Raw genomic sequence first — 576,716 nt, forward strand, 5'->3', positions numbered from 1 at the left:
AGGAAACCGCATTGGGAGCAACGAATGCAGTAGACTAAGTTGAGGGAAGTGCAAGTGAAATGCTGCTTCACTTGAAATGAGTGTTTGGGCCCTTGGACGGTGAGGAGAGGGGAAGTGGAGGGGCAGGTATTGCATCTTCTGCGGTTGCATGGGAAGGTGCCGTGGGAGGGGGTTGAGGTGTAGGGGGTGATGGAGGAGCGGACCAGGGTGTCACGGAGGGAACAATCCCTATGGAATGCCGCCGGGGGGGGTGAAGGGAAGATGTGTTTGGTGGTGGCATCATGCTGGAGTTGGCGGAAATGGCGGAGGATGATCCTTTGAATGCAGAGGCTGGTGGGGTGATAAGTGAGGACAAGGGGGACCCTATCATGTTTCTGGGAGGAAGAATAAGGTGTGAGGGCGGATGCACGGGAGATGGGCCGGACACGGTTGTGTACCCTGTCAACCACCGTGGGTGGAAAACCTCGGTTAAGGAAGAAGGAGGACATGTCAGAGGAACTGTTTTTGAAAGTGGCATCATCAGAACAGATGCGACGGAGGTGAAGGAACTGAAAGAATGGGATGGATTCCTTACAGGAAGCGGGGTGTCAGGAGCTGTAGTCGAGGTAGCTGTGGGAGTCGGTAGGCTTGTAATGAATATTGGTGGACAGTCTATCACCAGAAATTGAGACAGAGAGGTCAAGGAAGGGAAGGGAAGTGCCAGAGATGGACCATGTGAAAATGATGGAGGGGTGGAGATTGGAAGCAAAATTAATAAATTTTTTCCAGGTCCCGACGAGAGCATGAAGCAGCACCGAAGTAATCATTGATGTACCGGAGAAAGAGTTGTGGGAGGGGGTCAGAGTAGGACTGGAACAAGGAATGTTCCACATACCCCATAAAGAGACAGGCATAGCTGGGGCCCATGCAGGTACCCATAGCCACACCTTTTATTTGGAGGAAGTGAGAGGAGTTTAAGGAGAAATTGTTCAGTGTGAGAACAAGTTCAGCCAACTTATCCCACGTGGATTTCAACTGAAATTCCATCCCTCATGTTTCAAACCCACCCAGGATTAAAGGTACTTCTGGGGCATACAACGCTCCTCGGACTGCTGTTCTCGTCGCATTCTGAGATCCACACTCAGTGCCATGCGCCGCCTTATGAACACACTCGACCTCTCCCTCCAGCAGCACCACTGCACCCTTTCTCAAAGCTGCACGTGCCCCCAGTTTCATCTTATTCTTCGTCTCATCCGACGCCTTAACAAGAAACATTGTCTCTTTCTTTCAGGTGCAAAGGAACGCAAGCTCCAACAACTCATCGACAGCAACACCCATCCAGGACCCTCCACCCCTGCCTGTCCCTCTGTCCCCATCCTGTCTTCCAATCCCAGCCCCGGCCGTGTATTCACCATACCCCCTGACCTTCCCCTCTCCGACACTGAACGTTCAGTGCTCAGCAAAGGATTTAGTTTCATACCCTTACGCCCTCATCTCAATGAATTTAGGGCTTGGCACGATGCTGAACTCTTCTTCTGCCGCCTTCGTCTCCGTGCTCACTTCTTTGGGCAGGAGTTCTCTCCCTGCTCAACGGATCCTTTTACCCACCTCCAATATTCTCCCTCCACCTGGACCCCTCCCTCTGGATTCTTACCTTATCTTGATCTTTTCATTGAGAACTGTCGGCGTGACATTAGTCGTCTTAATTTCTCTGTCCCTCTCACCCATTCTAACCTGTCTCTCTCTGAACTTGCTGCATTCCGTTCTCTCAGGTCCAACCCTGACGTTGTCATCAAACCCGCTGACAAGGATGGTGCTGTTGTTGTCTGTCGCACTGACCTCTACCTCGCAGAGGCTGAGCGTCAACTCGCAAACACTTCCTCCTACCTCTCCCTGGACGATGACCCCACCACTGAACATCAAGCCATTGTTTCCAGGACAGTTACTGACCTCATCTCCTCTGGAGATCTTCCTTCCACAGCTTCCAACCTGATAGTCTCCCAACCTCGGACGGCCCGCTTCTACCTCCTACCCAAAATCCACAAACAAGACTGACCCAGCAGACCGATCGTGTCAGCCTGTTCCTGCCCCACGGAACTCATTTCGTGCTATCTTGACTCCATCCTATCTCCCCTTGTCCAGTCCCTTCCCACCTACATCCGTGATTCCTCTGACACCCTACATCATATCAACAATTTCCAGTTCTCTGGCCCTAACCGCCTCCTCTACACCATGGACGTCCAAACCCTCTACACCTCCATCCCCCACCGGGATGGTCTGAGGGCTCTCGGCTTCTTCCTCGAACAGAGGCCCGAATGATCCCCGTCCACCACTACTCTCCTCCGTCTGGCTGAACTTGTTCTCACACTGAACAATTTCTCCTTTAACTCCTCTCACTTCCTCCAAGTAAAAGGTGTGGCTATGGGTACCAGCTATGCCTGTCTCTTTATGGGGTATGTGGAACATTCCTTGTTCCAGTCCTACTCCGGCCCCCTCCCACAACTCTTTCTCCGGTACATCGATGATTACTTCAGTGCTGCTTCATGCTCTCACCTGGACCTGGAAAAAATTATTAATTTTGCTTCCAATTTCCACCCCTCCATCATTTTCACATGGTCCATCTCTGACACTTCCCTTCCTTTCCGTGACCTCTCTGTCTCAATTTCTGGTGATAGACTGTCCACCAATATTCATTACAAGCCTACCGACTCCCACAGCTACCTCGACTACAGCTCCTGACACCCCGCTTCCTGTAAGGACTCCATCCCATTCTCTCAATTCCTTCACCTCCGTCGCACCTGTTCTGATGATGCCACTTTCAAAAACAGTCCCTCTGACATGTCCTCCTTCTGCCTTAACCAAGGTTTTCCACCCATGGTGGTTGACAGGGCCCTCAACCGTGACCAGCCCATCTCCCGCGCATCCGCCCTCACACTTTATTCTCCCTCCCAGAAACATGATAGGGTCCCACTTGTCCTCACTTATCACCCCACCAGCCTCCGCATTCAAAGGGACATCCTCCGCCATTTCCGCCAACTCCATCATGATGCCACCACCAAACACATCTTCCCTTCACACCCCTGGTGGCATTCCATAGGGATTGTTCCCTCCGTACACCCTGGTCCGCTCCTCCATCATCCCCTACACCTCAACCCCCTCCCATGGCACCTTCCCATGCAGCCGCAGAAGATGCAACACCTGCCCCTTCACTTCCCCTCTCCTCACCGTCCAAGGGCCCAAACACTCATTTCAAGTGAAGCAGCATTTCACTTTCATTCCCCTCAACTTAGTCTATTGCATTCGTTGCTCCCAATGCGGTTTCCTCTACATTGGAGAGACCAAACGCAGACTGGGTGACCGCTTTGCAGAACACCTTCGGTCTGTCCGCAAGCATTACCCAGACCTCCCTGTTGCTTGCCATTTCAACACTCCACCCTGGTCTCTTGCCCACATGTCCGTCCTTGGCTTGCTGCATTGTTTCAGTGAAGCTCAACGCAAACTGGAGGAACAGCACCTCATCTTCCGACTAGGCACTTTACAGCCTTCTGGACTCAATATTGAGTTCAACAATTTTAGATCATGAACTCTCTCCTCCATCCCCACCCCCTTTCCAATTTTCCCCCTCCTTTTTGTTTTTTCCAATAATTTATATAGATTTTTCTTTTCCCACCTATTTCTATTATTTTTAAATATATTTTCATCTATTGTTTTATCTCCACCTTTTAGCCTTTTTCGATTCCTTCACCCCACCCCACCCCCACTAGTGCTATCTGTACCTTGCTCGTCCTGCTTTCTACCCTTAATTAGCACATTCCTTTAGATAATATCACCACCTTCAACACCTCTTTGTCCTTTTGTCTGTGACATCTTTTGGTTATCTCCACCTATCACTGGCCCTCTATCCAGCTCTTCTTGTCCCAACCCCCCCTTAAACCAGCTTATATTTCACCCCTTTCCTATTTTTCCTTAGTTCTGTTGAAGAGTCATATGGACTCGAAACGTTAACTGTGTTCCTCTCCGCAGATGCTGCCAGACCTGCTGAGTTTTTCCAGGTATTTTTGTTTTTGTTTTGGATTTCCAGCATCCGCAGTTTTTTGCTTTTACCATTCCCTCTAAAGACCATTTATAATTTGCTCAGTTGTAGCCTTGAACCACATCTTCAAACTGATGAAGAACGCAACAAAGCACAGGTTAAACTGAAGGAAGATAAGACCTCACTTGTAAAAAAAGTCAAGAATATCCCTTACAACCTGCCACATTTCAATCTGCTCAGCTAGTTTCCATTGGGTAAGCATTAACATTCTGATTAGGCTACAAAAATAAGAAGATGCAAGTGAGGTTGTTGTTTAAATACAACACTGCTGCTTCTATCAAATAAACCCGAAGATAAACAATATAGCAGTGCAGAGACTGAAACCTGATCAGCGTAGATGCGGGACATTGACACTGTACTTGTTGCAATCTCTGAAGAGGATTTTTGTATATTGAGTTTTAAAGGGACCATCGGATGCCACACAAAAGAAAGACCCAAAACTTCCCACATTTTGCTTTTGAGCATTCGGAGGGATTTGGAGCAATCCTTTTAGCTCCTCAAAATAACTGCAGTGCCATTGCTGGCCCACCGTCACACTCCCTTGCTGATCGTCTCCCCCTCTGTGTGGCCTTGCCTCTGGGCCTCGGCACTGGAATAGCTTGGTTACACACAGGCACCTGATTGGCTCCAGCAGCTTAACTGAAATATAACGATGAAGCCTGAGAACAAATTTAATCTGTTCAGGACTTTCTGCACTGGTGCACCATCACTGCCAGAATTAAGCCCAGTTTGTGTCACTAGTGAATTACAGGTGCAAATTCAACTTGAAGGGCATGACATTGTCGTCATTATTGAGACATGGCTACAAGATGGTCAGGACTAGGGGCTAAATATACCAGATTGTAGGAGTGTAGGAAAGAAATGAAATATGATAGAGAGGGGGAGGAGTAACCTTTATGATTAGGGATGAGATCACTTCAATGATAAAAGAGAATATAAGAGAAGTAAGCACACAATGGATACTTTGTGTATAAAATGAAGAAATAGAGGTTTTAAGGCTGTAGCAGGGGCTGTTTATAGGCCCCCTGCTAACAGCTGTGAAATGGTAGATTGTGTAAATGTTGAGGGTGGGCTGGTATGTAGCAAGGGCAGAGTGGTTTTAATGGGGGATTTTAACTTTCACGTAGATTGGGATAAACAGACTAGCAGCTGTCAGAACATAATGAATTTCTTGAGTGTGTTTGAAATAGTTTTCTGTAACAATGGGCTGAATTTTCCCCCCTGTCGGGGGCGAAGTTGAATAGTGGGCGCGCACAGGTGCGCTTCTGCTCGGCGCCCCCAGTTGGGGGCGCAGTGCCATTTTACGTGGGCGGTAGGGGAATCCCAAAATAGAGAGTGCGCTCTTTCATGCATGCACACGAAAGAGCGCATTCATCTCCCCAAGGCTAAGTGCAGCCTCAGAGAGATCGGCAGTAAATGTAAAATACTTTAAAATACAAAAATAAAATTTCCCTAACATGTCCCCTCATGTGACAATGTCACATGAGTTGGGACATGTCCATAATTTTTACAAAAGCTTTATTAAAATTTTTAAAAACCTACATGAAACCTCATATTGCCTGTGGATGAGGTTTCATGCTTTTTCTAATTCGTGCCGGGGCTCCAACCTTAAGGTTGGACGGGCAGGTCCTTGAATTACTTAATTGACTCTGTCAATGGCCTCAATTGGCCATTGACAGGTCGGCGGACGCGCAGCTGATTTCGCTTTACCCCAGCCTACCTGAAAATTTAAATGGGGCGCGGTGACGTCGGGAGTTCCCCCCGACAACATCATGCGTCATTTTACATGTCGGCGAGCAGGCCCCGCCCCCGCTCGCTCGCTGACGCATAAAATCCTGCCCAATATGTTCTGGAACCAAAAGGAAACAGGAATATAGATTTAGTAATGAGTAATCAGCAAGAGTTAGTTATAAGCTTAACGGTGTGTGAGCATTGATCTAATAATGCTTAGAATGCGGCTGAGGTCAATGTGATGTTTGAAAGTGAGAAATGTGCAACAGCTACTAAGATTCACGATTTTGATAAAGCGGACTTCAATGGAATGAGACAGATCTGGCCAGGATTTCCTGGCTCTGTCGTGGGTGGGACCTGCCGCGGGTGAGGCGGTGTCCCAGTCAGAAGCCCATTGACTTGCAGTGGGACTGGAAGATCCCGGCAGCGGGTGGGTGCGGAAACCCCACCCGCCCCCCCCTCAGAGACAGCACAAGTCTGTTAATGGATAAAATGGGAGGTGTTCACAAAGGAAATTAGCATGACAGAATCAGTTATACAGTTAAAAGGTAAGAGTGCTACTTGCCAAAAAAGAGACAGATATGGACAACTAAAGAAGTAAGAAACAACTGAAAACAAAAAGGAAAATATAGAAAAATGCAAAAAAATCGCACAATCCTGGTGAAAGTGAAAGCTAAAAAAATCAGGAAAGTTTGACAAGGCAAATAGTAAGGGTTACAGGAGCAGAGTAAGAAACTTGCAAGGGTTGTCAAAATAACAACAAAGACTTTTATAATTGTATAAACCAGGGTAGTCAGAAACAATGTTGGCCCCTTGAAAACGGATAATGGTGTTGTTGTTAATGAAAATAAAGAAAGTATTGAAAATAAGAAAAAGTGTTGCAGGCAATGTCAAGGTATATTCCCTTGAAGGGGAAAGGTAGGAGAAATAAATCCAGTGCACCCTGGTTGACGAGAAAGTTAGAGGTGAAGATAAAAAGGAAGGAGTGCACGTTCGACAGATAACAGTTAGAAAATACAATGGAGAATCAGGCTGAATATAGAAGGGCCAGAGGGGAAATGAAAAAACTAATAAGAAAAGTAAGGAAAGAACATGAAAAGAGACCGGAGGTGAACATAAAAGGGAATCCCAAGGTCTTCTATAAACATATAAATAATAAAAGGGTGGTAAAAGAAAGAGTAGGGCCAATTAGGGATATAAAAGGGAATTTGCATGTGGACGCAGGAGAAATAGCAGAGGTATTAAATGAGTACTTTGCATCTGTCTTTACAAAGGAAGAACTTGTTACCCAGGCCGAGGTGGATTGGATTGCAACCTAAAAAAAGAGAGTATGTGCAAGGCTACAGGGATAAGGCAGGGGAGTGGGACCAGGTAGAATGCTTTTTCAGAGAGCCAGTGCAAACTCAATGGGCCAAATGGCCTCCTTCTGCACTGTAAAGGTACTGCGATACTATGTTTATTACTTTACTTTGGTATCAACAGGGGAAGAAGAGGTCACCAAGCCAGACATCCCAGAGAAACTATCATTGAACCAAGGACAGGGGCGCAACAAAATGAATGTAAGAAGGCTAACATAATGGAGAATTGAATGGTATTAAAGAGATGCAATTGTCCAGGGCCAAATGGTTTCCATCCCATGGTTTAAACAAACAATTAAATATTGTAAATGTCCTAACTATAATCTTCTGAAGTTCTCATGACTCTTACTGAAGAAAGGTGACCGAGGGAAACCAGGGAATTATAGACCAGTGAACCAAACAACTGTCACCAAGAAATTACTAGAGTCCATAGTTAAGTATAGGGTGACTAAACACCTTGAAAATATCCAGCTGGTTCAATGCAACCACCATGGAAAAAGGGTGGATCATGACAGACAAACCTCATTGAATTCCTTGAAGTAGTGGCTGAAGTAGTGGACAGGACAATGTCAATGGGCGTTATTTAGATGGACATACGAATATACGAAATCAGAACAGGAGTTGACCATTCGGCCCATTGAACCTGCTCCACCATTCGATAAGATCATGACTGATTTGTTTGTGTTTCGAATTCCACATTCCCATCTATCCCCGATAACCTTTGATTCTCTTGCCTAACAAGAATCCATCTACCTCAGCCTTAAAAATATTCAGTGACCCCACCTCCAAGAGGGATACGGACCCCGGAAGTGCAAAATGTTTTAGTTGATGGGCAATATGATCGGCACAGGCTTGAAGGGCCGAAGGGCCTGTTCCTGTGCTGTACTTTTCTTTCTTTGTTCTGAGGCAGAGAGTTCCAAAGTTGCACAGCTCTCAGAAAAAAAATTCTCCTAATCTCTGTCCTAAGAGGGTAATCCCTAATTTAAAAACAGTGCCCATTAGTTTGGGACTCACCCACAGGAGGAAAGATCATTTCCACACCCACCTTGTCAATACCATTCAGGATCTTATATACTTCAATCAAGTCACCCCTCACCCTTCTAACCTCCAGTGGAAATAAGCGCAGTCTGTCCAACCTTTCCTCATAAGACAACCTGCTCATTCCAAGTATAAATCTAGTACACATCCTCTGAACAGCCTCCAAGGCATTCCTTAAATAAGGAAACCAAAACTGCACACAATATTCGAGACGTGGTCTCACTAATGCCCTGTAAAACTGATGCATAACATCCTTACTTTTATGCTCAGTTCCTCTCGTAATAAAGGACAGCATTCCATTAACCTTCTTAATTATTTGCTGTACCTGCATACTAACTTTTTGTGTCTCATGCACTAGAACACCTAGATCCCTCTGCACCTTGGAATTCTACAGTCGTTCTCCATTTAAGTAATACTCTGCTTTTTTATTGTTCTGCCAAAGTGAACAAACTTCATATTTTCCCACATTATACTCCATCTACCAGATTTCTTCCCACTCACTAAACCTATCTATATCTGTTTGCAACCTCCTTATGTCCTCTTCACAAAATACTTTCTTACCTATCTTTGTATCATCTGCAAATTTAGCTACCATGCCTTCACTGCCCTCATGTAAGTCATTTATATAAACTGTAAAAAGCTGAGGCCCCAGCATAGACCCCTGTGGGACTTCACTCATCATATTCTGCCAATCAGGAAAAGACCCATTTATGCATACTCTCTGTTTTCTGCCAGCCAACCAATCTTCTACCCATGCTATATTACCCCCTACACCATGTGCTTTTATTTTCCACAATAACCTTTGATATGGCACCTTATCAAATGCCTCCAGGGAATCCATGTACAGCACGTCTACAGGCTCCCCTTTATCCACATATGTTACTCCTTCAAAAAATTCCAATAAATTGGTTAAACATGATTTCCCTTTCACAAAACCCCATGCTGACTCTTTCTGATTATGATGCGTTTTTCTAACTTCCCAGCTATAACCTCCTTAATAATCAATTCTAACAACTTCCCCATGACAGACGTCAAGCTAGCTGGCCTGTGTTCTGCCTTCATCATTTCTTGAATAGAGGGGTTATATTTGTTACTTTCTAGACTGATGGAACCTTTCCAGAATCTAAGGAATTTTGGAAAATTACCACCAACACACCTACTACCTCAGTAGCCACCTCTTCTGGACTTCCATGGACATTTAATAAAGTTCCTTGAAAAAGACCATCAGCTAAACTTGAAACACATGGAATGTAATAGCTTTGAGGGACTTTAATCTTCACATAGGCTGGACCAATCAGATTGGAAAAGGTAGCCTGGAAGATGAGTTTGCAGAATGTTTTGTGACAGTTTCTGTAGCAATACATTGTAGAACTATTTTAGATCTAGTGTTGTGTAATGAGGCAGGGTTAATTAGTAATTTCATAGCAAATGATTGACTAGGAAATAGTGATCATTATACAATTAAATTCCATGTTAAGTTTGAAAGCAAAACACTCCAGCCACAAACAAGAATTTTAAATTTAAACCAAGTAATTACATAGGTATGAGGGGTGAGCTGGCTAGGGTTGATTGGGGCAAATAGACTAAAAGGGGGAGATGGTGGTGTAGTGGTAATGTTACTGGGCTAGTAATTCAGAGGCCCAGACTAATTCTTTAGGAAGGTGGGTTTAAATCCAACCATTGTAGCTGGTGAAATCTAACTTCATTTAACACAAAATCTGGAATTGGAAGCTAGTCTCAATAATAATGCTCATGAAACCATTGTTGTAAAAACCCATCTGGTTCACTAATGTCCTTTAGGGAAGGAAATCTGATGTCCTTACCTGGTCTGGCCTACATATGACTCCAGACCCACAGCAATGTGGTTGACCCAAAAATGGCCTAGTGAGCCACTCAAATCAAGGGCAATTAGGGATGGGAAACAAATGCTGGCCTTATCAGTGACACCCAAATACCATGGAAGAATTAACTTTCAAAATGATATGGTGGTGAATGAACAGTGGGAAACATGTAAAAAATCTATAATGTTCTACAAAAATACATTCAATTGAAAAACAAAAACTAAGCAAGAGAGTTCCATCTATGGTTTACTCAGGAAGTTAAAGATAGTATTAGATTAAAAGAAAACGCTATAATGTTGCAAAGATTAGTGGCAAGATTGCGAGTGTTTTAAAACCAGCAAATGAAGGGCCACCAAAAAGTTGATAGAAAGTGAAAAAAGTGAACTAGCCAGGAAAATGAAAACACATCATAAGAGCTTTGACAAGTACATTAAAATGGAAGGGAGTAGTTAAAGTAAGTGTTAGTCCCTTAAAAACAGATAGGAGAAATGATTATGGGGAATGAGGAAATGGCAGAGACATTGAACAAATCCTTTGTGTCGGTCTTCACAGTAGAAGACACAAGGTGCATACCAGAAATAAAGGGTAACCTAGGGGCCAATAAGAGTGAGGTAATTAATCTCAGCACTGGAGAATGTTAACGAACTAAATTCTGACAAATCCCCAGGGCCTGATAGCTTACATCCTAGGGTTCTAAAAGAGATAGCTGCAGAGATACTGGATGCACTAGCTATGATTTTCCAAAATTCCCTAGATTCTAGATCAGTTCCAACAGATTGGAAGTTAGCAAATGGGTGGTAACTAGTGAGGAGGATTGCAGTAAACTGCAGGAGGATATCAATGGACTGGTCAGGTGGGCAAAGCAGTGGCAAGTGGAATTCAACCTGGGTGTGAGGTAATGCCCTTGGGGAGGGCTAACAAGGCAAAGGTGTTACACTATAAATGGTAGGACCCTGGAAAGTACTGAAGATCAGAGGGACTTTGCTGTGCATATCCACAGATCTCTGAAGGTAGCAGGGAAGGTAGATAAGGTGGTTAAGAAAACATATGGGAAACTTGCTTCTATTAGCTGAGGCATAGAATACAAGAACAGGGAGGTTATGTTGGAAATGTATAAAATGCTGGTTAGGCCACAACTGGAGTACTGCGTGCAGTTCTGGTCACCACATTGTAGGAAGGATGTGATTGCATTGGAGGGGATGCAGAGGAGATTTACCAGGATGCTGCCTGGGCTGGAGGGTCTGAGCTATGAGGAAAGGTTGGATAGGCTGGGGTTGTTTTCCTTGGAGCAGCAAAGGTTGAGAGGGGACCTGATAGAGGTGTATAAGATTATGAGGGGCATAGATAGGGTGGATAGGAAGGCACTTTTTTCCATTAGTAGAGGGGTCAATAACCAGGGGGCATAGATTTAAGGTAAGAGGTAGAAGGCTAAGAGAGGAGTTGAGGAGAATTTTTTTCACCCAGAGGGTGGTGGGAGTCTGGAACTCACTGACTTAAAGGGTGGTTGAGTTAGAAACCCTCGTAACATTTAAGAAGTATTTAGATATTCACTTGCGTTGCCATAGTCTCCAGGGCTATGGGCCAAGCGCTGGAAAATGGGATTAGTGTGGTCAGACCTTTGCTGACCGCCAATAAGCCTATGAGCAGAATTTTCTGGCTGGCGGGCAGGCAGAGCGGGAGCATGTGTGGGCGTGGACCCAATCACCGCCTGCGATCGGGTCTGTGCCGCCATTTTACATGCGCGGGCCAATCAAGGCCCACCCAGCGTGAATCGTGGCTCCTGAGGACAGCAGGAGTGAGCGGGCGGCAGCGGGACTGCTATAACCACCGGGTCCAGTGGCGACCCGGCGGCCTGTTTTAAAAAGCTGCTGCAGCCTTTCAAAGGCTGCAAATCACAGCCAGTGGAAGGGCTTCCCAGAGCGCTGCTGCTGAGCAGGCCAGGCAGGAGGGTAGGGGGGGCACTGTGCCCCTCGATTTTCCAATGTTTGCCTTGCTGCCCTCCTCGAGGAGGTGGCAGCATGGCGGGAGGTCCTGGTACCCCAGGACTGGAGGAGGAGGCCCCCCACATGACCAAACATGCCTGGGAGGTGGTGGTGGAGATGGTGAGTTCCCACGACGTAGTGCGGCGCACGTGGATCCAGTGCCGCAAGCGCTTTAACAACTTGTCGCGCTCAGGAAGGGTGAGGACAATGTTGGTATTGGTCACTTAATCCAGCAGGTAGGCTTTGCCCCCTGCTGCCCCCCTCCATCTCCTCCCAAGTCTGAGTGTAGTGACTGCATTGAATCATTGACGACATGTGTCCTTTGCTGGGTGGGCCAGCAGATATTGCCCATGCTGAGGTCACCCTGAGAGGGTGGTGAAGAGATGGGTTCTGCCCCTGCAGCATGTGGCACACTGAGACCCACATTACTGTTTTGGGGGAACCTGGAGGTGCTGCACCTAGGTGTAGTGCTGGATCTCCAGGACATGTCAAAGTCAGGGTGATGAGATGCTGGGAGGGGAACTTCAAGGTGGTGTGGCACCGATTGATCTGCTGCCCTCTGTGCTCCACGTGCTTGCGCCTCCTTGCTTTGGAATGTTAGACCGTGTGGTGCCTAATGTGATGAAGGCAGCATTTGGCCAAATGGGGGGGGCGGACAAGCCTGGCATCTTTGTGTGAGCATTCGGCAACAGTGGAGTGAGGAGGCACTGGAGCCCTGATCAGTCCCACTCTGGTTGGGGTGGGCCATCCGTGAAGAGACTCCATGTGCAATTTGCACTAATCAATGCTCTTCTCTCCTTTTCAGGAGACGAATGCACATAATGCCACCGAGCAGGTGAGGACTGGCAGCGGCCAGGTGCAGATCGCCATTCTTAGCCGCTTCAAGCAGGAGGCCCTGGATTTGGAGAGGCGCCATGTGCCCAGGTCCACTGGTGTCGGTGAGGCTGGGGTGCCACGGGCAGGTATGTTTGCCCAGCAGTGAGGTCACCATTAATGTCCCAGCAGCAATGGCAGTGCTGAATGTTCAGTGATTGAAGTTTGCAACATGGCTTGACCATTGCTTATGGAAGGATGAGTGCATAATGATCGGGGGGACAGGGATGCACTTTGACATTGTCTCCACGCTAAGTGATTCATTGTCCTTGTTCTTCCTTTCAGCATCAGCGGAGCAGGGCCGGGAGGTGGAGCAGCAGAGGCCCCCTCTCACACCTGAGGGCCCTGAAGTCTCACCAGCGTCACACCATCTCTGTCAGGCAGGCACCAGCGCAGATGCTAGCACCTCGGTGGGAATTTGAACATCGGCTAGTGCCCCAAGGGACAGCGGTGAGGGCACTTCACAGTTGCTGGAGGAGCTGGCAGAGACAGAGAGTGCCCATCGTGCCAGCAGTCGGAGGACTGCAGGGAAACAGGCACATGCTCAGTCGATTCCTGATGATGTGTCTCTGGAGTCGTCCGCAACGCAGCAGGTGCAGGAAATGCGGCCGGGTGTGCGGGAGCATCTGGGGGAGATACATGAAGCTATGCTTGGCTTGGTATCCGTGGTGGCGGAGTCTATACGGACGATCGCCGAAGCAATGAGCCCCATGTCTGAGCGCTGTGCATCCTCCATGGAGAGAGTGGCGACTCTCGTGGAGAGGCTGCTCCAGGAGACCCGTCAGGGCTTCCTGGGGATGCGCTCTGACCATCAAGCCCTCACATCGGCATTGAACTGGCAGTGCCAGTGTGGGAGATGGCCTGGGCACCAAGTTTCCCAGCTCGGTGCCCATCCATCCACGGTGAGCAGGGAGGTCTGAAGCAACCTCACATCGGCGGAGCAGCTGCCTGTCATCTCTGCCGGCTCCTCTCAGGGTGCTCCAGATAAGGGCAGCAGCTCCTCCGCCCCTCTGTCAGTGACCGTTGCATCCGGTGAGGCTGCGACAACTGGGGAGATGCCAGTTCCACAACTGGCATCTCCCCCCCAGGCGGGGCCAGCACTGGCTCCATGGGCCAGAGGACGACCGCCAAGGTCATCAAGGCCAACAGGACAGCAGAGTCAGCAGGCTGTCTCAGATGCCACTCTGAGCAATGGGGCAGCACCAAGACGTAGCACCCGTAAACGTAAGCATAAGGCACCTTAGGCACACCACGGGTTTATCACTGGTGCTTTTGTGTTGGCCCGCAATGAGGGCCTTGTGTTTTGTTTTGATTTTGAACACCATTGTCATTTTGTTTCCTATAGTTTCTTTGCTTGTGATATTAAATTCAACACGTCACCATGGCTGAGGGTGCCCCTTTTCTTCTGCAGGTGGATGGTTTCCAATAATGTAATGAGTGCTTTGTTGGACATTCAGCTTTATTAACAAGACCCTTAGTTACTCTACCTAACCTGGCAGATTTTTCACTTAGGTATCAAGTATGGAGCCTACAGCCCGGGCTTGCCCTGGAGGTCCATATGTGGTGTGCTAGCTGAAGGCTTGTTGGGGTATCCCTGCCCTCCCTGGAGTATGCCCGGGTCAGTGTCTACCCCCTCAGCATTTCCCTGTGCATGCTCATCCTCGGACTCACTGCTGGACTTATCGTGTGCAACCGGAGCAACTGCAACGACATCTTCCTTGTCCACTGCGTCCCCCCTTTCCAGCGCAAGATTGTGGAGAGTGCAGCATACAATCACTATCACCGAGACACAATCTGGGGGGTACTGGAGTGCGCCCCCTGAGCGGTCCAGGCATCGGAAGCGCATCTTGAGAAGACCGATGGTTCTCTCCACCACAGCCATTGTGGAGCAGTGGCTCCTATAATACCGCTGCTCAGCTTCTGTTCTTGGATGGCAGAGAGGCGTCATGAGCCACCTTCTGAGGGGATAGCCCTTGTCACCCAGCAGCCACTCATCCAGCCGGGCTGGAGCATTGAAGATCCCCGGCACCTGGGAGTGTCTGAGGATGTAGGCATCGTGGGAGCTGCTTGGGTACCTTGCACAGACTTGTAGAATCAGCATCCTGTGATCACACACTATCTGCACGTTCATGGAGTGGAAGCCCTTCCTGTTGAAGAAGGCATCGGGCTCACCTGCTGGTGCCTTGATGGCCACATGTGTACAGTCTATAGCACCCTGGACACGAGGGAAGCCAGCAATGGCTGCGAAGCCTCTGGCTCACTGTGTCTGACTTGCCTGGTCACAGCGGAAGTGGATGAAGGTGGATACCCATCTGAACAGAGTCTGTAACCTGCTTGACACAAGTGTGAACAGCTGATTGGGAGACATCGCAAAGATCACCAACCGAGCCCTGGAAGGAGCCAGAGGCATAGAAGTTGAGGGCAGCTGCGACCTTTAGAGCCACTGGCATGGGGTGTCCACCCACACAGTTCGCAGAGATCTCAGGGCCAATCATCTGACAGATATAATTGACTGCCTCACTTGAGAGACAAAGCCTCCTTCGGCACTGCACCTCAGTCATATTGAGGTAGCTGCTTCACCGTCTGTATACCCTGGCAGCAGGATAGTGGTGGCTTCTGCGGCCCCTTCGGCCTTGGACTACCTCTTGGCCCTGCGCCCCTTGTGCCTGCGCTTGTCCTCCCAAAGGTGGCTCCGCTGGAGGTTGAATGTGCACTCCTGGCCTCCTCCCCCTTCTAGCCCTCCCTTCCTCCTCAGAGGAGCTGCCTCCAGTGGACAGTTCAGCTCCCATTCCCAGGCTAAGGGAAGGCTTCCTGAAACCTGCAGGCCCAGAAAAGATTCCTCATTGCAGAGTGCTGACCTGAAGGTTGTGAGTCCAGACCAAGCAGCTGGTATGTGTTTTGAAGTATTGCAGATCACACAGGCAAGTATAAGTAACTTTGAAAAAACATTATTTGACAGAGCACACACACTGAGCCCTCTTATCCCGTGGATGAGGTTTATACAACTGTGTCCTACCCACCTGCCCGTTGCACCCATGCGTCGACCCGAAGATCGCACAGGCGCCAAAAAATTGCAGTCAATTGGCGCCTCAAGGGCCTTAATTGGCCCATTAATTAATGGCGCGCTCGCCCAATGAAATATCGCGATGGGAACGCGGTGACATCGGGACACACACCCAACGTCACCATGCGTTATTTTACACGTGGACGTGCAGGGCCCGCCCCTGCATGCCAACGGGAAAATTCTGGCCTATGAGTCTATAATGTAATAGTGGTATTCAAGAAAGGAGGGAGAGAATAAAGAGGAAACGACAGGCCGGTTAATCTGACATCAGTCATTGGGAAAATATTGTAATCTATTATTAAGGAAGTCTTAACAATGTAGTTAGAAAATCATAGTATCATCAGACAAAATCACATGGCCCTACGAAAGGCAAATCCTATTTGACAAATTTATTCGAGTTTTTGAGGATGTGTGTAACTTGTTGGGTCAATAAAGAGGAGGGCCAGTTGATTCTGGATTTCCAAAATAAATTTGATATGGTTCCACATAAAATTAACAGGCAAGATAAGGCCTCATGGAGTTGTGGGTAATATATTATGGATAAAGGATTGGTTGACAGACAGGAAGCAGAGAGTAGACATAAATAGAGCTTTTTCAGGTTGGCAGGCAGTGGAGTACTGCAAGGGTCAGTGCTGGGGCTTCAGCTATTTACAATCTACAATAATGACTTAGACAAAAAAACCAAAACTAATGTCTCTAAGTTTTCTGATGATATAAAGTTAGGTGGAAATGCAAGCTGTGTGTGGAGGACACAGGGAGATTGCAAAGAGATGCAGGCAGGTTAAGTGAGTGGCCAACAAGATGGCAGGTTAAGCATATTGTGGTATAGTGTGAGGTTATTCACTTCATGTAAGAATAGAAAAGCAGAATGCTTTTTAAAAGCTGTGAAACTTGTAAATGTTGATGTTCAGAGAGACTCGGGTGTACTTGTGCTCGAACACAGAAAGTTAGCATACAGCATGGAGTTAGGAAGGCAAATGGCGTGTCGGTTTTTATTGTAAGGGGATTGGAGTACAGGCTAAAGAAGCCTTGCTACAATTGCACTGGGCTTTGGTGAGACCACACCTGGAATACTGTGTAATTTTGGTCTCCATATTTGTTTTAAATGGCATTGTGATAGAAGATCAGCCATGATCTAGCTGAATGGTGCAGCAGGCTTGAGGGGCTGAATGGCCTACTCCTAGTACTCTTTCCCCTATTCCTATGTTCCACTGGAGGAGGTACAGCAAAGGTTCACTAGATTGGTCTCTGGGATGAGGGGGTTGGCCTGTGATGAGAGGCTGAGTAAATTGAGTTAATATTCTCTGGAGTTTAGAAGAATGAGAAGCGATCTCACTGAAACTCACAAAATCCTGAAAGCTTGATAGGGTGGACGCTGAGAGATTGTTTCCCCTGGTCGGGGAATCTAAAACACGGGGGCCACAGTCTCAGGATAAGGGGCCAATCATTTAGAACTGAAATGAGGATAAATTATTTCACTCAAAGGGTTGTGAATCTTTTGAATCTCAACCCCAGAGGGTTTTGGATGCTCCATCATTGAATATTTTTAAGGCTGAGATAGACAGGTTTTTGTCTCTTGGGGAATTAAGGGTTATGGGGAGCGAGAAATGGGAAAATGGAGTTGAAGCCCAAGATCAGCCATGATGGTATTGAGTGGCGGAGCAGACTCGACGCGCCGAGTGGTCTGTTCATGTTCCTATTTGCCACGTTCTTGTGTTCTTGTAGAATGGGCGTGTAATTTTGTTGGCAGGATGTGACGAGTGATGTTCCTCAAGGACCTGTGTTGAGGCCTCAACTACTTAGTAATGACTTAATTTTATTAATGGCTTAAATGATGTAAAAGAAAGCCACATATCCAAATTTGCTGTGACACAAAGATAGGTGACATTGTAAGCGGAAGTGGAAGTGTAAAATAACAAGGAGATATTGATAGATTAAGTGAATGGGCCAAATGGTGGCAGTTGAATTTTAATATTGTTAAATGCCAGTTCATCCACATTGTCCTAAAAAACAGAACAGGCTTCTTTCTATATGGTAAAAAAGTAGGAACAGTAGAGGTGCAGAGAGACTTAGGGATCCAGGTAAACAGATCATTAAAATACATGAATGGAAATGTTAAATAATCAAAAAAGCAAGTGGAATTCTGGCCTTTGTACTGAGAGGACGAGAATACAAGGGGGTAGAAGTCATGCTTCAGCTATACAAGGCCCTGGTTAAACCAACCAAGAGACCGCACCTTAGGAAGGGTATGTTGTCATTGGAGGCAGGTTTAGCAGAATTATACCTGGCCTCGAAGGTTAAATTATGAGGAAAGATTACACATCTTAATGCTGCATGTTAAGTTGGAAAACAGCGCAAGTGGAGAGGCAATCGGAGATTAAAAGCAGGGAGTGGGGAGGCAGTCGGGAGATTGAAAACAGGGAGTGGAGAAGCAATCGGGAGATTGAAAACAGGGATATGGCAGGGGAGTGGAACTAGGCTGAAAGAGCATTCAGAGACCCAGAGCCAGTGCAGACTCAGTGGGTCGAATGGCCTCCTTCTACAGTGTAATGATTCTGTGATACTGGGATCCCCCCTGGAATTTAGAAGGTTAAGGGGCCATTTGACTGAATCTTTCAGGATATTAAGGGGAACAGGCAGGGTAGATAGAGAGAAACTATTGCTGCAAGTTGGGGGCTCTAGAACTAGACAGCAGAGTCAATAAATTAAAGCAGACATTTCATAAGTGAAACACTTTCAGTAGAAGTTTGGAAATCTCTTCCACAAATGCCAATTGTTAGTTGAAAATTTTAAAATTGAGATTGATAAATATTTGTTGTCCAGAGGTATTAAGGGACATGGGAAAAAGATGGGATTAGGTCACAGATCAGCCATGACTTCATTGACTGATGGAATGAGCTCGAGGATCTAAATGGCCTGCTCCAGTTCTTATGTCCCTATGTTCCTAGGCCTCAATATTTCTTAACTCCAGATGTCTCAAGATGTGTGTCTTTTAATTTTAAGTCAAAGGAAAACTGAAACTTATTTTCTCACTGAGAATACAAGCATAGGTTATTAGGAAGACATGTACAAATGCAAAAGAGAATTCCATCTTCCTATCAATGGTGCTCTAGCGTGGCCTTGTTGTAGTGAGAATAATCACCTGACCTTGTTGTGGAAATGAAATGCAGCAGTTCAAGAATGATTTATGTGTGAAATAAGAGAGAAAGACAGCTCCAGGTCAGTGCTAATACATGGCCATATATGTACAGGACCCAGCAAAAGCCACATTGAATACTTTAGCCTGGCAAAGCACATTTTGTATTACAGCTAAATATAATGGCTCGGAGTTTGCTGCCAAATAAAAATCTTAATTAATAAGTAAACCATCTACCAACTTTTGATGAGGATGAGATACCCTGTGAATCACTACAAATTGCTAGCTTGTTGTTCTACTGCAAACAGCAAACCGTGAAGAATACTCTTTTTATTTGTAAAAACAGTGTAGCTACAAAATAAGCAATACTACTACACTCACAGTTTCACGCATCTTCACAATAATATTTTACATCTTTAAGTTAGCTATTCTGACTCGCTAAAACTCAGTAGAATAGAGACAACACACTCACAACTGCTCACTTCATATTTTCTTCAAATCATTGAATGATACAACATAAATAACACCTCATATCTGTGCTGCCTCTTTGAGAGAGCTTTCCAATTAACCCCACACCCTAGGCCTGTCACCTTTTCCCCTTCAAATATATATTCAATTCCCTTTTGAAAGTTACTTTTGAATCTGCTTCCACTACCCTTTCAGGCACTGCATGCCGCATCTCAACAACTTGTGTATATTTTTTCTTCATGTTGTCTCTGGTTCTTTTGTCAATTCAATCTGTGTCATCTGGTTAACAACCTTCCTGCCACCAGAAAGAGTTGGCTGAATTTTATATTGCCAAAGTGGGACTGCCGTAGTCCCACAGAAGTGTAATACCTGGAGTGATGACTTCAGATCGTGACCTCAATGTTTGTGGGCGGGCTCCGAAATCGGCAGCTCATCACCATTTTGAAATGATTAACTAAGGGCCATTTAAACTAGTTAACAGTCCAATTGACTGCAATAAAATGTCCCTGATTCAATCGTAATGTGGTGAGAAGCTCGATTTTTTTGAGGGTGTCATCAAAAAGGGTGAATATAAAAGCTGGAGCTGGGTCTATGCCTGACTTTAGCAGGAGAGGCTGCTGGCAGCTATTTCTTTCAGAGATTATTGCTGCTCATAAACCTCTGATCATAGTCAGGGCTATTCCTCAGGGGAGGGTCGGAAAAAGTGGACACCTTTCATCACTGCACCATTTGTGGTGAGAAACGGTGTCCCCTATGGGTATGGTATACCCTGTAGGAGGTACCTCCTCCAGTGATGAGATGGAGAAGGAGGGGGAGAGCTATCCAGGGGCAGGAGCCACATAAGTTACAGGAAGGTGGGTAAACTGTGGAGGATGGAGGGGCTGTGGAGGGGAGGTAGCAGGCAGTCAGACGTTGGCGAATGTCATACCCTGCCAATCACATTAACAGGGTGCAAATGTCATATCTTCAGACTACAGAGTGACAGTGTCTCCACAGACTTCACCTCTTGCGAGCCACTGTCACATCCCTATGTAACATACTTGCACCTGACATCACTTCCAATTGTGTGGGCGGCCACTCGGTGCCTGTGACAGTCGCACTGAACCTCTTTCCCTCCGAGTCATTTCAGGCTGTCTGTGGAGACCTCAGTGGGGTCGCCCAGCCTGCCGCACATCACTGCATAAAGGTCTTCACTGATGCCATTTTTAGGCATGCCTAACAATATATTTCCTTTACTACAGTCAACTCTAAAGAACCAGAGACATTGCAGCCATGGCTGGTTCCCATGGGTGCAGGGGGTCATTGATTGTATTCATGTAGCCAGCGAGGCACCAGCAGGGCAGTCAGGGGTTTTTAGCACAAGGCATAGCACTCCACAAACATGCAGATTGTGTGTGAGCACAATCAGCGAATCACGCAGGTGTGTGCGAGGTACCCGGGGAGCAGTCATGACTCACCTTTCCTCAGGCACTGTCAGGTGCCAGGGTGTTTCTGGGCCTTGGGGCTTTAGATGGGTGGCTGATCAGAGACAAAGGTCACCTTCTGAAGAAGTGGCTGATGATTCCAGTTCAAAGTACAAGGACAAAACGCTGTTACAATGAAAGCCACACCACAACCAGGTCCAGTATTGACCTGCTTAGCACCACACAACCTGGCCCTCTGGAGAGGGAAACCCTAAGGAGAAGTCAAGGGAGACAGCCCAGTCCTTTGAGGGGGAGTCAGAGAAAGGGGAGGCTGAGCCACAGCAGCCAGATGTGCAAGCTGGTCCCAGGGAGCTGGTCTTGATGGTTGTGACACCCAGAAAGTTCTGACCATAGAAGATTCCAGTGGCTCTCCAACCCAGTCAACTTCATGACCCACGGTGCTGCACATGGACAATGTTACTCAGCCAAATGACGTCAGTCATTAGGACGCACATAGTCACAGAATCAGATAACAGCATTGATTGAATCTTTATTCTCACACAGTTAATAAAAGCATGCAGCCAGAAAATATGGAAAACTGCATTCATTTATGTACACAGAAAGCCATTAACATGTGCAAACCTTAAAAATAGATAAGAAGTCCATGTGCACCTAAGTGTGACTAATGGGGGTTTTTCTTGATTGTGTTTCTAGTGCTGCAGCATGGTGTTCCCCCCTCACTGCCAGCTGCGATGGAGACAGGCTGCAGAGCCCAATGCCCCCTTGTCTGGGATGAGTTTGGTGGCCGTCCTCTGATCGCTAGAAGCCATGGGGGCCCTGGCGGTAGGAATCTCCTGCACAGCAGGATGCCCACATGCTGCTGTGGCACTCGAGGCACTGTGCCAATGGCAGGAGGGTGAAGGAGGAGCTGTATCCATCAGATGTGCCATGAGAGGTGCCCATCTGATGATGCCAGCTGCTGCTCAGCCTCCACCATGGGATCCATTTGGCCGTCCCTGCTTTCCTGACAGGGACCAGGAGCTCGGTGTGAATCCAGCTTCCTCATCCCCCTCTCGTCCTGGTCCTGGGCCCCAGAGCTCAGAGACAAGGCGATGGAGTGCAGGTCAGACGCATACCCAATATCGCATCAGTGATCTGTTGGGTTTGGCCCTCCAAGACAGTTGCCAGTCTGTCAATGGAGGAAGCCATGCATTCTGTAGGGTGGACCTCGATGGACTCCTCCAAAGTCTGTGTTAGAACATGCAAACCCTCTGGTATCTCTGCCACATCTCCATGCACCCCGCGCTGAGTGTCCAGCACCTGCTGGCTAATGGATGACCCAAGACGATCGGCATCAGTCTGGAGCTCAGCACGAAGGTTGCCTCCAGCACTCCTCTGAGTGCCAGAGACCTGCTTCATCTTAGTGTCTGGCAGCTGTATGTGTGACTATGATGCACCTTCACCAATGTCTGTACCGTTTAATGCCAAGGTGCGCATATCCACTGAGGTGCATGTATCTGCGCTGGTGCTGGGTGGGGAGCAAGGATGTGACACTGCAGCCTCTGTGGCTTCCTCTTCCTCCTCAGAGGTTAATATCGCACCCTCAGGGCTAGCGGCAGCAGCTGCCAGTCTTGCATCTGTGTATGAAACAAAAAGATGGAGAGTTAGGGGCACCTTCAACTTTGGAAGTAAGTGTATTGAGACAGGCTTCCTCATTGTAAACACTGGAACCGCTGGGAGATGTGACTCAGCGCTTGGACCTTATACCATTCAATATAGATTCAAACCTTCCTCCCCAATGCAGGAAAACCTTCACAAATGAGCAATGCTTCATTTCTGAGAGCTAGCCCATCTCATGCACCCTTCCCTCCCCAGCCTTCTTAACACATGTTTGTTGGAATTATTAAAATACTCCCTTACAATCCCACCCCCCCGTGCCTCCCTCCTATCTCTCCTCGACTCCAATCATTAGCCGCCATCTGCAGCACCTCCTCCTTACTAGGAACAAGTATGGCCTGTTTGGCACAGCACCTCAGGCCCTGTTTCTCTCCCTGGCATTGGTGCATCCTCTTCTCCTCCAATTAAAGAGGGACATTGTAAAGATGATGCTGTGCTACAATCATGCTGCTCAATGTATCGCCATTATGTAATCTGTTGAAAGCACACTTTTTTCAATGTTCTCTACCAACTAACACATGTGGCATTCCACCACCCACACCCTCATAACCCCCATTGCCATGCAGAGTGGCATGACTGCATCATACCACCTCACGTTCTTGGACAACATAGAAGACAATCCCAAACTGAGCCCACAACATAACCTTCCATATAGGCCCATCTTCAGAATGGTGACAGACTCATCCTTGGAGATCTCAGAAGGTCATTGAGTCCTCTGAGACACTGAAGCCAGGTTCGCTGGATGACCTCAGATGTTCTCATCTTCTCTGTGGCCTTCATCACGACTGTTTTGTCAGGCTGGGGGGGTCTCCTTGTCACATCAGCAGGGGTCAGGACCTCCCACCTATCACATGCAGCCTGGAGGAGGGCTCACAGGCAGTCACTGTCAAACCTTGGGGCGGTTCATGACCTTTAACCCTTCCCCTCTCCTGGCTCCATTCTCTCTGTCATCTGCAGAGACACTTAGAAACGTGAAAGCCTGATGTTCACTATCTCCGTAATCTCCCTAGCCAGCGACGCCCACATCCCATAAATGAATTTTAAAAACTTGATATTCATCGGAGTGATGGGTCAGCTGCATTCCAATACTCTTTCTTCCTTGGCAAAGGTCCTGAATACTTCTCAGCTATTAGAAAAGTCATACACATTTAAAAGTAATCACTCACCTACTGCAATGGTTAAAATAATTCAAAATCCACACCACAAAGTTCCGATGTGCCCATACAATGTTTCTGGGTGTAGCTGCCACAGTCCTGTGCCAGGGGTCCCTTTAAATGAGCGGCCATGATCTCCTTGCAGGTCACGGCTTGCTCCCCTCTGCCCCTGGACGTCCCACCTTCAGTAGCCAATTGGCTGTGCTGCCCGCCATTGCCTGATGCTGTTGGTCAGCTCCCTGTTGGAAGGCCACTAATTTTGCTGCTATATGTGTAGTCCGTTGTCTTTCAAAGGCAGGGTGCGAGTCGGCAATTCACTGACCTCTGGAACGGACTCCCGCCCATCACCGTTGTCCCCTTATCCACCCTATTAAAACTGCTCATGACTTTAGACATGTCTATCAAATCTCTTAAACTTCTCTAAAGAGAACAGCTTCAACTTCTCCAGACTATTCACAAAAGTGAACTTCCTCACCCCTGCACCATTCTAGCAAATCTCAGCTGTAGCGTTTTTAACAACTTGAGATCCTTGCTGCCCAGAGTTAACCATAAACTCCTGCTGAGGTCTAAACAATGGTTTAAATGGTTTAGCATACTTTCCTTTGCATAGCTTACTGAAGCCAAGAGGCTTTTTGGAAAAATGTGAGGACTGCTGGTTTCTTGTGTCAGCTTTGGTTCAACAACTTTCATTTATATAGCACAGAAAACAAATTTTGACACCAAGCCACATACGTCAATTTAGGTCAGGTGACCTAAAAGGCTTGGCAACAGAAGGAGGTCATAAGGAACATGAAGTCTCATGGCACCAGGTCAAACATGGGCAAGGAAACCTCCTGCTGATTACTACGTACCAACCTCCCTCAGCTGATGAATCAGTGCTCCTCCATGTTGAACATCACTTAGAGGATGTTCAACATGGAGGGTGACAAGGGTGCAGAATGTACTCTGGGTGGAGGACTTCAATATCCATCAGCAAGAGGGCTCAGTAGCACCACTACTGACCGAGCTGGCCGAGTTCTAAATGATATAGCTGCTAGGCTAGGCCTGCAGCAGGTGGTGAGGGAACCAACAAGAGGGAAAAACATACTTGACCACATGCACACCAACCTGCCTGCCGCAGATGCATCTGTCCATGACAGTATCGGTAGGAGTGACCACCGCACAGGTCCTTGTGGAGAGGAAGTCCTGCCTTCACATTGAGGATACTCTCCATCGTGTTGTGTGGCACTATAACTGAGCTAAACAGGATAGATTCCAAACAGATCTATCAATTCAAGACTGGGCATCCATGAGAAGCTGTGGGCCATCAGCAGCAGTAGAATTGTACTCAACCCCAATCTGTAACCTCATGGCCCGGCATATTCCCCACTCTATCATTACCATCAATACAGAAACATAGAAACTAAGAGCAGGAGTAGGCCATTCAGCCCTTCGAGCCTGCTCCGCCATTCATTATGATCATGGCTGATCCTCTAACTCAATAGCCTGCTCCCACTTTCTCCCCATACCCTTTGATCCGTTTCGCCCCAAGAGCTATATCTAACTCCTTCTTGAAAACATTCCATTTTTTGGTCTCAACTACTTTTGTGGTAATGAATTCCACAGGCTCACCACTCTCTGGGTGAAGAGATTTCTCCTCATCTCAGTCCTAAATGGTCTACCCCATATACTCAGACTGTGACCCCTGGTTCTGGACTCCCCCACCATCGGGAACATCCTTCCTGCATCTACACTGTCTAGTCCTGTTAGAATTTAATAGATTTCTATGAGATCCCCCCTCATTCTTCTGAACTCCAGCGAATATAATCCTGATCGACTCAATCTCTCCTCATATGTCAGTCCCACCATCCCAGGAATCAGTCGGGTAAACCTTTGCTGCACTCCCTCTATAGCAAGAACATCCTTCCGCAGATAAGGAGACCAAAACTGCACACGATATTCCAGGTGTGGTCTCACCAAGGCCCTGTACAATTGCAGCAAGACATCCCTGTTCCTGTACTCAAATCCTCTGGCTATGAAGGCCAACGTACCATTTGCCTTCTTTACCGCCTGCTGCACCTGCATGCTTACCTTTAGCGACTGGTGTACAAGGACACCCAGGTCTCGTTGCGTATTCCCCTCTCTCAATTTATGGCCATTCAGATAATAACCTGCCTTCCTGTTTTTGCCACCAAAATGGATAACCTCACATTTATCCACATTATACTGTATCTGCCAAGCATTTGCCCACTCACTCAGCTTGTCCAAATCACACTGAAGCTTCTCTGCATCCTCCTCACAGCTCATCTTCCCACCCAGATTTGTGTCATCTGCAAATTTGGAGATATTACATTTAATTCCCTCATCTAATTCATTAATATATATATTGTGAATAACTGGGGTCCCAGCACCGATCCCTGCGGTACCCCATTAGTCACTGCCTGCCATTCAGAAAAAGACTCGTTTATTCCTACTCTTTGTTTCCTGTCTGCCAACCAGTTTTCTATCCATCTCAATACACTACCCCCCAATCCCATGCGCTTTAATTTTACACGCTACTGTCTTATGTGGGACTTTTCGAAAGCCTTCTGAAAGTCCAAATAAACCACATCCACTGGCTCCCCCTCATCAACTCTACTAGTTACATTCTCGAAAAATTCCAGTAGATTTGTCAAGCATGATTTCCCTTTCATAAATCCATGCTGACTCTGTCCTGTTGTGCCACTGTTTTCCACGTGCTCAGCTATTAAATCTTTTATAATGGACTCTAGAATTTTCCCCACTACCGACGTCAGGCCAACTGGTCTATAATTCCCTGTTTTCTCTCTACCTCCCTTTTTAAATAGTGGGGCTACATTAGCTACCTTCCAATCTGTAGGAACTGTTCCAGAGTCTATAGGATCTCGGAAGATGACCACCAATACATCCACTATTTTTAGGGCCACTTCCTTAAGTACTCTGGCATGCAGATTTTCAGGCCCAAGGGATTTATTGGCCTTCAATCCCATCAATTTCCCCCAACACCATTTCCCTACTAATACTGATTTCTTTCAGTTCCTCCCTCTCACTAAACCCTGTGTTCCCCAACATTTCTGGTATGTTATTAGTGTCCTCCTTTGTGAAGACAGAACCAAAGTATGTATTCAGTTGGTCAGCCATTTGTTTGTTCCCCATTATAAATTCCCCTGTTTCTGACTGTAAGGGACCTACATTTGTCTTCACCAATCTTTTTCTCTTCACATACCTATAGAAACTTTTACAGTCAGTTTTTATGTTCCCTGCAAGCTTACTCTCGTACTCTATTCTCCCCTTCTTAATCAATCCCTTGGTCCTCCTTTGCTGAGTCCTAAACTGCTCCTAATCCTCAGGTCTGTTGTTTTTTCTGGCCAATTTGTATGCCTCTTCCTTGCATCATAGAACCATAGAACCATAGAACACTGCAGCACAGAAAACATGCCATTCGGCCCTTCTAGTCTGTGCCGAAATATTATTCCGCTAATCCCATTGACCTGCACCCAGTCCATAACCCTCCAGACCTCTCCCATCCAATACTATCTCTAATTTCCCTTGTAAGCCATGGTTTGGCCACCTTTCCTGTGTTACTTTTGCGCCAGACAGGAATAAACAATTGTTGCAGTTCACCCATGCGCTCTTTGAATGTTTGCCATTGCTTATCCACCATCATCCCTTTAAGTAACGTTTCCCAATCCATCATAGCTAACTCGCGCCTCATACCATCGTAGTTTCCTTTATTAAGATTCAGGACCCAAGTCTCAGAATCAACTACGACCCTCTCCACCTTGATGAAGAATTCTATCATATTACGGTCGCTCATCCCCAAGGGGCCTCGCACAACTAGATTGCCAATTATTCCTTTCTCATTACACAATACCCAGTTGAGGATGGCCTGTTCTCTCGTTGGTTCCTCAATGTATTGGTCCAGAAAAACATCCCGTATGCACTCCAGGAATTCCTCCTCTACAGTATTGTTACTAATTTGATTTGCCCAATCTATATGCATATTAAAGTCATCCATAATTACAGATGTTCCTTTATTGCATGTGTCTCTAATTTCCTGTTTAATGCCATTCCCGACATCACCACTACAGTTTGGGGGCCTATATACAACCTCCACTAACATTTTTTGCCCCTTAGTGTTTCTCAGCCCTACCCATACAGATTCCACATTGTCAGTGCTAATATCTTTCCTCACCATTGCATTAATTTCCTCTTTAACCAGCAATGCAACTCCACCGCCTTTTCCTTTTTGTCTGTCCTTCCTAAATACTGAATACCCCTGGATGTTCAGTTCCCATCCCTGGTCACCATGCAGCCATGTCTCCGTAATCCCAACTATATCATACCTGTTTACATCTATTTGCATGGTTAATTCATCCACTTTATTGCGAATGCTACTCACATTAAGGCACAAAGCCTTAAGGCTTGTCTTTTTAACATTACTTGTCCCGTTCCCACTATTTTTCACTGAGGCCCTGTTTGACTCTTGCCCTTGATTTCTCTGACTATTACTTTTCTTATTCTGCTTTCTGTCTTTTGTTTTTGACTTTGATTCCCCCTCCTCTGACTCCTTGCATAGGTTCCCAACCCCTGCCATTTTAGTTTAAACTCTCCCCAACCACTCTAGCAAATGCTCCCCCTAGGACATCCACAGGATCAACTCTGGTTCAATGAAGAGTGCAGGAGCGCATGCCAGGAGCAGCACCAGGCATACCAAAAAATGAGGTGTCAACCTGGTGAAGCTACGACACAAGACTACTTGTGTGCCAAACAGCATAAGCAGCAAGTGATAGACAGGGCTAAGTGATCCCACAACCAACGGATCAGATCTAAGCTCTGCAGTCCTGCCACATCCAGCCACGAATGGTCGTGGACAATTAAACAACTCACTGGAGGAGGAGGCTCCACAAATATCCCCATCCTCAATGTTGGGGGAGCCCAGCACATCAGTGCAAAAGATAGGGCTGAAGGATTCTCAACAATCTTCAGTCAGAAATTCCGAGTGGATGATGAGTGAAAAAGCAAGGAAAAGCAAGGAAGGAGATCAAGTGAACCAAATTCGGGCCGTATCTTGCACGGTAATTGTGAGTAAAATTTCTGTCCTAATTGTCGAATCAGTCCCCTCGAAACATGCTGCAGTTTGGAAGAGTTGATTCTTTTAACCCAACGATGGCAATTGGTCTCATTATGTTGAACGCCTTGTGTCCTTTTACCAAGCTAACAACAGTGTAGGGGAGGAGAAGAGTTGAACAATCCTCTTATCAATGTGTGCGAGTAAGACCTATGGATTGATTCGAAGTTTAATGGCACCCAGTGCCCCTGGTTCAAAGTGAACTTGTGAAGAGTCATTATCAGATAACAATGCAACAGTTCAAATTTAATTCAAGAAATAGAGACCCGGAGAGACAGTTGCTTGTTACGTGGCAAGTCTAAAACAGTTATCAGAATATTGTGAGCTTGGTACATCTATAAATGAAATGCTTAGAGATCGTTTGGTGTGTGGTATAAATGAATATTTGATTCAGAAGAGGTTACTGCCTGAAATCTGGATCTTCAGAAGGCGCAGGAAATAGCACTGGCTATGGGAGGCACAGTGAGGGAATCGAAAGCCATTCAGGGAGCGCAAAATGGCGCCGTCCTCCACTTTGGGCAGGGAGCCCCAGCCAAACAGGGCACGAAAATGTAAAGCCCTGATGAGAAGCGGGAAGCAGCAACAGCTTACAGACAGATAAAAAGAAATGACTGTGCAGCAAAAATATGGAATAATGGTAACAGAGGTGGAAGCAGACAACCTTGTAATGAATCGAAGTTTAAAAAACTCGAATGTTTTTACTGTCATTGAAATGGACACCTCATGAGATATTGCAAGGGTAGAATCAGGTAGACTTTCAATCAAAAGAAAAAAACCTCGTGAGATTCAGAACATAGAATAGCCTGAAGTAACAGTCAGTTATTTATTCATTGTATAATTTAAATGTAGGAAGAATAGAATCAATCTATGCAACAGTTAAGGTGAATAATGGACTTATCAGAATGGAGGTGGATGCAGGAGCATCCACTATGGTGATGGGGAACATATTTTTAAATACATGAATTATGAAGAATATAAATTAAATTTGGAAGAAGCAGAAGACAAACTGAAGACTTACATGGGAGAAGACATCAAAATCAAAGACATAAGCAGGGTTACTGTACAGTATGGAAGTCAATAAGTGAAATTACCCTTGATGGTGGTAGCAGGTGAGGGGCCAGGTCTCCTTGGATGAAACTGGTTGAAAGAAATTAAATTGGACTGGACTGAGATCTTACAGCTGAGAGGCACTGGGTTACCTGAGCTACTACGAAAATAAGTCTCCGTTTTCCAAGATGAACTCGGGAAGATCCAAGGGCTGCAAGCAAAAATTCTAGTGGATCCAGACTATTGCTTGATTTATGAAGGCAAGACCAGTACCTTATGCAATGCAGGAAAAGATAGACGCCGAATTGGATATATTAGAGAAACTGGGAGTGATACACCCTGTGCAGTTCTCAGAATGGGTAGCACTAATAATCACGGTGCTTATCCCTGACTGGCTGAATTTGTGGAGACGACAAATTGACTGTTAATAAAGTGGCCAATTTGGACAGACACCCTATACCAAAAATCGAAGACCTGTATGCTAAGCTGGCAGGTGGAACCACCTACACGAAGCTTGAAATCAGCCATGCTTATCAACAGTTGGAGTTAGAGAAGGCCTCCTAGAAGTTTGTCACAATTAATACATACAAAGGGTTATGCCAATATACCTATTTGCCTTTTGGTGTATCCTCTGCATGCGCCATGTTCCAGAGGACAATGGAAAGTTTACTGCAGGGATTGCCTCACGCTGTAGTTTATTTAGATGGTGTTCTGGTGACAGGACTCGCTGAAAAGGAGCATTTGGCAAACTTGGAAGAAGTTTTGAAGTGATTTTCACAGGGGGGAGTGTGTTTAAACGAAGAAAAGTGCACATTCTAAGCAGAAGAGGTAGTCTAATCAGGTCACAAGGTAGATGCACAGGGCCTCCACCTGATTGAAGAAAAAGTGAGAACCGTTAGAGCGGCACCAGCACCAAGGAACACCTCCGAGCTCAAATCATTCTTGGTGATGATCAATTACTATGGACACTTTTTGCCTAATTTGTCGACAGAACTGGCACCCTGTATTACCTACTCAAGAAAAACCAACGTTGGTCTTGGCAAACACCTCAGAAAGAATCTTTCACAAAGGTCAAACCAGCTGTTGCTCTCATCCACCCTGTTAGCACATTTTGATCAAAGAAAAGAGTTAGTTCTGACATGTGACGCATCTCCTTATGGAGTGGGAGCAGTGCTCTCCCATCGAATGGACGATGGCTCAGAACGACCTATTGGAAATGTATCAAGAATGCTCAACACAGCGGAAAAGGGATACTCACAGGTAGAAAAAGAAGGCTTGTCAATTATCTTTGGTGTCAAGAAATTTCACCAGTATGTACACAGTCGTCATTTTACTATCGTTTTGAACCACAAGCCTTTGCTAGGATTGTTCAGCGAGAACAAGGCTATACCATCCATAGCCTCAGCAAGAATACAGAACTGGGCAGCGTATGAGTATACTTTCATCCACAGGCCTGGAAATCAGATTGCAAATACTGATGCACTTCATCGTTTGCCTTTGAAAGAAAACAATGAGAATGTTCCAGTTCCTCAAGAACTCGTTTTATTGTTGAACTTCTTAGATTCATCACCGGTATGTGCGAGACAGATCAGAGATTGGACAAGTCGAGACTCAGTCTTATCCAAAGTACAAGCACAAGTTCTTCACGGTTGGTCACAAGAACAGGAATCTGACAAAATGTAACCGTAATTTCACAGAAGATATGAGATAACCAGACAGGATGGTATCTTAGTGTGGGGAGTTAGAGTGATTGTTCCTCCAAAAGGCCGAAAGCCTTTGTTAACTGAATTACATAGCGCACATCCAGGTATTTCCCGAATGAAGGCCATAGAACGCAGCTATCTATGGTGGCCGGAATTGATGGAGAAATAGAGAGCTTAGTGAAAAGTTATATGCAGTGTCAGCAAGTGCAAAAGTTTCCTCCAATAGCTCCGTTACACCCATGGGAGTGACCAGGAAGGCCATGGGTGTGATTACATATTGACAATGTGGGAACAATGTTTCTCCTTATTGTTGGTGCTCACTCAAAATGGATGGACATATATGAAGTAAAGTCACCAACATCTGCTACAATTGACAAGCTACGACAAAGTTTTGCTATCAACGGCTACTAGAAGTGGTCGTATCAGATAACGGCACAGCATTTACAAGTGCTGATTTTCAACGGTTTATCAGCCTCAACAGTATTGCTCATGTAAAATCTTCACCATATCACTCTTCTTCGAATGGACTGGCCAAGCGAGCAGTTTAAACATTCAAAAATGTTATGAAGAAATTAGCTGGAGACTCCATAGCGACCGAGTTAGCACATTTTCTTTTCCATCACACGATGACAGGTGTCACACCTGCAGAATTGTTGATGAAATGCCAACTCAGAATGAGATTGAGCTTAATAACGGAAAATTTAGGGGCAAGGATGGAAAGGAGTCAGGGAAGCCAGAAAATTGTACATGACTGGCATAGTCATGACAGAAAGTTTACCATGGGAGAGACAGTAAATGTGAAAAATTTTGGTGAAGGACCTAAGCGGTTATCAGGTGAAATAAGTGCAGTCACTGGGCCTCTTACCACGTGAAAGTGGGAGAACGAATCATACGGAGACATACAGATCATATAAGGAGGAGAGAAACAAAGTACCAGGAAATGATTCCTCCAGTGTTCATGACTATGTCAACATCTCCCGTTGAAAGAATTCAACTGCGTACAGATGTATCTGAAGGGCCGGCTGTACCTGCAAGAGTTGAGGAAACAGATCTGCAGGTGCCCACCGAAGAACCTGATGTTCAGACAACATCAGAAAAGGAGGTTCCTGACAAGGCATCTGAACCTGTCGAGCTGAGACATTCTACACGCATAAGGAAACCCCCAGGAAGACTGAATTTGTAAATTACTTATCCGTGTAAATAATTTAATATTTTGAGAAAACTGCAATTGTAACTGTAAAATATATTTCCGAGTAAAGGGGGAGGAATGTGGTAATCTGATATATAATATACCTTTAAGAAGAATGTAATAATGATCTCATTATTCAATAGCAGAGTAGTGTGGGCTACCTTAGTAGTCAGTAGTCAGTAGGAATTGTCTAAAGTAAGAGTCTGTAACGTAGAGACAGAGTTTGAGATGTAAGCGCACAAGTGTAGCTGCTGAGTTCTTTTGTAAATAAATAGAATGTGTTCTACATAAGAACTGTCTACTAATCTGCTCCGTCTATGGTACCAACTCAGTCATCCCAAAACAACGTACGACCCGGATCCATTAGTCCAATTAAACTAAGGACCAGGATCCAACACTCGCCATGAAAAGTGCTGCGAGAGACTCACAGGCTTTGCAACATGTGGATGACAGCACCGAACTTCATTTTGGGCAGGAGCCTACTGCTGAGTGTGGCGTGAAAGCCAGACCTGCAGAATTAAAATGAATTCAATGGCCACTGTGAGAAACATTAAGAAGCCTAACAGAAACGCTTCATCATCGGTTTCAAGAGAAAATTGCTATAGATGTGGAGGTGACCACGGAGCATATACCTGTAAATTTAAAAGAGGCAGAATGCCATTACTGTCATAAGAAGGGTCACCTGTTTAGGCAATGCTGGAAAAAGGTGAAGCAGTCTCCAAAACAACAAACAAACATGATAGAAGTAACGGGTACGGCAAAGGCTGAAGCTGCTGCTCTTGATGTTTACTCCTTATACAATGTGATTGCTGTGAAGACTGAGCCTATTACGGTGACATTACAAGTGAATGAGAAGCCGCTGACAATGGAAGTGGATACTGGTGCCTCAGCTACAGTGGAAGGAGAGCACACTTTCAGGTACCTTAAAGAAGGAGGGTAGCCAACAAACTTGGAGTGGACAATCACGAAGTTAAGATCTTACACGGGAGAATTGGAGAATTATTCAAGTAAAGGGTATCGCCACTGTCCCAGTCTCTTACAAGAAACAAACTGCACAACTGCCTGTAATAATGGTGAAAGGAGAGGGACCCAGTCCTTTAGGTCGGGATTGGCGACAGAAGATGAAACTCGACTGGTCTGAAATATTTCACCTCAGGTCAGATGGGATCCCAGAACGTCTAAGGGAATAAAACATGGTTTTTTGGAACGAATTAGGGAAGTTAAATGGCATGCACTCCAAGATACATGTTGACCCTCAGACAACACCACATTTCTTTAAGGTCAGACCTGTGCCTTATACATTCAAAGGAATTGTGGATGCGGAGCTGTGCAGGTTAGAAAAGCTGGGCATCCAACCTATCCAATTTTTGGAGCGGGCCGCACCCATAGTTCCACTGGTTAAGCTTGACCACACCATACACATCTGTGGAGACTCTCAATTGATTGTAAATAAGGCAGAAAAACTGGATAAGCACTCCATTCCAAGGATAAACGACTTATATGCTAAGCTGGCTGAAGGCAAATCCTATAGAAAATGGATATGAGCCAACAATTAGAACTGGATAGCACATCGAGAGAATATGTGACTATTAACACACACAATGATCTGTATCAGTACATTGGTCTACCCTTTGGAGCATGTGCTATCTTCCAGAGAGAGTCTTTTGCAAGGACTTCCCTGAGTGGCAGTGTACCTAGATGATGTTCTGATCACATGGTCAACCGAACACTTGGCCAACCTGGAGGATGTGCTAAGAAGGTTCATGGCGTACAGTTAATGAAGGAAAAATGCACATTTCAAGCACCTGAAGCTATTTACCTGGGTCACAGTGTGGATGCTATGGGTTTACATCTGGTAGAAGAGAAAGCTCGGGTAATAAAGGATGCATCCACACTATCCAATGTAACCAAACTCAAGTTCATTCTGGGGATGATCAACTACTATAGCCACTTTTTGCCTAACTTATCAACTGTTTTAGCACCATCACACTCTCTGCTAAAAAAACCCACCGTTGGTCATGGGGTTCACAACAGGAAGAAGCCTTTGTGAAAGCAAGAAATCACTGCATTCGTTGTGTTTATTGGTACACTACAACCCATCAAAAGATTATTAACATGTGATGCATCTCCTTAAGGTGTAGGAGCCATGTTATCACATAGAATGGAAAATGGGTCAGAAAGGCCAATTTGCTATGTCTCGAGAAACCTTTCCCAAACAAAGAAGGACTATTCTCAGTTAGAAAAAGAAGGGTTCTCAGTGATATTCAGTGTAAATAAATTCCACCAGTATCTGCATGGACAACATTTCACCATTGTGTCAGACCATGAACCAATACTGGGTTTATTCAGTGAGGACAAGGCCTTTTCTCCAATAGCATCAGCAAGAATTCAACGCTGGGCTCTGATATTATCTGCATATGAGTATACTTTTATATACCACCCTGACTTACACATTACAAATGTAGATGTACTCAGTCATCTCCTGTTACCAGATAGCATTGTAAATACTCCTGTTCCACAAGAATAATTGCAATTACTGAATTTCCTGGATTCTTCACCTCTGTAGAAATTCGATGTACAGAGATCCAATGTTGTCGAAACAGAGACTTTGTTTTGCATGGATGGCCAAACTCGCCTGAATCTGAAGAATTGACGCCATTCCGTGTGAGAAACATGGAGCTAAGCTGTCAAGACGGAATTGTATTGTGGGGATCAAGAGTTGTCATTCTGTCACAAGGAAGAGAACCACTCTTGACAGAGCTTCACAGTGCGAATCCAGGCATATCGAAGATGGAAATGCTTGCACGAAGCTATGTCTGGTGGCCAGGCATTGATAGTGACATTGAAAACATGGTCAAGCACTGTCTCCATTGCCAGCAACAACAGAAGTTGCCTGCTCCAGCTCCACTGCATCCGTGGGAGTGGCCTGGTCAGCAGTGGGTTGGACTACATATTGATTATGTCGGACCATTCTTAGGTACCATGTTTTTGTTAATTGTAGATGCACATTCTAAATGTGATGTATACGAAGTCAAATTGTCAACGTTGAATGTCACAGTTTCAGCATTCATGGCCTACCTGAAATTGTCATTTCTGATAATGGTACAGCCTTTCAGCACCGGGTTTCAGGAATTTATGAATCTGAATGGAATCCAGTATTTAAAACAGCCCCTTGGCATCACTAATTGAATGGCGTAGCCGACAGGGCAGTGCAAACCTTTAAGCTTGATATGAAAAGTTATCGGAAGGCACTCTGGAATCTTGGTCTTCCCGGTTTCTCTTCAGTTATCGTACAACAGTCAACCACAGGTTCAACACTGTCGGAGTTATTAATGAAATGCCATCTGCGTATACGTTTACGCTTGATATTTCTGAATTTAGAGAGGAAAATAGCACAGAACCAGAGTAATCAAAAATCTAACCATAACATACACAGCAAGGCTCGCACATTCAGTGTAGATGACACGACATACATGTACAATTTCAGCAGTGGACCCTGTTGGGCTCCTGTAACCATTGTTTTAGAGACTGGTCTCTCTTTCCAAGTACATATGGGAGGTACAATCATCTGTAAGCATGTGGATCACATCCGTGCCAGAGAGGCATTCCAACAATTAACTGATCAACCTGTGATTAATGTTGAACCATCAACTTCAGAGGTGTGTGACTGACCTAGAACAGACTTTCCAGATGTTTCAGAAGAGTTTCCAAATCCTGAACTGCCCAGTTCTGATGATGTGTCTCATACTGCAGCTCCAGATCCTGTCGATCCCGTTCAGGAACCTCCAGTGGTAGAGCTACGCCACTCTCACCGTATGAGAGGAGCGCCTCAGAGACTTGATTTATAATCACCTGAAATTATATTTCTGTTTGTTAGATTGTTTAAATCTTTTTCTGTAAAGAGTAATTTAAAAAAAAACTGAAGGGGGAGGAAATGTGGTAACTGGATATGTAGTCACTTCCTCCTGTCATCCTGGGTCATGTGATGTACTGTGGGGGCTCTGACCAGTGAGCTCTTAGCGCAGGCAATCCGGCAGGGGCGGGGAGGGGGGAGTGTGCTGGTGTGGGACTTTTCCAATGAGAGATCTCATGTGGTAAGGCGCACATGGGTGCAGTGCCGGAAGCGCTTCAATGATCTGCTGTGATCGGGATGGGTGAGTACTGCATTGGCATGGGTCACTTTGCAGAACAGGTAAGAGCTGTTCATCCGCCAGTGGGCCTCGGAGGTGTTAGAATGTGAGTGGCAAATGTCACTGAGGCAGGAGCTGGCCAAGGTGGTGAGCCCTGGCTGCTTGGACTGAGTGCCTTGCAGCTCCAAGGTCACAAATCGGCTGAGCCCTGCGAGGTGTTCCTCAGGTGGGGTTGGCCAGGCTGCAATGGTGCTGCAGGTAGAGAGTGGACTAATCAATGCTCCTCTGTCCTTCCAGGAGCAAACATTCCATAACAAAATGGAGGTTGCGGACTGGCGGGGGACCCCCATACCTCCTAATCCTCTATAGGTATGAGCAAGCAGCCCTGGAGTTGGAGAGGCGTCGTGCACCTCGGTCCAGCGGCTGTGGTGAGGCTGGGGTGCCAGGGGGAGTTAAGGGTGCAGTGCACTGAGGTGAGAATGTCGGTTATGCAACCATTCCAGTGCAGATTGTATATTGATATGAGCCTCGAACCTGGAATCCCCATTGATAATGGAAAGACGAGGGCACCATGAGGCAGATCTCTATCTCATCAGGATGCCAGGCATGCACTCTGACAGTGTAATGACTTAAACTAATGACATGTCCTCTTTCTCCCTTTTAGGCTCACCAGCAGCCCCTTGTGGTGAGGAGCCTGAAGGCCCACCCCTGAACTCTGAGGACCACCATGCTCACCACGCATCGTGTCACACCCTCTCTGTCTAGCAGGCACCAGTGCAGGTACCAGCTCCTTGGTGGGCATAACATCACAGTCTAGTATCTTGGTGCACATTGTACCGCTGCTCGGCCTCTGTTCTTGGATGGCAGAGAGGCGTCATGAGCCACTTTTGAGGGTATAGCCCTTGTCACCCAGCAGCTATCCATCCACCCAGGCTGGAGCACTGAAGACCCCCAGCACCTGGGAGTATCTGAAGATGTAGGTGTCATGGGAGCTGCTTGGGTACCTTGCACAGACTTGCAGAATCTGCATCCTGTGATCACACACTATCTGCACGTTCATGGAGTGGAATCCCTTCCTCTTGACGAAGGCTCCCGGCTGACCCGCTGGCGCCTTGATGGCCACATGTGTGTGGTCGATGGCACCCTGGACACGGGGGAACCCATCAATCACTGCAAAGCCTCTGGCTCGCTCAGCCTGGCTGGCCTTGTGCGTACAGTAATGAACAAAAGTCAATACCTGCCTGAACAAAGTGTCTGTCACCAGCTTGACGCAACTGTGGACAGCTGATTGGGAGACTCCACACAGATCCTCCACTGCGCCCTGGAAAGAGCCGGAGGCATAGGAGTTGAGGGCCACTGTGACCTTCAGAGCCACTGGCCTGGGGTGTCCACCCACACAGTGGGAGCTGATCTCAGGGCCAGTCATCTGACAAATGGAGGCCACGGACTCCACGGAGCCTCCTTCAGCATTGTACCTCAGACATATTGAGGTAGCTGCATCACCACCTGGCAGCAGGATAGTGGCGTTTTCTGCAGCTTGGACTTCCTGCTGGCCCTGAGCCCCTTGTGCCTGCGTCTCTCGTCCCACAGGTCCCTCCCCTGGAAGCTGCATTGAGACACCGGGCCTCCTCTCCCCTCTGCCCCTCTCTCCTCAGAGAAGGTGCCTCCAGTGGAGACCACAATCCCCATTACCAGGGTAAGGGAAGGCTGTCTGATACCTGGAAGGGTCCACACAGCCTGAATTCTCCGAGGGCCTGGAAGACAAAACTGAGTCCTGAACTGAAGCCTCTAAATGCAGCTCTGAAGCGAGATGAAGCTGTTCTGTTCACAGAAGCAAGCAGCAGCAAGTGATATCCTGCACTCCTCACCACCCGCATTGACAAGGCCACTGACCCCACTTATCCCGCCCGTGGATGAGGTTTTGCAAATTGTGACCTGCCCTGCCTGCCTGTTTTGCCTGTGCGACGGCCTGAAAATCGCACAGACTATGCAAAACTGGGAGCCAATTGGTCTCTCAAGGGTCTTAAATGGCCACTTAATTAATTTCGGGTGTGCCTCCATATTCATCGTGCACCCCCCTAGTGAAATATCACGAGAGTGCGCGTTGACGTTGACATGCTCGGTCAACATCAACGCGCTTTATTTCACGCACGGGCGTGTCGGGTGCTGCCTGCACACCAAGGGTAAAATCCTGCCCCTAGGTTGTATGCTTAATCCACTTATATATAGAAAGCTGTTTTCATTTTTCATTTAAAAGGGAGAATCAGAGGCAAGCAATATATCAGCAGTGATGGTAAACACTTTAAATAAAAACATTTGTTTTAACATTGTAATTCCCTATGTATTGGAGCAAATAGCTAAAGTTAGAAAACCCGCCAACACCAATCTTTAATGATCAAAGTAGTATTCCTTCAGTAAATTTGTGAATGCTATTGGTGAGAAGAATGTAAGGGTGTAGAATGGTTTAGAGTTGTATTTGTTTGTCAGGGTGTAAGTAACAGAGCAGTGTGATTTCTTTAAACTGGCCTCCCATTATCAGGATTTTGTTCCCAGAGTGTGACTTGAATTTCAGACTGGGGGTTCCCCACTTTTAGTGGGCTAGGTTTATATTTCTGAAAAAATACAACAAGGATTCCACGATCTTATAATGTTTAGACAATAAATTAGCCCAAGCACAAATGATGCAGCTCAGAATATACTATGTTTAGGCTGATCCATCAGTTGAGTTTGTCCTTTGCACTTCCTCAACCCAATACAATCACCAAAACTCACCATCTTGCTACCTTTCTCCACCCCTACACTTCAAAAACCTCCTCCAAGATAATCTCTGACCAAAGCTTTGGTTGACTCCCCTACTCTTGTTTCTTAGCATTCTTTTCTCACTTGTGAACCACTTTGGGATAATTTGCCATGTCAAAGTGTTGTTGTTGGAACATATCCAGCTGAAGGTGGTGGAGAATTTCCCAATTCACTAAATACACTATCTTGTAAGGCTAACCGTACATGGGGGTATATTTATCAGCTGCATTTTTTGGTGGACATACAGAAGAGGAACAGAAGCAGAGCAGACAAAATCCCCCACCGATTTTATGTTGAATCAAGCACTGAAATTATTTCCCAGTTTCTTTTTGAATACATGTATAAATTAAATACCAATATCCTTGGAGAACATTGTTACATAATTAAATATCAAATGCTAGCACAATACCAGCTTGGTGTAAAATCTAAAAATAATTATAATGCAGGTACACTTTCCCTGAATTCAACTTCCAATTAAATCTTTTAGATTTAAGGCATAAAAATTGTTGCTAATCTGGAGATTGAAATTTTCTATTGACAATTATCTTCAGAAATATAGACTATTAATAGAAAGTACTGAATATAATAGCATGAGTGGAAAACTAGAGACTTCGGTTGGTGCTTATAGCTCAGATTTTCGCCATGACAGAGAGACTCTCCATTGCAGTGAAAGTAGCGGAAATCAGAAGTCCTGACACCTAATGTGGCACTTCCCCTTTTTGCGAGGGCAGGGTGCCTTTCAAGCACATGCGATTTATGGAGGCACCTGGCCATTTAACTCATCAGCTGCCTCCACTCAAGTGGGATTTTGGTAGGCCAGGACTATGAAGCATGACATGTACAGATTAGACTAGGTTAAGAGGAGGTCTGAACTTTGTGAATTCATTTGGATAACCTTTGGAGAGGTAAGGTACCCCTTTGGATATGGTCCTGGGACACATTTGGGGCAGATAAGATGTCCTTTGGTAGAGATCAAGTGCCATTTGAGGTAGGTCAGATGCCCTTTGGAAGTGTTAAGGTAGGCATAAATGTGCGTAAAAAGCACATAAACTCATTTCTGTCAAGCTAATTGGAACTGTCAACAGACCTGTCAAAATCAACTGTCAAAACTATCAGAATCAAATGCCAAATGGAATTGTTAAGCTGCCAAGGCATTTAAAAGTCCAGCCCTTTAAATCTTTGAAAATAGTGCTAACAAAGTGTTAAAAAAATTGCTTGCTATTTCACTCTGTCTGTTGACATAAGCCTGAGGGCTCCCATTACTGGATTAGCACTGCATGACTGATTTCACAGCCACCCATTATCACAGCCTGTTATTTCACAGTTTGATTGACAGCTACAAGTGGTTACAAGTCTTTGAAGTGGGACTCTGGATTCCAGTGCTTGTTATAAGGGGTTGTGCACTTGAATGAAATGTTTGTTACTCTAAAGCTTTATTCAGTTGAAGGAATCTAAATGTAGTAAATGAGTTTTTATAAATGAAATGTATAGTGAAGCCTGCAATAGACACTTGGACCTTTATTTCATAGAACTTTGTTTTACCTGATCTCAGTATGGGTCCTGAGGTCTGCCCATGATGGATATTAGATGAGTTGGCATAGTAGGTGTAAAGGCAAAAGCAAAGTGACACCTTGGTCCACTCCTCTATCACCCCCAACTCCTCATTTCCTTCCCACAGCACCTTCCCATGCAATCACAGAACGTGCAACATCTCCCCCTTTATTCCTCTCTCCTCACCGTTCACGGCACCAAACACTCCTTTCAGGTGAAGCAGCGTTTCACTTGCACCTCCTTCAATTTGGTCTACTGTATTCACTGCTCCCATTGAAGTCTCCTCTACATTGAGGAGAGCAAAGGCAATGTAGGTGAACGCTTTGAGGAATATCTTCGCTCAGTCTGAGAGCATGACCCAGACCTTCCTGTCGCTTGCCATTTGAATGCACCATCTTACTGTCATGCCCACATGTCCGTCCTTGACCTCCTTCAATGTTTCAGTAAAGCCCAATGCAAACTGGAGGAACAGCACTTCATCTTCCGATTAAGCACTTTACAGCCTTCTGGACTTAACATTGAGTTCAACAACTTCAGACCATGAACACTTCCCTCCATTTTTACCCCTTTTTTAATCCAATTTTTATTTATTCATTAATTTAAAAAATTATTTTTATCCTTTTTCCCCAACCCCGCCACTACCGTGCACCCCCCCTCCACTCCACAAAGGGTCATCTGTCAGTTGTATCTATGTTGTTCTTTCACAGAATGCTGACCCTTGTTCTGCTATTAACATATTCTGCTCTTGCCTTTATGCTACTATCAGCACCTCCTTTAGTCTTTAACACAAGCATTAACACTCCCTTTGTCATGTGTCCATGGCATCTTTGTCAAATTTCTCCTGAGCTCCCATTTATCCCAGACCTTCTCTCTTGCTCCACCTTCTCCAACCACTCTTAAACAGAATAAAATCCACCACATTTCTACCTCTCTTTAGCTCTGAAGAAAAACCATATGGACTCAAAATGTTAACTCTGTTTCTCTCTCCACAGCTGCTTCCAGGTCTGCTGAGTTTTTCCTGCATTTTCTGTTTTTATTTCAGATTTCCAGCATCCGTGGTATCTTACTTTTATATTAAAGGCACAGGGTTGTAGGTGGGGTACCATGGGTTGGAATGAGTTGGTGCTAAGTTGGCATGGGGCTACAAGGACCAAAGAGGTGGGTACAGGGGGATAGGTTGGCATAGGGGATATAAAGGGCCATTGGGGTTGATATAGAGCATAAAGTGGCGTGGGTTGGCATGGGTGGAGCGTGTGGGGGTGAGAGGGTGCAAGGGTTGTGGGCTGGAGAGATGCTACATGTTGTAATCTTTATTTTTTTAATTTTTGGACACAGTGCTGGAGCTCTGAGACAGGCTTTCCACCTGCCTCCACACGGAGCAGCCTCCTCATTTCTTCTCGGGTCTCCCAACCCAATACCTTTTCTGGCCCCACAACAGGGAGAGAAAATTTGACATCTGGGCAGCCATTTTTAAAGGTTGGGTTTGTGGAGCTGGGAATTCCTCCGATTCTGTGCACCTGACCCGGAAGTGAAAATCTGGGTCTATATAATAGTTCCAGGCTGCTGTTGCTGCAAAATTCTGATGACCACTGGGAGCTTTTCTGGCAATGGTGGGGGTGAGAAAGTAAAATGAGCAAGTTTACTTCTCCAGTTAACAGCTGCTACATTTTGCAGAACATTTTAGCAGAAAAGATTGGGGCTACATGGCTGGAATGGAATTTGCTGTAGGTGAAAGCTACAACAGTAAGAAGCTGAATCCTTTCATCCAGCAGCTGCGATATTTGCATCTTTAGAAGAAGGAAGAGCTTTAGGAGACCAGGAGCAGCTTCTGTCACTGAACATGCTGCAAACATTTCAGCAGCAGAGATAGCCTCGGCCTAGAAAGCTGGCGGCTCATGGAGTTGGGATACAGGATTTGTTAACAGGTAGGAAGCAAAGAGTAGGAATAAATAAGGAATTTTTTGGTTGGCTGTGACTAGTGGAGTGCTGCAAGGACCAGTGCTGGGGGCTCAGCCATTTACAATCTACATTAATAACTTAGACAGAGAGACCATGAGTAGTATATCTAAATTTGCTGACGATATAAAGCTAGGTGGGTGTGGAAGCTGTGAGGAGGACACAAAGCGGCTGCAATGAGATCCAGACAATGGGCAGCAAGGTGAGCAGGTGGAACATAATGTGGTAACAAAGGCAAAATACTGTGGATGCTGGAAATCTGAAACGAAAACAAAAATTGCTGGAAAAACTCAGCAGGTCTGACAGCATCTGTGGAGAGACAGACAGAGATAACATTTTGAGTCCAAATGACTCTTCTTCAGATCACAAGATCTGTGCATAATGTAGTGTTATGGTGCCCATGGAGAACGTTAAAGGTCAAAGAATCGAACATCCGAAACAATCCCTTCAGAAAATAACCCTGTGGACAAGATTTCGCTTTTTAAAACTTTTACTGCAACAATCAAACATAAATCAACAAAGGTTAAACATAAATTAACAGGCAAATGGAATTCCCTCAAAACTATAAGGTTACACTTTAAATAAGCAATACAACAAAAAAAGTTTTCCCACAAATTTCTTCAACAGATACGGCACTAATCGGAGTTGCAAAATTCCACAAAACATTGTTCTTCACAGGCTGAGTTTTAGTTTCTTTATTCATGCGGGGTAAGACCTGGAGTTTTTTTAAAATTCTTTGCAGGATGTGGGTATCACTGGTGAGCCAAGCATTTTTATTGACCATCCTCAATTGCCCTTGAGAAGGTGATGGTGAGCTGCCTTCTTGAACTGCTGTAGTCCATGTGGTGAAGGTACACCCACAGTGCTATTAGGAAAGGAGTTTCAGGATTTAGATCCAGTGACATTGTAGGAACGGCGATATATTTCCAAGTCAGGATAGTGAGTGACTTGGAAGGGGAGTTGCTGGTGGTGGTGCTCCCATCTATCTGCTGCCCTTGTCCTTCTAGATGGTAGAAGTCGCGGGTTTGGAAGGTGCTGTCGAAGGAGCCTTGGTGAGTTGCCACAGTGCATCTTGTAGATGGTACACACTGCTGCCTGTATGTGTCAGTGTTTGAGGGGGTGAATGTTTATTGTCGTGGATGGGGTGCCAATCAAGTGGGCTGCTTTGTCCTGGATGGTGTCAAGTTTCTTGGGTGTTGTTGGAGCTGCACTCATCCAGGCAAGTGGGGAGTATTCCATCACACTCCTGACTTGTGTCTTCTAGATGGTGTACAGGCTTTGGGGAGTCAAGAGCTGAGTTGCTCTCCACAGAATTCTCAGTCTCTGACTTGCTCTTGTAGCCACAGTATTTATGTGGCTAGTTCAGTTCAGTTTCTGGTCAATGGTAACCCCCAGGATATTGATAGTGGGAGATTCAGCGATGGAAATGCCATTGAATGCCATGGGGTGATGGTTGGATTCTCCCTTGCTGGAGATGGTCATTGCCTGGCACTTGTGTGGCACAAATGTTAATTGCCATTCGTCAGCCCAAGTCTGAATATTGTCCAGGTCTTGCTGCACTTGAACACAGACTGTGTCAGTATCTGAGGAGTCGCTAATGGTGCTGAGCATTGTGCAATCATCAGCAAACATCCCCACTTCTGACCTTATGTTGGAAGGAAGGTCATTGGTGAAGCAGCTAAAGATGTTTGGGCCGAGGACACTACCCTATGGAACTCCTGCAGTGATGTCCTGGAGCTGAGATGACTGGCCTCCAACCACCACAACCATCTTCCTTTGTGCTAGGTATGACTCCAAACAGTGGAGAGCTTTCCCCCTGATTCCCAATGACTCCAGTTTTGCTAGGGCTCCTTGATAGTACACTCAATCAAATGCTGCCTTGATGTCAAGGGCAGTCACTCTCACCTCACCTTGGGAGTTCAGCTCTTTTGTCCGTGTTTGAACCAAGGCTGTAATGAGGTTCAGGAGCTGAGTGGCCCTGGCAGAACCAAATTGAAAGTCAGTGAGCAGGTTATTGCTGAGTAATTGCTGCTTGATAGCATTGTTGATTACCCCTTCCATCACTTTGCTGATGATCTAGCGTAGGCTGATGGGATGGTAATTGGCTGGGTGGGATTTGTCCTGCTTTTCATGGGCACTACATACCTGGGCAATTTTCCACATTGCTGGGCATACACCAGTGTTGTAGCTGTACTGGAACAGCTTGACTAGGGGTGCAGCTAGTTCTAGAACACAAGACTTCAGTACTATTACTGGAATATTGTCAGGGCCCATAGCATTTTCAGTATCCAGTTCCTTCAGCCGTTTCTTGATATCACATGGAGTGAATCAAATTAGCTGAAGACTGGCATCTATCATGCTCAGGACCTCCAGAGGAGGCTGAGATGAATCATCCACTCGGCACTTCTAGCTGAAGATTGTTGCAAATGCTTCAACCTTAACTTTTGCACTGATGCACTGGGCTCCCCCATCATTGAGTATGGGGATATTTGTGGATCCTTCTCCTCCAGTGAGTTGCTTAATTGCCAACCACCATTCACATTGGTATGGCAGGACTGCTGAGCTTAGACCTGATCCGTTGGTTGTGGGGTCGTTTAGCCCTGTCTATCACTTGCTACTTATGCTGTTTGGCATGCAAGTAGTCCTGTATTATAGCTTCATCAGGTTGACACCTCATTTGTAGGTATACCTGGTGCTGCTCCTGGCATGCCTTCCTGCACTCTTCATTGAACCAGGGTTAGTCCACCAGTTTGATGATAATGATAGAGTGGGGAATATGCCGGGCCATGAGGTTACAGATTGTGGTTGTTTTTAATTCTGATGCTGCCGATGGCCCACAGCGCCATATAGATGCCCAGTTTTGTGTTGGTAGATCTGTTCAAAATCTATCCCATTTAGCATGGTGGTAGTGTCACACAACATGATGGAGAGTATCCTCAATGGGAAGACGGAACTTTGTCTCCACAAGGGCTGCATGGTGGTCACTCCTATCAATACCGTCATGGGCTTATGCATCTGTGCCAGGCAGGTTGGTGAGGATGAGATCAATATGTTTTTCCCTCTTGTTCGTTCCCTCACCACCTGCCGCAGACCCAGTCTGGCAGCTATGTCATTTAGGGCTCGGCCAGCTCAGAGTGTAGTGCCACTGTGCTGCCACTTCTGCTGGGCCCGTCATGCCAGTGGGAGAGGATAGACCCAGGGATGGTGATGGTGGAGTCTGGGCCATTATCTGTAAGGTATGATTCCGTGAGGATGACTATGTTGCTTGACTAGTCTGTGGGACAGCTCTCCTAATTTTGGCACAAGCCCCCAGATATTAGTAAGGAGGGCTTTGCAGGGTCGACAGGGCTGAGTATATCATTGTCATTTCTGGTGCCTAGGTCGATGGATTAGGATTCATGATGAGTGCCTTGAAAACGTGGAACACTTCCAGTATTGTGGAAGTTACCATTGACAGGAGGCTGACATTGACGAAGAAATCCAGCTTCACCTGAAATCTGCTGGTGCAGCCTTTGGCCACCTGAGGAAGCGAGTGTTTGAAGATCACAACATGAAAACTGAAACCAAGCTCATTGTTTACCTTGTAGCTGTGATCCCTTCTACACTGTATGGGGCTGAAACTTGCACAACGTACAAGAGGCACCTCAAAGCACTGGAGCCATATCATCAATGCTGCCTCCAGAAGATCATCAGTGTCCTCTCACATGCAGGCACCACAAGCACTGAGGTTACAATCATCCACCACCAGCTTCAGTAGATTGGTCACGTAGTTCGGGTGTCAGATACCAGGCTCCTAAAGCAGGTCATCTTCTCCCAGCTCAGTGAGTGCAGACACACCAAAGGAGGATGGAAGAAGTGTTTCAAGGATGTGCTGAAAGCCAATGTGAAGAAATGCAACATTGACACCAACTCCTGGGACACCATCACCTTGGACCAAACCAGATGGTGGTAGAGTCTATGGGAGGAACCCAATATTTAGAGACCCAATGATGATAAAATAAAGAGGAAAAGCAAGAGCAGTGAAAAAAACATGCCATAACTTGAATTGACAGTACACGAGCAGACATCCCACATGACAACAAATGCCCTACGAGCCATAAAGTCTGCAGACCCCTGATCAGATGGCCTCATCAGTCACCTTCAGACTCATGGAAGACAATCATCCTCACGAGCAAGGGATAGCCAATTGTCAAAATAATAATCATAATAATAATAGTAACAGCACAGAAGGTGGCCATTCAGCCCATCGTGTCTGTGCCGGCTCTCTGAAAGAGAAATTCATCTAGTGCTCTTCCCCCTCCTTCTCCGTGTAACCCTGCACATTCTTCCCTGTCAGATCATAAACCAATTCCCTCGTGGGCGCCTCAATTGAACCTGCCTCCTCCACACTCTCAGGCAGTGTATTCCCAACCCTAACCACTTGCTGTGTGGAAAAGTTTTTCCTCATGTCGCCATTTCTTCTTTTGCCAATTGCCTTAAATCTGGACCCTCCGGTTCTCGGTACTTCCACCAATGAGAACAGTTCCTCCGTATCTACTCTGTCCAGACCCCTCATGATTTTGATGGTAAGGTTGTAGTGAAGGGGAAAGCAAGACGCAAGGGGTTACCACATCTTCAGCTGTAAGTAAGAAGAGATTTCAGGATGAAGAGGTGAGGTAGAAGGTAAGAAGGAGAATGAAATATCACAATGCTGTAACCTTGAATGGATCAGCCTCAGTGGCCATGGACTCAGCATGACCATTTCAACAATGGTCAATACGTCTCCTCTATGGGGGTTCAAACTTGCAGGCGTGCTTACCACCCTCACCCCTCACCACACCCCTCCCCCTCCACCTACCTTACCCCAGTTACATACTGCTACCTCCAGTTGTGCACCATCTTGTCCTACAAGAGAAAGGGAAGCGTGTGAGTGAGTGCCATAGATTCTGTTTCGGTGAAGTGATTGCCATGTTTGAATAGCTGACATTAATGCAAGGTGTGGGATGTGCATGTGAGACTTGCAGCAATGCTAAGTCCGTGAGGATGCAGTGCAGTATATGAATGTTAGGTATGAGATATGATAGAACTTGCTGTAGATAATGCTATTTTAATTCATCCATGGAATGAGAAGTCACTGGCTAGGCCAGCATTTATTGTCCATCCCTAATTGCCCTTGAGAAGGTGGTGGTGTGCTGCCTTCTTGAACCGCTGCAGTCCATGTGGTGTAGGTACACCCACAGTGCTGTTAGGGAGGGAGGCTGTGCAGCTTTGAGCTGTGGCTGAGGCTAGTAGTGTAGATGGTAGGATAAAAACATAAGAAATAGGAGCAGGAGTCGACCACACAGTCTGTCAAGCCTGTTCCACCATTCAGTACGGTTATGGCTGATCTTGGGCTTCAACTCCATTTTCACACCCTTTCCCCACATCCCTTGATTCCTTGTGAGATCAAAAATCTGTCTATCGCAGCCTTAAACATATTCAACAATGGAGTATCCACAACCCTCTGAGGTAGAGAATTCCAAAGGTTCACAACCCTCTGAGTGAAGAAATTTCTCCACGCCTCAGTCCTAAAAGATCAGCCCCTTAACTTGAGACTGTGCCTCTGTGTTCTAGATTCTCCAACTGGTGGAAAAAATCTCTCATTGTTTACCTTATCTAGCTCCTTCAGAACCTTGTATGCTTCAATGTGATCACCTCTCATTTTCGTAAACTCCGGAGAGAGTTTGGTACATCTGAATGGCTTGCTAGGCCACTTCAGAGGGTAGTGAAGAATCAACCACATTACTGTGGGTCTGCAGTCACATGTGGACCAGACCAGGTAAGGACAGAAGATTTCCTTCCCTAAAGGACATTGGCAAGCTAGATGGGTTTTACGCGAATCAGTAATAGTTTTATGGCACCATCACTGAGACTAACTTTCACTTCCAGATTTTTTTTAACCATATGAATTAATTGCATTCAAACTCCACCAGCTGCCTCGGGCATTAACCTGGGCCTCTGGATTACGAGTCCAGTGACATAGTCACCATGCCACCATCTCCCCATCTCACCATCACCTTCTCAAGGGAAATTAGGGATGGGCAACAAATGCTGGCCTAGCCAACAAAGCCCACATGCCATGAAAGAATAAACAAAAGGAAGTAGCCAAGAATATAAAAAGAGATTTTATATACTTGTAAAAACTTTTACAAAGGAAGAGAGAAGCTAAAGTAAATGTTAGTTCCTTAGAGGCAGAGACAGGAGAAATTATCATTGGAAATAAAGGAATGGCAGAGATATTCAGCAAATATTTCGAATTAGTTTTTACAATAGAAGACACAAGTTGCGTTTCAGAAATAAGGGTAACCAGGGAGCTAATAAGAGAGAGGAAATTAAGTAAATTAATGTCAGCAGGGAAAAAGTATTGAAGAAATTTAAGGGATTAAAAGCTGACAAATACCCACGACCTGATGGCCTAATTCCTCAAGTACTAAAAACGGTTGCTGGAGAGAGAGTGGATGCACTGGTTATGATTTTCCAAAATTTCCTAAGTTCTAGAGTGGTCCCAGTGTATTAGAAAATCATAATATAATCAGGCAAAATCAACATGGTTTTATGAAAGGGAAACTGTGTTTGATAAATGTATTAGTTTTTTGAGGATGTAACTGGTAGGGTGTGGGGCCAGTTGGCTTTCCGGCTCAGCCATGTTGGGACCAGCCGCGGGTGATGTGGCAGTCCAGCAAAAAGTCCATTGTCTTTCAGCGGGACCAGACAATCCCATTTGTGGGTGGGGCAGGAAAATCCCACACAAAAACAGAAATACCTGGAAAAACTCAGTAGGTCTGGCAACATCGGCGGAGAAGAGCAATGGTGATGTTTCAAGTCCTCATGACCCTTCTACAGAACTAAGTAGAAATAGGAAAGGGGTGAAATATAAGCTGGTTTAAGGGGGGTGGGGGGTGGAGAAGCGGTGCGGGGGTTGTTGGGACAAGCAAGCAGTGATAGGAGGAGATAACCAAAAGATGTCACAGCCAAAAGAACAAAGAGGTGTTGAAGGTGGTGATGTTATCTAAAAGAATGTGCTAATTAAGAGTGGAGAGCAGGACAAGCAAGGTAGCTCTAGTGGGGGGTGGGGTGAAATAAACGATGGATGGAATACATTTAAAAATAATGGAAATAGGCGGGAAAAGAAAAATCTATATAAATTATTGGAAAAAACAAAAGGAAGGGGGAAGAAACGGGAAGGGGATGGGGATGGAGGAGGGAGTTCAAGACCTAAAGTTGTTGAACTCAATATTCAGTCCGGAAGGCTGTAAAGTGCCTAGTCAGAAGATGAGGTGCTGTTCCTCCAGGTTGCGTTGAGCTTCACTGGAACAATGCAGCAAGCCAAGGACAGACATGGGGGCAAGAGAGCAGGGTGGAGTGTTAAAATGGCAAGCGACAGGGAGTTCTGGGTAATGCTTGCGGACAGACCGAAGGTGTTCTGCAAAGCGATCACCCAGTCTGCGTTTGGTCTCTCCAATGTAGAGGAAACCGCATTGGCAGCAACGAATGCGGTAGACTAAGTTGATGGAAATGCAAGTGAAATGCTGCTTCACTTGAAAGGAATGTTTGGGCCCTTGGACGGTGAGGAGAGAGGAAGTGACCGGACAGGTGTTGCATATTTTGCGTTTGCATGGGGAGGTGCTGTAGGTGGGGGTTGAGGAGTAGGGGGTGATGGAGGAGTGGACTAGGGTGTCATGGAGGGAACAATCCCTACGGAATGCTGCTGGGGGGGTGAGGAGAAGATGTGTTTGGTGGTGGCATCATGCTGGAGTTGGCGGAAATGGCGGAGGATGATCCTTTCAATGCGGAGGCTGGTGGGGTGATAAGTGAGTACAAGGGGGACCCTATCATGTTTCTGGGAGAGAGGAGAAGGCGTGAGGGCGGATGCGCGGGAGATGGTCCGGACCCGGTTGAGGGCCCTGTCAACCACCGTGGGTGGAAAACCGCGGTTAAGGAAGAAGGAAGACATGTCAGAGGAACTGTTTTTGAAAGTGGCATCATCAGAACAGATGCGACGGAGGCGAAGGAATTGAGAGAATAGGATGGAATCCTTACAGGAAGTGAGGTGTGAGGAGCTGTAGTCGAGGTAGCTGTGGGAGTCGGTAGGCTTGTAATGGATATTGGTGGACAGTCTATCACCAGAAATTGAGACAGAGAGGTCAAGGAAGGGAAGGGAAGTGTCAGAGCTGGACCATGTGAAAATGATGGAGGGGTGGAGATTGGAAGCAAAATTAATAATTTTTTCCAGGTCCCGACGAGAGCATGAAGCAGCACCGAAGTAATCATCGATGTACCGGAGAAAGAGTTGTGGGAGGGGGCCGGAGTAGGACTGGAACAAGGAATGTTACACATACTCCATAAAGAGACAGACATAGCTAGAGCCTATGCGGGTACCCATAGTCACACCTTTTACTTGGAGGAAGTGAGAGGAGTTTAAGGAGAAATTGTTCAGTGAGAGAACAAGTTCAGCCAGACGGAGGAGAGTAGTGGTGGACGGGGATTGTTCGGGCCTCTGTTCAAGGAAGAAGCTGAGAGCCCTCAGACCATCCCGGTGGGGGATGGAGGTGTAGAGGGATTGGACGTCCATGGTGAAGAGGATGCGGTTGGGGACAGGGAACTGGAAATTGTTGATGTGACTTAAGGTGTCAGAGGAATCACGGATGTAGGTGGGAAGAGACTGGACAAGGGGAGAGAGAAGGGAGTCAAGATAGCAAGAAATGAGTTCCGTGGGGCAGGAACAGGCTGACACGATCGGTCTGCCGGGACAGTCCTGTTTGTGGATTTTGGGTAGGAAGTAGAAGCGGGCCGTCCGAGGTTGGGCGACTGTCAGGTTGGAAGCTGTGGAAGGAAGATCTCCAGAGGAGATGAGGTCAGTGACAGTCCTGGAAACAATGGCTTGATGTTCACTGGTGGGGTCATGGTCCAGGGAGAGGTAGGAGGAAGTGTCTGTGAGTTGACGCTCAGCCTCCGCGAGGTAGAGGTCAGTGCGCCAGACACAACAGCACCACCCTTGTCAGCGGGTTTGATGACAATGTTAGGGTTGAACCTGAGAGAACGGAGTGCAGTAAGTTCACAGAGAGACAGGTTAGAATGGGTGAGAGGAGCAGAGAAATTGAGACGGCTAATGTCACGCCGACAGTTCTCAATGAAAAGATCAAGAGAAGGTAAGAATCCAGAGGGAGGGGTCCAGGTGGAGGGAGAATATTGGATGTGGGTAAAAGGATCCGTTGAACGGGGACAGGACTCCTGCCCAAAAAAGTGAGCACAGAGACAAAGGCGGCGGAAGAAGAGTTCAGCTTTGTGCCGAGCCCGAAATTCATTGAGATGAGTGCGTAAGGGTAAGAAACTAAGTCCTTTGCTGAGCACTGAACATTCAGCGTTGGAGAGGGGAAGGTCAGGGGGTATAGTGAATACATGGCCGGGGCTGGGATTGGAAGATGGGGTTGGGACGGAGGGACTGGCAGGGGTAGAGGGTCCTGGATGGGTGTTGGTGTTGATGAGCTCTTCTCTGCCGATGCTGCCAGACCTGCTGAGTTTTTTCAGGTATTTCTGTTTTTGTTTTGGATTTCCAGCATCCCCAGTTTTTTGTTTTTATCTCAGGAAAATCCCACCCCTTAACTCTGTCTCTCTCTCCATAGATGCTGCCAGACCTGCTGAGTGTTTCCAGTGCTTTCTGTTTTCGTTTCAGTTTTCCAGTATCCAGTGTTTTGCTTTCATTTTAGCTAGATGGCCAGTGTGTTGTTCAGAATCACACTAACAGCCATGGTTCAATTCCATTCCAGCTGTAGGAGACTTGGGACCTGTCTCCTCTCCCTGCCCCTAGCAGTGGAAGGCAATGGCAAACCCCCACCACTCACAAAGAACTGCCAAGAAGATGGCTCAGGATGAAACATCAGACAATGAGCCAAGGACCAACCTTCAGGCAGATCGCAAATAAAATGAATGAATTAACTACTAGGGTAGATAAAGGGGAACCAATCAATGTAGTATACCTGAATTTCCAAAAGGCATTTGGTAAAATGCCAAACAAAGGCTAAAATTCAAGATAAAGGCTCATGGATTTGGGAGCAATATGTTAGCATGGATAGAGGACTGGTTAATGGACAGGAAGCATAAAAGGGTTTTTTTCAAGTTGACAGGCTGTGACTAATGGAGTGCCACAAGGATCCTCAGCTATTTCCAATCTATGTTAGTGAGGTAGGTGAGGAGGTAGAGAGTAATGTATCTCAGTTTGCTGATGTTACAAAGCTAGGTGGAAATGCAAGCAGTGAGGAGGCCACAAAGAGACTGCAAAGAGTAGGCAGCGAGCAGCAGATGGGCTATAATGTGGGGAAGTGTGAGCTTATTCGCTTTGTTCTTAAGAATAGAAAGCAGAATATTTTTTAAAGATGTCAAACTTGTAACTGTTGATATTCAGAAGGACTTGGGTATACTCGTACAAAGAACTCAGAAAGTTAACATGCAATTGGAAAAACAAATGACGTGCTGGCCTTTATTGCAAGTGATTAGAGTATGGGAATAAAGAAATCTTGCTACAATTGTAAAGGGCTTTGGTGGGACCACATCTGGAAAACTGTGTGTAGTTTTAGTCCTGATATTTAAGGAAGGATATACTTGGATTAAACTCATTCAATGTGGGAATCAAATCCACAACCCTGAGATGAAGAGTCTCATCCTGTACCTTCTGAGCTAGCTGGGCATGCAACACAGGACTACAGAATCACAGTGCAGAAGAGGCCCTTCGGCCCATCGAGTCACGCATGCTAATTTGTACAAAAAGCATGTAATAGAGCAAAGCAATCAACAAATCACAGATCAGATCTAAGCTCTGCAGTCCTGCCACATCCAGTCACTCACTGGAGGAGGAGGCTCCACAAATATCCCCATCCTCAATGGTGGGGCAGCCCAGCACATCAGTGCAAAAGATAAGGCTGAAGCATTTGCTACAATCTTCAACCAGAAGTGCTGAGTGGGTGATCCATCTTGGCCTCCTCCAGAGATCCCCAGCATCATGGATGCCATCCTTCAGCCAATTCGATTCACACCACATGATATCAAGAAACGGCTGAAGGGACTGGATACTGCAAAGGCTATGGGCCCTGACAATATTATGGCAATAGTACTGAAGACTTGTGCTCTAGAACTTGCTGCGCCCCTAGACAAGCTGTTCCAGTACAGCTACAACACTGGCATCTACCCTGGCTATGTAGAAAATTGAAAATGTAACAAACTGCTACAAAAGAAAGTCCTGATTTCTGCACCAAGAGCACATCTCACTGCTGTCCTTATGTCATCCTTTATTATCATGGCGATTCCTGTTTTATTTCCATTCTGCCTCTCTTTTCAAAATTTCATGTACCTTGGAATATTTATTTTCCATCCTTGATCACATTGTAACCATGTCTCTGTTATGGCGAATAGCTTTAAACCAGTTATCTCTACTTGTGCTTCGATTTCATCTACATTGTTGTGAATGCTTTGCACATTCAGATAAAGAGCCCTTAATTTTATGTTTTTACTATTACGCTTTACATAGTCATTATTCTCTGATGCAATACTACCATTGAACTCTGTTCCTTCTTCTCATAATTGCTGCACTGTCTATTGCCTTGACATTCTCTTTAGATTTCTGAATCTCCCTTCACCTGACTCCGCCCCACCTTTTAATAAATCAGGCTGGATTTCTTGCACTGACCTCCATGGCTTTCTGCTTGTACTGCCTTTTAACTATTTGTCTGAAGGACTCCTGTCCTGCAGATTCAGAACATCTCTCCTCCTCTCCACCAACTCTAGCAGGACCTGCAGTGGAGCCAGAAAACCATGGAGCCTGCAGTCTCTCATATTGGACCATTCTTCACTTTTTCCCAGCTTTGATTTACTTTGTGCATGCCTCCCAGCACCTGCTACAGTCAAAAAGTTTCTCTTTCAGGGTTGTAGGCTACCTTTAAGGAGCATGAGGAAGTATGGGTTTTGGGCCCCCTGCTGATGCATAGTGTTCTGAGATTGGGCTCTTCTGTCTCATACTCTAGGTGTGGGACTTGATTCTTAGACAGACTGTAGACATACTCTGGTATCTGATTAAAACATGTTTATTAATACTACACCTAAACAGGATACAGAGCAGGCACATTGCTCCTAGGCATGATTCCAACCTCTCTCTTGAGAGAGTTTAACACATGACTGATTGATGTCAGAGATACATCATGTTTTTTTAAAGTTCATTCAAGGATGTGGGCTTTGCTGGCTAAGCCAGGATTTATTGACCATCCATAATTGTCCTTGAGAAGGTGGTGGTGAGCTGCGTTCTTGAAGCACTGCTGTTCATGTGGTGTAGGTAGATCTGCTGTTAGGAAGGGAGTTCCAGGATTTTGATACATCAACAGTGAAGGAACGGCAATATATTTCCAAGTTGGGATGATAAGTGGTTTGAAGGGGAACTTCCATGTGGTGGTGTTACCATGTATCTGCTGCCCTTGTCCTTCCAGATGGTGGTCATGGGTTTGGAAGGTGCTGTCTAAGGAGCCTTGGTGTGTTTCTTCAGTACATCTTGTAGATGGTACACACTGCTGCCACTGCATGTCGATGGTGGGGGGAGTGAATGTCTGTGGATGGGGTGCCAATCAAGTGGGCTGCTTTGTCCTGGATGTTGTCAAGCTCCTTGAGTGTTGTTGGAGCTGCATTCACCCAGGCAATAGGAGAGTATTCCATCACACTCCTAACTTGCGCCTTGTAGATGGTGGGTAGGTTCTGGGGAGTCAGGAAGTGAGTTACTCACCACAGGATTCCTAGCCTCTGACCTGCTCTTGCAGCCATCGTATTTATATGGCTAATCCAGTTCAGTTTCTGGTTATTGGTAACCCCCAGGATGTTGATAGTGGGGGATTCAGTGATGGTAATGCCATTGAACGTCAAGGGGTGATGGTTAGATTCTCTTGTTGGAGATGGTCATTGCCTGGCACCTGTGTGGCACAAATGTTACTTGCCACCTGTCAGCCCAAGCCTGGATATTGTCCAGGTCTTGTTACATTTGGACATGGACTGCTTCAGTATCTGAGGAGGTGTGAATGGTGCTGAACATGATGCAGTCATCAGTGAACATCCCCACTTCTGACCTTATGAAGGAAGGAAGATCATTGATGAAGCAGCTGAAGATGGTTGGGCCGGGGACACTACCCTATGGAACTCCTGCAGTGATGTCCTGGAACTGAGATGATTGACCTCCAATCACCACAACCATCTTCCTTTGTGCTAGGTATAATTCTAACCAGTGGAGAATTTTCACCATGATTCTCTTTGACTCCAGTTTCGCTAGGGCTCCTTGATGCCACACTCAGTCAAATGCTGCCTTGATGTCAAGGGTAGTCGATCTCACCTCACCTCGGGAGTTCAGCTCTTTTGTCCATGTTTGAACCAAGCCTGTCATGAGGTCAGGAGCTGAGTGGCCCTGGCGGAACCCAAACTGAGCATCAGTGAGAAGGTTATTGCTAAGCAAGTGCCACTTGATAGCACTGTTGATGACCCCTTCCACCACTTTACTGATTGAGAGTAGATTGATGGGGTGGTAATTGTCCGGGTTGGATTTATCCTGCTTTTCATGTACAGGACATATCTGGGCAATTTTCCACATAGCCAGGTAGGTGCCAGTGTTGTAGCTGCACTGGAACATCTTGGCTAGGGGCGTGGCAAGCTCTGGAGCACAAGTCTTCAGCACTATTGCCAGAATATTGTCAAGGCCTATAGCCTTTGCAGTATCCGTTTCCTTCAGCCATTTATTGACATCACATGGAGTGAATCAAATTGGCTGAAAACTGGCATCTGTGATGCTGGGGACCTCCAGAGGAGGCCGAGATGGATCATCCACTCGGAATTTCTGGCTGAAGATTGTTGCGAATACTTCTGCCTTGTCTTTTGCACTGATGTGCTGGGCTCCTCCATCATTGAGGATGGGGATTTGTGGAGCCTCCTCCTCCAGCGAGTTGTTTAATTGTCCATCACCATTCATGACTGGATGTGGCAGGACTGCAGAGCTTAGATCTGATCTGTTGGTTGTGGGTTCGCTTAGCTTTGTCTATCACTTGCTGCTTATGCTGTTTGGCACGCAAGTAGTCCTGTTTTATAGCTTCATCAGGTTGACACCTCATTTTTAAGTATGCCTGGTGCTGCTCCTGGCATGCCCTTCTGCACTCTTCATTGAACCAGGGTTGATTCCCTGGCTTGGTGGGAATGGTAGAGTGGGGGATATGCCGGGCCATGAGGTTACAGATTGTGGTTGAGTACAATTCTGCTGCTGCTGATGGCCCACAGCGCCTCATGGTTGCCCGGTCTTGAGTTGCTAGATCTGATTTAGCATGGTTGTAGTGCCACACAACACAATGTATGGCATCAACTTAGGCACCGGAAATGACAACTGGAACTCAGCCCTGTCGACCCTGCAAAGTCCCCCTGACTCACATCCGGGCACTAGTGCCAAAATTGGAGAGCATATCCCATCTGTTAATGCTTCATACAATAATTCCTCAAAGTATGCTATTCTTTAAACAACTCGATGAAACAATGGGCAGAATTGTCCCAGATTTGCAATGAGTGAGGTAGCGGGTGTGCGAACAACGTTTTACCCGCAGGCCGCAATAGCAGGTTTTCACACTGTATTATCCCCATTCCGCCTCAAATTATGCAGTCACAGGAAACACGCCGGATTGCTGGCAACAGGCCTCTGATTGGCCCATCATGCCATCTCCTCGTCGCTTCCTCATGCCAGGTGCCATATTTAAAATGCAGCTGCACGTACACTTCTCAATGCTTCCAGTCCAGGGCTGCTCCAGTGGAGATATGGCCCCAAAAACCAAGAAGAGTGCAGCCCCCGATTCAGTGATACATCCCTGGGACATCTTCTGGATGCCGTGGGGGCCCACCCGATGTCCGCTACCTGGCTCTGGCTGCAGGGGGTCCATCAGTCTCAGCACTCCAGCTTGGGACGAGTTGGCAGAGGTGGTCAGTGCCAACAATGCACACAAAGTGTCAGCCATCCAGTGCACAAAACAGATGAATGATCTCATCCCTGCTGCCAGGGTAAGTCTACCATCTCAATCACTCTAAACTCACACACTCACGAGCCCATCACACATTCACTGGCATCTCACTCACTGCCAGCTCAAGGGACATCACCACTCACTCTCTCACACACACACACACACCCCCTCACATCTCCATCTGGCCTCATCTCCTCTGGAGACTGCCTCCTCATCCCATCCATGGCTCCACTCAGCACACGTCTGCCATCTTTCTCATTTGGCCTGGTATGCACCTTGCGCACATCCTCTCCATCTGTCTTCATGCAGGACAAGATCGCACACAATCACTGGGAGAGGTCCCAGACCGGGGGGGGGGGGGGGGGGTGGAGTGCCGGACATCAAGGTCCTCACTCTGTTCAAGAGTCGCGTGTTGGAGCTGACCGGAGAGGACGTGGACCGTTCCTGCGGTGACGGTGAGGTCGGTAGTGAACACCCACGTGAGGATCCTGCACCACATCATCCCTCTCAATGTGACTCTGAGTCCACTGTTCAGTGTGTAACATGGCTGCCAAACACTAATAATCTCCACTTTCTCTCCTAGGCACATCTTCCATGTCGCCCTTAAGCAACCTTGACCCCGACCCCAGCGGCGAGATGAGGAAGCTGAGGGCAGCACCGGTGAAGACCCGTCATCGTGCTCACCCACACCCTCCACCAGCGCAGTGACACACACCTCGGTGGGACCCAGATGTAGAGCAGCCTCGGGATCACAGCCTGGTGAGCACAGGGCACAATCTGATCCACAGCAGGCGGAGGGTGTGACACCAGAGATCGTCGGCACTCAGAGGACTGCTGGAGGCAAAGAATCTGCTGATGAGCCTCTGGACTCGGTCCTCACTCAGTTGGTGGAGCTGCAAAGACAATCACGGGGACATCAGGAAGGGATGTCTGCTGCACTCCTCAGATTGCAAGAGGCGACGAAGTATTCCATCACATTCCTGACTTGTGCCTTGTAGATGGTGGATAGGCTTTGGGGAGTCAGATGAGTTACTCATTGCAGGATTCCCAGCCTCTGACCTGCTCTTGTAGCCACAATATTTATATGGCTAGTCCAGTTCAGTTTCTGGTCAATGGTATACCCCAGGATGTTGCCTGGCACTTGTGTGGCATGAATGTTACTTGCCATTTGTTGGTCCAGACCTGGATGTTATCCAGGTCTTGCTGCATTTGGACATGGACTGTGAAATCTCTGTTTAAGGAGGCCGATGGTTTCCTTCCTGGTTTGGTGGGACTCTTCCATGACTCACATTGAAGGTCGTCTAACTTCATGTGGTGGGATGGTGGAAGGAGGCCATCAGCCACATTTAGAAGGGGTAGCAATGGTTGCTGGGCAGCCATCCTCTGGTGCCTCTTGCAGGCCCAAGGACAGTGGGTGATGCAGGATTAATGCATCACTGGTGCTGCCAGGATAGCACTATTTAGTGAGGTGAATTTCCTGCTGCAGTGATACACTAGCTGCATATTCAGAGAGGGGTAGCCCTGATGGTTGTAGTGTCGCTCCCTGTTGGTATGTGGGTCCGCAGAGTCACTCAATGGCAGCCTGCATCCGGGTTTTTCCTCCCCAGATAGAAGAGGATGAAATCCTCGTGTACAGTCCCAATGCTTCTATGGGCAGACCTTACAGATATCAAATGTTCCCAAATGGGTGGATTCACTGTGTAAAATTATGGGGTAACAGTGAGCTTTATGGTCATTAAGAGGGGTGTCCTCATCCTGCTTTGAAGCGGTACTCAACAATCCTGAATGAGTAATCATTTTTTAAAATACAGCAGCACAGAAAACCATCTGAAATCAAAAGCAGGCCTCCATATCTAACTCAGTTTCATGCCTCTTCACTTGTATACTCCAATCCCTCAGCAATAAAGGCCTACATACCACAGTGATACAACACATTTAGTAAATGATCATAAAATATTTATGACATATTTATTATATAAGCGATCCTAAAAAATAGATATCCATCCAATATTATAATTATAAAATATAGCTCTTTATCTAATAAGCTATATCTGCAAGCTAAACAGATTGATAGTCCTGACCCGTGAAAGTCAAGTTGTTGATTCTCTAAAACTTCTAAATATATTCTCCAACATTGAACCCTTCACATTGGTTCATCAGGAAGCATTGTTCAGGTGTTCCATAAAAATTTATAATCAGGATCTTGATTTTGTCTTTCTATTTAGCAAGCTGTGAAATTGTAAGCTCAGAAATGTAATATTCATGCTTTGTTCCTGCAGCAGGTGGTGATATGATGGAATTGCCCTTGTTCAATTATCAGTTCTTTGATTTTTTTTCTACAAGTTTCAAACTAGTCTGTGCATAGTTTGCAAGACAGCAGCGAGGAAGGTAGAGAATGTACAAGACCAGGAAATATCAGGGGAGAATTGGGCTAATTCACGGAATTAACCAGTGCCCATTCATTGTGCTGTCTGCTGGTTATTATGATTGTTGTGTGCAGCCAGCATTGCCTGAATGGATCAGCAGGAGGGCTGAAATCAGTCACTAACTATACTTAAAGGCAGTCTGCGCCTCTTAATGGGGAGGTTCATTGTGGTTGCAAGAAATCGTGGGGGTCATTTGAAAACTGACTATGCTCTGATAATGGATGAATATAGGAGAATACATGCATCAATGTCTTCAGACAGTGCACTGGAGTTTATGGTAGTAGAGGAGGAAAGAAGGAGATCTGTATCTGTCCTCTAAACATGTGCTCAGGAGGCAGTGAGAATAGTAGTAGAGGAGTCATTGCCAGGAATGCTGCTCCAAGGACATGGATGGAGAAAGGTTAACAACCTGATATGAGTACAAAGAACAAGAACAAAGAACAAAGAAAAGTAGAGCACAGGAACAGGCCCTTCGGCCCTCCAAGCCTGCGCCGATCACATTGCCCGTTAGCTAAAACATTTTGCACTTCCGGGGTCCGTATCCCTCTATTCCCATCCTATTCATGTATTTGTCAAGCTGCCTCTTAAACACCACTATCGTACCTGCTTTCACCACCTCCTCTGGCAGCACATTCCAGACACTCACTACCCTCTGCGTAAAAAAACTTGCCCCGCACATCTCCTTTATAGTTTTCTCCTCTCACCTTAAATCTATGTCCCCTAGTAATTGACTCTTCCACCCTGGGAAAAAGCTTCTGACTATCTACTCTGTCCATGCCGCTCAATTTTGTAAACTTCTATCAAGTCGCACCTCAATCTCCGTCGCTCTAGTGAGAACAATCCAAGTTTCTCCAACCTCTCCTCATAGCTAATAACCTCCAGACCAGGCAGCATCCTGGTAAACCTCCTCTGCACCCTCTCCAACACCTCCATATCCTTCTGGTAATGTGGTGATCAGAATTGCATGCAATATTCCAAGTGTGGCCTAACCAAGATTCTATACAAGATTCTATTTATACTCAATACCCCTGCCAATGAAGGCAAGCATGCCATATGCCTTCCTGACTACCTTATCCACCTGCATTGCCACTTTCAGTGACCTGTGGACCTGTACACCCAGATCCCTCTGCCCGTCGATGCACTTAAGGGTTCTGCCATTTACTGTGTAATTCCTGCCTGTATTAGACCTTCCAAAATGCATTACTTCGCATTTGTCCGGATTAAACTCCATCTGCCATTTCTCCGCCCAAGTCTCCAACTGATCTATAACCCGTTGTATCCTTTGACAATCCTCTTCACTATCTGCAACTCCTCCAATCTTCGTGTCGTCTGCAAAACAGTAGTCAAGGTTGATGAGTTCAATCTTCAAAAGGCATATTCCACTAACTAGCCTCATCCACAGCTCTCATCACTCACCTATCAACAATCTCTAGCAATCAGAATTCAGCCTTAAAATTCATAAGATAGACCTCATCCTTACACCCACAATCAACAACCCGCAATGCACTGGCAGCTGACAGCCACATCACCCCAGCATATTGCAGCACACACACCGAGACACATAGTTCCTTCTTGCAGGAGAGAGTCATACACAGCAGCAGATAGAAGCAAAAAACTGGAGAAGGGCAAGCATGTTCAAACCTACCCATATGGAGGAGGCAGTGCTGGACGATAGGAGAAGAACCATCACTGAGGCGTTAGGCAGTGGCAGGATCGGAGGGATCGATGATGAGAGTATCTGTATGCTTAACCCTCCTTCTTTCATCCCACTCCTCCCTCTATCCTCAATCTCCCTGACCGAGAAGCTGCAGATGGTGTAAATATGCATTTCTTACTTTCCCCTCTCCCAGCGCCAAGACCTTTTTCATTTCTGTAATCAAAAACTGGGGGTATCCCATTCTGAGGAGGAAGAGGAAGAAGACAATGATGTTGAAGATGCACCATCACTCAATCTTACAATCATAGTCACAAACTCAAATACTGAAGTTTTGTTTATTTTAGAGGTTGGAGAGAGGGGGGTTTTGTACATAATGAATTACCAGGTACATGTGTGCAGGAGCCAGGGTGGGGAGGGAAAAGGTAGTACAGGTACCAGCTCATTGGATGGTGAGGTCACACACTAGTTCTGCTACAGAGGATGAAAGTGAGGATTTCAATGGGCCAGACTACAGATGAAACCTCATGGGTGTGTGTTAGCAAATGCTTGATGTACTGGGAAACCAGCAAGAAAGCTTGTGTTCATTGTCCAGGAGCATGGAGGAGTTCAGCACCAATTTGAGCCATGATTTTCGAACATGGAACAGGAGTCACCTCATCAGCTCACCTGTAGAACCACCAAGATGGTGTATGTCACAAATTCCATTGCAGCACAAGCAGCTTCCATCAAACTCTGTGTCTTACAGTCGAAGCTCACCCTGTTGCCACCTGGCTCTGGGTGCCACTGTTCAAAGAGGCTCCCAGAGCTTCACAACAATCCATCAATCTGTTCTTCAATAGATGACTAGGATTACTAATGAGCTGCCCAATGAGAGTGGCAGTGGCTTTATGGCACATGAACCTGCTATCCTCTCTCAAGATGGCAGCTGTGCTGCCACGCAGTGCCCTTTGCTGTTGTCTTTCAGTCGGCCCAGAGTGTTGCTGCCCAGGCCGGGATGGTGCAGCCTAAAACTGTGCTCTCTAGGCCCAGAGCTGTTCAAACTCACCCTCCAAGGTCACCTTCAGTCTCCTCCAATGAAAGTCAGCAGCCTTCCAGCAGCAATGTGAAGTGGATTATAATCCTAGCCCCTTTTTGGGACCATTCCAGATCAGGCACATAGCTCGAGTGATCGCTCTCACTTAAGGTTGAGAAAGACAGGCCTCACAGACACTTAAATGCATCTGAAAAACTGATCTGGCTCTCACCAAAGGAAAGAAACCACCAGAGTATATTACCGTCCTCCAGATAACCTTTTTAACAAGTTTTAGCCAGATTATAACAACTCGAATATGATAAGGGTCTCAGTAATGTATCTCTCCACTGAAGAGTGCATGGAGATAGGTTTTCAGGTTTGGATACAGAAGACTATATTACACCATATATTTTCTAAATTATATTAAAGTTTATTAAAGGACCAAACATGCAAGTCTTAATTCTAAATAATTTTACAGAGAGATCTTTAAAATATTCATCAACATTTAAAGTAGTATTTACCTTAAATCCCTGAGTAGAAAGCTACAGAGCCTCGTGAGATACCTCTATCCCAATTAAAGGGAAACTATTGTTCCTACACTACAATAGTTATACCTTTACTATGAGAGATACTGGAGTGAATCCAACAAATCTAAAAATCCTACTGCGTGCTTCCAATGTTTACACCATAAAAGAGCTAAATCAAAGGAAGTACGTGAGAACACTTTCTGGACAACATCCTCCAAACAAGCAGGATCCTGATAGGTGAAGATGATGGCCACTTCCTTGCTACACTCAAGTTTCCAGGGTTCAGTTGACAAGTGATTTAGGGGCATCCTTAAGGTTAGCCATTGTTAGATTCTGGCAGCTTAAAATTTATCTGTGCCTTGCTGAGGTAATGTAGAGGCCAGTTCCTGTTTGTTAGAAATTGCCTTGTGTTAGAGGATATACCATAACCTATGCCATGGGATGTTGTTGTCATTTAGCACAAAATTATGCCCAGGTATGTTTATAAACTTCTAAACCTTTGTACAGCAGATGAACTCTGCAGTGCAGACTCAATGGGCTGAATGGCCTCCTTCTGCACTATAAAGATACTGTGATGCTTCATAGCAGAACCACTCTTTTTAATCTTATCCCTCCATATTTATAGCTGCATTCCTTCACACATGCTCCAGCCATTGGGATAGCATTGTGTTGATAACTAGGACAGGCAAAGGCACATGGGAAACAGGTGCTAAGGAATGCACAAGGGTAATTGGTTTATTATAGTATGTATTTTGAGATGATTGATTGATAAATTTGACCTATATGTTTCAACAAGGTAATAGGTAAGGCAAATGGAATGTTGGGCTTTATTTCAAAGGAAATGGAGAACAAAAATAGGGAAGACTTGCTAAAACTATACAACTATCTAACTATAGTTAGACCACACCTGGAATACTGTGAACAGTTTTAGTCCCCTTATCTAAGGAAAGATATACTGGCTTTGAGGCAGTCCAGAGAATGTTCACTAGGTTGATCCTGGATATAGGGGGATTTTCTTATGAGGAGAGGTTGAGGTTGTACTAATTGGAGTTTAGAAGAATGAGAGGTGACCTTACTGAAACAAAAAGGATTCTTAGCATCTACCCTGTCAAGCCCCTGAGAGATTGTTGCCCCTTGTGGGAGAGCCTAGGACCAGACGGCATAATCTCAGAGTAAAGGGTCACCCATTTAAGACAGAGATGAGGAATTTCTTCTCTCAGAGGGTATTCAATCTATGGATTTATTTACTGCAGAGGGCTGTAGAAGTTGGGTTGTTAATTATATTCAAGGCTGAGGTAGACAAATTTTTAGTCAGTAAGGGAATCAAGGGTTATGGGGAAAAGGCAGGAAAGTGGAATTCAGGATTATCAGATCAGCCATGATCTCGCTGAATTGCAGAGCAGACTCGATGGGCTGAATGGCCTACTTCTGCTCCTACGTCTTATGGTCATATGGGCTTCAAATCTATTTTCTGGCATGTTTTATTTTTCTGTCAACACTCCTTTGACCTTTTGTTTATGACATCTTTGGCAATTTCTCCTTTGCTTCCACCTATCACTGGCCCTCTATCCAGCTCCACCTGAACCACCCCCCTTAAACAGCTTATATTTCACCTCATTTCTATTTCTCTTTAGTTCTGATGAAGAGTCATACAGACTCAAAATGTTAACTGTGTTCCTCTCCACAGATGCTGTCAGACCTGCTGAGTTTTTCCAGTTTTTCCAGCAGTATTTTGCTTTTATCTTTATTTCTGTGTTGTTGGAAAGAGGACAGTATGATGGTCAGTGGTAGAGGAAAGGTAAGGACTGTGGGACTGTGGGTGAATGGGGAGGTGTGGCTGAGGTTACTGTTATTGCTCAGGAATTATTTCTTCATAGAGAGCCTGGGCACAAAGGGGTTGTCTACATTGTATCCTCCGTTCCTCTTCCTGTTCACCCACTTCCTGATGCACTTCCTCCTCCTCCTCCTCCTCCTTCTCTTCCTTGTACTCCACCTGCTTCTCAGCTTCTCTGACAGGTGGTGGTTCCCTCATGATAGCCAGGTTGTGAGGCATTCAGCACATGGCCAACACCCCCACCCCCCCACCCATTCAGCTGAGAGTGGAGAGCTCCCCTAGAGCTATCTGATGGTGGGCTCTGTAATGTTCCTTGTGACAACATGGGTCTCATTTTGCACGTGTGTGTAGATTCTAGGCCTGGGTCATGAGCGGATAACCCCTGTCACCCAATAGCCAGCCTTTGATTGTGGGTCAAATACCGATGGTACTGAGGACTGCAGCAGAATGAAGGAATTGTGACTATTATGCTGGATAACGTATATTGACCTGCATGACGCGCTGCCGATGGTCACACACCAACTACACATTGATGGAGTGGAATACTTTTCAGTTCATCAAAATAACAGAGTTTGCAATAAGGCACACACAAGGCAATATGTATGCAGTCAATGACACCCTGTAATGGGGAAGTCTACAATCCATGCAAACCCTTGGGCCCACTCTGCCTTGCAAGAGGGGATAAGGTGAAATTGTTTCTTTGCATATCGAGAAACTCACTGACCTCCCTCACTCAGCAGTACACTGCAGGCTACAAGATATTGCTCATATCTCCAGCAGATGGCCAGAAGTAATCTAATGCATTAAAGTTAATAGCCATGGTGACCTTGACTGCCACTGACAATGTGATCCCTGACCTCCTTTGAGGTTGTTGTTAGGGCTGGAACAGTTGGCTAATTTCAAACACAATCTGTTCGGTGAAGTGAAGAATGTTTGCAGCATTAGTTCTTACTGAAGTTGAGGTGAAAGAATTGCTTCCTGAACACTCCCAGTGGATATGACTTCCTGTTAAGAGCCCTCCTCCTCCTCTTCCACACCTTCCAGCAGCTTGTCCTGCTCCGTGTGACCTTCCCTTTGTTCTCTCAATCATGTTCAATTTCAAAAGGCAGCCCTACCAGGACACCCATAAATGGAAGCAACTTGTTTCATCACAAACTTTCCAACCAACCAAAGTTACTTTAGCGCCAGTCAAACCATTTCACATAGACTAGAAACTTTGGAAAACTATAGGGAGCTCCAAAAATGTGCATGATAGCAGCAACAACTAGGAGCAACAAACCTATAATTGGATCATGATTCCTTTAAGTAGCTGGTGCAGGGTTCTTCATGCTGTTTAACATAATGCTATATAAGGTTAAAATAGGGTGTAGGATGGAGCGTGAGATTTGAAAATGGCAGTGCTAGTGTCAGCTCAGTGTTGCACAATAGTGAATGTCAGAAGGTGTTTGCTCTGCATGCTGCTGGTGGCGATGATGTGTATACCCACAAGCCACTTCACCAAGATGGCATCAGGCACATTTCTCATCAAAACAGTTTGGGTGCATCTCCTGCGCCATTTTCAAGCATTGGGAGGCTATCTAGTCCCTAAATAATGGGTGCTACGTAGTCCAATCTCCATCCCCAACCACCACAACCCCTTTTAATCCATTATGCCTCTCTTTTATCAGGTATTTATTCAACTGCTTAAATCTATTTTGAATTTAATGATTCAATCAATGCCCACTGACTTCCCTTCCATACGTTATGTGTAATCTTTAAACTTTAACCCCCTGTTGTTATAAATATCTAGTTCATGTGAATATTTTAGAGGTAAATTTTAGTTCTGTGAAGATTAAAGTTTAACTGTAGAAAATGGGATAAATACAACTAAAGCAGCTTGGAGTCCATTACACTTAAAAGGTTGGGGCCATGTTGACTGATGGGGTTAACAGATAGAAAGATGATAACAACAGCTGGGCTTACTGAGCAGGAGAGTTGGAGATGAGGTGTCTATACTGCTGGCAAAGAAATGCAGCCGAGTGAGATAGAGTCATAGAGGTCTACAGCACAGAAAAAGGCCCTTCAGCCCATCGAGTCTAAGCCGGTCAAACAAGTACCTAACTATTCTAATCCCATTTTCCAGCACTTGTCCCATAGCCTTGTATGCCATGGCATCACAAATGCACATCCAAATACTTCTTAAATGTTATGAGGGTTTCTGCCTCTACCACCCTTTCAGGCAGTGAGTTCCAGATTCCCACCACCCTCTGGGTGAAAAAATTCTTCCTCAAATCGCCTCTAAACCTCCTGCCCCTTACCTTAAATCTATGCCCCCTTGTTATTGATCCCTCCACCAAGGGGAAAAATTCTTTCCTGTCTACCTTATTTATGCTCCTCATAATTTTATACATCTCAATCATGTCCCCCCTCAATCTCCTCTGCTCCAGGGAAAATAACCCCAGACTATTCAATCTCTCCTCATAAACAAAACTCTCCAGCCCTGGCAACACCCTGGTAAATCTCCTCTGCATTCTCCCTAATGGAATCACATTCTCCCTATAATGCGGATTCCAGAACTGCACGCAATACTCTAGCTGTGGCCTAACCAGCATTTTATAAAGTTCCAGCATAACCTCCCTGCTCTTATTTTCTATGCCTCAGCTAATAAAGACGAGTATCCCATATGCCTTCTTAACAACCTTATCTCCCTGTCCCGCTACCTTAACGGACCGGTGGACATGCACACCAATGTCCCTCTGACTCTCGATACTTCCCAGGGTCCTACCATTCATCGTGTCTTCCCGTGCCTTGTTTGTCCTGCCCAAGTGCATCACCTCACACTTATCCGGATTAAATTCCATTTGCCACTGATCATCCCATCTGACCAGCCCGCCTATATCCTCCTGTAATCTAAGGCTACCCTCCTCACTATTTACCACCCCACCAATTTTTGTGTCATCCGCAAACTTACTGATCAACCCTCCTACATTCAAGTCTAAATTGTTTATATATACCACAAACAGCAAGAGACCCAACACCGATCCCTGTGGATCTCCACTGGACACAGACATCCAGTCACAAAAATACCCCTCGACCATTATCCTCTGCTTCCTGCCACTCAGCCAATTCTGGATCCAATTTGCCAAATTGCCTTGGATCCCATGGGCTCTTACCTTCATTATCAGTCTCATATGTGGGATCTTATCAAAAGCCTTGCTGAGGTCCAAGTAGACTACATCAAATGCTCATCTACACGCCTGGTCACCTCTTCGAAAAATTCAATCAAATTGGTCAGGCATGACGTCCCCTTAACAAAACCATGCTGACTGTCCTTGATTAATCCCTGCCTCTCCAAGTGTAAATTAATTCTGTCCCTCAGAATTGCTTCCAATAGTTTCCCCACCACTGAGGTTAGACTGACTGGCCTATAGTTCCTTGGTTTACCCCTTCCTCCCTTCTTGAATAACGGTACCACATTGGCTGTCCTCCAGTCCTCTGGCACCTCTCCTATGGCGAGAAGTGTTGAAAATTATTGCAAGCGCCCCTGCTACCTCCTCCCTTGCCTCCCTCAACAGCCTGGGATACATTTCATCCGGGCCTGGAGATTTATCCACTTTTAAGCCTGCCAAACCACTTAGAAACTCCTCCCTTTCTATCCTAATTTCTTAATTATATCACAGTCCTTCTGCCTGATTTCCATACCCACGTCATCCCTCTCATTTGTGAACACCGACACAAAATATTCATTTTGAACCAAACCTACATCTTCCGGCTCCACACACAAATTACCACTTTGGTCCTTAATGGGCCCTACTCTTTCCCTAGTTATCCTCTTACTCTTAATGTACTTGTAAAATAACTTTGGATTTTCCTTTATTTTACCTGCCAATGTTTTTCATGCCCTCTTTTTTGCTCTCCTAATTTCCTTTTTAAGTTCCCCCCTACACATTCTATACTCCTCTAGGGCTTCTGCTGTTTTGAGCCCTTGGTATCTGCCATAAGCCTCCCTTTTTCTCTTTATCCAACCCTGTATATCCCTCGACATCCAAGATTCCCTGGATTTGTTGGTCCCACCCTTTATCTTTACTGGAATATGTTGGCCCTGTACTCTCCCTGTTTCCCTCTTGATTGAGTCCCATTGCTCTGACATAGGTTTACCTAAAAGGAGCTGCTCCAAGCCCACTCTGGCCAAATCATATCTGATCTTATTAAAATTGGCCTTTCCCCAGTTTTGAACTCTGATTTCTGGCCCATTCTTGTCCTTTTCCGTAACAACCTTGAATCTAATGGAGCTACAATCACTATCTACAGAATGCTCCCCCACTGATACCTCTACCACTTGCCCGGCTTCATCCCCTAAAATTAAATCCAGGACTACCCCCTCTCTTGTAGGACATTCTATGTACTGGCTTAAAAAGCTCTCCTGGGTGCATTTTAAGAATTCTGCTCCCTCTAAACCTATCACACTATGACTAACTCAGTTAATGTTGGGGAAGTTGAAATCCCCCAGTATTGCTACCCTATTATTTTTACACTTCTCTGAGATTTGCCTACATGTCTGTTCTTCTATTTCTCTGACTGTTTGGGGGCCTATAGTACACTCCCAGCAATGTGATTGCTACTTTTTTGTTTTTAAGTTCTACCCATATGATTGCATTTGAGGAGCCTTCTAAGATGTCATCCCTCCTTACTGCTGTAATTGATTCCTTGATCAATACCCCCTCCTCTTTACCTCCTTCCCTGTCTCGCCTGAAGACCCTATATCCTGGATTACTGAGTTTCCAATCCTACCCCACTCTCATCCATGTCTCTGTGACAGCAATGACGTCATACTTCCATGTGTTAATTTGTGCCCTCAACTCATCTGCCTTATTCATCAGACTCCTTGCATTAAAATAAATACCATCCAACCTTGCCAAACTCCATTGTGCCTTAACTGGCCTATAATTTCTATGTCTTCCAGACTTGCTTGCTTTGTCTTCTAATTTTGGCCATGCATCTTCCCTTGCTGAACCTCCTCTCAGAATCCCATTCTCCTGCCAAGTTAGTTTAAATCCTCCCCAACAGCACTAGCAAACCTCCCCGCAAAGATGTTGGTCCAATTCCGGTTCAGGTGCAACCCGTCCGCCTTGTACAGATCCCACCGCCCCCAGAAATGGTCCCAATGTCCCAAAAATCAAAAGCCCTCCTGCCTGCACCATCTCTCCAGCCACGCATTAGAACCATAGAACCATAGAAAAGTTACAGCACAGAAGGAGGCCATTCGGCCCATCTTGTCCATGCCAGCCCGAGGACACCCAGGTGCCCTTTCTAATCCCACCTTCCTGCCCCCGGCCCATAGCCCTGCAGTTTACAGCACTTAAGGTGCAGATCCAGGTACTTTTTAAAAGTGTTTAGAGTTTCTGCCTCTACCACCAATTTGGGCAGCGAATTCCAGACACCCACTAACCCTCTGCATAAAAAAGTTCTTCCTCATGTCCCCCTACATCTTCTGCCACTTATCTTGAATCTATGCCCCCTGGGAAACAATTTTATCCTGTCCACTCTATCTATTCCTCTCATAATTTTGTACACCTGGGACTTCATCTTGACTAACCTCCTATTTCTATACTCACTAGCGCGTGGCACCGGAAGTAATCCAGAGATTACTACCTTTGAGGTCCTGTTTTTTAATCTGCTTCCTAGCTCCCTGAATTCTGCTTGCAGGATCTCATCCCCCTTTCTACCTATGTCGTTGGTACCAATATGTACCACAATCTCTGTCTGTTTGCCCTCCCACTTTAGAATGCCCTGCAGCCGTTCAGTGACATCCTTGACCCTGGCACCAGGGAGGCAACATACCATCCTGGAGTCACATCTATGGCCGCAGAAACACCTGCCTGTTCCCCTTACTATCAAGTCTCCTGTCACTATTGCTCTTTCCCTATTTTTCCTCCCCCCCTGTGCAGCTGAGCCACTCACAATGCTATGAGTGTGGCTGCACTCGCCAGAGGAACCAGCACTCTCACCATTTTCCAACACAGAAAAACGGTTCTCGTGCAAAATACACCCTGGGGATTTCCTGACTACCTGCCTGACACCTTTCTTCTGACTGATGGTCACCCATTCCCTCTCTGTCTGCACTTCCATAAGCTGTGGGGTAACCACGTTTAAAAACGTGCTATCCACGAAACTCTCAGCCTCACAGATGCACCTCAGTGCCTCCAACTGCTGCTCAAGCTCTGAAACTTGGAGCTCAAGTAGCTGCAGCTGGTGGCACTTCCTGCACATGTGATTGGTCAGAGCACAAGGAGCGTCTAGGACTTCCCACATCTTACAGGCGGTACATAACACGGGACTGAGCTGCCCTGCCATGCCTCTAGTTGAAAAAAAAACCTTTAAGTTAAATACAGTAAAAAATCATTAATTATATATGTACTTTAAAATAGATTAAGCTAAGGAAAAGTAAGAGTTCTAGTTTTTATTTAAACTGGAGAAAAACACTTACCCATTACTCACCAATCAGCTCTCACTTTCATGCTGTCACCACTTTTTGAAGCTTCCCCGCACTCGCGCTGGTTCTGATCTCTCCACCGATCTCTCGCACTGTCTTGTGATGTCACTCTTGTTATTTTCAACAAGAACTGACTGCAGGACACTCTACCCAGACTGCTTCACCGCAATGCTGACTGCAGGACACTCTTCCCAGATGTTTTGTTTTGGGAATTAAAGCTACAATTAATGTAAAAGCATTCAGTGAGCCCTGGAAGGCTACGCCGTCATGGAGATGGGTGGGGTTTAAGATGATTCTAGGGTTTCACTGTATCTGTGTGTTTGCTGGGGGAGAGAGTGTCTTGCAGCAGGGGAAATGGCCGTAATGAAAAGGTGCTGCTGTTAGCAGACTCCAGGCAGCAAAGTGTTGCTGTTAGCTGGCTCTGTGAAGCTCAGGCTCCAGAGAAGTCCTGGAAGCTGAGAAGGTGGCAGAAGGTCAACTGATTCCATGTTGGAGGCAATGACCATCTCCAAAAAGAGGGAATCTAATGATCTCCCCATGACTTTCAATGGTATTACCATTGCTGACTCCCCCACTATCAACATCCTGGGGTTACCATTGACCAGAAACAGCACTGGACTAGCCAAATAAATACTGTGGCTACAGGGGTAGGTCAGAGACTTGGAATCCTGTGGTGAGTAACCCACTTCCTGACTGCCCAAAGCCTGTCCTTCATCTACAAGGCACAAGTCAGGAGTGTGATGGAATGCTCCCCACTTGCCTGGATGAGTGCAGCTCCCACAACACTCAAGCAACTTGACACCATCCAGGACAAAGCAGTCCACTTGATTGACACCACATCCACAAACATTCACTCCCTCCACCACTGACGCACAGTAGCAACAGTGTGTACAATCTACAAGGTGCACTACAGGAATTCACCAAGGACAGTACCTTCCAAACTCATGATTACTATCATCTAAAAGGACAAGGGCAACAGATAGTTGGAACACCACCACCAGGAATTACCCCTCCAAGTTACTCACCATTCTGACTTGGAAATATATCGCTGTTCCTTCACTGTCACTGGGTCAAGATCCTGGAACTCCCTTCCTAACAGCACTGTGGATGTACCAACACCACATGGACTGCAGTGGTTCAAGAAGGCAGCTCACCACCACCTTCTCAAGGACAATTAGGGATAGGCAATAAATGCTGGCCCAGCCAGCGATACCCACATCCCCTGAATGAATAAAAAAAAACACAGCCTGGCCATTACCCATTACAATGCCTGGTCATTACCCATTACACAGGCTGGCCATTACCTATTACACAGCCTGGTCATTATCCATTACACAGCCTGGCCATTATCCATTAAACATCTTGGTCATTAGCCATTACAATGCATGGCCATTAGCCATTACACAGCCTGGTCATCACCCATTACACAGCCTGGCCATTATCCATTATACAGTTTGGCTATTACGCATTACACAACCTGGTCATCATCTATTAGGCAGCCTAGTTATTACCCATTACACTCCCTGTCCATTACCAATTACATTGCCTGGACATTACCCATTACACATCCTGGTCATTACCCATTACACATCCTGGCCATTATCCATTACGCATCCTGGCCATTAGCAATTCCCCTGTCTGGTCATTACCCATTGCACAGCCTAGCCATTACCCTTTAGACAGCCTGGCCATTATCCATTAGACAGCCTGGCCATCATCCATTACACTGCCTGGCCATCATCCATTACACTGCCTGGCCATCATCCATTACACTGCCTGGCCATCATCCATTACACTGCCTGGCCATTACCCATTACACTGTCTGGTTATTACGCATTGCACAGCCTGGCCCATTACCCAATACACAGCCTGGCCAATATCCATTACAGTGCCTGGCTATTACCCATTGCACAGCCTGGGCATTACCCATTAAACATGCTGACCATTTCGAATTACATTGCCTAGACATTTACCCATTACACAGCCTGGCCATTGTTCATTGCTCTTACACATTATGCAGCCTGGCTACTATGCATTACGCATCCTGGCTAATACACATGGCCATAAACTATTGCACAATCTGGATATTACCCATTACAGAGCCTGGTCATTGTTCATTGCTCTTACACATTATGCAGCCTGGCTACTATGCATTACACATCCTGGCTAATACACATGGCCATTAACTATTACACAATCTGGATATTAACCATTACACAGCCTGGTCATTGTTCATTGCTCTTACACATTATGCAGCCTGGCTACTATGCATTATACAAACTGGCTAATACACATGGCCATTAACTATTACACAATCTGGATATTACTCATTACACAGCCTGGTCATTATCCATTACACAACCTGGCTATTACCAGGCAACTCCAACAATACTCAAGAAGTTTGACACCATCCAGGACAAAGCAGCCCGCTTCATTGGCACCCCATCCACTAACATTCAACCCCTCCAGCACTGACACACAGTAGCAGCAGTGTGTACCATCTACAAGATGCACTGCAGAAACTCACCAAGGCTCCTTAGACAGCACCTTCCAAACCCATGACCACTACCTTCTTGAAGGACAAGGGCATCAGGTAGATGAGTGAAAAAGGCGTATGGGACACTTGCCTTTATCAATCGAGGCATAGATTACAAAAGTAGGGAGGTCACGTTGGAGTTATATAGAACCTTAGTGAGGCCACAGCTGGAGTACTGTGTGCAGTTCTGGTCGCCACATTATAGGAAGGATGGGGGTGGAGTGGAGGTTCACCAGGACATTGCCTGGGATGAAACATTTAAGCTATGAAGAGAGGTTGGATAGACTTGGGTTGTTTTCGTTGGAGCAGAGAAGACTGAGGGGCGACCTGATTGAGGTGTACAAGATTATGAGGGGCATGGACAGGGTGGATAGGGAACAGCTGTTCCCCTTAGTTGAAGGGTCAGTCACAAGGGGGCATAAATTCAAGGTGAGGGGCAGGAGGTTTAGGGGGGATGTGAGGAAAAACTTTTTTACCCAGAGGGTGGTGATGGTATGGAACACACTGCCTGGGAGGGTGGTGGAGGCAGGTTGCCTCACATCCTTCAAAAAGTACCTGGATGAGCACTTGGCACGTCATAACATTCAAGGCTATGGGCCAAGTGCTGGTAAATGGGATTAGGCAGGTAGGTCAGGTGTTTCTTATGTGTCGGTGCAGACTCAATGGGCTGAAGGGCCTGTTCTGCACTGTGACTCTGTGATGGGAACACCACCACCTGTAATGCATAATTGCCACCACCTATAATGCATACCACCTCGCCATCCTGACTTGGAAATATATCACCGTTCCTTCATTGTTGCTGGGTCCAAACCCTGGAATTCCCTCCCTAGCAGCACTCTGGGTGTACCTACACCACATGGACTGCAGCGGTTCAAGAAGGCAGCTCACCACCACCTTCTCAAGGGCAATTAGGGATGGACGATAAATGCTGGCCCAGCCAGCGATGCCCACACCCAGTAAATGAATAATTAAAAAAATTACACAATCTGGTCATTATGCATTACGCATTCTGGCCCTCACCCATCACCCAGCCCAGCCCTCACCCATCACACAGCCCGGCCCTCACCCATCGCCCATCACCCAGCCTGGCCCTCACCCATCAGCCATCACCCAGCCCGGCCCTCACCCATCACCCAGCCCGGCCCTCACCCATCACCCAGCCCGGCCCTCACCCATCACTCAGCCCGGCCCTCAGCCATCACCCAGCCCGGCCCTCACCCATCACCCAGCCCGGCCCTCACCCATCACCCAGCCCGGCCCTCACCCATCACCCAGCCCGGCCCTCACCCATCACCCAGCCCGGCCCTCACCCATCACACAGCCCGGCCCTCACCCACCACACAGCCCGGCCCTCACCCACCACACAGCCCGGCCCTCACCCACCACACAGTCCGGCCCTCACCCACCACCCAGCCCGGCCCTCACCCATCACCCAGCCCGGCCCTCACCCATCACCCAGCCCGGCCCTCACCCATCACTCAGCCCGGCCCTCAGCCATCACCCAGCCCGGCCCTCACCCATCACCCAGCCCGGCCCTCAGCCATCACCCAGCCCGGCCCTCACCCATCACCCAGCCCGGCCCTCACCCATCACCCAGCCCGGCCCTCACCCATCACCCAGCCCGGCCCTCACCCATCACCCAGCCCGGCCCTCACCCATCACCCAGCCCGGCCCTCACCCATCACACAGCCCGGCCCTCACCCACCACACAGCCCGGCCCTCACCCACCACACAACCCGGCCCTCACCCACCACACAGTCCGGCCCTCACCCACCACCCAGCCCGGCCCTCACCCATCACCCAGCCCGGCCCTCACCCATCACCCAGCCCAGCTCTCACCCATTACACAGCCTGGCTATTAGACTTTATACAACCCGGTTATTAATCATTACACAACCTGGCTATTGACCATTGCTCAGTCTAGTTATTACTCATTAATAGCTAGGCTGTGTACCCAATGCACAGCCTGGTTATTACTCATTACACGGCATACCTATTACCCATTACACCGCCTGGTTTTTACTCATTACACAGCCTGTCTATTATGCATTACGCTTCCTGGCTATTGCCTGTTAAACAGCTGGCTATTACCCATTACACAGCCTGGGTATTATTGCCTATTACACAGTATGGCAATTACTTATTACTCAGTCTGGCTATTACATGTCTGACAGCTGGGTTTTTACTCCTTACACAGCCTGGCTATTACCCATTACACAGCCTGGCTATTACCCATTGTACAGTGTGGTTATTACTCATTACACAGCCTGGCTATTACCCATTACACAGCCTGGTTATTACTCATTACACAGCCTGGTTATTACTCATTACACAGCCTGGCCATTACCAGGCAGCTCCAACAACACTCAAGAAGCTTGACACCATCCATGACAAAGCAGATTGCTTCATTGGCACCACATCCACAAACATTCACTCCCTCCAGCACCACGTGCAGCAGCAGTGTGTAGCATCTATTTACAAGATGTACTGCAGGAATTCACCAAGGCTCCTTCAACAGCAACTTGCAAACCCACGACCACTACCATCTAGAAGGACAAGGGCATCAGATAGATGATGCCACCTGGAAGTTTCCCTCCAAGCCACTCACTATCCTGACTTGGAAATATATCACCGTTCCTTCACTGTCGCTGGGTCAAAATCCTGGAATTCCCTTCCTAACAGCACTGTGGGTGTACCTACAGCACAGGGACTGCAGTGGTTCAAGAAGGCAGCTCACCACCACCTTCTCAAGGGCAACTAGTGATGAGCAGCAAACGCTGGCCCAGCCAGTGATGCCCACAACCTGTAAACAAGTAATCAAAAAATTACACAACATGGTCATTATGCACTATGCATTCTGGCTATTACGCATTACACAGCCTGGCTATTATCAGTTACACATCCTAGCTATTATGCATTACTTATCCTGGTTATTACCCATTGCACAACCTGGCTATCATGCATTTCACAACCTGGTCATCATCCATTACACAGCCCGATTATATCGCATTACACAGCCTGGCTACTATGCATTACACATCCAGGCTAATACACATTACACATCCAGGCTATTGCCCATTAGACAGCCTGGCAATTATGCATTACACGGCCTGCCTATTATGCATTACACATCCTGATTATTAGCCTATATACAGCCTGACTATTAGCCATTGCACAGCTGAGCCATTACCTATTACACAGCCTGGATATTACCCATTGCACAGCCTGGTTATTACCCAAAAACAGCCGGGCCATTGCCCAGTCTGGTTATTATTTATTACACAGCCTGGTTATTACTCATTACACAGCCTGGCTATTACTCATTACACAGCCTGCCTATTACCCATTACACAGCCTGCCCATTTCCCTATGCGCAGCCTGGCTATTATGCCTTACACAGCCTGGCTATGACCTATTACACAGCTTGGCTATTATGCATTACACAGCCTAGTTATTACCCATTGCACAGCCTGGTTATTATTCATTAAGCAGCCTGGTTATAACCCATTGCAGAGCCTGGTTATTACTCATTACTTGGCCTGGTTATTACCCATTACACAGTGTGGCTATTACCTATTACACAGCCTGGCCATTACCCATTACACAGCCTAGTTATTACCCATTGCACAGCCTGGGTATTATTACCCATTACACAGTATGGCAGAGCCTAGTTATTGCTCATTAAACAGCCTGACTATTACCCATTATACAGCCTGGCCATTTCCCTATACACAGCCTGGCTATAACCCATTGCACAGCTGAGCCATTACCCATGACACAGCCTGGCTACTATGCATTACACAGCCTGGATATCACTTATTACACAGCCTGGCTATTACCCATTAAACAAACTGGATATTAATCATTACACAGCCTGGCTATTACACATTACATAGCCTAGGTATGACCCATTGCATAGCCTGGTTATTATTCATTACGCAGCCTAGTTATTACTCATTACACAGCCTGGTTATAACCCATTGCACAGCCTGGTTATTACTCATTACAAGGCCTGGTTATTACCCATTACACAGTGTGGTTATTACCCATTGCACAGCTGAGCCATTACCTATTACACAACCTGGCCATTACCCATTACACAGCCTAGTTATTACCCATTGCACAGCCTGGGTATTATTACCCATTACACGGCGTGGTTATTACTCATGATAGAGCCTGGTTATTGCTCATTACACAGCCTGACTATTACCCATAATATAGCCTGGTTATTACTCATTACGCACATTGGCTATTACTCCTTAGACAGCCTGGTTATTGCTCATTACGCACCTTGGCTATTACTCATTACGCACCTTGGCTATTACTCATTAGACAGCCTGGTTATTACCCATTACACAGCCTAGCTGTTACCCATTACACAGCCTGGCTATTCTGTGTTACACAGCCTGGCTGTTACCCATTACACAGCTTGGTTATAATTCATTACACAGCCTGGTTATAACCCATTGCACAGCCTATCTATTACCCATTACACAGCCTGGCTATTACACATTACACAACCTGGCCATTTTATATATGCAGCCTGACTGTTACCCATTGCACAGCTGAGCCATTACCAATTACACAGCCTGGCTACTATGCATTACACAGTCTGGCTATTACTTATGACACAGCCTAACTATTACACATTACACTGCCAAGTTATTACCCATTGCACAGCCTGGTTATTATTCATTATGCAGCCTGGTTATTACTCATTACACAGCCTGGTTATAACCCATTGCACAGCCTGACTATTACATATTACACAGCCTGGCTATTACCCATCACACAGTGTGGCTATTATCTATTACGCAGCCTGGTCATTTCCCGATATGCAGCCTGGCCATTAACCATTGCACAGCTGAGCCATTACCTATTACATAGCCTGGCCATTACCCATTACACAGCCTAGTTGTTACCCATTGCACAGCCTGGGTATTAACCATTACACAGCGTAGTTATTACTCATGATAGAGCCTGGTTGTTGCTCATTACACAGCTTGACTACTACCCATTACACAACCTGGCTATTACCCTATACACAGCCTGGCTATTACCCATTGCCCAGCCGAGCCATTGCCCATTACACAGCCTGGCTATTCTGTGTTGCACAGCCTGGCTATTACTCATTACACAGCCTGGCCATTACCCATCACACAACCTGGTTATTACTCATTACACAGCCTGGCTTTTGCCCATTACACAACCAGGCTATTAGCCATTACAGAGCCTGGCAATTATGCATTACACGGCCTGGTTATTACCCTTTACACAGCTGGGCTATTACCCATTACACAGCGTGGTTATTACTCATTACACTGCCAGGCTATTACTGATTGCACAGCCTGGTTTTTACTCATTAAATAGCCTCGCTATTAAGTATTACACAGCCTGGCTATTACTTATTACCCAGCCTGGCTATTACTCATTACCCATCCTGTTTATTAGTCATTGCACAGCCAGGTGATCATGCAATACACAACCTGGATATTTCCCGTTACACAGCCTGTCTATCATATGTTACACTGCCTGACTATTATGCATTATACAGCCTGGCTATTGCCCATTACACAGCTAGCCTATTATCCATTAGACAGCCTGGCCATTATCCATTACACAGTCTGGCTATTATGTATTATACAAACTGGCTATTACCCATTACACAGCCTGGCTATTACTCATTACACTGCTTAGCTATTGCCCATCGCACATCCTTGGTGTTATTACCCATTACATAGCCAGTTTATTATTCATGACATAACCTGGCTATTACCCATTATGCAGCCTGGTTATTATGCATTTCGCAGCCTGGCTCTTACCTGTTACACAGCCTGGTTATTACTCATTACACAGCCAAGTTATTACCCATTATGCATCCTGGCTATTACCTATTTCACAACAAGCCAATAGCCATTACACAACCTGGCAATTATGCAATATACAGCCTGGTTATCATGCATTACACAGCCTGGCTATTACCCTTTACACGGCCTGGTTGTTACTCTTATGCAGCCTGGCTATTACTCATTAGACAGCCTGGTTGTTACTCATTACACAGCCTGGCATTTATTCATTACACAGTCTGGTTATTACTCATTATTCTACCTGGTTATTACTCATTACCACAGTCTGGCATTTATGCATTACACAGCCTGGCTATTACCCATTACACAACCTGGCTATTACCCAGAAAACAGCCTGGATATTAATCATGGCACAGCCTGGTTATTGCTCATTACACAGCCTGGTTATAACCCATTGCACAGCCTGGCTATTAGACATTACACAACCTGACTATTACCCTTTACACGGTGTGGCAATTACACATTACACAGCCTAGCCATTTCTCTATATGCAGACTGGCTATTACCCATTGCACAGCCTGGCTATTACGCATTACACAGCCTAGTTATTGCCCATTGCACAGCCTGGGTATTATTACACATTACACAGCATGGTTACTACTCATGAGAAAGCCTGGTTATTACTCATTATACAGCCTGATTCTTACTCATTACGCACCTTGGCTATTACTCATTAGACAGCCTGGTTATTACTCATTACATAGCCTGGCTGTTACCCATTAGACAGCCTGGTTATTACCCATTCCACAGCCTGGCTATTTCCCACTACACAGCCTGGCCATTACGCATTGCGCAGCTGAGCAATTGCCCATTACACAACCTGGCTATTATGTGTTACACAGTCTGGCTATTACCAATTACACAGCATGGTTATTACTCATTGCACAGCCTGGTTATAACTCATTACACAGCCTGGCTTTTGCCCATTGCACAGTCTGGTTATTACTCATTACACAGCCAAGTTATTACTCATGACACAACCTGGCTATTACCCATTAGGCAGCCTGGTTCTTATGCATTACACAGCCTGGCTTTTACCTGGTACACAGCCTGGTTATCACTCATTACACAGCCAGGCTATTACCTATTACACAGCCTGGTTATTGCCCATTACACAGCCTGGTTATTAATCATTACACAACCTGGCTATTACGTGTTAGACATCCTGGCTATTACGTGTTAGACATCCTGGCTATTACCCATTGCACAGCCTGGTTTTTACTCATTACAGAGCCTAGTTATTACTCATTACACAGCCTGGCTATTACCAATTACACAGTCTGTATATTACTCATTAGGCAGCCTGGTTTTTACTCATTAAACAGCCCAGTTATTACTCATTACGCAGCCGGGTCATTACCCTATATACAGCCTGGCTATTGCCCATTGCACAGCTGATCCATTATCTATTACACAGACTGGTTATTACCCATTACACAGCGTGGTTATTACCCAAAAACAGCTGGGCCATTGCCCATTACACAGCCTGGCTATTATGTGGTACACTGTCTTGCACTTACCTGTTACACAGTCTGCTTATTATTCATTACATAGCCTGGCTATTACCCATTGTACAGTGTGGTTATTACTCATTATCACAGGATAAAAGAGCGCGAGGAGAGCGGTGGAGACACAGGATAAAAGAGCGTGAAGAGAGCGGCGGAGACAGGGAATAAAAGAGCGCGAGGAGAGCGGTGGAGACACAGGATAAAAGAGCGCGAGGAGAGCGGAGACACAGGATAATAGAGTGCGAGGAGAGCGGTGGAGATGCAGGATAAAAGAGCGCGAGGAGAGCAGCGAAGACACAGGATAAAACAGCGCGAGGAGAGCGGTGGAGATGCAGGATAAAAGAGCGTGAGGAGAGCGGAGACACAGGATAAAAGAGCGCGAGGTGAGCGACGGAGACACAGGATAAAAGAGCACGAGGAGAGTGGCGGAGACACAGGATAAAAGAGCGCGAGGAGAGCGGCGGAGACGCGGGATAAAAGAGCGCAAGGAGAGCGGCGGAGACACAGGATAAAAGAGCGCGAGGAGAGCGGCGGAGACACAGGATAAAAGAGCGCGAGGAGAGCGGCGGAGACACAGGATAAAAGAGCGCGAGGAGAGCGGCGGAGACACAGGATAAAAGAGCGCGAGGAGAGTTCCAGGGAGCAGAGGCGGAGGGCGGAGTTCCAGAGCGGTGAGTATAAAAACCTGACCTCGGGGATTCACGGACCTGGGTCTTAAAAAAAATTAAAAGTGGCGTCATGGTAAATCTGAGACCTGATTGGCTGGTAGAGAATCTACAGTGAATTTGAAACTAAAACATTGTTAAACTAATTAAACCAAATAAATTAATCACTTAATTAATAAGTAGAGGGTATCTAGACCAGAAGCAGGGGATTACTGGTCTTAGAATTTAGCATTTATAGTAGAAATCTAGCCCTAGGGAACGTATAGTTAATAAGGAGTCAATAAGCAGTTATTAGATTTAAATTAATTTATTAAATAGCTCTAGAAATGGCAATTGCTGGGGTGAAGTGCTTCACCTGTGGGATGTGGGAAATCTGTGACTCTTCAAGTGTCCCGGACAACTACATCTGCAGGACGTGTACCCAATTGCAGCTCCTCACAGAGCGCATGGATAGGCTGGAGCAGCAGTTGGATGCACTTAGGAGCATTCAGGTGGCGGAAAGCGTCATTGACAGGAGTTTTGGAGACGTGGTCACACCCAAGGTACAGACAGAAAGATGGGTGACCGCTAGAAGGGGCAGGCAGTCAGTGCAGAAATCCCCTATGGCTGTCCCCCTCTCTAACAGGTATACTGTTTTGGATACTGTTGGGGGGGATGGCCTATCAGGGGAAAACAACAGCAGTAGCCAGAGCGGTGGCATCACGGCTGTCTCTGTTGTTCAGCAGGCGGGGGGGCAAAGCACAGAAGAGCAATCGTCATAGGGGACTCTATAGTCAGGGGCTCAGATAGGTGCTTCTGTGGTCGTGAAAGAGACACCAGGATGGTATGTTGCCTCCCTGGTGTCAGGGTCCAGGATGTCTCTGATCGGGTACGGGACATTCTGAAGGGGGAGGGAGAACAGCCAGAGGTCGTGGTACACATTGGTACTAACGACATAGGCAGGAAAAGTGACGAGGTCCTGCAGCGGGAGTTCAGGGAGTTAGGCAGAAAGTTACAAAACAGGACCTCTAGGGTTGTAATCTCAGGATTACTCCCTTTGCCACGTGCCAGTGAGGCTAGAAATAGGAAGATAATGCAGCTAAACACATGGCTGAACAGATGGTGTAGGAGGGAGGGTTTCCGATATCTGGATCAGTGGGATCTCTTCCGGAGCAGGTGGGACCTGTACAAGAAGGACGGGTTGCATCTAAACTGGAGAGGCACCAATATCCTGGCTGCGAGGTTTGCTAGTGTCACTCGGGAGGGTTTAAACTAGTATGGCAGGGGGGTGGGAACCAGAGCAATAGGTCAAATAAATGAAAGGTGAAATAAATGACTGGGAACCAGTAAATATGGCCAGTAGGACTAAGAGGGAAAGTCAGGCAGGGAGAAATTACTGAACACAGTGGGACAGGGGATCTGAAATGCATTTGTTTCAATGCGAGAAGTATAACAGCAAGGCAGATGAGCTTAGAGCTTGGATTAGTACTTGGGACTATGATGTTATTGCTAATACAGAGACTTCATTGAAGGATGGACAGGATTGGCAGATAAATGGTCCAGGATTTAGATGTTTCAGGCAGAATAGAGAGGGATGTAGAAGAGGTGGGGGAGTTGCACTGCTGGTTAAGGGGAATATCACAGCTGTCCGACAGGTGGACACCTCGGTGGGCTCATGCAGCGAGGCAATATGGGTAGAGCTCTGGAATAGGAAGGGTGCAGTCACGATGTTGGGAGTGTACTATAGGCCTCCCAATTGCCGGTGGGAGATTGAGGAACAGTTATGTAGGCAGGTATTGGAAAGATGTAAAAGCAATAGAGTTGTTGTGGTGGGTGATTTTAACTTTCCCTATGCAGACTGGGAATCACTTAGTGCTAGGGGTTTGGATGGTGCAGAATTTGTAAGGTGCATCCAGGAGGGCTTCCTGAGACAATATGTAGATAGTCCAACTAGGGAAGGGGTAATACTGGACCTGGTATTAGGGAATGAACCCGGCCAGGTGGTCGAAGTTTCAGTAGGGGAGCATTTCGGGAAAAGTGACCATAATTCAGTAAGTTTCAAGGTACTGGTGGATAAGGATAACAGGAGTCCTCGGGTTAAGGTGCTTAATTGGGGGAAGGCTAATTATAACAATATTAGGCAGGAACTGAGCAATCTAGACTGGAGGCGGATGTTTGAGGGCAAATCAACAACTGACAAGTGGGCAGCTTTCAAACGTCAGTTGATAAGAATTCAGGACCGGCATGTTCCTGCTAGGATGAAGGATAAGCATGGCAAGTTTCAGGAACCTTGGATAATGAAGGATATTGTGAGATTAGTCAAAAAGAAAAGGGAAGCATTCATAAAGGCTAGAAGGCTGGGAACAGATGAAGCCTGTGGAGAATATAAAGAAAGTAGGAAGAAACTTAAGCAAGGAGTCAGGAGGGCTAAAAGTGGTTATGAAAAGTCACTGGCAACCAGGATTAAGGAAAATCCCAAGGCCTTTTATACATATGTAAAAAGCAAGAGGGTAGCCAGGGAAAGGGTAGGCCCACTCAGGGACAGAAGTGGGAATCTGTGTGTGGAGCCAGAAGAAATGGGAGAGATACTAAATGAATGCTTCTCATCAGTATTCACCAAAGAGAAGGACTTAGTGGTCGATTTGTCTAGGGAAGAGTATGTAGATAGCCTGGATCATGTTGAAATTAAAAAAGAGGAGATGTTAGGCGTCTTGAAGAATATTAAGGTGGATAAATCCCCAGGGCCAGATGGGATCTACCCCAGAGGACTGAGGGAGGCAAGGGAGGAGATTGCTGGGGCCATGACAGAAATCTTTGTATCCTCACTAGCTACGGGTGAGGTCCCAGAGGACTGGGGAATGGCCAATGTTGTTCCATTGTTTAAGAAGGGTAGCTGGGATAATCCAGGAAATGACAGGCCGGTGAGCCTTACGTCAGTGGTAGGGAAATTATTGGAGAAGATTCTTTGTGACAGGATTTACTACCATTTGGAAGCAAATGGGCATATTAGTGAGAGGCACCATGGTTTTGTGAAGGGGAGGTCGTGTCTCACTAACTTGATCGAGTTTTTCGAGGAAGTGACAAAGATGATCGACGATGGAAGGGCAGTGGATGTTATCTACATGGATTTCAGTAAGGCCTTTGACAAGGTCCCTCATGGCAGAGTGAAACAGAAGGTAAAGTCACACGGGATCAGAGGTGAGCTGGCAAGATGGATACAGAATTGGCTTGGTCATAGAAGACAGAGGGTAGCAGTGGAAGGGTGCTTTTCTGAATGGAGAGCTGTGACTAGTGGAGTTCCGCAGGGATCAGTGCTGGGACCTTTGCTGTTTGTAGTATACATAAATGATTTGGAGGAAATGTAACTGGGCTAATTAGTAAGTTTGCAGATGACACTAAGGTTGGAGGAGTTGCAGATAATGAAGAGGATTTTCAAAGGATACAACGGGATATAGATCGGTTGGAGACTTGGGCGGAGAAATGGCAGATGGAGTTTAATCCGGACAAATGCGAGGTAATGCATTTTGGAAGGTCTAATATAGGCAGGAATTATACAGTAAATGGTAGAACCCTTAAGTGCATTGACGGGCAGAGGGATCTGGGTGTACAGGTCCACAGGTCACTGAAAGTGGCAACGCAGGTGGATAAGGTAGTCAGGAAGGCATATGGCATGCTTGCCTTCATTGGCAGGGGTATTGAGTATAAAAGCTGGGAAGTCATGCCGCAGCTGTATAGAACCTTGGTTAGGCCACACTTGGAATATTGCGTGCAATTCTGGTCACCACATTACCAGAAGGATATGGAGGCATTGGAGAGGGTGCAGAGGAGGTTTACCAGGATGCTGCCTGGTCTGGAGGTTATTAGCTATGAGGAGAGGTTGGAGAAACTCGGATTGTTCTCACTAGAGCGATGGAGATTGAGGGGCGACTTGATAGAAGTTTACAAAATTATGAGTGGCATGGACAGAGTAGATAGTCAGAAGCTTTTTCGCAGGGTGGAAGAGTCAATTACTAGGGGACATAGATTTAAGGTGAGAGGAGAAAACTATAGACGAGATGTGCGGGGCAAATTTTTTACGCAGAGGGTAGTGATTGTGTGGAATTCACTGCCAGGGGAGGTGGTGGAAGCAGGTACGATAGTGGTGTTTAAGAGGCAGCTTAACAAATACATGAATAGGATGTGAATAGAGGGATACGGACCCCGGAAGTGCAAAATGTTTTAGTTGACGGGCAATATGATTGGCGCAGGCTTGGAGGTCCGAAGGACCTGTTCCTGTGCTGTACTTTTCTTTGTTCTTGCTCTTTGTTCATTACACAGCCTGGTTATTAACCTTTGCACAACCTTGTTATTACTCATTACACAGCTTGGCTATTACCCATTACACAGCCTGGTTTTTACTTATTACACAGCCTGATTATTACTCATTACACAGTCCGATTATAACGCATTACACAACCTGGCTATTAGCCATTACACAGCATGGCTTCTACCCATTACACAGTCTGGAAGTTATGCATTACTCAGCCTGGATATTACCCATTACACAGACTGGTTATTCCAAATTACAGAGCCTGGTTATTACTCATTACACAGCCTCGTTATTTCTCATTACACAGCCTGGCTATTACAAATTACACAACCTAGCTATTACCCATGACACAGCCTGGTATTACCCATGACACAGCCTGTTTATTACCCATTACGCGGCCTGGCTATTACCCATTACACATCTTGGGCATTACTATTTACACAGCCTAACTATTACCCATTACACGGCCTGGCCATCAACCATTGCACAGCCTGGCTATTACGCATTATACTGCCTGGATATAACTTGTTACACAGTCTGGTTATTACTCTACACAGCCAGGCTTTAGTCCATTACGCAGCCTAGTCATTAACTTTACACAACCTCGATATTACACAGCCTGGCTATTATATGTTACACGGCCTGACTATTATGCATTATACAGCCTGGCTATTGCCCATTACACAGCCAGCCTATTATCCATTAGACAGCCTGGCCATTATGTGTTAGACATTCTGGCTATTACCCATTACACAGCCTGGCTATTTCTCATTACACTGCTTAGCTATTGCCCATGGCACATCCTTGGTATTGTTACCCATTACACAGCATGGTTATTGCTTATTACACAGCCTGGCTATTACGTGTTAGACAGCCCAGCTATTATCCATTGCACACCCTGGTTTTTACTCATTACAGAGTCTGGTTTTTACTCATTACAGTGCCTGGCTATTACCCATTACACAGCCTGGCTATTATTCATTAGACAGCCTGGTTATTACCCATACACAGCCTGGTTATTACCCATTACACAGGATATCCTTGGCCACAATTCCATGACTACAATTCTAATGAGTGCAGCCTGGCAGCAAAGACTGAGAATGATGTGATCCTGGCTGCAGCTGCTTACTTATCCCAAGCCAGAATCAATCCAGCTTAAAGATCTGTCATTGCCACCAATTGCAGATCAGCAACTTGTAGGATTAGAGCTGCAGCATTGTTTGATCTGAAAGCAACCTGCTCAATTTACCTCATTAAAACAATTCTCTGCTGACGAGGTCAGGGTTTTATTATCTTCTTCCTTCTTCAATGAGGAACAGAATAGCAGTGTTTCTGTGTCCTGAAGTGAGGATCAGAGGGATAAGTGACCAATGACATTATTTGTGCATGTAAAACATTGCAAATTTCCTTGTCAAACTGCTATATTTGATTTTCATTCATATATCCTGAGTTGCTTCTCACTGCTGGCGGCTGGAGTTGTGCAGTGTATTAATTTCTGTGCTTTGATTAATTTGCATTCAATTTCATTCATTACCATATCATGGGAACGTGAAAACAGCCACAGGAATCTCAAATCACAAGTAACCCACATCCACTGATTAAAATGCAAGCAACATACTACATTCAATCTGCCTGCTCATTAGAATGTGGGCAGCCAATTCTAACCTTGCTGTTCGTAGGCTATAAGTGTAATATAAAGGTTAACACATGGGATACGCTAATGTATGACGTAGATGATGATGCATCACTGACGCTAGTCAGTCATGTGTTACACTCTCTCTCTCTCGAGAGTTTACTAATACCAGAGTTTGTCTATAGTCTGTCTAAGAACCACGTCCCACGCCTAGAGTCCAAGGTAGAAGAACCCAATCTCAGAATGTGGTGGCAGCAGTGGAGACATTGATGTAAAAGACATATTGGTGTCATCGAGGGAACAACAGAGTGAAGAACACCTTGATAGCAGTTTGTAAAAATTGACGGAAGGAGGAGGCACACTGGAGAGAGGTAATGATGACCATACCTGGTGAGCAGTCCCTGCCCTTTTCCCACTGATTTGACTGCCTTGAGGGCCGGCAGAGAGGCCAGCAGTGGGAGTTATGGAAACGCTATGTCTCCAGTATTGAGCAGCATCAGGCCTTCATGATAAAGAGCAAAAGCTTCAAGTTACTTCCTTTCTTTATGCAATGGGCCCAGTAGCAGATGACATTCTCTGAAGGCATGGTGTGTAGGAGTCCACCGCGGATTTTGGTTCCATTATTAAAGCCTTTGACACCTATTATAGCCTGAATCTAAATTTAATAATCGGTCGAGCATGTTTTTACCAGTGCTCGCAACAATCTGGAGAATGGTTGAATTATTCCCAGCTGACCTATATCACCCAGCTAGCTCCAGATATGGGACACTGAAGGATGATCTAATCCGTGATCGCATAGCCGTGGGTATTCAGGATGAAAAACTCTCCGACTTTCAGCAGACTAAAGTTGATCTTACTTTGGATCAGGTGGTCCAGTATGTGCAGTAGACTGAGCTTTGAGAATTTAATGGGGCTATAATTTGTCACGACTCCAAGGCTTCACATGATTCCGTCGATTGGGTAGGCCCATGGGCAGAGGGCCCACTCATAAGAAAACCCTCCAAACCAACTGAAACAGTGGGAAACTCCACTCTGGCAGTCATTTTGAGATCCTGGCATGAAAACCCAGCATAGACGCCAAGCCTGCCCAGCAGGAGGCGCAAAATGCTTCCATTGTGGCAAAACTGGACATTTCAAGCATTTCTGCAATTCCAGCAATTTTAATCAAAGTCACAGCCCAGCAAATATTTACAAAACTCATCCTTTCCAAGAAATGGAAAGTCCAGAAAACGACAAATCCTACAGAGTTCCTAGGGGAAGTAGTTAGCCTTGATGAAGACTATTGATCAGTACAGTGCAAGTTCAATGTTTCAATACTTCTTTTAAAACTGATACTGGAGCTGCAGTTTACATATTAATAGATGACCTCGACTGGCTTCAGCCAATGACCCTTAACCATCAGATATGAAATTCCAAGGTCCAGGCAGCGTAGACCTTCCAATTAAAGGCAGGATTATTCTTCTCTTCATTGCAAGGGGCGACAGATTGTTGATTCTCTCCATGTTCTTCACAATCAACACATATCCCTATTGAGTGGCGATCTTGACATATTTCTAGGAATCCTAGAAAAACCTGTTCATCATTTGAACAGCTCATTGTCTTTCATGCAACAATCTTCAACCTTTCAATTAGAAGCAGTGGAACTTCAGCCTTCAGAAGCTGAGGAAGTTTATACACTCAGCAGCACGTTCCTTTCTTTCAGAGACACCATCCACTAGACCCCGGGCAGAGATTGAAGTTATTAATCTCTGTTTTTCAGGCCAGAGGTGCTGGACACAGAAGGCACTGCAGCAGACGGTGATCATCCCCATGAAGACCTGCTGGACCTGAATTGGCTCTTCCTAGAGAGTGATGATGAAGAAACCCTTGCAGCACTGAGTGATCTGTTGGAGGTTGAGGTCCTAGAGGATGGTTCCTCTTTTCCGCTGATGGATGCACCTTATGAAGTCTCTGTTATCCTTTTAGAGGAGTCAGCTGTGTTTTTAGTGGCTGAGCAGCATTCAGATCTTAGTTCCACTGAATCTACCAATGTATTGCCGAGTCTATCTCCTGTTGTCCATGAAGAGTCTTCCACACAGAATGCCTTGCCTGAGACCAGGTCAGAGTCCATAGAGGATCACACTGCTGAAGAGCTGGTACCTTCCAGAGTGAAAGTCAATTGACACCCATACTTCAGTCCCAGCTGAAAGTCTTCTTCCCTCCAGAGCTGGAGGTCAGCACAGAAGCTGCAGCAGAATCTTTAGCACTTCTGAAGCTGCAGAATCCTGTACAGAGATCTTGTCCCCAAATTAATTGTCTACAAGAAACTTCTCTCATTACAGAGGATGAAGCTATCTTGTCTCCATATTCTCATCAATTCTTCCCATTGCCCAGAGTAGAGCAGCCTCACACACAGAGAAGTGTGTCTCTCTTACCACTGCCTACAGAATGTAGACAGTCCTCCTGAAATATCATGGGGAAATCACCTCTTTTTTTCCTGGCACTCTTACAGGAAGTTGGTCATTTTTGCCTTGATCGTGTAAGTTCATTGAAATCTCAGATCTTCAATGCCTTTTCAGCCTTCGAGATACAACAGTGGATGACACAGCTGTCACAGTCTTCCCTGGAGTTGAAGATCATTCCTCTTCTGAAGCTCTTTCCCTGTGTGCTTTGAGGGAGAAGGATGTTCCTCTGAGTGTCCTGAGTTCTTCTCTCCTAGTCCCAGAGGGTCCAAAGGTCAATTCACTTCAGTCTCCTCTCTTGGATCAGTCTTTCACTGAAAGGTCTTCATTGTCCTTGAAGTTCAGTCAGCCCGCAACCTACACTCAGCTTCCCAGAAATGCTGACAGCAATGCTGCTAAATTGTGGTCCTATTCTGCAGAGGATGATGTCCTACCACATGCAGAAGGAAGTCCTCATCTCTCCAGGACACTTTACCTAAGGGCTGAGAATACTGAGGGAGATTAAATCCCCTAGGGCTGTGCCTTGGGAAGGGGAAGATTAGGAATTGGAGTTGGATAAAAGCTGTAGTTATAAAAATGGAGTTACAGAAATGTAATGTGATAGTTAAAGACATAGGGCAGAATCACCCGTCTGGTTTGTGGCAGGCATCATGGTGAGCATGAGTGGACAGTATATAGAGAAGGCCAAAAATCAGTTTCATGCCACCATGAAACCAGTTTGTGATCATCCACTTACCCATCAATGACAGGCCCCGGTTCCTGGGAACCTAATTTCAATACTTTAGCAGCTCATTATAAGCCCTGTTTACCGGAATCATCCCCCCACGTCAAATTTACTGCCCACGTCGGCCTGACTTCAGAACCGCCTGATTTACGATCGCCTTTAAAAGGCATGCACCTGGCGAGCTGAACTTCAAGGGGAACTCAGAGGTGGGTGCACACAACGTTGTGCAGCGCTTCTGAGAATCACCCGTAGGACATCCGGGAGGAGGCGCCGCACATTCTTAGGTGGGAGAGTGGTGGGGGTGGTACACAGGCAGGTCACTTTTTCCTGGCTGGCTTTCAGTGCAGTGCCAGGGTACGGGCTCCAGTGTGGGTGAGGCCAGGGGGTGGGGGCACAAAGCAGCACAGACTGAAGGAAATACACAAGAACATATCAGGAGGGGTGGGGGAAGCGGCCACACGCTTGGAAAAGCTTCTCAAAAGTGAGCATTCTTCCACAGCTGAGTCCATTCAGCTGCAGTTCCACTGACACTCTTGGAATCAGGCCTCAAAAGCGTTTCCACCCACTCAAGCAACACAAAAGCATGAATGTGCCACCAAATGTTCCAGAACATTTCATTCCTCAGGTGTAGATGCAAATTAATGCATGTTTTAGGGGGCAGAAGAGCAATTGGCTGACTGGGCATGTTGAACAATCTCCTCAATCTCCTAAACCTGGCCATGGAGCAGTCACTGCTGGAGGTGCTCACAGCCCCTTACAATGTCATCATCCCGGTTTGGACCAGTCTCCCCCATGGTTCAAGCTAACTGTGCAGCCTTGCAGTGTGGGTTAGGAAAATGTCTGTGCCTGAGCTGAGAGTACAACATGCAGTCCAGTGGGCAAAGCTGCTGCCAATTGGTCAGGTGGAGTGGGGCAGAGGTGGGTGGGGTTTCGGACAGCCATGTAGTGCACTAAACTCTGGCCATCCAAGTGGTGGTCAGCACTCTCCGGAATGTGTGAAGGGGCCTTCAGACTTAACCAAGAGAGGTCCTTAGGATATATATGCTAACCCAGGAGGGTCTCTTTTTGATCCTGCAGGAGGAGAACATTAGGACCATGGAGCCTGGTGATTTAGCAGTATGCCTCGTGGCTTACAGGGAGCAGAGAATAAGAAGAGAGCAGCGGAGGCACCTGGCTCAGCAATGGGAGGAGCACCTCCCTCACGATGAAGGAGTGACTGGACCTGCTGTGAACGCAGCTGAAGATCCACAGCAAGTCATCGCTCATAGGCGCTTTGCTGGACCCAGGGTCTATGGATGGCACTTGTCATTCCTGCAGATGACCGAGAACCAGTGTTGCCCGGGAGAGGATTAGGGTTAGAGTAGAGAGGAGAAGGTGCATAAAGTGACAACTAACCTACATTCTCTGTGGCCTCAGCAGCATCAAATGCCACTAGCTTTGTGTCATCGATATTTGGCCTGGATGGTGCTGAAGGGATGCGGGTGTATTCATCCTCCACCCGTGCTCTGGCTCTCCCTCCTGTTGTTTGTCACCTTCACTAACAAGAGAATGAGCAAAGTATTAGTGACTGTATGTCAAAGTGGGTGGGTAAAATGCCTGTTATAATAGGCTTGTAGAGGTGTGTAGAGCAGTATGTACTGGGTGAATTGTGGGTGTGTGGGATATTGAGCAGTGTATGAGGTGGGAGGAGTGTTGGGTCTACAATGTGTTGTGCAGATGCATTCACTCACTTGGCCACCCAAGTGAGGTCATTAAACTTTTATCATCACTGCTGCCATGCCCTGGGTGCAATACTCTGGGCATTAACCACTCTTGTCACCTGCTCCCATTCCCTCTGAGGGTCTGCCTTAAAGGCTTCCTGCCACCTGGCAGAAATGTGACATCTACCTTGGCATCACTCATGTCGCCAGTGCCAGCAGGCATGTCACTGACTTGAGAAGCCCTCTCCTTTGTGCGCCGGGACATCTCCCTTCAGCTTGAATCTTACACAATGATTATATAGCAGCCTTTATTTCATTTGTGCACTTTCCTTTTTATAGGGACTGTGCCGTGTAAAAGGGAAGGTGAGATGCGATGGCTTTTTCATTAAGTTCTGTTACCCTATCTCGATCTTTTGATTGAGAACTGCAGTGTGCCATCACCCATCTCAATATCTCTGCTGCCCTCGCTCGCCCTAACCTGTCTCCTCCTGAATTTGCAGCATCTCCATTCTCTTAGATCGAGGCCCAACCTTAACATTGTAAGGGTTCTGATGAAAGGTCATTGATCTGAAATACTAACTCTGTTTCTCTTTCCACTGCTACTGCCAGACTGCTATTTCCAGCATTTTCTCTTTTTATTTCTAAGTTCTTAGAGGATTTGACAGGAAAGATTCAGAGAGGTTGTATCCCATGGCTGGAATATCCCTGAGCTGGGAACATAGTCTCAGGATAAAGGGCAGCCATCTAGGACTGAGATGAGGAGAACCTTTTTTCACTCAGATGATTATGAATCTTTGGAACTCTCCATCCCAAAGGGCTATGGGCCCTCTATCATTGTGTATATTCAAGATTGAGATTAACATGAGAACAACAACATCTAGCATCTTTAACATAATAAGATGTCACACAGATTGATAGGTTCTTGGAAATCAAGGGTTATGGGGATAGAGCAGGGAAGTGGAGTTGATGTAGAAGGTCAGCTATAATCTTATAGAATGGCTCAGAGGGATAGTTATTATGAGATGTTACTTATATCTCCACTAGCAACCTCAAAGAAATCAGATGCATAAAATTTAAATGCCACAGTCACCTTGACCGCTACAGGCCATGCAATCCCTACCTGCTTTGAGGTTGCAGTTGTGGCTGCAGCAGTTGACAGATTTCAGTCACAATCTCTTTTTTGAACTGAAGGTTCATGCATCGGCCCTCGTTAAAACTGCAATAAGAGAATTGCTCCTTAAAGACCCTGGGTAAATATGGTCTCCTGTTGAGAACTCTTCTGACCCTCCTCCTCCCTCTCCCAGAAGATTGTCCTGCTCTGCGTGGCCTCTCTGCCCCACAGGGAGTCTGTCCAGGCTAGCCATGTCTCGAAGCAACTTGTTCCAGCACAACAAAGAAGCCCTTCAGTAATATTCCTGCAGAATATTCAAACTTTAAACACGTTTAGTAAAGCTTCAAAATAATCCAGCAACTAACCTGTAAGTATTTGATGTCTCCTGTAAATAGCATGAGTGTGCAATCCTTCATTCCATTTAATACTGTGCTTATTGATTAAGACAGGAGAATGGCAGCCTGACATCAAATCAATGCTGCATATTGCTTTGTGCCATCATCTATCTGCTGTGCTTGTTACTGGTGTTCATCAGTCACGTGTGAACAAGCCTCTTTGCCAAAATAGCATCCCATGCCCTTTGCACCGGAAATGTGGGCATGCATCTCAAACCCGACTTTCAGTCCTTATGTGGCCAAAAGGCACCAGAAAGTGGGTGCGACATGCCCCTACTTAGTCCCTGGAAGCTTGTACTGAATTCAGAAATTTGTCCTGGGTATAGGCCAGGATTTGCCATGCCCACTGGTGTTGGATGTGTTCGGTGGTGTGAGTGGACAACATGGCACGGTCAGTTTCACAATAACGTGAAACCAGTTTGCAATCATCCTCTCAGCCCGCCAATGGCAGACCGCGTTTCCTGCCATCGGACGTCAGGAACCTCTTTGTAATACATCAGCATATCATTATTAGGCCAGCCCGCCGGAATTGCTACCCCCACCCTGCTGGATCGTCCGTCCATGTCGGCGGGAAAGCACACTGGTGTGTTTCACAACAGTATATAACCGATGTGCACTTGACAGGCTGCACTTTGAGGGGAACTCGGAGGTGAGTGCACAGCGACAATGTGCAGCACTCGCCAGGGTCGCCTGTTGGACTTCAAGGTTGAGGCGCATTTGGTGGTGTGGGGTGGTGTGCAAGGGCTGCCCTGCTGTTGAGGCAACATTTGAGGTGGGGTTGGTGGACAAAGGCAGCCCTGCTGTTGAATACAGCGCACAAGCAGTCAGGATGGGGGGGTAGGGTGGGTGAGGGAAGCAGACACGCATTAGAGAAACCTATATAAAGTGACTATTGCTCTGCAGCTGAGACAGTTCAGGCGCAGCCACATTGATATGAATGGAGTTGGGTTTCTAGCATCTCTGCCCACTCAAGCAACACAGAGGCATCAAAGTGCCACCAAGTGCTTCAGAGCTTTTCACCCCTTGGGCACAGACTGCAAGCCAATCAGCGTTTTAATGGACTGCAGAACAGTTGGACAACTGGGCAAGTTGTACAATCTCCTTGCTAAAGTTGGCTATGGAGCAGTCACTGGTAGAGGTGCTCACAGCCCCTTGCAATGTCATCATCCCAGTTTAGACCAGTCTCCCCCATGGTTCAAGCTAACAGTGCAGCCTTGCAGTGCAGGTTAGGAGAATGCCTGTGCCTGAGCTGAGAGCACAGCATGCAGTCCAATGGGCAAAGCTGTTGCCAGTCGGTCAGGTGGAGTGGGGTGGAGGTAGGTGGGGTTTCGGGCAGCCATGCAGTGCACTAATCCCTGGCCATTCAAGTGGTGGCCAGCACTCCCCAGGAGGCATTAAGGGGACTTCACACTTAACCAGGACAGGTTCTTAGTACACCCATGCAAACCACATGTCTCTCTCTTTCATCTTGCAGGAGGAGTACATCAGGAGAAAGGAGCCTGGTGAACTAGCTGTACCTGATGGCCTACAGAGAGTGGAGACGACGGAGGAGAGAGCGACTGAGGCTCCTGGCTGCGCAAAGGGAGGAGTAGCACTCTCAGGGAGAAGGGGCGGCTGGGGCTCCCGTACATGCCACTGAAGAGCCACAGCGAGCCATCGTTGGTCAGTGCCTACCTAGATCCAGGGTGTATAGGCGCCACCTTTCATTCCTGCAAATGACCAAGCACCTGTGTCGCTGAAGGCTGTGAGTGTCTAGGGAACTGGTCGGCCACATCTGCCACCTGCTGCAGGATTTCGTGCCATGGAAACATGGAGGGAATCCACTGCCAGTGGCTGTGAAAGTGACTGCAGCACTCAATTTCTATGCCAGTGGCTCCTTTCAGGGCTCCACAGGTGACCTTTATGGGATCTGAGAGAGATATTCCAGAACTCACTGGATTCCGGGAGGGTCCTAGCAGATTGGAAAACTGCTAATATGATGCCCCTATTCAAGAAGGGAGGGAGACAAAAAGCAGGAAACTCTAGGCCAGTTAGCCTAACATCTGTCATTGGGAAAATGCCATAGTCCATTATTAAGGAAGAAATAGCAGGGCATTTAGAAAAGCTTAACGTAATCAAACAGAGTCAACATCGTTTTGTGAAAGGGAAATCATGTTTGATAAATTTGCTAGAGTTCTTTGAGGATATAACAAGCACAGTTGGTAAAGGGGAACTGGTAGATGTAGTGTTTTTTGGATTTCCAGAAGGCATTCGATAAAGTGCCACATAAAAGGTTATTGCACAAGATAGGAGCTCACAGTATTGGGGGTAATTTATTAGCACGGATTAAGGATTGGTTAACACACAGGAGACAGAGAGTCAGGATTAATGGGTCTTTTTCAGGTTGGAAAGATGTAACTAGTGGAATGCCACAAGAATCAGGACTAGGGCCTCAATTAATTTTTATCTATGTTAATGACTTGGAGGAGGGGACAGAGTGTAATGTATCCAAATTTGCTAACAATACAAAAATAGGTGGGAGGGCATGTTGTGATGAGGGCATAAGGAATCTGCAAGGGGATATAGACAGGTTGAGTGAGTGGGCAAAAACTTGGCAGATGGAGTTTAATGTAGGAAAGTGTGAGGTCATGCACTTTGGCTGGGAGAATCAAAAAGTAGACTATTATTTAAATGGAGAGAGACTCCAAAGAAGTGCAGCACAGAGGGATCTGGGTGTCATTGTGCATGAAACACGAAAGGTTAGAACGCAGGTGCAGCAAGTAATTAAGAAGGCAAATGGAATTTTGGCCTGTATTGCTAGGGGGTTGGTTTTAAAAATAGGGAAGTCTTGTTACAACTGTACAGGGTGTTGGTGAGGCTGCTACTGGAGTACTGTGTACAGTTTTTGTCCCCGTATTTAAGAAAGGATGTACTGGCATTGGAGACAGTCCAAAAGAGATTCATGAGGCAGATTCTTGGGATGAAGAGGTTGACTTATCAAGAACGGCTAAACAGGTTAGGCCTTTATTCATAAGGGTTTAGAAGAATGAGGGGTGATCTTATTGAATGGTACAAGATTCTGAGGGGCTTGACAGGGTAGATGTGGAGAAGATGTTTCCACCAGTGGGGGGGAATTCTCGAACTAGGAGACATAGTTACAGAATAAGGGGGCAATCATTTAAAACTGAGATGCGAAGAAATTTCTTCTCTCAGAGGGTAGTGAATGTCTGGAATTCTCTGCCTCAGAGAGTTTTGAAGGCTAGATCACTGAAAGTATTTAAAGAGAAGGTAGATAGATTTTTGAAATATTGGGGAGTTGAGGGCTATGAGGAGCTGGCACGAAAGAGGAGTTGAGGCCTGGGGCAGATCAGCCATGATCTTATTGAATGGCGGGGCAGGTTTGATGGGCCGAATGGCCTACTCCTGCTCCTATTTCTTATGTTCTTATGTTCTCATGAACTCTCCATGAGGTCACGGATGCCATCTTTGCGAGGGCACACAACTTTGTGCATTTTGCTCGGGACCGGGACAGTCAGGATGCAAAGGCCATTGGATTTAACCAGATCTCGGGATTCCCACAGGTGTAGGGTGCGGTTGACTGCACTCACGCGGTGCTCAGGTCTCCGTCGCAACACTCGGTGAACTTAATCAACCACAAGGGCTTCCACTTACTGAATGTGCAACTGGTGTGCGACCACCAGAAACGCATCCTGCAGGTCTGCGCACGTTTTCCAGGGATTTTCCATGACTCCTACATTCTCAGTTGGTCTCAGATCCCTGACGTATTCCAGGGTCCACAGAGGCGGCAGGGTTGGTTCCTCGGGGACAAGGGCTACCCGCAGAGGCCGTGGCTGATGACACCCATGGTGGTGGTGTCTCCACCCCGTAAGTCCTTGCTCTGCCCTCTGGGGGGAGTCCAAACCTCCGACCCCTCGCTGCAGCCCCCTGAGCAGGGCCCCTCGGGGGTTGGTGAGGGTATCGCCCTTGCGGTGGTGCCCCACCCCGACCCACTTTGTACCCCCGAGATGCCATCTGGCCCGCCAGGGGACTGCAGCAGTCCCTTCATGTCCCCGACCGCTGGGTCATGACATAGACTATTTGGTCAAGGCATAGATTATTTTCTAAATGGGGAGAGAATTCAGAAATCTGGAGTGCACAGGGACTTGGGAGTCCTAGTCCAGGATTCTCTTAAGGTTAACTTGCAGGTTGGGTCGGTAGTTAGGGAGGCAAATGAAATGTTGGCATTTATTTCGCGAGGACTAGAATATAAAAGCAGGGATGTGCTGCTGAGGCTTTATAAGGCTCTAGTCAGACCACATTTAGAATATTGTGAGCAATTTTGGGCCCCGTACCTCAGGAAGGATCTGCTGGCCCTGGAGAGGGTCCAGAGGAGGTTCACAAGAATAATCCCAGGAATGAAAGGCTTAACATATGAGGAACTTTTGAGGACTCTGGGTCTATACTCGATGGAGTTTAGAAGGCTGAGGGGGGATCTGATTGAAACTTACAGATACAGAAAGGCCTGGATAGAGTGGAGGTGGGGAAGATGTTTCCATTAGTAGGACCTGAGGGCACAGCCTCAGAGTAAAGGGAAGACCTTTTAGAACAGAGATGAGGAGAAACTTCTTTAGCCAGAGAGTGGTGAATCTATGGAATTCATTGCCACAGAAGGCTGTGGAGGCCAGGTCATTGAGTGTATTTAAGACCGAGGTAGATAGGTTCTTGATTGGTAAGGGGATCAAAGGTTACGGGGAGAAGGCGGGAGAATGGGGTTGAGAAACTTATCAGCTATGTTTGAATGGCAGAGTAGACTCGATGGGCCAAATAGCCTAATTTCTGCTCCTATGTCATATCATCATCGGGCGGCGGTGATGAGGAGGGCCTCCCAGCTCCATCCCAACCTTCAGCACCGGGAACCTCCGTCCTGGGTTCAGAGCTTTTTCCGGACTCTCTGTGTGACCTGGTGACTGAGGGGGGAGCGGGGGTCTGAGCTGCTGCCGCCCTTTAGCCCATATCCCCAAGAGGAGACCAGAGATGGCCCCTGTGCGCTTGATCCTGGGGGTGGGATCGAGGTGGAGGTGGAGCTGACTGGCAGCTCCGAACCAGCCCCCGTACTCAATACGGGGGAGGGGCTGAAAGCTGGAGGCGACGAGCTGGAGGAGAGCGGGGTTTCGGTGGTGAGCACCGGGGACAACTTAGAGTCGTTGTCGGGTGAGGTGGTGGATCCCCTGGTGCCTCCCACCGATTCTCCCCTCATCCATTTACGGGGGCTCCAGGATTTTTTAGCGAGTAATCGCGGTCATCGAGACAGGTTCCAGTCGGCCCTGGACCGGTGACATTCTTTCCCCCTTGTGTTCTGGTCCGTCCACGAGGCCCCCAAGGCCCCTGGGCTAGACCGGACGCTAAGAGGAGGGTCTACACGTTTCTCACTGGGCTCCTGTAGGAGAGGAAGGATTAAAATAGTCCTCTCCTTCTTACACTTTGCATTAGGTGACGGTAGCACATTCTCCTGACAATGAAGACGACTGTAGCCAGCCTCAACACCCACAGCAGCAGGGACGCACAGCGCAGGTTCCAGAACTTCTCCGTCCTCCGGGACGGGAAGTATGCGGTGTGCTTCCTGCAGGAAACCCAGACCGTTCTGGGAGACAAATCTACGTGGCTCCTGGAGTGGTGAGGGGGGGTCTACATGAGTCTCTCAGCCTCCAATTCTGGCGGGGTGGCTATCTTGTTGGCTCCACATTTTCAGCCGGAGATCTTGGGGGTCAAGGAGCCGGTGCCAGGCCGGTTGCTGCACCTTACTGTGCGCCTGGGGAGTGCGGGGATCACTTTGTGAATGTGTACACTCCCCTGGGCGCGCAGCAGCAAGCGAGACTCTTTGAGGAAGTGTCCACTCATCTCGGCTCCATCGACGCGGGCGAGTGCATCGTCCTCGGGGGGGATTTAAACTGTACCATCGAGGCCCGGGACCGTCACGGTACCCAGCACCGCTCGCTCGGTGTGAGTAAGTTCCGGGACCTGGTCGGGTCCTTCAACTTGGTGGACGTCCGGCGACATCTCCATCCTGATTCCAGCATTTTCACTCTCGTGTCACCTGGAGTTGGAGCGTCCAGACTCAAACTCCTTTACGTTTAAAGGGCGTACGTGTCCTGCGTTCCGGCGGCTTCTGTGCAGCAGGTGCCGTGCACGGACCACCGTCTGGTATGGGCGGAGGTCGCTCCATTCTGTGCTTGGACGGGGTCCGCGTACTGGCCCTTTAACAAGCTGCTGCTGGAGGACGAGCGGTTCCTGGACTTGTTCCGTCATTTCTGGGCTGGCTGGAGAAGGAAGCGGGGAGGCTTCCCCTCCTTGAGGCTCTGGTGGGACGTGGGCAAGACTCACGTCCGCGTTTTCTGTCAGGAGTACGCGAAAGGGATCGACAAAGAGGCGGAAATCCAGGGTCGAGGAGTTGGAGAAGGAGGTGCTCGACCTGGAGGCAGGTCTCCGTCAGCCCAACGCGGACCCGGCCCTGCGGTCGGTGTACGATGAGAAGAAGGGCGCGCTGCGGGACCTGCAACTCGTCGGGTCCCGGGGCGCGTTTGTGAGGTCACGGATCCGGTTCCTCAAGGACCTGGACCATGGCTCCCTCTTCTTCTACTCGCTGGAAAAATGGCACGGGGTCCATCAGCAGCTCCTTATGCTGCTGGCCGACGATGGATCCCTTGTCTCGGATCCAGAGGGCATCAGGGCCATTACCCGAGACTATTACACTGCCCTGTTCTCTCCGGATCTGTCCAGCGAGGATGCTTGCAGAGTTTTGTGGGAGGACCTTCCGCAGGTCGGCCCGGAAGGCACCGGAAAGCTTGACTCCCCTATAAGCCTGGGGGAGCTGACCGGCGCCCTCGACAGCCTCTCCAGGGACAAATCCCCAGGACTAGACGGGCTGACCGTGGAGTTCTTCAGGGCGTTCTGGGACGTCCTGGGGAGCGACTTCGCGGGGGTCCTGGGGGAGAGTATTGCTACAGGGGAGATGCAGGGCCGTGAATGCCCTGCTGCCGAAGAAGGGGGATCTCCGCCACCTTAAAAACTGGCGCCCGGTCTCCCTCCTCAGCACGGATTACAAGATCTTTGCCAGGGCCATGTCTTCTCGCCTTGGCACCGCGCTGGACCACATGATCCACCCTGACCAGTCCTGCACCGTCCTGGGCCGCACCATTTACAATAACATCCATCTGGTCCGGGACATTATCCACTTTTCCCAGAGGACCAGTCTGTCAAGCGCCTCCCTATCTCTTGACCAGGAGAAGGCGTTCGACAGGGTGAATCACGAATATTTATTCGGGACTCTGCGAGCATTTGGGTTCGGGATGCATTTTGTCACCCGGATCCGATGTCTGTACACTGCTGCAGAGTGTCTAGTTAAGGTTAACGGGTCCCTGACAGTGCCCCTTCGCTTTGGGAGAGGGGTACGTCAGGGCTGCCCCCTGTCTGGCCAGTTGTATTCTATTTGCGTGGAGCCTTTCCTGCGCCTCTTGCGGAGGAGGTTGTCGGGATTGGTTCTGCGCGGGCCGGGCATCAGGTTGGTCCTCTCGGTTACGCCCATGACGTGCTCCTTGTGTTCACCGACCGGCTGACCTGCGGAGGATGCGCGAGTGCCAGGAGGTCTACTCTGCCACGCCCTCTGCCAGGATCAACTGGGAGAAATGTTCTGGACTCCTGGTCGGTCAGTGGCAGATGGATCCCCTACCTGAGGAGCTCAGGCCTTTCTCCAGGAGCAGGACCAGCCTCCTCTACCTGGGGGTCCACCTCTGTCCTGCTGAGGAATCCTGGCCGGCGAACTGGCAGGAGCTGGAGGCCAAAGTCACCGCTCGCCTGCGGCGCTGGACAGGACTGCTCCGAGTGCTGTCTTACCGGGGTCGAGTGCTGGTCATAAGCCAGCTGATCACCGCCATGTTGTGGTACCAGCTGGTCACTTTGACTCCTCCCCCGGACTTTGTCACAAAAATCCAGAGAATGTTCGTCGACTTCTTCTGGGACAAAAGGCTGCACTGGGTCACTACTGAGGTTCTGAGTCTCCTGCTTAGGGAGGGCAGTCAGGTGCTGCTGTGCCTCCTCACCCAGGTGGCAACTTTCTGCCTTCAGGCCCTGCAGTGATACCTTAACATCGAGCCCCCTCCGAGATGGTGTTACCTTTTTCCACCAGGTGCACGGCCTGAATTATGTCATGCAGACCCTGTTTGTAGACCTTAGGGGCCTTCGTGGCTCCTTGCAGGTGTTGCCCATCTTTCACCAGGACCTGATCAAAGTCTGGAACATGGTCGCCTCGCGACGCAGCTCTCCCTTGTCAGGAGTAGTGGCTATTGTCAGAGAGCCGCTGTTCAGGAATCCGCCCCTCCGTCCTTTTCAGTGGCTGGCGGAGAGGAGGGCTGTGGCTGCCGGGGTAACCAGGATCGGGGATGTGCTGGGTGGCGGAGGAGTGGGCTGGATGATTCCACAGGATTTGGTGCATCGCGCGTCTGTGGATGTCTGGCTTGCGGCCAATGCCATTCAAGACCTTAGGGCGGTCATGCTTGGCCCCGACATCATTCTGGGTCTTGAGGTGGTCCAGGTGCCTGGTGGTCTTCCATCTGAGCGTACACCTGTTCGGACGGAATTCCACATTGGCCACAAGCCCCAAACCCTCCCTCAGGAGCTGGTGCCCCACAACCTGAGTCACCTTGCGGAAATGCCCTCCACATCCTTTAGCACGGTGCTGGGGGGTTTCCTGTACGGGCTGCTGCTGCACACCCTTCACTTCCTTGCCCTCACCCGCTGCCCGGACACACCCTGGCTTGCCTTGTTGCCATCCGGCAGCGGAGGTCCCCAGTGGGGGGCTCTCTATGGGAGTGTCTCCCCCTTTTCCATCGGGGACCTGGGGTGGAGGGTGTTGCACGTAGCAGTCCCATACAACCGCAGGATGTGTCGGTTCATGGACTCCCAGGATACCTGCATCTTTTGCGGCCTTGTGGAGTCCGTGGACCACGTCTGTGTTAATTGTTGGAGGCTGCACCCCCTTTTCAGTTGTTTAAAAAATCTTTTACTGTTGTTTTGTTTGCACTTCAGCCCCACGCTCCTGATCTACGGACACCCGGTGCGGAGGGGGGGCCGGGAGGGAGGGGGACCTCCTCGTGAACCTGCTCCTGGGTCTGGCCAATTTGGCCATTAACAGGTCCAGGCAGCGGGCAATCGAGGGGGGAGTCCCGCCCGATTGTTTGTCCCTCTTCCGTGGCTATGTTCGCGGCCGGGTGTCCCTGGAGAGGGAGCACGCGGGGTCTGCTGGCACCGTCGAGGCCTCCCGTGCCCGGTGGGCACCGCGGGGACTGGGGTGTTTTATCGACCCCTTTAATCACATTTTGGTTTAATGTTTGTAAGTTTCCTTTATATTTTGTCTTTTATTTTCACAGCTTCCTTTTAAACCTTTTACCTTCATTTGTTAATTTAGATTATTTGTTTTGTAACAAAAGGATTACATCTTCTTAACTTTCATAACCCTACCGCTGTGTCTTGGCGCTCCCCAGACATCCACAGCGGAGATGGAGGCAGCCTGCTGACTGCTACACTCTGTCTGTGTGACCTTGACGGGCGTCCTCTGAGGGCCGAGGCCTGGAGGGTGCCGGCCTGCTTTCAGGGTCCTGCTGTGTGGCAGTGACACCTTCCTCGGCCTGTGGAGCTGGAGCTGCTGGGGTCACAGGAAGATGGGATTCGGATGGGCTGGAAACTCCCAGAGTCACCTGGGTGGATGGTCCCGGGGTGTGGACCTGCTGATCCTCCTCCCTATGGGCACCTGAGGGCCCCTGGCTGACTCATTGAGGAGAAGGGGAAGCTGGAGTGAGATAGAGGTGCCTGGCACCCCTCTCACATACAAATTATTGGAGGCCAACTATGGTATCAGCGATGGAGTTCAGCCCACGCAGCAGTGTAGGAGTGACATCCTGAACCAAGGTATCCCTGGCGGCCACCATCCTACCAGTGTTGACCTCGGTGCATTGCAATGCCAGCGCTATCACCTCAGCCTGAAGGTGGACAGACTCCTCCATCCTGCTTTGCAATCTTGAGGAGTGCAGCGGACATCCCTTCCTGATGTTCCCGAGTTTGCCTTTGCAGCTCCAGTAAATGTGACATGACCGAGTCCAGAAGCTCCTCATCTGACTCAGATTCAGCAACGTTCCGGCCTCCAGCCGTCCTCCGAGTGCCGGGGACCTGGAAAGTCCCTGCCTCCCCCTGCTGTGGATCAGACAGTGTGATGTGCTCACCAGATTGTGATCCTGAGGCTACTCTAAAGCTAGGTCCCACCGAGGTGTGTGTCTCTGCGCTGGTGGAGGGTGTGGGTGAGCGCTGTGATGGGACTTCAGGGAGGGTGCCTCCAGATTCATCTTCAGAGGTTTATTCGGAGCTTGATTGGAGGCCCTGGGTCATGGACTCTGTCAGCTGTTTCCCAGATGTGCCTGTGAAAACAAGGGGAGATAATTAGTGCATGGCAGTGGCCTGTGAAACAGGACACATCACTCACAGCATGGTTGCCTGATGGATGTTGCACTGCTGGATCCTCACTTGGTAGAGCAGCTCCGACCTCACCGTCAGTACAGGACCGGTCCAGATCCTCGCCGGCCAGCTGGATGGCTCTGTTTTCAAAGTCTGTGAGGACCTTGATTTCAGGCATTCCTCCACCGGTCTGCGACCTCTCCCTCTTGTTGTGTGTCAGTTTGTCCTGCATGGATAGAGATGTAGAGAGTGTAAGCAGGCTGCCTGCCAGGCCAGATGATAAGTTAACCTGGCCTGTGTGGATAGTGAGTGGTCCCATGGACAGGATGAGGACAATGACAGTGAGTGTGAGAGAGTGAATGGTGATGTCCCTTGAACTGGCAGTGAGTGAGATCCCTGTGGATGTGCGATGGGTTTGTGAGTGTATGAGTTGAGAGTGATGAGAAGAATGACTTACCCTGGTGGAACGGAGGAGATCATTCATCCTCTTGCGGCACCGGCTGCCCGTCCTCATTTGAAGGGTGTTGGCGCTGACCACCTCCCATGCCTGGTTGGCCACGCCATTGCCAATCCTACGGCAAGAGTGGGGGTAGAGGACATCGCAGCAGGCCTCCATGGCATCCAAAAGGTGTTCCAGTGATGTGTCGCTGAACCTGGGAGCTGCAGTGTTTTGCGTTTCATGGACATCTTCCCTGCAACAGTCGTGTGCTGGAAGCACTGAGATATGGTGCGCGTGGCTGGACATTAAACACGCTGCCCATTGTGATGAAGCAGCAGGGTGATGGCAGGTGGGTGAATGAGAGCTCGCCCACCATGGACACGCTGTGTTTCCCGGAAATACATAAATAATGTACTGTGTTTGGGACGATACGGCGTGAGAACCCGCCATCACAGCCAGCGGGTAAAATGTCATTTTACCCACCCGCTACTGCATGTCGTGTAAATCGGACAATTCTGCTCGTAGAATATGACCCATGGAGATATTTAAGTGGCTGCTTCCAAAACACAATAAATAACATGTTTATGTGGAACCTAACAAAGGCCTTTTTATATTTGTACTCACTCATTTCTAGTAAAGGTGGAAGAATAGCGATGTAGGTACAAGCATATGAACATGGGCAGGTCGGAACCCTCTGCTCCACCCAGGCTCTTCAAAACACAACCTTGTGTACCACAACCTGTACACTGTCCACCACACCCCAAGACATGGGAGGGGTGATAAACCTATTAAGAACTCACACCAATTTAGAGAAAGGAAAATTTGAAAAAGTTCTCCTCTGGCTTATCTTGGTGATTAAAGCTGGCCCCGGAGAACATCCTGGCCCTGAATCCCTGGAAGTACCCACATTTTGTTGGAAACAGTGTTTACCTCCTGCTCGGAGGATTTAAGTGTATCAGTGTCCACCATATGAGAAAGCATCTGGTTCACTATTCACTAAAGAGGTTTAAGAAACGTCTTAAAGGGGGGAAGTGAGGTAGAGAGGCCGAGATGTTTGGGGAGGGAATTCCAGAGTGTGAGGTCTATGAAACTGAAGACACGGACACCAATGATAGAGCAATTATAATTGGGAATGTACAAGAGGCCAGAGTTTGAGGAATACATATACCTCAGAGGGTTGTGGGGTTGAAAAAGATTAAAGAGATAGGGAGGGGGGAGGCCATGGAAGGATTTGAAAACAAGGATGAGGATATTAAAATCAAGATGTTGCTTGACCGGGAGCTAGTGTCAGCAAATCCCTAATGGGATTTCACAGAATCACAGAATTGTTACGCTATAGAAGGAGGCCATTCGGCCCATTGTGCCTGCACTGGCTCTCTGAGCATTTTGACTTGGTGTCAATCTCCTGTATTTTCCCCGTAACCCTGCACATTGTTTCTATTAGAGAATCATCTAATTCCCTCTTGAATGCCTCAGTCAAACCTGCCTCCACCACACTTCCAGGCAGTGTATTCCAAACCCCAACTACTCGCTGTATGAAAAAGTTTTTCCTCACCTCACATTTGCTTCTTTTGCAAAACACTTTAAAAATGTACCCTCTGGTTCTCGATCCATTTATGAGCAGGAACAGTTTCTCTCTATCTACTCTGTCTAGACCCCTCATGATTTTGAAAACTTCTATCAAGTCTCCTCTCAGCCTTCTCCTCTCCAAGGAAAACAGTCCCAACTTCTCCAATCTTTCCTTATAACTGAAGTGTCTCACCCCTGGAACCACTTTTTCCTAAGCCTCATCTGCACTCCCTCCAATGCGTTCACATCCTTCCTATAGTGTGGCGCCCAGAACTGTATCCAATACTCCATCTGAGGTCTAACCAGTGTCCTATATAAGTTCATCATAACCTCCCTGCTGTTGTGCTCTATAACCCTATTAATGAAGCCTAGAATACTGTATGCTTTAGCAGCAGCTCTCTCTTTAATGACTTATGTACATATACACCAAGGTCTCTCTGCTCCTGCATACCCGATAGAATAGTATCCTTTATTTTATACTGTCTCTCCATGTTCTTTGTACCAAAGTGTATCACCTCACACTTCTCCGCATTGAACTTCATCTGCCACCTATCTGCCCACTCCGCCAATGTGTCAATGTCCTTTTGAAGTTCTACACTGTCCTCCTCACAGTTTACAATTCTCCCAAGTTTTGTGTCATCCGCAAACTTTGAAATTGTCCCCTGCACACCAAGATCTAGATCATTTATACATATCAGGAAAAGCAAGAGTCCCAATACTGACCTCTGGGGATCTACACTACAACCCTTCTTCCAGCCCAAAAAATACCCATTAACCATTACTTTCTGTTTCCTATCTATAAGAAAATAAGATATAGGAGCAGAAGTAGTCCATTTGGCCCATCGAGTCAGCTCTGCCATTCAGTGAAATCATGGCTGATCTGATAATCCTCAACTCCACTTTCCTGCCTTTTCCCCATAACCCTTGATTCCCTTACTGATTAAAAATCTGTCTATCTCCGCCTTGAATATATTTAACAATCCAGCCTCTACAGCCCTCTGCAGTAAAGAATTCCACAGATTTCATCCCTCAGCTAATTTTGTATCCACATTGCTACTGTCCCTTTTATTCCATGACTTAAAACTTTCCTCACAAGTCTGTTGTGTGGAACTGTATCGAACACCTTTTGGAAGCCCATATACACCACATCAATGGCCTTGCCCTCATTAAACCATCTCTGTTACCTCCTCAAAAAACTCCAGTAAGTTAGTTAGGCATGACTTTCCTTTAACAAATCCATGTTGACTCTTCCGAATCAATCTATGTTTTTCCAGGTGACTATTAATTCTATCCCGAATAATTGTTTCTAGAAGTTTACCCACCACCGAAATTAATCTAACTGGTCCGTAATTTCAGGGCAGTTCTGTACAACCTTTTTTGAACAAGAGTGTAATATTTGCAATTCTCCTGTCCTTTAGTACCTCCCCTGAATCCAGGAAGCATTGAAAGATTATGGACAGTGCCTCTGCAATTTCCACTCTCACTTCCTTCAATATTCCTGGATGCATCTCATCTGGTCCCGGTGCTTTATCAACTTTAAGTAACGACAGCTTATCCAATATCTCCTCCTTATCAATTTTAAACCCTTCTAGTGACTGAGTTTCCTCCTCTGTCACCATGGCCTGAGCAGCATCTACCTCGTGGGTAAAGACAGATGCAAAGTATCCATTTAACACCTCAGCCATGCCTCTTGCCTCTGTATGTAAATCCCCTTTTTAGTCCCTAATGGCCCTACTCCTCCTTTTATCACCTTTAACTATTGATGTGCTTATAGAATACTTTGGGATTTCCTTTTATGTTAGCTGCCAGTCTTTTCTCATAATCCCTCTTTGCTTCTTGTATTTGCTTTTCCACATTGCAGGACCACATCCCCCTTCCTACCTATGTCTTTAGTACCAATATGGACCAGGACCTCTGGCTGTTTGCCCTCCCTGACAAGAATGTCCTGCAGCCATTCTATGACATCATTGACTCCGGCACCAGGGAGGCATCAAACCATCCTGGAGTCATTTTGACGGCCTCAGAAATGCATGTCTGCTCCCCTAACTAAAGAATCCCCTATCAGTACTGCCCTTGCACTCTTCTTCCTCCCCTCCTGTACAGCTGGGCCCCCTTGGTGCCACTGGCTTGGATCTTGCTGCACTCCTCCAAGGATCCATCGCCCTCACCGATATCCAGAATGGAAAAGTGATTAGTGAGTGTGACCTCCGGGGGCTCCTGCACTACCTGCCTGTTTCTCTTGGACTGCCTGGCGGTCAGCCATTCCCTATCTGCCCACTTGCCCCAAACTTGCGGAGTGACCACCTCTCTGAACGTGCTGTCCACATAGTTCTCTGCCTCACGGGTGCACCTCAGAGACTCCAGCTGCTGCTGAAGCTCTGAAACGCGGAGCTGAAGCTTGTGCAGCCGGTGACACTTGCTGCACATGGGCTCGACTGGGTCATGAGAAGTGTCCTCAACTCCTTACATGTCACAGAACGGGCATTCCGCTTGGCTGAGCTGTCCTGCCATGCCTTAACCTTAAACTTTTAAACCACTTTTTTGACTTAAATTTTAGTTACTTTCACTTACTTAAACCTTAGTCTTCTACTATTAACTATAAACTGGCGATTAGTAGAAAGTAAAAATTTTTCGCTCTTACTCACAAATCAGCTCCCTCTCCTGTGCTAATAAATTCTTTCTTTCCCGGTGCTTGTTTAGAAATTTATGTTCCTGCAAGCGCATTGTTTTCAATTCTCAACTGTCTCTCCACTCGGCTGTTTTATCTCCCAAACTTTCGCTGTTTTATCCCCCGAACGCTAGCTGTTTTATTCCCTGAACTCTCATTGATTTTTCTCCTGAACTCTCGCTGTTTTATCCCCCAAACTCTCGCTGATTTTTCTCCAGAATTCTCACTGAACTCTCTGAACACCTGAACTCTCGTTGATTTTTCTCCTGAACTCTCGCTGTTTTACCCCCCGAGCTCTAACTGTTTTATCCCCTGAACTCTCACTGTTTTATCCCCTGAACTCTCACTGTTTTATCCCCTGAACTCTCGCTGATTTTTCTCCAGAACCCTCGCTGTTTTATCTCCCAAACTCTCGCTGTTTTTTCTCCAGAATTCTTGCTGATTTATCTCCTGAACTCTCGCTGTTTTATTTACTGAACTCTCGCTGTTTTATCCCCTGAACTCTCACTGCTTTATCCCCTGAACTCTCGCTGTTTTATCCCCTGAACTCTTGCTGTTTTATCCTCTGAACTGTCACTGTTTTATCTCCTTAACTCTCGCTTTTTTATCCCTCGAATTCTCGCTGTTTCATCACATGAACACTTGCTGTTTTATCCCCCAAAATCTTGCTGTTTTATCCCCTGCACTCGCTGTTTTATCTCCTGAATTCTTGATGTTTTATCACCCGAACCCTCGCTTTTTCATCGAAGTAGAAAATTATTATATTTGGCCCTACTTAATAAACCTTACCAAAAAGTATATTTCCTACTTTATTTTAAACATTTATTTTAAACCTTAGACCTGCTTTTAGCAGGTACAAGGGAAGCAAATCAATGGAGGCATTAGTGGAATAAAGAAAGTGCAGGGTGGAGCTTAAGAAAGCAATTAGGAGAGCAAAGAGGGGATATGAGAAAGCCCTGGCTGGTAAAAGTAGGGGGAATCCCAAGATATTCTGTAAGTATATCAATGGGAAGAGGATAAACAGGGAAAGAGTAGGGCCCATTAGGGACCAAGGGGGCAATCTATGGGTGGAGCCAGAGGACATCGGTAGAGTGTTGAATGAATACTTCACATCCGTCTTCACCCAAGACAATGAGGATGAAGGTATGGAACTCGGGGAGAGAGACTGCGAGGTTCTTGAGCAAATTGATATAGGGAGTGACAAGGTATTAGAGGTGTTGGCAGGCTTAAAAGTGGACAAATATCCAGGTCTGGATGATTTGTGTATCAGACTGCTGAGGGAGGCAAGGGAGGAGATTGCAGGGGCTCTGACCCAAATTTTTAATTCCGCTCTGGCCATGGGGGAGGTGCGAGAGGACTGGAGAACAGCTAATGTGGTTCCACTATTTAAGAAGGGTTGTAGAGATAAGCCAGGGAACGACAGGCTAGTGAGTCTCATGTCAGTGGTAGGGAAACAAATTTGATTGAATTTTTTGAGGAGGAGACCAGGTGTGTAGATGAGGGTAGTGCAGTTAATGTAGTTTATATGGATTTCAGCAAAGCCTTTGACAAGGTCCCACATGGGAGACTTATAAAGAAGGCAAATGCACATGGGATACAGGGTAATTTGATAAGGTGGATTCAAAATTTGCTTAGTTGTAGGAGGCAGAGGGTGATGACAGAAGGATGCTTTAGTGACTGGAAGCCTGTGTCCAATGGCATACCACAGGGATCTGTGCTCGGTCCCCTATTATTTATCATTTATATAAACGACATAGATGACTATGTGGGGGGTAGAATTAGTAAGTTTGCGGATGACACAAAGATTGGCCGGGTGGTTAACAGTCAGGTTGAGTGTCTTGGGCTACAGGAAGATATAGACGGGATGGTCAAATGGGCAGATAAGTGGCACATGGAATTTAACCCTGAAAAGTGTGAGGTGATACACTTTGGTAGGAGTAAGTTGACAAGGAAGTATTCAATGAACTGCATGGCACTAGGAAGTTCCGAGGAACAAAGGGACCTTGGCTTGTGTGTCCATAGATCTCTGAAGGCGGAGGGGCATGTTGGTGGGGTGGTGAAAAAGGCGTATGGGATACTTGCCTTTATCAATTGAGGCATAGGTTACAAAAGTAGGGAGTTCATGTTGGAGTTGTATAGAAGCTTGGTGAGGCCACAGCTGAAGTACTGTGTGCAGTTCTGGTCGCCATATTATAGGAAGGATGTGATTGCACTGGAGGGGGTGCAGAGGAGATTCACCAGGATGTTGCCTGGGATGAAACATTTAAGTTGTGAAGAGAGGTTGGATAGACTTGGGTTGTTTTCATTGGAGCAGGGAAGACTGAGGGGCGACCTGGTCGAAGTGTACAAGATTATGAGGGGCATGGACAGGGTGGATAGGGAGCAGCTGTTCTCCTTAGTTGAAGGGTCAGTCACAAGGGGATATAAGTTAAAGGTGAGAGGCAGGAGGTTTAGGGGGAATGTGAGGAAAAACCTTTTTACCCAGAGGGTGGTGACGGTCTGGAATGCACTGCCTGGGAGGGTGGTGGAGGCGGGTTGCCTCATATACTTTAGAAGTACCTGAATGAGCACTTGGCACATCAAAACATTCAAGGCTTTGGGCCAAGTGCTGGCAAATGGGATTAGGTAGGTAGGTCAGGTGTTCCTCACGTGTCGGTGCAGACTCGATGGGCCGAAGGGCCTCTTCTGCTCTGTAATTCTGTGATTAGGAGTAGAATAAATCTGAAACACTTACTAGACACTCACCAGATACTCACCAAACAGCTAGCTTCTTCATCAACCAATCAAATTTGTTTCTTTCCTGTGATGTCACAATTTGTTTTCTATCACTCTCCTTTCGAACTCAGTGCCGGCCGGTTCCGAGCAGCTAACAGGGGACACGCCTCTCCGACTGCTCTTCCCGAAGTTCCGCCTCTCCGACTGCTCTACCCGAAGTCCCGCCTCCCAGACTGCTCTACCCGAAGTCCCGCCTCTCCGACTGCTCTACTGGAAGACCCGCCTCTCCGACTGCTCTACCCGAAGTTCCGCCTCTCCGACTGCTCTACCCGAAGTCCCGCCTCTCCGACTGCTCTTCCCGAAGTCCCGCCTCCCAGACTGCTCTACCCGAAGTCCCGCCTCTCCGACTGCTCTACTGGAAGACCCGCCTCTCCGACTGCTCTACCCGAAGTCCCGCCTCTCCGACTGCTCTACCCAAAGTCCCACCTCCCAGACGGCTCTTCCCGAAGTCCCGCCTCTCCGACTGCTCTTCCCGAAGTCCCGCCTCTCCGACTGCTCTTCCCGAAGTCCCGCCTCTCCGTCTGCTCTTCCTGAGGTCCCGCCTCTCCGACTGCTCTTCCCGAAGTCCCGCCTCTCCGACTGCTCTTCCCGAAGTCCCGCCTCTCCGACTGCTCTTCCCGAAGTCCCGCCTCTCTGACTGCTCTTCCCAAAGTTCCACCTTCCAGGCTGCTCTTCCCGAAGTTCAACCCCTCGGACTGCTCTTCCCGAAGTCCCGCCTCTCAGGCTGCTCTTCCCGAAGTTCCGCCTCTCCGACTGCTCTTCCCGAAGTCCCGCCTCCCAGACTGCTCTTCCCGAAGTCCCGCCTCTCCGACTGCTCTCCCCGAAGTTCCGCCTCTCCGATTGCTCTTCCCAAAGTTCCGCCTCTCCGACGGCTCTTCCCGAAGTTCCGCCTCCCAGGCTGCTCTTCCCGAAGTTCGGCCCCTCCGACTGCTCTTCCCGAAGTCCCGCCTCTCGGACTGCTCTTCCCAAAGTTCCGCCTCTCCGATTGCTCTTCCCGAAGTTCTGCCTCTCCGACTGCTCTTCCCGAAGTCTCGCCTCTCAGACTGTTCTTCCTGATGTCCCGCCTCTCCGACGGCTCTTCCCGAAGTCCCGCCTCTCCGGCTGCTCTTCCCAACGTCCCGCCTCTCAGGTTGCTCTTCCCGAAGTCCCGCCTCTCAGACTGCTCTTCCTGAAGTTCCACCTCTCCGACTGCGCTTCCCAAAATTCCGCCTCTCCGACTGTCCTTCCCGAAGTTCCACCTCTCCGATTGCTCTTCCGCAAGGTGAGGGATGTAGGTCGTGCTCCTGGGCTGTATTTATTCTCTCCAAGCTCCATGTATCTCCTGCAAGTCTGCCTCTCCAACTGCTCTTCCCGAAGGGAAGTTAAGACATGGGTAGTAGAGGTTTGGATGACCTCAAGTTTACGAAGGGTAGAACGTGAGAGACCAGCAAGGAGTGTGTTGGAATAGTCAAGTAGAATGGAAAGTATACTGCAAATTAATCTAACAGTCCTCCTCTGGACTTAGTTCAAAGCTTCAATATCACCTGCCATGTGAGACCAAAAGTGGACACTGTATTCTGGTGAAGCCTGATCAAAATCTTGTGCAGGGACCAAACAGTGTGTTTCATATTAGAATCAGTTGTCCTGTGGATGCACCACAACATGCTATTCCCTCTAGTAATAACTTCATGGCACTGCTTGTGTACCTTTAGAGATCTTTGTACCAGAATGCCCAGACCCCTTCCTTTCTCCACCTTTTTTAAAGCTTTTCCCTGAAGGATGTATGAATGTGGAGCACGCGCCTTGTTCACATGCATAACATTGTACTTATTCAAGTTAAACCATTTTCCACATAACCTCCTTACATGTTAACATCCAGGCAATATTGTTGAGTGCAGTTCAGAGCCCTGACACTCTCAGAGCTTTTAATATCAGTTGCAAATTTGCAGATTGTGCCCCCAACACACATAACATCATTAATAAAAATAGCAAAGAGCAACTTACAAGATATATAGTCTTGTCTGGGTTCCATCCAACCACCAAATTTCTCAAGTTCAAATTTTTAGAAGATCAGTATGCGATCTCATTAGAAAAATGGTAATGAGTATATGGTTGGAATTGTTTTGCAACCAAAATCTTTTAGGTGCTGAGGTGACATTTCTGCAGTGAAATTATTTTAATATGATTGGAATTATTCCAATTATTGCTGTGAATTCTGTATTATAATTTATCACTTTCAGCATTAACTATTCACAGGAACTGAATGATACAGATTTTAGATCAAATTAAGCTTTTTTCACTCATTCACAGGAGGTGGGCTTTGCTGGCTGGGCCAGCATTTATTGCCCATCCTTAGTTGCCCTTGAGAAGGTGGTAGTGAGCTGCCTTCTTGAACTGCTGCAGTCCATGTGGTATAGGTACACCCACAGTGCTGTTAGGAAGGGAGTTTCAGGATTTTGACCCAGCGACAATGAAGGAACGGCGATATATTTCCAAGTCTGGACGTCGACTAACTTGGAGGGGAACTTCTAGGTGGTGGTATTCCCATGTATTTGCTGCCCTTGCCCTTCTAAATGGTAGTGGTCTAGGATTTAGAAGGCACTATCGAAGGAGCCTTGGTGAGTTGCTGCAGTGCATCTCGTAGATTGTACACACCTCTTGCCATTATGTATAAATGGTGGAGGGAATGAATGTTGAAGGTGGTGAACGGGGTGCTTTGTTCTGGATGGTGTCAAGCTCCTTGAGTGTTGTGGGAGCTGCACTCATCCAGGCAAGTAGGGAGTATTCCATCACACTCCTGACTTGTGCCTTGTGGACAGGCTTTGGGGAGTCAGAAGATGAGTTAGACACCATAGAATTCCCAGCCTCTGACCTGCTCTTGTAACCACAGTATCGATATGGCTAGTCCAGTTCAGTTTCTGGTCAATGGTAACCCCCAGGATGTTGATAGTGGGGGATTCAGTGATGGTAATGCCATTGAACATCAAGGGTTGATGGTTAGACCCTCTCTTGTTGGAGATGCCATTGCCTGACACTTGTATGAATGTTACTTGCCACAGGTCTTGTCCAGGTCTTGCTGTCTATGGTCGTGAATTATTTCAGTGTTCACAAGTTGAAAGCTACACAAAGTTGTCAACAGTGACAGTGTTAACTACAAAGCTGTAAAGGTGAGAATCACATTTTGGATGAGAGCAATTGTTCAGCTTCTCCTGCTGTGTTTTTTTAAATTCCAGACTCCCGAGCTACAACATTTCTCAACTCCAAAAATATTGTAAAAGTCAATATTTTAAAAAATCTACACTGCAATCCAATGCTGCTTCCTGGATTGGGAAAAGAGGTGGGTGAGGGCAATTAATTGTCCGGGAGGCAAAATGCCAGCTGTCTGAAGGCAGGGTGAGAGTTGGGAATTAAATTGGTGGATTAAAGGCTTCCAAATGGCAGGTAGTGTGAACCTATTTTTAGCACATTAGCGTGTCATGTTTACGCATTCAAACACATGGGGCAGAATTTTGCCCTTGACGGGAGGGCGGGCCCGACCGACTCGGCGGCGGGCGGGCAGCCGATTGCTGTTGGTGAAACGGGCCCCGCTGCCATTTTCCATGGGCGAGCCAATTAAGGCCCATCCAGCAGGTTAGCGACTCCCGTGGAGAATGGGAAAATAGTCGCGGAGGTTCCAATGGGGAGCCGGCAGTCTGTATAAAGAGTGGCCAGGCAGCCTGCTTGAGGCAGTGCACCATGGCCACTCGGGTAGAGAGAGAGAGGCAGCTACAGGACAAGAGCAGCAGGAGGAGGGGGGCAGGCTGCAGGAGAGGCCAGCTGGGGGGGCCACTGTGCCCCTCACTTCTCCGATTCATGCCTTGCTGTCCTCCTCCAAGAGGTGTCCAGCCTTCGGGATATATTGTATCGGGAGGATGGGTGGAGGAGGGCCCCCCATGTCACCAGCCAGGCGTGGGAGGAGGTGGGTGACGCTGTAAGCGCCCATGATGATGTGCAGTGCACTGGCACCCAGTGCAGGAAACGATTCAATGATTTGCTGCGCTCTGGAAGAGTGAGTACCATGTCTGTCTTGTTCACTTGACCCAGAAGGTAGCCTTAGCCTTTTAGCCCCCCAACCATGCCTTGCCGTCATTACTACATTGGGCATTTGGCACACGCTGGGTGGGCAAACGGGTACTAACCATGCTTACATCACCCTTAGTGGTTGAGGAGAAGGGTTCTCCCCGCAGCATAAGTTGGTGTTTGTGGCACTTGAGTAGTCTGGGGGCAACCTGCAGGGGAGGCCGCTAGACACATACTCAGAACTCCAACACATGTCATATTGATGGTAATGAGATGGTGCAAGGGGAGCCTCAAGGTGTCGTGGCCAAGTGCCATCTGCTGGCCTCGGCGCCGCACCTAGTTGTGCCTCCTTGCCATGGGCGCTAAGAGCTATGTGCTATTCAAAGTGATGGACGCTGAATGTGTCCAAGGTGGCCGTTGGGGGAGGGGGTTTGGGAGCAGCCATAATATCTTCTGGTGACTGATCACCAGTAGTGTGGACAGGAGCCGCTGGAGGCCTCAGATGGGCCACTGTGGTTGGGGTGCAGCGTGCACGTGCAGAGTACATGAGCGATCAGCCCCAATAAATCCTCTTCTCTGTTCTGCAGGCAAAAACTGAACACAATCAGCGGGAGTGCCTGAGGACTGGAGGTGGGGAGGAGGCAGGAGGCCAGGGCAGCCGGGGGCGGCGAGGCTGGGGTCCAGCGGGCAGGTACTTGAGGTCCACAGTCCCATCCACTATGTCTGCCCACCATCCAAACCACTGCTGGCTGCTGCAATTGTTAATGCTGAAACACTGCTCATTCACTGATTGAGACACTCTGACGTGTAGGTCATATACAAAGGTTCCTCGTCTCCTTGAGGAATCGCCTCTCAACCACCTTCCAAAACCACCTTATCCCATTTGTGACCACTATCCCCTTGGCCTAACATGCCATTGGATCGCTGCTGCACAGCCAAAGACTTATTGCATCTTAGGGGGGTTGGAACCTCCACCACCCTATCAGCCAGTGCACCCCACATTACTTTGTCCAAAAGGTCCACAGCACCTCAGCTGTGAACATCATGGCACTCAACTTAAATAAATGTCACCACATTACTCATCCTTGCACCAAGGGGAAACGTTGCCTTCTGTCCACCCGGTCTATGCCCCTCCTTACGGAATGAAGGTCAATAATGTGATCTCTCAATCTCCTGCGATCCATGGCAAATGTCACAAGTGTTTGCGATGTTTCCTCAGCCCCGCAACTGTCCAGGCCAGCATGCATCCAGGTCAGGTACCTCTGCACTCTCACCACTCCTATGGTCCATAACATGCCATGTGGCATTCCTGAGGCCATCTGACCAGCCTGTCTGTACGTGCGTCTAATGTTTGGGCCTCCTCTTGACTCTTTTCAACTCCACCAATGTTCGTCTCCATAGGGTCTTGAAGGGTGGGCGACTTATGAGGCTGGTGGGGAAAGGGATGAAAGGTTTAACTGACTGTACGCTAACTGATGCACTGTCCTTGTTGTTAATTTCAGCATCACCACCACATGGCCGCGCCCAAAGACACTGCAGCTCCCCCCTCCACACCTGAGGCCCAAGACGTGCAACTTGTGGCACATCATTTCAGCCAGCCAGGCACCAGCGCAGACACAAACACCTTGGTGGGGAATTTACCATTGGCTAGTGTCCTGGGTCACAGTGGAGAGGACACTTCACAATCGCTGGAGGAGATGGTAGGGGCAGAGAGTGCCGATGGCGCCAGCAGCTGGAGGGCTGCAGGGGATGAGGCACATGCTGAGTCCGGCACTGATGATGTGCCTCTGAAGTTGTCCCGAATGCAGCAGCTGCAGGACAAGTGGCAGGAATCACATTTGCATCTGGCAGGGTTGCATGAGGGTATGCTTCAGTTGGTTTCTGCGATGGAGGAATCCAGGCAGAGTGCATGTGAAGGCATGAACCTCAGGACAGAGCTTCAGGCTTCCTCCACTGAGAGATTGCCGACTCTCATGGACAGGGGGTTCGATCGGATGGAGAATCTTCTGATTGGGTTACGCTCTGACCTGCAAGCTCTCACAGCGGTACTGGCCACGGGTAGTAATTCCCAATATGGGAGATGTTGTGGGCACCAAGCGTCGGCGCTCGGTGCCCATGCATCTGCGGTGAGCAGGGAGGTCCAATGGGACCTCACGTCGGTGCAGCAGCTGCCTGTCGTCACTGTGAGCTCCTCTCAGGGCTGCTCCGGATGAGGGCAGCAGCTCCTCCGCCCCTCTGCCAGTCAGTGTTGCTTCCATTGAGGCTGCGACAACTGGGGAGTTGCCAGTTCTGGAACTGGCCACTCCCTCCCAGGCAGGGCCATCACAGGCTCCACGAGCCAGAGGACGCCCGCCAAGGTCATCGAGGCCAACAGGACAGCAGAGTCAGCAGGCTGTCTCACAAACCACTCCGAGCGATGGGGCGGCACCTAGACGTAGCACCCGGAAACAAAAACATAAGGCACCTTAGGCACTCAACGGGTATGTCACTGGTGATTTTGTGTTGTCCTTAGAATAGGAAAAAATATACTTATATTTGCAATGGAGATGTTTCTGTTATATTTTGGACATAATAAAGTGTACTTTTCTGACCATGGCTGAGGGTGTTTCCTTTGTGCTGCATTTGTCTTTTTCACAGAAATATCATGAGTGTTTGAGTGGACATTGATGTTTCTGTACTAAGCCCTTAGTTGCGGCTGATAAGGTGGAAGATATGCCACGTGTGGAAGTTCCAGGCAATGCTGGTCCTGCTGATCCATGTGTGTGGAGCTAGCTGAAGTTTATTTGGATTAAATTGTCCCGGGTGTCCCTGCCTCCTTGGTGTAAACGCGGGTTGTCGTTGTGCCCCTCATCATCGCCCTGTGCTTCCTCATCCTCTGAGGCACTGCTGGATACATCATGTGCAGCCTCATCCACTGCGTCAAGATCTTCATCATCAACTGCGCAAGATTGTGCAGGGCGCAGCAGACTACCACTATCAAAAAGACGCAATCTCGGGGGCACTAGAGTGCGTCCCCTGAGCGGTCCAGGCAACGGGAGCGCATCTTGAGAAGACCGATGGCTCTCTCTACCACAGCCCTTGTGGTGCCGTGGCTCCTATTGTAGCGCTGCTCAGCTTCTGTTCTTGGACGGCAGAGAGGCGTCATGGGCCACCTTCGCAGGGGATAGGCCTTGTCACCCAGGAGCCAACCATCCAGCTGGGCTGGAGCACTGAAGAGCCCCGGCACCTGCGAGTGTTTGAGGATGTAGGCATCGTGGGAGCTGCCTGGGTACCTTGCACAGACTTGTAGAATCTGCATCCTGTGATCACACACTATCTGTACGTTCATGGAGTGGAATCCCTTCTTGTTGACGAAGGCACCGGGCTCACCTGCTGACGCCTTGATGGCCACATGTGGGCAGTCTATAGCACCCTGGACACGGGGGAAGCCAGCAATGGCCGCAAAGCCTCTGGTTCGCTGTGCCTGACTTGCCTGGTCACAGCGGAAGTGGATGAAGGTGGATACCCGTCTGAACAGAGCGTATGTAACCTGCTTGACACAAGTGTGAACAGCTGATTGGGAGACACCGCAAAAATCACCCGCCGAGCCCTGGAAGGAGCCAGAGGCATTGAAGTGGAGGGCAACTGTGAGCTTCAGAGCTGCTGGCATGGGGTCTCCACCCGCACAGTTAGGAGATATCTCAGGGCCAATCATCTGACAGATATAGTTGACTGTCTCCCTTGAGAGGTGGACTCTCCTTCGGCTCTGCACCTCAGTCATATTGAGCTAGCTGCTTCGCCGCCTGTGTACCCTGGCAGCAGGATAATGGCATCTTCTGCGGCCCCTTGCACCTTGGACAACCTCTTGGCCCTGTGCCCCTTGTGCCTGCACCTGGCCTCCAGCCTGGATGCTGATTGTCCTGTCCTGGCCTCCTCCTTATTCTATCTCTCCCTTCCTCCTCAGAGGAGCTGCCTCCAGTGGAGAGGTCAGAACCCATACCCCAGGCTAAATGGAGGGCTCCGGAAAGCTGCAGGCCCGGAAAAGATTACTGTCTGCAGACTGGTTTCAAAGTACACAAGAAGCTCTTGGAAATCAATGTGAACTGCTAACAATCACACAGGCAACTTCTAAACACTTTCAGCAATTAAAACTTTGTGTAAAACATGTGGGCTCCACCACCCGCACGCCAGCCAGAAAATTCTGCCCATGGTCACCAGATTAAATTGTAACTCTGTGATTAAATCGCGCAAATGAAAAGCCATGTCTTGAGATTCACAACAGGTCAAAGGTGGCATGCAGCAGGCGAGGTAGTCTTCCTGGTGGATTTGGAGTGAGCAGGAGCTGCTTTCCTTGTATAGGGAACTTTTTTGGACTAAGGGAGAGGAGGCTGAGCTGTAACATTGAGATCTGCTGCCCGGGAGGTGAGGGCATGGCTGCCCAACAGAGAAAGGGTGGGTGCTGCATCCGCTGTTGGGAATGAATTAAATTTCACATATTCAGACCACATGTTACATCCGGTGCTGAGGATTAGAACCCAAACTCCTGCCTGGCATACCTCTCCACCCACACATTTTCACTGTTTGATGCCACCATGAGTGCCACTTTGCAGTGAGTGCACCATGCCACTTGCCCTTGCAGAACAAAATATGTCATTGTCCCTTTTATGGCATTGGACCCAGTTTCGTTTGTGGATCTAATGGCTCCTAATCACCACTGTGATGTCTGTCCCGGCCATCTTGATCAGGTGGGAGGCCCCCCAGCTGCCATCACTTGGAAGCAAAGACCCCCCTGCCATTCCCAAACAGCCTGGAGGAGAACCTACAGAGAGGTGTCGCATAACTATGGAGCCACTCGTTCTCTGCATTGGCACATGTGTCCACTTTGGTATGGGATGACAGCAAAGTGATCTGGAGCCACGGGTGGGCAGAAGTGGCAACAGCTCAAGGTCAAAATCCATACCTGAGACAGGTAGAATGATGCTGCTGGGTTGGAGAGATTGGATGCCCGTCCAGCTGCCATTTAAATATGGTACCCAGACCTCTGATGGTCATTTCCTGGCCACCCCTGCCACACAACTGGTCAAGCCCCTGGACAATAAATAGCTAACTGGCTGGTCAGCATATGTTTGTGTGTGGCCAGCTGTCCCACCTCCCAGTCAATGTTCCGCACACCTTCAGTCATGCCCTCTGGACACTCAGCGCTTCAACAGAATTCGGCCCCTAATTTCACATTGGAAACAACCACTTTGAACATAAGCCTAGAAAGGACAAATTGGATGGAATGTTGTACCCTCCTCAGTGGAGGGTAATTAATCAGCTGGGGAATTGGTGGGTGCGGACCCCACCACATTTCCACCTCTCCCTGCCCCACCACCCCATTTCCACCCCCCCCACCCACCCCCCCCCCCCCCCCACCCCCCACCTCCCCACCACACCATTTCCACCTCCCCCCACCCCATTTAAGGCCGTGGCGGGAAAGCCTTCCCTTCCACAACTCAGGCCCAGAGTGGGCAATTAATGGCCACTTATGGGCCTCATCCCACCATCGCTGGTACGAACGCAGTGGCATGCGGGCGTTGGGGGGGTGGTGTTGGAGTGGTGGGAGGGCTCACCATGCTGGCAGCACAACAAACAAACAAGCAGAAATAAAAATACCTGGAAAAACTCAGCAGGTCTGACAGCATCTGCGGAGAGGAATACAGTTAACATTTCGAGTCTGTATGACCCTTCAACAGAACTAAGGAAAAATAGAAGAGAGGTGAAATATAAGCTGGTTCAAACAAACAAGCAGGACTGCCTGTGGCTCACAAGCACTCAGTGCCTGATCAGGGGACCCAGCATCAGGAAGTGGTGTGCCCACTGAGAGCCACTCTTGCCCTTGCTGCCGAACCCCCTCCCCCACAACCCCCAACTCCATGATCCCCTCCCATCATCACTCACCGGTGGCCTGGGATTCAGCAATGATCCAAGGCCTCGGGTGGATGTCATATTGGCAGCAGCCAGTACTGTGGCACTGCCGTCCAATAGAACTGTTAGTCTCTGATTGGGCAGCAACTCTCACTGGACGGAATTTCTGCCCCGGGGTCCTGGATCCCAGCGGAGGGCCTGCTTCTGGCCTGTCAGATGCCTGACTGGAACAAGGTGCAGTGAGCCTTCACGAAAAAAGGCAGTGTGAGGCTCTCACCGGCTCTCCAGCTGGTGATGAGACCCTTATCACCTCCACAAGATTCCACCCAACAGCTTGTTGAAGTTTTAATCTAAATACAGAATATTTGACAAAATACAACTTGAGCTTTAATTTCTCAGTATTTTTGGTCTCTGCATGGGCTGTATCACTATAAAAACTAACAAACCCAGTTGTCATATAATTCATGGAGGCAGAGCCGTGAATCATTGCCAATTTTTATTGTCCTGCCTTTTACACTTCTTCCCATGGTAGTCAAAGGGTCATCTATGGGTGAAATGATTTTACTGCATTCCTCAGGCTGAAAGCATTTTGTAGAATTGCTCCAATAAAACTGGGGACCAAGCCTTGGCTCAAACACTGATGAGTCTGTTTTTAAATGAACACAAATGTCAAAGATAGGAACCAAGCAATCAGTTAACAAATTAAAGACAATGTTTTATATTGAATACGGAATACTCTGTCCTCCAATATTTGAAGTAAAAAATAACAGACTAGATGCGATTGTTGTTTTTATCACACTAATGATATTATAAATATTCATTACGCTATTTAAAATATAATCTTTTATTGTCACGAACTCCATGGGTTTATAGAGTTCGAGAGTAGGCAAGCTTTTTCTAAATGATTAAATATGATTTGTAATGTACTTGAAAGCCCTAAGCTCACCAACAAATGGAAAGTCTTGATCCTTTTTGTTTATTAGTTCCTTAAAGCAATTCCAAGCTTCTGTTAAAAAATTATACATAATTACTAAAATGCTACTTGCTTAAACTGGGAGAATATAATTCAGTCGGAAAACCAAAAGAAATTAATTGGCATTTATAGCATTAAAAATGAATTATTAAGCAAATTAAAAATGTTAAAAATATATTGCCATAACTTAAATAAATTTACCCATCCTTTGTTAAGACCTCCAAAGACCAGCAACCTTTATCAAGAATCTAACATCCAACGAATAGCTGAAAGGATGGCATGACAAGATTTCATATTTAAAACCTTTACTGTAACAAACAAACTAAAGCAGCAAAAAATAAACACTTTTTTAGGCAATTTATACATTAAGCTACAGAACAGAATTTCCCCCTTTTACTACAATGGAAAATCCCAAACTATGGTTGTACTTCACTCTGTCCGGTATGTAAACCATTAATTCTCTTGGTTCTAAAGTGATTCTCAGCTCCCAAGTGTTTAATTATATTCTTTACCTTTCCTAATCTGGGAACGTTTAACCTCAGAACTATCTTCTATGGTGAGTTTTTCCTGGAGATCCTCCCTCAAGCCCAAACTAGGTAAATCTTCCAGCCTTGTTCTAAGTTCACAGGAATTTGTTTTTTTTTCAATCCTAGCAAAATCTCCCACCTGCATTCCTACATGGTAAATCATAAACACTGTCTGCATCTAGCTGCTCTCTTTCCCTCTCTCTCTTGCATTCTAACAGACTGATTTGCCTGAGTTTCAGGAATATCTTTTGGAAAGTATGTAATGCAATCCTGCAAATGGCTTCCTATGTACTCTTCCTCTCTCAAAGCCCACTTCCATGGCAATGTGAATCACATAGGTCTTGTATCCAGGTAGAAATGCTAATTAGCTATCCTTTAGACTTCCTAGTCTATTCTATTGTAAAACTAAATAGATAGTAAAAGTATAACCATTTATAAACCTTGACCTTCTTAACACCCATCTGGAACTTTGGATAATAGTAGTCTATCCACTGTCAGCACAGATGTGTCAGCCATTGTTTACATGTGTAAATACCTTGCAACTTCTTCCCAGTAAAACAACCTGCAACCTCTCCTCCACCCACACCCCCCACGCCCAACCCCCCAACCCCCTCCCCCGCCACGCCCCCTTCGATCTTTAATAATCAAACCACCCGAGTTTACTACCAACAGAATTCATAACAGGTCACATGACCCCCTTCACATTTTAGACTAAATTAAAGATACATTCCAAAAATATACCAACGGTATAACCTTTTGCAACAGCAGCCTTTAACATCTTTATTGAAGTTTTTATTTCAAGGCCTTTCTTAAAAGTCGAGAAATGAAATAGATATTATTACCTCACAACAACTGACCCAAGCTTTCAATATGGGCACATACAATTTGCAAAATCTCACTGCCTGCAATTTGTTGAGTTAAAAGGTCACAAAAAACCTTTGAAGGAAACTGGATATTGAATTGTCAAAGCTTCAAGCAAAGCTGACATCTGTTTAAACTCATTAACAATGGACAGGAGAGCAGCAGCATGTGGGAAATGAAACATTTGATTGTAGAATCATAATATCATGAAACCCTAGCAAATTTGGCTCAACAATTCCTTTCCAGTTCTCTGAAAATGATTTCCATGGGCCCCAGTCCACTACATGCCCCCAGAATCTTTTCTTTTTCAAAGATTTATCCACTTACCTATCAAAACCCTTCATATATTTTCTTCCAACAGCTTCTGGTCAGATATTTCAGGTCTAAACAGCCGGCTACAGAAAAACAAACAAATCTCACAGCATTTGCTTTAAATTTATTTCTTCTTGTTATCAACTCATTATCCAATAGAAATTATTTCTTCTGGTTTGTTTTATCAGTGAAGCAAGGCTGAAGGCCCAGATTCAAACAAGGATTATCTGGACGAGAGATGTTTTGACAGCTGGAGAGAATAGTTAGCTTTGCTTGATTGACATCTTTAAGCGGTTATAATTCATTATTTTTTTCTGTATTCACTTTGGGCAATGTCACAAGATCAAGAGATGTGAAGTTTTTGGATACTTTAATATTGATACTTTAATGGTTCATTGATTAACAAATTTAAAGGGCAGTAGGAGCCGGTCGACCCTGCAAAGTCCTCCTTACAAACGTTTGGGGGCTTATGCCAAAATTGGGAGAGCTGTCTCACAGACTAGTCAAGCAACAGCCTGCAGAGTCATACTCACAGAATTATACCTTATAGATCATGTCCCAGACATCACTATCAGGATCCCTGGGTATGTCCTGTCCCATTGACAGGACAGACCCAGCAGAGATGGCAGCACAGTGGTATACAGTCAGCAGGGCATTCCCTGAGAGCCCTCAACATTGACTCCAGGCCACATGAAGTCTTTTGGCATAAGGTCAAACATGGGTAAGGAAACCTTCTGCTGATTACTATGTACCATCACCCCCTCAGCTGATGAATCAGTGCTCGTCCATGTTGAACATCACTTGGAGGAAGCACTGAGGGTGACAAGGGCACATAAGGTACTTTGGGTGGGGGACTTCACCATTCATCACCAAGAGTGGCTCGGTAGCCCCACTACTGATCGAGCTGGCCAAGTCCTAAAGGACATAGGTGCTAGACTGGGTCTGTGGCAGTGGTGAGGGAATCAACAAGAGGGAAAAACATACTGGCCTTTATCCTCACCAACCTGCCTGCTGCAGATGCATCTGCCCATGACAGTATCGGTAGGAGTGACTACGGCACAGTTCAGACAAAATCCAGGCTTGGACTGACAAGTGGCAAGTAATATCCATGCCACACAAATGCTTAGCAATGACCTCCTCCAACAAGAGAGAATCCAACCATCACCACTTGACATTCAAAGGCATTGCCATCACTGAATCCCCTACTATCAGCATCCTGGGGGTTATCATTGCCCAGAAACTGAACTGGACTAGCCATATAATTACTGTGGCTATAACAGCAGGTCAGAGGCTAGGAATCCTGCAGCGAGTAACTCACCTTGTGACTCCCCAAAGCCTATTCATCATCTAAAAGCATAAGTCAAGAATGTGATGGAATACTCTCCACTTGCCTGGATGAGTGCAGCTCCCACAACACTCAAGAAGCTTGACACTATCCAGGACAAAGCAGCCCACTTCATTGGCACCCCATCTACAAAAATTCACTCCCTCCATCACCGATGCACAGTAGCAGCAGTGTGTACCATCTACAAGATGCCGTGCAGGAACTTACCAAGGCTCCTTCGACAGCAACTTCCAAATCCATGACCACTGCCATCTAGAAGGACAAGGGCAGCAGATAGATGGGAACACTACCGCCCGGAAGTTCGCGTGAAAGTCACTCATCATCCAGACTTGGAAATATATCGCCATTCCTGTACTGTCGCTGGGTCAAAATCCTGGAACTCCCTTCCTAACAGCGCTGTGGGTGTACCTACACCACATGGACTGCAGCAGTTCAAGAAGGCAGCTCACCACCACCTTCTCAAGGGCAATTAGTGATGGACAATAAATGCTGGCCTAGCCAGCGAAGCCCACATCCCATGAATGAATTTTTTTTAAAAATTCTCTTCAAAACAGGTTTGTGAATGGCTGTTTTCTTTTAACAATTCCTCACATGCCATTATTACAAAAGGGTTCATGGGTCCGGTACATAGTGAATATTTGGTACATGGGCAGTAGGAGCCTGTCGACCCTGCAAAGTCCTCCATGTGGTGTAGGTACACCTACAGTGCTGTTAGGAAGGGAGTTCCAAGATTATTTAATGTCATTGATAGTCCTGTGAATGCTGACAGAATGCGTACAGAATTTCCATGCCTGAACTGGAAGGAAACAGACCCCCTCACTGAGTTCAATTTGCTCAGGTAATGAATAGAACTTTATTTTCTGGACCTGGCTGTCTTTGTACCAGAACAAACAACACATCAAGATAAGAAACAAAGGTGCCCACAGACAGAACACATCAGGGCTGTCAGCATACAACCTCAAAGACCCATGCAAGTTATGGTTAACACGGGAAAACTAGTTAAGAGTTAAACCTAATTTTTGCATATTCACATATTAATTTTCTTGGATTTATGTATTTTAGACAATAACCCAAGGAGATGACAGATCAGATTGTGAACTGCTGCAGAGATAAGAGGAGTGATTGGGACTTTTCAGAGGCAGAACTGGCTGGTCAAATCATTGAGTTTGTGACAGCTTCGACCCCTATTGAAGCTTCCACCCCTATTGAAGCTTCCACCCCTATTGAAGCTTCCACCCCTTTTTAAGCATGTCTAAAGGATCTTTTGTAAAAAATCCCAAAGGTTATAGCTCAGAAACATTGCTAAAAAGTGAATGCAAGCATGAAGCAAACCTTCTGGGTAGACAGAAGCTCTGTGCACTACGTCCACCATCGGCACAGCAGCAAATTCAAATAAACCTGCTAAGCCATGCAGTCATACACTCACCGACAAATTGTCCAGCTTTCCACAGGATATGCAAGGCATATGGCACCAGAGGGCACTGGAAGTACCTACGCAGGAAGCCAAAGTCAAAACAGATGGCTCAACACCATGACAGGACGCAGACGGATACAAGACAGATACAGCATTCCAACAAACACAGGGAGCGCACAAATATCACAAAGAACAAATAAACAAAATAACCAGCCAAACTGCAAGGTTAGATGATGAGGATGAGCAGAGCATCAACACACACACACAGTGAGCAAGTATTCCATACAGTCAACAGCACAGAATGTATTGACACCATTGTACCATCCAAAGCCTTTTCCACTATTCACATTGTAGCCCACAGAAGCCTGGGCAAAATACACTGTTGGTAAAAATTGATATAGGGGGTGCAAGTGCTAAAGTTCTCCCACTTTGCATCCTGAAAAACATGTACGTAGAGAAGTGGAAAGTGATGGCTTATTGTAGGTTCACAGCCTAAAATGATTTGGAGATTCCATCCCTGAGATCCATCACATTTGAATGTTGCTACAACAACTCACCATGGTCATCTTAGGTATCCTATATAGTGGATCCCACAGGTCCAGCGATTGCAGGCCTACTGGTGTGCAGAAAGCTAACTTTGGTTACCATTCATTGTATTGACAATGGCGAAGCCAACAGAACGCAAGGACAACCCTATTATCTCCATAGCTGACCTAACATCATTGTACCCTGATAGGTTTGACAGGATTGGAAATTTCAAAGGTGATGCAGTATTACATAGATGTGCAGACACTATTCCTTCCATTGATCCTCCACATAAGTGTAGCATCCATATCCAGAAGCTGAAAGTAGACCTGGATAAGATGGAAAAAGATGACATTATCCATAAAGTCCAGCACCACACCAATTTTGTAGCTCCATTAAACATGTCATCAAAAATGATGGCTCTTGACCTTTGGGTCTTTGTTTTACCCAAGGCAGCTGAATGCAGCACGGAAATGATGCCCACATAAAATCATCACACTGGAGGAACTAAACCCCAAATTTGCAAATGCTAATTTTTTCTCCAAACTTGAAACGATGGGCCGAATGGCCTCCTTCTACACCATAACAATTCTGTGATTCTGTGACACTAAAAATGGACACTGGTTGATACATTTGGAAAAGATCTCTCAGGAATTAACAACATTCCATACTCTGTTTGGGAGATACTGTTTAGTACCATTCAGGCTTTCCGTAATCCAATTCTTTTCCAACAGTGTGTGTACCACATCATGTGTGAAATTCCAGGATGCATCTGATTAGCAGATGACATTGCTGTTGTTGGTAATAAATGCTGGCCTAGCCAGTGATGCCCACATCCCGTGAACAAATAAAAAGAACTCCTCATCCTGAACTTGTTCCTGGTGAATCTGTTGGAGCTTATTTGACATCACTGGCAGGAGTCTCCTTGTCAATTGGGAGTATGCTTCCAGCTCTTCAATGAGATTGACCCCTGTTTCGTTCAAGGCCCACTGTGGCCCTCGAAAATGCATCTGCCATTGGACGTATATTGTCTCATAGATGAGCCTTATGAGGCCTAGGTGGAGCCTCTGTATTTTGGGAGGCATCTTTGTCAGCTTCTTCTCATGAATAATGAGACTAGTGGCTTATGGTCTGTTTCGATTGTGACTTTGAAGCCCATGATATAGTTTGAAAACTTCTGGCATGCCCACGTGACTGTAAGGGCTTCCTTTTCTTTGACAGTGTATCTCGTCTTCATGTCCGACAGCCCTCTGGAAGCACAGTAAACATGTTGGTGACTTCCATCCAGTTGTTCCTGGAATAGGGCCGCTCCCACACTTGTGGACGAAGCTTCCGCTGCTGTGGTAGCGGGTCATAATTAGCCAGAATTTCAGTGGAGAGCAGCATCATTTTGATGCAGGTGAATGCTTGCTCTTGATGTGAGTCCCAGCACCAGGCCTGGCCTTTCTCAAGCCCATGCCTAAAAGTTTCTGTGACCTTTGCCAAATTTGGTAAATTTGCTGGTTCACCATCCCCAGGAATCACTGGTGTTCTGGGATTGAGGACGGGGTTGGGAACTTGATAATAGCTTTAGTTTTCTGTGGGCCTGCCATGAAGCCTTTATTGCTAACAACGTGCCCATGAACTGAATTGATGTTTTGGAGGGCTCACATTTCTCATTCAGCATCAGCCCTGCTTCCTGCAGGCACTCGAAGGCTGCTGTGAGTCTCTTGTCATCTTCCTCCACAATTCTAGCATGAACCAATACATCATCCATGTGGTAAATGACCCCTTGAAGGCCCTGGAAAATGGCCAATACCATATGTTGGAATATAAAGACGTCGTGATTCAAAGCGTGATACAGCTTGATGGACAAGTTCTCACCATTTTGAAGCATTGGTAACAAGCTCCCCCCAGTCATTAATGTAAGTGCTGCCACGCTTCAAGGAGATCTTCAGAGCATCTTTGAGGGGTTTTTTTTGTCCTCCACTGGAACGTTGGCCATTTGAGTTGAGAGAACAGGACCTAGTGAGAGAGACAAATTTTGGCCATCTGGAAACTGTGTCTGGTCCATTGAGGTTGATTTTGAGTTTTGCCTCAATGCTTGTGGAGTTGGCTTCAAAAGGACACTAGTATTTTTGGACGGTCCTCCCATTGAATCTGGAGGATGCAGCATTGCTGATGGAATTTCTCTAGCGCTCTTGTTTGTCACTGATACACAGTCCAGGTCTCACTGCAGTACAGGAGTGTGGTGACAACAACTGCTCTGTACACTAGGATTTTGTTTACTTGCGGAGGTTTTTGTTGTCAAACACTCGCTGCCGTAGTTTGTAGAAGGCTGAGCTGGCACAGCTGATCCGGTGTTGGATCTCCTCGTTAACGGTGGCCTTTTGAAAGAGGTGGATACCAAGGTATGGGAAATGTTCAACATATTCCAGAGTCTCTCCTTTAACATGTATGAGAGGTGGAATATTTGGCTGATCAGGTGTGGGTTAAAATATGAGATTTGTTTTGCTAACATTCAGGGACAGGCTGAGTTTCTTGAACAAAGAATTGAAGAGATCGGGAGTGACTTGCAAACCTGGTGCAGAGTGGGTGACGACACTGCAGTCATTCGCAAAATGTAGATCATGTATTTCCATATTAATCAATTTAGTTTTGGCATGGAGGTGACTGAAGTTAAAGAGTTTTCTATCTAGATGGTATTTAATACTCATACCAGAGGGCAGTTGATCTTGGATGAGGTGAATAGCCACTGTCGGGTAGATTGTAAATAGTATAGGTGCTAGCACACAGCCTTGGTTGACTGGATTGTGAAGGCATCATATTATCATGAAGCAGTTGCAGAATCATGATTAAGTTTCTTGGACATCCAAATCTCTGGAGCACAATCCATAGAGCCTCACGATTTACTGCGTCAAATGCTTTGGTCAGCCCGAGAAATGCATTGAAGAGTTCCTGGTGTTGTTCTTGACATTCTTCTTTCTCTGGAAGGTCTAAAGCCTCACTGTGTCTCTGGGAGAATTTCCTCAGCCACAGGAAGTAGGCCATTCTGGAGAATATGTGTCAGCATTTCCCCTGCTGTGGACAAGTGAGAAATACCTCGATCGTTTCCACAGCGTGAATTATCTCCCTTCCTGAAGAGAGTTACAACTGTCACGTTCCTGAAGTCAGAGGGAGCTCTTTTCCCCCTAAATCCATAGGATGAGTGAACGGAATCTTGATGTGAGCAAAAGCCCATCAGCTTTGAAGACCTCAGCTGGAATACCATCAGGGCCGCAGGCTTTGGTGTTTATCATCCGTTTGATTGCTTGTTGCAGCTCTCCCATCGATGGTGGTTCACCCATGGATTCTACCACAGGGGAGAGCCTGGGGAGCCATTGTGGATTCACGGGTGAGGAGTTGTTGGAAACCCCATCCTGTGAGTGAAGGGCATCATCGCTGGCTACTATGGCAGCCTGCTGCATCCATAAATGGCAATGGACATCTACATCATCACTCTGGTAACTGTTTTCATTCTACATTTGAAGGGTCGACTGCCATAGAGATTGGTGACCAGCCCCTATATGTTCCACCTGATGCCACCTCGGAGGGTGACAGTCCGGCTGTCTCCGAAGGTGCAGCATCACACCTATCCCCTGCATCCAGCAGCAGCACAGATACACTCACTTTGGTAGGGAGTCAATCGTGTGCTGACCTGGTGTCACACTCTGGTGAGCACCGTACAGTCACGCTGACGCAGATGGGAGAGGCAGTGACAGGCGAGGTCACTGGCAGTCGGAGGGCTGTTGGAGGGCAGCCCCCTGCTGCAGCCACACCTGATAAAGGGCCTCTGATGAAGGCACACTCAGCCTGTTGGAGTTGCAGAGGTGAATGGGGAGAATCTGGCGGAACTGCCTCGGGCTATGAGCAGACATGCGCAGGTAATGGAGGAATCCTTCCAGAGCATTATCCCTGCCATGTCTCAGGTAGGAGACAGCATCGCTTCTCCTGTGGAGACGGAGTGACAGCCTTGAAGATGCAAGCCCAGGAGACCACACAGTGGATGACTGGTGTCAGGGCAACCCTGAAGATCATCACTGGTGCCATAAGCTCACTGCAGCAGTGGGCCACCGAGAGGTTGCCGGTTCCCCTGGACACCCCTCCAGGTGCACATCAGTCACCGGGAAGCAGACGGTGCCATGTTGCACCAAGGGACTTGGGGAGATGCAGCCTGGCACACTTGAGGATTCTTCTCAAGGTGCTCTGAGCGTTGTCAGGAGCTTCCCAATCCTCTGCCAATGCCACAAACTCACCCAGCAGCAGTGGCAACACAGGAGGATCCTACGCTGATACAGGAGAGCCTGAATTCCCTGGCCCATCCTGGCTTGGGGCTGCCAGGGAACACCCACCACTGTCAATAACAGCCATGGAGCAGACAGAGCAGCATCCCTCTGCCACCATATCTACAGATACGAGAGATGTAGCAAGGAGTTCATTTTCACACAGTAAGGCTGCACAGGTGTTTAAATAATCTTGTTAGTGTAGAAGTGTTATTGTAATGTTAAGGAATTATTCTAAGGGTGAACCATCAAAGGACTCATGCAGACCGTGCACCAGTTAGGGTGATTGTTGCATTTTCACCTGGTGACTTGCACTTCAGGAGGAAGCAACAGCAGATGGTAGAGGCAGGGACAGCAGTAGAGAGTCCTTGTTGGAGCACACAACCTTGTCCGAGTTCCTCTGAACTGGACACGGATACCTTATCCTGGGGGCCATTGATGAAAAGGAGAATCACTGAGCAGCAGAGAATGGGAGACACACTGACAGAGCTTCCCATCTCATGGTGAGGTGATGTTACAGGCCACTGAGATAATGATGTCTTCCTCCCATGGACATAGTGACAAGCCCCAAAGATCGTCATACATTGCAATCAAATGAATCTGTGCAAACCTTCAACACCACCATTTAGACTCTGGATGCAAACATGTCTTCATCTTCAATATGACAACAGATATCTTAACTTTGGCCTTATAGAGCCAGCCACATTGATCTACAGCATTGTCTTCACCAGCACAATGATAGCAGTGAAGTGAGGCTGGGCCATGAGAGGAATGATGGTAAAATGGGAAATGGAAAAAGGAACTTCACTCAAAACACTTCCACTTCTCACCCCCGGCCGCCTCTCAGTCAGTGAGCCGCACACCGCCTCACCTCCTGATGACTGGATCTGTCCCAGTACAGGTACAGGTAAAGCAGTTTTTGCTGGGACCCTCAAAAGCTCCAAAACCCAGTGAACATTGGCCAGGAGGATCTGAGCAGTCAGAGCAGGGATCTGATCAGCCTGTCTCTACTTCTGCTGAAGCTACAGGGGTCACAGCATATAGGAGTGGTAGGAAAAGGAAGAGAAAAGATTTGTCGCTCTTTCAGATCACAACCAATTAAACTGAATTAACAAAATCAGGGACAAAGTGAAAAGCAGCCCCTTAAAAGGAAACTGCAAAAATAAAAGACAAAATTCAAAGGAAACTTACAAACATTAAACCAAAATGTGATCAAAGCCTTTACGTGATCGATGAAGCACGGAAGGTGCCGGCGGAGAAAAGGTTTGTAGTTACACAATAGTTTGCACATGTGGATCGAAGGAAATGTTCTCGTATGTTTTTGTCCTTTATTTAGTTCACATAAATATTATTCTATTTCACTAATTCCCTGTTCCCTTTCTTGGGTGCTGACAGTAAGTGACCTACTAATTAGTTTGATGATGAATGTAAGGACATGAATTGATGGAGGCAATGGGGAGGGGGTGCAGTTGAAGGGGTAGTTGGTTGGCTTCAGGTGTCAGTTATTTCAAAAGGAAATAGATAGGCTCTTGAGGGAAATAAACTTGCAGGTCTAAGGGGTTAGAGCAGCGGAATGGAGCTGACTGGATTGCTCTACAGAGAGCTGTGTAAGTGAAGCCTGGGTACTAGATTTTAGTGTAACTCAACCATTTTTAGATTAATTTTATGTTGTATTCATTGTCATAAGCTACAAAGGTCAAAACACCATTTTGTGCTAACACTGAGATAAGAAGCCATTTTGTGTTCTGTACTTTATAATCACTCACATGTGTTAATTAGGATTATTACATGATTAGAAACCAGCCAGAAACAGATGATTGACCAAACAGTATACCTCAATTAAGCTGTAATTGAAGAAATAGTAATCAATCAAGTAGTTATGCTAAAGCTGGATTTAAAACGTTAAAAGTTTAAGCACTATTATGATATGTCTGCTTTGGATGCGTATCAATCAGATATGCTGTGCTGAGCTCAGCAAAAACCATGACCAAATAGACAATTGTGCAAAGTTAGATAACAAAAGAAACATAGTACTTTCAAGGGATGATGTATGTAGGCAGTCCATTTCCAATTAAAACAAACCAACAATTAAATTAACCAATTATGAAATTACACAGGCATGGTCTGAGATGAGGAGTTGATAATTTAGGGGGTAACGGTAAAGGCTTTGAGCAACATCTTTGCTAGCTAGGCACATCCTGGGTGCCCCTTGAGACAGAATTTGAAAGAATTGCTGCCAATGAAGAAACAGGAGGACTTCTTCACTCGTCAGCGACCTGACCACTCGATTTGAAGCTGTAACACTATCTTGTGTTGTTAAGTATACTTTTTCCTTTTCAAAATAAATTTTCCCTTTTAATTTACTACTCGAGGTTCTGTCTTGCCTTATGGTTATGTCTTTTTTGAACCTAAACGTTTAATTGATTTTATTGGGTTAATCTGAAATTAATCTTAATTAAGGATTAAGATAAATTAAAATAGTCTATATATAAAAAAAACAATAGCTGGCACAGACTCAAAGGGTTGAATCATCTCCTTCTGTGCTGTACTAAGCTGACATCTCTATGACTCTAAGGCACTGGTTGTGAGGAGAGAAGGAAACCGGTGTTTGGATTTCCTTGTGACATGGTGCATCATATGGGGATGATTTGAGGTTTTTCTCTTTTTCCTCCTATAGATCCAATCCCCACTGCTGTGCAATGTTGTGCAGGCCACAGCAAACTATGATCATTCTGGAGATTCTGACTAGTGTGTACTGAAGAGAACCTTCAGATCTGGCCAAGGACCTGAAGGGTGTCTTCAGTATGTTGATAGCTGGTTCCAGCAAACTCCTAATGGTGATTTAGTATACATTGCAACACTATTGGACTTCTGATTGGTTTCTGATGGGTGTCAATGATCCATGCATGCAGTGGGCATCTCTTGTTGCCCAGCAAGCACCCCCTAACTCCACTTCTAGGTCTGAAGAGATCAGAGAGTGTGGACTGCCTCAGGATGAAAGCATTATGGCAGTTCCTTGGGAATCTCCCACACATTTACAGAAATATCTTGTTGTGGCTGTACACCAGCTGCACATTGATGGAGTGGAAGGATTGATGAATATTCCCTGGGTGATCTGAGGGGTGCCCAGATTGCCACATGTGGGCAGATGATGATGCCCTGTATCTGTGGGAAGCCAGTGGGAGTCACAAACCCGCTCATTCTGATTTGCATCATCACAGGTGAAGTTGACAAACAGCCCATCAGTTATGTATCTTATATGTTTATGGCCCACTGTCTGGGAGATCCTGCATATTTCTCCAACAGAACCCTGGAACGATTCAGAGGTAAAACGGTTGAGGGTAGTGGTGACTTTGACAGACACTGGTAACGCGTTACCACCTGGTCCAACAGGCAGCAGGTCTTCCTATAGGAGGCTGCAGATATTTGACATCACCTAACTGACACCCTTAGCCTCCTGGGACACTGGTGTTCAGACATGTTGAGGAAATTCAGTCTCTGCCTGTAGATCGAGTTCTGCCTTCTGTGAGCTGCATCTCTCTTGTTGGACCTATAGAACTGTAGAAAAGTTACAGTGCAGAAAGAGGCCATTCAGCCCATATCTGCGCTGGCCAAAAAGAGAAAAGAAAAACTAGCCACTGATTTTAATCCCACTTCCCAGCCCCTGGTCTGTAGCCTCGCAGGTTACAGCGTTTCAGATGCAGATCCAGGTACCATTTAAATGATTTGAGCATTTCAGCCTCAACCACCAGTTTAGGCAATAAATTCCAGACACCCACCACCCTCTGGGTGAAAAAGTTTTTCCTCATGTCCCCTCTAATCCTTCTACCAATCACCTTAAATCTATGCCCCCTGAAAATTGACCCCTCAACTAGGGGAAACAAATCTTTACTGTCCACCCTATCTAGGCTCCTCATGATTTTGTACACCTCAGTTATGTCACATCTCAGTCTCCTCTGTTCTAAGGAAAACAACCCCAGCCTGTCCAATCTTTCCTCATAGCTGCAATTTTCAAGCTCTGGCAACATTCGTGTAAATCTCCTCTGTACTCTCTCCAGGGCAACTTTATCTATGTCACTCCCCTCTTTCTGCAGGGTCCCTCTCTGTCGGTCCCCTCTCTCTGCTGGGTCCCTCTCTGTCGCTCCCCTCTCTCTGCTGGGTCCCTCTCTGTCGGTCCCCTCTCTCTGCAGGGTCCCTCTCTGTCGCTCCCCTCTCTCTGCTGGGTCCCTCTCTGTCGCTCCCCTCTCTCTGCTGGGTCCCTCTCTGTCGCTCCCCTCTCTCTGCAGGGTCCCTCTCTGTCGCTCCCCTCTCTCTGCTGGGTCCCTCTCTGTCGCTCCACTCTCTCTGCTGGGTCCCTCTCTGTCACTCCCCTCTCTCTGTCGCTCCCCTCTCTCTGTCGCTCCCCTCTCTCTGCTGGGTCCCTCTCTGTCGCTCCCCTCTCTGTCACTCCCCTCTCTGTCACTCCCCTCTCTCTGCTGGGTCCCTCTCTGTCGCTCCCCTCTCTGTCGCTCCCCTCTCTGTCACTCCCCTCTCTGTCACTCCCCTCTCTCTGCTGGGTCCCTCTCTGTCGCTCCACTCTCTCTGCTGGGTCCCTCTCTGTCACTCCCCTCTCTCTGTCACTCCCCTCTCTGTCACTCCCCTCTCTCTGCTGGGTCCCTCTCTGTCGCTCCCCTCTCTGTCGCTCCCCTCTCTGTCACTCCCCTCTCTGTCACTCCCCTCTCTCTGCTGGGTCCCTCTCTGTCGCTCCACTCTCTCTGCTGGGTCCCTCTCTGTCACTCCCCTCTCTCTGTCACTCCCCTCTCTGTCACTCCCCTCTCTCTGCTGGGTCCCTCTCTGTCGCTCCACTCTCTCTGCTGGGTCCCTCTCTGTCACTCCCCTCTCTCTGTCACTCCCCTCTCTGTCGCTCCCCTCTCTCTGCTGGGTCCCTCTCTGTCGCTCCCCTCTCTCTGCTGGGTCCCTCTCTGTCGCTCCCCTCTCTCTGTCACTCCCCTCTCTGTCGCTCCCCTCTCTCTGCTGGGTCCCTCTCTGTCGCTCCCCTCTCTGTCGCTCCCCTCTCTGTCGCTCCCCTCTCTGTCACTCCCCTCTCTGTCGCTCCCCTCTCTGTCACTCCCCTCTCTCTGTCACTCCCCTCTCTGTCGCTCCCCTCTCTCTGCTGGGTCCCTCTCTGTCACTCCCCTCTCTGTCACTCCCCTCTCTCTGCTGGGTCCCTCTCTGTCACTCCCCTCTCTCTGCTGGGTCCCTCTCTGTCACTCCCCTCTCTGTCGCTCCCCTCTCTCTGCTGGGTCCCTCTCTGTCACTCCCCTCTCTCTGCTGGGTCGTTCTCTCCAGTGCAACTATGGGTGTGTGAGCAGCAGGCTGCTGGTGCCACTGTTGGTTACCTTGGTCTTCACCTGATGTCCAGTCTAAATCAGGAAAAACATTGTTCATTCTCATAGCGCAAACACCTAAAGTGTAGGCAGAAAACTCTCAGGAAATGTACTGCGAACAAGTCCATTCCCACCAGCAGGTAAGAAAGCAGCTGCACACAGTAATGAGTATTTGTGACAGGATTTCAATGTGATTGATTCAGCCCCTCAGTTGCCCTTCTTGTATTCTCACTTTGCCTTCACTGTAACTTTCGGTAAGTCAAGGAAACGGGGCGAGCCGACATGTCAAGTTGAAGACTATTGCTTTAATTGGGTAATTAACCCGCCTCTCCCCAGAGGCCTCCGGCATATATACACACAGTCTCATCTGTTCAAGTGAAAAGTGGAAGTTTGTGAGGTGGAGCCGGCTCGCTGTTTGATGTGTTAACATTTCCCTGGGTTTAAGCCCAGACCCGGAGCCAAACCCACAGACCCTTCCATATGTAAATTCTCACCATCCAGACAAACGATATCACCCAACAAAGACACCCGATTGCGGAATGGTCCAAACCTCCCACAGAATGTCATCATCTCTGATCACTGAATAGTAAAAACTGCTAAATATTTAGATAGTAATTCTCGCTGGGATAATCAGCATTAACTAATGGTGCATTCCCTCATTTCCAAAGTCTTAATTGTAACATATTTAGTTAGAAAGGATGATTGAATGTTTGTGAGGTAAATATTCACCTAGGATTGATTTATTTCCCCTACAGCCTCAAAGTGACAGTGAGACAGGCCGGGGGAGAGGTGGTGTTCTATAAGACAAACTTACACATGGTTTAAATAATGGCCCATTTGTACTTCCAGCTGCTTTGAAAAACAGGCTCAGAGCCTAATTATTTTTCTACCAATATATTTACTCCGTTTCTGTTTCTCCCCCTACAATTCAAATGGTTTTATTGATTGAGAGGTAATTTGGCAAATCATTTCGTCCAAAAATCTCACTCTCATAAAATGCCCGATGCATCCAAAATGAGCTGTGAGTTAGATCCATCTCTCTCTATACATTTACAACAAAATGTCACATAGTTATATAGAATAAAAATGATTTATTTCGGGAAAGTGCGTGTTAGACGTGCTGCAGAGCACAGTGGGCACTTGGGCAGCAGGGTCTGGATGGAGTTAGTAAATGCTGCCGGTGAATCGTGCACACCACCAGGTGACTGTCACAGGGCGGCACTAATCCCACTGCACCGTGTGTGCTGCTGAAGATGATGCTGTCTCTCCAGCCGTGTGGACGCACAGCCTTTCCCCGTCTGCTACCTTCATTCCTCATTCAATCTGGGACAGATACCTGACTGCTCAGGAACACACCCAGTCCGGACACCTTGGAGAAGAGGATTCGGCCCAGAGTGAAGCGATGAACTGGTGGCATTGACTGGTTTTCCAGGTTCCTGTGCAGGACTGGGGAAAGTAGCTGTTTATTTTGTCAGAGGCTCTGGCCGTGAAGGCTCGCTCACAACACGGGAAAGTAGTCGCTAAACAGTCACTTGACGCTACAATGAAAACCACCAGAAAATGTAGAGCCATGCTGGCGGTGAGCTTAAACTTGTTGGCTCTCTTTTTCTCCACAACTGCTTTCATTACTACATACTGGTGTGAGGGAACCCAGAAAGTGCCCAAACCAAACTGTAACAAGGAGATTAAATTAAACTGCATCAACTTTAACGGCACCGGCGGCAACGTGAACAGCTCCAAATCCAACCAGGTCCATTACAGCTGGGATACTGGAGACGACAAATTCCTGTTCCGCTACTTCCACACGGGCATTTGGTATTCCTGTGAAGAAAATATAAATGGTATCGGTGAGTGTGCTAATAAGCGCTCAGCTCTCGACTTCTCCTCATTAGCCAGTGTAAAAGTCTGTTCCGCTTGTCGGGTTATATTTTGTCTCCGTGCCAACCCGGTTTACAGTTTTCAGTTAAAAGCAACAGAAATTGAGTTGTGGATAAATAGTCAAAATAGATCTTTCAACTGCAGGCACACTTCTTCTTACGCTCTGTCCGAAATGCTGGTTTGACATGGAATCCTAATGTGAACTAGAAAAGTAAGTGTGTTGAGTGTTGGCTGCATTAGTGTATGTTCCCATGAGGTTGCCACTGGTTTTCAGTATGGGAATGAGGACCAGAATACAGCAATATGAGTACACCGTGATTAAATCTCCAACTGTCTCAAACTGCGAAACATAATAATTAATTCTAATAACAATTTCGAGCTCTTGAGAAATGCAAACTTGGATTAAGCAACAGCACTTAACTTTTTACCTGACCTGCTGCTTTACTGAAGGAATGTCTGTGGTCTGGACAGTTACTGATTTAATTTATAAAAACAAAAAACTACTGCGGATGCTGGAAATCCAAAACAAAAATAGAATTACCTGGAAAAACTCAATTTGCTAGTAGATATTTAATTAATTGTGTTTTGTTGAACAGTTGATTGAATCACAGCTCTGGTGTTATAGAGATGAGATTTTCTGAACTGTAAAGGTGAATACACTGGGCTTTCCTGCACATTTTGTTCAATTAGCAGAAAGTTTATTTGACTGAATGGAGCAAAATGGATTGGTGATCATTCTGTTAATTTGATGTTTTAGTTAGATTTGGATCTTGGATTTACAAATTTAGTATTTTCTACCTCCCACATTCCTTAGAAAATAAATTCAGATAGAAATTCCTGTCTGGCACAAAATACTTGTATTTTTCATTTAACATAATCTCTGACACACCTGCATTCTCTCCTCCCTCATATAGGAGCTGAACTAGAGGAATGATTTTCCAGTTGTTAGGGCCATGTTGTTTGAAAAGCGAATGAGTGATTTCTTTCTGTTCTTGCCCAGGACAGAGGGAGGTTTTCTACTGGAGATTCCTCCTTCTTATGGTGGTGGGAAATGAAATAACTAAGGAAGCTCCACAAACATCCCCATCCTGAATGATGGCAAACCCAGACTGAGAGTGTAAAAATAAGGCTGAAGCATTTATGGATGATCCATCTCAAACTCCACCTGAGACCCCACCATCACTGGTTGGAGTCATGCCTAGCACAAAGGAAGATGGTTGTGGTTGTTGGAGGCCGATCACCTCAGCCCCACAACATCACTGCAGGAGTTCCTCAGGACAGTGTCCATCTTCAGTTGCTTCATCAATGACTTCCCCTCCAAAATAAGGTCAAAAACGGGGATGCTTACTGAAGATTGCACAATGTTCAGTGCCATTCATGGCTCTTCAAATACTGGAGCAGTCTGTGTCAACATGCAGCAAGACCTGAACAACTTTCAGGCTTGGTAAATAGCAAGTAACATGCAAACCACACAAGTGCTAGGCAGTGATCATTTCATGCAAGAAAGAATTGAACCTTCCATTGGCATTACCATTGCTGAATCCCCCTTTATCAATATCCTGGACATTTACTTTTGACCAGAAACTTAACTGGACCAACCACATAAATACTGTGACTACAAGAATAGGTCAGGAGTTGGGTATTCTGTATTGAGTAACTCACCATCTATCTCCCCAAAGCCTCTCTACCATCTCCAAGGCACAGTTCAGGAGTATGATGGAATATTCTTCACTTTCTTGGATGAGTACAGCAGCCCACTTGATTGGTTTTTCATCCACTACCTTCAACATTCACTCCTTCCACACTGACACACAGTGGCAGCAGAGTGCAGTTGATGCACTGCAGCAACTCACCAAAGCTCCTTTGATAGCATCCTCCAAACCCAAAACCTCAAAGGACAAGGGCAGCAGGCACATGGGAACGCCACCACCTGGAAGTTCCCCTCAAAACCGCTCACCATCCTGACTTGGAAATATATCGCCGTTCCTTCACTGTCACTGGGTCAAAATCCTGGAACTCCCCCCACCTAACAGCACTGTGGGTGTACCTACACCACATGGACTGCAGCGGTTCAAGAAGGCAGCTCACCACCGCCTTCTGAAGGACGACTAGGGATGGGCAATAAATGTTGGCTAAGCCAGTGATGCCCACATCCATGAATAAGTAAAAATAAATGTTAGCTGGACCTTTATTTCGTGGTAGTCTCACTAAGTGGTTGTCTTTCACCATCAGATACTTGGCTGACTTGTTCAGATAGCTGTGTGCATTTTTTAAAGAGCAGGAGTACAGAGATATGATTGCATTATAAAGAACTTGGCTTTGAGTATTGAAAACTGGAAAAATTGTCATCTTTGGAATTATTGGGATTAGAGCATAAAGATGTGCTCATATATCCATTGCACTCTGACTTCTTCTAAAGGCTGCTGAAACCTTAATGCAGTCTTTGTCTCTGGAACAATAAGAAGCAGCTTCTGTAGAAAATAACTCTGTTTAGGAGCTATTAAGAATCTTTGTAAACTTTAGTGAATCAGTTTGCACAAGATGTGATTATCTTTTCCTCAGAGATATTTGATGTATATAAAAGCCAAAGGAAAGGTTTGTCAAAATGATTTCACGGGTGGCAATTTCCCTCTTGTTTGCAGTGAGGAGTCATTATAGTGGGAGCTTCAAAGCTCCAGTTGGTGGGGCCACTATTTCACGATGCATTCTTGATGTCTGTAATGTAGACAGGGTTGAATGTGATGCTATGCTATATGAGAAGCTGTGCTGCCAGCCCATTTGACTGAAGGAGTTCCATGTATCTATCATAGGAGGGCTCAAATCCACATTTGTGTGTTTGTCTTACCTCTTCAGCATGGGGGTATTTATTGGAATATATTTGCGGTTGGCTTGGTATCAAGTTGACATGTCTTTTAAGTGCTGGGATATTTGAACTGAACCCTCAATGGCAGATATGGTAATTTAATACCTGAGGCAGGCAGGTGCTCAGTACTTTAGGGGATGATGTATAATTGAACAGATTCCCTGGGTTAATGATGCAGTGCAGTGATAGATCTGTCACCCAGAAATGGGATTTATCACACTGCATTATAGCTGGATAAATGGAGAAACTGGATCAGATGAGAGTTCTACAGGTCCCACATTCACAAAGGTGTATGGCAGAAGAAATAAAACAAGCAGGATAAAAATAAAGAGTATAATTCTGAAAATCAAGTCATGTGTTGTTTCCAGGGTTCTAAAAGAAGTAGGAAGTATAACCATGACAAGCTTTTTCATCTGGACCAGCAGAACACAGCCTGAGCTTGGAAAGAGGAAATTTCAAAACTAATCTGCAGAATTGGGCCTGATTTTAACTCGTGTATGAGTTAAAATAGAGCCCAATCTTAATAGAAAAGTCAAATACTGCAGGTGCTGGAAATGTGAAATAAAAATAGAAAATGCTGGGAAAAAAAACTCAGCAGATTAGGCAGCATCTGTATAGAGAGGGAAACAGTTAATGTTTCAGGTCAGTGACCTTTCATCAGAATTGGAACAAGTTCGAGATGTAATAGGATTTAAGCAGTGAGTGGGACAAAGATAAAGGAGGTCTGTGAGCGGGTAGAAGACAGGAGAGATTGAAAAACAGAGGAGTTAGTCTTCCAGGGCCAAAGGGAATGGTGAGGGGGCAAGAAAAGAAACATAAGATGAACCTGGAGTAGGTGTGTTACCATCTGAAAGCAACAAAAAAAAACAAAACAAGCAAAGAAAAGGAAAGAGATGGGGCAGAGTTTCTGGTCTGAAATTGTTGAACTCAAATGTTGAGTCCAGGAGGTTGTGAAGTGCCTAATCGAAAGATGAGATGCTGTTCCCCCAAACTTCCATTGAGCTTCACTGGAACATTGCAGTATACTGAAGGCAGAGATGTCAATGTGAAAGCAAGATCCAAAATTAAAATGGCAGACCACAGGAAGCTCTGAGTCATGTTTGCGGACTGAATGGAGATGTTCCCCCAAAGCAGTCATCCAATCTGTGTTTGGCCTCCCCATTGCAGAGGAGACCACACTGTGAGCAGTGAATGCAGTAGACTAAATTGAAAGATTTAAAAATCGTAAATCGCTGCTTCACCTGGAAGGAGTGTTTGGTACCTTGGACAGTAAGGAGGGATGAGGTTAAAGGACAGGTGTTACATCTCCTGCGCTTGCTTGGAAAGATCCTGTAGGAAAGGGATGGGTATTGGAGATGGCTAAGGAGTGGAGCAGGGTATCATGGAGGGAATGGTCTCGTCAGAATGCTGAAAGATGGGGGTATAGGGTGTGAGTAAGTGTAGTCAAGGTAGCTGTGGGAATCTGTGGGCTTATAATGAGTACTAATAGCCTATTGCCAGAAATGGAGACAGAGAAGTCAATGAAGGGAAGAGAAGAGTCAGAGATAGTTATACAGCGCAGAAACAGGCCCTTTGGCCCATCGTGTCCGCGCCAGCCATCAAGCACCTATTTATTCAAGTCCCATTTTCCAGCACTTGGTCCATAGCCCTGATGGACCATGTGAAACTGAGAGAAGGGTAGAATTTGGAAGCAAAGTTGAAGTTTTGCAGGACACTTCACCAATACAGTCATCAATGTACTGGAAAAAGAGTTGAGGGAGGGGGCCCCAAGTAGGAATGGAACAAAGATTGTTCGACATATCCTACAAAAAGGCAAGCTTAGCTAGAACCCATACGGGTACCCATAGTGACACCTTTTATTTGACGGAAGTGAGATGCATTAAAGGAGAAATTGTTCAGTGAGGGAACAAGTTCAGCCAGGCAGAGGAGAGTGTTGGTTGATGGAAACTGGTTGGGCCTCCATTCAAGGAAGAAGCAAAGAGCTCGAGACTGTTCTGGCAGGGGATGCAGTTGGGGAGAGATTGGATATCCATGGTAAAGAGCCAAGAAATTGGAAACTGTTGAAGTGACAGAGGGCATCGGAAGAGTCATGGATGTTGGCTGGGGGAGGCTGGACAAGGGAACAAAAAATAGAGTCAAGGCAGAAAGAAATCAGCTCAGTGGGCCGGGAACAGGCTGAAACGATGGCTTGACCAGGGTAGTGCTGCTTATGGATCTTGGGAAGGAGGTAGAAGTGAGCTGTGTGGGGTTGGAGGACTATGAGGTAGGAAGCCATGGAGGGAAAATCACCGGAGGAGATGAGGTCAGTGACTGTTCTGGAAACAAGATTCGGTGTTGGTTCATGGTCCAGGGGGAGGTAGGAGGAAGCATTGGAGAGTTGATATTCGACCTCTGCAAGGTCTGTTCATCAGACAACAACAGCACTGCCCTTGTCAGCAGGTTTGGTAACAATGTCAGGGTTAGACCTGAGAGAACGGAGTGCAGCAAGTTCAGAGGTAAACAGGTTAGAGAGGGTGAGGGGAGCAGAGAAATTGAGGTGGCTGATGTCATGCTAAGAGTTCACAACAAAAGATCAAAAGCAGGTGAGAGGTCAGAGGGAGGGGCCCAGCTGGAGGGGGAATATTGGAAATTGGTGATGGGGACCGTTGAACAGGGGTAGGGCTCCTCCCAAAGAAGCGGGCAATATTAATATTTCAGTGAGGGGTTGATAAATCTATGGAATAATCTCCATAAGGATAGGGTGAAAACAATTCATTCAATTGTAAAATTAGTCTGATTTCTTTTAGGGAGTAACATTTTGGGATCTAGTCTGAGTAATTTGAGATGTTACATGCTAAGTGTAGTATGCTTGAGAGGAAAAAGGTGATTTTGGACCTTTGCTTCCCAACCCTTTCCACCACGGGGGTTTTCCTCACCTCATGTCTGGGTGTGTTGTGGACTAACTGATAAAAATTGTTTGCTATGATAAGTCAAAAACTCACTTATCATTCTTTCATATAGTGGAAGGCAAATTAGATTTTTTTTATTATTCAATTTTAGGATTTGGGTATCACTGGCTAGACCAACATGTATTGCCCTTTTCTAATTGCCCTTGAGAAGGTGGTGATGAGTTGCCTTCTTGAACCACTGCAGTTCAAGATAGAAACCCACTGTTGTGACAATGAACATTCCTATTTTTGACCTTCTGACAAGAAGGAATGTCATTAATGAAACAGCTAAAGTTAGTTGGGCTGAGGGTACTGCCCTCTGGGTGGCTCACCTTGGTAGAACTCATGCCTTTGAGCTACAAGGCCCTGGGTTTAAACCTCCTTCCAGTACTTGTTGGCTGCAGTGGGAGCATTCATTTCACTCAAAGGAGGTTGTTAATAAGCTTGAAAAATCCTTCCTATACGCTGCAAGGGAGAAAAGAACGTAAAGTTAGGCTAATTAAACCACTTTTGCAACCTGCCCTACCACCTTCAATAATGTGTGCACATATACATCCATCTCTCTGTTTCTTTAGTAGGGAGATGGTAGTGTGGTGGTAATGTCACTGAACTAGTAATCCAGAGACCCAGGCTAATCCTCTGGGGACATGGGTTCAAATCTCAGTAATGGTGACCATGAAGCTATCATTGATTGTTGTTAAAAAAAGTCCTGACGAACTCCTGAAGCAACATGCTGGGACAGATATTTGACCTCCAACAACAATCTTCCTTTGTGCTAGATGGGACTCCAACCCGATTCCCGTTGACTTCAGTTTTGCTCGGACTCCTTGACACCACAGGCAGTAAAATGCTGCCTTAACATCAAGTTGCTCTCACCTCACTTCTGAAATTCAGCTTTTCCGTCCATGCTTGGGCCAAGGCATTATTAAGGTCTGGAGTGGACTGGTGCTGGCAGAACTCAAACTGGACATCAGTGCACAGGTTATTGATGAGTAAGTACCATTTGATAGCACTGCTGACAACATCTTCCATCACTTTGCTGATGATCAAGAGTAGACTGATGCGGTGGTAAATGGCCGGGTTGGATTTGTCCTGTTTTTTTGTGGACAGGACATATCTGGGCAATTTTCCACATAGCCGGGTAGATGCTAGAGTTGTAGCTGCACTGGAACAGCTTGGCTGGAGGCGCGGCAAGTTCTGGAGCACAAGTCTTCAGTACTATTGCCGGATTATTGTCAGGGCCCGTAGTCTTTGCAGTATCCAGTTGTTTCTTGATATCATGTGGAGTGAATCAAATTGGCTGAAGACTGGCATCCATGATGCTGGGGGCCTCTGGATGAAGCAGAGATGGATCATCCATTTGGCACTTTGAGCTGAAAATGGTTGTAAATTCTTCAGCCTTATCTTTTGCAATGATATGCTGGGCTCCCCCATCTTTTGTGGAAGTGAATGTTTTTCAAGCCTCCTCCTCCACCAGTTAATTGTTTGATAGTCTACCACAGTTCACGAATAGATGTTGCATGGCTGCAGAGCTTAGATCTCATCTATTTTTTAATGGTGTCACTTAGCTTTGTCTATGGCATGTTTCTTCTCCTGTTTGTCACACATGTAGCTCTATGTTGTAGCTTCACCGGATTGGAACCTCATTTTTGGCAATGCCTGGTGCGCTCCTGCACTTCTCATTGAGCCAGGGTTGATCCCCAGCTTGATAGTGATGGTAGAGTGAGGGATATGTTGGGCTATGAGGTTACAGATTGTAGTTGAATACAATTCTGCTGTTGATGGCTCACAGTGCCTGATAGACATTGTTGCGTATATCTAATTTCGTAATTAGTATTTTGTGGAAAATAACATTTGGTTTTAGGAATTAGTGTGTTAAATATAAGATAAATAGGAACATCTGATTGAGAAACTGATACACAACCCCGAAGTAAGTACAATTCAGACAGACCTGGGGTAATTACAGTTCAAAGCTTAACTGATGTTTATTTAATAGCAGAGTTAAACAATGGCTTACCCATTTGTGAGCTCTCGGTAGAGACAAGATGTCTACAGTTGTCTTCATAAGTGGTTTAAATTAGTCATGTAGTTTCAAGAAAAAGATGTTAGAAACACCATTGTAAGCAAAAGGGTTTCTTGGTTGAACCAGCAAGTCTGGAAAGATGACCATCAACTTCATTAGAGAGATAAATTTTTCATGTGGGTCACAGAATCAAGGGGCTGTTTTGAAGGTAAAAGGTTTACATTTCCATTAGGAGCATCCCAAATATGCCACTTTTCCATGGACATAGGCTGTGGGTGTTAGAGTGGTTCCTTTGTTTTAATTCATCTTTGTGTGTTTGTTCACAGAAACAAACAGTTCAGTTTCAGAACAGACAGACAGTTCAGCTTTGGTCTTGTGCAGTTTGAACCTTGCTGAGCATCAAGGGAGCAAAAGAGATAGATATTTGTCAGGCTGCACCTTAAGCAGAGAAAATGCTAACCTTATCATTCACTGCAAAGAATGCAGGTGGGAGCTCACACTTGGTGAGGCAAAGGAGGCTGGAAGATTTGCCTATCTTGGAGTTAGAGGGAGATATCTAAAGTAACCCTTATAGTGAAAACAAGCAGGTCATCTTGGAATCAGGCAGAGAGAGAAAGATTTGCCAGGAGCTGTAAAGCACCCATGAAGCCAGAGAATAGAGCTATTAGAAACCAGAGTGTTTCTAATTTTCTGTTTAAGTCTGTGCAAAAATTGTGAATGAAGATGAAGCTTGATATCAAACATCCCAAGCCTCACAAGACAACTACAGAAAAGTTTGAAGTTGGTCCCAAGAAAATGGGCAACCTGCAAGGAACTGATAAGTAACCAAAGATTCCCTGGTGGTGGAGGTGGTGGTAAGGGGAGAGTCATAGTAGAAAAGGGAGGGTTCAGTTCAAGGTTTCAGTTTACAATGTCTGTGCTTGTATTTTGTTGTGCTTTTTGATGTAAAGTATAAGTAATTACCTAAGTCAGGGTTCACTGAGTGGTGTTTGTTTTAGTTGATTCTTATATAGCAAAAATAATTTGTTTTAAACCATGGAATCATGTGGATTCATTCTTTCATTAATTAACTGGGTGTTTGAATTTCTCTTTAAATGTAACAGTCTCTGTGGAGATCGTAACAATACCCAGTCTTAAGCTGCCAGATCTGTTCAAAATCAATCCCATTTAGCATGGTGGCAGTGTCACACAACACAATGGAGGGTATCCTCAGTGTGAAGATGGGACTTCTGTGCAGAAGGACTGAAGGACTGTACAGTAGTCACTCCTACCAATACTGTCATGGACAGTTGCATCTGTGATAGATAGATCAGTGAGGACGAGGTCAAATAGGTTTTTTCCCTCTTGTTGGTGTTCTCACCAACTGCCACGCACACAATCTGACAGATGGAAGAAGCACTGAGCGCAGCAAAGGCACAGAATGTACTCTGGGTAGGAGACTTCCATAAGTGGCTTGCTCGGCCATTTCAGAGGATAGTTAAGAGTCAATCACATCGTGTGGGTCTGGAGTTACATTTTGGCCAGAACAGGTAAGGACGGCAGATTTCCTTCCCTAAAGGACATTAGGGAACCAGATTGTATTTTTTTACAATGATCCAGTAGTTTTATGATCATTATTTTAACACTGGCTTTTTAATTCTAGATGTATTAATTAATTGAATTTTAATTCCCTCAGCTGCCATGGTGGGATTTGAACTATGTCACTGGAGCATTAGTTTAGACCTCTGAATTACAAGGGGCTATTTTACTAGGGTTAGAGTTAAGCAACAGCATAGGAAGCAAGGCTGTGCTAGGAGTTACCAACCCATGTTCATATAGAAATGAAATAGCAATGGGATGGATACATTCAGAAATTGAGGAGAAACACACTAGTTATAATGGGAGATTTTAATTCTTACTACTTTGCTTCCCTGAGAGAAGCAGGATGGCTAAAGTCGCAGATGACACAAAGATTGGCCAGGTGGTTAACAGTGAGGTTGAGTGTCTTGGGCTACAGGAAGATATAGATGGGATGGTCAAATGGGCAGGTAAGTGGCAGATGGAACTTAACTCTGAAAAGTGTGAGGTGATACACTTTGAATACTTCCTTGTCAAATTACTCCTTCCAATGAACTGCATGGCACTAGGAAGTGCTGAGGAACAAAGGGGCCTTGGCGTGTGTGTCCATAGATCTCTGAAGGTGGAGGGGCTTGTTAGTGCGGTGGTGAAAAAGGCATATGGGATACTTGCCTTTATTCTTCAAGGTATAGATTACAAAAGTAGGGAGATCATGTTGGAGTTGTATAGAACCTTGGTGAGGCCACAGCTGGAGTACTGTGTGCAGTTCTGGTCACCACACTATAGGAAGGATGTGATTGCACTGGAGTGGGTGCAGAGGAGATTCACCAGGATGTTGCCTGGGATGAAACATTTAAGTTATGAAGAGAGGTTGGATAGGCTTGGGTTGTTTTCATTGGAGCAGAGAAGACTGAGGGGTGACCTGATTGAGATGTACAAGATTATGAGAGGCATGCACAGAGTGGATAGAGAGCAGCTGTTCCCCTTAGTTGAAGGGTCAGTCGCAAGGGGACATTAGTTCAAGGTGAGGGGCAGGAGGTTTAGGGGAGATGTGAGGAAAAACTTTTTTACCCAGAGGGTGGTGATGATCGGGTTGCCTCGCATCCTTTAAAAAGTACCTGGATGAGCACTTGGCACGTCATAACATTCAAGGCTATGGGCCGAGTGCTGGTAAATGGGACGAGGTAGGTAGGTCAGGTGTTTCTCACGTGTTGGTGCAGACTCGATGGGCCAAAGGGCCTCTTCTGCACTGAGATTCTGTGATTGTGATTCTGTAAAGTGATTAAAGCAATGAATTTAGTGAATATATTTGAGAGTTTTAGAATTGGCAAGGGAACAGACCATGCTAGATTTAATGTTAAGTATCAAACCAACCTGACAAGAAGGGAACATCTTGTAAATTTTAACACTAATATGATTGATTTGATACCAGATTTTGCATGAAGAAAGAAGTTTTTAAAAATTCATTCACGGGATGTGGGTGTCACTGGCTGGGCCAGCATTTATTGCCCATCCCTAATTGCCCCTGAGAAGGTGGTGGTGAGCTGCCGCCTTGAACCGCTGCAGTCCATCTGGTGTAGGTACACCCACAGTGCTGTTAGGGAGGGAGTTCCAGGATTTTGACCCAGCGACAGTGAAGGAACGGCGATATATTTCCAAGTCAGGATGGTTAATGGCTTTTTATTTAATTTGGGATTTGGGCATCACTGGTTAGGCCAGGTGTTCCCAAGCATGTGTTGCCTTTGTATTTTGAGGTGGCAGAGGTTGTGGGTTTGTTAGGAGCTGTTGAAGGAGCCTTGTTAAATTCCTGCGGTGCATCTTGTAGATGGTACACGCTGCTGCTACTGTGCATCAGTGGTGGAAGGAATGAATGTTTGTGGATGGGGTGCCAATCAAGTGGGCTGCTTTGTCCTGGATGGTGTCAAGCTTCTTGAGTGTTGTGGGAGCTGCATTCATCCAGGCAAGTGGGGAGTATTCCATCACACTCCTGACTTGTGCCTTGCAGATGATGAACAGGCTTTGGGGAATCTGGAGGAGAGTTACTTGCCGCAGTATTCCTAGCCTCTGACCTGCTCTTGCGGCTACAGTATTTATATGGCTCCTAAATGCTGCCTTGATGTCACTCTCATCTCTCTTCTTGAGTTCATTTGCCTTTTCTCCATGTTTGGACCAAGGCTGTAATGAAGCCAGGGGCTGAGTGAAATAAATTCAGAAAATGCTGGAAAAGCTGAAGCTCTGGCAGCATCTGTAGAGAGAAACAGAGTTAATGTTTCAAGTCCAATATGACTTTTCATCAGAACAGGGCCTGAGTGACCCCGTCAGAACCCAAACTGAGCACCAGTGAGCAAGTTATTGTTGAGTGAGTGCAGTTTGAAAGCACTGTCGATGACACATTCCATCGCTTTGCTGATAATCGAGGCTAGACTGATGGAGCAGCAATTGGCTGGATTGGATTTGTCCTTTTTTTTTATGGACAGGACATACCTGGGCAATTTTGTACATTGCTGGATAGATGCCAGTGTTGTAGCTGTACTGGAACAGCTTGGCTGGATGTGCAACTAGTTATGGAACTCAAGTCTTCAGCACCATTGCCAGAATGTTGTTGAGGCCCATAGCCCTCGCGATATCCAGTGCCATCAGCCATTTCTTGATATCATGTGGAGTGAATTGAACTGACTGAAGACTGGCATTTGTTGGGGACCTCAGGAGGAGGCTGAGGTGAATTATCTACTCCACGCTTCTGGCTGAAGATTGTAGCAAATTCTTCAGCCTTATCCTTTGCACTGCTGTGCTGGGCTCCTCCATCATTGAGGATGGGGATATTTGTGGAACTGCCTCCTCCAGTGAGTTGTTTAATTGTCCACCACCATTCATGGTTGGATGTGGTAGATCTGCAGGGCTTTGATATAATCCATTGGTTGTGGGATTGCTTAGCTCTGTCTATTGCATGCTTCTTCCTCTGTTTAGCACGCAAGCTGTCCTGTTGTGTAGCTTCACCAGGTTGACACCTCATTTTTAGGTATGCCTGGTGCTGCTCCTGCACTCTTATTGAACCAGGGTTGATCCCCTGGTTTGGTGGTAATGGTAGAGTGGGGGATATGTCAGGCCATGAGATTACAGATTGTGGTTGAATATAATTCTGCTGCGGCTGATGGCCCACAGCACCTTCTTTAATTCAACAATAGTTTTGAATTCGAGTAAGGCAAATGAGAAATAAACTGAACTGAACAGTTCATGGGTTGATGAACAGTAACAGTTTTTGCAAATTAAGAGATTATTAAGAGAAAGAGGTGTTGGTCCATTGAAGTTGGATGCAGGTGACACTATAATGAACAATATAAAAATAGTTGATTTGTTAAATGAATATTTTGTATTCGTATTCACAGTGGAGAGAGAGCAAAAAATACCAGTGGCACAAGGGAGTTTAAAAATAAGGATTAAAAGATTCAATAATGTTTTACTGAATGGAGAAAGGAGGGGGTCTTAAGGTAGACAGAGCTCCTGAACCTGACGGATTCAAGCACAAGGTTTTAAGAGGAACATGTAGATTCAAAATTTTACAACCCTCTCCAGAATTGAGAACCAGATTGCCTTTGGATTGGAAATTGCAAATATCACTCCCCTATTTCAGAAATGAAGGAGGGAGAACTTAGATACAAAGTGCCACAGAACTGGAGATGCATTCTGAAGATGGAAGCCATATGAACATAAGAACATAAGAACCAGGAGCAGGATGAGGCAATTCAGCCCCTCGAGCCTGCCCCGCCATTCAATACGATCATGGCTGATCTCATTTCGGCCTCAACTCCAATTTCCCGCCCTCTCCCCACAACCTTTCAACCCATTGCTAATTAAAAATCTGTCTATCTCCTCCTTAAATTTATTCAGCGTCCCGGCATCCACTGCACTCTGAGGTAGTGAATTCCACAGATTCATGACCCTTTGAGAAAAGTAATTCCTCCTCATCTCTGATTTAAATCTACCACCCCTTAGCCTAAAACTATGACCTCTTGTTCTAGAATGCCCCACAAGGGGAAACATCCGCTCCACGTCTACTTTGCCTATCCCCTTTAGCATCTTATGAACCCAATTAGATCTCTCATCCTTCTAAACTCCAGCGAGTATAGGCCTAAACTGCTCAATCTCTCCTCATAAGACAAGCCCTGCATCTCTGGAATCAATCTAATGAACCTCCTCTGAACTGCCTCCAATGCAACTACATCCTTCCTCAAGTAAAGGGACCAAAACTGTGCACAGTACTCCAGGTGCGGTCTCACCAATGCCTTGTACAGTTGCAACAACACTTCCCTATTTTTATACTCTATTCCTTTCGCAATAAATGCTAAAATTCCATTTGCCTTCCTTACTACCTGCTGTACCTGCATACTAGCTTTCAGCGATTCATGCATGAGGACACCCAGGCCCCTCTGCACTGAAGCATTCTGAAGTTTCTCTCCATTTAAATAATAAGTCCCCTTTTTATTCTTCCAACCAAAATGGATAACCTTACATTTATCGATGTTAAACTCCATCTGCCAAATTTTGGCCCATTCACCTAAGCTGTCCATATCCATTTGTAAATTTCTTATTTCATTGCAACTTACTTTCCCACCTATTTTGGTGTCATCTGCAAATTTAGCTACAGTACCTTCTATCCCTGAATCCAAGTCATTAATATAGATTGTAAATAGCTGGGGCCCAAGCACTGAACCCTGTGGCACCCCACTAGTTACAGCTTGCCATCCAAAAAAGACCCATTTATCCCGACTCTCTGCTTTCTGTTGGTTAGCCAATCCTCTATCCAAGCTAATATATTACCCCTAACTCTGTGTGATCTTATCTTGTGGATTAATCTTTTGTGCGGCACCTTATCAAAGGCCTTCTGGAAGTCCAGATATGCTACATTAACAGGATCCCCATTATCTACTTTGCTTGCCACATCTTCAAAGAACTCTAGCAAATTAGTCAAACACAATTTACTCTTCATCAAACCATGCTGACTCTGATGGATTGCATTTTGACTTTCCAAATACCCAATTACTACTTCCTTTAATAATGGATTCCAACAATTTCCCAATGACAGACATTAAACTAACTGGTCTATAGTTTCCTGCCTTCTGCCTTCCCCCATCCCCCTTTTTGAATAAGGGCATTATATTAGCATTTTGCCAATCCTCTGGAACCTTTCCAGAATCCAGGGAATTTTGGAATATTATAGCCAATGCATCCACTATCTCTGCTGCCACTTCCTTTAAGACCCTGGGATGTAGGCCATCAGGCCCTGGGGACTTGTCACTCTTTAATCCCAATAGTTAGCTCAGTACTTTTTCTCTATTGATGTTGATTGTTCTAAGTTCCTCCTTCTCTGTATCCTCTGCACTACCTGTTACTATTGGGGTGGTACTGGTGTCCTCCACCGTGAAAACTGAGGCAAAATATTGATCAAGCGTCTCTGCCATTTCTGCGTTCCCCACTATTAACTCCCCAATCTCATCCTCCAAGGGACCAACATTCACTTTAGCTACTCTCTTTCCTTTTATATACTTGTAGAAGCTTTTGCTATCAGTTTTTACATTTTGCACTGGTTTTCTTTCATAATTTACCTTTGCTCTTTTTATTATTTTTTTTTAGTAACCCTTTGCTGATCTTTAAATGTTTCCCAATCTTCCAGCCTGCCACTGACCTTAGCAATTTGGTATGCCTTAGTTTTTGCCTTTGTTATCTTTAATTTCCTTGCTTAGCCATGGATGCTTTTTCCCCCTCTTACCATCTTTCTTCCTCTTTGGAATATATTTTACTTGGGAGGAACTGAATATCACCTTAAATATTTGCCACTGTTCATCAACTGCCCTACTTTGTAGTCTTCCAGCCCAGTCCACTCGGGCCAAATCTGCCCTCTTGACTATGTAGGTACCTTTGTTTAACTCCAGAACACTAGTGTGGGACTCAAGTTTCTCGCTCTCAAACTGAACTTGAAATTCTAGCATGCTATGATCACTCTTCCCTAGAGGGTTGCGAAAGCTGGTTAATATTGTTAGTTTACAGATTCACCATGACCTAATTAAATGGTAGGACAGGCTTGAGGGGCTGAATGGATTACTATTGTTCTTGTACTCTTCCTCTAGTTAAGTCTAAGATATTAGCTGATTAAACTTCCACAATATGCATTCCTAAGGTTTGTGACACCCTGCACCTAGGTTCTCCTGGCTAATTGAATTGGGTGTGCCCCTGCAGAGAGATGGCACAACAACAGTAACAATGACTTACATCTATATAACATCATACTAAAACATTCCAAGGTACTTCACCTTGTCAAACATAAGGAAACATTAGGATGGATGACCCAAAACACTTCCAATAATATCTTAAAGGAATAAAGTGAGGTGGAGAGGTTTAGAGAGGGAATTCCAGAGCTTAGGGCCCAGGCTGCTGAAGGCACAGCCACCAATGGTGGATCTATTAAAATCGGGACTGCTCAAGCGACCAGAAAAGATGGAGCACAGGTTTCTAGGTGGGGGTAGGGAGTTGGAGGAGATTACAGAGACAGGGAGGGGTGAGGCCAAAGAGGGATTTCGCAACAAGGGTGAGAATTTTAAAATAAAGGCATTGCTTAACCGAGAGTCAGTGTAGGTTAGTGAGCACAGGAGTGATAGGGAAATAGGACATGGATTTTGGGATGACCTCAGGTTTATGAAGCATAGAATGTGGGAGACCAGCCAGGAGTGCATTGGAATAGTGAAGCCTAGAGATAACAGAAGCATGAAAGAGGGTTTTGTAATAGTTGGGTCTGGGACTGAGTACAGTACCACCCACATGGTGATGTAAGAAGGCACATGACCTAGGGTCAGCCCAGAGATGGGCAGAGATGTGTGAAGACCTAGGATGGAGTCAGCTCCATACCTGTACCCTCGACTGTATATATTTGTATACTTATGAGTTGTTGATAAAGACTTGCTGTTAATATACTCAAGATTGCAAAGCTTATTTCATGGTGTCTGAAGCAGGATTCTTCATGGTGGCAGCATCCAAATCAAAAACCCTTATCCTCACAAGAATGCAAAAAAAAACTAAGAAAGGACACCTTCAACAAATTCAGAATTAAAACAAACTCCCAACTAAAGCTACAGATGCAGAGAAAGTTCACCAGAAACAACAAAGCTCCAGAGATAGAGTCAGCCTGGAAGCAAAAAGATAGAAGTTTTACTCCAGCAAAAGACTCCACTGAATTTCCCTTGGAAGTCCCGCTCCAACGAGCAGAGCTCACAGCCTGTAAGGGTGAGATAAAATATTTTAAATTCCAGGCCAGCCAGTCCTGAGAAACCCCTTTTCATTCATTCATCCAGTCAGAAGCGTCATTTTAAAGAAACCTGTCGCTAATCCCGATTCCAGACTCCAAATCTCAACATGGCTCCCGTGTTCGGCAAAGAGAGAAAAACAAATTGTCTGCTTCAGGTACCTCGTGACCGTCTGATTTACTAAACAGCAAGCCTGCCGTTCTTTTCTACACGTCCCAACTCGCACCATGATACCGCTGATTAAATTAAGTTGGCAGCCAGCTGACCCTTGCAGCCATGGCGGACCCTTCTTCTTCAGGCAGAAGCGCGCTGCCACCATTTTGGAAAACCCACCAAAAACTGGCAAGCACAGGAAGATCCATTGTTTGGCAGTGATTGGCAATACCATCTTGGAAGCCAATAATCTCTTAAAGTGGTACTCACAATTTAAAAAATCTTCAAAAAGGATCATAATTCCACACTTCCAGCTCTGTTGGCACTCACCTATAGCCCAGACCAGTCACAGAATTGGAGTCCCTGGAGGAAAAGATGTTCAAGATACAGCATTGCTACAGGCCTAATTAAAAAATCAGAAGCAGGACAAGTCAATACACTTTTTAGTTGATTGGGCCAATTGCAGATGACATCACTGCATGACAAGCTAGCAACGAGTCATTTGACAAATTTGATGATGTTTCAAAATCCTTTGACGTTTATGTCACCTGAGATCCAATAAAATACTGGAGACAGCCAAATTTACTTAGAGAGTGTAACTGCTAAAGTGTATTCTGATTTCACCTGTGATCTCTCTTCTCTTTTTGTGGAGCAGCTTGTTCATCATTCCAGATCCTGGAAAGTTCCCAATGATCAGTCCAACCTCCCACCGATGAGATTACCCTAGTTCCTCCAATGGAAGTGGTATCAGAGAAGGATCAATAGACTGAGGAGTCTCTACCTCCAATTATGATGGTGGTACAGTCGGTAGACACACCAACCACTGGGCACACACAGCAACTTCCAGCCAGGGTGCCAGAACTTAAAGGGATGCTGGAACCTGGTAGCAATCTCGCACCATCAACAACAAAAAACAGAGGTGAGCATACTACTCAATCATCTTCTAGCCACAGGAACACACTTCCTCAGCCTCAGAGAGCTTCCCAACAGCCCAAATGGAAAAAGAAGAAAAGTCACCACCAAGCAGACAAATATCATTTTCATCCACCCGGCAAGAAACGATCAAGAGTAACAGCAGCCATGCACAACCAACCAGGTGTGATTTAACATCAAGCAATGGAAGAAATGGATGAAACCATACCCAAATGCCAGTTCAACCTCTGAGTCAACAACAAGAACAAGCAACAATCTCCTGAGAATGGCGAACGAGATGTGAAAGGGGTATAAGCCACCCAGACCGGCTGAACCTCTCACTTCAAAAACTTGAAGGGGGGAGATCGGGTAGTGAGAATGTTGTTAATGTTAATACTGTTATAGCAATAATGTTAGAATAGCATTAAGGTTGTAATAATAGGGTAAATGCATAAGACTCGTAACAATGTAAGACTTGAAGTAAATTAAGTAACTCTATCTCCATGGGAATAAAGACTTGTGGGGAGATGTATACTAGGGTCTAGATCTGGAGCCTACTTCATGGTATCCATAGCAGGGTTCTTCAGGTTTCAGTAGCAGAGCAGCTGAGACGGGCAAAGTCGAGCCGACGTTACTGAGGTGGAAATAGGAGGTCTTAAGTGTAAGAGCAGACATGAGGTTGAAAGCTCGTCTCAAAGATCAAATGAGACACCAAGGTTGTGACCAATCTGGTTTAGTCTCAGGCTGTTACTGGGGAGAGGGATGGAGACAGTAGCTATAGAACTGAGTTTGAAGCAGGGACTGAAAACGATGGCTTGAGTCTTCCCAATATTAATTAGATGAAATTTCTGCTCATCCGGTACTGGATGTTGGATAAGCAGCCTGATAATCTGGTGACGGTGGAGGGGTTGAGAGGGGTGGTTCTGGGTGTTGTCGCTGTACATGTGAAAACTAATGCTGTTACTTTTGAGAGGCAGCGAGGAGATAAGAAAAAGGAGTGGAAATGATGGATCCTTGAGGGATACCAGAGCATGGGAGCAGGAAGAGAAGCCATTATAGGTGATTCTCTGATTATGATTAGATAGATAAGAATGGAACCAGGTGAGAGCAGTCCCACCCAGCTGGACAACAGTAGAGGCAGGTTGGAGGAGGATGGTGTAGTCAACCATGTAAAAGGCTGCAGACAGGTCAAGAAGGACAAGGAGGGAAAGTTTATCTTTGTCACAGTTTCATAGAATGTCATTTGTGACTTTGTTAAAGCTGTTCTGGTACTGTGGCAGGAGCAGATTGGAAGGGTTCAAACATTGTTACAGTGCAGCAGGAGGCTATTCAGCCCATTGTGTCTGCACCAGCTCTCCAAATTAGCAATTCCCTTAGTGCCATTTTCCCACCTTCTCCCCATAGCCCTGTACATTCTTCCTTTTCAGATAACAGTCTAATTCCCTTTTGAACGCTTCAATTGAACCTGCCTCCACCGCCCTCCCATTGCAGTGCATTCCAGAGCCTAATCACTCTCTTTGTGAAAAAGATTCTTTTCTCATATCACTTCTTCTTTTGCCAATTACTTTAAACCTATGCCCCCTTGTTCTTGATCCTTTCACGATCCCTCATGATCCTGAATACTTCTATCAAATCTCCTCTCAGCGTTCTTTTCTCCAAGGAGAGCAGTTCCAGCTTCTCCAATCTATCATCATAACTGAAGTTCCTCATCCCTGGAACCATTCTCGTGAACCTTTTCTGCACTTTCTCCAATGTTTTCACATCCCTCCTAAAGTGTGGTGCCCAGAACTGGATGCAACACTCCAGCTGAGGCCGAACTAGGGACTTATACAAGTTCAACTTAACCTCTAAGATAAAAGCAAAATATTGTGGATGCTAGAAGTCTGAAATAAAAACAGAAAATGCTGGATAAACTCAGGTCTGACAGCATCTGTGGAGAGAGAAATGGAGTTAACGTTACAAGTCGGTATGACTCTTCAGCTCCTGCATCCCCTTTTAGAATTATACCCTCTATATTGTCTCTCTATGTTCTTCCTACCAAAATGATCACTTTCGTACTTCTCTGCATTAAATTTCATCTGCCATTTGTCTGCCCATTCCCCCAACTTGTCTACATCCTTTTGAAGTTCTACACTATCCTCCTCACAGTGCACAATGCTTCCAAGTTTTGTATCATCTGCAAGCTTTTAAATTATGCCCTGTTCCCAAGGTGTAAGTCATTTATAAATATCAGGAAGATCAGGGACCCTAACACCAATTTTCAGAAAGAATTAGTAAAATTTTTATTGGTTCCTATATTTAAGAAGCTTTACATACCCTGTCCTTGAAGTGGCAGGAATGTTTGTTAGAAAGGAATGCTGCCAAGTCTCAGTAGTGAAGAGGAACGCTAACACTTTTAACATGTAAGTGCCTCATTAAAAATCTATCAACCCAATAATTACAGTTGGTTCTATTTTTATGCAGTTTTTATCACTCAAAAATATGTTTCTAAATATTTCACTTGTAAAACTAAGCACCTTAATGAGGAAATGGATTTCCATTGTGAAAACACATTTATTTCTTTCCGAATTAAATGAATGAAAAGGAATTTATTGACTATAGCTGACAGCCTGATGAGCTCCATCAAAGATAAAAAATTCTGAATGTAGAAATTAACATCAGCTTGAGCAGTGAACCCTCAAAATACATTAAAAAGACAATCTCCAACTTTGAGTAGATTGCCAAATTTATTTTAACCTGTTCAGTACTGGAAGTTATGTATGCTGTTTCTGGGATATAGAAGCTTTTTTGTAACCTAGTGATCAGCAGAAATTGTTTTGTGTGTTAGTAAATGCAGGAAAGTAACACTTAAGATATAATCGCAGGAATATTTTCTGAGTAAACATGCAAAATGTTCTTAACTCTGAGTTTTAGGTTAGAGTCCGGCTTCCACTCTAAGGTTTAATATTTTGTACACATTTCAAATTCAAAGAAACCCATTTGAAGTCTCAGGTGCAAACACTTGGCAAGCTCAATGAATGCTTAAAAAGTAGCATTGTGAACTGCTGCTGTTTCTTTTCTCTTCTACAAATACACTTTGGTTGATTGTTGTTCCACCTGCTATGCCATGAGAAAGGCAGTCTTTGAGTTACATTGGAACTATCTGATGAACCTTGAGGAAAGTCTGTCATTCTCATTGGGCTGATTTTTCCTAGCTCCTTGAGAATGGGGTTGGGAGTGTGGGCATGGGAGGAAAGGGATAACAGTGTGGAGCTGGGTCAAGACATCTCACCAATACATTCCCGTTCCCAGGGAAGTTTCCCAGAGACGGTCCAGGATGCAGATCTCCTACCCTTTCTACAGAAGTGGGCACCAATTTACTTGCCAATGCCCAGTTAGGGGTGATTTTTCAGGTTTGCTGGCATTTTTCCAATCGCTGATCAACTCCCTGCCCCCCGCCTCCCACCATGTGGGGAGGCAACTAAGATGGCTGGAGGCTGTATGCTCCATGTATTGATGGAGCTGCAGGAAGGAAAGGCAGCCACAACAGTTACCCCCAAGGGCATCGCTTCCATTCTGCAGGCAGGCAACCTCCTTCCCTGTAAAATGTTAACTTATTTTTAGCCCTCTGATGGAGCCTCCATTTTGAGGTGCCCTCGTGTTCTCAGACCTGCCTCAGCAGTGGGGCTGCTGAGGCTCTACAGCTGCCTGACCACCATCCATAATAGGGCAATGTTCACAGAGGTGGAAAGTGGGAGGTTACCTCTGGAAAAATAGCTCACCTGGTCTGGCTTCCAGCATGGGCAGTCTTGGGACCCCCATTTGGTCTAACCTGGGCTCCTGAAATCCACAGGAAAATCCTGCCCAGTGACACCTAACCAAAATACTTACACTTGATAGACCCTTTGAAAGACAAATTACTCTGTTGTCTGCGATGCAGTCTAAGGTAAACAGGGGTCCATTTGAAATACAAACTATACCATGTTTCTTTGTTGAAATGCTTCTTTTAGCATTAACATTTTCATTGCTTATAGTTTTTGATATTGCTTTTACATTAATCAATCATTCTGGCCATTCGATTACCTCACTTTCCATCCACCAATCCGGAATCCTCAATATGTGTTTGGAGGACAATTGGCAAAAGGTAGGGTGTGAAAAGTGGAGTGTTGCTAATAAGTTAGCAAAGTACCAAAGAGGAGAGAATAAAAAATTGACTGCACAAAGATCTAGGACTTTTAACTTCAATGGACTCAATTAAATATGATTTTATATTTATTCCCAGTTTTGCCGATTGTCCTGGAAGTGCTTGCATGGGGTTCAGCAAAATTTCCCTATCTCGTCCCAGCCTTTGGTTTAGTGGTAGCATTTCCACCTTGAAGTCAGAAGATGCAGCATCCAAATCCCAGTCCATCCAGCAGGGATTGGAACTGTGGCCCTATATTCTGGCTTGACATTCAGCAGGATATTAGTGTTTGAAATTTGGGAAGAGCTATGGCTTAATTAGATATTGAACTCCTTACTTGACAGTGCTTATGACAGGTGTCAGGTAGAAAATACAATTGAGAACCAAGCAGCATATACATGGTTCAGGGGAGAGGTGAAGAAGCAAATAAGGGAAGCAAAAAGGGATTATGAGAAAAGACTGGCAGCCAACACAGAAGAATTTGGGATTCTCTTTTATCAGCACATAAATAGTAAGAGGGTGGTAAAAAAGAGGAGTAGGGCTGATTAGGGGCCAAAAAGGGGATTTACAGATGGAGGCAGGGGGCATGGCTGAGGTGTTAATGAATTCTTTGCATCTGCCTTTACCAAGGAAGAAGATTCTACCCAGGTCATAGTGACAGAGAAGGAAACTGTCACTAGAAAGATTTAAAATTGATAAGGAGGTATTGGATAAGCTGTCAGTACTTGAAGTTGACAAGGCACCAGGACCGGATGAGATGCATCAAAGGATATTGAAGGAAATGAGAATGGAAATTGCAGAGGCACTGGCAATAATCTTTTAGTCTTCCCTAAACTCGGGGGGAGGTGGCAGAGGATTGGAGAATTGCAAACATTCTGCTCTTGTTCAAAAAAGGTGGTAAGGATAAGCCCAGCAATTACAGACCAGTTAGTTTAATTTCAGTGGTGGGGAAGATTCTAGAGACAATTGTTTGGGATAGAATTAATAGTCACATGGAAAAATGTGGGTTGATTAGGAAGAGCCAGCATGGAATTCTTAAGGGAAAATCATGTTTAACTAACTTGCTGGATTTTTTTGAAGAGTTAACAGAGAAGGTTAATGAGGGTAATACTGCTGATGTGGTGTACATGGGTTTCCAAAAGGCATTTGATACAACAGACTTGTCAAAAAATTTATAGGTCATGGAATAAAAGGTATAGTAGCAACATGGATATAAAATTGGCTGAGTGATAGGAAACAGCGAGTAATGGTTAATGGATGTTTTTTGGACTGAAGGAAGGTTTGTAGTGGAGTTCCCCAGGGGTCAGTATTGGGACCAATGCTTTTCCTGATATATATAAAAGATCTAGACCTTGTTGTGCAGGGGACAATTTCAAAGTTTACATATGATACAAAATCTGGAAGTATTGTAAACTGAGAAGGACTGTGTCAAACTTCAGAAGGGCATAGACAAGTAGGTGGAGTGGGCAGATAGTTGGAGATGAAGTTCAATGCGGAGAAGTGTGAGGTGATTCATTCTGGTAGGAAGAACATGGACAGACAATATAAAATAAAGGGTACAACTCAAAGGGGTGTGGAGGAGCAGAGAGCCCTGGGTGTATATGTGCATAAGTTAATACAGGTGGCAGGACAGGTGGAAAGAGCAGTTAATAAAACATACCGTATCCTAGGCTTTATTAATAGGGGCATAGAGTACAAGAGCAAGGAGGTTATGCTGAACTTATATAGGACACTACTTGGACCTCAGCTGGAGTTTTGTATACTGTTCTGGGCACCACACTTTAGGAAGGATGTGAAAGTATTGGAGAGAGTGCAGAAGAGGTTTAGAAAAATGGTTCCAGGGATGAGAAACTTCAGTTATGAAGTTAGACTGGAGAAGTTGGGACTGTTCTCCTTGGAAAGAAGGCTAGCAGGAGATTTAATAGAGACGTTCAAAATCACGACTGGACTGGACAGAGTAGATAGGGAGCAACTGTTCCTGCTTGTAAAAGGGTCAAGAATGAAACGGCACAGTTTTAAAGTGTTTTGTAAAAGAGGCAAGTGTGAGGTGAGAAAATATTTTTTCACACAGTGAGTAGTTGCGGTTTGGAATGCACTGCCTGGAAGTGTGGTGGAGACAGGTTCAATTGTGGTATTCAAGAGGGCATTAGATGATTATTTAAATAGAAACAACGTGCAGGGTTACGGGGAAAAGGCAGGAGAATAGCATTGAGTCATAATGCTCATTCGGAGAGCCGACGAAGGCACAATGGGCTGAATGGCCTCCTTCTGCTCCGTAACAACTGTGATTCTGTGACAGTTGCAGACTTGAACTTTGCAGTAGGGACCTCTGTTTTGCAATTAAGAGAGAGAATCGTGGTCCCTTTTTACTCTCCCCAGTGTGGGGCCCTGAAAACAATTGTATCTTCAGTATCACCAGGATCAGCAACCTTTGGATGTAGACCAGAAATCCAACAAAGGGCGCTGGTGACAAGTGACTGAAGCATTCTGGGAGAAGTCAGCGCAGTCACCACGACTCAGGAGGGAATCGAGGAGAAGGACTCTTGCACTCAACATTTGAAAAAGAGCGCGGATCTTGAAGGCCGGTCAGTTGAAAAAGAGCGTGGAGATTGAAAATAAAAGGAGGGGAAGTTGAAGAGGAACAGCCAGCCTGTGAGCGGCCAGTGGGCGAGTGGCCCAGTGAAGGAGTGGAGCTTTGAGGCTTTGCCTCGAGAAGCTTAGGCGAGCAGAGGCTGAGAACGAGCTTGCTCCCAGTGGGGTAGGGCCAGGTAAAATCCTTTTAAGTAAATTAGGAGTAGGTAATGGAGGCAGCAATTGGGGCAGTCGAGTGCTCCGAATGCAGCATGTGGGAAGTCACGGACAGCACAATTGTCCCTGATGACTACACCTGCAAAAGGTGCATCCAGCTGCAGCTCCTGAGAAGCTGAGTTAGGGAACTGGAGCTGGAGCTGGATGAACTTCGGATCATATGGGAGGCAGAGGCAGTAATAGACAGGAGTTTCAGGGAGACAATCACCCCTAAAAGTCAGGAGGCAGGCAGCTGGGTGAATGTCAGGAGAGGGAAGGGGAATAGACAGAAAGAGCAGAGCACCCCTGTGGCCGTTTCCATCAACAATAGGTATACCGTTTTGGATACTGTTGGTGGGGACGACCTACCAGGGACAAGTTGTAGTGGTTGTGTCTCTGGCACCGAGGCTGGACCCTCAGCTCAGAAAGGAGGGAAGGAAAAGAGGAGAGCAGTAGTGATAGGAGATTCGATAGTTAGGGGGACAGATAGGAGGTTCTGTGGGAGAGTTCGAGAATCCCGGATGGTCTGTTGCCTCCCTGGTGCCAGGGTCTGCGATATCTCGGATCGAGTTCTCAGTATTCTCAGGAAGGAGGGTGAGCAGCCAGATGTCGTGGTCCATGTAGGGGCCAATGACGTGGATAGGAAGGAGGAGAAGGTCCTGCAAAGAGAGTTTAGGGAGTTAGGTGCAAAGTTGAAGGACAGGACCTCCAGGGTTACGATCTCAGGAGTGCTACCCGTGCCACGTGCTAGTGAGGCTGGAAATAGGAGGATAATGCAGCTAAATACATGGCTAAGGAGATGGTGCAGGAGGGAGGGCTTCATGTTTCTTGACAATTGGGCTCTGTTCCAGGGAAGGTGGGACCTGTTCCGATGGGATGGTTTGCACCTGAACTGGAGGGGGACTAACATCCTTGCGGGTAGGTTTGCTAGTGCTGCTCCGAGGCATTTAAACTAGATTTGCAGGGGGAGGGGAACCAGAGTGTTAGAGCAGATAGTGAGGTGGAGGAGGATAAAGGTCAAGCTAGGAATGCATGTATAGACAGAAATCAAGGGTCCGTACGTGAAAGAAATGTTCTCAGGTGCATCTATTTCAATGCAAGGAGTATTGTCGGAAAGGCAGATGAGCTTAGGGCATGGATTGGCACGTGGGATTACGACATTATTGCTATTAGTGAGACTTGGTTGCAGGTGGGGCAGGACTGGCAGCTCAATGTTCCGGGGTTCCCTTGTTTCAGACATGATAGAGGGGGAGGGATGAAAGGGGGAGGAGTGGCATTACTAGTCAGGGAAAATATCACAGCTGTGCATAAGCAGGACAGCCCGGAGGGCTCGTCTACAGAGGCCATATGGGTGGAGCAGAGGAATGGGAAAGGTGTGACCACACTAATAGCGTTGTATTATAGACCGCCCAATAGTCAGAGAGAATTGGAGGAGCAAATCTGTAGAGAGATTGCAGACCGATGTAAGAAACAGAAAGTTGTGATAGTAGGAGATTTTAACTTTCCACATATTGACTGGGACTCCCATACTGTAAAAGGGCTGGATGGCTTGGAGTTTGTCAAATGTGTTCAGGAAAGTTTTCTAAATCAATATATAGAGGTACCAATGAGAGAGGATGCAATACTTGATCTCCTATTAGGGATCCAGACAGGTCAGGTGACAGAAGTATGTGTAACTCTTTCGAGTACATTCACAGTTCTTGGCTTTTTTTTTTGTTCAAAGTCCTGGAGTGGTACATGAACCCACAACCTTCTGACTCAAAGGTGAGGGTGCAGAAGTATGTGTAGGCGAACGTTTTGGGTCCAGTGATCACAATGTCATTAGTTTTAAGCTAATTATGGATAAGGATAGGTCTGGTCCTCGAGTTGAGATTCTAAATTGGAGAAAGGCCAATTTTGTGGAAATGAGAAAGGATCTAGGAAGAGTGGATTGGGATAAGTTGTTTTCTGGCAAGGATGTGTTCAGTAAGTGGAAGGCATTCAAAGGTGAAATTTTGAGAGTGCAGAGTTTGCATGTTTCTGTCAGGATTAAAGGCAAAGTTAACAGGCATAGGGAACCTTGTTTTTCAAGGGATATTGGCGATCTGGTTAAGAAGAAGAGAGAGGTGCATAGCAGGTATAGGCAACAAGAAGCAAATGAGGTACTTGTAGAGTATAGAAAATGTAAGAAAATACTAAAAAAGGAAATCAGGAAGGCAAAAAGAAGACATGAGGTTGCTTTGGCAGATAATGTGAAGGTAAACCCGAAGGGTTTCTACAAGTATATTAAGAGGAAAAGGATAATAAGGAACACAATTGGTCCCTTTGAAGATCAGAGTGGTCGTCTATGTGTGGAGCCTCACGAGATAGGGGAGATCTTAAACAGTTTTTTTGCATCAAAATTTACTCAGGGAACTGGCATAGTGTATAAGGAAGGAAGGGAAACAAGCAGTAGTTTCATGGAACATATGGAGATTAAAGAGGAGGAGGTGCTTGCTGCCTTACAGCGAATAAAGGTAGATAAATCCCCCGAGCCTGACATGATATTCCCTCGGACCTTGAGGGAGACTAGTGTAGAAATTGCATGGGACCTGGTAGAAATATTTAAAATGTCCTTAGCCACGGGTGAGGTGCCGGAGGATTGGAGGGTAGCTCATGTTGTTCCGTTGTTTAAAAAAGGCTCCAAAAGTAAACCAGGTAATTACAGGCCAGTGAGCCTGACGTCAGTAGTAGGTAAATTATTGGAAGGTGTTCTGAGAGATAGGATATATAATTATTTGGACAGCCAAGGGCTGATTAAGGATAGTCAGCATGGCTTTGTGCGTGGTAGGTCGTGTTTAACGAACCTTGTAGAGTTTTTCGAGGAGGTTACCAAGAAAGTAGATGAAGGAAAGGCTGTGTATGTTGTCTACATTGACTTTAGTAAGGCCTTTGACAAGGTCCCACATGGGAGGTTAGCTCAGAAGGTTCAGACACTTGGTATCCATGGAGAGGTTGTAAACTGGATTCGAAATTGGCTGTGTGGGAGAAGACAGAGTGGTAGTGGATGATTGCTTCTCAGATTGGAGGTCTGTGACTAGTGGTGTCCCTCAGGGATCTGTACTGGGACCATTGTTGTTTGTTGTCTATATCAATGATTTGGATGATAATGTGATGAATTGGATCAGCACGTTTGCTGATGACACTAAGATTGGAGGCGTTGTGGACAACGAGGAGGGCTTTCAAAGCTTGCAGAGAGATCTGGACCAACTGGAAAAATGGGCAGAAAATGGCAGATGGAATTTAATGCGGAAAAGTGTGAGGTGTTTCATTTTGGAAGGTCAAACCAATTGGACATACACAGTAAATGGTAGGGCACTGAGGAGTGCGGAGGAACAAAGGGATCTGGAGTTCAGATACATAATTCCCTGAAAGTGGCGTCACAGGTAGACAAGGTTGTAAAGAAAGCTTTTGGCATTCTGGCCTTCATAAATCAAAGTATTGAGTATAGGAGTTGGGATGTGGTATAGGAGTGAGGTTGTATAAGACATTGGTGAGGCCAACTTTGGAGTATTGTGCGCAGTTCTGGTCGCCTAACTACAGGAAGGATATCAGTAAGATTGAGAGAGTGCAGAGAAGATTTACTAGGATGTTGCCGGGTCTTAAGGAGTTGAGTTACAGGGAATGATTAAACAGGTTAGGACTTTATTCCTTGGAGCGTAGAAGAATGAGGGGAGATTTGATAGAAGTTTACAAAATTGTGAGGGGTATAGACAGAGTAAATGCGAGTAGGCTCTTTCCACTTAGATTAGGAGAAATAAACACGAGAGGACATGGCTTTAGGGTGAAAGGGGAAAGGTTTAGGGGGAACATTAGGGGGAACTTCTTCACTCAGAGAGTGGTGAGAGTGTGGAACGAGCTACCATCTGACATGGTAAACGTGGGCTCACTCTTCAGTTTTAAGAATAAATTTGATGGATACATGGATGGGAGAGGTCTGGAGGGTTATGGACTAGGTGCAGGTCAATGGGACTAGCGGAATAATATTTCGGCATAGACTAGAATGGCCGAATGGCCTGTTTTCTGTGCTGTAGTGTCCTATGGTTCTATCAGGTGAGACTTGTGTGGCTCCATGTCAATACCACATGGTCTGTTTATCTACTAAGCTGTCATCAAAACTCCACTGCCATTCTAATTCACACCAAATCCCACTCATACATTATCTCTGTGCTGTCTGATGTACAATGGTTCAGCAAAATCTCCAATTTAAAGTTTTATTCTTGTGTTAAAGTTCCTCCATGGCTTCGTTCCTCTCTATCTATATAATTCTGACAACCCTCAGAAATTCCTCCAACGCAGATCTCTTATGCATACCCAACTTCCTTCAACCTCCTTACAAGCTTTGAGCTGCCTGAGCCCTAAGTGCTGCAGTTCCCTCTCTAAATCTCTCCATGTCTTCCCTTCTCTCTTTTCCATTAAGACACTCTTCTAAAAAATATCTCTATGACAAAGCTTTTGCTCACCTGGCCTCACATTTCCTTATTTGATTTGGTGTCATGTCTTATACGATAATGTTGCTGTGAAGTGTTTGGAATGCTTTACTGTGTTAAAGGTGCTATATAAATGCAAGTTGTTGCTGTTGGAGAAGCATAGTGTAACCTTCACGGTGTAACCCCAATTCTGAAGGTTGGATTACTTCCCTTTAAGTGTAGGCTCCTAAGTTTGCTAAAGCCAGTGTTGAGAATTTCATACATCAAATGCTAATACAATTTTTAATCGATGTGCTTGTTCACAGAGTGTAGTAATTTGTTTCTTTTAACTTATGTACATGACCTGTGCCAATCCATGTTCAGACTGTGGACAGACTGTTGCATTATTTTTAGTGACATGTTTCACTGAGTTTTCTGCAGTTGATTGAAGATACAATAAGAATAACAACGTTCAGTGATGATAATGGAAATGGTCGCTGAAATTTCTACAATTTTCAAGTAAACAGTTTGAAAACGATTTTTCATATCTCCACTGTCAGAAGTGTCAAAAATGCTTGTAACATTTCAGTAAGAATGAGGTAGTGTCAGAGAAAGGTTTATCTTGGAAAAATAGCATGTGTATTAAAAAATGACATGGCACTTCTAAATGTCAACAATTCTTTAAGATATGTTGTTTATGACAACTTCATTACCTTTGGAAATCTGAAAGTAAGCACTTTAGCAGGAATTAATTCATATGATTTACAAATCCACTTGTGTAACATTCATTTTCCTTTAGAGAAGTTTGTACGGTTTTAATATCAAATTATTCTTGTTATTTGAGCAAAAATTGCAGACAAATTAGAAAACATGAGGCTTATTAATGTTTTATCTGTCCAGAAAGCCTCATCTCTCTTCAGAAACGAATTATAAAATAATTTCTCACACTTGAAAGGATTCATGAATTTAGTTTTACTGGTGAGCATTTCTTAATATTCTATAAATTTCAAAACATTCAATTTGCAGTAAATTACACTTTAGAATTGCACTTACTGAACATCTTTGAATAAATTAAATTTACGTTTTTTTCAAATTATATGTGGCAAACACAATTTGTCGTGTGTGAAAAATGTTGTATTGATGTTATAACAGATTTGAATCGGAAAAAAAACCATCGGAAAAAAAACTCAATTAGCTATTTTGAGAATGAACTTGGGATGTTATTACTAACTGCTAAATCCACCTCGTAAAACGCTTTTTACATCTATCATTGCGATTTCAAAGCATAATACTATCATTAGTATCATTGGTTGTATGCCCAAAACACATTAGGTCAAGTTTTCCCTCCTTGACAATAATGTTTTAAGGTTATATTTAAACAATCGTTTCTTAAACATTGAATTGTATTTTAATCATATTTTAAAGTTTAGTTTACTATGCCTATTTAAGTTTGATGTTTCATAAAGTCAAGATATAGAGCTTTTGCATCCCAGGGAAACATTTGATGACCTGTAAATGTAAATTAGGTCTGATTAGAATATTTAATTAATGTAAATCTTCTTCAAAAGCTGAAAGCTATATGTGATATGAAGACCTCATTGTATATGAGTTACAATGTTCCATTTTCACAATGACGCAATATTTTGGAGTTAGTGAGTAAGGTAAGGGGATTGAAATCAGCCCAGATTCATATACTACTTTATTGTGCCTTATTTACAAAGACAGAGGGTACACTTGCAAAAGAATATCTCAACTGAGTTTAACCCATCTATAAATTAAAATGGTAAGTGGGTCACAACATTCCATTTGAAATATTTATAGCATTTCAAGAAACATGAGTTAGTGACAGAGGTTTATTTCCAAAAAAAATAATGGGCAGAATTTAATTCTTCCCCCTTGGCTGGACTTTAGGCTTCCTCACTGGCATGTTTGAAGATGGTGGAGGGTGGTGGTGGGGGGGTGGCTCATAAAATTCAGCCTGTGGCCTTCCCACCATCCACCCACCCGCCCCTGACCTGTACGAACTATTTTACCCATGGTAGGGGCAGGCAGGCCCGTGCCCTGTGGGAAGCCCAACAACGTTAGTTGCTGCTGTCGGGCAAAGCTGGGGGTGGGGTGGGGGGGCTGGGGTTGAACCTACTCTGTGGACCCCTGGAGCCATCGGGAGCAAGCCCCCAACTTCACACTTCTCCTTTTACCCTCCCCTCGTCGTCTCAAACCCAGTCCTCACCTTCTTGCCGGGGCCAGTGAATATGATGCTGGCAAAATCCCCTCCCCCCTCCCCACTTACCCTGGAGCCAAGCTCCAGCGATGATCTCCACAACCTGTAGTCCCAGCAGTGGCCACTGCTCATGCCTGGCTCCTGCTGGGACTGGGAGCACAGAATTGTTATAGCACACAAGTAGCCCATTCGGCCCATCATGTTTGTATTGGCTCTCTGAGGGAGCAATTCACCTCGTGCCCTTTGCCTGCCTTTTCCCCATAGCCCTGCACATTCTTCCTTTTCAGATAATGATCCAATTCCCTTTTGAACCTGCCTCCACCTCACTCTCAGGCAGTGCATTCCAGATCCTCACCGTTCACTGCGTGAAAATGTTCTTCCTCATGTCTCCATTTCTTCTTTTGCCAATTACCTTAAATCTGTGCCCTCTGGTTCTCGATCATTCCACCATTGGGAACAGTTTTTCCCTATCTAGTCTGTCCAGGCCCCTCATGATTTTGAATACCTCTGTCCAATCTCCTCTCAACTTTCTCTTCTCCAAGGGAAATAGCCCTAACGCCTCCAATCTATCTACATAACTGATGCTCCTCATCCCTGCAACCATTCTTGTAAATCTTTCCTGCACTCTTTCTGATGCCTCCACATCTTTCTGAAGGTGTGGTGCCCAGAACTGGACACAATACTCCAGTTGAGGCCGAACAATGTGTTTTGCAGGTTTATTACAACTTCCTTGGTTTTGTACTCACTATACCTATTGACAATATCCTAGACTTTATATGCTTTATTAACCACGTGTTATGTTCCTTCGCTTTGCTCAGTGAACACGGTTGCACGCCTATCTACTGATGTGAGTTGGTAATCAAGATGATGCAGATGAGAAACACGCAGTGGGTCTGGAAGCATCTGTGGAGAGAGGAACAGAGTTGTTAATGTTTCAGCAAAGGTCATCAACCTGGAAAACTGGGCTGGATTTTTGAAGGAGACGGATATCAGGAGTCAGGAAGGTTCCTAAGTCTGCAAACCCAACTCCGTTAAGGAGCCACATTTTTGTTCAAGGGAGGCAACTGTAGCAACTTAAGAAGGTTGAATAGTTGGCCTCATTACAAATACTTGGCTGAAATCCAAGAATGGTTGATGCACTTGGGTCTCAACAAGCAACATTTATAGAGCTGCAGTGGGTTATGAAAGCTGTTTGACATTTCTGTTACTTTGCAATAACCTGCTGTTTCTTTGAATCATTTTTTGACGCCTCTGTGTTTATTTATACAAGATAAAGAGGTGTGAAGTGGATAAAAGCTTCTGACAGTCGTACTATGAATGGCTGTGATTGATTGATTGATACCTTACATGAGAAGGTAGCTAGGCCAATGGATTTTAATGGGAATGTTGTTTGCCTGCTTTTTTTGGTTGATGACTCGAGACTGGGGGTTCTCCTGTGGCTCATGATGCTTCTGAAAGTCCATGAACCATGTCTACTTACAGAAGGGGTGCCACCAGAATTGTGGGGGTTGGAATTTCCCATCCCTGCAATGGATTCAGCAAAGACGGGAGTGCTGTGTGCAGGCTTGTTACCTGCACCCTTATCCCGCTTGGTGAAAATTGCCAGAAACAGGAACGGAGGCAGGAATCCAAGAATTGATTCTTGCCCACCACTTTTTTAATACCTCTGCTGTCAGCCCGACTCTCCACAGATGCTGTCTGATCAGCTGAGTATTCCCAGCATTTTTTTGTTTTTATTTCAGATTTTCAGCGTCTGCAGAATTTTGCTTTTGGAACAGAAAGGAGAGCTTTTGTAAATATAATACCGAATAATGGATGCATCTGAGTGTTTTGACAATATGAGAGTCCTTTGTTTGTCTCAGCATTTTATCTGCATGAGTACAAATCAGATGAGGATTGGAACGATGCACCCCTACCTATCGATTACACAGTTCACCAAACCTATTGTTGCAGAGATTTAAGTATTTGTTCTAATATGATTCAAAAGAGAATAGTAATTTTATTCCATTTTGTAATAACAATAAAAATTTTAAAAATGCAGAAATCAAAGAAAAGCTCCATAAGATAGCACAAAATTATTTTGGCTTAACAACTTGTGGTCTTTAAATCACGCTCAAGTTGTATCAAACACACACATTGATGTTGTTTAGTTTTGATTAAGTTTAATATGTTGGCTTATTGCCAGCAGAAAAGCTCTTATGCAATCTCTGAGTATGTTTTGGCAATGTAACTTGAAAGAGTATTTTGTCTTTTAGATTTGCTAAAATATAATAGGTGTGTTGCCTCCCTGTCCAAAATAGTTATCTGGTCAGACGCTAAGCCATACATAAATGTCCTAGGATCCAAAAGCAGGAGGACACAGTCAGGCTCAGCTGTGATGTACTTACAGTCAGAATGCCCCCCTGACACTCATTAATTAAGCTTACAAATGAAAAATGTCTATTGATAGTTTTGTACTTGAGGCTGCTGATGGAATCTGCTTCAGGAGTGGGAGAGATAAGGAAAGTTATTCAAAAATGAATAAGATATTCAATATTATGTAGTTAGATTGCTGGTTCTATTTATATTCCGTGTTTATTTATGTGATGGTTTCAGATTACCTACCACAAAAAACTGTCAATTGGTTGTTTTATCAATTGCTTCAAAATTACTTGTTATAAAGAGAGATGGAAGCATGGAATCATTGCCACTTATTGAAAAAGGTGTGTTTTCATTTATCATGTAACTGCAAAATGAACAGTTATTTACCATGTAATTGGAAGTTAACATATACCAACCAGCAAATTGTTCATTGCAAGCTGGAGAATACAGTATGAGAGTGGAAAATACAAGGCTGAAATACTTGTAGCTGTCTTCAGTCAGAGATGCCAAGTAGATGATTCTCTTTGGCATCCGACCAAGAACCCATCATCTCAAATACCTGTTGTGTATTTGCCAGTTTACTGTACATCTTAGATGTCTTATTTACCTCCGAGCAATGCAGAGATGACACTAGTTCTAAATTCACAACATATTTATTTATAATACTTTAAAATATCTCAGAACTCACACACATGGTCTTTGAACTCAGTTCTTTCTCTCTAGATTTTTTGTTTCATTAGCTCTCTAGCTCCACCTGCAGGCTTAAGCATCATGTCCAAAACACAAATCAGTGAACAGAATAACATAATCAAATACAGATCAATTAAACTATTGAACATAAAAATACTAGATTTCAGCTAATTCTATTCATACCGTGTGCCATCAGTAAATGGATGAGTGCACTGGACACAGCAAAGACCGCCAGTGACAATATACCATCTGTGCTGCTGGCAACCATATCCTCCTGATTGTTCCTCTGCTGCCCCTTCCCAGGAAGGCGTGTCTCAGAGGGCGGTGGTGTCAATTTGGAGTCTTGATAGTTCACGTGATACTATAGCAGTTCTTTTTTTCTGAATGATCACTCTTGAGATTATCCATGCGTGTTCCAACATTCCAAGTTGTAAGTTTTCTTTCTTTAACCACAAAGCTGGCGATCCTGCAGGATGTGGTTCTCCAGCCAGGAGGAAGTGGGACAGCTATTTTTAGGGTACCTTTTCTAGCCCCCTCCCCATATGAGGTGAGCAGAGCGTATTCTGAAGAGGAAGAGGATTGCTCAGTCACAGAGGCTGCTGCCCAAAGACACCTCTGTCCCAACACAGGTGTCCAACAATCTTCATACAATTGTCGCCTATGTACAGATTCTTTACTAGGGGCTCCCAGGTTCACAGCCCTGCCCCCTCACCGATTCTCCATCACCACAGGCCTTGGCAAATGAACCCTGGTGGAAGCCTGGGCATGACTTTGTTTAATGTGGGCACCTTGGGGGGTGCCGTAATTTTCTACATGATCTTGACAGGTTGGAGGTCAGATTTCAGTGCCATGTCGAACCACAATGACTGGGCCTACCTTTCCATTGCAGCCGGTGAGACACACAGTCTTACTTCACCTGTTCTACCATTGAGGACTTTTTGGACCACACTTTGTCTGGCACCTCCCTCGACAGTGTCACCATAGATGGTCCTACCAGGAGCAAGGAGCTCCTGATGGCATCGCACAAGGCATTGTCAGAGTGCACAAGCCTCTCCAGCACATCAAGGTGGTGATCCACGGAGGGATCACTAAATTGGTGGAGCACTAGACTGTCATATTAAAAATGTTTATTTTTTGTGCTAAATTTCAGCTGTATAAACAGAACTGCACCAAGTTATCTCTCGCTAATACTTCAAAGAATATTTTTTATTTCTAAGGACAAAAGGAAATCATTATGTTTGTGTTCCACCAGAATCGAACATCATTGCAGCCTAGATCCAAACGTGGACATGAGCTGGATTTGAGATCAGAGTGATTTCCCATCAAATCACAGCAATTTGTATTTATCTGGCACCCTGAACATAATTAAACATCCCACAATGCTTCAAAGAAGCATTACAAAGTGACATTTAACACTGAGACACACTGCTGATTAAGGTCAGATGACCAAATGCTTGATCAGAGGTAGGCTTTTAAGGGGTGCCTTAAAGGAGGAAAGTTAGCAATTGACTGAGTAAGGCACCGGTCAAGGAACCGTGTAAACTAAGCGGCTCACCTCCTGACTCCCAAAAGCCCCTCTCTATCACCAACAATGCAGAAATCAGGACAGTGATGGAATACACACTCCATCACAGTGTGATGCCTGGATGAGTGCAGCTCCAATTGGAGCCAGTCAGAGCAGCAGTGGGAGTGGAGCAAAGCAAAACACAGGGTGAACGGTGCCAGTGGAGCTCCTCAATAAAAGCCTGAGGGTCGAGGCCCAGATCGAGCCAGTCAGGGCAGCAGCTAACCCCAACAGGGACCCCAACAGGAAACCCACCTGAATTCAAAAAGGCTGACAAAAGTGATGTCAGCGCAAAAGCAGAGCTGATTGGTAGTAGTGGGTAAGTTGTTTTTCCCCACTTTAAAACTGCATTAAGGAAAGGTAAGAGTTTTAGCTTTTTTTTTAAAATAATTAAATTTAAATAATTTTCTACTAGGCTTAAATTTAGGGTGAGTATTTTAACTAAAGGTATGAGAGGGGAGCTCAGCCCGTGTGTTGTCCGGCCTGCAGTATGTGGGAATTCTTATACACTCCTCGCAGTCTGGTTGACCATATGTGCAGGAAGTGCCACCAGCCTGACCAGCCTGAGCAACGGGTTTCGGAGCTTGAGCATCAGCTGGAGACACAGCGGTGCATCCGCGAGACTGAGGGGTACGTGGATAGCACGTTTTTAGATGTGGTGACTCCTCAGTTTAAGGAAGTGCTGTCAGAGAGGGAGTGGGTGACCGCCAGTTAGAGGAAGGGAGGTAGGCAGGTAGTCAGGAAAGCCCCAGAGTACATCTCACTAAAGGGCCGTCTTTCTGTGTTGGAAAACAGTGAGGGTGAAGATTCCTCTGGAGAGTGCAGCCAGAGCCCAGCTCCACAAGGGGGGAAGAGAAAAAGAGCAATAGTGGTAGGAGACTCAATAGTGAGGGGTACAGATGGGCATTTCTGCAGCCGCAGATGTGACTCCAGGATGGTATGTTGCCTTCCTCGAGCTAGGGTCAAGGATGTTACTGAACGGCTGCAGGGCATTCTAAAGGGGGAGGGAGAACAGTCAGAGATCGTGGTACACATTGGTACCAACAACATAAGTAGAAAGAGGGATGAGGTCCTGCAACAAGAATTTAGGGAGCTAGATAGCAGATTAAAAAGCATGATCTAAAAGATTATAATCTGTATTACTCCCGGTATCACACATTAGTGAGTATAGGAATAGGCAGATAGAGCAGATGAATATGTGGCCGAAGTGTTGGTGCAGGAGGGAGAGCTTTAGATTCCTGGATCACTAGGTCCACTTTTGGGGAAGGTGGGGCCTGTATAAAAACAAAAAGCTAAAAGCTACTGCGGATGCTGGAAGGGTCGTGAAGGCTCGAAACGTTAACTGATTTTTTCTCCACCAATGCTGCCAGACCTGCTGAGTTTTTCCAGGTAATTCTGTTTTTGTTTTGGGGCCTGTATAAGTCCGGCAGCTTGAACCTGAACAGGAACGGGACCAACATCCTTGCTGCAGGTGGTTTGCTAGTGTTGTTAGTAGGGGGTTAAATAAATTTGGCAGGGGGATGGGATACAGAGCAGAGGTATGGTACGGGTGATGTACAGACAAGTATAGAAGAAAAACGAAATCAGTCTGGAAGGCAGAGCGTATATAGTCAAATTAAGGCACAAGGGAGCACGGCAAGGCTGGATGGCATTTATTTTAATGCAAGGAGTCTTGCGAGTAAGGCAGATGAATTGAGGGTGTTGATTAACATATGGAGACATGATATCATTGCTCTCACGGAGACATGGTTGAGGAAGGGGCAGGACTGGCAGATCATTATTCTGGGGTATAGAATCTTCAGGCGAGATGGGGTTTGGGGGGTATGTAAAAGAGGAGGTGGTGTCGCAATATTGATCAATAAGTCAATTACTGCAATAAGGAGGGCTGATATCTTTGCAGGTTACTCAAATAAGGCCATGTGGGTAGAACTTAAAAAGGGGGCAATCACATTACTGGGAGTGTACTGGGAGGGTAATACTAGTAGGGGATTTCAACTTCCCCAATATTAACTGGGATGGCTTAGAGGAGGCGGAATTCTTAAAATGTATCCATGGAAGCTTTTTAAGCCAGCACGTAGAAAGTCCTACAAGAGAAGGGGTGGTACTGGACCTAATCAGAGGGAATGAATCTGGGAAACTGGTAGAAGTATCAGTGGGGAGCATTTTGGTGATAGTGACCATAACTCAGTAAAGTTTAAGGTAGTTACGGAAAATGACAAAGATGGACCGGAAATCAAGGTTCTGAACTTGGGGGAAGGCGAATTTTAATATGATAAGACAGAATCTGGCCAAACTGGACTGGGGGCAGCTACTTGTAGGAAAATCTACATCAGAGCAGTGGGAATCATTCAAAAGGAAATAGTGAGAGCGCAGGGCCAATATGTTCCCGTAAAGGTGAAGGGTGGGACCAACAAGTCTAGAGAATCTTAGATGTCAAGGAATGTACAGGATTGGACAAGGTAAAAAGGGGAAGCTTATGGTAGATACCGAAGGCTCAAAAAAGCGGAAGCCGTAGAGGAGTATAGAAAGTGCAGGGGGTTACTTAAAAAAGAAATTAGGAGAGCGAAGAGGGGGCATGAAAAAACACTGGCGGGTAAAATAAAGGAAAATCAAAGTATATCAGGAGCAGGAGGATAACCAGGAGAAAAGGAGGGCCCATTAGGGATAAAAGTGGTAATCTGTGTGAGGAGCCGGAACATGTAGGTGAGGTTTTAAATGAGTACTTTGCATCTGTATTCACTATAGAGAAGGACGATGTAGGTATAGAAATCAGGGAGAGGGACTGTGATATACTTTAACAAATTAGCATTGAGAGGGAGGAGGTATTTGCAGTTTTAACGGGCTTAAAAGTGGATAAATCCCCAGGCCCAGATGAGATGTATCCCGGGCTGCTGTGGGAGGCAAGGGAGGAGATTGCAGGGACTCTGACACCAATTTTCAAATCCTCTCTGGCCACAGGAGAGGTGCCAGAGGACGGGAGGACAGCTAATGTGATACCGTTATTCAAGAAGGGTGGTAGGGATAAATCAGAGAACTATAGGCCAGTGAGTCTTACATCAGTGGTAGGGAAACCATTGGAAAAAATTCTGAGGGACAGGATTAATCTCCACTTGGAGAGGTAGGGATTAATCAGGGATAGTCAGCATGGCTTTGTCAGGGGGAGATCAAGTCTAAAAAATTGATTACATTTTTGAAGGAAGTGAGCAGGGGAAAAATTATCCCCCTCGTTGGGGTGGGGGGAAGTGCAGCAGCGGACGTGGGCAGGTGGGCGGGCCAATTAAGGCCCACCCAGTGTGACGTCCACCAGGGAGCGCACTCCCTGTGCAGGCGGGGGAGGATTCCCTCAGCCGGGCGTGCGCTCTTTCACGCATGCGTGTAAAAAAGCGCACTGATCTCCCTGAGGCTAAGTGCTGCCTCAGGGAAATCGGCTCCAAATTGAAAAATGTTAAAGAAATGGTATCAAAATTTCCCTGACATGTCCTGTCATGTGACACTGTCACATGAATTGGGACATGTCCATCACTTTTAATCAAACCTTTATTAAATATTTTAAAAGCCTCAAGAAACCTCATCCTGACCGTGGATGAGGTTTCATGCTTTATCTTAAGCCCGCTGGGGCTCCCGGCCTGTCCGCCAACCCTAAGGTTGGACGGGCAGGTCCATTAATGATGTTAATTAGTTTTTAAATGGCTTCAACAGGCCTTTGACAGGTTGGCGGGTGCACAGCTGATTTGGCTGCGTCCCCACCGACCTGAAAATGGAAATGACGCGGGGTGATATCGGGAGTTCCACCTGACATCATCCCGCATCATTTTACACATTGGCGAGTGGGCCCCGCCCCCGTTCGCCGACTGGAAGATCCTGTCCTAGGTGTGTACATGAGGGTAGTGCAGTTGATGTAGTCCACATGGACTTCAGTAAGGCTTGTGACAAGATGCCTCATGTGAGGCTGGTTAAGAAGGTAAGAGCCCATCGGATCCAGGGCAATTTGGCAAATTGGATCCAAAATTGACTTAGTGGCAGGAGGCAGAGGGTCGAAGGCTGTTTTTGTGACTGGAAGCCTGTGTCCAGTGGTGTACCGTAGAGCTCAGTGCTGGGTCCCTTGCTGTTTGTATTGTACATTAATGATCTAGACATGAATGTAGGAGGTATGATCAGTAAGTTTGCAGATGACACAAAAATTAATGGTGTGGTAAATAGTGAGGAGGAAAGCCTTAGACTACAGGATGATATAGATGGGCTGGTTGGATGGGCAGAGCAGTGGCAAATGGAATTTAATCCTGAAAAGTGAGAGGTGATGCATTTTTGGAGGACTAACAAGGCAAGGGAATAGACAATGAATGGTAGCACCGTAGGAAGTAGAGGGGATCAGAGGGACCTTGGTGTACATGTCCATAGATCCCTGAAGGCAGCATGGCAGGGAGATAAGGTGGTTAAGAAGGCATATGGGATACTTGCCTTTATTAGTTGAGGCATGGAATATAAGAGCAGGGAGGTTATGTTGGAGCTGTATAAAACGTTGGTTAGGCCACAGCTGGAGTACTGTGTGCAGTTCTGGTTGCCACACTATAGGAAGGATATGATTGCACTGGAGAGGGTGCAGAGGAGATTCACCAGGATGTTGCCTATGCTGGAGCATTTCAGCTATGAAGAGAGACTGGATAGGCTAGGGTTGTTTTCCTTAGGGCAGAAAAGGTTGAGGGGGAACCTGATAGAGGTATACAAAATTATAATGGACATAGATAGGGCCGATAGGAAGAAGCTTTTCCCCTTAGCGGAGGGGTCAATAACCAGGGGGCATAGATTTAAGGTAAGGGGCAGAAGGTTTAGAGGGAATTTGAGGGAAAAAAATTCACCCAGAGGGTGGTGGGAACCTGGAACACACTGCCTGAGGGGGTGGTAGAGACAGAAACCCTCACAACATTTAAGAAGTATTTAGATGAACACTTGAAATGTCATAGCATACAGGGCTACGGGCCAAGTGCTGGAAAATGGGATTAGAGTATGTCGGGGCTTGATGACAGGCACTGACACAATGGGTTGAAGGCCCTCTTTCCCCTGCTGTAGAATTCTGACTCTATGGGCAGAATTTTCAGGTCGGTGTGCAGGCGTGCACCTGAGCCGCTCAAACATAAAATAGCGTGTGATGATGTCGGGCGAACGTCCTGACATCACCCCATGCTCACGGTCAGCGGGCACGTGCAAACGTCGTGAGTGCGTCCACTGTTTGTTAAGAGGGCAATTAAGCCCATTAAAGTTCTAATTGTCCCCAATTTTTTGTGGTTGGCCCAACCTCATGGTTGGTGATGCGCAAATCAGCCAGGCGGCCTTTGCATTTTTCATCCAAGGGCAGGATGAGATTTCCATTATTAAATAAAAAAAGCTAAAAATCTATGGACAGAATTTTTATAATGCATATGTTCAGGTGACTGTTTGTGATGCTTGGACATTTTTGTTCTGATTTTATACTTTCAAAGTCTTCAGCTCCGTGAGGCAGCAGGAAGCTTTCATTCTGTGCTCACCTGCGCCTGCGCTTACGTCAGCACCCACCCTCCTCCCGCCCCACCCTAGCAGCGCTGAGCATCTCAGCCTGCACTTCATCCATTAATTGGCCACCCAGACTAAAATCGCGGTACGGGGCCGTTTGCAGTTGACAGTCGGTCCATTTCCCGGATTTGCCAATCGTGCCCGCCTGCCGACCTTAAAATTCTGCTGTGTGACTCAACAAAACACAGAGGCTCAACAGTATCCAGAACAGAGCAGCCCATTTAATTGGCAGCCCATCCACTGGATTAAATATCCAATCCCTCCACCACACTGTGGTTTCAGTGTGTCTTATCTACACACATACACTATAGTAACTCAATAAGGCTTTTCTAGCACCTCCAAAATCAGGGAGCTCTGCCTCCTAAAAGGACTGAGCAGCAGACACATGAAAACACCAGTCCCTCTCCAAATTATGACTTCAACGTGCATATTGGCATTCCTTCATCGTTACTGGGTCAGAGTTCCAGAACTCTGCCTAGCAGCATTGTGGGAGCACCTTTGAGGAAGATTGTATTATAAGACTCATGGGCCGGAATTTTACGGCTCCTTCAGGCGGGGATGGGGTCGTAAGATGCGATGAGTCATTCTAAACTCCATTGACGATGTCAGGATGGTACAGCAGGATGTGACGAGTGGTGTGCCACAGGGATCAGTGCTGGGCCCTCAACTTTTTACAATTTATATAAATGACATGGAGGAAGGGACTGAAGGAATTGTTGCTAAATTTGCTGACGACACAAAGATAGGTCGGAAAGTAAATTGTGAAGAGGACATAAAGAGGCTACAAAGGGACATAGGTTAGGTGAATGGGCAAAGATCTGGCAAATGGAGTATAATGTAGGAAAATGTGAAATTGTCCATTTTGGCAGGAAGAATAAAAAAGTATATTATCTAAATGGTGAGAGTTTGCAGAGCTCTGAGGTTCAGAGGGATCTGAGTGTCCCAGTGCATGAATCATTAAAGGTTAGTATGCAGGTACAGTAGGTAATTAAGAAAGCTAATAGAATGATATCATTTATTTTGAGCAGAATTGATTACAAGAGTAGAGAGGTTATGCTTCAGTCGTGCAGGGCACTGGTGAGATCACATCTGGAGTATTATGTACAGTATTGGTTTCCTTATTTCACAAAGATGTAAATACGTTAGAAGCTGTTCAGAGAAGGTTTACCAGACTAATACCAGGAATGGATGGATTGTCTTATGAGGAAAGGTTGTACAGGCTAGGCTTGTATCTGCTGGAGTTTAGAAGAGTAAGAGGTGACTCGAATGAAACATATAAGACCCTGAGGGGTCTTGACAGGGTGGATGTGGAGAGGATGTTTCCTCTTGTGGGAGAATCTAGAACTAGGGGTCACTGTTTTAAAAAACGGGTCGCTCATTCACGACTGAGATGAGGAGAGTTTTTTTCTCTGAGGGTCATGAGTCTTTGGAACTCTCTTCCTGAAAAGGCAGTGGAAGCAGAGTCTTTGAATATTTTTAAGAAAGAGCTCGATAGATTCTTGTTTAATACGGGGTTGGAAGGTTATCAGGGATAGGTAGGAATGTGAGGTTGAGGTTACAATCAGATCAGTCATGGCTTGAGGGTCGAGTGGCCTACTCCTGCTCCTAATTCATATGTTTGTTTGTATGTAAGTAAATAATTGATTTTTAATTTTTCCATTTTTATTTTTTTTTATCCTTTCTCCACAACCAACATCCACCCCCCCACCACCCCGCACCATCCCCATAGGGCCATCTGCCACTGGTTTCAATGTTGTTCTTTCACAGAGTGCTGACCCTTGTTCTGTTATTAACACATTCTGCCATCTTATCTTTATGCCACTATCAGCACCTTATTTAGTCTTTAACACTATCATTAACACTCCCTTTGTCTTGCGTCTAAACATCTTTGTCAACCTCACCTTAGCTCCCACCTTTCCTTGACCTCTCTTGCTCCACCTACTCCACAAAACAGTATAAAATCCAAAACAAAAACTAAAATAAAAATACCTGGAAAAACTCAGCAGGTCTGACCGCATCTGCGGAGAGGAACACAGTTAACGTTTCGAGTCCGAATGACTCTTCAACAGAACTAAGGAAAAATAGAAGAGAGGTGAAATATAAGCTGGTTTAAGGGAGGGGTGGGACAGGTAGAGCTGGATAGAGGGCCAGTGATAGGTGGAGATTGCCAAAAGATGTCATAGACAAAAGGACAAAGAGGTGTTGACGGTGGTGATATTAGCTAAGAAATGTGCTAATAGGTGTCATTAAGAGTAGAAAGCAGAACAAGTAAGGTACAGATAGCCCTAGTGGGGATGGGGTGGGGGAAGGGATCGAAATAGACTAAAAGGTAGAGATAAAACAATGGATGGAAATACATTTAAAAATAATGGAAATATGTGGGAAAAGAAAAATCTATATAAATTATTGGAAAAAAGGGGGATCAGAAGGGGGTGGGGATGGAGGAGAGAGTTCATGATCTGAAATTGTTGAACTCAATATTCAGTCCGGAAGGCTGTAAAGTGCCTAGTCGGAAGATGAGGTGCTGTTCCTCCAGTTTGCATTGAGCTTCACTGGAATAATGCAGCAAGCCAAGGATGGACATGTGGGCATGAGAGCAGGGTGGAGTGTTGAAATGGCAAGCGACAGGGAGGTCTGGGTCATGCTTGCAGACAGACCGAAGGTGTTCCGCAAAGCGGTCACCCAGTCTGCGTTTGGTCTCTCCAATGTAGAGGAAACCACATTGGGAGCAGCGAATGCAGTAGCTAATATCACCACCGTCAACACCTCTTTGCCAAAAGATGTCATAGACAAAAGGACAATCTCAACCTATCACTATCCAACTCTACTTGTCCCACCCCCCTTAAACCAGCTTATATTTCACCTCTTTTCTATTTTTCCTTAGTTCTGTTGAAGAGTCATACGGACTCGAAACGTTAACTGTGTTCCTCTCCGCAGTTTCTGTCAGACCTGCTGAGTTTTTCCAGGTATTTTTATTTTTGTTTTTGTTTTGGATTTCCAGCATCCGCAGTTTTTTGCTTTTATCTTAGTATAAAATCCATCTTATTTCTACTTCTCTTTAGCTTTGAAGAAGCCATATGGACTCGAAACATTAACTCTGTCCTTCTCTCCACAGACGCAGCCAGACCTGCTGAGTTTTTCCAGCATTTTCTGTTTTTATTTTAGATTTCCAGCATTTGCAGTATTTTGCTTTCATCATTGATTTTTAATTGTTTGTAATAAAATTGGAGGGAAGCATGTTTCTCATTTAGAGCAATGTTGTGGATGTTTGAAAAATATCATCAATTGTCTAATAGTTACCTTTGCAACTTTGAAGGGCAGACAGCTGAATCTTTACACCACAATGAGGGTGGGCACAGATGTGGGCCGGCATGAAGTTATGTGCTGTAGGCTGGCACACCGATCCATAGGCTACATCCTGCCCCCCCAGCCATTGCGCCAGGGATGGGATGGGGGTGGGGTATGGTTTAACTGGCTGGAGAGAGCTTTCTGGTGGCAAATCAATGGGCACTGGGGGAGTTTGGGATTGGTGGGAGGGGGGTGGTGGGGGAGACAGGATTACCTGCCCATAAGCCACAGGTAGCCAATTCAGATACTATTGGCCATTTAAGGGCAGTTGTCTGAGGCCGACTGAGCTTTTCCACTTGTCCTACAGGTCCCCACCATCGCGGCAGTGCACCGTCTAACTTCCTGGAGACAGCCTCCTGGCAGCTGACCAATTTGGATTGGGGGGGGTGGCAGTACAGTGGTGGTAGTGCGGGCAGGTGTAAAGGCCCTCCCCACCTGCCTGGCTTTAACTGCAGCTACAGTCTGCCTGTGGAGCAGCTCCTCCTCCACCCACTCCTCCACAACAACAGCAGTGGTGGTCCAGCAGCAAGGGACTTTTTTCTTTAAGATTTTAAAAATGTTGGAGAAAGGTGATTGTTTCCCATCCAGTTCCTATTTCTGACCCCCATTTGAGACTGACAATGGGATCCTGAAGCTTACAGGGAAAATTCTGCCCAGAAGAGGTATAAACGCAGTTAAAGATCTGGGGCACTATTAATGTGAATCTCTAGAATCAGCAGCTACATTATAGTAAACAGGCTTGAAAGGATGGTGTCCAAATGGCTTGTACAAAGTGTTAGGTTCCAATTTATGTCATTATAAGTAAGAAAAATGCATTTTTGAAATGATTCTGGAGCTGTGTTAACAATTCAGCTCGGGCACTTTAGAGAAGGTGGGTTTGAGATATGAGAGCTCTACAAAATATATTTCATTTCATCACAATTGATTTTTGTAACTGCTTGAAGCCACCCAAATAAGCAAATTATCACAAGATTAAATGGCAAATGTCATATAGCAAATTTCCAAAAAGTTAAAGGGAAAAAAAGCAAATTATGGGCAATTTTTGTAGAGCCAAGAAGATTGGATTCATAATTTTCCTGTACGAGAATGGGATTAAAACCCTTAAATTTTTCTGTAGCCAATGAAATAGAAAGTATCTCAATATCATAAAAAGAAATCTTACTTCCTTCAACAACAAATATTTTTCAGTGCCACTTGGAGCCAGAAAATAGATTATTGCTAAATTAAACAAATAGAATAGCTCCAAACACTGAGACTGTAAAATTTGCCTTTTTAGTTTTTTGGACATTGAGTGTCATTTTGCCTCAAAAGTGGTGCCCACAGTGTGCATGCACACCTCTGGTGCTAGCCCTGCCAGACACCATTTTGGTGTGGCTGTTAGCATGTGCTCAGGGAGTGTCCACCGTAAGTACACAGAGTTGGCTTATTGTGATACACACTCTGATTTGATGCCAGTGCTGACATTTTGGAACTCAACGCTCCAACTAACTATGCACAGCTGAGCAGGCATTCTGCAGCAGGAAGGACTCCCCCACCCTCCAGCATCCCCCCAAAGCAGCTTTGTTTAAAGGGATCATCAGCAGCTAGCAGGTTAGTTACTCATTGACTTCCACTGGGTGGTGCTCTGATTGTAGAAGAGTTTGGTCTTTTCTAGAGTTCTTTAAAGTTGCTAAAATCTACCGGGAGGGGTGTGGCATGTGCTAAAGGACTTTGTCTTTATATCATTCATCGTCTCTACTTCCACCACCCTCATATGCAGCAAGTTCCAGGTCATTACAACTCGCTGCATAAGAAAGTTCTTCCTCTCACGGCCACCCACATGCATTGCCCAACACCTTAAATCTGTCACTCCTAGTCCTTTGTCGTAAGCTAATGTGTAATATACCTTTAGGACAAATGTTGTAATGTAAAATCACATGATCTTGATATCCAATAGCAAAATAGTGTGGGCTACCTCTGTAGAGAAGTCTTGAGTTAGAGTCTGAAGAGTTAAGACAGAGTTTTGAGTTGTAAGCACACAAGTGTAGCTGCTGAGTTCCTTTTGTAAATACACAACATGTTTTTCTTCTAAGAACGGTCTACAGATCTTCTCTGTCTTGGTACCAACTCGGTCAGCCCGAAACAAGTGTGCAACCCGGATCCTTTAGCTCCAACAAATCAGGGCACTGGATCCAACTAACTGGTGACGAGAATAAAAGCAAGAAAAGACATGAGAAAATGAGGCAAAAAGCAAGAAAGAACGAAGGAAATCAGAAGAACTGAAATCAGGCCGTACCTCGCACAGTTGTTGTAAGTAAAGAAAAATCTCCTTCCTGATTGTTGAAGCAATCCCCTCAGAGCATGCTGCAATTTGGGAGAGTGGAGCCTTTCGATCCAGTCTCAGACGACTGGTCTCGCTATGTTGAACGCCTTGTGTTCTTCTTCCAGGCGGATGACATTGAGGGGAGGAGAAGAGGCACACGATCCTTCTGTCCACGTGTGGGATTAATACGGATTAATTCGGAATCTGTTGGCGCTCAGTTTTGATGACCTAGTGAACCTCTTAAAGAATCATTACCAGCCCAAGCCGTCAGTGACGATGCAATGGTTCAAATTTAACTTGAGGAATAGAGCTGCAGGGGAGACAGTTGCTTGTTATGTGGCAAGTCTGAAACAATTAACTGGATATTGCGAGTTTGGTACATCTATCAATGATATGCTTAGAGGTCGTTTGGTGTGCTGTATAAACGTAAAAGCGATTCAGAAGAGATTACTGTCTGAAACAAACTTAGATTTTCAGAAGGCATTGGAAATCACTCTGGCAATGGAAGGTGCAGTGCGAGACTCGAAAGCCATACAGGGAACACAAAATGGCCACTTTGGGCAGGGAGCCTCGGCCAAAGAGAGCATGAAAGTGCAAAGCTTTACTCAGAAGCGGGAAGCAGCCACCGCTGGCAGACAAATTAACTTAACAGCAAAAACATGGCATCATGGTAACAGAGTTAGAAGCAGACAACCTTGTAATGAATCACAGTTTAAAAAATCGAATGTTTCTTCTGTCATCGAAATGGACACCTCATGAGACATTGTAAAGATAGAATCAGGCAGACTTTCAGACAAACGCAAAAACCTAATGAGATTAACAGCGTTGAAAAGCCTGAAGTAACAGATTCTGATATCTATTCATTATATAATTTAAAGGTAGGAGAAACAGAGCCTATCTATGTAACCATGAGAATGAATGGGAAGCCTGTCAGAATGGAGGCAGATACCGAAGCAGCCATTATGGTGATTGATGAACAAACTTTTAAATACCTGAATCATGGGGAACGTAAGCTGAATTTAGAAGAAACCGATGACAAATTAAAAACTTACAAGGGAGAAGACATACAAGTCAAGGGCATATGTAAAGTCACAGTACACTACGGAGCTCAAACAGTGAGATTACCCTTGATGGAAGTAGCAGGCAAGGGGCCTAGTCTCCTCGGACAAAACTGGCTGAAAGAAATTAAATTGGAATAGACTGAAATCTTCTAACTGAGAACTAATGGGGCTACTACAAAAATATGTTTCAGTTTTCAAGGACAAACTTGGAAAGATTGAGGGGCTACAAGCAAAAATTCATGTAGATCCAGAGGCAACACCCAGGTTCATGAAGGCAAGACCTTACGAAATGTGGGATAAGGTGGACGCCGAACTGGACAGATTGGAAAAAGTGGGAGTGACACAACTAGTGCTGTTTTCAGACTGGGCAGAATCAATTGAACCTGTTCTCAAACCTGACCGAAGCATTTGAATTTGTGGGGACTACAAATTAACAGTCAATTAAGTGGCAAAATTGGACAGACACGCTATACCAAAAATTGAAGACTTATACGCTAAACTAGCAGGTGGAACTGCCTACATGAAGTTAGGTATGAGTCATGCCCACCAACAATTGGAATTAGAGAAGGCTTCCCGGAAGGTTGTCACCATTAATACACACAAAGGGAATGTACCAATGCATCTGCTTACCTTTTGATGTATCTTCAGCTTGCATCATATTCCAAAGAACCATGGAACCATGGGATTTTTCATGTTGTAGTTTATTTGGATGACATTCTTGTGACTGGACTCACTGAAAAGGAACATTTGATGAGCTTGGAAGAAGTTTTGAAACGTTTTTCGCAGGTTGGAGTGAGGTTAAAAAAAGGAAAGTGCACATTCCAAGTGAAGGAGGTAACTTACCTAGGTCACAAGGTAGATTCACAAGGCCTACATCCAGTTTAAGAAAAAGTGAAAGCCATTAGAGAATCCCCAGAGACAAAGAATACTTCCAAACTGAAATCATTCTTGGGGTTGATCAATTAACGCTCCTTGCCCAATTTGTTGACAGAACTGACATCATTGTATTCCTTGCATAAGAAAAACCAGAGATGGTCATGGCACACACAACAAGAAGAAGCTTTTGTATAAGTGAAATAGTTGTTACAATCATCCACCCTTCTAGTACATTTTGACCCAAAAAAAGAATTGATATTAACGTGTGACACATCTCCCTATGGAGTGGGAGCAGTGCTTTCCCATTGAATGGATGATTGATCAGAACGACCTATAGGATGTGTGTCAAGAACATTCAGTATTGCAGGAAAAAGGTATTCTCAAATAGAAAAAGGCAGTCTGGCAATCATTTTCAGTGTTAAGAAGTTTTATCAATATGTACAGGATCGTCATTTTACTATCGTAATGGACAACAAGACATTATTAGGACTATTTGGTGAAGACAAGGCTATACCCGCTATAGCATCAGCAAGAGTACAAAGATGGGCATTGATCTTGGCAGCGTATGAATATACTTTCATTCATAGACCCGTAGTCAAATTGCAAACACAGATGCACTCAGTCATTTGCCCATGCAAGTAAAAGATGAGGATGTTACAATTCCTCAAGAATTTTTGTAATTGAACTTCCTAGACTCATCACCGATATGTGCTAAATAGATTAAAGATTGGACAAATCGAGGCCCAGTCTTATCCAAAGTGCAAAATCAAGTTCTTGTTGGTCACAAAAACAAGAATCTTATTAAATGAAACCGCGTTTCCAGAGAAGATACGAGATAACCAGCCAGGATGGTATTTTATTGTGGGGAGCTTGAGTGATTGTTTCTCCAAAAGGACGACAGCCTTTGTTATCTGAACTTCACAGTGCACATCCTGGAATTTCCAAAATGAAGGCAATAACAAGTAGCTATATATAGAGGCCGGGAATGGATGGAGAAATAGAAAACTCAGTGAGAAGTTGTATGCAGTGTGAACAAGTACAAAAATTACCTGTAACAGCCCCATTACACCCCTGGAAATGGCCAGGAAGACCATGGGTACGAGTACACATCGGTTTTATGGGACCTTTAATGGGAACAATGTTTCTACCTATGGTCAACGCTCATTCACGATGGTTGTACGTATACGAAGTGAGGTTGCCGACATCTTCCGCTATAATAGACAAGTTACGACAAAGTTTTGCAATTAACGGACTACCTGAAGTGCTCGTATCAGACAATGGAACAGTATTCGCGAGTGCCAAATTTAACCAATTTGTAAGCTCAATGGCATTATTCAAGTCAAAATATCACCATACCACCCTTCTTCAAATGGACTGGCTGAGATAGCAATTCAGACCTTCAAATCTGGTATGAAGAAATTATCTGGAGATTCTATAGTGACTAAGTTAGCATGTTTTCTTTTCCATTATAGAACCACCCCTCATACGACAATAGGCGTCACACCTGCTGAATTGTTGATGAAGCGCCGTCTCCGATCGAGATTGAGCCTAATTATGCCAAACTTGGGCGGGGGGGCGGGGGGGGAAAGGTGGAAAGAAGTCAGGGAAGTCGTTAAATTGGACATGACTGTCACAGTCGTGACAGAATGTTTGAGGTAGGAGAGGAAGTATTTGTGAAAAATTTTAGAGAAGAACCAACATGGGTGTTTTGTGAAATAAGTGCAGTAACAGGACCTCTTTCCTACCATGTGAAAGTGGAAGATCGAATAATAAGGAGACATGTGGATCGTATAAGAAGAGGAGAAACAAAATACCCAGAAATGATTCCACCAGTGTTCGAAACTGAATCAACATCTCCTGTTGAAAGAACACAACCGAATACAGATGTGTCTGAAAGGTCGACTGTACCTGAAAGAGTCGAAGAAACAGATTCACAGGTACCTACTGAGGAACCAGATGCTCAGGCGACTACAGTGAGGGATGTTCTGAATCAGACATCAGGAGCTGTAGAGCTGAGACATTCTACACCTATAAGAAAACCCCCAGAAAGACTGAGTTTGTAAATTATTGATCTGTGTAAATAACTTTTTTAAATTGAAAAATGTATTTCTGAGTAAAGGGGGGAGGGATGTAGTAATTTGATGTGTAATATACCTTTAAGACAAATGTTGTGATATAAGATCACCTGATCTTGATATCCAATAGCAGAGTAGCCATGGGCTAACTCTGTGGAGAAGTCTTGAGTTAGAGTCTGAAGAGTAAAGACAGAGTTTTGAGTTGTGAGCACACAAGTGTAGTTGCTGAGTTCCTTTTGTAAATAAACAGAATGTGTTTCTTTTAAGAACGGTCTACAGATTTTCTCTGTGTCTTGTTATCAACTCTGTCACCCTGAAACAAGCGTGCAACCTGGATCCTTTAGCCTCAACAAACCAGGGCACTGGATCCAACATCCTTGTACCATTAACTAACGAAAAAAGTTTTTCTTTGTTTACATTATTTAAACTTGTCATTATCTTATACACTCTATCAAATCTCCCCTCAGTCTCCTTTTCTCCAAGCAGAACAACCCCAGCTGTTCCAACCAAACCTTGTAGCTAAAATCCCTCATCCCCGGAACCATTCTGGTAAATCTCCTCTGCACCCTCTCTGCACACCTTCCTAAAGTGTGCTGACCAGAGCTGCATGCAATATTTTGAACCTGCATAAAACTCTTAACCAGAGCTTTATAAAGATTCAGTATAATGTCCCTGCTTTTGTACTCAATGCCGCTATTTCTGAAGCCGAAGATCTCGCACGCTTTGCTAAACACTCAATGTGTCCTGCGACCTTCAAAGATCTAAGCACAAACAGCCCCAGGTCCCTCTGTCCCTGCACACTTTTTGGAATTGTGCCATAAGTCTATGTTGCCTTTTATGTGTCACTTTGTCAAATGCTTTCTTAAAATCCATATTGTCAACATCCACTGCATTCTTTCATCAACCTTCTCTGTTACTTCATCAAAAAATTCAATTAGATTCGTCAAGCACGATCTGACATTTACAAATCCATGCTGGCTCATCTGAATAACTGGAACCTCTCCTAGTGTCTGTTAATTTTTCCCCTGATTATTATTCCTAAAACCTTACCCACCTCTGATGTTAAACTGACTAGCCTGTAGTTACTCGGAATGACCTAACACCCTTTCTTGAAAAGGATGTCACACTTGACATTCTCCATTCCTCTGGCACCTCCCCCATTCCTGGGGAGATTGGAAGATTAAGGCAAGCCATTCCGCTAGCTCCACACAAACTTCCTTTAGAAACCTAGGATTAAAGCCATCTGGACCAGGTGACTTATCCACTCTAAGTAGTACATTCTCCCTCTTGATTTTCACTCCAACCATTACCTCTACCATCTCCACCTCAACTGATATTTTATCAGATTCCTCTTCCTTAGTAAACACCGATACAAGGTGCTCATTAAGCGTTCTAGCCTTGCCCTAAGTACCTATCACCCTCTTTGCACTTAATTATCCCCACTCCATTTCTCACTACCTGCTTAATATTTACATGCTGGTAGAAGATCTTTGGATTCCCTTTAATGTGAACTGCCATTCTATTCTCAGATTCCCTCTTTGCCAGTCACATTTCCCTCTTCTTCTCTGGACCTATTGAATTTGGCCTGGTTCTTGTTTGAAGAATTCACCTGACATGCATCATACACCCTCTTGTTTCATTTCATCATAATCTCTATTTCCCTCATTATCTAAGGAGCCCTGGTTTTGCTTCACCTGACATTAATCATTGTTGGAATGTACCTGTCCTGAACCTGAAGCATCTCCTCCTTTAAAGGTCACCCTTTGTTCCATTACACTTCTCCCTGTCAGTCTCTGGTTCTGTTTTACCCTGGCTAGATCCCCTCTCCTCCCAATGAAATTAGCTCGCTTCCAGTTTAGAAGTTCTGTATTAGGGTGCTTCTTGCTCTTCTCCATTACTAATCTAAACCTTATGATATGATGATTAGTCTTAGTCAATTGTTTCCCACATGGACACTTGATCCATTTGATCCAGCTTGTTCCCCAGCACCAGATCCGGCAATGCCTTCTTCCTAGTTGGATCAAGAACATACTAATCAAGGAAGTTCTCCTGAGCACTTTACAGAAATTCCACCCCCTCTTTTACTCTAACATCATCTCAATTGATATTTGGGTAATTAAATTCCCTCAGTATCACCACTTTGTGCAAAAGCAAAATACTGTGAATGCTGGAGGTCTGATATCAAAACAGAAAATGCTAGAAAGGCTCAGCAGGTCTGGAAGCATCTGTGGAGAGAGAAAAACAGAGTTAATGGGCCAGAACTTCCATGGAGTGGCAATCACAGTCGGATTGCCACTATGCTGCTTTTTATTCACCTTAGTCGGCAGCTGTACATTTCTCACCCAGCTGCCCAGTTAATTGCTTCATGCTGCATTCTTGTTATGTTTTACTATGGGGTCGCTTTGCTCGTGAACCTGTTGTCTGTCGGCAGGTGAGTTGATTAGATATACTGCAGACACAGAGCTCAATATAAAATACCACATACTATTTATTTACACAAACAGTAGAGCATTAACATGATGTGTGCTTCTCCAACCAGACCCTACTCTAGACTAACATTAACCTGGTAGCCCGCTCTACACAGCTATTGGGTCTTACAGTCACGTGGTCAATCTGCTCACATCCTCTAAAAGGTGTATTACAGCGCAGATTACCATATCCCTCCCCCTTTAAAGTATATTTTACAATTCATTAACGATTTCCAAAAATGAACTATTTACAAATTCAGTCTCAGGGGGCTTTTTCAAACGTCTCGATCATCGTAGTTCTACGACTTCCGATGGTTTATATGAGGCCTCCCTCTCAGGAGTTATCTCTCCACTAGGCTCCCCAGTAGGAATCTGTAAGTTTGCCTCTTCGACTCTCTCAGGCTCAACGGATCCTACAGGTACTCCTAAAGCAAGAGAAGTTCCTTCTGCCTGTGATGTAGATTCCAACGGGAACGTTTTCACACTCTTTTGGGCCAAATCACCTGCACTCTTGCTGCCCCTCCCCTCCTAGTTCACCAATATGAAGGTCAACTGTCAGGTAGATTCTGAGAATTAGGATGTTGGGCAAGGCTAAATGCCACACAAAATGATCAGCCTCCTGTTGTGTTAAAAAAAATTTCAGGTCCTTGTTAGTGATTTTGCTCTCTCTCCCTACATATCTCCTTTTGATGAGTTTTCTCCTTGGCAGCACTGACTTTAATCTCGGCTTCCTCTCCAACTTCCCTAATGGCCAGACTAGGCTCAGGTATGAGCTCAACTTGAGTGAACTCGGTGGTTGAGTCTTCCAGCATTTCCTCATCTGTCAGCTCCTTTGAAAACTCAGGGGTCTCGCTTCTTGGTTTCCACATAGCTGGTTCTTCAGCTCTCCCATTTCTTTTCTATATTTGTATGGTGAGTGACCCACCTTCTGACTCCCCAGAGCCTGTTCACTTTTTACAAGGCACAAGTCAGGAGTGTGATGGAATACTCTCCACTTGCCTGGATGAGTGCAGCTCCCACAACACTGAAGAAGCTGGACACCACCCAGGACAAAGCAGCTCACTTAATTGGCACCACATCACAAACATTCACTCCCTCCACCACCAATGCACAGTAGCAGCAGTGTGTACCATCTACAAGATGCACTGCAGGAATTCACCAAGGCCCCTTAGACAGTACCTTCCAAACCCACGACCACTACCATCTAGAAGGACAAGGGTAGCAGATAGATGGGAACACCACCACCTGGAAGTTCCCCTCCAAGTCACTCACCATCCTGACTTGGAAATATATTGCCGTTCCTTCACTGTCGCTGGGTCAAAATCCTGGAACTCCCTTCCTAACAGCACTGTGGGTGTACCTACACCACATGGACTGCAGTGGTTCAAGAAGGCAGCTCACCACTACCTTCTCAAGGGCAACTGGGGATGGGCAATAAATGCTGGCCCAGCCAGCGAAGCCCACATCCCATGAATGAATAAAAAAAATTGTTAGTTGTTTCCTGGGGAATCAAGCATTGTGCTTCCTCAGCTAATTGATTCTTTATCTCAGTCAGAGACATGCAGAATTCTTTCTGTTCTTGCTAATACCTTTTTACTGGTACAAATTGGGATGTGAGGGAATCTTGCAATATGCAAAAGACCTTCAGCAGGTTGTCTTTTTCTTTTTGGAGGTTACTGACTTCAACTCGAACTCTGTCCTGAAGCATCAGCTGTATGAGTTCCTTTTGTTGAGTCTTTACAGGTCCCTTTTTCCAACAGCAACATCTCCTGCTTCTGATTGAGATCTCAGTAATCTCTCAAGATTAATCCTTCTTAACCAGTTTCTTCTGAGGAGATTTGGACCTCTGCCTGCTATCACTATTAGGGGTAGATTAGCAGACTGGCTTCTATGTTGTACTGGGACCTTGCTTATACCTTTCACTCGTATGTTTTCACCAGTATATGTCTTTAGTCTGGCATCTGAGTTCTCCAGCTTTAGTGAGTGGCCTCCTCCATTGAGATACTGAAACGTGTGTTCCCCTATAACTGTCGTGGATGTGCCTGTGTCCACCTCTATTCAGATGGGTTTTCTGTTGACTTCCACTGTCACGTAGATTGGCTCTGTTTTATCCATTTTTAAATTGTGTAGTGAGTAAATATCTGACTCTGTTTCCTCTGGCTCCTCCATTATATAAATTTCACGGTTTTGCTTTTTTTGAAGTTTTGTCTCAATCTTTCTTTACAATGTCACATAATGTGCCCATTGCGATGGCAGTAGAAACACTCAGTTCTTTTAAATGGTCGTTTGTTTGTAGGCTGTTTGGTTCCAATTCTGCCGTTACTAATGCAGGTTTTATTCGTTAAACCATTGCTTTTTGTTGGTCTGTTAATGGCGGCTGTTTCCCATCTTTCCACAGAGCCCAGCGCTTCAGGGCCATTTCTAACCGGTGCCTCCCTCCCGACGTGATTTGTGCTCCCTTGAATTCCTCTAAATCCCTGACTGCGTCTCCATTATGAACGCCAACTCCAGGACTTTGCTGAAATCCAAATTATTCTCAGACAGTAACCTTTTTTGAATGGCGCCTTCATTAATCCCACACACTAATCGGTCTCTTAACATGTCGTTAATCACCGTCCCGAACTCTCAGTGCTCTGTCAATTGTTTTAAACCTGCTACATAACAAGCGACTGTCTCTCCAGGGCGCGACATCTCAGATTAAATTTAAAACGCTGCGTTGTTACCAAGGGTTTCGGTTGGAAGTGGCCTTTCACTAGACTCACCAACTCATCAAAGTCTTGGAATCTGGAGTGTTGGGTGCTGTCAGAGTACGAATTAGGCCATGTGTTTTATTGCCACACGTCGATAAGAGGATCGCTCACCTCTTCTCCTCCCCCGATATGTCATTGGCCAAAAAGAAAAATGTGAGGCGTTCAATATAATGTGGTGGTCTGATCAAACAGTTCGATGCGGCCAAGTTGTGGCGTACTGGAGGGAGATAACTTTGATGACCATGGTGAGGGTTTACAATTGTAATGTATTTACAATCGGCCTGCAGGTGTGGCTGATTCACTACAGTTGAGTTTTCACTGCTTTCCTTGGTGTCATCGACTGGTCGTGTTTTGCCACATCGCCAGTTATGTTTTACTATGGGGTCACTTTGCTTGCGAATCGGTTGCACACTTATCTGTCAAGTCAATTACAATATATGGCAGACACAGAGACCAATATGAAATGAAGCACGTGCTATTTATTTACACGAACAACAGAGCATTAACATGATGTGTGCTTCTCCAGCCAGACCCTACTCTAGACTAACATTAACCTGCCCGCGCTACACAGCTATTGGGTCTTACAGTCACATGATCAATCTGCTCACAGTCTCTTAAAGGTGCATTACACCTCACACAATTCTCCATGGCAACACCTCCACCAATCAGAGTCCACCTGCCAACCAATCAGCACTCTCTTCTCATGCAGTATAAATTGCTGTTCCCTGTTCCAGCTGGAAAATTCTTGCAATCCTGATGAATACAAGGTGAAAAGCTTTGATAGCTTATCTCTATTTTCAGCAATTTCTATATTGACTGCTAACTGCGATTAAATGTATTCCTGGAGTTTCATCAAATAACTTGCCATCACGCTCCATCCTTGTGGCGCACTGCCTTCCTACACAATTGGAAAGCAAAAAGACTCATCACCCAATTGGATGATGTTTGACTGTCAGTCAAACAGCCTTTTTTTCCTCCCCATTTTCAATATCTTTATATCTGGCCCGATAGGTTTTTCCCCAGGTTTGCACGCAACAGTATCCTGGAGATTGATTTTCAATTCCTGGAGACTCCAGGCCAATCCTGGAGAGTTGGTAACTGATTAATGGCCGAACTCCTTGATGTATAAATTTGTACAAGCTTTGACCCTGTTCTGTAAGGTAGATTCCTCCAGCCCCACTCAATAGCTTTGTTTTGTGACCTACAGATTCTGTGAGTAGGCCATTCAGCCCTTTGTTCTTGTTCGACCATTAAGTGAGGTGCAAGCTGACCTGTATCTTAACTCCATCTGCTTGGTTCAGCCCTGAAACCTTTAGTCCCTTTGCCGAAGCAAACCCTATCAATCTCGTTGTTGCTATAGCACTGATGGCAAATAATAAAATAATCATTGGACATCATTATACAGCAGCAAGAGAAAGAAAAAAGCACTGAATCACAGAATGATGGAAGCAAGTAAGCAGGACTTTGAGAGAAAGTGATGATAATAATGAGTTTAATGATATAAAAATTGAATGAAATTATAGGAAGGATGTCTTGGAGGAGACCGGTAAATACAGTAAATTCAGGAATGTTTCTTGGTGCTGTAGCATGTCATTGGTGTAGGTTGGATTAAGACAGAGTGAAATTAATGGGATGAATTTTGCAGCTGGTGATGAACGAGTGGTGGCTGTTGTTCATTCCACTTGCTCCTGCGCACAGACTATCTATGGACTGTTGCACTGAATGCTCCTGTCAACCAACTACGCAATAAAGGGCACTGCCCTCCGTCAGGCATCTGGGACCTGTACAAACAACTGTGTATCTCCTTAACCAATCAGACTGAAGAACTGTTATTGAAGGGACAGGAAGTGTCATTGAATCCAATGTCAAATCGGCTATAGAAAGTGGAAGATCAGATTAAGGCAGAGAGAACTGAGGAGAGTGGGAGGGAAGAACAAGGAGTGAAAGATCGAGGGAGAGAAAGAGGGAGATGAGGAGGAGATGAGGAAGGGGTGGAATGGGGAATGTGGGGAGGTGGATGGGGAGAAGAACATGAGAAATAGGAGCAGGAGTAGGCCATTTGGCCCCTTAAGCCTGCCCCAGCATTCAATAAGATCATGGTTGATCTGTCCCAGTCCTTAACTCCCCAATATTTAAAAAATCTACCTTCTCTTTTAGTGATCTAGCCTCCACAACTCTCTGGGATAGAGAATTCCAGAAATTCACTACCCCCTGAGAGAAGAAATTCCTTCGCATCTCAGTTTTAAATGAGTGTCCTCTCATTCTGTAACTATGTCCCCTAGCTCAAGATTCTCCCACTGTTGGAAACATCTTCTCAACATCTACACTGTCAAGCCCCCTCAGGATCTTGTACATTTCAATAAGAAGGAACAAGGGATGAGGAGGAGCAGTCATGGCGGAGAACCATGAGAACAGGGAGGAAATAGAAGAAGAGGTTTGAAAAGGAGTCATAGAGGACTACTGCACAGAAAAAGATCCTTCGGCCCATCGAGATTGCACTGGTCAAACAAGTACCTAACTATTCTAATCCCAATTTCCAGCGCTAGGCCCATAGCCTTGTATGCCATGGTATCGCAAGTGCACACCCAAATACTTCTTAAATGTTATGAGGGTTTCTGCCTCTACCACCCTTTCGGGCAGTGAGTACCAGATTCCCACCACCCTCTGGGAGAAAAAATTCTTCCTCACATCCCCTCTAAACCTCCTGCCCCTTACCTTAAATCTATGCCTCCTGGTTATTGATCCCTCCACCATGGAGAAAAGCTCCTTCCTGTCTATCCTATCTATGGCCCTCATAATTTTATACACCTCAATCATGTCCCCCCTCAATCTCCTCTGCTCCAGGGAAAATAACCCCAGTCTATCCAATCTCGCCTCATAACTAAAACTCTCCAGCTCAGGCAACATCCTGGTAAATCTCCTCTGCACTCTCTCTAGTGCAATCACATCCTTCCCATAATGCGGATTCCTGAACTGCATGCAATACTCTAACTGTGGCCTAACCAGCGTTTTATACAGTTCCAGCATAACCTCCTTGCTCTTATATTCTATGCCTCGGCTAATAAAGGCAAGTATCCCATATGCCTTCTTAACCACCTTATCTATCTGTCCCGCTACCTTAAGGGACCAGTGGACACGCATACCAAGGTCCCTCTGATCCCTCGGTACTTCCCAGGGTCCTACCATTCATCGTGCATTCCCGTGTCTTGTTTGTCCTGCCCAAGTGCATCACCTCACACTTATCCGGATTAAATTCCATTTGCCACTGACCAGCCCGCCTATATCCTCTTGTAATCTAAGGCTATCCTCCTCACTATTTACCACCCCACCAATTTTCGTGTCATCCGCGAACCTACTGATCAACCCTCTTACATTCAAGTCTAAATTGTTTATGTATACCACAAACAGCAAGGAACCCAACACCGATCCCTGTGGAACCTCACTGGACACAGGCATCCAGTCACAATAAGACCCTCGACCATCACCCTGTACTTCCTGCCACTCAGTCAATTCTGGATCCAATTTGCCAAATTGCCTTGGATCCCATGGGCTCTTACCTTCATTATCAGTCTCCCATGTGGGACCTTAACAAAAGCCTTGCTGAAGTCCAAGTAGATTATGTCAAATGCATTACCCTCATCTACACACCTGGTCACCTCTTTGAAAAATTCAATCAAATTGGTCAGACATGACCTCCCCTTAACAAAACCATGCTGACTGTCCTTGATTAATCCCTGCCTCTCCAAGTGTAGATTAATTCTGTCCCTCAGAATTGCTTCCAATAGTTTCCCCACCGCTGAGGTTAGACTGACTGGCCTGTCGTACCCTGGTTTATCCCTTCCTTCCTTCTTGAATAACGGTACCATGTTGGCTGTCCTCCAGTCCTCTGGCACCTCTCCTGTGGCCAGAGAGGTATTGAAAATTATTGCCAACGCCCCTGCTATCTCCTTGCCTCACTCAACAGCCTGGGATACATTTCATCCAGGCCTGGAGATTTATCTATTTTTAAGCCTGCCAGGCCACTTAGAACCTCCTCCCTTTCTATGCTAATTTCTTTAATTATATCACAGTCCTTCTGCCTGATTTCCATACCCACGTCGTTCCTCTCACTTGTGAACACCGACACAAAGTATTCACTTAGAACCCTACCTACGTCTTCCGGCTCCACACACAAATTGCCACTATGGTCCTTAATGGGCCCTACTCTTTCCCTAGTTATCCTCTTACTTTTAATGTACTTGTAAAATAACTTTGGATTTTCCTTTATTTTACCTGCCAATGTTTTTGCATTCCCCCTTTTTGCTCTCTTGATTTCCTTTTTAAGTTCCCCCCTACACATTCTATACTCCTCTAGGGTTACCGCTGTTTTGTGCCCTTGGTATCTGCCATAAGCCTCCCTTTTTCTCTTTATCCAGTCCTGTATATCCCTTGTTGGTCCCACCCTTTGTCTTTACTGGAATATGTTGGCCCTGTACTCTCCCTATTTCCTTCCTGAATGAGTCCCACTGCTCTGACGCAGATTTATCTAAAAGTAGCTGCTCCCAGCCCGTTCTGGCCAAATCATATCTGATCTTATGAAAATCGGCCTTCCAAAACCCGGAGCTCAAGTAACTGCAGCTGGTGGCATTTCCTGCACACCTGGTTGGTCAGAGCGAAAGGAGCATCTAGGACTTCCCACATGTTGCAGGCGGTACATAACACAGGACTGAGCTGCCCTGTCATGCCTCTAGTTGAAAAAAAAACCCTTACTTTAAGTTAAATACAGTAAAAAAAACTGTTAAATTATTTATGTACTTTCAATAAAAACTAGAACTCTTGCCTTTCCTTAGCTTAATCTATTTTAAACTAGAGCAAAAACTGGAGGAAAACACTTACCCACTACCCACCAATCAGCTCTTACCTTTGTGCTGACATCACTTTTTGAACCTTCCCTGCACTCACACTGGTTCCGATCTCTCCACCGCTCTCTTGCGCTGTCTTGTGCTCACTCTTGTTATTTTCAATGAGAACTGACTGCAGGACGCTTCTCCCAGACTGCCGGTGGACAGGAAAGACAGCGGATGGGAGAGGAAGAGAAGGAAGGCTGAGGATGATGATGAGGAGTGGAAGGATGAAGGGCAGTGGGGAAGTGATTGCAGAGATCAGTGGAAAGAGAGAATAGGAGCGGGACAGAAGGGGGAACAGGCAGAACATGTTTGGATGGTTAGTGTTGGGAGGGATGGGGGTACACCTTTGAAGGCCTTTGGGGGGGGGAATGAAAATTTCCCACATAATTGAAAGAAGCAGGTTAGAGTGGGCCTATTCAGTCAGAGATCAGGCTAATTGCCCCATTGTTGCTCATGGAGAGGGGCAAGTGTGGACAACACCAGAGGGTCTAAGGCTGATCATTAGAAGGTAGCAGTGGTGAAAATGCTGTTTAGAAGAAGGGGGATCAGGGCAAAAAGGTTTCAGAGGAGGGGGTGAAAAGCTACGTAGTGTGCGCCTGGTGCCAAGTGGCTGGGGCAGCTGCTCACTGTTGGAGGGAACAGAACCAGGAGGTTTCCAGCTTCATGAGATCGGGATGTGGCTGAATTGCTGCAGAGAGGCTGGGACGGAGCAAAGCTGACCAGGGGCACAAAATGCTGCTTGTGGGGGTGGGGTTGGGGGTGGTTAGTGGGCTGGGTGTAGCAAGGGGGATTCAGTAGGAATGGTGCTTTAAAGTTGTTTGAACTGGATTGCCAAGAAAAGTTTAGAATTTTCACAGCCATTTAAAGATGCAAGTAGGAGCACAAACAGCCAGCAGAGAGTGTCGGGGATGGGGAGGGGGGGGGTGTAGTGATTATGGTTTTGTTAAATGTTCGACTGTACCTGTAAGAATAGCCCTGTGATGTAAGATCACACGATCTGTGTAAACCAATGTGTTAGCAGCATCAGTGTAGTGATTGAGATGGAGTTGAAAGCACACGTGGGGCAGAATTTTGCCCTCGGATGGTGGGTGGGCCCCACCGACTCGGCAGCAGGCGGGCAGCCAACCCCCGCCACTTTAATGGGGCCTGCCGCCATTTTGAGTGGGCGGGCCAATTAAGGCCAGCCCAGCGGCCTGCCCGACAGGAGGCGCTATGTGCTCCCTGTGCAGGGGGGAGGGAGAGGGATTCCCCAGCTGTCAAAGTGACTTCTCCCTGAGGCAAAGTCCTGTCTCAGGGAGAATACTGACAATGGTCAAAACTTTAAAAATACAAACATTAAAAAGTTATTAACATGTCCCCGTCATGTGACAATGCCACACGAGATGGAACATATTAATGAAGAACACATAAACTTTGTTACTTTTTGTACAAAACGGACATTTCATCCCGTCAGTGGATGAGGTTTCATGTATTATCAGAAGCCCGCTCGGGCTCCTGGCCTGCCCGCCTGCCTTAAAGTTGGCCGGGCAGGTCTTTAAGTACTTTAACTAGCCTGTCAATGGGCTCAATTGGCCATTGACAGGTTGGCGGGCGGACAGCTGATTTCACTGTCCGCCCACCTTCCTCAATATTTAAATGGACGAGGATGACATCGGGGGTTCCGCCCAACGTCATCCTGCGTGATTTTCCCCTCGGCGAGCGGGCCCCACTCCCAAATCGCCGAGGGGAAATTCTTGGCCGTGTGGTTGCTGTTGTATTGTAAATAAATCTAATGTTTCCACTTAGAAAGTTGCCTGCAGATCAACTCTATTACAAATAGGCAACAAAGTCATACTACAACAGGGGGCTACACACGGGCAGAGAGTGTGTGGGGGGGGGGCAGACACACAGGCAGAGACTGAGGGGGTGGGGGCCGACACACGGGCAGAGAGTGTGTTGGGGGGGGCCGACAGACGGGCAGAGAGTGTGTGGGGGGGGCAGACACACGGGCAGAGAGTGTGTGGGGGGGGGCCGACAGACGGGCAGAGAGTGTGTGGGGGGGGCAGACACACGGGCAGAGAGTGTGTGGGGGAGGGGGGGGAGACACACGGGCAGAGAGTGTGGGGGGGGGGCCGACACACGGGCAGAGAGTGTGTGGGGGGGGGCCGACAGACGGGCAGAGAGTGTGTGGGGGGGGCAGACACACGGGCAGAGAGTGTGTGGGGGAGGGGGGGGAGACACACGGGCAGAGAGTGTGGGGGGGGGGCCGACACACGGGCAGAGAGGGTGGGGGGGGGGCCGACACACGGGCAGAGAGTGTGTGGGGGAGGGGGGGGAGACACACGGGCAGAGAGTGTGTGGGGGAGGGGGTGGGGCGACACACAGGCAGAGAGTGTGGGGGGGGGGCCGACACACGGGCAGAGAGTGTGTGGGGGAGGGGGGGGCGACACACGGGCAGAGAGTGTGTGGGGGAGGGGGTGGGGCGACACACAGGCAGAGAGTGTGGGGGGGGGGCCGACACACGGGCAGAGAGGGTGGGGGGGTCTAGCAGACATGCAAATTGACAACAAGAGGGGCCTGTGGTCGGACACAATTATTTGATCTGCTAAAGGAGTGAAGGGTGATTGATTGCTCTTAAGTTGAATGTTGGCATCGGGGAATGAACATTGGGATTGAGGAGGATTGCAATGGAAAGCAGCCATTATGCCGAGGTTTCAGTAATTTGTGGATAATTTTAATGGGTTAAATTAAGTGTTTAAATTTACTTTTGCCCTACAATACTCACCTTCTTTACTACTGCCTGCTAACATTGTTTCAATGTTGTAGCCGAGCTTTAGTGATGTTTAACTATTAAGAACATTAGAGATAGGAGGAGGCCATTCAGCCCTTCGAAACCTCTCCGCCATTCAATGAGATCATGGCTGATCTTCTACTTCAACATCATGTTCCTGTACGATCCCTGTACTCCTTGATTTTTTTAATATGTAGAAATCTATCAACCTCAGGCTTAAACATACTCAATGACTGAGCCTCCCCACCCCTCTGGGGTAGAGAATTTCAAAGATTCACCACCCTCTGAGTGAAGAAATATCTCCTCAGCTCAGTGCTAAATGACCTGCTCCTTATTCTGAGACTGTGTCCCTGGTTCTAGAACCACGCCCCAGCCAGAGGAAATCTCATTCCTGCATCTACCCTGTCAAGCCCTGTAAGAATTTTGTATGTTTGAATGAGATCCCTCTCATTCTTCTAAACTCCAGAGAATAAAGGCCCGGACAGTTTAACCTTTCCTCATAGGAGTTTCCCTCCAAGCCAAGAATTAGTTTGATGAACCTTTGTTGCACTCCCTCTCTGGCAAGTATATCTTTCCTTAGGTAAGGTGACCAACAGTGCATACAATACTCCAGGTACGGTCTCCCCAAGGATCTGTACAATTGCAGTAAGACATCTTTACTCCTATACTCAAATCCTCTTGTAATAAAGGCCAGCATACCATTTGCCTTCTTAATTGCTTGCTGTACCTGCATGTTAGCTTTCAGTGGCTCATGAAGAAAGACATCTAAGTCCCGTTGAAGTTCAACACTTCCCAGCCTCTCTCCATTTAAGGAATACTCTGTATTTCTGTTTTTTCTACCAAAGTGGATATCCTCACATTTCTCCACATTTTATTCCATCTCTCAAATTTTTGCTCACTTGCCTAACCTCTCCAAACTCTCGAAGCTTCTTTGAATCCTCATCACAACTCACGCTTCCACCTAGTTTTGTGTCATCTGCAAATTTGGAAATATTGCATTTAATCCCCACATCTAAATCATTCACATAGATTGTGAATAGCTGGGGCCCAAGTACTGATCCTTGCGGGACCCCACTAGTCACTGCCTGCTAACCTGAAAATGACCCATTTCTTCTACTCTGTTTTCTGTCCATTAACCAGTTCTCAATCCATGCCAGTATATTCTCCAATCCCACGTGCTTGAAATGTGTTTCCTGATCTCTTGTGTGGGACCTTATAAAAAGCTTTCTGAAAATTTAAATATACCACATCCACCAGCCCCCCCTTATTTATTCTGCTACTTACATCCTCAAAATCTCCAACAGGTTTGTTGAACATGATTTTCCTTTCATAAATCCGTGTTGACTCTGCCCAGTCCTACCATTATTATTTGTGTCCATTTATCACATCCTTTATAATAATTCTAGCATTTTCCCTACTACTGATGTCAGGCTAACAGGTCTGTAGTTCCCCATTTTCTCTCTCCCTCCCTTCTTAAATATTGGAATTATATTTGTTGCCTTTCAATCTTCAGGAACCATTCCAGAATTTATAGATTTTGAAAGATGACCACCAGTGCATCCACTATCTCTAGAGCCACCTCTTTTAACACTCTGGGATGTAGATCATCAGCTCCAGGGAATTTATACAAATTAATTAGAAGCATGAGTAGGCCACTCAGCCCCTCAAATCTTCTCTGCCATTCAATAAGATCATGGCTGATCTGATTGTAACCTCAACTTCACATTCCCACCTATCGTGATAGCCTTTAACCTCTTTGTGTATCAAGAATCTATCTAGCTCAGCATTAAAAAATATTCAAAGAATCTGCTTCCACCGCCTTTTGAGGAAGAAAGTTCCAAAGATTCATGACTCTGAGAGAAAAGAATTTCTCCTCATCTCTGTTTTAACTGGGCAACCCCTTATTTTTAAACAGTGACCCCTAGTTTTAGATTCTCCCACAAGAGGAAACATCCTCTCCACATCCACCCTGTCAAGTCCCCTCAGGATCTTATATGTTTCAATCAAGTCGCCTCTTACTCTTCAAAACTCCAATGGATACAAGCCTAGTCTGTCTAACCTTTCCTCATAAGACAACCTGTCCATGCCTGGTATTAGTCCAGTAAACCTTCTCTGAACTGTTTCCAATACATTTACATCCTTCCTTAAATAAGGAGACCAATACTGTACACAATACTCCAGATGCGGTCTCACCAATGCCTTGTATAACTGTGTGTTCAATTCCCCTCACAATAAATAAAAACATTCTATTGCTTTCCTAATTACTTGTTGTACCCGCATACTAACCTTTTGCGATTCATGCACTAGGACACCCAGATCCCTCTGAATCTTAGAGCTCTGCAATCTCTCAACATTTAGATAATATGCTTCTTTTTTATTCATCCTTCCAAAATGGGCAATTTCACATTTTCACACATTATGCACCATTTGCCAGATCTTTAGCCACTCATTTAACTTAACTATACCCCTTTGTGGCCTCCTTATGTCCTCTTCACATCTTACTTTCCTACCTATCTTTGTGTCGTCAACAAGTTTAGCCATCATACCTTTGGTCCCTTCATCCAAGTCATTTATTATAAATTGTAAAAAAGTTGAGGGCCAGCACTGATCCCAGTGGCACACTACTCGTTACATCCTGTTAACCAGAAAATGACCCATTTATGCCTACTCTGTTTTCTGTTAGCCAGCCAATCTTCTATCCATGCCAATATGTTACCGCTATACCATGAACTTTTATTTTCTGCAATAACCTTTAACTTGGCACCTTATCAAGTGCATTCTGGAAATCTAAGTACAGTACATCCACCGGTTCTCCTTTATAGACTGCACATGTTATTTCCTCAAAGAACTCCAATAAATCGGTCAAACATGATTGCTCTTTTACAAAACCATGTTGACTCTGCCTGATTGCCTTGAACTTTGCCCTGCTATAACATCTTTAATAATAACATCCAACATTTCCCCTATAACAGTTGTTAAGCTAATTAGCCTGTAGTTTCCTACTTTTTGTCTCCCTTCCTCTTTGAATAAAGGAGTTACATTCACTATTTTCCAATCTAATGGAACCTTTCCCAAATATGGAGAATTTTGGAAAATTTAAACCACTGCATCAACTATCTCGCTAGCCACTTCTTTTAAGACCCTCGGATGAAGTCCATCAGGACCCGGGGACTTGTCAGCCCACAGCCCCAACAATTTGCTAAGTACCACTTCCCCAGTGATTGTAATTTTCTTGAGTTCCTCCCTGCCTTCCAATTCCTGATTTACAACTATTTCTGGGATGTTACTTGTATCCTCTATAGTGAAGACCGATGCAGACTATCGGTTTAATTCATCTGCCATCTCTTTATTTTCTGTAATTAATTCCCCAGACTCACTTTCTAAAGGACCAACACCACTTTGTTAATTCTTACTATCTGTCTTTATTTTTCTAGCTAGTTTTCTCTTGTAACCTAATTTTTCCTTCCTTATTCATAATTTAGTCATTTTTTGCTGTTTTTTATATTCTGTCCAATCTTTTGACCTGCTACCCGTCTTTGTGCAATTATATGCTTTTTCTTTAATTTTGATACTATCTTTGACTTTTTTAGTTAACCACAGATAGTGGGTCTTCCCCTTGGAATTTTTCTTTCTCATTGGAATATATATATTCTGTGTATTCTGAAATATCCCCTTAAACATCTGCCACTGCATTCCTCTTTAGGTCCCATTAATTTCTCTAGTATTTTTTTACTAGTATTAATGTAGTAATTATGGTTTTATTTAGTGTAATGTACCTTTAAGAATAATATTTCTTAGGCAAGATCACATGATCTGTAGTAACCAATAGGAGAGTAGTGTGGGCTACCTCATCAGGCAGTGTAGAGTTTGAGTTGGAGTTGAAAGCACATGGGTAGTTGCTGCTGAGTATATTGTAAATAAACTCACTGTTTCCACTCAAGAAGTGTCTGCAGATCAGCTCTAGCGTTAATAGCACAACTTGGCCACCCTACAACAATATCTTGTAGTTCCTCATTTACACTAGTCCCTTGATTCTCCATTATTTCTGGAGTTTTTTTTACTATTTTCCTCTTTGAAGACAGGCTGAAAGTATTTGTTTAGTTTCTCTGCCATTTCCTTATTCCCATTATAAATTGTCATGACTCAACTTGCAATGGACCCATATTTGTTTTTGTTAATCTTTTTCTTTTTACATGCCTATAGAAGCTTTTACGGTCTGTTTTTATGTTTCTCGCTATTTTACTCATTCTATTTTCCTTTTTAAAATCTTTTCTTGGTCCTCCTTTTCAGAATTTGAAAATGCTCCCAATTCTCAGGCTTACCATATGGTTTCATGCTTCCCATGGTTTCTCGTCTTATTGAACCTTGATGAGGCTTTACTTCCCTTTGACAGACTTTAGATAATTCGTATATTTTAACTTCAAACAATTTATTGAGAACCAATTACAGAGACCTCAGGGTAAGCACTTGGTATTCAGGATACAGACTGTGTCTAGCTCTCTTGGAGCCTCTCAGTCATCTGACTACTGATGTCACAGTTACATCATTAATATCATTATGGTCTCATTAACATATTCATTAACCCATTGCCCTACAAACATGTCTATTGACTAAGCTTCAGCCAGCAGCACAGCATTGCTCAATAGAGAGAGCCTGAAACTGCTTGTAGATTTATCCAGTATTTTTATATTGACCCTCAGCATGCTATACAAGAGTTGCATGTTTAACAGATGTGAGCACAAAAATCAAGGCAGACACTCTAATGCAGTATCGTGGGAGTGCTGCACTGTTGGAGGTGTTGACTTTTGAATGAGATGTTAAACGAGGCTCCAGCTGCCACCTTGAGTAAATGTAAAATATCCCATCGCGCAATTTGGAAGAAGAACAGGAGATTATCCCCAGTGTACTGGACAGTATTCAACCCTCAATCAACACCACAAAAAACAGATTAACTGGTCATTAACACATTGCTGTTTGTGGGAGCTTGCTGTGCACAATTTGGCTTTGTGGTTCCTACACCACAACAGTGACTACACTTCAAAAGTACTTCATTGGCTGTAGAGTGCTTTGAGATGTCCAGTGGTTGAGAAAAACACAAGTATTTCTTTAAATAAAACGATCACTGTACAGACATAACAGGTACTCCAGTTAACTGTTGGCAGTTTTATAATCGGGTTTGCTATACTTGGAACCTGACACAGAGATTTTCAATGCATTTTCAAATGGAATATTGTGATCCAATTAGCCACTGTGATATATATTGATGCTCGTGAGGATTGATTTTAAGATACCAACAGGACTAGTGAAAATAAATAAAAAGGCCAAACTGCTGAAAAATTAATAAGCAGAAGTGCAACATGTAAGCCATGGAGGAAGGGAGTACAATTAAGTGCAGACATATATTAATCACTCCTGAATACTCTTTATACAGTAGCTCATTTCATTATATCCACTTAAATTCTTATTCTTGGAATCATTTGAAAATTATGTCAAAGTTTTGAATGTTACAGTAAAGCCAAACTTACTAATGAGAGGCTGAAAAAAATAGTTTCCAAACATTTTTAACTGAGATGGATTTCAGCGCTGAGAAAATGCAGTGTATTATTGGAAGCAAAGGCAAGCATTTAAAAACAGAACACTTAAAACGAGTGAAAAATAAATTGGGAAGATCCAGAATGGTGACACACAAAGAAAACCAACTTTTACCCCTGATCGACGCTGATTACACTAACGCCAGCCAGGGAAATAATGGAATTGTTGCTATTGGTCATCATATCTTTGGGCTGGAGAGGGGAAACAATCAGGACCCCTGCAACTGAATAATATCTGGGGATTTCTGCTGCAACTGATGTTCTGTGTGGACAAAGCCGAAACACTTGTTGAGGAACCTTCCTTCACCTCTGAGATCACATAGTCCCTCAGATGATAGGCTGAGAACACCAGCAGGCAACCAAATCCAGTGAAGTCTCTGCCATAGGAAGGGAGCATATTGGGAAGAGGGAGAAAGGAAATACAGAATATGACAATAACATAAAATAAAATGGACGAAACAGAATAGAAAAAATAAAAAGGGTATATAAAGCAGGGTGTGTTTTGATTTTGTAAGTGCACATTTTTCAACATCACAAGTTTCAGTGTTAAAATAACAGCCAATATTTCCGCAGTTTTTGATCAGATTAAATTATTTATTATCCTCAGTGTGCGAGTTGAAGTGTCTCAATAACAACAGACAGTCTTTGGTCATAGCATTTCTTGGCAACATTAGGAATGCTAGGGTTAAAATCTAAACCAAAGCAGATAAAAAGGCAAAAGCAAAATACTTTTGATACTGGAAATCTGAAATAAAAACAGAAAATGCTGGAAAAGTTCAGCAGGTATGGCAGCATCTGTGGAGAGAGAAATGGAGTTAATGTTTTGTGTCTGTATGACCCTTCTTCAGAGCTAAAGAGAATTAGAAATGTGATGGATTTTATACTCTTTGAGAGGGGATTGAGCAGGTGGAGCAAAATAGAAGGTTAGGGATAAGTGGGAGCTCAGGAGACATTGACAAAGACAAAGGGAGTGCTAAAGATAGTGTTAAAGACAAAAGAAGGTGCTGATAGTGGCATAAAGGTAAGATAGCAGAATGTGTTAACAACAGAACAAAGGTCAGTGCTCTGTGAAAGAACAACATAAAAACAAGATGGCCCTGTCAGAGGGGGTGGGTGTGGTGGTGAGTTTGGGGAAAAAAGATAACAAAAAACAAAGAATAAATAAATAAATAAAAATTAATTGGATTAAAGAGGGGGGAAAAAATGGAGGAGAAAGCTCATGGTGTGAAGTTGTTGAACTCAATGTTAAGTCCGGAAGGCTGTAAAGTGCCTAATCGGAAGATGAGGTGCTGTTCCCCCAGTTTGCGTTGAGCTTCACTGGAACATTGCAGCAGGCTAAGGACAGACATGTGAACATGAGAGCAGGGTGGAGTGTTGAAATGGCAAGCGACAGGAAGACCTGGGTCATGCTTGCGGACAGACCAAAGGTGTTCCGTAAAGTGGTCACCCAGTCTGCGTTTGGTCTCTCCAATGTAGAGGAGAATGCATTGGGAGCAGCGAATACAGTAGACCAAATTGAAGGAGGTGCAAGTGAAGTGCTGCTTCACTTTCACTGATGTACCGTGAGGTACATCAGCAGGCTTGCATAATGCAGGTTTATATCTATTAGTCAAACAGTGTTTTCAACGGTTTCTTGAGTTTCATTGATGACAAGTACACAGGGATAAAAAAGCTTGTGTTTAGATTGCCACAGCCTGGGAATCTCTCTGAAAGTTATCCATGAATGCAGGGTAGGAAGGCTGCAGGTTGAATAATTGAACCTTTATGTTCAGAGCAATTAAACAGAACAGCCTACAGATAATAGTCATTAATAGGGATGCCAAGAAGAAAAAAATAGGATAAATAGCCTACACTAAAGATATATCTGGAAACTATTAGCAAATTGTGTTTACTCTGAGAATTGTTGTTGCTATGGGATCAGCAATAAACTACATTGATTTCCCACATAAAGCCATTTTCTAAACGTATCACCATCAAAACCTGTTTGAAAAGTAAATGCCCATTTCTACGCTTGGAAACTTTCATTTCATGAGCAGGAAATTTGCAATTCCAGATATTTATATCTTAATATTATAAATTGTAACAATTTTTAAATTAAAAAACTTTAATTTTTGGTGCCACAAAATAAGTTTAAGATTATATTCATCCCATATTGTCCTGATTTTTTGATGTACCCTACAATAATTTTACATTTACGAAGAAACTTCAGAAGTGAAAGTCAGCAGCTGAACCTAAATTAATTGTTCGATTTTTATGTAAATTTTAATTTATGTTCACTGACATCACTGAAGGGCAAAGGTGCAACTGCAGCTATTAATCAATCAGTAATGCACATGATGCTCTCACAAAAATCTCTACCTCATGTTCGAATGTTGTCACTCTCATTACTGCATGAATTATGAAACAGGAGTACAATACTCAACTGATTTATATTTTAATAGAATGTAACGTTGCATAATTAGTATTAGCTTTTTGAAAATAGGCAGCTTAATTTGCAATTATGCTCTCCAAGTATAACATTCAATCTGTTATTTTAACCACTGCAGTGCGGAGGCGATGGCGTGGTGGTATTGTCACTGGACTAGTAATCTAGTGACCAAGGTAATAGACCCAGATTCAAATCCCACTATGGCACATGGTGGAATTTGAATTCCATAAAAATCTGGAATTATAAGTCTGATGATGACCACGAAACCATTGTCAATTGTTGTAAAAACCCACCTGGTTCACTAATGCCCTTCAGGGAAGGAAATCTGCTGTTCTTACCTGGTCTGGCCTACATGTGACTCCAGACCCACAGCAATGACTCTGAAATAACCTCGCAAGCCAGCCACTTAGTTGTATTCACTACAAAGTCACCCATGTAGCTACACCACACCACATGGACTGCTGTGGTGGTTCAGGAAGGTGGCTCACCACCATCTTCTCAGGGGCAATTAGGAATGAGCAATAAATGCTGGCCCCGCCAGTGAAGCCCACATCCTGTGAATGAATGAAAAAAATCAGGAGCTGGAAGTCATCCAACAGTTGCCATCTTATATGCTTCATTGCTCCCATTCTGTAAATAGCATGTTGAGCATATCAAAAAGAAGCAATTTATTTTGTATCTTTCTGCCCCTCGAAGACATCCTCTACTGCTTCACAGCCAAGGCATTGAGTTTGGGAGAAGCTTTTAACTTTTGACATGAGTCACCCATACACATTCTATCTGCTTACCCTCTCATGGGTGTTGATTGCTAGAAAAATTGGACAGGATGCATGAGGTGTGGCTGTTCTGCTACCTTGGATTTAAAAAATGTACAACCAACAATGCAGCATTCCATCAATACTACACTGCAGTTATATCTTACATTATGCTATCTGCCATCAGACCTGAATCCACAGCCCTCTTGCTCAGCAGCGACAGTGACACTGAACCAAGCTGTCAAGTTAAGATAGATGTGAATTATTGTGTTTTATGATGCAAGTACTACAACATAGCCCACAAATTCCAATTAATAGATGCCGATTCTTGAACACAGGGTAACATATATAGTACAATATAATTGGTCTTAGCTTTTTAAGTACTATAAGTTGATAAGATGTAAGATATAGAGAACAATTTTCCCAGGTCAGTGGAGGCGGGTTTTGAGGCAGGAGGGTTGGGAAAATTGCAACAAAAAAAAATTGCCACTGGTGTTAGTATCTAATAGGTCCCGTTGAAGGATGTTATATACTGAGTAATTTAAGGCAATAAGGTTAACAGATGTTGGGTAGTGATTGGTTAATTATACTCAGATGTATATATAAAGATGAGTCAGCCAGCACTGGTGCAGAAGCCTGCTCCTGGGCCTGGTCATTAACAGGTCCAGGCAGCGTGTGACCGAGGGGGTGGCCCAGCTCAGTCCAACTGCCTCTCTTTTGTGGCTACGTTCACGGTCGAGTGTCCCTGGAGAGGGAGCATGCAGTGACAACCGACATGATAGAGGCCTTCCATGCTCTGTGGGCACCACGGGGACTGGGGTGCTTTATAGATCCCTTTGATCACGTTTTGGTTTAATGTTTGTAAGGTTTCTTTAATGTTTGACTTTTAGCTCACAATGTCCCTTTAAGGGGCTGCATCTTGTTTTGTCCCTCATTTTTCCTAATTTAGTTTAATTGGTTTCATCAAAAGAAAAGCACTGGGGCAGATGTTGTTAGAGTGGGGAAGTGACCTCTGCAATAACCAATCTCTACCAAAGCATCCTAGTCTCAGAGTCTTCTCCACAATCAGGCTTGGGAGCTTGTCTAACAATTGGCCTGGTATCTCAATGTGTTCTCCATCTCCTTCTGTCTTTCCCAGAGGTGGATTAGGACTGAAACCGTGAATCACTGCTGCTGAGGTGGGAGAGTGATTGAAGTCCTTAAGAAGGCAATTAAGAAGGATTTTGCTTCTGGATTCTCTCTTTCCCAAAAAGCAGGGCTGCTTCACAGTGTGTCTGCAAACTGGGAGGTTGGAGGGGATGAGAGCACAGTGGAAGGGATTACCGCAGTAAAGCTGTCAAACGAGGAAGATTTTGATAAGTTACAGTGAAGAGCTGCAAATGTGGACAGGTGCGAGGCAATTCTGTCAGAGAGTGTTATCACTGCTTGACAGGTGATTGCCAACTGTCTGGAGGGCAGCACTTTACCCACCTTCACTTAACCCACCTTCAGTTGCACTTCCTTCAGAGCAACTTTATCGTCTACTCAGGGTCAAGGGCGTGGGGCTTACCATCACCAGCAGCTCCAGCAGCAGGAACAACACCATCAGCAACACCAGCTTCCTTCTCCTCAGCTGCATGCCCCTCCACAGGGCAAGAATCCCCATCAGCATGTCCACAGACAGAGGGCCAACTGTCTGGACATGTCTGAGCACCAGTGTCTCAGGAGGCTCAGGCTCTCATGGCAGGTCACTGCTGACACCCACATCCTTCTGTGATAGGACGTCCTTCCCAGTGGAGCAGGGGAGTACATATTCCCAGTAACTGAAACTGTGCCTGTCATTGGAGGTCCACCCGCCCATTTTCTCCCAACCCCATATCTTTACCTCTGACCAAGTCTCTTTTCTCCTGCAAGGAAAGAGAGCAGAGAGGTTTGAGTGTTTGTAGTTATATATTACTACACAAAGTAAGAACTCATGGTGTAACGAGTAACATGGATGGAGGATTGGTTAGCTAACAGGAAACAAAGAGGAAACATAAATGGGTCATTTTCAGGTTGGCAAAATGTAAACAGTGGAGTGCCACAGGGATCAGTGCTGGGCACTCAACTATTTACAATTTATATCAATGACTTGGGTGAAGTATGAATATACGTTTGCTAAATTTGCTGATGATACAAAGATAGGAAAGTAAGTTGTGAAGAGGACATAAGGAGTCTGCAAAAGGGCATAAACAGGTTAAGTGAGCGGGCAAAAATTTGGCAGATGGAGTATAATGTGGGAAAATGTGAACTTGTCCACTTTGGCAGGGAGAATAGAAAAGCAGCAGATGACTTTAATGGAGAGAGATTGCAGAACTCTGAGGTACAGAGGGATCTGGGTGTCCTGGTACATGAATCACAAGAAGTTAGTATTCAGGTACAGCAAATGATTAGGAAGGCAAGTGAAATGTTGTTGTTTATTGCAAGGGGAATGGAATATAAAAGTAGGGATGTTTTGCAACAGTTGTACAAGGTGTTAGTGAGATCACATCTGGACTACTGTGTACAGTTTTGGTCTCCTTATTTAAGACAGGATATAAATGGTTAGAAGCAGTTCAGAAAAGGTTCACTTTACTGATTCTTGAATTAAAGGGGTTATCCTATCAGAAAAGGTTGGGCAGTTTATTTATTGAGTGTATTTAAGACCGAGATTCTTGATTGGTAATGGGATGAAAGGTTAAGGGGAGAAGGCGGGGGAATGGGATTGAGAAACTTATCAGCCATGATTGAATGGCGGAGCAGACTCGATGGGCTGAATGGCCTAATTTCTGCTCCTCTGTCTTATGGTCTTATGGCAGTCTGGGCCTGTATCCATTGGAGTTTAGGAGAATGAGAGGTGATCTTACTGAAACATAAGATCCTGAGTGGGTTTGACAGGGTAGGTGCTGAGAGGATGTTTTCCCTTGTGGGAGAGACTAGAACCAGGTCACAGTTTAAAAATAAGGGGTCTCCAATTTAAGGTGGAGTTGAGGATTTTTTTTTTCTCTGAGGATTGTGAGTCTGTGGGAATATCTTCCCCGGAGAGTGGTAGAGACAGGGTCATTGAATGTTTCTAAGGCCGAAGTAGATAGATTTGTGACTAGCAAGGGAGTCAAAGGTTATGTGAAGTGCATGTGGAGTTGAGACCACAATCAGATCAGCCATGATCGTACTGAATAGTGGAGCAGGCTCAAGGGGCCAAGTGGTCTACTCCTGCTCCTAATTCTTAATTTCTTAGTTACTTAGCAAATGAGAATCCCTGAAGTCACATGACAGCCTCCTCTTTTGTTGAGATTGAGGTGATTAGTCCACCGCTTATTCTGCAGAGGGGACACTGCTTGGGAATGTGCAGCACTGTTTGCATCTCTCCACAAGTACATGAGGAATTTGTTCTGAGCAGTGGAGGTTGGCTGCACATGTGTCCTGGCTTGTCCTGTTTAGCAATGACCACTCTCACCATGGTAGTTCAAATCCTGTCATTCGACAGATGGGGATTTGTCACATGGAACTTGTTAGTGACTTCCCGTGTTTTGCATTCCTTAATCCAGAGGACATCTGCTGGTAGATCTTGCTCAGGGAGGGTGCTCCATGTGGGGCATTGAGATAGAAGACGGGCAGTAGGTGGGTTGAACAGGTCATCATGGAGCGGTAAGTGAGATACAGCATGGAAGATTTCTGTCATGTTTGTTTTAATGATATAAAGGTTCCAACCGCTCCTAAGGGATTGTGCAAACACACTGTGGGTTCATTTATTAATTCAAGGCACATGAGAATAGATATACATGGATGGAAAGCTTGAGGATATCAGAGCTGCAGAAAAGTGTGTGTGTGTGCTCGGCTCCAAGCCAAAGTGAAACTGAAGCTGAATCATAATGACACATTTCCCTTAAAGTGATGGCCTGCTGCTATCCCTTAAAGACATATTACAACAGTTTCAACCAGCTTGTGGTTTCTGTCAGTCGACAGATGTGTGGGGAAGTTATGTTTGTGAGGACAGGGAGCTGGGGGGAAGGGGGAGGGGAAGGGGATGCTCGTTGAGTGGAGGGTTCCAGTTATGATGCGCATTCTTGCATTCAATTGAGTGTCAACAAGATGTGTGTGTGATTACCTTTGCTAGACAGGTGCACAGTACTCTGCTGTGGAGTCTGATAGGGAAAGTACTGGAATGTTGTGGCAGCTGCACCTCACCTAGATCCGGCAAGTTTGGTGAGAAGATTTTTTTCTAGTTTTGACCTTTGCTGCTGGCCAGCTTTAAGAGCAGACCAGTTTGCCACACTGTATCATAGACAGCTGGAAAATCCAGTAATACTGTACCTATCTTCAGGTTCTTTTGCAGCCATTTTCAATGTAGGTGGTGAGTGCTAGAACTTGATCACATGTGCTTCACCCCTAATAGAAACCAGGTTGGTTGACATTAAACTTGGTCTCGACTTCTGGTGATATACGTTGCAGGACTCTCAAAGATCTTAAAGCACACAGAAAGTAATGAAATTGGTCGATAGCTGGCCACCAGTGTGAGATCATTTCCAGGTTTGGAATGACAAAGAAGGGTTGTAGAGATAAGCCAGGGAACTACAGACCAGTGAGTCTCATGTCAGTGGTAGGGAAACTATTGGAGAAAATTCTGAAGGAGAGAATCTACCTCCACTTGGAGAGGCAAGGTTTGATCAGGGATAGTCAGCATGGCTTTGTCAGAGAGAGGTCATACCTAACAGATTTGATTGAGTTTTTTGAGGAAGTGACCAGGTGTGCAGATGAGGGTAGTGCAGTTGATGTAGTTTATATGCATTTCAGCAAAGCCTTTGACAAGGTCCCACATGGAAGATTTATAAAGAAGGCAAATGCACATGGGATGCAGGGTAATTTGATTAGGTGGATTCAAAATTGGCTTAGTTGTAGGAGACAGAGGGTGATGACAGAAGGATGCTTTAGTGACTGGAAGCCAGTGTACAGTGGCGTACCACAGGGATTTGTGCTGGGTCCCCTATTATTCGTCATTTATATAAACAATATAGATGACTATATGGGGGGTAGGATGAGTAAGTTTGCAGATGACACAAAGATTGGCTGGGTGGTTAACAGTGAGGTTGAGTGTCTTGGGCTATAGGAAGAGGGCGCTGGTGAGAAGTGACTGAAGCATTCTGGGAGAAGTCAGCGCAGTCACCATGACTCAGGAGGGAATCGATGAGAAGGACTCTTGCACTCAGCATTTGAAAAAGAGCACAGATCTTGAAGGCAGGTCAGTTGAAAAAGAGCACGGAGATTGAAAATAAAAGGAGGGGAAGCTGAAGAGGAGCGGCCAGCCTGTGAGCGGCCAGTGAGCGAGTGGCCCAGTGAAGGAGTGGAGCTTTGAGGCTTTGGCTCGAGAAGCTTAGGTGAGCAGAGGCTGAGGACAAGCTTGCTCCCAGTGGGGTAGGGCTGGGTAAAGTCCTTTTAAGTAAATTAGGACTAGGTAATGGAGGCAGCAGTTGGGGCAGTCGAGTGCTCCAAATGCAGCATGTGGGAAGTCTGGGACAGCACAATTGTCCCTGATGACTACACCTGCAAAAGGTGCATCCAGCTGCAGCTCCTGAGAAGCCGAGTTAGGGAACTGGAGCTGGAGCTGGATGAACTTCGGATCGTACGGGAGGCAGAGGCAGTAATAGACAGGAGTTTCAGGGAGACAGTCACCCCTAAAAGTCAGGAGGCAGGTAGCTGGGTGAATGTCAGGAGACGGAAGGGGAATAGACAGAAAGAGCAGAGCACCCTGTGGCCGTTCCCATCAACAATAGGTATACCGTTTTGGATACTGTTGGTGGGGACGACCTACCAGGGACAAGTTGTAGTGCCCGCGTCTCTGGCACCGAGGCTGGACCCTCAGCTCAGAAAGGAGGGAGGGAAAAGAGGAGAGCAGTAGTGATAGGTGATTCGATAGTTAGGGGGACAGATAGGAGGTTCTGTGGGAGAGATCGAGAATCCCTGATGGCCTGTTGCCTCCCTGGTGCCAGGGTCTGCGATATCTCGGATCGAGTTCTCAGTATTCTCAGGAGGGAGGGTGAGCAGCCAGATGTCGTGGTCCATGTAGGGACCAATGACGTGGATAGGAAGGAGGAGAAGGTCCTGCAAAGAGAGTTTAGGGAGTTAGGTGCAAAGTTGAAGGACAGGACCTCCAGGGTTACGATCTCAGGAGTGCTACCCGTGCCACGTGCTAGTGAGGCTGGAAATAGGAGGATAATACAGCTAAATACATGGCTAAGGAGATGGTGCAGGAGGGAGGGCTTCATGTTTCTTGACAATTGGGCTCTGTTCCAGGGAAGGTGGGACCTGTTCCGATGGGATGGTTTGCACCTGAACTGGAGGGGGACTAACATCCTTGCGGGTAGGTTTTCTAGTGCTGCTGCGGGACGTTTAAACTAGATTTGCAGGGGGAGGGGAACCAGAGTGTTAGAGCAGATAGTGAGGCGGAGGAGGATAAAGGTCAAGCGAGGAATGTATGTATAGACAGAAATCAAGGGATAGAAATGTTCTCAGGTGCATCTATTTCAATGCAAGGAGTATTGTCGGAAAGGCAGATGAGCATAGGGCGTGGATTGGCACGTGGGATTATGACATTATTGCTATTAGTGAGACTTGGTTGCAGGTGGGGCAGGACTGGCAGCTCAATGTTCCGGGGTTCCGTTGTTTCAGACATGATAGAGGGGGAGGGATGAAAGGGGGAGGAGTGGCATTACTAGTCAGGGAAAATATCACAGCTGTGCATAAGCAGGACAGCCCGGAGGGCTCGTCTACAGAGGCCATATGGGTGGAGCTGAGGAATGGGAAAGGTGTGACCACACTAATAGCGTTGTATTATAGACCGCCCAATAGTCAGAGAGAATTGGAGGAGCAAATCTGTAGAGAGATAGCAGACCGATGTAAGAAACAGAAAGTTGTGATAGTAGGAGATTTTAACTTTCCACATATTGACTGGGACTCCCATACTGTAAAAGGGCTGGATGGCTTGGAGTTTGTCAAATGTGTGCAGGAAAGTTTTCTAAATCAATATATAGAGGTACCAACGAGAGAGGATGCAATACTTGATCTCCTATTAGGGAACCAGACAGGTCAGGTGACAGAAGTATGTGCAGGCGAAAATTTTGGGTCCAGTGACCACAATGTCATTAGTTTTAAGCTAATTATGGATAAGGATAGGTCTGGTCCTCGAGTTGAGATTCTAAATTGGAGAAAGGCCAATTTTGTGGAAATGAGAAAGGATCTAGGAAGAGTGGATTGGCATAAGTTGTTTTCTGGCAAGGATGTGTTCAGTAAGTGGAAGGCTTTCAAAGGCGAAATTTTGAGAGTGCAGAGTTTGCATGTTCCTGTCAGGATTAAAGGCAAAGTTAACAGGCATAGGGAACCTTGTTTTTCAAGGGATATTGGCGATCTGGTTAAGAAGAAGAGAGAGGTGCATAGCAGGTATAGGCAACAAGAAGCAAATGAGGTACTTGTAGAGTATAGAAAATGTAAGAAAATACTAAAAAAGGAAATCAGGAAGGCAAAAAGAAGACATGAGGTTGCTTTGGCAGATAATGTGAAGGTAAACCCGAAGGGTTTCTACAAGTATATTAAGAGTAAAAGGATAGTAAGGGACACAATTGGTCCCTTTGAAGATCAGAGTGAATGTCTAAGTGTGGAGCCTCACGAGATGGGGGAGATCTTAAAAGATTTTTTGCATCAAAATTTACTCAGGGAACTGGCATAGTGTATAAGGAAGGAAGGGAAACAAGCAGTAGTGTCATGGAACATATAGAGATTAAAGAGGAGGAGGTGCTTGCTGCCTTACAGCGAATAAAGGTAGATAAATCCCCCGGGCCTGACATGATATTCCCTCGGACCTTGAGGGAGACTAGTGTAGAAATTGCAGGGGCCCTGGCAGTAATATTTAAAATGTCCTTAGCCACGGGTGAGGTGCCAGAGGATTGGAGGGTAGCTCATGTTGTTCCGTTGTTTAAAAAAGGCTCCAAAAGTAAACCAGGTAATTACAGGCCAGTGAGCCTGACGTCAGTAGTAGGTAAATTATTGGAAGGTGCTCTGAGAGATCGGATATATAATTATTTGGACAGCCAAGGGCTGATTAAGGATTGTCAGCATTTGTGCGTGGTAGGTCGTGTTTAACGAAACTTGTAGAGTTTTTCGAGGAGGTTACCAAGAAAGTAGATGAAGGAAAGGCTGTGTATGTTGTCTACATGGACTTTAGTAAGGCCTTTGACAAGGTCCCACATGGGAGGTTAGTTCAGAAGGTTCAGACACTTGGTATCCATGGAGAGGTTGTAAACTGGATTCGAAATGGGAGAAGACAGAGTGTGGTAGTAGATGATTGCTTCTCAGACTGGAGGTCTGTGACTAGTGGTGTGCCTCAGGGATCTGTACTGGGACCATTGTTGTTTGTTGTCTATATCAATGATTTGTATGATAATGTGGTGAATTGGATCAGCAAGTTTGCTGATGACACTAAGATTGGAGGCGTTGTGGACAGCGAGGAAGGCTTTCAAAGCTTGCAGAGAGATCTGGACCAACTGGAAAAATGGGCCAGAAAATGGCAGATGGAATTTAATGCGGATAAGTGTGAGGTGTTACATTTTGGAAGGTCAAACCAAGGTAGGACATACACAGTAAATGGTAGGGCACTGAGGAGTGCAGAGGAACAAAGGGATCTGGGAGTTCAGATACATAATTCCCTGAAAGTGGCGTCACAGGTAGACAAGGTTGTAAAGAAAGCTTTTGGCGTACTGGCCTTCATAAATCAAAGTATTGAGTATAGGAGTTGGGATGTTATGGTGAGGTTGTATAAGACATTGGTGAGGCCAACTTTGGAGTATTGTGCGCAGTTCTGGTCGCCTAACTACAGGAAGGATATCAGTAAGATTGAGAGAGTGCAGGGAAGATTTACTAGGATGTTGCCGGGTCTTAAGGAGTTGAGTTACAGGGAAAGATTAAACAGGTTAGGACTTTATTCCTTGGAGCGTAGAAGAATGAGGGGAGATTTGATAGAAGTTTACAAAATTGTGAGGGGTATAGACAGAGTAAATGCGAGTAGGCTCTTTCCACTTAGATTAGGAGAAATAAACACGAGAGGACATGGCTTTAGGGTGAAAGGGGGAAGGTTTAGGGGGAACATTAGGGGGAACTTCTTTACTCAGAGAGTGGTGAGAGTGTGGAACGAGCCATCATTTGACGTGGTAAGCGCGGGCTCACTCTTAAGTTTTAAGAATAAATTAGATGGATACATGGATGGGAGAGGTCTGGAGGGTTATGGTCTAAGTGCAGGTCAATGGGACTAGAGGAATAATATTTCAGCAGAGACTAGAAGGGCCGAATGGCCTGTTTTCTGTGCTGTAGTGTTCTATGGTCTATGGTTATAGGAAGGATGGTCAAATGGGCAGATAAGTGGCAGATGGAATTTAACCCTGAGAAGTGTGAGGTGATACACTTTGGAATGAGTAATTTGACAAGGAAGTATTCAATGATTGGCATGACCCTCGGAAGTTCTGAGGAAAAAAGGGACATTGGCGTGTGTCTCCGTAGATCTCTGAGGTTGAGGGGCATGTTAGTGGGGTGGTGAAAAAGGCGTATGGGACACTTGCCTTTATCAATCAAGGCATAGATTACAAAAGTAGGGAGGTCATGTTGGAGTTGTATAGAACCTTGGTGAGGCCACAGCTGGAGTACTGTGTGCAGTTCTGGTCACCAAATTATAGGAAGGATGTGATTGCACTGGAGGGGGTGCAGAAGAGATTCAGCAGAATGTTGCCTGGGATGAAACATTTAAGTTATGAAGAGAGGTTGGATAGACTTGGGTTGTATTCGTTGGAGCGGAGAAGACTGAGGGGCGACCTGATCATGGTGTACAAGATTATGAGGGTCATGGACAGGGTGGGTGGGGAGCAGCTGTTCCTCTTAGTTGAAGGGTCAGTCACGAGGGGGCATAAGTTCAAGGTGAGGGGCAGGAGGTGTCGGAGGGAGGTGAGGAAAAACATTTTTACCCAGAGGGTGGTGATGGTCTGGAATGTGCTGCCTGGGAGGGTGGTGGAGGCGGGTTGCCTGACGTCCTTTAAAAAGTACCTGGATGAGCACTTGGCACATCATAACATTCAAGGCTATGAGCCACGTGCTGGTAAATGGGATTAGGTAGGTAGGTCAGGTGTTTCTCACGTGTCAGTGAAGACTCGATGGGCCGAAGGGCCTCTTCTGCACTGTGTGATTCTGTGATTCTGTGATCAGGGTGAGGGTGTTTCTGAAAGCCCACTCTAGCAGCTGTTCACCATCCCTGTTTGGTGTTGAACAGTGTGGTGACTGTTGAAGCCTCCCATGTAGGTAGCTGGCTGGGGCAGTATTGGCAGGGCCTGCTGTTCCCAGCTGCCATTTAGAAGCTTGTACTTGTTTATGATATGGAAACCACGGACCCAAATTGTGTCACGGAATATGATTGATGATAGGGTGGCTGCATCAACAATGTTAGATCAGGCATAGCTGGCATGGCCGTGTTTAGCATGAGGGGAGTAGCACAGTAGGTCATGATGTAATAACGACCTGCTTCTTCAGTTTCAATATGGGTCTCTTGTAAGCAATTGGTGTCAATGGCATGCTTGGCAGCCGACAGTCTCACAACATCAAGTTGTAAGATTCGGAGAGCATGCCCCATTGCCATAAAGCCAGAGGGCTGCTCAATGTTAAGACTGGCAGTTCTGGACATGGATTCCACAAGGGGGCTCTTTTGGAGTCCTTTAATTTTCTCTTGGAATTCATTCTGCTGGTAGGATCATTAGCTGCCCCGAAACGACTGGTTACTGGTGGGTGGGGGGCGGCGGGGGTTGGGGCCGGCGGGGGGTGGGGGGGGTGGTGGTGCGTGGGGGGGAAAGGTGGGGAGGTGCATGAACATTGATCCATTGTCTGCTCTAGTAAAGAGTAACCACGAGGCTTGCTCCTGAGGTGATTGGGTTCACAACCCAAAAATGGTGCCGACATCAGAGAAACTAAGATGAGGAGATTTCATCCGTAATTTCGATGGTCAAATAGAAGATAATCTGGCTCTTTAAGTAAGAGCAGTTGTAGTAATTGAATTTGTGCGACTGTTAATTGTGTTCATTTCAAATCAGTTCTTAAATAAGTAGTAGAATGATGGGTTTTCAGAAAGGATGTGCAAGGCTGTAGAAACTCCCCGGGTAGAATTCAGACTTTTATGTACATTGGCAACTTCCATCTCGTTAGATGATGGTTTGTGCTGTGGTGGTCAAGTCTCTGTTAAACACGCCTGGTGTGGCTCAGGACCCCCACTCTGCATTTGCTGCAGAGGAGGACAGTGGGCTGGGAAGGTACACGACTCACTGGCCTCGGTTTTCTCTGTACCCTCTTCTCATCCAGCTGAGGAGCATTTCTGCTCGTCTCTCCAATGTTCTTCCAAACAGTCACCACCAGAGGTCACGGCCACCAGCAATTGACTCCCAGTTGTCAGTGTCAATGACCACCATCTTCATATCTCATTTGCATGTATCCTTGTAGTGAATGTATAGATACACAGGAGGCTGTGGCTTAGGGGTGGATCCCTTAAAGAGAAACACATCTGAAAACGTGATTTTAAATAAGGGAATTGAAGACCTGTTAAACAATGAATTTGTATCAGTCTTCACAGCAGATGGGAGAAGATAAGGTACTAGACATATTAGCAAATAGAAAAATAAATTAAGGGTTGGATTTTACTAGCTTAAATATAAGTGACAAAAAGCAATGGAGAAAACATGAGGTTAAAGATGGATAAATCTCCAGGATATGCTGCTTTCCACCCAAAATTACAAAAGAACTAGGTGAGGAAATTATAGAAACTCTAACCATGACTGGCCCTTGGTTTGGAAAATTGCCAAATGTGCTCCATTATTTAAGAAGGGCGGGAGAGAGAAATTACTGAATCTAATTCCTGTTGTGGGGGTGAGACATTAGGACAGAGTGACTATGTACTTGTGATAAAATGATCAGAGAGAGCCAGTATTGAGTTGTAAAGGGTAAATTGTGTCTAATGAACCTAGATGAATTGTTTAAGGAGGTCACTAATGTAGTCGATAAGGATGAGTCTATGGATGTTATTTTTTCTGGACTTCCAGAAGGCATTCAATAACATTACATACAGCAGACTGTTAATAAAATTAAAGTGAAAGAAATTGGAGGCAACTTACTGTGTAAGGTATTGGTTGGGAGTTAGGAGACAGTTCAAGGAGAATTGGCATTACGTGACTTGTGGTATGGCCTCAGCCTTTCACTAGATTTATAAATGACTTCAATTAAGGAATAAAGAATGATAAATTCAAATTTACTGATGACATTAAGTCAGGTGGCACCATAAATAGATAGGAACAGGAAGCTGGAAAGTGATAGATGAAGTGAGAGAACAAAACTATGCAGCTGGAATTCTGCATGGGAAGTGTGAGGGAATCCACTTTGTAACTGAAGAAAGGGAGATCAGAACATTCCCTAAATGGAGAACTGTGGAGAGAGATTTAAATGTTCATCTACAGAAATCATTAAGACTAGTGGACAGCTACACAAAAACATTAAAAAGGCTAAAAAAATGTTAGTTTCATCAAATGCAGTCTTGAATACAATGGGTTGGGAGTTATACTGCAATTATATAAAGCTCTGGCTAGGCCACACCTGAAATAACAGCATTCAGTTCTGGGCATTGCACCTCAGGAATGTTATACTGACCTTAGAGCAGATGCAGTGCAGATTCACGGAAATGATTTATACCTTCCTTCATGTCTGCTCTGAACAGAGGTAGGTCCTTGGCTCATTGTCAGCTGTTGCTTCACTCTGAGCTGTTGTCTCCTTGGCAGTTTTTGTCAGTGGTTAAAAACAGAAAAGCTGGGAAAACTCAGCAGGTCTGGCAGCACCTGTGAAGAGAGAAACAGAGTTAATGTTTCAAGTCCATAGGAAGAAGAGTCATATGTTTTTCCAGCATTTTCTGTTTTTATTTCAGATTTCCAGCATCTGCAGTATTTTGCTTTTGTCCCTTTGGAGGCACCTTCCCCCACAAATATCACTGAACTTAAATCATTTTTAAGGATGGTAAACTACTACGGGCGATTTTTACCCAACTTATCAACTGTACTGGCCCCCTTGCACAGACTGCTGAGGAAACACTGTCGTTGGTCCTGGAAGGCTCCACAGGAGGCAGCCTTCAACAGAGTAAAAAAACTGCTGCACTCCTCAACCTTGTTAATGCACTTCGACCCATCTAAAGAATTGATATTGACCTGTGATGCCTGTCCACATGGTGTTGGTGCAGTGTTGTCCCATGAAATGGACGATGGCATGGAAATGCCAATAGGTTACATATCAAGAACCCTCTCAGTGGCCAAAAAAGGTTATTTACAGATTGAGAAGGAAGGACTGTCAATAGTCTTCAGAGTTAAAAGTACCTTGCTATCATCCCTGATCATAAACCGCTTTTGGACCTTTTGAAAGAGGACAAGAGGAAAGAGGCTATGCCGCTAATAGCCTCAGCAGGAATTCAGTGATGGGCATTAATTCTGTCCACCTATGAATGCACCTTCAAGCACCCAATTGGGATACACATAGTGAAAACGAATGCCCTTAGCCGCCTACCCTTGCAAGAAAGCACCTTGTGTACTCCTGTATCCCGAGGAATTGTCCTTGCATTGAATTTTTTAGACCCATTGCCCATCTGCGTGAAGCAGATCAGGAACTGGACCAATCGAGATCCGCTTCTGTCCAAAGTGAGAGACTAGGTGCATACAGGATGGTTAAATGAGTCAATCTCAGAGGAAATTGAACCATTTTTTACCCACAAATATGAATTGAGTTGTCAGGACAACATCATACTCTAGGGAGCAAGCATGGTTGTTCCTGTGCCAGGCAGGGAACTGCTCCGAACCAAATTACACAGCACTCATCCTGGCATTTCTAAGATGAAAATGCTCGCCGAGAGTTATGTGTGGTGGCCTGGTATAGATGCAGATATCGGGAAGTTAGTCAAGCGCCGTCAACAGTGCCAACGGCAACAAAAGTTGCCAGCCGCAGCCCTACCGCACCCTTGGGAATGGCCTGGCCAGCCATGGGTGTTGATCCATATAGACTTCGTGAGTCCATTCCAAGGCGCAGTGTTTTTACTCATAATCACCACACACTCAAAATGGATGGAGATTTTTGTGGTGAAATCACCTACATCACATGCTACCATCGGGAGGTTACGCCAATGCTTTTTGACTCATAGATTGCCTGAAGTCGTTGTATCAGCAATATTGACAAGCACTTCACCAATCTAAATGGCATTAAACAGATCTGAACGGCACCTTACTACCCAGCATCAAACGGACTAGCCGAGAACCCCATCCAATTTTCAAGTCAGGACTAAAAGGTTGTCAGGAGGAATCTTGGAAACCAAAATCTCAGCTTCCTTATTAGCTACCGCACGACTCCAAATACAACAATGGGAGTTCCACCAGCAGAACTGCTTATGACGCTTCGTCATCAAATTTGCCAGTGAAAGTAGAGAAGAACCAAGGTAATCAGAAAACAAGCCATGATTTGCAAAATAGGACCCTGAAATTTATGGTGGATGAAGCCGTATATTTAAGAAACTTCGGGAGCGGCCCAAGTTGAATCTCAGGAATTATTGTCTGTGAGACTGCACCCCCTTCATACCAAGTAGACGTGGAAGGCCAGATCATTCGTAAACACGTGGATTACCTGAGAAGCAGGGAGATGTTTCCACAGTCAGTGTTGCCACCAAGGAATATTATTGAACCCATAAGCACCAAAGTACCTGATCAACCTGCCATAGACATAACTGATATCGCCATTGAATCACATAGTGATGAGCTTCCTGTTAGTGTCGTTCCTGCAGGAGAGCCTCACGCTATAGAATTATACCGCTCTACCCAGAACAGAAAACCTCCTCTACAACTTGATTTGTAGTTACTGGGTATATAAGTGTATAACCTGAATTCATAACAAAGTGCCAGTGTGATTATTTCTGAGTGTTATTGCACCTCAGATTACCACACTAAGATTTTTGATATTGTTACCTATTCACCTGCATAAAGTAATTTGTGTAAATAAGGAATGTAAAATGTGGAATTAAAGGGGAAGGGATGTGGTGATTGTTACTTTAACGCTAGCCTTACTGATGAAGGGTCACGTGGTTAGAACAGCCAATCAGCACCGAGCATGAGGAAGTTTATACAGGGTGGCGTTTTCCTAGTCTAGAGTGCGTATTGTGGCTTTGTTATGGGCCTGCAGTTAATCCAGCAGCTCTGTAAATAAAGTTTGTTGTTCAACTAGAAAAGCCTCTCAGCAGTACATCTCTACAGCTACATAACTTAGGGTGTATACTTCAACAAGCAGAAAGAAACAAACAGCTCGAAGATCCTGTGCAGTGGGAGCTGGAGTAGGCATGGATATGACGGGACAAGGCTGTCAGAAATCAACTGGTGGTTTGGTCTCTTCATCAATCAGCTCACCCCTAACACTGCTCACCACCAGAGGCTGCAAGCAGAAAAAGCCTCAGGCACAGATTTATCAAGTTTAAGCAACATTTATTGCAAATTGTAAATAAGAAATAGAACATTTTAAGTAGGATTACATCAAAGTTTACAGCCTAAAAAGGGATCATTTGGCCCACAGTGTCTCTGCTAGTGTTACTGCTGCATATGGGCCTCCTCCCAATTTAATTCATCAAAATAGACCCTCTTTAAAATTGTGCCATTAACTGGTATTATCTCGCGACCTTCCTATCAAAATGTATCACGTCACACTTTCCTGCCTTGAATTTCATTTGCTACGTGTTCACCCACTCCACCAGCCTATCTGTGTCCTTTGAAATTGGTCACTATATTCTTCACTTTCATGTTTTGGGTCATCTATAAATTTTAAAATTGCACTGTCATTAACACATATCAAACACAGGAGCGTTTGTACTGAACCCTAAGGAACATAACTGTAAACTTCCCTCCGGTCCAAAAAACAGCCAGACACCACATCTCTGCTTCCTATTCCTTCCCTATGTTTTTATCCATGCTGCTGCCTCTTTTATCCCGTAGGCTTCAATTTTACTAATAAGTCTAATATGTGGTACTTTCTCAAACGCTTTTTGAAAGTTCAAATACATAATATCTGCAATGCCCTCATTATCCACCCTCTCTGTTACCTCATCAAAAAGCTTAATCAAGTTAGCCAATCATGGCTTGTCTTGAATAAATCTGGCTTTCCTTTATTTTGTCCATTAATTCAGTCTCAAGGCACCTCAAGGTCTCCACCCCTAGACGATGCATCAGTCAGCAACCCCGACACTGGCTATCAAGCCACCATGGCATAATGGGAATGGGTGCTGGTCTGATGTGCTGTGGACCTGTTTTTCCATTAAGCTGGGGACTTTAACATCCTTGTCCCCAAACAGGAGATCTGCCAGATGTGGCCAGTTGGTGGATGGTGTGCTGAAGCATGTACAATGCTGTCACTGATCTTTACCAGCAGACTCTGAGGCCAGATTGGCAAGATTGTCCTCATTAATGAAGCCTAATATCCTCACGTCACTATGATGCTCTATCACTAGGCATCACAGATTCATCAGGGACAGGATATTCAAGAGAGAATTTAGGAAACACTTTGACACACAAAGGGTGTTAGAAGTGCCGAGCTCCTCCTCACAAAAGGTAGTAAATGCTAGCACAATAGAAACTTTGAAATCTAAGATTGCTACATTTTTGCTTTCCAAGAGCGTATGAAACCAAGTTGGGTGGATGAATTAGGATACAGGTCAACCATGAACTCATTGAATGGTAGAACAGGCTCAAGAGAATGAATGGCCTCCTCCTGTTCCTATGTTCATGCCTGCAGCCATTGAAATCAGAAGGATCAATTGATTAGCTGCTTTCTGACCAGTATCTGTTCATCTGCTTCACCACTTCCTCTAAGTTTGTCCTTCTCCATTTTGGAATCAGGCAGCTGGCAGCTAACCTGAATCACTGTGCCCACAGTAGTGCCTGGTTGAGGTGAGTGGGCAGGTTCTGACTCTTCTTGGAGGTGGCACAAATGGGAAATTAGGAACAGAAGTAGCCTGCTCGGAGGCTGCCCTCCCAGGTTGGTGTGGAGTTGTGGACCCCTGGATATCCGTTCTCTGGAGGTTCAGTGTACAAGCTCTTTAACAATGCCAGAGTCCTCTCTTTCCATCTGTTCCAGAGGCTTCTCTGTCTCACTTTCCCACACCTTGCCCTCTCCTCCATCCCCTTTGCTTTGTCTCCCTCCTCCTCTGAAGCAGCTGCCTTGTTTTGCCTTGTGACCTGTGTGTAGAAAATCAAAGGGTTAGAATGGTGCCCTTGCCACTGTTAAGATGCTACATGGTAAGGAGGAAGTTCTTGGGGGTGGCCAATGTATGCCATTGTCCTGCCACTGTAACATTGATAAGTAGCCAGTTGGAAGGTAATTGCTTGGCTGTAGACTCCTCCCACCCTCCACAGCCTCCACTGTGACCACAATGGTTCAATGTCCTAGGAGAGCCACTCTTGCTTCCCCACACTTTACCCACTCAAAACAATTGGCCACAATCTTGACCCACAAAAGTGCAAAGGACTTACATGTTTGGAATATTTGTAGGAGGGCCTATTGTGATGGGGAGGGGGTTGGGTGGCAGAGGATATCGACAGTTCACCAATTAACTTGTTCTGCGTGAGTATTTCCACAATATTAGGCATTGGAGAAAATCATTACATCTTGTGTTTCTTACCTTCCTAGCTCTAGTCAGGTCATTTATTTTTTTCTGGTCCGGCTCTGCTATCCTAGGCATGATTGAGGAGACATTCTGCATCTCTGCTAACTTAGCCCATGTCTTTCTCCTCACTGTACATGTCTACTTTAATGTTGATCAGCTGATGAGTTGGCAATGTCTTCCCTCCACTTTATTCAACAGGCCCTGAATTTTCATGTCTGCAGAATTGAAGCCCTGGCCTCCACTGTGCAGCCTGGTCTTGGGGTCCTCCAGAGGTGCTCATCTGTGAGAAGGAGAAAATTAGAGTTAGTTCAACCTCTCTGCAGAGCAACTTAAGTTTGTTAATTTTACAATCTGCAGGATGGAGACTTATGCATTGTTTACCTTGCAGTCTTCAGTCTCAGCCTAAAGGGATTGTTTCTCCACTTTAGAGCTCTCACCCCACCCCCAACATCCTATCACTTTGATAGACCATTGACCTTGTCCCAATTCTGTGTCTACCATGTCTGCAGATAGCTGCGATTCGCAGAAAGTTATACGCACAACGTTATAATAATTAGTGAGGATACTTGGGCACAATTTCACAAAATGGGGACGGCTTTGGGCCCAGTGACTGATTGTCCCTATGAAGGAAACTTCAAGACTTGACTTTACTGGTCAAATTTCTGTGTTGATGTGTCTATTTTAGATGACTCCCTCTTCTATTTTAGTCCTGCCTTAGCACAGATCCACCAAATGCATTTCTCAATATATCACAGTGTTCATTAGATTGAATCCTAGTTGTCTAATAAAATTATCACTATATTTCATATATTTTTGATATCATTTAATTCATCGGGATTGGACCAATGATCATACATGAAATTGATTGACAGGTCTCCACTCCTCTTGAGATCTTTTTGAATGAGATAGCTCTGATCCCCTTAAGCAGATGATTTCCTGAAGTGAGACAATCTTCAGTCCCCTGAGCTTTGAAGTTTTTATCAATGCTTTAATTAAGTACTAGCCTTTCACAGTTGAAACATTAAAATTCGCATTATGTTTCGAATTTTGTCCTTTCTGACTTCTGCCCAACAAAATTTGGCACAAGTCCAGATTTTTTGCTGGCATCCAGATGTTTCTGTGGCACTAATAACATGGACGACATTGGGCTGTGGCACAGTGATCTGTTACAATTGATCTCCACCCATTGTTTGCCCTGGTCTCTTTTATACTTTGTCAGACAGCAGGAGTCCCTGTCCATTTTTCAGTCAGTGCATGACCCAGATGAGAGGGTAATGACGTGGCAAAATCATGTCCCATTTGTCATCATTTGCACTTATTAATATTCAAGCCAGCACACAATAGGTATTCAGGGTTGCTAGAAGCATTGAGCTTTATAGCACAGAAGGGAGTTAGTTATTTGGTCGATCATTTCATTGCTGGTCCTTTGCTGAAACATGCCAAAACTAATCTTACTGTCCTACATAGACTTTTATCATCATCTGCTTCAAACATTTATCCAATTTTCCCTTAAAAGCTGCAATAGTCTCTGTCTCAACCACATGCTGTGCCAAAGCAACCCACATTCCAACAATCTCAGTGTAAACACGTTTCTCTTAATCTTCTATTCTTAGTGGTAATTTTCACCCCTTTTCACTGACTCGTCAACCAGATGAAATTGTCTTTTCCATTCACTCCATCAAAATACTTCAAGGTTATAAAAAGCTCTCTTAAATCTTCTCTTAGTGCTTTCAGTCCCAGTGCAAATAGTTCAAAACTCTACTCATAACGATCGTTTATTGTCCCTGACATCATCATGATCAATCTCTTTTTGGCTTTAATTCCTTCCTACAATGCAGTTTTCTATGTTACAATCATTGTCCTAACTGTAGCCTAACTGATATTTTATACCACATTTATCATTAGTGCTCTACTACTGCACTCTCTTAAGTTCCAAGTCTCTATTAGTTTTGTTAACTGTTTTTTCTAGCACATATCACTGTGGGGATATTTGTTTGAATTCCCAGCTTTCTCCGTTCATCCAAACACTTTAGTGTCTTTCCACTAAGTTTCAGTTTTTTTCTCCTGTAACCTATAACCCTCCATTTATCCACTTTGAACACCTGGCATCCCACTTCACTGAGCTTTCTACAGGTTCCCAAATTTTTTTTTACAGGCCTACTTGTTAGCTAAACTTTTTTATTTTCACACAGCCAATAAATTTTGAGATTGAGTTCCTTGGACTAAATTAAGAAGAGAGACTCATGACCCACCCCTTGGATGCAATACCACTTCCAACCCTTGTCCAGTCCCAGCAATGTCCTGTTAAACTAAATATTGTTTGCTGTACATGAAACCACATTTTTCCATGGTGCTACATGTCCTCTCATATAATACAATGGCATTGTCCTTAAAGCTTACAATGCCTTCAGAAAATGCACTTATACTAACAGCAGAACGCTTCTCACAGAGGCCACAGTGAACAAAGACCTCAGCCAGAAATGTACTTCGAAGGACAGGCATCCTCGGAGACGGGGAAGTGAAAAATGTTGTGACATTACCCTTAAATTGCATTTTACACGAAATGGAAAATAAGATGGAAACTCCGCTCCGATTAAGGCCAATTAAATGGCTGATACATGTACTTGTAGATCCAAATAACTGGAATATTACAAACCCTGCAGCATTTGACACACAGGCCATACAGGAGTTGGCGGGGGGAGGGCAAGGGGTGGCAGGGGGTGATGGGGACCATGTCAGAGCCTTGCATGGTTTAAATGAACAGCAACGCAGCAGATGGGAGGGGGCCTAAAGGACTCAGGCTGGAAAGACAGAAGCTTCAGGAGAAGTAAGATTGTCTGTTGAAGGGAGAAAACATTGTTCCCCTGACAGGATCATCTTGGATGAGATCACTAGGAAGGGGGTTGGGAGTGACTGCCCCCTCAGAACCCACTGAAAATGTTCTGAATGGCAGCAATCTTATTTTTCTGATCACCCATCCTGGATCCAGCCTCCGAGTTCTCCTTCGAACTGTGCCATTTTCCTCAAAAACCCAGTTACATGAGTACCATTTCCACCATGACTCCAGGTCACGTGAGGCCCATTTTCACCATGACCCCAGGTCACGTGAGGCCCATTTCTGCTATGACCCCGGGTCATGTGAGACCCACTTTCACCATGACCCCAGGTCACATGACGCACGTCACTTCACGTCACGTCACCCCAGAGCCATGGTGGAAATGGGCCTTACATGAAACACAAAACTGGGCAGGGTTTGTGAGGAGGATGCAAGGAGGCTTCAGGGCAATTTAGACAAGCTGTGTGTGTGTGGGCAAACACATGGCAGATGCAGTATAACATAGATAAATGTGAAGTTATACGTTTCGGTGTAGAAAAACCATGACCCTGGGTCACAGGAGGCCCATTTTTGCCTAGATCCCAGGTCACATGAGGGTCATTTCTACCATGATCCCAGGTCACATGAGGCCCATTTCACACCTTTCCAGAGGTTTGGCCAATATGTTGTCTGCCATAAAGTCCAGCAACAGCTGGTTCCTCTTCTTTTCCTAGGGGGTCACTGATTGTTCCTATGTGTTGGCTGAGCACTGCTGACCTCGGAGCGAAGAACAGCAGCTTTCCCTCTTCAATATCATTTTTTGCCACCAAGCAGTAATGTGCAGTAATCAGGCACTAATCTGCCACTGTTCCCTCCATGATCACATAAGCATTTGGACTAAACACCAGTCCAGGAAATGAGCCAGTTCTTCCTCTGTCCATTGTTCTGGATATTTGACTGTCCCCACAGACTCCACCTTTTGCTGCTTGGTCTGGGAAGCCAGCTAGTTACCGATACTGGATCATGCTCCCTCTCAGACCCCACAAACCGCACATTCCATCACACCAGTCTTGACTATTCCAATGTTCTCATACTGGGCCTGATATCTTTCATTTGACATAAACTTGAGGTCATCCAAAATTCTGCTGCCCATGTGTTTACTCACGCCAAGTCCTGTTCATCGATCACCCCTATGCTCACTGAGCTATATTGGTCCCCAGTCTAGCAAAATCTTGATTTTAAAATTCTCATCCTTATTTTTAAATCCCTCCATATCTGAGTAATCTCCACCAGCCCCACAACCCTCCAAGATGCCTATGCTTCTCGAATTCTGGCCTCTTGAGCAGCCCTGATTTTAATCGCTGCAGCATTGGTGGCTGTGCCTCCAGCTGCCTTGGCACAAAGCTCTGGTTTTCCCCCACCAAACCTCTCCGCCTCTCTAGCTCATCCTTTAAGACACTCCTTACAATCTTGACCAAGCTTTGGGTCATCTAACCTAATATCTTCTGAAATGGCTCAGTGTTGGACTTTGTTTTATAATGCTCCTGTGAAGCACCTGGCACATTTTACTATATTGAAGGTGCTATATAAATGCAAGTTGTTGTAGTACTTCTGACTGAAGTTAAACTGAAGAAAGATTGCTTGCTTCTGAGAGGGCTAAATCCCAGAGAAGATCAGCATAGCAGCACTGGTAAGAGATGGCCAGGGTAGTCAATGCCAACTCCATTACTTTATGCACGATCACTCATATGCCAGAAAACATTCAACCTTGAAAGAAGAGCAGCTGGTTTGCAGTTAAGCATCTCACAGTGTTTTGTTCATTTAATTGGTACCATTAGGTCTGATTTCTCACAGATTACTGACTTTGTCCAGTACCAATGACATGATTGGAATGCATTCATGTGGTTGCTCTCTCTCTCTCAAGAAAGCATCAGAGACTGTGGGTTCTCAGCTACACATTCTAATGTCTGTACATCCGGCTGAAAGGACACAGGCCAGGGAAGTTGGAAATAGTCCTCCTGCCATAAAACAAAGGCCATAGTCCCAAAATGGTCATCCAGCAATCACAAAGACTACATCATTCATTTTTGACGCTTGGGTAGCTGCTGGGACATGTAAGATGTCCAAAATCACACACTGGCAACATGAGCAAGCACAATGGGAAAAAGAGATTGCATTAATATTTTGATTGTACTGAATTGTTCTTTTGAATGTTTGTAAGCTGCGCTTTTCTGGTGCAGTGAGTGTGGGGTTTATAATTTGGAGTGCACTGATAGGTCTCTCTAGATGACCACATGCTAGTGGTAGGAATGAGAGGGGGAGGAGGGTTCATGCAGTGACCAGAGATGGTATCCAGAGAAGGTATCAGTGTGGCTGACTGTACCATATCTACTTTCTCTAGGCTGCTGCTCCTACTCAGGCAAGGTAGGAGCACCTCTGCCAATATTACCTGGTGTAGTATGCGGGCACTATTGTGTCTCTTGTGCAACACTCTGGCCTCTTACTGTCCATCCTTCCAGTAAATAAATAAGAAAGGAATGGTGAAGCGAAGGCAGGGCAAAGATGGGGTTGGAAAAAAGTTTTCAGCTCAATAAAAATGACAAACACAAATGGTAAGGTCATTGGCACTGGTAAAAATGAGAACTTACGAGAGGAGAGTTGGGCCTTATTGGGTGGGTCCCACAGGGCGATTTTAACCACCCACACACCAGCTTTTCCTCTCAGCCGAAGGAACCTTGGTCCGAGAGGGCCCAGCTGCAAGTTGCAGAGCCTCAGATACTGCTGGGCAGTGTGCCCTAGCTGACTTCCTGGCATTAGGCTTGGTATTATTGGCTGATGGTTTGCCTGGGCAACAGGAGTGTTGTCATCCTGAGATAGCACAGTGACTGAGGGTGACATTCTCACACATACGGGGATGTGCCTTAGCATTCACACTGATCTAAAATATAAAGTCTTGCATTTATATAGCACCTTTCATAACCACAGGATGCCCTGTAGCACATTAAGCCAATGAAATACTTTTGAAGTGTAGCCACTGTTATAATGTAGGAAACACGGCAGCCAATTTGCACACAGCAAATTCCCACAACAAGCAAAGTGATAATGACCAGATAATTTTTTTCGTGATGTTGATCTGTAGTAAAGAAAGCAGCAGGAGGACTGTAACACCACTGAAAACCATCCCTTTCTTTCGGGCAAATTGCGGAGGCTTATGGAACTAGTGCAGGTCAAAGTTGGAGTGGTAGGCTGAGCTTTATTGGAACTTTCAGAGCTGTAACCATGGGCTTCATTATTACTGGGGTCCTTACCAATTTGCTCTATGCCATATGCATTGTTCTCAACGCATTGCACAATGACACTGCAGAGATTGGCTGTAGACTCCACCACATTGTTTGTTGTGCTGTGAAGGTTCCCTGAAAGGCCATATTGCAATATCCACTCACATCAGGATTCTTTAATAGACTCAGCATTGGACATACTCGCCTGGGCTGACTATAGCAAAGCTAGGACTCCAGCTCACCCCCAGCAGAAATGGGTCATTTCCCCCTGTCCTCGCTCCTGTGTGGTTAATTAGTTGGTGCAGACCCTGAGACCCTCTGCCTCTGAGGCGGTCACACTCCTTGGGATAGGCAGAATTTCAGAGTTGGTCAGTGGTCAGGGATAGGAGGGAGTAAGTGCAGGTCAGGCAGGTATAGAGACCCAGCAGGTAGTGATGGAGGAGCCTCAGCCCCTAATTTTGTCAACAGCTACGAGGTGCTTGTTACCTGTGTTGATGAGGAGAAGGGCTGCAAGGTGGATGAGCAGATTGACTATGACACCATGGTGAAGGATGCCATTCAAGTCCGGGGAGTGAAGAGGAATGTGGTAGCGATAGGAGACAGCTATAGTCAGAGTGATAGATACTCTGGACCGAGTAGATAGGGACAAACTGTTCCCAATCAGAAAAGGATCGAGAAACAGAGCACACAGTTTTAAAGTGTTTTCCAAAAGAAGCAAATGCAAGGTGAGAAAACACTTTTTCACACAGCGAGTAGTTAGGAACCTGGAAGGCAGGTTCAATTGAGGCATTCAAGAGGGCAATGGATGATTATCTAATAGAAAAAATGTGCAGGGTTACGGGGAAAAGGTAAGAGAATGACAATAAGTTAAAATGCTCAGAGAGCCAGTGCAGACATGAAGGGCCGAATGGCCTCCTTCTACACAGTAACAATTCTGTGATACTGTTCTCTGCATCTGCGACTGAGAGCTCCAAATTTATGTTAAAAACAAAAAACTGCGGATGCTGGAAATCTAAAACAAAAAATAAAAAATACCTGGAAAAACTCAGCAGGTCTGGCAGCATCGGCGGAGAAGAGTACAGTTGACGTTTCGAGTCCTCATGACCCTTCAACAGAACTAAGTAAAGTTAGGAGAGGGGTGAAATATAAGCTGGTTTAAGGCGGGTGGGGGGGGGGGGGCGCGGGGGGGGCGGGAGAGAAGGGGGGCGGTGGTTGTTGGGACAAGCAAGAAGTGGTAGGTGGAGATAACCAAAAGATGTCACAGACAAAAGATCAAAAGAGGTGTTGAAGGTGATGATATTATCTAAAAGAATGTGCTAATTAAGAATGGATAGCAGGACAGGCAAGGTACAGATAGCTCTAGTGGGGGTGGGGTGAAATAAGATTAAAAGGGCATAAAAGGTATAGATAAATGATCGGTGGAATACATTAAAAATAATGGAAATAGGTGGGAAAAGAAAAATCTATATAAATTATTGGAAAAAACAAAAAGGAGGGGGAAGAAACGGAAAGGGGGTGGGGATGGAGGAGGGAGTTTAAGATCTAACATTGTTGAACTCAATATTCAGTCCGGAAGGCTGTAAAGTGCCTAGTCGGAAGATGAGGTGCTGTTCCTCCAGTTTGCGTTGAGCTTCACTGGAACAATGCAGCAAGCCAAGGACAGACATGTGGGCAAGAGAGCAGGGTGGAGTGTTGAAATGGCAAATGACAGGGACGTCTGGGTGATGCTTGCGGACAGACCGAAGGTGTTCTGCAAAGCAGTCACCTAGTCTGTGTTTGGTCTCTCCAATGTAGAGGAAACCGCATTGGGAGCAACGAATGCAGTAGACTAAGTTGAAGGAAATGCAAGTGAAATGCTGCTTCACTTGAAAGGAGTGTTTGGGCCCTTAGACAGTGAGGAGTGAGGAAGTGAAGGGGCAGGTGTTGCGTATCTTGCGTTTGCATGGGGAGGTGCCGTAGGAGGGGGTTGAGGAGTAGGGGGTGATGGAGGAGTGGACCAGGGTGTCACAGAGGGAACGATCCCTATGGAATGCCGCCTGGGGGGGTGAAGGGAAGATGTGTTTGGTGATGGCATCATGCTGGAGTTGGCGGAAATGGTGGAGGATGATCCTTTGAATGCGGAGGCTGGTGGGGTGATAAGTGAGGACAAGGGGGACCCTATCATGTTTCTGGGAGGGAGGAGAAGGCATGTGGGCGGATGCGCGGGAGATGGGCTGGACACGGTTGAGGGCCCTGTCAACTACCGTGGGTGGAAAACCTTGGTTAAGGAAGAAGGAGGACATGTCAGAGGAATTGTTTTTGAAGGCAGCATCATCAGAACAGATGCGACGGAGGCGAAGGAATTGAGAGAATGGGATGGAGTCCTTATAGGAAGCGGGGTGTGAGGAGCTGTAGTCGAGGTAGCTGTGGGAGTTGGTGGGCTTGTAATGAATATCGGTGGACAGTCTATCATCAGAAATTGAGACAGAGAGGTCAAGGAAGGGAAGAGAAGTGTCAGAGATGGACCATGTGAAAATGATGGAGGGGTGGAGATTGGAAGCAAAATTAATAATTTTTTCCAGGTCCCGACGAGAGCATGAAGCAGCACCGAAGTAATCATCGATGTACCAGAGAAAGAGTTGTGGGAGGGGGCCGGAGTAGGACTGGAACAAGGAATGTTCCACATACCCCATAAAGAGACAGGCATAGCTGGGGCCCATGCGGGTACCCATAGCCACAACTTTTATTTGGAGGAAGTGAGAGGAGTTAAAGGAGAAATTGTTCATTGTGAGAACAAGTTCAGCCAGACGAAGGAGAGTAGTGGTGGATGGGGATTGTTCGGGCCTCTGTTCGAGGAAGAAGCTGAGAGCCCTCAGACCATCCCGTTGGGGGATGGAGATGTATGGACGTCCATGGTGAAGAGGAAGCGGTTGGGGCCAGGGAACTGGAAATTGTTGATGTGACGTAAGGTGTCAGAGGAATCACGGATGTAGGTGGGAAGGGGCTGGACAAGGGCAGAGAGAAGGGAGTCAAGATAGCGAGAAATGAGTTCTGTGGGGCAGAAACAGGCTGACACGATCGGTCTGCCGGGACAGTCCTGTTTGTGGATTTTGGGTAGGAGGTAGAAGCGGGCCATCCGAGGTTGGGCGACTATCAGGTTGGAAGCTGTGGAAGGAAGAAGAGGTAGGTGCTGTTGTTGTCTGGCGCACTGACCTCTACCTCGCTGAGCGTCAACTCGCAAACACTTCCTCCTACCTCTCCCCAGACCATGACCCCACCACTGAACATCAAGCCATTGTTTCCAGGACTATCACTGACCTCATCTCCTCTGGAGATCTTCCTCCCACAGCTTCCAACCTGATAGTCGCCCAACCTCGGATGGCCCGCTTCTACCTGCTACCCAAAATCCACAAACAGAACTGTCCCGGCAGACCGATCGTGTCAGCCTGTTCCTGCCCCACGGAACTCATTTCTCACTATCTTGACTCCCTTCTCTCTCCCCTTGTCCAGTCCCTTCCCACCTACATCCGTGATTCCTCTGACACCTTATGTCACATCAACAATTTCCAGTTCCCTGGCCCCAAACGCCTCATGGTCACCATGGACGTCCAATCCCTCTACACCTCCATCCCCCACCGGGATGGTCTGAGGGCTCTCAGCTTCTTTCTTGAACAGAGGCCCGAACAATCCCCATCCACCACTACTCTCCTCCGTCTGGCTGAACTTGTTTTCACACTGAACAATTTCTCCTTTAACTCCTCTCACTTCCTCCAAATAAAAGGTGTGGCCGCATGGGCCCCAGCTATGCCTGTCTCTTTATGGGGTATGTGGAACATTCCTTGTTCCAGTCCTACTCCGGCCCCCTCCCACAACTCTTTCTCTGGTACATCGATGATTACTTCGGTGCTGCTTCATGCTCTCGTCGGGACCTGGAAAAATGTATTAATTTTGCTTCCAATTTCCACTCCCTCCATCATTTTCACATGGTCCATCTCTGACACTTCCCTTCCCCTCCTTGATCTCTCTGTCTCAATTTCTGGTGATAGACTGTCCACCAATATCCATTACAAGCCTACCGACTCCCACAGCTACCTCGACTACAGCTCCTCACACCCCACTTCCTGTAAGGACTCCATCCCATTCTCTCAGTTCCTTCGCCTCTGTCGCATCTGTTCTGATGATGCTACCTTCAAAAACAATTCCTCTGACATGTCCTCCTTCTTCCTTAACCGAGGTTTTCCACCCACGGTAGTTGACAGGGCCCTCAACCGTGTCCAGCCCATCTTCCGCGCATCTGCCCTCACGCCTTCTCCTCCCTCCCAGAAAAATGATAGGGTCCCCCTTGTCCTCACTTATCACCCCACCAGCCTCCGCATTCAAAGGATCATCCTCCGCCATTTCTGCCAACTCCAGCATGATGCCATTACCAAACACATCTTCCCTTCACCCCCCCTGGCGGCATTCCGTAGGAATCGTTCCCTCCATGACACCCTGGTCCACCCATCCATCACCCCATATTCCTCAACCCCCTCCTACAGCACCTCCCCATGCAAACGCAAGATATGCAACACCTGCCCCTTTACTTCCTCTCTCCTCACCGTCCAAGGGCCCAAACACTCCTTTCAAGTGAAGCAGCATTTCACTTGCATTTCCTTCAACTTAGTCTACTGCATTCGTTGCTCCCAATGCGGTTTCCTCTACATTGGAGAGACCAAACGCAGACTGGGTGACCGCTTTGCAGAACACCTTCGGTCTGTCTGCAAGCATTACCCAGACCTCCCTGTCGCCTGCCATTTTAACACTCCACCCTGCTCTCTTGCCCTCATGTCTGTCCTTGGCTTGCTGCATGGTTCCAGTGAAGCTCAACACATACTGGAGGAACAGCACCTCATCTTCCAAATAGGCACTTTACAGCCTTCCGGACTGAATATTGAGTTCAACAATTTTAGATCTTAAAATCCCTCCTCCATCCCCACCCTCTTTCCATTTCTTCCCCCTCCTTTTTGTTTTTTCCAATAATTTATATAGATTTTTCTTTTCCCACCTATTTCCATTATTTTTAATCTATTCCACCAATCATTTATCTATACCTTTTATGCCCTTTTAGTCTTATTTCACCCCACCCCCACTAGAGCTTTCTGTACCTTGCCTGTCCTGCTATCCATTCTTAATTAGCACATTCTTTAAGATAATATCATCACCTTCAACACCTCTTTTGATGTTTTGTCTGTGACATCTTTTGGTTATCTCCTCCTATCACTTCTGCCCCCCCAACCAGCTTAAACCAGCTTATATTTCACCCCTCTCCTATCTTTGCTTAGTTCTGTTGAAGGATCATGAGGACTTGAAACGTCAACTGTACTCTTCTCCACCGATGCTGCCAGACCTGCTGAGTTTTTCCAGGTATTTTTTATTTTTTGTTCCAAATTCATGTTGCCTGCTCAGTGCCAGGGTTAAGGACATCACCTCATGGCTGGAGATGAGCTTGGAGTGGGAGGGAGAGGACCCAGTTGTCATGAACCATGTAGGAACCAACTACATAGGTAGAACAAGAAATGATGTTCTGCTAAGAGAATCTGGGGAGTGAGGGACCAAATTAAAACACAGAACATCAAAGGTAATAATATCTGGATTGTTACCTGAGCCATGGACCAATTAGCATAGGGTTAAACAGATTAGAGAATCTGTTTGGCTCAAAGAGTGGTGTGGGGAGAAGGGGTCTCGATGCATGAGGCACTGGCATCAGTACTCAGGGAAGAGAGAGCTATTCTACTTGAACTGGGCTGGGACCAGTGTCCTGGCCAATCGTTTAACTGGGCTGTGGACAAGGATTTAAACTAACAGAGTTGGGGGAGGGTTCAGTTGAAGGGAGATTTAGAAATCCAAAGAGAAAGGTTAATGTATTGGAACAATTTAGCGATGTGGGCAAAGACAAGCAGAATCTGACAGGAAGGGACAGAGCATTAACAAAACATTGACATGAGCAATTAAGGTCATTGCAGGGAATAGAAGTAAAAAAAAATTAGATTAAAGATTCTTTATCTGAATGTACGAAGCATCTGCAATGAGATAGATGAACTCATGGCACAAATAGAGGTAAGTTATTTAGATCTAGTCACCATTACATAAACATGGTTACAATGTGACCAAGGTTTTGAAATAAACATTCCAGGGTACACAATATTTTGGAAAGGCAGACAGAATGGGAAAGGAGGTGGAGTAGCCCTTGTAGTAAGGACATAAGTGAGGAAGGATCTGGCCTCTGAAGATCATGAAGTAGAATCAGTATGGGTGGAGATTATGGAATAACAAGAATCAGAAAATACTGGTGGGAGTAGTTTATAGGCTCCATAACAGTAGTTATACCGTTGGACAGAACATTAAACAAGATACTAAAGGAACCTGTAACAAAGGAAATGTAATAATTGTGGGTGCTTTAATCTTCATATAGACTGGGGCAATCAAATTGGCAAGAATGGTCTAGAAGATAAGTTTGTAGAATATTTTTGTGACAGTTTCTTGAAGCAGTACATAGTGGAACTGGCTCGGGATAAAGTAATCTTAGATCTAGTATTGTGTAATGAAGCAGGGTTAATTAATGTCATAGTCAAAGATCCACTGGGAAATAGTGACCATAATACCATTCAATTCCATGTTATGTTTGAAGGTGACAAATTCCAATCACAAACAAGAACCTTAAACTTAAACAAAGCCAATTATATAAGTATGAGGGGGGAATTGGCTCAGGTTAATTGGGTAAATAGACTAAAAGGTATGGAGGTAAATGAACAGAGGAAAATATTTAAAGAAACAATTCAATAAGGTTCAACAAAAATACACCCCATTGAAGAACAAAAGCTCAGGAAGAGAGACCTATCCGTGACTCACTCAAGAAGTTAAGGATTTAGATTTAAAAAGAAGCTTACAATGTTGCAAAAAACAGTAGCAAGTCTGAAAATTGAGAATGTTTTAGAAGCCAGCAAAGAGCAACGAAAAAGTTGATAAAAAGGGAGAAAAGGGAACATGAGAGTAAACTAGCCAGGAATATAAAAACAGATTGTAAGAGCTTTTATATGAAAATAAAAAGGAAGAGAGTAGCTAAAGTAAATGTTGGTTCCCTAGAAGCAGAGACAGGAGAAAATATCGTGGGGAATGAGGAAATGGCAGAGGCATTGAACAAATATTTTGTGTCTTTCTTCACAGTAGAAGACAGAAGTTCCATATCAAAAATAGATGACAACTTAGGGGCAAAAAAGAGTGAAAAAATTAGGGAAATTAATATCAACAAAGATAAAGTATTGGAGAAACCTAAGGAACTAAAATCTGACAAATCCCTGGGACCCAATGGCCTACACCCTAGGGTTCTAAAAGAGAGAGATATAGAGATTGTGGATGCGTTATGTCCTCAAAAAACTCTAATAACTTTGTCAAACAGGAGTCCAGAGTGGGGAAGTAGTCTGGAGGGGGCAATGTCCAGGTGAATAGGTAAGGGAGGGCTCTGTTGATCCATGAATGCCTCTGGGGTAGCGAACTGAGGATGTGCGTGATATGAGGGAATGGTGAGAATGATCGAGGGTACCCTCTCACTCTACTGCCTCATTCCACCCTCGGTCATTCTCGCCATTCCCTCATACCATGCACATCCTCAGTTCACTCCCCCGGAGGTATTCATGAACACAACAGAAGGTATCGGTAGAAAGGACGATGGAAGTGGTTGGTAGGGACTCGGGGTGGGAAGGAGGAGATCGGAGAGGTCAATGTGGACATGGGTGGGATTTTCGGGAAGGAAGGGAATGTCTACGTTCACCTAGGCATCCCTGAAAGAAAAGGGCTGTGGCTGGTAGGTTACAGAGGGAAGGTGGAAGGTGATGCTGGGGATTTCAACAGTGATGGGGCAAAGGAAACGGGTGACTGAGGGAGGGGAAAGGATGGGGGAGCACGCAACAAACCGAATCAAGCCCATGCTGTCCAAGTTGAAAGTGAAACAAGGGTTGTGGTGGGTGGGATCAGGTTATGAAGGGCCTGGATAGGGTGGACAGTAAAGAGTTGTTTCCTCTAGCTGAGGGTCAATTATCAAGGGTCATAGATTTAAGGTGATTGGTAGAAGGATTAAAGGGGACATGAGGAAAACTTTTTTCACCCAGAGGGTGGCAGGTATCTGGAATTCACTGTCTAAACTGGAGGTTGAAGCTGAAATGCGCAAATCATTTAAACGGTACCTCGATCTGCATCTGAAGCGTTGTAACCTGCGAGGCTGTAGACCAGGGACTGGAAAGTGGGATTAAAATGAGCGGCTAGTTTCTTTCTTCTCTTTTTGGCTGGCACAGACATGATGGGCTGAACGGCTTCTTTCTGCTCCATAACTTTTTTATGGTTCTAGGTGCTGCATGGGAGTGTGATCAGTGGATGGACAGCAATGCAGGTCAGCTCAGATGGTTAATTGAAAGCGAACCCCAGCAGGCAGCATTGAAAATGCTCAGGACGTTGAGATGAGTGTGATACGCGAAGGATCCGCGAGTGTGGGAGAGGCTTACACGAGGCTCCGAAAGGAACCCCCCCATACACACTCCTCCCTCCAGAATCACTCGTGGGCCAGCCGCGTGCAGCTGAACTGCTAATGGGGGAGGGGGGGGAGAATGCAGTGGGAGGACTCGCAAAGCCTGTCAATGAAGATGAAAGACATCATTATACATTATTCAGTGGAAGTGAATATATTTTCAGATTGTAAAGTGACAAATTGTGTTCACCCGTGCAACCACCTGTGGTCAGAATTTCTTCACTTTTGAATGCCTTAGACTTCTAGGTGCTTCCCTGACATCCGCAGCAGGGGTGGAAACAACCTGTGCAGTGGCTGGCCATGTTGCCTCTGATGCCTTTGGTGTGGATCCTCTGGAGAGCCGAGGCCTTAGGTTTGTTTTGGCTGTCTTCCTGTGGACCAGCTGCTCCCTCTGTGGTGACAGAGGAAGAGGTTGAGGGGGCCACAGGCAAAGGGGACTCAGAGAGAGTGAACAGCCTCTGGGATTCCTGAGTGGATGATCCGGGAGTGTCCAGCAGCAGCCTTTCCTCCCTTTGGAGGGACATCGAGGTGCCCCGTTTCCCCCTCAAGTTGCAACTGCAGGAGCTCACCCATGGTTCCCATGGTGGATTGCAGGTCTGCGCACATCTCCAAGTTCTACTGGACCAGGGTCTCCATGGCATCCAATATCCTCCCCGTGGAGACTTACATACATGCATGTGTGGGCACTACCTCATCAGAGAGCAGGCAGATGCACTCCTCTGACTCACGTGCCACTTTGTTGAGTGCTCCCAACAGCTCTGCGCGCTGTTCCCCTGTCTTTTGCTGACTCTCCACGATGAGTTGGCCGCTGAATCCAGAGACTCATCATCTGACTCCATCCTCACAGATGCCTCTTCCCCAGCAGCCCTCCGAGTGCCTGGGAGCTCGGCTGAACCTGCCTCTTCCTGCTGCGGACATGTGTCCGTGCGGTGACCACCAGATTGTGAACCTGAGCCTACTCTAGATCTAGATCTCACCGAGGTGTGTGTCTCAGTGCTGGTGGAGGGTGTGTGTAAGCGCTGTGATGGGTCTTCCAGGCTGCTTATTTCCAGCTCTTCAATGGAGGAGGTGTCCTCTTGGCTGGAGGTGAGGATGTGGATGGAGCTGAGGGACTGGCTGGCTGAGGGTGCCAGTCGCTTGGCAGAGCTCACTGTGAACCAAAGTAGAGATAATTAGTGCATGGCAGCAGAGTCAAAAGCAGGAGAGAGAGAGCACTCACAGTTGCGTTGACGGGGATGATGTAGTGCAGGATCCTCACGTGAGTGTTCACTGCCAACCTCACCATCATGCAGGCATGGTCCATGTCCTCACCAGTCAGCACGATGGCACACTCCTCAAAGTGGGTGGCCACACCACCCTTGGTCTGGGACCTCTCCCTGCTATTGTGTGCAGGCTTCTCCTGCTTGGAAACAGATGGAGAGAGTGTGAGCAGGACACATGGCACTGCGTGGAATGTCTGTGTGGTGAGTGGAGCCATGAATAGAATGAGGAAGCAAGCTCCAGAGGATATGAGCCTGATGGAGATGTGAGGGTGTGTGTGAGTCAGTGATGTTGTCCCTTGAGGTGTGAGACCCCTGTGGATGTGTGATGTGTTTGTGAGTGTGTGACTCGAGAGCGATAATAAGAGTGACTTACACTGGCGGAACAGAGGAGATCATTCACCCTGTTGCAGCACTGGGTGGCTGTCCCCTTTTGCAGGGCATTGGTGTTGACCACCACTGCCACTTCTTCCCATGCTGGATTGGTGGTGCTGCTGCCCGTCTTGCGGCCAGACCAGGGTAGAGGACATCACGGTGGGCCTCCAATGCATCCAAAAGGCACTCGAGAGATACGTCATTAAACGAAGTGTCTACAGACTTCTTGGCTCTCGGGGCCATGTCTTCTCTGCAGTAGTCCTGGGCAGGAAGCGCTGAGAGGTGTGTGCATGGGCTGCACTTTAAAAATGGCGCCTGGTGTGAGGAGGCAGCAAAGTGATGGTGTGGTGGGCGAAAGAGAGCCCGCCCACCATCAAAACGGCGTGTTTCCCGGGAATGCATGATTAATGAGGTGGGATTGGGACGATGTGGCACGAAAACCTGCTCTATGCCTCTGAATCTCTTCCTTAGACAACCACAGCAACACCACATGGTGGCAGCAGGTGAACGACCCCAAAATCTCCCACCCTATGCTCTGAACCTCTTCCTCCAACAAAAACCATACAACAGAGGCAGTACAACAAAGGTTCACTAGATTGGTCCCTGGGACGAGGGGGTTTTCCTATGATGAGAGGCTGAGTAAGCTGGGCTTATGTTCTCTGGAGTTTAGAAGAATGAGAGGTGATCTTATTGAAACCTACAAAGTTCTGAAGGTGATTGATAGGGTGGACACTGAGAGATTGTTTACCCTGGTCGGGGAATCTAAAACAGAGGGGCACAGTCTTAGGAAAGGACCTGATCATTTGGGGCTGAGATGAGGGGAAATTTCTTCACTCAGAGGGCTGTGAATCTTTGGAATTCTCTACCCCAGAGGGTTGTGGATGCTCCATCGTTGAATATATTTAAGGCTGGGATAGGTAGATTTTTGATCTCTCAGGGAATTAAGGGATATGGGGAGCAGGCGACAAATGGAGTTGAAGCCCAAGATCAGCCATGATTGTATTGAATGGTGGAGCAGGCTTGATGGGCTGAATGGCCTACTCCTGCTCTTATTTCTTATGTTCTTATTCCCAAAATGCATGGAGTGCTCATTTTGGAATTGGTGTGATGAGAAGATGCCTGTGGAAGCACAGTTTAGTTTGTGTGGCAATAGAAAGTATTTGTAGCCTTTATGTTTAAGGAGACCCTGTACTTTGAGGGCAGCAGCAGGTGTGGAGTGTCCAAGTGTGAGCAGTACAGGGTGCATGAATGGGTATAGCTATGTCTGAAGGAGAGAGAAAAGGAAAGTGGGGGATGGCAAGACTTGCTAGAGCTGGGCTGGAATGAAGTGATATAGGGCTGTGCAGATGATAAAGAAACTATGAATTTTGAATTTAAAAAATGAGTAAGTGATGCTTCGCTTGTACAGAGCCTCAGTCAGACTTCAACTGTGTTTAACCTTAAATACCAAACCTCAGGAAAGATATACTGGCCTTGGAAAGAGTACAGCAGAGATTCAGCACTATGGTCCCAGGGCTGAATTATGAGGGCAGATTGGCTTGTATTCTCCTGAGTTTAGAAGATTGAGAAACTAATCAAGGTTTTTAAAATGATAAAGGGATTCAGTAGGGTAGATTTCCTCTGGGAGGAGTATCCAGAACAAGAGGACATCATCATAAAATGAGAGCCAGGTGATTCAGGAGTGAAACAGCCAGGGTGCTGTGGAAAGCTGAATTCTGTCACTCAATGTGTCCCCAGATGCAGCCTGACCTACTGAGTATTACCATCATTTTTTTGTTTGTCCACCTGCAGTATCTGATTGCCAGCTCTGACATTGTGAGGTAAAACAAAATGCTAAAAAAGTATGCCAGGACACTCATCACCTGAAAGACAAAGATCGGCTAAAAAGGCAAAATGCTGTGGAAATCTGAATTAAAAACAGAAAGTGCTGGAAATACGCAGCAGGTCTAGCAGAATCTGTGGAGAGAGAAACAGACTGAATGGATGGTACTTAAGGAGGTGACAGGGGTCACGCCCGCTGACTGGAGAGCCAGCGAACGCCCCGCTTTGCCTCTTTTTGGGAAGCTCGCCAGCTTAACTGGGCAACGACTGGCATTAAAGACCCCCCCCCACCAAAAATTGAAGTCCCGCCCCTGAAAGCTGCCAGCCAATCAGAGGCCAGCAGCTGTTTATTACAGGCAGCATCAGTAGGAGTTGTGGTAGCTGCTGGTAATGCACCCACCCGAGGCCCAGGATCACCAGGTGAGTGATGGTGGGATGGGGGTCACAGGGAGGTGGGGAGGAGGTTCAGTAGCAAAGGCAAGGAATTGGCTGTAAGCGGGTCCCCCCCTTCCTGATGCCAGGTCCCTTGATCGGGCACAGATCCTGCAAGCTCCCAAGCAAACACCACAGGGTTTGTTTCTTGGGCTTCCCAAATAGTGACTCCTCTACCCACTGCTGGGTGAATACCAGGGCAGTGGGATGAGGCCCTTAAGTGGGCATTAATTACCCACCTAAGGGTGCCAATTGGTGGCAGGGCAGGAAGGCCTTCCAGGAGCCTTCCCACCCCAGACTTAATTCAGGAAGAGGCAGGAAGGTATCAGGGTCCCCACCCACCACCCTGCCACCTGATTAAATTCTCCACCCCCGCCACCAAACACGCTTTGGGGGAGGGCATTAAATTGCATCTAATGTTTGACATCTGTGGCTTTTGGTCAGAACTGTAAATGGTACAGGTGTAACAGTTTTAAACAAGTTCAGGGACAAGGAAGTGGGGGAGGGCAGGGAAGAGCAAAACAGAAGGTCTGTGATAGGCTAAGGTGTATGATATCTTTGTATTAACTGTAAATATCTGTAAAGAGCTAGGAACTAATTAGCTAGGGACTAACTGTTACATGTAAGTCTTCCAGGGAGTCACTTTTCACGGCTGCATTTAAGAGTTATGTGATGTATAACAGAACCAATTGAAACCAGTCCTTGTATTATACAAGGCAGCATGGCAAATATTAAACACAAAGAGCTCTCATCTTTCCAAGCTTAAAGCGTGATATTAGCAACATTTGGAATCCAAAAGACAACAAAGAATAGATAGCAGAAGATAGGAATGATTTCAAAGAACCATAGAAAAGTTACAGTGCAGAAAGAGACCATTCAGCCCATCATGTCTGTGTCAACCAAAAAAGAGAAAAAAAAGAAACTAGCCGCTCATTTTTAATCCCACTTTCCAGCCCCTGGTCCGTAGCCTCGTAGGTTACAGCGCTTCAAGTGCAGATCCAGGTACCTTTTAAATGAGTTGAGTGTTTCAGCTTCAACCACCAATTTAGGCAGTGAATTCCAGATGCCCACCACCCTCTGATGAAAATGTTTTTCCTCATGTTCCCCCTAATCCTTCTACCAATCCCCTAAATCTGTGCCTCCTGGTAATTGACCCCTCAGCTAGAGGAAACAAAACTTCCCTGTCTACCCTATCTAGGCCCCTCATAATTTTGTACATTTCAATTAGGTCACCCCTCAGCCTCCTCTGTTCTAAGGAAAATAACCCCAGCCTATCCAATCTCTCCTCATAGCTGCAATTTTCAAGCCCTGGCAACATTCTTGTAAATCTCCTCTGTACTCTCTCTGGGTCAATTATGGTCTTTCTGTAATGTGGTGACCAGAACAAAATTCCAGCTATGGCCTAACCAGTGTTTTATACTGTTCCATCATTACATCCCTGCTTTCGTATTCAATACCTCATCCAATAAAGGAAGCATTCCATTTGCTTTCTTTACCACCTTATCCACCTGTCATGCCACCTTCAGGGACCTGTGGACATGCACTCCAAGATCTCTCACTTCCTCAACCCCTCCCAATAACCTCCCACTATTGTGTATTCCCTTGCTCTGTTTGCCCTCCCCAAATATGTTACCTCATACTTTTCTGGACTGAATTCCATCTGCTACTTTTCCACTCAACCAAACCATTGATATCATTCTGGCAAAAAACAGCTATACTCTTCACTGTCAACTACACAGCAAATTTTTGTGTCATCAGCAAATTCCCCAATCAAGTCCAGATCATTAACATATACAACAAACAGCAAGGGCCCCAACACTGAGCCCTGTGGAATGACACTAGAAACTGCTTTCCATTCGCAAAAACATCCATCAACAATCACTCTTTTTGTGCTGTCACTGAGCCAATTTTGGATCCAACTTGCCACCTTCCCCTGTATCCCATGGGATCTCACTTTTCTTGACCAGTCTGCCATGTGGGACCTTGACAAATGTCTTACTAAAATCCACATAGACAACATCCGCTACATTATCAATCCTCATTGTTACTTCCTCAAAAAATTTGATTAACTTATCAAGACATGATCTTCCCCTAACAAAACCATGCTGATTATCCCTGATCAATCCTTGCCTTTCTAAGTGACAGTTTATCCTGTCTCTCAGAATTGTTTCCAATAATTTGCCCACCACCGAAGTCAAACTGACCGGCCTATAATTATTTGGTCTATCCCTCTCAAACTTCTAAAATAATGGTACAACATTCACAGACCTCCAATCCTATAGGACCTCACCTGTATCTAGTGAGGAATGGAAAATGATCCTCAGAGCTTCCACTATTTCCTCCATGGCTTCCTTTAACAGCCTGGGATACAATCAATCTGGCCCTTGAAGGTGGATTAATCACCAGGGCCAGATGGATTGTACTTCCTCTCTCACTATGCTTATTGTATCTAATGTTTCACACTCCTCCTCATTAACTAGAATGTCTGCATCATCCCTCTCCTTAGTGAAGACAGCGACAAACTACTCATTGAGAATCCTGCCCACATCTTCAGCATCAACACAAAAGTTACCATGTACATCTTTGTTAGGCCCTACCTTTTATCAGTTATTCTCTTGCTCTTAATGTACTGGCTTGGGTTTTCTTTGATTTTACCTGCCAATATATTTTCATATACTCTCTGCTTTCCTAATTTCCATTTTTACTTCACTCCTGTACTTTCTATACTCCCATAGGATTCCTACAGTATTAAGTTTTTTGTGACTGCCATAACTTTCTTGTTCTGCTTTATCTTGGCCTGTATGCTTCTGGATAACTAGGGGGCTCTAGATTTGGCAATACCACCATTTTAATTTGTGGGAACATGTCCACACTGTGCTCGTAGAATCTCACCTTTGAATGCCTCCCACTGATTTGACACAGTTTTTCTTTCTTATAGTCTAGAATTGTGCCCCCTCTCATTGGGCTGGCTAAATTCTCTTGAATGCAATTCAAGAATTTTGTGCTCTCTGTGCCCTTCACACTGTTTGTATCCCAATTGATATTCGGGTAGTTGAAGTCTCCAACTGTTACTATGGTTTTTGCACTCAGAAATTTGCTTACATATTTGTTCTTCTAACTCCCTTCCACTATTTGGGGGTCTATAGTACACTCCTAGCAATGTGGCTGCCCCTTTTTCATTTCTGAGCTCAACCCATATGGCCTCATTTGATGATTCAATTAGTATATCATCCCTCCTCACAGCGGTAATTGATTCTTTACCCAATAATGCTACACCCCGACCTTTTTTAACCCCCTCTCTATCCTGCCTGAAAATTCTATATCCAAGGATGCTGAGCTGCAATTTTTGCCCCTCTCTAAGCCAAGTTATAGCGATGATATCATGCTGCCACGTCTGTGCCCTCAGCTCATCGGCTTTATTTTCTATACTCCTTGCATTTGTATACATGTAATACAAAGAACAAAGAAAAGTACAGCACAGGAACAGGCCCTTCGGCCCTCCAAGTCTGCGCTGATCATATTGCCCATCAACTAAAACATTTTGCACTTCCGGGGTCCGTATCCCTCTATTCACATCCTATTCATGTATTTGTTAAGCTGCCTCTTAAAAACCATTATCGTACCTGCTTCCACCACCTCCTCTGGCAGCGAATTCCACACACTCACTACCCTCTGCATAAAAAACTTGCCCCGCACATCTCCTCTAAAGTTTTCTCCTCTCACCTTAAATCTATGTCCCCTAGTAATTGACTCTTCCACCCTGGGAAAAAGCTTCTGACCCAACCTATAATCCCGTTGTGTCCTTTGACAATCCTCTTCACTATCTGCAACTCCTCCAACCTTAGTGTCGTCTGCAAACTTACTAATTGGCCCAGTTACATTTTCCTGCAAATCATTTACGTATACTACAAACAGCAAAGGTCCCAGCACTGATCCCTGCAGAACTCCACTAGTCACTGCTCTCCATTCAGAAAAGCACCCTTCCACTGCTACCCTCTGTCTTCTATGACCAAGCCAATTCTGTATTCATCTTGCCAGCTCACCTCTGATCCTGTAGTCCTCTGGAACCTCACCCGTAGCCAGTAAGGATACGAAGATTTCTGTCAAGGCCCCAGCAATCTCCTCCCTTGCCTCCCTCAGTACTCTGGGGTAGATCCCATCTGGCCCTGGGGACTTATCCACCTTAATATTCTTCAAGATATTTTTATATAAAATACCTTTTAATACTGCCAAATTCCTGTGCTGTACACTCTTCAACCTGTGCTGCTTCCATCTTTCAGCATTACTCACTAATTCTCCATCTCCCGTTCCCTGCTCTGAATTTGTCCTCAGGTTCCCACCCCCCTGCCAGTCTAGTTTAAACCAACCCCACCCCCAACAGCACTAGCGAACCTCCCTGTAAGGATATTCATCCCAGTCCTGTTCAGGTGTAGACCATCCGGATTGTACAGAACCCACTTTCCCCAGAACCAATCCCAATGCCTCAGAAATCTGATGTCCTCCCTCTGACACCAGATTTCCAGCCATGTGTTTATTCGCTGAATTCTTCTATCTCTATGCTCATTTGCACGTGGGACTGGGAGTAATCCTGAGATTACTGCTTTTGAGGTCCTGCTTTTCAAACTCCTTCCTAGCTCCCTAAAATCTGCTTTCATGACCTCATCCCCTTTCCTACCTAAGTCATTGGTACCAATATGGACCAACCATGACTTCTGGCTGATCATCCTTCCCCAGAAGAATGTCCTGCCATACTCCATGACATCCTTGACCCTGGCACCAGGGAGGCAACATACCAACCTGAAGTCACACCCACAGCCATAGAAACGCCTGTCTGCTCCCCTAACTAATGAATCCCTTATCATTACTGCCCTTCCCTTCTTCTTCCTCCTCTGCTGTACAGCAGAGCCACCTGTGGTGTCACAAACTTGGCTCTGACTGCCTTCTTCTGAGGAACCAACAGACTCACCAGTATCCAAAACAGAGAATTGATTGATGACTGGGACCCCAGGGGACTCCTGCACTATCTGCCTAGTTCTCTTAGACTGCCTGGCGGTCACCCATTCCCTTTTTGCCTCCAGCCTCCTAATCTGTGGTGTGACCACCTCTCCGAACTTGCTATCCACATAGGTATCAGCCTCATGGATGTGCCATGGTGACTCCAGCCACCGCTCGAGCTCTGAGACTCAAATTTCAAGTTTCTGCAACTGGCGACACTTCCTATACATGTGGTTGTCTAGGACACTGGTGGCATCCACAACACTACCAGTGGAAAAAGAGAGGATGATGCAAGGCTAAAGAGGGTATTGGATCAAATAAAGAAACAAAAGATGCAAACCTCCCCTTTTAGCTTGTGTGTGGGGAATTTCCTGGCCAAAGAAGTGAGAATGAAAGCAAAGGTGATAGAAGGAGAACTCAGCATCGTGCCACGGTCAAAATCTATGGAGATGGGACTGTATTGGGATGAACATGAGGCCTTTGCTGAGGACTGATCATCCAGGGTCAAAGAGGAGCAAACCAGAGAGGTTAGTGAAAGTAACAACAAAGGGTGAGACTGGAAGGAGGGATGGGGGTCAGAGGAAAGGGAAGAGCTAGAAGGCTCCAGAGAGGCACTGGCACCCAAGAGGTCATGAAGTCTGTGGTCTGAAAGGGATAAATAAGGATCTTTGCTAAATCGCTGGATAAGGCAAAGAAGGAATTAGAACAATGGATCAGGACAGCTTTGAGATAAAGTGAGTCAGTGCAGCTGAAGAGAAAGGTCGAGAGTGTGACTGGTGATCTCAGGATGTGGCAAGAGCAGAGATTTGAGAAACGTCTAGGAGATAGCAGTAATTGTCAGCAGATCTGAAACTCAAAGGGTGGAATTTCAGTTCAAATCCACGTGGAATAATTGGAGCCAGTGAGAGCTGCTGAGAAAGAGATTTTATTGTTTTATTTTCAGCTCTTCCCAATGCTATTTCTTATACTTACATTTCTACATTGCGACCTTGGGCTGTTCTTTAAATACGTATGTGACACCATTAGATTTATAATTCTGATCCTCCAAATGCTCTTTAAATAGTGAAGTTTTGTTATAATGGTTGAAGCATTTATCTGGCTTAAAAGCAATATATTTCTCAGAAATGTTTGATGATTTCGGTGCAGAGAATTAATACCATTGAAGTGATAGAGTAAATGTCACTATATAACTGCTGCTGTAAAAGATAGCCTTGATAAAACAGCTCAAAGATCTTATTACACCTTATTGAGGCATTCACTTTTCAACTGTCTAATTTTCACACTCGCACTGTTGTCAGGATTCAAATATCTGATTATTATTTGTAGGGCATTTTTGAGCAGTAGCTTCCACCAGTCAATGACCAAGTGGGAGCAGCAATAAAATATTTCTTGTGTCTGAAGTTATAGCAGATAAATTACCTGTAGCAATAGCCTGAGTACTACCAACCTTCTCCAAAGAGAACAAGATACCTTAATTTACATTATACGTATATTATCAGTATCCAAGGTCTAGAGATCTGATCCCATCCGAACACGGGTGTACAGCTTACAGGGTGTATGCCGCACATGCTCACATGATTCGAGTACCAGTGAGAAATTGGTGTTGGATTTCATCATAATGGGACAGGTGCACAGCCAGCACTAGCCGCGTTGCTATTGGCTGCACAGTGAGCTGCAATTCAGGCATCGCTGATGAGAGCCTCCGAAGGAAAGAGGAAGCGGAGCTCAGCTGCAGCCAGCAAGAAAAATATGAAATGGTTGCAAGAGCTGCATACAGGGCACCCAAATTCATTGCAACTTTAGAGGGTTTTCTTCAGTCAATAAGTAGCAGCAGGTGAGAATTTTATCCACTATGGTTGCTAGGAGCATGCAGAATGTCCCCGAGACAACATCCCTCAACATAGTGGGACAAGTTGGTCAGAGAGGTGAACTTAATTGCCCCGACATGGCTACAATCCTCAACACCAACCTCCCCGCCAGCCCCCCAGCTCCCACCCATGGGGCATAGGTCTCCAACAACTATTCTCAGAAAGAAGGAGGATCATCCTGACCTACCGGTAACAGGTCTGGCTTTGGGCGATAGTGTTTTATGGACAGTATCGATGCAGCTGCCCATTATACATCTTTCCATTGAAGCCAACAGATATGAAAATCGAGAGACATATAACACACAACTGAATGAACAACACCCATATACATTCTCACACAAAGGCACAAATCCCCCAGTGAGCTCATGGGGAACTTCAATGTCCATCACCAAGAGCGGCTCGGTAGCACCACTACTGACTGAGCTGGCTAAGTCCTAGGCTGGGTCTGCGGCAGATGGGGAGGGAACCAATAAGAGAGAAAAACATACTTGACCTCATCCTCACCAACCTGCCTGCCACAGATGCATCTGCCAGTGACAGTATCGGTAGGAGTGACATCCACACAGCCATTGTGGAGAAAAAGTCCCATCTTCACATTGAGGGTACCTTCCATCATGTTGTGTGGCACTAACACTGTGCTAAATGGGATAGATTTCGAACAGATCCAGCAACCAAAGACTGGGCATCCATGAGGAACTGTGGGCCATCAGTAGCAGAATTGTACTCGAACACAATCTGTAACCTCATGGCCCGGCATATCCCCCACTCTACCATTACCGTCAAGCCAGGGGATCAACCCTGGTTCAATGAAGAGTGCAGGAGGGCATGCCAGGAGCAGCACCAGGCATACCTAAAAATGAGGTGTCAACCTGGTGAAGCTATGACACAGGACTACTTGCATGCCAAACAGCATAAGCAGCAAGTGATAGACAGAGCTAAGTGACCCCATAACAAATGGAGCAGATCTAAGCTCAGCAGTCCTGCCACATCCAGTCATAAATGGTGGTGGACAATTAAACAACTCACTGGAGGAGGAGGTTCCACAAATATCCCCATCCTCAATGATGGAGGAGCCCAGCACAGCAGTGCAAAAGATAAGGCTGAAGCATTTGCTCCAATCTTCAGCCAAAAGTGCCGAGTGGATGATCCATCTCAGCCTCCTCCAGAAGTCCACAGCAACACAGATCCCCATTGACTGCAGTTGACATCAAGGCAGCATTTGACCGAGTATGGCATCAAGGAGCCCCAGCAAAACTGGAGTCAATAGGGATCAGGGGAAAAACTCTCTGCTGGTTGGATTCATACCTAGCACCAAGGAAGATAGTTGTGGTTGTTGGAGGTCAGTCATCACAGCTCCAGGACATCACTGCAAGAGTTCCTCAGGGTAGTGTCCTAGGCCCAACCATCTTCAGCTGCTTCATCAATGACCTTCCTTCCATCATATGGTCAGAAGTGGGGATATTTACTGATGATTGCACAATGTTCAGCACCATTTGCGGCGACTCGGATACTGAAGCAGCCCATGTCCAAATGCAGCAAGACCTGGACAATATCCAGGCTTAGGCTGACAAGTGGCAAGTAACATTCATGCCACACAAGTGTCAGGCAATGACCATCTCCAAGAAGAGAGAATCCAGCCGGTGACCCTTGATATCCAATGACATTACCATCACTGAATCCCCCACTATCAACATCCAGGGGGTTACCATTGACCAGAAAATGAATTGGACTAGCTATATAAATATGGTGGCTACAAGAACAGGTCAGAGGCTAGGAATTATGCAATGAGTAACGCACCTCCTGACTCCCCAAATCCTGTCCACCATCTACAAGGCACAAGTCAGGAGTGTGTGGAATCCTCCCCACTTGCCTGGATGAGTGTAGCTCCTACAACATTCAAGAAGCTTGACACCATCCAGGACAAAGCAGCCAGCTTGATTGGCACCCCATCCATAAACATTCATTCCTTCCGCCGCTGACGAACAGTGGCAGCAGTATGTACCATCTACAAGATGCACTGCAGGAAGTCACAAAGGTTCCTTGGACAACGCCTTCCAAATCCATGATATTTAACATCTAGTAGGGCAAGGGCCACAGACAGATGGGAACACCACCACCTAGAAGTTCCCCTCTAAGCCACTCACCAACCTGACTTGAAATATATCGCTCTTCCTTCACTATCGCTGGATCAAAATCCTGGAACTCCCTCCCGAACAGCACTGTGGGTGTACCTACACCACATGGACTGCAGCGGTTCAAGAAGACAGCTCACCACCACCTTCTCAAGGGCAATTAGGGATGAGCAATAAATGCTGGCCTAGCCAGTGAAGCCCACATCCCATAAATGAATGAAGAAAATATGCAGCACATGATTGCAACAGCACGTAAATCTCTGTCAGCCCCCTTTGATTTAAAACACATTTATTTCCCAAATCCCTTCTGAAGAAAATCTTAGGGCAGAATCATCCCAGATTTGCAGTAGTGGGCAGGAAAAAGATTTTACCCACTGGCAGCAATGGCGGGTTTCCACGTCATATCATCCCAATCCCGCCTCATTAATCACACATTCCTGGGAAACACCTTGTTTTGCTGGCGGGCAGCCTTTGATTTGCCCGCCATGCCATCACCTCACCGCTTCGTCACGCTGGACGCCACATTTGAAGTGCAGCCATGAGCACACCTCTCAGTGCTTCCAGCCCAGGACTGGATGGCCCCGAAAGGCAAAAGACTGCAGCCCCCTGGTTTAATGGTGCGACCTCAAGCTCCTTTTGGACGCAGTGGAGGCCCGCTGTGAAGCCCTGTCCCCCGCTTTGGGCGAAGACCAGCAAGCAAGGTCACCAATCCAGCATGAGAGGTGGTGGCAGTGGTGGTCAGCACCAATGCCCTGCAAAAGGGGACAGCCACCCAGCGCAGAAAGTGGATAAATGTAAGCCACTTTTCTCATTACTCTCAACTCACACACTCACAAGCCAACACACATTGACAGGGATCTCACACCTCAAGAGACAACACCACTAACTCTCACACACACCCTCACATCTCCATCAGGCTCATACCCTCTGAAGCTCGTGTCCTCACCCTGTCTATGGCTCCACTCACCACACAAACATTCCACGTAGTGCCATGTGTCCGGCTCACAGTCGCTCCATCTGTTTTCATGCAGGAGAAGATGGCTCACATCAGTAAGGAGAGGTCCCAGACTGGGAGTGGAGTGGCCCACATTAGGCCCCTCACTCACTTTGAGGAGTGTGCCATCGTGCTGACTGGTGAGGATGTGGACCATTCCTGCGGTGATGGTGAGGTCGGCAATGAACACCCACATGAGGATCCTGCACCACATCATCCCTCTCCCAACGCAACTGTGAGTGCTCTCTCTCCTGCTTTGACTCTGCTGCCATGTACGAATTATCTCTACTTTGGTTCACAGGGAGATCTGCCAAGTGACCAACAACCTCAGCCAGCCAGTCCCTCAGCTCCATCCAGGTCCTTACCTCCATCCTAGAGGACATCCTGGAGAGTCAGCAAAAGGCGTGGGAACATCACACAGAGCTGTTGAATACCCTCAACAGAGTGGCACGCGAATCGGAGGAATGCATCTGGCTGCTCTCAGATGAAGTGGTGTTCACACGTGCGCATATGGAGGTCCCCATGGGAAGGATGTTGGACGCCATGGAGACCCTGGGTGCACACAGACCTGCACTGCATTGCGGGAGCCATGGGTGAGCTCCTGTAGTGGTGATGTGAGAGGGAAACGGGGCACCTTGATGTTCCTCCAGCTGCTCCTTCCACTCAAGGAGTCAGGCCTGGGCCCTTGACACCCAAAGAGAGGAGGAGGGGCAGCTGGACACCCCTGGGTCATCCACTCAGGAATATCAGAAGCTGTTCTCTTCCTCCGATTCCCCTTTGCCTGTGACCCCCTCAACCTCATTCTCTGTCACTGCAGAGGGAGCAGCTGGTCCACAGGAGGACAGCCAGAGAAAGCCAGGGTCCTTGAGGCTTTGGCTCTCCAGAGGACCCACATCAAAGTCATCAGAGGGAACAGGGCCAACCATTGCACAGGCTGTCTCCACCCCTGCTGCAGACGTCAGGGCAGCACCTATAAGAAATGATAGGCTTGGAAATGTTAAGAATCTCTAATCACAAGTAGTTGCACTGGTGGACACATTTTGTCACTTTATAATCATAAAATATATTCACTTTCACTGAATGATGTATAATGATGTCTTTCAGTTTCATTGACAGGCTTCGCGAGTCCTTCCTCTGCATTTCCCTAACCCCCCACTAGCAGTTCAGCTGCACGTGGCTGGCCCATGAGTGATTCTGGAGGGAGATGTGTGTGTGTGGGGGGGCCTTTCGGAGCCTTGTACAAGCCTCTCCCAAGCACGTGGATCCTTCCTGCATCACACTCACCTCAATCTCTCGAGGATTTTAAATGCTATCTGTTGAGGTTCGCTTTCAGTTGTCCATCTGAGTTGACCTGCATCCCAACCCATTCACTGATCACATTCCCATGCAGTAGCTGTTCATGCCCAACACAAGGGTCCTTTCGCTTTCAATTTTCCAGCTCCCCATCATCACCTACCAGCCAGAACCCTTATCTTTCTGGGATGTCCAAGTGAACGTGTACATTTCCTCCCTTCCCGAGAATCCCACCCACATCCACACTGACCTCCATGACCTCCTCCTTCCCACTTCCAAGGTCCGTGTCTGCCTCCGAGTTCCCACCAACTAACCTCACCGTCCCTCCTACTGCTACCATCACACCCTCACCCTACCACCTCATTCTGCTCTCTCTTATACTCACCATTCCCTCCCACCACACCCACTCTTATTTCACTCTCCAGGAGGCAGTCATCAACTCCACAGACCCCTCCCTTGCACGGTCACCTGGATATTCCCACCCCCTTACTCCTTCCCCACCCTCTGCCGACTCCTTCCTCCACCCTTACTCCTTCCTCCACCTTTACTCTTTCCTCCCCCTGGACTCTTTCCCCTCTACAAACTCCTTCCTCCCCAGAGACTCCTTCCTCCCCTCAAAGTACTTCGCCTTCCGAACTCCGTCCCCCCTCCTAACTCCTTTCCTTACATCTTCCTCCTCCATTACACATAACTCCCCAGTTGCCGAATTCTCCCCCGTTAACCTTCCTCCACCTGTACTCCCTCCCCCTGTCCCAATCACCCCCCTGGCACCATCATTCCCCCCAATGTGGGCAGTAAGTGTGAAGTGGGGGATGATTCCTGCAAGCTAGGCTTATAATAATATGCAGAGGTACTACAATGAGGTTCCGGATGTCCAGTGGTGGGAAAGGCAGCCCGCCATTGATGAGCAGAGCAGACAATCTCAAATTGGTTTCACGATGTCGCGAAACCAATTTTTGATCTCCTTGCCATATTGTCTACTCACGCCTGCCATGACAACTGACGCCAATGGGCATGGCAAATTCTGCCCTTAGTCTTTTTCTATTGCATGAAAGTAGTGAGTATTTCTTGCTTTTTAGACGAAGATTAGCAGTTCAGCAGTTTAACAATGGCTGACATACTTCACATCCAGATTAAACAGGGAAAAGCTCATATCAGCAGTAATTTTGAAATAACCATTTTATTTTCCTTAAGCTCCCATAAAAGAAGACATCTTCCCAAAAAGAAATAATTTAACCGAAACCAGGTGCAGTCAGCAATTACTAAGAATCTCTATCTGCTTTAGTAGTGTAGAAGTTATGTTTTATCATATCAGTCACTTGTTAATATTTCCTAAATGACGCACCTGGTGATAAGATATTGGAACTGATTCAGATCTCTACGCTGGGCGTGATGTTGTGATAACTGAGTCAGGGAGTACCAGAGCATTCTGTGACATAGTTAAGGATAGACCTGAGCTCCTGGATGGGGAGACTGGAAGCCAGGATTCTTCCTGTTCATTTCCAGATAATCCTGTAAACCAACATCTATTTGCATAGGTGCTTCTGGCTAGACAGACAGCAGGAGGTTTGTTGTTTGTTTCAGTTGGCTAAACCCAAGAACACAACTGATGGTCCGTAATCTCTGAAAGCTATTAACCCCCACCAAATTCTCGGAATTTGGGTAGGGTGTGTGACATATTGAGCAAGCTAAAAATTGCACCTGTGTGGATTTCTCAATATTTTGAGGATAGTTAAGCATGAGTCAGATGCCTAATGGACCAAAACAATTATTTTTTAAAATGTTAGACAGTTGAATTGTGTTTCTGCATTTGCTTGAGCTCTCTACAATAAATAACCCTAAAATTTCTGGGATTCTGAAGGGCATAATTACAACAGAGAGGGAGGAGAGGGACAGGGATTTGAGTCAGAAATCATTTCCATCAGGTTTCTATCAATTTGGACGACATGAGAAATTCCATTTAACTGGATCATGGCTGATTATCTACCTCAACACCACCTTCCCGCACTATCCCTATATCCTTTGATATCATTGGTATCTAGAAACCTATCGACCTTTACTTTAAACATACTCAATGACCGAGCCTCCACAGCCCTCTGGGGTAGCGAATTCCAAAGATTCACCACCCTCTGTCTGAAGAAATTCCTCCTCATCTTGGTCTTAACTGGCCTACCTCTTATTCTGAGACTGTGTCCCTGGTTCTAGACCCCCCCAGCCAGGGGAAACATCCTTCCTGCACCTACCCTATTGAGTCCTGTAAGAATTTTGTACATACAAAATGAGACCACCTCCCATTCTTCTAAACTCCAGAGAATACAGGCCCAGCCTCCTCAATTCTGGTCCCGCCAGTGACACAAGCAACTGGCAATCAATTAAAGAGAAACTGATCACCATTCAAATATCATCAGCATGTCAATTGAGTAGCATCATTTAAAATTGATAGATGTAGATGCACAACCTGTTACCACCCTCTATCCACCCCCCGAGAGTGGCATGATGCCATTGTGAACTATTGCTGAATCTCTGGGTGAGTGTCCAGTGGCACTTTGAAAGCATAAGTGACCCTCTTATATTGAAATGACCCCATACCTGGTATCTGGAACAGGTTAAAGGCAAAACAGTGCTTCTGAAATTTCACGTCAATATATTGAATTGTTAGGTGGCTGCAACTTGGCCTTTTTAAAGTGAATAGGGTTTACTGCTTTGGCCCTGCCTCAGGGTTGAGGGCATGAAAAATGTTTATGGCCACTCTACAACCCATGGACAATCTGCCCCTCGACCCCCTAATCCATTAAACACCTACTGCAACAGATAAGGCTGGATCACTGCTCTCCAGTGTGGAAATCTGCAGTGTTGCTTTGAAATTCTTGTTCCAATGGAAGTGGGGACAGGGAGGTTGAGCTCCTTTGAGAGGATGCAGCTCACTACCCCTAATGGAGACCTTATTTTTGGTGGAGACTCAAAGTCCCCATAGGCCAATGCGTTATTGTGCCTGATATTCCACTACCAAGTGCTTGAGAAGACAAATACTCATCTGTCCAAGCTCGGGGGAGGTTGCAGTTGCTGTCCTAGGTTATTGCATGTTCCTGGTAGGTTCTCAGTGCAGAAGAAATTGAAGATCAACATCAAGTTTCAGAGGTCAGCACCAACTCAGCTGCAGACCTGCAAACAGAAGACCCATAGGGTCAAAGAACTGGTGTACATTTTGGAGTCATCTTGGGTCTACAGCTAGGCCCCCTCTTAGCTAATGCCAGCATGAAAGGGTGCCTTGGACCTGGACATCAGATGGCTGCAGTAACAGGAAGTTAAGACAGGAAAGCTAGCAAACATCCAGCCCCACTCCTCCGCCCCCCAACTTCATTTGCATGGTAGGAGACATATTCAAGTTTTCCACCCCCAAGAATGCTCCAGAAATCTCAGGGTTACATTTAAGGCCTTAAAAAAAACACATTTCCTTTCCCTGATCACAGAACTATTCACTTGTATCGAAGGTGAATCCTGACATGGACTGCTTGGGAAAATAGCCATTTTCTGTGTTGTAGTTTTGATATATTTCTATTCTCTATCTTTCCTCAGGATTGGATATTTCCCAGGCAGTCAGGAAAGTCAGCTCCATGAGATGTGTAAGGTGGTGAAAGTCTGTGCTTAGATCTCATTAAAGTCAATGTAAATGAAATAATTCTAGCTTTTCTTGTTTTAGGTGAAAAGTGCCGGAATTTTATTGATCTTGCTCCTGCGTCTGAGAGAAGTGAGTAACAAAACAGAACAGAGAATTCCACACTCAGTGGCCTAACCTTTTCATTCAAACTAGAAATTAACTTGATTTAAGGAAAATGTTTCACACATCTCTAAACTATTTATACATTCAACACTCACCTTGAACAATACCATGCATGCAACTAACAACATGCAACAAGTAAATGAAACCGAAAAGCTCTGGAAAAACCCAGCAGGTCGGGCAGCATCTGTGGAGAGAGAAACAGAGTTAACATTTCAAGCCCAATATGACTCTTCTTCAGAACTGAAGTGATTTCCAAAAAAGAGTCACATTGGACTCAAAATGTTACCTCTATTTCTCTCTCTACAGATGCTGCCAGACCTGGGTTTTTCCAGAACTTTCTGGGCGGAATTTTGTGGCCCCATTGTGGTGGGGACAGGCCAGAAAATGCAATGGGCCACTCAAAAGTCCACTGATTACGACAGGACCAGAAAATCCCACCGGGCGGGAAGGGCCATAAAATCCTGCCCTCTGTTTTTATTTCAGATCTCCAGCATCTGCAGTATTTTGCTTTTATTATATGACGTGTAAAGTCAAGAATACTCTGAACTGAACTGTCAGTGAGAAAAATTTAGTATTAAGGACCTAAAATTATTCTGTAAGATACAGGCCTAGATTTGGTTGTGAAAATGACAGTGAAACTATCAGAGTTCGCTATCATTACTCCATTGGAACTGTCTACAACTTTGGGAGTTTGGACATACTGAGAATCCAGGGTGTCAGCCATGGCTCCGTTGGTATCACCCTCAGCCCTGAGTTACAAGGTTCTGGGTTCAAGGGCTTGAGCACAAAAATCTAGGCTGACACTCCAGTACAGTACTGAGGGAGTGCTGCACTGTTAGAGGTGTTTGGTTTAAGGTCTCATCCAAAAGACCTGCATGGGTGGATGTAAAGAATCCCATGATGCTTTTTCAAAGACGAGCAGGGGAGCTCTCCTCAGTGCCCTGGCCAACATTTGTCCCTCAATCAACACCACAAAAACAGATAATCTCATCATTATATCACATTGCTGTTTGTGGGAGCTTCCTGTGCACATTTTAGCTGCTGAGTTTCCTATGACTAGACTTCCCATGACTAGACTTCAAAACAAAGTCTTTCATTGGTTGTACTTTGAGATACCTAGTGGTCATGAAAAGTTACATAACTTCAGTGAGTGTATGCTCTTACCCAGGAAGCTGTAGAGTTTCCCAAAGACTGAAGTTTCCATTGTAATCATGAATAGATGAGAGAAAACTTACACACTGAGGCTGACTGTGAAAACTCTGGAAAAAGCTACAACTTGTTGAATGAGGTCTAATGGGTTTGTAATGGTGTATTAACTCCATAATTACTGTTACTACCTGGCCTTAAAAAGCTAATTTTATATTAGTAGAATGTCAGATATTTTTCCAAATGATAAAGAAAACTACATATTTTTAGAAACATATTTTTGCGAAAGTTTGTTCATCTTTATTTTAGGTTCAATCTGATTACAATTACGTGCATTTTGCTATCTAAAAATTTAATTAAAAGTGGATGTTTTCCAATGTTTGTAACTTCCTGGTTTGTTGTGAGTGAATGCTTCAATTTAATTGGTCACCCATGCTTGCTGACATCACTGCTGCAGCATGGCTGGAGACTCCCTTGACTTGGCACCAGGTTTAAATTGGTGTCTGTATAAGGGAAAATTCCTGTTTAATTTTAACAGGCAATCTTCTTCAAGGTTAGCGTTGAATGCTCATGTTTCACTGCTGATAACAAATCTGGGTCATTATCATATAATCATAAACATCTAACAAATTTGACTGAAATTGTTCTTCCTGCTTTTTCAGTGGAGGGATTAAGCTTTTCTGTGGGGATAAGTGAAAAGAGCAATTTCAGTTAAAGACATTGAATATTTGGACACTGGTATCTCACAGTTTAATTTCAGAGCCCGAGGAACCTAATTGAAATGTGCAAGAATATTCTGTTGATGCAGCATGAACTCAAAACTCAATATGCAAACTGCAATCTACACTTGATGTGTAATAAGTTTGGCGTGGTCATTTCAAGAATTTTATCAAGTGAAGATAAGGCAAAAATGTCCAGATTTCCAAAGATGAATTTTTAAAGAGGCTATCAGGTCAAATGTCCCTGCATCTTCAAGAGTACTCCTTCTAAAATTTAACCGAACTACGAGAAGAGCTGTGAAAATGGCTCGATCATGGTGAATTTCCAGATAGCTTTATGGGGACCGAGCCTTTGTACACCTGAACACCATTGGTGTAAGAGCCTGGGACTGTGGGGAGACTTCCGATGTTGAGAGGTTCTCTTTAGCTCACTCTCAAGGGAATCCATCAAAAATCCATGGGAGTGAACTCCACCTTCAAATCAAAATGGACCCACCTGAGACCCCACCACAGCTCACAGGGTCAGGGGAAGGTCCAATAATAAACATGGTAACAGTGGCCACATGCACAATTAATGGTAAATCACGAGTGACCTTATTGGAGGGCATGAGGGGCCAGGCCCTGCCCTGGCAATATCTTGAAGCTCTCATGCAGCTGTGACCTCCCCCACTGTTTCTGGGGCCTGTCCCAATCTGCAGTGCCTCCTACTAAAGTGATTTGTTGCAAATAAATGAAAATTGTGGAAGCCTGGCTCCTTAGCCTAATGGTTTCAATCTTTTACCATGATAACTCATGGTGAAAGCGTCAAAGTGGTGGAAGTTATACATCTTAATGTAGTAAAGTTACTCAATAGTAAAGAACCAAAGAATTGTCTGTTACTGAGATTACTTCCATCCTGTGTGGGTCACTCTGGGCGAGTTAAAATCTCCACTAACAATTTAAGACCACAAGGAAAAACAAACCAATCTCAATAGAGATATTGATGAAGGTGCTGTAATGTGAGTATCCAATACGAGTTTAATAGATTTTGGTGCTGTTCTACACTTTCACTAGTGAAGTTCATACAAGTTTCAAATTTCAAAGCCTGATTTGTAGCAATGGGTAAAGATCCTCACCAGTCATTCTGACCTGTCACTCTGACCCATCACTCTGACCCGCCACTCTGACCCGACACTCAGACCTGTCACTCTGACCCGTCACTCTGACCCGTCACTCTGACCCGCCACACTGTCCTGCAAATCTGACCTGTCACTCTGACCTGCCACTCTGAACCGCCACTCTGACCCGCCACTCTGACCCGCCACTCTGACCCGTCACTCTGACCCGTCACTCTGACCTGTCATTCAGACCAGCCACTATGACCTGTCACCCTGATCTGTGAACCTGACCTGCCATTGTGACCTGCCGCGCTGACGGGCCACTCTCACCTGTCAATCTGACCAGCCACTCTGACCTGTCACTCTGACCTGCCACTCTGACCAGCCACTCTCACCTGTCAATCTGACCAGCCACTGTCACCTGTCACTCTGACGTGCCACTCTGACCAGCCACTCTCACCTGTCAATCTGACCAGCCACTCTGACCTGTCACTCTGACCTGCCACTCTGACCAGCCACTCTCACCTGTCAATCTGACCAGCCACTCTCACCTGTCACTCTGACCTGTCATTCTGACCAGCCACTGTGACCTGTCACCCTGACCTGCGACCCTGTCCTGGCATCCTGACCTGCCAATCTGACCTGTCGCTCTGACCTGTCACTCTGACCTGCCACTCTCACCTGACAATCTGACTAGCCACTCAGACCTGTCACCCCGACCAGCCACTGTTACCTGCCACTCTCACCAGTGACTCTGATCTGTCACTCTGACCTGTCACCCTGACCAGGCACTGTAGCCTGTCACCCTGACCAGCCACTGTGACCTGGCGCTCTGACCAGTCAGTCTGATCTGCCACTCTGACCAGTCACTCTGATCAGCCACTCTGACCAGCCACTCTGACCTGTTACCCTGACCAGCCACTATGACCTGTCACTCTGACCTGTCACTCTGACCAGCCACTGTGACCTGCTGCTCTGACCAGTCACTCTGATCTGCCACTCTGACCAGCCACTCTGACCTGCCACTCTGACCTGCCACTCTGACCTGACACTCTGACCTGTCACTCTGACCAGCCACTGTGACCTGTCGCTCTGACCAGCCACGTTGACCAGCCACTTGGACCTGTCACTCTGACCTGTCATTCTGACCTTCATTCTGACCAGCCACTGTGACCTGTCACCCTGACCTGCGACACTGACCTGGCATCCTGACCTGCCAAACTGACTTGTTGCTCTGACCTGTCACTCTGACCTGTCACTCTAAACTGCCACTCTGACCTGCCAATCTGACCAGCCACTCTGACCTGTCACCCCGACCAGCCACTGTAACCTGTCACCCTGACCAGCCACTGTGACCTGCCACTCTGACCAGTCACTCTGATCAGCCACTCTGACCAGCCACTCTGACCTATTGCCCTGACCAGCCACTATGACCTGTCACTCTGACCTGTCACTCTGACCTGTCACTCTGACCTGTCATTCTGACCAGCCACTCTGACCTGTTACCCTCACCAGCCACTCTGACTTGCCACTCTGACCTGTCACTGTGACCTGTCATTCTGCCCAGCCACTGTGACCTGTCGCTCTGACCAGCCACTCGGACCTGTCACTCTGACCTGTCACTCTGACCTGCTGCTCAGACCTGCCACTCTGACTAGCCACTGTGACCTGTCACTCTGACCAGCCACTCTGACCTGTCACCTTGACCTGCCACTCTGACCAGCCACTCTGAACAGCCACACTGACCTGCCACTCTGACCTGTCACTCTGACCAGCCACTCTGACCTGTCACCCTGACCAGCCACTGTGACCAGCCACTGAGACCTGTCACTCTAACCAGTCTCTGCGACCTGCCACTGTGACCGGTCACCCTGACCAGCCACTCTGACCTGCCACTGAGACCTGTCACACTGACCAGCCACTCTGACCTGTCACTGTGGCCAGCCACAGTTACCTGCCATTCTGACCAGTCATTCTGATCTGCCACTCTGACCAGCCACTCTGACCTGTCACCCTAACCAGCCACTATGACCTGTCACTCTGACCTGTGACTCTAACCTGTCATTCTGACCAGGCACCCTGACCAGGCACCCTGACCTGCCACTCTGACCTGCCACTCTGACCTGTCACTCTGACCTGTCACTCTGACTGGCCACTCTGACCAACGAACCTGACCAGCCAATCTGACCAGCCTTTCACATCTGCCAATGTGACCTGCCACTGAGACATGTCACCCTGACCAGCCACATTACCTGCCACTCTGACCAGTCACTCTGATCTTCCACTCTGACAAACCACTCTGGCCTGTCACCCTGACTAGCCACTGAGACCTGACACTCTTACCTGACAATCTGACTTGTCACTCTGATCAGCCACTCGGACCTGACACTCTGACCAGCCACTCTGACCATCCACTGTGACCTGCCACTCTGACCTGCGACCCTCACCTGGCAACCTGACCTGCCTCTCTGACCAGTCACTCTGATCTGCCACTCTGACCAGCCACTCTGACCTGTCACTCTGACCAGCCACTCTGACCTGTCACCCCGACCAGCCACTCTGACCAGTCATTCTGACCAGCCACTCTGACCTGTCACTCTGACCAGCCACTCTGACCTGTCACTCTGACCTGCAACTCTGACCTGTCACTCTGACCTGTCATTCTGACCAGCCACTGTGACCTGTCAACCCGACCTGCGACCCTGACCTGCCACTCTGACTGCCACTCTGACCTGCCACTCTGACCTGTCACTCTGACCTGTGACTCTGACCTGCCACTCTGACCAGCCACTCTGACTGCAACTCTGATCTGTCACTCTGACCTGTCACTCTGACCTGTCACTCTGACCTGTCACTCTGACCGGCCACACAGACCAGCGACTCTGCCAGCCAATCTGACCAGCCTCTCCCACCTGCATTTCTGACCTGTCACTCTGATCTGCCACTTTGACCAGCCACTGTGACTGCCACTCTGACCAGTCACTCTGACCTGTCACCCTTACCAGCCATACTGACCTGTCACCCCGACCAACCACTGTGACCTGCCACTCTGACCAGTCTCTCTGACCTGACACTCTGACCTCTCAATCTGACCTGTCACTCTGACCTGTCACTCTGTCCTGTCACTCTGACCAGCCACTCTGACCTGTCACTCTGACCTGCAACTCTGACCTGTCACTCTGACCTGTCATTCTGACCTGTCACTCTGACCTGTCACTCTGTCCTGTCACTCTGACCAGCCACTCTGACCTGTCACTCTGACCTGTCATTCTGACCTGTCACTCTGACCTGCCACTGTGACCTGCCACTGTGACCTGCCAATCTGACCAGTCACTCTGACCTGTAAGTGTGACCAGCCACTCTGACCTGTCACTCTGACCAGCCACTGTGACCTGTCACTCTGACCATCCACTATGACATGTCGCTCTGACCTGTCATTCTGACCTGTCACTCTAACCTGTCACTCTGTCCTGTCACTCTGACCAGCCACTCTGACCTGTCACTCTGACCTGCAACTCTGACCTGTCACTCTGACTTGTCACTCTGACCTGTCACTCTGACCTGTCACTTTGTCCTGTCACACTGACCTAACACCCTGACCAGCCACTGTGACCAGCCACTGTGAGCTGTCACTCTGACCAGCCACTCTGCCCAGTCACTCCGACCTGTCACTGTGGCCAGCCACTCTGTCCAGACACTGTGAAGTGTCACTCTGACCAGCCACTCTGACCTGCCACTCTGACCTGTCACTCTGACCTGTCACTCTGATCAGCCACTCTGACCTGTCACTCTGACCTGCAACTCTGACCTGTCACTCTGACCTGTCATTCTGAACAGCCACTCTGACCTGCCACTCTGACCTGACACCCTGACCAGCCACTGTGACCAGCCACTGTGAGCTGTCACTCTGACCAGCGACTCTGACCAGCCAATCTGACCAGCCTGTCCCACCTGCCACTGTGACCAGTCTCTCTGACCTGTCACACTGACCAGCCACTGTGACCAGCCACTGTGACCAGCCACTCTGACCTGCCACTCTGACCTGTCACTCTGTCCTGTCACTCTGACCGGCCACTCAAACCAGCGACTCTGACCAGCCAATCTGACCAGCCTGTCACACCTGCCATTGTGACCAGTCTCTCTGACCTGGCACCCTGACCAGCCACTCTGACCTGTCACCTTGACCAACCACTCTGACCTGTCACCCTGACGAGCCACTCTGACCAGCCACTGTGACCTGCCACTCTGACCAGTCACTCTGATCTGCCACTCTGACCTGCCACTCTGACCAGCCACTCTGACCTGTCACTCTGACCTGTCACTCTGACCTGTCACTCTGACCTGTCACTTTGACCTGTCACTCTGACATGTCGTTCTGACAAGCCACTGTGACCTGTCAACCTGACCTGTCACTCTGACCTGTCACTCTGACCGGCCACACAGACCAGCGACTCTGACCAGCCAATTTGACCATCCTCTCCCACCTGCCTTTTTGACCTGCCACTCTGACCTGTCACTCTGACCTGTCACTCAGACCTGTCGTTCTGACCTGCCACTCTGACCAGTCACTCTGATCTGCCACTCTGACCAGACACTCTGACCTGTCTGCCTGACCAGCCACTGTGACCTGTCACCCTGACCAGCCACTGTGACCTGTCACCCTGACCAGCCACTGTGACCAGCCACTCTGACCTGCCACTCTGACCTGTCACTCTGTCCTGTCACTCTGACCGGCCACTCAAACCAGCGACTCTGACCAGCCAATCTGACCAGCCTGTCACACCTGCCATTGTGACCAGTCTCTCTGACCTGGCACCCTGACCAGCCACTCTGACCTGTCACCTTGACCAACCACTCTGACCTGTCACCCTGACGAGCCACTCTGACCAGCCACTGTGACCTGCCACTCTGACCAGTCACTCTGATCTGCCACTCTGACCTGCCGCTCTGACCAGCCACTCTGACCTGTCACTCTGACCTGTCACCCTGACCTGTCACCCTGACCAGCCACTCTGACCTGTCACCCTGACCAGTCACTGTGACCTGCCACTCTGACCAGCCACTATGATCTGTCACTCTGACCTCTCACTCTGTTCTGTCACTCTGACCTGTCGTTCTGACCAGCCACTGTGACCTGTCAACCTGACCTGCGAACATGACCTGCCACTCTGACCAGCCACTATGATCTGTCACTCTGACCTCTCACTCTGTTCTGTCACTCTGACCTGTCGTTCTGACCAGCCACTGTGACCTGTCAACCTGACCTGCGAACATGACCTGCCACTCTGACTGCCACTCTGAACTGTCACTCTGACCTGTCACTCTGAACTGTCACTCTGACCAGTCACTCTGACCGGCCACACAGACCAGCAACTCTGACCAGCCAATCTGACCAGCCTGTCACACCTGCCACTGTGACCATACTCTCTGACCTGGCACCCTGACCAGCCACTGTGACCAGCCACTGTGACCTGCCACTCTGACCAGCCACTGTGACCTGTCACTCTGACCAGCCACTATGACCTGTCGCTCTGACCTGTCATTCTGACCTGTCACTCTGACCTGTCACCCTGACCAGCCACTCTGACCTGTCACCCTGACCAGCCACTGTGACCTGCCACTCTGACGAGTCACTCTGACCTGTCACCCTGACCAGCCACTCTGACCTGTCACCCTGACGAGTCACTCTGATCTGCCACTCTGACCAGCCACTATGACCTGTCACTTTGACCTGTCACTCTGACCTGTCGTTCTGACCAGCCACTGTGACCTGTTATCCTGACCTGCGACCCTGACCTGCCACTCTGACTGCCACTCTGACCTGTCACTCTGACCAGTCACTCTGACCGGCCACACAGACCAGCAACTCTGACCAGCCAATCTGACCAGCCTCTTCCACCTGCATTTCTGACCTGTCACTCTGACCTGTCGTTCTGACCTGCCACTCTGACCTGTCACTCTGACCTGTCACTCTGTCCTGTCACTTTGACCAGCCACTCTGACCTGTCACTCTGACCTGCCACTCTGACCAGCCACTGTGAAGTGTCACTCTGACCAGCCACTCTGACCAGCCACTCTGACCAGCCACTCTGACCTGCCACTCTGACCTGTCACTCTGACCTGTCACTCTGTCCTCTCACTCTGACCTGCCACTCTGACCTGTCACTCTGACCTGTCACTCTGTCCTCTCACTCTGACCTGCCACTCTGACCTGCCACTCTGACCTGTCACTCTGACCTGTCACTCTGTCCTCTCACTCTGACCGGCCACTCAGACCAGCGACTCTGACCAGCCAATCTGACCAGCCTGTCACACCTGCCACTGTGACCAGTCTCTCTCACCTGGCGACCTGACCAGCCAATGTGACCAGCCACTGTGACCTGCCACTCTGACCAGTCACTCTTACCTGTAAGTGTGACCAGCCACTCTGACCTGTCACTCTGACCAGCCACTGTGACCTGTCACTCTGAACTGTGACTCTAACCTGTCATTCTGACCAGGCACTGTGACCTGTCACTCTGACCAGCAAAGCTGACCAGCCACTCTGACCTGTCACTCTGACCAGCCACTCTGCCCTGTCACCTGACCAATCACTCTGACGTGCCACTGAGACATGTCACCCTGACCAGCCATTCTGACCTGTCACCCCGACCAGCCACATTACCTGCCACTCTGACCAGCTAAACAGACCTGTCACCCTGACCAGCCACTGAGACTTGTCATCCTGACCAGCCACTGAGACCTGTCACTCTGACCTGTTACTCTGACCTGCCACTCTGACCTGCCACTCTGACCAGCCAATGTGATCTGTCAATCTGATCAGCCACTCTGACCAGCCACTCTGACCATCCAATCTGACTTGTCACCCAGACCTGCCACATTAACTGCCACTCTAAACAGTCACTCTGATCTGCCACTCTGACCAGCCACTCTGACCTGTTACCCTGACCATCCACTGTTACCTGCCACTCTGACCAGCCATTCTGACCTTTCACTCTGACCAGCCACTGTGACCTACAAACTGACAAGCCACTCTAACTTGTTAAACTGACCAGCCACTGTGACCGTCCACTCTGACCTGCGAACCTCACCTGACCTGCCTTTCTGACCAGTCACTCTAACCTGTCACCCCGACCAGCCACTCAGACCGGTCGCTCTGACCAGCTACTATGACCTGTCACTCTGACCTGTCACTCTGATCTGTCACTTTGACCTGTCACACTGTCCTGTCACTCTGACCTGCCACTCTGACCTGTCACTCTGACCTGTCACTCTGACCTGCCACTCTGACCTGTCACTCTGACCTGTCACTCTGACCTGTCACTCTGACCTGACACTCTGACTTTCCACTCTGACCTGAAAACCTGAGCTGCGACCCTGACCTTCCACACTGACCTACCACTCTGACCTACCACTCTGACCTGCCACTTTGTCCTGTCACTCTGTCCTGTCACTCTGACCGGCCACTCAGACCAGCTACTCTGACCAGCCAATCTGACCAGCCTGTCACACCTGCCACTGTGACCAGTCTCTCTCACCTGGCACCCTGACCAGCAAATGTGACAAGCCACTGTGACCTGCCACTCTGACCAGTCACTCTTACCTGTAAGTGTGACCAGCCACTCTGACCTGTCACTCTGACCAGCCACTGTGGCTTGTCACTCTGAACTGTGACTCTAACCTGTCATTCTGACCAGGCACTGTGACTTGTCACTCTGACCAGCCACGCTGACCAGCCACTCTGACCTGTCACTCTGACCAGCCACTCTGCCCTGTCACCTGACCAACCACTCTGACCTGCCACTGAGACATGTCACCCTGACCAGCCATTCTGACCTGTCACCCCGACCAGCCACATTACCTGCCACTCTGACCAGCTAAACAGACCTGTCACCCTGACCAGCCACTGAGACCTGTCACTCTGACCTGTTACTCTGACCTGCCACTCTGACCTGCCAATCCTACCACCCAGTGTGATCTGTCAATCTGATCAGCCACTCTGACCATCCACTTTGACATGTCACCCTGACCATCCAATCTGACCTGTCACCCAGACCAGACACATTAACTGCCACTCTAAACAGTCACTCTGATCTGCCACTCTGACCAGCCACTCTGACCTTTCACTCTGACCAGCCACTGTGACCTACAAACTGACAAGCCACTCTGACTTGTTAAACTGAACAGCCACTGTGACCTGCCACTCTGACCTGCGAACCTCACCTGACCTGCCTTTCTGACCAGTCACTCTAACCTGTCACCCCGACCAGCCACTCAGACCGGTCGCTCTGACCAGCTACTATGACCTGTCACTCTGACCTGTCACTCTGTTCTGTCACTTTGACCTGTCATTCTGTCCTGTCACTCTGACCAGCCACTCTGACCTGTCACTCTGACATGTCACTCTGACCTGCAACTCTGACCTGTCACTCTGACCTGTCACTCTGACCTGACACTCTGACCAGCCACTCTGACCTGAAAACCTGAGCTGCGACCCTGACCTTCCACACTGACCTACCACTCTGACCTACCACTCTGACCTGCCACTCTGACCTACCACTCTGACCTGCCACTCTGTCCTGTCACTCTGTCCTGTCACTCTGACCGGCCACTCAGACCAGCGACTCTGACCAGCCAATCTGACCAGCCTGTCACACCTGCCACTGTGACCAGTCTCTCTCGCCTGGCACCCTGACCAGCCAATGTGACCAGCCACTGTGACCTGCCACTCTGACCAGTCACTCTTACCTGTAAGTGTGACCAGCCACTCTGACCTGTCACTCTGACCAGCCACTGTGAGCTGTCACTCTGACCAGCCACTATGACATGTCGCTCTGACCTGTCATCTGACCTGTCACTCTGACCTGTCACTCTGTCCTGTCACTCTGACCAGCCACCCTGACCAGTCACTCTGACCTGTCACTCTGACCTGCCACTCTGACCTGCCACTCTGACCTGGCACTCTGACCAGCCACTGTGACCAGCCACTGTGACCAGCCACTGTGACCTGACACCCTGACCAGCCACTGTGACCAGCAATTGTGAGCTGTCACTCTGACCAGCCACTCTGACCAGTCACTCTGACTTGTCACTGTGACCAGCCAATCTGACCAGCCACTGTGAAGTGTCACTCTGACCAGCCACTCTGACCAGCCACTCTGACCTGCCACTCTGACCTGTCACTCTGACCTGTCACTCTGTCCTGTCACTCTGACCGGCCACTCAGACCAGCGACTCTGACCAGCCAATCTGACCAGCCTGTCACACCTGCCGCTGTGACCATAATCTCTGACCTGGCACCCTGACCAGCCACTGTGACCAGCCACTGTGACCTGCCACTCTGACCAGCCACTATGACCTGTCGCTCTGAGCTGTCATTCTGACCTGTCACTCTGACCTTTCACTCTGTTCTGTCACTCTGACCAGCCACTCTGACCTGTCACTCTGACCTGCAACTCTGACCTTTCACTCTGACCTGTCATTCTGACCTGCCACTCTGACCAATCACGCTGATCTGCGACTCTGACAAGACACTCTGACCTGTCTGCCTGACCAGCCACTGTGACCTGTCAACCTGACCAGCCACTGTGACCTGCCGCTCTGACCAGTCACTCTGATCAGCCACTCTGACCAGCCACTCTGACCTGTCACTCTGACCTGTCACTCTGATCAGCCACTCTGACCTGTGACTCTGACCTGCAACTCTGACCTGTCACTCTGACCTGTCATTCTGAACAGCCACTGTGACCTGTCAACCTGACCTGTGACCCTGACCAGCCTCTCCCACCTGCCACTCTGACCTGCCACTGTGACCAGCCACTCTGACCAGCCACTCTGACCTGCCAATCTGACCTGTCACTCTGACCAGCCACTCAGAACAGCCACTCAGACCAGCGACTCTGACCAGCGACTCTGACCAGCGACTCTGACCAGCGACTCTGACCAGCGACTCTGAGCAGCGACTCTGACCAGCGACTATGACCTGCCTCTCTGACCAGCCACTCTGACCTGTCACTCTGACCAGCCACTCTGATCTGTCACTCTGACCTGCCACTCTGACCAGCCACTCTGACAAGTCACCCTGACCAGCCACTCTGACCTGTCACCCTGACCAGCCACTCTGACCAGCCACTCTGACCAACCACTGTAATCTGCCACTGTGACCTGTGACACTGACCAGCCACTCTGACCTGTCACCTTGACCAGCCACTCTGAAAAGTCACCCTGACCAGCCACTCTGACCAGCCACTGTAACCTGCCACTCTGACCTGTCACCCTGACCAGCCACTCTGACCTGTCACCCTGACCAGCCACTCTGACCAGCCACTGTGACCTGCCACTCTGACCTGTCACCTTGCCCAGCCACTCTGACCTGTCACCCTGACCAGCCACTCTGACCAGCCACTGTGACCTGCCACTGTGACCTGTCACCCTGCCCAGCCACTCTGACCTGCCACCCTGACCAGTCACTCTGATCTGCCACTCTGACCAGCCACAATGATCTGTCACTCTGACCTGTCACTCTGAGATGTCACTTTGACCTGTCACTCTGTCCTGTCACTCTGACCGGCCACTGTGACCAGCGACTCTGACCAGCCAATCTGACCAGCCCGTCACACCTGCCACTGTGACCATACTCTCTGACCTGGCACCCTGACCAGCCACTGTGACCTGCCACTCTGACCAGCCACTGTGACCTGTCACTCTGACCAGCCACTGTGACCTGTCACTCTGACCAGCCACTATGACCTGTCGCTCTGACCTGTCGCTCTGACCTGTCGCTCTGACCTGTCATTCTGACCTGTCACTCTGACCTCTCACTCTGTCCTGTCACTCTGACCAGCCACTCTGACCTGTCACTCTGACCTGCAACTTTGACCCGTCACTCTGACCTGTCGTTCTGACCTGCCACTCTGACCAGTCACTCTGATCTGCGACTCTGACACGACATTCTGACCTGTCTGCCTGACCAGCCACTGTGACCTGTCACCCTGACCAGCCACTGTGACCTGTCAACCTGACCAGCCACTGTGACCTGCCACTCTGAACAGCCACAATGATCTGTCACTCTGACCTGTCACTCTGACCTGTCACCTTGACCAGCCACTCTGACCTGTCACCTTGACCAGCCACTCTGACCTGTCACCCTGACCAGCCACTCTGACCAGCCACTGTAACCTGCCACTCTGACCTGTCACCCTGACCAGCCACTCTGACCTGTTACCCTGACCAGCCACTCTGACCAGACACTGTGACCTGTCACCCTGACCAGCCACTGTGACCTGCCACTCTGACCAGTCACTCTGATCTGCCACTCTGAACAGCCACAATGATCTGTCACTCTGACCTGTCACTCTGACCTGTCACTTTGACCTGTCACTCTGACCTGTCACCCTGACCAGCCACTCTGACCAGCCACTGTGACCTGCCACTCTGACCAGTCACTCTGACCTGTAAGTGTGACCAGCCACTCTGACCTTTCACTCTGACCAGCCACTGTGACCTGTCACTCTGACCAGCCACTATGACCTGTCGCTCTGACATGTCATCTGACCTGTCACTCAGACCTGTCACTCTGTCCTGTCACTCTAACCAGCCACTCTGACCTGTTACCCTGACCAGCCACTATGACCTGTCACTTTGACCTGTCAATCTGACCTGTCATTCTGAACAGCCTCTGTGACCTGTCACCCTGACCAGCCACTGTGACCTGCCGCTCTGACCAATCACTCTGATCTACCACTCTGACCAGCCACTCTGACCTGTTACCCTGACCAGCTACTATGACATGTTACTCTGACCGTCGACTCTGACATGTCACTCTGACCTGTCACTCTGACCTGTCGTTCTGACCTGCCACTCTGACCTGCCACCCTGACCTGCCACTCTTACCGGCCTTTCTGACCAGTCACTCTGATCTGCCACTCTGACCAGTCATTCTGACCTGTCACCCAGACCAGCCACGCTGACCTGACACCCCGACCAGCCACTGTGACCTGCCACTCTGACCATTCTATCTGACCTGTCACTCTGACCTCTCAATCTGACCTGTCACTCTGACCTGTCACTCTGACCTGTCACTCTGACCGGCGAATCAGACCTGCGACTCTGACCAGCGACTCTGACTAGCCAATCTGACCAGCCTCTCCCACCTGCCACTCTGACCTGTCACTCTGACCAGCCACTCTGACCTGTCACCCTGACCAGCCACTCTGACCAGCCACTGTGACCTGCCACTCTGTCCTGTCACCCTGACCAGCCACTATGACCTGTCACTCTGAACTGTGACTCTAACCTGTCATTCTGACCAGCCACTGTGACCTGCCACTCTGTCCTGTCACCCTGACCAGCCACTATGACCTGTCACTCTGAACTGTGACCCTAACCTGTCATTCTGACCAGGCACTGTGACCTGTCACTCTGACCAGCCACGCTGACCAGCCACTCTGACCTGTCACTCTGACCAGCCACTCTGCCCTGTCACCTGACCAACCACTCTGACCTGCCACTGAGACATGTCCCCATGACCAGCCATTCTGACCTGTCACCCCGACCAGCCACATTACCTGCCACTCTGACCAGCTAAACAGACCTGTCACCCTGACCAGCCACTGAGACTTGTCACTCTGACCTGTTACTCTGACCTGTCACTCTGACCTGTTACTCTGACCTGCCACTCTGACCTGTTACTCTGACCTGCCACTCTGACCTGCCACTCTGACCAGCTAAACAGACTTGTTATCCTCACGAGCCACTGAGACCTGTCACTCTGACCTGTCACTCTGACCTGTTACTCTGACCTGCCACTCTGACCAGCCACTGTGACCTGCCACTGTGACCTGTCACCCTGCCCAGCCACTCTGACCTGCCACCCTGACCAGTCACTCTGATCTGCCACTCTGACCAGCCACAATGATCTGTCACTCTGACCTGTCACTCTGAGATGTCACTTTGACCTGTCACTCTGTCCTGTCACTCTGACCGGCCACTGTGACCAGCGACTCTGACCAGCCAATCTGACCAGCCCGTCACACCTGCCACTGTGACCATACTCTCTGACCTGGCACCCTGACCAGCCACTGTGACCAGCCACTGTGACCTGCCACTCTGACCAGCCACTGTGACCTGTCACTCTGACCAGCCACTGTGACCTGTCACTCTGACCAGCCACTATGACCTGTCGCTCTGACCTGTCGCTCTGACCTGTCATTCTGACCTGTCACTCTGACCTCTCACTCTGTCCTGTCACTCTGACCAGCCACTCTGACCTGTCACTCTGACCTGCAACTTTGACCCGTCACTCTGACCTGTCGTTCTGACCTGCCACTCTGACCAGTCACTCTGATCTGCGACTCTGACACGACATTCTGACCTGTCTGCCTGACCAGCCACTGTGACCTGTCACCCTGACCAGCCACTGTGACCTGTCAACCTGACCAGCCACTGTGACCTGCCACTCTGAACAGCCACAATGATCTGTCACTCTGACCTGTCACTCTGACCTGTCACCTTGACCAGCCACTCTGACCTGTCACCTTGACCAGCCACTCTGACCTGTCACCCTGACCAGCCACTCTGACCAGCCACTGTAACCTGCCACTCTGACCTGTCACCCTGACCAGCCACTCTGACCTGTTACCCTGACCAGCCACTCTGACCAGACACTGTGACCTGTCACCCTGACCAGCCACTGTGACCTGCCACTCTGACCAGTCACTCTGATCTGCCACTCTGAACAGCCACAATGATCTGTCACTCTGACCTGTCACTCTGACCTGTCACTTTGACCTGTCACTCTGACCTGTCACCCTGACCAGCCACTCTGACCAGCCACTGTGACCTGCCACTCTGACCAGTCACTCTGACCTGTAAGTGTGACCAGCCACTCTGACCTTTCACTCTGACCAGCCACTGTGACCTGTCACTCTGACCAGCCACTATGACCTGTCGCTCTGACATGTCATCTGACCTGTCACTCAGACCTGTCACTCTGTCCTGTCACTCTAACCAGCCACTCTGACCTGTTACCCTGACCAGCCACTATGACCTGTCACTTTGACCTGTCAATCTGACCTGTCATTCTGAACAGCCTCTGTGACCTGTCACCCTGACCAGCCACTGTGACCTGCCGCTCTGACCAATCACTCTGATCTACCACTCTGACCAGCCACTCTGACCTGTTACCCTGACCAGCTACTATGACATGTTACTCTGACCGTCGACTCTGACATGTCACTCTGACCTGTCACTCTGACCTGTCGTTCTGACCTGCCACTCTGACCTGCCACCCTGACCTGCCACTCTTACCGGCCTTTCTGACCAGTCACTCTGATCTGCCACTCTGACCAGTCATTCTGACCTGTCACCCAGACCAGCCACGCTGACCTGACACCCCGACCAGCCACTGTGACCTGCCACTCTGACCATTCTATCTGACCTGTCACTCTGACCTCTCAATCTGACCTGTCACTCTGACCTGTCACTCTGACCTGTCACTCTGACCGGCGAATCAGACCTGCGACTCTGACCAGCGACTCTGACTAGCCAATCTGACCAGCCTCTCCCACCTGCCACTCTGACCTGTCACTCTGACCAGCCACTCTGACCTGTCACCCTGACCAGCCACTCTGACCAGCCACTGTGACCTGCCACTCTGTCCTGTCACCCTGACCAGCCACTATGACCTGTCACTCTGAACTGTGACTCTAACCTGTCATTCTGACCAGCCACTGTGACCTGCCACTCTGTCCTGTCACCCTGACCAGCCACTATGACCTGTCACTCTGAACTGTGACCCTAACCTGTCATTCTGACCAGGCACTGTGACCTGTCACTCTGACCAGCCACGCTGACCAGCCACTCTGACCTGTCACTCTGACCAGCCACTCTGCCCTGTCACCTGACCAACCACTCTGACCTGCCACTGAGACATGTCCCCATGACCAGCCATTCTGACCTGTCACCCCGACCAGCCACATTACCTGCCACTCTGACCAGCTAAACAGACCTGTCACCCTGACCAGCCACTGAGACTTGTCACTCTGACCTGTTACTCTGACCTGTCACTCTGACCTGTTACTCTGACCTGCCACTCTGACCTGTTACTCTGACCTGCCACTCTGACCTGCCACTCTGACCAGCTAAACAGACTTGTTATCCTCACGAGCCACTGAGACCTGTCACTCTGACCTGTCACTCTGACCTGTTACTCTGACCTGCCACTCTGACCTACCAATCATACCAGCCAGTGTGATCTGTCAATCTGACCAGCCACTCTGACCATCCACTTTGACATATCACCCTGACCATCCAATCTGACCTGTCACCCAGACCAGCCACATTAAATGCCACTCTAAACAGTCACTCTGACCTTTCACTCTGACCAGCCACTGTGACCTACAAACTGAGAAGCCACTCTGACTTGTTAAACTGAACAGCCACTGTGACCTGCCACTCTGACCTGCGAACCTCACCTCACCTGCTTTCTGACCAGTCACTCTAACCTGTCACCCCGACCAGCCACTCTGACCGGTCGCTCTGACCAGCTACTATGACCTGTCACTCTGACCTGTCACTCTGACCTGTCACTCTGACCTGTCACTTTGACCTGTCACACTGTCCTGTCACTCTGACCAGCCACTCTGACCTGTCACTCTGACCTGTCACTCTGACCTGCAACTCTGACCTGTCACTCTGACCTGTCACTCTGACCTGATACTCTGACCTGCCACTCTGACCTGAAAACCTGAGCTGCGACCCTGACCTTCCACACTGACCTACCACTCTGACCTACCACTCTGACCTGCCACTCTGACCTGTCACTCTGTCCTGTCACTCTAACCGGCCACTCAGACCAGGGACTCTGACCAGCCAATCTGACCAGCCTGTCACACCTGCCACTGTGTCCATACTCTCTGACCTGGCACCCTGACCACTCACTCTGACCTGTAAGTGTGACCAGCCACTCTGACCTGTCACTCTGACCAGCAACTGTGACCTGTCACTTTGACCAGCCACTATGACCTGTCGCTCTGACCTGTCATTCTGACCTGTCATTCTGACCTGTCACTCTGACCTGTCACTCTGTCCTGTCACTCTGACAGCCACTCTGACCTGTCACTCTGACCTGCAACTCTGACCTGTCATTCTGACTTGTCACTCTGACCTGTCATCCTGACCTGCAACTCTGACCTGTCACTCTGACCTGTCATTACTGAACAGCCACTGTGACCAGTCAACCTGACCTGCGACCCTGACCTGCCAATCTGACTGCCACTCTGAAATGTCACTCTGACCTGTCACCTTGACCAGCCACTCTGACCTGTCACCCTGACCAGCCACTCTGACCAGCCACTGTGACCTGCCACTGTGACCTGTCACCTTGACCAGCCACTGTGACCTGCCACTCTGACCAGTCACTCTGATCTGCCACTCTGACCAGCCACAATGATCTGTCACTCTGACCTGTCACTTTGACCTGTCACTCTGACCTGTCGTTCTGACCAGCCACTGTGACCTGACGACCCTGACCTGCCACTCTGACTGCCACTCTGACTGCCACTCTGACCTGTCACTCTGACCTGTCAATCTGACCTGTCACTCTGACCGGCCACTCAGACCAGCGACTCTGACCAACCAATCTGACCAGCCTCTCCCACCTGCCTTTCTGACCTGCCACTCTGACCTGTCACTCTGACCTGTCACTCTGACCGGCCACTCAGAACAGCGACTCTGACCAGCCAATCTGACCAGCCTGTCACACCTGCCACTGTGACCATACTCTCTGACCTGGCACCCTGACCAGCCACTGTGACCAGCCACTGTGACCTGCCACTCTGACCAGTCACTCTGACCTGTAAGTGTGACCAACCACTCTGACCTGTCACTCTGACCAGCCACTGTGACCTGTCACTCTGACCTGTCACTATGACCTTTCACTTTGACCTGTCACTCTGACCTGTCGTTCTGACCAGTCACTGTGACCTGACAACCTGACCTGCGACCCTGACCTGCCACTCTGACTGCCACTCTGACCTGTCACTCTGACCTGTCACTCTGACCTGTCACTCTGACCTGTAACTCTGACCGGCCTCTCAGACCAGCGACTCTGACCAACCAATCTGGCCAGCCTCTCCCACCTGCCTTTCTGACCTGCCACTCTGACCTGTCACTCTGACCTGTCGTTCTGACCTGCCACTATGACCAGTCACTCTGAACTGTCATCTGACCTGTCACTCAGACCAGCCACTCTGACCTGTCACTCTGACCTGCCACTCTGACCTGCCACTCTGACCTGGCACTCTGACCAGCCACTGTGACCAGCCACTGTGACCAGCCACTGTGACCAGCCACTCTGACCTGTTACCCTGACCAGCCACTATGACCTGTCACTTTGACCTGTCAATCTGACCTGTCATTCTGAACAGCCTCTGTGACCTGTCACCCTGACCAGCCACTGTGACCTGCCGCTCTGACCAATCACTCTGATCTGCCACTCTCACCAGCCACTCTGACCTGTTACCCTGACCAGCTACTATGACATGTTACTCTAACTTCGACTCTGACCTGTCGTTCTGACCTGTCACTCTGACCGGCGAATCAGACCTGCCACTCTGACCTGCCACCCTGACCTGCCACTCTTACCGGCCTTTCTGACCAGTCACTCTGATCTGCCACTCTGACCAGTCATTCTGACCTGTCACCCAGACCAGCCACGCTGACCTGACACCCCGACCAGCCACTGTGACCTGCCACTCTGACCATTCTATCTGACCTGTCACTCTGACCTCTCAATCTGACCTGTCACTCTGACCTGTCACTCTGACCTGTCACTCTGACCTGTCACTCTGACCGGCGAATCAGACCTGCGACTCTGACCAGCGACTCTGACTAGCCAATCTGACCAGCCTCTCCCACCTGCCACTCTGACCTGTCACTCTGACCAGCCACTCTGACCTGTCACCCTGACCAGACACTCTGACCTGCAACTCTGTCCTGTCACCCTGACCTGTCATTCTGACCAGCCACTCTGACCTGCCACTCTGTCCTGTCACCCTGACCTGTCACCCTGACTAGCCACTCTGACCTGCAACTCTGTCCTGTCACCCTGACCTGTCATTCTGACCAGCCACTCTGACCTGCCACTCTGTCCTGTCACCCTGACCTGTCACCCTGACCAGCCACTCTGACCTGCAACTCTGGCCTGTCACTCTGACCTGTCACCCTGACCAGCCACTCTGACCTGCCACTCTGACCTGTCACCCTGACCAGCCACTCTGACCTGCCACTCTGTCCTGTCACCCTGACCAGCCACTATGACCTGTCACTCTAAACTGTGACTCTAACCTGTCATTCTGACCTGTCACTCTGACCTGTCATTCTGAACAGCCACTGTGACCTGTCAACCTGACCTGCGACCCTGACCTGCCACTCTGACTGCCACTCTGACCTGTCACTCTGACCTGTCACCTTGACCAGCCACTTTGACCTGTCACCCTGACCAGCCACTGTGACTTGTCACCCTGACCAGCCACTGTGACCTGCCACTCTGACCAGTCACTCTGATATTCCACTCTGACCAGCCACAATGATCTGTCACTCTGACCTGTCACTCTGACCTGTAAGTGTGACCAGCCACTGTGACCTGTCACCCTGACCAGCCACTGTGACCTGTCACCCTGACCAGCCACTGTGACCTGCCGCTCTGACCAGTCACTCTGATCAGCCGCTCTGACCAGCCACTCTGACCTGCAACTCTGACCTGTCACTCTGACCTGTCATTCTGAACAGCCACTGTGACCTGACAACCTGACCTGCGACCCTGACCTGCCACTCTGACCTGACACTCTGTCCTGCCACTCTGACCTCTCACTCTGACCGGCCACTCAGACCAGCCTCTCCCACCTGCCACTCTGACCTGCCACTGTGACCAGCCACTCTGACCAGCCACTCTGACCAGCCACTCTGACCAGCCACTCTGACCTGCCAATCTGACCTGCCACTCTGACCTGTCATTCTGACCGGCCACTCAGACCAGCAACTCTGACCAGCGACTCTGACCAGCGACTCTGACCAGCGACTCTGAGCAGCGACTCTGAGCAGCGACTCTGACCAGCAACTCAGACCAGCCAATGAGACCTGCCACTCTGACCAGCCCCTCTGACCTGTCAATCTGACCAGCAACTCTGATCTGTCACTCTGACCTGCCACTGTGACCTGTCACCCTGACCAGCCACTTTGACCTGTCACCCTGACCAGCCACTCTGACCTGCCACTCTGGCCTGGCACTCTGAACAGCCACTGTGACCAGCCACTGTGACCAGCGACTGTGACCAGTCACTCAGACCTGACGCACTGACTAGCAATCTGACCAGCCACTGTGAGCTGTCACTCTGACCAACCACTCTGACCAGTCACTCTGACCTGTCACTTTGACCAGCCACTCTGACCAGCCACTGTGAAGTGTCACTCTGACCAGTCACTCTGTCCGGCCACTCAGACCAGTGACTCTGACCAGTCACTCTTACGAGCCTGTCACACCTGCCACTGTGACCTGCCACTCTGACCTGTCGCTCTGACCTATAAGTGTGACCTGCCACTCTGACCAGTCACTCTGACCTATAAGTGTGACCAGCCACTCTGACCTGTCACTCTGTCCTGTCACTCTGACCAGCCACTCTGACCTGTCAATCTGACCTGACACCCTGACCAGCCACTGTTACCAGCCACAGTGAAGTGTCACACTGACCAGCCACTCTGACCTGTCACCCTGACCAGCCACTCTGACCTGTCACTCTGACCTGTCACTCTGACCTGTCACACTGACCTACCACTCTGACCTGCCACTCTGACCTGTCACTCTGTCCTGTCACTCTGACCGGCCACTCATACCAGCGACTCTGACCAGCTAAACTGACCAGCCTGTCACACCTGCCACTGTGTCCATACTCTCTGACCTGGCACCCTGACCAGTCACTCTGACCTGTAAGAGTGACCAGCCACTCTGACCTGTCACTCTGACCAGCAACTGTGACCTGTCACTTTGACCAGCCACTATGACCTGTCGCTCTGACCTGTCATTCTGACCTGTCACTCTGACCTGTTACTCTGTCCTGTCACTCTGACCTGCAACTCTGACCTGTCACTCTGACCTGTCATTACTGAACAGCCACTGTGACCTGTCAACCTGACCTGCGACCCTGACCTGCCACTCTGACTGCCACTCTGACCTGTAACCTTGACCAGCCACTCTGACCAGCCACTGTGACTTGCCACTGTGACCTGTCACCCTAACCAGCCACTGTGACCTGCCACTCTGACCAGTCACTCTGATCTGCCACTCTGACCAGTCACTCTGATCTGCCACTCTGACCTGTCACTCTGACCTGTCACTTTGACCTGTCACTCTGACCTGTCGTTCTGACCAGCCACAATGATCTGTCACTCTGACCTGTCACTCTGACCTGTCACTTTGACCTGTCACTCTGACCTGTCGTTCTGACCAGCCACTGTGACCTGACAACCTGACCTGCGACCCTGACCTGCCACTCTGACTGCCACTCTGACCTGTCACTCTGACCTATCACTCTGACCTGTCACTCTGACCGGCCACTCAGAACAGCGACTCTGACCAGCCAATCTGACCAGCCTGTCACACCTGCCACTGTGACCATACTCTCTGACTAGGCACCCTGACCAGCCACTGTGACCAGCCACTGTGACCTGCCACTCTGACCAGTCACTCTGACCTGTAAGTGTGACCAACCACTCTGACCTGTCATCTGACCAGCCACTGTGACCTGTCACTCTGACCAGCCACTATGACCTGTCGCTCTGACCTGTCACTCTGACCAGCCACTGTGACCTGTCACTCTGACCAGCCACTATGACCTGTCGCTCTGACCTGTCACTCTGACCAGCCACTCTGACCTGTCACTCTGACCAGCCACTCTGATCTGTCACTCTGACCTGCCACTCTGACCATCCACTGTGACCTGTCACCCTGACCAGCCACTCTGACCTGTCACCCTGACCAGCCACTCTGACCAGCCACTCTGACCAACCACTGTAATGTGCCACTTTGACCTGTCACACTGACCAGCCACTCTGACCTGTCACCTTGACCAGCCACTCTGACCTGTCACCCTGACCAGCCACTCTGACCAGCCACTGTAACCTGCCACTCTGACCTGTCACCCTGACCAGCCAGTCTGACCTGTCACCCTGACCAGCCACTGTCACCTGCCACTCTGACCTGTCACCTTGCCCAGCCACTCTAACCTGTCACCCTGACCAGCCACTCTGACCAACCACTGTGACCTGCCACTGTGACCTGTCACCCTGACCAGCCACTGTGACCTGCCACTCTGACCGGTCACTCTGATCTGCCTCTCTGACCAGCCACAATGATCTCTCACTCTGACCTGTCACTCTGACCTGTCACTTTGATCTGTCAATCTGACCTGTCACCCTGACCAGCCACTCTGACCAGCCACTGTGACCTGCCACTCTGACCAGTCACTCTGACCTGTAAGTGTGACCAGCCACTCTGAACTTTCACTCTGACCAGCCATTGTGACCTGTCACTCTGATCAGCCACTATGACCTGTTGCTCTGACCTGTCATCTGACCTGTCACTCTGACCTGTCACTCTGTCCTGTCACTCTGACCAGCCACTCTGACCTGTCACTCTGACCTGCCACTCTGACCTGAAACTCTGACCTGGCACTCTGACCAGCCACTGTGACCAGCCACTGTGACCAGTCACTCTGACCTGACACCCTGACCAGCACTGTGACCAGCCATTGTGAGCTGTCACTCAGACCAACCACTCTGACCAGTCACTCTGACCTCTCACTGTGACCAGCCACTCTGACCAACCACTGTGAAGTGTCACTCTGACCAGCCACTCTGACCAGCCACTCTGACCTGCCACTCTGACCTGCCACTCTGACCTGTCACTCTGACCTGTCACTCTGTCCTGTCACTCTGACCGGCCACTCAGACCAGCGACTCTGACCCGCCAATCTTACCAGCCTGTCACACCTGCCACTGTGACCAGTATTTCTGACCTGGCACCCTGACCAGCCACTGTGACCAGCCACTGTGACCAGCCACTCTGACCTGTCACTCTGACCAGCCACTGTGACCTGTCATTCTGACCAGCCACTATGACCTGTCGCTCTGACCTGTCACTCTGACCAGCCACTCTGACCTGTCACTCTGACCAGCCACTCTGATCTGTCACTCTGACCTGCCACTCTGACCATCCACTGTGACCTGTCACCCTGACCAGCCACTCTGACCTGTCACCCTGACCAGCCACTCTGACCAGCCACTCTGACCAACCACTGTAATGTGCCACTTTGACCTGTCACACTGACCAGCCACTCTGACCTGTCACCTTGACCAGCCACTCTGACCTGTCACCCTGACCAGCCACTCTGACCAGCCACTGTCACCTGCCACTCTGACCTGTCACCTTGCCCAGCCACTCTAACCTGTCACCCTGACCAGCCACTCTGACCAACCACTGTGACCTGCCACTGTGACCTGTCACCCTGACCAGCCACTGTGACCTGCCACTCTGACCGGTCACTCTGATCTGCCTCTCTGACCAGCCACAATGATCTCTCACTCTGACCTGTCACTCTGACCTGTCACTTTGATCTGTCAATCTGACCTGTCACCCTGACCAGCCACTCTGACCAGCCACTGTGACCTGCCACTCTGACCAGTCACTCTGACCTGTAAGTGTGACCAGCCACTCTGAACTTTCACTCTGACCAGCCATTGTGACCTGTCACTCTGATCAGCCACTATGACCTGTTGCTCTGACCTGTCATCTGACCTGTCACTCTGACCTGTCACTCTGTCCTGTCACTCTGACCAGCCACTCTGACCTGTCACTCTGACCTGCCACTCTGACCTGAAACTCTGACCTGGCACTCTGACCAGCCACTGTGACCAGCCACTGTGACCAGCCACTGTGACCAGTCACTCTGACCTGACACCCTGACCAGCACTGTGACCAGCCATTGTGAGCTGTCACTCAGACCAACCACTCTGACCAGTCACTCTGACCTCTCACTGTGACCAGCCACTCTGACCAACCACTGTGAAGTGTCACTCTGACCAGCCACTCTGACCAGCCACTCTGACCTGCCACTCTGACCTGCCACTCTGACCTGTCACTCTGACCTGTCACTCTGTCCTGTCACTCTGACCGGCCACTCAGACCAGCGACTCTGACCCGCCAATCTTACCAGCCTGTCACACCTGCCACTGTGACCAGTATTTCTGACCTGGCACCCTGACCAGCCACTGTGACCAGCCACTGTGACCAGCCACTCTGACCTGTCACTCTGACCAGCCACTGTGACCTGTCATTCTGACCAGCCACTATGACCTGTCGCTCTGACCTGTCATTCTGACCTGTAACTCTGACCTGTCATTCTGACCTGTAACTCTGACATGTCACTCTGTCCTGTCACTCTGACCAGCTACTCTGACCTGTCACTCTGACCTGCCACTCTGACCTGCCACTCTGACCTGACACCCTGACCAGCCACTGTTACCAGCCACTGTGAAGTGTCACACTGACCAGCCACTATGACCTGTCACTCTGACCAGCCACTCTGACCAACCACTGTAATCTGCCACTGTGTCCTGTCACACTGACCAGCCACTCTGACCTGTCACCTTGACCATCCACTCTGACCTGTCACCCTGACCAGCCACTCTGACCAGCCACTCTGACCAGCCACTGTGACCTGCCACTCTGACCTGTCACCCTAACCAGCCAGTCTGACCTGTCACCCTGACCAGCCACTCTGACCATCCACTGTGACCTGCCACTCTGACATGTCAGCTTGACCAGCCACTCTGACCTGTCACCCTGACCAGCCACTCTGACCAGCCACTGTGACCTGCCACTGTGACCTGTCACCCTGACCAGCAACTGTGACCTGCCACCTGACCTGTGACCCTGACCTGCCTCTCCGATCTGTCACTCCGACCTGTCACTCTGTCCGGCCACACAGACCAACGACTCTGACCAGCCAATCTGACCAGCCTCTCCCACCTGCCTTTCTGACCTGCCACTCTGACCTGTCACTCTGACCTGTCACTCTGACCTGTCGTTCTGAACAGCCACTGTGACCTGTCAACCTGACCTGCGTCCCTGACCTGCCACTCTGACCTGACACTCTGACCAGCCACTGTGACCTGCCACTCTGACCTATCACCCTGACCAGCCACTCTGACCTGTCACCCTGACCAGCCACTCTTACCAGCCACTGTGACCTGCCACTCTGACCTGTCACCCTGACCAGCCACTCTGACCTGTCACTCTGACCTGGCACTCTGACCAGCCACTGTGACCAGCCACTCTGACCTGTCACTCTGACCTGTCACTCTGACCTGTCGTTCTGACCAGCCACTGTGACCTTCAACCGGACCTGCGTCCCTGACCTGCCACTCTGTTTGCCACTCTGACCTGTCACTCTGACTTGTCACTCTGACCTGTCATTCTGACCTGCCACTCTGACCAGTCACTCTGATCTCCTACTCTGACTAGACACTCTGACCTGTCTGCCTGACCAGCCACTATGACCTGTCACCCTGACCAGCCACTGTGACCTGTCACCCTGACCAGCCACTGTGACCTGCCGCTCTGACCAGTCACTCTGATCAGCCGCTCTGACCAGCCACTCTGACCTGTCACTCTGACCTGTCACTCTGACCTGTTACTCTGATCAGCCACTCTGTCCTGTGACTCTGACCTGCAACTCTGACCTGTCACTCTGACCTGTCATTCTGAACAGCCACTGTGACCTGTCAACCTGGCCTGCGACCCTGACCTGCCACTCTGACCTGACACTCTGTCCAGCCACTCTGACCTCTCACTCTGACCAGCCACTCTGATCTGTCACTCTGACCTGCCACTCTGACCATCCACTGTGACCTGTCACCCTGACCAGCCACTCTGACCAGCCACTCTGACCAACCACTGTAATGTGCCACTGTGACCTGTCACACTGACCAGCCACTCTGACCTGTCACCTTGACCAGCCACTCTGACCTGTCACCCTGACCAGCCACTCTGACCTGTCACCCTGACCAGCCACTCTGACCAGCCACTGTAACCTGCCACTCTGACCTGTCACCCTGACCAGCCAGTCTGACCTGTCACCCTGACCAGCCACTCTGACCAGCCACTGTCACCTGCCACTCTGACCTGTCACCTTGCCCAGCCACTCTAACCTGTCACCCTGACCAGCCACTCTGACCAACCACTGTGACCTGCCACTGTGACCTGTCACCCTGACCAGCCACTGTGACCTGCCACTCTGACCAGTCACTCTGATCTGCCTCTCTGACCAGCCACAATGATCTGTCACTCTGACCTGTCACTTTGATCTGTCAATCTGACCTGTCACCCTGACCAGCCACTCTGACCAGCCACTGTGACCTGCCACTCTGACCAGTCGCTCTGACCTGTAAGTGTGACCAGCCACTCTGAACTTTCACTCTGACCAGCCATTGTGACCTGTCACTCTGATCAGCCACTATGACCTGTTGCTCTGACCTGTCATCTGACCTGTCACTCTGACCTGTCACTCTGTCCTGTCACTCTGACCAGCCACTCTGACCTGTCACTCTGACCTGCCACTCTGACCTGAAACTCTGACCTGGCACTCTGACCAGCCACTGTGACCAGCCACTGTGACCAGCCACTGTGACCAGTCACTCTGACCTGACGCCCTGACCAGCACTGTGACCAGCCACTGTGAGCTGTCACTCAGACCAACCACTCTGACCAGTCACTCTGACCTCTTACTCTGACCAGCCACTCTGACCTGCCACTCTGACCTGCCACTCTGACCAGTCACTCTGACCTATAAGTGTGACCAGCCACTCTGACCTGTCACTCTGACCAGCCACTGTGACCTGTCACTCTGACCAGCCACTATGACCTGTCGCTCTGACCTGTCATTCTGACCAGCTACTCTGACCTGTCACTCTGACCTGCCACTCTGACCTGCCACTCTGACCTGACACCCTGACCAGCCACTGTTACCAGCCACTGTGAAGTGTCAGACTGACCAGCCACTATGACCTGTCACTCTGACCAGCCACTCTGACCAACCACTGTAATCTGCCACTGTGTCCTGTCACACTGACCAGCCACTCTGACCTGTCACCTTGACCATCCACTCTGACCTGTCACCCTGACCAGCCACTCTGACCAGCCACTCTGACCAGCCACTGTGACCAGCCACTCTGACCTGTCACCCTAACCAGCCAGTCTGACCTGTCACCCTGACCAGCCACTCTGACCATCCACTGTGACCTGCCACTCTGACATGTCAGCTTGACCAGCCACTCTGACCTGTCACCCTGACCAGCCACTCTGACCAGCCACTGTGACCTGCCACTGTGACCTGTCACCCTGACCAGCAACTGTGACCTGCCACCTGACCTGCGACCCTGACCTGCCACTCTGACTGCCACTCTGACTGCCACTCTGACCTGTCACTCTGACCTGTCAATCTGACCTGTCACTCTGACCGGCCACTCAGACCAGCGACTCTGACCAGCCAATCTGACCAGCCTCTCCCACCTGCCTTTCTGACCTGCCACTCTGACCTGTCACTCTGACCTGTCACTCTGACCTGTTACTCTGACCTGTCACCTTGACCAGCCACTGTGACCTGTCACTCTGACCTGTCGTTCTGAACAGCCACTGTGACCTGTCAACCTGACCTGCGTCCCTGACCTACCACTCTGACCTGACACTCTGTCCTGCCACTCTGACCTGTCACCTTGACCAGCCACTGTGACCTGCCACTCTGACTGCCACTCTGACCTGTCACTCTGACCTGTCACCTTGACCAGCCACTCTGACCTGTCACCCTGACCAGCCACTCTGACCAGCCACTGTGACCTGCCACTGTGACCTATCACCCTGACCAGCCACTCTGACCTGTCACCCTGACCAGCCACTCTTACCAGCCACTGTGACCTGTCACACTGACCAGCCACTCTGACCTGTCACCCTGACCAGCCATTCTGACCAGCCACTGTGACCTGCCACCTGACCTGCGACCCTGACCTGCGACCCTGACCTGCCACTCTGACCTGCCACTCTGACTGCCACTCTGACCTGTCACTCTGACCGGCCACACAGACCAACCACTCTGACCAGCCTATCCCACCTGCCTTTCTGACCTGCCACTCTGACCTGTCTGCCTGACTAGCCACTGTGACCTGTCACCCTGACCAGCCACTGTGACCTGCCGCTCTGACCAGTCACTCTGATCAGCCGCTCTGACCAGCCGCTCTGACTTGTCACTCTGACCTGTTACTCTGACCTGTCACTCTGATCAGCCACTCTGACCTGTGGCTCTGACCTATCATTCTGAACAGCCACTGTGACCTGCCACCTGACCTGCGACCCTGACCTGCGTCCCTGACCTGCCACTCTGACCTGCCACTCTGACCAGTCTCTCTGACCTGTCACTGTAATCTGCCAATGTTTCCTGTCACACTGACCAGCCACTCTGACCTGTCACCCTGACCAGCCTCTCTGACCAGCCACTGTGACCTGCCACTCTGACCTGTCACCTTGACCAGCCACTCTGACCTGTCACCCTGACCAGCCACTCACCATCCACCTTGACCTGCCACTGTGACCTGTCACCCTGACCAGCCACTGTGACCTGCCACTCTGACCAGTCACTCTGACCAGCCAAAATGATCTGTCACTCTGACCTGTCACTCTGACCTGTCACTTTGACCTGTCACTCTGACCTGTCGTTCTGACCAGCCACTGTGACCTTCAACCTGACCTCCGACCCTGACCTGCCACTCTGACTGCCACTCTGACTGCCACTCTGACCTGTCACTATGACCTGTCACTCTGACCTGTCACTCTGATCTGCTACTCTGACTAGACACTCTGACCTGTCTGCCTGACCAGCCACTGTGACCTGTCACCCTGACCAGCCACTGTGACCTGTCACCCTGACCAGCCACTGTGACCTGCCGCTCTGACCAGTCACTCTGATCAGCCGCTCTGACCAGCCACTCTGACCTGTCACTCTGACCTGTCACTCTGAGTGTCACTCTGACCTGTTACTCTGATCAGCCACTCTGACCTGTGACTCTGACCTGCAACTCTGACCTGTCACTCTGACCTGTCATTCCAAACAGCCACTGTGACCTGTCAACCTGACCTGCGACCCTGACCTGCCACTCTTGCCTGCCACTCTGACCTGCCACTCTGACCTCTCACTCTGACCAGCCACTCAGACCAGCCTCTCCCACCTGCCACTCTGACCTGCCACTGTGACCAGCCACTCTGACCTGCCAATCTGACGTGCCACTCTGACCTGTCACTCTGACCGGCCAGTCAGACCAGCGACTCTGACCAGCGACTCTGACCAGCGACTCTGACCAGCGACTCTGACCAGCCACTGAGACCTGCCACTCTGACCAGCCACTCTGACCTGTCACTCTGACCAGCCACTCTGATCTGTCACTCTGACCTGCCACTCTGACCAGCCACTGTGACCTGTCACACTGACCAGCCACTCTGACCTGTCACCTTGACCAGCCACTCAGACCTGTCACCCTGACCAGCCACTCTGACCAGCCACTGTGACCTGCCACTCTGACCTGTCACCCTGACCAGCCACTCTGACCAGCCACTGTGACCTGCCACTCTGACCTGTCACCTTGACCAGCCACTCTGACCAGTCACTCTGACCTGTAAGTGTGACCAGCCACTCTGACCTGTCACTGTGACCTGTCACTCTGACCAGCCACAATGACATGTCGCTCTGACCTGTCATTCTGACCTGTAACTCTGACATGTCACTCTGTCCTTTCACTCTGACCAGCCACTCTGACCTGTCAGTCTGACCTGCCACTCTGACCTGACACTCTGACCTGACACCCTGACCAGTCACTGTTACCAGCCACTGTGAAGTGTCACACTGACCAGCCACTATGACCAGTCAATCTGACCAGCCACTCTGACCAACCACTGTAATCTGCCACTGTGTCCTGTCACACTGACCAGCCACTCTGACCTGTCACCTTGACCAGCCAGTCTGACCTGTCACCCTGACCAGCCACTCTGACCAGCCACTCTGACCAGCCACTCTGACCAGCCACTCTGACCAGCCACTGTGACCTGTCACTCTGACCTGTCACCTTGACCAGCCACTCTGACCTGTCACCCTGACGAGCCACTCTGACCAGCCACTGTGTCCTGTCACCCTGACCAGTCACTCTGATCTGCCACTCTGACCAGCCACAATGATCTGTCACTCTGACCTGTCACTCTGACCTGCCACTTTGACCTGTCACTCTGACCTGTCATTCTGACCAACCACTGTGACCTGACAACCTGACCTGACAACCTGACCTGCGACCCTGACCTTCAACTCTGACTGCCACTCTGACCTGTCACTCTGACCTGTCACTCTGACCTGTCACTCTGACCGGCCACTCTGACCGGCCACTCAGACCAGCGACTCTGACCAACCAATCTGACCAGCCTCTCCCACCTGCCTTTCTGACCTGCCACTCTGACCTGACACTCTGTCCTGTCACTCTGACCAGCATCTCTGACCTGTCACTCTGACCTGTCATTCTGACCAGCCACTGTGACCTGTCAACCTGACCTGCGACCCGACCTGCGCCCCTGACCTGCGACCCTGACCAGCCACTCTGACCTGCCGCTCTGACCTGCCTCTCTGACCTGTCACTCTGACCTGCCGCTCTGACCTGTCACTCTGACCGGCCACTCAGACCAGCGACTCTGACCAGCCAATCTGACCAGCCTCTCCCACCTGCCTCTCTGACCTGCCACTCTGACCAGCCACTGTGACCAGCCACTCTGACCTGCCGCTCTGACCTGCCGCTCTGACCTGTCACTCTGACCTGCCGCTCTGACCTGTCACTCTGACCTGCCGCTCTGACCTGTCACTCTGACCGGCCACTCAGACCAGCGACTCTGACCAGCCAATCTGACCAGCCTCTCCCACCTGCCTCTCTGACCTGCCACTCTGACCAGCCACTGTGACCAGCCACTCTGACCTGCCGCTCTGACCTGCCGCTCTGACCTGTCACTCTGACCTGTCACTCTGACCTGCCGCTCTGACCTGTCACTCTGACCGGCCACTCAGACCAGCGACTCTGACCAGCCAATCTGACCAGCCTCTCCCACCTGCCTCTCTGACCTGCCACTCTGACCAGCCACTGTGACCAGCCACTCTGACCTGCCGCTCTGACCTGCCGCTCTGACCTGTCACTCTGACCTGCCGCTCTGACCTGTCACTCTGACCGGCCACTACGACCAGCCACTCTGACCAGCCACTCTGACCAGCCACTGTGACCTGTCACTCTGACCTGTCACCTTGACCAGCCACTCTGACCTGTCACCCTGACTAGCCACTCTGACCAGCCACTGTGTCCTGTCACCCTGACCAGTCACTCTGATCTGCCACTCTGACCAGCCACAATGATCTGTCACTCTGGTATGTCACCCTGACCTGCCATTCTGACCTGCCTCTTTGACCAGCCACTCTGACCAGCCACTGTGACCTGCCACTCTGACCTGTCACCCTAACCAGCCACTCTGACCTGTCACCCTGACCAGCCACTCTGACCAGCCACTGTGACCTGCCACTCTGACATGTCACCTTGACCAGCCAGTGTCACCTGTCAACCTGACCAGCCACTGTGACCTGCCACTCTGACTGCCACTCTGACCTGTCACTCTGACCTGTCACCTTGACCAGCCACTCTGACCTGTCACCCTGACTAGCCACTCTGACCAGCCACTGTGACCTGCCACTCTGACCAGTCACTCTGACCAGCCACTCTGACCTGTCACCCTGACCAGCCACTGTGACCTGCCACTGTGACAAGCCACTGTGACCTGTCTCCCTGACCAGCCACTGTGTCCTGCCACTCTGACCTGTCACTCTGACCTGTGACTCTGACCTGTCACCCTAAACAGCCACTATGACCTGTCACTCTGACCTGTGACTCTAACCTGTCATTCTGACCAGCCACTGTGACCTGTCAACCTGACCTGTTAACCTGACCTGCGACCCCGACCTGCCACTCTGACCTGCCACTCTGACTAGCAAATGTGACCTGTCACTCTGACCAGACACTCTGACCTGACTCTCAGCAATGTCACTATGACCAGCCACTCTGACCATCCACTGTGACCTGTCAATCTGGCCAGCTACTCTGACCTGCCACTCTGACCCGCCCCCATGACATGTCACTCTAACCTGTCACTCTGACCTGTCACCCTGACCAGCCACCATGACCTGTCACTCTGACCTGACACTCTGTCCTGTCACTCTGACCAGCAACTCTGACCTGTCACTCTGACCTGTCATTCTGACCAGCCACTGTGACCTGTCAACCTGACCTGCGACCCGACCTGCGACCCTGACCTGCCACACTGACCGGCCACTCAGACCTGGGACTCTGACCAGCCAATCTGACCAACCTCTCCCACCTGCCTCTCTGACCTGCCACTCTGACCAGCCACTGTGACCAGCCACTCTGACCTCCCACTCTGACCAGTCACTCTGACCTGTCACTCTGACCAGCCACTCTGACCTGCCACTCTGACCTGCCACTCTGACCTGTCACTCTGACCGGCCACTCAGACCAGCGAACTTGACCAGCCAATCTGACCAGCCTCTCCCACCTGCCTCTCTGACCTGCCACTATGACCAGCCACTCTTACCTAGCACCCTGACCAGCCACTCTGACCTGTCACTTTGACCAGTCACTCTGACCTGTCACATTGACCTGCCACTATGACCAGCCACTCTTACCTAGCACCCTGACCAGCCACTCTGACCTGTCACTTTGACCAGTCACTCTGACCTGTCACACTGACCAGCCACTGTGACCTGCCACTCTGACCAGCCACACTGACCTGTCACTCTGACCTGTGACTCTAACCTGTCATTCTGACCAGCCACTGTGACCTGTCAACCTGACCTGTGACCCTGACTTGCCACTCCGACCTGTCCCTCTGACCTGTCACTGTGACCTGTCACCCTGACCAGCCACTGTTGTGCCACTCTGACCGGTCACTCAGATCTGTCACTCTGGTATGTCACCCTGACCTGCCATTCTGACCTGCCTCTTTGACCAGCCACTCTGACCAGCCACTGTGACCTGCCACTCTGACCTGTCACCCTAACCAGCCACTCTGACCTGTCACCCTGACCAGCCACTCTGACCAGCCACTGTGACCTGCCACTCTGACATGTCACCTTGACCAGCCAGTGTCACCTGTCAACCTGACCAGCCACTGTGACCTGCCACTCTGACTGCCACTCTGACCTGTCACTCTGACTTGTCACCTTGACCAGCCACTCTGACCTGTCACCCTGACCAGCCACTCTGACCAGCCACTGTGACTTGCCTCTCCCACCTGCCTTTCTGACCTGCCACTCTGACCAGTCACTCTGATCTGCCACTCTGACCAGCCACAATGATCTGTCATTCTGACCTGTCACTTTGACCTGTCACTCTGACCTGTCGTTCTGACCTGTCGTTCTGACCAGTCACTGTGACCTGACAACCTGACCAGCCACTCTGACCAGCCACTGTGACCTGCCACTGTGACCTATCACCCTGACCAGCCACTCTGACCTGTCACCCTGACCAGCCACTCTTACCAGCCACTGTGACCTGTCACACTGACCAGCCACTCTGACCTGTCACCCTGACCAGCCATTCTGACCAGCCACTGTGACCTGCCACCTGACCTGCGACCCTGACCTGCGACCCTGACCTGCCACTCTGACCTGCCACTCTGACTGCCACTCTGACCTGTCACTCTGACCGGCCACACAGACCAACCACTCTGACCAGCCTATCCCACCTGCCTTTCTGACCTGCCACTCTGACCTGTCTGCCTGACTAGCCACTGTGACCTGTCACCCTGACCAGCCACTGTGACCTGCCGCTCTGACCAGTCACTCTGATCAGCCGCTCTGACCAGCCGCTCTGACTTGTCACTCTGACCTGTTACTCTGACCTGTCACTCTGATCAGCCACTCTGACCTGTGGCTCTGACCTATCATTCTGAACAGCCACTGTGACCTGCCACCTGACCTGCGACCCTGACCTGCGTCCCTGACCTGCCACTCTGACCTGCCACTCTGACCAGTCTCTCTGACCTGTCACTGTAATCTGCCAATGTTTCCTGTCACACTGACCAGCCACTCTGACCTGTCACCCTGACCAGCCTCTCTGACCAGCCACTGTGACCTGCCACTCTGACCTGTCACCTTGACCAGCCACTCTGACCTGTCACCCTGACCAGCCACTCACCATCCACCTTGACCTGCCACTGTGACCTGTCACCCTGACCAGCCACTGTGACCTGCCACTCTGACCAGTCACTCTGACCAGCCAAAATGATCTGTCACTCTGACCTGTCACTCTGACCTGTCACTTTGACCTGTCACTCTGACCTGTCGTTCTGACCAGCCACTGTGACCTTCAACCTGACCTCCGACCCTGACCTGCCACTCTGACTGCCACTCTGACTGCCACTCTGACCTGTCACTATGACCTGTCACTCTGACCTGTCACTCTGATCTGCTACTCTGACTAGACACTCTGACCTGTCTGCCTGACCAGCCACTGTGACCTGTCACCCTGACCAGCCACTGTGACCTGTCACCCTGACCAGCCACTGTGACCTGCCGCTCTGACCAGTCACTCTGATCAGCCGCTCTGACCAGCCACTCTGACCTGTCACTCTGACCTGTCACTCTGAGTGTCACTCTGACCTGTTACTCTGATCAGCCACTCTGACCTGTGACTCTGACCTGCAACTCTGACCTGTCACTCTGACCTGTCATTCCAAACAGCCACTGTGACCTGTCAACCTGACCTGCGACCCTGACCTGCCACTCTTGCCTGCCACTCTGACCTGCCACTCTGACCTCTCACTCTGACCAGCCACTCAGACCAGCCTCTCCCACCTGCCACTCTGACCTGCCACTGTGACCAGCCACTCTGACCTGCCAATCTGACGTGCCACTCTGACCTGTCACTCTGACCGGCCAGTCAGACCAGCGACTCTGACCAGCGACTCTGACCAGCGACTCTGACCAGCGACTCTGACCAGCCACTGAGACCTGCCACTCTGACCAGCCACTCTGACCTGTCACTCTGACCAGCCACTCTGATCTGTCACTCTGACCTGCCACTCTGACCAGCCACTGTGACCTGTCACACTGACCAGCCACTCTGACCTGTCACCTTGACCAGCCACTCAGACCTGTCACCCTGACCAGCCACTCTGACCAGCCACTGTGACCTGCCACTCTGACCTGTCACCCTGACCAGCCACTCTGACCAGCCACTGTGACCTGCCACTCTGACCTGTCACCTTGACCAGCCACTCTGACCAGTCACTCTGACCTGTAAGTGTGACCAGCCACTCTGACCTGTCACTGTGACCTGTCACTCTGACCAGCCACAATGACATGTCGCTCTGACCTGTCATTCTGACCTGTAACTCTGACATGTCACTCTGTCCTTTCACTCTGACCAGCCACTCTGACCTGTCAGTCTGACCTGCCACTCTGACCTGACACTCTGACCTGACACCCTGACCAGTCACTGTTACCAGCCACTGTGAAGTGTCACACTGACCAGCCACTATGACCAGTCAATCTGACCAGCCACTCTGACCAACCACTGTAATCTGCCACTGTGTCCTGTCACACTGACCAGCCACTCTGACCTGTCACCTTGACCAGCCAGTCTGACCTGTCACCCTGACCAGCCACTCTGACCAGCCACTCTGACCAGCCACTCTGACCAGCCACTCTGACCAGCCACTGTGACCTGTCACTCTGACCTGTCACCTTGACCAGCCACTCTGACCTGTCACCCTGACGAGCCACTCTGACCAGCCACTGTGTCCTGTCACCCTGACCAGTCACTCTGATCTGCCACTCTGACCAGCCACAATGATCTGTCACTCTGACCTGTCACTCTGACCTGCCACTTTGACCTGTCACTCTGACCTGTCATTCTGACCAACCACTGTGACCTGACAACCTGACCTGACAACCTGACCTGCGACCCTGACCTTCAACTATGACTGCCACTCTGACCTGTCACTCTGACCTGTCACTCTGACCTGTCACTCTGACCGGCCACTCTGACCGGCCACTCAGACCAGCGACTCTGACCAACCAATCTGACCAGCCTCTCCCACCTGCCTTTCTGACCTGCCACTCTGACCTGACACTCTGTCCTGTCACTCTGACCAGCATCTCTGACCTGTCACTCTGACCTGTCATTCTGACCAGCCACTGTGACCTGTCAACCTGACCTGCGACCCGACCTGCGCCCCTGACCTGCGACCCTGACCAGCCACTCTGACCTGCCGCTCTGACCTGCCTCTCTGACCTGTCACTCTGACCTGCCGCTCTGACCTGTCACTCTGACCGGCCACTCAGACCAGCGACTCTGACCAGCCAATCTGACCAGCCTCTCCCACCTGCCTCTCTGACCTGCCACTCTGACCAGCCACTGTGACCAGCCACTCTGACCTGCCGCTCTGACCTGCCGCTCTGACCTGTCACTCTGACCTGCCGCTCTGACCTGTCACTCTGACCTGCCGCTCTGACCTGTCACTCTGACCGGCCACTCAGACCAGCGACTCTGACCAGCCAATCTGACCAGCCTCTCCCACCTGCCTCTCTGACCTGCCACTCTGACCAGCCACTGTGACCAGCCACTCTGACCTGCCGCTCTGACCTGCCGCTCTGACCTGTCACTCTGACCTGTCACTCTGACCTGCCGCTCTGACCTGTCACTCTGACCGGCCACTCAGACCAGCGACTCTGACCAGCCAATCTGACCAGCCTCTCCCACCTGCCTCTCTGACCTGCCACTCTGACCAGCCACTGTGACCAGCCACTCTGACCTGCCGCTCTGACCTGCCGCTCTGACCTGTCACTCTGACCTGCCGCTCTGACCTGTCACTCTGACCGGCCACTACGACCAGCCACTCTGACCAGCCACTCTGACCAGCCACTGTGACCTGTCACTCTGACCTGTCACCTTGACCAGCCACTCTGACCTGTCACCCTGACTAGCCACTCTGACCAGCCACTGTGTCCTGTCACCCTGACCAGTCACTCTGATCTGCCACTCTGACCAGCCACAATGATCTGTCACTCTGGTATGTCACCCTGACCTGCCATTCTGACCTGCCTCTTTGACCAGCCACTCTGACCAGCCACTGTGACCTGCCACTCTGACCTGTCACCCTAACCAGCCACTCTGACCTGTCACCCTGACCAGCCACTCTGACCAGCCACTGTGACCTGCCACTCTGACATGTCACCTTGACCAGCCAGTGTCACCTGTCAACCTGACCAGCCACTGTGACCTGCCACTCTGACTGCCACTCTGACCTGTCACTCTGACCTGTCACCTTGACCAGCCACTCTGACCTGTCACCCTGACTAGCCACTCTGACCAGCCACTGTGACCTGCCACTGTGTCCTGTCACCCTGACCAGCCACTGTGACCTGCCACTCTGACCAGTCACTCTGACCAGCCACTCTGACCTGTCACCCTGACCAGCCACTGTGACCTGCCACTGTGACAAGCCACTGTGACCTGTCTCCCTGACCAGCCACTGTGTCCTGCCACTCTGACCTGTCACTCTGACCTGTGACTCTGACCTGTCACCCTAAACAGCCACTATGACCTGTCACTCTGACCTGTGACTCTAACCTGTCATTCTGACCAGCCACTGTGACCTGTCAACCTGACCTGTTAACCTGACCTGCGACCCGGACCTGCCACTCTGACCTGCCACTCTGACTAGCAAATGTGACCTGTCACTCTGACCAGACACTCTGACCTGACTCTCAGCAATGTCACTATGACCAGCCACTCTGACCATCCACTGTGACCTGTCAATCTGGCCAGCTACTCTGACCTGCCACTCTGACCCGCCCCCATGACATGTCACTCTAACCTGTCACTCTGACCTGTCACCCTGACCAGCCACCATGACCTGTCACTCTGACCTGACACTCTGTCCTGTCACTCTGACCAGCAACTCTGACCTGTCACTCTGACCTGTCATTCTGACCAGCCACTGTGACCTGTCAACCTGACCTGCGACCCGACCTGCGACCCTGACCTGCCACACTGACCGGCCACTCAGACCTGGGACTCTGACCAGCCAATCTGACCAACCTCTCCCACCTGCCTCTCTGACCTGCCACTCTGACCAGCCACTGTGACCAGCCACTCTGACCTCCCACTCTGACCAGTCACTCTGACCTGTCACTCTGACCAGCCACTCTGACCTGCCACTCTGACCTGCCACTCTGACCTGTCACTCTGACCGGCCACTCAGACCAGCGAACTTGACCAGCCAATCTGACCAGCCTCTCCCACCTGCCTCTCTGACCTGCCACTCTGACCTGCCACTATGACCAGCCACTCTTACCTAGCACCCTGACCAGCCACTCTGACCTGTCACTTTGACCAGTCACTCTGACCTGTCACATTGACCTGCCACTATGACCAGCCACTCTTACCTAGCACCCTGACCAGCCACTCTGACCTGTCACTTTGACCAGTCACTCTGACCTGTCACACTGACCAGCCACTGTGACCTGCCACTCTGACCAGCCACACTGACCAGCCACTGTGACCTGCCACTCTGACCAGCCACACTGACCTGTCACTCTGACCTGTGACTCTAACCTGTCATTCTGACCAGCCACTGTGACCTGTCAACCTGACCTGTGACCCTGACTTGCCACTCCGACCTGTCCCTCTGACCTGTCACTGTGACCTGTCACCCTGACCAGCCACTGTTGTGCCACTCTGACCGGTCACTCAGATCTGTCACTCTGGTATGTCACCCTGACCTGCCATTCTGACCTGCCTCTTTGACCAGCCACTCTGACCAGCCACTGTGACCTGCCACTCTGACCTGTCACCCTAACCAGCCACTCTGACCTGTCACCCTGACCAGCCACTCTGACCAGCCACTGTGACCTGCCACTCTGACATGTCACCTTGACCAGCCAGTGTCACCTGTCAACCTGACCAGCCACTGTGACCTGCCACTCTGACTGCCACTCTGACCTGTCACTCTGACTTGTCACCTTGACCAGCCACTCTGACCTGTCACCCTGACCAGCCACTCTGACCAGCCACTGTGACTTGCCTCTCCCACCTGCCTTTCTGACCTGCCACTCTGACCAGTCACTCTGATCTGCCACTCTGACCAGCCACAATGATCTGTCATTCTGACCTGTCACTTTGACCTGTCACTCTGACCTGTCGTTCTGACCTGTCGTTCTGACCAGTCACTGTGACCTGACAACCTGACCTGCGACCCTGACCTGCGACCCTGACCTGCGACCCTGACCAGCCAATCTGACCAGCCACTCCCACCTGCCTCTCTGACCTGCCTCTCTGACCTGCCACTCTGACCTGCCACTCTGAACTGCCACTCTGACCTGCCACACTGACCGGCCACTCAGACCAGCGACTCTGACCAGCCAATCTGACCTGTCACCCTGACCAGCCACTGTTACCAGCCACTGTGACCAGCCACTGTGACCTGTCTCCCTGACCAGCCACTGTGTCCCGCCACTCTGACCTGTCACTCTGACCTGTGACTCTAACCTGTCACCCTGACCAGCCACTGTGACCTGCCACTGTGACAAGCCACTGTGACCTGTCTCCCTGACCAGCCACTGTGTCCTGCCACTCTGACCTGTCACTCTGACCTGTGACTCTGACCTGTCACCCTAAACAGCCACTATGACCTGTCACTCTGACCTGTGACTCTAACCTGTCATTCTGACCAACCACTGTGACCTGTCAACCTGACCTGTTAACCTGACCTGCGACCCGGACCTGCAACTCTGACTGCCACTCTGACCTGTCACTCTGACCTGTCACTCTGACCTGTCACTCTGACCGGCCACTCTGACCGGCCACTCAGACCAGCGACTCTGACCAACCAATCTGACCAGCCTCTCCCACCTGCCTTTCTGACCTGCCACTCTGACCTGACACTCTGTCCTGTCACTCTGACCAGCATCTCTGACCTGTCACTCTGACCTGTCATTCTGACCAGCCACTGTGACCTGTCAACCTGACCTGCGACCCGACCTGTGCCCCTGACCTGCGACCCTGACCAGCCACTCTGACCTGCCGCTCTGACCTGCCTCTCTGACCTGTCACTCTGACCTGCCGCTCTGACCTGTCACTCTGACCGGCCACTCAGACCAGCGACTCTGACCAGCCAATCTGACCAGCCTCTCCCACCTGCCTCTCTGACCTGCCACTCTGACCAGCCACTGTGACCAGCCACTCTGACCTGCCGCTCTGACCTGCCGCTCTGACCTGTCACTCTGACCTGCCGCTCTGACCTGTCACTCTGACCTGCCGCTCTGACCTGTCACTCTGACCGGCCACTCAGACCAGCGACTCTGACCAGCCAATCTGACCAGCCTCTCCCACCTGCCTCTCTGACCTGCCACTCTGACCAGCCACTATGACCAGCTACTCTTACCTAGCACCCTGACAAGCCACTCTGACCTGTCACTTTGACCAGTCACTCTGACCTGTCACACTGACCAGCCACTATGACCAGCCACTCTGACCTGTCACCCTAACCAGCCACTCTGACCTGTCACCCTGACCTGGCACTCTGACCTGCCACTCTGACCTGTCACCTTGACCAGCCACTCTGACCTGTCACCCTGACCAGCCACTGTCACCTGCCGCTCTGACCTGTCACTCTGACCTGCCGCTCTGACCTGTCACTCTGACCGGCCACTCAGACCAGCGACTCTGACCAGCCAATCTGACCAGCCTCTCCCACCTGCCTCTCTGACCTGCCACTCTGACCAGCCACTGTGACCAGCCACTCTGACCTGCCGCTCTGACCTGTCACTCTGACCTGCCGCTCTGACCTGTCACTCTGACCGGCCACTCATACCAGCGACTCTGACCAGCTAAACTGACCAGCCTGTCACACCTGCCACTGTGTCCATACTCTCTGACCTGGCACCCTGACCAGTCACTCTGACCTGTAAGAGTGACCAGCCACTCTGACCTGTCACTCTGACCAGCAACTGTGACCTGTCACTTTGACCAGCCACTATGACCTGTCGCTCTGACCTGTCATTCTGACCTGTCACTCTGACCTGTTACTCTGTCCTGTCATTCTGACCAGCCACTGTGACCTGTCAACCTGACCTGCGACCCGACCTGCGCCCCTGACCTGCGACCCTGACCAGCCACTCTGACCTGCCGCTCTGACCTGCCTCTCTGACCTGTCACTCTGACCTGCCGCTCTGACCTGTCACTCTGACCGGCCACTCAGACCAGCGACTCTGACCAGCCAATCTGACCAGCCTCTCCCACCTGCCTCTCTGACCTGCCACTCTGACCAGCCACTGTGACCAGCCACTCTGACCTGCCGCTCTGACCTGCCGCTCTGACCTGTCACTCTGACCTGCCGCTCTGACCTGTCACTCTGACCTGCCGCTCTGACCTGTCACTCTGACCGGCCACTCAGACCAGCGACTCTGACCAGCCAATCTGACCAGCCTCTCCCACCTGCCTCTCTGACCTGCCACTCTGACCAGCCACTATGACCAGCTACTCTTACCTAGCACCCTGACAAGCCACTCTGACCTGTCACTTTGACCAGTCACTCTGACCTGTCACACTGACCAGCCACTATGACCAGCCACTCTGACCTGTCACCCTAACCAGCCACTCTGACCTGTCACCCTGACCTGGCACTCTGACCTGCCACTCTGACCTGTCACCTTGACCAGCCACTCTGACCTGTCACCCTGACCAGCCACTGTCACCTGCCGCTCTGACCTGTCACTCTGACCTGCCGCTCTGACCTGTCACTCTGACCGGCCACTCAGACCAGCGACTCTGACCAGCCAATCTGACCAGCCTCTCCCACCTGCCTCTCTGACCTGCCACTCTGACCAGCCACTGTGACCAGCCACTCTGACCTGCCGCTCTGACCTGTCACTCTGACCTGCCGCTCTGACCTGTCACTCTGACCGGCCACTCAGACCAGCGACTCTGACCAGCCAATCTGACCAGCCTCTCCCACCTGCCTCTCTGACCTGCCACTCTGACCAGCCACTGTGACCAGCCACTCTGACCAGTCATTATGACCTGTCACTCTGACCAGCCACTACGACCAGCCACTCTGACCAGCCACTCTGACCAGCCACTGTGACCTGTCACTCTGACCTGTCACCTTGACCAGCCACTCTGACCTGTCACCCTGACTAGCCACTCTGACCAGCCACTGTGTCCTGTCACCCTGACCAGTCACTCTGATCTGCCACTCTGACCAGCCACAATGATCTGTCACTCTGACCTGTCACTCTGACCTGCCACTTTGACCTGTCACTCTGACCTGTCATTCTGACCAACCACTGTGACCTGACAACCTGACCTGACAACCTGACCTGCGACCCTGACCTGCAACTCTGACTGCCACTCTGACCTGTCACTCTGACCTGTCACTCTGACCTGTCACTCTGACCGGCCACTCTGACCGGCCACTCAGACCAGCGACTCTGACCAACCAATCTGACCAGCCTCTCCCACCTGCCTTTCTGACCTGCCACTCTGACCTGACACTCTGTCCTGTCACTCTGACCAGCATCTCTGACCTGTCACTCTGACCTGTCATTCTGACCAGCCACTGTGACCTGTCAACCTGACCTGCGACCCGACCTGCGCCCCTGACCTGCGACCCTGACCAGCCACTCTGACCTGCCGCTCTGACCTGCCTCTCTGACCTGTCACTCTGACCTGCCGCTCTGACCTGTCACTCTGACCGGCCACTCAGACCAGCGACTCTGACCAGCCAATCTGACCAGCCTCTCCCACCTGCCTCTCTGACCTGCCACTCTGACCAGCCACTGTGACCAGCCACTCTGACCTGCCGCTCTGACCTGCCGCTCTGACCTGTCACTCTGACCTGCCGCTCTGACCTGTCACTCTGACCTGCCGCTCTGACCTGTCACTCTGACCGGCCACTCAGACCAGCGACTCTGACCAGCCAATCTGACCAGCCTCTCCCACCTGCCTCTCTGACCTGCCACTCTGACCAGCCACTGTGACCAGCCACTCTGACCTGCCGCTCTGACCTGCCGCTCTGACCTGTCACTCTGACCTGCCGCTCTGACCTGTCACTCTGACCGGCCACTCAGACCAGCGACTCTGACCAGCCAATCTGACCAGCCTCTCCCACCTGCCTCTCTGACCTGCCACTCTGACCAGCCACTGTGACCAGCCACTCTGACCAGTCATTATGACCTGTCACTCTGACCAGCCACTACGACCTGTCACTCTGACCGGTCACTCTGACCTTCACTCTGACCAGCCACTCTGATCAACCACTCAGAACAGCCACTCTGACCTGCCACTCTGACCTGTCACTCTGACCTGTCACTCTGACCAGGCACTGTGACCTGTCACCCTGACCAGCCACTGTGACCTGTCACTCTGACCTGTCACTCTGACCGGCCACTCAGACCAGCGAACTTGACCAGCCAATCTGACCAGCCTCTCCCACCTGCCTCTCTGACCTGCCACTCTGACCAGCCACTATGACCAGCTACTCTTACCTAGCACCCTGACAAGCCACTCTGACCTGTCACTTTGACCAGTCACTCTGACCTGTCACACTGACCAGCCACTATGACCAGCCACTCTGACCTGTCACCCTAACCAGCCACTCTGACCTGTCACCCTGACCTGGCACTCTGACCTGCCACTCTGACCTGTCACCTTGACCAGCCACTCTGACCTGTCACCCTGACCAGCCACTGTCACCTGCCGCTCTGACCTGTCACTCTGACCTGCCGCTCTGACCTGTCACTCTGACCTGCCGCTCTGACCTGTCACTCTGACCGGCCACTCAGACCAGCGACTCTGACCAGCCAATCTGACCAGCCTCTCCCACCTGCCTCTCTGACCTGCCACTCTGACCAGCCACTGTGACCAGCCACTCTGACCAGTCATTATGACCTGTCACTCTGACCAGCCACTACGACCAGCCACTCTGACCAGCCACTCTGACCAGCCACTGTGACCTGTCACTCTGACCTGTCACCTTGACCAGCCACTCTGACCTGTCACCCTGACTAGCCACTCTGACCAGCCACTGTGTCCTGTCACCCTGACCAGTCACTCTGATCTGCCACTCTGACCAGCCACAATGATCTGTCACTCTGACCTGTCACTCTGACCTGCCACTTTGACCTGTCACTCTGACCTGTCATTCTGACCAACCACTGTGACCTGACAACCTGACCTGACAACCTGACCTGCGACCCTGACCTGCAACTCTGACTGCCACTCTGACCTGTCACTCTGACCTGTCACTCTGACCTGTCACTCTGACCGGCCACTCTGACCGGCCACTCAGACCAGCGACTCTGACCAACCAATCTGACCAGCCTCTCCCACCTGCCTTTCTGACCTGCCACTCTGACCTGACACTCTGTCCTGTCACTCTGACCAGCATCTCTGACCTGTCACTCTGACCTGTCATTCTGACCAGCCACTGTGACCTGTCAACCTGACCTGCGACCCGACCTGCGCCCCTGACCTGCGACCCTGACCAGCCACTCTGACCTGCCGCTCTGACCTGCCTCTCTGACCTGTCACTCTGACCTGCCGCTCTGACCTGTCACTCTGACCGGCCACTCAGACCAGCGACTCTGACCAGCCAATCTGACCAGCCTCTCCCACCTGCCTCTCTGACCTGCCACTCTGACCAGCCACTGTGACCAGCCACTCTGACCTGCCGCTCTGACCTGCCGCTCTGACCTGTCACTCTGACCTGCCGCTCTGACCTGTCACTCTGACCTGCCGCTCTGACCTGTCACTCTGACCGGCCACTCAGACCAGCGACTCTGACCAGCCAATCTGACCAGCCTCTCCCACCTGCCTCTCTGACCTGCCACTCTGACCAGCCACTGTGACCAGCCACTCTGACCTGCCGCTCTGACCTGCCGCTCTGACCTGTCACTCTGACCTGCCGCTCTGACCTGTCACTCTGACCGGCCACTCAGACCAGCGACTCTGACCAGCCAATCTGACCAGCCTCTCCCACCTGCCTCTCTGACCTGCCACTCTGACCAGCCACTGTGACCAGCCACTCTGACCAGTCATTATGACCTGTCACTCTGACCAGCCACTACGACCTGTCACTCTGACCGGTCACTCTGACCTTCACTCTGACCAGCCACTCTGATCAACCACTCAGAACAGCCACTCTGACCTGCCACTCTGACCTGTCACTCTGACCTGTCACTCTGACCAGGCACTGTGACCTGTCACCCTGACCAGCCACTGTGACCTGTCACTCTGACCTGTCACTCTGACCTGCCATTCTGAACAGCCACTATGACCTGTCATTCTGACCAGCCACTCGGACCTGTCACTCTGACCATCCACTGTGTCCTGTTACTCTGACCAGCCATTCTGACTGTCAAACTGACCAGCCACTGTGACCTGCCACTCTGATCTGCGACCCTCACCTGGCATCCTGACCTGCCTGTCTGACCAGTCACACTAATCTGCCACTCTGACCTGCCACTCTGACCTGTCACTCTGACCGGCCACTCAGACCAGCGAACTTGACCAGCCAATCTGACCAGCCTCTCCCACCTGCCTCTCTGACCTGCCACTCTGACCAGCCACTATGACCAGCCACTCTTACCTAGCACCCTGACCAGCCACTCTGACCTGTCACTTTGACCAGTCACTCTGACCTGTCACACTGACCAGCCACTATGACCAGCCACTGTGACCTGCCACTCTGACCAGCCACACTGACCTGTCACTCTGACCTGTGACTCTAACCTGTCATTCTGACCAGCCACTGTGACCTGTCAACCTGACCTGTGACCCTGACTTGCCACTCCGACCTGTCCCTCTGACCTGTCACCGTGACCAGCCACTGTTGTGCCACTCTGACCGGTCACTCAGATCTGTCACTCTGGTATGTCACCCTGACCTGCCATTCTGACCTGCCTCTTTGACCAGCCACCCTGACCAGCCACTCTGACCAGCCACTGTGACCTGCCACTCTGACCTGTCACCCTAACCAGCCACTCTGACCTGTCACCCTGACCAGCCACTCTGACCAGCCACTGTGACCTGCCACTCTGACATGTCACCTTGACCAGCCAGTGTCACCTGTCAACCTGACCAGCCACTGTGACCTGCCACTCTGACTGCCACTCTGACCTGTCACTCTGACCTGTCACCTTGACCAGCCACTCTGACCTGTCACCCTGACTAGCCACTCTGACCAGCCACTGTGACCTGCCACTGTGACCTGTCTCCCTGACCAGCCACTGTGACCTGCCACTCTGACCAGTCACTCTGACCAGCCACTCTGACCTGTCACCCTGACCAGCCACTGTGACCTGCCACTGTGACAAGCCACTGTGACCTGTCTCCCTGACCAGCCACTGTGTCCTGCCACTCTGACCTGTCACTCTGACCTGTGACTCTGACCTGTCACCCTAAACAGCCACTATGACCTGTCACTCTGACCTGTGACTCTAACCTGTCATTCTGACCAGCCACTGTGACCTGTCAACCTGACCTGTTAACCTGACCTGCGACCCGGACCTGCCACTCTGACCTGCCACTCTGACTAGCAAATGTGACCTGTCACTCTGACCAGACACTCTGACCTGACTCTCAGCAATGTCACTATGACCAGCCACTCTGACCATCCACTGTGACCTGTCAATCTGGCCAGCTACTCTGACCTGCCACTCTGACCCGCCCCCATGACATGTCACTCTAACCTGTCACTCTGACCTGTCACCCTGACCAGCCACCATGACCTGTCACTCTGACCTGACACTCTGTCCTGTCACTCTGACCAGCAACTCTGACCTGTCACTCTGACCTGTCATTCTGACCAGCCACTGTGACCTGTCAACCTGACCTGCGACCCGACCTGCGACCCTGACCTGCCACACTGACCGGCCACTCAGACCTGGGACTCTGACCAGCCAATCTGACCAACCTCTCCCACCTGCCTCTCTGACCTGCCACTCTGACCAGCCACTGTGACCAGCCACTCTGACCTGTCACCCTAACCAGCCACTCTGACCTGTCACCCTGACCAGCCACTCTGACCAGCCACTGTGACCTGCCACTCTGACATGTCACCTTGACCAGCCAGTGTCACCTGTCAACCTGACCAGCCACTGTGACCTGCCACTCTGACTGCCACTCTGACCTGTCACTCTGACTTGTCACCTTGACCAGCCACTCTGACCTGTCACCCTGACCAGCCACTCTGACCAGCCACTGTGACTTGCCTCTCCCACCTGCCTTTCTGACCTGCCACTCTGACCAGTCACTCTGATCTGCCACTCTGACCAGCCACAATGATCTGTCATTCTGACCTGTCACTTTGACCTGTCACTCTGACCTGTCGTTCTGACCTGTCGTTCTGACCAGTCACTGTGACCTGACAACCTGACCTGCGACCCTGACCTGCGACCCTGACCTGCGACCCTGACCAGCCAATCTGACCAGCCACTCCCACCTGCCTCTCTGACCTGCCTCTCTGACCTGCCACTCTGACCTGCCACTCTGAACTGCCACTCTGACCTGCCACACTGACCGGCCACTCAGACCAGCGACTCTGACCAGCCAATCTGACCTGTCACCCTGACCAGCCACTGTTACCAGCCACTGTGACCAGCCACTGTGACCTGTCTCCCTGACCAGCCACTGTGTCCCGCCACTCTGACCTGTCACTCTGACCAGCCACTCTGACCTGTCACCCTGACCAGCCACTATGACCTGTCACTCTGACCTGTGACTCTAACCTGTCATTCTGACCAGCCACTGTGACCTGTCAACCTGACCTGTTAACCTGACCTGCGACCCTGACCTGCCACTCTGACCTGCCACTCTGACCTGACTCTCAGCAATGTCACTATGACCAGCCACTCTGACCATCCACTGTGACCTGTCAATCTGGCCAGCTACTCTGACCTGCCACTCTGACCCACCACCATGACAAGTCACTCTGACCTGTCACTCTGACCTGTCACCCTGACCAGCCACCATGACCTGTCACTCTGACCTGACACTCTGTCCTGTCACTCTGACCAGCAACTCTGACCTGTCACTCTGACCTGTCATTCTGACCAGCCACTGTGACCTGTCAACCTGACCTGCGACCCGACCTGCGACCCTGACCTGCCACACTGACCGGCCACTCAGACCTGATACTCTGACCTGCCACTCTGACCAGCCACTGTGACCAGCCACTCTGACCTCCCACTCTGACCAGTCACTCTGACCTGTCACTCTGACCAGCCACTCTGACCAGCCACTCTAACCTGCCACTCTGACCTGTCACCCTGACAAGCCACTCTGACCAGCCACTGTGACCAGCCATTGTAACCAGCCACTGTGACCTGCCACTCTGACCAGCCACTCTGACCTGTCAACCTGACCTGTTAACCTGACCTGCGACCCTGACCTGTCACTCTGACCTGTCACTCTGACCTGTCACTCTGACCTGTCACTCTGACCTGCCACTCTGACCGGCCACTGAGACATGTCACCCTGACCGGCCACTGAAACCTGACACTCTGACCTGCCACTGAGATCTGTCACTCTGGCCAGCCACTCTGACCTGTCATTCTGACCAGCCACTGTGACCTATCAAACTCACCAGCCATTCTGACCAGCGACTCTGACCAGCCAAACTGACCAGCCTCTCCCACCTGTCACTCTGACCAGCCCACTGACCAGTCACTCTGATCTGCCACTCTGACCAGCCACTGAGACCTGACACTCTCACCTGACACTCTGACCTGTCACTCTGACCTGCAACTCTGACCAGCCACTGTGATCTGTCACTCTGATCAGCCACTCTGAATAGCCACTCTGACCTGCCACTCGGACCTGTCACTCTGACCAGCCACACTGACCATCCACTGTGACCATTCACTCTGACCAGCCACTGTGACCTATCAAACTGACAAGCCACTCTGACTTGTCAAAATGACCAGTCACTGTGACCTGCCAGTCTGACCTGTCACTCTGACCTGTCACCCTGACCAGCCACCATGACCTGTCACTCTGACCCGTCACTCTGACCTGTCACTCTGACCTGCCACTCTGTGCTGTCACTCTGACCAGCAACTCTGACCTGTCACTCTGACCTGTCATTCTGCCCAGCCACTGTGACCTGTCAACCTGAACTGCGCCCCAATCTGCGACCCTGACCTGCGACCCTGACCTGCCAGTCTGACCTGCGACTCTGACCTGCCACTCTGACCTGCCACTCTGACCTGTCACTCTGACTGGTAACACAGACCAGCGACTCTGACCAGCCTCTCCCACCTGCCTCTCTGACCTGCGGCCCTGACCTGCCACTCTGACCTTCCACTCTGACCTGCCGCTCTGACCTGCCGCTCTGACCTGTCACTCTGACCTGCCGCTCTGACCTGTCACTCTGACCGGCCACTCAGACCAGCGACTCTGACCAGCCAATCTGACCAGCCTCTCCCACCTGCCTCTCTGACCTGCCACTCTGACCAGCCACTGTGACCAGCCACTCTGACCAGGCAACCTGACCAGCCTTTGTGACCAGCCACTGTGACCAGCCACTGTGACCTGCCACTCTGACCAGTCATTATGACCTGTCACTCTGACCAGCCACTCTGACCTGTCACTCTAACCAGCCACTCTGATCAACCACTCTGAGCAGCCACTATGACCTGTTACTCTGACCTGTCACTCTGACCAGGCACTGTGACCTGTCACCCTGACCAGCCACTGTGACCTGTCACTCTGACCTGTCACTCTGACCGGCCACTCAGACCAGCGAACTTGACCAGCCAATCTGACCAGCCTCTCCCACCTGCCTCTCTGACCTTCACTCTGACCTGCCACTCTGACCTGTCACCCTGACCAGCCACTGTGACCTGTCACTCTGACCTGCCATTCTGACCATCCACTGTGTCCTGTTACTCTGACCAGCCATTCTGACTTGTCAAATTGACCAGCCACTGTGACCTGCCACTCTGATCTGCGACCCTCACCTGGCATCCTGACCTGCCTGTCTTACCAGTCACACTAATCTGCCACTCTGACCAGCCACCATGACCTGTCACTCTGACCTCTCACTTTGACCGGCCACTCAGACCAGCGACTCTGACCAGCCAATCTGACCAGCCTCTCCCACCTGCCTCTCTGACCTGCCACTCTGACCAGCCACTGTGACCAGCCACTCTGACCAGTCATTATGACCTGTCACTCTGACCAGCCACTACGACCTGTCACTCTGACCGGTCACTCTGACCTTCACTCTGACCAGCCACTCTGATCAACCACTCAGAACAGCCACTCTGACCTGCCACTCTGACCTGTCACTCTGACCTGTCACTCTGACCTGTCACTCTGACCGGCCACTCAGACCAGCGAACTTGACCAGCCAATCTGACCAGCCTCTCCCACCTGCCTCTCTGACCTGCCACTCTGACCAGCCACTATGACCAGCTACTCTTACCTAGCACCCTGACAAGCCACTCTGACCTGTCACTTTGACCAGTCACTCTGACCTGTCACACTGACCAGCCACTATGACCAGCCACTCTGACCTGTCACCCTAACCAGCCACTCTGACCTGTCACCCTGACCTGGCACTCTGACCTGCCACTCTGACCTGTCACCTTGACCAGCCACTCTGACCTGTCACCCTGACCAGCCACTGTCACCTGCCACTCTGACCAGTCACTCTGATCTGTCACTCTGACCTGTCACTGTGACCTGTCACTTTGACCTGTCACTTTGACCTGTCGTTCTGACCAGCCACTGTGACCTGACAAACTGACCTGCGACCCTGACCTGCAACTCTGACTGCCACTCTGACCTGTCACTCTGACCTGTCACTCTGACCTGTCACTCTGACCGGCCACTCAGACCAGCGACTCTGACCAACCAATCTGACCAGCCTCTCCCACCTGCCTTTCTGACCTGCCACTCTGGCCTGTCACTCTGACCAGCATCTCTGACCTGTTACTCTGACCTGTCATTCTGACCAGCCACTGTGACCTGTCAACCTGACCTGCGACCCGACCTGCGACCCTGACCTGCGACCCTGACCAGCCACTTTGACCTGCCACTCTGACCTGCCACTCTGACCTGCCACTCTGACCTGTCACTTTGACTGGCCACTCAGACCAGCGACTCTGACCAGCCAATCTGAACTGTCACCCTGACCAGCCACTGTGACCTGCCACTGTGTCAAGCCACTGTGACCTGCCACTCTGACCTATCACCCTAAACAGCCACTATGACCTGTCACTCTGACCTGTGACTCTAACCTGTCATTCTGACCAGCCACTGTGACCTGTCAACCTGACCTGTTAACCTGACCTGCGACCCTGACCAGCAAATGTGACCTGTCACTCTGACCAGACACTCTGACCTGACTCTCAGCAATGTCACTATGACCAGCCACTCTGACCATCCACTGTGACCTGTCAATCTGGCCAGCTACTCTGACATGCCACTCTGACCCGCCACCATGACATGTCACTCTGACCTGTCACTCTGACCAGACACTCTGACCTGACTCTCAGCAATGTCACTATGACCAGCCACTCTGACCATCCACTGTGACCTGTCAATCTGGCCAGCTACTCTGGCCTGCCACTCTGACCCACCCCCATGACATGTCACTCTGACCTGTCACTCTGACCTGTCACCCTGACCAGCCACCATGACCTGTCACTCTGACCTGACACTCTGTCCTATCACTCTGACCAGCAACTCTGACCTGTCACTCTGCCCTGTCATTCTGACCAGCCACTGTGACCTTTCAACTTGACCTGCGACCCGACCTGCGACCCTGACCTGCGACCCTGACCAGCCACTCTGACCTGCCACACTGACCGGCCACTCAGACCAGCGACTCTGACCAGCCAATCTGACCTGTCACCCTGACCAGCCACTGTTACCAGCCACTGTGACCAGCCACTGTGACCTGTCTCCCTGACCACCCACTGTGTCCTGCCACTCTGACCTGTCACTCTGACCAGCCACTGTTACCAGCCACTGTGACCAGCCACTGTGACCTGTCTCCCTGACCACCCACTGTGTCCTGCCACTCTGACCTGTCACCCTGACCAGCCACTGTTACCAGCCACTGTGACCTGCCACTCTGACCGGCCACTGAGACATGTCACCCTGACCGGCCACTGAAACCTGACACTCTGACCTGCCACTGAGATCTGTCACTCTGGCCAGCCACTCTGACCTGTCATTCTGACCAGCCACTGTGACCTATCAAACTCACCAGCCACTCTGACCAGCGACTCTGACCAGCCAAACTGACCAGCCTCTCCCACCTGCCACTCTGACCAGCCCACTGACCAGTCACTCTGATCTGCCACTCTGACCAGCCACTGAGACCTGACACTCTGACCTGACACTCTGACCTGTCACTCTGACCTGCAACTCTGACCAGCCACTGTGATCTGTCACTCTGATCAGCCACTCTGAATAGCCACTCTGACCTGCCACTCGGACCTGTCACTCTGACCAGCCACACTGACCATCCACTGTGACCATTCACTCTGACCAGCCACTGTGACCTTTCAAACTGACAAGCCACTCTGACTTGTCAAAATGACCAGTCACTGTGACCTGCCAGTCTGACCTGTCACTCTGACCTGTCACCCTGACCAGCCACCATGACCTGTCACTCTGACCTGCCACTCTGTCCTGTCACACTGACCAGCAACTCTGACCTGTCACTCTGACCTGTCACTCTGACCTGTCATTCTGCCCAGCCACTGTGACCTGTCAACCTGAACTGCGCCCCAATCTGCGACCCTGACCTGCGACCCTGACCTGCCACTCTGACCTGCCACTCTGACCTGTCACTCTGACCGGTAACTCAGACCAGCGACTCTGACCAGCCTCTCCGACCTGCCTCTCTGACCTGCGGCCCTGACCTGCCACTCTGACCTGCCACTCTGACCTGCCGCTCTGACCTGCCGCTCTGACCTGTCACTCTGAGCTGCCGCTCTGACCTGTCACTCTGACCGGCCACTCAGACCAGCGACTCTGACCAGCCAATCTGACCTGCCTCTCCCACCTGCCTCTCTGACCTGCCACTCTGACCAGCCACTGAGACCAGCCACTCTGACCAGGCAACCTGACCAGCCACTGTGACCAGCCACTGTGACCAGCCACTGTGACCTGCCACTCTGACCAGTCATTATGACCTGTCACTCTGACCAGCCACTCTGACCTGTCACTCTAACCAGCCACTCTGATCAACCACTCTGAACAGCCACTCTGACCTGCCACTCTGACCAGCCACTCTGACCTGTCACTCTGACTAGCCACTCTGATCAACCACTCTGACCAGCCACTCTGACCTGCCACTCTGACCTGTCACTCTGACCTGTCACTCTGACCAGGCACTGTGACCTGTCATCCTGACCAGCCACTGTGACCTGTCACTCTGACCTGTCACTCTGACCTGTCACTCTGACCTGTCACCCTGAACAGTCACTCTGACCTGTCACTCTGACCTGTCACTCTGACCTGCCACTCTGTCCTGTCACTCTGGCCAGCAACTCTGACCTGTCAATCTGACCTGTCATTCTGCCCAGCCACTGTGACCTGTCAACCTGAACTGCGCCCCAATCTGCGACCCTGACCTACGACCCTGACCTGCCAGTCTGACCTGCGACTCTGACCTGCGACTCTGACCTGCCACTCTGACCTGCCACTCTGACCTGCCACTCTGACCTGTCACTCTGACCGGTAACTCAGACCAGCGACTCCGACCAGCCTCTCCCACCTGCCTCTCTGTCCTGCGGCCCTGACCTGCCACTCTGAGCTGCCACTCTGACCTGCAACTCTGACCTGCCACTCTGACCTGCAACTCTGACCTGCCACTCTGACCTGCCACTCTGACCAGCCACTATGACCAGCCACTCTTACCTAGCACTCTGACCAGCCACTCTGACCAGTCACTTTGACCAGTCACTCTGACCTGTCACTCTGACCTGCCACTCTGCCCAGCCACTATGACCAGCCACTCTTACCTAGCACCCTGACCAGCCACTCTGACCAGTCACTTTGACCAGCCACTCTGACCAGCCAATCTGACCTGCCACTCTGACCAGCCACTGTGACCTGTCACTCTGACCAGTTACTCTGACCTGCCACTCTGACCTGCCACTGAGACATGTCACCCTGAACAGCCACTGAGACCTGACACTCTGACCTGTCACCCTGACCAGCCACTCTGACCTGCCACTGAGACCTGTCACTCTGGCCAGCCACTCTGACCTGTCATTCTGACCAGCCACTGTGACCTATCAAACTCACCAGCCACTCTTCCAGCGACTCTGACCAGCCAAACTGACCAGCCTCTCTCAGCTGCTACTCTGACCAGCCCTCTGACCAGTCACTCTGATCTGCCACTCTGACCTGTCACCCTGACCAGCCACCATGACCTGTCACTCTGACCTGCCACTCTGTCCTGCCACTCTAACCAGCCACTCTGACCAGCCACTCTGACCAGCCACTCTGACCAGCCACTCTGACCAGCCACTCTAACCAGCCACTCTGACCAGCCACTCTAACCTGCCACTCTGACCAGCCACTCTGACCAGCCACTCTGACAAGCCACTCTGACGAGCCACCAGACGAGCCACTCTGACCAGCCACTCTAACCTGCCACTCTGACCAGCCACTCTGACCCGTCATTCCGAACTGTCACTCTGACCAGCCAATCTGATTTGCCACTCTGACCAGCCAATCTGACCTGTCACCCGGACCAGCCACTCTGACCTGCCATCTGACCAGCCACTCTGACCAGCCACTCTAAACAGCCACTCTGACCTGCCATCTGACCAGCCACTCTGACCAGCCACTCTAAACAGCCACTCTGACCTGCCACTCTGACCTACCACTCTGACCAGCCACTCTGGCCTGCCACTCTGGCCAGCCACTCTGGCCAGCCACTCTGCCCAGCCACTCTGACCAGCCACTCTGACCAGCCACTCTGACCTGCCACCCTGGCCTTTCCTCTCGGACCTGTCACTCTGACCAGTCATTCTGATTTGCCACTCTGACCAGCCAATCTGACCTGTCACCCGGACAGGCCACTCTGACCTGCCATCTGACCTGCCACTCTGAGCAAGCACTCTGACCAGCCACTCTGACCAGCCACTCTGACCTGCCACTCTGACCTGCCACTCTGACCTACCACACTGACCTGCCACTCTGACCTGCCACTCTGACCTGCCACTCTGACCTGCCACTCTGACCTACCACACTGACCTACCACACTGACCAGCCACTCTGACCAGCCACTCTGACCAGCCACTCTGACCAGCCACTCTAACCAGCCACTCTGGCCTGATACTCAGATCTGCCAATCTGATCAGCCACTCTGACCAGCCACTCTGACCAGCCACTCTGACCAGCCACTCTGACCCGTCACTCCGACCTGTCACTCTGACCAGCCACTCTGACCTGCCACTGAGACATGTCACCCAGAACAGCCACTGAGACCTGACACTCTGACCTATTAGTCTGACCTGTCACCCTGACCAGCCACTGTAACCAGCCACTCTGACCAGCCACTCTGACCAGCCACTCTGACCTACCACTGAGACCTGTCACTCTGGCCAGCCACTCTGACCTGCCACTCTGACCAGCCCTCTGACCAGCCCTCTGACCAGTCACTCTGACCAGCCACTCTGACCAGCCACTCTGACCAGCCACTGTGACCCGTCACTCCGACCTGTCACTCTGACCAGCCACTATGACGAGCCATTCTGACCTGTCACCCTGAGCTGCCACTCTGACCGTCACTCTAACCAGCCACTCTGACCAGCCACCCTGACCTGTCACCCTGACCTGTCACCCTGACCTGTCACTCTGACCTGTCACTCTAACCAGCCACTGTGACCCATCACTCCGACCTGCCACTCTGACCAACCACTCTGACCAGCCACTGTGACCTGTCACCCTGACCTGTCATTCTGACCTGTCACTCTGACCTGTCACTCTAACCAGCCACTGTGACCAGCCACTCTGACCTGCCACTCTGACCAACCACTCTGACCAGCCACTCTGACCAGCCAGTGACCTGTCAATCTGACCACCAATCTGACCTGACACTCTGACCAGCCAATGTGACCTGCCACTCTGACCAGTTACTCTGACCTGCCACCCGGACCAGCCTCTCTGTCCTGTCACTCTGACCAGCTACTGTGACCAGTCACATTACCTGTCATGCTGACCAGCCACACTGACATGCCACTCGACAATGTCGCTCTGATCAGCCACTCTGACCTTCCACTGTGACCTGTCACTCTGGCCAGCCAATCTGACCTGTCATTCTGACCAGCCACTGTGACCTATGAAAATCACCAACCAGCGACTCTGACCAGCCAAACTGACCATCCTCTCTCACCTGCTACTCTGACCAGCCCTCTGACCTGTCACTCTGACCTGTCACTCTGACCTGTCACTCTGACCTGTCACTCTGACGTGCCACGCTGACCAGCCACTCTGACCAGCCACCCTGACCAGCCACTGAGACCTGACACTCTGACCAGTCACCCTGACCAGCCACTCTGACCTGCCACTGAGATCTGTCACTCTGGCCAGCCACTCTGACCTGTCATTCTGACCAGCCACTGTGACCTATCAAACTCACCAGCCACTCTGACCAGCGACTCTGACCAGCCAAACTGACCAGCCTCTCCCACCTGCCACTCTGACCAGCCCACTGACCAGTCACTCTGATCTGCCACCCTGACCAGCCACTGAGACCTGACACTCTGACCTGACACTCTGACCTGTCACTCTGACCTGTCACTCTGACCTGACACTCTGACCTGTCACTCTGACCTGTCACTCTGACCTGTCACTCTGACCTGTCACTCTGACCTGTCATTCTGCCCAGCCACTGTGACCTGACAACCTGACCTGCGACCCTGACCTGCCAGTCTGACCTGCCACTCTGACCTGTCACTCTGACCGGCCTCTCAGACCAGCGACTCTGACCAGCCTCTCCCACCTGCCTCTCTGACCTGCTTCTCTGACCTGCGGCCCTGACCTGTCACTCTGACCTGCCACTCTGACCTGCCATCTGACCAGCCACTCTGACCAGCCACTCTGACCAGCCACTCTGACCAGCCACTCTGACCAGCCACTCTGACCAGCCACTCTGACCTGCCACTCTGACCTGCCACTCTGACCTGCCACTCTGACCTGCCACTCTAACCAGCCACTCTGACCTGACACTCAGATCTGCCAATCTGACCAGCCACTCTGACCAGCCACTCTGACCAGCCACTCTGACCAGCCACTCTGACCATCCACTCTGACCCATCACTCCGACCTGTCACTCTGACCAGCCACTCTGACCTGCCACTGAGACATGTCACCCTGACCAGCCGCTGTAACCTGCCACTCTGACCTACCACTGAGACCTGTCACTCTGGCCAGCCACTCTGACCTGTCATTCTGACCAGCCACTGTGACCTATCAAACTCACCAGCCACTCTGACCAACCACTCTGACCAGCCACTCTGACCAGCCAGTGACCTGTCAATCTGACCACCAATCTGACCTGACACTCTGACCAGCCAATGTGACCTGCCACTCTGACCGGTTACTCTGACCTGCCACCCGGACCAGCCTCTCTGTCCTGTCACCGTGACCAGCTACTGTGACCAGTCACATTACCTGTCATGCTGACCAGCCACACTGACATGCCACTCGACAATGTCGCTCTGATCAGCCACTCTGACCATCCACTGTGACCTGTCGCTTTGACCTGCCACTCTGACCTCTCATTCTGACCTACCACTCTGACCTGTCACCCTGACCAGCCACTGGGACCTGTCAACCTGACCACTACTCTGACCTGCCACTCTGACCTCCCACTCTGACCTGTCACCCTGACCTGTCATTCTGACCTGCCACCCTGACCAGCCAGTCTGACCAGCCACTGTGACCTCTCACTCTGTCCAGCCAAACTGACCAGCAACTCTGACCTGCCATTCTGACCAGCTACTCAGATCTGTCACCCTTACCTGCCACTCTGACCTGACACTATAACCAGCCACTGTGACCTGCCATTCTGTCCAGCCACTCTTACCTGTCACTCTGACTAGCCACTTTGACCAGCCACTCTGAAATGGCACTGTGAACTGTCACTCTGACCTACCACTCTGACCAGCCACTCTTGCCTGTCACTCTGACCTGTCACTCTGAACTGTCACTCTGTCCAGCCAGTGTGACCTGTCACTCTGACCTGCCACTCTGACCTTTCACTCTCACTTGCCACTCAGACCAGACACTCTGACCTGCCACTCTGACCTGCCACTGCGATCTGTCACACTGACCTGCCAGTCTGAATTGCCAATCTGACCTGTCACCCTGCCCTGCCACTCGGACCAGCCACTCTGACCTGTCACACTGACCTGCCATTCTGACCTGCCATTCTGACCAGCCACTCTGGCATGCCACTCTGACCATCCACTCTGACCATCCACTCTGACCATCCACTCTGACCATCCATTCTGGCCATCAACTCTGACCTGCAACTCTTACCAGCCAGTCTGACCTCCCATCTGATCAGCCACTCTGACCTGCTACTCTGACCTGTCAATCTGACATGCCACTCTGACCTGTCACTCTGACCTGTCACTCTGACCTCCCACTCTGACCTGTCACTCTGACCTGTCACTCTGACCTCCCACTCTGACCTGTCACTCTGACCTGTCACTCTGAACTGCTACTCTGACCTGCCACTTTGACCTGCCACTTTGACCTGCCACTTTGACCTGTCAGTCTGACTTGTCACTCTGACCTGCCATTGTGACCTCTAATAATCTGCTGGGAAAGCTGATTGAAATATCCATACATTGTAAAATAACGTGCATTGAGCTGGTGTACCCTCATTACCGCATTGCTGCTGCTTTTCCTTCTGATCTTGGACGTTTTGGAGCTCTGAAGGTGGCAGTGATAGATGATCAAGAAGCTGAATGGAACCATTGGGGTGAGGGAGGGTTGGCAGGGTGGAAAGCAGGAACTCCATGGTCACTATCTGCAGTTTCTGCTTCATACTAAATCTTAGGGGAGAAGTTCAGGAGGGGCATGTGGCACTCACCTACCATCATTCCATACAGCCTCTGTGGCACTGGAAACCACGCTCTCCATGACTGAAGGCATGTGGGCCCTTTTCCATTTCTCCTTCTCTTCTATTATTACCTTTACCATCAACAGAGGGGCCAGAATGTCAGTGAGTGTGGTGCACTGTGTTTGGTGATATGTCTGTCACAGCAGAGTAGCTGGAAGTGTGTGGAGGCTGTGGAAGGTGAGGATGAGGCTGACAGCATTGGTAGGTATGCGAGGGTGAGGTGGAGTACATGAATATTAGATGGGAGCCAGGGAGTGTTGCTAGGTGAGTGATGAGGTATGATGCACCAAGCAGTGTTAGAGGTTGGTGGAGTGGTGTTTATGAGATGTCATGTAAAGATGCATTCATGAAACTTGACCACACATGTGAGGTCATTAAACATTTTTTGGCACTGCTGCCATGTCTGAGGAGATAGTTTCTATGAATTTACCTCTCCGGCCAGCTGCTGCCCCTGTCTTCACAGGGTTATCCTTGAGAGCTGTCTGCTTGGCTGCAGAAAGATTGTCTCTCCCTTGGATTCCACATTTCTCACCATTGTTTCCAATTTGGAGTCACTGAACTGGGGATCCCCCTCAATTACCTGCAACTGTAGTTTAAAATTATGATAATCAGCAATTGGGACCAAAATTGTGTGCAAAATCCATACTTTCAAGCAGATATGTATTATTAAGCCATCACCTGTTTTCACCCTTTGGCCAAAATAAACCCCAGAGAATAATATATCCCAGTTTGCAGACAACATTAGCCTGGGAGGCACAACAAGTAGCTCAGATGAGAACAGGAAGGTACAATGGATTAAGTGAGTGGCCATCCACTTTGGATCAAGGAAAGACAAAACAAAACATTTCCTAACTGGTGACCACCTAGAAACTGGAGGAACAAAGAGATTCAGGTGTCCAGTGTACAAATCACTGAAAGCTAATTGATAGGCACAAAGAGGCTTTTGGATTTTTAAAAAATTTATTCATAGGATGTGGGTTTCACTGGCTAGACCAGCATTTATTGCCCATCCCTAATTGCCCTTGAGAAGGTGGTGGTGAGCTGCCTTCTTGAACCACTGCAGTCCATGTGGTGTAGGTACACCCACAGTGCTGTTAGGGAGGGAGTTCCAGGATTTTGACCCAGCGACAGTGAAGGAACGGCAATATATTTCCAAGTCAGGATGGTGAGTGACTTGGAGGGGAACTTCTAGGTGGTGGTGTTCCTACCTATCTGCTGCCCTTGTCCTTCTAAACAGTCGTGGTCATCGGTTTGGAAGATGCTGTCTCAGGAAGCTTGGAAGATTTGTCTCAAGGGAACTGGGATACAAAGAAAAATAAGTTTCTTCGTTAATATAGATGTGGTCAAACTCCATCTGGATAATGACATTCAGCCTGAGCACCATATTTGAGGAAAGATTGAATGCCAAACAGATTCAGCAGAATAATGCCAGGGTAAAATAATGAACTTAAGAGGTTGAGTAAACTGGACTTAGTTTCTCTGAACTGCGAAGGGCAAATCTAGTTAAGGTGTTCAAATTATAAAAAGTTTCAACAGAATAGATAAAGAGAATCCATTTCGTCTGCTCAGCGAGTCAAAGGGGCACAAGCTTAAGATTCGAACTAGGTCATTCGGAAATGAAATCAGGAAACATTCCTTCACAGAAATAGTGGTTGAAATCTCCTGTTAAGGTTGTGGATGCTAAATCAACAAAAACTTTAAAGTCTCGGTGAACCGATTTTTTTCTAGGTAACATTAAAGGATATTCAAAAGCAGCTGAAGGCAGGTGAGGTACAAATCAGATATGGCCTAACTGAATAGTGGACAGGCTTGAGGGGCTAAATGGCCTATTCCTTTTCCTCTAGTCCTCATAGTTTACCAGTGCAAATTACATATCAAACAAGAGTAATGTGCATCCTTTAAAAAGCCAATTCTGGCTGAAGACAGCAGAAAGGCTAGATGAACATTAAAGAAGTCAAAAAATGCTTGGCTCAGTGAGCTGACTGCCAAGTAGCTGCACCTAATGGCCCATTTTTAATGAAGTACCACATAATAGACATAAAAGCTGTTTGATAAAGTACCACATAATAGACTTGTTAGCAAAATTGAAGCCCATAAGATTAAAGGACAGTGGCAGCTCGGAAACAAAATGGGCTGAGACAGAAAGCAGTGAACAGCTGTTTTCAGACAGAGGTACACAGTGCTGGCCTGGGAATTGGTGTTATGACCATTGCTATTTTTGATGTATGTTACTACCTTGGACTTGGGTTTAAAGGGCATAGTTTCAAAGTTTGCAATGATATCAAAGTCAGTAAATAGTGTGGAGGATAAAAGAGGACATTGAATATATTTAAGGCTGGGATACAGGCTTTTGGTCTTTCAGACAATTAAGGAGTGTGGCGAGCTGGCAGGAAAGTGGAGTTGGAGCTGAAGATCAGCCATGACCGTATTGAATAGTGGAGCAGGCTCGATGGATTGTGTGGTCTACTCCTGCTCCTATTTCTTATGTTCTTATGACATGGACACAATGGTAAAATAGGCAGACAAATAGGAGATTATGTTTAGTGCAGAGAAGTGCAAAGTGATGCATTTTGGTAGGAAGAATGAGGAGAGGCAATATGAAATAAAGTTACAATTTTAAAGTTGATGTAGGAACTGAGAGATTAGGGCATTTGTATACACAAATCATGACAAGTTGATAAGATTGTTAAAGAAAAAATATATGGGTTCCTCGGTTTTCCAAACAGAGGCATGGAGTGCAAAAGTAGGGATGTTATAGTGCACATTTATAAATCACTGGTTAGGCCTCAGCTGGGGCATTGGGCGGAGCCCGCTGGCGGTGGGTGTGATAGGTGGTGTGCATGGAAAAAATGGTGGGACCCACTTCATGACGGTGTGAAAACAGGTCACGATCTTCTGCTCAGCCCGCTAACAGCAGGCCGTGTTTCCTGCCATCAGTCGCAGGAGCTAATTGTAATACATTAGCATATAATTAAAAGCCATCCCGCCAGGCTCTCAGACCCCCACCGTATCGTCCATCCACGTCAGCGGGAAAGCACGGAGACGTGTTTCACAACAGCACACAGGCAACGTGTACTTGGCAGCTTCACTTTGGGGGAACTGAGGTGAGTGAGCAGCAGCGTTCTCCACAGCTCACCCACTGTTTACAGGCCTCAGGGGTGCCGGGCGGCAACTGATGCCTGGCACCACAGGCAACTGCTGAGGGGGATGGGGGGTGTCTGGAGGCAAGTGCTGACCAGCCTTGGACGTGACTGCTGAGGGGTGGGGGTGGTGCCAGTGCTGCCCTGGCCCTGCTTCCTGCGCACAGGGAATTGAGGTGGGGTGGAGGGGGCAGGGTAAGCGAGGGAAGCGGCCACGCATTAGGGACTCCTGTATAAACTGACCATGCCTCTGTAACTGAGACAGATCAGGCGCAGCCATTGTGATATGATTGGGGTTGGGCTCCTAGCCTGCCCATCCATGCAAGCAATGCAGAGGCACCAAAGGGCCACCAAGCGCTCCATAACGCACCCCTCCCCCACCCTGCCCTCCTACACCGCCGGCACAGGCTGTGAGTCTGTGACCACTTTACTGGGCCGCGGAGCAGTTGGTCTGCACACAATGTACAATCTCCTCGCCAACGCTGGCCATGTAGCAGTCACTGCTGGAGGTGCTCACAGCCCCTTGCAATCTCAGCATCCCGGTTTGGACCAGTGTCCCCCATGTCACAGGCTGACAGGGCAGCCATGCAGCGCACTCATATCTGGCCATCTGAGGGGTGACCAACACTCTCTGGGAAGTGTTAAGGGTCGGTCACACAGGGCCAGGAAAGGTGCAAAATACACCCATTATAACCACGTCTCTCTCTCTTTCATGCTGCAGGAGGACCACGTCAGGTTCATGGATCCTGGTGACCTAGCTGTATGCCTGATGTCCTACAGAGGCCGTAGAAGACAGAGGAGAGAGTGACTGAGGCTCCTGGCTGCACAAAGGCAGGAGCAGCAACCTCATGAAGAAGGGGCAGCAGGGGCTCCCGCACACACTGCCCAGGAGTGACAGTGAACCGTGGCTGTTCAGCGCCTAGCAACACCCAGGGCCTATAGGCACCACCTGCCAATTCTGGAAGATAACTGAGAACCAGTGTCGTCGACAACTGCGCATGTCCAGGGACCTGGTCACTCACATCTGCCACTTGCTGCAGGACTTGGCGCCAAGGGGACATGGAGGGCATCCACTGGCAGTGGCTGTGAAAGTGAACGCGGTGCTCAATATCTATGCTAGTGGCTCCTTTCAGGGCTCCACAGGTGACCTCTGTGGGATTTCACAATCCGCCACCCACAAATACATCCATGAGGTCACGGATGTCATCTTCTCCATGGCAACAACTTTGTGCATTTCGCTTGGGACCGGGACGGCCAGGATGCTAGGGCCATTGGATTCACCCTGATCTCAGGATTCTCACAGGTGCTGGGTGCGATTGACTGCACTCATGTAGCGTTCAGGTCTCCATCGCTACACTCGATGGACTTCATCCACCGCAAGGGCTTCCACTCAATGAATGTGCAGCTGGTGTGCAACCACCAGAAACACATCCTGCAGGTATGCGCACGGTTTCCAGGGAGTGCGCACGCTGCCTACATCCTCAGTTGCTCGCAGATCCCTGGAGTCTTTCAAGGTCCACAGAGGCTGTAGGGTTGGCTCCTCAGGGACAAGGGCTACCCGCAGAGGACATGGCTGATGACACCCGTGTGGTGGCCTCAGACTGCAGCAGAGCGACGCTATAATGAGGCTCATGCTGCAGCTCACAACTTGGTGGAGCAGACCATCAGGATGCTGAAGATGAGATTCCGGTGTCTGGACTGGTCTGGTGGAGCCCTGCAATACAGTCCGCAGAGGGTGTCACACATCGTCATCATCTGCTGCACCCTTTACAACCTGCCACTGCAATAGGGAGTGGAGCTGGCTGAGGAGGAGATGGAGGAGCTGGAGGTCTCCTCCAATGAGGAAGACGCTGACGGGGATGAGGGTGAGGAGGTCCTCAGTGGTGATGATGATGGGGATGAGGCCCTTACACTGGCCAGACGAGTCAGGCGCGCTCAGGAGCTGCTAGATTTGTGGAGGATGATGAGGACATGCAGTGAGGTGTCCCCGCAGATCCTCACATTGCATCTGTGAACGTTTGACTCCAGTCTGGCTTATGGCAGTGCCAATACCCTCTGTGAGAACGCTCCTGTCATGGAGATGCAGTGGAGGCCATAATAGTCGCTCGATTGAAGGAGGATGATGACAACAAGCAGTGAGGACACTCCATAAATTTTCAGATAGCCTCTGAGAATGTCTGACTCCTGTCTGGCTGAGGGCAGCTCGCTTGCGCTCTGTGATCAGGGCCATCTCAGAGACGCAGCCATGAAACTTTAGACATCTGATGCTGTGTCTGCCTTCAGTGACTCAGCCCTTCAGGAGCTGGAGCACAGCATCACTGGTCACAGGTGCTGGTGTGATGGGGGCCAGCCCCACCTTAAAGAGAGGCACACAGAGAGAATGACGGAACTCTGTGATGCCTGCCCACTACATTCTGGCAGCAATGACCAGATCCGCTGAGGAGCAGGTGTCAGTAATGTATCCAGGGAGTGTGAGGCCGGACCATCCCTGTGGTCTGAAGGCTGCACAAAGCACAGGGAAGAGGCCCTGGACTGAGACACCTGCCTTTATCTTGTGCAGAAAGGTTTCACATCTGAATGACAAGAACACTGCTCATCAGAACAAGGAGCCATAGGCAGGGGGACATTCTTAGGAGTTTATTGACAATAGTGAACAGTATATACAAGTGATTAACACCCATGCCCAGGCTGTGCAACTACTTTTACCTAACTTTCCGCACCCTGCCCCTACATGCTCCATGGACATCCACAGTGGAGATGGAGGCAGCCTGCTGACTGTGACACCCTGTCTGTGATGACTTTGGTGGGCATCCTCTGGAGGGCCGAGACTTGGAGGGCTCCGGCCTGCTTTCGGAGTACTGCTGTGTAGCAGTGGCACCCTCCTTGGCCTGTGGAGCTGGATTTGCGGAGATCACAGGAAGAGAGGATTCGGATGGGCCGGTCACTGCCAGAGTCACCTGGATTGTGCACCTGCTGATTCTCCTCCCCATGGGTGCCCGAGGGCCCCTGGCTGAATCCGTGAGCGGAAGGGTTAGTTGAAGTGAGATTGAACTGCCCAGCACCCCTCTTGTGTACAGACTGTTGGAGGCCAATGATGGCATCATCAATGGAGTTCAGCCCTTGCAGCAGTGTAGGAGCGACGTCCTGGACCGAGGTCTCCATGGCAGCCGCCATTCTACCAGTGTTGCCCTCGGTGTGTTGGAATGCCGATGCTATCACCTCAGACAGAAGGCGGAGGGACGTCTCCATCGTGCTTTGCAATCTGAGGAGTGCAGCGGACATCTCTTCCTGTTGTTCCCGAGTTTGCCTTTGCAGCTCCAGTAACTGTGCCACGACCGGGTCCAGAGGCTCATCATCTGACTCGGACTCAGCAACATTCTGGTCTCCAGCAGTCCTCCGAGTGCCGGAGACCTGGGAAGTCCCTGCCACCGCCTGCTGTGGACCCGAGAGTGCGATGTGCTCACCAGATTGTGATCCCAAGGCTACTCTAAAGCTAGGTCCCACCGAGGTGTGTGTCTCTGCGTTGGTGGAGGGTGTGGGTGAGCCCTGTGACGGGACTTCAGGGAGGGTGCCTTCAGATTCCTCTTCAGAGGTTTCTTCGGAGCTTGATTGGAGGCCCTGGGTCATGGACTCCGTCGGCTGCTTCCCAGATGTGCCTGCGGAAGCAAGGGGAGATAATTAGTGCATGGCAGTGGCCTGTGAAACAGGACACATCACTCACAGCATGGTTGGTCTGATGGATGTTGCACTGCTGGATCCTCACTTGGTAGAGCAGCGCTGACCTCACCGTAACTACAGGACTGGTCCCGGTCATTGTCGGCCAGCTGGATGGCTCTGTTTTCAAATTCTGTTAGAAATTTGATCTCCGGCATCCCTCCATCTGTCTGTGACCTTCCCCTCCTGTTATGTGCCAGTTTGTCCTGAATGGATAGAGGTGCGGAGAGTGTATCAGGACACCTGCCGGGGCAGATGATAAGGATGCCTGGCCTGTGTGGGTGGTGAGTGGTGCCATGGATGGGGTGAGGACAATGACGGTGAGTGTGAGAGAGTGAATGGTGATGTCCCTTGAACTGGCAGTGAGTGAGGGCCCTATGGGTGTGTGATGGGTTTGTGAGTGAGAGTGTTGGGAGTGATGAGAAGAGTGACTTACCCTGGAGGAACGGAAGAGATCATTCATCCTTTTGCAGCACTGGGTGGCTGTCCTCTGCAGGGTGTTTACACTGACCACCGCTGCCACTACCTCCCAAGCCAGGTGGTGACATTACTGCCCACCCTGTGGCCAGAGCGGGGGTAGAGCACATCCCGGCAGCCTCCACAACATCCAGCAGTCACTTGAAGGACTTGTTGTTAAAGTGGGGGGCTGCAGTCTTTTTTCCCTTTGCTGGCCATGTCTCCCGGGCAGCGGTGGTGAGCTGGTGGTGATGAGCATTTTGCTGGCGGCTGCCTTTTAAAGATGGCGGCCGGCGTGATGTAACAGCAGGGTGATGGCGAGCGGGTGAATGAGAGCCTGCTCGCCATGGAAACAGTGTGTTTTGCGGGAGTGAATATATAATGAGGTGGGCTCGGGAAGATACAGCGTGAAAACCCGCCATTTTCGTCAGCGAGTAGTATCCCAGCTTACCCGCCCGCCACCTGGGAAAATTCCGCCCATTGTGTATAATTCTGGGCAACATGCTGTAGGATAGATGTGAAATCACTGCAGAGAGTGAAAAAGAGATTTATTAAACTGGTACCAGGGATCAAGGACTTCGGATAGGTGAAGAAACTATAGAAGCTGGGATTGTTCTCCTCAAAACAGGTTGAGGGGAGATTTAATGGAGGTGATCAAAATGATGAGAGGACTTGACAAAATAATTAGGGATAAACTATTTCTCCAGTGACAGAATGTTCGGTAACTAGAGGACTTGGATACAAGATAATAAACAAAAGAACCAGAGCAGCAATGTGGAGAATTTTTATTTATGTAATGAGTTGTTATGATCTGGAATGCACTGCTTGAAAGTGGTGGAAGCAGAATTAATAGCATCTACCGAAAGGGAATGGGATAAATATTTAAAGGAAGATGAGACTGCATTGCTATGTAGAAAGAACAGGGGAGTGCTCAAAACACTGACGAAGGCATGATGAGATGAATTGCCTCTTTCTACATGTTGCATCATTCAATGATTCTATTATTCCATGTGTGACTTTTGTCCCACTTTTCAACATTGTCTTTCACTGGAGTATCTGGGGCGGACAGCCAAAGAACTGAGAATGGAATAGCAAAATATCACCAAAAAACAATGTCCAAAGCCATTCAGAAACACTCCTTCTGAAAATTTCAACAATGAAAGGATTGACAGCTGGGTCTTTGTGGGGGGAAACAATGTGGAGGAAACTAGCTGCAAATAGATTTATTGGCCTGACCAGACACACAAGATAATACACTGTCCACTCGTCTATCCTTACATGAGCGCATTGGGCATCAGCGCCCTCTTCACCCAATAAAACTAAGAGCTGCATTGCATTCTGGATGCGAGGGTCACCTAATTTGGGATCTTACACTTTCGATCAGGCATTTCTCCTGCCATAACTATTATCACAAATTTGATAAAACTCTGCTTGTATGTGAATATAGACTTTCCATGGAATTTCTCCTGAAGATAAGGAGGCAAAATGAGAATAAAGGGATGAAATTCCTGCCATATGTACCACCATCTCCCTGAAAATCTATGAGATGTGTGCAGAACATTAAAAACCCTTCCAGCACTACAACAGTCCTCTAAACTTAATCATGGAAATTACATCTGTGTGGTAGCCTACAAGTGATGGGCTTTCTTGAATTCACATCATCGTTGTGCCCAAATTTCTCCTGCAAATATTGCATGAGAGGCAGGGGAACAGAGGGCATCTGCAACACAAAAAAGGTCAGCAAGGTAACAAACTGCTGTATCTGTGGGAGATGATGCGGTCAGAATCTGTATCTGTGGGAGATGGTGCGGTCAGAATCTGTATCTGTGGGAGATGGTGCGGACAGAATCTGTATCTGTGGGAGATGGTGCAGTCAGAATCTGTATCTGTGGAGATGGTGCGGACAGAATCTGTATCTGTGGGAAATGGTGCGGACAGCAGCTGTATCTGTGTGAGATGGTGCGGTCAGAATCTGTATCTGTGGGGATGGTGCGATCAGAATCTGTATCTGTGGGAGATGGTGCGGACAGCAGCTGTATCTGTATGAGATGGTGAGGTCAGCAGCTGTATCTGTGGGAGATGGTGTGGTCAGTAGCTGTATCTCTGTGAGATGGTGAGGTCAGCAGCTGTATCTGTGTGAGATGGTGAGGTCAGCAGCTGTATCTGTGGGAGATAGTGAGGGTCAGCAGATGTTTCTGTGGGTGATGCTGAGGTTAGCAGCTGTATCTGTGGGAGATTCTGTGGTCAGCAGCTCTATCTATGGGAGATGATGAGGTCAGCAGCTGTAATTGGGCCTTAAGAAAGTAATTAGGAGAGCAAAGAGGGGATATGAGACAGCTCTGGCTGGTAAAGTAGGAAAAATCCCAAGATATTCTATAAGCCTATCAATGGAAAGAGGATAACCAGGGCCCATAAGGGATCTTTGGGTGGAGCCAGAGGACATCGCTAGAGTGTTGAATAAATACTTCACATCTGTCTTCACCCAAGAAGGGGAGGATGAAGGTTTTGAACTTGGGGAGAGAGACTGCGAGGTTCTTGAGCAAATTGATATAGGGAGTGACAAGGTATTGGCAGCATTGGCAGGCTCAAAAGTGGACAAATCTTCAGGTCTGGAATGCACTGCCTGGGAGGGTGGTGGATGCGGGTTGCCTCACATCCTTTAAAAAGTACCTGGATGAGCACTTGGCATGTCATAACATTCAAGGCTATGGGCCAAGTGCTGGTAAATGGGATTAGGGAGGCCGGTCAGGTGTTTCTCATGTGTCGATGGGCCGAAGGGCCTCTTCTGCACTGTGATTCTGTGATGCTATGATTCTGTGATTCTGTGATTCTGTGATTTGTGTCCCAGACTACTGAGGGAGGCAAGGGAGGTGATCGCAGGGGCTCTGACCCAAATTTTTAATTCCTCTCTGGCCACGGGGGAGGTAGCAGAGGACTGGAGAACAGCTAATGTGGGTCCGCTATTTAAGAAGGGTTGCAGAGATAAGCCAGGGAACTACAGGCCAGTGAGTCTCACGTCAGTGGTAGGGAAACTATTGGGGAAAATTCTGAAGGAGAGAATCTATCTCCACTTGGAGAGGCAAGGTTTGATCAGGGATAGTTAGCATGACTTTGTCAGAGGGAGGTCATGCCAAACAAATTTGATTGAATTTTTTGAGGAGGTGACCAGGTGTGTAGATGAGGGTAGTGCAGTTGGTGTCGTTTAAATGGATTTCAGCAAAGCCTTTAACAAGGTCCCACATGGGAGACTTATAAAGAAGGCAAATGCACATGGGATACAGGGTAATTTGATAAGGTGGATTCAAAATTGGCTTAGTTGTAGGAGGCAGAGGGTGATGACAGAAGGATGCTTTAGTGACTGGAAGCCAGTGTCCAGTGGCATACCACAGGGATCTGTGCCGGGTCCCCTATTGTTCGTCATTTATATAAACGACATAGATGACTATGTGGGGGGTAGGATGAGTAAGTTTGCGGATGACACAAAGATTGGCCGGGTTGGTAACAGTGAGGTTGAGTGTCTTGGGCTACAGGAAGATATAGACGGGATGGTCAAATGGGCAGATAAGTGGCAGATGGAATTTAACCCTGAAGACTGAGGTGATGCACTTTGGAATGAGTAATTTGACAAGGAAGTATTCAATAAACGGCATGACACTAGGAAGTTCTGAGGAATAAAAGGACCTTGGCGTGTGTGTCCATAGATCTCTGAAGGTGGAGAGGCATGTTGGTGGGGTGGTGAAAAGGGCATATGGGATACTTGCCTTGATCAATCGAGGCAGAGATTACAAAAGTAGGGAGGTCATGTTGGAGTTGTATAGAACCTTGTTGAGGCCACAGCTGGAGTACTGTGTGCAGTTCTGGTTGCCACATTACAGTGATTGTACTGGAGGGGGTTCAGAGTAGATTCTCCAGGATGTTGCCTGGGATGAAACATTTAAGTTATGAAGAGAGGTTGGATAGACTTGGGTTGTTTTCGTTGGAGCAGAGAAGACTGAGGGGCGACCTGATCGAGGTGTACAAGATTATGAGGGGCATAGACAGGGTAGATAGGGAGCAGTTGTTCTCCTTAGTTGAAGGGTCAGTCACGAGGGGACATAAGTTCAAGGCAAGGGGCAGGAGGTTTAGGGGGGATGTGAGGAAAGGCTTTTTTACCCAGAGGGTGGTGACGTTCTGGAATGCACTGCCTGGGAGGGTGGTGGAGACGGGTTGCCTCACATCCTTTAAAAAGTACCAGGATGAGCACTTGGCATGTCATAACATTCAAGGATATGGGCCAAGTGCTGGTAAATGGGATTAGGTAGGTAGGTCAGGTGTTTCTCACGTGTCGGTGCAGACTCGATGGGCCGAAGGGCCTCTTCTGCAATGTGTGATTCTGTGATTCTGTGACAATTCTGTGATTTTGCCATACGCCACATTCAAAAGTGAGTTTGAGCTGATTATTCTTGCGTAGAACTGAATCAGCCAGGTACGAGCACAGGGGCCAAGTTGTTTCAGGAATTCTAGGACAATGTGGTCATATCCCGCTGCTTTGCCACATTTCATGTCCCTTAATGCTTTCTCCAGTTCTGTGAGCTTGAATATCAATATTCCGACTTGTGCTCCAGAACTTGCCGTGCCCCTAGCCAAGCTGTTCCAGTACAGCTACAGCACTGGCATCAACCCGGCCCAGGTATGTCCTGCACACTAAAAGCAGGACAAATCCAACCCATCCAATTACCGACCCATCAGTCTCCTCTTCATCATCAGTAAAGTAAGAGGTGTCAGCTGTGGCTCAGTTCATAGCACCCTCGCCTTTGAATCAGAGGGTTGTGGCTTCATGTCCCACTCCCAGAAACCAAGAACTGTGATTGTATTCGAAAAGAGTTGCAATCTGTGACTGTTGATAACTCGAAAGAGTATCAGTAAAGTAATGGAAGGGGTCATCAACAGTGCTATTAAGTGGCACTTGCTTAGCAATAACCTGCTGAATTTCGCTCAGTTTGGATTCCGCCAGGGCCACTCAGCTCCTGACCTCATTACAGCCTTGGGTTAAACATGGAAAAAAGAGCTGAACTCCCGAGGTGAGGTGAAAGTGACTGCCCCTGACAATAAAGCAGCATTTGGTCGAGTGTGGCATCAAGGAGTTTTAGCAAAACTGGTGTCAATGGAAATCAGGGGTAAAACTCTCTGCTGATTGGAGTCATGTCTAGCACAAAGGAAGATGGTTGTGTTTGTTGGAGGTCAGTCATCACAGCTCCAGGGCATCACTGCAGGAGTTCCTCAGGGTAGTGTCCTAGGCCCAACCATCTTCAGCTGCTTCATCAATGACTTTCCTTCCATCATAAGGTCAGAAGTAGGGATGTTTGCTGATGATTGCACAATGTTCAGCACCATTCACGACTCCTCAGATACTGAAGCAGGCCATGTCCAAATGCAGCAAGACCTGGACAATATCCAGGCTTGGGCTGACAAGTGGCAAGTAACATTTGTGCCACACAAGTGCCAGGTAATGATCATCTCCAAAAGAGAGAATCCAACCATCACCTCTTGACATTCAATGACTTCACCAGACCTAAACACCCCACTATCAACATCCTGGGGGTTACCATTGCCCAGAAACTGAACTGGACTAGCCATATAAATACGGTGGCTACAAGAGCAGGTCAAAGGCTAGGAATCCTGCAATGAGTAACTCACCTCCTGACTCCCCAAAGCCTGTCCGCCATCTACAAGACACAGGTCAGGAGTGTGATGGAATACTCTCCACTTGCCTGGATGAATGCAGCTCCCACAACACTCAAGAAGCTTGACACCATCCAGGACAAAGCAGCCCACTTGATTTGCACACCAACCACAAACATTCATTCCCTCCACCACCAACGCACAGTAGCAGCAGTGTGTACCATCTACAAGATGCACTGCAGGAATTCACCAAGGCTCCTTGGACAGCGCCTTCCAAAGCCATGGCTGCTACCATCTAGAAGGACAAGGGCAGCAGACACATGGGAACACCACCACCTGAAAGTTCCCCTCCAAGTCACTCACCATCCTGACTTGGAAATATATCGCCGTTCCTTCACTGTAGCTGAGTCAAATTCTGGAACTCCCTCCCTAACAGCACTGTGCATGTACCTACACCACATGGACTGCATTGGTTCAAGAAGGCAGCTCACCACCACCTTCTCAAGGGCAACTAGGGATGGGCAATAAATGCTGGCCCAGCCAGCGAAGCCCACATCCCGTGAATGAATGCAAAAAGAATCAGGGCTGCTGTGTTCTGCATGTTGCTGCCGTTGTTTTTTCAGTACTTTAGAGGTGATGTGATTTATTTTCTTTTCCACCGGGTGTCCTTGCTACATGGAGCAGGTGACTGACAACTTGATTCAGAGTGAATGATGGGTGATTTAGTGTAGGTGATTTTTGGGCTGCTTCAAGATGGTGAATCAGGCTCCAGCACTTCTGCATGGAATGAGTAAAATTAAGCCCTGCTCTCCTTTCTTCCTCTCTGGTGCGATGGACATCATTGAGCAATTCGAAGAGGAATTCAATCCGGAAAAGTGTGAGGTAATGCATTTGGGGTGGGCATACAAAGCTCGGGAATACCCAATAAATGGGAGGTTATTGAGAGAGGTTGAGGAAGTGGGAGACCTTCAAGTATATGTCCACAGGTCCCTGAAGGTGGCATAACAGGTGGATAAGGCGGTAAAGGTCAGGTGTTTCTAACATGTCGGTGCAGACTCGATGGGCCGAAGGGAATCTTCTGCAATGTGTGATTCTGTGATTCTGTGATCTGTGGGAGTAAGTGAGGTCAGCAGCTGTATCTGTGGGAGATGGTGAGGGCAGCAGCTGTATCTGTGGGAGATGTTGCGGTCAGCAGCTGTATCTGTGCAAGATGTTGCGGACAGCAGCTGTATCTGTGGTAGTTGGTAAGGTCAGCAGCTGTATCTGTGGGAGATGGTAAGGTCAGCAGCTGTATCTGTGGGAGATGGTGAGGTCAGCAGCTTTATCTGTGGGAGATGGTGACATCAGCAGCTGTATCTGGGAGAAGTTGCGGTCAGCAGCTGTAACTGTGGAAGATGTTGTGGTCAGCAGCTGTATCTGTGTGAGACGATGAGGGTCAGCAGCTGTATCTGTGGGAGATGGTGCGGAATGAAGCTGTATCTAAGGGAGATGTTGCGCTCAGCAGCTGTATCTGTTGGAGTTGGTGTGGTCAGCAGCTGTCTCTGTGGTTGATTCTGAGGTAAGCGACTGTACCTGTGGGAGATGGTGAGGTCAGCAGCTGTAACTGTGTGAGATGTTGCGGTCAGCAGCCATAGCTGTGGGAGATGTTGCGGTCAGCAGCTGTATCTGTGTGAGACGATGAGGGTCAGCAGCTGTATCTGTGGGAGATGGTGTCGTCAGCAGCTGTATCTGTGGGAAATTCTGAGGGAAGCGACTGAATCTGTGGAAGATGCTGATGGCAGCAGCTGTATCTATGGGAGATGGTGAGGTGCAGCAGCTGTATCTGTGGGAGATGTTGTGGTCAGAAGCTGTATCTGTGCGATATGTTGCGGACAGCAGCTGTATCTGTGATAGTTGGTAAGGTCAGCAGCTGTACCTATGGTAGATGGTGTGGTCAGCAGCTGTATCTGTGGGAGATTCTGAGGTAAGCGACTGAATCTGTGGGAGATGGTGAGGGCAGCAGCTGTATCTGTGGGAGATTGTGCAGTCAGCAGCTGTATCTGTGGGAGATGGTGTGGTCAGCAGCTGTAACTGTGGGAGAAGTAGCAGTCAGCAGCTGTATCTGTGGGAGATGGTGTGGTCAGCAGCTGTATCTGTGGGAGATGGTGTGGTCAGTAGCTGTATCTGTGGGAGTTTCTGAGGTAAACGACTGTATCTGTGGGAGATGTTGCGGTCAGAAGCTGTATCTATGGGGGATGGTGTGGTCAGCAGCTGTATCTGTGGGAGATTCTGAGGTCAGCAGCTGTAACTGGGAGGTGTTGCGGTCAGCAGCTTGACCTGTTGGATATGGTGCGGTCAGTAGTTGTATCTGTGAGAGACAATGAGGGTCAGCAGCTGTATCTGTGGGAGATGGTGTGGTCAGCAGCTGTATCTGTAGGAGAGTCTGAGGTAAGCGACTGTATCTGTGGGAGATGGTGAGGTCAGCAGCTGTAATTGTGGGAGATGTTGCAGTCAACATCTGTATCTGTTGGAGATGATGCGGTCACCAGCTGTAATTGGGAGGTGTTGTGGTCAGCAGCTTGACCTGTTGGATATGGTGCGGTCAGCAGCTGTATCTGTGGGAGATGATGAGTTTAGGCAGCTGTTTCTTTGGGAGATGGTGTGGTCAGCTGCTGTATCTGTGGGAGATGGCATTTTCAGATCTATCTGTGGGAGATTGTGGGGTTCAGCAGATGTGTCTGTGGGAGATGCTGCGGTCAGGAGCTTTATCTGTGCGAGAGGTTCCAGTCAGCAGCTGTATCTTTGGGAGATGATGCGGTCTGCAGCTGTATTTATGGGGGATGGTGTGGTCAGCAGCTGTATCTGTGGGAGATTCTGAGGTAAGCGACTGTATCTGTGAGATGGTGAGGTCAGCAGCTGTATCTGTGGGAGACGGTGAGGTCAGCAGCTGTAGCTGAGGGAGATGGTGAGGTCAGCAGCTGTATCTGTGGGAGACGGTGAGGTCAGCAGCTGTAGCTGAGGGAGATGGTGAGGTCAGCAGCTGTATCTGTGGGAGATGGTGACATCAGCAGCTGTATTTGTGGGAGACGTGCGGTCAGCAGCTGTAACTGTGTGAGATGTTCCGGTCAGCAGCTGTTTCTGTGGGAGATTGTGCGGACAGAAGCTGGATAATTGAGAGATGTTGCACTCAACAGCTGTATCTGTGCGAGATGGTGACTACAGCAGCTGTATGTGTGGGAGATGGTGAGGTCAGCAGCTGTAACTGTGGGAGTTGTTGCGCTCAGCAGCTGTATCTGTGGGAGATGGTGTGGTCAGCAGCTGTATCTGTGGAAGATGTTGCGCTCAGCAGCTGTATCTGTGGGAGATGGTGTGGTCAGCAGCTGTATCTGTGTGAGAAGATGAGGGTCAGCAGCTGTATCTGTGGCAGACACACAGATTAAGCAGCTCTATCTGGGGGAGATGGTGAGGACAGCAGCTGTATCTGTGGGTTATGGTGCGGTCAACACCTTTATCTGTAGGAGATGTTGCGGTCAGCAGCTGTACCTGTGGGGGATGGTACGGTCAGCAGCTGTATCTGTGGGATCTGGTGCGGTCAGCACCTTTATCTGTGGGAGATGTTGAGGTCAGCAGCTGTATCTGTGGGTGATGTCGTGTTCAGCTATATCTATGGGCGATGGTGCGGTCAGCAGCTGTATCTGTGGGAGATGGTGCGGTCAGCAGCTGTATCTGTGCGAGATGTTGCGGTCATCAGCTGTATCTGTGGGCGATGGTGACATCAACAGCTGTATTTGTGGGAGACGATGCGGTCAGCAGCTGTAACTGTGTGAGATGTTCCAGTCAGCAGCTGTTTATGTGGGAGATTGTGCGGACAGAAGCTGTATAATTGAGAGGTGTTGCACTCAACAGCTGTATCTGTGCGAGATGGTGACTACAGCAGCTGTATGTGTGGGAGATGGTGTGGTCAGCTTCTGTATCTGTGGGAGATTCTGAGGTAAGCGACTGTATCTGTGGGAGGTGGTGAGATCAGCAGCTGTAACTGTGGGAGGCGTTGCGGTCAGCAGCTGTACCTGTGGGGGATGGTGCGGTCAGCACCTTTATGTGTGGATGATGGTGCAGTCAGCTCCTGTATCTGTGGGAGATTCTGAGGTAAGTGACTGTATCTGTGGGAGATGGTGACATCAGCAGCTGTATCTGTAGGAGATGTTGACATCAGCAGCTGTATTTGTGGGAGACAATGTGGTCAGCAGCTGTAACTGTTTGAGATGTTCCGGTCAGCAGCTGTATCTATGGGAGATGGTGTGGTCAGCTGCTGTATCTGTGGGAGATTCTGAGGTAAGCGACTGTATCTGTGGGAGATGATGTGGTTCAGCCGCTGTATCTGTGGGAGATGGTGTTTTCAGATCTAACTGTGGGAGATGGTGTGGTCACCAGCTATATCTGTAGGAGATGCTGAGGTTAGGCAGCATTATCTGTGGCAGATGCACAGAATTAGCATCTGTATCAGGGGCAGGTGGTGAGTTCAGCAGCTGTATCTGTGGGAGATGATGAGGTTCAGCAGATGTGTCTGTGGGAGATGGTGACATCAGAACCGTTATCTGTGGGAGTTGGTGAGGTAAGCACCTGGACCTATAGGAGATGGTGTGGTCAGCAGCTGTATCTGTAGGAGATGGCCTGTTCAGTTGTACCTCTGGGAGGTGCTGAGGGTCAGCAGCTATATCTGTGGCAGATGCACAGAGTAAGCAGCTGTATCTGTGGGAGATGGTGAGGTCAGCAGCTGTACCTGTGCAAGACGATGCGGTCAGCAGCAGTAACCGTGAGAGATGTTGCGGACAGCAGCTGTATCTGTGGGAGACAGTGTGGACAGAAACTCTATCTAAGGGAGATGTTGCGCTCAGCAGCTGTATCTTTGGGAGATGGTGTGGTCAGCAGCTGTATCTGTGTGAGACGACACGGTCAGCAGCTGTAACTGTGGGAGATGTTGTCATCAGCACCTGTATCTGTGGGTGATGTTGCGGTCAGCAGCTGTATCTGTGGGTGATGTTGCGGTCAGCAGCTGTATCTGTGGGTGATGTTGCGGTCAGCAGCTGTATCTGTGGGTGATGTTGCGGTCAGCAGCTGTATCTGTGAGTGATGTTGCGGTCAGCTGCTGTATCTGTGGGTCATGTTGTGGTCAGCAGCTGTATCTGTGTGAGACGATGAGGTTCAGCAGCTGTCGGTGTGGCAGATGCACAGAATAAGCAGCTCTATCTGGGGGAGATGGTGAGGACAGCAGCAGTATCTGTGGGAGATGATGCGGTCAGCAGCTGTAACTAGGAGGTGTTGCGGTCAGCAGCTGTATCTGTGGGAGTTGGTGAGTTCAGCAGCTGTATCTGTGGGAGATTTTGAGGTAAGCGACTGTATCTGTGGGAGATGGTGAGGTCAGCAGCTGTATATGTGGCACATGCACAGAGTAAGCAGCTGTATCTGTGGTAGATGGTGAGGTCAGCAGCTGTATCTTTAGGAGATAGCCTGTTCAGCTGTATCTCTGGGAGATGCTGAGGGTCAGCAGCTGTATCTGTGGCAGATGCACAGAGTAAGCAGCTGTATCTGTGGGAAATGGTGAGGTCAGCAGCTGTATCTGTGGGAGATGGTGACAACAGCAGCTGTATCTATGGGCGATGGTGCGGTCAGCTGCTGTATCTGTGGGAGATGATGAGTTTCAGCAGCTTTTTCTGTGGGAGATGGTGTGGACACCAGCTAAATCTGTGGGAGATGCTGGGGTTCGTCAGCTTTATCTTTGGCAGATGCACAGGATAAGGAGCTGTATCTCGGGGAGATGGTGAATTCAGCAGCTGTATCTGTGCGAGAAGATGAGGTACAGCAGATGTGTCTGTGGGAGATGGTGACATCAGCAGCTGTATATGTGGGAGAGGGTGAGGTCAGCAGCTGTACCTGTGGGGTATGGTGCTGTCAGCAGCTGTATATGTGGGAGATGATGGCATCATTAGCTGTATCTGTGGGATATGGTGCGGTCAACACCTTTATCTGTGGGAGATGTTGAGGTCAGCAGCTATATCTGTGGGTGATGTCGTGTTCAGCTGTATCTATGGGAAATGGTGCGGTCAGCAGCAGTATCTGTGGGAAATGGAGCGGTCATCAGCTGAATTTGTGGGAGATGATGAGGTTAGGCAGCCGTGTCTGTGGGATATGGTGACATTAGCAGCTTGATCTGTAGGAGAAAATGCAGTCAGCAGCTGTATCTCTTGGTGATGGTGTTTTTAGATCTACCTCTGGGAGATGGTGTGGTCACCAGCTGTATCTGTGGGAGATGGTGTGGTCACCCGCTATATCTGTGGGAGATGCTGAGGGTAGGCAGCTTTATCTGTGGCAGATGCACAGAATAAGCCGCTGTATCTGTATGAGATGTTGCGCTCAGCAGCTGTATCTGTGGGAGATCGTGCAGTCAGCAGCTGTATCTGTGGAAGTTGTTGCGCTCAGCAGCTGTATCTGTGGGAGATGATGAGGCCAGCAGCTGTAGCTATTGGAGATGGTGAGGTCAGCAGCTGAATCTGTGGGAGATCGTGCGGTCAGCAGCTGTATCTGTGGGAGATGGTGAGGTCAGCAGCTATATCTGTGGGAGATGGTGAGGTCAGCAGCTGTAGCTATTGGAGATGGTGAGCTCAGCAGCCGTAACTGTGGGAGATGTTGCGCTCAGCAGCTGTATCTGTGGGAGATGTTGTGGTCAGCAGCTCTATATGTGCGAGATGTTGTGGTCAGCAGCTGTATCTGTGGGGGATGGTGCGGTCAGCAGCTCTCTATCTTTGGGAGATGCTGTGGTCAGCAGCTCTATAGGTGGGAGATAGCGACATCAGCAGCTTTATCTGTGGGAGTTGGTGCGGTCAAAACTGTACCTATAGGAGATGGTGAGGTCAGCAGCTGTGTCTGTGTGAGATGGTGACATCAGCAGCTCTATCTGTAGGAGATGCTGAGGGTCAGCAGCTGTATCTGTGGCAGATGCACAGAATAATCAGCTGTGCCTGTGGGAGCTGGTGACATCAGCAGCTTTATCTGTGGTAGAAAATGCAGTCAGCAGCTGTAACTTTGGGTCATGATGTTTTCAGATCTATCTGTGGGAGATGTTGTGGTCGCCAGCCTATTTATGTGTGTGGGAGATGCACAGAATAAGTAGCTGTATCAGCGGCAGGTGCTGAGTTCAGCAGCTGTATCTGTGGGAGATGGTGAGGTCAGCAGCTGTATCTGTGCGAAATGATGAGGTTCAGCAGATGTATATGTGGGAGATGGTGACATCAGCAGCTGTATCTGTGGGAGATGTTGCGGTCAGCAGCTGTATCTGTGGGAGATGGTGAGGTCAGCAGCTGTATCTGTGGGTGATGTCGTGTTCAGCTGTATCTGTGCGGCATGTTGCGGTCAGCAGCTGGAACTCAGGGGGATGGTGCGGTCAGCAGCTGTATCTGTCTGAGATGGTGACATCAGCAGCTTTATGTGTGCGGGTGGGTGAGGTCAGCAGCTGTGCCTATGGAAGATGGTGTGGTCAGCAGCTTTAACTGTGGGAGATTCTGAGGTAAGCGAATGTATCTGTGGGAGATGGTGAGGTCAGCAGCTGTATCTTTAGGAGATGGTGTGTTCAGCTGTATCTGTGGGAGATGGTGAGGTCAGCAGCTGTATCTTTAGGAGATGGTGTGTTCAGCTGTATCTGTGGGAGATGCTGAGGGTCAGCAGCTATATATATGTGTGGGAGATGCACAGAATAAGTAGCTGTATCAGGGGCAGGTGGTGAGTTCAGAAGCTGTATCTGTGGGAGATGGTGAGGTCAGCAGCTATATCTGTGGGAGATGGTGAGGTCAGCAGCTGTATTTGCAGGAGATGGTGACATCAGCTTTATGTGTGCGAGTTGGTGAGGTCAGCAGCTGTGCCTATGGGAGATGGTGTGGTCAGCAGCTTTATCTGTGGGAGATTCTGAGGTAAGCGAATGTATCTGTGGGAGATGGTGAGGTCAGCAACTGTATCTTTAGGAGATGGTGTGTTCAGCTGTATCTGTGGGAGATGCTGAGGGTCAGCAGCTGTATCTGTGGCAGATGCAGTGTAAGCAGCTCTATCTGTGGGAGATGGTGAGGTCAGCATCTGTATCTGTGGGAGATGGTGAGGTCAGCAGCTTTATCTGTGGGAGATGGTGACATCTTCAGCTGTATCTTTGGGAGACGATGCGGTCAGCAGCTGTAATTGGGAGATGTTGCGGTTAACAGCTGTAACTGTGGGAGATGATGCGGAAAGAAGCTGTATCTAAGGGAGATGTTGCGCTCAGCAGCTGTATGTGTGGGAGATGGTGTGGTCAGCAGCTGTATCTGTGGGAGATTCTGAGGTAAGCGACTGTACCTGTGAGTGATGGTGAGGTCAGCAGCGGTATCTGTACGAGATGATGAGGTTAGGCAGATGTGTCTGTGGGAGATGGTGACATCAGCAGCTGTATCTGTGGGAGATGATGGCATCAGCAGCTTTATCTGTGGGATATGGTGTAGTCGACACCTTTAGATGTGGGAGATGTTGAGGTAAGCGATTGTATCTGTGGGAGATGTTGCTGTCAGCAGCTGAATCTGTGGGAGATGATGAGGTTAGGCAGCCGTGTCTGTGGGATATGTTCACATCAGCAGCTTGATCTGTAGGAGAAAATGCAGTCAGCAGCTGTAACTCTGGGTGATGGCGTTTTCAGATCTATCTGTGTGAGATGGTGTGGACACCAGCTGTATCTGTGGGAGATGGTGTGGTCACCAGCTGTATCTGTGGGAGATGGTGTGGTCACCAGCTGTATCTGTGTGAGATGGTGTGGACACCAGCTGTATCTGTGGGAGATGGTGTGGTCACCAGCTGTATCTGTGGGAGATGGTGTGGTCACCCGCTATATCTGTGGGAGATGCTGAGGGTAGGCAGCTTTATCTGTGGCAGATGCACAGAATAAGCCGCTGTATCTGTGGGAGATGGTGCAGTCAGCAGCTGTATCTGTGGGAGTTGTTGCGGACAGAAGCTGTATCTATGGGAGATGTTGCACTCAGCAGCTGTATCTGTGGGAGATGGTGCAGTCAGCAGCTGTACCTGTGGGAGTTGTTGCGGACAGAAGCTGTATCTATGGGAGATGTTGCACTCAGCTGCTGTATCTGTGGGAGATGGTGAGGTCAGCAGCTGTAGCTATTGGAGATCGCGAGGTCAACAGCTGGACCTGTGGAAAATTCTGAGGTAAGCAACTGTGTCTGTTAGAGATGGTGAGCTCAGCAGCTGTAACTGTGGGAGATGTTGCGGTCAGCAGCTGTATCAGTGGGAGATGTTGCGGTCAGCAGCTCTATATGTGCGAGATGTTGTGGTCAGCAGCTGTATCTGTGGGGGATGGTGTGGTCAGCAGCTGTATCTGTGGGAGATTCGGAGGTAAATGACTGTATCTGTGGGAGATGGTGAGGTCAGCAGCGGTGTCTGTGTGAGATGGTGACATCAGCAGCTGTATCTGTAGGAGATGCTGAGGGTCAGCAGCTGTATCTGTGGCAGATGCACAGAATAATCAGCTGTGCCTGTGGGAGATGGTGACATCAGCAGCTTTATCTGTGGTAGAAAATGCAGTCAGCAGCTGTAACTCTGGGTCATGACGTTTTCAGGTCTATCTGTGGGAGATGTTGTGGTTGGCAGCTATATATATGTGTGGGAGATGCACAGAATAAGTAGCTGTATCAGCGGCAGGTCAGCAGCTGTATCTGTGTGAGACAATGAGGGTCAGCAGATGTGTCTGTGGGAGATGGTGAGGTCAGCAGCTGTATCTTTAGGAGATGGTGTGTTCAGCTGTATCTGTGGGAGATGCTGAGGGTCAGCAGCTGTATCTGTGGGAGATGGTGACATCATCAGCTGTATCTGTGGGATACGATGCGGTCAGCAGCTGTATCTGGGAGACGATGCGGTCAGCAGCTGTATATGTGGGAGATGGTGCGGAAAGAAGCTGTATCTAAGGGAAATGTTGTGCTCAGCAGCTGTATGTGTGGGAGATGTTGCCGTCAGCAGCTTTATCTGTGTGAGACAATGAGGGTCAGCAGCTGTATCTGTGGGAGATGGTGAGGTCAGCAGTTGTACCTGTGGGAGATTTTGTGATAAGCGACTGTATCTGTGGGAAATGGTGATGTCAACGTCTGAACCTGTGGGAGATATTGCGGTCAGCAGCTGTATCTGTGGGAGATGATGCGGTCATCAACTGTCACTGGGAGGTGTTGTGCTCAGCAGCTGTACCTGTGGGGGATGGTGTAGTCAGCAGCTGTATCTGTGGGAGATGGCGCTGTCTGCAGCTGTATCTGTGGGAGGTGATGGCATCAGCAGCTTTATCTGTGGGATATGGTGCGGTCAACACCTTTATATGTGGGAGATGTTGAGGTCAGCAGCTGTATCTCTGGGTGATGTCATGTTCAGCTATATCTATGGGAAATGGTGCGGTCAGGAGCTGTATCTGTGGGAGATGGTGCGATCAGCAGCTGTACCTGTGTGAGATGATGAGGTTAGGCACCCGTGTCTGTGGGTTTTAGTGACATCAGCAGCTTGATCTGTAGGAGAAAATGCAGTCAGCAGCTGTATTTCTGGGAGATGGCGTTTTCAGATCTAACTGTGGGAGATGGTGTGGTCACCAGCTGTATCTGTGGGAGATGATGTGGTCACCAGCTGCATCTGTGGGAGATGATGTGGTCACCAGCTATATTTGTTGGAGATGGTGTGGTCACCAGCTGTATCTGTGGGAGATGATGTGGTCACCAGCTATATCTGTGGGAGATGATGTGGTCAGCAGCTGTATCTGTGGAAGATGGTGAGGTCAGCAGCTATACCTGTGGGAGATGGTGACATCAGCAGCTGTATCGGTGGGAGACAATGCGCGCAGCAGCTGTATCTGTGGGAGATGGTGCGGACAGAAGCTGTTTCTATGGGAGATGTTGCGCTTAGCAGCTGTATCTGGGGGAGATGGTGAGTCCAGCAGCTGTATCTTTAGGAGAGTCTGTGGGTCAGCAGCTGTATCTGTGGCAGATGCACAGAGTAAGCAGCTGTAACTGTGGGAGATGGTGAGGTCAGCAGCTGTATCTGTGGGACATGATGCAGTCAGCAGCTCTATCTGTGGGAGATGATGAGGTTCAGCAGATGTGTCTGTGGGACATGATACAGTCAGCAGCTCTATCTGTGGGAGATGCTGAGGTTCAGCAGATGTGTCTGTTGGCGACGGTGACATCAGCAGCTGTATCTGTCGGAGTTGGTGAGGTCAGCAGCTGTACCTATGTTAGATGGTGTGGTCATCAGCTGTATCTGTGGGAGAATGTGAGGTCAGCAGCTGTATCTGTGGAGATTCTGAGGTAAGCGACTGTATCTGTGGGAGATTTTGAGCTCGGTAGCTGTAACTGTGTGAGATGTTGCGGTCAGCTGCTGTATTTATGGGAGATTCTGAGGGAAGCGACTGTATCTGTGGGAGTTGGTGAGATCAGTAGCTGTATCTGTAGTAGATGGCCTGTTCAACTGTATCTGTGGGAGATGCTGAGGGTCAGCAGCTGTATCTGTGGGAGATTGTGAGGTCAGCAGCTGTATCTGTGGGAGACGATGTGGTCAGAAGCTGTATCTATGGGAGATGATGCACTCAGCAGCTGTATCTGTGGGAGATGGTGTGGTCAGCAGCTGTATCTGTGGGAGATTCTGAGGTCAGCGACTGTATCTGTGGGAGATGTTGCGGTCAGCAGCTGTATCTGTGGGAGATATTGCGGTCAGCAGCTGTATCTGTGGGAGATGGTGTGGTCAGCAGCTGTATCTGTGGCAGATGCACAGAGTAAGCAGCTGTATCTGTGGGAGATGGTGAGGTCAGCAGCTGTATCTGTGGGAGACGATGCGGTCAGCAGCTGTAACTGTGGGAGATGTTGCAGTCAGCAGCTGTATCTGTGCGAGATTTTGTGGTCAGGAGCTGTATCTGTGGGGGATGGTGCAGTCAGCAACTGTATCGGTGTGAGATGATGAGGTTAGGCAGCTGTGTCTGTGGGAGATGGTAACATCAGCAGCTATATATGTGGGACCAGATGCAACCAGCAACTTTAACTGTGGAAGATGGCGTTTTCAGATCTCTCTGTGGGAGATGCTGAGGGATGGCAGCTTTATCTATGGCAGATGCACAGAATTAACAGCTGTATCCGGGCAAATGGTGAGTTCAGCAGCTGTATCTGTGCGAGATGATGAAGTTCAGCAGATGTTTCTGTGGGAGATGGTGACATCAGCAGCTGTATCTGGGAGATGGTGAGGGTCAGCAGCTGTATCTGGGAGATGGTGAGGGTCAGCAGCTGTATCTATGGGAGATGGCGTTTTCAGATCTATCTATGGGAGATGGTGTGGTCACCAGCTGTATCTGTGGGAGATGCTGAGGGTAGACAGCTTTATCTGTGGCAGATGCACAGAATAAGCAGCTGTATCAGGGGCTGATGGTGAGTTCAGCAGCTGTATCTGTGGGACATGGTGCGGTCAGCAGCTCTATCTGAGGGGGATGGTGCGGTCAGCAGCTGTAACTGTGGGAGATGGTGACATCAGCAGCTGTATCTGTGGGACATGATGCGGTCAGCGGCTCTATCTGTGGGAGATGATGTGGTCAGCAGCTGTATCTATAGGAGATATAGGAGATAGGTAAGCGACTGTATCTGTGGGAGTTGGTGAGATAAGCATCTGTAACTGTAGGAGATGGCCTGTTCAACTGTATCTGTGGGAGATGCTGAGGGTCAGCAGCTGTATCTTTGGGAGATGGTAAGGCCAGAAGCTGTATCTATGGGAGATGATGCACTCTGCAGCTGTATCTGTGGGAGATGGTGTGGTCAGCAGCTGTATCTGTGGGAGATTCTGAGGTCAGCGACTGTATCTGTGGGAGATGTTGCGGTCAGCAGCTGTATCTATGGGAGATATTGTGGTCAGCAGCTGTATCTGTGTGAGACGATGAGGGTCATCAGCTGTATCTGAGGCAGATTCACAGAATAAGCAGCTCTATCTGGGGGAGATGGTGAGGACAGCTGCTGTATCTGTGGGGGATGGTGAGTTCAGCAGCTGTATCTTTAGGAGTTGGCCTGTTCAGCTGTAACTGTGGGAGAGTCTGTGGGTCAGCAGCTGTATCTGTGGCAGATGCACAGAGTAAGCAGCTGTAACTATGGGAGATGGTGAGGTCAGCAGCTTTATCTGTGGGAGATGGTGAGGTCAGAAGCTGTACCTGTGGGAGATGGTGAGGTCAGCAGCTGTATCTGGGAGATGGTGAGGGTCAGCAGCTATATCTGGGAGATGGTGAGGGTCAGCAGCTGTATCTGTGGGAGTTGGTGAGGACAGCAGCTGTATCTGTGTGAGATGATGAGGTTAGGCAGCTCTGTCTGTGGGAGATGGTGACATCAGCAGCTCTATCGGTGGGAGAAGATGCGGTCAGCAGCTGTAACTCTGGGAGATGGCGTTTTCAGATCTATCTGTGGGAGATGCTGAGGGTTGGCAGCTTTATCTGTGGCAGATGCACAGAATAAGCAGCTGTATCAGGGGCTGGTGGTGAGTTCAGCAGCTGTATCTGTGGGACATGGTGCGGTCAGCAGCTCTATCTGTGGGAGATGATGAGGTTCAGCAGATGTGTCTGTGGGAGATGGTGACATCAGCAGCTGTATCTGTGGGACATGATGCGGTCATCAGCTCTATCTGAGGGGGATGGTGCGGTCAGCAGCTGTAACTGTGGGAGATGGTGACATCAGCAGCTGTATCTGTGGGACATGATGCAGTCAGCGGCTCTATCTGTGGGGGATGATGTGGTCAGCAGCTGTATCTATAGGAGATTCTGAGGTAAGCGACTGTATCTGTGGGAGTTGGTGAGATAAGCATCTGTATCTGTAGGAGATGGCCTGTTCAACAGTATCTATGGGAGATGCTGAGGGTCAGCAGCTGTATTTTTGGGAGATGATGAGGTCAGCAGCTGTATCTGTGGGAGACGATGCGGTCAGCAGCTGTATCTGTGGGAGATGATGCACTCTGCAGCTGTATCTGTGGGAGATGGTGTGGTCAGCAGCTGTATCTGTGGGAGATTCTGAGGTCAGCGACTGTATCTGTGGGAGATGTTGCGATCAGCAGCTGTATCTGTGGGAGATATTGCGGTCAGCAGCTGTATCTGTGTGATACGATGAGGGTCATCAGCTGTATCTGAGGCAGATGCACAGAATAAGCAGCTCTATCTGGGGGAGATGGTGAGGACAGCAGCTGTATCTGTGGGAGTTGATGCGGTCAGCAGCTGTAACTGGGAGGTGTTGCGGTCAGCAGCTGTACCTGTGGGGGATGGTGCGGTCAGCAGCTGTATCAGTGGGAGATGGTGACATCAGCGGCTTTATCTATGGGATATGGTGCAGTCAGCACCCTTATCTGTGGTCACCAGCTAAATCTGTGGGAGATGCTGAGGGTAGGCAGCTTTATCTTTGGCAGATGTACAGAATAAGCCACTGTATCTGGGGGAGATGGTGAGTTCAGCAGCTGTATGTTTAGGAGATGGCCTGTACAGCTGTATCTGTGGGAGAGTCTGTGGGTCAGCAGCTGTATCTGTGGCAGATGCACAGAGTAAGCAGCTGTAACTGTGGGAGATGGTGAGGTCAGCAGGTGTAACTATGGGCGATTCTGAGGTAAGCGACTGTATCTGTGGGAGATGGTGAGGTCAGCAGCTGTATCTGTGGGTGATGTTGAGGTCAGCAGCTGTATCTGTTGGGTGATGTTGTGTTCAGCTGTATCTATGGGAGATGGTGCGGTCAGCAGCTGTAACTCTGGGAGATGGCGTCTTCAGATCTATCTGTGGGAGATGGTTTGGTCACCAGCTGTATCTGTGGGAGATGCTGAGGGTAGGCAGCTTTATCTGTGGCAGATGCACAGAATTAGCAGCTGTATCTGGGGCAGGAGGTGAGTTTAGCAGCTGTATCTGTGGGACATGATGCGGTCAGCAGCTGTAACCGAGGGAGACGTTGCGGTCCGCAGCAGTATTTGTGGGAGATGATGCGGTCAGCAGCTGTAGCTGTGGGAGATGGTGTGTTCAGCAGCTGTATCTATGGGAGATTCTGAGGTAAGCGACTGTAACAGTGGGTGATGTTGCGGTCAGCAGCTGTATCTGTGTGAGATTTTGTGGTTAGCAGCTGTATCTGTGGGGGATGGTGCGGTCAGCACCTTTACCTGTGGGAGATGTTGAGGTCCGCAGATGTATCTGTGTGTGATATCGTGTTCAGCTGTATCTATGGGAGATGGTGCGGTCAGCAACTGTATCGGTGTGAGATGATGAGGTTAGGCAGCTGTGTCTGTGGGAGATGGTAACATCAGCAGCTATATATGTGGGAGATGATGCAATCAGCAGCTTTAACTGTGGAAGATGGTGCCGTCAGCAGCTGTATCTGTGGGAGATTCTGAGGTAAGCGACTGTATCTGTGCAAGATGTTGCGGTCAGCAGCTATATCTGTGGGAGTTGGTGAGGACAGCAGCTATATCTGTGTGAGATGATGAGGTTAGACAGCTCTGTCTGTGGGAGATGGTGACATCAGCAGCTCTATCGGTGGGAGAAGATGCGGTCATCAGCTGTAACTCTGGGAGATGGCGTTTTCAGATCTATTTGTGGGAGATGGTGTGGTCACCAGATATATCTGTTGGAGATGCTGAGGGTTGGCAGCTTTATCTGTGGCAGATGCACAGAATAAGCCACTGTATCTGTGGGAGATGATGAGGTTCAGCAGCTGTAGCTATGGGAGATGATGCGGTCAGCAGCTGTATCTGAGGCGGATGGTGCAGTCTGCAGCTGTAACTATGGGAGATGGTGCGGTCAGCACCCTTATCTGTGGTCACCAGCTAAATCTGTGGGAGATGCTGAGGGTAGGCAGCTTTATCTTTGGCAGATGTACAGAATAAGCCGCTGTATTTGGGGGAGATGGTGAGTTCAGCAGCTGTATCTTTAGGAGTTGGCCTGTACAGCTGTATAGGGAGAGTCTGTGGGTCAGCAGCTGTATCTGTGGCAGATGCACAGAGTAAGCAGCTGTAACTGTGGGAGATGGTGAGGTCAGCAGCTGTATCTGGGAGATTCTGAGGTAAGCGACTGTATCTGTGGGAGATAGTGAGGTCAGCAGCTTTATCTGTGGATGATGTTGAGGTCAGCAGCTGTATCTGTGGGTGATGTTGTGTTCAACTGTATCTATGGGAGATGGTGCGGTTAGCTGCTGTATCGGTGAGTGATGGTACGGTCAGCAGCTGTAACTCTGGGAGATGGCGTTTTCAGATCTATCTGTGGGAGATGGTGTGGTCACCAGCTTTATCTGTGGCAGATGCACAGAATTAGCAGCTGTATCAGGGGCAGGAGGTGAGTTCAGCAGCTGTATCTGTGGGATATGGTGCAGTCAGCAGCTCTATCTGTGGGAGATGATGAGGTTCAGCAGCTGTATCTGTGGGACCTGATGCGGTCATCAGCTGTATCTGAATTGTATGGTGCGGTCAGCAGATGTAACAGTGGGAGATGGTGCCGTCAGCAGCTGTATCTGTGGGAGATTCTGAGGTAAGCGACTGTATCTGTGCGAGATGTTGAGGTCAGTAGCTGTAACTGTGTGAGATGTTGCGGTTAACAGCTGTATCTGTTTAAGTAGGTGAGGACAGCAGCTATATCTGTGTGAGATGATGAGGTTAGGCAGATGTGTCTGTGGGAGATGGTGACATCAGCAGCTCTATCGGTGGGAGAAGATGCGGTCAGCAGCTGTATCTCTGGGAGATGGCGTTTTCAGATCTATCTGTGGGAGATGGTGTGGTCACCAGCTATATCTGTTGGAGATGCTGAGGGTTGGCAGCTTTATCTGTGGCAGATGCACAGAATAAGCCACTGTATCTGTGGGAGATGATGAGGTTCAGCAGCTGTATCTAGGGAGATGATGCGGTCAGCAGCTGTATCTGAGGCGGATGGTGCGGTCTGCCGCTGTAACTATGGGAGATGGTGCGGTCAGCAGCTGGATCTGTAGATGATTCTGAGGTAAGCGACTATCGCCGAGGGATGGTGAGGTCAGCAGCTGTATATTTAGGAGATGGCATGTTCAGCTGTGTCTGTGGGAGAGTCTGTGGGTCAGCAGCTGTATCTGTGGCAGATGCACAAAATAAGCAGCTGTAACTGTGGGAGATGGTGCGGTCAGCAGCTGTAACTGTGGGAGATGGTGACATCAGCAGCTGTATCTGTGGGACATGATGCGGTCAGCAGCTCTATCTGTGTGAGATGATGAGGTTCAGCAGATGTGTCTGTGGGAGATGGTGACATCAGCAGCTGTATCTGTGGGACATGATGCGGTCATCAGCTGTATCTGTGGGAGATGGTGATATCAGCAGCTTTATCTGTGGGAGTTGCTGAGGTCAGCAGCTGTACCTATGTGAGATTGTGTGGTCAGCAACTGTATCTGTGGGAGATGTTGTGGTCAGCAGCTGTATCTGTGGGAGATTCTGAGGTAAGCGACTGTATCTGCGGGAGAATTTGAGGTCAGTAGCTGTAACTGTGGGATGTTGCGGTCAGCTGCTGTATCTGTGGGAGATGGTGTGGTCAGCTGCTGTATCATGGGAGATTCTGAGGTAAGCGACTGTATCTGTGGGAGATGGTGAGATCAGCAGCTGTATCTGTAGGAGATGGTGTGGTCAGCAGCTGTATCTGTGGGAGTTGGTGAGGTCAGCAGCTGTATCTGTGGGAGATGGTGTGGTCAGCAGCTGTATCTATGGGAGATTCTGAGGTCAGCGACTGTATCTGTTGGAGATGTTGAGGTCAGTACCTGTAACTGTGAGATATTGCAGTCAGCAGCTGCATCTGTTGGAGATATTGTGGTCAGCAGCTGTATCTGTGTGAGACGATGAGGGTCAGCAGCTGTATCTGTGGCAGATGCACAGAATAAGCAGCTCTATCTGGGGGAGATGGTGAGGACAGCAGCTGTATCTGTGGGAGATGTTGCGCTCAGCAACTGTATCTGTGGGAGATGGTGTGGTCAGTAGCTGTAACTGTGTGGGATGTTGCGGTCAGCAGCTGTAACTGTGGGAGATGTTGCGGTCAGCAGCTGTAACTGTGCGAGATGTTGCGGTCAGCAGCTGTATCTGTGTAAGACGATGAGGGTCAGCAGCTGTATTTGTGGCAGATGCACAGAATAAGCAGCTCTATCTGGGGGAGCTGGTGAGGACAGCAGCTGTATCTGTGGGAGATGATGCGGTCAGCAGCTGTATCTGTGGGAGATAGTGACTTCAGCAGCTTTATCTGTGGGATATGGTGTAGTCACCGGCTAAATCTGTGGGAGATGCTGAGGGTAGGCAGCTTTATCTTTGGCAGATGCACAGAATAAGCCGCTGTGTCTGGGGGAGATGGTTAGTTCAGCAGCTGTATCTGTGGGACGTGGTGCGGTCAGCAGCTCTATCTGGGAGATGATGAGGTTCAGCAGATGTGTCTGTGGGAGATGGTGACATCAGCAGCTGTATCTGTGGGACATGATGCGGTCATCAGCTCTATCTGAGGGGGATGGTGCGGTCAGCAGCTGTAACTGTGGGAGATGGTGACATCAGCAGCTGTATCTGTGGGACATGATGCGGTCAGCAGCTCTATCTGTGTGAGATGATGAGGTTCAGCAGATGTGTCTGTGGGAGATGGTGACATCAGCAGCTGTATCTGTGGGACATGATGCGGTCATCAGCTGTATCTGTGGGAGATGGTGATATCAGCAGCTTTATCTGTGGGAGTTGCTGAGGTCAGCAGCTGTACCTATGTGAGATTGTGTGGTCAGCAACTGTATCTGTGGGAGATGTTGTGGTCAGCAGCTGTATCTGTGGGAGATTCTGAGGTAAGCGACTGTATCTGCGGGAGGATTTGAGGTCAGTAGCTGTAACTGTGGGATGTTGCGGTCAGCTGCTGTATCTGTGGGAGATGGTGTGGTCAGCTGCTGTATCATGGGAGATTCTGAGGTAAGTGACTGTATCTGTGGGAGACTGTGAGATCAGCAGCTGTATCTGTAGGAGATGGTGTGGTCAGCAGCTGTATCTGTGGGAGTTGGTGAGGTCAGCAGCTGTATCTGTGGGAGATGGTGTGGTCAGCAGCTGTATTTATGGGAGATTCTGAGGTCAGCGACTGTATCTGTTGGAGATGTTGAGGTCAGTACCTGTAACTGTGAGATATTGCAGTCAGCAGCTGCATCTGTTGGAGATATTGTGGTCAGCAGCTGTATCTGTGTGAGACGATGAGGGTCAGCAGCTGTATCTGTGGCAGATGCACAGAATAAGCAGCTCTATCTGGGGGAGATGGTGAGGACAGCAGCTGTATCTGTGGGAGATGTTGCGCTCAGCAACTGTATCTGTGGGAGATGGTGTGGTCAGTAGCTGTAACTGTGTGGGATGTTGCGGTCAGCAGCTGTAACTGTGGGAGATGTTGCGGTCAGCAGCTGTAACTGTACGAGATGTTGCGGTCAGCAGCTGTATCTGTGTAAGACGATGAGGGTCAGCAGTTGTATTTGTGGCAGATGCACAGAATAAGCAGCTCTATCTGGGGGAGCTGGTGAGGACAGCAGCTGTATCTATGGGAGATGATGCAGTCAGCAGCTGTAACTGGGAGGTGTTGCGGTCAGCAGCTGTAACTGTGTGTGATGGTGCGGTCAGCAGCTGTATCTGTGGGAGATAGTGACTTCAGCAGCTTTATCTGTGGGATATGGTGTAGTCACCAGCTAAATCTGTGGGAGATGCTGAGGGTAGGCAGCTTTATCTTTGGCAGATGCACAGAATAAGCGGCTGTATCTGGGGGAGATGGTTAGTTCAGCAGCTGTATCTGTGGGAGATGGTGCGGTCAGCAGCTATAACTGTGCGAGATGATGAGGTTCAGCAGATGTGTTTGTGGGAGATGGTGACATCAGCAGCTGTATCTGTGGGACATGATGCGGTCAGCAGCTGTATATGTCGGGGATGGTGCGGTCAGCAGCTGTATCTGTGGAAGATGTTGCGGGTCAGCAGCTGTATCTGTGGGAGATGGTGAGGTCAGCAGCTGTGTCCTAGGCCCAACCATCTTCTGCTGCTTCATCAATGATTTTCCTTCTGTCATAAGGTCAGATTTTTGAATGTTTAATGTTGATTGCACAATGTTCAGCGCCATTCACGACTCCTCAGATGCTGAAGCAGTCCATGTCCAAATGCAGCAATACATGGACAATATCCAGGCTTGGGCTGACAAGTGGCAAGTAACATTCATGCCGCACAAGTGTCAGGCAATGACCATCTCCAACAAGAGGGAATCCAACTATCTCCCCTTGACTTTCAATATCATTACCTTCACTGAATTTCCAAATATGAACATCCAGGGGATTACCATTGACCAGAAACTGAACTCGCCATATCAATACTGTAGCTACAAGAGCAGCTCAGAGGCTAGGAATCGTGCAATGAGTCACTTATCTCCTAACTCCCAGAACCATGTCCACTATCTACAAGGCAGGGGTCAGGAGTGTGATGGAATACTTCCCACTTGTCTGGATGAGTGCAGCTCCTACAACACAGATGAAGCTGGACACCCTCCAAGACAAAGCAGCCCGCTTGATTGGCACCACATCCACAACCATTAACTCCCCCCACCACCGACGCACAGTAGCAGCAGTGTGTACCATCTACAAGATGCACTGCAGGAATTCACCAAGGCTCCTTAGATAGCGCCTTCCAAACCCACAGCCACTACCACCTAGAAGGACAAGGGCAGCCAATAGATGGGAACACCACCACCTGGAAGTTCCCCTCCAAGCCACTCACCATTCTGACTTGGAAATATATCACCGTTCCTTCACTGTCATTGGGTCAAAGTACTGGAACTCCCTCCCTAACAGCACAGTGGGTGTACTTACACCACATGGACTGCAGCGGTTCAAGAAGGCAGCTCACCACCACCTTCTCAACGGCAACTAGGGATGGGTAATAAATGCTGGCTCAGCCAGCGAAGCCCACATCCCATGAATGAATAAAATAACTGTTGGCACCGTTACATTTGTTATTGAAAAGGAGCCACCATTGGATTTGGTGGTCAGAAAAAGAAGAAACCTTTGTGAAAGCACAGAAATTGTTGCATTTGCCATGTCTGTTGGTACAGTACGATCCGTCGAATGAGCTGGTATTAATATGTGATGCCCCTCCTTATGGGATTGGAGCTGTTTTATCCCATAAAATGGGTCTGAAACGCCCATTGGCTTTGTCTCGAGAACCCTCTCCACAATCGAGAAAGGTTATTCCCAGCTAGAAAAGGAAGGTTTTCCATGGTATTCAGAGTGAAGATATTCCACCAGTACCTGTATGGTCGCCATTTCACCATTGTGTCGGACCATAAACCATTAATGGGTTTATTCAGTGAGGACACAGCCATCCCACCAATAGCATCAGCAAGGATACAACAATGGGCTCTGACATTATCTGTGTATGGGTATACTTTTATGTACCATCCTGGCCTACACATTGCAAATGTAGATGCACTCAGTCATCTCCCATTGCCAGACAGTATTGTGTACACTCTCGTTCTGCAGGAATCAGTGCTATTATTGAATGAATTAGAAATTGGACGAACAGACCCATATCATCGAAAGCCAGAGACTTTAGACAGAGCTTTTTGTCCCATAGGTGGGCGCGTGCCTGACCCAAATGGGAGTGAAATAGTGCGTGATGCTGTCGGCCGAGCCGCCTGACGTCTTTGTGCATCCTTGCGATCTTTCGGTCGGTGGGCACACATGAGAGGTGGCAGCACACCCGCCTATAATTAAGAGGCTTATTATGGCCCTTAAACAATTAATTAAGTTGCATTTTTCACAGCTCATTCAACCGTTCGGTTGTCAAGCGGACGAATAGACCAGGTGGCCTTTGCATTTTTCACAAAACCTCACCCAGGGGCAGGATGAGGTTTACAAAGGTTACTAAAAAAAGTAAAATTTTTAACATCCTCTTTTACATGTCCTTCGGTGTCAGCTGTGGCTCAGTTCATAGCACCCTCGCCTTTGAATCAGAGGGTTGTGGGTTCACGTCCCACTCCCGGAAACCAAGAACTGTGATTGTACTCGAAAGAGTTGCAATCTGTGACTGTTGATAACTCGAAAGAGTTTCATGTGACTGAGTCACATGTGGGGACATGTTTATATCTTTTGTAAAAAGTTTATTTTTGTACTTAAAATTCTTCAGCTCCCTGAAGCAGCTCTGTGCCTTCAGGGAGCAGTCAGTGTGCGCTCCCCTGTGTGTATGTGCACACTTCAGCGCTCGCACTCCTCCTGCCCCCACCCCAGCAGCACTAAGGCTTTTAGCGCACGTTTCACGCTGACTGGCTGTTAATTGGCCAACCAGTGTGAAATCTCAGTCGGAGCCTGATCATGGGCGGCAGTCGGCATTGCAGCTGTTCCTGGGCCCACCCGTCTCACCCGCCCGATGGGAAAATTCTGCCCTTTGACTTTAAAAGTTAACCAAACTTACCTGTATCTGAAGAACTGAGACAATTCCATGTCAGACAGTTGGAGTTGGACTGCCAAGGTGGGGTTTTGTTGTGGGGGTTAAGAGTGCTGGTCCCACCACAAGGCAGAGAGCTACTCTTGACAGAACTCCATACTGCACATTCGGGCATATCAAAAATGAAAATGCCTGTGCAAAGCTATGTATGGTGGCCACAGACATTGATGGAGATATTGAAAACTTGGTCAAGCACTGTCTCCACTGTCAGCAAAAACAATAGTTGCCTGTTCCAGCTCCCCTGCACCCGTGGGAGTGGCCTGGTCGACCTTGGGTTTGATTACATTTCGATTACATAGGACAATTCATGGGTACCATGTTCTTGTTAATTGGAGATGCACATTCCAAATGGATGGGTGTATATGAAATCAAGGTGCCAACATCAAACGCAACTATCGAGAAACTACATCACAATTTCAGCATACATGGCCTATCTGAAATTGTTGTTTCAGATAATGGCACCACTTTTACCAGCACTGAGTTTCAGAAATTTATGGATCTAAATGGAATCAGGCATATTAGAACAGCCTCTTACCATTCCTCATTGAATGGCCTAGCCAAGAGGGCTGTACAAACTTTTAAGTCTGGTATGAAAAAGCTATTGGAAGGCACCCTGGAATCTCAACTTTCCCACTTTCTTTTCAGTTATTGTACAACACCACATTTGGCTATCAGGTTCACCACCGTCTGAATTATTGTTGAAACGCCACCTATGTACACAGTTACACCTGGTGTTTTCAAATTTAGAGGGGAAGGTAGCACGTAATCAGAGTAATCAAAAACTGAACCACGACATACATAGCAAAGTTTGCACATTCACTGTAGATGAATCGGTATTCGTGCAAAATTTCGGCAGTGTTCTCTGTTGGGCTTCTGGAACCGTTGTCCCAGAGGCTGGTCCATTATCTTTCCAAGTACAAGTGGGAGATACAATCATCCATAAGCACGTAGATCATACTCGTGCCAGAGAGACATTCCAACAACCAACTATTTCGTCTGTGATTAACGTCGAACCATCAATTCCTGAGGTGACAGATCGATCTAGATTATAGATGTCTTTGCAGAGTTGCCAAACCCTGAACCGCCACATTCCGTTGATGTGTCTAGTGCTGCAGTTCTAGATCCTGTTGATCCTGTTGAGGAACCTCAAGTGTAGAGCTACGCCGCTCTAGCTGTAGAGCACCTCAGAGACTTGATCTTTAATTACCTGAAGTTGTATATATGTATATGTTGTTGGATGTTCAATGTTTACCTCTTAATAGAAATTGTAAAAAACTAAAGGGGGAGGTAATGTGGTAACTGAGGGTATAGTCCCTCTTGTTGCCTATCGGGTCACGTGATGTTCTGTTAAGGCTCCGACCAGTGAGCCTTAAGCGCGGGCAATCTGGGTGTGGGGCTTCCTGACAAGAGTCCTGGCCAAGTAGCCAAGCTTTCTATAATAAAGTTTAGCTGTTTCTTGTTGAAACCTGTCCGCTCCATCGAGTTATTACAGCCTCTTATAGCACAGCAGCAGCCAACTATCTTGTACTATCGTGTCCCTCAGTTTGCCCCTGTGAAGGGTTAGAACAGAAACTATCCAGGGGTGTCAGAGTCTGAAGAAAGAGTCGGCTGGCTTCTGTTCATCTTGTAATATTTAAGGAGAATGCACATTTGTGTTGTGTTTTCTGATGCATGGAGATTATGATCATATGTCATGCAGCCTTATCCAATCATGTGTTTGATTATTGCATGATCATGTAGGGACAAAGATACCTGATGTATTTTGATATTATAGGAAGGGTACTGGATTGATATGTCATCCCAGGACAGTCCATATCGTTGCCTATTGGGATGTCAAACCTGTGCAGGACACAGCAGCTACAAGTGTGTGAGATGAATACGCTCAAGACTGAGATCGATAGTTTTCTACATATTAAAAACATCAAGGGATATGAGGGTAGTGCAGGAAAATGGTGTTGAAGTAGAAGATCAGCTATGATCTCATTGAATAGTGGAGTGGGTTTGAAGAGCTGAGTGGCCTACTCCTGCTCCTATTTCTAATGTTCTTATGCACCAATTGGAGTCTATTACAAAGTTCCTGTTAAATTGTTAACATGGCACTCACTCTGATAGAGACATGTGCCTCATTGGAGCATTCCTCTGCTGTTTAGAAAACTCAAAGCAGAAATTATCCATGATAATGCGTTAGGAACCTTGACATCTGCGGATATGATTTTCTTTCTTGCCTATTTCTGGATAACCAAAAGTCCAAAGGATTTTGCTTCTTGACAACTTCCAGCAACTCCTGTTGTATGGTGTCACACAAGGTATCACACACAGTCTGGACTTTAAGCAAACGGTAGCCTTTGGCATTGAGAACATTAAGGGTGGAGTTGGCAAAGCATTATGGGTGCCATCTACAGCGGCCTGCACCTTGAAAAAGGCAGCAGTCCTGCTAATCTAGCTGGCCCTCTTTCATTGCTGAGCAACAAGCTGATGTATTCCACAAACCTATAGAAGCAGTCACCTGGTAAATTTGTGCCCAGGTGGCACCCTGAGTAATATTACACTGATTCCTTGTGGCTGCCTGAAATTACCCAGTGCCATAAAGGTTGAGGGTGATCATAGTATTTACAGCTACAGACAGAACTGTTTCAACAGCTAAGTGCAGTTGCATATGTTTATGTAGTAGCTGACACAATATACAGACTTGGTGCTAGAGGAGAGGAGGACAGTTAACACTGTACCATTGTTTGCAGAATCACAGAATTGTTACAGTGTAGAAGGAGGCCATTCAGCCCATTGTAACTGCACCGGCCCCCTGAACATTTTAACTTAGTGCCAATCTCTTGCCTTTTCTCTGTAGCCCTGCACATTGTTTCTATTTAAATAATCATCCAATGCCCTCTTGAATGCTGAGTAATTAGAGGGCAGGGAGCCTAACCTTGGTGGTTGGCCAATTATTGGAAAGCATTCGGAGGGACAGTATAAGTGGTCATTTAGAAAGGTACGAATTAATCATGGACAGTTATCATGGATTTGTCAATGGGTCGTTGTGTCTTGAGTGAACTTTTTAAGGGGAGTGCATTTGATGTAGTCAACATGGATTTTAGAAAGACTCTTTACAAGGTCCCACATGAGTCAGTAGAGTAAGAGCCCATGGAATCCAAGGGCAAGTGACAAGTTCGATTGGTAGGAGCAAAGGGGGCACTAGGTCCCTTGTTTTTCTTATATATCAGTGTTTAGACTGATTTCTGTGATCTGGGAAAGGCAAAGCTCATCAACCCCAGATTGAAGAATTTGCACTGTGACATGCAAGATCATATGGAAGTGGGGCTGGAGGCAGGACTGGAAGGGAAACCTGAAAAGTCACCGTCTTGCGACCATGGTCAGTGATCTTGCTGGAGATGAGTGAGCAATGGAAGCCGCTACTTGTTCAACGGCAGCAGGTTGGCTATTGTGGCAATTAGGGGCCAAATTGGAGAAGCGACCAGGATCTTCCCAGTGGCAGATAGGCCCTGCACTTCAGGTGAAGCCCAGCAAATCCCTGAAGATGGTCCCTGGCAGGAGGACATTGTTGCAGGGTGGGGGGGAGGGGTGGTGGTGGGTGGGTGGTGGTGGTGGGCAACAAGGCCTTCTTTATTTAATCCCTCGTGCCATAGGAGCACAAGTGCAGACACACAGCCATCCTGTGGAGGGGCAGTCACTCTACAATGATGACCTTACCAATTGTGGTGTCAAATAATTTAATTAGCTTCATACATCTTCTGATGGTGGCTCCATCTTGAGATGCCCGCAAATTTTCCTGCCTGTCACAATAGAGCCCACCTCTCCCAGTGGGGCTGCTGCACATCATCGCAGACCCTCCCATTGGGCCAGCTGTGTGCCTGCTCCTATGCCATGGAGATGGCCCCTTAATTTTCTACCACCAGTAAGATCACACAGGTGGGTCCCCAGGGAGCACCATTAGGGTTTGGGCCTGCTATTGGCCCCAATACCAGAAGATCTTCAAAGGCAGTAAGATTCCAGCCAAAGAGTCTAATGAGGAAGTATGAATTAGATTTAAATCATGTTCTGAAAATCAAATAAACATTGGGAAATGAAGGAGTGATGGAAAGAAAGATGAAAGAGATCGATGGGACAGCTAAAAAAAATTAATTTATTTTAAATCAATGCAAATTAAGTTCTCAAGGAATGAGACTCCATTCCAACTTATAAAATTAAATTTGGCAGGAATTATGACTGATCACATCTTTAGAAATTCAATTATACTTGAATGTGCCAGCCCTAAAATTCCCTACCATATTCATTGGGTAAGTAGTGATTAAATGATGCAACTTTCAGGTCTATTAGCAAGGTACTGTGATTATGCAATCTGTGGGGGAACAGGGTAACTCAAATAACAGCCCCTGGACTTCTGCATTTAACTCACACATGCATGCTCTGGAAGTTGCTGTCTGACTTACTCTATAATAAAGGTGAGCACTGTTATTCTCATCATTATCCTCAACATAAAACCAGGGCTGATATCATGAAGTGTATCGTCCTCATTAGCTCCTTCATTTCCCTTTCATTCATCCTCTCCTGTTGATGAAGGTAATGCATTTAATGTGGTTGACATGGCCTTTAGCAAGGCTTTTGATAAGGTCCCTCATGGCAGACTGGTCAAGAAAGTAAGAGCCCATGGGATCCAAGGCAAAGTGGCATGTTGGATCCAAAATTGGCTGAGAGGCAGGAAGCAGAGGGTGATGGTAGAGGGATGTTTCTGTGACTGGAAGTCTGTTTCCAGTGGGGTCCCACAGGGCTCAGTGCTGGGGCCCTTGCTGTTTGTGGTGTACATAAATGATTTGGACTCAAATGTAGGGGGTAAGATCAAGAAGTTTGCGGGTGACACAAAAATTGGTAGGATGGTAAATAGTGAGGAGGATAGCTGTAAACTGCAGAAGGATATCAATGGATTGGTCAGGTGAGCAGAGCAATGGCAAATGGAATTCAATCTGGAAATGTGTGAGGTAATGCACTTGGAGAGGGCTAACAAGGGATTACACCATGAATGGTAGGACCCTGGAAAGTACTGAAGATCTGAGGGACCTTGGTGTGCATATCCACAGATCCCTGAAGGTAGCAGGGTAGGTAGGTAAGGTGGCTAAGAAGGCATATAGGATACTTGCCTTTATTAGCTGAGGTATGGAATACAAGAGCAGGGAGGTTATGCTGGAACTGTAAAACACTGATTAGGTCACAACAGAAGTACTGCATGCAGTTCTGGTTACCATATTATAGGAAGGATGTGATTGCACTGGAGAGGGTGCAGAGGGGATTTACCAGGATGCTGCCTGGGCTGGAAGGTCTGAGCTATGAGGAAAGATTGGGTAGGCTGGGGTTGTTTTCCCTGGAGCATCGAAGGTTGAGAAGCAATCTGATACAGGTGTATAAGATTATGGGGGACATAGGTGGGGTGGATAGGAAGGTGCTTTTTCCATTAGTAGAGGGGTCAATATCCAGGGGGCAGAGATTTAAGGTAAGAGGTAGAAGGCTAAGAGGGGAGTTGAGGAGAAATGTTTTCACCCAGAGGGTGGTGGGATTCTGGAACTCTCTGACTGAAAGGGTGGTTGAGTCAGAAACTCTCATAACATTTAAGAAGCATTTAATATTCACTTGCGTTGCCATAGCCTCCAGGGCTATGGGCCAAGTGCTGGAAAATGGGATTAGTGTAGCCAGATCTTTGTTGACTGGTGCAGACACTATGGGCTGAATGGCCTCTTTCGGTGTTGTAAACGTCTATGAGTCCCCAGCTGCTTCTCCTCCACAATAATGATAATGCATTAGTGTATGCCCATCAGGTACTCACATACCTGACCCTCTAAAACTCTCAAATAAAAGTAAAATACTGCAGATGCTGAAGATCTGAAATCAAAACAGAAAGTGCTGGAAAAACTCAGTAGGCCTAGTAGCATCTGTGGAGAGAGAAACAGAGTTAACATTTTGGGCTGAATATGACTATGGCTATTTTCCGGAACTGAAAGAGAGTAGAAACTGAAGGAGGCGATGGGTTATATGCTGTCAAAAGGGGGAGGGGGAGGAAGAATTAAAGGAAAGGTCTGGGATTGGATAGAGGGCAGGAGAGATTAAATAACAAAGATGGAATAAAAGCAAAGCGAGTGGTAATAGCTTTAGTAAAGAAACAAAGCATTGATCCAGAGTGAGCGTGAATGGCAGAATAATGAACAGCTCTGTCCAAAAGCAAAAACATGAAAAACAAGGTTCAGACTGGCACATGGCAAAAAAAACAGAATCAAAAAGCAGCGGCAGAGTTTATGGTCTGAAGTTGTTGAACTCAATGTTAAGTCCGGAAGGCTGTAAAGTGCCTAATCAGAAGACAGGGTCCCACATGGGAGGTTAGTTCAGACACTTGGTATCCATGGAGAGGTTGTAAACTGGATTCGAAATTGGATTTGTGGGAGAAGACAGAGAGTGGTAGTGGATGATTGCTTCTCAGACTGGAGGTCTGTGATTAGTGGTGTGCCTCAGGGATCTGTACTGGGACCATTGTTGTTTGTTGTCTATATCAATGATTTGGATGATAATGTGGTGAATTGGATCAGCAAGTTTGCTGATGACACTAAGATTGGAGGCGTTGTGGACAGCGAGGAAGGCTTTCAAAGCTTGCAGAGAGATCTGGACCAACTGGAAAAATGGGCCAGAAAATGGCAGATGGAATTTAATGCAGGAAAGTGTGAGGTGTTACATTTTGGAAGGTCAAACCAAGGTAGGACATACACAGTAAATGGTAGGGCACTGAGGAGTGCGGAGGAACAAAGGGATCTGGGAGTTCAGATACATAATTCCCTGAAAGTGGCGTCACAGGTAGACAAGGTTGCAAAGAAAGCTTTTGGCATACTGGCCTTCATAAATCAAAGTATTGAGTATAGGAGTTGGGATGTTATGGTGAGGTTGTATAAGACATTGGTGAGGCCAACTTTGGAGTATTGTGTGCAGTTCTGGTCGCCTAACTACAGGAAGGATATCAGTAAGATTGAGAGAGTGCAGAGAAGATTTACTAGGATGTTGCCGGGTCTTAAGGAGTTGAGTTACAGGGAAAGATTAAACAGGTTAGGACTTTATTCCTTGGAGCGTAGAAGAATGAGGGGAGATTTGATAGAAGTTTACAAAATTATGAGGGGTATAGACAGAGTAAATGCGAGTAGGCTCTTTCCACTTAGATTAGGAGAAATAAACACAAGAGGACATGGCTTTAGGGTGAAAGGGGAAAGGTTTAGGGGGAACATTAGGGGGAACTTCTTCACTCAGAGAGTGGTGAGTGTGTGGAACGAGCTGCCATCTGACATGGTAAATGCGGGCTCACTCTTAAGTTTTAAGAATAAGTTGGATAGATACATGGATGGAAGAGGTCCGGAGGGTTATGGACTAGGTGCAGGTCAATGGGACTAGCGGAATAATATTTCGGCACAGACTAGAAGGGCAGAATGGCCTGTTTTCTGTGCTGTGGTGTTCTATGGTTGTATGGTTCTATGAGGTGCTGTTCCTCCAGTTTGCGTTGAGCTTCACTGGAACATTGGTGAATTGAAATGGCAAGTGGCTGGAAGCTCAGGGTCATGCTTGTGGACTGAGTGAAGATGTTCTGCAAAGCTGCATTTAGTCTCCCCAGTGCAGAGGGGACCGCATTGTGAGCAGTGAATGCAGTAGACTAAATTGGAAGAAGTATGAGTGAATCACTGCTTCACCTGGAAGGAGTGTTTGGGGCCTTGGACAGTGAAGAGAGAGGAGTCAGGCCAGGTTTTACACCTCCTGCCATTGCTTTGGGAGGTACCTTGGGAAGGGGATGAAGTGCTGGGGGTGATTGAGGAGTGGACCAGGGTGTCACAGAGGGGACGGTCCCTTTAGAACGCTGACAGGGGAGGGAAAGGGAAGATGTGTTCAGTGGGTGCCTCATGCTGGAGGTGGCAGAAATTATGGAGGATGACCATTTGAGTGCGGAACCTGGTGGGGTGGAAAGTGAAGAGAAGAGGAGCCCTATCATGGTTTTGGGAGGGAAGGGAAGGGGTGGGAGGAGAAGTGTGCAAAAGGCATCAGACACAGTTGAGGGCACCATCAACCACTGTGGGCAAAACGGCAGGGGGGTTGGGGGGGAAGAAGGAAGACATGTCAGTAGTGCTGATGTGAAAGGTTACCTCATCAGAACAGATGCGATGGAGACAGAGAAACTGAGAAAATAGAACAGTGTCCTTACACGAAGCAAGGTATGAGGAGGTGTAGTCGTAGCTGTGGGAGTCAGTGGGCTTTTAATGAAAATTGGTAGACAGTCTATCGTCAGAAATGAAGACAGAGAAGTCAAGGGAGGGAAGTGTTGGAGATGGACCAGGTGAAGCTGAGAGAAAGGTAGAAATTGGAAGGAAAGTTGAAGAAATTTTCCAGCTCTAGGCAAGAACAGGAAGCGGCACTGATACAGTGATCAATGTAACGGAAAAAGAGTTGGGGCAGGGGGTCTGCATAGGACTGAAATATGGAATGGTCCACAAACCCTACAAAAAGACATGCCTAACTTGGAGCTATGAGGGTACCCATAGCAACATTTTATTTGGATGAAGTGCAACGAGTTAAAATACTGTGGAATTTTGGGATCATATTGTTAAATTTATTTGTTACAGAAAGGGTACAGTCTCCACGTGAAATTAATTCAATTAACAAGATATTTAAGGTATTCATTTCAGAAGAAAAATAAGCATACAATTTGTTGTGACAGCCTAGTAAGGACGGTCAATTTTGCAAAATATTGCATACACTGGAAATCCAAAAGAGAAACAGAAAATGCTGGAAAGAATCAACTTAATCTGAGAGAGAAACAGAATTAACATTTCAGGTCCTGATGAAAGGCTATAACTTTGTTTCTCTCTTCCTTGTCTGTTGTTTGTCACGGACTATATACTGAGGATAATTGAAAATTAATCGATACACAGTAAATACTCAATGTTCAAACTTGAGTGATAAATGTGAATCAGTTTTCTTTATTTAAAAAGCCAATAAACCTGCAACCCAGACTTTTACAGCTATTTATTTCATGACTATGATTTCAACAATAATGTATAGATAAATGTATAGCAAGAAAATTTTCTGTTTCACCAAGACAAAAGTTTCAGATCATGTTCAGTTGCTCCCTCTATGTATTATGTCTTCATACACATAATATATATGCATAGGTGCGCATGTGTGTGTATGTGTACATCTGTGTGTGTTTACATGTGTATGCATATTTCTGTGTGTGTGTATGCATCCGTGTTTGTGTGTATGTACTTGTGTTTGCGCGAGTATGCATTTATGTATGTGTGCGCAAGTGTGTGTATACATTTGTGTGTGTACATTGTGTGTGTGTGCGTATTATTGTGTATTTGTGTTTCTGTGTAGTGTGTGCATAGTGTGTGTGATTATTTGTGTGTGTATGTCTGTGAGATTGAATGTGTATTTGTGTGTGTGTGTATTTGTGTTTACATATGAACATATGAACAAGGAGCAGGAGTAGGCCATTCAGCCCCTCGAGCCTGCTCCGCCATTTAATAAGATCATGGCTGATCTGATAGTAACCTGAAACCTGCATCCTACCTACCCCCGATAACCTATCACCCCCTTGCTCACCAAGAATCTATCCACCACTGCCTTAAAAATATTCAAAAACTCTGCGTCCACCACCTTTTCAGAAAGAGAGTTCCAAAGATTCACGGACCTCAGAGAAAAAAATTAATCTCATCTCCATTTCAAATGTTATTTTTAAACAGTGACCCCTAGTTCTAGATTCTCCCACAAGAGGAAACATCCTCTCCACATCCACCCGGTCAAGACACCTCAGGATCTTATGGTCAGAAATTTTCACTCAGTGGGCAGGTGTGCACCCGACCTGCTCGAGTGTGAAATGACCCGCGTTGGCATCGGCCGAGCGTGCCAATGTCAACGTGCAGTCACGTATTAGTTTGGTCGGCGGGCACGCATTGGATCCGGCAGCACACCCACCGTTAATTAAAAGGCCATTAAGTAATCAATTAACTTAAACTTCTCACTGCCCATCCAACCTAACGGGCGGGATGAGGTTTCCAAAAGCAAATAAAAATAAAATAAAAACTTTAAATTTTCATTAATAACATGTCCCTGTTCATATGTCAGAGTCACATGAGGGGACATGTTCCATTACATTTTGATTTATTTATTTATTTTTCATATCTCTTCATCTCCTTGAGGCAGCTCTGTGAATAAGAGCATTCACCTGTAGAAATTGACGCTTGTTGCACCTGTTTTCCAGACTGAAAATAGGGAGATAAACATTCAATTTGAGGTGCAATGTCTGTAGAGTAAGGGGTTAACTCAACGCTAGTTACTGAGCATGTGCGTAAGGACCTATGTCATAGTGATGTCACTCACTGAGAGAAGATGAGTGAGAAGCACCTTCGGGAGCAGCCCCCAAACCCCAGGCACAACTAAGACTCATTTGAAATGTGGAGGTTGGAGTGATTATCAAACAGCTATCCCTGTAATCCTAAATTATAAACACTACAGTAAAGTGGTCAAACAATTCTGGTTAGCAGTACATTTGGGGAAACATCATTTTGATGAGTGCTTCACATTTTAAAACTCTTTTCTGGCAGATGAGACTCAAATATTATCTGAAGATTGTTAGTAGTTCCAGGTTTATTCATTGTACAGTACTCAGCATTGGAGTCAGTATTTGGGAATAGTTGCAGAATTTTTTTTCAAATTAACTTAAGCATTCTGTTCAAACACGCTGATGATAAATTCCATTAAACTGAGCACTGGAGGGTTTAGGGAGACTACATGGTTGACTCTTGAGTTCCAGTCAGTAAATAGGCACATTGAACATCGCACTTCCGGAGCTAAGTCCTGTCTTCAGCACTTCTAGCATACAGCTTCATGTGTCAGGGTTAGGAATTAGGAATTTGGGTGCAACCCATGTGATTTTCTGAGAAATTTGAATCCTGATATATAATTTATTCATGAACATGGGTATGATCATCACCTATATCTAATGCCAGAAGAATAACTGAAACTTTAGAGTACTGTTACAGGGGAAGAATTTCAGGCAGGTCCATTTTCCAGCCAGGGACTGAGGGGATTCAGCAGCATATGCCCAATCACATGGGCAGGGCTGGACTGGTGAATTGTTCAGGGACTCCCATTATGGTGAAAAAGGCAAGCTGCCAGTTTTAATCCCATTGTTGTTTGGCAGCTGCCTGAATCGAGGCTTTCACTTTCTGATGTTCCTTCCATAATTAAAGATAGCCTGCCCCTCTTAAAGCGAAGATGCGCTTTAGTTCTGTAAGCATAAAAGAAACATTCTTGCAGGAGAAGTAGATAACTGACGGAATCCCTTGTATTTTGAACACTGCCACGGACATCTTGATGGAGAAGGTCAGTCAGAGCAGGGATTTGCTTTTCCCACCAAATGACAGGAAGATATCCTGCCAAGCTGACAGTTTCCAGATCCAGGAACAACACAGCATGGGCCAGACTGCAATTCCAGAAGAAATGTTTTAACCTGATCAGGGTTGCTAAGATTCCTAACTCCAATCATATCCCTCTTTGCATAATCCTGCACGAACTGAAGTCCCAGCACTCACCACCCTTCTCTACATCAAATACCAGCACCCTCTCCCTTTTACTGCAGCACATTTCACTTTTGTGCTCCTAATGCCATATTCTGAAGCTTTTACTCTCCTATCCAATACTGCTTTCACCTCCTCACAAACCTGACACCCTTCACACACAATACCTCATAAATCTAGAATGAAAAGCTGGCCTTAGTAATGGTGACCATGAAATTACCGGATTAGTGTAAAAACCCAGCTGGTTCATTAATGACATTTAGGGAAGGAAATCTGCCATCCTTACCTGGTCTGGACTACATGTGAGTCCAGACTCACAGCAGTGTAGTTGACTCTTAACTGTCCTCTGAAATGGCCAAGCAAGGCACTCAGTTGTATCAAACCACTACAGAAAAGTAATAATAAAACTGGAAGGAGCAGCCAGCATTGACCTACGCACCTGTAGTAAATGAAGGTATAGCCTCTCCTGCTGTCTATCAGGGTCAAGTGATGTTCTTGGAGGCTCTGACCAATCATCCCTAAGCGCGGGCAATCTGGGGGGTGGGGCTTCCTGACTAGAGTCCTGATCGAGCATGTAGCACTTGAAAAGATCTCTGGAAAAAGTTTATCTGTTTCTTGTTGAAACTTGTCTGCTCCAGCAAGTCATTAGATTTGGTGACGAGGATAAAATAGCTCCAACACTGCATCTCACCTTGTTAACATGAGCACATCGAATCTTAAGAGAAAAGACCACTCACCAGTCATGCCACTCTTCAGCAGAATCAACCTTACTATACGACTATGGAAGCATGGAGCCAGTGTGTACAATGCCTTTGTTTATATTTCGTTGCAAACAAAATTATTGCGGAGAAGGAGCAGAAAGCCATCCTTTTGAGTGTATATCTCATCCACAGCCTGACGGCCCCGAACGCGCCCAATCCTAATTCCTTTAATGAATTAGTGGACCTCATGAAAACGCATTTCTAGCCGAAGCCATCCATAATAATGCAGCGGTTTCAGTTTAATTCCAGAGTTGGGGCCCTGGGAAAGTTCACCACAACCTATGTAGTGAAGTTAAAGGAGTTGACTGAGCACTGTGGCTTCGGAGACAGACTCAATGATTTGCTGTGGGACTGATTAGTTTGTGGAGTTCACGACGTCGCCATTCAGGACCATTTACTCACAGAGGTCGACATCGATTTGAAGTGCACCCTGGAAATAGCACATAGGCTGGTACTGCAGTCTAACTGAAGCATTGCAACTTGCTTGATTACTTCTGTCTTCATGTCGAATCTGTCTATAATAATTTCATCATATTTCATGAAGGCCTCGTGTTCTTCCATATGGTTGTCAATATGTTCTCAATTACCATGAACTTGTCAATAATTCTGATATATTAGCTGAGGGATGATGAAAGTGAGAGGTTGATATATGCAGCTGAATTTAACCTCCTTGCTGCTGACTGCTGCACTATTCAGCAAGAAGTTACAGGTTAAAATTAAAATAAAGCCCAGGTTAAGCTGGTTGAACAGCTTGTGTAAATGAACAAGTTGACCCAAACGGGTGGTTTGATGTTTTGTTTCTTTTTGTACGACATCACCGAGAATGAAATTTTAAGAGGTTATAACAGAAGCAAATCAAAACTCAGTCATGGACAGCTTTGAACAGACAAAAATCACCAGCAGAAAGTTAATATGAATCACTGTATGACTGAAATTGGAATCCTTTGATAACTTGCTGTTGTTTGACTTTCCTCCTATGTGAATAATTTCTAGATTTCAATAAAAGGGATCTAAGATATGTCATAACAGATAACAATGAAATTGGAGTGTGTGTAGATGTAAAACTATCTGAGCATTTTGGCATATAATGTGTACGAGTTTTGTAAGATCTCAGGCTTTAGTCGATCATTTGAAAAGACAGCAAACTCCCCACTGCTTGAAATTCATGATTTGCTGTATAATGGAATGATCAAAACCCATAGACTAAGGCAGAAATCAATCACACCACTCCTGTAATGATAAATATTTGATTTGCACCCTGAGTCACTCTACAAACACAATGCAAACAATTACATCCCCCCCCTGTTTTGCTGCCGGCCTCTCATGAACCTCAAATTCATTAAAATGTATTTGCTGCATATTTTGCTGGACTGATTAAGCAAGTCTTTTTTTTTTACATAAAATACAATTCTATTGAGAAATTCATTTTCACTTTCTTTAATCTTGTTGATATTGATTTTCATCGTTGCCTTCAAAACATGCAGTTTGATTTGATGATATCAAACAAAAACTTCTTCTATTGATTCCCAGGATGTGGCGACTGCTTGCAAGGATACCATTTGTTAATCATCCTCTGTTGTCGTGGGCCCTTGTCTTGAACAGTTACAGCCCTTGTAGTGAAGATGCTGTTAGGCAGAAAGTTCCAGAATTTTGACCCAGTGACAGAGAAGGAATGGTCCAAGTCATGACCTGCTGTGGAGCTCACAGGCTGGGTAGATGGTATTGTGGAAGCTATTGCAATGTATCCTGTGCAATTGCACATTACATTAGTGATAGGCGTTTTCAATTTTCTTAAAGAACAAAGAACAAAGAAAAGTACAGCACAGGAACAGGCCCTTCGGCCCTCCAAGCCTGCGCCGATTATATTGCCTGTCAAACTAAAACATTTTACACTTATTTTGAATATTGAAGTGTAGAATTAGGGAAATGGTGGCAAGTACAGAAAATTGATTGATAAGCAACAGTTCCAAAAACAAAGAAAAAAGGAGAATTGCTCTGCTGACTGTGTGCAGTGATATTGTAAATAGGTTTTAAATTTTCACATGTGATGTGCTGGTGTCCTGCTGTAACATTGACTGTACTTTTGTGGGGAGATTGATTCTAAGAAATTACATTAATGGCCATTTTCAGCTTCTTACACCATGGGCATACCAGCAACATCCCACTGAATGCCCAACAGAAGATTGCGTATGACAACGTCCGTGGAAATTCTCAGCTGTTCTTTTTAAACACTTTTATAATTTATTAGAAACCAGAGCAGTTCTTTCCCCATTATCTTGATATTCAGATTTCTTGGTTGAAGGAGTCAGCCTTTAGGCTTGTTCCGGACAGCAATTTTGGACAATCTGGGCAATTTTAGATCCAGCACGCTTCTGCCCCAAAACACGACAGTAGAAATCCTGACAAGTTTGAGGTCGGGTCAAACAAACAGCCGTCCTTTCAGAGGCCAAGTCATGTGGCATGAAATTAAGATACGGTGACATCATCCTTTCTAACCGTTCAGCCTTTGCATGTATCCTCCTAATTGGGCATTGGGCACAGGCTATTTTAATGCATTGGAATAGTATTTTTAACACATATTTAATGAAAGTTAGATCTCTGTGATTGGGTAATTTTCTTTATTTTATTGTTCTTATTCATTTATATGTAATTTTTTTTAATGAATGAGCAATGTTGCCCAAAATGAATTTTCGTGTGAAGTACAGATAATAAAGTGAAATTGAATTGAATTAACCAGGAGCTGCTGATCAAGATGAAAATGACTGAACATGTAATTACCTTTCCAAATGACTGACGGTTTCTTGGGATTGATAATACAGGGATAGAAACTGAGAGGGCAATAAACATTACTGAATATCTGCATCTCCCACTCGTGGGCACAGTTGATTTTTTTTTATTCATTCATGGGATGTGGGTGTCGTTGGCTAGGCTAGTGTTTGTTGCCCATCCGTAACTGCCTTTGAACTGAGTGGTTTGCTAGGCCATTTCAGGGGGCAGTTAAGAGTCAGCAACATTGCTGTGGGTCTGGAATCACATGTAGGCCAGACCAGGTGAGGATGGCAGATTTCCTTCCCTAAAGGACATTAGTGAACCAGTTGGGTTTTTCAACAATCAACCGTGGTTTCATGGTCATCATCAGACTTTTAGTTCTAGATTTTTATTGAATTCAAATTCCACCATCTGCCATGGGGGGATTCAAACCCAGGACCCCAGAACCATACCTGTGTATTGGGGACATCTCCACCAGTCTGAAGACTCATCCGGACTCGAAACATTAACTTTGTTTCTCTCTCCACAGATGCTGCCAGACCGGCTGAGTTTTTCCAGCATTTTATGTTTTTATTTCAGATTTCCAGCATCCACAGTATTTTGCTTTTATTTTTGTTTTAATGCAATGTTCTAGTTGGATTTCAGCAGTGGGGTAAAGGGCTGTATGTCTGCTGGGTGCCAGCTGAGACCCATTGTTCTCACACCTCATGAAGAGTACTGTGATGAAACACATGCTAAGACAGGAATTTTCATTTAGCAAGCCATTGATCAGCTTAAAGGAAGGTTCTGCTACCTGGATAAGCCTGGGAGTGACTGTTGTATGTGCCATAACACATTTTGTGAATTGAAGCAGTGTATTGTGTGCTTCCTAACAGTGTTATCAGGAAAGGACTGACGGCGGATGTCCCAGGCAGTGCCAGACACTGCAAAGGTTGTTAGTCTTACACAGCTGAGATCCAAATTCATGTGGGATACCTTCACAGATTCATAGGCCAATACTTCTCAGAGGCCTTAGTCTATCAAAGAGCAGCCTTGTCTCACCAATCTATCCATGGTGTAAGTGAAATCTATCATTTCATATCAAAATCTTTAGCTTCAACATCCACACAGTACTCAATTCCTGTTGCTCTACATTAAATACTGAGCTGTCATTACATCAATGCTGTCTGTGCATTATTACGATGACTCACAAAAGAACATCACTCGGTTAATCCTTTGTGATATGGCCTTTTCTCTTCCCTATTCTACACTTTGTTTAATTACCATCTGAGAGCCTCGGATCTGAGATGTAGAAAGTTGCTCCAAGCCAGTATGAACATCTTGAAAGGTCGATAGCCATTTTAGGGTCACAATCGTGGAGAAATGGACTAATCCCTGAAAACAGTCATGGGAATCACAATTCATAACTAACTTGGAGCTGTTCATTACATTGCAGACAACATTAAACTGGTGCTCCCACACATTGAAATGATTGTTGCATTCGACCTGTACTGCTCGTACTGTTCATTGGATGCACTGCGAGTGAGTAGCACTACACAAACGCAGCCTGCACCTCATAAAGGGGAGGTACATTGTGGTTGCAAGAAATGGTGGCAGTTTCTCAAAAGGTAATCTTAGATACTTCGAGCAATAGCTGAACATGGCAGAGAGCTAGCACTGAAGTTTTCAGACCTGGCAGTAAAGGCCTTGTTGTAAGACATGGAGAGAAGGGGAGAAATCCTATATCTGAGATAGGGGTAAAGGGCAGGCTGTCCTCCACACACATACTCAGGAGGTAGTGGGAATAAGTAATGGTGAAGGTCAATGTTAGGAGTGTAACTTAAGGAACATGGACGCTGTGCAGAAAGAAGTTTAATGATTTCATACGAGTAGTCAATGTGAGAAAATTCATATAAAAATGAAATATACTACCAACTGCCCACAACCTAATCAACGGCTCAGTTCACCACTCTCCCTACACCCACCTATCAACAATCTCTCTCAATCGGAGCTCGCTTCTAAATTGATAAGCTATACCTCACTCTCACGCAGAACACCATGGACAGAACCTTTAGCTCAGTGTGCGGGCATGCGCCTGACCAGCTTGAGCGTGTGATGACGCGGGCAAGCGTCCCAACGTCATTGCGCACTCGTGCAATACTTCAGTCAGTGGGCACGTGGGAGAGCCGGCAACGTGCCTACCAACAGTTAAGAAGCCCATTAACACAGTAATCAATGGTGATTTCTCGTTGCCCGTCCAACGTAATGGTTGGCAGTTGGATGAATCAGCCAGACGGCCTTTGCCTTTTTGAGGAAACCTCATCTGACATTAATTAAAAAGAAGATAAAAATGTTTGGACAGAATTTACATCAGCCATATGTTCAGGTGACTGATCCTGACACGTGGACATTTTTTTTCAGCACTTGAAATCTTTATTTATGGCTTTTAAATTCTTCAGCTCCCCGAGGCAGCTCTCTGCTTTCAGTGAGCTTCCTGTGAGCGCTCCCCATGCCCGCGCTGACTTCAACGCTCACCCTCCTCCCAACCCCCACCCCGGCAGCGCTGAGCATTTCGCAGTCAGGGTCAATCACATGGACTCAAAATCCTGCCCCATCAGTGAATTTTACTGTCTCAGCTCTCAACTCAGTGGAACTTTCTTCATTGTCGTGGATAGGATAGAGGGGTAATCTGCGAAGTGGGCAGGAGCCAGGGTGGGGTAGTGTGGGCAGGGGGGAAAGGCTAGTGCAGGTACCATCTCACTGGATGGTGAGGTCACATATGCACTCTGCTGCAGAGGACTTAGATGAGGACTTCAATGGGCCAGGGAGAAGAAGCTGATGGTTGAAGATAACCTATCAGAAAGCCTGTGCTCAATATTAAAGAACATAGAGACATCTAGCACCAACTTGGCCAGGACTTTGCACAGAACTTGGAGCCTGTTCTTTCCAAAATGGAACATGTCGTTGCCTCCGTCAGTCCCTAGGCAGAATTTTCTGCTCTCACTGCCGACGAGCTTCGAGGTGGGAAGGGGATTTATTTTGGGACAGTGGTGTACCTGCACCCTGCCGCCTTTCCCCCTCCACCAAAAGTAAGTTCTGGGTGGGAAGGCCCATGGTCGACCTTCCTGTCCACTACCAATTGAGGCCCTTAATGACCACTTAAGGCCTTCATCCTGCAACCACTGGGATTAACCTGGCTGTAAACGGGCCTGTTCCCATGCGGTGTGTACGAAAGGTGATCCTGTGCGGGCCACTTGTTACCTTGTGGGGGAACATCAAATGCAATGAGTTCTTAATCGAGGGACTGCACATCAGGAAGGGGGTTGCCCACTGAGAGCCAACCCCCTCCCCTTGCTTTTGGACCCCTGCCCCCCTTCTCCCTGCAACCTCCACCCTGTGAAATTCACACCCCCCACTTTACTTAACTGGAGTCTGGACGGCTCTTGGAACTCCAAGGGATTTCCTTCCGGCTTAGCTGGAAAGCAAGAGCTGCTGGCCTCTGATTGGCTGGAAGCTCTCGGTCGGTGAGACTTCCACCCCCGGGGTCTTGATTCTAGGGGAAGGCCTACCATTAGCTTGTGGTTCAGTGGGCCTTCCCAGGAAGAGGCAGCACGGGTCTCTGACCGGCTCTCCAGCCAGCAGGTAACCCCCCTGACACCACAGCAAGATTCCACCCCAACCGTGGAACCCACCATGACGCAGCATCTGATAGGTGATGTCACAGCTTCCATTGCGGCACAAACAGCTTCCATCAAAGCTCTGTGTGTTACTGACATGAATTTAGATACCATGTTCAAAGGGCCTCTCACCGGGTCCATCAATCTTTCCTCTGATGGATCAGTGGGATTGTTGAGGCTCTGGCTGAGTCCTCTATCAGGATGACAACAGCCTGCTCCCAGACCCCCTGCCAGCAGCCATTCCCAGGCAGTGGGAAGCCCAGGCTGAAATGATGCAGAAGCCAGAATGTTCAAGGTTGATCACCAAGCTTAACTGCAGCCTCCTGAGGTGAAGGTCAGCAACCTTCTACCAGCCAGGCTGCAGCCACTGGGCAGTTGGCACCTTGTAGAAGCACCAGGACAGACAGAGACATACAGAAGATGGGAACTAAGGGAATGCACATGATTGATTGGTTTATTTTTGTATGTTGAGTTGACTGAATTTATAAAATTGAATGGAATATTCATTTTGTTGTTGGAAGGAGGGCAGTGTGATGGTCACTAATAGAGGAAAGGTAAGGACTATGGGTGAATGGGTTGAGGTTACTGTTACTGTTAATGTTAATACTCCTTCCTCTTCCTGTTCCCCTACTCCCTGGTGTACTTCCTCCCCCTCCTTCCTCCTCCTTTTCATTTTCCTCCTCCTTTTCCTCCTCACCATCCTCCTCCTCCATTTCCTCCACCACTTCCTCTTCCTCCTTCTTCTTGTCCTTCATCCTCCTCTTCCTCTTACTCCTCTTCTGCCTCCTCCTCTTCCTCCTCCTGCACTTCCTCCTCTTGCTCCTCCTGTTCCTCCCCATCTTCCCCCTCCTCCTTTACGTCATCCTCTTCCTCCTCCATTTCCTTCTCTTCCTCCTCCTGCTTTTCCTCATTCTTTCAATCCCTCCTCCTCTTCCTCCTCCTGCTTTTCCTCATCCTTTCCCTCCCTCCTCCCCCTCTTCCTCCTCCTCCATTTCCTCCCTCTCTTACTCCTCCTCTTCCTCCTCTTTCTCCCCCTCCTCCTCCTCATCCTCTTCCTACTGCTCCTCTTACCCCCCCTTGTTTCCTCCCTGTCCTCTTCTTCCTCCTCCTCTTCTTCCTCCTCTTCTTCCTCCTCCTCTTCCTCCCTCTCTTCGCCCTGCTCTTCCCCACTTCCTCCTTTTTCCTCTTTCATCTCCTCCTCTTCTTCCTCTGTTTACTCCTCCACCTCTTATTCCTACACTTCCTCCGCCGGTTCATCTTCATCCTCTTTTTCCCCTGGTTCTTCCTCATCCTGTTCCTTCTTCCCATCTCCTCCCCTTCCTCCTCCTCTTCCTCCTCTAGTTCCACCTCAAATTCCTCAACCGGCCCTTTTCTCCCTCTTCCCCCTCATTGTCTTCCTGTTCCACCACATCCTCTTCCTCCTCCTATTTCTCTTCTCCTCCTCTTCTTCCTCCTCCTGCTCGTCCTTCTCTTCCTCACCCTCTTCCTCTTCCATCTCTACCTCCTCACCATCCTCCTCCTCTTCCCCTCCTCTTCCTACTCCGCCTCTTCCTCCTACCTGTCCTTCACCTCTTCTTCCTCCCCTTCCTCCTCCTACTCCTCCTCTGCCTCTTCTCCCTCATCCTCTTCTTCGTCTTCCTCATTCTCCTCTTCTTCATCTTCCTGTTCTTCCTGCTCCTCCTCTTCCTCTGCTTCCTCCTCCACCTCTTCCTCTTTCACCTCCTCCTCCTCTTTCTCCGCTTCCTTCTCCTTTCCCCCTCCTTTTCCTCCTCCTACTCTTCCTCCTCCCCTTTTCCCTCTCTTCCTCCTCCTGCTCTTCCTCCTCCTGCTCTTCCTCCTTTCCTCTTCCTCCTCTACCTCTTCCTCCTCCTCTTCCTCCTCCTGCTCTTCCTCCTCTCCTCTTCCTCCTCTACCTCTTCCTCCTCCTCTTCCTCCTCTTCCCCTCCTCATCCATTTCCTTATCCTCCTTCTACTCTTCCTCCATCTACTCTCCACTCTCCTCCTCATCCTCCTCCTCCCTTTCCTCCTCTGCCTCTCCCTCCTCCTCTTCCCCTCCTCCTCTTCCCCCTCCTTCCTTCTCCTCTTTCTCCTCCTTTCCCCTCTACTCTTCCTTCTCCCCCTCTTCCCTCTCCTCCTCTTCCTCATCCTCATCTTCCACTTCCTCCTCCTTTTCCTGCTCCTCGTTCTCCTCCTGCACATCTCCTACTCCTCTGCATCCTCCTCCAGCTCCTCCTCTTTAACCTCCTCCCTTCCTCCTCCTCCTCCACCCCTTCCTCCTCATCTTCCTCCATCTCCTACTCCTCTTCCTCATCCACCTCCTCTTCTTCCCCTCCTCTTCCTCTTCCACTTCCTCCTCCACCTCTTCTTCTTAGTCCTCCTCCTCCTCCCCTTTTCCTCCTCCCCTCTTCCCCCTCTTCTTCCTCAACATCTTCCATCTCCCCTTCTTCCTCCTGCCCTTCCACCTCATCCTCTTCCTCCTCATCCTTCTCTTCCTCCTCCTTCTCCTCATCTTCCTCCATCTTTTCCTCCCCTCTGCCTCTTCCATCTCCTCCTCTTCCTTCTCTTCCTACTCCACCTCTTCCTCCTGCATATCTTCCTCCTCCTCCTCTTCCTCCTTCCCCTACTCCTCCTCCTCCACTTCGTCCTTGTTCTCTTCAGCTTCTCATTGGACAGTTGGTGGTATTTTTGAGTTTGACAATCACCTGATGTGTTTAATCTCAGTTTTATCCCACTCAGCATTGTGTGAAGCAGCTGACCCCAGGATACACAATGGGATTAACATCCTTGGCCATCACTGGCTGGAAGTCACGCCCTGCTACACATTTGTTAGTGGATGGGGAAATCTGGCAATTGTGAAGTTCTAACACTTATAATTTTAGAGCAAAAATGATGTCTTAAAAGATTAATTCAATTGATTTTAACATGAAATCTGGTCTTTATTTCCTCGGGTAATTTGTTACATTAATGAACATGCAGTGTACGTGTGAGAGAGCCCTTAGACTGGAAATTAGAATCAGACTACATCTTATTAATGCTTCAGTGAGCTTTTAATTTTAAAAATCAATTATATCACAGGTATTAAAAAATCATTAATATAGAAGTAGCTGTAATTTTAATGAATTGTTTAAAGGTCATTGGAGTGAAAACATGATTTACTTCCAGATTTTAGAAGTCACTGGGTATATTATAAACTCAGTTCTTTCAGTATTTGAGCAATATTTGGTAATGTGTCATTTTCTCAGAACTCTTCATGTTTGACTACATATTGAGTCATCTTTAATTCATCTTGTGACCATACATTTTAATCCAGCTTCACATCAGACAGCTAAATTACCATTATACAGTTGAGTATTGGTGTGTTTCATATCATGGCCAGTATGCGCTAAGATTACGACAAATTTGCTCCTGTAGCCTATCATTCTATGTGATTTCTCAGTGTATGTCTCCTGTGTTGCAGGTGTTCTTTGGTTGTCGGTCATCTCTGAAGTTTTATATATCGTGCTTTTAGTTGTTGGTTTCAGCCTGATGTGTCTGGAGCTCTTTCATTCAAGTAATGTGATTGATGGCCTCAAACTGAATGCATTTGCTGCAGTCTTCACTGTGCTTTCAGGTATGTATAATTTCAGTTTCTTCAATTGATAGAAAACTAAAGCCTATCCCTCTGTTGATGGCGCATTCAAGATTTCTTTCAGAAATGTCAAAGAAACATGAATATTGCAGATGCAAGTGACTGATAAATCTTTTCAAATATGTCCTGGGATTATGGGGAGTGTTTAAGCGATAACAAACTGCGATGATGACATTCTAGGCACTGGACATATCAGTCATTGAATACATAGCCAACAGTGTAGCAATACTGTACTCAGTTTATTCCTTGCATGTGAGGAGCCATAATTTACGGGCTGGCTGTGATGTTGATTTATTGCTTTCAATATCTGGGTTTTATGGAAAAGCAATTAAAAAAACCAATGGAACACTGGGATATATAGCTCAGAGAATGAAGTGCCCATCTCTAGAGATTCTGCTAGGCAGTGTATCATTCATCGATCAAACCACATGTAAACTATCATGTTCAATTTTGGTATTAAACTTAAAATAAACAAGAATTAGAGAGAATATGGAAAAGAGCAACAAGATCGAACTCAAGGATGAACTATAGGGAAAGATTAGAAAAACTTAGGGGAGAAAGTTATTCTTGCCAAGAACTGCAGTTTTGCATGAAAAATTAGAGTTTTAGGGATTAAATTCCCGATATGATTCTAAGTGCCTGTTCATTCCCAAGTATCCAGGGCAATTTCCCAAAACAGTCTATAGTCTGGTTGAGTATGCTAATCAGGAACTTAATGCCTGTTGAAGGTCTTCACTGCTAAAAACAGCATAACCTAGTGAAACCTACTCCATGCATGATCTGCTTAGCATTTCCTGGTCCAGAATGGCATATCCAGCAGTCCTAAATTTGACAATAGAGAAGTAAGTACATTTTTTGTAACTTATTTACATTAACTTGGAGCAGGGAATGTCCCTCCTGTTTAGATTTGTTAAATTAGCCAGAAGGTATGTACAACCCTTGGATTGTAACTCCAGTAGCCCCCTGGACAGGGGGAGTATAGATCCACCCCCTTTAAAGTGATAGACAGATGAGTCTCCCAGTGAACCAAATGGAAAATCATGGATTGTGGTTCACGCTTTCCCAATCTGTGGTGTGTCTGTGTGACCCTCATCACTTAGATTGCAGAATCAGTCTAGTCAGGTTCCAAAAGGTCTGGAAGAAGTTATTAAACAGTAGTCTCGATTTTAACACCATTTGGGTTATGAGTGTATGGACGGCAAAGTGAGTTGCTACTGGAGAAATGAAGCTCAAGATAATTTTAATTTGTGGATATAATTAAGATCCCTCTGAAACAAGCAACAAAGGAGATTAATAAGGAGGTGTAATATTGCCCAGAATCTGTCAGCCTACACTTAATTCCAAAAGTAGACATGAGGAATAGAGTCAACAACAAGAACAACTTACAATTATACCACACTGTTAATGTATTTGAATGTCCTCAGGCATTTTACAGGAGTATGAGCTAACAAAATTTGGCAACATTAGGGTGCATGACCAAAAGCTTGGTTAAAGAAATAAATTTTAAGGAATGCCTTAAAGGAAGAGAGAGTTAGAGAAGAACAAAGGTTGAGGAAGGGAACTCCAGAGGTTAAGGCTAGGCATCTGAAGGCATGGCCACCAATGGTGGAGCAAACCGGAGATGAGCAAGAGGCCAAAATTGGAAAGTCTCAGAGATCACAATAGGTTGTGGGACTAGAGGAGGTTATAGAGATAGAGAGGGGCAAGATTATGAAGGAATTTTAAAGCAAGGATGGAGTGATGAATGAAGGTGAGGAACTGTTTTTTTTCTTGAATGCCAGTTGAAAGTATTAATCTTGCATAACATTTGAAATACTATGTGCAGTGCTCTAAAATGACCATAGCTGGAATCTGCAATATAAAATTTCCATCATGTTTGTCTCTTTTTGAGAGCACAACTTATTATTCAGATTTATATTACATTTAGTAATATAATTTAGTAATTCATTGTTTATGTGACAATGATCCACCCAAAGCTTCTTGGAAATACACAATGGGTAACGTATTTCAAGGCAAGGCTGCCCAGCCACTTAGAGGGAAATTGAAAATGACACAGGTGGTATCAAGAAAGTCATCAGCAGAGGAAACAAGCTGAAGGTTCTCTCTCTCTCTCTCTCACACTCTCTTTTGGGTTAAGCATGTCACCCAGTTCAAGAAGCCAACTCTACCAGAAATCTACCACCAAACCAAGATCTTGTAATTGTTGCAACATCTTCTTCATCTGACCATATCCAATGAAACAAAAAACAAGGCATACAACATTCTACGTTAAGGGGCAAGTTGTTTCTTTAAGGTCCACACAAATTATTCTAAGGCCAATTAAAAATGAATTGCTGTTGGTGATGGATATTTGATCATGTGATTATAAATCTTGACTCCACATCGGAAGAAAATAGCAAGAACTGAATCTTTTTCTTTTTATGTGTACATTCTTTTGCCACTGATTGGTGACACTGACCCAATACTGCTGGAAACCTCGCCGATGAGCACAATCTCAGCCACAGCATTTAAAAAGAACACTTAACCTAATAATCTTTGACCTTTGTTTTATTGGACCCTAACTCCAGTTGATACCTGTGTGTGTGTGTGCGCGCGTGTGTGTGTGCGTATGTGTGTGCATGTGTGCGCGTGTGTGTGCGTATGTGTGTGTGTGCGCGCGTGTGTGCCCAAATGACAGCATTATTTTTCTTGGGTTTAGTGGTTAATAAATTTGCTCTTTCTTTGATTCAAGTAAACTTTGTTTGATTGGCTCCTTATTGCTCACAGCTTAAAATAGTAACATCCACGCTGATTTGGAAAAAGGGCATATCCTCGTAAGAAAGAAACTTCAACCTTTGTTGTGACCAACCGAGGAGGTTGAATAGAGGAGAGCCAGTTCACCCTTCTCATCTGGCCGTAACAAACTAAACAATCTTTCAACATAACTCTTATCATGACACTGTACACTCTCTGCAGCTGCCATACCGGAAGAGTAAGCTACCTGGCTCACTTTGAGCAGCACTTCAGGAGATTTACTATGAATAATAAATACATGTGATATAAACGCCAAACAAACTACAATTGCACATTTACTTTACTGTTTAATTTGACCTTTCCTGTGGCCAGTCGAGGTCAGTAGCAGGTTCTCTGGTTGAAAGCTCTGGCTGTTGAGTAGTTAGCTAAGATTGGAGCATTCCTCTGATAATTAGAGTCTTTGTTTATTATGTCAAAATCCACTTATTTGGTTCACAGAGTGCTATTCTTGTTCAAATTTTAAAAATAGAAGATACAAGAACAGGTTTGAGCAGAAGAACAGAAAGATGTGCTTTTACTGCTGAAGGGTGAATAGATTGCCCACTTTATCAAACCTGGAAAATTAATCTGTCAAAGCAAAAAAGGTTACACCTGAACTCTAAAAGATTGCTGCTGACATATCAGTGACACCATCCCAATGGCAATGCTACATTAAGGAATCAATCTCAGGTAATGTTAGAAAAAGTTATCCATTGAAAATATTTGCGTGTTTCTGTGGATAACTGTTGCTAACATTAGTTTAGTTCGATTGCTTAATGTAGCATCTATGCTGCAACAAAAATCCAGACCAAATTTGGATGTTGATTTAGGCTGGAATTTTCCCAGCACCATGAAAATGGTTTTGGAGGGAGATGGAAATTTAGCGATCACATCAGCTCCTAGATGTGTTCCTGCCTCCAAGCGAATTTCCCAGGATCTAGCTGTGAATGGAATCAGCTGCACGCTCATGGGGGCAGGCAATAAAGACATTTGAAACCTGAATTAATGGCCATTTTCATGTAGGGAGACAAGTTTCCTGGCCATGCATGGACCACCTGCTGTGTCAGGAGCCTGCTAATGAATCAGAAATGGTTCACAGCAGGAGGCTGGAGCTGTGTAACAATTAAGGCCTTTTAATTGTTTGCCAGCAGTAATTCTGGATGCTCATATATCCCCAAGCAGAAGGCCTGTCATTGCAGTCAGAACATGGAGGCTGGTATCTCCACTACTTTGTACCCAATGCATTGGCAGCCACTCCCCTCCTACTGAAGGCAACACCATTGTATTGCGACCGTTCCTATTGATGGCCTCACACTGTGAAGGTGGCTGGTGGCCAAATCCATCGGCCCTTCTGAATGTGCCTCCCAACACTGAACCCTAATTATGGAGCCCCTGGAGAGGGCCTCCTGTGCCAGGATGTCGTGGACCCCAGGCACCAGTGGGGTCAACACTCAGAATTGTTTACGCCAGCAGCAGACTATTTAACATTAATTAGAAATACTTCCCACCAAAACAGTAAAATTAATGATATTGTTCAAAACCGGAACTCAAAATCATCAAATTAAATGATGTAATCATGGCAATTGATGCAAATATGTCAATCAACATGGAATTGAAACAACATCTGCTATCTTGCTATGTAATTAAATGCAACAATAACAGTAATTATATTTCCCATTTATGCACTATTTCCTAAAAATGGAAATGTCAGTAAAATATTATTTTTCAAAACCAGTAGCTGCTAGAACCAAATAGGAGCCAAATTTCCTCAACCGCTTGGACAGATTCCATTTGGAATTCAGTGGGAACCCAGCAGAAAGCCGTGGGATAAGGCTGAGACTCAGGTATTCTGGGTGTAACATTATTGACTCTGCCTGTTAGAGGTTAACCCTCCAGCCGATCATTAACAAGGCCATCCATTCATTGCACAGAAGTGAACACTCTCTTTACAGGAAAAAGCAAAATACTGCGGATGCTGGAAATCTAAAACAAAAATAAAAATATCTGGAAAAACTCAGCAGGTCTGACAGCATCTGCGGAGAGGAATACAGTTAACGTTTCGAGTCCGTATAACTCTTCATCAGAACTAAAGAAGTATAGAAATGAGGTGAAATATAAACTGTTTGAGGGGGGCTGGGACAGGTAGAACTGGATAGAAGGCCAGTGATAGGTGGATGCAAAGAAGATGTCATAGACAAAAGGACAAAGAGGTGTTGATGGTGGTGATATTATCTAAGGAATGTGCTAATGGTGACATTAAGGGCAAAAAGCAGGACGAGCAAGTGACAGATGGCCCTAGTTGGGGCGGGGTAGGGGGAAGGGATTGAAATAGGCTAAAAGGTGGAGATAAAACAATGGATGGAAATGAATTTAAAAATAATATAAATAGGTGGGAAAAGAAAAATATATTTTTTTAAAATTAAATTACTAGAAAAAAGGGGGATCGAAAAGGGGGTGGGGATGGAGGAGAGAGTTCATGATCTGAAGTTGTTGAACTCAACGTTAAATCCAGAAGGCTGTAAAGTGCCTAATCAGAAGATGAGGTGCTGTTCCTCCAGTTTGTGTTGAGCTTTACTGGAACATTGCAGCAGGCCAAGGATGGACATGCGGGCATGAGAGCAGGGTGGAGTGTTGAAATGGCAAGCGACAGGGAGGTCTGCGTCATGCTTGCAGACAGACCGAAGAATCCCCTATTACTATTGCTCTTCCTCCCTTCCTCCCCTCCTATACAGACAGGCTGCTAGTGGTGCCAGAAGCTTGGCTCCGTCCGCACTCCCTGGAGAAACCAGCGCCCTCATCACCCAGTCTGCGTTTGGTCTCTCCAATGTAGAGGAGACCACATTGGGAGCAGCGAATGCATTAAACTAAATTGGGGGAAGTGCAAGTGAAATGCTGCTTTACCTGAAAGGAGTGTTTGGGCCCTTGGACGGTGAGGAGAGGGGAAGTAAAGGGGCAGGCATTGCACCTTCTGCAATTGCATGGGAAGGTGCCGTGGGAGGGGGTTGAGGTGTAGGGGGTGATGGAGGAATGGACCAGGGTGTCACGGAGGGAACGATCCCTGCGAAATGCCGCCAGGGAGGGTGAAGGGAAGATGTGTTTGGTGGTGGCATTATGCTGGAGTTGGCAGTAATGGCGGAGGATGATCCTTTGAATGCGGAGGCTGGTGGGGTGATACGTGAGGACAAGGGGGACCCTATCATGGTTCTGGGAGGGAGAGGAAGGTGTGAGGGCAGATGTGCGGGAGATGGGCCGGACACGGTTGAGGGCCCTGTCAACCACCATGGGTGGAAAACCTCGGTTAAGGAAGAAGGAAGACATGTCAGTGGAACAGTTTGTGAAAGTGGCATCATCAGAACAGATGCGACAGAGGCGAAGGAACTGAGAGAATGGGATGGAGTCCTTACAGGAAGCGGGGTGTGAGAAGCTGTAGTTGAGGAGCTGTGGGAGTCGGTAGGCTTGTAATGGATATTGGTGGACAGTCTATCACCAGAAATTGAGACAGAGAGGTCAAGGAAGGGAAGGGAAGTGTCAATGATGGACCATGTGAGAATGATGGAGGGTGGAAATTGGAAGCAAAATTAATAAATTTTTCCAGGTCCAGATGAGAGCATGAAGCAGCACCGAAGCAGTCATCGATGTACTGGGGAAAGAGTTGTGGGAGGGGGCCTGAGTAGGACTGGAACAAGGAATGGATATCCCACATCCCTAGCCTACAAGGGACCGGCATAGCTGCAGGGAATAAATCCCCTGGACTTTCAGCATCATATTTTCCTAAAATGGTTTAACAATTCAATGTGTGGCACCTATCGAATTAATGACCCCCTCCAAGAAATGCATAAATGTATGATTTCAATTTCTTGATGGACCATTGAGACCAGCAATCGTTGGTGCTATTCAGTTCAGCCCACAGGAAGACCAGAACGAGAATGGGAGTAGCATTGAGCCCTAGCTGCCAGAGTTCACAGGGAACAACTAACCCACCTAAATTAACCAGCCGATCCCCAATACAGCAACAGTCTCGCAATCCTTATCTCCATTGTCCTCATTGCCACCAATTACCTTTTAGTCCAGCCTTATTGTAATAGATTCTGAGATGACACTAATTTGTGCACAACAATGCATTATTTCAAAAGCTAGAGCATATTAATACACTTCAATATTTACAGTTTACAGGGAATTAAAACAGTATTATTCCAATCCTATTATGGGTAGAACACATAATCCAGCTGCCCCCTTCAGAAATAGTATTTGGACCTCAATAACTAGAAGGTGCTTTATCTGTGCTCTTTATTTTCAGCCTCACAACCACTGAAGCATCAAATCTGTTGTGGTATCACTCTCCTAGTTTCACCTTCCCTTATTGGGCAGTGTGTTTGCTGCCTGCTTTCTGACCTGGCTGCTTGACCACGCTTAACCTTTGTTTCCACATGGTCTATCAGAAGAAAGTGAGATGTCTCTCTCACAGCCCAGACCTTCAAGGTGATGGGGAACTCTGCCTATCCCTTGTTTCAGGTAGTCACAGATATTAAAACTTCTTTATCTGATAATGACCTCCTGATGTCATTAACTTCTGACCTGTTTGCAAGTTCTGACAGTTTTTAGTAAGAACCTAAGAACATAAAAATACGAGCAGTAGTCAACCATATGGCCTCTTGAGCCTGCACCACCATTCAATACGAACATGGCTGATCATGGACTTCAACTACACTTTCCTGCCCACTGCCCATATCTCCTGATTCCCTGAGAGACCAAAAATACAACTATCGTAGCCTTAAATGTATTCAACAATGAAACATCCACAACTCTCGGAGTTGAGAATTCCTAAGATTCATAACTCTTTGAGTGAGAAATTTCTCCTCATCTCAGTCCTAAATGATCGGCCCCTTATCCTGAGACTGTGCCCCCGTGTTTTCGATTCCTCGATCAGTGGAAACAATCTCTCAGTATCGACCCTGTCAAGCCCCTTCAGAGTCTTGAATGCTTCAATGAGATCACCTCTCATTCTCCTAAACGCCAGAGAACATGAACCTAATTTACTCAGAATCTCATCACAGGACAATCCTCTCATCCCAAGGACCTACCTAGTATCACCTCCATTGCAAGTATACCCTTTCTTAAATATGGAGACCAAAATTGCACACAGTTTTCCAGCTGTGGTCTCACCAAAGTCCTGTACAATTGTAGCTGGACTTCCTTGTTCTTGTACTCAATTGGCTTGCCATTTGGCTTCTTCATTGCTTGCTGTGCCTGCATGCCAACATTCTGTATTCTTTGTATAAGCACACCCAAGTCTCTCTGAACATCAATAGATTTATCTGCCATTTCTTCATTCCCCATGATAATTTTTTTTAATGATTCACAGGGACTGTTTACTTTAGCTACTCTTTTTCTTTTTGCATACTTGCAATAGCTCTTACAATCTGTTTTATATTTCAACTAGTTTACTCATTTTATTTTTTCCCTTTTTATCAACTTTTTGCTGGCCCTTTGCTGGTTTCTAAAATGCTCCCAATCTTCAGAGTTACTACTATTCTTTGCAACATTATAAGCCATGGATGTGACAAGCTTCAATAATTTCTTGTTTAATGCAATGTCCAACAGTATAACTATTGTTAGGGGGCCTATAAAAACTCCCACCAGTTTTTTCTAATTCTTGCTATTCCTAATCTTCACCCATACTGATTTTACTACCTGATCTTTTCTTCCTGTCTTTTCAAAATATTATGTACCCTGGAATGTTATACAAATCGCCGGGACACTGGTCATAGTGCTGTTCAGGTGAACACCATCTCGATGATACAGCTCCCTCTATCCCCAGGACTGGTGCCAGTGCCTCATGAATCAAAAGCTACTTCCCCCACACCAATATTTGAGCCACACATTCCACTCTCTGGTCTTATCTACCCTATGCCAATTTGCTGGTGGCTCAGGTAACAATCTATTTGACTGCGTAAGGTGTGATGGCAAAGTAGGCGGCAAAATGTGTCAATTTCTTATACTTACAGACTACCCAACTTGAAGGTGATGAACAATTTCTGACCTTGTATTACTTAATCAATGATACAACTTAGATGTTATATATTTGCCATGACAATTTCCACATCATACAGAGCAGAGGCACAGAGCTAAACCACCGATCACAACATGAACAGAATACAATGTGAACAGCATGGGAAGTTGAGAATTTGATGCGAGTGGGAATTTGGTGAACAGCAAGTTCCTTTTTGCCTTAAATATTTGTAGTGGTTTGTGTAAGCTTGAGGCAATAAATACTGTATTTAAAATTATTTCACTCTTCTAGGGCTTAGTGTAAGCTAATATGTCAAAGAAAACTTAAAACATATTAAAAGATAACTACCTATAAGTAAATATGGACTAAGATAAAGTAAGGGTCAATGATAAATGATAAAGAACAAGAATAATTTTACCCAGTTTTTAAAAAGCGTGAGATTTTCCAATTCATTAAATGGGTAAACAATTCCCAAACTTGGTGACAGCACAGGACAGCAGTTTAGTGATTGGCTGATGAATGATCCATGTTTTTGCTCTATAAGTAAGTGATTAGTGGAAACTAGGAACCTATAAATAATATTTTATTAAATTGTGAATATAAAAAAGTTAGATTAATTGATTTAAGTGAACTAATTATATTAAACTTAAATTAGGTAATGGTATAAAACAAGGTTAGATAGGGATAGCAGGGCAGGTGATATGCTGTATCTGCACCATGTGGCTGTGCACGGAGAGCAGAGTGATCCTGGACAATCACTTCGGCAGTAAATGTCTGAAACTCATGGAACTTTGGCCTGGATTTTCTTCTCCAAGGTGGGAATGACAAAAGATTTCCCAAGACCATCAACCCACCTCTTGCCCGGAAGCGTCTGCTCATGCTGTTTTGATGGTGGAGTGGCATCAGGCTGCTGCCTTCCAAAGCCAGCCCAAGGCAGAAATAGAGGCAGGTGGACACTGCAGCTGACAGGTTAGAGGGTCCACCTCCATTTACTGGGACATCACCTAGTTCTGTGTTAGGCATGCTAGCTCTCACCCTCACTCCCCACTCATCACCAATACCCCAAAAATCCCTCATGCCACTCCAGATCCCATGTCCCCACCATACTCCCATGCCCCCCTCCAAATCCTCACCTTTTACCAGTATTCACAATGGACAGAATCATGAGCCCTATAATTGGATTGGAAAGCCATTGAAATGTTCATTAAACCATCAAAATAAGCAAATAGCCATTCAAAAAACACAATCCTATTGTGCTCATAAAACTCTCAATCAAAACAAAGCTCACAGTCCCCTTGATAGCTGAGTCAACAACTCCTGCTGAACGAAATCCAGTAGTGGGATTTGGGGCTCATCCAATTATTCATAATGGGATTCCATTGCACACATGTACAAACAAAGACCCCGGAACTGAATACATTCAAGTCTTTGTTGTGGAAAAAATGATCATCTGTTCCACTGCTTAAATGCTCAACAAATGGCCAGGCTGTCATCAAAGAAGTCAACCATCTTGTCATCTATTTCAAAGGCTCAACTGATGGGATGGCAGTCAATGTAATATAAAACCACAGGGTCTAATTCATGTGAACATATGAACATACAAACTAGGGGCAGGAGTTGGCCACTCAGCCCTTTGAGTCTGTTCCGCCATTCAATAAGATGCTGATCTGACTTACCTCTTGCCCTGTAACCCGTCACTCCCTTGTTTATCAAGAATCTAGCTATCTCTGCCTTGAAAACATTCAAAGACTCTGCTTCCACTGCCTTTTGAGGAAGGAGTTCCAAAGACTCTCTATCCTCTGACAGAAAAAAAACCTTCTCATCTCTGCCTTAAATGGGTGACCCCTTATTTTTAAACAATTACCCGTAGTTCTAGATTCCCCCGCAAGAGGAAACATCCTCTCAGCATCCACTCAAGTCATCTCTTACTCTTCTAAACTCCAGCAGATACAAGTCTAGCCTGTCCAACCATTCCTTATGAAATAACCAGCCCATTCCCGGTATTAGCTTAGCAAACCTTCTCTGAACTGATTCTAATACATTTACATCCTTCCTTAAATAAGGAGACCAGTGCTGTACACAGTACTCCAGATGTGGGCTCACCAGCACCCTGTACAACTGATGCATGACCTCCCTACTTTTGTATTCAATTCTCCTCACAAAGAACGATAACATTCTATTAGCTTTCTCACATTAAAATCTGAATCTCTGTACTGTTGAATGCAGAAGAGCACTTTATCCACTGGTAAATTAATCTGATGCATCTGAAGATTTTTCCACCTTCACGCTGTTGGCCAACTCTATGACCATTTACTTTTTCTTAAAGCCCAATCATTAATCACTGTATTAAACACATACATAAAGTAAAAAATAAATAAATAAAAACCCGTAAAATTGTGCACCATGCATGCCTGGTGCATGTGCATGCCTGGTATCTGCTCGCCCCCACTCACTGCTATTGGAATTTTACCCACGGTGTAGGAGGCTAGCACCATGTGTCCAGCCCACTAAGTGACAGGAGGCCAGGCAAGATGGGGGGGGTGCTCCTTTTTGGGCTCCCTGTGCACAACAGAGCTCCCCACAAAGTAATTATTACCCCACTCTTTGGGTTCCCTGTCCTCTCCACCCTGACAATACCAGCCTCCCACCCCCATCCTCCGGCCTCATTGGGACCTACCATCCTGGCCCTGGTGAGACCTGGATTTACCCTGAAGTCCAGACTTCATCAGCAACTCTTCCTTGTGGGCTTTTGTAGTCCCAGCAGTGGCCATTACTCCCAGTAGCTCTGCTGGGACAAGAGGTTTGTCAGCCATTTGATTGGCTGGCAGCTCTCAGAGTGGGACTTTCTCCTTATGGGGGTGGAAGAACTGCCTCGAGCACATTAAATGGCTGACAACAATCAAATGACTGCAGATAGAGCTCACCAAGCAGAGGCAGGCTCACCCAGGAGTTCTACACTAGAATGGTTGTGGGGTTGGTGGGGCAGGGGGCGGGGGCGAGTGTGGGGAAGTGGTGTGGGTGATAAGTCTTGAAGGTTGTGTTTTCTGCCCGGTGCAAGGGCTTAGGACATCTCCTTATGGCTAGAGACAAATTTGGAATAGGAGAGGGAGGATCCAATAGAAACCAATAACGTAGGTAGAACCAAAAATGAGGTACTTCTGTGGATATTTGAAGAACTAGAGTACAAATTCACAAGAACCTCAAAAGGTAATAGTCTCTGGATTACTTTCTGAGCTGCACCCAATTAGCACTGGGGCAAACATATTGCTGAAAGAGTAATGTGGGAGGCAGGAGCTTCAAGTCCTGTATCAGGCTTCACTTGTTGGGACCAGTGTCCTCATGAATCAAATAACTAGGACAGTAAACAAATATTTAAACTAGAGGTTTCAGGTAAGGATAAATCTGTAAGTCTGAACATAAAAGTCAAGCAGTGCCTTATGTCAAGTGAAATTTACACATTAGCCCAGGATTTCCACTTATTCTCCCCTCATTTGGCTTCAACAATATTCTCACAAGCTTGGAATGAATGTGAGTCACTCTGAAGGTTCTGGAAAACTTTACCCACACCAAGGAAAGTGACCAAGAAATGGATTGATTACTTTTTCTTTAGAGATAGTAAAGGTCCCCGCAGAGCTAGGAATAAATCTTAGTGAATGTTACTGACCATGCTAATGCCCCAAGAACAAAACATGGCTGAAATGGAGGTTCAGTGGATTTACGCCCATAGCTTTACTGAAGAGAATGTGGAAGAGAATCCGGATTGGAGGAGCCCAAAAAGATCATTTCTTTGTAAGCTTTCCTTGTGGGGCAAGATGAAGCAGGAGTGGTTTTCTCTTGCTCACATTATTTGGGAAAAGAGCTGTAAAACTTGATCTTTAAGCTGTCAACTGTTTGTTGGGATCTGGAACACTCCACTATAAGCACCATTTTGATGTAAAATGCTATTGTAAAATGATGTAAAATGCTATTAAAGGATTAAGTCAAAAAGTTCCATTGGAAACAGTGCATAGGATAGCAACTCCCAGATAAATTTTTCCAAGTTCAGCATCCCTCCCAATTGGATCACACCAGCGAATTAATGTGAAATCAGTATGAAGCAGAAATATGCTGCATTCAACACAATATTAGAGCAGCACTAACTATTGCAATTATCAATGTCTTTTGAATTGAAGTAAATTGAATTTCTATCAGCTTGGATGTAGACTTAGAGAAAAAATGTAATTTTGGCATCAGTAAGCTCTTTAAATGACTTGTCAGTTAATTTTCAATCAACATTTAAATGTTCCGCTATCAGAGACTAATCAAAACTAAAATTAAAATTAGTGTTTATAACACTGCTACATGTTCAAGCATTAAACAGGATTGAAGATATCAGTTCTCAGTAGGTCAGTACCTCACTCATGTCTGTACTGAATGATAAATGATAGAAAACAACATTTAGTCATTTGGTGGTACTGAACTTGAGCATTGCTTAAAAAAAGAGACATGCTGTGAAAGCTTTTCATCTTGCACTCATCAGGACAAATGCAAGAATACCAATAGAAAGGGAGCAACAATTTATACTGCATGAGATGAAAGTGCCGATTGGTTGGCAAGTGGACTCTGATTGGTAGAGGCATTGCCATGGAGAGTGCACCAGGGGACAGTTAAACTGCCAAGCTTTTGTTCAAATTCACACCTGGCAGGTTGGCTCTGATTAGTCAAGGCATTGTCATGGGGAATGAACCAGGGAATGGCTGTCCCCCAAGCTTTTGTTTAGCCGAAAAAGGCACAATGTGTTGACACACTGCCTGCGAAGGACATGGCCCTGTGTGTGAACATATCTAGCTCCTAGCACATCTAAGGGAGCCACACTGTGAGCCTGGCTAATAATCTTAACTGTAAAATAAGTTAACTGTCCCATGATGCTTTCTCCAAGGCAATGTCTCTACCAATCAGAGTCCACTTGCCAACCAATCAGCACTCTCTTCTCATGAAGTAGAAATTGTTGTTCCCTTTACATTTGGTATTGTTGCAAATCTGTCCTGAGTGCAAGATGAAAACCTTTGACAGCATGTCTCTTTTTTCAGTAAAACAATATTTCTTATTGTTCCATTTTACAGCTTAATAGAACCTTGTTCACAGGAATTGGGTTCATTTTTAGTTTGGAGAAAAATTAGTTAAAGGTACTTTTTAATGAGCTGTGATAGTTTGATTCCCAGGTACCACCGCCCTGATTCACTACAAAGCCTGTGCTTTAGGTGAATAATTCCTTGTAGCTTTGCAAACTAAAATGGGATAATGCAATAATAGATGGTGAACCACAACATAATAATTTTCCTTCCAGACTTTGTTCTGAATCAAAGCTGATTGATGATATGATGAAATTCCTCCTGCCTGGGTTGGCTGGAAGATTCCTACGTGAAATAAGGGCTTTTATATATTTCCTCACTCATCTTCTCATGAAGGTGATAGCTCATCCTGGTATACGGTTCCACAGACAGTGCCCCTCCATCCTCCATCTTCTACCAATTCAAGCTGGGTAATGAGTTCTTGGCTATGGGGGGCACTTGCAGACTATCACAGCTAAGCTCAAACCTCTTTAAAACCTTAAACCTGAGCACTGTCCAGCAGTGGTGTGTGACCAACAGACGTAAAAGGATCTTCACTTCCTTAGCTCAATGATATTGAGGCCAGCAGCATGCTGAAATCAGCTGGCTTGACACAGGCCAGAAATACAATCCTGGGTCTCTCTAGTGTATGTGAATGTTCCACACTGAGCAAGCTAGAAAGGGAGGTCACCATTCTGAGGTTTTCTCACTCCTGGTGGCCCCTGGTGAACATAAATATCCAAAATACAAAAGCTGCAACACAATGTAAATTAGCAGTCTCATTCAATGAGAACAGCAGGTTGACTGGGTTTAACCAATTCAAGAAGGAGTGCTCACCTGACATTGTAACAATAGGGAGGAACATTACTCTGCTTCTAACGAACAGTGTGTGTGACATTGTGTGATGCTGATAATGAGTTTGAAAGGTAGGTAAATGTTCCATTCGCCAATGCTGACCTTGGTAATCATAAAAAAAAATCCTCCCGACAAAGAGCTGTTACATTCTGCGTAGAATGATTTGTCAGTGTGAGATGAAGATGAATTGCTTCAATTCCACCAATGTGAAAATCTTGTGACAGCAGCAGTTAGTCCAGGTCAAAATGTTGATCATTTACTTTCATTTCTAGTAAGAATTAGAGATAACAACAAACAATTGCAAACCAGCATACTGAGAGTATTGAAACCAACAACATGTGCGTTTTCCAAGTTATCAAACACTAAGCATGAGTCAGAACCCTGGTTGTTTAATCCCCTCCCTGGTTCAAGGTACTGAGCTCAGTTGTAGTGCTCCTCAGAGGCTTAAGAAAGAGCACGACTTAGGGTGGAATTTTCCCAGATTTGCACTTAGTGCGCTGGCGGGCGGGTAAGCTGGAGTACTACTCGCTGACGAAAATGGCGGGTTTTCACGCCGTATCTTCCTGAGCCCACCTCATTATATATTCACTTCCATGAAACGCGCCATTTCCATGGCGAGCAGGCTCTCATTCGCGCACTCGCCATCACCCCGCTGTTGTATCACACCGACCACCATCTTTAAAAGGCAGCCGCCAGCAAAATGCTCATCGCCACCAGCTGAATGTTTGTGGATGTGATGCCAATTAAGTGGGCTGCTTTGTCCTGGATGGTGTCAAGCTTCTTGAGTGTTATGGGAACTGCACTAATCTAGGAAAGTGGGGAGTATTCCATCACACTCCTGACTTGTGCCTTGTAGATGGTGGACAGGCTTTGGGGAATCAGGAGGTGGGTTACTCGTCGCACGATTCCTAGCCTCTGACCTGCTCTTGTAGCCATAGTATTTATATGGCTAGTCCAGTTCAGTTTCTGGTCAATGACAACCTCCGGGATGTTGATATTGGGGGTTCAGTGCTGGTAACACCATGGGACATCAAGGGGCAATGGATGGATTCTCTCTTGTTGGAGATGGTCATTGCCTGACACTTGTGTGGTGCGAATGTTACTTGCCACTTGTCAGCCCAAGCCTGGATATTGTCCAGGTTTTGCTGCATTTGGATATGGACTGCTTCAGTATCTAAGAAGTTGCGAATGGTGCTGAACATTGTGCAATCATCAGTGAACATCCCCACTTCTGACCTTATGAGAGAAGGAAGCTCATTGATGAATCAGCTGAAAACGTTTAGGCCTAGGACACTACCCTCAGGAACTTCTGCAGTGATGCCCTGGAGCTAAGATGACTGACCTCCAACAACCACAACCATCTTCCTTTGTGCTAGATATGACTCCAACCAGCAGAGATCTTTCCCCCTGATTCCCACTGACTCCAGTTTTGCTAGGGCTCCTTGATACCACACTCTGTCAAATGCAGCCTTGGTGTCAAGGGCAATCACTCTCACCTCACCTCAGGAGTTCAGCTCTTTTGTCCATTTTTAAACCAAGGCTTCAATGAGGTCAGGAGCTGAGCGGCCCTGACAGAACCCAAACTGGGCATCAATGAGCAGGTTATTGTTAAGCAAATGCTGCTAGATAGCACTGTTGATGACCCCTTCCATTACTTTACTGATGGTGGAGAGTAGACCGATGGTGCAGTAGTTGGCCGGGTTGGATTTGCCCTGCTTTTTGTGCACAGGACGTACCTGGGCAATTTTTCACATACCCAGGTAAATGCCAACATTGTAGCTGTACTGGAACAGCTTGGCTAGGGGCACGGCAATTTCTGGAGCACAAGTCTTCAGTACTATAGCCGGAATATTGTCAGGGCCCATAGCCTTTGTAGTATCCAGTGCCTTCATCCGTTTCTTTATATCACGTAGAGTGAATCGAATTGGCTGAAGGCTGTGATGCTGGGAACCTCTGGAGGAGGCTGAGATTGATCAACTACTCAGCACTCTGGCTGAAGATTATAGCAAATTCTTCAGCCTTATCTTTTGCACTGATGCAAATGGGATATTTGTGGAGCCAATTCCTTCGGTGAGTTGTTTAATTGTCCGCTACCATTCACAACTGGATGTGGCAGGACTGCAGAGCTTAAATCTGATCCGTTGGTTGTGGGATCGCTTAGCTCTGTCTATCACTTGCTGCTTATGCTGTTTGGCTCGCAAGTAGTCCTGTGTTATAGCTTCACCAGATTGACATCTCATTTTTAGGTATGCCTGGTGCTGCTCTTGGCATGCCCTCCTGCACTCTTCATTGAACCAGGGTTGATCGCCTGGCTTGATCATAATGGTAGAGTGGGGGATATGCCGGGCCATGAGGTTACAAATTGTGTTCGAGTACAATTCTGCTGCTGCTGAAGGCCCATAGTGCCTCATAGATTCCTGATCTTGAGTTGCTAGATCTGTTTGAAACCTATCCCATTTAGCACAATGGTAATGCTAGGTTTAGGTTTAATTTTTTAGGTTTAGGTTTAGTTTTCCGATGCCATGCTGCTGATGACATAAGCTGTTAAAGCCTCAGTGAAGGGAAATCAGGCATCTGGGACCCGAATGAACATGTGAGGCAACTGTGTGTCTCCTTAATATTAATCAGGTTAAAGGATTGTGAAACTAATAGTGCAAGGGTGCAAGGCACGGCTTGGGAAGGAAGGTGAATTTACTGTCCAATCATGTAAAAAAGAGAAATAAAGAGAGGGGAAGAAAGACTGAATTAGGAGAGATAAAAAAGATATAGGAAAAGTAAAGAAATATGTATATATATATATAGATTTCAATTCTAATTTTAAAACTTAACATTTTGAAATCTCAAACAATAATTAAAATCTGAAATAAAGAGACTCTACACTTGTAATAATTAATTTTCAGTGTCAGGAAATTTGTTTGGAAATAATTATCATTTATCACAATGTAAGGCAATAGTAGACACAAGTTTAACTTTCTGTGGTGAGCTTAATTTGCATCTACCATTCAAATACAATCACTTCGTATATTCGATGCTTTTCAAAACTGAGCCAGCAAGGTGCCACTTTTGCAACAATAGTGGATGAGTGGCGTAATTCAGACACCAGTGTTTGGATTTCTGTGTTCATCAGGCCTCATCTGAAGTTGCCATAGTATCTGTGAATAATAAATAATGAGCATCATTAATGAGCACCATAATACCTGCTGAGGAAACCGCAAAGAAAAACTTGGTAGTAAACTTCAATAGAATTAAAAACTCCCATTAGTTTGTTTAAAAGAAACAAATATCTTCAAGTCACTGACCTGGGTTTTGCAACAGAAATAATCATGAGGCTTTCAGCATTCACAATTACTAAGGAGTGAACCACACTTAAACTTCAAGAGGGCCTAGACAGTCTGATGCAACGAGCAGACACAAGGTATGAGCTCAATGGTACAGTTTTAAAGGGTACAAAAATGACGAGACCTGGGGCTGTTTGAATTTTTTGAATATGGCAAGATGGTTTAATAAAGTACATGGGACCCTGGTCTTAATAAATAAAGGGTTAGGTCTAACACGGGGCCAAAGTGTGTCGGGGGGGCTTTATGATGAGATGAACCCGAACCCAGGATTCCCACCCCCATTCCTGGCACCAGCAATTATCATCAGCATGGGATAAGGGGGCAGGTCAAGAGCCCACACACTGTTGTCCTAATGTTGCTGAACTTCCACAATTTTGATGGAGGATGGCAGACTTGTGTAGGCAATAGGAATCACACCAGCACGGAGAGGTTGTGAACCATGGGTGAACCATGGTTTGGAGGCAGGCACACAGGTACAGTATGAAAGGTAAGTACAAAAGGTGTTGCCTACTTTGCATGTCATAATGAAATTCTAAAGCATATGTTATGTCTTTTTGCTACAGTGATTGATGATAGTACTTTGTTTTGAAAATGTAGGTGGGCATTAAAAAATTTGGTTGCCAGATTGTTACTTGTGACAACCAGAAAGCCCTCAAGGGAAACAATCTTGTGAAATTCGTAAAGTCGTCAGATGCATTGGAGTACATTATACCCTGGTTAAAGTGTGATTCTACACTATTGAGCTCCTTGCTTTTTGTTTTCCCTTGATGTTCAACTCAACCATGTGTTTGACTATTCCAAAGTTTGACAAATAGCTGAGCTCAAAATCTCCCACTCATAGCGCAAATTTGTAACACTGCCCCAGCGAGTTTTCAGTGACCTACATTAAGATCCATTTAATGTTCCCAATGAAGTCTTCTATATAAAAAAGTAAGAAAATATTTTACTGCATAGACAAAGATATACTATTGACAGATAACTCCTTTGTTAGCTTTCTGAATGAATGTAAGAGGAAGAATTGCTTTGGTTTCTTCATGTACAAACATCTCAATGCATCCAACAATAATGTTTTTACAATTTCACCACACATAGTAACCGGGGTTATTTAACTTGGTGTTAAATATATTAATGTACTGGTGTGGAGATTGAATCCACTTCAATTGATAGAAGCAGGAATAGACAATATTTGGCAATAAATATACAGTGTACAGTTGGTTATACCATAACATGTTAACATAGAAAACAAATAACATGACATTTTCTCTAAACTTTAACTTTAACTACATTGATATGCAAATTCCATAGAGTTATCTATTGTTTTCACATATAAATCTCACTGCAATTTTATTGCTTATGTAAAAGGGAAGGCATTTTTTAATATAAACCTTTGTAAAATATAATTCCTGGTGTCCATGTATCAAAAGATGCCTTGCGCATTGATTGTCAAAAGACATCACTCTTCACTCTCAGTGAGTGAGAAACATTTTGTGTGACATTTTATTCTGTACAAAAGAGTAATCTGCTCTTCAAACAACAGGCTTGCAGAGTTTAAAATTCAATTAGACTCGGTCCCACAATATTTTAAGAGTTGACATTTTTATTGCAGTATAATATCAAACTCTTTTCAACTTTTCTGTTGTAGTGGCATAGCTATTGACACATGAAGAAAATCTTAGCAACAGGACTGGCGGCAATGGTGTTCACCACAATCGTCTTTACAAAATTTGCAGTAAAAATATCTGCAAAATAAGAAAGAGGAATGATAAATAGGACAAAATCAAAATACAGCAGGTGCAGGAAATCTGAAATAAAAACAGAAAATGCTGGAAATAGTCAGCAGGTCTGGCAGCATCTTTGGCGAGAGAAATAGAGTTAATGTTTTAGGTTGATGACCTTGCGTCAGAACTGGGAAAAGTTAGAAACGTAATCGGATTTAAGCAAGTACGGGGTGAGCGTGAGAGAAAAAAAAACAAAAGCGAAAATCTGTGATGGGAGAAAGGCAGGAGAGATTAAATGGAAAAAGAATTCATGTTGCAAGGCCAAAGGGAGTGGTAGCAGGGCAAGTAAAGAAACAAAAGGTGGGTTGAGAGGAGGTGTGAATGGCAGGATCATGAATAGTTGCCACTCTCAAGCAAAGAAAAAGGGGAAAGGGGAAAAACGCAGGGAGAGACAAGAGAGAAAAAAAAAACTAAATCATCAAAGAGAAAGGAAACAAAATGGGCTCAGAGATTATGATCTCAAAGTGTTGAATTCAATTTTGAGTCTCGATGGCTGCACAGCGCCAAGTCAAAAGATGAGGCTCCTTGAGCTTGCATTGAGCTTCATTAGAACGCTGCAAGTGGCTCAGGGCAAAGAGGTCCGAGTGAGACAAAGCTGAAGAATTAAAATGATAGGTGGCCAGAAAATCAGGGTCATGCCTCTGGACTGAACGAAGGTGTTCCGACAAAGTGATCACGCTATCTGTGCTTGGTCTCCCCCTGTAGAGGAGAATTGGACTACTCTGGTGCAAGGGCTCAAAACAGTAACTGAAGCTTATGAAAAAAAAAGATTTTTTACTTGCACCCAACATGGATTCAAAGTGATTATGGGGTGACTAATTACTCGTCCAATGACATCAGCAGGAGGTATGAACCTGTTTTGGTTCAAATGATATTTATATTTGATGGGTGAACTGCCAAAATGAATGATGCTGATAAAGTAAGTCACTGATGGGTGTGGGCAATTTGGACAAATCCAACATCAGTTTCTGGTGATCTTAACTGCCTAAAGAAGAAGAGAAATACTCATTATGAACCTTAAGTGAAGGCTGCTTGCTCACTGGAAGACAAAGACTGAGAAAGTGCTAAGATTCTCTGGTACTGGTGCTATGGTCCCTGTGGGGAAACCATAAGCCAAAATACAATAACCAAGACTACCAAACAAACCCCCAGATGAAGAACTTGCCAACAAGATTTCACTTTTTGTAACTTATACTTTAACACATATCAAAACCAATGAAAATTTCACACAAAACAGGCAAATGATACTTCAAATAAAAAAATAAATTTCACTTTAAATAGTCAATACAACGAAGATAGATTTTACACAACCACAAGCATCCTCATCATTCCCCACGGACATATGGCAACACTAACAATTCCAAAGCTCTCTAACCTGGCCCCTGGTATGTAGGATCTCTCATTTTCCCACTCATTTGATTCAACCCTTGAGCTGGGCTCATCGGCAGTTGTATTCTCTCTGAGGTCCCGAGAGACAGCTATCACCCAAAGGACAAAACCTACAGAACCTCCATAGCTAGTTTCATGACAATCTTGGTGGCACAGATTCTCCAGAGAATCCTTTATCTTATCCTTTAAATATTCCTGTTAAATGGCCTGGTCGGCTCTGGCAAAACTGAAGCAGCAGCAGCAGCAGTAAAATTGCCCACAACTCTCAATCTCTCATAACCCTGTCTTCAGCTTTCTGCCCCTTTTAACTATATTACACACAGAGCTCTTTGTAAATGTTCCTTCCCTGTTGTTCCCCTGCAGTGTCTGACTACACAGTGTTTGTGTCTTAACTTCCTTCCTGTTGATACATCCTCCAGGTCAAGGGTCACCAGGTCATATGGACCAATATTACTTATTATCCAAGAAAATTGCAATTGATCCCTTTACAATTGATGCAAACTCTTAAAAGTCCTCTTCAAATATTCTTAAAAACAATAATAAATTCTACAGATATTTTAAAGAAATTACGAATTTTCCTCACTGTACTGCTTCCAGGCCACAGGTTGTCACACTATTTAGTAGCTTCAACGGAGGAAATAAGGAGTAGAAAGATTACCCTATTTCTGTCCAATGGGAGAAGGATGCCACACCCCATTAGTAGAGCATGATCAACCTATGTAGCTGTTTATATAAACATCAAATGATAGCCCCTTCAACCTTTACACCTGTTTCCACATGTGTGCTGACAATACCCAGCTCCACTTTACCATCACATCTCTTCACCATTCCATGTGTGTAAATTATCCAAGGCCAGGATTTTCCGGTTGGTGAGCGGGGGCGGGGCGGTATCAGCTGCAGGCCCGCCGACCTGTCAATGGCCATTTGAGGCCATTGACAAAGAAATTAAAGTACTTAATGGACCTGCCTGTCCAACCTTAAGGTTGGCGGGCAGGCCAGGAGCCCTGGTGGGAATTAGAAAAAGCATGAAACTTCGTCCATGGGCGAGATGAGGTTTCATGTAGGTTTCTAAATTTTTTATAAAAGTGTAAATGAAAGTGATGAACATGTCCTAACTCTTGTCACAGTACAACATGAGGGGACATGACAGGGGAATTTTTTTTTTCTATTGTTACCATTTTTAAATTTGGCGCCGATCTCCCTGAGGCAGCACTTAGCCTCAGGGAGATGACTGCGCTCTTTTGTGCGCATGCGCGAAAGAGGGCTCTCTCAGTTTAGGGAATCCCACCCACTCCCCCACCCGCACCCCCCCCACCCCCACAGGGACCGCATAGTGCTTCCTTGCGCACGTCACGCTGGGCGGCCTGTCCACATTCAGGGGCGCCAATCAGAGGCACGCCTCCACACACCCGCTCCTAATCATCCCCCCTGACAGGGGGAAAATTCTGCCCCAACTGTTTGTCTGGCATCCAGTACCGCATAAGCAGAAATCTCCGCCAACTAACTATTGGGGAGACCAGAGCCATTGCCTTTGGTCCATTTCAAAAACTTTGCTACCTAGCCGGTTATTCCATTCCCCTCCCTTGTGACTGAAGCTGAGCCAGTCTGCTCACAGCTTTAGAGCCATATTTAACCCGGAATGAGCTTCCGACCACATATCAATGCCATCACTAAGGCCACTTGTTTTCATCTCCAGAACACTGGCTGTGCTTCCCTATCTCTGGAATCTCCCTTAGCCCTCCCAATATTGAAGATATCTGTACTTCTCCAACCGTGGTGAGCTGCCTTCTTGAACCATAGCAGTCCATTTGGTGTAGGTACACCCACAGTGCTGTTAGGGAGGGAATTCCAGGATTTTGACCCAGCAACAGTGAAGGAACAGTGAGAGATTTCCAAGTCAGGGTGGTGTGTAATTTGGAGGGCAACTTGCAGCGCATCCTGTAGATGGTACACACTGCTGCCAGTAAACACCGGTAGCGCAGGGAGTGAATGTTTTAGATGAAGGATGGGGCTCCCAATCAAGGGGACTTCTTTGTCCTGGGTGGTGTCAAGCTTCCTGAGTGTTGTTGGGGCTGCACTCATCCAGGCAAGTAGAGAGTATTCCATCAGACTCCTGACTTGTGCCTTGTAGATGATGGAGACACTTTAGGGAGCCAGGCAATGAGTCACTACAGAATATCGAGCCTATGATCTGCTCTTGTAACCACATTATTTATGTCTCTTGTCCAGTTCCGTTTCAGCTCAATGATAACCCCCAGGATGTTGATGGTGGGGGATTCAATGATGCTAATTCTATGAATGTCAAGGGGAGGGTTAGATTCTCTCTTGTTGGAGATGGTTATTGTTGGACAATTGTGTGGCACTATATTTGTTGCCACTTATCAGCCCAGACTTGAATATTGTCCAGATGTTGCTGCATACAGGTACAGAGTGCTTCAGTATATCAGGAGTTTCAAATGGAGCTGAACATTGTGCAATCGTTAGCAAACATCCCCTTATGATGGAGGGAAGGTCATTGATGAAGCAGCTGAAGATGGTTTGGGCGAGAACACAACCCTGAGGAACTCCTGCAGTGGTGTCCTAGGGCTGAGATGATTGATCTCCAACAACCGCGACCATCTTCCTTTGAGCTAGGTATGACTCCAACCAGTGGAGAGTTTTCCCCAATTCCCATGAACTCCAGTTTCTACTCGGGCTCCTTGATGCCACACTCGATCAAATGCTGCCTTGATGTCGAGTGCAGCCACTCACACCTCACCTTGGGAGTTCAGCTCTTTTTTCCATTTTTGGATCAAGATTGAAATGAGGTCAGGAGTCAAGTGCTCCTTTTGGAACCCAAACCAGAGCATCAGCGAGCAAGTTATTTCTGAGTAAGTGCCTCTTGATGACACTGTTGATTACAGCTTCCAACATTTTGCTGATAATCGAGAGTAGACTGATGGGGTGGTAATTGGCCAGGTTGGATTTGTCCTGCTTTTTGTGTATACCTGGGCAATTTTCCATGTTGCTGCGTAGATGCCAGCATCGTAGCTGTACTGGAACAGCTTGGTTAGGGATGTGGCTAGTTGCGGAGTACAAGCCTTCAGTACTATTGGCAGAATATTGTCAAGAGCCCATAGCCTTTGCGGTATCCAGTGCCTTCAGCTGTTTCTTGATATCATGCAGAGTGAATCGAATTGGCTGAAGACTGGCATCTGTGATGCAGCAGACCAGAAGAGGAGGATGGGATGGATCATTTACTCAACATTAATGGCTAAAGCTGCCTCAGCCTTATTTTTTGCAATGATGTGCTGGGCTCCCCTATCCTTAAGATGGGGTATTATTGGAGCCTCCTCCAGTGAGTTTTTTAATTGTCCACCACGATTCATGACTGGATGTGGCAGAGCTGAAGAGCTTAGATCTGATCCGTTGGTTGTGGGATCGCTTAGCTCTGTCTATCACTTGCTGTTTATGCTGTTTGGCATGCTGGTAGTCCTGTGTTATAGCTTCACCAGGTTGACACCTCATTTTTAGGTATGCCTGATGCTGCTCCTGGTATGCCCTCTTGCACACTTCATTGAACTTGGGTTGTTCCCCAGCTTAATAAAAATACTGCGGATGGGAAAACTGAAATAAAAACAGAAAATGCAGGAAAACTCATCAGGTCTGGCAGCATCTGTGGAGAGAGAAACAGAGTTAACATTTTAAGTCCAATATGACTCATCTTCGGAACTAGAGAGAGGTAGAAATGTGATGGGTTTTATGCAGATGTAAAAGGGAGGAGGGGCAGATGGAGCAAAGGAGGTCAGAGATAGGTTAGAGTGTGGGGGAAATTAAATGACAAAGATGTCATTTGACAAAGATGGCAAGACAAAGAATGTGCTAATAGCTCACTAGTGTGATAGTATTAAAGACTAAAGCATTGGTCCAGGGTTGGTATTAAAAGCAGAATAAAGGTCAGCCTGAAAGTGAAAACATAAGAAGATACAGACTGGCACTTTTGGGGAAAAATTCAAAATGGAGGAGAGAGTTCATGATCTAAAGTTGTTGAACTCAATATTCAGTCCGGAAGGCTGTAAAGTGCCTAGTCGGAAGATGAGGTGCTGTTCCTCTAGTTTGCGTTGAGCTTCACTGGAACAATGCAGCAGGCCAACGCCGGACATGTGGGCATGGGAGCAGGGTGGAGTGTTGAAATGGTAAGTGGCAGGAAGGTCTAAGTATTGCTAGTGGACTGAGCAAAGGTGTTCCGCAAAGCAGTCACTCATTCTGCAAGCAGAATTGTCCCAGATTTGCAATGTGTGGTAAAACGTCGTATCACCTATTGGCCACAGTGGCGGCATCTCATGCTGTATCACCCCAAACCCGCAGCATTAATCATGCATTCCCAGGAAACATGCCATTCCCATGGCGGGCGGGCTTTCATTGCCTCGCAATGCCATCGCCTCGCCACTTCGTCATGCCGGGCACCATATTTAAAGTGCAGCCGCACACACCTCTCAGTGCTTCCTGCCCAGGACTGCTGCACAGAGGACATGGTCCTGAAAGACAAAAAGACTGTAGCCCTCAGGTTTAATGATGCATCACTCGAGCAAATTTTGGACACAGTGGAGGCCCACCGTGATGTCCTCTATCCTGCTCTGGCAGCATTATGAGCAGCAACATCACCAATCCAGCATGGGAGGCGGTGGCAGTGGTGGTCAGCACCAATGCCCTGAAAAAGAGGACAGCCACCCAGTGCCGCAAGAGGGTGAATTATCTCTTCCTTTCCGCCAGGGTAAGTCACTCTTCTCGTCGCTCTCAACTCACACACTCACAAACCCATCACACATCCTCAGGGATCTCACTCGCTGCCAGTTCAAGGGACATCACCATTCACTCTCTCACACACACCGTCATTATCCTCATCCCATCCATGGGACCACTCACCACCCACACAGGCCAGGCATACTTATCATCTGGCCTGGCAGGTGTCCTGCTTACACTCTCTCCATCTCTATTCATGCAGGACAAGCTGGCATACAATAAGAGGAAGAAGTCACAGACTGGTGGAGGAATGCTTGAAATCAAGGTCCTCACGGACTTTGAAAACAGAGCCATCCAGCTGGCCGGCGAGGATCTGGACCGGTCCTGTGCTGGCGGTGAGGTCGGCGCTGCTCTACCAAGTGAGGATCCAGCAGTGCAACATCCATCAGACAACCATGCTGTGAGTGATGTGTCCTGTTTCACAGGCCACTGCCATGCACTAATTATCTCTCCCTGCTTTCACAGGCACATCTGGGAACAGCCAATGGGAGTCCATGAACCAGGCCTCCACTCAAGCTCTGAAGGAACCTCTGAAGATGAATCTGAAGGCACCTTCCCTGAAGTCCCATCACAGCACTCACCCACACCCTCCACCAGCACAGAGACACACACCTCGGTGGGACCTAGCTTTAGAGTAGCCTCGGGATCACAATCTGGTGAGCACATCACACTGTTTGATCCACAGCAGGGGGAGGCAGGGACTTCCCAGGTGTCCGACAGCTGGAGGCCAGAAATTTGCTGAGTCCGAGTCAGATGATGAGCCTCTGGAATCAGCCATGTCACAGTTGCTGGAGCTGCAAAGGGCAGCTCGGAAACATCAGGAAGGGATGTCCGCTGGACTCCTCAGATTGCAGGGCATGATAGAGGAGTCTGTCCACCTTCAGTCTCAGGTGATAGCGCCAGCATGCCAACGCACCGAGATCAACACTGGAGGATGGCGGCTGCCATGGAGACTTTAGTCCAGGACGTTGCTCCTGCACTGGTGCGTGAGCTGTACTCCATTGATGATGCCATAGTTGGCCTCCAACATTGTGTAAGTGAGAGAGGTGCCAGGCATCTCGATCTCACTCCAGCTTCCCCTTCTCCTCAATGATTCAGCCAGGGGCTCTCGGGCGGCCATAGGGAGGAGGATCAGCAGGTGCACACCTCGGGACCATCCACCCAGGTGACTCTGGGAGTGTCCAGCCCATCCGAATCCTGTCTTCCTGTGACCCCAGCAGCTCCAGCTCCACAGGCCAAGGAGGATGTCGCTGCCACAAAGCAGGATTCCGAAAGCAGGACAGGGCCCTCCAAGTCTTGGCCCTCCAGAGGATGCCCGTCAAGGTCATCGCAGTCAGCAGGCTGTTTCCACCTCCGCTGTGGATGTTTGGGGAGCGCCAAGACATAGCAACAGGTTTAGAAAGGTTAAGAAGATGTAATTCTTTCGAAGTCAACCAATTAAACTAAATTAACAAAATGAGGGACAAATTAAACACAGCACCTAAATTAGGGAACTGCAAAACCAAAGACAAAATATAAAGGAAACTTACAAACATTAAACCAAAATGTGATTCAGATGGTCCAGAAAACACCCCAGTCCGCGTGGTGCCCACCGGGCACAGGAGGCCTCGACGGTGCCGGCAAACACCGTGAGCTCCCTCTCCAGGGACACCCGGCTATGAACATAGCCGCGGAAGAGGGGCAGACAGTCGGGTCGGACGATCCCCTCAATCGCCCACTGCCTGGACCTGTTAATGGCCAAATTGGCCAGGCCCAGGAGCAGGTTCACGAGGAGATCCCCCTCCCTCCCGGCACCCACTCCACACCGGGTGCCCGTAGATCAGGAGCGTGGGGCTGAAGTGCAAACAAAACAACAGTAAAAGATTTTTTAAATAACTGAAAAGGGGGTGCAGCCTACAACAATTAACACAGACGTGGTCCACGGACTCCACAAGGCCGCAAAAGATGCAGGTATCCTGGGAGTCCGTGAACCGATACATCCTGCGGTTGTATGGGACTGCTGCGTGCAACACCCTCCACCCAGATCCCCGATGGAAAGGGAGGGGGGGGACACTCACATAGAGAGCCCCCCACTGGGGACCTCCGCTGCCGGATGGCAACAAGGCACACCAGGGCGTGTCCGGGCAGTGGGCGAGGGCAAGGAAGTGAAGGGTGTGCAGCAGCAGCCCGTACAGGAAACCCCTCCGCACCGTGCTAAAGGATGTGGAGGGGTAGAATATGTAGATTAAGAAGATGTAGTTTCACAGCCTGGGCATGGGTGTTAATCACTTGTACATAATGTTCACTATTGTAAATAAATGCCCAAGAATGTCTCCCTGCCTATGGCTCCTTGTTCTGATGAGCAGTGTTCATGTCACTCAGATGTGAAACCTTTCTGCACAAGATAAAGGCAGATGTCCCAGCCCAGGGCCTCTTCCCTGTTTTCTGTGCAGCCTTCAGAGCAAAGTGATAGCCTGGCTTAACACTCACTGGAAACATTACTGATGGCTGCACCTCAATGGTGATGGTCATTGCTGCCAGAATGTAGTGGGCAGGCATCACAGAGTTACGTCATTCTCTCTGTGTGCTCTCAGCACCTTTAAGGTGGCGCTGGCCCCCACCTCTTCAGCATCTGTGACCAGTGACACCGTGCTCCTGAAGGGCTTAGGTGCTGAAGGCGGACAAAGGAACAGATGCATTTTTTTAAATTCATTCATGGGAAGTGGCTGGCGAGGCCAGCAAAAATTGCCCACCCCAATTGCCCTTGTTCAGGGGGCATTTTAAGAGCCAACCACATTGCTGTGGTTCTAGAGTCACATGTAAGCCAGACCAGGTAAGGACAGCAGGTTTCCTCCCCTAAAGGGGGTTAATGAACCAGATGGGTTTTAACAATCTACAATGGTTTCATGGTCATCATTAGATTTTTAATTCCAGATTTTTATTGAATTCAAACTCCACCATCTGCTATGGCAGGATTCAAACCCAGAGAATTACCCTGGGTCTCTAGATTACTAGTCCAGTGACAATCCCACTACACCATCATCTCCCCATTTAAGGTTTCATGGCTGCGTCTCTATGATATGACCCTGATCACAGAGCGCAAGTGAGCTGCCCTCGGCCAGACAGGAGTCAGACATTCTTAGAGGCTATGTGAAGATTTATGGAGTATCCTCAGTGTCTGTTGTCATCATCTTCCTGCAATTGATTGACTATTAGGGTCTCCACTGCATCTCCGTGTCAGGAGCATTATCACAGAGGGTATGTGTACTGCCATAAGCCAGACTGAAGTCAAACGTTCACAGTTGCAATGTGAGGATCTATGGGGTCACCTCACTGCATGTCGTCATTATCCCCCACAAATCTAGTGCGCCTGCCTCATCTGGCCAGTATGAGGGCTTCATCCCTGTCATCGTTGCCTTCGAGGACCTCCTCACCCTTATCACCGTTGACATCCTCCTCATCGGAGGAGACGTGCAGCTGACGATATGTGACACCCTGTGTGGACAATATGGCGGGGCTTCACCAGACTGGTCCAGGCACCGGAACTTCACTTTCAGATTCCCAAGTTGTGAGCTGCTGCATGAGCCTCATTATAGTGTCGCTCTGCTGCAGTCTGAGGCTGCCGCACAGGTGTCATCAGCTATGTCCTCTGTGGGTAGCCGTTGTCCCTGAGGAGCCAATCACTGCAGCCTCAGTAGACCCTGGAAGATGTCAGGGATCAGAGACCGACTGAGGATGCATGAGTTGTGCACACTCCCTGGAAACCGTGCGCAGACCTGCAGGATGCATTTGTGGTGGTCACACACCAGCTGCCCATTCAGTGAGTGGAAGTCCTTGCAGTTGACATATTTGTCTCCTTGTTGCGATGGAGATTTGACCAGTCGATCACACTCTGCACCTGTGTAAAACCTGAGATCTGGGCAAATCCAATCACTCCTGCATCCTGGCTCTCAGCCCAGGTGAAATGCACAAAGTTGTGATGCCCTCCCGAAGATGGCATCTGTGACCTCATGGCTGTATTTGTGGGTGGAGGCTTGCAATATCCCACAGAGGTCACCTGTGGAGCCCTGAAAGGAGCCACTGGTGTGGAAATTGAGCACCGCGTTCACTTTCACAGCCACTGGCAGTGGATGCCCTCCATGTCCCTGTGGTGCCAAATCCTGCAGCAGGTGGCAGATGTGACCGACCAGTTCCCTAGACATGCGCAGTCTTCAGAGACACTGGTTGTCAGTCATCTGCAGGAATGAAAGGAGGCGTCTATAGACCCTGGGTCTAGCTAGGCACCGACCAGCGATGGCTGTGGCTCTTCAGCAACGTTAGCAGTAGCCCCAACCACCCCTTCTTCCTAAGGGTTCTGCTCCTTCCTCTGCGCAGTCAGGCACCTCTGTTCTCTATCATCTCCACTCTCTACGCCACAAGGCATACAGCTAGGTCACCAGGCTCCATGCTCCTGATGTACTTCTCCTGCAGGATGAAAGAGAGAGACACGTGGATTAGCTTGAGTATATTAAGAACCTCTCTTGGTTAAGTCTGAAGACCCATTAATGCATCCCATAGAGTGCTGGCCACCACTCGAATGACCAGAGTTTAGTGCACTTCATGGCTGCCCAGAACCCCATCCACCTCCCCCCCACTCCATCTGACCAATAGGCAGCAGCTTTGCCCACTGGACTGCATGCTGTGCTCTCAGCTCAGGCACAGGCATTCTCCTAACCCACACTGCAAGGCTGTACTGTTAGCTTGAACCATGGGGGAGACTGGTCTAAACCAGGATGATGACATTGCAAGGGGCTGTGAGCACCTCTACCAGTGACTGCTCCATGGCCAGGTTTAGCAAAGAGTGTGTACAACGTCTGCAGTCATCCAACTGTTCTGCAGCCAACTAAAATGTTTGTTAGTTTGTAGTCTGTGCCCGAGGGGTGAAAAGCTCTGGAGCATTTGGTGGCACTTTCATGCCTTTGCTTTGCTTGTGTGGGCAGATAAACTAGAGGCCCCGACTCCACGCATGTCAATGTAGCTGCATCTGAACTGTCACAGCTGCAGAGGAATGGTCACTTTATACAAGGTTCCCCTAATGCGCAGTCACTTCCTTCCCCCCAACCCTGCACGTGCTTGTGCACCACCTTCAAACACAGGGCACCCCTTGCTCCAACCCCCAACGCGCCTCAACCTTGAAGTCCTCTGGCCTCTGAGTCACCTCAAAGAGCAGCCCACCAATTTCACACCTTATATATGCTGTTGTCAAACACATCAGTGTGCAATCATGCCAACGTGGGCAGACAATCCAGCGTTGGGGGGATGATTCCAGTGGGCTGGCCTTATAATGATATGCAGATGTATTACAAAGAGCCTCCAGACATCCAATGGCAGGAAACACAGCCCGCCATTGGCGGGCTGAGCAGACGATCGCAAACTGATTTCACGACATTGTAAAACCAATTTCTGGCCTTCTTGCCAAGCGGGCACAGAAAATTCTGCTCTGCTTTTACTCTCCACAGAGGAGAATGGTGGTGGATGGGGATTGTTGGGCCTCCGTTCAAGGAGGCTCCCCTAACCCACTCTAACCTGTCTCCCTCTGAACTTGCCGCACTCCATTCTCACAGGTCTATCCCTGACTTTGCTATCAAACCTGTTGACAAGGGTGGTGATGTTGTCATCTGGCATACTGATCTCTACCTCACAGACACTGAGCGCCAACTCTCAGGCATTTTTTCCTACCTCCTCCTGGACCATGACCCCACCACTGAACATCAAGCCATTGTTTCCAGGACTGTCACTGACCTCATGTCCTTTGGAGATCTTCCCTCTACCTCCTTCAAACTCATAGTCCCTCAGCCCCACACAACCCGCTTCTAACTCTTTCCCAACAATCCACAAACAGGACTGTCCTGGTAGACCCATCATTTTAGACTGTTCCTGCCCCACTGAACTTATTTCTGACTATCTTGACTCAATTTTTTCTCCTCTTGTCCAGTCTCTTCCCACCTACACTAGTGAATCTTCTGACGCCCTACGTCATTTCAAAAATCTCCAGTTCCCTGGCCCTAACCGCCTCCTCTTCACCATGGATGTCCAATCCCTCTACACCTCCATCCCCCACCAGGATGGTCTGATGGCTCTCCACTTCTTCCTTGATCAGAGGCCCAAACAATCCCCATCCACCACTACTCTCCTCCGTCTGGCTGAACTTGTTCTCTCACTGAACAATTTCTCCTTAAACTCGTCTCACTTTCTCCAAATAAAAGGTGTTACTATGGGTACCAGCATGGTTCCTCGTTCTGCCTGTCTTTTTGTGGGGTATGTGGAACATTCCTTGTTCCAGTCCTACTCAGGCCCCCTCCCACTGCTCTTTCTCTGGTACACCATGAACTAGATAGGTTCTTACAATCCAGCAATTTCATGGTCATCATTACTGAGACTAGCTTTTAATTCCAGGCTAATTAGTTAATGAAATATAAATTCCACCAGCTGCTGTGCTGGGATGTCTGCAGAGAATTAGCCTGGGCTTCTGGCTTACTGGTCCAGTAACATTATCATTATGGCACTGTTCCCTAAACCTGCTTGATGCTCTGACTGATGTAGAGCAGGTAATTCAAAATGGAGATGGGGAATTCTGTGCATGAAACAGGCTTCCAATCTTTTAGTGCTGAATCCTGGCAGTAAAACTAACATTCCCAAGATGAAAGCTTCCCTTGAATGGATATACAAGCATCCTCTGTGCTATTTTACAAACTGATTTTAAACGCTTTTTGGTTGGCTTCACAAGAATATACTTTTCCTTCTTTCTACTTAGGACTGCTAGGAATGGTGGCTCACGTGATGTATACACAGGTGTTCCAGGTGACAGTCAGCCTTGGACCTGAGGACTGGAGACCACACTCCTGGGACTACGGCTGGTCATTCTGGTATGAAGCTGCTCATGTTTCACATTGTTCAAATTATGGGTCAAGATGCTCATCCCCAGTAACCGAAATGTATTTCATGTTGTGAATTCCATTGCTTTTCATTTTTAACGATGGTCGTTGACTTTTATTACTCCTGTCCTTTGAATAATATTCCATTTGTCACCCAATGAAGCAGGATCTGCTGGCCCTGACTTATTGCTGTCTGGTCATCCAACATAGGTAAAATTAATGACATGGAGGTTATTAAGGAGTCATTGTTTATGTACAGAAAAAACACATGGAATCATTTGTCGATAGGCATATTTTAAATCATTTCCAATTTCAGTGAAGAGAGCTGAAAGAAATGTTGCTTGTGTACCAAATATACAGTATTACTGATTTACTTCAGGTTCACCATATTCTCTAAATGAATCAGATAAAGCTGGCATCACCCAGTTTTTATTATTTCTCCTTGTGGCACATTTATTGCCTCTCACCATCTTTAATACACAGAATATCCAATCATGCATTTGCTCCACTGTAACTTTTTCACGTTAGTCAAGGCACAATCACAGAAATAACTCAGTGATTAAAATATCGGAACCGTCTGAAAGAAACTGATAGCAGTTACTGCCAGAATAGAAACAGTTTACTCTAGTAATTTAATTACAAAACTAGTCAGTTTATATGCTGATAAAAGCAAAATACTGCGGATGCTGGAAATCTGAAATAAAAACAAAAAGTGCTGGAAAAGCTCAGCAGGTCTGTGTGGAGAGAGAAACAGGGTTAACGTTTCGAGTCTGTAGCTTCAGGGCTCTGGAGAAGAGTCATATGGACTTGAAACATTAACTCTGTTTCTCGCTCCACAGATGCTGAGCTTTTCCAGCATTTTCAGTTTATATGCTGCTTTGCAGAAAACCTGAACACACTGGAGAGTTTTGGACGGAATTTTCCAGCCCCTCACGGTGGTTGAATCTTCCAGTCCCGCCAATATGAATGGAGATTTCAATGGCTTGCCTGGCCCCGCCGCAAGGGGCTGGAAAATTCCGGCCTTTGTTTCATGTGGCAAATTGTAAATGACAATAGCAGTCATCTAGAATGGCCAACAACATTAAAAGTGAACAAGATGAATCCTGATTTGAAAGATCAGTTAAACCTGTGGAGTCCCAGCACATGGGGATGGATGAGAGCAGGGTGGTGTGTTGAAATGGCAAGTGACAGGGAGGTCTGGGTAATGCTTGCGGACAGACCAAAGGTGTTCCGCAAAGTGGTCACCCAGTCTGCGTTTGGTCTCTCCAATGTAGAGGAAACCGCATTGGGAGCAGCGAATGCAGTAGACTAAATTGAGGGAAGTGCAAGCGAAATGTTGCTTCACTTGAAAGGAGTGTTTGGGCCCTTGGACGGTGAGGAGGGGGAAAGTAAAGGGGCAGGTGTTGCACCTTCTGCGGTTGCATGGGAAGGTGCCATGGGAGGGGGTTGAGGTGTAGGGGGTGACCGAGGAGTGGACCAGGGTGCCCCGGAGGGGTTGACCCAGACCTCCCTGTCATTTGCCATTTCAACACACCACTCTGCTCTCATGCCCACATGTCTGTCCTTGGCCTGCTGCAATGTTCCAGTGAAGCTCAACGCAAACTGGAGGAACAGCACCTCATCTTCCGATTAGGCACTTTACAGCCTTCCGGACTGAATATTGAGTTCAACAACTTGAGATCATGAACTCTCTCCTCCATCCCCACCCCCTTTCCGACCCCCCTTTTTCCAATAGTTTATAATCTTTTAATATATTTTTCTTTTCCCTCCTATTTTGAAATTTATTTCGATCTATCGTTTTATCTCCACCTTTTAGCCCATTTCGATCCCTTCCCCCCACCCCACCCCCACTAGGGCCATCTGTCACTTGTTCGTCCTGCTTTCTATCCTTAATATCACCATGAGCACATTCCTTAGATAATATCACCACCGTCAACACCCCTTTGTCCTTTTGTCTATGACATCTTTGGCAATCTCTTTTTTGCCTCCACCTATCACTGGCCCCCTATCCAGCTCTACCTGTCCCACCCCCCTCTACCAGCTTATATTTCACCTCATTTCTATATTTCCTTAGTTCTGATGAAGAGTCATACGGACTTGAAATATTAACTGTATTCCTCTCCGCAGATGTTGTCAGACCTGCTAAATTAAATGTGGAGCCAATTTAAATATTATAACGCGAATCCTTAAGTAATTTAGCACTGACTGGTGAAACTGTTTTATGCCAGCACCTCTTTTGTTAGTTCTTAAGCCCAAGCAGTAAATTATGAACAGAACAGTTAGGAAGCTTTCTTAAATATGATCCTCACCTCTGTTAAATCCTTGCTTCACCATTTCAAACTGCTCGGAGGCTTATTGAGAAAGTGTGGTCTGTTTCAGCTGCTATTTCAGTGCTTCAATTTAATTTATATTAATTTATCATTTGGATAAAGAGCAGCTATATTACCTTTACAAAAATAAACAAAACATATTGGAAACACTCAGCAGGTCAGTTAGCAACTGTGGAGAAATAGTTAACAGCTCTGATAATAATGCCAAGGGGTGGGGGTGGGCATTGGCGGCTGCAATATTGGGTTTGAAATCAAGGAGTTTCAGTGCGTCAGTTTGTGCAATTTCAACAGGGCCAGCTCATTACAATATTACATCTGGGTTCAGTATCCAACGCTTGTTGTGACCTGCATGCACTAGAGCATTGAAAGGGTTAATCCAAGGAAAAAGTAGGACAGTATTTACATAGCACCTTTCACAATCATAGGACATCCCTAAGTATTTTATAGCCAATGAAAGTCTTTCGAAGTGTAGTCAATATTATAATGTAGGAAATGCAGCAGCCAATTTGCACACAGCAAACTCCCACAATCAACAATGTAATAAGACCAGAAAATCCGTTTTTGTGATTTTGCTTGAGACGTAAGATGGCACCTCTGACAGTGCAGCACAAAGTGAGGGAGAAGTGCTGTAATGGGTTCAGGAGGTCAGATAGAATGGTGCATCGCTTGCTGTGCAATTGGGCATCGCAAGGAATCAGAAAGAGATACTCTTCCCAGCAACAGAAGGAAGAAACCTGCTGCTGCAACAAAGAAGGTGCGGCAGGAAATGGCCCCGGAGGCCGGCTGTAGAAATGTAGTGCCATGCTCCTGTATTTGGTGCAGGAAGACCTTTAGGGATCTAATCAAGGTGAGCACTGTCCCACATTTTCATATACCCTGCAGTGTGAATCACCTCAATCCATCTTGCTGCCTTCTTTAGCCCCCTCACACCCACGTATGTTGCAGGTCCACCCATCCCTCTCCACCCATGCACCTCTGACACTATCCCTCAACCAAAGGCAATTTAATGTCTTTATGATGTTACCCTCACCAAATGCATTGCATCATTTGCAGTTACTCATAGGTCTGTCCTTTGCCCTGTTGCAGGAAAGTAGAATCACAGAACACTAGGGTAAGGGAGAGAAGTCGCAGGAGGTCCTCCGCAGATTGTACAGTGACAGCTGCAGAGGAGGACTCGCTGGAGTCCAGTGGTGTTTCTATGTCCCTGAGCAGAAAAGGTGGTGAGGATGGGACCTTACAGTTAATTTGATGATGTAATTAAGTATCAGTGACCTACATGTCATGCAGCACGCAGTCATGTTGACTTGATTTCAGCAGCAAGTGAAATGCGATCATATTCATAACATTCTTGCCACATCAATACTAGTAATTCATATCTTTTCTTTCTGCCAGGGCCTATGACTGAACTGCAGCAGTTGTTGAGACTCACGGATTCCTCAGCAGAGTTGATTCTGTTCCAGGGCTCATGCAGACCATGCAGCAGCTCAGACACTAACACTTCACTGAGACCTCATAAACAAATAGTTGGGTTTTCACCTGGTGACTCACACTTCGAAGTGAACAAGAATAGATGGTGGTGCCAATGACAGGAATGGCGAGTCTGTGTTGGAGGGTGTAGCTCTCTCCAAGCTCTGCTCAGCTCTACATTGGTGCTGTACCATGGCGACCATCAATGCACTGGCGGCCCTTTCCATACAAACTGTCCACAACTGGAGTACAGCTCAGACATAGGTTTATGAATGTTTCAGGACATTGTGATGATGTCTTCACGGAATGGAATGTCCTACGCTATGAAGCCTCTACCACAGCAATAAATGACTCCATTCAGGCCTTGGCCACAGCTGTCCAAACACTAGATACCATAAAAATCAAGTGCCTCAAACAGGAGGACAGACACCTTAGCCTTGTAGCTCATCACTGATTGGCACTACGCTGCTCCCCAGCTCAGTGATAAGAGTGATATGCCACTGACCCAGGATAGGGATGTTGGTGAAAGGGGACATGGGACTTGGGAATCTACCCACAGCACTCCCCTTTCTCACCACCTCCCCACTCCCCTGTCACCCCGAGTCAACAGACCACACATTGCCTCATCTCCCAATGGCCCAGTCTGCCACAGCGCAGGTACCGCTCCAAAATCCAGAGGAGGTTGCCGAAGAGGCTGAGGGGCAGATGGTGGCATGGCGGTAATGCCACTGTACTAGCAATCCAGGGACCCAGGCTAATGGTCTGGAGACATGGGCTCAAATCCCACCATGGCAGCCAGTGGAATTTAAATTCAATTAATAAACCTGGAACATAAAGCTAGTCTCAGTAGTGGTAATCATGGCAACTGTCATCAATTATAAAAACCCATCTGGTTCACTAATGCCCTTTAGGGAAGGCAATCTACCATCCTTACCTGGACTGGCCTACATGTGACTCCAATGTGGTTGACTCTTAAATGCCCTCTGAAATGGCATAGCAAGCCACTCAGGGCAAGCACAATTTAGGAATGGATAACAAATGCTGGCCTTGCCAGCAATGCCCACCCACATCCCATGAAAGAATAAACTAAGAAACAGCAGCTCAGTAATCAGAGCAGCTGCCTCTAGCTCTGCTGAAGCAATGAGAGTTACAGCTTGTAAGAGGAAAAGGAAGGGAAAAGCTTTGTCATTCACCAAGTGTACACACATGGTTATCTGGCAAAATGTTACGTTGTTAGATTCCCATTGTTTACTAGAATCATGGAAAATTCATCACTCTCACCACTGTTCCGTGTTGCCCATTCTTTGCAACCTTCCTGTTTAATTACTATGGGTGAACGTGAAGACATGGATTGATTGGAACTAATGAGGCAATGTGCAATGGGTGGATTGTTGCTTACAGGACTGCTGGGAGCTAGTAGAATTTAAGGAGGAGGGGATGCTGTTGTAATGAGTGAGACTAGCTGTTGGCTCTGATTGTTTCATCAGTCCATTGAACTAAACCTTCCAGCTCTACAGGAATCTCTGACAACCCACACTAAAATGTGTGTGCCTGGTTGGCATTTGGGCACTATCTTCATTGTCTGCCTTCTCTTCCTCCTCCTCCTTCTCTGCTTTGCCCATGGATGATAAGTGTTGGGCACAAAGCTCATCCTATAACACCAATCCTCATGGCTATGCAATGTTGTGCAGAGCAGTGCAAACCATGATCATTTTGGAGAACATGGCTGTTGTGTACTGAAGGATCCATGAGTCCTGTCATGAACCTGAGCATGGAAGAACACTATAGCCACAGCCGTATATGACTGAGTAAACCAATGGCTTTCTCAAGTGGACATTCTGCTGCCTCAACTGCTCAGGAACAGTTCTGCAAAATGCCATCTGCCGGAGCTGTCAGCCAGCAATTAATCAAGGACACGTTTACATGAACACTTTCTCCCCTCACCAACAACTCTCTCTGCTTCCATCTCACTAAGAATCCTACACCCGCCAACATTAATATCTTCAAAGTGACCTTCTTTGGTGTCAATGGGGCTCACATGAAAGGTTTCCCTTGGGTGGCCTGCTTCCTAGGCCCTCTGATCCCCCTGCTCTTACTCTAGCGCACTAATGCTAATGCACCGCCCTGTGAAAACCTATGTAAACAAACTTCTGAATTATGCAGGGTGCTAACATTTGAACTGAAGTCTACAGTTGAGTGACTGTTCTTCCTCCATTGTGCTGCCTTTCTCTCTCTCGGCTTTCCCAGGGTTCTGTATAGCTCCTAGATTGGAAATGGAAGAGAGAGACAGTTATTGGGTCAATGACACATAATTCTGCAGAGTGTGCAGTCTGATATTGGAGTGGAGAGGGTGGGTTGCATAATAACCCTGTGGGACACACCTTCCACCCTTGCTAGTGGTTGTGGGCCAGATTTGTCCCCTGCCCACAATGTTCAGGATCTCCTCCTTGAGTGGGGACAGGACATGGATGCAGAATTTGCTTCCGCCTGTGCATTCAACCCCCTGTGTATTATGCATCAACCTGTCCTGTGAGAAAGAAGTGTTAGCCTAATGAGAGGCTATGCAAAAGTACATATGAAAGATGAAGAGGTGCGGGCAAGTGAGAGAAGTAATAGCATGGAGAGTTGCAGATGTGGAGTGTGTGTGTTCTAGCAGAAAGAGGTGTACTAAAGTTCAATGTAGTGATTGAGGGAGAGTGAAAGGAAGTGAATGGAAGCAAGGCAGGGAAAGGTTTGCAATAGTGTGTTTACAGGTTGCATATAGCTGATGAGAGAGAAATGCAGGTCTGAAATAGGAATCCCATTGAGATTATTCAAGTGCTTTCAACATTCCAGCATTGTAGTGGGCTTAAGGCTCCTGGAATTGACTCCCTCTGTCACCTCTAACCACTGCTGCCTGTCCACTTGCCTGGAGACACCAACATCATTCTCTGGACCACAGGAAAATAGAACACTGAAACAGAAGGAGGTCTTTCAGTCCCTAGGGCTTATTCCCCCACTCAATGAGCTTATGGCTGATCTGTATTTTAATTCTATCCACGTGTCTTGGCTCCATATCGTTTTATATCCTCATCCAGCAAAACATATATCAATCTCAAATTTGAAGTTTTTGGTTGAGGAAACATCCATTTCTTTCTGTGGGAGATCCTTGTGTTTGTAGGAGTGTTTTCTAACTTCACTCCTGGCTCTTTTTAAAGGTCAAGTCATTTTTCCTGAGATGCCCCAACCAGCAAAAAGGTTTCTCTCTATTTGACCTATCAATTATTTTCAAAATCCTAAAAAAAAACCTCAATCAAATCAGCCCTTAATCTTCTATATTCAGTGTAATACAAACCTACTTTCTGTATTCTCCCCGTATAATTAAACCCTTGGAGCTCTGGTAATATTCTGGTGAAACTGCACTGCACCCCTTCCAAAATTAATATATCTTTTCAAAGGTGCAGTGCCCAGAACTGGACACAGTACTCTACATGATTGTGTTTTCACCTGTCTGCTCCATTTTAATGATGTGTGTACATAGACTCCTAAATGTCTATGGACTTTCACTGTTTCCAATCTTTCACCATTGAAAAGATGCAGAGATCTATCCCTTTTTTGGTTCAATATGGGTGACCTCACACATACCCGCATTGAAACCCATCTGTCACAGTTTTATCCACTCTGTTAATCTATCAAAGTCTCTTAGTAATATTATCCTGCTCTCCACACTGCTTACTATGCTACCAATCTTTGTGCCATCAGCAAACTAGGATATATGGCTCTTTACTGCACTATCTAAATCATTAATAACTACTGTGTAGTGAATAGTTGACATCCCAACATGGATCCTTGTGGGACACAACTAGTCACTTCTAATGAGGAATAACCAACCACCTTCTAACCCGTAGCATTATCTTGATTTCTATTGCTTAAAAGACATAAGTAAGGGAACAACATAAATCTCAGCTTCAGCAATGTCGGATAGCCGAGCAGGCTGCAAACTGAGGCTCAAAAACACGTAGAGCAATATATTTGTCAATGGTCACAAATGAAATGGAAACAGCTGCTTTATAAAAACAGGGATGGAATAGGTAACAGTGTCTGATCAACATTAGAGTCAGTGGGAAGATGAGCAAAACTATTGAATAAGCTTTATCATTATTCTTGAATAATTTGGAAAAATGCATAACTTGTATTGTCCTTTGTTGATATTTTAAACTAATCACAGCTATCATTACTGCTAATATTGAGTAATTGTGCATCCAATCTAATTGAAAATGTGTGCCCTTTGAAGATTTTATGGAGTGTGTGGGTATTTTAGATCCATAACATTAAAGTAAAATAAAATTTATAGTTTACACTTTAATATTACTCCCTTGGTTTTCTGTACTTCTTGCCGCAACCTAACAGGCATCAAAATAAACACAACCCCTGGTGTGCCATTGCAACTTACCAGCCTTCCCTCTTCCGCCCAGAATTTCAAAGCAATTATTTATCCTCAATTTATCATTTACATGGCATTTTATTAACATTACATACCATTGTTTTAATTGACCTGAACAACACTTTTCGTTGCTGGGTGATCCCAGAATAGTCGACGTCAATGAAACCTGATAAAGTAAGAACACTTGGTAATTATACTAGCATCAGCTCCTCAGGTATTACTGTGTGAATTTATAAGACAGAAACCCTATAGATTTTCTTTATGTTTCGTGTCCAGCTCTATGTGATTAAATTGTTTTGCAATTAAATCAATGGAACTAAAATTGTCTTCCTGTAAATATGCCCCAAGGAGTGGAAAAACTGTCATTTTGTTTTGATATCCCAAGTAATTGATATTAATTTTAATCATTTTAGAGAACATTCTTTCAGGTACTCTAATTAGGAGCATATTCTAAGGTTTGATCAGAAAATTGAAAAATAAAATTGCGCATTTTAATACCATGGCTTCCAGTTTAACCCTCCAGAGTGTGGGAGATGGTCGGGGGAGATAAAGTGTTAGGATTAAATAACTGGACACTTTTTAAAATTTAACAAGCACCAATCAGACTGTTGACGAAACCCCCCACAAAAGACTGCCTGGAGCCTAATTAACATTCAAACGCCGAAGCCTGATAACATTTATCTGCAATTTAAATTTAACAGTGGGAGGCCTGAACTGTGTGATTCCCCACAGAATATTCCAAGGGAGAGTGTGACTATAAGACCATTCTAAGTGCTAAAGATCTGATCCTTTTAGTACTCCATGTGAGCAAGGCGGGACGGGAATGTTCCTCCAGGTCTGACAAAGAAGCCCTCTTTGTCTCCCTTCATTAGCAGGGCTAATATCCTCTTGGCACCCCACAACCCACAGCTCAGATAAAGGTTCAGAGTCTTCCACCTCTGCTGACTGTCCCACTGGGTCTCAGCTGTGGCATCCTGACTGTTGTGTTCACTACCATCCGCTGACCAATTTGTGCATCTGTCAGATAGGAGTCTACAAAATATTTGCTTTTACATTTTTTCAGGGGATATGGTCATCGCTGGCTCAGCTAACATGTATTGTCCATCCCTAATTGCCCTTGAGAAGGGGGTGGTGAGCCACCTTCTTGAACCACCGCAGTCCATGTGGTGTAGGTACACCCACAGTGCTGTTAGGGAAGGAGTTCCAGGATTTTGACCCAGCGACAGTGAAGGAACGGTGATATATTTCCAAGTCAGGATGATGAGTGGCTTGGAGGGGAACTTGCAGGTGGTTGTGTTCCCATCTATCTGCTGCCCTTGTCCTTCTAGGCATACAGACCGCGGGTTTCGAAGGTGCAATTGAAGGAGCCTTGGTGAGTTGCTGCAGTGCATCTTGTAAATGGTACACACTGCTCCCACTGTCTGGCAGTGGTGGAGGGAGTGAATGCTTAAGGTGGTGGATGGGATGCCGATCAAGCGGGCTGCTTTTGGTTTGTTGCTTCTTTAATGTTGTTGGAATGTTATGACACAGCAGATAGTAAATGCTGAGCTATTCAAATCCCAGAGGGAAACTTGAAACAACTGTCACAACTAATTTTCAGTTTGTATGTTTCGAGATGCGGCTTTGAATTCAGTTATAAGACCACCAAGTCTTAAGAGTTTTTATAAAAGTAAATTAAACATTTATAATAAAAGAAAAGATTGTAAGCACATACATATGTCCACAAATTACTACTATAATAACTTCTAAATCCCCTAATTAATTTAACTCCCAGTTACACTTTCATTAAGGCAACAATAAGACACATAGATTTTAAAAGGCCCAGGCAAAGTAAACGATACCCTGAACAGTTGGACTCAAAGTGAGTTCTCTTAACTTCAGTCCCTGGAGGCAGCAGTTTGGTACATACAGACTGCAGACTTTTCACCCTTGTTGGATCTTAAACTGCCTACCCATACACATGGCCTTCGCTCCTTCATACATTTCCCCTTTCAATGCAAATTCCCATTGTTTCACTATGTCTTTGGACTTAATCTTTCTGACCATGAAAATCTCTCATAGCACTAAGTTTTACCAGTAATCTTTGGGAAAAATAAACACACTTTTTCTAAACTTCACCTGGCTAGGTGACACATTCCACTCCTTCTTTTGAAAATGATCTTTTATTTAAAAATGCAAATGTCCTTTGACACCTATGTTTCTAAACTTCCCCATGTTTACCTAATTAACATTTCAAACCTAACTTTTCTTCTTACACCAAAGCATCCAGACTAGCTGCCTCTAATTCAATTAAGTCTCTCACACATGCCGAGACATATAAGGAAGAATTTTCCTCGTGTCGGGGCGGAAGTTCAGGAGCAGGTGTGTGCGGGCGCGACTCCAATTGACGCCCCCAATTGGGGGTGCACCGCTAATTTACGTGGGCGGGCCAATTAAGGCCTGCCTAGCATGACATCTGCCAGGAAGTGCTATGCGCACGAAACGAAAGGGCGCACTCATCTCCCTGAGGCTAAGTGCTACCTCAGGGAAATCAGTGCCAAATTCAAAAATGTGAAATATAGAAAAACAAAAATTCCCTGACATGACCCTTCATGTGACACTGTCACGTGAGTTGGGACATGTCCATCACTTTTAATTAAACTTTTATTAAATTTTTAAAAACCCTCATGAAACCTCATCCCACCCGTGGATGAAGTTTCATGCTTTTTCTCAAGCCTGCCAGGGCACTCGGCCTGCTCACCAACCTTAAGGTTGAATGGGCAGGTCCATTAATTACTTCAATTACTTTTTAAATGGCCTCAATAGGCCGTTGACAGGCCGGCGGGCGCACAGCTGATTCGGCTGCGCCTCCGCCAACCTGAAAATTGAAAAGACGCGGGGTGATGTCGGGAGTTCTGCCCGATGTCAGCCTGTGTCATTTTACACATCGGCGAGTGGGCCCCCTGGTCTCCGACCTCAATATCCTGCCCATATAGACACATAGGCACAACCCACTATTACTCTATTTTAAAATAAATTCCAATAACATTATGAGAATTATTATATCTTCCTGACATGGAGCTGCAGTCATCCAGCCAAGTGGAGAGTATTCCACTGCACTCCTCATGTGTGCCTTGTAGATGGTGGACAGGCTTTGGGGAGTCAGGAGATGAGTTACTCACTGCGGAATTCCCAGCCTCTGACCTGCTCTTGTAGCCACAGTATTTATATGGCTAGTCCAGTTCAGTTTCTGGTCAATGGTGTCCCCCAGGATGTTGATAGTGGGGGATTCAGTGATGGAAATGCCACTGAACATTAAAGGGCAATGGTTGGATTCTCTCTTGTTGGAGATGGTCATTGCCTGGACCTTGTGTGGCACAAGTGTTACTTGTCACCTACTAGCCCAAACCTGGATATTGTCCAGGTCTTGCTGCATTTGGACATGGACTGCTTCAGTATCTGAGGAGTTGTGAGTGATACTGAACACTCTGTAATCTTCTTCTTCTTTCACCTTCTCCCATTTTACTTTGGGTCACCACAATGCTGCTTGATTCCCCTTTCTCCATCTCCCCCTGTCAGTTACACATTCTTCTTCCAATCCTGCAGTGTTTAAGTCTCTCGCCACTGCATCTTTCCATCTGGTCTTAGGCCTTCCTCTTCTCCCTTTTCCTGGCCACCCCATCTTCAACAATTGTATCACCATATTTCCTCTCTCTCTCTGCAACAGATGATTATTTCATTTCAATCTCATCTTTCTTCAATACTTTCATAATATTCACTGATTCTCTGACTCACTGGTTCCTGATTTAATCCTTTCTGTTCACTCCATTCGTTCATCTTAGTGTCCACCTCTCATTGGTATCCAGTCATTGTTCTGCTCTTCTTGATGCTGCCCAAGTTTCTTTAACAGTTGCTTCTTTTACTGTACTTTCTGTGCCTTCATTCCATCACCAGGTTTAATTTCCAGACTTTTCTTCCCATGTTCTTTCACACAATTCTTCACCAGCTCTCCAAATCAATTCTGAATATTGCGCGATTGCAATCAGTGAACATCCCCACTTCTGACCTTATGCTGAAAGGAAGGTCATTGATGAAGCAGCTGAAGATGGTTGGGCCTAGGACACTACCCTGATGGACTCCTGCGGTGATGGCCTGGAGTTGAGATGATTGACCTCCAACAACCACAACCATCTTCCTTTGTGCTAGTTATGACTCCAACCAGCTGATTCCCATTGACTCCAGTTTTGCTAGGGCTCCTTGATGCCACAATTGGTCAAATGCGACCTTGATGTTAAGGGCAGTCACTCTCACCTCACGTCAGAAGTTCAGCTCTTTTGTCCATGTTTGAACCAAGACTGTAATGAGGTCAGAAGCTGAGTTTCACTGGCAGAACACAAACTGGGCATCAGTGAGCAGGTTATTGATAAGCAAGTGCAGCTTGATAGCACTGTTGATGATCCCTTCCATTGCTTGGAGAATAGATTGATGGGGCAGTAACTGACTGGGTTGAATTTGTCCTTTTTGTCTACAGGACATACCTGGGCAGTTTTCCACATAGCCGGGTAGATGCCAGTGTTGTAGCTATACTGGAACAGCTTGACTAGGGGCACAGCAAGTTCTGGAGCACAAGTCATTGTTATTGCCGGAATATTGTCAGGGCCAATAGCCTTTGCAGTATCCCGTGCCTTCAGCCATTTCTTGCTATCGCGTGGAGTAAATTGAATTGGCTGAAGACTGGCATCTGTGATAGTGGGAACACCAGGAGGGGGCTGAGATGGATTTTTTCTTTATTCTTCCATGAGATGTGGGTGCTGCATTTATTGTCCATCCTAATTGCCCTTTGACTCAATGGCTTGTTAGGCCATTTGAGAGGCCAGTTACGAGTCAACCATATTGCTGTGGGTCTGAAGACACATGTAGCCCAAACCAAGTAAAGATGGCAGATTCCCTTCCCTAAAGGACATTAGTGAACCAAATGTTTTTTTAAAACAATCAATTGTCATAGTCACCAATACTGACACTAGCTTTAATTGCAGTATTAGTAATTGAATTTAAATTCCACCAGCTACTGCAGTGGGGTTTGAACCCATGTCCCCAACGCATTAGCCTGGGCCTCTGGATTACTCGTCCAGTGACATTACCACTACACCACTGTCTCATGCTAAATCATCCACTTGGCACTTCTGGCTGAAGAGGGTTGCACATGCTTCAACCTTGTCTTTTACTCTGACATTTTGGTCTCCCCCACATCATTTGGGATTGGGACGCTTGCTGAGCCTCCTCCTCCATTTTGTTGTCTAATTGTCCACCACCATTCATGACTGGATGTGGCTGGACCACAGAGCTTGGATCTGATCTGTTTGTTGTGGGGTTTCTTGGCTCCATCTAATCATCTTTGACCCAGAAGCAATACAGAAAGGAAAATTTGTGATTTATTTAATCACTGTGGAATCTGTAACTGATTTTAAGAATTTTGAAAAGGACATATAAGAGTTTGCATGGATTATAAAGGAATTAATTGCAATTTCCTTACATGATAAAAAATATTGGACCATGTGACCTGCAACCCATGACCTGTAAGCATTACCAACAGGAAGGAAATTTAAAAATTAGCCGTGTGGGTGGCATACACATTGGAGAGCTACAGACATAAAGGAGAGCTACAAGCGGAGGAGCTAGAGTGACGTTGATCAGCACACAGATGTAGACACAAAAAGAAAACAGATGGAGACAGAAGTAGGAACACAGAGTTCATGGGAGTTAAAGAAGCAAATCACTCTCAGGCTGAGGTAAGTTTTTCTGTTTGGCAGAAAAAGAGACAGAAGTTCTTGGAGGCAATATGTGAGCTGGATAAAAAGTTCTAAAATCTGGAAAGCTGTGTGAAAAGCTCGGAGAAGCTAAAGAGCAGGGTGTTTCCCTAGATGTGGTCAAACCGTAAACCATGGTGGTATTGGTTGGACAGTTAAAAGGGAACTCTGGAAAGCTGCACCATCAGCATGTTGTGACCAGAGGAGGAGAGAGTTTGTACAAGTGTACCTTGCTGATGACAATCATACCCATGAAACTTGAAGATGAAAGTTGTTGTTGGATAGGACTCCTGACCTACCCTCTGTGAATAAAAACCAACATACTGTGGAACTGTGTGTCTAGATAGTGCCACATTTGTGTGGGAATAATAAAAATGCTTGTGGTTGTGTAACTTATTTGAAGTATCATTTGCCTGTTAATTCATGTGCAAGTTCCATTAGTTCTGATTCATATTAAAGTGAAAGCTACAAAAAATTGAATCTCATTGGTAATCTCTTCATTTGGGGGTCATTCTGTAAATTTGGTTATTTTGACTCATGGTTTTGCCATAGGGATTGTAACAGAATTGAAGGCTTGAGATCAGGATTGAACCCAAAGACTTTAAAAGGGGTTCATTGGAGCTTTCCCGCATTTAAAGAAACAAGATTTCACATTTGTTTTTTTTATATTGTACAAAATCAACATGGGTGTCTTTGAGGCTCAGACCTTTGTTGCAAGAGACTATCAGATGCACAGAGACTTGAAACAGTTGAGAAAAGGTGACTATATGCTGTAACAGAGCACACGGCGATTAATGTAACATCACAGAATCACAGAATCACAGTGCAGAAGAGGCCCTTCAGCCCATCGAGTCTGCACCGACACGTGAGAAACACCTGACCTACTTACCTAATCCCAATTACCAGCACTTGGCCCATAGCCTTGAATGTTATGATGTTCCAAGTGCTCATCCAGGTACTTTTTAAAGGATGTGAGGCAACCCGCCTCCACCACCCTCCCAGGCAGTGCATTCCAGACCGTTATCACCCTCTGGATAAAAAAGTTTTTCCTCACATCCCCCCTAAACCTCCTGCCCCTCATCTTGAACTGATGTCCCCTTGTGACTGACCCTTCAACTAAAGGGAACAGCTGCTCCCTATCCACCCTGTCCATGCCCCTCATGATCTTGTACACCTTGATCAGGTCGCTCCTCAGTCCACTCTGCTCCAACGAAAACAACCCAAGTCTATCCAATCTCTCTTCATAACTTAAATGTTTCATCCCAGGCAACATCCTGGTGAATCTCCTCTGCACCCCCTCCAGTGCAATCACATCCTTCCTATAATGTGGCGACCAGAACTGCACACAGTACTCCAGCTGTGGCCTCACCAAGGTTCTATACAACTCCAACATGACCTCCCTACTTTTGTAATCTATGCCTCGATTGATAAAGGCATGTGTCCCATATGCCTTTTTCACCACCCCACTAACGTGTTCCTCTGCCTTCAGAGATCTATGGACACACACGCCAAGGTCCCTTTGTTCCTCAGACCTTCCTAGTGCCATGCCATTCGTTGAATACTTGTCAAATTACTCCTTCCAAAGTGTATCACCTCACACTTTTCAGGGTTAAATTCCATCTGCCACTTCTCTGCCCATTTGACCACCCCGTCAATATCTTCCTGTAGCCCAAGGCACTCAACCTCACTGTTAACCACCTGGCCAATCTTTGTGTCATCTGCAAGCTTACTAATCCTATCCCCCACATAGTGATCTATATCATTTATATAAATGACAAATAATAGGGGACCCAGCACAGATCCCTGTGGTACGCCACTGGTCACCGGCTTCTAGTCACTAAAGCATCCTTCTGCCATCACCCTCTGCCTCCTACAACTAAACCAATTTTGAATCCACCTTATCAAATTACCCTGTATCCCGTGTGCATTTGCCTTCTTTATAAGTCTCCCATGGATCAGGAGCAAAGAGGGATAGGATCCTTGAGGAATTGGCTTGGCACCTGCAGCTCAAAGAAGAAAGTGCCAGTTCTGTTAATGATTGATTAAAATTGACCAGAATTGAAAAAGAACTAGAATTCAGAAAGGTTGACTTAGAAAGAGAGAAATTAGCAAGGGATGAAAGAGATAAGTAGAGAAACAGGGAAAGAAAGGAAAGAGGTAAAGAGAGAGAGATGACAAAACTCAAAATAGAGCATAAGTTCCCATTATGCACACTTCAGCTGATGAGAAGAAGACTGATTTAGAGAGAACGCCTCTTAATTTTGATTTGGTGAAGAATTTGCACTTAGTACCTAAATTTAGTGAGGAGGGAGTGAAGATGTACATCGTGTCCTTTGAGAAAATTGCCACAAATCTTAATTAGCTGAAAGAAGAGTGGACTGTGCTCCTACAAAGTGTTTTGGTAGGGAAGGTTTTAAAGGTGTGCTCACCTCTTTCAGCAGCACACTCCTGTGATTATGAGGAAGTAAAGAGACTTATCCTGGATGTTTGCGAATTAGTGACAGAGGCCTACAGCAGAAATTTAGAAACTGGAGAAAGAGACCAAGCCAGACCTATGTAGAATTTGCCTGGGGAAAGGAAATTGTGTTTGTTGGATGGTGTAGGTCGAAGAAGATGCAACAGACCTTCGATAACCTCAGGGAAAAGATGTTGGTGGAAGAAGTTAAAAATAATGTCCCTTAGGGGTTATGATCCCACCTCGAAGACCACAAAGCTGGTAAGATACGAGAAGCTTTGGTAAAGGCAGATGATTATAAGTTACCCATAATTTGATTAGTAACAGTCCCCACTTTGGAACCTTCCAGAGAAACTGAAATTAGAGGAAGGTGGCTGATAAGAAGAGGCCAAGACCTGCTAAGGAAGGGGGAGAAGGTAATGACCTAGTTGCTTCCTGGATTGGTTCGGAGGACAGGTTTAGTGAAGGGGACTGAGCTGCTACTTCTGTCACAAGAAAGGGCATGTGAATGTGAATGCTGGAAGTTAAAACCCAAGCCTATTGCATTTGTCCAGTCAATGGGTGTTCTTCAGTGATAATGTCCTGATGGGTAAAGTTTACAACAAGCAGGGAGTCCCCCACATTCACGGAGAGGATGAATCATGAGATGGAAAGCTAGGCATTTTTTGCTTGAGGATGAAGTGTTCCCATGTTCATCTGATGAGGCAGAAAAATTGATTATTATCCTTAGAGATACAGGATCAGCACAGTCACTGATGTTGGTAGATAACCAAAAGGTTGGCTGAATGAAAAGGTAATGATTCTGGGTATTGATGAAAATTGTTTACCCGTTCATTTGAGTAAGGTTAGTTTAAAATGTGGCTTAATCCCTGGTCCTGTTACTGTGGCTGTCGTTTTGACTTTACCCATTGAAGGTGTTGATATCTCATTAGGAAACAACTTGGCTGGGGATAAGGTATCGCTGTCCCCAGTAGCTTAGGAAGCCCATTAACAGAAATCGTATGGGAAAAACTGAGTGACTTTAAATAATCCATGGCTTTGTGTAAATCTGCTGCAAAGATTAATGTTGCGACTGAAGATGAGTAAAATGAGTCAGAAACTCGCCTGTTAATTTTAAAGGGACATTGGAGGATGCAGCTAAAAGGAAAAATTAATGGCAGTTGGAGATGAGTTAAAGCCATCTGAATTAAAAATGCAGAAAAAGTACGAGAAAAATGAGGCAAAGACATAGACGGGAACACTACCACCTAGATGTTCCCCTCCAAGTCACTCACCATCCTGACTTGGAAATATATTACCGTTTCTTCACTGTCACTGGGTCAAAATCCTGGAATTCCCTCCCTAACGGCACTGGGGTGTACCTACACCACATGGATTGTCGCGATTCAAGTAGGCAGCTCACCACCACCTTCTCGAAGGCAACTAGGGATAGGCAATAAATGCTGGCCCAGCCAGAAAAGCCCACTTCCCATGAATGAATTAAAAAAAGCAAGTAGCAACAGTATTCAAAGCTGTTGATGAAACAGAGGGAAAACATACACTGAAAGAGAGTGGAAAAGTTGAGTCCAATGCTGACACTATAGAGCTGTAAGAAAAGGTACATGTTCTTAGTTGAAGGGTCAGTCACACGGGGACATAAGTTCAAGGTGAGGGGCAGGAGGTTTAGGAGGGATGTGAGGAAAAACTTTTTTACCCAGAGGGTGGTGACGGTCTGGAATGCACTGCCTGGGAGGGTGGTGGAGGCGGATTGCCTCACATCCTTTAAAAAGTACCTTGATGAGCACTTGGCACATCTTAACATTCAGGGCTATGGGCCAAGTACTGGTAAATGGGGTTAGGTAAGTTGGTCAGATGTTTCTCACATGTCACTGCAGACTCGATGGGCCGAAGGGCCTCTTCTACACTGTGTGATTCTGTGATTCTGTGATTCTTGAATGTAAATTAAACCTTCAAAGCAAAGAGGTAATCACTCATGCTAGAACAGAATTAAACAAAGCTCGGGTGTAGTGGGAAGAAGAAAAGCAAAAATAAATTAAGAAAGTTTGTGAACTAAATGAAAAGAGGAGTCAAGCTTTCTTAGCTGAACATTGACATAACCTGGATGAAGTTTTTAAAGCAGGTGAAGAGGATTGAGGGAAGAATGTACTGCATGCAGCAAAGCAGACAGTGTTAAATATGCATCTCCTGGAAAACAATATTGAAGAAAATCATGGTGGCGAACCTAAAGTTAAAATTTACCTTAACTTTAAACATGATGAGGTGAATTCAGTTGTTATAAAGGATGATTCAGGTGTTTAGCCGGTTGAAAATTTTTCAAAGACTTGGACATTAAAATCATGCAGACATGGAAGAAAATGGGGATCAGAAGTTAAAAACTGAATAGATTGATTGTTTTAAAAGTAGAAACCCTGATGGTAATTTAATGTCTGGCTTTAAAAAAGAACAAAGGAAATTGCTGAATCCAGAGAGTAAGAAGCGATATGGATTCCAATTAACAGCTGCTAGTATCCAGAAACCAGATTGTGCTACCGAGGCACTCTTGGTGATGGACCTTGAAGTTCCCACACAGAATGCATTCTGTGCCCTTGCTACCTCACTGCTTCTTCCAAGTGGTGTTCAACGTGGAGGAGTACTCAATCATTATCTGAGAGTGGGTGGGGGTGTGGGGGGGGTGGAGGGGGGGATGCGGTAGGTGTTAATCAGCAGGAGATTTCCTTGCCCATATTTGACCTGATGCCATGAGACTTCATGGGGTCTGGAGTCAATTTTGAGGACTCCCAGGGAAACTCCCTCCTGACTGTATACCACTGTACCACCACCTCTTCTGGGTCTGTCCTGCCGGTGGGACAGGTCACACCCAGGGATGGTGATGGAGGAATTTGGAACATTTGCTGTGAGGAATGACTAACCTGTGGGACAACTCTCCCAATTTTGGCACAAATTAAATGGGAAGAAAAAAAATGCAGCAAACTAACTATGGAGCACATCGAAGCACCTGGCAGTAGAACTCAAAACATCCCCAGACATCTTTTTTTAATTATATTTCACCCCGGACATTTCATCCCTGGATTGAGCTTGTAGTGAAAACGTGAAGGCCGCCTAGCCGATCGGCCCATCTGCTAACCATAAAAGTGGACAGGCCACGTAAAAATCATTTTCAATTGACTCCTTAATGGGCTTATTTGCCCGTTTAATTGTCAGTGGGTGTGTTTCTGACTGGCTCGCACACTCTCCAGGTGAAATATCGCGCGAATGCGCAATGAAATATTGCACAAAACTGCGCGAGAACGCACTGGGCGCACATCCCAATCGGGGATCAACGCCTTCTCGTGCAATTTCATTCACTGTTGGGTCGGGCGTTCTAACAACCCACTCAAACAATGTAAAATCCTGGCCTCTGTTTCTCTCCCCACCTACGCTGCCAGATCTACTGAGTTGTTCCAGCATTTTCTGCTTTTGTTTCAGATCTCCAACATCCGCAGTATTTTGCTTTTATTAGGACAGGCTGGGGCTGTTTTGTTTGGAACAGAGGAGACTGATGGGAGATTTAACTGAGATGTAAAAAAAATTATGAGTGGCATCGATAGAGTGGATAGGAAGGACTATTTCCCTTAGCAGAGAGGCCAATAACCAGGGGGCATAAATTTAAACTAATTGGCAGGAGGATTAGAGGGAAGTTGAAGAGTTTTTTTTCATCCACAGGTTGATGTGGTTTAGAATCCACTGTCCCGGAAAGGGTGGCAGAGGCAGAAACCCTCATTGTATCTAAAAAAAAACTTGGATATTCATTTGAAGTGCTGTAATGTATAGGACAGATGGAGAGAAACAATTTCCTCTAGTGGAGGGAGTCCAGGCCAGAACAAGTGTTAAATTGGAGCTAGGTTGTTCAGAGGGGATATCAGGAAATAATTCCTCCCACAAAGGGTAATGGAAGTCTAAAATTCTCTCCTACTAAAAACTGTTCAGGCTCAGAGTCAATTGAAAATTTCAAAACTGAGATTGATAGATAGTTGTTAAGTAGGATTGTTATGGGAGGTCATGTGGTGCAGTGGGTAGTGTCCCTATCTCTGAGGCAGAAGCTCTGGGTTTGAGTCCCATTCTGGGACTTGATGGCCAAGGGAGGTGCATTCATAACATGACCAAACAGGTTGATTAACAACTTGCAAATCTTTCCAATATGCCTATAGCTGGCTGTAAGAGTGAAGAGTCTCCTGGACAGGCAGAACCTACAGAAGGCAATGGCAAACTGTTGCAGTACCTTGCCAAGCATAACCATGGACTAACACAGGGAAGCCTATGGTTACCCCAAGAGAGTGAGAGAAATTGTAATGGGTTACAAAATCAAGGCAGGTAGATGAAGTTGAGATACAGATCAGCCATGATCTAATTGAATGGCTTGAAAGTTGAATGGCCTACTCCTGTTCCTATATTCTTAAGTGTTACTTTGATCCCACTACTGCTCTATGATTAAACACAAACAGGATGGTAGAGATGCAAAAATGCCCCCAGTCTTTTATAGCTACTCTTTTAATTTCAAGTTCTAACCTTTAGTTCCTGTAACACTGTAAGATCTTTGCTAAATAAAGATATATGCTTTTAAGTGTTAACAAGATTAGCAATAACATTTCTTACAATGCCTTGAATCTTGAAGTTCTTTTTGCATGATCTTAGATTGCAACTTATGTATAACATGATGGAATATTTTATTAGCTTAACATTACTTCAATCACTGTTTTACAATCAGCATTCTTTATAATGTTTCCTCATTTATGATTTCTGCTCTATAGATCATCCACATCACAAATACCACTCGATTGTGATGCTATAACACTCATTATTCTCAAATAATTAGGCAGTTCATAAAATGTTGCATTCTGATGAGTTTACCAATGATGTGTAGAGACTTAAGCAACAAAGATGACAAAGGTTGTGCTCTCTGAGAAATGTATCTGCAGCAAACAACACAGTTCATTAATTCTGGTTAATTTCCTGGGATAATCCAATCAAGGAATAATATGATTCAAGCTGTAGAATTAAACTGTATTTCCTTTCTGCTTAGTATTATTTTACAAAACCTAATTTATAAACTCATAGACGTTTACAGCACAGGAGGCCATTCAGCCCATCGTGTTCTTACCAGTCATCAAAGATCTGACTATGCTAATCCCATTTTCCAGTGCTTAGCCCATAGCCCTGGAGGCTAGAGAATATCTAAATACTTCCTAAATGTTATGAGAGTTTCTGACTCAAATATCTTAACTTACCTCTATTAAAGTGAATAATGTTATTCCAACTGTCTGAGGTTAAATTCTTATAACATCACAATAGCAATGTTCCAGAATGTTCTTTGCTGACTATACCATTTACTGTTATCTTGTTCTTTCCAAGTTCAAAGCCACGTTTGTGGTTGTGACTTGGTTACTCCAGCAGTAGTGTCTGATACGCAGCCAGCATTATCCACACTATTCATTGTTTGCAAGCCTAGTTGGGGGTCGAATTTTGGGTATTTCTGGCACCACACAAAGTCAACCAACTCCTCTTACAGAAGAGGAGCATTCTGGCAGCAGCCAAGAGGTCAGGGGAGAAATCACTGCAATATCTGTAGGATCAAGTCACAAGATTCTTGGAAACTGCCTTGGAGGCCTGGGTGGAAGCAGTTGACAGGAGGAGGAGTTCCTCCACCCCCTTAGGGGGTAGAAAAGTCTCCAACTGTCAAGTTCAGAACCAATGGAAAGGGTTATTGAGGAGGTCAATTCCAGGTGCATACCTCCAAAGACATGGCTGCAATGTAAGAAAATCCTCAATGGCCCAGTTGTCAAGGTGAGAATGCTACCCTCTGGCCATATTTCAGTTACCTACAGCCTCAGTACTCATAATAGTCCCCTCATCTGCTCCCATTGACTTTCCTACGATCACGGCATCATACTTTATCCCCTGCTCCTCTGACTCATGCATTCACCACTATTGCAACCCTGACTTCTCCACACCCAATATCTGACACACTACACATCAGCTATTATTCTCCCATATGTATTGCTGAAAAAGGGAACATTTTTTGTAGAAGCTTTTCGTCTTGCACTCATCAGGGCAATTTGCAAGAAAATACCAATGTCGGGGAAATAACAAATTTATACTATATTGGAAGAGAGTGATGACTGGTTGGCAAGTGGGCTCTGATTGGTAGAGGCATTGCCATGGAGAATTCACCAGTTGATGGTGACTGACAGTTAACTGCCAAGCATTATTTGAAATTTAAACCAGGCAGCTTGACTCTGATTGGTCACGACATCATCCTGGGGCATGAACCAGTGAATGGCTGTCACTTATTTTGTTTAGCTCAAACAGGCACAATGTGTGTACATGTTCTGTCTGCAAAGAACAGGGCCCTGTGTATTAATACATGTAGCTTCCAGTACACGCAAATGCACCACATTGAAAGCCCAACTGACAATCTTAAATTGGTTGTCAGTGTAATTCTTAGCACACTAAGGATCATTTAGCAAATGTTGTCCAATCGCGGAATCATATCTAATGTTGGACACTGTGTTTTGAGTTTTGCAAGCACGGGCTGGTTGGGTACGGTCTATACCTTGCCCATTGTGAACAGCGGTTGGGACATGCTGTTTGATATGATCCGCTAGTCTTTGGGATGTACGGCCAACATACCTAGCATCACACTGGCACTGAAACTCACATACCACATTACTCATTTGTGTGATAGGCAGGACTTCTTTTTGGCTTGATGGCAACATCCTGTTAGTGGCGAATACCACTCATGTTGCTATTGCATAGTAACAGCGTGAAACAGCTAGCTTCACCTGTTGCTCAAATTTTTGAGACATCTTGTCCTTCCAGGGTAATCTGGGGTAGACTGGGCACTTTTCGGGGCTGAAAGTGATGGCCTTAGGCTCATTCATGAGTTTGCGTGATATACAGCATGAAATGATCTGACCAGGGTAGCCATTATCCCACAGGATGTCTTTGATGCCATTTGACATTGGCATTTTCTTACCATTGTCCTGATGAGTGCAAGATGAAAATCTTCGATAAAAAGTGTCTTTTTTCAGCATTGCTGAAGTTCTGAACTAGCAAACAACTACTCTGATCTATACATTCCCTAATCAACTCACAAAACTATCACAAGCATACGTCCTTCTTTCTTGCAGGAGAAGGCTGCCCAAGACTTCAACAGCAGTAAACAGAAAAGGAGGAGCCTCCTACACACGATCTCCCCCTTAATATTGGCAATAACAGTCTGGGGCAGAGTAACTGGCAACACTTGAGCAGACATCAAGTGAGGTTTCTTCACTCTGCACCTTCTTCATTACTTCAATCTCACCCTACACAGTCCACATGACAAACTGCAGATTTATTCATCAGCTATTTCTTCACACTAGCTTCAGACTATAAGCTAACTCTTGTCCCTCTTTTTGATTTGAGGTGCTGAAGATTTGGTGCAAGAAAGACGTGGTCAGACTTCTCACCCTTGCAAGCCTTCACTCAGATACTGCCGCCAACTGCATGTTAAAGGTGAGGATAAGGGATGGATTTTCACATTGTGCGTGGCTAGTGCACAGGAGCTAAGGAAGGGGAATAGTACGTCACAAGTGCCAGATCGCCAAAAGGCAAGATCACGTATTCGTTCTGCTGAAGAGGATTTAAATGCTGATTCTGAAGGCCCAGCCTTCTGAGGAAGGGCGACATTTACTAGGAAAGGCTAGGTACGTTGGGTACCCTGTCAGCAAAATTTCGCAAACCTTGGATTAGTCCAGCTCCAACTTCTGTCAAGGCTTAAGATACAGAGACCATTCTGTCCAACACAGACTGAACAGTTATCTCCGTCGACATGACAATGGCACATGGTTATAAATCCTTATTTGACTGCTCGGAAAGCTGTTATGGTAGCTGAGACAGCTGAGGGCTCTGACAGTGAGGGGCAATGATTGTTAATGCTTCTCCTGCTCTTCCTGCTTTTCACTCTTCTCTTCATATTTCTCCTTCTCCCTTTCTTCCTTCTTGCTCCACTACTTGGTGCCCAGGTGATGTAAGGGCTGATCTCATGATGTTATAGTTATGGAGCATGCAGCAGGCGACAATAAATCTGGATACCCATTCAGGCTTGAAACTCCTCTCGGTACTGTCCATGCAGCTGAGCCATTGTTTAATCATGCCAGCTGTTTTTCCATTCTGTTCCTGGTTCTTATTGTGGATGTACCTTGTAGCTATGCTTGGGTTCCTAATAGGCATCATGAGCCATGTCTGGAGTGGATAAACTTTGCCACCAGAAGCTAGCCTATAACTTAGCAGTTGGCTGAATAAAGTTGGCACAGAAGCAAACACAAGATAAATGAATCTTCATTGCCCTGGCACAGACCTGCATAATGTGCTGCCTGTGCTCACAAACTAGCTGTAAACTAATGGTGTGGAATCACTTTTGTTTGATAAACATGCCAAGTTTGTGATTGGGTTCATAGAAGTCAATGTGAGTTCAGTCTATGGTATCAGAAGTCTATGTGAGTTCAGTCTATGGTATCAGAAGTCAATGTGAGTTCAGTCTATTGTATCAGAAGTCAATGTGAGTTCAGTCTATTGTATCAGAAGTCAATGTGAGTTCAGTCTATTGTATCAGAAGTCAATGTGAGTTCAGTCTATGGTATCAGAAGTCAATGTGAGTTCAGTCTATGGTATCTTGCACCCTCTCTTGCCCTAATTTGTTTTGGCTTCAGTGCACTTCCTGATATCTTGGTGGACATGTATACTATGATGCATTGCTGATGTCACCTGGTGCAGTCTAATAGGTGCCAATGCCATAAATATTAAAGACAGCCACTGGCAGTGCTGCCCATGCCCTGGCAGTTGAGTTGCAGTTGGAGGTGGTGACATTGCTGGCTGGCTGATAGCCAACTTGGTGAAGGGGAGGTGCCTCATACATTGCTCCTTGGTGAAGTGAGTGTCAGAGAAGTGCTCCATGAATACCCGCTGTGAGGATGGCCTCCTGCGGTGTATCCTCCTCCTCCCTCTTGTCACCGCTGCTCCTGCTCTCTGCTGTTTTCCTTCTTGTTCTCTCTCATCCTCCAGCTGTGAAGTCAGAGCTACCACTGGCTGTAGTCAAACTGTTGTTATGGCAGCAATGCAACAGAAGAAAATTCTCTTCCCAGTGTCAGAATTTAGTTTTCATATTTGAAGAACAGGGCAGAAAAGAATGTATAGAAGTTAATCGGCAGTCGGAAACAACAGGCTAGTAACTCAAATATAAGTACTGTCTAAGCCCCTCATGAACAACACTTCCTTGACAATTAGTGCCACACCTTGCTGAGAAGGCACAGCATGTGACAGATCATGCACGAGAACATAGCAAAATCAGAAAAGAGTCCTCCAACAAGCCTAGGAGGCTGCTTGGCATAGTTATTTATTGTTTTAAATAGTACTGGCTCGCACCTGGAGAAGCCTGATCCAACTTGATGGGAGATGCAGTTCCCTGGACAACGTCGAGCTTCTTGAGTGTTATCGGAGCTGCACTCATCCAAATAGTGGGGAATATTCCATCACACCCCTGACTTGTGCCTTGTAGATGGCAGACAGGCTTTGGGGAGTCAGGAGGTGAGTTACGCTCCACAGAATTCCCAACCTCTGACCTCTTGTAGCCACAGTATTTATATACGAATATATGAACATACGAATCAGGAGCAGGAGTAGGTCATTTGGTCCCTTGAGGCTGCTCCGCCATTCAATAAGATTGTGGCTGATCTGAATTTAACCTCAACCCCACATTCCTGCCCACCCCCAATAACCTTTCACCCTCTGTTAATGAAGAATCTATCTAGCTCTGCCCTAAAAATATTCAAAGACTCTGCTTCCACTGCCTTTTGAAGAAGAGAGTTCCAAAGTTTCACAATCCTCTGAGGGAAAAAAAATTCTCCTCATCTCTGTCTTAAATGGGCGACCCCTTATTTTTAAACAGTGACCCCTAGTTCTAGAATCTCCCACATCCTCTCCACATCCACCCTGTCAAGAGCCCTCAGGGATCTTAAAGGTTTCAATCAAGTCGCTTTTTACTCTTCTAAACTCCAGCGGATACAAGCCTAGCCCATCCAACCTTTCCTCACAAGAGAACCTGCCCAATCCAGGCATTAGTCTGGTAAACTGCTTCTAACGCATTTACATCTTTCCTTAAATAAGGAGACCAATACTGTACACAATACTCCAGATGTGGTCTCACCAGTGTCCTGTGCAACTGAAGCATAACCTTCCCACTTGAGTAATCAATTCTCCTCACAATAAGCAATAACATTCTATTAGCTTTCCTAATTACTTTCTGTACCTGCATACTAACCTTTTGTGATTCATGCACTAGGATACCCAGGTCCCGCTGAAGCTTATGGTAACCCCCAGGATGTTAATTGTGAGGGACTTAGTGATTGTAATGCTGTTGAATGTCAAGAGGGAAAGTTAGATTCTCTCTCATTGGAGATGGTCATTGCCCGGTACTTGTGTGGTGTGAATGTAACTTTCTACTTATCAGCCCAAGCCTGAATGTTGACCAGGTGTTGCTGTATCCTGGCACGGAGTGTTCATTATCTGAGGAATTGCATATGGTATTGAACACTGCAATCATCAGTGAATATCCACGCTTCTGACCTTATGGTGGTGGAAGGTCATTGATGAAGCAGCTGGAGTTGTTGAGATTAGGCCACTACACTGAGGAACTCCTACAGTGATGTGGAGAGAGGAAGAGAGTTAACATTTCAAGTCTGTATGACTCTTCTTTAGTTCCAGAATTTTCTGTTTTTATTTCAGATTTCCAGTATCCACAATATTTTGCTTTTATCCTGCAGTGACGTCCTGATTTGAGATGATTGACCTCCAACAATTGCTTTAGTCTTCCATTGTGCCAAGTGTGACTCCAACCAGCGGAGAGCTTTCCCCCTGATTCCCACTGACTTCAATTTTGCCAGGGGTCCTTGATTCTGAAGATGGTATACCCTCCAATCCCGCAATGACCACAGAGACTCAGGCTTCCTTTTAACCAGTTTTATTCAAGCATATGCAAGGGAGCCGCAATCATTTCTAAGAATGAAGACCCAGCTCCCAGACTGACTACATTTCATTACTTTTGTACTTTTTCTTATCAAAAGTGGCCTTGACAGAAATCTTTGTATCCTCACTGGCTACGGGTGAGGTCCCAGAGGACTGGAGAATGGCCAATGTTGTTCCATTGTTTAAGAAGGGTAGCAGGGATAATTCAGGAAATTACAGGTCAGTGAGCCTTACGTCAGTGGTAGGGAAATTATTGGAGAAGATACTTCATGACAGGATTTACTACCATTTAGAAGCAAATGGGCGTATTAGTGAGAGGCAGCATGGTTTTGTGAAGGGGAGGTCGTGTCTCACTAACTTGATCGAGTTTTTCGAGAAAGTGACAAAGATGATCGATGATGGAAGGGCAGTGGATGTTATCTACATGGATTTCAGTAAGGCCTTTGACAAGGTCCCTCATGGCAGACTGGTACAGAAGGTAAAGTCACACAGGATCAAAGGTGAGCTGGCAGGATGGATACAGAATTGGCTTGGTCATAGAAGACAGAGGGTAGCAGTGGAAGGGTGCTTTTCTGAATGGAGAGCTGTGACTACTGGTGTTCCGCAGGGATCAGTGCTGGGACCTTTGCTGTTTGTAGTATACGTAAATGATTTGGAGGAAAATGTAACTGGGCTAATTAGTAAGTTTGCAGACGACACTAAGGTTGGAGGAGTTGCAGATAGTGAAGAGGATTCTCAAAGGATACAACGAGATATAGATCGGTTGGAAACTTGGGCAGAGAAATGGCAGATGGAGTTTAATCCGGACAAATGTGAGGTAATGCATTTTGGAAGGTCTAATACAGGTAGGAATTATACAGTAAATGGCAGAACCGTTAAGTGCATCGACGGGTGGAGGGATCTGGGTGTACAGGTCCACAGGTCACTGAAAGTGGCAATGCAGGTGGATAAGGTAGTCAGGAAGTCATATGGCATGCTTGCTTTCATTGGCAGGGTTATTGAGTATAAAAGCTGAGAAGTCATGCTGCAGCTGTATAGAACCTTGGTTAGGCCACACTTGGAATATTGCGTGCAATTCTGGTCGCCACATTATCAGAAGAATATGGAGGCATTGGAGAGGGTGCAGAGGAGGTTTACCAGGATGCTGCCTGGTCTGGAGGTTATTAGCTATGAGGAGAGGTTGGAGACACTTGGATTGTTCTCACTAGAGAGATGGAGATTGAGGGGTGACTTGATAGAAGTTTACAAAATTATGAATGGCATGGACAGAGTAGATAGTCAGAAGCTTTTTCCCAGGGTGGAAGAGTCAATTACTAGGGGACATAGATTTAAGGTGAGAGGAGCAAACTATAGAGGAGATGTGCGGGGCAAGTTTTTTACGGAGAGGGCAGTGAGTGTGTGGAATTCGCTGCCAGAGGAGGTGGTGGAAGCAGGTACGATAGTGGTGTTTAAGAGGCAGCTTGACAAATACATGAATAGGATGTGAATAGAGGGATACGGACCCCGGAAGTGCAAAATGTTTTAGTTTGACAGGCAATATGATCGGCGCAGGCTTGGAGGACCGAAGGGCCTGTTCCTGTGCTGTACTTTTCTTTCTTCTTTGTTCTATAATACATTTGAGTACATTTGAATACATCCAGTCGGTAACCGACGCACCGCTCCAATGCTAACTCTATCCTATTGAGTACATAAACATGTGATTTTGCTAACTAATTATTCTAAAGGAGGTATATGTAATTATATTATCCAATCAAAATTAAAACACGTGCACAAAGACCTTGGTTCTCACAACTCAAGGCTGCTTGTGTTTCATCAAAGCCCCCTCTTTGTCTATTGTTTGTCTTCCCATATCTAAGCTAAAACCATCTGCCCCTTCCCTATGTGAGAGGGGAGTACACCTAATCTAATTTATGTCCTACTTGTGTCTCCAGTCTGACTCTCAAGGCTGTGCAATGTTCATCTGGTAATCTTCAACTCTTAATATGTTTAGCAGCCATGTCTGCTTGGAGATTTTAAGGGTTTTTCAGTAAATTCTTACTGTATTCCCTTTTAGCATTTTTAATTTCCCCCTAACAATTCCACACACAGTCAAATTCTGCCTTGATGTCAAGGGCAGCCACTCTCATGTTGGTTTTAATGAACAATCCAGCAAAGATAATCTATCATCAAAAAGAACCTTTGAGAGTTAAATTGGACCATGTACTGCTGACTTCCAGGCTCTACGTGTTCAACTAAGAATCTGAAATAGCGTCCAAGTTGTGTGTGCTTATTTCTTACATTATTGTTCCTCTTTGTGCCTACGAACAACACGCAGTGCAGGGAGATCATGGTGTGGATCAGTGCAGCGGTGATTTGAAGACCCTGCTGCCATTTTGGAATTCAGTGAAAGTAAACATCCTGACCTTACCTTGCTCAACTGAACATAATATTAAACAACATGGACAACCACACTCCCCCAGATCTGGTTAATGGGATTGTACAGAGCCTACAGGTTACTCTCTAGCTGATTATCATAGAATGCTGTTGGAACTATATTCATTTTAGATGAGGTCTAGAGTTGTTGATAGTTACACTGATCTATCGGAGTGACCAGGCTGCCCTTGCAGTCCCTGTGGCTATTAAATTGCACAATTAAATTATCTCCAGAAATGCATGGCCTGCTAGGTCCATGTATCAGTGTAGCGAATGAGCAAGGCAAGCTGCCAGAAGAGGGAGGAGAAGGAGCAGATGCACAATACTCAATAGGAGGCCAAACCAATAAAAACGTCTTAGGGACCACATGTTCTACCTCAGCTTGAGTGAAGGCATGTGTACAAGGCACCATTGCTTCACTAAGGAGAGTGTCACTAAAATATGTCAGATGCTGCAGCCACAACTTCAGGCTTAAAGCCAGGGTCACTTCCTGAAGCTAACAAGGTGACCCTTGAGCTTCTCTGCAATAGGTTCATTTCAGGCTGCAACAGGACATATTAGTAACAGCTCCCAGTTCACAGTGCACTGAGTGACGTGACTGAGGGACTCCATGCCTAAAGAAATACCTACATCATCAAATTGCCAGGGAGAGAGTAGACAGCATCAGTCTTCACTGGTACTGCAGGCTTCCCCGTAGTGCAGGGTGCAATTCACTGCCTGCACATTGCTTGGCATTTTCCCTATGTGAACTCTGCAATTTTCATCAATGGAAAGGGATTCCACTTTATTACCATAGACAGCACACCATTATCCTGGCAGCAAATATAAATCCTTCAGTCTGTGACAGTACTTTATGTCACTTGTACCCTTCAAGCTAAAGGCTGGTTATGAGGCAACAAGGCTTTTCCCCATCTGACATGACTCATGACTCTCATACACGCCTGTACAGCAGGAGCACATTGGGAACCATCCTGCCACAAGCATATCAGTGAGCAGACAATCACCATTCTCAAACAATGCCTCTGCTGCCTGGACCATTCAGGAGGAGCCTTGCATTAAAGCACTGAGCAACAATCCAGATTTCGGATTGAATGCTGCAAGATATGCAACCTTGCCATGATGAAGGAATAGTCCAATCATCACCTGCAAGTACCTGAGGATATGGAGGATGAGAATGAGGATGGGGAAGAGGAACAGGAGGAGGGAGGGTAACCTGTGCAGCCTCTTTCTGCTAGAGCTCTATGAGAACAAGGGCTGGATTTTGAGGCCCCAATGGGAGTGAAGATAGAGGTGGCAGGTGTGGAAAGTTAGCACAACCCACCTCTGGACTATTTTCCCAGAGTCAGGAATGTGGTGGGGTGGGGGAGGGAGTGGGTGTCAGGGTTACCCACCCAAAAGCAGCAGGTAACCAATCAAGGTGAGTAAATAGTCACTTAAGGCCTACTGTGAGAGGCCAACTGGAATTCTGCAGGTCCCTGCGACTCCCACAAACCATCAGGAACAAGCCAGATGCCTGCAGGTGACGTCCCAGTGCAGACCAGTGTGGCGCCAAGGCTCCAGGCAGGCTTTGAGGCCCTCCCCTCCTGCCTGGCTTCAGTTGCAATTGCAGGCTGTCCTCTGGAGGGGGTCCTCCTTCACAATGGTAGCCCAGCTGCTTAAGAGCATTTTATATTTGAAATTTTAAAACATTAGAGAGAGGCACCTGCAACTTGAGGTGCCCTCTGTCTCTCTCTCTTACCTCAAAAAGCTACCTCCTGCTTTTCCAGTGCTGAAGAGCTTCTATTCGCCCCGTAACTCCCAGAGCCCACCCATCACCCTTAATTGGATGGCGAGCCTGCCATCTGGCTAGTAATTTGTCAATTTAGGGAAAATCGCCTCCAGTGACTGTTGCCCTCACAGTATGGGGTTGGGGCCCCATTTGACCCTGTCATAGGGGTCCCGACCAAAAACCCAGAATCTTGCCCCAGTTTCCTCAGGGCATTGCGCTGACCTCACTGGCATGTCACTCTCCTAACTCTTTCTATTTAATTACCATCGCATCACCCTCTTTCTGTCAACACTCCTTTATACCTCGCTTGATTACACCCATCAAAATATTCTCCAATTTCACAAATGCATCATAATTTATCAAAATAATAATTGCATCAAACTAATAAAGTAAAACTACTCACCCTTGAGTCTTTCTTCTATTTCCCTTTCCCTATCCTTGTGCTTCTCCAGTGACTGGAGCTTCTGAGGTGGAGGTTTACTGATCTTCAGTTGAGGAAACTGCAGATAACCTTGGAGGGTGACCTCAAGCAGGTCTGAGCCTTGAAGACCTATCTTTAAACTCCACCAATTTGTCAAGGGTAGCGGCAGTCTGGGCTGGCTGACAGGCAACAGCAAGGGCATTGGTGTAGTGGCAGTGATGGGAGAAATAATGCTGTCATCCTGAGAGAGGACAGATTTGTGCTTCATGGAGTTACTGTCACTCTCAAGGGCAGTGCTTCAGTAATTTTACTGATCTGTTGGAGAACTGATCGATGGACTGCTGTGCCATGGAATCCTTCTCAGCAATGGCACCCAGAACCACAATACCATTGTCACAATGGGTAGCTTCAATGTTTGAAGCTATCAGATTTGGCATCAGAAGTTTGATCATTATGTGCTCAGTAAGGTGACCGTTCGAAAGGATGGGACTCCAGTCTCTTTGACAAGTCCTGCACTAGTTGGTCCTGAACTTCAAAATGCTTCTTGACATTGTGCACAGGCTTTCTATCAAACTTCCCGATGCATCAGGACATTTGATTATGTGCACCTATCAGTGTTCAAACTACACGGGGGCAGCAGGCGAATTCACCCTCAAAAGTCCCCCAAAATCCCATGAAACAATTAATGACTGGGGGGAACAAATGAGAAAAAAGCCACTCCCGTGAATGGGAGAGGCAGAATACATGATTGGAGGAGCAGCAAGGGTGGGAGAGGGAGAAACTATGATTGGATGAGCTGGAGCAGTTATTCTGGCTGGTGCCGCTGCTGCTATTGAAGCCACTTTGAAGGGAGTTAAGAAATGGCTTCTGCTGTTAGTATTTGATAACCTAGGTGAATTAGGTTCAGGTTTGTGTTTGGGATTTACAGTTGGGGTTATATAATCTAGGGAAATTAACTATTTTAGCTCAGTTTTCTTTTCTCAACCATTGCATCTGAACAGTGTCCGTCCCTGTCATTACAGGAAATACACCACATCCAGGGCAGTGACTGTCCTGCATTTGGTGTGTAGATGATCAAATACCTGATGATATTCTACAGATAAACCTTCAGGGTGTTTAGGGTGATGACTTTTTGTGTGTAGAAGTGTGTGTGTGTGTGCGTGTGCGTGTGTGTGTGTATGTGTTGCGTGTGTCAGTTATTTTGAAGAAAAATGTTTGTTGCTAGCTTATGCCTGTTGTTTTCTTGTGCCAATTTAAATACCATGGTGCCATGCTATTGGATGCTTTCAAACAGAGATGTAAATGAATTATTTTACCTTCCATACTACTCTTTGATTCTGTAATCCATATGAATAATTTATATTGCTAATGAAGTGTTACAAATTTCTCTCCTAGAATTGCTGGCCCTGTTAAGGAACACTCTTGATTATAATAATATAAATAGAAAATTCTGGAAAAACTCAGCAGATCTGGCAGCATTTGTGGAGAGAGAAACAGAGTTAATGTTTCAAGTCCATATGACTATTCTTTTTTTCAGATTTCCAGCATCCACAGTATTTTGCTTTTATTCTTGTGTTACAATTTGGTTTCACCTTCTTTTGAGTTGGGAACTACATACATAGTTTAATTTTTTATTGAAGTAAAAACAGGCCTTCTGCCTCTATTGTGCTAAGGTAGATGACCCCCCCCCCCACTATTTTTATTGCCTTTGCAACTCTACTCATGACCTTGTACGAATAACATAGGTTTGCCTTTAAGTGTAATTAACTCCAAGCTTGTTTCAATTGCATTTACATCTGGGTTCTTATCAGTCTCTCAATCAGATGACACCATTACAGTTAGAATTGTTTGTTTGTGTGTGTGTGCGCGCACGTGTGTGAAGAAACAGGGACAACTTTGGAAAATGGTAAATGGAATTCTTATATGAGCACCCTGATCTTATTTGCTACCCCTTGGTTTCTGAATACCTTCCTAACCATTTTATCTACCTGTCCTGCAACCTTCAGGGATCTGTGAACATGCACTTCAAGGTCCCTCTGCACTTCTCAGTATCTGACCATTTATTGTGGATTCCTTTGCCTTCTTAGTCTTCCACAAATGCATTACCTCACACTTCTCCAGAATGAACTCTTTTGGCTACTGTTCCACCCACCTGACTAATCCATTAATATCCTCCTCCAGTCTACAGCTTTCTCCTTCATTAGCAACCATATTAAAATGTGCCAATAAAGGAAGAAAAAGTTTGCATTTATATAGCACCCTATGCATCCTTGTACATACTACAGTTCTTCAAAGCTAATGAAATTCTTTTGAAATTCAGTCAGTGTTGATTCAGGGAACCATAGTAGCCATTTGTAGGTTGTTAATCGACCTGTTTGGATAGGAAGCACTGGAGTGGCACTCAAAACCAAAGCCTCCAGCTCAGAGGCAGCAACACTACCCATTGCACCACAAGACCTCCTTCTGGCTTGGGTAGTATGGACAGAAAACTTGGATTCATTTAACAAGCAGTTGGCAGTGTGATGGGATGCTGCAGGTTTTTCTGAATGATTGTTTTAAAGTGGGCTAAATCACCTTCCTCCATTGCTATTTACCTAATGCTCTTCCAAATTATAATTCAGTTGAGCCTATATAAAATTCCATAGAAATTGCCCTACATAAAATCATTTTGAAGTATTATCCCTATTGAGGCAATAGGAGTAACAAAATGCCAATGAACAATTATGGTGCACCAATGGATTACCAATTTCACGAGAGAGGAGAGAGTTTGTCAAAAATTCTCTTCTTGATTTAGTTCAACAATTTTTTTGACATTGCATATTTAAAGATATTGAAGTAAAATGCCTAAAGCTGTCAGCTATGATGACAATGGGGGATATGATAATATATATCCTATTGGCTTTTACATATTGAAATATGGAATTGAAAACACAGCAGTCAAATTCTTCTAACATGAGATTGAAAAATTGGTGATTGAATGTCTGTTTTAACACAAACTCTATTCCCAAAGGTTGATGATATTTGCATATATAAATGTATATATAAATTATACTTGTGCACAAAGTTGACCAAGCCTTTGGGCTGTGCAAAGATCTTTCTGTATAAGCACGTCATGAATGAGTTTGTATTCATTTGCTATAACTATTGCAATATTGCAGAGATTGGGAAGAAAGGAGTAAAGTGGTAAATATTCTGTGCTACTTTTTGCCATTCATAATCTGTTGAGGAACTATTGGATTTAAGTTATTATAACAAGTTGCTTCTCAGGCAGACATATTCAGACTGCATTATAGGATATGGTGGCACAGTGACTCTGTTACTGGACTAGTAATCCAGAGGATTAGTGAACTAAAGACAGGAGATTTGCTAGAGGTAATCAAAATCATGAGAGGTCTGGACAGAGTAGATAGGGAGAAACTGTTCCCAATGGTGGAAAGATCACGATCCAGCGGGCAGCACAGATTTAAGGTAATTGGCCAAAGAAGCAATGGCAACATGAGGAAAATCTTGTTCATGCAGCAAGTGGTTAGGATCTGGAATGCACAGCCTGAGATTGTGGAGGAGGCAGATTCAACTGAGGCTTTCAAAAGATAACTTGATTATTATCAGAAAAGGAAAATTTGCATGACTACAGGGCAAAGGCAAGGGAGTGGCACCAGGTGAATTGCTCTTTCAGAGGGCCAGTATAGACATGAGAGGTCAAATGGCCTCCTTTGTGCTGCAACTATTCTATGATCCTGTGATTCATTTCTGATAGATGCAATCTTTACCAGCAGAGAGATGGGGGCAGGTCTGATTCACACAGGGAAACCTCAACACAGCAGGGCCAGTTGAACTTAGTGCTGAGTTCAAACAGAACCCACTTTGGATGTTCCAAGGGCCTTAACCCACAATGTGGGAGTCACAAATTGATAGAGTAGACATAAACACTGTTGAAGGGTAGATAAAGTTTGTTTAAGCAACATTATCTGATTTTTTTTAACTCCTCTGCTCTTTAAACTTTTTTTAAAAACAGGTTTAAGTTGTCAGTGAGAGGTGCTAGACTGCTTTGATTAACAGCCCATCTGGTCTAGGCTATAAAAAGACATTACTATCTGTCCATGCAATTTCAGTACGGTACGTTGTTGAATTGTCATTGTGAATGCTTGTCTGAGTTTCAAAAGCTCTTCCTGAGTTTAGTTTGATTAACAGTTTAAAGTGCCTGTTAAAGGATTAGGTGTCTTTGATGTGGGGGCTGAATAGACGTCTATGTTTTTATAAAAGATTTAAAAGCTTTGCTTTTAAGAATAGGAGTTTTTTTCACCATCAAGTGTGCATGTAAGAGTTGTATTAGATTGTTAGAAGTTCATCTTTTTTCCATCACCTCATAGCTTTTGAGGTCTGCCCGTGGTGGATACTGGGTGAGTGGCTATGGGGGTGGCATGGAGGTGTGTGGTGGCATGGGAGATGAGGAGGCATGGGGTGGGTCAGGGCATGAGTTTGCATTGATGGGCCATTCAGGGTATGTAGGGGCATAAGGGTGTCTAAGGAGTTGTAAGGGGTGAGGGCCAGTGGACTTAACAGCTACTAAAACAACTGGGGCAAAATCCCTTAGAACCAAGGTAAACCTTCTAACCAGCCCACCATAGCACTCATTCCCCCATGGCTGCCTAGGATCTGCTTCTGGGTTTGGCAGAAATCTCCATTAGGAGAGGAATTCTTCTGTCTTCAACTGGTCTGGCCTTTATGTGACTCAAGACCCATCCATTGTGGTTGAGTCTTAACTGCCCTATGAAATGACTTAGCAAGCCACTCAGCTGTATTCAAGAAGGTGACTCACCACCCACTTCTCAAGGACAATTAGGGATGGGCAATATTCACATCCTGTAAATGAATTATATTTTAAAAATCCTCTGTATTGGTTCGCTGGCTTTTTGTTTGTTGACATGGTTATAGAGATACATTTGGAGTGCCTGAAATTTAATTATGGCATTTGCTAGTGTATACCTAGGTGCTGTTTTGAATGCTATTTCTTAGACCTGTCTAGGCTTAAGCTCCGGGGCTAATAACCTTCACGTTGGAACCACTGTCTATTTTGAGGTATTTTTAGCACCATTGCCTCTTTCATGGTGTCTCCTGCTAAAGAAAGATGGTCGCTGATACCCATCTGTGCTTGTACACTTGTCTGTGCATGCACAGGAAACTTAGGCCTGAGTTTTTCCTGCGCTGGGAGGGCTCGGCAGAAGCGGGCGGGGGCAGTCACAGAGCCAGCTGCCGCCCGCGATCGTCTCTGCACCGCCATTTTGCGCGGGTGGACCAATTAAGGCCTGCCCAGCACAATACGTGAGTGGTAGCACTCAGTGCTACCTGTGCGGATGGGGGAAGGAGGGAGAGTCGGGGCCAGCGCTCTTTCACACATGCATGCAAAAAAGCGCGGAGCTGCCTCAGGGAGATTGAAGCACTTTTGAAAAAAATAAATAAATGCAATAAAAATTGAATGAAACATGTCCCCTCATGTGACTGTGTCACATGAGATGGGACATGTTTTTATTTTTCAAAAAAAGTTTTCATTCAATTTGTAAAAGCTTTAGGAAACCTCATCCCGCTCGTGGATGAGGTTTCCTAAAAAACGTAAAGGCCATTTGGCCTTTTCACCTGACGCCAACCATAAGATTGGATGGGCAGCGTAAATTTGAAATTAATTAGTTCCTTAATGGCCTTAATAGGCCTTTAAATTATCTGCAGGCGTGCGCCGGAGTCGGACGTGCACCACCGAACGAAACATCGCGAGACAGCGCGGTGACGTTGGGACGCACGCCCGATGTCATCGCACGCCATTTTACATGCCAGCATGTCAGGCCCACTCCCACACGCTGACTGAAAAATCCTGGCCTTAAAGATGAATCTTGCTGACAACGGAAAACTGATGTACAAATTTAAACTGCCACTCAGAATTTGAGGTTAGAAAATATGATCTATATCTTTAGTATTCTCTTTGAATTTTTCAAAATTTGGCGCAGATTTCTTGTGTTGCTAATTTAGGCATATTGAATCATCCAGGTACAGATTATCAAGAAAAATCTGGTGAGGAGGATCACATACCCACAAAGGAACCAGCCAATTTCCCAACCCATTTTTAATCTTTGTGGCTGTGTTCAACTTCAGAAGCAGGAACGTGATAATCTGCTGTCTTGCATTTTAAAGGGAGTTTGAAGTCTCCATCCTCTATGTCTCCAGCTCACTTGTCTGAAATGGGTGCATGCGTAGAAGAAGATAAAGTTAAAGGAAATTACCCAGACAAAAATGGGTGTTGTATTTTGTTCTGAATAAAATAGCCCTTTCTGGTTCCAAAAACCCTAAAAAAAGACAAGAAACTAAATGGAGAGAGTAAGCACCACGGTGAGGTTAGGGGAATGAGTAGAGTTCTGATCTCCATCACTCACAATGACATCACTGAGTGAAAGCAGTACAACTGCGTATGCACCCGCTTTGGCAGCAAACAATCTCTTTATATGTACAGAGGGAAAAAGCTTCAGTGTTTTTAACTTGCAGCCGTAACACTGAACACCAGTATAGGAACCTTATCTGTGATTTTATTAGCTGGGGGGCTAAAGCAAGAACCCAACTGATTTGACTAAGAGTCACAGATTTACCCAATTGGATGGAGGAGTCACTAGCAGTATTTAAAGCTTTTGAGGTGCAACAGTTTCAAATACAACACATAATTAGAATGGCCATATAGACATATGACTTGTAACTGGTAAGAAGATTTATTGATTGTGGATTGGATAGACAGATGATGAGGCAGAACAGTTTGATTGTTGTAGCCCTCGGTGATGATCTCTAATTCTACTGTGTCTCAAGCTGGCTGAGTTATTAAGCTGAAGCTTGCATGGATCCTCCTTGGACCCCTTCCTTGTTTTCCTAAATTTCCCTTTCTCAACTCTTTGTTGGTGTGCCATACTTTAGGAGCCATTTGATACCTAACATCAATCATTCATTTAATTATTTTTGCCCATTCAACTGTCCAATTACTGCAGAATCGATACTCAAGACAGACTCTTCCTATCTTAGTATCCAGCCCCATGAGACTGTTCATTCGCTTATCACCTGGATGAACATCTTGTTATTTGTTTTCAGACAGTTTGTTTAGATATGCGGATCACGAGGCTCCCTCTTAGCAGGCCCAGCTATGCCTACAGAAAGGTCTATTTCTATGCTATGTCCTTGTCAGATAACAAACCCTTGTCTGTTATCATGCCTAGCAGTGTTCAGTGTCAGCTCAGGAAGACTGCTAAAGAATCTTACTTACCTGGAGAAACCTACATCTTTTGATTCTGTATATCATTACTTCTTACAAAAAGTGGGGAGCTCAGCGACATGGAGTCAGGACCGTTCCTAATGATCAGGCCTCTTTTTGTAAATTGGAATTAGAGTGATCCCTGGCAGTCAGGTACATGGTGGTGCGGGATGCAGGAGTGGGTTGGGATGGGTGGGGAAGGTGTCAGGGTTTGGATGGGGGAGGTCGGCGGGTAGTGGTGGTGGGGCATGGAAAGGGAGGCTTAAGACTTCTAGGCTTCCCTGTCAAGCTTGGTGGAGCACACCTAGCTGCTCCTCCTGGCCTGTATTTACACCACTCACTCCACCACCAGTGCTCAGTGGCAGCAGTGTGCGCAATATGCAACATGCACTGCAGCCTTCTTTGACAGCGCCTTCCAAACCTGTGACCTCTACCACCTAGAAGGACAAGAGCAGCAGTTCTCCTCAAAATCATGCACCATCCTGACTTGGGACTATATCGCCTTTCTATCACTGTCGTTAGATCAAAATCCTGGAATGCCTTCGCTGACAGCACTGCGGGTGTGCAGTTCAAAAAGTGGCTGACCACTATGGTCGTCTCAAGGACAATTAAGGATGGGCAACAAGTGTTGGTCTTTCCAGTAACGCTCGCCTCTCAAAAACAAATAAAAATAAAAGGTTGTGGAATTTGCTAACAGATAATGCAACCTCACCCAAAGAATGCCAGAGGCAGTGAAAGTGCTGGTTTCTAAGCAAAACCAAATATTAACAACCAACCACTGGCCCTGGCTGTAATTTGATCTCAAGAAAGGACCACAAGCAGAGAACAGCCACAGAAAGTACTTCTCATCAAACTCAGTGTAAATTCATAAGAAGAAAGATGGAGCATCAAAAACTGGAGCTTCCTGTATAACAAAGAAAATTAAAATAGAGAAAGGAGGTTTATGAATGTCACATAGGAAATGAAGCAGAAAGCTTGGCAGAATATAAAGTATGCAGGGGGAAATTGAAAAATTATAAGAGAAAGGTAGAGATGGGGCATGAAAGAAGATATAGTGGGTAATATAATATGAAACTGAAAATATTTAATGAGCATATAAAGGAAGATTAGTGCCGATTAGGGACTAAAAAATAAATCATTTTGTCTAGGCAGAGGGAATAGTTGAGGTATGAATGAATACTTTGCATCTGTCCTCACTAATGAAGTTTTTCCTCACAATTCTTTTGTCATTAACCTTAAATCAATGACCTCTGGTTCATGACCTCTCCTCCAATGGAAACACTTTCTCCCTATCTACTCTGTCCAGACCCCTCATGATTTTGAAAATCTCTATTAAATCTCCTCTCAACCTTCCCTTCTCCAAGAAAAACTTCTCCAATCTATCTATGTAACTGAAGTCTCTCATCCCTGGAACAATTCCTGTAAAACTTTTGCCATCCTCTTGAAAGCCTTCACATCCTTCCTACAGTGTAGTGCCCAGAATTGGATACAATACTCTAGTTGAGGCTGAACGAGTGCTTGAGACAGGTTTCTCATAACTTCCTTCTTTTTGTACTCTATGACTCTGCTTGTAGACTCCAGGATTCTGTATGCCTTTTTAATCACTTTGTTAACATGTTCTCCCCCCTTCAATGATTTGGGCATCAGGTCCCTCTATCCCTGAACCCCCTTTAGACTTGTACCCTTGAGTTTATATTGTCTCTCTGCACTCTTCCTACCGAAATAAATCAATTCACAATTCTCAATATTAAATTTCATCTGCCACTTGTCTCCTCATTCTACCAGCCTGTCTATGTCCTTTTGAAGTTCTACACCATCCCTCTCACAGTTCACAATACTCCCAAGTTTTGTGTCATCTGAAAATTTTGAAATCGTGCCTGGTATATCTAAGTTCAAATCATTAATATATATTGTATACATAGCACCGACCCCTGTAAAACACCACTGTATACCTTCCTCCAGTCTGTAAAGCAACTGGTCATTACTACATTGCATTTCCTGTCACTCAGCCAACTTCGTCAACCCTGTTACCTCATCAAGAACTCAATCAAGTTACATAAACACAATTTGCCTTTAAAAGTTGATGCTGACTTTCCTTAATTAATCCACATTTGTCCAATTTACTGTTAGTTTTGACCCAGATTATTAAAGCATTCCCACCATTGAGATTAAACTGACTGGGTTAATCCTTACATGTTTTTTTGAACAAGGCTGTAACATTTGTATTTCTCCAGAGCATTAACACCACCTGTGTGTCTAAGGAGGATTGGAAGATTGTAGCCAGTGCCTACACAGTTTTCACCCTCACTTCAGGCAGCATTCCTCACAAGTGTCCCATTGGTTTTGATAATTTATCAACTTTAATTAACAACCTCCCTTCCTCTTTATCAACTTTTATCCCATTCAGTGTCTCTTTTGTATCTGTCTTTACCAAGGAAACAGAAACTACAAAAGTCACAATAAACAAAGTGTTCACTTAGTACCCCAGCCATGCCATCTGTCTCCATGGGTCCTTTTTGGTCCCTAGTCATGCGACACCTCCTCTCACTACCCTTTTACTATTTATATGCCTATAAAATGCTCCTGGATTCCCTTTTATGTTAGCTGCCAGTCTCTTCTCATGCTCTCCCTTTGACTCTCTTATTTTCTTTGGATTGGAGGTGGTGTAGCCTCCTGCCTTGTGCCTCCTGACTCACTGTAAAGCTGATCCTTCTGTGATAGAGATGTTAAAATCATGGTGGGTTTAGATAAAGAAACTGTTCAAATGGATGAAGAATCCATAGTCAGAGGCTACAGGTTTAAAGTGATTAGCAAAAGATCCAAAGGCAACATAAGTAAACCTTTTTGGCAATGAATGGTTAGGATTTTAAATGCACCACTTGATAGGGTACAGGCTTGATACAGATTCAGCTGTACCTTTCAAAAAGGAATTGGATAAATACTCGAGGGGGAAGAGATTACGGGAAAGCATTAGGAAAGGGCCAAACTGGATTGCTTTCCAAAAGAGCTGACACAGATTCAATGGGCTAAATGGCCTCCCTCTATTCTGTACTATTCTATGATTACCCTTCATTTTACAGTGCACTCAATCTGTTGTGATCCTTATACTGACAAACAGAAATAGAATTCAGAAATGTCAAAGTCAAACTTTGAATATTGGACATCAGCCAGTCTGAGGAGCTCCTTTACCTCCTCAACCTGTTCATTCGCCTTGTTAGTATGCTTGGAGCACAACACCTGCCTGATTCATTAAGAAGATAAATAGAAATACATTGATGTATTTGTGTCTACAGTTTTTCCTCTTAGGGATTGTGGAAGCTGTTGAATGAGTGGTGTGTACACATTGCTTTAAAAAGGAACCACATACTATTAAACCTGAAGCACAAAATACTACATTAAAATCGAAGCACATAATCTCTCATCCAATGAATGCATGCTAGACCTATTAAAATTCAAAACTGAAGGGTACGATTGACTTTGACGTGTTCAAGGTTATATGCTGCAGCAGATAGAATAGATTTTGCCCTGGATTCATCAAGACGTCTGACTTTTGACGTACAGGGCTCGATTCTCACCTGAATTTTTGTCTCTTTAAACCCCGAGATGCTGGCCACACCACACACCCTCCAACAAGTGTGACGAGCTCAATGGCCTTCTATGCCACCTGATAATAAGATCATAAGAAATACGAGCACCAGGAGGCCATTCAGTCCTTCAAGCCTGCTTTGCCATTGAATATGATCATGGCTGAGCTGACAATGGCCCTAACCCCACTTTCCTGCCTGCCCCATAACCCTTGGCTCCCTTATAGGTCAAAAATCTGTCTAACTCAGCCTTGAATATATACACTGATGCAGCCTCCACTGCTCTCTGTGGAAGAGAATTCGAAAGATTAACAACTCTCTGACAGAAGAAATTCCTCCTCATCTCCATCTTAAATGAGAGACCCCCTATTTTGTAACTGTGGCTCCTCGTTCCAGATCCCCCCACAAGGAGAAACATCCTCTCAGTATCTACCCTGTCAAGACCCTTCAGAATTTTATATGTTTCAACAAGATCACCTCTCATTCTTCTGAACTCCAATGGGTATAGGGCCAATCTGCTCAACCTTTCGTCTGAAGACAAACACTTCATCCCTGGAATCAGACTAGTGAACCCTTTCTGTACTGTTTCCAATGTAAATATATCACTCCTTAAACAAGGAGACCAAAACTGTACACTGTACTCTAGGTATGGTCTCACCAATGCCTTGTACAGTTGTGGCAAGACTTCCCTATTTTTATATTCCATTCCCCCTGCAATAAAGACCAACATTCTATTTGCTTTCCTAATTACTTGCTGTATACTAACTTTTTGTGATTCATGTAGAAAGCCACCTAGATCTCTCTGCTGCACAACAGATCTGGGTGTACAGGTCCACAGGTCACTGAAAGTGGCAATGCAGGTGGATAAGGTAGTCAGGAAGGCATATGGCATGCTTGCCTTCATTGGCAGGGTTATTGAGTATAAAAGCTGGGAAGTCATGCTGCAGCTGTATAGAACCTTGGTTAGGCCACACTTGGAATATTGCGTGCAATTCTGGTCACCACATTACCAGAAGGATATGGAGGCGTTGGAGAGGGTGCAGAGGAGGTTTACCAGGATGCTGCCTGGTCTGGAGATTATTAGCTATGAGGAGAGATTGGAGAAACTCGGATTGTTCTCACTAGAGCGACGGAGATTGAGGGGCGACTTGATAGAAGTTTACAAAATTATGAGTGGCATGGACAGAGTAGATAGTCAGAAGCTTTTTCCCAGGGTGGAAGAGTCAATTACTAGGGGACATAGATTTAAGGCGAGAGGAGAAAACTATAAAGGTGATGTGCGGGGCAAGTTTTTTACGCAGAGGGTAGTGAGTGTCTGGAATTCGCTGCCAGAGGAGGTGGTGGAAGCAGGTACGATAGTGGTGTTTAAGAGGCAGCTTGACAAATACATGAATAGGATGGGAATAGAGGGATACGGACCCAGAAGTGCAAAATGTTTTAGTTGACGGGCAATATGATCGGCGCAGGCTTGGAGGGCCGAAAGGCCTGTTCCTGTGCTGTACTTTTCTTTCTTTCTAACATTCTGCTGTCTCTCTCCATTTAAATATAATCCTGCTTTTCTATTTTTCCCACCAAAGTGGACAACCTCACATTTTGTCACATTGTACTCCATCTGCCACATCTTTGCCCAATACTTAACCTATCTATATTCCTTTGCAGGCACTTTGTATCCTCCTCACAACTTGCTTTACTACCTATCTTTACATTATTAGAATATTTGGCAACAACACACTCAGTCCCTTCATCCAATTCATTACTATGTAAGTAGTTGAGGCCCCAACATTGATCTCTGTGGCGCTCCGCTTGTTGTCAGTAAGATTGAGACTATCTATTCAACTGCCTGTGCTACACGATCCCTCTGCCTTGTCCACCAAGCAAAAATCTCTGCCTCCCCCACCTCCTTAACCCTAGCTCAAATCTCACATCTTTCTCTTGTTTCTCTTATATCTCCTTTACACATTGTCTTGTGCATGAGACCCACCTTCTGCTTTCTTGCCCCTATTCCCACTAAACCATTCACCACCCAACTTCCTTTCCTACCTCTGTGTGAGCCGATATTGCAAATGGTCTCCTCTCCTCAAGTATTGTCCCTCACCCTTTCAAATTTTCCACAATCACCCCTCTCTTCAAAATCCCCACCTTTGATCCTTCTATCTTTGCAAACGACCAACTTCTTATTTATCTTTCCCATAACCCAATGTTTGAATGTGTCCAATCAGGTTTTCGACCTGCCACACATCACTAAAACAATAATAATCAAACAATGACTGTGGTACATTATCACTCCTCATCCTCAACCTGCCTACTGACTTTTACATGTTTGGCCACACCATTCTCGTCTAATACATCTTCTCTATTGTCCAGATGAGTTTGAATGTTGTAGCCTGATTTCACTGTTCCCTATACAGTTGTAACAGGGAGTCTTCTGCAACGGCTTCTCTTCTCATCCCTGTAATATTACTTCAGGAGTCCTTCAACGATATACCTTGGATTCCTTATCTTGCCCAATTACATGCTGGGCCTCAGCAACATCTTTGAAAACACAGTGCCAGATTCTACATACCATAAGACATAGGAGCAGAAATTAGGCCATTCGGCCCATTGAGCCTGCTCTGCGCATTCAATCATGGCTGATAAGTTTCTCAACCCCATTCTCCTGCCTTCTCCCCGTAATCTTTGATCCCCTTACCAATCAAGAACCTATCTATCTCGGTCTTAAATACACTCAATGACCTGGCCTCCACAGCCTTCTGTGGCAATGAATTCCATAGATTCACCACTCTCTGGCTAAAGAAGTTTCTCCTCATTCTCTGTTCTAAAAGGTCTTCCCTTTACTCTGAGGTTGTGCCCTCGGGTCCTAGTCTCTCCTACTAATGGAAACATCTTCCCCACGTCCAATATATACAGGCCTTTCAGTATTCTGTAAGTTTCAATCAGATCCCCCATCATCCTTCTAAACTCCATCAAGTATAGACCCAGGGTCCTCAAACGTTCCTCATATGTTAAGCCTTTCATTCCTGGGATTGTTCTCGTCAACCTCCTCTGCACCCTCTCCAGGGCCAGCACATCCTTCCTGAGATACAGGGCCCAAAATTCTCACAATATTCTACATGTGGTCTGACCAGAGCCTTATAAAGCCTCAGCAGCACATCCCTGCTTTTATATTCTAGTCCTCTCGAAATAAATGCCAACATTGCATTTGCCTTCCTAACTACTGACTCAACCTGCAAGTTAACCTTAAGAGAATCCTGGACTAAGACTCCCAAGTCCCTGTGCACTCCAGATTTCTGAATTCTCTCCACATTTAGAAAATAGTCTATGCCTCTATTCTTCCTACCAAAGTGCATGACCTCACACTTCCCCACGTTGTATTCCATCTGCCACTACTTTGCCCATTCTCCTAACCTGTCCAAATCCTTTTGCAGCCTCCCCGCCTCCTCAATACTACCTGTCCCTCCACCTATCTTTGTATCATCTGCAAACTTAGCCAGAATGCCCTTAGTTCCTTCATCTAGATCATTAATGTATAAAGTGAAAAGTTGTGGTCCCAACACTGAACCTGCGGAACTCCACTAGTCACCGGCCGCCATCCTGAGAAGGATCCGCTTATCCCCACTCTCTGCCTCCTGCCAGACAGCCAATCTTCTATCCATGCTAGTACCTTGCCTCTAACACCATGGGCTCTTATCTTACTGAGCAGCCTCCTGTGCGGCACCTTGTCAAAGGCCTTCTGGAAGTCCAAGTAGATAACATCCATTGGCTCTCCTTTGTCTAACCTACTCGTTATCTCCTCAAAGAATTCTAACAGATTTGTCAGGCATGACCTCCCCTTGATGAAACCATGCTGACTTTGCCCGATTTTACCATGCACTCCCAAGTATTCTGAAATCTCATCCTTAATAATGGACTCTAAAATCTTACCAACGACCGAGGTCAGGCTAATCGGCCTGTAATTTCCCGTCTTTTGCCTCACTCCCTTCTTAAACAGGGGGGTTATATTAGCAATTTTCTAGTCCTCTGGGACCCTCCCTGACTCCAGTGATTCATGAAAGATCACCACTAACGCCTCCACTATCTCTTCAGCTATCTCCTTCAGAACTCTGGGGTGTAATCCATCTGGTCCAGGTGATTTATCCACCTTCAGACCTTTCAGTTTTCCTAGCACCTTCTTCTTGGTAATGGCCACCATACTCACCTCTGCCCCCCGACTCTCTTGAACTTTGGGGATGTTACTCGTGTCTTCCACTGTGAAGACTGACGCAAAGTACCTATTCAGTTCCTCCGCCATTTCTTTGTTCCCCACTACTACTTCTCCAGTGTCATTTTCCAGCAGCCTAATGTCCACTTTTGCCTCTCTCTTACCCTTTATATATCTAAAAAAAACTCTTGCAATCTTCTTTTATATTACTGGCTAGTTTACCCTCATATTTAATCTTCTCCCTCCTTATTTCTTTTTTAGTTGTCCTCTGTTGGTCTTTGTAGGCTTCCCAATCCCCTGATTTCCCACTGCTCTTCGCCGCATTGTATGCTTTCTCTTTAGCTTTTATGCTGTCCCTGACTTCCCTTGTCAGCCATGGTTGCCTCGTCCTCCTTTTAGTATGCTTCTTCTTCCTAGGGATGAATTTTTGCTGTGTCTCCCAAATTACTCCCAGAAACTCCTGCCATTGCTGTTCCACTGTCTTTCCTGCTAGGCTCATCTCCCAGTCAATTCTGGCCAGCTCCTCCCTCATGCCTCTGTAGTTGCCTTTATTCAACTTTAATGCCATTACATCTGATTCCAGCTTTTTCCTCTCAAATTCTGTCATATTAAGGTCACTTCCTCCTAAGGGTTCCTTCACCTTAAGCTCCCTTATCAAATCTGTCTCATTACACATCACTAAATCTAGAATTGCCTGTTCCCTAGTGGGCTCCACCACAAGCTGCTCCAAAAAGCCATCTCATAGACATTCCACAAATTCCTTTTCTTGGGATCCACTACCAACTTGATTTTCCCAGTCTATCTGCATATTGAAATCCCCCATGATCACTGTAACCTTGCCTTTCTTACACACCTTTTCTATTTCCTGGTGTATCTTGTGCCCCACATCCTGACTACTGTTCGGAGGCCTGTACATAACTCCCATTATGGTTTTTTTACCTTTGCAATTCCTCAACTCTACCCCCGCAGATTCTGCATCATCTGACCCTACATCATTTCTTGCTATCGATTTAATTTCATTTCTTACTCACAAAGCAACCCCACCCCCTCTGCCAACCTGCCTATCTTTTCGATAGGATGTATATCCTTGGATATTTAGCTTCCAGTCCTGATCCCCTTACAGCCATGTCTCCGTAATGCCCACCACATCATACCTGCCAATTTCAATGTGCGCCACAAGCTCATTTACCTTATTTCGTATACTGCGTACATTCAGATACAACGCCTTCGGTCCTGTATACCCCATCCCCTTTCTCATTGTCGTCCCTTTATCTGATGTGCTTGAAGTTAGATTCCTAGCCCTTTCCAAACACTCTGTCCTATTTTGTGTTCTGGAGACTTTAATAGCCTCTCCTGGGCTCTCCTTTCTTTTCAGTTTTTTCATAATTTTCCATGAAGTTGAATCCACCCTGCCACACACTAACCTGCTGCTTTGTTTCCCATTAGTCATACTTCTTGGAGTTTTACCCTTCCCTTCCCCCCCACTTTCTAGTTTAAAGTGCTGTTAACCACCCTATTTACCCTTTTCGCTAGAACATTGGTCCCAGATTGGTTCAGGTGGAGACCATCAATCTGATGGCACCCAGTTCTATCTCTCCTCTACCTCTCTTCACGCCTTTCCTCCTCCCCCATGACCCCCACCCCCGCTACACTGTCCCTGTGTTGTCAGACCGATTGTCCTACATCCAGTCCTGGATGAGCCAAAATTTCCTTCAATTTCCTGCCATTTGAAAGACGGAAACCATTGCCTTGAGTTCCTGGTACAAATTCCATTACTTCGTCATTAGCCCAGGAACAGCCCCCAACCTCGGCATCCTGTTAGATCCTGAGCTGAACTTCTGACCCCATATCCTCTCCATGACGAAGACCATCTATTTAACCTGTGTATTATCACCTATGCTCATCCCTACCTCAGCTCATCTACTGCTGAAATCCTCACCCATGTTTCTGTTACATCCAGATCCACTTGTTCCGACGGTCTCCAGGCTAACTTACTGTCTTAACTTAAGCTTATCCAAAGCTCTGTTACCCATTTTCTATCTCACACCAAGGATGGAGTTGTCCCAGAGTTACGCTAAATGCGGTAGTGGGCGGGGAACACAGACATTTTACCCGTCAGCCGCAATGGAGTCTTTTCACATTGTATCGTTCTAAACACACCGCATTAATTATACATTCCCAGGAAACATGCTGTTTCGAAGGCGGGCAGGCTCCCAATCATCCGCCAGGCCATCACCTCACTGCTTCCTCACGCCGGACGCCATATTTAAAGTGCAGCTGCGTGCACACCTCTCAGTGCATCCAGCCCAGGACTGCGCACAGAAGACGAGACGGCCCCGAAAGGCAAAAAGACTGCAATCTGTTCCCACCCCCGGTTTCATGAGGCCCTCCGGACGCTATGGAGGCTGAATATTCCGTCCCCGCTCTGGCCGCAGGATGAGCAGCAGCATCATCAATCCAGCATGGGAGGCGCTGGCAGCGGTGGTCAGTGGCAACTCCTTGCCAAAGAGGACAGCCACCCAGTGTCGCTACAGAATAAATGGTCTCACCTGTTCCACCAGGGTAACTCACTCTTCTCATCACTCTCAACTCACACACTCACAAACCCATCACACATCTACAGGGATCTCACACCTCAAGGGACAACATCACTAACTCTCACACACACCCTCACATCTCCATCAGGCTCAGATCCTCTCGAGCTCATGTCCTCATCCCATCCACGGGCAGAATTTTGCCCTCATCAGGCAGGCTTGGTGAGGGTGAGTGGGAGCGATTGGGAAGCTGAATGCTGCCCATGGTCAGGGCCTGAACGCGATCTCATGCTGGCCGGCCAACTAATGTGCTGCCTGTGTGTGGGGAGAGGAGGGCGAGCGTACAGGGGGCGGAGGAGGGTGAGTGTGCGGGGGATGGAGGAGGGTGAGCGTGCGGGGGGACGGAGGAGGGTGAGCGTACAGGGGGCGGAGGAGGGTGAGCGTACAGGGGGCGGAGGAGGGTGAGCGTGCAGGGAGCGGAGGAGGGTAAGCGTACAGGGGATGGAGGAGGGCGAGCGTGCGGGGGGACGGAGGAGGGTGAGCGTGCGGGGGGACGGAGGAGGGTGAGAGTACAGGGGGCGGAGGAGGGTGAGCGTACAGGGGATGGAGGAGGGTGAGCGTGCGGGGGGACAGAGGAGGGTGAGCGTACAGGGGATGGAGGAGGGTGAGCGTGCGGGGGGACGGAGGAGGGTGAGCGTACAGGGGGGACGGAGGAGGGTGAGCGTACGGGGGCGGAGGAGGGTGAGCGTACAGGGGGCAGAGGAGGGTGAGCGTGCGGGGCGGTGGAGGAGGGTGAGCATGCGGGGGGATGGAGGAGGGTGAGCATACAGGGGGCGGAGGAGGGTGAGCGTACAGGGGGCGGAGGAGGGTGAGCATGCGGGGGGATGGAGGAGGGTGAGCGTACAGGGGGCGGAGGAGGGTGAGCGTGCGGGGGGACGGAGGAGGGTGAGCGTGCGGGGGGACGGAGGAGGGTGAGCGTACAGGGGGCGGAGGAGGGTGAGCGTGCAGGGGGCGGAGGAGGGCGATGGAGCTGGGGGACGGAGGAGGGTGAAGGAGCGGCAGGACGGAGGAGGGCGAGGGAGCTGGGGGACGGAGGAGGGCGAAGGAGCGGTAGGACGGAGGAGGGCGAGGGAGCTGGGGGACGGAGGAGGGCGAGGGAGCGGTAGGACGGAGGAGGGCGAGGGAGCTGGGGGACGGAGGAGGGCGAGGGAGCGGGGGGACGGAGGAGGGCGAGGGAGCGGGGGCAGAGGAGGGCAAGCGTGCGGGGGGACGGAGGAGGGCGAGGGAGCGGGGGGACGGAGGAGGGCGAGGGAGCGGGGGGACGGAGGAGGCCGAGCGAGCGGGGGGACGGAGGAGGGCGAGGGAGCGGGGGGACGGAGGAGGGCGAGGGAGCGGGGGGACGGAGGAGGGCGAGGGAGCGGGGGGACGGAGGAGGCCAAGCGAGCACAGAGCTGCCTCAGGGAGATGGAGATTTTGAACAATGAAAAAGAAAGATTTTAAAAATGTTAACAATATGTCCCCTCATGTGACTCTGAATTTATTTTTTTTAATGTTGGATTGAAACCTCATCCCACCCGTGGATGAGGTTTTGCAAAAAATCCAAAGGCCACATGGTTGGACGGGCAGCAAAAAATGTAATTAACAATGTTAATGTCGGCCTGTTAATTGTCGGCGGGCGCGCTGCTGACTTCGATGAGCACCCGCCAACCAAAATATCACACAAGTGCGTGATGACGTTGCGATGCTCACCCAACATCATCCGGCGTCATTTTACCTTTGTTCAGGTCGGGCACACACCTGCCCAACAAGCAGAAAATTCTGGCCCATGGCTCCGGCCACCACACAAACATTCCACGCAGAGCCATGTGTCCTGCTCACACTCTCTCCATCTGTTTTCATGCCCACATCGGCAGGGAGGTGTCCCCGGCCGGGGGTGGGGTGACCCACATTACGCCCCTCACTCACTTTGAGGAGTGTGCCATCACACTGACTGGTGAGGTTGTGGACCATTCCTGCAGTGATGGTGAGGTCGGCGGTGAACACCCTCGTGAGGATCCTGCACCACATCATCCCTCTCTCAATGCAAATGTGAGTGCTCTCTCTCTCCTGCTTCTGACTCTGCTGACATGTACTAATTATCTCTACTTTGGTTCACAGGGAGCTCTGCCAAGTGACAGACACTCAGCCAGCCAGTCCCTCTGCTCCATCCATCTCACCTCCAGCCAAGATTACACCTCCTCCATTGAAGAGCTGGGCATAAGTAGCCTGGAAGACCCATCACTGCACTTACCCACACCCTCCACCAGTGCAGAGACACATACCTCAGTGGGACCTAGATCTGGAGCAGGCTCAGGTTCACAATCTGATGGTCAGCGCACGGACACATGTCCACAGCAGGAGGAGGCAGGTTCAGCTGAGCTCCCTGACACTCGGAGGATGCTGGGAATCAAGTATCTGTGAGGTCCGAGTCAGATGATGAGCCTCTGGATTCGGCCTTCCAACTCATCCAGGAGAGTCAGCAGAAGGCCTGGGAACATCACACAGAGCTGTTGGAAACCCTCAATAGAGTGGCACGCAAGTTGGAGGAGTGCGCCCATCTGCTCCCTGATGAAGTGGTGTCCACATGTACGCATAAGGAGTTCCCCATGAGAGGTTTTGTGGACGCCATGGAGACCCTGGTCCAGCAGGACGATGAGATGTGTGCAGACCTGCACTCCATTGCGGTAAGTTCGTGCAGTGGCAATGTGAGAGGGAAACAGGAACCTCGACGTCCCTCCAGGCGTCCCTTCCCCTCAATGAGTCAGGCCGGGGCCCCGAGCACCCGAAGGGAGGAGGGGCAGCAGCTGGACACTCCTGGGTCACCCACTCAGGAATCTCAGAGGCTGTCTACTCCCTCTGAGTCCCCTTTGCCTGTGACCCCCTCAACCTCGTCCTCTGTCACCGCAGAGGGAGCAGCGGCCCAATGAGTGATTCTGGAGGGAGAAGGGTGTGTGTGGCAGGGCCTTTCGGAGCCTCGTACAATCACTCTCCCACACACATGGATCCTTCACGTATCACACTCACCTCAATGTCCTGAGCATTTTCAATGCTGCCTGCTGGGGTTCGATCTCAATTGTCCATCTGAGCTGACCTGCATCTCCACCCACCCACTGAGCACACTCCCATGCAGCACCTGATCTCACCCACCATGACTCTCGTTTCACTTTTGATTTAGACAGCGTGGTGGTGATACAGTTTTTCATTAGCTCCCCCTTCCTTTTCCCTCCCCCATTCACCCATTTCATTTCTCCCATCACTGTTGACCACCTTCCTTCCCACCCTCAGTTTGTTCCCCAGGAGGCAGTCTTGGACTCATCAGAGCCCCACCTTGCACATTCACCTGGAATTTCTCCGCTCTGCACCCCTTCCCCCCCGGAACCCCTCTACCCTTTGGAACCCCTTCCCACCCGAAACTTCTTACCCCCCAGAGCCCCGCCCCTTGGAACTCCTTCTTCCAGGAACTCCTTCCACTGCCTCGGACTGACCCCCACTTAGTCCTTCCCGCTCCCTGGACTCCACCCCCACCCCCGGTTAGTCCTTCCCCCCTTCTGACTCTTTCATCCAGCCTTACTTCTTCCTCCAACCTCACTCCCTCCTCTCCCCGCACTCCTTCCTCCTCCTCAGACTCCCTCACCTCTCTGCACTCCTCCCCCCTCCAAACTCCTTCCCTTACATCTTCCACCCCCCCTTACACCTACTTCCCCAGTTGCTGCCTTCTCCTCTGCTAACCCCTGCCTTCCCTGTACTCCCTCCCCCATCCCAACCTCACCCCACCCCCGACACCTCTTCCTCTCCCAGTTGATCCAAGACCTCCCTTTCCCACCCCTCGGTACATCTTCCCTCCCAAACACAGCTGGACCTTCCTCTCCACCCCCTCGACCATCACCCGTTGTGAGCAGACCCTCAACGGTGACTTTCCACCTTCCGTGAGCTGCTTCACAGCAGAGCCATGTCCATGAGCACACACCCAGCCTGCCATGGACGTTCCTCCAGTGTGTCACTGCTGTCGGGCTCCAGCATCTTCTGCTCCGCTATCTGAGCAAGGCCCTGGCGGTAAGTCCCGACTCCTGCACATCACACTTGTCAAGACGTGTTCTGTATTGTTGTTATAAAATCAAGAAACTGCGGATGCTGGAAATCCAAAACAAAAACAGAAACAGAAATACCTGGAAAAACTCAGCAGGTCTGGCAGCATCGGCGGAGAAGAGCAAAGTTGACGTTTCAACAGAACTAAGGAAAAATAGGAGAGGGGTGAAATATAAGCTGGTTTAAGCGGCGGGGTTGGGGGGGGGGAGGTGGAGAAGGGGGGGCGGTGGTTGTTGGGACAAGCAAGCAGTGATAGGAGGAGATAATCAAAAGATGTCACAGACAAAAGAAAAAGAGGTGTTGAATGTGGTGATATTATCTAAAAGAATGTGCTAATTAAGAGTGGATAGCAGGACAAGCAAGGTACAGATAGCTCTAGTGGGGGTGGGGTGAAATAAGACTAAAAGGGCATAAAAGGTATAGATACATGATGGGTGGAATACATTTAAAAATAATGGAAATAGGTGGGAAAAGAAAAATCTATATAAATTATTGGAAAAAACAAAAAGGAGGGGGAAGAAACGGAAAGGAGGTGGGGATGGAGGAGGGAGTTCAAGATCTAAAATTGTTGAACTTAATATTCAGCCCAGAAGGCTGTAAAGTGCCTAGTTGGAAGATGAGGTGCTGTTCCTCCAGTTTGCGTTGAGCTTCACTGGAACAATGCAGCAAGCCAAGGACAGACATGTGGGCAAGAGAGCAGGGTGAAGTGTTAAAATGGCAAGCGACAGGGAGGTTTGGGTGATGCTTGCGGACAGACCGAAGGTGTTCTGCAAAGCGGTCACCCAGTCTGCGTTTGGTTTCTCCAATGTAGAGGAAACCGCATTGGGAGCAACGAATGCAGTAGACTAAGTTGAGGGAAGTGCAAGTGAAATGCTACTTCACTTGAAAGGAGTGTTTGGGCCCTTGGACGGTGAGGAGAGGGGAAGTGAAGGGGCAGGTGTTGCATATCTTGCGTTCGCATGGGGAGGTGCCGTAGGAGGGGGTTGAGGAGTAGGGGGTGATGGAGGAGTGGACCAGGGTGTCACGGAGGGAACAATTCCTACGGAATGCCGCCAGGGGGGGTGAAGGGAAGATGTGTTTGGTGGTGGCATCATGCTGGAGTTGGCGGAAATGGCGGAGGATGATCCTTTGAATGCGAAGGCTGGTGGGGTGATAAGTGAGGACAAGGAGGACCCTATCATGTTTCTGGTGTTTGCCCACTTATGCGGGCTGACAATTCAGCATGGCGGGGGATGATTCCAGCAGGCTGGACTTATAACGAAATGCGGATGTATTACAGTGAGGTTCCTGACATCCGATGGCGGGACACACGGCCTGCCATTGATGGGCTGAGTGGACGATCGCAAACTGATTTCACAACGTTGTGAAACCGATTTGTGGCCTTCTCGCCATGTCCGCTCATGCCGCCGAGCACGCTCGATGCCAGTGGGGACAGAAAATTTTGCCCCATCTCTATTCGTGCAGGACAAGCTGGCACACAACGAGAGGGAGAGGTCACAGACCAGTGGAGGAATGCCTGAAATCATGGTCCTCACAGACTTTGAAAACACAGCCATCCAGCTGGCCGGCGATGACCGGGACTGGTCCTGTGCTGACCGTGAGGTCGGCGCTGCTCTACCAAGTGAGGATCCAGCAGTGCAACATCCATCAGACCAACCATGCTGTGAGTGATGTGTTCTCTTTCACAGGCCACTGCCATGCACTAATTATCTCCCCTTGCTTCCGCAGGCATATCTGGGAAACAGCCGATGCAGTCCACGACCCAGAGCCTCCAATCAAGCCCCAAAGAAACCTCCCAAGGGGAATCTGAAGGCACCCTCCCTGAAGTCCCGTCACAGCGCTCACCCACACCCTCCACCAGCACAGAGACACACACCTTGGTGGGACCTAGCTTTAGAGTAGACCTGAGATCACAATCTAGTGAGCACATCACACCGACTGATCCACAGCAGGTGGCGGAAGGGGCTTCCCAGGTGTCTGGCACTCGGAGGACTGCTGGAGGCCAGGAATTTGCTGAGTCCAAGTCAGATGATGAGCCTCTGGACTCGGTCATGTCACATTTACTGGAGCTGCAAAGGCCAGCTCGGGAACATCAGGAAAGGATGTCCACTGCACTCCTCAGATTGCAAAGCAGGATGGAGGAGTCTGTCTGCCTTCAGGCTGAGGTGATAGCGCCAGCATAACAATGCACTGAGGTCAACACTGGTAGGATGGCGGCTGCCATGGAGACCTTGGTCCAGGATGTCGCTCCTGCATTGCTGTGTGGGCTGAACTCCATCACTGACGCCATAGTTGGTCTCCCAAGAGGGTTGCTGGGCAGCCTAATCTCACTCCAGCTACCCCTTCCATTCATGGAGTTAGCCAGGGGCCCTCAGGCACCCATAGGGAGGAGGATCAGCAGGTGGACACCCTGGGACCATCCACCCAGGTAACTCTGGGAGTGTCCGGCGCATTAGAATCATCTCTTCCTGTGACCCCAGCAGCTCCAGCTCTACAGGCTGAGGAGGGTGCCACTGCCACACAGCAGGACCCCGAAAGCAGGCCGAGGCCCCCCAGGTCTTGGGCCTCCAGAGAACACCCATCAAGGTCATCACAGACAGGATACTGCAGTCAGCAGGCTGCCTCCACCTCCACTGTGGATATTCAGGGAGCACCAAGACAGGGTTAGGAATGTTAAGATGTTTTGCACAGCCTGGGCATGGGTGTTAATCACTTGTTCGAACTGTTCATTGTTGTCAATAAACTCCCAAAAATGTCTCCCTGCCTATGGGTCCTTGTTCTGATGAGCAGTGTTCGTGTCACTCAGATGTGAAATCTTTCTGCACAAGATAAAGGCAGATGCCTCAGTCCACGGCCCCTCCCCTGTGCTTTTTTAAGCCTTCAGACAGAGTTCTCTCATTCTCTCTGTGTGATCTCAGCACCTTAAGGTGGGGCTGGCCCCCATCTCTTCAGCATCTGTGACCAGTGGCACTGCTCCTGAAGGACTCAGGTGCTGAAAGCGGACAAAGGATCAGGTGCATTTAAAGTTTCATGGCTACGTCTCCATGATATGACCCTGATCACAGAGCACAAGCGACCTGCCCTTGGCCAGACAGGAATCAGACATTCACAGGGGCTATGTGAAGATCTATGGAGTGTACTCACTGCATGTCATCATCATTCTCCTGCAATTGAGTGACCATTATGGTCTCTGCTGCACCTCCATGACAGGAACATTATCACAGAGGGTATTCGTGCTGCCATAAGCCAGGCTGAAGTCAAACATTCACAGATGCAATGTGAGGATCTCTGGTGTCTTCTCACTGCATGTTGTCATCGTCCTCCACAAATCTCGGAGCTATGAGTGCCTCCTGAGTATGCCCGCCTCACCTAGCCAGCGTGAGAGCCTCATCCCTGTCATCGTTGTCTTCAAGGACCTCCTCACCCTCATCTGCTTCGACACTCTCCTCATCAGAGGAGACCACCATCTCCTCCTCAGCCAGCTCCTCTCCCCGTTGCAGTGCCAGGTTGTAAAGGGCACAGCAGACGACGACAATGGCGTGACACCCTCTGTGGACTGTATTGCGGACTGTACCAGACCGGTCCAGGCACCGGAACCGCATTTCCAGCATCCCAATGGTCTGCTCCAGCAAGTTGCGAGTTGCAGCATGAGCCTCATTATAGCATCGCTCTGCTGCAGTCTGAGGCCGCCACATTGGTGTCATCAGCCACGGCCTCTGCGGGTAGCCCTTGTCCTCAAGGAGTAATCACTGCAGACTCTGTGGACCCTGGAAGATGTTAGGGATCTGTGACTGACTGAGAATGTAGGAGTCATGGACACTCCCTGGGAACCGTGCGCAGACCTGCAGGCTGTGTTTGTGGTGGTTGCACACCAGCTGCACATTCAGCGAATGGAAGCCTTTGCAGTTGATGTGGTTCACCATGGGTTGCGACTCAGATCTTAGGGCCACATAAGTGCAGTCAATGGCACCCTGCACTTGTGGGAATCCAGAGATCTGGGCAAATCCAATCGCTCTTGCATCCTGGCTTTCCTGGTACCAGATGAAATGCACAAAGTCATGTCCCACCTTTTGACGATGGCATTCGTGACCTCATGGATGTATTTGTGGGTGGAGGCTTGTGAAATCCCACAGAGGTCACCTGTGGAGCCCTGAAAGGAGCCACTGGCATAGAAATTGAGCACCGCGTTCACTTTCACAGCCACTGGCAGTGGATGCCCTTCATGTCCCTGTGGCACCAAATCCTGCAGTAGCTGGTTCATGACTGACCAGTTCCCTAGACATGTGCAGTCTTCAGCGACACTGGTTATTGGTCATCTTCAGGAATGTAAGATGGTGTCTATAGATCCTGCATCTAGCTAGGCACCGACCAGCGATGGCTCGCTGTGGGTCTTCAGCAGTGTGTGTGGGAGCCCTAGCCCCTTCTTGCTGAGGGTGATGCTCCTCCCTCTGCTCAGCCAGGCACCTCCGTCACTCTCTTCTCCGTCGTCTTCACACTCTGTACATCACGAGGCATACAGCTAGGTCACCGGGCTCCATGCTGCTTCTGTACTCCTCCTGCAGAATGAAAGAGAGACACGTGGGTTAGCATGGGTGTACTAAAAATCTCTCTTTAGTTAAGTGTGATGGCCCCTTAACACTTCCTAGAGAGTTCTGGCCACCACTTGGATAGCCGGAGTTTAATGCGCTGCATGGCTGCCTGAAAACCCACTCACCTCCGCCCCACTCTACCTGACCGATTGGCAGCAGCTTTGCCCATTGGACTGCATGCTGTACTCTCAGCTCAGGCACAGGCATTCTCCTAACCCGCACTGCAAGGCTGCACAGTTAGCTTGAACCATGGGGGAGACTGGTCCAAACCGGGATGATGACATTGCAAGGGGCTGTGAGCACCTCCAGCAGTGACTGCTCCATGGCCAACTTTAGCAAGGAGATTGTACAATGTGCCCAGTCATCCAACTGTTCTGCTGTCAACTGAAACGCTCATTAGTTTGCAGCCTGTGCGCGAGGATTGTAATGCTCCGGATTACTTTGTGGCACTTTCATGCCTCTGCATTGCTTGAGTGGGCAGATAAAATTGAGACCCGACTCCAAGCATGTCAATGTGGCTGCTCCTGAACTGTCTGAGCTGCAGAGGAATAATCACTTTCTACAAGGTGTCCTTAATGTGTAGCCGCTTCCCTCCCCCGACCCGCATGTGCTTGTGCGCTACCATCAACTGCAGTGCAGTTCTTAACCATCCCCCCAACTCGCCTCAACCACTGGGTTTTAACCTTGCCTCTATCCCCCAACACACCTCAACCTTGAAGTCCAACAGGCAACCCGGGTGAATGCTGCGCTATGTTACTGTGCACTCACCTCCGGGTTCCCCTCAAAGTGCAGCCTTATATATGCTGTTGTGAAACACACCTGGGCGATCCAGCCGGGGGGTGGGGGCCTTCCGGAGGGCAGGCCTTATAATGATATGCAGATTTATTGCAATGACGTTCCCAATGTCCGATGGTGGGAAATGCGGCCTGCCATTGACCGGCTGATCACAAACTGGTTTCATGACATCTAAAAAATGAATTTTGGCCTTCTCGCCATATTGTCTGCTCACGCTGCCAAACACGCCGGATACCAACGGGCACGGAAAATTCCACCCCAAGTCTCATTCACCCATTACCTTCTGTGCTCACTAAGCTAGGTTGACTCTAGGATGTCTCAACTTTAAAATTCTCACCCTTGTGTTCAAATCCCCCCCATGGGCTCACTCCTCCCTGTCTCTATAATCTACAGTCTTACCAACCCTCAGAGAGCTCTGTGTTCCTCCAATTCTGCCTCTTGCACATCCATTACTTCTTTTGACTCACCATTGGGAGCAATGCCTTCAGCCATTTAAATCCTAAGAAGAGTCATATGGACTCGAAATGTTAACTCTGTCTTTCTCTCCACAGATGCTGTCAGAGCTGCTGAGTTTTTCCAGCAATTTTTGTTTTTGATTTAAACCCTATTCTCTGGATCCCTCCCAAAACCCCTCACCCTGTCCATCTTTCCCTTTCCTCCTTTCAGAGGCTCCTTAAAATTAGTTTATCTATTCTAATGCCCCTTCCTTTGGCTTTGCGTCAATTCATGTCTGATTATGCTGTAGTAAAATGTGTTGGGACATTTTAATGTGTTCTAGGTCTTTTATATATATGCATGTTGTTGATTTTGGGATGCTGACTGAAGCAACATGGCCTTACAAAGGCTACTGCCTCCAGTCCATTTAAATAATCAGACCAGAATAATCAAAGGAGCCCACTGCACTGAATTTAAATAGAATTAACAAGCAATCATTAAACCCCCCTGATATGATCCTAACTTCTTCTCCAAATTTCTCCAAGATAATCATTGCTACTATATAAGTGGAAGTGGCAGTGTGAGCTACAGCAAAATATCCCCCAGGAATTCAACATTGAGAAGCCTGTTTACTGTGCTCCTATTTGTGTGTTACTTTGTCCAGATATCACCTGATTTAAATTGGAGGCTTCAGTTGTGACATTTGCTGCCTGTTTTTGTCAACTCTAATAACAGTGTGGCACTTCATAGTGGGAGTTTCCCTGATGCCCAGATACTGGCAGAGTAAAGTTAAGGAGGTAAGTGAAGGCTGTATCAATGATGTGGGATTTTTAGTGACATCAGTGCCTTGGCTTACCTTAGCTACCCTTGCAAGGTCATTGAACCACTTCCGGAAGTGACATTCAACTTCCACTCACCTGCCCACGGTCGTTGTTAGGAGGCCAAAGCCCTTTTCAGAATGGGCCTCACTTAAATGGAATTGCTGATCTGGGACAGTAAACTAACAGCCTGCTGCATCTCGCCGGCCATGAGTTAGCGAAGAATTGGCTGGCTCCTGTATGAACTGGGCTGGCCAATCAGTCCTGAACAAAGGAGAGAAGAGGGTTCCTGGGTCAGGCAAGCAGTGGACTGGAGTTTTTTGTGGGCCTGAGAGGAGTGGTCCTGAACCAAAAGGAAATAAATGTTGAACATTTACTCAAATGCAAAAGTAAAATACTGGAAATCTGAAATAAATAGAAAAATGCTGGAAATCCTCAGCAGATCAGGTAGCACCTGTGCAAGGTCGGAGATGTGAAACAGTAACTCTGTTTCTCTCTCCACAGATGCTGCCAGACCTGCTGAGTGTTTCCAGAATTTGATATTTGTATTTGAAAACTTGCTCAGCTGTTTTGTAAGCTGCCTCCAGTGTTCCTTTCCAGGGCTGTGACCTAGGCTGCACAATGCCCAGTACAAAAACATGCTCCTTACCGGTTTCTTTACTTATAGCAGGAAATTGAAATCTGGGCCCACAGCCTGTGTGGGAGCTGAATTTTCAAATTGAAGCAGTTTTTTTTTGCTGAAACGTAGGACTGACATTTCCTTTGGGGGCAGGGAACAGGATCCAAACCCACCCTGGGGTGAAACAGATACTGACCTGGGGTTTTGACCAGGATGACCCTCAATCAGCAGGAAAGCAGGTTCTCTGTGCATTTAAGAGTGACAGGGCTAGCTTTCAAAGCTGGAAAGCCAGGCAAAGGCTTTCCATTTTCACAGGCGCACCCAGCTGCGGGACAAGGTAAGTAACTGAGAGGGTATTTCAACAAGAAGGAGCCTGTCAGCCACTTATTTAAAACATTAATTAAAACATACCAAAAGCAACCAGGCCACCACTGTCACTGGGGCGGGGGGGGGGTGGGGGGGGTGCAGCAGGGGAGGTTTTGGTGATGGAGGGGGGGGTGCGAGGTGGGGGGCAAGGGGGGGTGTGTAGTGAGGAGATGGAACCCCTCTACGGAGCAACTTTTGGCTACACCCACAACCAGACAGACAGGGAGTGTATGTAGGCCCTGCCTGGAGCACTGGCATCCCCAGCTGCTGCTGAGTGCCTGCCCCCACACAGTTAACCTGCCCCTCCACAACCATCACCTTTCCCATGCCCCCTGAGTCTTGTAGGGAAACTGAAAGCCGACTGAAAAATCCCAGTCAGCCTCCATTATTTACCCTTATCAAGGCTCTTAATGAGCCTAATTGCCTGCCCACCTCACTCTCTCAGTGATTTGCTTCATGCGTCTAATGTTTCACCAGTTAAACCATATAAGAAAAGACTTTGCAATCCAAATGCTAAAGAATGGCCAGAGTGATGACTAATACAAATTGCTGGAAAGTTGTATCATTGTAATGCTACATGAACAGCACATACCATCACTGCTGCAAATTTTGGTGTGAGTGGTTCATTACTTTACACATGCCATGCTAAAATGTCCTGTGACTTTTGTACCACTCCACCTTAAACAGTTAACAAGCAATTATCATAGTCCCCTCTCCATTAAAATCAATGGCAAAATCCAGTTTGCCGAATTAAAGTCATTTTGACCATCACAGAATAATGTTGGTGGGATGAATATACCGGAATCTGCAAGGAAACATTTGAAATCCACAACTTCATGATACAACATGAGAGCTACAAAAACATGTTTGTTCATGTTGCAGCATTTATTCTACATTTGCCCCTGTTAATGTTGGCTAGAGGCAGCAAGCTAATAGAATTAAACGCTGCTGTATTTTCATGAATCCATGAGAAATTTATTAATGATTTGGTCTGTTTTACAGTCAGCAGAGCGAAAATACATTTTTGTAAAGATTACAACCAATTCTCTTTTTTAAAAACTCTTTTGAAATTCATGCAGAAATCAACAATTGAAATGATTCTTTAACTAACCATTGACCAAACTGTTCCTAATTGTCCACGACACTCTCAGCACCCTATTCTAACTAACTTCCCAGCAAATAGTGACATGAATTCACCAGCAAACAATCAGAGAACAAAAAAGCCTAACTGATTACATTTACCTTCCCATTTTGCCATTCCAGTGGTTAATTTAGAATGGGGGTTTGGGATTAAGCATGACTATTCATTCAAAGATCCAGGGCAAGAAAGCAGAATGTTTACATTCTGCGCTCCAAGTTTCTGTGACTCTATGAAATTGTCAAAGATTACATCTGAGAATTGAACGCTGGCAGTCCCTTTGTGTGTAGAACTCAAAGACAGCCAATCAGAACGTACTTGGGAACGGGAAGAGTGTGGTGAATATTACACAACCTATTCACCTATGTCACCAGAGCTCGAATCCAGGCCAGATTGAAACATAGAAACATAGGGCGAATTCTCCCATCCCTTCACACCAGCGGGATCTTCCGATCCCGCCGATGTGAACGGGGTTTTCAGTGGCTCACTGGCCCCTCTGCAGGGGAACCCGCCGTGGGTGCGCTGGAAAATTCTGCCCATAGATAATTTACAACACATAAGGAGGCCATTCAGCCCATCATGTTTGTACCAGCTGAAAATAATCTATTTAGCCATGTCCTACTTTCCAATTCTTGGTCTGCAGTCTAGTAAGTTTGCAGTGTTTTAGATGCATTCCCAAGCTCTTTGTTTTAATACGGTAAGTATTTCTGCACCTACTATCCTTTCAGAGAGTGAGTTCCAGATCCCCTTACACCCTCTGGGTGAATATGTTACTCCTCAACTCCCCTCTAATCCATTTGCCACTTACCTTAAATCAATGACCATTCATTATTGACCGCTCTGCTAACGGAAATAAATTCTTCCTATTCACTCTGTCTAGGTCCCTCATAATTTTATGCATCTCAATTAAATCTCCCCTCAGCCTCCTCTATTCCAAACAATCCCAGCCTATCCAATCTTTCCTCAAAGCTAAAATCCTCCATTCCTGGCAATGTCCTTCTAAATGTCCTTTGAAACATTTCTAGTGTGATCACATCCTTGCTGTAATGCAGTGACCAGAACTGCAATCACTCCTCTAGTTGTAGCCTAACGAATGCTTTATATAGTTCTAGCATAACTTACCTTGGCCAATAGAGGAAAGTATCCCATAAGCCTTCTTGACCACCTTAACTGACCTGCTACCTATTGGGATCTGTGGATATACACTCCAAGGTCTCTCTTTCCTCCTACACTGCTCATTATCCGACAATTTATGGTGTGTTCCCTTGCCCTCTTAGTCCTCTGCAAATCATTATCTCATACTTCTCTAGATTGAGACCCCCTTCCCAAGGGCAATTATGGATGGGCAATGAAAATGCTGGCCTAGCCAGCGGTGCCCACATCTTGTGAAAGAATGAAAAAAGCTCCATTTGTCACTTTTTTATCCACTGATCAGTCGATCGATATTTTCCTGCAGTCTGCAGCTTTCTCCTTTACTATCAATCACATCAGCAATGTTTGGATGTGATGGGTTATCGATGGGGATTTGAGTTCCCTCTCTCCGAGAGGTGTATAGATCCTAGATGAAATATGTTTTGGCAACGTCAACACAGTGTCAGTGAACACAGTGCAATCCTGTTAAAAATCGACACAAGCTGACTTTACTCACTCAGGCTCAAAATAAGGATCATGATTGTCAGAACGAGAAATAAAACCCGGTTAACTTGAATTTTACTGGGAAATAGCAGAAGGTGCAACAATCTTTATCAGATATGATTTGGGATTAACTGATACTGAATAGAAAAGTGGAAAAGTGTTCCCTTCTACGAAATTGATGTGTTTCATGTCACTAAGTTCAAACTGCCTTCCAAAAACATGAAGGATTTGCTTAAGAATTTGAAATAGTAAATGAATGTGTTCTATCTCTCACTCTTTGTCTCTCCACAGTCTCGCATGGGGCTCGTTTACTTGTTGCATGGCAGCCTCTGTCACCACACTGAACTCATATACTAAAACAGTCATCGAGTTCCGGCACAAGCGGAAACTCTTTGAGCAAAGCCTCAGAGAAGAGCAGATGTTCATCGATCGTGAGGCTATCAACTATTTCAGAGAAAGATCGATTCAGTCAATATCTAGTTCAGTCGAAATCTTTGCAGATCCTACCACAAGCACAGCAAAATCACTGATGCCAGAAACATCATTGGACTTGAGTGAAATCCCGGAGGTATTAGGAGAGGACCAATGTTAAAGCAGCTTTTACTGACTTCCATTTGACCCTGATACGTGGACAGCCAATGTGTTCACTGTAAACAGCCTATTCCACGTGTACACCAAACAAGCAAAAAGATGGGACTGAACTATTTGTCAGTGTACATCAGCTGAATTGTTGTTTAAAATTATTTGTTCACTGGGAAATCATGAAGCAATGTCAATGTAGAAAATGCTTACACCCAATAACATGTACATTTTTAATAAGGCTCTGTAGCATATTATTCTGGTGTGATACTATTTATATTACTGTCAACCAAACATATTAATGTATGTCCTAAATTATATCATTCCAATATGCTTAATGCACATCAACATTTTTAATGTTGATCCTTAAATAAACATCCAACTTTCTTTATGCTCTTAGTTAAATTGTTGATGAAATTCTGAACCACAGAGAGGGTTTGGTTTATATTCAATGATTGGTGATGCTAATGCGTCATCAATTTTTTTGGTCTTGCTCAAAATAGTTATCCCAGTTGCTTGATCATCCTTTGCATTAATTCACTCAAATTCCTAACTAATATTCTTCTCAGTGAACTTTCACACTGAGGATGTTGTTTAACAGTATGTGACCAGAGGGCAGAATGGCTACACAAAATTGCTCTGGAAACAAATAGTTATTTAGAAACCTGGGAAAGAATTAACCCCAATCTCGAAAAAATTAGCCAGCCAGAATCAGATTGAAAGAATGGTGACATAATGGAAAGGTAAGTCCCAAAGACTTAGTAACTTATATCAACCAATAATTGATCTATGTACTTTCGTGAGATAAAAGACTCCAACAGCGAGGACTCAACAGAGATCACAGCAGAAAAGTCGGCATCACAAAACGGCCTCATTTACACCCGCCTCGTTTACATTCACCCCATTTACACTCACCTCATTTACACCCAGATCATTTACACCCGGCACAATTACACCCGCCTCGTTTACACACGCCTCATTTACTCCTGCCTCATTTACACCCACCTCATTTACACCCTCCTCATTTACTCCTGCCTCATTTACACCCAGCACATTTACACCCGTCTCATTTACACCCGCCTCATTTACTCCTGCCTCATTTACACCCACCTCATTTACACCCTGCTCATTTACTCCTGCCTCATTTACACCCGCCTCATTTACACCCTGCTCATTTACTCCTGCCTCATTTACACCCGCCTCATTTACACCTACCTCATTTACTCCCACCTCATTACACCCATCTCATTTAAACCCGCCTCATTTACACCCGCCTCTTTTACTCCTGCCTCATTTACACCCGCCTCATTTACACCTACCTCATTTACTCCCACCTCATTACACCCATCTCATTTAAACCCACCTCATTTACACCCTCCTCATTTACTCCTGCCTCATTTACACCCACCTTATTTACACCTGCCTCATTTACTCCTGCCTCATTTACACCCACCTCATTTACACCCTCCTCATTTACTCCTGCCTCATTTACACCCGCCTCATTTACACCTAGCTCATTTACTCCCACTTCATTACATCCACCTCATTTAGACCCGCCTCATTTACACCTGACTCATTTACACCCACCTCATTTAGACCCGCCTCATTTACACCTACCTCATTAACACCCGGTCAATTTACGCTGCCTCATTTACACCCTCCTCATTTAGACCCGCCTCATTTACTCCTGCCTCATTAACACCCGCTTCATTTACACTCGGCACATTTACACTCACCTCATTTACACTTGGCACATTTACACTCACCTCATTTACACCCGCCTCATTTAGACCTGCCTCATTTACACCCACCTCATTTACTCCCACCTCATTTACACCCGCCTCATTTACACCCGCCTCGTTTACACCCATCCCGTTTACACCCACCTCATTTACACCCACCTCGTTTACACCCGCCCTGTTTACACCCGCCTCATTTACACCCGGCACATTTACATCCGCCTCATTTACACTCACCTCATTTACACCCACCTCATATACACCCGGCACATTTACACCTGCCTCATTTACACCCGCCTCATTTACACCCTCCTCTTTTACTCCTGCTTCAATTACACCCGCCTCATTTACACCCTCCTCTTTTACTCCTGCTTCAATTACACCCGCCTCATTTACACCCTCCTCATTTACTCCTGCCTCATTTACACCCACCTCATTTACATCCACCTCATTTACACCCACCTCATTTACACCTGCCTCATTTACACCCACCTCATTTACACCCACCTCATTTGCACCCACCTCATTTACACCCGGCACATTTACACCCGACCCATTTACACCTGCCTCATTTTCACCCACCTCATTTACACCCGGCACATTTTCATCCACCTCATTTACACCCGCCTCTCCACGCCCGGTAATACTGGGAGCATGCCTGCTCTGCAGCTCCATGGTGTCTTGCTCGAACCAGGAGAGCAGCAGCAGGTTGGGCAGGCCTCCACCTGTACGTGCCCTCTCTGCTTGGTTATGCCTTTTCTTCTCCTGAAAGGACAGAGAGGCATTGATTAGTCCACTCTCTACCTGCAGCGCCATTGCAACCTGGTCAACCTCATCTGAGGAACACCTCCCAGGGCACATCTGAGTCGTGGCCCTTGAGCCGCAAGGCACTCAGTCCAAGCAGCCAGGGTTCACCCTTTGGTCAGCTCCGGCGTCATTGATAGTTGGCACTTAGACTCTAGCACCCCTGAGGACCACGGTGGGGATGGCCACACCTTAACATTTCTGCACACTGACCGATGCAAACACGGTACTCACCCTTCCTGAGCACAGCAGGTCATTGAAGCGCTTCCGGCACTGCACCCATGTACACCGCACTACATCATGGCTGCTCACCGTTACTGCCACCTCCTCCCATGCCCTCCTAGTGAGGTGTGGTGGCCTCCTCCTCCCATCTCTGGGAACAAGGGTGTCCTTCCTGGCAGCCACCTCCTCCAGGAGGATGGCAAGGCACTCATCCAAAAAGCAGGGGGCGAGTGACCACCCAACCTGCCCTCCCGTCTGCCATGTCCTGCCGCATTCAACCTCTTTAGGAACGCTGAACACATGTCCTTCCATGGCAGCCTTCCAGGGGATGCCTGGGCCATTTTTAAATCAGCCGCCAGGTCGCCATTGGACCCAGTAGCCTACAGGCCCGGGACCCCGCCACCGCCACCGCCTGCCCCTTTCCAGCCAGTGCAGAGCTGCGTTTCACGCTGGGCAGATCTGTTGTTGGAAAAGGTGAATGGTCACCTAGACTGGGACTGAAAGGGATGGTGTGAATTCGAGTCTGACTCTAGCCCATGATATATCTGACTTCAGACAGCACTATGCCAAATCTGAGTGTTTAAACTCAATTAAGAATGTTTAGTTTTGGACATTTGATCCCATATTCTGATGAGCATTTCATATAGCTACAATTATTATTTTATATATACAAATCCGTCTCTGTAACTGTGATCCTCAGGTTCCCATATTGAACTATGTTTGGTAGCAATCCAATGAGTCCTGGAATATATCGACCAATGCCTCCACTATCTCTGCAGTTACTTCCTTTAAAACCCTTGGATCCAGGCCATCAGGTGACTTGTCTGCCTTTAGTCCCATTAGTTTGTCAAATACTTTGTCCCTCATGATAGAGACTGTTACAAGATCTTTCTTCCCATTTGCTCCTTGCTCATCTGATATTTTTGGAATGTTTAATAGTGTCCTCCACCATGAAGACCAATGCAAAATATTGATTTAAATTATCTTCCATTTCCCTGTTCCCCATTATCAATTCTCCAGTCGCATCCTCCAAGGGTCCCACGCTGACTTTAGCTGCTCTCTTTTTTTTTATATACCTGTAGAAGCACTTGCTGTTTAGTTTTATATTTCTTGCCAAGTTACTTTCAAAATAAATCTTCCCCCTCTTTATTAGCTTTTTATTAGCTGAACTTCCAGTTGGTGATGTTCCCATGTGTCTGCTGCCCTTGTGCTTCTAGATGGTAGCAGTCATGGGTTTGGAAGGTACTGCAGTGCATCTTGTAGATGGTGCACACTCCTGCCACTGTGTGTCGGTGGTGGAGGGAGTGAATGTTGAGCTTCTTAAGTATTGTTGGAGCTGCACTCATCCAGGCAAGTGGGGAGTATTCCATCACACTCCTGACTTGTGCCTTGTAGATGGTGGGCAGGCTTTGGGGACTTAAGAAGTGAGTTACTCACCGCAGGATTCCTAGTCTCTGATCTGCTCTTGTAGCCACAGTATTTATATGGCTAGTCCAGTTCAGTTTCTGGTCAATGGTAACCCTCAGGATGTTGATAGTGGGGGATTCAGTGAAGGTAATGCCATTGAATTTCAAGGGATGATGGTTAGATTCTTTCTCGTTGGAGGTAGTCACTGCCTGGCACTTGTGTGGCGCAAATGTTACATAGCACTTGTTATCCCAAGCCTGAATTTTGTCCAGATCTTGCTACATATGGACATGAACTGCTTCAGCATCTGAGGTACCAAATTTGGAACTAAAAACTGTGCAATCATCAGCGAACATCCCCATTTTTATTGTCAATAACACCTTCCATTACCTGGCTGATGATCAAGTGTATAATGGGCCAAGTTGGATTTGTCCTGCTTTTCGTGGGCAGGACATACCTGGGTAATTTTCCACATAGCCAGGTAGATGCCAGTGTTGTAGCTGTAATGGAATAGCTTGGCCAGGGGCACGGCAAGTTCTGGAGCAAAGGTCTCCAGTGCTAATGCCGGAATGTTCATGGGATGGTGGTGTCGCTGGCAAGGCTAGCATTTGTTGCCCACCCCTAATTGCCCTTGAACTGAGTGGCTTGCTTCAGCCATTTCAGAGGGCAGTTAAGAGTCAACCACATTGCTGTTGGGTCTGGAGTCACATATAGGCCAGAGCAGGTAAGGATGGCAGATTTCCTCCTTTTTACAACAATTGATGATAGTTTCCTGGTCACCATTACTGAGACTAGATTTATATTCCAAATTAATGAATTGAATTAAAATTCCACCAACCGCCATTTGAACCCATGCCCCCAAAACATTAGTCTGAGCCTCTGGATTACTAGTCCAGTGACATTGCCACTACACCACTATCACCTCCTAACTGATCATCCACTCAGTACTAAAATAAAAACAAAAAGCTCCACCCTGTTCTCTTGCCCACATGTCTGTCCTTGGCTTGCTGCATTGTTCCAGTGAAGCCCAACACAAACTGGAGGAACAGCACCTCATCTTCCGACTAGGCACTTTACAGCCTTCCGGGCTGAATATTGAATTCAACAACTTTAGATCTTAATCTCCCCCTCCCCCCATCCCCACCCCGTTTCTCCCCACCACCCCCCTTTCTTTTTTCAATAATTTATATAGATTCTTCTTTCCCCACCTATTTCCATTATTTTTAAATCTAAAACTAAAACCTTGTTAGTCTGTCCACCCCACCCCCTCTAGAACTGTACTTTGAGTATCCTGTCTTCCATTCTTAATTAGCACTTTTCTTAGACAAATATCACCACCTTCAACACCTCTTTGACCCTTTTGTCTGTGACATCTTTTGATTATCTGCTCCTATCACTGCTTATCTCCACATTCACCACACCCTCAACGTCTCTCTTCCCCCCCGCCCCCCCCCCCCCCCTTAAACCAGTTTATATTTCTCCCTTCTCCTAACTATGCTTCAGTTCTGCCGAAGGGCCATGAGGGCTCGAAATGTTAATTGATTTCTTCTCCGCCGATGCTGCCAGACCTGCTGAGTTTTTCCAGGTAATTCTGTTTTTGTTATCCACTCAGTACTTCTGGCTAAAGATGTTTGCAAATGCTTCAGCCTTGACTTTTACACTGATTTGCTGGGCTCCCCCACCATTGAGGATGGGGATATTTGTGGAGCCTCCTCCTCCAGTGAGTTGTTTAATTTTCCACCATCATTCATAAGTAAAGGTGACAGGGCTGCGGAGCTTAGATTTAATCAATTAGTTGTGGGATTTCCTTAATCTATCACATGTTGTTTGCATTGTTTAGCATGCATGTGGCTTCTTCAGGTTGGTATTTGTCTGCTGCTGTGCTCCTGCACCCCTCATTGTACCAGGGTTGATGCCCAACCTTAATGTTGATGGTTTTTTTTATTCTTTCATGGGATGTGGGCATCACTGGCAAGGCCAGCATTTGTTGCCCATCCCTAATTGCCCTTGAACTGACTTTGCTAGGCAATTAAGAGTCACCCACATTGCTGTGAGTCTGGAGTCATAGGTAGGCCAGGCCAGGTAAGGATGGCAGATTTCCTCCCCTAAAGGGGATTAGGGAACCAGTTGGGTTTTTATGACACCATTGCTGAGACTAGTATTTAATTCCAGATTTATTAACTGGATTCAAATTCTACCAGCTGCCATGGCGGGATTGGAACCCAGGTCCAGAGAGCACTAGCCTGGATCTCTGGATTACTAGTCCAGTGACATTACCACTATACCACAGCCATGAAGTTACAGGTTGTGGTTGAATACAATTCTGCTGCTGCTGATGGCCTCAGCATCTCATGGATACCCAATAGATGTTTTTTGTTTGGGTTTCCAAAAGGCATTCAATAAGGTTCCACACAATAGACACTGCACAGGATTAGAGCTCATGGTATTGGGGTGTTATATTAGCATAGATTAAAGGATTGGCTAACTAACAGGAAGCAGAGAGTTGGGAGAAATGGGTCATTTTCGCATTGGAGAACTGTAACTAACCACAGGGGTCAGTGCTGGGACCGCTACTACTTACAATCTATAGCAATGATTTGGATGAAAGGACTGAGTACATTTTAGCCAAATTTGCAGATGATGCAAAGGTAGGTAGGAGAAAATTTGTGAGGAGGGCACAAAGGCCAGGATTTTCTGGCCCCATCCACCACTGGGATCATCCAGTCCTGCCGAAAGTCAATGGACCTTTGGCTAGCCCACTACACCCCACATGACAGCGGGGCTGGAAAATCCCGGCCAAAGCGTTTGCAAAAAGATGGAGATAGATTAAGTGAGAAGACAAAAATTTGGCAGTCAGAATTCATGGTGGGAAACGGTGAGGTTGTCCACATTAGCAGTAAGTCTAGAAGAGCAGAGTTTCATATGGAATGAAGAGAGGCAACAGAATGCTACGGCACAGAGGGTTCTGGGTGTCCTTGTACATGAGTCTTAAAAAGTTAGTATGCAGACATGCATAGTGGTTAGGAAGGCAAATGGAGTGTTGGCCTTTATTGCAAGTAGGGTGGAGTATAAAAGTAGGGAAATCTTGCTACAACTGTACGGGCATTGGTGAGGCCACATCTGCAGCACAGTGGTCTCCTTACTTAAGGAAAGATATATTTGTGTTGGAACCAATTCAAAGAGTGTTCACTATATGATTCCTGGGATAAAGGGGTTGTTTTATGAAGAAAATTTGAGCAGGTTGGGCCTATACTCATCGGAGTTTCAAAGAGTGAGAGGTTAACTTATTAAAACGTATAAGATTGTGAGGGGACTTGACAGAATAGATGTTGAGATGATGTTTCCCCTCATGTGGGAAGCTGAAACTAGGGGACACAGTTTCACAATAAGGGATCTCCCATTTAAGATATAGATGAAGAGGAATTACTTCTCTCAGAAGATCATTGGTCTCTGGAATTCTCTTCCCTAGAGAGTGGTGGACGTTGAGTTTATTCATGGTTGAAAGAGATTTTTGATCGACAAGGGAATCAAGGGTTATGGGGGACGGCAGGAAAATGGAGGCCACAATCAGAACAGGCACGATCTTACTGAATGATAGAGCAGGCTCCAGGGGCCAAAGGACCTCCTCCTACTCCTAGACGTTATGACCTGATGAGTTGCTAGATCTGTTCTGAATGAATTCCATTTAGCCACAGAATATAACACAAACTTCACAGAGCTCAGTTCTGCAGTTTTCTGCCTTTGATGATCTGCATGTTCCAGCTATCTGCCTACACAGAAGTGTGTGGGTAGCAGCTCTACCTCAGAGACCTGATGAGGAACAAGCGGAGCAGCAGGAGGAACACCAGCAGCATCCTTCTCCTCAGCCACCTGCCACTCCACAAGACAGAGGGGATGAGCACAGAGCTCCAGCTCACAGGAGGAGATACCTCCAACACAGTATATAGCTTAAACTTCCTGGGTATTTTTGAGAACCAGTGCCTCAGGAGATTGAGACTTTCATGGCAGATCATTGCTGATGTTCGCAGCCTCCTGAAAGAAGACCCTCCTGCCAAGGAAAGCAGGTGGGTACCTTTCACCATGGACATCAAATTCACCATGTGCCTGACTGACATCACCTCTGGCTTCTTCCAGGGTTCAGTTGATGATATTTGCAGAATGCTACAATCTGCTACCCGTAAGTGCAACTCAAATACGACTGATGCCAGGTTTGCCATTTATGAGCACTTTCTTACTGATGAGACCTGTCAGGATGACTAGATGCTCAGATTCATTTTTTTTAGTCATTCACGGGATGTGGGCTTCACTGGCCAGGCCAGCATTTATTGCACACCCTAATTGCCCTTGAGAAGGTGGTGGTGAGCTGCCTTCTTGAACCATGTGCAGTCCATGTGGTGTAGGTACACCCACAATGCTGTTAGGAAGGGAGTTCCAGCGTTTTGATCCAGCGATAGTGAAGGAACGACAATATATTTCCAAGTCAGGATAGTGAGTGACTTGGAGGGGAACTTCCAGGTTCTGGTGTTCCCATCTATCTGCTGTCCTTGCCTTTCTAGATGGTAGTGGTCGTGAATTTTGAGGGTGCTGTCTAAGGAGCCTTGGTGAGCTCCTGCAGTGCATCTTGTAGATGATACACACTGCTGCTACTGTGCGTCGGTGGTGGAGGGAGTGAATGTTTGTGGATGTGGTACCAATCAAGTGGGCTGCTTTGTCCTGGACATGTCGAGCTTGTTGAGTGTTGTTGAAGCTACACTCATCCAGGCAAGTGGGGTGTATTCCATCAGACTCCTGACTTGTGCCTTATAGATGGTGGACAGGCTTTGGGGAGTCAGGAGGTGAGTCACTTGTTGCAGGATTTCTAGCCTCTGACCTGCTCTTGTAGCCACAAGTATTTATATGGCTAGTCCAGTTCAGTTTTTGGCCAATGGTAACCCCAGGATGTTGATAGTGGGGGATTCAGTGATGGTAATGCTATTGAACATCAAGGGGCGATGGTCAGATTCTCTCTTGTTGGAGATGGTCATTGCCTGGCACTTGAGTGGTGTGAATGTTACTTGCCACTTGTCAGCCCAAGCCTGGATATTGCCCAGGTCTTGCTGCATTTAGACATGGACTTCTTCAGTATCTAAGGAGTTGCAAATGGTGCTGAACATTGTGCAATCATCAGCGAACATCCCCATTTCTGACCTTATGATGGAAGGAAGATCATTGATGAAGCAGCTGAAGATGGTTAGACTAAGGACGCTAACCTGAGGAACTCCTGCAGTGATGTCCTGGAGCTGAGATGACTGACCTCCAATAATCACAACCATCTTCCTTTGTGCTAGGTATTATGCCAACCAACGGAGAGTTTTCCCCCTGATTCCCATTGACTCCAGTTTGACTAGGACTCCTTGATGCCACACTCGGTCAAATGCTGCCTTGATGTCAAGGACAGTCACTCTCACCTCACCTCGGGAGTTCAGCTGTTTTGTGCATGTTTGAACCAAGGCTGTAATAAGGTCAGGAGCTGAGTGGCCCTGGCAGAACCAAAACTGAGCGTCAGTGAGCAGGTTATTACTAAGCAAGTGCCGCTTGATAGCACTGCTGATGACCCCTTCCATTACTTTACTGATGATGGAGAGTAGTCTGATGTGGCGGTAATTGGCTGGGTTGGATTCGTCCTGCTTTTTGTATGCAGGACACACCTGGTCAATTTTCCACATAGCTGGGTAGATGCCAGTGTTGTAGCTGTACTGGAACAGCTTGGCTAGGGGTGTGGCAAGTTCTGGAGCACAAGTCCTCAGTACTATTGCCGGATTGTCAGGGCTCATAGCCTTTACAGTATCCAGTGCCTTCAATCATTTGGAATGTCACGTGGAATGAATCGAATTGGCTGAAGACTGGCATCTGTGATGCTGGGGACCTCAGGAGGAGGCCGAGATGGATCATCCACTCGGCACTTCTGGCTGATGATTGTAGCAAATGCTTCAGCCTTATCTTTTCACTGATGTGCTGGGCTCCTCCATCATGGGGATATTTGTGGAGCCACCTTCTCCAGTGAGTTGTTTAATTGTCCACCACCATTCACGATTGGATGTGGCAGGATTGCAGAGCTTAGATCTCCTGACTGTATATCACTGCGCTGCCACCTCTGCTGGGTCTGTCCTGCCAGAGGGACAGGACATACCCAGGGATGGTGATGGTGAAGTCTGGGACATTATCCGTAAGGTATGATTCTGTGAGGATGCCTATGCCAGGCTGTTGCTTGATTAGTCTGTGGGACAGCTCTCCCAATTTTGGCACTAGCCCCCAGATGTTAGTAAGGAGGACATTGCAAGGTCGACAGGGCTGTGATTGCCATTTTTGTTTCCAGTGCCTAGGTCGATGCCGGGTTGTTTGTCCAGTTTCATTCCTTTTTTGCGGCTTTGTAGTGGTTTGTTACAACTGAGTGGCTTGCTAGGCCATTTAAGAGTCAACCACATTGCATTGGGTCTGGAGTCATGTGTAGGTCAGACCAGGTAAGGGTGGCAAATTTCCTTGAACCAGTTGGGTTTTTCCAACAATCAACAATGGTTCCATGGTCATCATTGGACTTCTAATTCCAGATTTTTACTGAGTTTAAATTCCACCATCTGCCGTGGTAGGATTCGAACCCAGAGTATTACCCTGGGTCTCTGTATTGCTAGTCCAGCGACAATACCACTACACCATCGCCTCCCCTAAATTTGCCACTCTGGCTGGATTCACATATAACCAGAGAGTCGGGTAACAGCTCCAGGTCACCCGGGAGCCTTCATCAACTGAAATGAGTTTGATTCCACCAATGTTCAGCTGGTCGACAACTATTGAAAGACATGTCTGTGTAAGATTCCCAGGGATCTGAGCTAGCGGCCCAATTTTCTCTGCATTGGGATGACTCAGGAACCCATTAAACTTTCTGAGATTCCCACCTCTATGCCCATTTCTAACAATTTTGCTGGCATGGGATAAGGGTGTGGGTGACCTGCCCTCACAAAGCTCTGCTGCCCTTTCCGGTCCCATTACAGGGGTGGGCAGTTTAAAGCACGCGCCCCCCCCCACCCCACTTCCATGGAGTTGGACCTTTTCAGTAAGTAGATGTGATTCACAGCCTCTGGGTGGTGGTGTGAATCACAGGGCACCCCTAGTTCCAAGTGGGGAACCAAAACAAAAGTGGCCCTCTGCTTCTGGAATTCTTTCATTGACCAGCTTTGAAATATGAAAAATTGTTTGCTCAGTTTCAATAGTTTGATATTGTATATAAGATAGGTATGTTTTTTTCTGCAGTGATTAATTATAGGGCTTTGACCTGTAAAGTTAAATCAGCATTGTGTAAGTGTTGAGATGATTAGAGTAATATTCCCATTTGGAAAATGCTCTTACGCATTCAAAACTGAGAAAACAATTATTGGGATCACTAATGTAATAATCCGAAATGATTTCAATGCCCAGGGTCCTTTTTAAAATGAAACATCTGGTGCAGCTGAGCAAAAAAGGCCATCCAGCTTCTTTGAATGAGATTTTTTTCAGTATGGTGGGCGGAATTGTCCCACATATGCACTCAGTGCGGCAGCAGGTGAGAAAAAGAACATTTTACCCGTCAGCTGCAATGGAGGCTTTTCGTGTCAAATTGCACCAATCCTACCTCATTAATCATGCATTCCCAGGAAACATGCCATTTCCATGGCGGGCGGGCTTTCATTCCCCCGCCATACCATCACCTCGCGGCTTCATCACACCAGGCGCCATATTTAAAGTGCAGCCAATGAAAGTCACTCTTCCCATCACTCTCAACTCAGACACTCACAAACCCATCATACACCCACAGGGTCCTCACTCGCTGCCAGTTCAAGGGACATCACCATTCACTCTCTCACACTCACCGTCATTGTTCTCATCCCGTCCATGGGACCACTCACCACATACAAATGCCAAGCATATTTATCACCTGGCCTGGCAGGCATCCTACTTACACTCTATCCCATTTGTATTTATGCAGGACAAGCTGGCACACATGAGGGAGAGGTTGCAGATTGGTGGAGGAATGCCTGAAATCAAGGTCCTCATGAAAACTGAGCCATCCAGCTGGCCGGCGAGGATCTAGACCAGTCCTGTGCTGACGGTGAGGTCGGCGCTGCTGTACCAAGTAAGGGTCCAGCAGTGCAACATCCATCAGACAACCATGCTGTGAGTGATGTGTCCTGTTTCACAGGCCACTGCCATGCAATAACTATCCCTACTTGCATTCGCAAGCACATCTGCCAAACAGCTGACAGAGTCCATGACCCAGGGCCTCCAATCAAGCCCCGAAGAAACCTCTGAAGAGGAATCTGAAGGCACCCTCCCTGAAGTCCCGTTACAGTGCTCACCCACACCCTCCACCAGCGCAGAGACATGCACCTCGATGGGACCTAGCTTTAGAGTAGCCTCGGGATCACAACCTGGTGAGCACATCGCACTGTCTGATCCACAACAGGCGGGGGCAGGGACTTCCCCGGTCCCCAGCACTGGGAGGACGGCTGGAGGCCAGAAATTTGCTGAGTTCCAGTCAGGTGACGGGTCTCTGGACTCCGTCATGTCACAGTTGCTGGAGTTGCAAAGCCAAGCTCAGGAACAACAGGAAGGGATGTCCACTGCACTGCTTAGACTGCAAGGCATAATGGGGGAGTCAGGCTGAGGTGATAGCGCCAGCATGCCAACACACCGAGGTCAACACTGGTAGAATGGTGGCCACCATGGAGACCTTGATCCAGGGCTTCGCTCCTGCCCTGCTGTGTGGGCTGAACTCCATCGCTGATACCACAGACGGCCTCTAACAGTATGTAAGCAAGAGGGGTGCTGGGCAGCTCGATCTTGCTCCAGCTTCCCCTTCTCCTCAAGGAGTCAGCCAGGGTCCATGGACACCATTAGGGAGGAGGATCAGCAGGTGCACACCCTGGGGCTCATCCACCCAGCTGACTCCATGAGTGTCCGGCCCATCTGGCTCCCCTCTTGCTGTGACCCCAGCTGCTCCAGCTCCACAGGCTGAGGAGGGTGTCATTGCCTCAAAGCAGGACTTCGAAAGCAGCACGGGGCTCTTCAGCTCTCTGTCCTCCAGAGGATGCCTGCCAACGTCATCACAGACAGGGCATATCAGTTAGCAGGCTGCCTTCAGCTCCGACGTGAATGTCCGGGGAGCATCAAGATGTAGCAGCAGGGTTAGGAAAGAAGAATTAACTCTTTTGAGCCAACCAAGTAAACTAAATTAACAAAATCAGAGACAAAATAAAAAAGCAGCTCCTAAAAGGGAAACTGCAAAAATAAAGACAAAATTTAAAGGAAACTTACAAACATCAAATCAAAATGTGATTCAGATGGTCCAGAAAACACCCCAGTCCGCGTGGTGCCCATCGGGCACGGGAGGCCTCGACAGTGCCGGCAGACACCGTGAGCTCCCTCTCCAGGGACACCCGGCCGTGAACATAGCCGCAGAAGAGGGGCAGACAGTTGGGTCGGACGATCCCCTCGATCGCCCACTGCCTGGATCTGTTAATGGCCAAATTGGCCAGGCCCAGGAGCAGGTTCACGAGGAGATCCCCCTCCCTCCCGGCACCCACTCCACACCGGGTGTCCTTAGATCAGGAGCGTGGGGCTGAAATGCAATCAAAACAACAGTAAAAGACTTTTTAAATAACTGAAAAGGGAGTGCAGCCTACAACAATTAACACAGACGTGGTCCACGGACTCCACAAGGCCGTAAAAGATGCAGGTATCCTGGGAGTCCATGAACCGACACATCCTGCGGTTGTATGGGACTGCTGCGTGCAACACCCTCCACCCAGATCCCCGATGGAAAAGGTGGGGGGACACCCCCATAGAGGGCCCGTACAGGAAACCCCTCCGCACCGTGCTAAAGGACACGGAGGGCATTTCTGTGAGGAGACTCAGATTGCAGGGCACTTGCCCCGAAGGAGGGTTTGGGGCCTGGGGCCGATGTGGAATTCCGTCCGAACAGGGGTAGGTTCAGACGGAAGACCACTGCGCACCTGGGCCACCTCGAGACCCAGTATAACGTCAGGGCTGAGCACGACCGTCCTGAGGTCTTGAATAGCATTGGCCACGAGCCGGACGTCCACCGACGCGCAATGCACCAACTCCTGCGGGAGCATCCAGCCCAGTCCTCCACCACCCAGCACATCCCCGATCCTGGTCACCCCGGCAGCCACAACCCTCCTCTCCGCTAGCCACTGAAAAGGATGGAGGGGCGGATTCCTGAGCAGCGGCCCTCTGACGATAGCCGCTACCCCTGACGGGGGAGAGCTGCGTCGCGAGGCGACCATCTTCCAGACTTTGATCGGGTCCTGGTAAAAGACAGGCAACGCCTGTAAGGAGCCACCGAGGCCCCTCTGCTCTATAAACAGAAGCTGCACGTCATAATTCAGGCCGTGCACCTGGCGGAAGAAATACATCGCCAGGGCACACCATCTCGGAGGAGGCTCAATGTAAAGGTATCGCTGCAGGGCCTGAAGGTGGAAAGTCGCCAACTGTGTGCGTAGGCGCACTAGCGCCTGACTGCACTCCCGAAGCGGGAGACTCAGAACCTCAGTAGTGACCCAGTGCAGCCTTTTGTCCCATAAGAAGTCGACGAACATTCTCTGGATTTTCGTGACAAAGGTCCGGGGGAGGGGTCAAAGTGACCAGCCAATACCACAACATGGCGGCAATCAGATGGTTTATGATGAGAACTCAACCCCGGTAAGACAGCACTCGGAGCAGTCCTGTCCAGCGCCGCAGGCGAGCGGTGATTTTGGCCTCCAGTTCCTGCCAGTTCGCCGGCCAGGATTCCTCAGCAGGACAGAAGTGGACCCCCAGGTAGAGGAGGCTGGTCCTGCTCCAGGTGAAAGGCCTGAGCTCCTCGGGTAGGGGATCCATCTGTCACTGACTGACCAGGAGTGCAGAACATTTACCACAGTTGATCCTGGCAGAGGATGCGGCAGAGTAGACCTCCTGGCACTCGCGCATCCTCTGCAGGTCAGCCGGGTCGGTGAACATGAGGAGCACGTCATGGGCGTAACCGAGAGGACCAACCCGATGCCCGGCCCACGCAGAACCAATCCCGACAACCTCCTCCGCAAGAGGCGCAGGAAAGGCTCCACACAAATAGAATACAACTGGCCAGACAGGGGGCCTCTCCCAAAGCGAAAGGGCAATGTCAGGGACCCGTTAACCTTCACTAGACACTCTGCGGCAGTGTACAGACATCGGATCTGGGTGACAAAATGTGTCCCAAACCCAAACGCTCGCAGAGTCCCGAATAAGTATTCATGATCCACCCTGTCGAACGCCTTCTCCTGGTCAAAGGACAGGAGGTCGCTCGACAGACTGGTCCTCTGGGAAAAGTGGATAATGTCCCGGACCAGATGAACATTGTCATAAATGGTGCGGCCCAGGACTGGTCAGGGTGGATCATGTGGTCCAGCACGGTGCCAAGGCGAGAAGACATGGCCCTGGCAAAGATCTTGTAATCCGTGCTGAGGAGGGAGACCGGGCGCCAGTTTTTAAGGTGGCGGAGATCCCCCTTCTTCGGCAGCAGGGTAATCACCGTCCTGCGCCACGAAAGGGGCATCTCCCCGGTAGCAATACTCTCCCCCAAGACCCCCGCGTAGTCGCTCCCCAGGACGTCCCAGAACGCCCTGAAGAACTCCACGGTCAGCCCGTCTAGTCCCGGGGATTTGCCCCTGGAGAGGCTGTCGAGGGCGCCGGTCAGCTCCCCCAGACTTATCGGGGAGTCAAGCTTTCCGGCGCCTTCCGAGCCGACCTGCGGCAGGTACTCCCACAAAACTCTGCGAGCATCCTCGCTGGATGGATCCGGAGAGAATAGGGCAGTGTAATAGTTTGGGGTAATGGCCCTGATGCCCTCCGGATCCGAGACGAGGGATCCGTCGCCGGCCAGCAGTGTAAGGAGCTGCTGACGGACCCCGTGCCTTTTTTCCAGTGAGTAGAAGAAGGGGGAGCCACGGTCCAGGTCCTTGAGGAACCAGATCCGTGACCTCACAAACGCGCCCCGGGACCCGACGAGTTGCAGGTCCCGCAGCGCGCCCTTCTTCTCATCGTACACCGACCGCAGGGCCGGGTCCGCATCGGGCTGACGGAGACCTGCCTCCAGGTCGAGCACTGCCTTCTCCAACTCCTCGACCCTGGATTTCCGCCTCTTTGTCGACCCCCTCGTGTACTCCTGACAGAAAACGCGGACATGAGTCTTGCCCACATCCCACCAGAGCCTCAAGGAGGGGAAGCCTCCCCGCTTCCTTCTCCAGCCGGCCCAGAAACTACGAAACGAGTCCAGGAACCGCTCGTCCTCCAGCAGCAGCCTGTTAAAGGGCCAGTACACGGACCCCGTCCAAGCGCAGAATGAAGCGACATCCGCCCACAGCAGACGGTGGTCCGTGCACGGAACCTGCTGCGCATAAACCGCCGGAATGCAGGACACATACGCCCTTGAAACGTAAAGACGGTCGAGTCTGGAAGCTCCGACTCCAGGTGACACGAGAGTGAAAACGCTCGAGTCGGGATGGAGATGTCGCCGGACGTCCACCAAGTCGAAGGACCCGACCAGGTCCTGGAACTTACTCGCACTTAACGTGCGGTGCTGGGCACCGTGACGGTCCCGGGCCTCGAGGGTACAGTTTAAATCCCCCCCGAGGACGATGCACTCGCCTGCGTCGATGGAGCCGAGATGAGTGGACACTTCCTCAAAGAGTCTCGCTTGCTGCTGCGCGCCCAGGGGAGCGTACACATTCACAAAGTGATCCCCGCACCCCCCAGGCGCACAGTAAGGTGCAGTAACCGGCCTGGCACCGGCTCCTTGACCCCCAAGATCTCCGGCTGAAAATGCGGGGCCAACAAGATAGCCACCCCGCCAGAATTGGAGGCTGGGGGACTCATGTAGACCCCCCCTCACCACTCCAGGAGCCACGTAGCTTTGTCTCCCGGAACGGTCTGGGTTTCCTGCAGGAAGCACACCGCATACTTCCCATCCCGGAGAACCGAGAAGTTCTGGAACCTGCGCTGTGCGTCCCTGCTGCTGTGGGTGTTGAGGCTGGCTATGGTAGTCTTCATTGTCAGGAGAATGTGCTACCATCACCTAATGCAAAGTGTAAGAAGGAGAGGACTATTTTAATCCTTCCTCTCCTACAGGAGCCCAGCGAGAAACATGTGGACCCTCCTCTTAGCGTCCGGTCCAGCCCAGGGGCCTTGAGGGCCTCGCGGACAGACCAGAACACAAGGGGGAAAGAATGTCACCGGTCCAGGGCCGACTGGACCCTGTCTCGATGACTGTGATTACTCGCTAAAAAATCCTGGAGCCTGGGGATGACGCTGGGCCCAGCAAATGGCACTGAGGCACACACGGGCCCGGGAACCCGCGTGGGGATGACGCTAGGCCCAGCACATGGCACTGAGGGGCACACGGGCCCGGGAACCCGCGTGGGGATGACACTGGGCCCAGCACATGGCACTGAGGCACACACGGGCCCGGGAACCCGCGTGGGGACGTCTCTGGGTCCAGATGATGTTTTTACCCCCGAGCTGGTGTTTTCAGGGATCTGGGGATCAGGGCAGCTTTGGCGAGTCTCAGGGGCAGCCTCCAGGTGACGGGTCTTCCTCTGCTCCTTCTTACAGCGCGGGGTCTCTCCCCCCACCTCACTTGGTTGGGGGTGGGGGGGGAGGTGGAGATGGATGGTCGTGGGGGGAGGGGTGGTGATGCCAGCTGCAGCCGCCTGGATGGTGCTGGTGGCCTTGGAGATGGGGCAGTTTTTACGGATGTGCCCCACCTGCTTTCAGGCCTGGCACCGCATGCCCTCCACAGTCCAGAAGCCCTGTAGGCAGCCCCCTGATATTCCACAGTAAAACCCCCCCTCAGTGCACTCCTCCCGGGCCAGGTGGAAGAAAGTCTGGCGCTGGAAGGAGCAGCCGTGTCCCTGAGGCCGAGCTGGATCAGCCCAACCCCAGACCTGACCTCCCCCAGTTGATGGGGGTGGGGGAGGAGGAGCTCACTGGGGACACAGGGCGGGACATTGGAAATGATGAGCCTTTGGGTGGTGACCTCCAAGGGGTCCACAGGCAGAAAGGTCCCGCCCACAGTGAGCCCCTTTTCTAGGGCCATGTGCACCGCTCGCTCGGTCCTCAAGAGGATTACGGCTTTGCCCTAATTACGGCTGAGGGGTCGACAACCCCAGCCACAGCCCTGCCGCACGCCTCAATCGACATGTCGGGGTGGGTGTAGCTCTGCACCCCCAGGGCCTTGGTGAGGAGGTGGAAAGGTGATAGGGCCCCACCCCCAGTGTCAGCACCGCCTCCACATTCACCCGGGAAGGCCCGGCTCCAGGCGACACTGTCACAGCCATAGGGGCTGAGCCACACCCACCCCCAGCTCCATATTCAACAATATCCCAGCCCGGGGAGAGGGGGGAAAGGATGGTGTAACCTCCCCCTCCAGGATGACAAAAACAGAGAGGAGAGGAGGCGGAGGGGTATAGGACAGAGGGACACAGGAGGGAAAGGGTGAAGGGTAGGTGAGTGTCACTCGGTGGAGTGGAGTGTGGGTGGGAGCCTCGATGTTCTTCCCGTAGGGGGAGGGCGATGTCTTCACCAGGCAGCCGGTACTGCCTGGCACACAGGAGTCAGCCCTGCCCCTCTTCACCAGGCAGCACCAGCTACCTGGACTCAGACTCAGTCGGAGCGATGAACGGGAGGTGGCAAGATCTTAAGCAACACACACACAAACACACACCCCTTCTCCCCCAAATGTCTGCAGTGGTCTTCTCTCCTCCCCCCAGCAAACACACGGCTGTCTTCAGCCCCCACCAAACAAAAGTCCAGACACCCACCTCGGATATTAAACCAAACAGTCCTTGTCTCCTGCCCTCCCTGTCCTGCAGCAGCAGCAGCAGCACCACCACCACCTTCTCTCTCTCTCTCTCTCTCCCTCTCCCTCTGCTCCAGGCCTCAGGCCCTGCAGGCTCCAGGTCCCCAGCAACACAAAGGATGGAAAAAGGCTTGAGGGAAGACAACAACATGATAATAGGAACAGCCACAGGGAAACAGCATCAGAAACAGCCACAAGAAGTCCCACAACAGCAGAAACAGCCACAGGAAATCCCACAGCAACAGCAACAGCCACAGGAAATCCCAGAGCAGCAGGAACAGCCACAGGAAATTCCACAGCAACAGGAACAGCCACAGGAAATCCCACAGCAGCAGGAACAGCCACAGGAAATTCCACAGCAGCAGCAGGAACAGCCTCAGGAAATCCCACAGCAGCAGCAGGAACAGCCACAGGAAATCCCACAGCAGCAGCAGGAACAGCCACAGGAAATCCCACAGCAGCAGGAACAGCCACTGGAAATCCCACAGCAGCAGCAGGAACAGCCACAGGAAATCCCACAGCAGCAGGAACAGCCACAGGAAATCCCACAGCAGCAGGAACAGCCACAGGAAATCCCACAGCAACAGCAGGAACAGCCACAGGAAATCCCACAGCAGCAGCAGGAACAGCCACAGGAAATCCCACAGCAGCAGGAACAGCCACAGGAAATCCCACAGCAGCAGCAGGTACAGCCACAGGAAATCCCACAGCAACAGCAGGAACAGCCACAGGAAATCCCACAGCAGCAGCAGGAACAGCCACAGGAAATCCCACAGCAGCAGGAACAGCCACAGGAAATCCCACAGCAGCAGCAGGAACAGCCACAGGAAATCCCACAGCAACAGCAGGAACAGCCACAGGAAATCCCACAGCAGCAGCAGGAACAGCCACAAGAAATCCCACAGCAGCAGCAGGACCAACCACAGGAAATCCCACAGTAGCAGCAGGAACAGCCACAGGAAATCCCACAGCAACAGCAACAGCCACAAGAAATCCCACAGCAGCAGCAGGACCAGCCACAGGAAATCCCACAGTAGCAGCAGGAACAGCCACAGGAAATCCCACAGCAACAGCAACAGCCACAGGAAATCCCACAGCAGCAGCAGGACCAACCACAGGAAATCCCACAGTAGCAGCAGGAACAGCCACAGGAAATCCCACAGCAGCAGCAGGAACAGCCACAGGAAATCCCACAGCAGCAGCAACAGCCACAGGAAATTCCACAGCAGCAGCAGGAACAGCCACAGGAAATCCCACAGCAACAGCAACAGCCACAGGAAATCCCACAGCAGCAGGACCAACCACAGGAAATCCCACAGTAGCAGCAGGAACAGCCACAGGAAATCCCACAGCAGCAGCAACAGCCACAGGAAATTCCACAGTAGCAGCAACAGCCACAGGAAATTCCACAGTAGCAGCAACAGCCACAGGAAATTCCACAGTAGCAGGAACAGCCACAGGAAATCCCACAGGAGCAGGAACAGCCATTGGAAATCTCACACCAGCAGCAACGGCCACAGGAAATCACACAGCAGCAGGAATAGCCATTGGAATATAGCAACAGGAACAGCCACAGGAAATCCCACAGCAGCAGCAGGAACAGCCACAGGAAATTCCACAGCAGCAGCAACAGCCACTGGAAATCTCACAGCAGCAGCAGTAACAGCCACTGGAAATCTCACAGCAGCAGCAGGAACAGCCACAGGAAATCCCACAGCAGCAGCAGGAACAGCCACAGGAAATCCCACAGCAGCAGCAGTTCGTGTCACTCAGGTGTGAAACATTCCTGCACAAGATAAAGGCAAGTGTCTCGGTCCAGGACCTCTTCCCTGTGCTTTGTGTAACCTTCAGAGCAAAGCAATGATCCCGGCCTCACACTCACTGGATACATTACTGATGCCTGCACCTCAATGGTGCTGGTCATTGCTGCCAGAATGTAGTGGGCTGGCGTCACAGAGTTTTGTCATTCTCTCTGTGTGCTCTCAGCACCTTTAAGGTGGGGCTGGCCCCCATCGCTTCAGCATCTGTGACCAGTGACGCTGTGCTCCTGAAGGGCTCAGTTGCTGAGGGAGGACAAAGCATCAGATGCTTCTAAAGTTTCATGGCTTCACCGCTATGATATGACCCTGATCACAGAGCACAAGTGAGCTGCCCTCAGCCAGACAGGAGTCAGACATTCTCAGAGACTGTGTGAAGATCTATGGAGCATCCTCACTGCATGTCGTCATCATCCTCGTGGAATCAAGCGCTTATCTGGAGTTCCACTGTGTCTCCATGACAGGAGCATTATCATAGAGGGTACGCACGCTGCCATAAGCCAGACTGGAGTCAAATGTTCATGGATGTAATATAAGGATTTAATGGTGTCTCCTCACTGCATGTCATCATCATTCTCCACAAATCCAGCCGCTATCTAGGCCTCCTGAGCATGCCTGCCTTGTCTGGCCAGTGTGAGGGCCTAATTGCCTTCATCATCGCCTTCGAGGACCTCCTCACCCTCATCCCGTCGGCGTTCTCCTCCTCATCAGAGGAGACCTCCAGCTCCTCCAGCTCCTCCTCTCCAGCTCCTCTCCCCGTTGCAGCGCCAGGTTGTAAAGGGCGCAGCAGATGATGATGATGTGTGACACCCTCTGTGAACTGTATTGCAGGGCTCCACCAGACCGGTCCAGGCACCGGAACCTCATCTTCAGCATCCCGATGGTCTGCTCCAACAAGTTGCAAGTTGCAGCATGAGCCTCATTATATCTTCACTCTGCTGCAGTCTGAGGCCGCCGCATGGGTATCATCAGCCACGGCCTCTGTGATAGCCCTTGTCCCTGAGGAGCCATCCCTGCAGCCTCTGTGGACCCTGGAAGACGTCAGGGATCTGAGACCGACTGAGAATGTAGGAGTCATGGACACTCCCTGGAAACTGTGCGCAGACCTGCAGGATGCGTTTGTGGTGGGCACACACCAGCTGCACATTCAGCGAGTGGAAGCCCTTGCGGTTGACATAATTGACTCCTTGTTACCATGGAGATCTGAGCGCCACGTGAGTGCAGTCGATGGCACCCTGCACCTGTGGGAAACCCAAGATCTGGGCAGATCCCAGCGCTCTTGCATCCTGACTCTCCTGGTCCTGGGTGGAATGAACAAATTTGTGTGCCCTTGCGAAGATGGCGTCTGTGATCTCATGGATGCATTTGTGGGAGGAGGCTTCTGATATATCACCTGTAGAGCACTGAAAGGAGCCACTGGTGTAGAAATTGAGCACCGCTGTCACTTTCATGGCCACTGGCAGTGGATGCCCTCCATGTCCCTGTGGCGTCAAATCCTACAGCAGCTGGCAGATGTGACCGGCCAGTTCCTTAGACATGCGTGGTTTTAGGCGACCCTGCTTCTCGGTCATCTGCAGGAATGAAAAGTGGCGTCTATAGACCCTGGGGCTAACTAGGCGCTGACCAGCCACGGCTCACTGTGGAGCTTCAGCAGCGTGTGTGGGAGCCCCAGTCATCCCTTCTTCCTGAGGATGCTGCTCCTCCCTCTGTCCAGCCAGGCGCCTGTGTAACTCTCTTCTCCATCATCTCCTCTCTCTGTACGCCACGAGGCTTACAGCTAGGTCACCAGGCTCCATGCTCCTGATGTACTCCTCTTGCAGAATGAAAGTGAGAGATACATGGGTTAGCTTGGGTGTCCTAAAAACCTCCCTTGGTTAAGTCTGAAGGCCTCTTAATGCTTCCTGGAGAGTGCGGGCCACCACTTGGATGGCCAGAGTTTAGTGCGCTCCATGGCTGCCCGAAACCCCACCCACCTCCTCCCCACTCCACCCAACCGATTGGCGGCAGCTTTGCCCATTGGACTGCATGCTGTGCTCTCAGCTCAGGCACAGGCATTCTCCTAACCCACACTGCAAGGCTGCACAGTTAGCTTGAACCATGGGGGAGACTGGTCCAAACCAGGATGATGACATTGTAAGGGACTGTGAGCGCCTCCACCAGTGACTGCTCCATGGCCAACTTTAGCAAGGAGATTATACAATGTGCCCAGTCATCCAACTGTTCTGTAGTCCACTGAAATGCTCTTGACTTTGCAGTCTGTGCCAGTGGGGAGGGGGTTGGGTGGTGTGAAAAGCTCTGGAGCTCTTGGTGGCACTTTCAGGCCTCCACGTTGCTTGAGTGGGCAGATAAGCTAGAAGCCCGACTCCAATCACATCAATGTGGCTGCACTTGAACTGTCTCAGTTTCAGAGGAATGGTCACTCTATACAGGGTTCCCTAATGTGTGGCCGCTTCCTCTCCCCGCCTACCCCACACGTGCTTGCACACCATCTTCAACCACAGGGCAGCCCTTGCCCCCTCAAACTCGCCTCAACCCCAGTGCAACCCTTACCCCCCAAAATTCACCTCAACCACAGGGCAGCCCTTACCCCCCAAAACTCACCTCAACCACAGGGCAGCCCTTACCCCCCAAAACTCACCTCAACCACAGGGCAGCCCTTGCCCCGGCACCGCACTGTCAGTCAGCTGGGAAAAAGTGACTTGCCTGCGTCCTCGCCTGAATGCACGGTGCCTCAATCTTGAGGTCCAACGGACATCCCTCATGAACGCTGCACAATGTTACTATGTACTCACCTCCGAGTTCCGCTTGAATTGCAGCCGCCAAATGCACGACTTCTATATGCTGTTGTGAAACAAGTTGGCATGATTACTCGGATGATCCAACGTGGGGGGGATGATTCCGGCGAGCTGGGATTATAATGATAGGCAGACGTATTACACTGAAGTTCCTGACGTCTGACAGTGGGAAACACGGCCCCCGCCATTAATGGGCAGAGTGGGCAATTGTAAGCAGGCTTCTCGACATTGTAAAACCGATTTTTTTGGCATTTTCACCATATTGTCCGCTCTAGTCACTAATTCCGTCTGGTGTGTCTGAATGAGATTAGATTGTTAGAGGGTTATTATTTTAATATCTATTTCAAAGACATCCTGAGGCCTGCCCACAGGGGATACTGAATGGATCACTATGCAGGGTACCTGTGGTGCATGGATAGGTCTTTGTGGGGGGTTATGAGGGGGTAAAGGGATATGAGTGGGTATGAGGGGGAATGGAGGGGGAATGGGTGATATGAGGATTCGTGGAGTGGGCATGGGGGGCATGGGGGGGCATGGGGATGTGAGAAGGCATGGAGGGGCATTTTTTTTATTCATTCATGGGATGTGGGCATCGCTGGCTAGGCCAGCATTTATTACCCATCCATAAATGGGGGTGTATGAAGGGGCATGAGGGATATGATGGTGTATGAGGGAGAAAGAAGGTGGCATGAAATACATGAGGCGATATGAGGGGGAATAGAGGGGCATGGGGGGTATGAGGTGGTGTAGGAAGGAATGGGGGGGAATGGGAGATATGAGGGGCGTATGAGGGGAATGGAGGAGGCATGGGGGATATGAGGGGGTATGAGGGGAAATAGAGGGGACATGTGGGATATGAGGATGCATAGAAGAGGCATGAGCATTGGGGTGGATGAGGGATGAGGGTTTGAGGGCCTGACATTCATCTATAAAACTGGGCTGATGTCCCAGTAATGGAGGTGGGAGTTCTCATCCACCGGCCTCGCCATCCAGCTGCCTCTGTTGACTCCAGGTTGCCCCTGCCTCCTCCAAACAGAAATATGGAGAGTGATTTAAAGGACACGTATTTGCCGAGTTGGGAAATTTCCCCACTCTCCTCCAGGAAAATCCAACATGATACATTCAATGTGCACCAATCAAATCTCCTTTAGATATTCACTTCTCAAAGCAGAGTTAGCAGACGATGCCTTAGAGACAAGGGCTACCCTCTGAAGATGTGGCTGATGAGGAACCCAAAGATGGATCACCGGAGAGGTAAAACATGAGCACCAGAGTTGTGATGGAGCAAGTGATCGGGATACTGAAAACGCGATCCTGGTGCCCGCACACACCTTCATTTTGCATCATTCAGGGTTTCCAAGCTGTGGTAAAGTGGAGTGCTATGTACCTTTAAGAGGATGTCATTAGTTGGCCATGAGACTGTATTGACCAATCACTACACAGCATGGGCTTCTTGGGTAACTGGAAGTCGAGAGCTGGAGGTGGTTGAAGAAGCACACAGTGCTCTGTTCTTAGTTCCAATAAACAACCAGTTATAGAGTTATACAGCACAGAAAGAGGCCCTTCGGCTCATCATGTCCATGCTGGCCTATCTATTCTCATCCCATTTTCCAACACCTGACCCATAGCCCTATATGCAATGGCGTTTCAAGTGCTCACCTAAATACTTCTAAAATATTGTGAGGGTTCCTGTCTCTACCACCCCCTCAGGCAGTGTGTTCCAGATTCCAACCACCCTCTGGGTGAAAAAGCTTTTCCTCAAATCCCCTCCAAGCCTCCTGCCCCTTACCTTAAATCTATGCCCCCTGGTTATTGACACCTCCGCTAAGGGGAAAAGCTTCTTCCTATTTATCCTATCCATGCCCCTCATAATTTTGTATACCTCTATCAGGTCCCCCCTCAGCCTTCTCTGCCCTAAGGAAAACAATGCTAGCCTATCTAGTCTCTCTTCATAGTTGAAATGCTCCAGCCCAGGCAACATCCTGGTGAATCTCCTCTGCACCCTCTCCAGTGCAATCACATTCTTCCTATAGTGTAGCAACCAGAACTGCACACAGTACTCCAGCTGTGGCCTAACTAGAATTTTATACAGCTCTTAAATTCTATGTCTCTGCAAATAAAGGCAAGTATCCCATATGCCTTCTTGACCACTTTATCTACCTGTCCTGCTGTCTTCAGGGATCTATGGACATGTACACCAAGGTCCCTCTGACCCTCTGTACTTCCTAGAGTCCTACCATTCATTGTGTATTCCCTTGCCATGTTAATCCTCCCAAAATACACCACCTCCCAAAATGTACACTTCTCAGGATTAAATTCCATTTGCCACTGCCCTGCCCATTTTACCAGCCCATCTATATTGTCCTGTAATCTAAGGCTTTCCTCCTCACTATTTACAACACCACCAATTTTCGTGTCATCTTCGAATTTCCTGATCACACCTCCTATACTCACGTATAAAATCATTAATGTACACTACAAACAGCAAGGGACCCAGCACCGAGCCCTTCATTACACCATTTGTCACAGGCTTCCAATCACAAAAACAACCTTCGACCACCACCTTCTGCCTCCTGCCACTAAGCCAATTTTGGATCCAATTTGCCAAATTGCCCTGGATCCCATGGGCTATTACCTTCTTACTAGTGTATTGTTCAGTTAATTAGCCTCTCTGCCTATATTGTTTCAAGCATCAACTAATGTGTTAATATCAAGGGCGCAGCTAGAGTTCGCCGGACAAAGTAAACCTGATAACCAAAAACATAAAATAAGCTGATAGTAGTTTGCTGTGCTTTTCATCACATTGCACAACAGAAAGGACTGGAGCTCCAGGAGGAGAAACTTAATGAGTGCTCTGCTATTTCGGAGGAAGAGGAGGGGCAGGAGCTGGATGGGGTACCAAGGATGTCCGGAATGACATGATTCAGGCATACATCTCTTAAACTAAGCCCTTATAACTATTTGGTATTTCTGAAATTCTGGACCCAGTGTGCCCCCTGAGGCCTCCAGCACAACTGAGCCCCACAATTAACAATGCATCTCTACAACAAACACGCCTGACACATCTTGAATTCTAGTCTTACCATTCTACACAGGGCTACTTGGCAAGTGGCAGGCAAAAATGGAAACCAAAGTGGTGAAATTGCAATTATAATTGGGAAAGAGCTCAGGAGGCCAGAATTAGAGCAACACAGAGGGATGTGGAGTTGGAGAACTTTACAAAGATAAGAGTTGGGGGCGAGGCCAGGGAAGGATTTGAAAATAAGGATGAGGATTTTAAAATCAAGACATTGCTTGACCAGAAGACAATGTGGGTCCGCGGGAATGGAGGTGATAAGGGAATGGGACTTGGTGCAAGTGAAGACAGGGGCAGCAGAGTTTCAGATAACCCAGTAGAATGTTGGAGACTGGGCAGGAGTGCATTGGAATAGTCAAGTCTGGAGGGAACAGAGGCATGGATGATGAAGATAGGAATGATCAACATGTGACTTGAGATATGGTGCAGGAGGGAGGGGTTCTTGGGGCATTTGGACCAGTTCTGGGGCAGGGGGCACCTAATCAAATGGAGCAGCTTGCATCTTAAAAGGACTAGGACCAATGTCCTCATGGGGAGGATCACTAGTGTGGGTGAGGAGGGTTTAAGCTGAATTGGCAGGGAGATGGGCAGTAGCATATGGACATAGAAAAGAGAAATAATGTGCATAAAATGAGTGTTGGACAGTACTAGAGAAGGGAATAGTTCCATATTGAATAGGAGTGGACTAAGAAGGATTACAAGGAATACAAAGACAGATTTACAATGCATGTATGTAAACTCACAAAGTGTGGTGAATAAGGTTGATGAACTACAAGCTCAAGTAGATGTGTGAGAATATGATGTAGTGGCAATAATGGGAAAATGGCTTAACAACAGTGAGGACTGGGTGCTTGATATTCAAGGATGCAAAGTGTTAACTGGGCACACCACTAAGAGCTTTCATTTCTCTCTCCATCCATCTGTCATTGTTTCCTGTCCTATCTCATAAGGCCCCTCTTTTAGATTCAATCTATTGATTGAGAAATGTCTGAACTTCATCTATAGTTATCTGGAGATCCCCTTTAGGTCACTGTCCCTAAGAAAACACTTACCCATCAGACAACTTGCTGGGAAACACCTCTTCAGGCCTTTTCGACAGACTTGGTAGAATTCAGTCGACTGAATGTTGGAAATAACTTCCTTAAATAAACTGGGAGTGAACAAACTCTGAAAAATGATTACCGTAGACCGCAATGGATATGTCAACCTTTGAAATCTCAAAAACTGGTAAAATTGTCTCAGTTGGTTGGTGTTATAAGTGGCTAAAACAGAGTAAAGGTGTGAGAGCCAGAGTGGAAGTAACCGTGGGGGAAAAAGTTTGTAGTCTTAGTAATGTAGAATATAAGGTTTGGAAACTCAGCTACAGGTGAAACAGGGAACTGGCCCAACTGTTTTTTTCATCTTAAGTAAGCAGCCAGGAAAGGGAATATATCAGGTTTTTGATGAAAACTGATTAAGGTGGCTTTGATTCTGGCTCATCCATGGCTCAGAAATCTAACAATTTTTGGTAGCAATACTTTTAAATGTCTTGCATGAGACTAAACTGCCATGGAGTAATTCGTTAACTTTTGTACGTGTACAGCAAGAATTAAACTAGTGAACTAGAGGAAGTGTGTTACACTTCAGCTTCAGGCAGCTTCTGGCTAAAGAGCTGTCAATCAAAGTAGACTCCAAAAGTACAAAGAGTGCCTCAGAGGTTTCCTGCACCATTTTTTTCTACATGTAAAAGAAAGAAGCATGTCAAAATGAATGACAGTCTGTCCCTTGATGAAACAGCCAACACGGATATTGCTTGTCATCTGCAAACTTGTTAAGCAATGTGCCCAGACAGCCGGCAGACAACTCCCTTTGAAGTATTATCACATACTGACAAGGGATGTTGAATTATTCCATTCCTCACGAAGACTAACTGTTCTCAACCAGCTGTCAACAGAAAGCCATCTTGGAAAAAGAACAAGTGTCAGGCAAGTAAAAAACGTATATTCAAATAGATAAAAGTAATGCCATGCAGTCACTCAGGACCCATTTCAAAGTAAAGAACAGTAACAATTTGAATAGGAACTTTCACTTGTCATGCTAAAATCTCCATGCAGATGCCAATAGCAGCTTTTCCCCATTTCCTGCCCATGAACTCCTTCACACTTTTTGACCCTTCCAGCCATTCACCCGCTGAGTTTCAAAATACCTCATTTAAATACATCAGAATGAAATCAAATGGTGCAGCAGCTCCAAGTTTCAAGCATTTACACTGTCAAAATATTTGGGGTAACTTGGACTGAAAATGGCGAAAATACGAGGAACAACTGAGCAACAGATCAGATTTTCAACTCCCAAAGGATTTGGGAGGAATTGGACTGCAAAACACTGAACTTTGTTCTTTTTTGCTAGAAAAACAATTTTCTTCTGTCTATCCGACTCCATGCCATTTCCGTGTGGCTCTTACATGGGTTATGATGGCCTTGGGTGTGAAATGCCCTCTGAGGGTAGGGTCCCCATGGGAGGACCAGAGGAAAATTGTTCTCCCTCACCCCTCCCCCCCCCCCCCCCACCCCCCCCCCCCCCCCCCACCACCACACTATCTTTGTGCACAAAAAATGCACCTCTTTGGAAAGTTCATGACCATTGGGGGAAGCCTGCTGAGGAGCGGGGGACATTCTGAAAGGTAACTGTTAAACTTTTTGACACCTTCCAATGTCACTATTAGATGTCGTATTGTAATGCTGATGTGCTTTTATTGCAGTGGTTGATTATAGGACTCTGTCCTGCAAAGGTAATTTGCCATTACATTGATCACCATTGTGTGTTCACATGCATTATAGTACTTTTCCCAATGGAGAAAGAGCCATAATGCATTCAAAACTGTAACAAAAAACAGTGCTGGCAAACTCTCCTGAGGGCTGATGTTTTAGGGTCAAAAGTACAATGTTAGGAGCTGGGCTGCTGACTCCTAGAGCCAGGATGGGCCTTCTGACTGGCCCACCTCTACACGTGCAGTCCTTCCATGCTGCCTTGTGGCTCACAAACTTTACATTAGCCTTGCATGAGGAAACAAAAATTCTAGGCAAAGTCGGACATCTGTTATGTGTGTTTTTGTGAAGCTGCAAAAGGGCCTGACTCGTGAGCCTAGGTTAAAAATCTGGGCCAAAGGTAAATGAGGAGTTTTCTCAGACTGAAGACTGGGGAGTTTCATTGGTGACTTCTACAGCTGATATTTGATTTTTTTTTTGCAGAAGGTTTCTGCCATTCTGTTGGTACAGACCTGGACTTGGGGATGGTAATTTGTGGGGCTACTGGACAGCACAGACTTGGTTGAATTACATGCTCATGGACACCATTCAATGTGAGGGTATACCAGCCTCTTCCTCTTCCTCCTTCTGGTCCTTCTCCTCCTTCTCCTCTTTTTCCTACTCCTGAGGTCACCATTCTATTCCAGAAAACCAATTGGTGAAGTAAAGAACTAGACGCTACACACTTCTAGATTTATTTACAGAATTTCACATTACATGAATACACCTCCTAACCCAACGGCCAGTTTTATCTGCATCTATTTTTATAGGGGCTCAAGTGAAACCCTAGTTAAGCCCACCACATGCATGTTAATTGTTTCTTAATAGTATAGAATTGTATACAGGTGGTGCAGATTGATTGTAGTTTCACTTAGGCACATATAAATTATTGAGAACTTATTGAGTTAGGAGGTGTATGTTTGTAATGTTTAGCTCTGTAAGTAAATGTAATACTGAGTAAAGTTTGGCTCCATTACTATCCTTCACCAACTGCCTTTCCCGAATATAATGCTGCATGCAATTAAACACAATTAATATACAAGTAACGGTCTTCACTGAAAATATGATGACAAGGGCAGTACCCTCATGATTGCCAGGCTGTGGAGAATGCAGCATACTACCACCAATTGGGTGCCCGCTCCAGTATGCTGAATGTTGGAGTGATCCTCCAAAGTGCTCATGGCAGCAGGACCTTTTCTTTAGTACTACAGTCATTTACACAAAGGTGTTTCTCTTATCTGAGCATGCCTCTGATATCTGAGTGCTAGCAGATCAGGTTTGACAGATCGAATCGAGGGTTTGATCCGGTCAGCAGGAGAGTAGTCGGTCCAGTGGGGAGAATTGTTATGGCATGTGTGGTGGGGTGATCGGGTGGGCTCTGCTCTTAACCATTGACCTATGCCAGCAATTAAACAGTAAAACAATGCTAGGTTGAGTATACAGGTAATCATTGCCCAACAGGGCCAAGTCTCTGACACTAAGGTCATTTTTGGAGAGGCCTGTGCAGTGCAAGTCTATCCATCAGATGTGAGTCAGAGCTTATGAAGGGTCCCATTGTGCAACGAAGACAAATAGCTCAATATTTGCCACTACTGCATCAGAAGATCTGACCCATTAGGACTGCTAGGGTAGGGGGCATTCATATACATAATTTGTTGCACACTAACTGCACATTGATTGAGTGGTAATCTTTATGGTTGCAGTGCATCTCAGCATTGAGGTGTAGCACCTGCAAGTCCATGTGCAGTGCATGACATCCTGCACCATGAGGAATCCACTAATCTGGCAAAGCTACGTGCAAGTTGCACCTTCTTTTCTCTATTCAGAGTGAATTAATTCTCTTTCCTGGCGTAAGGAGCCTTACTCACTCCTCTAATGCAGCAAGCGACAAAAAACTGTGAGATGTTCGTCTGGAAGGATCCCAATGTGTGGAAGTTGAGGATCACAGTCACCTCATTGCCACTGATAACACTGCTCAAGAGGTGACAGAGTTCATGAGCACTTCCTTCATGAACTGTCGGTGGTGAACACACTGCTTATGTCTATGCTGAGGCAGAGAATTTTCCCAAAAGTCCCTGGATGAGTAAGGCCTCTTGCTTAAAGCCCTGTTTTCCCTAGTCCTCCTTCCTCTTTTCCTCTCTTTTATTGTCACTGCTCCATCACCTCCTCATGCTGCAGTCCAAGGGGTTTGCTACTAGGGTACCTATGATTGCAAGCAAGTGGTGGGCCCTGTTTGGGTTTTGGAAATGCAATGTTATGCTGAATGACTGGCTTGCCATAGTCATGTGACTCTACCATGAGGCACTCTGCCTCTGGGGGGGCAGACAACTTAGGTCAGTTCAATAAAGGCCCTCACTCAGTACACATTGAAGAAGTACAGCCATTCTTATACATGATACATGGTGTAGGAAGTGAAGGAAAAATACACTTTTGAACTCTGCAAAAGGAGCTGAGAAGACACTGAGAACCCAGGAACACAGAAAAGTAGAAATCTGCAAAAAAATCTGCTGAAAAGAACAAAGTAAAACAGACAAAGGCTGAGAGCGAGACAACATGGAAGGGCACACAGAAAAGTACAAATGGCAAAAAACCTGCTGAAAAAAGGACAAAAGGAAAGCACACAGGCTGCAGGTGAAATTACTGGCTGCAGAGAAAAAGACAAAAGAAACACAGACAGAGGCTGCAAATAAATTAATGAATGAGTAAAAATGGCTGCAGTAAATTTTCCAACCCCATCTTCAGTCCAATTGAAAAATGATGCATGGCATAACTGGCAGTTTTTCCACTCACAGTGGCAAAACTACGGGCAGAATTTTCTTCAGAATTTTCGGGCGGGCCTGACCCAATCTCCGGCAGGCGGGAAGCCGATCCCCGCCGGAGAAGCGGGTCCTGCCGCCATTTTATGTGGCCAGGCCAATTAAGGCCCTCCCAGCGTGATGTCCGGCAGGAAGCGCTATACGCTTCCTGTGCGAGCGGGTGGGATTCCCCAAAAGCGAGAGTGCGCTCTTTTGCGCCTGCGCACGAAAGAGCGCATATCTCCCTGAGGCTAAGTGCAGCCTGAGGGAGATCACTGACACTTTGAAAAAGATTAAAAATAGAAAAAATAAAATTCCCTAACATATGCCCCTCATGTGACAATGTCACATGAGATGGGACATGTTCATAATTTACACTATAGCTTTATTAAACTTTTTAAAACCCTGCATGAAACCTCATCCCACTGCTGGATGAGGTTTCATGTTTTTTCTATTGCCCGCCAGGGCTCCTAGCCTGCCCGCCAACCTTAAGGTTGGACGGGCAGGTCCTTTAATTGGTTAAATGACCCTGTCAATGGCCTCAATTGGCCATTGACAGGTCGGCCGGCGTGCAGCTGATTTTGCTGCGGGCCCGCCTTCCTGAAAATTTAAATGGGGCAAGATGACGTCAGGGGTTCCGCCTGACGTCATCCCGCGTCATTTTACATCGGCGAGCAGGCCTCGCCCCCTGCTCACCGATGGCAAAATTCTGCCCATTGAGATTGCAACAAACTTTTTGAACAACTCTGAACTGATAAGAGTAGCCACACTGTTAACACTGCTTGGAAGGAGTACTACAAAGAGTATCTCACCCTAAATCTATCAGACAAGCAAAGCAAAAAGACAACAAAGATCTTGAAAGCCTTGAATGCACATTTTGAACCCCATGTGAATGTTACATATGAATGTTATGTATTCAGCACTAGAGTTCAGAATGAAAACGAGACCATTGAACGGAATGTCACGGCAATAATGCAGCTAGCAGAATCATATGAATTTGGATAACTAAAAGATGATCTGATTAAAGATAGATTGGTCTTAGACATGAGAGACACCTCGGTGAGAGCAAGTCTGCTGAAAAATGAGAAACTGACGCTAAAGAATGCGATAGACTTGTTGAAATGTGGAAGTTGTGAAATAACAGCTAGAGCATATGTATGGCAGAGCAAATCAGGAGATACATTATACTGAGGGACAGTTCAAGCTGAAAGAGCGGAGCAATTGCAGACCAAAGGGCAGGATGCAAATACTGCGGAGGATAGCATGCACGGGACAAGGATTGCCCAGTGTGGGGTAAGTGGTGTTTTAACTGCAAGAAGCAAAATCATTTCACACGCAAGTGTTTGGCTAGAAAGAAGCAAAGCAAGCCAATACAGATGGCCACGGGAGAGATATCAGCAGAAGAGTCTGATGAAGAACCAGACACCACACAACAGTTTGGTTCAGTCAAGTCTATAGGTGAGAAATGCTTTGTGACTGCTACCACAATGACCCCAGAGGGACAGTATCATGCGAATCATACAACATAATGATCTTCATAGAAGTGTGAAGTGGCTCAACATGGTGATTCGAAAATGAAACCGCAGAAGTAAGATTGAGGCTGTATGATGGCATGATACTGTCTGACAGCCCAATGCAATGGCTAGAAGGAAGATCTCAAGTTCCAGATCATAGATAGGATGCAACAGCCACTCATCTCAGCGGGAGCAAGTCTAAAGCTTGGACTGATAACCCTGAATGGAAAAAGAAGGATTTCCCAGCCTGGGGAAAGCAGTGTTTTAACTGCAAGAAGCAAAATCATTTTGCTCACAAGTGTTTGATCAGAAAAGAAGCAAAACAAACTGATACAGACGGGCACTGGATGGCATCTGCAGCATTTTGTTTTATTCATTCACAGGATGTGGGCTTCACTGGCTGGGCCAGCATTTATTGTCCATCCCTAATTGCCCTTGAGAAGGTGGTGGTGAGCTGCCTTCTTGAACCGCTGCAGTCCATGTGGTGCAGGTATACCCACAGTGCTGTTAGGGAGGGAGCTCCAGGATTTTGACCCAATGACAGTGAAGGAACAGCGATATATTTCCAAGTCAGGATGGTGAGTGGCTTGGAGGGGAACTCCCAAGTGGTGCTGTTCCCATCTACCTGCTGCCCTTGTCCTTCTGGATGCTAGTGGTCGTGGGTTTGGAAGGTGCTGTCTAAGGAGCCTTGGTGAATTCCTGCAGTTCATCTTGTAAATGGTACACACTGCTGTTACTGTGCGTCGGTGGTGGAGGGAATGAATGTTTGTGGATGTGGTGCCAATCAAGCGAACTGCTTTGTCCTGGGCGGTGTGAAGCTTCTTGAGTGTTGTGGGAGCTGCACCCATGCAGGCAAATGGGGAGTATTCCATCACACTCCTGACTTGTGCCTTGTAGATGATGGACAGGCTTTGGGGAGTCAGGAGGTGGGTTACTTATCACAGGATTCCTAGCCTCTGACCTTATTTTGTAACCACAGTATTTATATGGCTAGTCCAGTTCAGTTTCTGGTCAATGGTAGCCCCCAGGATGTTGATAATGAGAGATTCAGTGATGGTAATGCCATTGAACATCAAGGGACGATGGTTATATTCTCTCTTGTTGGAGATGGTCATTGCCCGGCACTTGTGTCACGACTCACTGGGGATAGTGCGCTGTAAAATCAAGCCCCACTGCTCCCTGAACTGCGATAAATGTGAAAAGTTTGACCAAACCACCAGATTGCCCCAATTCCACCTAACTGTTTAATTTAGGTTAACAGAATACGAGCACCAGGTTTGTAAGCTTAATAAGTAAATAACTGTTTATTGAACAAATTGTCTTTAACCAGTGGCAAAAGAAAGAAATATGAACTGCTAATTTCTAACAGTCTAACTTAAACTCTAGCCCCTTCTTAAATCTCTATACACACACACACACATACACACATTTATCAATGTCTTCCAAATGCCTTTCAGTCCTTGTTGATGGCATGAGGTGGTCTTCCAGCATTTTCAGTATTTAGTTCACTGGTTGAGAATTTGCTTTTCAATGTCTCTAACAGTGGTTTTCCCCTTTTCCTTTTTACAGGGGTTTCCTCAGGTTATACAGATATGTGGAAAAGAGATTTTAGATCTTTTCTCTTTGCAGGCCAGGAGCTTTCTGCTCCACTGCTATCATACATGGTCACCTGGTCAGCAACCAATTAAAATGTTTTTGGGCAGCTCCCTTGGTCCAGTACTCCTTTCTGGCACCATCCTGTATTTCATGGCACACTCTGTCCCAGGACTGCAACACTGTATATATCTCTCATCCTGTTCCAGTGGTCATGTCTTTCAAACTGCAGCCATTGTAATTTTAAAATCCACAGTCCAACAGTAAAAGAGAAAAATAAAAGTGTGTGTTCTTTACACATGTGTGGCATGCATGATACTTGCCACTTGTCAGCCCAAGCCTGGATATTGTCCAGGTCTTGCTACATTTGGACATGGACTGCTTCAGTATCTGAGGAGTCATGAATTGTGCTGAACATTGTGCAATCATCAGCGAACACCCCCACTTCTGATCTTATAATAGAAGAAAGGTCATTGATGAAGCAGCTGAAGATGGTTAGGCCTGGGGCACCAGCCTGAGGAACTCCTGCAGTGATGTCCTGGAACTGAGAACAAACACAACCACCTTGCTTTTACCAGATATGACTCCAACCAGTGGAGAGTTTCCCCCCGATTCCCATTGATTCCAGTTTTGCTAGGGCTCCTTGATGCCACACTGGGTCAAATGCTTAAGTAAACCATAAGATGGTTGCTGACCACTTCAGTGCAATGAAATGCATAAGCCAAAAGTAAATGAAGCAGTTCTACAGGAAAATGTTCACATTAGAGCTGAACTGGAAGATTTGAAGTGCAAGATTCCAGCTGAGTATGTACCATTGGAAACTGAAGTTTTCAATGAACCAAACTGTGTAAGATCTGAGCAAACACATTTCAGAGACAACACAAAGACACCAGGAGGAAAAAGTGAACCACAATTCCACAGCTGACAACTCAAAGTGGGAGTTGAAAAAACTCAACCAGATATACCAATGCAACCGAAAACATCTGCGCTCAGCTAGTGAAGCTGTTCCTTCACAGCAATCAGCCAGTCAGGGAGAAGGGATCTCACCAGCTTTACTGAGTACAAAACTATCATCAATCCCAGAGGCCCACGAATCCACAACAACAGTACTGGAACTCCAACAGTCATCAAATCAATAAGAGCCATGGGAATGACCCTCTCTGGACATGGAATATCACCCAGGCATGCAGAAAATGGCAATTTACACATGGACTCTTAAGTGACAGACTAGAAGGACAAACAGTTGTTAATACATGAGAACAGCGGGTGTATAGTGGATAACAGGATTGTGCATGAAAATGTGTCTTTTATTGCTTTTGTATTTTTTTTTATGTGAAAAGGGGGATATTTGGGTTTTGGAAATGCAATGCTGTACTGGCTAACTGGCTTGCCATAGTCATGTGACTTTGCTTTGGGGCACTCTGCCTCTGGGGACAGACATCTTAGGTCAGTTTGATAAAGGCTCTCACTGAGTACACACTGAAGAAGTACAGCTGTCCTTATACATGAATCAGGCCCAGAACCCTTCCAGTCATAGCCAACATCTTAATCATTTGTAGCACCACATCCTGCAACTCCTCCAAAAACCCCAGTACTTCCACAAATTCAAACAGAACCAATAGAAAATCATTGACAACTAAATTGCAAGTTATTGAATATCCCTTTCAATCAGAAAGGGATGTTCAATAAGGTGGTCCTTTGAGCTGCTGATCACATGTTCAGCTGTGCGAGGTTAAGAGAGGACATTAGCTAGAGCACTGAGGTAGTAAATAGCAAGCCTGGTCTAAATCAACTTTACACACTGACTGTCATGATAATCTGCCTACACTTCACACTTCCAGTGCACACGCCTAGCAGTAACACCCTTTCCAAGATGGCATCGAGCCCATGCTGCACAGAAGAGACACAAACATCATTTGTTTACTAAACCACCACCCATAACATTGCAACTACTAGTGTTCTGGAGCCAGATCTTGTTGCCAAAGTATCTCCTGAAACCTTGATAGCTGACATGTTTCCATCTTTTTAAAACATCCTTTTATTTCCTACAGCCCTTTTAATCAGCCAGTGTGCTGAGTGAAGAGATGACCAGGCCTCAATGGCTGAAAACAAATTGCACAACAGCAGTCAGTTTGATTCACTTTGGCTCCAATCTCAGGTACTACACCACTAAACTAAATTATAAGCAACATCTCTGGTAAAACAAACATGTTATGGCTTCTATTTCTTTTATAAAATATTAATTCTTTTGAATTATCACAGAAACAGTTTTAGTTACTGAAAGCATTTGCTGATTATAATGTACTTATTATGGTGTATTCTCATGATATATTATTATAGTGTATTCTCATCATTTATTACAGTGTATTCTCGTCATATATTGTTTTCTCTAGAAAAATCTGAGGAATTCAATCTAAATAGCTATGTACTGAAAATGTTCTGGGAGGCTGAGTGCTTGTTGCAGAGGGAATATTAGTCATCATCCCATCTGTTAGTAGCTTTGATTTTTATGTGGAGACATCAGGCTTTATCCGCTGCTCTTAGAACCCTTTACATCAGTCTTAATAGCTTTGATAAAATGGCCCACCCAAAAGAATCTTTCAATATTTTTATTTCAAAATGAAAACCTGGCAGCTACATTGAGAAATTTGCTACCCAGTAGGAAGAACAGACACAAACGAGAGAAATGCTGAAAAATTACAAGTCCTTGTTTGGAGGAAGAAGGCCTTGCATATAAGAGCATGGAAATAAGATGAGAAGGTGGTGCCTCAGGCAGCCCCCCAAGCTCAGGATTGTACAATCCTGGACCTGTGTGTTGTCCTCCTCACTCACTCCCACACGGCATACACACAAAGATCACACACAGGAGGAGGCCACGAAAGTCCTGTTTGATTAAATCTTTTGGAGCCAGTTTTCCAGCATTTGTTCTTTTTCTGTTAAAGTACAATTCAAGGAGAAACCTCCTGGCAGTTCCCCAGAAACTCACCTCACTATTCTACATCTCTTTCATCCTTCTTTTTAAAGCCCAGCTTGACCTTGAGGACATGGCAGGTCATCATACACAGGGGACGTAAAAGTGGATCGACACAAGAAGGAGCAGGAAGCAGAAACTCAGATGGCCGCAAAGCCGCAGTCAGATACAGGGGAGCGTTGTATACACCTTGAATTGTGATAATAACACAAATTAACCTTAAAAATAATTATTTTACTCGATGTAAAGAAAATAACTCTCAACACAAGAACAGGTAGAGATTCGGATTCTGTTGAATCAACTTGTTAGAACACCCAAATAATTAGGCAAGAGGATAGTGGATAGGTAAGGTAATGATAGTAAGGTCTTCTTCTGTCAAGCCAGGGCCAGAGAGTGATCAAGGGCTGCACAGGGCCTTTGAGTAAGGGTGGAGATCCAAAGTACAACAGACGTATTGGGCGGAATTTTCCATTTTGGAGACTAAGTGCGGTGGTGAGCCGGTAAGTGCGGTGGTGAGCCGGTAATTGCGGTGATGAGCCGGTAAGTGCGGTGGTGAGCCGGTAAGTGCGGTGGTGAGCCGGTAAGTGCGGTGGTGAGCCGGTAAGTCGGTGTGATTCCCGCTGGGCAGTAGAGTGGCTGAAGCAACACAATCTTCTTGTTTTCAGCTCATTGATTACGCATCATTGGGGAGCTGGTCGAATCTCATGGCAGGATGGGCAGGGATTCGTCCGCCTAGTCCTTACCTCATGGGGTCGAAGGCCTTGGCGCCAGTTTTAAATGGCACCCGCACAGACATTCACTTACTGCAGCCCAGGTTTGTTGTGTCGTTCAGGTTCCCTATGGCCCCGAAAAGAACTCAATACCTTGCTCCACTGCTCAGTGAGGCCTCCCTGGGAATTCTCCTCCAGGCCACCCAGTAAAGGCAGGAGTTCCTCTTTCCAAGGGATAGGAGCAGGAGGTCCCCCCACCTGACCATGCTGGCCTGGGAGGGGGGCATCAGGGAGGTCAGTGCCCATGGCCAACAAAAAAGGGCCACCCTGCAGTGCAGGAAAATGATGAATGACTTGATCTGTTCTGTCAAGGTAAGTGAGACTTCTACTCACCCAAACTCACACTCTCATAAGGACATCAGGCAGTCTAAGTGTTAGAGCCCACAGGGATGTCACACACTACCAGCAGATGCGACATCAGCATTGAATGTCTGCTAGTCACATTGAGCTCTTCATCTCATGTAAGTTCTTGCACAAACAGTATCTTAATCCCTTACTGGGGAGGGCTCAGCAGACACAACAGGCATGCATGTTTTTGAAATGTTATTTCATCCATAGTGCTCACAGTCAATCCACCCATCTTTATGCAGGATAAGATTGCCCCAACAAAAGAGAGAAGAGTTGTGAGGGGCTAATACCTCACACTGTATATTTTTGGAAAATATATGTAGATATCCTCATGGCTATTTCTAAAATTTTAAAAACTGAACAAAGATCCTTAAAATAGTTGAATCTACATATATGTCTGTAACCCCCAAACAAAAGGAGCTGCCTGGCAGCATCGGGGAAACTTGCATATCGTTATCTCTGGGGAGCCACAGGCCAAATACAAAGAGAGCAATACAAAGGCCATCTGCATTTCATAACCCAGGCTGGCCAACAGGAGCCTGCTCGTCTGCTTAGATAAAGGGCTCCGCAATCTTCCTTTCAATTCCTAATGGTTGAGACATTTAACAATCTTGGGGACCCAGACAAGGGATACACATCCCTTATCAAAAACAGTGTGGAGAGGTGGGAGTCATGTGGTAGGGGCCTCTGACTTGTGTAACCAGTAATATTGCCTGGCTGAACCACAAAGCTCAATTTGCTGCTTATCATCCAACTAGCAGCATCATAGACAAGGAACTCTGCCCAGGTTGAACACCTGGCCCCATCTACACTGCTTCTGCTGTAAATTCTGTATTATCACCTATAAGACTGATTCACCTCTGCTTATCTCATCGTGTAAAGGCAACACCACTGGAAAAGTGAATTATCCAGCATTGGTTTTCAACCAACCAACCTCCGTGAAGGAATAACTCATTGGACTTTGCTTCTGAACCCTGGAACCCACATGAAACATTTTTGTTCTTTTCTTTATGGCCTCTGCATGGCAAATCTTTCTTTTCTATATCCCTCGCTTTACTCTCGAATACGAGGGGGATGTTGCAAACTCTCTTCTGCATTTTGAGGACGTGCAAATTATCTAACCCTTTGAGTTCATCCTATCGTGAGTTTGCTATGGGGCTATTAATAGAAAATTGGATCATCCCAAAACCGAGGAGTTGGGAAATATGCTACAGCTTATAAAGAGGGAAACAGATCAAAACACCTTTCTGTTTATGGATGGGTAGTGAGAGAACAAATTAGTGCTGTTTAAATTAATGCACAGCCACCCCCCTCTCCCGCCACTCCTGTCCATAACATAGTGAAGACTGAAGGGGGTCCCTAGAGTTGAGGATACACTCCACCCATGAGGACCAGGTGGCAGAGCTGGCTGAAGAGGATAAATATCATTCCTGCACAGGAAGCAAGATTGCACCCCCCCTCCCCGCAAACAGAGGGCGTATCCATCATACAGCAGCCAAATGCAGATAATGATTGTGAGTGTGCTATACTGCAGGAGCCTGCCTAATCAATCACTACTTATCTCTTTTCTCTATTATAGCTACCAGCAAGAAAAGGAAGAGGAAGAGCTCCAGCAAGCGCTTCATCCCCAGCCTCCAGATGGCCTCAGATGAGAATGCTGAAGATCGATCTGATAAAGACCTGTCACTGTGTTCACACGCACCCTCCACCAGTGCAGATACACACACCTTGGTGTGTCCTCGTTCTAGCGAAGGCCCGATTTCACAATCTGGGGATCGCCTCACAGACACGTGTCCACGGCAGGCGGAGGCAGTGACAGCTGAGGTCTCTGACACTCAGAGGACTTCTGGAGACCAGGCCCTGGCAGAGTCTGAGTCCGATGTTGAGCGTCTGCAATTGGTCCTGAGAGAAATGTTGGAGATGCAGAGACAAGCAGGGGAACATCAGGCAGGGTTGTCAGAGACTGTCACCAGACTGGAATGAAGGATGGAGGAGTCTGTCCATGTTCTGTCTGGTGTCATGGCTCCAGCATGCAAGCCCATTGAAATCTCCATGTGAGGAGTGGTGGCTGCCTTGGGGACCCAGGCCCAGCAGTTTGTGCCAGATTTGCTCTCAGACCTGCACACCATTGCTCCAGGCATGGGTGCGTTTCAGCAGTAGCTAGGTGAGAGGGAGACGGAGCACCTCGAACTACCTCCAGGTGCCTCTTCTCCTCAAGGAGTCAGGGAGGGGCCCTCAGGCACCCAAAGAAAGGAGGACCGTGAATAGGACACCCCGGGGGCATCCACCCAGGATACTCCTCGGGTATACCGCAGCTCCAAATCCCCTCTGACAGTTTGAAAGTAAGGGGTATTCCATTTAAGATGGAGATGAGAGTACATTTTTTCTCTCAGAGGGGTGTGAATCTTTGGAACTCTCTTCCCCAGACAGCAGTGGAGGCAGGGTCAATGAATATTTTTAAGGCAGAGGTAGATAGTTTCTTGACTAACAAGGGAGTCAAAGGTTACCGGGGGTAAAGGTAGAATGTGAAGTTGAGACCACAATCAGGTCAGCAATGATCTTATTGAACAATGGGGCAGGTTCAAGGAGCCAAATGGCCTACTCCTGCTCCTAATTTGTATGTGCGTATGCTCGTATGGCACACCTGCCATGTCTTGCCTATGCAATGGCATCCTCATGTGGCTCATCTGGATCCTCCCCCTCTTCAGATTCATCTCCTTCCAAGTTCCTCCTCCATGCCTCCCTCTTGCAACACATCCCCCCTAGCAATGCTAGGTTGTGAAGGGCACATCAAACAACGATGATGCGGGACACTCTCTGTGGTGAGTATTGGAGAGTTCCACTTGATTGGGCTAAACATCTGAAATGCATCTTTAAGAGGCCAATAGTCTGCTCTATTAAGGAACTTGTGGCCGAATGTGCAGCATTGTATCTCTGCACAGATGCAGTCTGTGGATGATGAACAGGTGTCATTAGCGGTGTCTTCTAGGGTACCCTTATCACTGAGGAGCGAACCTGGAAGCATTGAGTTCCCTCAAATATCTCTGGCACCTGGGAGTGACTCAAAGTGTATGAGTCATGAGAGCTCCCTGGATACCCAGCACAAACATGTTGAATCTGTTTTCTGTGATCACAGGTCAGCTGGACGTTGAGAGAGTGAAATCCTTTTCTATTAATGAATTGCACAGGCTGCTGTCAGGGAGCTCTCAAGGCTACACGTGGGCAGTCGGCGGTGCCTGGACTTGCGGGAAACCTGAGATCACAGTGAATCCCACAGCTCTGGCTGCCTGACTTGCTTCATCCATACGGAACTACACATCATGATTAGCCTTACTGAAAAGGGTATCGGTCACCTCCCTCATGCATTCGTGTGTTGTTGATTGTTGGATTCCACAAAGATCCCCAGTGGAGCCCTAGAAGGATCCACCGGCAAAATGTTGAGTGTGGCGGTCACCTTAAGTGTAACCGGCATTGCATGCCCTCCTAGCCTGTGCAGCATGAGCTCCTCATGGAGAATGTCGCAAATGTGAGCTAACACATTGCTAGACAAGTGAAGGCATCTGAGGCACTGTCTTTCGCTCATCTCCATGTTTGAGCTCCGACTTTTTTAGACCATTGGTCACGTCAAACATCTTTGTAGACTTGGCTCCTCTTTGTCACCATCTGGGGTTCCTGGGCCCCGTTGGCACTTGTTCCTCAGGGCTATTGTCTTCTCTGAGCTATGCCAATCGGCGCAGGGCCCTTCTTCTCATTCTAATCAAAGTCATCAATAATGCAGCATTGCCTGCAGCCTGCATTCTCCACTCTTCCTTGTATCTGTGAACGAATACAATTGAACAATCAATGGTAGTTCCTGTGGAATGGTCTCCCTCCTTATACGAGGCAGGATTCCAGTCTCTAGCCCTTGACTTGCCCTCAATCTGTACATATCCTTGCCGGATATCAGCCTGGAAGATGACAGGTGGCTGATCTTTCCACTCAGACATCACTGCGCATCCACAATGTGGCTCTTAATTAGGGTCAAAAGACCCATGTCCTATCACCCACAGTCAAGCTCTTGGTGTAAGTTCACAGATGACACGAAAATTGGTGGGGTGGTAAATAGTGAGGAGGATAGCCTTAGATTACAGAAAGATATAGACGGGCTGGTCAGATGGGCTGATCAGTGGCAAATGGAATTTAATCCTGATAAGAGAGAGGTGGTGCACTTGGGCAGGACAAACAAGGCACAGGAATACACAATGAATGGTAGGACCCTGGGATGCACCAAGGATCAGAGGGACCTTGGTGCGCATGTCCACCTTAAGGTAGCGGGACAGGTGGATAAAGTGGTTAAGGAGGCATATGGGATACTTGCCTTTATTAGCCGAGGCATAGAATATAAGAGCAGGGAGGTTATGCTAGAGCTGTATAAAATGCTGATTAGACCACAGCTAGAGTATTGCGTGCAGTTCTGGAATCCGCATGATAGGAAGGATGTGATTGCACTAGAGAGAGTGCAGAGGAGATTTACCAGGATGTTGCCTGGGCTGGAGAGTTTTAGTTATGAGGAGAGATTGGATAGACTGGGGTTATTTTCCCTGGAGCAGAGGAGATTGAGGGGGAACATGACTGAGGTGTATACAATTATGAGGGGCATAGATAGGGTAAACAGGAAGGAACATTTCCCCTTAGTGGAGGGATCAATAACCAGGGGGCATAACTTTAAGGTAAGGGGCAGGAGGTTTAGAGGGGATGTGAGGAAGAATTTTTTCACCCAGAGGGTGGTGGGAGTCTGGAACTCACTGCCTGAAAGGGTGGTAGAGGCAGAAACCCTCATAACATTTAAGAAGTATTTGGGTGTGCACTTGCGATGCCATGGCATACAAGGCTATGGGCCTAGTGCTGGAAAATGGGATTAGAATAGTTAGCGCAGACTCGATGGGCTGAAGGGCCTTTTTCTGTGCTGTAAACCTCTATGACTCTATGGTTGTCCTCCGATGGCCTTGACAATAACTGTCGATGCTGTTACGATCCCAGCTGATGTTAATAGTGGACAAGTCAGATCCCAAAGTGAAACCTGGCTTGATTGATCCTAACTGTTTTTTAGAAACGTGGAGGAAAATTACTGAACAAATTCACAGGAGTTTACTGATGAATTTTTAACACAAAGAATAAAATATTTATTAAACAAGAAAAATGAACCAGACACAAAGGTTGGAAAGCTCTCGATACAAACTCAAGAAGACAATTCAAATTCCCACTATTCCTTTACACCAGCAATATCTTTACACAGACAGAGTCACCACTTGCTTGACACAAAGGCTTCTTGGTTGGGACTAGCACACCATGTATTGCACACCGTCACTGTCCAGAGAGGCATCCCACCATCCCCCAAGACCAGGACAAAGACATGCATGCCAAGCAGAGCACTCTAACATGGCCCACACAGCCCCAGGACAGTCCCTTCAATATATTCCTGACAGTGTGACCTCAGCATTGGACAGCCCCTTCAATATATCCCCGACAACATGGCCTCAGCCCCAAGACAGTCTCTTCAATATACCCTTGATATTGTAGCCTCAGCCTCAGGACAATCTCTTCAATATGCCACCGACAAGATGACCTCAGCCCCAGGATAGAGTCTTCAATATGCCCCTGACAAGGTGATCTCAGCCCCAGCGCAGTCTCTTCAATATACCCCCTACAATGTGGCCTCGGCCCCAGGACAGTTGCTGACTCTCCTTGGACAGTCTTATAGCTCATGGCCCAGGACAGTTTTTCACTACTCTACTCTGTTCCTAGACCACCCCCTAGTTCTGACTCCATCTCACCCCTCTCATCTCATGTTTGCCCCCGCCACCCCTGTCCTGTCTCTGTCTCCACCTCTCCTTCAGTGTTCACCCACAGTCCTGTCTCGGTCTCACCTCTCCCTCTCATGTTCCACACTTCCACCGCTCTCCTGCCTCCATCACACCCCTCCCCGCTGGCCTTGCCTCTCCTGCCCAGCCTTGGCACAGCTTGCTCTCACAGGCACCTGATATTTCACAGCTACGGTCTTAAATGAAGGTGAAAACAATATCAACTGACCTCCAAGTCGTAGATGAACTGAAGCTCACCAGCATCACATATACACTTATATACAGTCATGAAACAGACCGTTCCAATTACCCACTAGCGGGGCACTTATTTTGGAGGGGGAACGTAATTCCAACAAGTTGGCCTTTTAATGAGCATTCATGAGAATCACTCCCAGGGACTGGAAGAAAGGTCAATATGGTGCCAATATTTAAGAAGGGACGCCAGTTCTAACCTGAGTATTATAGGCCAGTTAGTTTGACTCCAGTTGTCAGTAAACAATTGGAAATCATTATCAGAAATTTACTGTGTGATCAGTTGGGAAGAGCAGCGGCCATGAGAGAATTCCAGTATTGGTGCTGCACAGGAACCACATCTTTGAGTTTTGCAAGCACAGGCTGGTTGGGTATGGCCTGTATCTTGCCTGTTGCAAACAGTGGCTGGGACATGCTGTTTGATACAATCCGCCAGTCTTTGGGACATACAGCCTACATTACCAGCATCACACTGGCACTGAAACTCAAATACCACATTGCAAACTCAACACATGTCCAACATAAGATGTGATCCCACAATTGGACATCATTTGCTAATTCTCAATGTACTAAGAATTACACTGACAACCAATTTAAGATTGTCAGTCAGGCCCACAATGTGGCACTGGATGCTACGTATATTAATACACAGGGCCCTATTCTTTGCAGACTGAAAGAACATGTACACGGATTGCACCTTTTTCAGCTAAACAAAATAAGTGACAGCCACTTGCTGACTCATTCCTCAGGGCAATGCCTTGACCAATCAGGGTCAAGCTGCCTGGTTTAAATTTCACACAATGCTTGGCAGTTGACTGTCAGTCACCATCACTGGTGCATTCACCATGCAACACCTCTACCAGTCAGAGTCCACTTACCAACCAATCAGCACTCTCTTCACATACAGTATAAATTGTTGTTTTCCCCTTACATTCTTGCGAAGTGTCCTGATGAGTGTAAGATGAAAAGCTTTGCCATGTCTCCTTTTTCAGAAATATTCAAGTTCTGTACAACCAAACGACAAAATATTCTTATCTTGACATAGGTCAGGTTGCTGGAGCTGATGGCATTCATCCTAGCTTGCCAGAGGTAATGGGAATCGGATTATCCAAGCCCTCGGTCCTAGAAATCTTCAAGTATGAAATGCACAGAATATCAATGAAATGCATTTCTAGAAGGTGTAAAGGCTGTGCCAAAGATTAAAACCAGTAGTTAGAATGGCAGGGTGGTGTTAGGCCCTGGTTTTGATGTTTTCTTGCCCCATATTATTTGGTGGTCTTGTTGTTTGAACTTGTATTTCTTCCAGTTTTGCCCACCCTATTCAGTGAGATTAAAGTTAGGTCTGGACAGGGAATTTACATGAATTCCTAGTGCAAACATTCCTTCTGTGTGTAAACCCCTTATGGGTCTATTCAGTTAATAGTTTTTTGAGATCTGAAATCACTCCCAAGAACTGAAGGAAAAGCCTATGTGATGCCAATATTTAAAAAGGGACGCCAGTTATAACCTGAGAATTATAGGCCAGTTAGTTTGACTTTAGCTGTCAATAAACAACTGGAAATCATTATCAGGAATTTACTGTACAATCCGTTGGGAAGAGCAGCGGCCATGAGGGAATTCCAGCATTAGTGCTGGACATGGTGATCCAGTTCATTTCTGATTGCATATTTTTGCAGAAGTGACAACATTGACTGATGAAGGTAGGCAAATTGATATTGTATTTCTCAATTTCCAAAACCCCATGAAATAATGGCTGCAGGCAGTCCAGTTATGGTGCATGCTGGTCTACCTGAGATCATTCCTTTCATTTTCTACCAATCCAATCATGGTTTATTTGACATAGTAAACAGGATGAGGACGTGAGTTACACAGGACGTGAGCCCAGACGGAACCGTGTTGTGTGGGCTCGGTGGGGGCAGTCGGGAAGCTGACCACTGCCAGCAATCGAGGCAGGAAGGCAATTTCACGCTGGTGGGCCAAATAAGGCTCACCCAGCATGAAAGATGAGCGTCAGCACTCAGTGCTGCCTGTGCAGGGGGGGGTGGGTGGGGGTGGAGATATGAGCCAGGCGAGCGCGTTCTGAAGCATTTTCAAAAAAAAAAGAAACTAAAAATGTAGTGAAACAAGTCCCCTTATGTGACTCTGTCACATGAGCAGGGATCTGTTATTAATTAAGTTTTAAAATATTTATTTTATTTTTATTTGCTTTCGGAAACCTCATCCCGCCCAACATCAACACGCATCATTTCACCCTCGAGCGGGACATGATCTCCAAGTTCTCTCACCTCCTCAACCCCTCCTGTTTATTGAGGATTCCTTTGCCCTGCCCAAATGCATTACCTCACACTTTTCCTGATTGAATTCCATTTGCCACTTTTCCATCCACTTAACCAAACCATTGATATCATTCTGGAGACAACAGCTACCCGCTTCACTATCAACTATACAGCAATTTTTGTGTCACCTGCAAATCTCCCAATCATACCTCCTATATTTGAGTCCAGATCATTAATATATACAACAGACAGCAAAGGAATCAGCACTGAGCCCTGTAGAACACCACTGGAACCTGTTTTCCACTCGCAAAACATCCATCAACCATTAGCCTTTGCTTCCTGTTGTTCAGCTAATTTTGAATCCAACTCACCACATTACCCTGTATCCCAAGGGATCTCACTTTTATGACTAGTCTGCCACATGGGACCTTGTCAAATGCCTTACTAACATCCAATTAATCAACATCCACTTCACAATCCTCATCAAGCCTCTTTGTTACTTCCTCAAAAAATTTGATTAAATTAGTAAGACACGACCTTCCCCTAATAAAACCATGCTGACTATCCCTGATTAGCCCATTTCTTTCTAAGTGACAGTTTATCCTGTCTCTTAGAATTGATTCCAATAATTCGCCCACCACTGAAGTCAGACTGACCGGCCTATAATTATTTGGTCTATCCCTCGCACCCTTTTTAAATAATGGTACAACGTTCACAGACCTCCAATCCTCTGGGACCTCACTTGTATCTAGTGAGGATTGGAAAATGATCCTCAGAGCATCTGTTATTTCCTTCCTGGCTTCCTTTAAGAGTCTGGGATACAATCCATCTGGCCTTGGTGATTTATCCACCTTCAAGGATGTCAGTCGCTCCAGTACTACCTCTCTCACTATGCTTATTGTACATAATATTTCACACTCCTCTTTAACTAGAATGTCTGCATCATCCCTTTCCTTAGTGAAGACAGAGACAAAGTACTCATTGAGAACCCTGCCCACATCTTCAGCATCAGAGCACAAGTTGCCATGTACATATCTGATAGGCCCTACCCTTTCCTTAGTTCTTCTCTTGCTCTTAATGTACGAGTAAAACATCTTTGGGTTTTTTTTGATTTCACCTGCCAATATTTTTTGTATCCTCTCTTTGTTTTCCTAATTCCCTTTTTTACTTCACTCCTGTACTTTCTATACTCCTCTAGGCTTTCCACAGAATGAAGTTTTTGTGACTGTCATAAGCTTTCTTGTTCTGCGTTATCTTAGCCTGTATGCTTCTGGATAACCAGGGGGCTTTAGATTTGGCAGTACAACCCTTTCTCTTTGTGGGAACATGCCTACACTGTGCCTGTAGAATCTCACTTTTGAATACGTCCCACTGATTTGACATAGTTTTTCCTTCTAACAGCTGTATTCAGGCCACTCTCAGCAGCTCAACTCTCAGCTTTGTAAAATTTGTCTTCTGCCAATTTAGAACATTTACTTCTGTTCTATCTTTATCCTTTTCCATAATAATGCTAAACCTAACTGTATTGTGGTCACTATCCCCAAAATGGTCCCCACTGCTACTTCATCCACTTGCCCAGCTTCATTTCCTAAGACTGAATCTAGAATTGCACCCCCCCTATCATTGGACTTGTTACATGCTGGATAATAAAGTTCTCTTGAATGCAGTTCAAGAATTTTGTGCCCTCTGTGCCTTTCACACTGTTCATATCCCAATTGATATTAGAGTAGCTGAAGTTGCAGAGATGCTTCAGTGTGATTTGCACAAGCTGTGAGTGAGTAAATGCATGGCATATACAGTATAATGTGGATAAATGTGAGGTTATCCACTTTGGTAGCAAAAACAGGAAGGCAAATTATTATCTGAATGGCTATAAATTGAGAGAGGGGAATGTGCAACGAGACCTGGGTGTCCTTGTACACCAATCGCTGAAGGTAAGCATGCAAGTGCAGCAGGTGGTAAAGAAGGCAAATGGTATGTTGGCCTTCATAGCCAACGGATTCGAGTACAGGAACAGGGATGTCTTGCTGCAATTGTACAGGAACTTGGTGAGACCACACCTGGAATATTCTGTGCAGTTTTGGTCTCCTTAACTGCGGAAGGATGTACTTGCTATAGAAGGAGTGCAGTGAAGGTTTACCCGACTGATTCCTGAGATGGCGGGACTGACATATGAGGAGAGATTGAGTCGATTAGGATTATATTCACTGGAGTTCAGAAGAATGAGGGGGGATCTCATAGAAACCTATAAAATTCTAACAGGACTAGAGAGGGTAGATGCAGGAAGGGTGTTCCCGATGGTGGGGGAGTCCAGAACCAGGGGTCACAGTCTGAGGATATGGGGTAGACCATTTAGGACTGAGATGAGGAGAAATTTCTTCACCCAGAGAGTGGTGAGCACGTGGAATTCATTACCACAGAAAGTAGTTGAGACCAAAACATTGTATGTTTTCAAGAAGGAGTTAGATATAGCTCTTGGGGTGAAAGGGATCAAAGGGTATGGGGAGAAAGCGGCAGCAGGCTATTGAGTTGGATGATCAGCCATGATAATGAATGGCGGAGCAGGCTTGAAGGGCTGAATGGCCTACTCCTGCTCCTAGTTTCTATGTTTTTAAGTCTCCAACTGTTACTGCCCTATTGTTTTTGCACTCAGAAATTTGCCTACATATTAGCTCTTCTAACTCCCTTCCACTATTTGGGGGTCTATATTACACTCCTAGCAATGTGGCTGCCCCTTTTTTTATTTCTGAGCTCAACTCATATGGCCTCATTTGATGATTAATTTAGTATATCATCCCTCCTCACAGCGGTAATTGATTCTTTACCCAATAATGCTACACCCTGACCTTTTTTAACCCCCTCTCTATCCTGCCTGAAAATTCTATATCCAAGGATGCTGAGCTGCAATTTTTGCCCCTCTTTAAGCCAAGTTATAGTGATGATATCATGCTGCCACGTCTGTGCCCTCAGCTCATCGGCTTTATTTTCTATACTCCTTGCATTTACATATATACCTTTTAACACTGCCAAATTCCTGTGCTGTACACTTTTCAACCTGTGCTGCTTCCATTTTTCAGAATCACTCACTAATTCTCCATCTCCCGTTCCCTGCTCTGAATTTGTCTTCAGGTTCCCACCCCACCTGCCAGTCTAGTTTAAACCAACCCCACCCCCCAGTCCTCTCGCCCAATAGCACGAGCAAATCTCTCTACGAGGATATTCATCCCAGTTCTGTTCAGGTGTAGACTGTCCAGCTTGTACAGATCCCACCTTCACCAGAATCGATCCCAATGCCTTAGAAATCTGATGCCCTCCCCCCTACACCAGCAGCCACATGTTTAATCACTCACTTCTCTTTCTATACTCATTCCCTTTCCTGCCTAAGTCATTGGTACCAACATGGACCACGGTCTCTGGCTGATCACCGTGCCCCAGAAGAATGTCCTGCAGCTGTGACACCCTTGACCCTGACACTAAGGAGGCAACATACTATCCTGGAGTCACGTCTGCGGCCACAGAAATGCCTGTCCCCCTTACTCACGAATCCCCCATCACTACTGCTCTTCCCTTTTTCTTCCTCCCCTCCTGTACAACAGAGCTGCCTATGGTACCACAAACCTGGCTCTGACTGCACTCCTCCGAGGAACCAACACCCTCACCAGCATCCAAAATGGAAAACCAATTGGCAAGCAGGATACCAGGGTGCTCCTGCTCTACCTGCAGGAGTAGATGGACTGCAGTGGGGCTGTGATGCATCATCTTATCACATTGAGTAGCTCGTTTATGCATGGACCGCACGGATGGTGCTCTTGCCACTGAGGCCCGTGTCCCCTGTACCATTCAGTGAGGTGAGGGTGAGCAGTTGGAATTATTGAATCAATTCTGAGAGACAGGATAAACTGTCACTTAGAAAGGCACAGATTGACCAGGGAGAGTCAGCATGGTTTCGTTAGGGGAAGATTGTGTCTTACTAACTACCTAGTTCTTTTGGACTGCCTGGTGGTCACCCATTCCATTTCTGCCTCCAGGCTACTAAGCTGTGGTGTGACCGCCTCTCTGAAAGTGCTATCCATGTAGCTCTCACATGCGCCAACTGGGATGTCCTCCACAACCGTTTTGGCTGGAGGAGGTCCACTAATCTCAGCATTCCAGCTAGGGAGGCAGTGGCAATGGCAATCAGTGCTAACACTGCATAGAAGAAGTCAGCCATCTCCAGCTGCCGCTTGAGCTCTGAAACCCAGAGCTCAAATTTCTGCAGCTGGTGACACTTCGTGAATATGTGGTCATCTAGGGTCCTGTCCTAAAACCGGTGGTGGAGGCAGGAACCGGGAATGTTTCCTGCCGCAGAGGCCAATGGAAATTCGTGCCATATCAGGTGACGCCAGCCTAATTAATTATGCAGTCGGGGGATTCCTGACGTTCTGCACAGTGGGCTGGGCTGGATGGCATTCCTTCATACCCGGGCACCATATTTAAAAGGTGCCTGACATCAACTTACCCACCATTGAAGGAGGAGATGGCCTGCCAATCAGAGGGAACTCCGGACCCCAGTGATACATCCCTGGAAGTCCTGTTCAATGCATGGAGGCCAGGAGGGGCATTCTGTACCCAGAGAATGGAAGGAGGAGGCTGAGCCATCAGACCAATCTGGCATAGGAGGAAGTTTCCAGGGTGGTCAGTGCCCTGGGCCTCCGCCAGAAGGCTGCCCTGCAGTGCTGGAAATGCATGAATTACCTCATCCACGCCGCCAGGGTAAGTGACCTCAGCTGCTCACCCTCACCTCACTGAATGGGACAGGGGACATGGGCCTCAGTGGCAAGAGCACCATCCATGCAGCCCATGCATAAACGAGCTACTCAACCTGATAAGGCCTCATGGCCCCAATGCAGTCCATCTAGTCTGCAGGTGGAGAGGCCACTGCGGGTCCCTCACCCTTCCACACAGAGAGCTCCCGATGCAGTCTGGGAGGGGCTGGTGAAAAGGGCATTAGGCGTTGAGGGCACCAGCAGGTTCCTGTAATGACATAGCCTCTGTGAGCCTCACCGCTCTATCTACACAGACCCACTGATCTGGAGGGTGCTCCCCCAGAACCCTTGTGGACAACCTGCAGTGCATCAATCAGATGGCACACAACCCAATGGGTTATTTGTAAGGGTGGAAGCATGTGAAAGATACCTGAAACCCAATTGCTCTCAACCCCATCACTCCTTGGGTAGGAAAAGATGAAGCACAACAGGAGAGAGAGAGAGCAAAGATGGGAGGGGGTCAGCCTGACTTCACTGAGTTTGAGGAGTGGGCAGCCCAGCCCAGCTGGCAGGGAGGAACCGGACTGAGCCTGCGGTGATGGAGAGGTTGGCGGGCGGCCTCATCAGGTAAACATCCAGATATAATTTAGTCACATAGAAACCTGAGGGTCATACGTTCCTCCATGTTGGAGGCAACTCATGCAGTCACTCACTCTTTCCTTTCTCACTTACAGGTGCCAGCAGGAAGAGGGGAAGAGAACAAGAGGAGACCCTGTCCAACAGTTTCTCCAGCTCACAGAGGACTGAGGACATTGGGGAGGAGGAAGAAAGTGCACCAGAGGCATCACAGTAGTTACCTGCACCGTCCACCAGCGCAGAGACACACACTCCAGTGGGTACTAGATGTAGTTCAGGCAGGGTCTCATATTCTGATGGTCACCTCACGGAAATGTGTCCACAGCAGGAGGAGTCAGGGTCAGCCAAGATCAGCGGCATTCGGAGGAATGCTGGGGAAGAAGCATCTCCAACGTCCAAGTCAGATGATGAGGCTCTAGGATGGGCCATGCATGAGATGCTAGGGAAGCTGCAAGAGGCGGGGAAACATCAGGCTGAGGTGTCGGAGGCCCTCAGCAGAGTGGCACATGAGGCGGAGGAGTCCGTGTGCCTGCTCTCTGAAAAAGTGGCTCCCTTGCGCACACATCAAAGTCTCCATAGGGAGGATGGCAGACGTCATGGAGAACATCGTCTAGCAGAATGTCCAGTTTTTGCCAGAGATGCACACACTCCTGCATTCCAGACCTGCATTCCATCACTGTATCCATAGGTGAGCTTTCACAGTGGCTACGCAAGAGGGGGATGGAGCACCTCAACCTCTCTCCAGCTGCCCCTTCTCCTCAAGGAGTTAGACAGGGGCCTTCAGGCACCCAAAGGGAGGTGGAGCGGCTGTTGGACACCCCTGGGACCTCCACTCAGGACTCTGAGTATGTCTGGCCCTGTGTCTGGCCCTTCCAAATCCCTTTTGCCTGTGACCCCTTCAGCTTCGTCCTCTGTGACCACAGACAGAGCAGCTGCCCCACAGCAGGACAGCCAAAGTAAGCCAGGGCCCTCCAGGCCTCGGGTCTCCAGAGGACGGCCGCCAAGGTCATCCAAAACAACAGGGCGAACTGGTCAGCAGGCTGCCTCTGCCCCAATGTGGATATCGGGGGAGTGCCTGGAAGAAGTGATAGGGAATAAAATATTAAGAATTGATTTGACATGTAGTTGCACTGTGATTGTTAATGTTCTTACACTTCTGTTAATTGAGTATGCTTACAAATTAATGAGGTCTGATGTGGTTTATTTGTGATCTAGTCTCTAAGCCTGTGTGTACCATACCCCACCAACCCCATCTTCCGAGGGACACCCCAAGCTGGGCCTGTGTGCCCTGGAATCAGGCATGTGCAGGGAGGCAAAGGTCTTTGCCAGGGCCCTTGTGAGCCATGTAAAAGAGTCTCCCACGCACACTGAGCCCTTTCCCTTCACACTGCCATCTGTCCCAATGCCCTAGCATTGTGAGTACTACATGCTGGGCTTCCCCTTCAGTTCTCCAGTTGAACTGACCTGTATATCCGCCCACCGCCGCCTCCCCCACCCCAATGACCCAACTCCCATGCAGCATCTCAAGATCTTCACCACGAGGCTCTGCATACTTTGGAGCAGACATAGTTGTGTGACTTTCACAGTCAAGTCCCATACGTCAACCCCTACCCCCATCACCCACACCCTCCCCCTCATATCTATTGACCCCAAGGTGCAACATTTAACCTCCCCACGGTTACCCTTCAACGCTCCCCCATCACCCTCCAGTTGAATGTCGAAGTTGTCTGCCGTCCCGAGGACTCCACCCCAATGACATTAGATCTGCCCACCCTCATTCTGCAGACACCCCCTAGAATCTACTTCTCCTCTGTGTCACTTCCAACAACCCTCAGTGCCCCTTCACCTGCCATCGCCAAACCCTCAGCCTCCCACCCTACGAGCTCCCACTGCCCTCTTTAATCCTCACCCTGCCACCCTACCAGGCTCCCACTGCCCTCTTTAACCCTCAGCCTCCCACCCTACCGGCTCCCACTGCCCGCTTTAACCCTCACCCTCCCACCTTACCGGCTCCCACTGCCCTCTTTCATCCTCATCCTGCAACCCTACAGGCTCCCACTGCCCCATTTAACATTCACCCTGCCTTCCTATCACTAATTCTCTCAGTATGTCCCCCCAGGACTCCACAATTGACACTACAAACCCCTTCCTCTAAACCCTTTCGCCTCTTCCCTCATGCCCGTTCACACCTGCACACCCCCCACGCCCATTCACACCTGCACACCCCCCATGCCCATTCACACCTGCACACCCCCCATGCCCATTCCCATCTGTACCACCCCCATGTCCATTCCCATTTGCACCACCACACATGCCCATTCACACATGTACACACCCCCATGTCCATTCCCACTTGCACCATCCCCCATGCCCATTCACACCTGTAAACACCCCCCATGCCCATTCCCACCTGCAGCACCCCCCATGCCCATTCACATCTGCACACACCCGCCATGTCCATTCGCACCTGCAGCACCCCCATGCCCATTCACACTTGCACAATGCCCCATACCCATTCACACCTGCAGAACCAACACTCCCCCCGTCTGCATTCCACCACGGCCCTTACCACCCACCTGCTCCATACCACCTCACCCATTCCACGACCCCCTCAGCATCTCTCTCTTTCCCCCACCACTCCCAACCTCCCCTGCCCCCCTCTAGGCCTCCACACTCACTCCACCTTTTCATTCCTCTCCTCCTTGTCTAATCCTACCCCCAGCACAGACCATCACCACCCAACATGCAGCTGTCCACCTGCAGCAATAAGATCCCATCCCCTGGAAGCTGCTACGGTGAGAAGATTCACCTGGTTGAAGCTCCACCCACCCAGTGCTGCACGGGGTGTTCCCGGGCCCAGGGTGGCTGGAGGCCTCTAGCCCGATCTCTGCAAGCTGGCCCAGGCCTTCCTCAAGTAAATCCCAACATGTACACAGACATATTCCGGACCAGCGTGAAAACCCGCTGAAGGTGCGGGTGATTGGGCAGGGAGGGAATATTCCAGTCGGGCCTTCATTACCATCCCCTTAACCGAATGCAAATCGCTTTCACGCTGGCCTCTGGCAGGAAGGGTGACCCACCATGGCGGGTGGGAACGCATGTGCCCACCGTCATTTCGTGCCAGCAGGAAGCCGACTGTTTGGCTCCCACAGCATTGTCCCCTCCCCCCACCCAGCCCACCATTAAACCCGCCACAGTGGGAGGGGACTGGAAAATTCAACCCTTCTTGTCACCTATGATAACATGGTATTTCTCTTCCTGTCAACCTCCATGACTAAGGCATCCAGTGCTGCACCAAGAGCCAAAAAGCTTTCTCTCTGTCCTGATGTTCTATTAATTGAGTCTCCAATTGGGTTAGGGTTAGGGTTAGGGTTAGTCAACAGTACCTCCTGTGATTCAGTTCAGCTTCCCTTTAAGAGGAACAGACCGCCTTTAAGAGTTGGAGGTTGTCTGCAACATGTGCTGCTGTTAGTCAGGGACACGTGTTGCACTGGACTGCATGCAGAAATCATGGAAATAAGGAGGCAACACGAAGTCTGCCTGCTGCCTGCCTCGACAGGTATGACAGACCGTGACCTCTTCACCTGAAAATTGGCACATACAAATTTTTAGCTGTGAGAGTTTGAAACTGTATATTTTAAATCATTTTATGGGCACAATTTATTTCTTTATTTTTTTCTTTACTATTGCAGCACCTTTAGCAGCAACATGAGGGATTAAACAGACGAGGGATTAAACACACAAGGAATCAACTCTGCTAATATTGATCTGCATATTGACTTCCAGAGCCGTGGTGCTAACTCCCTAATGGAAGGAGAGAATCCTGAAATGTGGGTGTCAGTATCCAGGCCCAATCGTATTTTGTTCTCTAATGCTGATTGTAATTCAGATGAGGAGGGATGTTACAAACTTGACATTCATCACAATCTGTGTTTTTACATTTATCAAATGTATTGTTTTCTGTAGCATTATTAACTGAAGCTAGAGCTTCAGATGATACAGCCTGATAAACGATATTCAGCACTAATGCAACATGCTGATATAACAATTTTGTGTCCAATAGCTTTTTACTGATAGGGCATAGCAGCCACACAACTCCCTGATTCACTTGTGACATCCATCAAATCATGATAAGCTATTCATTCTGATTTCTTTAAAAAAACAGCAGAATTTCAGCTGTATCTGAAATTCAAACCCACATTCAGATTTGGGGCTCAGCTGAGTTCTTATTTACACTATTAACTTTAAATATGATGTTATCAGAGTTTTATGTATTTTCCAAATAAATCAGCCTGATTCCATTTTATAAAATTCTGCTGGAATTTATCATATTGTGAAGAAACTAATTATGAGGTGCAGCAAATATTACACTGGTCCTAAAACACTGTGCTCCAAAAACAGTGTAATGGACTAGAAATTGGAGCATAAATCAGGTGAACCTGATTTAAACTTATTCTGAAATAGACCAAGGAAGCACAAGGGCATTGCAAAGAGAAATGAAAGATGCACTCACAATTGAAGAGAGACTAACCTCAAAGTCCCCCTCAAGAAAAGGAACCGGACTGCTGAGCCCCTATGGGAGGAAGTCACACAGGCATGCCGCTGATGCCATGTGGAACATGGCATTGAGTACTAACTCTCTCAGTGCCCAACAAAGAACACTGCAAGAAATCCAATGACCTGGCCTGGCCAAGCAAGGCAAGGCACTGGCCACTTTCCTTTTTCTTCCTTGAACACATACTACAAATACAAAATGTATAAGTTTGTTATGTTTGGAGATGTCTATTTACAATAAAATGGAGTAATGAAAATAGCCTGCTCCGAATCCTGCTTGACAACAGACCTGGTAAGCTTGGTTTTATGGAGACACTGAGGTTCAGATTGATTTACTGGGAAGAAGATGCAAGATGATCATGCCTGTAAACAATGACCACGGCAGCTGGACTAACAGTGGATAGACTGTTAGTCTTCATGCTTCACAGAAAGGCATTAGGAGTGTTAGTTTAAAGTATAACATTACACATTATACGTTAAAAACTATCTATTTAATTCCAAGTTAGGATAGAGGTGGGAGGTCTAGAGGATAGATAATTAGCATTTATACCTGGATACAAGGCCCATGAGATTCTTGTTGCCACGGAGTTGAGGGGAAGAGTCCAAAGCAAGCCATTGTAGTGTCATCTTAGAGGATTTTCTAAGATTCACTGACCTGACAGAAGCAGGTTAGTATGCAAGAATCTCAGAGGGAGAGAGCAGAATATGAGTGTGAGCTATTGCTTGGATTTAAGGGACCAAGTTTGTGAGGATTTAAAAGAGGCTGGAAGATTTGCCTAGCTTTGGCTAGAGGATAGAACCTCCATGGTAATCCTTACCATGAAAGCCAGTTCAGGTATTGGAAGTTATCTAGCTGGAAAAGGAAGAAATGGAAGCAAGCCATTGTGAGCTGAGACTAACTTTGGATAGGCTTCCCGAGAATGAAGTGTCTATTTGTTGCACCTGACTGGGGTGGAGGTGGGGAGGGACAGGATGGGGTGGTTGGCAGGGCCAATATTTGTTGTATAAAACAAAACAGAAAACAGGAGACACTGTGAATAATTTAAAGTAGCATGAAAACACTGGCAAAGTTGCTATTTCAGGCCGCAGGCTGGTCCATTGTTTCTATGGGGTATTTGGTTGTGAATTTAAGGGAAAAAGCTAACAGAAGGTACATTTATAACCAGTTACATATCAAACATAGTATATTGGATAAACAAAGTGACATATAAAGAAAAAGACCTAAAAAGGTGAGTGTATGATTTCTCGGAGGGTCCCACAACTTCCTCTCCAAAAAGAAATGTTGTCTCTAACATTTATCTATCTAAGCCTCTCCTAATAGGGTATAGCAATGTTTATCATACGAGGCATTATACCAGAATACCATTAATGTAACATTGCAAGGTACCCAGTGACAACTGGTTAAGCAGCATGAATAATGACACGTTTGACTTTAACCTCTGCCATTGTCTGTACTTTTTCATTGCAACAGGTAAATAATACAAATCAGGAACTGCTCAGTTTTGGAGGAGCAATATCCCTTCCTATTTCTACAACCCATTCAAAATTGATCAGCTATGTGTCGTCCTACAGAGGAACTATAATTCCTATTTGACAATAAATCTACCTACAGAGAAATCCGACAGAGAGAATGCCGATAATACCCAATCACAAGAGGTTATTTACCAATATTTACCATAAAGTAAACTTTCTCCATAGTGCTTCTGAATATGGTGATTATGCTTTTGAGGGGTATGTGCAAATCCCTGAAAATTGATGTCCTGCATCATAGATCATCTTACAAACTTCAGTTCCATGGATGGTAGAACCTGATTCTCCACTACTTTTTCATTTACTATGTAGTTATCTTGTTTTTAAACAAAAAGAAATATCTGAGCAATATGTAGGGTCCCTGATGGATTGGCAGTCAACTACTTGAATTCTTTGTGTACATCATCATACTGTCAGTTCCTGCGAGATTATCTGATGAATCTTATCCTGTCAGTATGGCTGCAACTTGCAACATTTTTGACTAGCACATGATCTCCTAGACTTTTTACCATACTGCTTTTTGCCTCTTGCAGATGATTTAGCTACATTGTGAGATGCGATCTCATATGCCTGGTGCATATGCTCCTTCCACTTTGTGAAGACTAAAAGCCACGTCCACTGGTAGCCATGGTGATCTACCAGAAGTGATATAAAATGGAGAGTAATAGGAAGCAGCCTGCTGGCTGCAGTCATGTGCACGTACAACCTTGTTGACATCTGGACTTCTCATGAGCAGACAGAGTACAAAGTATCCCTAACATCGCCCTTATAAGGCTCTACTTGACTGTTACTCTCTGGGTGGTATGGTGTTGTGTGGGATTTTTCATCTTTGCTGTACACGTGATGTTTGTTGAACAAGTGATTCACAAATTCTCGTCCACACTCATGGTGTATTTGAGGATTTCAAACCTTAGTATAAAGTCATTGAACAACTGCTGTCATGGCTGTTTTATTGGTGATCGGGTAAGCTTTCACAAATCTCATGTAATGATCCGTGATTACCAATATTCATTCCCATCCCCATACTCTTCTCAAGAGACAAGTTCGAAGGGCTCTGTGATGATGATTGGGCAGAGGGGTGCCTTGGGAAGGATGTTGAGTTTCCATTGGTTCAGACAGGTACAAGATTGAGTGGAGTAATGTTCAATATCTTGTTGCATATTGGCCATTAAAAGTGATCTTGAACCAAACTAGTCACATGGTTGGTTTCAAGGTGAACTATTTCATCATATAGTTGTTGAAAGGTCAGGTTATGGTACTTAGCTGGAAGTACTAGCTACAGATGATTTCTAGATCTCCTGTGCAAGATGGCATTATCATTCACTTGTAAACGTTTTCACTCATGCAGGAGGCTGATAGCCTTTCCACGTCTCACATTCCAATGATGGACAAACTCTGCTGTTTTATCTTGAGTAAAAGGGTGATGGTTGGTTCCTCCTCTTGGGTGCCCCTTGAGGTAAGTGAAGGGGGTTGCCCCTTTGTCTGGTAGATCTAACAATAGGATAGGCACTATAGGCACTTAACCAGGCTCCAGCACTGTTGGGTTGTAACTGTGTTTCCCTTTCCAGGGCACGGATCATGGGTGGTGAGATTTCCTGACTGCAATCTCCCAGTCTTTGTCAAAGTCTACAGGCATTCTGGAAAGAGTGTCTACCACACTGTTCTTCTTACCAGACAGGTAAAATTGTATTCTGCCAGCTCAGCTACCCATCACTGACCTGTTGCATTAAGCTTTGCTATAGAAAGAATGTAAGTATGCAAATTATTGTCAGTGTATATGGTGAAGGAGGGTGCATAGTAGAGGTACTACCTAAATTTTTCAGTCAACACTATTGTGAGATTACTATAAGAGAGAATATGCTAATGATATGTAGCCAGGATGTAAACCATGTGACCAGCAAAGATTGTCCATAGGAGCTTTAAGTTTAGCTTGCAGAATGTGGTATGAAGGAATTGCAGCTGTACTTTCCTGCGAACAATAGCTGTTGAATCTTTATAGTAAACCTGTCTGCTGAACAATCCTGTACTATATCTTCAAATAAACTGAACCTACATTTAGTTCATCAGTCCTGTGTGGGATTAGTAAGTTTGTATCAAGAAAATATAGAAATACAACGACCGCCCATTTCAAAGCTAAAAATTTGAGCTTTCCCAAGTGTAGGTCATCTCCAACATTAACAATCCCACTCTCCAGAGTAAACAAGTCATGGAGGGGTAGTTTTGTGAGGTGATGAGCTCAGTAGCACAGTAGTAGTTTCACTGGATTAGAGGGTTCACATCTATACAATATGTTTATGGCCACTTGCTGCCATTAGATCTCATGCATCTCTGTCTCCCTAATCTCAATGATCTTCTTGTCTTAACTTTTCACCTCCTTTCCTACATATTCAGCGTCGCATCATGGGCCAGACAATGAGAAAGAAAGGGAAGATAATGATGAACAGGAGGAAGGGAAAGAGCAGTAGAGAAGGAAATTCGCTGAGCAGCATGATTAATGATCATGGTGAGGAGGATAATGAGGTTGCTGGAGAATATATAAAGACCAAGTGCACCAGTGAGTCCTAGGCTGGGATCCACCTGCCATGATTGCCTCCCACTGCCCCTCTGGGCTTGAAAATAGCCAATTAAACTGGGAGTGGCTGTAACATAATGGGAAGCGGTGCAGCCCCCTTCATCAGGATCTTAACTCACCACCCACACCATATCCACTGGGCAGTGGGGAGGTCTGGCTCCTCTGGACTTGAAAACAGGCCCCCTAGGGAACAACATCAGGTTGCCCAGACACAAGATCTAGAACACAGCTGACTACTCCATCTGTGGAATAAGATACTCGGAGAGGAAGGCCACTTCCGTCCCATGAGCCTTTTTCTAGCCACAAGAGCAGCCAATCACCTCTTGAGATATTGGTACTGTTAGCAGGAGAAGTATTAGAATAGGGGAAATAAAGGCAAGGTTAGAATCCAAGGAGATAGATGGAGTTGGAAAAGAGGAATTTGACATCCGTTCACTTTGAAGTTAGTTACTGTAATAGCAGCCTCTTGTGGCCATGTGTGTGTGTATGTACATATATATAAGCAAACCAGAATAAACCAGTTTCAATTGGGTATTAGAACACCAGGGACTGAATTTTATGTTTGAAAATGGGACTGTTTTCATGCACAGAATCACAGAATCACAGTGCAGAAGAGGCCCTTCGGCCCTTTGAGTCTGCACCGCTACATGAGAAACACCTGATTTACCTACCTAATCCCATTTACCAGCACTTGGCCCATAGCCTTGAATGTTATGATGTGCCAAGTGCTCATCCAGGTACTTTTTAAAGGATGTGAGGCAAACAACCTCCACCACCCTCCCAGGCAGCGCATTCCAGACTGTCACCACCCTCTGGTTAAAAAAAGTTTTTCCTCACATCCCCTCTAAACCTCCTGCCCCTCACCTTGAACTTATGTCCCCTCATGACTGACCCTTCAACTAAGGGGAACAGCTGCTCCCTATCCACCCTGTTCATGCCCCTCATACACTTGTACACCTTGATCAGGTCGCCCCTCAGTCTTCTCTGCTCCAACGAAAACAACCCAAGTCTATCCAACCTCTCTTCATAACTTAAATGTTTCATCCCAGGCAACATCCTGGTGAATCTCCTCTGCACCCCCTCCAGTGCAATCACATCCTTCCTATAATGTGGCGACCAGAACTGCACACAGTATTCCAGCTGTGGCCTCACTAAGGTTCTATACAACTCCAACATGACCTCCCTACTTTTGTAATCTATGCCTCAATTGATAAAGGCAAGTGTCCCATATGCATTTTTCACCACCCACTAACATGCCCCTCTGCCTTCAGAGATCTATGGACACACACGCCAAGTTCCCTTTGTTCCTCAGAACTTCCCAGTGCCATGCCGTTCATTGAATACTTACTTGTCAAATTATTCCTTCCAAAGTATACTTTTCAGGGTTAAATTCCATCTGCCACTTATCTGCCCATTTGACCATCCCGTCTATATCTTCCTGTAGCCCAAGACACTCAACCTCACTGTTAACCACCCGGCCAATCTATGTGTCATCCACAAACTTACTAATCCTACCCCCCACACAATCATCTATGTCGTTTATATAAATGACAAATAATAGGGGACCGAGCACAGATCCCTGTGGTACGCCATTGGACACTGGCTTCCAGTCACTAAAGTATCCTTCTGTCATCACCCTCTGCCTCCTACAACTAAGCCAATTTTGAACCCACCTTATCAAATTACCCTGATCCCATGTGCATTTGCCTTCTTTATAAGTCTCCCATGTGGGACCTTGTCAAAGGCTTTGCTGAAATCCATATTTTAGTCCCACAGTGACATAATACCTGGCACGACGACATCAGGTCATGACCCACATCATCATGCCATTTGGCAATAACACGGTGGGCAGGTGGGCTCTGAAATTGCGAGCCCATCCACAATTTTGAAGAAAGCAATTAATAATCATTTAAACTTATTAGCAGGCTAATCAACTGCAATAATACATCCCCGATGCCATAATTACATACCTGGCACTTGAAACACACCAGGTGGGAACCTTTTTTTATCCATTGCTGGTTGTCAGTGTGGATATAAAGGCTGGAGGTGGATCAATGCCTGACTTTAGCAGGAGAGGCTGCTGACAGGCTTTTGACTTGCAAATCCTTGAAGTGCATATCCCCTGGCATCAGGCACATTGATCATTACACTTTTTCCAAACAGATAGACACTGTAATAATTGCAGCATTGCTGCTGCGTCCAATATGGGCGTAGTATATTCTGTTTGAGATACAACTGAAAGAGAAGGAGCGAGAGAAGGCCAGAAGAACAGTGGAAAGAGCCACAGGAAGTGAATGAAGAGCCCAACCTGCTGTAGAGCAAGGGACTGCTGAGCGCAGGCTGCAGCAGCCACAGAGATGGTGGTGGAGGCCATATCCAGCCAGTTGTGTGTACATGGTATGGATGACTGAGAGACAATGCCTGAGGAGACTTAAGCTTTCCAGAGTGACTGTGACATCTCTGTGTGACATGGGGGGCACCGAGATTTCATGCCAGTCATGTGGGGGACCATCTAATGCCAGTGGCACTGAAAGTCACAGTGGCACTAAACCTTTTTGCTTCAGGGTCATTTTAGGCAGCATGTGGAGATCTGAGTGGTGTAAACCAGCCTGCAGCACACCACTCTATTAAAGTGTTTACAGATGCCCTGTTTCAGCATGCAGATCAATTCGTTGCCTTCATCAATGGCCACAATAGTCAGATGAAAAGAGCCAGAGGTTTTACAGCTATAGAAGGTTTTCAAAGGGTGTAAAGCATCAATGGTTGCTCTCATGTCGCCATCAAGGCACCCACAGGGCAGCCAGCAGCCATTATTAACAGGAAGGGATACCACTCAATCAATGTCCAGATAGTCTGCGACCACCAGCAGTGTACCATACAGGTGCGTGTAAAGTACCTGAGGAGCAGCCATGATCCTGAGGAGCTCCCAGCTACCAAACATATTCAGTGGACCTGATGGATTGGAAGGATGGCTGCTGGGTCATAAAGGATACTCTCTGAAGAAGTGGCTCCTGACAGCTGAGCGCCGATACAATGGGAACCACAGAACAGCCAGGTTCAAGGTTCATCATCGAGCAGACCATTGGTCTGCTCAAAATGAGATTCTGATGCCTTGACTGATTGGCAGGATTTCTCCAATACGCGCATTCTAGAGTGTCCCTCATTGTGGTTGTTTGCTGTGTTCTCCATAACCTTGTGCTGCAGAGAGGGGATCCCTTCTTAGAGGAAGGAGACCATCCTTTTCCTTAATGGGAAGATAGGGGAAGAGGAGGGGGAACTGGCACAGCCAGATGTGCAAAGCCCTGCCAGGGGGTTTCTGAAAGCGCGTGAGACGAGGGAGGCTTTGGTCATAAGAAGATTCCAATTGTTCAGTCTATCAAAACATCTTATCACCTTGAGCACTGTTTCCTTCTCCTCGCTCCATCATCACCACAAAACCAGCTCATCAGCTCCAAAAAACATCCAAACCATGTTACTCCTTTGGTTGCAAATCATTACATATTCGAATAATGCCATCCGTGGAATCCATCTCAATGCATTCTTAAACACAGTAAATAAACCATTGATGCTCAGTTTGTTCAAACAAGACATCATTTATGTACACAGAACCCTATTGGCGTTTGCAAATCAGTCAAATTATAAATTCACCTATGTGCACCGACATGTGACTGCTGTGGGTTTTCTTGATTCTTTTCCGAATGCATGATGCTGCCCCCTTGCTGCCACCTGTGGTGGAGACAGGCTGCTGTCCCTTATGCCTCCTTGTCTGTAATGACTTTGGCGGCTGTCCTCCATGAGGGCTCCAGCGTGGTGGGTGACTCCTGCACAGTGGCATGACGTCCACCTGTTGCCCCAGCACTGCATCTGTGCCAATGGCAGTGCCAGGGGGAAGAGGAGAGGCTGTCCCATAAAATCACAGCATCTTTACAGTGCAGAAGGAGGGCATCTGGTCCATTGAGTCTGCACTGGCTCTCTGAAAGAGCATTGTATCTAGTCCCACTCCCCTGGCTTATCCCCATAACCCTGCACATTCTTTCTTTTCAGGTAGCAATCCAATTCCCTTCTGAATACCTCGATCGAACCTACCTCCATCACCCTCTCATTCATTCCAGAATTCATTCCAGACTCCGACTGCCCTCTGGGTGAAAAAATTTTCCTCATATCCCATTCACTCCTTTTGCCAATTATTTTGAATCTGTGCCCTCTAGTTCTTGATGATCTCTTGAGTGGGAACACTTTCTCAATATTTACCCTGTCCATACACCTCAGGATCTTGAATACCACTATCAAGTCCCCTCTCAGCCTCCTTTTCTCCAAGGAAAACAGTCCCAACCTCTCCAATCTATCCTCATAGCTACTGTCCTTCATACCTGGAATCATTCCTGTGAATCTCCTCTGTATTCTTTCCAATGCCTTCACATCCCTCCTCAAGTAAGGTGCCCAGAACTGGACACAGTACTCCAGGTGAGGCCTAACTAGTGTCTCAGTCAAGTTCAACATGACCTCCTTACTCTTGTACTCAATGTCCCTATTAATAAAGCCTAAGATACAATATGCTTTATTAACTGCTCAACATGCCCTGCCACTTTCAATGACTAATGTACATGGACACCGAGGTCCCTCTGTCCCAGCACCTCTTTAGAGTTTCCCCCTTTATTTTATACTGATCCACTTGGGTTAACTCATTCCCCAGAACCAAGTCCAACAGTGCCTGTCCTCACGTTGGACTGGAAACATAGTGCTGCAGAAAATTATCTTGAACACATTCCAGGAACTCACATCCTTCTTGTCCCATTATTCCTATATTTGCACTATTCCTATCCCAGTCTATTTTTTCTTCCTTTCCTGTCTCTCCTAAACATCTTGTATCCAGGAATATTTAATGCCCTTCTTTGAGATTTAGGCGTTTTTACTTTCCCCCTTACTCTGACCCGATCTAATGACTCACTATTACCTACTCTAATTCTATCAAACTCTCCAAGCATTCTATCTACCGTGATACTACCCCCTGATTTTTCCTCCTCGTCAGTGAATACTTCTCTACTTCCCACTGCCAGTTTTTCTCCTCTCCTCTCTGACTTTCCCCTCAGGTTCCGTCTCCCTGCCAATCCAGTTTAAACCCACCCCAACAGCACTAGCAAATCTCCCTGTGAGGACATTAGTCCCAGTCCTGTTAAGGTGTAACCCGTCCATCTTGTACAGGTCTCACCTGCCCCAGAACCAGTCCCAAAGCCTTAGAAATCATTACAATGAAGAGTTAGTCACAAATTGTCCTACGTATGCAGTGAACAGCCAACAGCAGAGTGAACCACTGGCATCCTCCATCTTTTCTTTGAGGCGATGGCAGTGCCTGGGAATGGATTGATTGGCATTTGAAGGCAAAGTTTTCATCGTTGTCACAGAATCACAGAATCACATAGTGCAGAAGAGGCCCTTCGGCCCATCAAGTCTGCACCGACATGTGAGAAACACCTGACCTACCTACCTAATCCCATTTACCAGCACTTGGCCTATAGCCTTGAATGTTATGACGTGCCAAGTGCTCATCCAGGTACTTTTTAAAGGATGTGAGGCAACCCGCCTCCACCACCCTCCCAAGCAGTGCATTCCAGACCGTCACCAGCCTCTGATAAAAAAAGTTTTTCCTCACATCCCCTCTAAACCTCCTGCCCCTCACCTTGAACTTATGTCCCCTCGTGACTGACCCTTCAACTGAAGGGAACAGCTGCTCCCTATCCACCCTGTCCATGCCCCTCATGATCTTGTACACCTCGATCAGGTCGCCCCTCAGTCTTCTCTGCTCCAACAAAAACAACCCAAGTTTATCCAACCCCTCTTCATAACTTATATGTTTCATCCCAGGCAACATCCTGGTGAATCTCCTCTGCACCCCTTCCAGTGCAATCACATCCTTCCTATAATGTGGAGACCAGAACTGCACACAGTACTCCAGCTGTGGCCTCAACAAGGTTCTATAAAACCCCAACATGACCTCCCTACTTTTGTAATCTATGCCTCGATTGATAAAGGCAAGTGTCCCATACGCCTTTTTCACCACCCCACTAACATGTCCCTCTGCCTTCAGAGATCTATGGATACACAAGCCAAGGTCTCTTTGTTCCTCAGAACTTCCTAGTGTCATGCCGTTCATTGAATACTTCCTTGTCAAATTACTGCTTCCAAAGTGTATCACCTCACACTTTTCAGGGTTAAATTCCATCTGCCACGTATCTGCCCATTTGACCATCCCGTCTAAATCTTCCTGTAGCCCAAGATATTCAACCTCACTGTTAACCACCTGGCCAATCTTTGTGTCATCCGCAAACTTACTAATCCTACCCCCCACATAGTTGCAGTTATATGTCATAGTTATATAAACACTATGTTGTTTATATAAATGACAAATAATAGGGGACCCAGCACAGATCCCTGTGGTACGCCACTGGACACTGGCTTCCTGTCACTAAAGCATCCTTCTGTCATCACCCTCTGCCTCCTACAACTAAACCAATTTTGAATCCACCTTATCAAATTACCCTGTATCCGATGTTCCTTTGCCTTCTTTATAAGTCTCCCAAGTGGGACCTTTTCAAAAGCTTTCCTGAAATCCATATAAACTACATCAACTGCACTACCCTCATCTACACACCTGGTCACCTCCTCAAAAAACGCAGTCAAATTTGTTAGGCATGACCTCCCTCTGACAAAGCCATGCTGACTATCCCTGATTAAATCTTGCCTCTCCAAGTGGAGATAGATACTCTCCTTCAGAAATTTCTCCAATAGTTCCCTACCACTGACGTGAGACTCACTGGCCTGTTGTTCCCTGGCTTATCTCTACAACCCTTCTTAAATAGTGGAACCAGATTAGCTGTTCTCCAATCCTCTGGCACCTCCCCCGTGGCCAGAGAGGAATTAAAAATTTGGGTCAGAGCCCCTGCGATCTCCTCCCTTACCTCCCTCAGCAGTTTGGGACACAAATCATCCGGACCTGGAAATTTGTCCACTTTTAAGCCTGCCAACACCTCCAATACCTTGTCACTCCCTATATCAATTTGCTTAAGAACCTCGCAGTCTCTTTCCCCGAGTTAGATACCTTCATCCTCAATCTCTTGGGTGAAGACGGACGTGAAGTATTCATTCAACGCTCTATCGATGTCATCTGACTCCACCCATAGATTGCCCCCTTGGTCCCTTATGGGCCCTACTCTTTCCCTGGTTATATTCTTCCCATTGATATATTTATAGAATATCTTGGGATTTTCCCTACTTTTACCAGCCAGAGCTTTCTCATATCCCCTCTTTGCTCTCCTAATTGCTTTGTTAAGCTCCACCCTGCACTTTCTGTACTCCACTAATGCCTCTGCTGATTTGCTTCCCTTGTACCTGCTAAATGCCTCTCTTTTCCTTCTCATCGTAACATAAATATCTCTGGTCATCCATGGTTCTCTGGGCTTGTTACTCCTTCCTACCACCCTAGAGGGAACATGTTGAGCCTGTACCCTCCCCATTTCCTTTTTGAACACCCCCCACTGCTCCTCTGTAGATTTCCCCACAAGTGCTGTTCCCAGTCTACCTTGGCCAGATCCTGCCTTATTTTACTAAACTCCACTCTCCCCCAATCCAAAACATTTTTTTGCAACTTGTCAATTTCTTTGTCCATAACAAACTTAAACGGTACCATGTTGTGGTCGCTATCACTAAAATGCTCGCCCACCACCACCTCAGCCACCTGTCTAGCTTCATTCCCCAGAATTAGGTCCAGCAAAGCACCGACCCTTGTTGGACCCTCTACATATTGACCTAAAAAGTTCTGCTGTACACATTTCAAGAAACCCACTCCATCCAAGCCCTTAACACTATGTCTATCCCAATTAATGTTGAGAAAGTTGAAATCACCTAATATAATTACCCTATTGTTATTGCTTTTACACACCTCCACAAATTGTGCACATATTTGATCCTTGATTTCCCGCTGACTATCTGGGGGTCTATAATAAACACCTTATAACGTGACTGCCCCTTTTTTATTCCTAAGCTCTACCCACAAAGCTTCATTCGATGCCCCCTCCAAGATATCATCTCTCCTTACTGCAGTAACTGACTCCTTAACTAATAATGCAAAGCCTCCTCCTCCTTTACCCCCTCCCCTGTCTCGCCTGAAGATTCTATATCCCAGAATGTTGAGCTGCCAATCCTGCCCTTCCTTCAACCACGTCTCAGTGATGGCTACTATATCACAAATCCACATGTCAATCCTCACCCTTAACTCATCTGTTTTACCTGTAATTGATTATTACTCTAGTTGGTTTGAAGTGAGTAGACTGCACAGCATCAGGGCAGAGGTAGTCATTACATCACTAAGAAGAATCTTTGTGACACATGGCATCCCGGACATTACAGTGTCAGACAGTGGTCCTGAGTTTGCCAACAAGCTGCTCCATAACCTTACACAGGAATATGGTTTCATACATGTGACTAGTTCATCTAGATTTCCTCAGTCGAACAGAAAGGCAGAAAGAAGCATTCAAACAATTAAGGAATTGATGAAAAAGAGCAAAGATATCAAATTGGCCTTTCTTAATACAGAACCTCACTGCTAAAAAACGGGTTCTTACCATCAAAGCTATTGATGGGAAGACGGCTGCAAACACACCTTCCTGCTCTACAACAAACGCTACAACCTAACATTACCTCAGACGATCATGAGAAAGTTAGGAAATGTGAGGAGCAACAAAGAAACAGTCAAGCTCAGAATTTCAACTTCAGGCACAGAACACGAGACTGGACAGTGCTACAGTCCAAGAGGAGAGTATGGATATGAGATCAACAGAAAGAAGGCATTATAATAGATGGACCAGGGAAATATCAGAAGGAACCAAAGGCCCTTGATAGACTTGGGGGGCTTTGTGGGGTAAAGGGTTAACATCAGGAGGACCTGATTCTGAGGTAATTATGACGCAATATCACATGACTTAAGTAACTGAGATCTGTTGGGAAGCAGAAGTACAACCTCATGTAGACTATTGAGATGTATATAGATCTGCAAATGAACAAGAATGGTTTTTTATGAATTACAGACTAAAGTAGCTTTCTTAGGGTAACAGGCAAACCCTAAAGAAACCCCATGTAGACCCTGAACCCCAGACGAAACACATTCCATGGCTTTCTCTTCCCTGCCAAAGATCCTGAAATCTTCCCTTCAGCAAAAGCAGTCAAAAAAAAACCTTTGCACTCACTTCTGGTTTATAATTATAAGCAACAACAAAATCTCCTTCCTTTAGGAAAATGAATATCCTTGGAATGCCTGACACAGCCCCGTGTGAGGCGTCCCTTTAAACAAGTGGCCATGACCTCCTTCCAGCTGCCAGCCTGCCAGCTCAGTGCCCGCATCTCCCACCTTTAAAGCTATCACAGTCTGGCAATGAACTGGAATTGTGGATTCCCCTAGCTAAACAAATATGGGCTGGAGAAGCTTCCAGCAAACAAGCAGAGGAACTTTAAAGTTTATTTTACTGAGAAAGAGGCTTAAAAATCCACTCTTAGAGAAAAGGCTGCTGTACATATGGGTTGAACAGCACCAAGTCGAAGCAAGGTCGGTTGAGACCCATACAACCTGATGTACAAGGATGCCCAGTGGAAATTCACAGGACATTGTAGTCCAAGTAACATTGGATGGAGCTCCGGTAAGCATGGTTGACATGGGTGCATCAGTTAGCGTGATTCCTGAATCTCTTTACCATGAAAAGTTGAGTCAACATCAACTGGAGAAATCACACAAAGTTGTGGAGGGGAGAAAATTCCCACAATGGAAAGTATGTCGGTTCCAGCCACATACAAGGAGCAATGTGAAAAATTGTCCATCATTGAAGTGTAGGATGTAAAACCAGCCCTCATCAATTAAACTAGGATGAGTTGTTTTGCATAGAAATGAAATTCATAACACAAGATGGTGTGGTCACCGAGTACTCTCAGGTGTTTAATGAAACCGTAAACCGATTCAAGGATATAAGGCCAACATACAGGTTCAGATAAATCAAGACCAGTTTATTGCTGGACTTGTCCAGTGTCCTATGCTGTACAGGAGAAAGTAGAGCAGAAACTGAAGACTTGAGACTCAGAGCACTATCTCTAAAGTAGAACAGAGTAATTGGGCTACTCCCATAGCGGCAGTACAAAAGTCAGATGGTAGTGTAAGAATATGTGGGGATTATAAGGTCAGTGTAAATCAGTTTCTGGAATGTATCAGGAGGCCAGATTTTTTCAAAATTATGTCTTACAAACACCGATCTGCAACTTGAGATAGAAGACGACCTAAGTCATATTTGACTTACATGGGACGGGATTTTATGTCCCACGGGCAGGTGCCGCCCGACCCGATCGGGTGTAAAATAGCTTGCGATGTCATCGGGTGAGCATCCTGACGTAATCTGCATTCGTGCAATATTTCGCTTGGCGGGTACGAGCATGTGCCGGAGCCGTGCCTGTCATTAATTAGCAGGCCTCTTAAGGCCATTAACAGTCCGATCGACAGCAATTTTTCGTTGTCCGTGCGATTTTCTGCTCGTCGCACGGGCAAAACAGGCAGGCGGCCAGCCGACATTTTCAAAAACCTCATTCACAGGCAGGATAAAAAGGGTCAGAAGCATTGCCAATGTGAGTAGTGAGGAGTTTGGTAGATAGTTTGCTGCTGGTGACTTATTGGCACTTGGTAGCTTCATCTCTGTTCGGGGCTTCATTCTTAGCATTTCCAGACCTCATTTCAGGACTCATTGGTGTCTGCCAGGCCCCTGGAGGATTCAGCCCGTGTGGAGCCTTCCAGTTTTCAGACAGCCTTCCCTCACCCTGGGAATGGGGATTGTGGTCTCTGCTGGAGACACCTCCTCTGAGGAGGAAGGGAAGGGCAGAGGGGAGAGGAGGCCAGGTGTCCCAATGCAGCTTCCAAGAGAGAGACCTATGGGAAGAGAGGCCCAGGCATTAAGGATGCAGGGCTAGCAGGAAGTCCAAGGCAAAAGGGGCTGCAGATGATGCTACTATCCTGCTGCCAGGGTTTACAGGCAGCGCTGCAGCTACCTCAATATGTCCAAGGTGCAATGCCGAAGGAGGCTCCGCCTCTCCAGGGAGACCGTGACCTCTATCTGTCAGATGATTGGGCCTGAGATCAGCTCTGACTGTGTGGGTAGACACCACACTTGTGCCAGTGGCTTTAAAGGTCACAGTGGCCCTCAACTTCTATGCCTCCATCTCCTTCCAGGGGCCAGTGGAGGATCTGTGTGGAGTCTCCCAATCAGCTGTCCACAGTTGCGTTAGGCTGGTGACAGAAGCTCTGTTCAGGCGGGTACTGACCTTTATTCTTTACCGTACAGACGTGGACAGCCAGGCTGAGTGAGCCAGAGGCTTTGCAGCGATCGCTGGGTTCCCTCGTGTCCAGGGTGCCATCAACTGCCCACATGTGGCCATCAAGGTGCCAGCAGTTCAACCGGGTGCCTTCGTCAACAGGAAGGGCTTCCACTCCATGAACGTGCAGATAGTGTGTGATCACAGGATGCAGATTCTGTGAGTCTGTGCAAGGTAGCCTGGCAGCTCCCATGACGCTTACATCCTGAGACACTCCCAGGTCCCGAGGCTCTTCAGTGCTCCAGCTCTACTGGATGGATGGCTGCTGGGTGATAAGGGCTATCCATTGAAGAGGCGGCTCATGACGCCTCTCCACCACCCAAGAACAGAGACAGAGCAGCAGGTGTCACTGATAGTGGTTGCATACTGCGCTCTCCAAAATCTGACACTGGCAAGGGGGGACCCACTGGAGGAAGAGGATCTTGACGAAGCTGCACAGACCACAGATGATGAATCTGGTAGTGAGTCCAAAAAGGAGCACAGTGAGGAGAACACTGAGGGTGTGGAGGTAGACCTCGATAACCTCCAGGGAGGCAGGGACAGCAGGGGCACCTTGATCCACTGCTCCTTCAGCTAGGCTGCCAAAGATCAGCTTCAACCACATGCCAGGGCTGCCGCCTCCATCCCAGATGTCTGTAAGGACCCTTTCATTTGAACACAAAGAACACTCAGTGCCTGTGCAATAAAGTTCAGAGCCACTCACATCCAGCATTACATACTGGCATTCCCCGCACCACATTAAATAAAAAAGGTGAAGAATACTCGGGACATGGCGACAACAGCAAAATTTATCTCATTTTGACAATTGCAAACTACTTACATAAACTTTTCTGGTCTTCAATCCCAGACTTGCAAAAATAAAGTAAACATAAATGAACATAAAATCACCCCTGACCTCTTGTACTCATGGTGCCTTTAACTTACATTTACGAGTGCTACGTCTTGATGCTCCCCCTCACTGGCACCAACAATGGAGACAGCCTGCTGACTCTGCTGCCTTGTTGGCCTTGATGACCTTGGTGGTCATCCTCTGGCCATTGGAGCCTGTGCTGGCCCCGCCTGGGAGAGAGCGGCCAGTGCCACGGCTGGCATCTCCCCAGTCATCGCAGCCTCATCAGATGCCACAGTCACTGGCAGAGGGGCGGAGGAGTTGCTGCCATCACCCAGAATGCCCTGAGAGGAGCCACAGAGACGACAAGTAGCTCGTACACCAATGTGAGGTCACTGTGGACCACCCTGCTCACCACTGATGGATGAGCACCTAGCTGGGATACTGGCTGCCTCATCCATCTCCCACACTGACACTGACCACCTGAGATCAGTGCCTGTGTGAAGGATTGCAGGTTCGAGCGCAACCCCAGAAACTCCATCTACCAATTGACTTTTATACAACTGGAATGCATTGTCACACTCTCTTGTCCAATTCATAAAACACCCTTCCTCAAGAGTTAATTCAATGGATGCAATAATGTTGCAAGATTTGGTATGAATTTACCGTAATAACTCACTAAATTCAAAAAACATCTGAGCTTATGGATATTGAGGGTGTGGTGCATTTCCTATTGCTTGAACCTCACTGGAGATTAGGCAGAAACCATAAGCTCATTGAAAAGGGGCAAAAGTTCAAGGTGAGGAGCAAGAGGTTTAGGGGGAATGTGAGGAAAAACTTTTTTACCCAGAGGGTGGTGACGGTCTGGAATGCACTGCCTGGTAGGGTGGTGGAGGCGGGTTGCCTCACATCCTTTAAAAAGTACCTGGATGAGCACTTGGCACGTCATAACATTCAAGGCTATAGGCCAAGTACTGGTAAATGGAATTAGGTAGGTAGGTCAGGTGTTTCTCACGTGTCAGTGCAGACTCGATGGGCCGAAGGACCTCTTCTGCACTGTGTGATTCTGTGATTCTGTGAAAATGTGTTTAGATACGCACCTGAAGTCCTGTAACCTCCAGAGTTATGGACCAAGTGCTGGGAAATGGGTTCAGGCTGGGTGGCTCATTTTTCGGCCAGCACAGACATGATGGACAGAGTGGCCTCCTTCTGTGCCATAAATTTTTCTACATTTTCTAAATATCTGTAAAGGAGGAATGTGCAGGAGAAGGTGAGGGAGTGGCATCATGTGAATCGCTCCCTTGGAGGGCAGCATAAACAGGATGGGCCTAATGGCCTTCTGTGCTCTTATGATTCTATTCTATTCTACTCTTGGTAGGATGTAACCCTTGTTTGTCTACCCTGTAACCCAAATGCTCTGCAGAGTTTTGAATCATTTCATATCTTTGTGCCTTTGCCTGAACCCCCTGCTTTCCCAAATATTGGAGCACCTTTTTCAGTCTGTCGTCATGGGTCTGCCTGTTTGGAGCTGAACCTAAATAACACACTACTCCCTGAAATACTTACAAAATAACCCTTTAAAAAATTCCAAAGGCTGAAGAAACGCCAAATAGCAGCCTTTGAAACTGAAATAGACATGGGCAGGATTTTGAGGTGGTTGGGTGGGCATAGTGGGCAGGCCCTGCAGCGACTGGGAAATGCTCTGCCACTCACAATCGACCCCAACAGCGATTTTACACTGGTAGCCCAATTAAGGCCCACCCAGTGCGAAACACATCTCCGCACTTGTCAGGAAGGGCCAAGTGGGGGTGTTGGCCGCCGGGTTCACTTACGACCCAGCGGCCAGTTAAAAAACCCAGGCAGGCCCTAGAAGGCAGCCACAGAAGGATGTCTCCTCTGAATTCCTAAATTGAAGCTATGGGGTCGAGTGTGGCCGGACACGGAAGGCGGAAGGGCAGGTCGGGTGGGCACTCGCACCCCTGCTTTTCCGATGAGCGCCTCACCGTCCACCTGATGGAGGTGGCGGCTGCCAGGAGGGACACCCTTGTCCCCAGGGATGGGAGGGCACCAGATAGATGGGAACACCACCACCTGGAAGTTCCCTTCCAAGTCACTCACCATCCTGTCTTGGAAATATATCGCCGTTCTTTCACTATCACTGGGTCAAAATCCTGGTCAAAAACTCCCTTCCTAACAGCACAGTGGGTGTACCTACACCACATGGACTGCAGCAGTTCAAGAAGGCAGCTCACCACCACCTTCTCAAGGGCATCTAGGGATGGGCAAAAAATGCTGGCCCCGCCAGTGAAGCCCACATCCCATTAATGAATAAAGGTGCTGTGACCTCTCATGTGCTGGATAATGGTGAGGAAAACTGACTGCATTTGCATCACGCACTCTCAGTGCCAGTGAGTGAAATTAAGCTCAGATAGAACGTGGAGAATTGGGCAGAATCGTCCCAGAATTTCACAAGTGCAATAGCGGGTTGGAAAAGGGATGTTTTACCCGTGGGCTGCAATGGCGGCTTTTCACACCCTATCATCCCAAACCCACCTCATTAATCATGCATTCCGGGAAACATGGCGGGCGGGCTCTCATTCACCTGCCACACCATCACCTCACTGCTCCATCACCCCGGGCCCCCTACTTAGAGTGCAGCGGCATGCATACCTCTCAGTGCTTCCAGCCCAGGACTGTTGCAAAGAAGAGATAGCTTCGTAAGGCAAGAACACTGCAGGCTCCGGTTTAATGATGCATCACTCAAGCCCCTTTTAGACACTGTGGAGGCCCGCCATGATGTCCTGAACCCATGCTCTGGCCACAGGAGAGGCAGCAACATCACTAATTCAGCATGGAAGGCAGTGCCCCATGAGGATGAATGATCTCCATTCCGTCAGAGTAAGTCACTCTTCTCACACTCAACTCACACACTCACAAACCCATCCGCAGGGATCTCACTCACTGCCAGTTCAAGGGACATCACCGTTCACTCCCTCGCGCACACCTTCATTGTCCTCATCCAATCCATGGGACCACTCACCACCCACACTGGCCAGGCACATTTATCATCTGGCCTGGCAGGCGTCCTGATACAGTCTCCCCATCTCTATCCATGCAGGGCAAGTTGGCAAACAACTAGAAGGAGAGGTCGCAGACCGGTGGAGGAATGCCTGAAATCAAGGTCCTCACGGACTTTGAAAACAGAGCCATCCAGCTGGCCGGCGAGGATCTGGACCGGTCCTGTACTGACGGTGAGGTCGGAGCTGCTCCACCAAGTGAGGATCCAGCAGTGCAACATCCATCAGGCAACCATGCTGAGAGTGATGTGTCCTGTTTCACAGGCCACTGCCATGCACTAATTATCTCTCCCTGCTTTCACAGGCACATCTGGGAACAGCCAATGGGAGTCCATGACCCAGGGACTCTAATCAAGCCCTGAGGAAACCTCTGGAGAGGAATCTGAAGGCACCCTCCCTGAAGTCCCGTCACAGTGCTCACCCACACCCTCCATCAGCGCAGAGACACGCACCTCGGTGGGACCTAGCTTTACAGTAGTCTCGGGGATCACAATCTGGTGAGCACATCGCACTGTCTGATCCACAGCAGGCGGAGGAAGGGACTTTCCAGGTATCTGCCACTCATAGCACTGCTGGAGTCCAGAAATTTGCTGAGTCCGAGTCAGATGAGGAGCCTCTGGACTCGGTCATATCTCAGTTGCTGGAGCTGCAAAAGCGAGCTTGGGAACATCAGGAAGGGATGTCCCCTGTACTCCTCAAATTGCAAGGCATGATGGAGGAGTCCGTCCACCTTCAGGCTGAGGTGATAGCGCCAACATGCCAATGCACCGAGGTCAACACTGGTAGGATAGCATCCGCCATGGAGACCTTGATCCAAGACATTGGTCCTTCACTGCTGCTCAACTCTATTTCTGATGCCATAGTTGGCCTCCAACAGTGTATACACGAGAGGGGTGGGGGTAGCTCGATTTTACTCCAGCTTCCCCTTCTCCTCACGGAGTCAACCATCGGCCCTTGGGCACCCATATGGAGGAGGATCAGCAGGTGCACACTCCACGGCCATCCATCCAGGTGACTCAGGGAGTGTCTGGCCCATCGAAATCCCCTCTTCCTGTGACCTCAGCAGCTCCAGCTCCACAGGCTGAGGAGGGTGTCACTGCCACACAGCAGGACCCCGAAAGCAGGCCAGGGCCCTCCAGTTCTTGGCCCGCCAGAGGACGTCCACCAAGGCCATCACAGAGAACAGGGTGTAGCAGTCAGCAAGCTGCCCCCACCTCTGCTGTGGATGTCGGGGGAGCACCAAGGCATAGAGGCAGGGTGAGAAAGGTTAAGAAGATGTAGTTGTACATCCTGGGTATGGGTGTTAATCACTTGTACATAATGTTCACTATTATAATTAAACGCTCGATAATGTCTCCCTGCCTATGGCTTCTTGTTCTGATGAGCAGTGCTCATGTCACTCAAGTGTGAAACCTTTCTGCACAAGATAAAGGCAGGTGTCTCAGTCCAGGGTCTCTTCCCTGTGCTCTGTGCTGCCTTCAGACCAAAGTAATGGTCTAGCCTCACACTCCCTGGACACATTACTGAAGCCTGCACCTCGATGGTGCTGGTCATTGCTGCCAGAATGTAGTGGGCAGGTGTCACAGAGTTCCGTCATTCTCTCTGTGTGCTCTCAGCACCTTTAGGGTGGGGCTGGCCCCCATCTCCTTAGCATCTGTGACCAGTGACACTGTGCTCCTGAAGGGCTCAGGTGCTGAAGGCGGACAAGGGATCAGGCGCATTTAAAATTTCACAGCTGCATCTCAATGATATGGCCCTGATCACAGAGCGCAAGCGAACTGCCCTCGGCCAGACAGGAGTTAAACATTCTCAGATGGAATGTGAAAATCTATGGTGTCTCCTCATTGCATGTCGTCATCATCCTCCACAAATCTAGCAGCTATGAGGGCCTCCCGAGTGTGTCTGCCTCATCTGGCCAGTGTAAGGACCTCATCGCTGTCATCGTAGCTTTTGGGGACCGCCTCGCCCACATCTCCGTCGATGTCCTCCTTAACAGAGGGGACCTCCAGCTCCTCCAGCTCCTCCTCAGCCAGCACCTCTCCCCGTTGCAGCGCCAAGTAGTAAAGGGCACAGCAGGCGACGATGGTGCGTGACACCCTCTGCGGACTGTATTGCAGGGCTCCACCAGACCGGTCCAGGCACTGGAACCTCATCTTCAGCATCCCAATGGTCTGCTCCACCAAGTTGCGAGTTGCAGCATGAGCCTCATTATAGCGTCACTCTGCTGCAGTCTGAAGCCGCCACACGAGTGTCATCAGCCACGGCCTCTGTAGGTAGCCCTTGTCCCTGAGGAGCAAACCCTGCAGCCTCTGTGGACCCTGGAAGATGTCAGGGATCTGGGAATGACTGAGAATGTAGGAGTCGTGGACACTCCCTGGAAACCGTGCGCACACCTGCAGGATGTGTTAGTGGTGGGCACACACCAGCTGCACATTCAGCAAATGGAAGCCCTTGCAGTTGACAGAGTTGACCACCTGTTGCAACAGAGATCTGAGTGCCACGTGAGTGCAGTCAATGGCATCCTGCACTTGTGGGAAACCTGAGATCTGGGCAAATCCAGTCACTCTTGCATCCTGACTCTCCTGGTCCCAGGTGAAATGCACAAAGTTGTGTGCCTTTGCAAAGGTGGCGTGATCTCATGGATGTATTTGTGTGTGGCGGCTTCTGATATCCCACAGAGGTCACCTGTGGAGCCCTGAAAGGAGTCACTGGCATAGAAATTGAGCACTGCTGTCACTTTCACGGCCAGAGGCAGTGGATGCCCTCCATGTCCCCTTGGCGCCAAGTCCTGCAGTAAGTGGCAAATGTGACCGACCAGTTCCCTCGACCAATTCCTGCAGGAATGAAAGGCGGTGTCTATAAACCCTGGGGCTAACTAGGCGCCGACCAGCGACGGTTCACTGTGGCTCTTCAGCAGCGTGTGTGGGAACCCCAGCCGCCCCTTCTTCCTGAGGGTGCTGCTCCTCCCTCTGTCCAGGCAGGCACCTCCCTCGCTCACTTCTCCTTTGCCTCCGCAGTGTGTATGCCATGAGGCATGCAGCTAGGCCACCAGGCTCCCTGCTCCTGATGTACTCCTTCTGCAGGATGAAAGAGAGAGATGTGTTGGTTAGCATGGGTGTACTAAGAACCTCTCTTGGTTTAGTGTGAAGGCCCCTTAACGCTTCCTGGAGAGTGCTGGCCGCCACTTGGATGGCCAGAGTTTAGTGCACTACATGGCTGCCCGAAACCCCACCTTCTTCCGTCCCACTCCACCTGACCGATTGGCGGCAGCTTTGCCCACTGGACTGCATGCTGTGCTCTCAGCTCAGGCACAGGCATTCTCCTAACCCACACTGCAAGGCTGCACTGTTAGCTTGAACCATGGGGGAGACTGGTCCAAACCAGGATGATGACATTGCAAGGGGCTGTGAGCTGCTCCATGGCTGCTTTAGCAAGGAGACTGTACAACGTGCCCAGTCAGCCAACTGTTCTGCAGTCCAATAAAATGTTCTTTAGTTTGCAGTCTGTGCCCAAAGGTGAAAAGCTCTGGAGCACTTGGTGGCACTTTCATGCCTCTGCATTGCTTGAGTAGGTAGATAAACTAGAGGAGCGACTCCAAGCATGTTAATGTGGCTGTGCCTGAACTGTCCCAGCTGCAGAGAAATGAGCACTTTATACAATGCGTGGCCATTTCCCTCCCCCCCTACCCTGCATGTGCTTGTGCACCACCATCAACCGCAGGGCAGCCCTTGCCCCATTCCCCCAAGTCACCTCAACCGCAGGGCAGCCCTTGCCCCATTCCCCCAAGTCACCTCAACTGCAGGGCAGCCCTTGTCCTGGCACCACACTGTCAGTCAGCTGGGAAAAAAAAACTTGCCTGTGCCCTCGCCTGAATATGTGGCCTTGAAGCTCAACAGGTGACCCTCATGAGCTGTGCACAACGTTCCTGTGCACTCACCTCCGAGTTCCTCTCAAAGTACAGATCACCAGGTGCATGCTTTATAAATGCTGTTTGAAAGACGTTGGCGGGCAATCACACCAACGTGCTCAGATGATCAAGCGGGGGGCAGTGGATGGTGGGGGGGTGGGTGAATCCGCCGAGTTGGCTTATAACAATATGCAGATTTAGTACAATGAAGTTCCCAATATCCGACAGCGGGAAATGCGACCCACCATTGACAACCTTGTCCTAGGCTGTCTTCTAAGAAACAATTCAGGTGGCATTCTGCCGGTCGTAGTGTGACGTGTATACCAATAATTAAATAAGTAATTTGCCAGTTTGTGATCCAGTGACATCTGACGTTTCTTCCAATTTAGGTCTAGCATTTTCTTCACAATAGCATGCTTAACAATTTGTACTGTGCGCTGTGCTACTCCATTTGAATTAGGATGATATGGTGGAACTTTATTGTGTTTTACCATGCTCATTCTCGCGAAACATGAAAACTCTTCTGAACAAAACTGAGGTCCATTGTCTCATACAATTTCCTCTTGGAACCCATAAACAACAAACAAACTACATAAATTATCGAGAGTTTTGCTAGTTGTTGTTCGACTCATCGGAAACCCCTCAGCCCACTTCAAATAGTCAACTATCACAATGGATATCTGTTTCCCTTCAAATTCTGCAAAATCTCTGTGCAGCCTCTGCCTCATTCTAGCTGGCCATTTCCATGGTTACCAAGGTACCGGTGGCAGCCTCTTTTCTACAGCGTGACACATGCTACACTGTTTCACTATGTCTTCTCTGTCCTTATCAACCCTGACCAACATAGATAGCTTCTCTCTAGACTCTTTGTCAAGCTCACCTCTAAACGTTGATCATTTAAATCACACAGCAGCTGCAATCTGTACCTTCCAGGAATTACAACTGTGGCTCCCCACATAACACAACATTTATCAATTGGCAACTCATTCTTACACATAAAAACGGCCTGATTTCTAAATCCAGTACCTGTGTTGGCCACCCACTGGTAATTTGGTTGTATAACCTTACCAATACAGGGTCCCTACAAGTTCTTCTATTGATGTTATCTGATGTGATGGCAACTTATCAATGTGTGAAAATCAAAACACATCCTCTCTGCTGGGCTCTACCTCTGAGGGATTGGTAATCTAGGCATCACATCGGCATTACAATGATCTTCTGATCATCTGTGCTTAAAGGTTAGATCTGTACGTATGCATCATGTTTTACCTTCAGAGATTCAGAAAGAAGAAGGAATTTGGGGAGAATTAAATGAGTCTGTTTAATTGGATAGTTGGGATACAAGTAGAGTACCATTGTTGGAGAACATTTGTCCTCAGCCTCAGATGGGACAAGGTCCTTCCCCAAGTTCTGAAAGTTTGGGTCAAGAAAGGAGGTATCCTCTTAGGAATAGGAAACTAGTGATTAAGATGGATTTGTAAATAGATGAAACGTAAAAGATTTTAGAAGCTGTATGGAATTTGAACCAGAGTATAACTTATTCATTAAGCAAGGACGAGTGTAATAGCACACTGTTGTAGCCATTTGTGTATATATGTATATCAGCAAACCAGAATAAACCAGTTTCAGTTGGGTATTAGAACTGCATGTGTGTGCTCCAGTGTCTCTGCCTTGCAAAGATTTCACAGTTGTATTATAAGAGAATGCACTTATACTGTGTTGCTATTCATAGCATCAAATAAAAAATTGGTACACTTTGCTGATTTATTCAATCAGCTGAAATGGGGCAAAGATTTCCAATTTCTTCATTCAGAGGGTTGTAAATCATTTGAATTCTCTATCCCAGATGGTTAAGGATGCTCAGTCATTGAATATATTCAAGGCTGAAATCAATAGATTTTTTACCTCCAGGAGAATCAAGGGATTTGGGGATAGTGTGAGAAAGTGAGGTACAAGGTCAACCATGATCTTATTGAATGTCAGAATAGGATAGAGAGGCCACATGGCCTCCTCCTGCTCCCATTTTTAGGTTTTCTAGCTTCTACTCTATACTTCTGTCATGAGGAAATGCATGGGAGGAGCATGGCTGTGATCTGCTTCAGCAGATTTCAAAGATTATCCACAATTATATTTGATTTATTTAATCCAAACTGTAAAATATATGGGATATTAATTCCTTATGTCTGGCAGTTTGGAATTGCCATAGGCACTTAGCTCTTGACCTCATTACAGCCTTGGTCCAGCATGACTGACCTCAAGAGGTGAGGTGAAAGTGACTACCCTTAACATCAAGGCAGCATTTGATCAAATGTAATCCTAATAAAACTGAATTCACTCAGGGGATTCTCGACTGGTTGGAGTCATACCTAACACAAAGGAAGATGGTCATCTCAGCTCCATGACATCACTGCAGGAGTTCCTCAGAGTACTGTCTTAGGCCCAACTATCTTCAGCTGCTTCATCAATGACCTTCTCTCCATCATAAGGTCAGAAGTGGGGATGTTCACAGATGATCAAGGAGCACCATTCGCGACTCCTCCTAGGAATCCTTGCCTACAATGGATAAAGGCCTGGAAACATTCAGGCTTTAGCTGATAGGTCACAAGAACCATTCATGTCATGAGTGCCAGATAATGACTATTCCCAACAAAGGAGTGTCTAATTACCTCTGCTACACATTCGGCCTATTGTTTCTGTACCAGGCAATAAAGAGCTATCAAACCTAATCCCACCTTCCAGCTCTTGGCCTGTAGTCCCTTTAGGTTACAGCACCTTACATTCATATCCAAGTGCTTTTGAGATAAGATGAGGGTTTCTACCTTTACGACTTTATCAGGCAGCGAGTTGCCACTGTCCTCTGTATGTAAAAATTGCCCCTTAGATTCTCTCTAATTCTTCTGCCAATTACTTTAAATCTATGTTCTTTGCTTATCAACCTCACTGTTAATGGAAATAGGTCCCTCTTATCCATTATCCGGGCCAATCATAATTTTATACACCTCCATTAGTTCTCCTTTCAGCCTCCTCTGTTCCACAGAAACAAATCCAGCTTATCTATGGAATTCATCGCCACAGAAGGCTGTGGAGGCCAGGTCATTGAGTGTATTTAAGACTGAGATAGATAGGTTCTTGATTGGTAAGGGGATCAATGGTTACGGAGTGAAGGCGGGAGAATGGGGTTGAGAAACTTATCAACCATGATTGAATGGCGGAGCAGACTCGATGGGCCGAATGGCCTAATTTCTGCTCCTATGTCTTATGGTCTTATGGTCTTATCCATTCTTCGTTCCATTCCTGGCAATATTTTCGTAAATCTTCTCCCACACCCTCTCCTGTTTGATCACATCCTTCCTTTCAATGCAGTGATCAGAACTGTACGCAATATTCTAGTTGCTGTTTAACTAGTTGCTGTTTATACTGCTCAGCACAACCTCCCTGCTATTGCAATCTATGCCTCGGCTCATAAATCATTCTAATTATCCTGGTTAAGAAGATTAAATCTTAAATTTTAATGTTCCTTTAAGCTGATTGAATAAGCCATGGCAAAAAGCAAAAACTAAACAGTCCAGGAAATGGAACTGATTGACAGATATTCAGTTTGTAAAGGCAACTTAAAGAATGTCTTGGAGATTTCTTAATGAAAGTGTTTGCAATACATTGCCTGCAGGGTACATTCGACTTATATCTGGAAAATAAGAAAAACAGCAACATAACTGTAAAATATTAAACTTCTAGAAGATGCCAGAGGTAAGCAATCTTGAAAAAAAAATCAATGTTTTTTTCAATTTCTTGTTCCATGAAGCAGAGTACTATTAGAAATTAGAACACTGCTGAATAAAGTTGACAAATAGAATACACTTTCTTCTGACACTATCACCCATAAAAAATAGTTTTAGTAGTATTTAGCTTGTTGCAGCTAAATTCAAATCTCTAACAATGGATGCGTATTAAAATTGAAAGTGTCAGCGTGATTCATGCAGCTTTTAGTTTGGTGCAATGATTTTTTGGTCTGCTTTTCTTTTTTCCTTCATAGAGGCTGGAGATATACTTTTGCAATTATGTGAAATGTGCTGGAGTTCAGCAGCCTCTTTTCAGTTGCTAATATACAATGTCTTTTGTCATACATCATGTTATTTATCCATATGGAGCTTGCCTGATCAGAGCTATAAATAAAATACTAATTTCTATTTCTGGCTGTGGGTAAGAATGCGGCTCAGCCCTTGTGGGATTTGTGTTTTGTAAAAAGTGTACACATTTTCAAGATGTGTATGTTTCAAAGTTTGCCAGTGTATGTAATGCCGCATAAGGTAACAGGAGTGGGAGCAGGTCTAAATGAGTACGAAGCCAATTACATCAGTTACAGGTGGAAAACTGCTCTCTTAAATGGGTCTAAGAAGAGACATCCTCTACCTTCTGAACATGGAAACAAATTAATTTTAAATTCTCAAATCAATGAGAAACCAAATAACTAGTCCAGAGCGAGCCAAAATTGAGAGATTCTCTCAGGTTGCACAGGGAGTGCAGAGAAAGACAGATATTGCTTTGATTGTAATGTTGATGGCAGTGGACCTGGAAGTGGAAAGTATTGGGGTGAAAGTGGCTGGCTAAATGGGATCATGTGGCGGTCAGCCAATTAATGAGGTAGGGGGTGGGGCCTGTGCAGTGACAGGGGCAGGAAGGAAGAGGGAAATTCTGGTGTCAGCTGATTGCAGCACCAGCACTGGTGACATTTTTAAAGGCAGAGAGTCATGAGTGCAATGGTTCCAACATCTCTGACTGTTTTCGTGCCTGCAGCTGATTGGACCGACTGGGAACAAAAGCCTTCAGCTCTAAGCCAGAAACCACTGAACAGCAAGATCCATCAGTGGCCTCCTGGAACTCCAGTTTTAGCAGCCTTCAGTGAAGAAGGTCAGATCAGAGGTTGATAGCTGGAGAATACCACAGGCCCAGTAGAGGGTGGCCCCACTGTTCAGCAATGCTTCCCCAGAGGTTACCTCCATGCGGCCCGGAACACTGAGAGGTCTTGTTTCCAATGAACAGAAAGAGGAGACTCTCCTATATAAAAGCAAAAAACTGCGGATGCTGGAAATCGAAAACAAAAATACCTGGAAAAACTCAGCAGGTCTGGCAGCATCTGTGGAGAGGAGCATAGTTAACGTTTCGAGTCCGCATGACTCTTCAACAGAACTAAGGAAAAATAGAAAAGGGGTGAAATATAAGCTGGTTTAAGTGGGGGGGTTGGGGCAAGAGAACTACCGACACCCACAGCTACCTCGACTACAGCTCCTCACACACCGCTTCCTGTAAGGACTCCATCCCATTCTCTCAGTTCCTTCGCCTCTGTCGCATCTGTTCTGATGATGCCACTTTCAAAAACAGTTCCTCTGACATGTCCTCCTTCTTCCTTAACCGAGGTTTTCCACCCACGGTGGTTGACAGGGCCCTCAACCGTGTCTGGCCCATCTCCCACGCATCCGCCCTCACACCTTCCTCTCCCTCCCAGCAACATGATAGGGTCCCTCTTGTTCTCACTTATCACCCCACCAGCCTCCGCATTCAAAGGATCATCCTCCGCCATTTCTGCCAACTCCAGCATGATGCCACCATGAAACACATCTTCCCTTCACCCCCCCCGGCAGCATTCCGTAGGGATCGTTCCCTCCGTGACACCCTGGTCCACTCCTCCATCACCCCCTGCACCTCAACCCCCTCCCACGGCACCTTCCCATGCAACCGCAGAAGATGCAACACCTGCCCCTTTAATTCCCCTCTCCTCACCGTCCAAGGGCCCAAACACTCATTTCAAGTGAAGCAGCATTTCACTTGTACTTCCCTCAACTTAGTCTACTGCATTCGTTGCTCCCAATGCGGTTTCCTCTACACTGGAGAGACCAAACGCCGACTGGGTGACCGCTTTGCAGAACACCTTCGGTCTGTCCGCAAGCATGACCCAGACCTCCCTGTCGCTTGCCATTTCAACACTCCACCCTGCTCTCATGCCCACATGTCCGTCCTTGGCCTGCTGCATTGTTCCAGTGAAGCTCAACGCAAACTGGAGGAACAGCACCTCATCTTCCGACGAGGCACTTTACAGCCTTCCGGACTGAATATTGAGTTCAACAATTTTAGATCATGAGCTCTCTCCTCCATCCCCACCCCCTTTCTGATTTTCCCCCTCCTTTTTGTTTTTTCCAAAAATTTATATAGATTTTTCTTTTCCCACCTATTTTCATTATTTTTAAATGTATTTTCTTCCATTATTTTATCTCTACCTTTAGCCTTTTTCGATTCCTTCACCCCACCCCACCCCCACTAGGGCTATCTGTACCTTGCTTGTCCTGCTTTCTACCCTTAATTAGCACATTCCTTAGATAATATCATCACCTTCAACACCTCTTTGTCCTTTTGTCTGTGACATCTTTTGGTTATCTCCACCTATCACTGGCCCTCTATCCAGCTCTCTTGTCCCAACCCCCCCTTAAACTAGCTTATATTTCACCCATTTTCTATTTTCCCTTAGTTCTGCTGAAGAGTCATGCAGACTCGAAACGTTAACTGTGTTCCTCTCCGCAGATGCTGCCAGACCTGCTGAGTTTTTCCAGGTATTTTTGTTTTTTTGACCAGGGAAGCCTGGATGGAGGGAGCAGCAGATGTTAGCAGCCGTGGGATCTAGCAGCACACCTGGGTCCAGTGTCGGAAGCAGATCAATGTTCTCCTCTGGATCACCAGTGAGTGTGAGTGAATGACATGCACTCTGTAGCTGTCAAGTGGGTAATATGTGCCAGTGGAGCGATTGGCCGAGTGGGCAAAATAACATATACCCCAGCAGCAGCCTCAGGAGGAATGACTGCACGCGGGTGCCAGCATCCTCCAAACCCGATGACACTGGGCATGTGAAAGAGATATCCAGGAGGACACATCGAGGGCCTGAGGGATGCCAGATGAGGAGGGGTCCAGTTGTTCATTGTCTGGGGATTCACTTTCCCCTTCTGTCTGCAGGAGAAAAATGCCCATAAAATGAAAGGAAAGACAAAGATGGGTACGAGTGTGCTAACTCTGAGAATCTTGGCAGCCACAGAGGAGGAGGAGGCTGTCGACCAGGCCAGTGAGCAGGATGGCTGAGCTATCAATGATGGAGAGATAGGAGTAATGGGCAATAAGGGTGAGGAAGAATAGAACGTGGTGCCCACCTTTGGCAGAAAGGAAGTGCGTGGCAGGCATGGATGGGAGGAATGAATGGGAAGGCCTTTACCCTCCCCATTTGTGTTCTCCCAGGCAGCTATCTGTACTCCCCAGGGACAGCTTGCTGCCCCAACTAGGACCCTTCAGTCCACTTCTTAGGAGGAGAGCACAAAAGTCTCAGAGGGTGCAGTGACACATAAGTCCCCCCACACCCTCCAGCAGTACACATTCATTCACCTTTTTGGATTAATGTATGTGAAGCAATTCGAGGTTACATGCTGCTGAGCACCTCACAGACATGCAGGAGCAGCTGACAGAGCCTATAACAGCTGAGGACCCTGACGGTCAGAGGACGGTTGGAGGCCTGGCCCATACTGAGCCCCAGGCTGATGACGAGCCTCTGGTGTTGGCCACACTGAATCTGCTGGGGTTGTAGCAAAAAACAGGGGAACATCTGGCTGAGCTGCCAGAGGCTTTGCACAGCCATGCCATGGACAATGGAGGAGTCCATCCAGGCCATGAGTTCTACCTTGTCCCAAGTGTGTGAACACATGACTTCCTCCATGGACAGGTTAGCAGCCATCATGGAGAGCCAGTTCCAGCAGACTCTCAGATCCAGCAGAACGCTCAGTTATAGCCAGGTATGTGCACAAACCTGCATACCATCACCCCAGCTTGAACTCGAGGTAAAATTGGCCAGGTGAGAGGAGGACAGGGTATCTGGAATCTCCTCCAGATGTCCCTCCACCTCCAGTAGACCAGGGGGTGCCATTGAGCACCATGAGGGAGCAGGTGCTGAAGCTGCCACTCCTGGGAGATCCTTTCAAGGTGCTCCCAGGGTGGACAGGTCCTCCTCAGACCTTCTGCCCATCTCCAGTGGAAGTGGGAGCACAAAGGAGGCAGCTGCATGGTGCAACAGCACCTCAGCATGCCCGGGTCCTCCAGGCATCCACAGGACAGCTGCCAAAGCCACCTGAAGCCCAGGCATCAAGTCTAGCAGCCCGTCTCAACCTCAGCTGAAGACTCATCAGAAGACTCAAGAGCACATTAGAAAAACTTTTATGTTACTTATTGTTTGTTGTGGTTCATTAAATTGTGTTGATGCATTTATCCCTGAATCCTTTATTCAGTGTCTTATGGCTTCTGAATGGCTCTGACAATGCTTGGACCCTTATCTACCTGTTTATCAGGTTGAAGGGGGAGTGCGCCCATCTCTGTGTATGAGGAACTGGGATTGGAGAGGCTGGGTGATGGACAGTGGTAAATCTGATGAGATGTAGGTCAGAGGTGGCCTGTTAGTGTGCCTGGAAGCCAGCTCAGGGGCCCGCTGGACAAGGGGAGCCCTGTTGTGGTTCAGGAAGGATGGGGGAAAGAGATGAGAAGTGCAGGAAATGAGTCCGACACGGTCAAGGGGCCTCTCAACCATGGTGGAGGGAACCCTCAGTTGAGGAAAAAGGAATAAATATCACAGGGACTCGTATGGAAGGTTGCACCATCAGAACAGATGTGATGGAGGCAGAACTGGGGGAATGGAATAGAGTCCTTGCAGGAATCAAGTTGTGAGGAAGTGTAGTCAAGGGAGCTGTGGGAGTCAATGGGCTTATGATGAGTATTTGTTGATTACCTATTCTCAGAAACGGAGACAGAGAAGTCGAGGAAGTGTCAGAGATGGATCATGTGAAGATGAGAGAAGGGTGGAAATTGGAAGCCAAGTTGATGAAAGTTTCCAGTTCTGGGCAAGAGCAGGACACAGCACTGATACAGTCATCAATGTACCAGAGAAAGAAGTGAGGGAGGGGGCCTGAGAAAGATGGGAATAAGGGATGTTCCACCTACCCCAGAAAAAGACAGACCCATAACAACCCCTTTGAGTGAGACTAATCATCATATCATAAGGTTCAGATTAGTAATGGAGAAGAGCAAGAAGTACCCTAATACAGAACTTCTAAACTGGAAGTGAGCTAATTTCATTGGCAGGAGAGGGGATCTAGCCAGGGTAAAACAGAATCAGAGACTGACAGGGAGAAGTGTAATGCAACAAAAGGTGATCTTTAAGGAGGAGATGCTTCAGATACAGGTACGTTCCAACAATGATTAATGTCAGGTGAAGCAAAACCAGGGCTCCTTGGATAATGAGGGAGATAGAGATTATGATGATGAAATGAAACAAGAGGGTGTATGATGCATGTCAGGTGAATTCTTCAAACAAGAACCAGGCCCAATTCAATAGGTCCAGAGGAGAAGAGGGAAATGCGACTGGCAAAGAGGGAATCTGAGAATAGAATGGCAGTTCACATTAAAGGGAATCCAAAGATCTTCTACCAGCATGTAAATATTAAGCAGGTAGTGAGAGATGGAGTGGGGATAATTAAGTGCAAAGAGGGTGATAGGTTCTTAGGGCAAGGCTAGAACGCTTAATGAGCACCTTGTATCGGTGTTTAGTAAGGAAGAGGAATCTGATAAAATATCAGTTCAGGTGGAGATGGTAGAGGTAATGGTTGGGGTGAAAATTGAGAGGAGCGATGCAGTGGAAAGGCTGGCTATGCTCAGAGTGGATAATCACCTGCTCCATTTGGCTTGAATCCCAGATTCCTAATGAAAGTGGGGGTGGAGATAATGGATGGGCTCCATAATTTTCCAATCTTTCTTAGATACGGGGGAGGTGCTAAAGGATTGGAAAGTGGCAAATTTGACACCTTATTGAAGAGAGGGTGCAAGCACAATCCTAGTAACCACAGGCTGGTTAGTTTCCATCAGTGGTGGGTAAAGTTTTAGAGACAATATTCAGGGAAAAATCAACAGGCACTTGGAGATGCTTGTGTTAATTACTGTCGGAGACTCAGTCAACTGAGTACTGAGCGAGCGCGGCAATATCGGAGCATCAGTACTGACGCAGCACTGCTCAGTTGGAGGGTCAATACTGAGGAAGCGGTGCACTGTCGGAGGGTCAGCACTGAGGGAGTACTGCACTATCGGAGGGTCAGTACTGAGGGAACAGTGCACTGTTGGAGGGTCAGCACTGAGGGAACGGTGCACTGTCGGAGGGTCAGTACTGAGGGAGTACTGCACTATCGGAGGGTCAGTACTGAGGGAACAGTGCACTGTTGGAGGGTCAGCACTGAGGGAACGGTGCACTGTCGGAGGGTCAGTACTGAGGGAGCGGTGCACTGTCCAAGTCAGTAATGAGGGAGTGCTGCACTGTTGGAGGGTCAGTAATGAGGGAGTGCTGCACTGTTGGGGGGTCAGTAATGAGTGAGTGCTGCACTGTCGGAGGGTCACTACTGAGGGAGTGCTGCACTGTCGGAGGATCAGTACTGAGAGAGTACTGCACTGTCGGAGGGTCAGTACTGAGAGAGTGCTGCACAGTCAGAGGGACAGTACTGAGGGAGCGTTGCACTGTCAGAGGGTCAGTACCGAGGGAGTGCTGCAGCATCAGAGGATCAGTACTGAGGGAGCATTGCACTGTCAGAGGGTCAGTACCGAGGGAGTGCTGCAGCGTCAGAGGATCAGTACTGAGGGAGCACTGCACTGTCGGAGGGTCAGCACTGAGAAAACTCAGCAATGTGAGAAGGTCAGTGCTGAGGGGACGGTGCACTGTCCAAGGGTCAGTAATAATGAACGCTGCACTGTTGGAGGGTCAGTAATGAGGGAGTGCTGCACTGTTGGGGGATCAGTACTGAGGGAGTGCTGCGCTGTCGGAAGGTCAGTACTGACAGAGTGCTGCACTGTCAGAGGGACAGGACTGAGGGAGCGCTGCACTGTCAGAGGGTCAGTACCGAGGGAGTGCTGCACCGTCAGAGGATCAGTACTGAGGGAGCACTGCACCGTCGGAGGGTCAGCACTGAGAGAACTCAGCACTGTGAGAAGGTCAGTGCTGAGGGGACGGTGCACTGTCCAAGGGTCAGTAATGAGGGAGCGCTGCACTGTCCAAGGGCCAGTAATGAAGGAGCACTGCACTGTCGGAGGGTCAGTACTGAGGGAGCGGTGCACTGTGAGAGGATCAGTACTGAGGGAGTGCTGCATTGTGGGAGGGTCAGTACTGAGGGAGTGCTGCATTATGGGAGGGTCAGTAATGAGGGAGTGCTGCACTGTTGGGGGGTCAGTAATGAGTGAGTGCTGCACTGTCGGAGGGTCACTACTGAGGGAGTGCTGCACTGTCGGAGGATCAGTACTGAGGGAGTACTGCACTGTCGGAGAGTCAGTACTGAGAGAGTGCTACACAGTCAGAGGGACAGTACTGAGGGAGCGTTGCACTGTCAGAGGGTCAGTACCGAGGGAGTGCTGCAGCGTCAGAGGATCAGTACTGAGGGAGCACTGCACTGTCGGAGGGTCAGCACTGAGAAAACTCAGCAATGGGAGAAGGTCAGTGCTGAGGGGATGGTGCACTGTCCAAGGGTCAGTAATAATGAACGCTGCACTGTTGGGGGATCAGTACTGACGGAGTGCTGCGGTGTCGGAAGGTCAGTACTGACAGAGTGCTGCACTGTCAGAGGGACAGGACTGAGGGAGCGCTGCACTGTCAGAGGGTCAGTACCGAGGGAGTGCTGCACCATCAGAGGATCAGTACTGAGGAAGCACTGCACTGTCGGAGGGTCAGCACTGAGAGAACTCAGCACTGTGAGAAGGTCAGTGCTGAAGGGATGGTGCACTGTCCAAGGGTCAGTAATGAGGGAGCGCTGCACTGTCCAAGGGCCAGTAATGAAGGAGCACTGCACTGTCGGAGGGTCAGCACTGAGGGAGTGCTGCACTGTGGGAGGATCAGTACTGAGGGAGTGCTGCATTGTGGGAGGGTCAGTACTGAGGGAGTGCTGCATTATGGGAGGGTCAGTACTGAGGGAGTGCTGCACTGTCAGTAGGTCAGTACTGAGGGAGTGCTGCATTGTGGAAGGGCCAGTACTGAGGGAGTGCTGCACTGTCAGAAGGTCAGTACTGAGGGAGTGCTGCATTGTGGGAGGGTCAGTACTGAGGGAGTGCTGCATTGTGGAAGGGTCAGTACTGAGGGAGTGCTGCATTGTGGGAGGGTCAGCACTGAGGGAGTGCTGCACTGTGGGAGGGTCAATACTGAGGGAGTGCTGCACTGTGGGAGGGTCAGCACTGAGGGAGTGCTGCATTGTGGGAGGGTCAGTACAAAGGGAGTCCTGCACTGTGGAAGGGTCAGTACTGAGGGAGTGCTACACTGTGGGAGGGACTGTATTCTATTAATGGACTGAGAGCTGGGAGATATGGGTGATCTCACCTGCTGGAATCTGAAAGGAAAGCACTTCTTAAAAGTTCGTGCTAATGGTGACCTTGTCCATCACAGACAGTGCTGTCCATACCCTGGTTTCAGGCTGTAGTTCATGTTGGAACAGAAGACATCACTCCTTGGTGAAATGACTTGTTCCTCAGTCAAGTTGAGGCAGAAGAAGCTTTCCGTTGAAGACCATTTGTGCGTATGGCCTCCTCTTCTTTTTCTTGTTTATCTCTCTGGCTCTGTAGTGTCTTCCTCACTACTTCTAACTCTCCTTTGCACAGATAAAATTAAGTTTCAAGAGCATTGGACTCTGCAAAAACAAATCCAGATGTCAAATAGGGGCAAGACATATTAAAACAGCCAACAACCTGTAAGCACTGCATGATCTCACTAGAGAGTGGGCCTTTGTGCTGGGTTAAAATCACGTTGTACTGTGCAAGGTCAGCAAATGGTGGATGAGGTGCTGATGTGTTCCAAATTGGAAAATGGATCTTGCATTCATTGGTATGCAATTTTTTTTTAACTTTGAGCATTGTCAACATGGTCTCCCGAAAGGAACACTATCTCCTCCACCAAAATGTTGTCTGGGTGGAGGGGAGGTCTTGTGATGCAGTGGGTAGTGTTGAGTATCAACCTACAAATCCACCCAACACTTGCCAATGGCAGGCGGTAAGAGTGGGAGAGCTTCCTGGTTAGCCATGTGATGGAAAGAAACTGGAGCCTCTACCATCACTATCCGTAGCTCCAGGCTACAACATGCATGTAAAGGTGTATGTTGCCATTGCAACTCTGAGTGAACTATACCACACCACCTTCACTTCTTGTCTGCCATTTTGGGATCTCAGCAGACGGCATAGTGTATATTAAATGGGCAGTACACAGGTGGCTCTGTAATCTGCAGTGTTATATCATACGCAAGAACAGAAAAGGACAGCATCTGGTGAATAACTCTACTAGATTTAATGATGTAGGGAAAGACAGATTGATTTTACATAGTGCATAGCAGCTTGATTGGCTGAACGACTTTTGCTTGTCCTGTGCTAGTTTCTGATCTTACAAATAGTGCAAACTATTTAAATTGATCTGCTGATGTATGACTTTCTCTATTTGCCTGCAATTTGTCTACACATGGTGCATTTCCACAAAACTACCAGGAAGATTAATTTTGTTCAAACAATGCAGGGAATTTTAGCAAACGAACTTTGTGAATGGGCCTAAACCAAAAATTAAAGTGGAATTCTCAAAACATATTTACATTAGGACTTCTCCTAGAATTTGCTAATTTGCACATAAATGGGTTTGGCTATACTTGCATCAATCCATTCCAGTGGTAAACTAAAATGATTTTATAAGATTATTTTAAAAAATCAACATCCAAGAAATTAGTTTTTTTTACCAGCTGTAATTTCAGGAGAAATCTTAGTTATTTCTATTAGGTGTTAGTGTTAGTTATACAATATATACATATATAATACATACAATTTACACATATATTATATATACAATATATACATATATTGATCAATCTTTCACAGAGCCAACAGACAGCCAAATCCAAGTCAAGTAGGATTAGAAGGTGGAGAGATAATTAAACCAAGTTGGGGAGGGGAAAGAGGGAGAGAGAGGAGGAAAGGG

At 47.3% G+C, this 576,716-nt stretch overlaps 1 protein-coding gene across 2 annotated transcripts; it reads left to right on the plus strand.

Moving 5' to 3' along the window:
- Positions 1 to 139,730: 139,730 nt before the first annotated feature.
- gsg1l (gsg1-like) lies at positions 139,731 to 481,906 on the plus strand. 2 transcript variants are annotated; one of them, XM_078558330.1, is made up of 5 exons: positions 139,731 to 140,453; positions 264,516 to 264,563; positions 383,639 to 383,791; positions 416,596 to 416,707; positions 481,222 to 481,906. In XM_078558330.1, the coding sequence occupies exons 1-5, from the start codon at positions 140,150 to 140,152 to the stop codon at positions 481,520 to 481,522; spliced, it is 918 nt and encodes a 305-aa protein (XP_078414456.1). In that variant the 5' UTR covers positions 139,731 to 140,149; the 3' UTR covers positions 481,523 to 481,906. The 2 variants fall into 2 exon arrangements, with proteins under 2 accessions (XP_078414456.1, XP_078414457.1); XM_078558331.1 differs by having other exon boundaries at positions 140,142 to 140,447.
- Positions 481,907 to 576,716: the final 94,810 nt, after the last annotated feature.

This window comes from Cetorhinus maximus, chromosome 15, assembly GCF_964194155.1.
Source record: "Cetorhinus maximus chromosome 15, sCetMax3.hap1.1, whole genome shotgun sequence".
Lineage (NCBI taxonomy): Eukaryota > Metazoa > Chordata > Chondrichthyes > Lamniformes > Cetorhinidae > Cetorhinus > Cetorhinus maximus.

What these genes read in the sequence shown, in the direction of transcription:
- gsg1l (XM_078558330.1), top strand. Translation starts at nt 140,150, where the DNA reads ATGAAAACCACCAGAAAATGTAGAGCCATGCTGGCGGTGAGCTTAAAC. An exon ending in AGAAAATATAAATGGTATCG is followed by an intron (nt 140,454 to 264,515) that starts GTGAGTGTGCTA and finishes TTCTTGTTTTAG; the next exon opens with GTGAAAAGTGCCGGAATTTT. An exon ending in GACTACGGCTGGTCATTCTG is followed by an intron (nt 416,708 to 481,221) that starts GTATGAAGCTGC and finishes GTCTCTCCACAG; the next exon opens with TCTCGCATGGGGCTCGTTTA.